This window comes from Euwallacea fornicatus, chromosome 7 (genome assembly GCF_040115645.1).
Source record: "Euwallacea fornicatus isolate EFF26 chromosome 7, ASM4011564v1, whole genome shotgun sequence".
Classification (NCBI taxonomy): domain Eukaryota; kingdom Metazoa; phylum Arthropoda; class Insecta; order Coleoptera; family Curculionidae; genus Euwallacea; species Euwallacea fornicatus.
The window spans coordinates 4,885,922-5,306,504 of record NC_089547.1 but is presented as its reverse complement, the minus strand read 5'-3'; the positions used below and the strand labels follow the sequence as shown (position 1 = coordinate 5,306,504).

Sequence of the window (420,583 nt, the reverse complement as noted above, 5' to 3'; positions counted from 1 at the left end):
ATTTCCGCTTTTCCACGTTTCCAGCTGTCCATGTCCTGTTCATTATTTCACGTGTGCATTTTCCACGTTTGTTTGAAACAGCCAGTCGCGGGCACCTGCCGCGTTAATCGAGCGCCCAACGTCAAACCCAAAGTGCCAATTAGCCAAAAAATTGAGAATCCTCAATAGAAAATTTGCCAGGATTTTTGGCGTGATGGCCGCACTTCTGGCACAAATCCGAGAAAGTGGTTGATCGAACTGAGATTTTAGCTCTAACACGGGAATTATAAATCGTCAATTGTAATTTGTTGAATGAATCGCTGCCAGACGCGCAATGCACATTACATAATTGAGTTTTTTCGACTGGGGCTCCGAACTACGGATCACATTTGGCTGGTGCTTCGCAGCGGGCGGAAAAAGGTCCAAGAGAGCGGGAGCTGCGGCTGCGCCATGAGCTCGCCACACAGGAAGCGGAGGCTCCGATCCCTTTGTCGACTTTTACCATGATAAAAAATGGCGAAAAAAAATTGAAAAGGTCTTCTAACGTTGCCGCGTAGTTCCCCGAGACGTTCGTTCCAGCGGTCTGATGCTCAATGGGCGCGCTCAATTCGCAACTCGCATGCGGATCTTGAAAACCGGTAAAACGTAAGAGGTTCCTTTGAGGGACAATTGGATGTTTCACGAGTTCGCGTGCGCGTGGTGGGGGCAGCCGGGTGACCGACTGGTGACGAATAATTTAGAGGTCACTAAAAAGCATTTAAACGTCTCAATCCGCACAACCTCAATGGAAATTAGAGCAAGGTGAGAGCGAACATGTACCATTTCCTGGATAGTACTGTAGCCTCCAGCTCCTTCTTGCGCGCCTTTGCAGGTCGCCTCCAGCTGGGCCCACCTGAACTAGCCCGCGACGGCGAAGTAAAAAACAAATTATCAAATTTGAATATTAATGACAGGACAATGACGTCTGTCGACGTTTGTCAGGGGCGCCAACCCTCCGAAATTTTCGGGCTAAATTCCCAAGCGAAAAGGCGGTGTACAGGGTGTCGAGATTGTAAAAAATATCGCTTGTGATCGAAAGGCGCTCACATCAACTTAATCGAGACTGTCGGCGTTCACACAAAGGCATGTCCGCGAAGGCGGGTCCGGAGAGAAACAACGACGCCCGCTGAGTTCTTGCAGTTATCATGATTAATCGAAGAAGAGCAACAGAAATGCGATCCTCCAGTCCCTCGAGTTGTCCCCGCGTCTCTTCTCTAAGGGTGTGTTTGTCCTTGAAAAAGAGCCTTTCCTCGCCCGAAGGCGCCCGCACTCAAAATGCGACCCAGTGGGTTAACAAACCCGAACTTTCCCCTACTACGGCCATCTAAAGCCTGCCATTCTCCTCTCATCCGATTCCACACCGTTCGGAAATTATTTCTGGCTCCCAAGCCCGTTCCCTGCTCCTAAAAAGGGAGACGTCCAGGCTTGTAACGGGATTGGCCATTGGCCGAGCCGGACCGCCAATCGGCATCGGCGTTACATTTCGGGATCTGGTATCAGACATTTATATGTCTTGTAACCACCGAAAACCTGTCCAGACTGCCTTTCCGAACGTAAGTGTCAACTGTGTCCGCACCACCCGTGTTTAACCCACATTCACACAACATACAGCGTTACGTCGCCCTGAAGGGACTGTGCCCATTAGTGCCCTCTAGATAGTGCTTCGAGTGATCTTAAGTGAGCGTTTGACAGTGTCATACTAGCCCTGATGTGATTTATGTGTGCTATCATTGGATTAATCGCAATCAACCAGTGGTCTGTGGTCATGTTTCAATGTCGAACCTTCTAGTTTATAGGGCCTATGGTCACTAGTTCATAACCCTAATAAGCATGAGTAGCAGCATGGTCTATATATGTAGAAGCGTCGCCGACGCAATTTCCGCTAGTATGACACTTGCAAATGTCCAATTGCAGTGCCGCGACTGACATCCGATTCCAACGTGACGTCACAACTAATGCGAATACCCTCTAAAACCCAATTTAACAGCCCCAATCTCGAAATTAACCACACACTAACATGAATGAACCCCGTTCGGTTACGTGTTCGGTGCCATAACACGTTCCGAATTCCTCTGAATTTCCATCAGGAAAACAATTGCGCAACGTGCCAGGAATAGTACGGCCGCGAATAGAACGCACCGCGGTATGTGCGCGCGGCCATTTTGGATTTTCCGAATGTTCCTGTCACACCTTACAAGGGTGACGTGCCGTTAATTGTGCCGATTCTATTTTCGGCCCGACTGCGAAAATAGCCGGATTATTGTGCGCTATTTTCGGCCCGTCAAATGTCAATGTCGTTGAGATGATTCATGTGACGTCGTTCTCGAATATCCCGCGGGCGTTCTGGCTTCATGTTGCATAATGACGCAAGCGAAAACCGAATCGTTTGACATTGCGTGGGTATGATAGATTGCGTACTTACGGTTCAATTGTTCCTCTAAATTTAGCCGAAAGGTCAATGACTGGTTAACTTTAAAGAACCAAATAATTTCATTTTAATGTGGGGTGACCGATGTGGTTCGGTTTGGGCGGGCAGTGGTGGATCATCAATTTATTTACGTCCACCTTAAGGAGGCCGCGACGTGACCTTAAACAAGCGCTCTCGTGATTCACAGATTGTGCAACTGACGAAAGCAAATAACGTGAATTTTCCATCGCGAGCACTGCATTCGAACGGCCTTAATCCGCCCTCGTCTGCATTCCTGTGAAGTAACTAAGGGCGTTGGAGCGCAACGCCAGCTTCACTGCTGTGACGCAGTACCATTCAACTATTCCCACTAAGTCGGAAGCGATTTTACTCTGAGCACTTGGCGTGAGGCTGATTTCTCTAGTACAGCCCCCACTTCTAGTGAAACTCGCGATACCTACTGCAAGTGCGCTTCGTCGCGTTTGAACTCGCTTAATGAATAGCAAACGTCACTTGTTAGTCGAAATTAAGGAGGTCGGAACGTTAAGACAACGCACAATGCGTGCGTCCATAATCGTTGGAAAACTTCCTCAACTGGCCATGTCAATATCGTAACTAAAAGGCGCTTCATGGAACTCGGCCTTGTGGAGCCAAACGCAGAGCTTGCATGACGTAAAAAGGTGGAAAATTTAGAGCGCGTTTGAACGGCCTTAATAAACGTGGCGCAACACTCTAGGAGTCATTGGAATTTGGGTTAATCTGTGCAATTAACTGTTTCTAACCTCGTCTTTAATGGTTAGCCATACAGGTTGGGCTGGATTCGTTTTTGCTTGGCATATTTTCATAAGTTGACGCACCGGGCCACGCAAACGGCTGCGTGGCCCGGTGCTTCATTGCTTGGCCCGTGCCAAGGATGCTGCAAGTTCAACACCAGTTTGCTTTGAATTTTCCGAAAAAAAATCTTGTGAAAAATACACTGTGACCTGTTGAGAAAAAATCAACTTTTTTCAACTGGGAAGTGAACAGCTCGGTGCCGCTTGCTCGCGACGATGCCTGTGGGCAGAACTTTAGACATTGAGCTGTTCGGATGAGATAAAAGAAATAAAAACGATCCAATTCAGCATTTCAGACCTTAAAATCAAAAAAACACAACAAAATACGAATTTACGCATAACTTCGGAGAGTACGATGCGCACTTTAATAATAAATTTCGATCGCGTGATTCTCAATAAGTCAGAATCCGAATCGGGGACTTCATTGACAATTCGAAAATAGACTTTCTTCAAAGGGGCACTATGTAGGGCACACGTTCCGGTCCGTTACTCCTTTACCCCAGCAAACCTGAACTCAATAACCGGAATAAACTTAACCCTTCAGCGATTCCCTACGTGTGTTTAATCGCTCGCATCCACTAGACATTACTCTGGTGCGGTATTAAGGCCTGGCGTTTCTTCCAGGAAGGCTCTAGGGCTGTTTATACGTGTCTCGATAGCCCCTTCGTAACCGTCCGCCAAAATGCCGAAGCCACCAGCGAACCAGGAGGATGAAGATCCCACCCCATACCTCTTCGTCTCCTTGGAACAGAAACGTATAGATCAGACCAAGCCCTACGATGCCAAAAAATCTTGCTGGGTCCCGGACGAGAAGGAGGGTTTCGTGCTGGGTGAAATCAGGGGCACCAAAGGTGACCTGGTCTCGGTTGGCGTCCCCGGAGGAGAGGTAATACATTGTTGAGTAAATCCTTGTTCTCACAGAGACGTAAGCAAAACTCGTATATATATGTATATGCACACGTACGCACAAATGAGCCAACATAATCAATGGGATTTGAGTAATTTAGGAAAAGCCATTCAAAAAAGACCAAGTGTACCAAGTGAACCCTCCCAAATACGAAAAAGTCGAAGATATGGCCGATTTGACCTATCTAAACGATGCGGCAGTATTGCACAACCTGAAACAGCGCTACTACGCTAGACTCATCTACGTAAGTACCGTTCGCTTCCCTACTAACTTCGGTTTTTCTCCGGCCATCTAGGAAAAGAACTTCAAGAAAGAGCAGGTCTCCCAAGTAAACCCTCCCAAGTACGAAAAATGCGAGGATATGTCCAACTTGACATATCTCAATGACGCTTCCGTATTGCACAACTTGAAACAACGTTATTATGCCAAGCTTATTTACGTAAGTGCTCTTGTGTCCGGTCCGGGGACCTCCAGGACTTCTTGGGAACATCGGCAATACACCGACCAAGACTGATTGACGTGTTTGGTTTTTTTTTCTTGCGGCAATACTTTCACCATTTTGTCCAGATGCCGAAAGTTATTGCCGCGCTGTGCTAACAATCTCTCCAGTGTTAAGCGGCACCATCTCGACCCATGAGACTTAGGAAGAGATGGTGCTCGATTGGTTTAGTTTACGGTCTATGTTCTTTCCAGTTCTAACTCATTTTTCTTCTTCATCTTGTGTACCACTACCTTTAACGTTGTTGGTACCGTCTCAGCCGCTTAACGTTCCGTTACCATCAACGTAACTGGCAACGTTGTTTTTATGATAAAACTCCCCCCGCTAGCTGCGATTTTAACCGTTGCTGACCGTTCTTACAGACATACTCTGGACTCTTCTGCGTCGCCATTAATCCTTACAAGCGCTTCCCCGTATACACCAACCGTTGCGCCAAGCTGTACCGTGGTAAGAGGCGTAATGAGGTGCCACCCCATATCTTCGCCATTTCTGACGGGGCCTACGTGAACATGTTGACCAGTAAGTGCCGAGTTTGATTGTTGATATTCCTGCGGGCTAAAGTGGGCTCTTTCTTTGCTTACAGACCACGAGAATCAATCTATGTTGATTACGTAAGTATCAAATCAACTGCAATTTCTAACGGAAATCAGTGTGCAGTGACTTCGTGCCACTCGGCATCTTCCCCCTTTATAAAACCGCTCTTTTCCCCCCAGTGGTGAGTCTGGTGCCGGAAAAACTGAAAACACGAAGAAGGTAATTGCCTACTTCGCTACCGTCGGTGCCTCCACCAAGAAACCAACCGAAGAGCAGCAGAAGAAGGGAACTCTGGAAGATCAAGTCGTCCAGACCAATCCCGTACTTGAAGCCTTCGGTAACGCTAAGACCGTGCGTAACGACAACTCCTCCCGTTTCGTAAGTTACCTCATGCTCTCGTCACAAACCGCTCAATGAGCCTCACTCTGGTAAATAGGGTAAATTCATCCGTATCCACTTCGGGCCAACCGGAAAACTGGCTGGTGCTGATATCGAAACTTGTAAGTCCTATTTTTAATTGTACAAGCTTGGAAAGGCTAATGATCCTTTGAATGACGCTAGATCTGCTGGAGAAGGCTCGTGTCATCTCCCAACAATCCCTGGAACGTTCTTACCACATTTTCTACCAGATCATGTCTGGAGCTGTAGCAGGACTTAAGGGTACGTTATACAAAGTGTTCCCTACCCTTATCATAGGCAGGCCAAATCCGCGCGACCCTGATCACGGACAAGGAAGGACTGAGGGGATGTTGATTCACCCTGGACCGTCCTAATTTCGGTCCACGTGTCTAAGGCTAAATATCAAATCTGCAGGGAATGCGTGTCCGACTTACGAAAAATAAACGCGGGGAGTTTTCGCGCTTCGACCCGGGACTTCCTCAAATCCCGAATTAAGCCTACCGCAGGCGTCGCTATCAATAATCCCCTAAAGCTAAGGCTGAGGGCCCATCAATCGCTTGATCAGCCTTCGTGTCTTACGAGACTTTTCTCGATTTGGCCTACCTACCATGCCCTATGATCTACCATGAAATACCCCATGAAAGCACCCCAAACACACTGGAGGTGTGAACTGAACTACAACGTACACTAAAATCGTCCCCTTCTTATGAGAATCCCAAACACCCAAAATCATTATGTGCTCGTGTTCTCTAGACATGTGTATTTTGTCCAATAACATCATGGATTACAACTTCGTCGCCCAGGGCAAAACTACCATCCCCAATGTAGATGATGCCGAAGAGTGTAGATTGACAGATGTAAGAGGGGATGAGTCGATCAGCCTATCCCCAAGCCCTTTTTTGTGCTTGTTGACCCTTTCGCGAGTGTCGGCTATTGGATAGCTGCGATACTCGCAAAGCTGACTCCCCCCCCCTGCTCTAGTAGAATGGGTGCTTAAGCACATGACCCGTTGACTTACACCCGCCCAAAAAGGGGCCGTAGATCTTAGACTCTCATCGAAACCCTTTGTCGTGTGTATTGATCCTATCCCTTTGTATTCTAGAACAATGTTTGTTATCCAATAACATTATGGATTACAACTTTGTGTCCCAGGGAAAAACTAAAATCCCATCTGTGGACGATGCGGAAGAATGTACCCTTACGGATGTAAGTTCTTTACTAACCACCTTCACTCACTAGGCAATGTGAGGTAACCTTAGTAGGGTGATTTCATACGCTTTATTGCCGCTTTCAAGAGCATTTGGGTGGTACCATTTAACTTTGGCTTAACTCGTTGGTTGTATAGAACTTTCTGTTTTTAATGTGTAGCAACGGTACCACTTTCAGGTTCCTCAACAATACCTTTCTTGGGGTTCATCAAGAGGGATTTTGATAGTAATACGAGAACGTAGCTACTGGGTGGCCATTGAGCCTCCTTGCGTTAACTGGTATTTATTGATACACTGCGATTAGCTGTTCCCGAGATATGCCAGCCTCCTTGAGCACCCAGTAGATATTCCCTCTGTTATTGTTGAGCACCTGTAGCGCAGACGTTCACAGCTGTAGCGCCGGTCCATCATGGCACATCAGAGGAGACTTTTACCTTGAGAATCCTTTATGTCACTCCATTCCGCATAAATTTATTCTCAGTAATTTAACGCCGTTTTCTCTTCTCCTCGACAGACATGTGCTTTTTGTCCAACGATATCTATGACTATAACAGCGTTTCTCAGGGTAAAATTACCATTAACGGGGTAGACGACGGTGAAGAAATTGGTTTAACTGACGTAAGTTCTGCTCGTCTTTGTCACGTTTCTGTACTCGTCCCATAAATGTTTGTAAAAGTCCAATTTTTCACCCAAATCTACCACTTGTTGTGACCGTCACTTAACGCTTGTAAAGTGCGTCGTCCACGTAATTTCCATGTAGCTGCGCCCCAAGTCTGATCTGCGCACTTTAAAATAATCTTCCACTGTGTAGCAAGCTTTCGACATCTTGGGTTTCACCCAAGAGGAGAAGAACGACATCTACAAGATCACCGCTTCCGTCATGCACATGGGCACTCTGAAGTTCAAGCAGAGGGGCCGTGAAGAACAGGCCGAAGCCGACGGCACTGAGGTACGTTGCGTCGGCACTCTGTGTTCTTCACTCAGGACATTCGCTCGCAGGAAGGTGAGAAGGTGGCCAAACTGTTGGGCGTCGAAGCCCAGGCCTTATACACTGCCCTGGTCAAGCCAAGGATCAAGGTCGGTAACGAGTTCGTGACCCAGGGTAGGAACGTGAACCAAGTAGCCTACTCCGTGGGCGCTATGTCCAAGGCTATGTTCGACAGGCTGTTCAAGTACCTGGTGAAGAAATGTAACGAGACTCTGGACACCAAGCAAAAGAGACAGCACTTCATTGGTGTACTGGATATCGCCGGCTTTGAAATCTTCGACGTAAGTTTTCTCGAACAGGGGTGAGAATCCCCCCCATTCGATTCTGGTTAGATTAAATCTTCGATGATCCTGTACATGGTGGAAATTTATAGTTAGTTGCTTCGCGTTTAGCTCCAACGAACATCAATTCATGGTCTAACAGGTCTTGGAGCTAGATGCTTGGCCTGGATGTATTATACTCTAACGATTCTCTCTAGCAGTTCATAGGTGGGGCCTTATTGTAAGGGATGAACGGGTGTATAAAGGCGTGAATGAGGTTGACGTTGAGGGCGCGAGCGTCTCTTTTTAATACCACAAAGGGAAATTTCTCCATTCCAATCACGTTTCTTGAAAGAAAAAAAAACGGCAACCGCGCAACCGTCTTTTGTCTGGCCGCCATATTGGACTCTCTTAAGAGCGCAATGGGCGCGACGTCACAATGGCGGCGGCCTGGACGCTCCGAAACGTCTGATAAGTGGAGGATCTTCCCGAACGGCAAATCAAATAGCTAATTTTCACTTCTTCTGCCTAACTCAGTATAACGGCTTCGAGCAGCTTTGCATTAACTTTACTAACGAGAAGCTGCAGCAATTCTTCAACCACCACATGTTCGTCCTGGAACAGGAAGAATATACCAGGGAAGGTATTACGTGGGTGTTCATCGATTTCGGCATGGACTTGGCCGCTTGCATCGAACTTATCGAGAAGGTTAGCTTGACTGTCGCTTCTAACACTCACTCTTAATGCTCTTTCTCTCTACGGCTGCGCGTCGCGAGGTAAGGTGGAATGCTAAATTTGATTGGTGCCCCCTAACACCTCTGTGCCAAAAAGACACTAACTTAAAGACTCTCAGTACAACGGGTTCGAGCAGTTGTGCATTAACTTCACCAACGAGAAACTGCAGCAGTTCTTTAACCATCACATGTTCGTGCTCGAGCAGGAAGAGTACAAGATCGAGGGTATCGACTGGGTGTTCATAGATTTCGGTATGGACTTGGCCGCTTGCATTGAGCTAATCGAGAAGGTAACTCGCCCCTGTGAATGTCTCACGTGTGTGTATGTGTGACTGTTCGAGCGTCGCGGTCCCGAATCACCCCCTCGGGATGTCCCCCCCCAGTCTCATGTGGGTTTTTGTGTGCGTAGTTCAACGGTTTTGAGCAACTCTGTATCAACTTTACGAACGAGAAACTGCAACAATTCTTCAATCACCACATGTTCGTGCTCGAGCAAGAGGAGTACAAGGCCGAGGGCATTGATTGGGTGTTTATAGATTTTGGCATGGATTTGGCTGCTTGTATTGAGTTGATCGAAAAGGTAATCCATCCCCCGGAGGCTGTTGTTGTCGCTTTGTGGATAGAATCCCCCGTTATTGGCCTTGCAGGATACCCGGGCCAATCACCCTTAAATACTCTAATAGGTACACTTTCTGTAACTCCACCTACTGTACATGGATTGCGAGTTGCCTACACATAGTTTAAATGTTTGTTTACACCACCAGTTCAACAGCTTTGAGCAACTTTGCATCAACTTTACCAACGAAAAGTTGCAACAATTCTTTAACCATCACATGTTCGTACTCGAACAAGAAGAATACCAACAAGAAGGTATTCAGTGGACTTTCATTGATTTCGGTCTTGATTTGGCCGCCTGCATTGAGTTGATCGAAAAGGTAATTGAGACGCCTGGCGAGCCGCGCAAGATCTCAATGTGCTTCCTGTTTGAGCCGCAGAAACCCCTCTGTTTATATGTTGTATGCAGTAGTTAGGTCTCCTAGTGGCTCCCAGAGCCCTCACCGGGCCCGCGGGACACTAACGAGACCGCAGTAGTTACATGTTACGCTCCCGCTGCAGTTCAACAGCTTTGAGCAGCTTTGCATCAACTTGACCGACGAAAAGTTGTCGCTGTTCTCTAATCGCCACACGTTCGCATTCGACCAACGGGAATACCAACGCGAGGGTGTTCCGTGGGCGATCACTGACTCCGGCCTCGATCGGCCCCTCAGGGCCAAGTTGAATCAGACGGGCAGTGTTGCGCATGATCCACGTTCCGACACTAATCCGGTCTTGGACCTGCCCAATTTAAACCTTATTTGTAGTTATATGTATATGTTGCCGTAAGTTTCCTAGTCGACTCCACCCAATGTACAGGGCACACGAGCACTAAGGAACGCCCGAGTTTATATGTTTGTTTGTTTTATATGTATAGTTCAACAGCTTTGAGCAACTTTGCATCAACTTTACCAATGAAAAGTTACAACAATTCTTTAACCATCACATGTTCGTACTCGAACAAGAAGAATACCAACGGGAAGGTATCGAATGGGCTTTCATTGATTTTGGTATGGACTTGGCTGCCTGTATCGAACTTATAGAGAAGGTATTAGGGCACTACCTTCAGTGCTTCCTCTCAAAGTACCGCAAAGTTCCACATAAACAATCTCCAACTAAAACCCCCCTTTTCTCTAGTTTTTTTGATAGTTTTTATTTTGATTAATAGGCAGCCCCGTTTTGTCTTACAACTCCCAGTTTTCTCACATTAATAACTTAACTGGAGCGGTACTGGCGGGTGGTTCATGGCCGACAGTCAAAACTGGTAGAGGCAACATTGCGCCGGCCTTTTGTTTGCATGACGTCATATGGCGCTCTGAGGCGATGTTGCCGTGCTTGACTTTCGGGCACTTTTGAGGGTTTTTTTCCCCAGTCCAGATGAACCACCCCTTGAGTGCGCACACCGAACTGAAGCTCCACATTCATCCCTCTACAAACTAAATTTTGAACTTTTAGCCCCCCCCCCCCCCCCCCCTGACAAGCTACAAATCAGTGACTAACGTAGCCGATTAACTGTAACTAACCCGGGGATCTGAGGTTAATGCTGACGTCAGATCCTAATCGACGAACCAATAGACTAAAACCCTTGTGCTAACCGTCCATTTTCCAGTATAACGGCTTTAATCAACTGTGTATAAACTATTCGAACGAAAAGCTGCAACAGTTCTATAACCATCACATGTTCATCCTGGAACAAGAGCAATACCTCATTGAGGGCATTGGCTGGAAGTTCATAGATTTCGGCCTGGACCTTCAGCCTTGCATTGATTTGATTGAGAAGGTACCAATTGCTTGGACGTTTGAAGTACCTCTTTTCCGTAGTTTGAGTAGTTAAAAAACAATTTGAGACACCGTTTAGTTTAAATGATTCTAGTCTATGCACAGTGACACAAACTAGCGCAGCTTCAGCACCGAAGGTACTGTAAAACTTGCTTTCTGCCTCATAACATAATTTGCCTCCGTGAAGACTGTCTCGAGGGCGGACGCCCGACAGAAGTCTCCACAAGCGAGACAAGGCCTCACTGAATTTTCCCCCGATGTAGCCCATGGGCATCTTGTCCATCCTTGAAGAAGAATCTATGTTCCCCAAAGCTACCGATCAGACCTTCGTTGAGAAACTGAACACCAACCATTTGGGCAAGTCTCCCAACTTCCAGAAGCCCAAACCGCCAAAGCCTGGCCAGCAAGCCGCCCACTTCACCCTGGGCCATTACGCCGGTAATGTAAGTTCCGGGTCGGAAAGTCCTTGGGCTTCTCCGAAGCTAATCGAGCTTTATCCCAGGTACCATACAACATCACCGGCTGGTTGGAAAAGAACAAGGACCCTCTGAACGACACGGTTGTCGACTTATTCAAGAAGGGCACCAACAAGCTTTTGGTGGAGATCTTCGCCGACCATCCCGGACAGTCCGGCGGCGGCGACGCCAAAGGTAAATCTCCCTCTTTAAGACCGTAAACTTCCCAGAAAACTCGAATTAAAATTTGTGATACTTAGGTGCCAAGAGAACCAAGGGTTCTGCCTTCCAGACCGTATCTGCTATGTACAGGGTAATTTCTCTGATATCTCTGCTGTCGCTGAGCTCAGAGCTATTCACCTAAATAACTTTACCTCTATTGCGAAGCAAAGTCCGCCCTTTTAGGGCTCAAGCGAGCCTTAAAAGGCGCGCTCGGTAATTCCCCTCCTTTTATACGCGCTTAATAAAACTAGATGCTGTAACTCTTGCATGTGTTATAGGTGGTCGCGGAAAGAAGGGCGGTGGTTTCGCCACTGTGTCCTCAGCCTACAAGGTACGTTCCAACATGGATGTCCCCACTTTCATTCACGTAATACGAAATTGTTCCAAAATCTATACACAGGGGAACGGTTGGTTTTTTTACTACCATTTGTTATGGTTATTTTCTAGGACACCATAGAAAAGTAACCGTTAATGTTTGATTTATTCACGTATCAACCCAAGGCATAAAGGATACGTTCTGCCTTGTTTTGTGATTGGTATCATATCAATGAGTTATTTGTCTGAGCCCTCTATAAGGGCCCTGCACAGATCCTGTTCCTAACACCATCGGTTTACTTTACGAAAACAAATTACTTAAAAGCCAATAAAATGGTTTATTTTAACACAGTACTGCAGACCACAGTCGTCCTCATGTTTAATCACTAATTCAGATAGGTACTAAAGCTCCTTACTGCTTTAGCCGGCCAGTTCTAACCCAGAAAACTAAACAAGTAACACCACTCACCCCTCTGGTTACAGGTTCGATGGGAATTCTTGCTAACCGCAGTGTTGCTATTTCAACATTAAATCCGTTTAGTCGGTGGTGGCATCGTGAACTTAAATAATGGCAACGTCGCGACAGTCTTTTCTCTCTTCGCCATGATGTTCGTGACGCAACGGCGAACTGAAGTGACGCAGGCATGGCGGTGCGCGCAGAGAAATCGCCGTTGCGAAACTGAAAATCACGCCTAAAGATGTATTGTTTTCGTGCAGAGCCGATTTCCGCGGAAACCAAGAATCTGACCAGCGGTCAGACTCGATTTCAGCCACTGACCAAACCCCTCACAAATCTGTAACCAGCATACTCGCGTGTCTTTGACGCCCGAAATCTGACCAATCAACTCGATTCCTTAGGAACAACTGAACAACTTGATGTCCACCTTGAGGGCCACCCAGCCTCACTTCGTCCGTTGTATCATTCCCAATGAATTGAAGCAGCCCGGACTCATCGACTCCCACTTGGTCATGCACCAGCTGACCTGTAACGGTGTACTTGAAGGTATCCGTATCTGCAGGAAAGGTTTCCCCAACAGAATGGTCTACCCTGACTTCAAGCTCCGGTGAGTGAACTTTAGGTGCCCGACGGGCAGAGTACAGGTTTATCGGCCAGGATCGTAGTCTTCCTGACGATAAAGTTAACGGTACTTTGATCTGTTGGCCCTCAGAGGGTTTAAGCGTTTGTACCTACAACGTTTCTCCATGGTCTAGCTACATGATCTTAGCTCCGGCCACCATGGCCGCTGAAAAGGAGGCCAAGGAGGCAGCTAGGAAGTGTTTGGAGGAGATCGGTTTAGACCCTGATAGCTACAGAGTTGGACACACCAAGGCAAGACTGTGCCCTCGTCTTTGTCTTGTGTCCAGGCCTTGTAGTCGTTTATCGCTCCTTCCCAGTGTCAATCGTTAATTTAATGTCGTGTTTGTCTCTGTCTAGTTATAAAATCTTGAACCCCACTGAAGCATCCAAAGAAAGCGACCCCAAGAAGTGCGCCGAAGTCATTTTGTCGGCCACCGGCCTTGATGCCGATCTGTACCGTCTCGGTCACACCAAGGTCCCGTCTGTTATTTTTGTCTCTTTCTATAAGTGTTTGGTTTTGTTGTCCTCCCTATATATCGCCGTGAAGACAGGCCATAGGTTACAGTAGTCCCAGTAATTTTAGACTATCTTGGGACTTCTGAAAATGTTCACCAACATCCCCACGCCCCACCCCCCCTCTCCCCCTCTGCAGTCCCGAGCAGTACTGAAATCGGTGACTGTAGTCTTTATATGTAAGTGTTAATTGTTGTTAATGTGCGACTCATCTTGCATGAATCAGATACAAAATTCTGGCTGCAAGTTTGGTCAAGGAGGCCCCCACAGCAGAAAAAGCGGCCGAAGTTATCTTGGACCATATCGCTTTAGACAAAGAGCAATACCGTCTGGGTAAAACCAAGGTACAGTGGTCCAGCTGCTCTTGGACCGACTCGAAGGGGATTGCCAATCAGAAGTTGACCCGATTTCCAGGCTAAAATTACGTTTTGGCGAGACCGATTTTCCTGGAAAAGAGTTCAATTTCACGATTGCGTGAAGCACCGCGGAATTTTAATTGCGTGCGAGGAATTTCGGTGAACGAGAGCGATGACGTGAAACTCGTGCGAGTCCAGATGGATTTTCACTTTTCCACCTTGGAGTCGGAGACAATCGGCAAACTTGGCAATCCCTCTGGTCGGTCCCGACGCCTACCACCACCCGGTGTTATCGATTGCTCTGCCGTTGCTTATCAACAACCTAATTTTGCCGCCTCTTTTCCTGTAACTAAACCGCCAAATTTTGCTTAAAAGAAGAAGCATCATCAAGGAGCTCTGAATGGGGCCGCCGATAGGTTGGCGGAGGGGACCGCAACTCCCCGGTCCTCTCGGGATAGGGAGCAGTGGCGTCGGGAACAATCGGTTTCGCCCTGGAACTGCGGATGGCCCCACAAGGTGTCCTCCGTCGGGCACCGTCAATGCCCTCGGTTCCCGGCGAGCGGTGGCACGAGTTTTTCGATTTTCGCACAACGATAGAGCCCCAACTTGCCACGTTCCGGAGACTGTCCAGGTGCACTAGCACGGAGTCGGCGGGACGTCGCGTGCCGCCCGTGGTAACTCGGGCACAACGGGAGAATCTGGGTCGGTGCAACCGACTTCTTGCTCCCCAGCCGAGTCCCACGCAAGGCCCGACAAACCTCCATGCTTCCATGAAGCAAGACCGCATTGATGGTCGCATTTAGAAACCCGGGGGAACCATTTCAGAGCTTCTTGATCATTATTTTTTTCCATTTTAATTCGGTACCGCTTCGTTTGAGTGCTCAACTAACGGTCACGCCTAAAGCACAACCTCAAGATAAACCAAAGCCGCTTCAGACTCATTTCAAATTCACCCCCGACGTTCAAAACTGACAAGTTTCCCCCCCGTCAACCACACAGGTCTTCTTCCGTGCCGGCGTCCTGGGTCAGATGGAAGAATTGCGTGACGAGCGTCTGGGCAAAATCGTCACCTGGATGCAATCCTGGGTCAGAGGCTACCTCTCCAGGAAGGAATTCAAGAAGCTGCAGGAGCAACGTCTGGCCCTCCAAGTGTGCCAGAGGAACTTGAGGAAGTACCTCAAGCTCAGGACCTGGCCCTGGTACAAATTGTGGCAGAGAGTCAAGCCTCTACTCAACGTCACCCGCATCGAAGATGAGATCGCTGTAAGTGGCCATTTGAGGTCGTGCACGATGCAATCGGGGCCTCGAAATAACTTCTTCTGACTAATCGTTGAGTCCCGCAGTGAGTCCCGCAGTGAGTCCCGCTCGAAATATCGTCGGGTACGCGTTTCTTCGCGCATCGCGAATTTCCTAAAAATAAAAATCGAAAACGTTTGAGAGTTAAATCGCCTCTCGGACGAAGATTTATCGGCGTCGTGACGCACCGAGCAAAAAATTCATGACTAATTTCGCGTAATAATATTTCGCATCTAAATTTATCCATTCTTGAGCTGCACTTCGACCTTCTTCCTTTCCAATTCGGCCACTCAAATTTCGCACATTTGACTAAAAATAAGCGCGACCGCGTGCGCGCATGCGACACTTAATCGCGGACCTTACCGGTCGGTCTCCTTGATCGGATACCGAGGTGTTTACGATACTCCAAACAACATTTCGACGGTCCCGATCAAATCACCTGTCCCACATTAAAGAATCTTCTAAATTTAAAATTGATCCCCCTGCCTGCCTGCTATTTCCGTCAACCATGCATATTTTCATAATCTTTCATCTAGCCGTGGGCGTGGTCGAGAATATCCTGCCATAAGACCGTGTTAAATCCGCGAATCTCGGTCAGTCTTCCGCCGATCCCCGATCTTTCGCCTCCACGCAGCCCCCCCCGGTCGGTACTTGATTGAAAACGAGATGGCTTCCGTGGCCGTAAACGAGAAATCCCTGCAGGGAAGCCCCGCCGACGCCGAGGTCAGGACTCAGAAGAAGAAGAGATCCTCGAAGCCCTCGGAGGGCGAGGTCCCCGAAGCGCCGCGCACGTCCGCCGCGAGTGACACGTCCCCGCGGAAATCCCCCGAAATCGACCCGCGAATGGTCGCCCTGGAACGACAGATTTTAGAAAAGGAATCGGTTTTCCAGAAACTGGAAGAGAAAGCCGCCAAGGCCCAGGAGGCGTACGAGCGCGAGGCCAAGGCCAAGAAGGAGCTGGAGGGTCTCTACGCCAAGTTGCTGACGGAGAAGACCGACCTTTTGGCCACCCTCGAGGGCGAGAAGGGGTCTCTGTCGGAAACCACCGAACGGGCCAACAAGCTGCAGGCCCAGAAGAGCGATCTCGAGTCTCAGCTGTCGGTAAGTCCGCTCGAACGAGCCAGCCCCCCTGGAAATTTCTGTGGGCCGTAAATCGCGGCAGTTCAAACGAATCGGTCGGACACGCCGATTTTTAAATTTAGCTTGTTTGTTCAGTTGGAAAACTTGATCTCTTATGTATATTTTCCAATCCCAGCAAGAGATAAACAAGTCTACGCATTTATCCGACTTAAGCACCTTCGCTTAAGCCCTGTCAGTGGCGTCTTTCATTAGACATTAATAATTTTTGGCAGCACTTCAAATCCGGCGATTAGCAATCATTAAAATCCACCAAAAACACCTTATTGGATCGCATCCAATAAAAATGCACTTAATTAACCCACATTACGGGCGGTTCAATTACTGACCCCCTTTTTAGGAAACCCAAGACCGTCTCAGCCAAGAGGAGGACGCCCGCAACCAGCTGATGCAGCAGAAGAAGAAACTGGAACAGGAGATCTCCGGGTACAAAAAGGACATCGAGGACTTGGAGCTTAACCTGCAGAAATCCGAGCAGGACAAGGCGACCAAGGACCACCAGATCAGGAACTTGAACGACGAGATCGCCCACCAAGACGAACTCATCAACAAGCTGAACAAGGAGAAGAAGATCGGCGGCGAGAACAACCAGAAGATCTCCGAGGAACTACAGGCGGCCGAAGACAAGGTCAACCACTTGAACAAAGTGAAGGCCAAGCTCGAGCAGACCCTGGACGAGCTGGAGGACTCTCTGGAGCGCGAGAAGAAGTTGCGCGGAGACGTCGAGAAATCGAAGAGGAAGGTCGAGGGCGACCTGAAACTCACCCAGGAGGCCGTCGCCGACTTGGAGAGGAACAAGAAAGAACTTGAACAGACCATCCAACGCAAGGACAAGGAGATCTCCTCTCTGACCGCCAAACTCGAAGACGAACAATCCGTTGTAGGAAAGACCCAGAAACAGATCAAGGAACTGCAGGCCCGCATCGAAGAGCTGGAAGAGGAAGTTGAGGCCGAGAGGCAGGCTAGAGCCAAGGCCGAGAAGCAACGCGCCGACCTCGCTCGCGAACTGGAAGAACTGGGAGAGCGTCTGGAAGAGGCCGGCGGAGCCACTTCTGCTCAGATTGAGCTGAACAAGAAGAGGGAAGCCGAGCTCGCCAAGCTGCGCCGCGACCTGGAAGAGGCCAACATCCAACACGAGGGAACTTTGGCCAACTTGCGCAAGAAGCACAACGATGCCGTGTCCGAAATGGGTGAACAAATCGACCAGCTGAACAAGCTCAAAGCCAAGTAAGTGACGTTCCGGAAGATGACCACTTCCCGGATAACATTGATGGAAATTGAGTAAAATCTAGCGAATCGCCCAGTATTATTCGATTTCTTGTCGTTAACTATTTCCGACATCCCCCCGTAAAAGCGTCGAAATTAACTCGCGCTCTTTATACGGGGACCATCGGAAATAATAAAATATATCAGCTAACGAACCCTGGTCCCGTGCATCCGTCATCCGCCAACGTTATCGGATGAAAGATGCATGGGACAGTGGCTCCAAAATTCCGTCCCATGCGTCTGTCGCGGGGCCATGCCGTGCAACCGGCCCATTTGCATTTTTTGAGTGCTGGACGGATGTGTGGTACCCCCATTTTAGTTCCTCGCCTCGAGTTTTTCCCCCGTTTGGGGATTTAATTTAAACGAAACGTGAAATTTAGGGCTGAGAGAGACCGCGCCAGCATTTACCAGGAGCTGCAACAAACCAGGGCTGCGGTGGACCAAGTTGGACGCGAAAAGGTACCCAGATGGGTCTTTTTGGTGTCTGTCCCCCCTCCCCTGTGTCATTGTCGTTTGACAGTCTGAGTCTCATTATTGTAGTGTAAACCTGAATAACCAAAATGTGTGTCTCTGTCGGTTAAACGTGGTTTTCTGTCTTGTCCCCCAGGGCTGAGAAAGAAAAGGCTCAGTACTTCGGCGAACTTAACGACCTCCGCGCCTCTGTCGACCACTTGGCCAACGAAAAGGTACTATAAAGGGTCACCATCAGCAGTTTGAGCTCAACATAACCACGAGGCCGCTTCTTTTCTCAGTTTTCCCGTTGTTAACTCTATTGTCTTTGCCAGAGCTAATACCACTCTAATGTCTCGCTTCATGTGCTCACATTAAACCTTGAAAATGCCGCTAAACGCGAACGAAATTCTAGGCCGCCATCGAAAAGGTGTCCAAACAACTAGGACAGCAACTCAACGATGTCCAAGGAAAGCTCGACGAGACCAACCGCACTCTCAACGACTTCGACGCCGCGAAGAAGAAGCTGTCCATCGAGAACTCTGACCTGCTCAGGCAGCTGGAAGAGGCCGAGTCGCAAGTCTCCCAACTCAGCAAGATCAAGGTGTCCCTGACCACCCAATTGGAAGACACCAAGAGGTTGGCCGACGAAGAAAGCCGCGAACGCGCCACTTTATTGGGCAAATTCCGCAACTTGGAACACGACTTGGACAACATCCGCGAACAAGTCGAGGAAGAGGCCGAAGCCAAGGCTGACATCCAACGCCAGCTCAGCAAGGCCAATGCTGACGCTCAGCTCTGGCGCCAGAAATACGAATCTGAGGGCGTAGCTCGCTCCGAGGAGCTCGAAGAGGCCAAGAGGAAGCTCCAGGCCCGTCTCGCCGAAGCTGAGGAAACCATCGAATCCCTCAACCAGAAGGTGGTGGCCCTCGAAAAGACCAAACAACGTCTCGCCACTGAAGTCGAGGACCTGCAACTTGAAGTTGACCGTGCTAACGCCATCGCCAATGCCGCTGAAAAGAAACAGAAGGCCTTTGACAAGATCATCGGAGAGTGGAAACTCAAGGTTGACGATCTGGCCGCCGAACTCGATGCCAGTCAAAAGGAATGCCGCAACTACTCCACCGAACTGTTCAGGCTCAAGGGGGCTTACGAAGAAGGACAAGAGCAATTGGAAGCCGTCCGTCGTGAGAACAAGAACCTCGCCGACGAGGTCAAGGACCTCTTGGACCAAATCGGCGAAGGTGGCCGTAACATTCACGAAATCGAAAAGGCAAGGAAGCGCTTGGAAGCCGAGAAAGACGAGCTTCAAGCCGCCCTCGAGGAAGCCGAAGCCGCCCTCGAACAGGAAGAGAACAAGGTTCTCAGGAGCCAGCTTGAGCTGTCTCAAGTGCGCCAAGAAATCGACAGGCGCATCCAAGAGAAAGAGGAGGAATTCGAGAACACCAGGAAGAACCACCAACGCGCCCTGGACTCTATGCAAGCCTCCCTCGAGGCCGAAGCCAAGGGCAAAGCCGAGGCCCTTCGCATGAAGAAGAAGTTGGAAGCCGACATCAACGAATTGGAAATTGCTTTGGACCACGCTAACAAGGTAGGTTCTCACGCTGACACCGAGCGTTCACATAAATCGCGTCGTTCGCTTTTTTCAGGCTAACGCCGAGGCCCAGAAGACCATCAAACGCTACCAACAACAGCTCAAAGACACCCAACAAGCCCTCGAAGAAGAACAGCGCGCGCGCGATGAGGCCCGCGAACAATTGGGCATCTCCGAGCGTCGCGCCAACGCCCTCCAGAACGAACTGGAAGAATCGCGCACCCTCCTGGAACAAGCCGATCGCGCCCGCCGCCAGGCGGAACAAGAACTGGGCGACGCCCACGAACAGCTCAACGACCTGGCCGCCCAAAACGCCTCCATGTCGGCCGCCAAGAGGAAATTGGAGACCGAGCTGCAGACCCTGCATTCCGACCTCGACGAGCTCCTGAACGAGGCCAAGAACTCCGAAGAGAAGGCCAAGAAAGCCATGGTAGACGCTGCCCGTCTCGCCGACGAATTGCGTGCCGAACAGGACCACGCCCAGACCCAAGAGAAACTGCGCAAGGCCCTCGAAACTCAAATCAAAGACTTGCAAGTGCGTCTCGATGAGGCCGAGGCCAACGCCCTCAAGGGCGGCAAGAAGGCCATCGCCAAGCTCGAACAGAGGGTGAGAGAGCTCGAGAACGAGTTGGACGGCGAGCAGAGGAGACACGCCGACGCGCAAAAGAACTTGAGGAAATCAGAGCGTCGCATCAAGGAGTTGAGCTTCCAGGCTGAGGAAGACAGGAAGAACCACGAGCGCATGCAAGACCTGGTCGACAAGCTGCAACAGAAGATCAAGACCTACAAGAGGCAGATCGAGGAGGCCGAAGAAATCGCCGCTTTGAACTTGGCCAAATTCCGCAAGGCGCAACAAGAGCTGGAGGAAGCAGAGGAACGCGCGGACCTCGCCGAACAGGCCATTGCCAAATTCCGCGCGAAGGGACGTGCCGGATCTTCAGCCAGGGGACAGAGCCCTGCGGTAAGTCAAATTCCACTTCCCAGACAATTGTTACCACAAATATTATGAAAACACCACGAAACTCAAAAATTTGGATTAGAGAAGCCCCTTAATTCCTAACGCTCACTCGCTCCAACAAAATGGCCGTCGCCTCTGTCAACTCGGAGCGGCCGCCTGTGGAGTGACGTCAGCTCCGGAGGCACCGTCCGTGTTGCCAAACTGCAGAATGTTTTCTAGACTGCGCGGATTACACTCTTTGAGCTCCACTCACACTCTCAATACTCTAAACACAATTGCGCAAATTGACCTTATCGCTGTTTTTTTCTCGATTCAAGCCGCAAGCAAATAAGCCCCGCTTACCAGCTATATTGATGGAATAAGCGGTAACTAATCACCGTAAGTGAGAGAGAGAGAGTTCAACCCCCCCTCCCCCCCTTGTCTTTCTCTGTAATTTGTATTTTTTTTGTATTTTTTTTTTTTTTTTTTTAATGTATGAACGTCCCTCTACAGTAACGTATTTGCTTCTGTCGAGGGCTCTCGTACACCCGAGCGAGCCCTCGTGCTTGTGTCCCCTGATCGTTGGTGCTTCTCTCCTATAATCTGATTTGTTTTTCAGCCAAGGCAGCGCCCACAATTGGGAGATGGCGGTCTGTTCCCCCCAAGGTTCGACCTCGCCCCCGATAGTGAGTTCTAAACTTATTAAGGCGCTGTGTTGTTAGATTTAAACAAAAACGAACTCTGAGCGCGGCAAATTCGATCGATGTTCACTGGCCGCGAGTGTAATTTAATATGATAATTTTTAATTATTGTTACTTACCGTTATTTTTTATTTCTTTATTCTTTCCGTTTCGTTTCGCCTTTTTTTTTCTCGATTTAAAAGTATGATTCCGTTGTTTCATTACATAGTGTTTTTTATATGGGAGAAGGCGGAGACGGGAGGTGGTAAAAGAGACACGTATTTCCATCACAAGAAGCCTTTGGTCTCCGTGATTCTCGGAAATGACACGTTAAATCCATGTATTTTGTAAAAAGTCCAGGTTATTTTAACTTATTGTATGTGTGGATATGTTGTATGATATAAGGCACCAAATAAACAAATTATATCGTTCTTTTATTTGGACTTTTATTCGTCGCTACGAGCCCGATTTGGCCCGCTCCGACTTAGGCACCACCTTGGCCAGCTGGGCGAACTGCCCTTTCACCAAATCCAGCTGCGTGACCAGTCTCCAGTCCACTCCAAATTCCTCGCATGTTTCCAGGAAAATCGGGTACAAATGCGCCAGAACTCCGTGGTCCACGGTGGGGAACAGGTGATGCAGGGCGTGGTCGCCGAAATTCGTCAGCACCAGAAAATGGGAGCCGGTGATGTCCTTTCTGTCCATTACGGCGTCCATCTGGAAGACGCCCCAATCCATTTCGTGGTTGGCCCTACAGCACAATATTCGTGCAAGGGGCGGTGCGAGGAAACGTTCGTCCGAGTCCGGGTCAGTCCGAGTCAGTCCGAGTCAATTCAATTTCGACCATCTCCAATCCACAAATTCCCCGAATCGCCGGCGGACCTTCGATTCTGCCTAAACTCACCTAACGGCATCTCCGTCGTGAAATATGTCTGGATGATGGTGGGCCGCATTTAAGCCCACGATCCCGAAATGCGTGCTGCCCACCACAATTACCCAAGCGAAGATCTGAAGACAAACCCACAGAGTCTGGCCTGTAACCATCCACGACAGCAGCGGGACAGTCAGAGGCAGCAAGGCGGACCATGGCACCCACGGCCGTTCGGAGGTGTACAGGTGCATCCCTAAGCTAACGGTCGCAAATACCTCCCCGTTCTAATGAAGCAGGCATAACTTACGTTTTGAGGTATTGGGATATAAATATCAGGGCGTACAGCACGGGGGAGTAAACCCAGGAGCCGTAGCGAAACAAGACATTCTTCCGTCCAGGGAGGTACTGCAGGAACGGTTCCACCACCGATATTTCCAAATCGTTCACGGTGTTGGTGTACATGTGATGGCTGAGCACGTGACTGACCCTCCACTCTCTACAGAAAAACGAGTACGTTACGTCGAATTCCAGAATGACCCGACTCGTGACGCAGTTTTGACTCAGAGCGCATGCGAGCTGCCCCTTAATACGTGGAAGGTGAGTCACGATCGATTACGATCTTTCCGATTGGGTGTTTTTCAGCGGGGCGACGTTGCCAAGTTGCGCCGCTTGTCTACATGGGGCACCCGGTGCGTATTGCGCAAATAAATGCTTGTTTGCGTTTGGTTTTCGCTCACTTGGACTCTCGGGACATACGAGGACGCTCCCAGAAGTGCCGGGCTTAACACTTAGAGAAAAAGTAATTTTTGGAAAATAATAAATCTTGCAACGTAGTCTCTTTTGAGATTGACACTGTCAGTTGAAAATTGCGCAATCGTTCAAACAATTTGACAGGTGTCGAGATTAACGAGCGCCAGTTGCGTTCAGGGCATTATTTAGCGTAGCAACGTTCCAACGATCAGAGATGCGGATTCTCGGATAATGTTACTGAAAGCCCTTTACCCCGCTACTTACTTGGAGCTCATCATGGAAAAATCAAAGTAAAACCTCCGGAAATTGTCCCGTTGGTGGAAGAAGTTGTGGGCCGCCACTGCCAGCAACGCCAAGAACACTCCTGCAACCGCCCCAACCAAAAAGCTTTGGAAACGCACCGCCAACAGGAAAGTGCTGACATAAGAAGCGAAAATTATATCTGTGATTAATTTGCTCCGTTTTGATGGGTTAGCTGGGAGCTCCTCCACCTTCTTCGCGATCCTGCCTTTCAGAGTCTTGTAAAAGCCCCGTTCGTGGAACGTGAAAGGGGAGTTTCTGGGAAGCGACGCTTTTTTAAGGAATAATTTCGGGAGGAGGGTTTCCGCCTTGGAAGTGAGGTGATGCGATTCGAAGACTTCGGTTATGTCAGTGCCCTGCAAAGTGCCGAATTACGTGGTGATGAATGAGAAGAGAAACGTTGATGGTGCCTTCGTAAGTTTGATCCAGTCCGGGCCTCCCGGGTGTATTTGAATGAAGTCGCTCAGGTCGTATAAGTTATCGTGGATGCGCCAATAGCCCTCGGCTCCGTCGTCGGCATATTTGTCCTTCAGCCAGGCCTGAACTGAAACGGATGGAAATTCGCGAGTTCATTCCCCAATCGCGCCAAGATAAAGCTATTTCCGAAAGAGCACTCTTCCTCGATCGTGCAAAACTCAAAATAATTTTTTTAATTTCTTCCCCGCGGTACTGAGAGTTTTTCCCGAGAAATAAACACTTTACAGGTTACCACTTTTCTTTAATCAGATCCCCGCTAATGAAACATTAAATGCCTTTTCTGATGACAAATAAGTTCTTCGTTAGTTCAGGCGGCTTGCGTTGGCTTATAGTTAGCGAAATTGCCATTCGCCAAATTGCCCAGATTCGCCCGTTATAAATTCACCAAATTAGCCAGATTTGCTAAGTTATCAAAATCTCCATCTAAATCGGTGTTTTAAGTGCGTGTGCTATCTAAATCCTACTTAAGAATGCAAAAACTTACCGGAATGTAGAGGATGGTCTCTCAACTTCGGATACTTTAATCCTATACTTGATGAAAATACTTTATTTGCGCTCATTACGTATATGACACGAGTCTGCTATCAATGCAACTAATTGCACCTAACAAGTATCCACCTTAATGAACGTCTTATTTTTCGCTTTACATTAACGTAAATAAATGAGCACCAAGCACATATGACACATGTAACCGAAGTTCAGATGTAACTACATTGAATGTTTGGAACGGACTGATTACAGTTATCGAGCTAATTTGTGGGGGTCAAATGCGAAACATTGACTATTTCCTATCGTCGTTATTGAAATATCGTGCTTGGTATAATGGAAATTGATGTTTTAATAGGTCGAGACTATCAATAAAATATGCAAAATTGCAAAAAAGTGAAACGTTCGGTCGTCGGAAATAATTTATTGCAGTCGTTCTCGGAAGTAGCCACAGATATTTTTTACAATTTTCCACCAACGAGCGCATCATAATAAACTCCGAACAATAAATAGTTGTATTTATTACAAACGACAATTCACATAAGTACAGCGAAGACCAAACCATAGGTAGGTATGTACAACTCAATTTCATTAAGTACTTAAAAAGATACTTAACCAAACCTTAGTCGAAATAGAGAATACAATGTTATAGTAAGCATTAAAAATCTATTTACATTATTACAGATTTACAAAGACTCGAAACTCTACAAACTATTGGCACTTGCAAAAATGAATACCACAAAATCATCGACGAAACATTTTTCACAGAGATTTCACTCAACCTCAGATTTGTCGGTAGTGAGATCGGAGCCCTGAAAGAGCAACGGAGGTGCAAGCCGCAAAGCATCTATTCACAGTCCCGTCGCTTATGCGAGTATGAAAATGAAATTACGACCCTGGCCGCTACCAGCGACTGCGCGAGGCGAAGAGTGCCTTTAGTCAAAATGTTTAGCGAAGTGACTTTTCCATGATAAATATTTATTCGGTGACAAAACTGAAATATCACTGTTAGGACTTGTCCATCGATGACTCAGAGCTACCTTAATAAAACCATTAAAACACCAACGAGGCAATTCACACTCAAAATACTCCTCATCGCTCCCGAGCCCTTAGCTTTGGTCTTATTGACCCCCAATCGGTCCTCAATCACCTGCATGATATCGGGGTTCTTAACCAACTTGGATGCGCACGCAGTGCCCTTAATGGCATCCCCCACTTTGGCGGAAAGTATCCTGAAGTTGACGTCGTTATAGTCCAACGAGGAGTACATGAACTGCGGTAGCCGATCGGAGAGGACCCACACGTTGCCCTCATTGTCCACTTTAACGTCATTGGCGAAGACCATAGTGACGTTGTCCATGTAGACGCGACCCTGAGACTCCATGGTGTAAGAGGGATTGGTGGTCCTCCAACAAGCCACTGCGTTCAGTTGAACTAGGGCGTAGAACAATACTCCTGTCTTCTTATCCAAAAACGAGGCTCCGCTTTGGCTTCGCGGGCCGCGATTGCCAAGGTATTTGAATTCGTGGTAGTTGCTTTGGTTGGTCGCTAAGGACTCGTCTTGAAGGATCTGGAAGGGGACGTTCTAAGATACGGGATGGGTTGAAAGACCTTGTTACCTTGGTGCTCACGGCAAACTCGTCGAAGCTGGTCATGGGATGGAAGAAAAGGGTGCTATAACCGCCCTTTTCGGGTCTCAGTGCGAGCCCGAACAATCCATCCGACCACTGGAAGTTTATTCCTCCTACGGTCATATCGCCGGCCAGAGGCTTAATGTGGAAGTAGTTGTGTTTCACCTTCCAGCTTCTGTTCGACTTCCACGAGTACACTATCAAACCTGGTCCTCCTAAGTCTCCCAGATAAGCGAAGGTGTTCTAAAGATCATATCAGCTTTTAGCCCCTCGCAAATGTCGAATGATAAATTGCTTAATCTACGCCCGACGTTTACGATTCCCCGTCTGGGGCTACGTCTTTTAACGATCATTATAAGGATTTATTACCTCACAATCCTCATCTTCAACCGCGATGTTGGCCAAAAACGAGTCTTCGGTGGTCTGTTCGAATGGTATTTCATAGCTTCTGGTCAGTTCATCGTTGTGGAGATCGTAGATCATGAGGGTGCTGTTTTTGTATATCAAGGGGGTGTTCTCTAATAGGCCCTGAAATGAGTTTTGGCGTGAGCCCCGGACTTTTCTCCGTGACCATTATTTTTTGCTCGTTCAAAATCGAAAATTCAAAAATCGTCGAAAATCGACAACCGCGCAACCGTCTTTTGTCTAGCCGCCATGTTGTACTTCGTGGAGTTGCCGGTAGGACGGACGCCACAATGGCGGCCCGCAGCCACGACGCAGATGCGTCAAAGTGTTATGTATTTATTTAATTCGAGGGTAAGGCAGACCATCTATTACTTAACTTATTAACCACCGATGTTATTTATCGCCGATTGTTTGCTTTTAATTTATGTACGTACATACTCGATTATGTAAAAATTTATTGCGAAGTCGTTTTGATGTTGCTTTTGAAACCGCGCATTCTTCAGAGTCACGATCACATGTGACTTGTTAACTACATAAAACTCGCATAAAACATGCAATAATCATGTGTTTCTTAGTATTGGGAGCGTTCGCCCGATGGTACTTACCTCAATGCCGGTATCGAGTACCCAAAGCCTCCCACACTGGTCCGCCCGGATCCTGAAAGGGGACACTATCTCTGGGAAGGAGCCGAGGGACCTGTGCGCGTCCCAGTTCGGGTAGGGCTTTAGAATCGGGGAATCCACAGGATCTAACAAACCAAAGATTAGATCTCCCAGCAACCAACAAAGAAGATCTGCGCGAGTCTTCACGTTTAAGACGGAGACGGCTAGATCGATTCAAAAGGCTGAATTTAAAGGTCGCGATTGCCGGTAGATGGCTCCAAGAGCCGACTCGACGGCCCGTCGAGAAGCTAATTGTCCCACTGACTACTGGTGGAATTGCCGGAGAGCCGGAATAAACGGCTTGCCCGTGTCCAGGACATTCGCGATGTCCGCTCAAATATTATCAGTTTTGAAAGTGTCCTTGTTTTAGCCGTAATTTTAAGTCGACCTAAGCCAGTTCTCCGTGGAATATCCTTAAAGCGCGTTTTCCATCTGCGTTTTCACCTCACGTCTCCCTCCAGCAAACCGACGGTTTCGGGCGGGAACTCGAAGGTTCCTGCGAATCGAAATTACTCGGACCTCGGACGCACGTGCGTCCTTAACACAAAACCCCAAATAAGGAAATTTCGCCGTTGTCCTCACACGTCCCAGCCATTGTCTCGCATTTCTACATTGTTGTACACGTAATTAAAGCTATGATAATCAATTCATGTCGCTCCATCTCGTTCCGCGAACGGTGTTTATTATTTTTCTTAAATCGATCAGGCTAATTGACTAAGTCTCGTGATTTAGGGCATTTTTGTAGGTCAGTGGATATTGATTTATACGAGGCATAACAAGGTCCCGCGCGTACGCGCGTACGCGAAAATTTTCGACGCGGGCGGCCCCAATTCCGTGGAGATCTCACCTGTGGTCCTGTCGATGTAAGCCAGAGAGGCGGGCACCCCGAACTTCCACCTGGGCACGGTGACGAATATCCGGTTTTTGTAGACCTCCAACCCTAAGGGGAGGTTATTCTCGGGGACGAAGGACTGGTCCTCGATCGCCGCCTGCCTTTTGCCGGGGCTGCCGAATTCGAAATCCAAGATCTTCCATTGATAGAATATGTTGAGCTTGTTGCTCGTGGCCTGCCCCGAAAGGATGGCGAACACCAGAGGCAGGAACAGCATTATTCTGCGAAAGACAATTCCGTGTGACCCTGTATATATGTGTGTGTGTGTGTATGTGTGTGCGAGAGTACGAAAGCGAAGTGTGCAACAACGAAAACCGCACATTATCTTGAAAATAAATTTGACTTTGATAGTTTTAAATTGGCTAATAGGAGCAAGGTCAGGCTGGTCAGAAGGATTATCGCGGCTCGAAACTGGTCTCCCTTCTAATCTATGAACATAGTAATGAATTCAAGATGAGGTCGCGTCTTACATTAAAAACAATAAATAAATAAATAAGCTCTAACGCTAATTGACTTTTTATTAAAGCGTGAAACTCTTTATTCCTCGCCGCTCTCGTTATTGTCCTAGGAGAACAAAGACTGAGAAAAATGCGAAGTCTTCGCACCTTAATTTTCGCTTGGGACAATTACGCAACCTTCAAATGTCGCATTTTCCTCAGCATTTTGAAATGCTGAAGGTGTAGACGGGGTCTTGAAACGTGTTGTTTAGCATTCGGCACCGTTCCAAAAGCCATTACGGTGCGACGTTCGTTTTCTGCTAATTAAGGCGAGTTTGATGTCGTTCTGTGAAATCCGCGTAAAAACTGTTTGAAAGAACGTACGGTGGCAAATTTGGGCGAAGGCTGGTGGGCTAATGGGTCGTAAAATGCCATGGCTGACCGCCCTAGGCCAACGGTCAAACGCGGCGAATAATCAGACGCTCTGAAACTTCCCTCGACGAAGAACGAACGAGAACACGGGTGATGGGCGAACCCCGCCTGAGGCCCGTTTCAGAGTTTTCTTACCTACGGGACGTCCTTACAGGCACTTTTCCGGGGAACAACTTCCCTACAAGTCCGATCGCTCCCACACGACTCGCCACGCAATCTCTCGCTGTAGCCTCAATCGACCAAACTAACGGACTACCCATCACGGGCCCACGAAGCCCCGTTTTTGGTCTATTTGTAACGAGGGAGTAAGTAGGGCCTTTGGGTTGAGGCCCGCAATTTGGGTTACCATTAGTCCGCACAAAAGCGGGAATATCGGGGTCGTCCCTGAGGGCCCCGCCATGAACGCGCTCGGGGGCGGAATTTTTCGGCATCGCGCACAGGCAGGTCCGATCAAAAGGGCGTAAGCGATGACATTGCAAAAAGGAGTTTTGCAAGTAAATTCTGCCTTGGGGTCTGCAGCTCGTCGCTGGAGACGGGGAGAGAGTGGGCCGGTTCTGGAAAGGGAATTTCCAGCGATTTTCTTCGCATAAGGCCGACTTAATGGAGAATTGCACGACCTTTGAGTTGGGCAAGGGGCTATTTCGTGGAGATCTTCGTTTCGGAGAAATGCGAGATCGATTCGCGCGCTGATCCAATATTCGAGCTTTCCGAAGGATATTCCCATGGAAGCGACCGGCTGCGGATTGCCGATTTTCCCTGGCTGGGTCTCGTTCAATGGAGAATCGGACGGTCCTCACGATGGCGAAGAGGTGATTTTCGCGAGAATTTTCGTTTCTGAGACATTTTGCACGAACTTCGTAACACGCGTTCGGACCGAGTTTTCCGCGAGACCCGCTGGGATTTCGATTGGCCCGTTTTCCCGATCGGGTCTTGTTCGATGGAAATTTTCATTCTTGAAGCCAGAAATCGGTTTTGACAGGAACGTTTTTCTTTCAAAAGAGCGAAATGCGACACTGCCAGCGGCCTTGAAGGAGGAAATTGTCTCTATCAAATTCGCGCGGCGCCCATGTTTACCTTCAACAAACGTTGTTATTCAACGCACATAAATAATTAGTAATAAAGAATGATTTTAAGAAGAATTAAATTGCGAAGGCAAGATTCCTATTACGTGTGAGCCCGTGGATAAGGAAAAACCACTGTGGGCGTCTTGTGTGCACAATAGATCTTCGCGTCATCCTGCGATTTCTAATCGTCCCTAATTCTTCCTAATCGACCTAATGGAACTTTGGCCGGTTCGGCCAAGAACGGCATAGAACAAATACGTGTAAGTTCCAGGCTATTAGTAAGCTCTAGTAAATACTCTTAATGCCCCATTAAGTGCCTGTAATCTGCCTCGTAAAACAATTCCTATTGGTGATTTTTATGGCTTTCCGATTCATAACATTCCACTTTCATTAGTATTTTTATCTATTGCCTACAGCCACCTCCGCCCCATTGCAATAAAACTTCCCTTTAGGCGAAAAAAAAAACTCGAAATTTTTCCTATTTGCCCGACTAATTAACGCAATTCCGACCTTCTTCGAAAACGAACCGCGAACGCCTATATCGTGTGTTCCACCACACACAAGCATTTTCAGCTTGTCATGCTTCTCTTAGATTACCAATACTATCATAGTCCAACAAAATGTTCAACGGCCACATCTGGTTTTCTCTAAACACCTCGTCACGACCAACAAATAATCGCAATCTCACCCGTCCAATTAACCAACCAGCTTAACAAACCTAAACGGCCTATCCGCTCCTTAGTGTAGGTACCTATTGGTCAATTTAGTTCAACGTGGTACCAATAAGTCCCGGTACTAATCGCGAAGAACTATTAGGCCGGAGCCGAAAACTACGCACATGTCACGAGGCACTAAGTCTGGTATGCGGCCCGGCTATGGGTACGGCTCTAACTGGACTGACCTTACCGAGTACCGGCCGATTCATGCTCGTGATGAGTGAAAGTAAGTAAACATTGCTAATAACTTTTGTCTTGTTCTCGATTGGTTTTTGGTGGTACTTGGTACCTACCATGATGGCGTGAGGATTCTCGAATAAATCACAATTCCAACGGAATCCCCACAAATCCAGGATATCACGTTATTCCAGGGAAATGTTCTCCAATACTATCTTCTCCCCCCTACTTTTCTTTCTTAAAATGGAAAGGTTTGTCGGCATAGTTGCGCCTTACTTGTCTATAGTAGAATTTATCACCTAATGTAGCCCGGTTTAACTGTCGCTCATTCGAAACTCTGTAAATTCCAGAATTACAAAAAGTAAAGTTTTTTTTTATTAAAAAAAAGAAAAGCAATCTTGACAATATGGCGTAGGAAATTTATTCGTGCAATAACCCTATGAACAACCCACATCTTGACAGCATGGCGAACGCGACGCATTGACTTTTTAACTCGGCTGAAACAAAAATTATGCAGTTTTGATAGAATTAATGCCGAAAAAACAAAAACATCCTTTTAGTGTAACACATTGACGTCACATTTTCTCGGTAAATGAATTAAATTTATACCACTCACTTAAGATTTACGATAGCAGCAAAACGAGGCCGGTAATTCGAATAAATAAACACCTTTATAGTCCTCAAATACGAAATCTTTTAAATTACAGCCCAACAGGGGCTTCGTTGCCATAAAGCGGATATAAAGATACCAAAAAATCACTGTTTATAATACCTCAAGCGGTGCTCGGAGTTCTACAGCCAGTTGAATTTCGGTGATGTATAGACGCAGTTAAAATGTACCCCAATACGAATTCGATTGTGTCAATGTCGCGCCCCCGGTAAGCCTCTCGTCAATGCTTTCAACTCCTGCTTCTTCTCATCACATTCCGTTAATATTAAAGTAGTAAGGCCCTTCATAGAAGGATGGTTATGAAAAACGGCCTATGCAACGTTGTCCAGTCTCAGTCCAATCGCCAACGCTTCGGCATTTTCAGCTACGAGAAACTGGTGGACTCAAGCTGGGCCTTCACCCTCTCTACCTTCCTCACAGTGCTCTTCCTTAGCTGGACGTGCTTCGCGATCTTCTATTGGCTGATCTGTTTCACCCACGGCGACTTCGAACCCAACCACCTGCCAGAATTCCAGCATGAATACAATTTCAAGTGCGTTTCTCGTTAACTGCCGAACGGAGGATGATTTTTCAATTGACATAAGTTGTTTAGGCCCTGCATCTACGACATGAGGGATTTCTCCTCGGCCTTTTTATTCAGCATGGAGGCTCAGCACACCGTGGGTTATGGCATAAAGGCTCCCAGCAGTGAATGTGCCGAGGCACTATTTGTGAATACTATACATTGCATCATTGGGTTTGTGATGCAGGTAAGGCCGCGTGAGTGATCTGTCTTTAGAATAATATAGCTCTTGTTTAGGGGTTTATGGCAGCCATAATCTTCTCCAAAATGACAAAGCCGAGAGTGAGGTCGCAAACCCTCATGTTTTCCAAGAAAATAGCAATTTCTTTGAAAAATAGGAAGCTGTGCCTCATGTTTAGGGTGGGGGATATTCGTCTGAGGCATATCGTCGATAGCAAAGTCAGGGCCTTTGTTGTGAGTTTGGTTACTGTAAGCTCAGTACTAATTGGTAACAAATATAAAAAAATATAGGTCAAGACCATCAAGACTAAAGAAGAAGAGATTCTTCCATACGCTCAACGGGAACTGAACCTGTGCATGGACGGTTGCAGTGACAGCATCTTCTTCAACTGGCCCATAATAATGCATCACACGATCGATGAGAACTCCCCTTTATATTATTTATCACCCAGCGATTTGTGTCAGCAAAAGTACCTAACATTGCGAGCAACACAGAATTATGGTTTCCCTCTGATACGACACCTTCTTGCAGGTTTGAAATAGTGGTAGTGATAGAAGGAACCGACGAGAACACCGGCCAGATGACCCAAGCGAAATCCAGTTATATGCCCAACGAAATTCTCTGGGGCTACCGCTTCGAAAACATGATAATATTTAATAATTATCGCGAGGAATACGAAGTAGACTTTTCCAAGTTTGATGTGGTGGCACCAGTAAACACTCCTCTTTGCTCTGCTGTGTATAATGATCAATACAACACCATGCAAAACTCTAAAGGTATCTAATTAAAACAGCATAAAAACGGCCCTGAGTAAAGCTTTTACAGTATGTTCAACGCGCTTAACTCTTGATTTTACTCCTAGACATAGCTTGGGAGAAATACCCGAAAAACACGTAGCAATTTTCAAGGAAGTTGCTAGGGATATTTCAATAGATATTAGGTGAAGTGTGGAGGAATGTAGAGGGTGAGTAGCAATTACCGGGCACAGTCCATACTGCAGTGTCCAAGCTTTCCTGTAAAAGGTTGATAAATCTGTTACGTTCGTAATTTTGCTATTTTTTGGTAAATTTACATTCACCATACTGTCAAGATTTTACTATAAGCAATTTTTGCTATGGATTTTTCTATATTAGATGTAGTTTCTTAATTCAGAGCTTTCTGTCATGTAACTTAATTACTTATCTTGTTATTTATCTTTCTTCTCTAGCGCAACCTAAACTTTAATTTCGATGAGTAGCTTTACTCAAATTAATGAACGTTGAAGGTGCGCGGTCTAAACAGAATGAAATTAAAATTATGTTGAAAAACGGTGATTTAATTTTACGTCTTCCCGCCATCAGTGCGTTACAATAAAGTTAATCCGCAGCTTAGTCGTATTCGTCTCTTTCTCCGCTTTATGCCAATAAAGGAAGATGGATGATGTAAATAACGTCGATTAGTTATTTTTACGGTAACACGTGATCGTGACGAACACATTTAAATTTGAGGTTAGAAGGTTGTGTTTATCAATTTTAAACATTCTTTTACAAAAAACATTAAAAAAAAGTTCATAAAACACAATTTTTTTGTATCAACTGATCTTATTCCCAGCTCTCCTATTTGCACAAACCCTAAAGCACATAATAGCAACCATGGCCTCTGGAGAGGACAAAAGAAAGGTAAGTTGGCCCTTTCAACTGAATTTCAAATTTTCCTCTCAATAAAATAACGTGTAGTCCGCGAATGCCAGCCAAGACCAGAAGGAAAAGAAACGGAAAGAGTCTATTTTAGACCTGTCCAAGTATCTGGAGAAAACCATCAGAGTTAAATTTGCTGGGGGCAGAGAAGCCAGTGGGATACTTAAGGGTTATGACCCACTCCTGAATCTTGTCCTAGACAATACACTGGAGTATCTCAGGGATCCTGATGATCCTTTTAAGTTGACTGAAGACACCAGAGAATTGGGGCTCGTTGTTTGCAGAGGGACTAGTGTAGTGCTTATTTGCCCAATGGACGGAATGGAGTCTATTCCAAATCCTTTTATTTCATAGGAATAGTTTTTAAGGACTTTGGGTATTAATTTATAGGTATGTGGACGAACTTGCTATTAATTTTTTTACTGTTCACCAGTAAAATAAGTTTGGATGGGTAATTTGTAAAGAATTACACGTAATTTTAGAACAATAATTTTTATTAAGAGTCAAAACAGTCTGAAAGTATACAGTCTATTTTTCATTACATCATGAAAAAAACTACTAATGAACGTTTCAGACTTATAACAACAAACCCCTTCCACTAGACCAGAAATGAAGGTGAGACACTAAAAGTTAAAGAATAAGTACACAGTCAGAAAATAATGAAAGACTAGAAATATAAAAATTAATACTTTTCTGCTGAGAAAGATAGTTGAAACCCTTTTTGATTATTTAATTTGCTTGAACTTCCTTTTGTGTTAAACTTTCATTCAGTGTCCCACTTTCAACACACTTCCAAAGGCCATAAGTCTTCCCAACAGTAGTCTGCCACAACCTCAAAGTTCCATCCTCGGAACCTGACGCATACAACTCACCATCTGGAGAGAATTTTATGCAATGCACTGGACCAAAGTGGCCTTTAAATGATTCTGAAATTTAAACATGCAATAATATAAAGAAGTTTCAAAACAATCCAATTATTTTACCAATCTCTGAGCCACTTTGATAGTCATGTTTATAAACTTTCAAGTCATCACCTGCAGCTACAAAAATGCTCTTGTCTGGATGGAGAGAAGCAGAATTAACAGGTGATGGAATGGTGTATTCTCGGATTTTGTTTAAAGTTTCAGCATCAAAAAATGCTACTTTATTGGAATAGGCAACTGTGAGCACTGTGCCATCTTTAGACACTTCGAGACTGTTGGGGTTGAATGGGAATGTGACTTTTTGCACCTCCTATTTTTCATTTTTGTAACACCAATTTTTATTAATTTATACAAATTTACCTGTTTACTAGCCCTATCCCACACTCTTAATGTTTTATCATCAGCACAAGACACTAGATGAGTGTCATTGCGAAAGAACAATACATGCCTTATGCCGGCTGTGTGACCAGGAAAAACATCTGGAGCTGCAACAAGAATTGTTACTAAAACTTGCTTATTGTTAAATTATTAAATTTTATACTGGCTTCTGGTTTGTTGAGATCGAAAATCCTAACCAGCTTTTCATTGCTGCCAGTAACTAACAAAGCAGAATCTTTAGAGAAATTGACACTTTTTACTATGTGATTGTGCTGGAATGAGTGCAGTTCTTCCCCTGAGATGGCATCCCAAACTTTGCCTGAACAATTGTTAGGATTGGTGATGAAAAAAGAAATTTGTTGTATTGAAAGAATACCTGTAAAATCAGCTGCGCCACTTGCTGCTCTTGTAGCTTGAGAATTCAAAGCAACCCCCCAAACAGCTCCCTTGTGACCTTCAAAAGTTCCAATCCAATCTCCTGTATCACCTTGTCTGAGCATTGGTTTTCCATCTACAACAATAAATGCACTTAAAATTTAGGTGCAAATTCCAATGAGACTTTAAGTTAACACTCATCTGTTGATTAAAAACAAAGTTAAGCTTGAAAAAGGGGCTTAACTGATAAGATGATAAGGGTTCGAGACTGAGCATAATTTGGAAACAAACACAGGAACAGAAAAGTTCATGGTTCTGGCCTTACTCAAAGAACTTACACACCTAAAAAATTCAAGACCTTGTTTCCACAGGGTTCGTGGAAAAAATTGAGGCCAAGGTGTCCTACATGCCTGGCAGAAGGTTAAAGACTTGTTGAAAACGGATCTCTACCAGGGAAATAGTACCTCTTTTAACTAAGTGGAAGATTACCTTTGCAAGCCGATATCAGAAAATAGCTACTTTCGGTGATGTCCGAGAAGTCCAAATGGACCACTGGCCGTGTGTGACCGCTACACGTTAACGGTGTTTGGCGTAAATTGGCCATATTTCCATTAATTTTTCAACAATCACATGCACCTCACACGAGTTCGAGAGACGAACTGAAAATCAAAAAACCTAAATGAAAAAACGAAAATATTTCACTTGTCAAAAGAGAACGTCATTGAGACAAGCATAATAATCAGATGTCTTCAATCGACCAAGATTTATCTCTCTTTTTCTACTAAAATATAATAAATAAGGACAGCAGGCAATGAACGGATCCCTGTCAATTGAGTTTTGTGCAAATATTTGGCAAGACACGCATCACAATTTGGAGGAAGCACATTTGGCAACATTGCTAGGAATCCGGCATTTTTACCAGTCGGCCATTTTGGTTTTCGACCTTTTTCTCTTTGTTTGTGCGTAGCGTCTTCTTGAAAATTTCCGGCAAAATCTCGCGAGCTTATTCTAATATTTCAGTCTCTCGTCAACTGCAAATATTGCGGATCGACGCAAAATGAGCTACGGCCGCCCCCCGCCCCGTATCGACGGGATGGTGTCCCTTAAAGTGGACAACCTCACCTATCGCACCACCCCTGATGACCTACGCAGAGTTTTCGAACGTTGCGGAGAAGTTGGAGATATTTACATTCCCCGCGATCGGTTCACCAGGGAGAGCAGAGGATTTGCTTTCGTCAGGTAAGTTTCAAGTTTTGAGGTTACTCTTTAGATACCTAGGCCAGGTTAGTGTTCAGGTTAAGTAGGGGTACAGTGAGCGAAAGGTCAGTGAACTCTTCTGACTGGTTCTATCAACTTTTTAGGGTTGAGGTGCTCTTTCTATATTCATAAAGGAATTGTCTTGAGGACACATTGCATTACCTTCCCATGGCACTTTTGTGAGCTTAGTATATATGTTGCTACTTCCTCGGCATAGAATATCATTTATACCTATTTAAAACTAGAACTCATGCCGTGATTTTGATAAAATTTCACAGTTATCTCCCGTACTATATTTATTCTTCACCAATTTCAAGTTTAAGATGTGTAACTTGGAAGATCTTGCTTTTGCAATGTTTGTACACTGTGTTCAAGTACATTTGAAACAGGAAATTTTCATAAAATAGCACATATACATATTAAGAAACCTATTTATCTAAAAGGTTCTTCGACAAGAGAGATGCTGAGGACGCACTGGATGCCATGGATGGGCGTATGCTCGATGGCAGGGAATTGAGGGTGCAAATGGCTCGTTATGGAAGGCCTACCTCTCCTCATAGAAGATTCCGAGGCGGAAGAAGAAGGTACTCATTTTAGTTGTTTTAATGAGACTTAAAAAAATACAAACAATGGTTATAATTTATAATATTAGGTCTAGGTCTCGTGGTAGAAGAGAAAGCCGTTCCAGATCCCGAGGTAGGAGGTCGCCATCTAGAAGCAGGTCCAGATCAGGCAGTAAAAGCTCTAGGGGAGCGTCAAGGTCTCCAGTGAGAGAGAGGGAAAATAATTCTCGATCAAGGAGCAGATCAAGGTCCAGATCTAGATCTTAAGTAAGACATGTGTTTATTTGAAATATTGATAATAATGAGCTCTAATTGCTTCAGGTTTTGTCTGGGTGACAGTGCGGCGGTGTATTTTAGTAAGCAGCACCTGCGCTCTGGCAAGGTATTTGTCTAGACATAAGATTGCGTTTTCTTTACCTAAATTTAAAAAAAATGAAAAAAAGAGCCTTTTTTAGGGTAACTTGCCTCCTGTTTAATTCAATTTTAATTCAACTATCTGCATTTTATTTTGGTTTATTTTCCTAAAAGAATATTTCCAAGCAGACTCTCCCAGTCAACACATGTTTGGTCTAATTGCTATAGAGTTATAGAGTGTTTAAGTATACTTATTTTGTATCTGAAGAGGTGGTACTTCAAAAAAATTGACATAACATTTCATGTAACAGCATTTCTCTAGTAAATTTGGTTTTTGGCAGTGCGAATCTCTTTTTACAGTGTAGTTTTTTAGTTGGATCAAGTTTGATCTAATCTTTCACGCCTTTGAGAATTCTAGTTCAATCTTTTGTAACTACCAAAGTCTCGTAGGGAACTTTAAGGGTTACATGAGGTTGCATGTGACTCCATGTAACATTTAAATACATTAGTTCCTTTTGACAAATTAATCGAACACAAAGTGATTTGTGATTTCAGGTTTTTTGTGTTATAAGTAATTTGTAGTTTTTTCGACTTACTGCTACCTTCGGCATCGCCAAGTCGGTCGACAGGAGATTCACGTCTTTGGCTCTAAAAGGTCGGGCAGTAACAGCACCCGAGTTCTCGCTCGATCTAGTTGATTGGTCGAAATTCGAGTGCTGAAGTCTAATCCCTGACGGGAATAATCTACGGACGATCACAGAGCGATATTGGCGCAGTAAGCCGAAAACGCTATCAATTTCTTGAAATTGAAGTTATTTCAACTGTAACACAATTTCTTGGTTTTATTCCGTCAAAGTTTGATAAAATTGGTCTAAATATTAGGACTTTTTTCTCTGCTAATATGACAATTTCTCATCTATATCAGAGTGACGCAAATTTCGTCACTTAGTACCTAAGTGCTTGACGGAACAAACCAAACCGACTCACAATACCCCCACCGACGCCCCTGAAATGTACTAACGCCTCTTTTGTGTGGTAGCAGGCGCAGAGTCGGGGTTTTGCGGTAAGATGTTGGTGTTTGCGGAGCGAGATATGGTGGCGAGAGAGAGAGCAGCGGCAAAATAGAGCGGGAGCTGGCGTGACATTGGCTGGATGGAGCGGGCGCAGTCTGGCCAGCCAATCGAATCGCAGTGTTGCTGCCGCGTTCCTGATACATGCGCAGACGTTCGTGCGTTCCTGCTCTCGAGTCTCTAGCCTGCTGTCGGTCTAAATATGCATGCGCGATAACACTGGCTTGGTTGGGGTTCAAAGACGAGTTTTATGATCATTTGAAGGCGCAAAATGGCGAATTCTGGTTCTGTTCAAGTAAGAGATTCGTGATGTGCTCACATCTAAAATTCGTGAACTTATTTTGCAATCGTATCTTGAATCCATTCTACCAAGCGTCTTAAAAACCTTGGTAACCATCAAACGTCTGTCTCAAAACAGCCTAACAGAGGAATATTGATCCAAGGCATACCTCTGATATCTCAACGTCTACTTAAGGCTTTTCTTAATGATGACCCTCTATTTTATGGACACTGAGTTCTCCATTAGTGAGGCTTTGTGGTCCGCATTGTAGGTAGTGTGTCCAATCTAAATTCCAAACCCACAGCCGTAGGGTTGCCATACAAGCGAAAAACAAATTAGCTTGCAAAACTGACTTGCTTTCAACTCCAACGAAACTTCGTCTCTTTGCCTTAAACAAGCCACGAAACCGTCAATTGAAGGTAAATGTTGCCAATGCCGCAAAGAATAAAATGTTGTTTTATAAGGGAAGAATTCAGGTAGGTGCTATATCAGGTGAGATTTCTATGGTAAAGCCGTTGATTGACTGCGAAAACGTTACTGTTCTAGACATGTTTCTAGAACGTGTGTGGCAGATCAATTCGTCTGCAAAGAAACTAGAATCCAGTGCATTTGAAGATGTCATAGATTGGATTCCAAGGAGGTTGTTTTTCAGGCTCCAGACATAATATTGAATATATGGAAATAAAAATCATGTGTTTTCTTGTTAATTTAGTTTTTTTGATCCCCACATTTGCATGCGTTTTTACTTGCAATGTCTCGTGCGAGTTCTATAACCCGTTTAAATCAAGAGGTGCGTATTTGCATGCTACGCAACGAAAATTGGAAATATAAAAAAATGCTTGAGCTCGGGCGTATCATAGCTTTGTGGGTTTTTTCAATCATTTGGAAAGCTTAAATCGCAGAACCGGGTTATCCACAGCTTCACCGGGAAATATCTTAGAATTCGCGAAATAAAACAGTTAAATCGTATATTTAAATTGATTATATTGATTGTTGTTACAAAGATTACACTGTCCTATGTTAAAATACATAAAAATAAATTAATGTATTTTTCAATAGAAACGACATGAGGCGAGCAATGAACTTGGTACATGCCTAAGAAATTCATTAGATCCAAGAGTATATTTCACAGCAACACATTTTGAATGTAAGTCCATAATTTAACCACAGTTCTCTTCGAAAGGGGCTTCCCCGCTCCCTGCTTCAGTGTGTGTATGCAAAACCAAAAATCATAAACTGAACAAAGGAACTTTGTAATATAATTTTTAATGCAGTAAATTTGGGTGTCCTAATAAGAGAAATATTTACACAACACAAACGAGCCATATTGCTATATAGAAAAATATATACATTAACACTAAAAAATAAACGTTAACACAGATTTTGGTAAAAAACTTAAACGTTAATAAATAAGTAAAACGCTTGCTCCGTCATATAAATACTAATGCGGCAACTAAACCAAAAAAGAAATTCCGAACATTCTCACTCAACCGAAATAAACCTAAAAGCAACGAAAAATTTTATGGAAAACAACACAATAGGTTTTTAGCTGCCAAAGCAGCTTAAAATACTCATCATAATATTAGGGACGGCACTGAAACTGCCTCTTTTTAACCGACACTTATATATCCTCTATGCAACTACAGCAGACATGGACTTTACAACATGTAAACAGTTACACGACATCGAATAACGAAACACCCTGTGTGTTTTCTTACTTGCTAAAGTGATAGGTTGTACTTTTCTCAACAATATTAGAGATGGAAAGGGGCTAGTTCTTGTCCTGCCCTTGAGGTTCACCTTTGATATACGTCAAGTACAAGCCGCGCAGAAACAAAAAGTACGTGTATAGAGAGAGTAAGACGAACAGCGGGAAAATCCCCATTGAAAATATCTCGATCAGGATGTCCCGAATGCGGGCTCGAGGTCAGGAGATTGTGCAAGAGTTGCGGGGTACACAGCTGCTCCTGCCATCCACTCCGGCCGGAGTACTGGGAATACTGGTAAACCTTAAAAAGAAAAGTCATGTTCCTTCTGGTTTTTTCAAGGAAATCTCCACACTTACCTCAACTTCCTTCCGCCGTGTTTCTTATGATTGTTGGTATACTTAAACTGTTGTGTATTAGTCGACGTTAAAGCGTAAGATTTCAGGTGTGACTTGACACAAGTCGGTAGAGGCAGTTGTTCAATGCTGTAGACGGTGGTACGGGCCACTATAGCTCTACAGCACAACTCTTGCAAACTCAGTACCCTGTTGGACCTCCACAGGCGCTCCATGCCGTTGCGCTGCAGAGCCATTCTGGAGAGTTCGCAAAAGCTCTCGTGTATGTTGAAGTTGCACAGCGGAGACACTTCGAAAAATGCCATACTATGCTTGTTGGCGTAGATTTGCGCGTCTCTTTGGCCCACCTTTCGCTTAAAGGCCAAATGCAGCCGGTTGCCCACCAACACTTTGGGCACGCCTGGGGCGTGGCTGTCCACCTCTTTTAGCCAACGATCCAGGCCATCAAATGACCATCTGCAGGCAAATATGGTATGAAAATATTTGCATGGAAGTGGACTTCTAGCTAACCTGTTGGTAATATCATAGACTAGAAGAACTCCTTGGGCCCCTCTGGAGTAAGACCGGATAATAGTGCAGAATCTTCCCTGACCAGAAGTGTCCCACAGTTGCAGTTTTACTCTTTTGCCATCAAGGAGGATGGTGGTGGTTTTGTACGCTATAATGAGCAAAATAGTCATCAACACTGCTATTCTGCCGCTTTTAGCTTGGGTTTGCTGAGTGCTTTTTGTTAGATAACTTGATTCGACAAGCATCAACTTGATCTTGTGAAAGTTGGCAAAAAGCAATCAGGAGATTCAGGCTTTAAGAGCTACAAAGTTTGACTTTTACAAATTAAGGCAATAAAAATTGTACTAATTCAATTGAACTTTGCAACATATAAACTAATTTTTGATAATATTATAACGATCAAAAACCAATACGTACACTTACCACTACCACTGCAAAATGGGCTTTCTAGAGCACCATCATCCAAATCAGACAAGATCTCCTGTTTGCCGACATCACTGTCACCAACCAAAAGGAACTTTAAAAGGTAGTCGTACTGTTTCTCAGGGGGTTTGCTAAGATCCCCAGCCATAGCAGTGGTGTAGTCTTATTTGCAACCATAATCAAATAAAATTGTGAAAGTATGAGCAGAGTTGTGGCTTAAGCGAACTGAATGTGGCTTTTTCCCATAACAATCATTCGGTTTTTGCACATTGGGTACCAAACTGAGGTTGTTTAACGCTTAAGTAACCAGCAGCGAGACGTTAACAATCCCAGGAATGGGTCTAATGGGTAAAAATAACAAACTCTTCCTGCGACGGTTTATTTTTGTTTGGCAAGGTCGTTCCTTTCGTAAATAAACAGATGGTATTTGCAGCCCGATTTTCGCTGGTTCGATGGCCCTCTTGGCACTAGTGAGTCTTCACTAAACTCTGGTGGTATGTGCGATCGATAAACTAGAGATTTCTTGAAGAAAATCAGTAGATTTCACTAAATTTTAGACAAAAATTCAGCAGGAAAATGGCCTTCCTTCTGTCACTTTCTCAAATTTTGACATTTGGGAAGTGGGAGGTCGTGACAATGGTGCCTAACTTACCTTTATATTCTCAGGCCCGTTGTGGTTCCACTAGCTCCCACTTGAAAAGTTTTTTCCTGGATAATTCTTTCAGAATTATGTTTTGTGATAATTAAACATTAAAACTAATACACTTTTGCGAGTATTAAATGGAGTAAAATCACAAATGGAAATTAGTGTTAAATGTAAATGAGAGTCGAGCTTCGAGCGAATTGATAATACTCCCCCGAATTTCAGACAACTTGGCAACGCAGCAATGACCGCCATTTTCAAATAAGCGGCTAATGGCACTTTTGCCAAGTTTAAATTGATATTTTCTCAGTAATCAACGCTTTTCTACGCCAAATTCCCGTTTAGTATATCACTAAAAAGAGCTTAAAATGGGTTCCAATGAGGCCGAAGAATTCCGGAATGCTCTGTTAGATATCTCCTCTCACATGATCAAATTGGACTGTCCATTTGGTTTGTATATTAATATCCATTAATGTATATACTTCAATGATAACTTGAACAGATAGAGTAAGGTGTGCGGAATGGGCCAGAAAACTCGCTTCCATACCTGACGACCATCTAGAAGCATCAAAAATCAAAAACGAATACGCCCAGTTGTTGAGAATTCAGGTGCGTAATAAGTGCGTTCATGGTCCTTTCGAACATCCTCCCCCGGGAGGTGTTTTAAGCTCCCTCTCAGAGTGTTTAGGAAATATCATTTGCAAAGAGGTACTTGCCATTAAACACTGTTTTTCGAGTAAAATTGATTTGATAACTCCACCCAACAGGTTCCGTTTTTGCCGAAAATGGGTCCAATTTCTCCAGTGCTGCATCACAAATCTCCTGACGGCAGGGCGTACGTTAGCGTCAAACAGATCCCAGGAGGGGGAGTGCTGTGTTACATGGGGGTAAGTCCTGATGGGTTGGAGTCGTAAATGAAATACGTAAATCATTTGTCTTTTTTATTGAATAATACACATCATCATAAACAAAAAAAGCTTAATGGATCATAACAGAACTATCATAAGGTTAAAACATTTATTTAAATAACTGTATAATGATTCATTCAATGTTTAAAAGTGGCTTCTCAATCAAAACTAATCAATTCCGCCGTTTGAGTTTGTTCTACAATTTGCGGTGCCTGCGCTTGTTGTTGAGAAGTAGGGCCTTGTTGGGGAAAGACCCTTTGCAGCTGACCTAAAACCATAAATCCTCACCATCACTTTCCTACAGTAAAACAGTAAAAAAAGTTACCTGCTGGCGGAGTTGGCTGCGACGGGGGCATACCAGGATGAGGCACCATCATTGGAGCAAAATTTGCCCCAGCTTGCTGAGGATGGGGTTGAAATGGTTGCCCTTGAGGTGGGCCCATCTGCGGCATCGGGGGACAGCTCCCTCCTAGATACACAAACCTTTAATACTGAGATTTGCTGGAGTTTGTTAGGTACCTTGAGGGGCAGAATTTGGAGGCTGCCCCATCATCTGCCCGTAAGGAGCGTAAAATCCTCCCACCGGGGTTGGAACAGGTGGGTTTGAAGGTTGGAATGGGACTGCATGCACTGGGGATCCAATATAACCTCCAAACTGCTGTGGCCCCATTAGGTACTGTTGCTTTTGTTGCTCCTTGAAGAAATTCGTGGTTAATTAATTTTAAAATATGTAACTTTCTCTCTTACCTGTCTCATCTGCATCTCCCTTTCCTGTTCCTGAATCCTCTGCAATGCCAACTGCCTCTGATATTGCAAATATTCCTGCTTCTTTTTGCGCATAATTTCTAGTTTGTGCGCCATTTGCATCTGTCGCTGTCGCTCCGCTTCCTCAGCTTCGCGCCGTAATCTTTCACGATGTTCCTCACGCAGCGCATCCAGGGCGGCCCGTGCATCTTTCACCTTAGAAAAACTAATTACTGCACATCCTAAAGTCTCTGCTGATACAAACCTGAGTCAGCTTGTCTTGCAGCCCCTCGTAGTGCAGCCTGCGATCATCGTGGTCTTGAATATAACGCAATAACCTCGAGTGCAAGTTGGTAATGTTCATGAACAGTGACTGGACGCTGGTGTCGTTTGTGATTGAGCGTCCTCTGAGAATTATTAGTTGTCAATACAGAGAAAAGGATGCAATTAATTGCTGAAACACCGCACCTGCTGGAGTTGCTTTTCATCCTGTTAATAAAAATCTCCACTTGACTCTTCAAAGTTTTGATGAACTCTTCCAAATCGTTGTCCGCAACTCCGTTCTCTTTAATTTTGAACTTTGGTTCGTTGCTGAGGATGGAGGAAGCAGGGGAAGGGGCAGATGGGCTTGTTGGTCTTAGGAAGATATCAAAATTAGTTGATTTCAATAATTCAAAGGCATAAATTACCTGATGATCTCTTTGGTGTCATTGGACTGGATAGATTCCCAATAGGAACGATTCAGATAACGATCCAACTCGGAATTGCCAGTTTCCTCAAGCTGCGGCGAAGGGCTTCTTCGAGTCACAGGCTCAGGCTCTAAAACAGGTTCTCATTTTTCTTCAAGAAAGTTTATTGCAGTAATAAAACCTTTCTTGAAGGAATTGTTAAGCAGAGCATGTGTGGCCCTCAGTTTTTCCTTCTCTTTGGCTTCAGCCTCAGATTGGCTAAGAGCTAATGCCAACTGTAGCTCCTCTTCTTCCTTCAACTCATCTTCATTCTTCCTTGGAGGTTCCTATAATTTATCATACACTTAATATACCACCATGACAGGTGAGGGGTTTACCTGGCTTTGCTGCGCTAGAGAACTGTTCAAATACTCAGAAGGTAATTCACCATCTTGTTTGATCAACTTGGAAGCAGTAACAGGCTTATTCACTTTATCATAGCAGGTTTCGCAAACTCTGACCTAATAAATTTTGACGAATATCACCCAACCAATGTTCGATTTCGTGACTCACTTCTTTTTCAATGCCAAACTTGGGTAAAGTTGTTGATTTGGAACTACACTGCCCACAAAAGACTTGACCACAATTCCTAAAATCCCATAAGAAGGGAATGGCACGGATGTGAATTAATACAAAGAACAACATGCCTGCAATGGTGTTTCCTCTGCACAAGACCGAAAGCGGTCCTGCAGCGATGGCAGGTGTCCCCATCGAGCCAGTCGGGAGCGGTATCAGCAGCGAACATTGCGTCGCTTTCGCGTAAAACTGGGAACTTGAAACCCTCTGCTTTCATGGCAGCCATCAAGTCCTGAAACCGCGTTAATCTTGTTAAGACTTTAATTTAATTTAAGGGAAATGGGACTTTGTCAGTTGTACCCTTGAATTCGGGGAGAAGGAAATAATCTGTGCAGTGAATGGCAAGAAACTATGGTTCTGAGTGTATTTTGTATCAGTCTCTCGCGTAGTTTTGGAACAATTTTACATACCCAACTACCTATACCAGCAATGTAGTCCATGTGTATTAACTGCCCAAGTATATACCAACTAACCTATTAACAGTTTTGATTTGAAATGAACCTACGCAGTGATTAAACCAATGACTAATGTAAACAGGATGATAAACATATCTATACAATTGTTTGAGCTCAAGGTCACTAATTTATAATATATCGCAGATTAAAAATCCCTGAACCAGCTAAGTTATACCTTCAAATTGCCATGTTTTGGATTCTTCCTGAATGCGAAACTCCAAACCTGAATCAGTTCTAATAATTTCTGCTTAACGTTTTCATGGGGAGTGTTTTTGGCCAGATCATGTAAGAAATCACAGTTGGCTTTTGTTGTTAGTTCCTCTGCAATTAATGCCCCTAAAAATGATTTTGTGAAAGCGCATTTCAAAGTGATTCCATGTAGATTCATCTTACCGCAGTTCTTGATCATACTCTCGAGACACAACAAGGCATATAGTGAAGAATGAGGGTTAGGCAAAAATAACTTCTTTTTTACTGCGTTGATTGCAACTTTAGGTCTAGAAAATTAGAAAAAATGAGCGATTGCCTTCGGCCTTAGGCTTTGGTGTCAAGCCAACAAGACGGAGATGGATACATACTGTATATCATTCTGTCTAATTAAGTCGCATATCTGTATTATTGATGGCCAGTCTGGTTCCATTAATAACTGGCTTGTGGCTTTATCTGCAAGTTAGAAAAATGAATTTGCTAGTGTTGCAGTAATGAGAAGAAATTAAGCTGGTATAGTGCGCCTACAAAGTGGAACGAGAGAAAGATGTAAAATTTTTGTAATGTATGCTGCATTGGTGTGCCTCAGAGACGGCTTTTCAGAAGCCGTTTCAATGGCAAAGGTACTGGATCGTAGAACGTTGTGGATAACATAATCTTATAACTTTTAAGAAAGCACTGGGATGTTTTGTAGTCAGCAACCTACTTACCAAGCAATTTATCAAAGTGTCCCGAACGGAACATGTCTGGACTTGATCGTACCAAAGAATTTCACTGAATTTTTTTCTTTCTTAATTTAATGTTTTTTTAGAAAATTTCACTAAAAACTCAAGTTTTTTGATGATGAATAATGTTATGATTTCTCCTCTCAAACTCAACTTCGTACCAAGACGGCCCAGTCAGCTGACTTTGACAGGTGAATATGACTGATGTTTATTAATAATAGCTCATCCGGGATGTATACAATGTAAAATATATCGAAATGCACATAAATTCGGCATTTTTGCTACATAAATGTGGCAATGGTTCGTATGTTGAGGTCTAGCAATATTTATGAGGCTTTAAAGATTGCTTAAAATTATTTGAAGACTGTTGGGTGTGTTATAAACGTTTACGGCATCATCATTTTTTATTACTACAACACTACTATGTACTTAAAAGTTGACAGCTCTTGGCTATCCTGCAAATGTCACTGTCAGTTTTTTAGTTTTGTTGGCAGTACTGTGTAAATCGACCCTCGGAGGCAATACGTTTGCAGTTATCTTCTCAAAATTTGTTATCAATAATTACAGAAAAGTGATAGTTTAATCGAGTTCTCAATTTGTAAGTACCACTCCCTGTAGTTTTGTTAGGCACAGGGACGTTCCTGTGTAGGCTAAAGGCACTCTGTAATCCAGTAAGGCCCGATTATAGCAACTGAAAAATCCCTGAATATTCACAATTCTTCAGACTAGGATTGTTTGTGCAATAAATAAGACTTAATTATCTCGCCAAATTAAGTTCTATTACTGGTATTATCGCCAATTTTATAGCACGGTGTTGATATAATGATTTAAACGTCGAATCTAACTATATTGCAGCTTGAGAATGACCCATGATTCTGGTTCAGATCTCTCACCTTTTACTAAAAGATCTTATGAAATTTCCCCTTTGTGTTTGTCTTTTATCGTTTACGTTATATCGAGCTGCTTGTTTTTAAACTGCAGCGTCAAACAGATTGCGAACATAAATTCCGATCCTCACGCACGTTTCTAACTTAGAAATCTAGCACAACTATCTGCAAATTGTGCTATTTGATTCCAAGCAAGTGTAGTCTTTCATTAGTTATTTATTTCAAAATAACAGGATCACTCAAGGTTATCACAATAATAAATATTAACAACAACATTCTGATGCAATGGCAAATCAAGTACATAAAAGCGATTATCTCCAGAGGGTACCACAAATTTATGGCCCTTTGGGAGTGCAGCATTTCATTTTAGTGCAGTAATCAGTTGCGATTTTGGTCGTATCAGCAAATGTTCAGTTTGTCAAAACATAAGCACCAACATAATGTGACTATAAATAGTCAATTAGTTGGAAAAGCTTTTCTAAGAAAAACTCTTAGGGATTCAGAGGCCCAAAGCAGGTCTAATCAGGAAAATCTATTGTCAGTTATTTTGTTGTGATTATTGAGATTTTTCAAGCTTGAATCAGACACGGATTCCAATTTTTTTATATTAACTTAGGGGTGTTTAACGTGTATTTCAGTCAACAGTATGATTAGCACACACTCTGCAAACATACTTTTTCTATGGGAAAGACAAACTCTCAGCGCAATGTAGATCATTTAGAAATAATTCCAAGGATAATTTCTAATGATTGGAAATTCATATGGGTGAATCATCAGAAGTTTTGAAAACCTTATCACTTAAAGTAATTCTATGTTTCTTTATAGGTAATACTATATTAAGTGGTGTTAACTGCTACAATATCTTGTTCTGGCTTGCTCATTATATTCCCATTTGACATCATTAAACTTTCTGTTGATTGATAATTTTCAAAACATTTTTTTCCACAGAATGTTCAATATGCGCCTCAAGTTAGGCTCTGCAGGCAAGAATGAATGGAGGGCCTGCTTCTGTCTTCACGTAAAGACGGCCACCATTGTTTTTGGGGTATATCATTTAGTAAGTTTGGCTTTTTATGTCTTATTTGTGTCATTTTCCTTTGTTAAAGCTCCATTCTTCCTTAATTTGTGTGAATACTCTTTAATCTTTTTGTCCATAGCTGCTCCATGTGTTGGCTCTCACAGTTGTGTCACTGGTGATGCGAAATCAGAGCTACATCAATCAAAAAAACGAGTTTAACAAGAAGGATTACTTAGAAGGGGACTTCCTACCAACACCATTAAGTAAAGTCAAGAATGATGATAATCCTTATTTCTTGCCCACAACCCAAGATGGGAGAACAGTCTTGCCCTGTAAATATTTCAATTCTCACTTGATTTTGTATTTTTACACCCATTATTTGTTTCAGCTGACGTGGATATGGGAGCAATTATCACCATCTGCACACTTTCCATTACACTGCTAATGGTCTATGGGGCCATTAAAGGCAAGCCCAAGCACATCTTACCCTTCTTCTTTTTACAATTATTTGATTTTGCCATCACCACGTAAGGCTCAGAACTAATGTATTTTTGTGCCGTTTAATGATTTATTTAATCATTAGATTAACAGCAACCGGATACTTTTGCTATCTCCGGTCAGTGCACCGGCTCGTAGCCGAAAACTGGCACAACATGCCCTTCCATCAAGAACTTCTCTCTCTCAGTCCTCAGACTCTGTCTCTTCTTGTCTTGTTATCCTTTTTGGTGTCCATGATCTGGAAGGTAACACGTGTTTAATGTAACAGCTATGAGGAGTACCAAAAATTAATTTTATTAGGCCTACTGGATTGGGGTTGTTTGGCGTTGTTACAAATACCTGACCCTCAAGAAGCAAGCCACCCATAACACTATTCATTACATCCTACCAAATGATGGGCTGGATAGAAGCGAACCTGACTACGCAGCCATGTTTAGAGATAATGAAGCTGCGTTGTTCGGGCCTATGAAGCAAACTGCCCCTCCCTCCTATCAGGTGAGTAATATTGAAGCGAGGAAATTGCTCTGTGACACTTTTTGATCAATTTAATGCTCAATTCAATGGGTTTTCTAGGATGTCATGGATGATCAGCCTCCACCGTATCCTGCAGTAACTGCTGAGGAGTCCCCAATAACCACCACGACCACCTGTGTAGTCCAAGAAGTTCCCATACGCAGATTTTTGGTTACTTATTCTCCGGATAATCCTCAAGAGGTTCAACCGGAAGATAGCGCTTCTAGTTCCGAAGAAACTGTCGCTGCACGGTAATTCTTTTACATCTCTGTTAGGTAGTTGAAATTAAAGAAGCAGTTCAGTAATATCTTATTGTTCTGTCCCAACAGCGACCTTGCCTCTACTGCCTCTCCTACCGCTTCAGCCTTCAACGTGGCGTCTCCCAATAATGAACACGACAATAAAGAGGAAGAACATGTCCTTCAAGTCGACGAAGACCCAGAGTATTGCTACTTGGATGCAGAAGCTTTGAAACGCGACGCCAACGAGGAAAAGCCTGAAAAATGAAAAATGTTTCCTGAGGAAGTTTTAAATTGTTGAGTGAATATTAATTTTATTATTGTCCGAATCGTCTTCATAGATCTGGCTTATTTTTTGCTTTAAATTTCTGCATTAGAGAGGTACAAGTCTAGATGGCTATTCCCGACTTCTGGAAAAGGTTTTTCCGTGCCAACAAACAGGAAATATGTCGTTGGGTTTAGGAAAATTTGATTTTTTTTTGCGTTAATGTTGAAAAAGGGCGAATCAAAATTAAACTAGGTGTATGAGGAAGGAGAGTTCTAGATGTTTTTATTACTGCCATAGGCATTATTTAGGGATATTAGTCTTAACATAGGCATAGGTTAATACAACGACAAGTATTAAGTAAATAATAGATTTCGGTGTAGAAAAACGGTAGATAGTCATTGTCGTTCGATTTTTCTTAAAAATCTCCCTTGTTATTATGGTTTTTAATAAAGATTTTAAGTACTTACTAAATACTCATAAGAGGATTTTAAGGTTGAATGAGCCTCAAAAAAGAACACGCAGCATCCGGGATACAAATCGTGTGCTGCTTTCCATCAGTCAAGCAATTGGAGAGACCTTTGCCAGAGCCTTCAAAAGGCGAAGATGAAAACTAAGGTATTCAAAAGCGTTTCACACAATTCTTCTGGACAGGTTATGCAAATACAGGATTTACTTTATTCACATATACATGGCTATGTTTTTTTGCCAAAATAACTTCAGCTAAATGGAATTTTTGCTCTGTTTTTATGAACTTTTAAATAAAAGTAAAAAAAGCCTTATCTTAAAAGTCAACTATGCTAAAATTGCTGTTTATCATCATTATTTATTTAAAAAAATATTTCACTTCTTAACAACTTGAATAACGTCCTCGTCTGCCATGACGTGTGAAAGCCCTACTCGCTGTGGGGAGTATTTTGTACTTGTACCCCAAACCAGGCCGTATTTGAACTGGGCTGCTAGAGTTCTAGAAACCCATTTTAAACAAAAACTTTACTTGTCATCATTAAGCTACCTATGGATGGCATGGCAGACATGCTCTGCAGTAACCCCTTTCCTTAAAATCAACCCATCAGAGAAATCTGGGGGTTGGCCAGGTTTTTTTGTATATACCCGGATTAAGCTTAAATATTCCCACAGCACCTCAAGCAAATAGTCCAAATTGAGCTTCATATTACAGCTGGAAGGGAATATGTTTTACTTTAACTTAAAACATGGTGTTGAGGAAATTTACCTTACAACCACGCTGTTAGGCTGCCTGGCAATTCTGTCAACTTCCTCAATGGAAATTTGATCGATTTTATTATACACATAGAGGCAAGGCAGGTACACTCTATTTGCACATATAACATCAATGAGTTCATCTGCAGTGCAATCGTCACGGAAAAGTACCTCTGCATTGAATATTTTATATTCATGCAATATCATTTGCACTAGTTTTTCATCCACTTTTGTCAACGAGCATGTGGAGTTGAAAGACAGGCCTCCACCTTTTTTAACCTAGCAAAATTATGCTCTGGTCAAAATCATAAGGGTCATTTCCTGAACAGATATGTTCTCCTCACCTTAAAATAAATATTGGGCTTTTTCTTATTCAATCTAATACCAACACTCTCCAATTCCTTCTCTAAAAGCTCCCTATGAACATCCTTTTTTGTAGCATCAAGCATCATCAACACCAAATCAGCAGTTCTCGCTACAGCAATAACTTGGCGGCCTCTACCCTTGCCTTGAGCAGCCCCTTCAATAATACCTGGCAAATCAAGCAGCTGAATGTTAGCCCCGTTGTAGTCGATAACTCCAGGAATGCACGTTAGAGTGGTGAACTCATATGAAGCAGCCTCACTCTCAGTTTTTGTTAAAGTTGACAGTAAAGTAGATTTTCCTACTGAAGGAAAGCCGATGAGAGCCACTCGCGCGTCGCCGCTTTTGAGGACGTCGAACCCTTCGCCTTTTTCGGATTTTTTCGAAGGTTCCAGGAGCTGGGACCGGTATTTCGCTAATTTGGCTTTGAGGAGGCCCAAGTGGTATTCGGTCGCTGCAAGAGATGATAAATTAGAAGGATAGAAGGTATCGAGTGGTGATTTCTACCTTTGTTTTTTTGAGTTCGAGAGATTTCCTTCTCAATTTCCGATATTTTTTCTAATATACCCATGTTGTTCAGTCAACGACACGGCAGCATAAATTAAAATTAAAAATAATAAATAGCTATTTGAAAAATCTTAAGGACAATCCAACAACTATGCACGAATTGAACTTAATTACTCATCGAATATAAGGTGTGGCAACACAGTGAATAGTGCTATTACACACTTCCTGATAATCAGTAACGTTCGCATATAACATGAAACACTAATTAAAACCTTGCAGGAATTTACATAGTCTACATTTTCTTTTCACCTAAGGGTGGTTAAAAATCAACTGGTCGGGCACTGTTGCCACATCTCTTTTTTCGCCACGATAATCTCAAGGTATACGTTTCACCTTCCTTCAATTGTCATATGTCAGATGACCCACCTAACCTCACTTTTCTCTTTCTTAATAGTATTTTCCGGGAGAGAGATAGTTTCGTACAATCTCTCCATTATTTCCCCGTTTGTAAAGTTATTTAAAAAGCATGTCTCAAGCGGAAAAACCCGTGAAAATATCGAAATTCTTGCGGCAAAAAGCCCAAGAGTTCCTCAGCTACCCCGAAAATCCGGCTGGATTGATGCAAATCGTGAAACATTTCGAATCTGGGGCGGACACGGCCTCCTGTTTGTTAGCACTGGATTTGGTTTTTTCCAGCCTAATTAGGGATCGGAAAATAGGGTTCGAAGTAGCCCCATTGAAAACGATAGAGAAAAATGCTGAAAATGATAAGAGAAAGTGGCTCATTGATAGGTATGAGGAATGTTATGGTAAAGTGGTGGATTGCATGGAGCATGACAATCCAAAAGTTTCCATGCAAGGTAAGGGAGTTATACAGAGCAAGATAATGTAAGATACAGCATCTTGCAACTCTGAATTTAACAATATATCTTACAACTTAGATCCATTAAACTTTACATGAGATCCATAAACTTAGTAACTGCATTTGCTCTAGACATTTCCAAACTGTTGGTACTCCATTAAATCCAGAGTTTATAAATCCATATTTTATGTTTTTTTTTTGTATTTATATTGCATAAAATTTAATGTTTACAGCAATCTCTACTGCAATGAATCTTCTAGCAATTGAAGGGAGGTGTCCCTTAGTCCACTACACCTCTGAAGTTGAAAATTACTTCCCAGTGAATAAACTAAAGTCCATTCTAATGAAACTACTTTCAGACAAAAAAAGCAACACATATCTGATAAACAAGCAAACAGAATATTTTTTATTTGACGACGTTCTGTTTTATACATGGAAATTACTGCCCTCGCTCACTGCCAAAACAAACCCTAATGAGTATTACATTGTAAACTATTTGTCACTGCTAGAGAGACTTCAAATCCACCCTAATACTGAGACTAAATATTTGTGCAGTAGTGAGCCAAACTCCCCAATAATATTTGAGGAGACTCTAGTTAAAAAGAATCTCAACAAAGTTTGGCAATGCTTAATGCTTTGGGAGCATACACCTCAAACACACCGACAACTACTAGTGGTCCTCCTGGAGAAAGTTTTGGTGCATCTAGATAAACCCCTACTCCTTACTGACTTTTTAATGGACTCTCTGGATATGGGGGGCCCAGTAAGCCTTTTGGCTTTACAAGGAATTTTCACCATGATTCAAGTGCACAATCTAGACTATCCAAACATATTTGCCAAGCTGTACTCAATGTTTGAGCCAGAGATATTCCACACTAAATACAAAGCCCGGCTGTTTTATTTATCAGACTTGTTCTTGAGTTCTACATATTTGCCTGAAATATTGGTGGCTGCTTTTGCTAAAAGGCTGGCCCGTTTAGCCTTGTTAGCGCCCTCTGAAGATATCATCATTATCTGCCAGTTTATAGGAAATCTCATTTTGAGGTAATTTGTTGGGAAATATGCACTTTGAGGATTTTATTAATTTTATTTTCACAGACATCCAGGGCTGAAACGTCTGCTCCACAATGATAGCGGGATCAGTGCCAGCATGGACCCCTATATAATGGAGGAAAGAGATCCTCTGAAGTCATATGCAATCAACAGTTCCTTATGGGAGTTACAAACTCTACAAAGTCACGTCCAACCTTCAGTTGCAAATGCTGCCAGATTTATTGCTTCCCCTCTCCCTTCGGTTGAATGGGATATTGGAAAAGTTCTGGAGAATACCGGAGATGATGTTTTTGATAGAGAAGTGAAAAAGATGAGTAAGTTAATAATTCTGCAGTTTGAGCAGCCAAACGACGGCTTTTCTTTGGGGAGAGGTGAGAAAGTTAACCAATTTTGGGAATTTTCTTAAATGTTTAAAAAGAAAATGTGATTCAATTTGATATGGTATATCAGGCGCAGTTTTACTTTTCAAGGCGTTAAATTAAAATTTAGACGTAGTAATTGCCTTTATGGAACTAGACAGTCTTACCTAAAGAAATACAAATTGATGTGCATCGTGTGTTCTGTATTGAGTTTATCCATACGCGTTATTAAATTTGCCATAAAGCTCCCTTCAGCATTCCGACACTCTTATCACTGTCCGTTTCGATTTTTTTTACTGTTTCCTATCAGTTTTAAGTTTGTTAATACACCTTTGTTTATGTGATATTGAATAATCTAAAATTTAATTACCATTTAGAGCCTAAATAAATTGTCTTTAATGGTTTATGTGTTTTTCGCACCGGAGCAAAGCTCATAAGAAATATGTTTCAATAAGGCGTCAGTCTTCCCTATCTTGCAACAACCGCGAGATCCGACAGTCAGAGCATTAGAATTGTTACTCAATCTTACGCGCCTCCATCTGGCAATCAAATTGCCCGAGTAAACCTATATATAGGGTGCCATTCTCCCAATTGTCCGCAGATTTTTCAATATTTATTTTCTTACTAAAATATAAACTTCCAATATATAACAAAAACCACTTAAGATTAGAGCATCGAGCGCATAACAATAGAGACTAAACATATAATATTTCTCCCCGCACTATATATTTCCCACTCTCTACATTATCTATCATTAGACTCCTCATTCATCAAGCGTTTTTAAGGGTATTCGCTTTTGCAGAAGCGCCCACGCTTTGTACACTTGCAGTTTTGTATACTCGATCTCCCACAAGGGGCAAAACACCACATTCGCCTTGCTTATGTATTCGCTATTGGACTGCTGTGCTGCCAGTCTCTCTTTTGCCTGGTCTTCGCTCAGGTTATTTCTGGTTTTCAGGCGGTTTATAGCCTCAGTTGGAGGAATTAGCGTTACCCAAACCTACAGAAAAAAAATATACATGACTCAGCAATTTGGTTTATGAACAAGGGAAACTGTTAAAGGATATTGAGAGTCGGTTCAAATGCGATTTTCATAGTCTGAAAGGTCATCTTATGGTCTTCGATTGATACAAGCTTATGAATATTGTTATTGTGAAGGCGTCTGTTCACTTTTTCCTAACGTGCACTTTGATAAAAAGGTACCTCATGGCAAAACTGGTCCCAACCAGCCTGGCACAAAACTGCTGCCTCCACACAAACTACGTCAGTGTCCATGTTGCTCACCATCTTTCGAATCTCTTTCCCCATTGCAGGCCATAGAATATTGGTTAACTTTTTTAGCTCATCCTGTAATTATCAAGAAATATCAAAAATTCAATGCAGACAATTTAATCCACGTACAGGGTTTTTAAAAACCAGATTTCCCAAAATTTTACGGTCAATTTCGGCTTTGTCATCCAGCAATTTTTGCCCAAACAAGTCGACCACTTTGTTATAACAAGGTCCGTCTTTCCGGTACATTTGATGACCCAATTTATCACAGTCAATCGTGGGGACTCTCAGGTTTTGCAAGTGACTTATAATTCCCGATTTTCCGCTTGCAATTCCACCTAAAATGCCCTTTTAATGCTTAATAGTAATGTCAGAGATGTGAGATACCTGTTAGGCCTATAACGTAAGGTTTATTAGGAATATTCTTCTTTTCTACAGGTTTGAGTAAAGTACCCAGGAGTCTCAGTCTTAGATTGCTGGAACTTACTTTTGTTTCTTCCCTCCCTTGAGGGTTTGGCTCATCGATAAAAGGAATAGGGATTATTTTTAGTTCTCCTAAGCCTTTTTCCTTTCTGACTAAAACAGCAATTTTTTCGACAGGAAATATTAAAATACACACACGTACTTTCATTAATCTTTTCTCCGCCCCTCATAGTCTCCTCACTAACAATAATTGCCTCTATGCTGGGATCCACGATTGCAGGTCCACAAGGATCTGCTATTTTGCAAATGTTATAAATTAAATCTGGGAATATATCTACTACAAAACCCTGAATGTTCTTTATTCTCGCTTCGACATCTTCAATTAACTCCCACAAGACTTTGCCTGAAATCAAGTGTAATGAAAATTCGTTCTTGAAGAAATGTCTTGAAGCTCACTGTGGATCATATTCTCCTCAGTTACGCCCACTGTGACTTTCTCTGAGGCCCTCAGTATTGAGTGACTCAAGAGCAATTTATGAGCAACATGTAGACGATCAAAGGTTCCTGGATTGATTAAATATTTTAATAGTGCCTCATGAGTTTCAAATTATATACCTCCGAGGCAGACATGTTTATATACCTGGTTATCCAGGTTGTCAATTTCTGCTAAGACTTCATCTCCCTCTCCACAGTCTATGGTTACGACATTATGCTCAGTAGAAATATTCCCAATTTTATTACTGATAAATCTATCAATCTCATTTGTACCATATTTCTTATCAAATATGACTATGTCTATTGGTTGGAGAGTTTTTATGTGAACTGGAGCACTGCTTTTGAGGCCAGTAAGCAATACACGTACATCTAGACTATAGCAAAGCACTGAGGCCTATAAAAAGCTTTTCATAAATAAGTTCCATTTGAACAACAAAGGTTACCTGAGAATAAATGCCGAAAATTGTTCTGCTAAGCTTTGGAGGGCTGTTAAAAATATTGGGATGAAAACTGCCCAAAGGTTCGTTCAATGCCGATAAAAGCTGGATGTATAATGTATTTTTAACACTTTTTTGCACATCTGTGAGGAGGCGGTTTATGTGTTTTGGGTTTGAAACTACAAGAAGACCTGTCTTCGCTAGCATCTTAAGATATTTCGTTATGGCTTTACTGGTGAGCTGATGCAGACGAAAACTTCATAGAAACGTGAAAATTATTGGTTTTTGAGAGATTATAGGATGTTGTGGTATCGATAAGAGAATAAATGCAACTTGTAGGAATATGACCTTTAAACTTTTAATGCTATTGAGGAGAAAATGCAAAATTTAGAGGTGATTTAGTAACAGAAGAAGTTACAAAATATTATTTAGTCCAGTGTAAGGAAGGTTTGCAGAGATTCTTTTAATTTTCACTAGAAAAAGGAAATTATTTAGACAAAAATTCGGGAATGGAAACATAACCTCGAAAATTGGAACCAAAATGTAAACAAAAGTTAAGTGACATTACTGACAAAACAAAAGTGACTTTCGAACAGTGTGTGGTGCACTATCCGCTCGAGAGCCGTCCACTACGAAAACCCGCACTGACAAGTGACACACGTGTGACAATTGACGAGTGGCGGGGGCGGGAATACCAAAAATCCGTTAGCTTCGAAAAGAAAAAGGGGAACCCCAAGAGATTTACGACTGGGGTTCATGATAAAAGAAGGTTGGTGGCTCGCGAGCGGACAGTACAGGCTGTGCAACCATGGAGTAACATTATAAAAGTAAAATAAATCAGTGAAACAATATCATCTTGTACTCAGTACCTAAGACCCGTTTCTTTGTCGGGTTTGAATACTGGTCTTTCCCTACGCTCTCACCCAGTAACGGAATCGTATATTACTCCGTTGGCACCGACTGTGTTTTGCGTTACCCCCATATCTTATCGGTATACGCAAACCCTTAAAATCCCGACAAGTGCAATGACTTCCCATCTTTTATCTTTCGTCAGTTCCAAGAGCATATTCGAAATGGCTTTTCTTGTTGATTATCTCAAAAAATATTAACCATTTTTTTTTTATTGAGCCTCTATGTTTAGAGATGGAAGGAATCCTGTACAAGTGCATCAGCATGTCAACTTTTAAGGTCATTTTGTTTTCTCGTGACTAATGATGTCATCTAAATACAACCCACAGCACCAGTTACTCGACGGTAACAGATTCCTACCATTGGACAATGTTCGATTACGTCATTTCACCGAGATGGCGCCACTAAGACTTTACAGAGAGATACTTGTAGTATCTATGTATACTGTATAATAACTTGTAGATGGTGCAGACAGAAAGAATGTCAAGTTTCAGGCAACCCAAAGTACAATTAGTGCTTCGCACTAGAATGTGCGCTGACAGATTCAAAAACTATTAAGAGCTAAATATACCTCCTCGCACTTTAGTGTTCCTGATATCACGTGATAAGTTTTTTCAAGAACTATCAGAAGCAATATAATACCTCCTCGTACTTCTGTGTTCCTGATACCACGTGTTAAGATTATTCAAGAACTCTGAAAGACTAAATGTACCTCCTCACACTTTTGTGTTCCTGATACCACGTGTTAAATTTCGTATGCAAATGCAGCGGCTCAATACAATAGATGATGGTTCACATTTTTTCAGGAAAATCCACAAGAGAGGCGTGAATTAAATAAGAAATTTGTAGTTAATCTTCAGACTACATTTGAAGTAAGTTTTATTCCTCTTTTCTTTACACAACTTATGCCGTAATTGCTACTTACAAAACTAAAATCACAATTTTACCTCCTCCTTTGAGCACCGCTTTTCAACATCTGGAATATCTTGTGGAAAACTTTAGTGGGAGTCTTCCTGGGGTTCGATAGGCCACATTTATCTCTCAGAAGATCGTATCGATCTCTTACCGCCTTCGTTAAACTTACTAAATACCTTTATAGCCAAAATTAGATTTAATGCAGTCAAAGATGACCGTTGCTCACCTATACGCAGTTCGATCGACCACAGAGGAAGTTTTAATGCAGTCGTTGCCTCCGAACTCGCAAATCCTATAGTGATGCAGTATGGCCGCGTCTGCAGGCACATTTAAAGTACCTGAAAATTGTCGAAAATGTATAAATCGTAATTTTCTTGAGCTCGGAGCTTTTTACCATGGCCTGGAATGAACTCCCACACAAAGTGATTTCCAGCCTCGATGACCAATTCGGGTCTACAGATGTATTTTGATCTCTGTTTATGTGGGTGCAGTTTTGTTTTTCGACGCGTCTTCTTCAGAGTAACCAAATCTGAGGAAATGGGATCGTCAAATTGCCCCACTTCAGAGTCGTCACTCCATTGAAGGTAGAAAAACGCGTTTTGAAAGGAAAACGAACCCGTGCTTCGTGTGTTCAATCGATGGTTCAAGTAGCTGTTACCACAATAAATTAAAACTTCATAAGCTACCAAATGACGTGAGACTTACTCGATCATCTGGGGTAAGGTCTCATTGTAATTGGGAATAATGTATTCGTCCAAGTCAATGAGGAGGGTGTGTGAGAACTTGTACATCGATCTGTAGAGGCAGTCGTTCAGGGCTGCGAACAGCCCTTCAGTGCGTATCTCTTTCTGAGAAATCATTTGCAGCTTCCAGGGTAACAGGGTAACCAGGCCTTGCTGGCGATAATGCTCCAAGATGCACCCCACTTGGGGCCCGATTGTGTGATTGTAGAAAGTGAAATGATCCACTCCCATCAGACGATTCAGTTCGATGAATTCCATTATTTGTAGCTCCTAATTTTACATCAGCCAGAGGTGCTTTCGTATAATGATGGTTACTATGGAGCTTACTTTGTTGTAGTCGAAGTGCAGGGGTTTAACGCAAACACCGAATTTTCCTATGAATCTCGGTTTCATCAATGTGCTTTCGTTGAAATTGTTGATTACGTTGAGGACGTTGGTAGGGACGTCTTTTAGTCGCGCCACAACACTCACAGCTGTAGGCACCGACATGTTGAGTTTAAGGGGGCACATGACGAAACAGGCGCTGTAACGCAAATTCCAATTCTCTCGTATCACCTAAAAAAAAATTAGAAGCTAATGGATCCTCCATTAAAGAAAGCTCCGGGGAACACTGTCGCCTGCGACGCATCAACCCGCGGTAGCGGCGAGGGATGAGTGCGAGGAGAAACGGAAAGAGCAGTTCTTACCTTAATTTTGGCGGGCACAGTTCTGGAGATATTGAACGTGCTCGAATTATCATTCATCCGATACCATAGTCTACACCAAACCCTTTCCGGACCTCTGGTTTTGGTCGCCGCGATAACTCGAATGCTGCGCTGGTTCTTCCTCTGGTCAAAGTATGCGGAAAAGACGAAGAACTTGTATCTGCTGCCGTTGACTGTTTGCCAAGACCCGTCTGATATGCTTAGATTTTCTGGGTATGAGGGTAACTGTCCTTCCGGGAAAACCTAGAAAATTCCATTTTTGCACTTTCGTACGGGAACTTTTCTTTGGTTTTACTTTGGACATGTACTGAGGAGAATTGTCGAAACTGGCAGCTATGCGAGCATGTGATTTTCCAAGCAAAAAAGCCCCAATTTCAGCGGTGTCCATCATAGCTTGACCGACTCTAATGGATATGTAGTCATCGGCCTAGAAGAGAATAACGGAAGAACGTGAACCTTTTTCGGTCGCCCTGTATAATTCGATAAAGCCCCTCCGTCCCGCCGTAAATGTTTCTCTTAAATTTAGTTAGCCCAATGAAAGCTGGTTTAAGTACCCAATTGATTCCGCCAAATTGTCAAGGTTATAAGAGGAGTTATAGCGGGGTTAATAAGAGTTTGCTTACCGGGAAGTCGTTGTCGTAGTCCGGCCTATCCTCTTTGCTGTGGAACCCCAAGGAGCCATGCCTCACCAACACCCCTGGTTATCACGAAAAAACGTAGCGGCGTTGAACGCGATTTCAATAATTGATTACTCACCAGTGGCCTTTTCTTTGTCGTCAATGAAAAATATCTCAGTGAACACGATGACCCCGAACACCGCAAAAAACATCACCACAATGAAGAAGCTCATGTTGGCCCTTTGACGGTTCCTGAAGCTCAAGTACTTCTTTTTACCGCCACTGGAGGAACCCATGACTACTGTCGTCTACGGGAGGATCAAGGAATATACGAGTGAATAACCCACACCTCAAACAATATTTTATACATCCCCAGAGAGAGATTATGGGTTGGGTTCGATCTCAATTTTCCTCGCACTAGTCACGGTAACACCATAATATAGACCCAAATGTAGGCCTCAAACAGTCAGCTGTTTCGTCCATTGTGGGGGTACTTTATAGCTCCATCACTGCGCGTCCTTTGATTTTGGATTTTCTGAGGTATATTTCGCGACACTCGGCACCGAACGAGGGTATAAATAATTAATTTTTGTTTACAAATAAGAAAAATTATTTATTCCGACAGCATTGTCCTCCGTCTAAATGCACAGGAGATGGGGGTTGGCTTGAGCCTGCGTTAGAGCCCGCTTTGTCGTCTATCGATTCCAGCTTCAGCGCTCACGCGCTAAACACAGGAATTTCACGATTTCAGAAAATGCGAATCTCAGTTTTATTAGCCGAAAGTAATAGAAAGTGACAAAAATTCATGTAAAAATAGAATATCACAGTTAGAACTTGAATTGACGCGAACGGGGTGTGAAATACGGGCAATAGGGTAAAGATAAAATAATGGGCAAAAATGGGTTAACATCTCCTGCCCACTTCGTACTGATACCGAACGGGCAGACGGGCGTAATGGGCACCGAAGCACTCAAAATCCATATGCAGCTGACTCTCACCTAAGCACAGGAGCGGAGCTTTAATCACCCTTCCAACCCCCTTAGTCCTTTACCTTTGACCAAGGCCCTTCCGTTCATTTTGCCGAGCTCGTCCTCGCCCAAGGTCCTCAGGTAGCTCAACGGCGCATAGGCCAGGGGGCACCGAATTGATAGATCAACCTTGAAGCCTGATTTTCCTGTCATGGATTAAAACTCTCAAAAACAACCCAAATGGGACTTTAACCTAAATAGGGAAGCCTGAAGAGCACGTCGTCGTCGAAATTGAACAGGTCCGGCTCCACGGCCGGATTGTTCAGCATCTCGTTCGGCTCGTCCTCTTCGTCCCGCCCGTCGACGTCCTCTGGTGGGTGGAACTTCGAGCGGAACGCCCCTAAATTACTCGTTTAGTGACTGCGCAAGTCAGACACAGCCTCACATCACCATCGTTCATTACTCCGTAATAGAAAAATTTGTCCTCGACGTCTCCATAGCCGGTGTAAACGTTGTTGCCCGGCTTCTTGATGGCAGTAGGAGCGTTGGGGCGCAAGGAGACTTCTCGTTTGTACTGCTCCTGCTGTAACTAACGCTGCAGAAATCGTCGGCGTGTTATCGTCGAAGCCCTACTTGCAGGTACATGTCGTTGTGGGCCAAGACTATCCGGCGCAGCCTCATGTGCATCATCCGCTGTTGCTGGGGCCAGTCCATCGCTTTGCCGGACGGAATCGGCATGGCCACGAACCAGGAGTTCTTGAAGTAGTAGCTGAACTGAAAAACACGTGCGATATGTCGTTACTTATCCTTCTTATCGCTGAGAACCCCGACTTTAGCTAAGAAAAAGTTGGACACCCTTTTCTCGTAATGGACGTGCTTGTTGGCGAATTTGGCTGAATCTAGAATATCCGCGATCTTGCACCCACTGAGGATGCAGCAGCTGCTCATGACCTCCTCGTTCGTTTTGTCGAAGTGTATGCAAAAGGCCTTGGTCAGCTGAACTATCCTGGACACTTCCAGGGGCAGAGACTGGAAAAATCTTCAATTAGCCCTTGGAAGACCGCCATCCCGCCTCCACTTGCATAATCTTTTATCACCGCCGGCGCATAAAGCTGATTGGGGCAGTGCAGGAACTTCCACATGAAGATGTCGAAGATGTCGATGATCAGTCCTCCGTACATGCAGGTGTTGCGAGTTTTGTAGAATCCGTTGTAGACGTACCTCCAAATGGTGGAGACTATCACGGAGCACTGGGAAATTAGGATTTCTAGGAGGCAGAGCAGCTTGGAAATGCACTTGATCTCCATGTCGTCTTGGGTGTATCCCAAGGCTAAATCGGTGGTGCCCATCAGGGATTTCAGCCTTTTCTCGATTCGCTTGAAGCCGAAGTTTAGGAGGTCTTCGGCGACAGTCTTGAACCGTCGGTTAACCAACCTGAGCGTGGAACCTGCAGAGTCGTCACGGGTTAACCGCTGGTGGAAAAAACCTGCCGCCCGCCGCTTACTTAATTCGTGGTACGAAATGTATTCGAAAATCCTCTGCAGCACTTCGGTCGGCACAAACATTATCAGATTCTTCCTCTTTCTCCTGTCAGACTTCGCGCACAAGTTCGAGAACGAATCCTCCGCGTCTTGGTATTTCTCACACAACTTCCTGCGCTTGGCCCTCGTGTAGTACCCCTTGGGGCTGTCCGGCTCGTGGTCACTCTCATTGTTTATTTCCTCGAATTGATCCATCGGTTTCAGTGCTGCTAATGCTCCAATAATGTAAAAAAAAATGTAAATTTTACACTGGCATTGTCATGACTGTGTCATGGAACCGGCCATTGATCTCGTCGAACTGCACCTTGTGCCTCGGTTGCCAAGAAAAGTCACCTGGTTTTGAGGCCACCAGTTGAAAGCGGCTTCTAAGGCGAGTGCTGCAAGCCGGCGGTGTGAAAGGCCGGATATCGCAAGAGATCGCTTAAAGCAACTTACAGCGCGTAATCACGAATGCCTGCGAAAGTGCGTGCAAAAGGGCTAATTTTTCAATTTCCCTCCTTGCGTGACGTTTACAGATCGCAGCTCCTCTGTCGACGTTTGTCGGCACTTCGATACTACGAGGGATATTCCAGAGGTGTGCGAACGTGCGATTAAGGCATTTACTACCAAAAGCAGTTCGAGGAAAATCGTCAATGAGACTCGATTGTCAGCTTGAAGTGCGTCTTTGAACGGCTCCACGCTCATTTTGTCGCTAAACGCAGCTTGAAACTTAAGCGAACTTTTATACACCCCCTTGTACGTTGTGACTCTTTGCGCATCTCAAACCGCGATCGCGCATGTCTGGGACGTGCAACCGGATATACATTGAAATGTCTTTTTCTCGAAAGCTCGGGGCATTATTTCCAGATTTAAGGAATGTCCCCGTGCGGTTCCTGCGGGCGTCCATTCAAGGAAATCTTCCCATCGGTGGTTATGTAAAGTCTGGATGGAATGACGAGGAAAGGAGGAACTATGGAGGTTTGCAGGAGTCCGGACAGCCTAATCTCAGCTTCCGTGGAAGAGGCGTTTTAAGGAGCCTCTTGCGAAACAAGCAGAGGACCAATCAAGCGATTACCAGGTCACATTGAGGAGTGCAATTAAAATAAATTATCTTTATCAAGTTTCTGCTATAAGCGCGTAAACAGAGGATTACGGGGCAACACCAGGGAAACGGGGAAGAGCTCGGAGAGCTGCTGTAACTCTTGTAAAATATCGATTTCTGGCCTCAGCTGCTTATCGCAACATCAAGCAGAGCAAAGCGTTGGGTCCAAAATGTCGTGATTTCGTTAAAGGCTGGATGGGTAATTGAGGTTATGACCGTTTTACCCCGACGTCCCCTTGTCGTCCAAGGTGGATACGAGAGCTTATCAAAATAGATCGTTCTGTCGGTCGCAATAAACATCTTTGAGGTACTGACGTGCAATATCCTTCACTTTGATTATTGTTGCTAAGTAGTTAACAAATTTCATTAATACACGTCTTAAGAGCGACTCTTTAGCTTTGTTCGTGTCTGAATTCGGCCGTTACCTGGTGGTAATTTAATCCTCTTCTCACGTTCGTGTTTACCAATCTCTTACATACACTCACTCAGTCGCTGTCGGTGGGTATTTTTTAATCATGTCGAGGAACGTTGAAATAAAGTACAACAAGGTGAGGAAATTTCGAATGTGCCGGCCCCACGTCGGGTGATCGGAAGCACTTTGATCGGCCGTTATGCGGTGGATGAATATGCTCACGATCGTACTTAATGGAATATCCCATCAAGTCCAAGATTTTAATGCAATTGCCCCTTTCAGCTCTTCATCAACAACACGTTCGTGGACTCGGTCACCAAGAAGACCTTTCCCACCTTCAATCCCATGACTGAGGAAAAAATTGCCGACGTAGCCGAAGCGCAAAAGGCACGGGAACGCCAACAATGGGAAAAACGCATTTTTCATTTTAAGAGTTTGTTATAGGAGGATGTGGATGTGGCCGTGGCCGCCGCCAAAAAAGCCTTCTCGCGAGGGTCACCGTGGCGCAGCATGAATGCCTCCAATAGGGGCAAGCTCATAAATAAAGTAACCAACCCTTAACTATCATATACTCACTGATAGTATTGCGCAAAACTCACCGTTGCATACGTTTCAGCTGGCAGACCTGCTAGATCGGGACAGTCAATACTTGTCCGAACTGGAAACTCTTAATTCTGGCAAGCCCTTGGACGCTGTAGTGGGCGAACTGATTATGTATTCGAACACCCTGCGGTACTACGCAGGGCTCTGCGACAAAATCCATGGGAACACCATACCAGTTGGTCAGTGCAATAACCGACAGTAGGTGATGGAAATGTAAACGCAGGGCGTAGATTAAGTCATTGGCTATTCACCATGTAACATCTCTCGCACGGATAATAGCTGATAAACTTATCTTCGACGCGCTTTTAACGTTTCACTGCCTGCTCGAAGGTTTTTTTCAATCACCCTCTACCACCAAAGTAAATCAGGGATTTGCAGACGGTCCTGGTTTTTCCATGACTAAGAAGGAGCCAGTGGGAGTGGTTGCCCAAATAATTCCCTGGAACTATCCCATTGGGATGGCGATCTGGAAAATTGGGCCAGCTTTATGTACTGGATGTACTCTCATTTTAAAGCCCGCGGAGCAAACCCCGTTAACGGCGCTCGTTTTGGCGGCCCTTACCAAGGAAGCAGGGTTTCCGGATGGGGTTGTCAATATTTTGCCGGGATACGGTCCTATCGCTGGGGAGGCTCTATGCTTGCATCAGGACGTGCGCAAAGTTGCCTTTACAGGGTCCACTGATGTAAGATGAAACTGTTTAGTATAGAGTGCCTGTTAAATTTAATTAACTTGCTAAAAGCTGATGAAAAGGAAAATTCCGCCAAATTGTCAAGATTTAAACACCGAAATCGTCTTTTCTCTCACAGATTTTGGCGGCGTATTTTTCAGCACTTGTGCATTTTTCCCGTTTGCAATTACTCCACTCCACTTTATCCAGTATGCACCGTTAAAATTTGCAAACATTTTGGGTTTCAGATTGGCCACAAAATCTTGGAATATTCAGCTAAATCGAACCTAAAACGCGTGTCACTCGAACTGGGAGGCAAAAGCCCTTTGGTGATTTTCGACGATGCTGATCGTGAGTCTGAATAGTTTTCCTTTGGACCCCTACTGAATTTTATCTTTATCAGTTGACGACGCTGTCAACATAGCCCATGCGGCAATTTTCGAAAACCAAGGTCAGAGTTGCTGCGCTGGTTCTAGAACGTTCGTCCAGTCCGGAATCTACCAGGAATTTGTCAGGAAGGCAGTGGAGAAGGCCAAGTCCAGGAAAGTGGGAAATCCCTTCGAAAACGGAGTCATTCAAGGGCCACAGGTATATTCAACAAACCCATGACGTTGAATTTTATTAAGAATTTCTTTTTGTAGATCGACAAACCTTCCCTGGATAAAATCCTGAGAATCGTGGAGGAGAGCAAAAAACAAGGTGCCAAACTAGAAACCGGTGGTAGCAGAATAGGGGAAAAGGGCTATTTCGTTGAACCCACCGTGTTTTCGGATGTCAAGGATGATATGTCGTGTGCGCTCAACGAGGTATGTTGGCCCTGAAACACTCTGCAGAGCTTAAATCGACTTATTTTTGAAGATTTTCGGTCCCGTACAAACAATTCTGAAGTTCGACACTTTGGACGAAGTGATCGAGAGAGCCAATAAGACGACCTACGGACTAGCAGCTGGAGTTATCACCAAGAACCTCGATAATGCCCTCGTGTTTGCCAATGCTGTAGAAGCTGGTTCAGTATGGTAAGAACGCTATTGCTTGTTCGACTTCTGGCTCCAACAAACCCATTTATCCCAGGATAAATACCTACGATTACATCACGCCTCAGACTCCGTTTGGAGGCGTCAAGAAGTCCGGCTTCGGGAAGGATTTGTGAGTATTTTTACTCTGTTGAGTACTCCACAATGAAGACTCTTAAGGTCGGTCCACGGAAACTTTTTCTTGAGCGTGTTCTATGTCGATGAACGTGACCAGGAAGGAATTTTCTTGCGCAACGGCTTGAACACCTGGAAATCGTATTGGGATATACGTATTTTGAAAATATTTAATTTCCAGGGGGGCCGATTCAGTGGACGACTACCTGGAAACGAAGGCCATCACTATCATGTTGCCAGTTAAAAACTGAGAGCTCTATGTTATGCCGCGCCTATGTCAGCCCCAGGAAGAGCTACAATTTTTGTTATACATGTTTTTTATTGATATATTAATGGTAATTTGTAAAGGTACTACTTTTTCAGGGAACTGATATTTCTTATACACGTAATCATAACAACTAACTTAATATCACTATTAATAAAACATAATTATAAAGAAAACACTACATTAACCCAGATCCCAGGCGAATAATGCCCTCACAACACCTAATCATTGTCGAAATGTTATTGATAATAGAAAAGACCCTAAACCAGAACCTTATCAAGACTAAACGATTTTAATTATTGATAACGACGGGTCTAAACTAATACGTGGGACATAAAACTCATTACATACGTCAACACAGACTTAAATCGAGGCTTATTGACCCTCCGAAGGTAATTCTGTCTGAGAGGCAATAAGGCAACGATTGAACTGCATGTTATTCCGCAAACAAACCATCGGATACACACCCGTAAAGCGAGGACATTTTTTTCATTAAAATTTCGTTAATATCAAGCAAATTCGTGTGTTAAACCTTAATGGAGATCAGTAGCGAATATGTAGCCTTGCTGTTGAAGCACGTAAAGCCGCTTTTCCACTGCATCTTTATCTGTGGAAACATCCAATATTACAAAATATTTGCTGCCATAAAATTCTTACATTTGGTTAGAAGCATCCGATCTTGAGGGTTGTGCACCTGTTGCGATAGACTGTGAAGCAGGATCTGGGCCGTTTGGTAGCGTTGGAAGCACTCCTCGGGGTTGCCGAAGAGCTCATCTAAAGCTGCCGACTGGCACTGAAACGTGGATGTTTCTCAATTTGCAACATTAAAAAAAGGGGTCTTTACCATCTGAATGGCGTGATTGTAGATGATTTTGTCTGCAGTAACGTCGGTTGTCCCGATTTTGTTCAGTAATCCGGAACTATTCAGTTGCTTGCATTCTACGAGGGTGGAGCGGAATTTCGAGTTCAGACTGGATACCACTACAAAAACTCTATGATTAATTTGCTGGTCGAAAATTCTAGACTCACCATTTTTGACGGTGGTGCTGGGCCTTAGTTGTCCACTCTTGAGCTGCTTGGTGGCCAAGGCTAAGCCGCTGCTCAGAAGCTGCAAAGCGCGCACCAAAAGTACCATTTGCTCGGTGCGTCTTTCCACTTCCGTAGCGGGAGCAGTCGCCTCAGTCGAAGAACATCTATTGACTAAAGCATTGATCGGAGTAGCCCGCTGCGCGGCCAGTTCGATAACGCAAGTACTTAACGCCAAAACAAAGTTGATTTTCGCTAAAGTTTCGTTGTGCTCCTTCTACAAATCAATTACATCAACAGTTGTTTTTTCCAATCTAAACCACCTACTTCCAAAAGAGTCTCCTCAGGCAACTCCGGGGCGAACGCAATAGGCTGCGCGTCACAGTTACTGGCGACAGTTTCAGCGTTCTGGAAGAAATGATGGTAGTTGCCCATCTCGGAGATTTCGGGCAAGGTCACGGCCCTCGTGCAAAAAGGTAACACCGGGCTGCGCCCCAAATTGTTGTTGTCGCTCAAATTGGGGCTGCTCAGAATGGAGACTCGAGCCAAGGGACCGCTCAACATAGGGGGAGAATTTCCAGGCATGGTTTTGGCACTAGTGGGGCTTATAGTCCATATGTTCGGAGGCGGAGGAGTTTCGCAGAGGGAACTAGAGGTGGAGCGACGTCTGCCACCTCCAGGCGGAGTTCCTATCACGAACTGGACCTAAATACGAAGCATTTAATAAGGTTGTTCACGTAAGAATCTTGGAGAAAGAATTACAGATGGGGGTGACAACGATGCTATATCAATATCAGTGCTGCGCTGCCGATCTGGCGGCCGCTTCACAGAAATAGGCTGAGAGCGCGGCACAGAGCTGTTGGTGACCTGACATTAAACAGAAATTCGCCATTATTCAGATAATTCATTAATAATCATGGACATTGTTTACCTCCACGGGTGACGCAGGTGGTTGCACCTCCTCCCCACTTTTTTTGACGTCGTTCCTTCGACTGTGCATTCGCTCGAAAGCGGCGCGCTGAGTAGGTACCGGAATCGGTTCGGAAATGGGCAGAAAATTGGGTCGGGTCGGGCTTAAACCCTCCGTCAAAATTGGTGTAGGCGGCGAGGCGCGAATTGGCAATTTGAAGCTATAACCAGATATGGCATTGTTACTTTTTCGCAGGTTTACACGACTAACTCTGGAACGTGGCAACGTTGCGCTTAGTATTTTTTTTCCTGATGAACGTCAAACATTCCCAAAACGCATAACCCATGTTGACTTGCGCAAAACCGACCTTGGTCTCACAAAACAAGCTGCGCAACACGCTATTTGCCGCTTCTTTTACGTGAAACGCAACGTTGCCACTCTCAAAATAATAAAGACGAATTTCCTCTACGAATATCAGTAAAACACGCTTACTTGACAGGTTTCTCCTTTTCTTTGTCCTTCTCCAAGCTCATATCGAAAGAGGGATTCGACCCGGTGGATGGGATGTGCGGAGGAACTATAACATAATCGTCCTCAGGACTAGAGCTGAGAGCGGTCCTTGCAGAACGCGGTGATTCTACAAGATGGGATTAGTGGAAGCGGGATTCCAAACCAACGCAAAACGTCGCAGTTTTAAGTGAATGCCCCAAAAACCAGAGCCAATCCGTGAATTGCAAAACGTGGCGAAAGTACTGTTATATGTCGGTTTTCTTACTTACCAGGTTGCGATCTGGGCGGTGTCGCCACCCTAATGGGCGTGGAAGGCTTCAGGGGCATCTTCGCCAGAGGAGAGTTCCCAAAGATTGGCATTGACAAATCTATGCAACAAAGGATCTCTTGGGTTATACAAGTATTTATCAGTCAATTAATTAGTGTTTAGAGCTGGTCATACATTTTTGTAAGCATGTACAAAGCGCATATGTACCTCCTTGGTTGGTTGCCACACTCTGAGGAGGATCCCTCTGCAAGAACTTGTGGTTGAAGAACAACTCAAAGTTCATTCGTTCCTTCGGGCTGCGCTTGAGCAGCCCCATGAGCAGATCATGAAGTTCTGGCGAGGTACTCGCGGGCAGGCTATTTAAAAACACATCTGAAGTCTTTCCAAAACTGCTCGCTCACACACACACAAACATACTTAGGAGTCAAATTAATGTTCTTCTCGTAGATACTCCTCAGTTCCTGAGGACTCCGCGCCTGGAAGGGTGCTTTGCCGGTCAGACACTGGAAAACTATAGTTCCCAAGCTCCACAAGTCCGCTTTGGCGTCGTACTGCAGAGACATGATCACTTCGGGCGCCTAAAATGTATGAAGTTGAAGTTTTGAATAGAACAAGGAGAATATGGGCGCTAACCATGTACATGGGGCTCCCGCAGAGGGTGGCGGCCATCACGCCGTCTTGGAGGAATCGGGCGAAGCCAAAATCAGCTAAAAGAAAATAATGGTTTATTGAATTTTTGATGATTGAAAAGAAGTCAAAGAGAACTCTTCTTTGGTTAAAAATTACAGGGGCGAAAGCCCTTATTTGGGCACCTAGTCTTATTTCAAGAGCAGAAAAAAGCAAATTTTACCGATTTTCAGTTTTATTTCTGAGGGCTGGGGGTGCGGCTTTGAACCGGTGTGGGACAGCAATATATTCTGCGGCTTGAGGTCCCGGTGAACGATTCCCTTCGCGTGGAGTGCTTTCATTGCTCCGGCTAGAACGCTGCTTTTAGAACCAGATTTCCAACCACGATACGGCAATTCCTACTTACCCAATTGGTTCAAAAACAGCCGAATAGTGTCTTCGCTCAAGCTGCCTTTAGCTGATAAATAAAACCTCATTGGTGGTACAGACAGAACCTTTTCAATTTATAAATCTCACCTGTTAGATAATCTGCCAAGTCGCCGCCATTGCAGTACTGCAACAAGGAAAACGATGTTATGAAACTCAATAGAAAGTGGTACAAAAATACAAGGAGTTCCACATGCAGGGTGTTTTTAAAGTTAATTTAAAATAAGAGGAAATCATATAGCGCCACCTGTGAACAAGGCGCCTTAAATGCGGTTGTTTTAGGCTTGGGGTTCATTTAGGCGATGACGTTTGTCAATGTCAAATATAGAGGGCTCTAGCAAAGGTTTAGGCAATTCTGATAGTTTTCCTAACTAAATAATAATTATTAGTTAAAACTGCATTTATATGATAGACCCAAAAGGATCCTCCTTAAGCCTTTGATTGCGTAAAGGTAATTTTCCATTGCGCACTCAGGGTGTGCCCTACCCTCTCCAAGCGGATGCATTCTTTCGGGTAGTCGCCGAGAGCAGATCACATTACGAATAATCGCATTCAAGGACGAATTTAGGAAGCAAATTTATGGGTTATTCCATGCTCAAATAATCGGCACAATTGATTTCCTAAAATAATGCTTCCTAATAATTCTAGATTCCATTAATCATCAAAAATACCGATGCGAACTCTCAAAAGTGAATATCCTCGTTATTGGAAAGGAAACGAGAGCAACTCCACGTAACACATTTTATTCACCAAAGTTCCGTTCGCTGTGGCGCCATAAGTAAACCATGAGCGGAGTAGAATGGAACCCCGTTGGGATACCGAACGCGCTTCCGGACGTTTCTGCGCGCCTCGGAAATCGCCAGGGCTCCGCCTTCCCTGTAGAAACGAGCCCGAGCAGACAAAATGTTTCGGTGGTGACGCCCCGTGATCCGCGAATCGCAAAGCAAACGATCCCACGCAGGTAAAACGTATAAAAGTAAATGCCCATATCTTATCTTATCTCGACAAGGCTTAGCTTTTCTGCCATAACAATTCTCTCGCCCATTACGCCACCTCTTAATCGTTGGAAGTTGTCCTCTCCGTGTCACGTGGACAGTTTTGCACCTCCAAATCGGGATTAAAAAACTATTACGCACAAGACAAGCTCTAGTTGTGTCTAAACCTACGAAAAGTAGACATCGTTAATTCACATGTAGTGTTGTCTTAAAAACTGTAGCTTGTAGACTTTTAGTGCCATACAATCGGACCGAGGATGGAACCGAGACGTTGCTTTGGACTGCTTCTCGTTCTTGGATTCACGTAAGTGGGTTTGTTGATTTTGTGCAGAAAATCGCACTCTCTGTTCCGGATTTGAGGGGCAAATGATTCCATTAGCCGGGCGGACGTCACGCTCATGCATATCTCCTTGGCTGATATCATAACATCCCTTTATCTATGGAAACCTAATACTTTAATGAGAGATTAAGCCCCATGAATCAATAATTGTGTTCCTTGTAAACAGGAAAACATTTTGAAATCATTGCATGAATCACACTTCTTAACATTGAGATTTTGCACGGACTCTTTCAAGAGAGCTTGCACTCAAGAGACTCTCCACTGTATCAGAATAATTACTCTTTGGTCATAGAAGAATCGACGTCACTATTTCGTTCATTCACGTCATAATAATTTATTAACGCATTCGATTGAGAAGTGCTAAAAGGTACGATGTTTGATCAACAGTCTTTATCGTGGTTTCAAGTACTGGGTTGACCTAGAAAACATTGCAATTAATGAGGAATAATGATCTAATCTAGAGGGTATTCCTTTTTAAAATTGTATCTTTCTACGCTCTGGGGAGTCCTTAGGGGGTAGGTCATCCGCCAGCCTAATAACTTAATTAAGCTCAATTTGGCCCACGCCAAACCCACTTAGAGCTGAAAAAATAAACCTAATTGCGCCTTAAAGACAGCCACCTTCTATGTGGCTCTAATTGCAGCAAACGTTTGAGGACACACTGTAGATAAGGGGATTACTTGGGAGCTGACTTATCGAAATGGTTGTGTAACAGTGACGTAGCTTTTTCCTGACGCTTGTTTTGAGCAAATTTGACCAATTACAAGATACTTTTCCCTTTGCAGATTTACCAGGATTCCGGCCTTAAGCCAGGAATACGATGTAAGTATAGGAATTCTGAACAATGTAATACTCATCAATCATGCAAACGGTTAAAAATATAGTTGCACGAACTTATCGGGTATTTGCTCAAAGATTACAACGATCCGATAGAAACGAACGACTTCGCAATATGCAAACTTTGTTCTAACACACATCCGTATAAAAAATACACGATATCATTAACAACTGCACGTAGAAATGATCATTTAAAGCGTACAGGCGAATGTTGGCTTTAATAATGTTCGCTAAGAAGTGGAAGGCAAGACTTATTGACGTTTATACATCTTAACACAGGACCAGGGAATCTGGGACAGACCAGAAGAACACGAGCAAAATTTCTTATCGACTCTGTGTGAAAACTACGACCTATACATTTACAATGAGAAAATTGATTGTTACGCCGCTCAATTCGTGCCTAAATCTCCGCTGTGGGTCATCGATGATGACTTGATAATTGGCCACACAATTTTGAAGAGGGACGTGGATGATCAGGTTGAAGGATCAGGCAGTTTGCCAGAATCGCTACCTGTTGAAGCTCCCGCACAAGATGAATCACAAATTAGTAATGGTAACATTTTAATCATATATTGTACATTCAAACTTCAATTTTTAGAAGGGAACGAGACTAAAGAGGTGGCTGAAGAACCGTCTTCTGATGCATCTGAAGACGAACGAACAAAAGCAGAGGCAGAGCCGCAGAGTGCAGATGAAGAGCAACTCTCCAATTCTGAGACGGACGCAAAAGAACTTCCAGTAGATGAGGCAGCTGAAAGTACCGGTGTTGTGCCTTCAGGTGAAGTTGAAGACGCTCAAGGGCAAGATGAGATTGCGGCCCCAGATACAAAAGAACAACCTCCGGACGGTGGTACTGGTTTGCAACCCGAAGAAGATAATGTTGACCCTGTTGAAGGTCAACCACAGAAAATTGATCCTGCTGCTGTATCTAATTCAGATAATGAAGCTGAAAGCGCTGTTGTTGCCACAGGTGACGATCAAGTTTCTAAAGATGTGAAAGAATCTGCGGTAGATGAAGCAGCTCAGGTAGACAATCAAGGTGTTCCTGCAGCTGAAGCAGAAAAACCCGCAAAAGAAGTACGTCTATCACCTTTTGCAGTGGCGTCTCTAGACACTTCTAATAAAGAAGAAACAGCAGTAACTGACAAGAAAATCCCTCTATTGGAACATGAGACTCTTAAGTCTGAAACCACACTCGCCCCACTAATCAACATAGCTAAATCAACTACCGTAGCCCCTAAAAAAGAATCAGAATTGTTGGATAATAAGCAATCCGGCAGTGCAGTCTTAGACAAGGAACCCCAAGTGGTTAATCCCTCTTCAGTTGAAGGGAGAGATACTGAAAAACATCTCTCAGCCCTATCTGTCAGCAGCTCCAGCAACAGTAAGCGATTTTCATAGTTTTATAACGTTGATTTACTAATTTTTCGTTTATAGATCAACCGAGCGCGGGAGAAAGCGCTGAAAACGTATCGAATCGAGGCAAAGATGTCACAATCTTGGTAGTCCTCTTTGTGGTGGTTTTGGTCATTGGAGCGGCAGCTTTCACTCATCATTTCATCAAAAAGCGTAAGCAGAGAACTGAAGAGGTGAAAACACTGAGAAATGGCGATGTGGACGCCACAAAGCAGCCGGGAGACGTCGAGAAAGGAGTCGAAATGAAGCCGCTTTTAAATCGCAACGACAAGCCAGTTATCATTAAAGAGTTCTCAGATACAAAGAAAGCAGTTGAGGCTTAAAAGGAAATGTGTTTTAGACGTTTTTTGTGATAATTTTCGGAGTTTTGAGTGTACAAAGAAACACTTTGTTTTCTGATCTATTTTTACAATAGTACTTCACAAAAGTCTTGAAAAGGCAAGTCGCAAAATAAAGCACATTAAAATGAGGCCTATGCGATGTAAATTAAAATTTAATCTAGAATTTGATGCATTAATATTTATGTAAAATAGTTATTTATAATAAAATTCTTTCTTAATGCAGGGTGTTTTTGTTCGCATTATCAACAGTTTGCAATCATACAGGATCAATATTTAATGAAATCTACTTGTTTGCTTACCTCCATGACTAAAAACACATGATTTGTTGTCTCCTTGCAGTCCAGTAAAGCCACCACATGCTCATGGTGCAGTTCAGTCAGTTCCTAAAAGATACATTTAGGATATTAAAGTCAAGTCAAATTAAATGAAACAGACCTTAAGGATTTTAATTTCTTTTCCTAGTAAATTCTGCGACTTGTTGAGGCTCTTTTTTGCAATACTCTTTATGGCGACAGGAAAGTGGTCCTAAAAATGTGGTTACAATAGGTTGTAAAGGATTAAAGTTATGGAGAAAAGTCTCCCTAACGTTCTAGGTCTAAGCATCTAGTCATCTTTTCTTGTTGTCGAAACCTTCAAAATCGACCTTGAGCTTATATTTCAAGGCCCAACCTGATCTTCAGCAATCACTAATTTCAACTATAGCATCTTACCTTCTTGCTGCGCCCTTTGAATACCACCGCAAAGGCCCCATGTCCCAATATATCTTTGGGGGCATACTCATAGTCACCCACTGAGTCCATGTCGTTGGAGATATGATATGAGCAACTTCAAAACTAATTTGTACGTGAATTCCTTTAAGAATAATGAAAATAAAAAATCAGTACTTTCAGAAGCAAGTTTTTCTACTAAAAAATACTCCTTATTTTTTCTTATTAATCTGAATCTTATTTCTTCTTATTACAATGAACTGTACCTAGTCCAAAATGAACTTAAACTGAGTAGGTATGTCTCTATCTGGTTCAGGAAATTCTTTTGTATGTTTCCAAACAAACGTGGTGCGATTTCAGAATAGAGATGCTAAAAATACATTGTTCCTAAACACTGACACGAATTTTGACTGGACTTTCGTTGGGGCGAAAAACGCACTACGTTTTAAAGTTCACATGTTGAATTTTGCTAAGTACGGACTGTTATCTAATTAACTGCGGGATTAGGTGAAAAAGGCACGCATGTTTGGAGAAAATCAGAAAATAAACAGGAAAAACTAACACTGATAAGAGAAAGCAGACATTTTTTTATTGATTATTTCGTACGTCAGCTGATTGTCAGCGGTGACAGGCAAACATGACAGGGCAGAGCATCTTGTTTTCAGCAATTGAAATTTTAGATATGTCGTCATCCAGATGATGCACCGTTCTACAGGTACTTCAATTTTCATACGCATTTATAAACACATTTTAGCTCCCATACACATATCTTTTAATACTTAATTATATTTGGCATTGGAATATGATATTAGATTTAAAAAGGATTATAAAAGAAGATAAAACATTGTTATAATTTATTTTAAAGGTAATGAGTGTATTTGTTTATTAATTCTTTTAAAATATGTGGATTTCGCTTTTATTATATTACAATAAATGGTATATTCTCGACGACAGTATTTTTAAATGTTTCACTGAATTGATAATAAAATAAATTCCTATGCGAAAACCGTGGTTTCATTAAATTGTTGGGTAACACTTCGCTAGATGCATCTTCGAGTAAATAATTAGTGTCTGCTAAAATTAGGTAAGTTTTGGATATATTAGAATGGTGATTCACTGATTGGCGTTTTTCTAGGAGATATGCATATTCTATTTTATACAGAAATTATTCACTCCTCAATTGCCTGGACACCTCATGCGAAAATAATGGTATAATCAAACATTTTCGCTATCAAATCAAATTACCAGCGTTTTCAATAATAAAGAGTTAGTTATGTATGTTTATAATAACTGTAACATAACAGGAAAACCATCAATTAGACCACTGTATTGACTAGTAACTGCTGGAAAATCGGGCCAATAAATATCTGCATAGCTAAATGGTTTTGACTTCGGTACCACCAGAGATTTCAGTTTCAATGACTTAGCTCCAATTTGAATTAACATTGAAGTAAACATTAATGCTTCTTGATCAGTGTGCAAACACACATTGTTTAACGAGCAAAGCTGCACGTGAAATCCTATTACAATAAGTCTAAATAAGTATACATACGTTTCATTTTAGACACCATCATCACGCCAATCACGAGGTTGATTTTATGTGGGTAAATATTATTTTTCGTATATTAGGAAATTGGAACGCTCCCATTTTCAATTGCCTTTTAATGCCCGTATTCATCATCTGTATTCAGACCGGGATCTTAGTCCTTGACGTCCGATACTTCTGGCGTCTCGCATGCCATTCGGCCGAAAATTCATTACCAATAGTAACGAAATCCTGCAAAAAAACCGGACTTTAAATCGACAGTTCGGGGAAGACAGATTGCAATTTTTCAAAAAACGCTTATGGTAGCTCGTCAACCAATATGGTTCTGAAAGTACTCGAAGCAAGGTTGCAACATCTCCCCCTACCCTACCAAAGTTCGCAGACAGTACTATCAGGTCGGCGGTTATCACCACTCACCATAGTAAAAGCGTTTTAACATGTCGACCACGTTTCAGAATTAGTACTCGCGTACCACCGAGCTGAGCTATACGGTCGCCGTTGGTCGGCAGTTTGGAACACACGTTGCTCGTTCGTCTTCGATTTCTCTCAACATTCAAAATGTGTTTTTTAATAAGAGTGTTAAAAAGTGGTTGCAACCAGTACAAGGAGACTTGAGGGCTGCGGTTCCTCCATATCTTATACCAGTGTCCTTTCCTTTTACAGTACTTAGTAATTTCTCCACTTTTTTTTGGATTAAAAATTGTTTTTGATTCGGTAAGTGTCGGTGCCTGCATCCTCTGATATTTGCATTTGGTTGCTAATTATTGTTGACTTGTATAACAGTTTTTGCTTGCAATGTGTGCGTAACCATCAGGGTCACATAGGTGTTATTTATAGCTAAATGTCTTTTTGCTTATAAAATTAACACCCAAAAGCCACTGCGATGTCACAATCACGACTTCTAGTTTGATTTCACTGGATTTTTCATTCCGGCTTGAGGCCCTACCGTTGCTGTCTCAGCGCGGTGTCATCGACTTTAACATTTGTTGAGTTTGTGTTAAATTTAGATAGTTTTTATTGTACTTTGTTCTCGTTTGAGGCACTTCGTGGTTGATTGTTTTTAGAACATGTCGGTTGGCAACTTAAATTACTGTGTGATGAAGTGCTGCTTAGCTAAACAATTAGATTTATGCGCCGAGAGGGGCGTTCTCGAGTTCCAAATTTTAACGATATTATCGAGTGATAGAAAGTTTGCCACAAGAACGCCTCATTTCGGTGCCATTTACCTCTCGATTTGCCCCATCATCAATCGATTTCCATCGGGAAGAAACCGCAGCTGAAACGTTACAAAACATCTGGAATCTTCTACTTAAAGAACGTTGGATTCGAGCACTATTTGCCCCTCGATTGATCTCCCCGCGAATCGATTTCAATTGCTGGAAAACTGCATCGAAACTGTGACAAAACCAATGGGGTACTTTCCATTCAAGTGCGGAGCTACCATGCAACTGCATCAAACTGAATCGATCTGCTTCTAACTGACTTTCATCTAGTTCTTCACAATTTTTCCACGTAATTTCCGGCTTTTCCATATTTTCGCCCTTCTAATAGATCCATCAAGGTCCGTTTTTTGTACGGTTGTCGTGGACCCCAGCTGGAAACATCACTGAACATGGCCCTCAAAGAGTCACGAATTCACATATTTGCTACTAAATTTCCACTTATCGCCATGACATAACCGGAATTGTAAAGTTTCCATGTAGCGACCGGCATTTGTTGTCAACCAAGATGGCCGGCGCATGACTGCATCGGAGGAAGCCCCGTTGACATCACCGTCGGGCCTGAACACAACGTTGTCACGTCCTTTTCGGCTCGCAATTCCTCCGCATTGAGGAGTTTTCAACTTTGCGTCTCTTGTACAGGGTGTTGCACCCCATCAAAGGCTATCCACCACAATTCCAGAACTGTAGGAGTTTTAGACGGCGCAACTCGGCAAAAAGGTGTAGAATTAGCGCCGCCGATATCAGATGTGACTGCCGAGTGACGCTCCATTGAGTCCTCTTGACGATAAAAGCGTTGTTGTCGATTCGTGCGATCGGCAACATCCTCTCTTGAACCCCCATCGAGTTGCGAATTACGAAAATGTTAAAAAAATCAAATTGGAGGAATTTGAAATTTACTGAGAAATGACTTTGCAGTGGTGGCGCACCTCCGGTGCCGCATAAGCTGGAGCGGCCAAATGGCAGCGATGCAGCGATGGGCATATGTTGTCACCCATAAGGCTTCTTCGCGAGACACCCGACTGACACAACCGTCGGACTTCAAGCGACGTTGCCACGTTCCTTAGATTGCCCCAACGTCGAGTAAATGGTTATTATCTGGCGAGGTGTTGATGAAGTCCCAATGCAGAAAGTAATGGCTGTTCAAACAGTACGCCGACAGGAAAACACCTCATAATTCGAGTGGTCTTAAAGTTTATAAGCCAAATGTTTACGTCGACCGACTCCGAAAATTGCAACACTCCGCTGAGAATGATTTACGCCAGTAGCGGGGAGAAAAGGGAATAACATTATTATGAAGGAAAACGATGATCGAGATGAAAAATGAGGAAGATCGAGAAAACAAAACCTAAAAGGAACGCGCGAAGGGGAATTCCGGCAATCATCAAGACTTCTTGGAAAGCTGATTATTGCATTTTTTTTATTTATTGTTCAATGGAATCGGATACTCGTCATGGGTGCTTCTTGACATATCAATAAATTAGCATGCGGAGTGTTTAACTAAATTTGTTCAAAGACAAATCCTGATGGGTTAGTCATCGGCGGTGGAAATATGTGATGTGTGCGGCATTTTTATTCACGGCAATGACCTTCGGTAACCGACGTAATTTGATAAGGTACAACTGCTAAGTACTTAAGTCGGACCAATCTTTATGCTCAAATTAATCAAGCTAAAATCTTTGTCCGAGATTTCAAAGGGATTTGCGCGACAACTCAGGGGGGATTATTTTCGATTCTCCATTTGTTTAATGTACAGCGTGTGTTTATTGAAACGTGTGTTGCTCACGTATTTCCCTACCTAAACCTCCGCGTTTGATGAATTGCACTCAATCCGGACAGATTCGATCCTTTAAAGTCATCAATTCCTCGCAAATTGGCGCTTTGTTTACCGAATTGAGTTAATCGTTAGTCATTTTCGGCATTTTTACCACCGAAAATTCTCCCTCGGGCTCAACGTGCGGCTCCCGTCAACTCGCCGCAATTAACGTTATTTACGTTCGTGCCGGTTGGCCGAATCGGACGGGGATAACGGCCGATGTTTACCCAGTCAAATGGCGATTTGCTTTAAAAAATTAAAAAAAAAAAAAAAAACCATCCAGTGTCGTAACTTCTTCCAAGAAAAATAACCCGACCGAAAGTCGACACGACCTTCGGGAATTTGTGGCGCTTTTTTACGTGAAAATATGCTTATGCAAATAATTTAAAGCAAATATTTAAAGAGGTTTCTGCACGTAGCGCGCATCTTCGCATAATTCGGCGTCGATCACCGAGAGCGTCTAAACTTCAAATCGCATTTACCTCGCCAAAGGCGGCGACAATAAATACGGGTGTTAGTGACCTAAACAAACCCGAATATCAACAATTCAAAGATAATCAAATTAATACTAATTCGGAAATTGCTCTTAACGAAATAATAGTCGTATTTCCAAGTGGGCTGCGCGCCGAAATGGCGTCCCGCCACTGCCGCCAATTGTCTTAATATATAATAACAACCGCCATATTCGTTCGGTTCGCGAATTCTAAATAGCGAAAGAAGAAAACACCGTGTTTATCTAGTCGCATCAACAAACCTAAATTTAAAAAAGCGGACGACTTTCTCGGCCCGCAAATAAATCCGACCGGAGAACGGCAACGTGGCGATTGGCAGTTGTTCCAAACCAAAATGGCCGCCCCCATAGAGCCCTGCAACGCAAAATTTACCACTGACGTCACCGTCATTGTTCCCAGCTCCGACCAGGGTTGCCGCGTTGCTTTCTAATTATCCGTAAAATATGCGGATTTTTTTCTGAAAACGTTGCATGTATATATTCATGTGTATTATTTTCAAATCGAAATTGCGGAAGTCAGGCCACGAACGTGTGGTAATAGATTTTATAAGAACAAAGTAAAAGTGGATTTCAATAGGTTTGCAATTAAATTATTATTTATTGCTGAATTAATAGTTGTTGCATTATTCAATGGGTTGTGACGGTCATTGCCATGCATGGGGAAATATGGTGTGTGTGTATGCTGGGCCGTGGTAAATCGTAGGCGTTTAGGGCGGCGAAAGACACCAGGGATATTTAGTTTCGATTTCAAAGCCCTTTTTCTCCGTGACACACGGAAGCCCAATTTTTTTCCCGTTGGACACCTTGTATCAGTCATCAGTTTATCAGCACCAGAAAGCAACTCCTTAGTGCTCCTCGCTGTGGCCATCTTCGTCGGCTTTCCGGCAATATCAGCAAGTGATTTTCGAGCGCCCCTCGGGCCTTCCTCCGCCGCTCGCAGAAGCGTTATTTCGATAACGGTTATTTGTCACGGACCGATTCGCCTGCGTACAATTTAATAACTATTTCGTGCGTTATTTTTGATGGCCGTTAAAAAACTAGATCTTCCGCTCAATGCATCGGACTAATAATAACACGTTGCTGCGCGGTTGGAACGGAACGTGAGAACATTCTTTTCATCATCAACGAATTTCACCAACCCACATTCAACTTTCACGGAACTGTTGAATTTTATTTTCAGACACCTCATCCAAATACTCAAAAGTTCCTAAATCCACCTCTACCGCCAAGACCAAGAAGCAATTCTGTGATATTTCAACCAAGCAACAAGCGCTTATCCCACACCTGTGATCTTTATGAAGAGTATACTATAGTAGATCAGTAAGCTTTATACTATAAGGACCTGGAACATGACCAATAGCAGCGGCAACACGATGCAAGACCGCAACCAGGAAATATTGGGCCATCAGAAGCTGATGGACGATGTGCAGATTGAACACGAGACCCCGGGGCAGGTTCGAAATGGCTGTCAGAGGCAGAGGTTGTTAGGTGAGTTGAGGCCTCACGAGGAAGTCAGGAGTAATGTTTTATACATACACACACATATATATATATATACATATATGTACATGTATATTTAACAGGAAATCGGTCAGCCCCCACTCTGGTTTTGCCGACCCACCAAATCAGTGCTCCTAGTAAGTTAGACAGGAGACGCTCCTATAATAGTCTGGTGGGGTCTTTTAATAAGTTTCGGATGTCCATAGGGAATGGCTCTAAGGATTTGCCCAATCACGTTTGGAATAGGTAAATCATTTCTATGAGTAAAACTGCCGTTGCTGGCAACGTCGCTTTTGTCATTTGTTCGCAACTAAGGCATAAGGGCCTGCACGAACCGCTGCCGCTGGTGCCTCCCTTGAGAGCTTCGCGGCGTTGTCACTTTGCCTCCGGCTTCCTAATATACTGGGAGTAGTTATTTACGAAACTAAAATTAGCTTTGAGGTTTATTTGGAAGCCAATTAGTTCGAGAGAGGTTGGCACGGGGCACAAAGATTTGTTAATTATTTTTAAGCGGTTTTCGAGTGCTTATACGAGATTTTAATTGCCGAAGTATAAAATGCACCCGGTTTGACGCAACTTTACGATATTTTTCCTTCAATTTCCATCAACAAACAACAAGTTTTGATGCCAGTTTTGAGCCGGCGAGCGATTAAAAAGCGATTATTAACGGCTCCGCTGCGCCCAACCTAGTTTATTATACAATAAATTGGTAATCGCAGATTTCATTATTACATTTCGGCCAGTAATTATTGATGGAAGTTCTCAGAAATCCTTCATCATCTGTAGGGTAATCGCTAATTAGCTTTTTTTTTCGTTCTGAGCATAATGCAAAGTCCGGCGGTTTCAGTTCCAGGTCAAGTGCGCACCGGAATAATCTTGATGACAAGGTTGTCCGGGTGATTTTTTCACAACCTCAGTTCCTTCATTATATGTAACATGGTCAAGTGCGTAAATTGCCGTCAGGCAGCGCGACTGCGCAAAGGCTCGTTTTGATCTCAGAAACTTATCAAAGGTTTTCACTGGCCTTTGCGGCAGTGCGGTAATCGGTGTTTGGTAACCGCTCACCGCCATTCGTACTTGTGCGCTGGCGGACCCACGTTTTACGGCACGAACCGTATCTTGCCCAGGGCACCATTGCCTACTCGACTACAATTAAAATCCCATTTCCGCGATTAGCGATGGTACTGGGTAATAACCGTTAATATTGGTGAAAATGCAAATTTGATGACTGGGCAATTTTGCATTAAGAACGAGACTATTTCGACCGCAGACCCGCAGGCCGATTGTCGAGCACGAACGAAAATAAATTCGATAACGAAATGGATAACGTCCTTATGGAACCCCCATCATGCGGTGGCTCCAAACAGCCCGAATTACCCGACTAATGAAAAACCCATGATGTGACCTAGACGTAAACACGCCTTATCTCTAAAATAGCATACGGAACTTGGCCAAAAATTCTTTTTTGGAATCTACTTTACTACATAGTCCAGACACTACGACATTTTATATTAGTCGTGTGATGATTTCGGTGAATGTCTCACACCTAACAGTGTTGCGTGCGGAATTTTTGGGGGATTTTCGGGATGCTGGGACGCCTCGCGGCACTTTTCTTCAACGGTTGTACAACTGCAGCAATAAAATCTGCGCTTTCGCTCGCCGATGGGGCCCCACAAATAGCCTAACGAGACCAAAATTGTGGTTGCACGAATGCCGTGCGATTCCTGGTTTTTCGGATTTCGCAGCGAGGCCTATTAATATCGTTTCGTATCGACTGCCGACTGCTACCAAGAACACCCTTAAACTGCTTAATCCGGCTCAAAGCCGCGACATCCCGACAACAGCCCCAATCCTTTGCTCCGTTGTTACATCCGCATTTATATGCTGGGGATTGGGATATTAATGGAATTCACCAGGATTAACAAAAACTACAACTACTACTGCATCAGACAGGGACTGACCTAATAAAGTGATGTGCGTGCTGGCATGTAAACTGAAAAATTGACCATGTTAAGTGTGGGGTCGATGAATGCGGGACTCAAGAAATGCTTGTCTCAAGTGTCAATTTTGGCCAGTAAAGCCACGTATTCTGGGGAGGAGGCCTGGGCCCATACTTGGTCAAGGTATGCTTACCTATTAAGACTGCAAGAGCTTACCGAGCAGCTCAGTTTGTCGCCAATTCCGTTACATGGTTTCCTTACCCGGTTGCCTCGATTCATGTCGAATCGAAATGTAAAACGAAAAATCACTCTAAATTTCTTTCTTCCTCTAAGTCTTTCTCCTAAAACTATTTTTTTCGAAAATATATTTACATGAAATATAAAAATGAAGGAAAATTGACAGCTGTTTACACCACCGCATTTTCCACGACTCAAACCTCTCCCGTCCTTCTTGTTGCATTTCTCTCAGTTCGATTCCCAATTCATGAAAGTTTCTCCCTCACTCTTCCATCCGTCTTTTCCACGAAGCAATCTCCCCCTTTCAGCTCGCATCCTGCCCCCGTGAGGGCGAACGGACGAGTAAGCGTTGCTTGGCGTCTCGGCCAATTGCTTCGCGTTTTCCTCAACTTCCGTTTTGGGGTGGATCGAAGCGTACGCTGGAGCTTTCCGCAAGGCTGAGCAGATGCACCATCGTCATATGAGTCTACTCGTTCAAGTGCTTGTCCGCCATTGATTTTCAAGCGCCTAAAGCTTGTTCGAGCGGTACTGTTTTCTCATTGACCACATATTCTCACTGGCGAGTAACATGCGCGCGTGGACACATATTTATGTCCACGAGTTATTTATTATATGCCGGTTATTTTAGCGTGTTTTGTTCAGTTTCCAGTAGGAAAATTCGAACCGGAGCGCGCATTTATGCACTTACGTCAGTGGCATGGGTGACGGCCATTTTCGTAAATGAATGACAGCCCTCTACTTACCGCAATTTGGGAAAAACTTCACTAGATAAATGCTCACTTTATTATTAGATCGGGAAATTTTCGGTGAATTAGTGACTCGACCAAAAACCACACGAGAATTATTGAAAGCAGCAACAAATTTCTTTAACCTTGAACATTTCACTAGAATTGACTTCCCTTGCCTGATTGTTTTACGTGACGAAACAAAATGGCCGCGGGGCCGTTGCTATGGGAACCTTGCGCGACTGACAGATTTCAGACCTGTCTGCATAAACGATTTTTGCGAAGGTTCCTTCCCGCTTGATGACATATTTTACGTCAATTATTTAACTGTTTTGAAATCAATTGTTTTCAGTCCGCATTATGTGAATCCGGGAGACACACACTTAAATAATTTACATTAACATCTCATTATCAAATAAACAATAAAAATATATCCCCACATAGAGAGATTTTACAGTCACGAATTGATCATTTGTTGCTTAACGTCGTCAAAATAAGCTCGCAAAAATCCCAGTCCCATAACGAAATATGCTGTAAACCATTATCAGGAAGTGCGTTTGCATCAATTTCGTGTATTTATTTTCGCTAACAATGAGATACAGTGTTATAACGCAAAATCCGCCTTCGAAGTGCAACTGCTCCTATTGCGACCGTCAGAAGCTGATGAAGCTGAATGATGAGAGGAAATTCGCGGAGTTTCAGTGAGTTTATGCGGAAAATCAGTTGATGATTATTCTTAGTAAATTAATTTTATTGCGATTTATTCCGTCGATGCCAAGGATGTATCCCCGATAATCAGAGATTTAAAAATAGTTCCATGATTAATTGCAATTATTATGTTTGCACAGTCGTTAATTCGATTTTTCTTAACGAAAGATTAAACACGCGCTCGCCAGTTAGCGATTTGATGAAAGTTCGCGGTAAAAGCCGCAAAAGAAACGCCATTCTGTTGCAAGACCAAATATAGCGGTGAATTTAATTGATAATAATCGTTCGGTAACTTTCGCTTGAAATTCTGATCGTTGCAAAATCCCTTTCAGGTACAGGCAAAGCAGGTTCAATGCGCGCAGGATCCGCAAAAGAGTAGTGTTCAAGCATGGCGACTGTAACGTGGTGCAGGGCAATGTTGCCAAACGGAGGCGGAAGTATCTGCAGGTGAGAAACCATGCGACGATGCCCCCAAGAAAAGGAGAAACCTGTTTCCGTCCGTGCGTCAGTTTTCCCATCCATAGAAATCTGCCACTCATCATTTCATAATCGCTGTAGATGCGTATGATAGATTGCGAATAAACTGTCAAATTTTAGGACATATTCACAACCTTAGTGGACGCCCAGTGGAGATGGACCCTTTTAGTATTCGCCATGAACTTCCTCTTGTCATGGCTGCTCTTCGGCCTCATATGGTGGCTTATCGTTTTCACCCACGGGGACCTGACCATAGATGAGCAGACTTTGGTGAGTGCTCGAGAAGACTCCCCCTTTTGGTTTCTAAGAGGAGTTTTCTTGCAGAACGGCACAGCCCCTTCGACTCCCTGTCTCATTGGCGTGCATAGTTTCATGACCGCGTTTCTATTCAGCGTGGAGACGCAACACACGATCGGTTTCGGCACACGAGCCACCACCGAAGAGTGCCCCGAAGCCATCTTTATTTTGTGTATTCAAGCCATTGTCGGTAAGGAATTGCACCCGCGGTGGAAATAATTTCGGTAGTACCCGTTGCGGGATAGTGTCGTCCGCCGTTGTCATGACAGATGGAATAACTCGAGATTGTTTTTGTTTGTGGCGTACTTCCGTCTCTATCAATCGAATGGCGATAGTGAGAAGAAATGCTTGTGCTCTAGGGAGGAGTAATGTATAAAGCGTTGCCTACCGCGAACACCAACATGGTGATTTGGATGTATGTGTTTTAAATCTCGACGCAATATAACTCCCTCAAAGGGATATTTCACTGCGTCCACAGGCTTCAATTTGCTTCGTGCTCATGTTTTATCCCTAAAGGTCGGAACTTTTTCTGGATTAATTCCAAGAAACAATCTCATGTTAAATTGATATTAAAAACCACATTGATTTAACAGTTTCCCATTTGGATATCTTATTTGCCTTTTTTTCGTTTGCTTAAAGGCAATTTTGTGCCCTCAACAGCGGCTTAATAAATTGAGAAACTCACATTTATAGAGACGAAAGACATCGTAGTGATGAAACATTTTTCCCACTCGACCTTAGATTTGTTTGTTACTAAAGGCGCAATATGGGCTTATCGATTATTAGCGAAATTTCCATAAGCAAATAATCGAATATCTTATTTTTTTAGGTGTAATGATTCAAGCCTTCATGGTGGGCGTGGTGTTCGCCAAACTCTCCCGTCCGAAAAAGCGAACGCAAACTTTGCTATTCTCAAGAAACGCTGTGATTAGTCATAGAGACGGTGTACCTTGTCTCATGTTCAGGTAAGTTACTCTTACAATTAGTCACGGGTAAAGAACGCAAACGTTGTGATTCAACAGAGTGGGCGATATGCGAAAGAGCCACATCATTGAAGCCCACGTGCGGGCGCAGCTCATCAAACACAAAGTCACCAAAGAGGGGGAGCACTTACCCTTTTTCCAGACTGAATTGAAGGTAAAGGTAACTGAACTTTTTCACACCCCCGTATCTGGCACATCTTGCAGTCACAGGCTTTAAATGAAACCGCTTTGTCCTTCACTTTGTAGGTTGGAGGGGATGGAGATGAGGACAAGATCTTCTTCATTTGGCCTACGACTATTGTTCATAAAATCGACAGCAAGTCTCCTTTGCATAACATGTCGGCAACAGATTTGCTAAGGGAGCGGTTCGAGATCGTTGTCATATTGGGTACTAAACAACGTCACGTTAATCAGGTTAACAAACTGACAAAAATCTTGCAGAAGGAGTAATAGAATCCACGGGAATGACCACTCAAGCTCGGTCCAGCTATTTACCCTCGGAGATCTTGTGGGGGCATAGATTCGAGTCCCTGATCTCGTTCAGAAAAGATTCAGGGGAGTACGAAGTGGATTATGCCGTCTTTAACAACACTATAGCGGTGGACACTCCGCTTTGCAGTGCCAGGGAGTTGGACGAACATAGAGCTATGTTCAGTGCCGATGGATCAGGTGAGGAAGACGCTCGTTTCCCAGCGATTTTAGACCCCAATTACTTGTTTTCCGACAATAAACAACAAGATAATAGATTAGTCACTGGGTAGGGTACTATTAGGAAGTAAATACTTCATAAACTCGGCAGACGCCAAGGTGAATTGAAACCAACGGTGGAAATAATTTCGTCAGATGTCGTCATGACGGCCATAATCACAATGTTGTTCATCGTTGTTTACCTTTGAGATTGAGCGTATGAAGTGTTGCCTACCCAAAAGGTTTCCAAATTGTCATTCTGTCATATTTACGGGCCTAAAATCGCTGATGACTTTCTGATTCCCCTACTTACGTTGCGTGCTACAATGAATTGATCATATGTTTTCAGAAAATTCCAAATTACTAACAGTTAAAACGGCCGGTAAGAGAAAAATTAATGAGAATTTTTGTTGTGGCTTCAAGTTAGCTTGGCACTTAACAGAACAGCTTTTAGAGCTTATTAATTTTCTAGTCTAATTCATGCAGCTTTCGCTTTAAGAAAAGAGACGGAGTTTAGGTAGTGTTGATTACGTGCTATCACTATTTAAAAATGGCGTGAAGCATTAGAATTGCCAGAGGTAGACTAAGATAGGGGTGTTCCCATGACGTCACAATTCTCGATGGCTTTTAAACGCAGGGCTTTTTGGCGCCGTCCGTTTTTAACGATCTTGGCTCAGCCGCTCTCCACGTGCCTTTCCCATCCGTCCATCGCCTCAATTTGCCTTTTGCGTTCCAGATCACGTTCGATCCAGCCTCTTCCCTTCTTTGCGCACCCAATCCAGTGATAGCTTGTCCAGCCTGGACTCGATGTTCATCGATGACGGACACATCGAAATGAAGATCCCCCAGCGCGTGGACAGTCATCAGGACATGAAGTATTTTTCCAACAAGGCCGAATTCTCGCGGATCGAAAGCCATCCTAACATGAAATTTGCCGGCAAAAATGGCGTGAAAAAGGATTGCGTCATCAATATGGCGGATGGGGTCAAGAGCGATAGCGGTCATTTTAGCCGTATCGACAGCCATCTTGACATGAAAACGATGCCTAATATACACGAGGACGAGGCAGAGAGCTGCCATAGCAGTTATTTGGAGATGAAGGTTCCGGTGCCCAGTATCAACGTTACCATTTCGGAACCTGACGAAGGCGTCGCTCTCCTGGGCGACGAGGGGAAGCTTCAGATTGAGGTCGTTTGAGGTACTTAGATCTGTAGGTGTAATAGTATTATTTTTACCAAATGAGAAAATAATGGGTATTTTTGCTGTCGTTGTTTTAGTAAGGTTAGACGAGAAGCGTTTTAGCTGTGGCTGTAATGTAATAAATAGGTTTTATTGTGTGTTGATGGAGAGTGTGAGGGTTTGCGAAGCGCAAGTGATTGTTGATAAATAAGCCGCGAGTATTTATTTTTCACTGTAATGTTATTTATTATACATGAATTGAAGGAAGAGTAGGAGTACATAGTTTTTTTTTTTAAATAAAATAACCAAACTCGCCCACTCTCATGGACCTAGAACTTTTTCTCCCTCCGACGTACCTATGCGCAATAGGTTAATACATGGCATATTTAACACATCTACGTATGCTAACGTCCTTTTAAGTATACACGAGATGTAATGGAATGAAACCCTATTATGTAATGCGACAAAGTGATTATGATAAGATTTGGATGCCATAAATGATCACGTATAACATCACGATCAAAGGTCTTATGGGATTATGGACCGAGTGCGGGGAACTTTTTGAGGTTCTCCTGTGAGTGAGTTCACGTGAAACAATCCTACTGAAAGGCGGGCAAAAACTTAGTTTTGGTAAGGCTCTCGTTTGCATGAGGAACTGTGCACCTACCTGTGGCTCACATGTGGCAAAGAACCGGTAAGGCTGCACGCCGTGGGGCGCATAAATGGCGTTTTCTTCGGCAAATCGGGTTAGTTGAATATTTTCGTTCGCTTTTAATATCAGACTCTTAAAATACATTCCCATAAAAATATTACACAAAACTGAACATTGACGTAAATTATCCGTATTGTTGTCCAATTTAACGGCTAAGGTACGTGCACTTTTACTATTATTGTACCGCTAGTAATTTGATTGTTTTTTCTGGGGCGTCCTAGCAATCTCTAGTTTCTCATGAAGGTAAAAATTCTTCAGGTGGTGGATAACATGGTGAATCATTTTCTGCCATTCCTTTTCCCTCACACATAGGGTGCCGTTAGATACATTAGCGCCTACTACCCATTTGACATCTATGCAAGGGGCTGCTTCAAGGGAAAAATGGAATTATAAGCAGTTAACATTAAGTAATTGTTGCTAAAGTAACTACTTTTACTTAGAGAGCTGATGAAATATTATCTCTTTTACTTACCAGGCGTCATATTAGTAATGCAAACGGAACAGTGCATTAAGAAAATTGTAAGGGACACTAAATTAATGGAGCGCATTTTTAATTCAATTTTTTTTAATAAACGTATTTTATGTCAATTAAAGTGTTTAACTAATACTTTAAATTCTTTTTCAGTTGTATCAGACAATTTATTGGAATTTCTAATGTTTTGACCTAGTCCGAAACTGTAGTTTTATACCCTCATATCGCATTTGCTGCTATCAAAAAATACTCTACTTATCAGCACTGATCAAGTGCGGATTATCAAATCGTAAAAATCGCAGTATTTTGATCCAATACGGAAATATTAAAAATTTTACTTCCGTTTTAGGTTGGTGTTCTCAGTTGTTTTTGGGAAACACCAAAATCTTTCGAAGGTGAATCATTGATTATGTAAATGCTCGTTGGTTTTGTCGTGCAAAGCAGCGATGTCGAGGTATGTGCGGTTTTTTTCATCGGCGGCCTGAATCGATGCGTAACTTCCGCGGGAAACAGGTGTTATTCAATTTAAATGAGGATTTAATCTTGTCGACTGCTTTCGTGCGTTTTTGAAGCACTTCCGTCGAAATAAAACGCCACATTATTAACAATACTCACCATTATCTTGCGCAGCGGCTGTTTTTAAATTAAAAAAAAAAAAATTATTGTTGAAAAGTTTAATTTCGAAAATCCTACATGCTTGTGGGAGAAAACCACATTGCGAGCACCCCGCGGTGTCCCGAGAGGACAATTTTCGGTCACCCTTATGTCAAGAAAGAACGAAGGCCACTTGTTTTTGCCTTTGTGACGAAATGAGAAATGCGACAACATCGCACCTACGCAACGCTCTTAGCCATTTTGTTCCTATATTTATTTATTACTTTATTTGTATGACGAGGCCTCGCCCCTTGACGGTGGTCTTCTGAAACAAGTTCGATTTAAATTCACGTCGATCATAAGCAATTTTTTCTCCGATTTATGGCATTACTAGTTAATTATAATTTGAAAATCAACTGTGTCGAGGCACACGGTGCAACGCGAATATGGGATAGACGTTGTCACGAATGTCAAAGAAGCCACGTTGTTGTTGGTTTCAGTATCTTGGTTTAATTGGTAATTTCCTTCAAACTTGTTGATTCAAAACCCACATAGGGCTTCTGGAGGATCATCTGTTGCGTGTTGTTTACGATTAGTCGTCTTTGACACATCCGACTTCCAAATTTATTCTCTTTAAACCGCATTTTATACAATTCGGTAAACCCCAATTTCCAATTTATTTTTGTAACTTTATCAGACGGTCATAAATCCCAGACGAATTAGATAAAAAACAAACAGTATCAAGATCTCAAATATTCGTGCATTTAACAACAGCGCAAAAACCAAAAAAATAGTTCAATTAATTTGCAGCTTTGAGGGCCCAAAATGGACAAGCTGAAAAGGGTGTTGAGTGGGAACGATACCCCTGATGAGGAGAGCGGAATCATGTCACAAGTTAGTATTACTGTAGTTCTATACAACACATATCAACTCCTCCCAAAACAACTGTAGTTAAACGACGCCTCTACCCTAAGCTGGTCAACCAGAATCAAAGCGTTCATTGCCTGTTTCATTATTGGCATCCTCCTGTCTTTACTAGGCTCCTTTGCCCTATTCTTTAGCAGGGGCTTAAAAATATTTGCAGTCTTCTACACTTTAGGTTTGTGCAGCATAAAGCGCCTTAACAACTTCGTTAAAAAAAAATCATTGCATCAGGTAATATTGTTTCCCTGCTAAGTACGTGCTTCCTCATGGGGCCCTGGAACCAGATACAGAAAATGTTTCATTCCACCAGAGCTATTGCAACCTGCTTGGTTCTTGGGAGTATTATTATGACCTTGTTAGCAGCATTGCTGGTATGTTACGAAGGTCAAGACATCAAGAAGGTTAATGAGTCTTTTTGTTTAGTGGCACAATGCAGGGCTAGCACTCTTATTCATTATAATGCAGTCACTGTCGATGACGTGGTACTCACTTTCTTATATTCCATACGCAAGGGATGCCGTAAAGAAGACTGTATCTACATGCATTGGTTGAGCTGACCGATTCGAGTAATTATCTGGGATTGATTTAGACAATAATGTGGGAGGTTTTGAAGTTGGAGTTGTAATCCCAATATGTATTTTATGTATGTACTTATTTAATGTATAACGTTGTGCACGATGAAGAGTTGCAAGTCATAATTCTGTGGTCATTCACATATTACGAGGGATAAAACCAGAGAGAAGGTTAAGATAAATTTCAGTAGTATATGCCTCCTCAATCTGAGTTTGACCCAGACTATCTTCAAGTATTTCAATCTCTCAGCACAAGATAACCAATTTTTAAAATAGGAGCATGTTGTTTACTTTTACAGGAGCATTTACAAGCAAAATATTTTTGTAATGATATTAAAATGAATTTGTATCTGTCAATTAATTAAAATTCAGGGTCCAAAATCAAATATTTTTAAGGCTTAGTGCATGTATGAATGGACTGATACTCTTCAAAGACTGTAAACTTACAAATCGATGATTGGAATAAATGTTACAGTATTTTTTTTAGCAATTTTCAAGTTCCCTTCATTAATAATAGAATAGCTCTATTAAGGTAGTGTGGCGGGCCGAAAGCCTCAATATACGTATCTTCCAATATCATTTTTTTGCTTCAACTGCGTCCACTATTGGAGTTTTACGCCGACTAGTCAAAGTTCCGAGTGTACTCAACATTTGGCCAGATATATTTATTGTTTTTTTGAGGTCTTGGGCGACTGGCATCGATACACTATCAGTCTAAGTATTTTTAATAGTATACAAAAATCAACATATATTTTCAAAAAATATAGATGCTCATTCTAGTTAAAACAACTTATGACTCATTGGAATAAAATTTCTTATTTACAGGGTCCTAATACGTAAATTCTCTTAATTTTTTGGTAGCAAAATACTATTGAAGACTGTACGTCTCAACACGAAATTACATATCTTCTGAAATCAGTAGTTCCTCCACGCCCATCCGTCCTAAATGCTTCCACATCCTGTACCTGGCCAAATCCTTCCTGGTCACCATACCTATCACCTCATTAGTGTCGTTCACTATTGGTAAATGCCTTAAGCCTAAACCTCTAAACAATCTAAACATCCTTTGCAGCGATGTAGACTGAAAGAAACCAGGAATCACTATAGGAATTTATACATAGAAAAATTCACCTACATGCAGTACTGTATAGGGAGAGGGATTCATAAAAGGCCGCAGGTCTATCGAAAAGGTTTTCTCTATCTCAGTGATGGTTAATTGCTACAATTGAGAATTTTTTTATCAGGAAATCTGAGATTGCAAATGACTTCACCTCTATGCTGGGATACCTGGGATATTGGTCCCTGAACAAACCACCCCCGATTTCATCCCAAATATCACAGGTTTCATTGAAGAGCTTCTTTTGCAAGATGACTATTAATTGAGAACGCAGTATTACGCCTCTAATTCTCCCATAAATGGTCACCTCGTTCTAAGAATTTGTCGTTAAAAACCTCAAATCGTTACATGTCACGGGACAATACAAACTTCGTCGGATAAGGGAGGATCTACCACCGGGAAGCCGTTATAAGAGGTCAATTTGAGCAGCTCCACTATATGACCCACGTTTTCCACGCATTTTAACGTAACCACTGGATGGGACATCACTTCACTAGCATAAATGTTGTTGACAACCGGTGGCGGCTCCCAAGGGAGCAAAGGAACTCCGGCTAGTTGAATTAGGGTATCATAAATACCCTAAAAATGCACTGTTAAGCGCGAGAAACATTGGCAAAATCATCATACTTCATTGAAATAATCTCCAGTCCATTTCGCTGCTATAACAGTAATAATCAGTGGCAAAGCGAAGGTAATATTCCCAGTACATTCCATTAAAATCACAGTCAAACTTATGGTCATCCTAACAACTCCTCCCAGTTGAGCAGCAGCTCCAATTAGGGCATATTTCCCAGGATGGACAATCACCTGCAACTCGTTTCCCGAGGGCTCTGGACGAAGCGGAACAATTACTTACTGCGTCTGGAAAAATGTAGAACATCCCAATGGAGAATAGTCGTCCCCACGCTGCCCCGGTAAGTAAAGTGGGGATAAATAAGCCGTTGGAAGAGGCCAATCCGAAGGTCCAGACGGCAAGAAAAAAGTAGACAACCACGAAGGAAGCAAGGGATAATGCGTTGTGGGTGTTGGGTGGGTCGTGGAACAGTGAACGCACAGAGGCTTCGGGAGTTTGGAACCATATAGAAGCTAAAACGTTGTATTGGCCATCGGTGCAGTATAGCTAAAAAGGAATTTTCAATGGGTTCATAAAGAAAAATATCTTTTGCAACAATCGAATCTTTGCCTAGGTTGGCGGCCATATTAATTTATCAGGCGCCGGTTTTTTTGGAATTCTTCGAGCAGCAGTCTGTCTCACTTCCACCCATGGCAGAGCATGGGAACAGGAAAAAAAGTGGTACTCCGGCCTGCAAGTCAAACATGCGTCATGGATTCTTGACAACCAATCACAATTGAGGGTCCTTTAAATTTTGTCTTAAAACGTGGGCTCTGTGTCAAGATTACCCCTAATTGAAGTTTTAAACGCTTAAATAACTTAAAAACGGTGATTATAATGAACAAACTTGAAGCGCAAGATCTTTTCGCTGAAGATGAACGCTTGGAGCAAATGTTTCACGAGAAAATGGCTCTGCGCGAACGTATTTTCATGTTAAAATGCGAGATCGAGGCAGCGGAGCGACGGTCACAAGCCCATAGGGCTGAAATTGAGAAAACAGACTCCATGATATTCAGTGCGTCGGCTGACGTCCGGGTGCTGGAAAGGCAGGTGGAAGAACTAACTAAGGACACGCGAAAAAGACTTGAAAAAGTACTTAAGAAGGAGGAGAAATTTAAGTGCCTCAGAGTAGGTATAGATGATTGAAAGCTGCTGTTTAACACTTATCTTTCTTAGAATGTGGCACAAAACCAATTAAGGGAAATTATTCAAAAGGGGAAAGATTGCTTAAAAATTCAAAGTACTGAAGAAGGTAAATTACACTTCCACGATGGTCAAACTCAGGAGGAAACTGAACAGCAGCAAAAACGAGTGTGGGCTTTGCAGGGCGAAATTGAGGCCTTAGAAAGTATCCTTGAATATCAGACTAAAAAACTAGAAGAAGTAAGATACCTGAAGCAACTAATGGCGGAAACCTTCCCTGAGCCAGAATTTCCAAAACACTAATAAAACTGTTAGATAAATGTCGAGATAATAAATTACTATTCACCTGCGTTGGATATTTCGTTGGGTCCTGTCCTCGAGGCCGACAATCATCAATTGAAACCATCATTAAAAATCCCACTGTCGCTGTTACTGCTGCCACTATACAAGATTCGATAACTCTCATCCATCGACGCCTTATATATCTAAAACATCAAAACTCATCACGGGCACATCAAATAATCGTTCCAATGCACCTCATTCGAAAAACGGTTATTTTATAATTTATGTGATTCCACAAGGCTCCGAGCAAGCCTCCAATTGAGCCCATAATAATAAAGAAAGGAATTTCAAACATTCTATAGGTAAAGGATTCAAATTCGCCCAAATTAAATAGACCTGGATAGGACAAATTGCCCGGCACTCCGTGGTATGCTGATAAAATTAAATTGAGCGTAAATGTTGATACAATAGAAGCAAAGAAGGTCTTCCATGTGAGGCTTTGGTTCCAGAAACTAGTACCCTCTTCCAAAGAAAATAAAACGCCCCCTGTAAACCTTCATATAAAACGATATTCCTCAAACCGATTTTGACATTATAATCTCACCTACAGGAGCGCCGAAAGCGGCAGCAACTCCTGCAGCAGCCCCCCCTGAAACGAAATCTCGTTTCTCATGATCTTCACGGAAATATTTAAAAATTCCAAAGTCCTTCTTGAAAGTGGTGCTTTTGCCTTGAGATATTCCTGCAGCTATAACTGCCCCACTGTGTATCATCGGACCTTCCTATCCAATATATTAATTCCCATTTCACCTTCAAATATATATAAACTAACCTTTCCTCCTGCCAACCCCCCAACCACTGAACAAATAACTCCAATACTTTTCACAAAAAGTGTCTTGAAGCGAACTACTCGAGGTATGTTAACCCCATTCAAGTAGCACTTGACTTGTGGAATTCCACTACCTGCTGCTATAGGCTCTACATAAGCCACCAGAATTGAACCTATTAATACTGGTGTGGCATTGAATAAGATCCAATAAAAGTATGGTATATAGAGTGATCCTTGGGTGACATATTTATCGACATCTGTACAAAAGTCTTGTTACAGAGTAATTTTGTCATGTTGATGGGAGAGACTACCTGAGCTTAATTTGGCGTATTTAATTTCGCTTAATTCCTCAATGGAAATGTCTATAATACAGGCTAATAAGCCGGTACACATGCCAATCAACAGGAAGACAAACCATCTGGCAATGTTTTTTTGTACTAATAATTTAAAGCCCTTTTTACGCTCTTCCTCCAGCAAGAGATAGTTCTCACAAGGGTCATAATCTAAACTCTTTGTATCAGATTAATGGTTATGAAGGCTTTCTGTAGGTCTTGGTCATCATACCTCATACTTAGCTGATAAAATATTGAGAGAACCTATATCGATCTTTTCCTTGCTAATTTCCACTCTTCGTCTAACAGACTGAAGTAAGTGGAGCTCCTCATTGCTGAAGACTTGTGTGATAATTGTGTCGGTGTCTGCAGATTCAATGAAGTTACCGGTGGCCGAAGGGACGTTCTGAAAAGAATTATTTAATGTAATACACCTACAATATAAATGTAAATATTTAATTTAAAAAAATTGTGTTTTTTGATAAGTAAAATTCTAAGTTGGCAAATAACAAAGGCTGACGTCTTACACGCATATAAAAATTCCCTCTAAATGATTAGTGTGTGGGGGACTTTAACGATACATGCTCATTACATACCCTGAATCGTGTAGGCCTTATTATCTCCCCATTCTCCCCATATTCCCTTGAGTAAATCGAATTGATACTGTCTTGCATCTTATTCCTAATACAATAAAACCCATGAAAATCTCCTTTTTTGGGGAGTAACCCTGAGTGTGACGAATTGAATCTGCCCCCTTTTCAGGTACTATTAGATATGTATTTTCATATGACACATAATGAGTAATAATTTTCTTTATTTATTGAACCATTCTAGGGATGGAATAATTTGAAATAAGAATTTTTATACTGATAACTTGCAAGAATTAATCATTAATATTAAAATAATAACAAATTTAAGGTTAATTTATCGTCATTCATGACATGAGCAGTACTGACCTCATATTTTGCTTCCTTTACTAATTTACCAAACAAACCGAGATGCAGCTATGTTCTGCGATTGTAGCACCATCTGGTGGTACTAATAAAACTACCCTGACAGTGAAATATTTATTTTCGCATCGCATTATTTGTTTTAATCCTGACTCTGATTCATAATAATAATAATCGTTAATATTAAGAATCAATTCGTTCGGTTTTTCTTTATCAGGATTTAAATACGAATTGATCATGCCGACGTTAACGCAACAAATCCCCAATTTCAACGTTAAAGTAAGCTTGCGCCTTCCTGAAAACTCCGGAAATTTAATTTATATGTAACGTTTCAGATCGTATTTCTAGCTCACTTTATATTCATTTCCCTTAGTTGCATGGGCTTCTGGGCTAGCAACGCTTATTTGTTCTACAACTGTATATTAATATTCCTCCTTTTATGGAGCATTTTCCATGGACAGGTCCAAGAACCTCTGCAATTGGTAATCTTGACTCTTCCGATAAATCTTCATGTTCACCAGTTAATTTACAGGCAATAGTAGTGAACGGAGTATCTATCCTCCTGGACATCTTATTGCTAATCATGAATTTTCCCTCATATAATAGTGGTAAGCACTTCAGTGTAGTAGCCATGGTCAAGTAAATGATACAATTTCAGGTGCAGCAGCCAAGTTTTCAGCTGCAATGGCTATTTTACATTTACTTGTCAGGCCCTTTTCTACTTTCGTTTTAATCAAAAATTTGGAAGAAAGAGGTGGGGCTCCAGGTTAGTTTCATCAAAAAGGTCTTTTAAATGTAGTCATGTTTGATGTGTTTTGAAGCAAATATTCCTAATATGTTTACTGGGACTAGAACTGAGTCATATGAGGACATTGATAGAACTTCTGTGCCTCAAAGCTCAGCTCAGAGTGGAGGATATAATTTTGCTACTGCTCAACCAATATAATTGGCGGAGATAACTCGATTATGAATATTTGAAATTTAAGAAATTAATGATTTATGTATCATGTGTAATAGAATTTATTACTTACATAGGTGATAGCGGTAAGCAAGATTTTATTATTAATTTATGATGATGTTGGTTCCATACTCACTTTATTTTCCTGTAAATGTGTAATTAAATCTTATGATCTGTGTACATACAAAATAGTTATGTAATAATGTAATTGTTTTTTTTACCGTTATTGAAAGGGCCACGCAATAAAACTACCTTCTTCCTTAAAAATTTTTAATGGTTAAAACAGTAGAACAAAGAACTAACTAAACCTATAATAGTCCTGCTAAAATAATCAATTTTGTCGTTTAATTCTCAGTCATGTAAGAAATCTAGCTAAATAGTTGACTAGAATAATTGGGGTTACCCACCATACTCTGTTGTGGAGCTCTTAAACTTATTGGCCAGTAGTATCCTCTCTTTTTCCGTCTCAACCTGTTGATCTCCGATTTCAAAAAAGCGCTGGACGACACACTGAGGCCCGAGCAGCTCCTCGTTATAGTCTACTCGAGCCACTTTTCGCCGCAGACGTCTCCACTCCCTGTACTTGGTGTTGTAAAAAATATATTTGTCCACACTAGACAGTTTTGAATAAACGTGTATCAAACCCCGATAATCGTACTCTAATCCGGAGTATGCGGGGCCAAAGAGCCTGATGTTGATTTCAATAGACCGTAAATACAGCTCTTCAGCTGCTGAGTATTTCTTCATGTGGTAGTTGTAGAGAGAGGCCAAATGGCCTACGCTGAGACCCACTTCATAGTCGTGTAACCCCAGGATATCTTCTTTGATTTTTATCGCCTTTTGGTGCATCTGTTCTGCTTTGTCAAATTGCTTCATGCTCTGGTACAACCTATTATAGAAGAATTTACTAAGAAAAATGTCTGAAAAGAGTTTAGAAATATACCGTCCTAAATTTCCATAATGCTTGGCAGTTTGGACGTTGGCTTCGCCGAAGGTTTCCTGGCTCAGTTTCAAGGCACTTAAGTGTAATTCTTCAGCAGTGGTCAGAAGCTGCTTCTGTTCACTTTCGGACGACACGCTACATAATCTTAAAGGTAAAAAAGAAACGGTTTTCTAGAAAAAACTTACTTATAATCCAGAGCCATTTCTTCAAGTATCAACGCTTTAACACGCTTGGCTGATGCCAGTAGAATATGATCAGGTGGTAGCACCTCCTTCATCATTAGTATTGATGTTTCAGCATGGCACCTGTAAATTTAAATGCAATTGCCACGAATGAAACTCATTCTTATAAGCACAAACATGCCTTACCTTGCCAACTGAAAATTCCCTGAATTATACTCATTCACATACAAGGAATAAGCAAGATCCTCATGAGCCAAAGCTATCTGAATGTTACGAGTCTCAAAGATAAACAACTTATGGTCCAGAGCTAACTGGTAAGCTTCCACACTTTCAACAACAGCATCAGAATTTAGCAAGTAAAATGCATAATCCATTAACAGGTCTGAGAAAATTGGATGATGACGTTTTATGTCCATTTGTACTCCCAAGTTCATGGCCTGTTTTATCAAGAGACCTGCCTGAGCAAATTTGCGTTTCATCACACAAGATTTAGAGGTTTGTCTGAGGATGTCCAATACAGTCCTGTTGGTTAGTCCTTGAGGAAGAAGGGTGAAGGCCTTTAAAGCCCAGCGATAAGACTGCATTAATGAAAACCATGAGAATAACACTGAATTAATTAAGGCAAAATGATGTACCTCGTCAAAATTGCTTTGGACAAAGAAGTATGTAGAGAGGGTGCAATAGCAGTTGGCAAACACTGAGGTCAATGTTGTGTTTCTCTCTAAGAACTTCATTATTTCAATAAAGCAAAGATATGTTTCTCTGGCTCTCATGAAATTGCAGTGCAGAGACTCGGCAAGTAATTTCCTGTAAGTGCCGATGTAATTCCCTAAACCTTTTCAACGAACCGACTCACAATCTATCACACTCCATTAGCTTCAATTGCACATCAAGACACAGATGTTTGTTCATCAACAGGGTTTTTGCCCTGTCAAGAAATTGAACACTGTAATCATACCATCCTCCTTCATTTAGGAAGCTCCCCATTCTCATCCCCACGTCAATCAGATCCAAGTTGCTTTCGCCGACAATGAGCTGAGTATAGCTGTCAAACAAGGCTTTTGAGACAATTTCGCCATGCTCGTAATTTAGCACTGCTTGATAGCAGGTGATAAGACAGTGTCTTTTTTTTCTTGTGCGGAGCAGTTTGTAGAAGATCAGCATGTTGCCAAAGTCTTGCCTGAGTAGATATAATCGGTTGTTGTAGTAAAGCTGAAAGTATACATGGGGCTCAGATATCTCCGTGTTCAAGCCAGTTCCGTTTGTCTGCTTACCGTTTCGTAGAAGTCCAGCAGGGCGCAATTGGGCAGCAATAGGAGGTCTTCCCTCTGGAACCACCACCTTTTTGACTGATACTGCTTGGCAGCTGCATTTATGCATAAATCGTACAATTTGTTTGGGGAATAATTTATTGCACCGCACATATTCTCCATTGGTTCGCTTAAGAAAAAATTTACATTGAATCAGCTATTTCGTGCAAGGGAAAACCTTGAATAAAGAGAGCGAACTCCGTTCCGCAAACACAATGATAAATAGAACCATCCCAATCCTCAATATTCTCATTAAAAAACTGCTCATAAATCATTAGAGCCTGAGGAATCAACTGATAAATGTCATTCACAAAATGAAGCATAATGTCATTAAGCTACGACACGCTCCAAGGATGATCTGTCTCGGTCACAGTCGTAACCGGAGACTTGAAGAACTGCAACGGAAAATCAACGAGCATTTCGAAATTACATTGACACTGACACATACGTCAGTTCAATTTGTAACTGTAAACAAACCGCAAATGCGATATGTATCAATTTATTTAAAATTACATATAAGTTTTAACAAAACGAACAATTTAAAACTATATAAAATTACGTGACAAAAACCTTCCTATTTCTAGTTTAACTTCGGCTCTGGCAGTTTTATTAATTCCTTCATTTAAACCGCGGTTTAACATATGTGTAAACCTGACGTGGCCTAACAACTTGCATGCTACTCTCCATTATTACCATTAAAAAATGGAGCGAAGAAACCGAAAAAATGACTCAGACACGGCGTTTCTTCTGGAGAATGGACAGTCGCTCTCAGCTCCTCGCACCAGAAGTGACATCAAAGGGGACAAATGGAATATTTTACTGCTGCTGTTTCTTTACACTCTTCAAGGCATTCCTCTAGGGCTCAGCGCCGCAATCCCTATGATTTTGCAAAATCGAGGGGTCAGCTACAAGCAGCAGGTACTCCGCAATCGCGGAGTTCATGAAAATGTGCTAAAACCAATAAAATTTTAGGCAGAATTTAGCTTTGTGACGTGGCCTTTTAGTTTAAAGCTCCTGTGGGCCCCGCTAGTGGACGCAATATTTTCGCGCCGAATAGGCCGCAGGAAGACGTGGCTTATTCCCACTCAGTATCTGATAGGCATTTTCATGTTAATTCTCTCTGGCCACGTGGAGCAGTGGCTAGGGGATCAGCATCGTCTACCAAACATTGGAATTTTAACCGTGCTGTTCTTTGGGTTAAATTTCCTAGCTGCCACCCAAGATATCACGGTAGATGGCTGGGCTTTGACCATGCTAAAAAAGCACAATGTGGCCCACGCAAGCACTTGCAACAGCGTGGGTCAATCAGCAGGTTACTTCCTAAGCTATGTGGTGTTTATGGCTTTGGAATCTCCAAGTTTCTGCAACAGTTACCTTAGGAGTGAGCCTCAGGAAGTAGGTGAGATGTTCCCAAGTGAAATTTTTGGACTGTCAATTAGCACATAATTTTTTAAGGTATTGTAACGCTATCCAGTTTTTTCTTCTTTTGGGGGGCATTTTTTGTAATTTCCACCACAGTAGTAGGATTAATCAAGAAGGAGGTAGAACCTCATGATCCAGAGCATGTGATGATGCCTGAGAAAGATGTCAAAACTGCCTATTTGTGTCTTAAAGACATTTTGGCCCTACCTGCAGTTCAAAGTTTGGTTCTCATTCTTTTGACTTGCAAGGTAAGCACTTGAAAAGGAAATAAAAGTCATAGCTAAAATGCTCTATTGTAGATAGGATTTTCTGCCACTGATAGTGTAATGACTTTAAAACTAGTGGAGGCAGGTATCCCCAAAGAAAAACTAGGACTCATAGCCATTCCTCTCATACCAGTACAGTTGTTACTGCCTCTCATTCTATCGAGATATACAGTGGGCCCTAAACCTCTTGACATATATATAAAGGCAATGCCCTACAGGTTAATATTTGGCCTAGTAGCTGCAGGTCTGGTGTGGATTACTCCTCATTTAGTGCCTGATGCATCACTGGGTCTTCCAGTGTCATATGTGGGCCTGCTGCTTGTTTGTTATGGCTTGCATCAGGTGATTTTTGGATTTAATTTCTTATCTGATGTTATCTTTGTTTTTTTATTAGGTTTGTGTCTACTCAATGTATGTTTCAATAATGGCATTTTTTGCCAAAGTAAGTGATTCTTCAGTGGGTGGTACTTACATGACGCTGCTCAACACTGTGACCAACCTGGGGGGCAATTTGCCCTCTATGTTAGCTCTATATTTTGTCGACCCCTTGACGTGGAAGGAGTGCCAAGGTGGGCAAAACAATATGGGGAACTTATGTGAAAATCTGCTGCAGAAAGAGGTACAAAAACCAATGAACTATGGAGGGTTTGTTTAATGGAGGTTTTAGAGCTGCCTAACAAACGGAGGTCACTGTGTAACTCAAGTCGATGGATACTACATTGAGACATTTCTATGTACAGTCATTGGGTTCCTGTGGCTGTTATGGGGCATGCAAAAAGTCAGGTCGATTCAGAACCTGGAGGAGTCAGCTTGGAAGCTGAGGCAAAGCAAGAGGGCAGTGAGGTTGAGGTAGTGAAGTATTGCAGGAAAAGGACTAGAAGTTTGACTTGATTCTTAATTTTAAAACTGGCCTGTGGGTTTTGAGGTATTGTTGTAAATAAGTAAGAGAATTAGAGATTTATCTTGTTTAATTAGGCCTTCTGGTAAGGTTTTTAATGTGAATTGAAAGATGAATTCTGTTTCCTGAGAAATTTTTTTGTTCAAATTTGGATTGTGATCTCTTAGATAAGTTTTCACACTTTTCAGTATTGTGTATTTGAGAAGGTTTGAGTGGATTTTGATAGATGTATCTGGAGAGGAAATTACTAAAGACTTTCGAAGAAATAGTTATGTCATTCCAGGATTGTACCATTTTTTTAAAATCAAGTGGCATTTTTAACAATAATAGGCATTGTGGAGAAATGTATTTTGTTGCTTTGTTTATGTTTTCAAATATAGTTTTTCCAAAGTTATTTTATTTTTTTATTTACATTTTCACATCCTCGGAGAACCAAACTTTCTCGCCTGGGCCAAAAATAGCCCTTTAACCTCGCATGCACGAGTGGCTGCCAATTTCAAGAAAATGTGCTTGGGTAATGGGGCCGGAGAGGGAAAAAAATACATATTGACGAGTCCCATAAAGGTGAAATAATTTTCAAAATTCTGAAATTCTTATATCGGGCCAAATATCCGCAAAAAACCCATCGATTGCGTTATGCTATACAAAGATATCATGTTTATGGGACGTACATTGAACGATACTGATAACTTGCACGTTTTATCAGTATCGTACTCATTTATACGTCACTAATTGAGCATACGTACTTTAACTCGGCACCCTCGTGTTTTGTCCTTATCTAAATCGATGCAAGAGACAGAAACAGAAAATCTGGGGGCAAGTCATAAGTGACAGTTCAGTTTACTAGTTATGACATGTATTCGGATTTTATTTGTTTGTTTTTTAGTAAAATTGTTCCTTTTTTTCGTAAGTTTTTGTTTTCTTCATATCTTGGATCTATTAATATTTCACGAACTTAATTAATACACTGCCTGAATATATGAATATATTCTTACATCTCCCGTAGTTGTAAATAGACAAATATGAGCTCTAAGGAGAAAGACAGCAAAAATTTCCCAGCACGTCTAAAAGAGTTCTTCAAGAAAGGAGCTCTGGGTAAGCCTCATTTAAGTCCTTCGTACTCCTACCTCCCGTTATCCGGAGTAACTCTCGAAATTTGCATTGTGGAATGCCACTGATATCATAATCGCAACACATTTTGGCTGTGGGAGATATATATAAAAACTCTCCGTATGAACCTTTCAAAATGGGGACTCATGATGGTCCTCGGCTCTACGAGCCTCAGGATATTATATGTTGTGTATTCTGCTTCAAATCATGTTGTATATGTGTGGTGGCCAGAGCTGGACTTCTTTTCATTTCACATTTACAGTAATTAATAATGTTGATTCAGTAGTAGCTGTTTTTAGCCCAAGTGTACTTACATTTGAATCACAAACCTCCTTGTAATGGAGCAACATATTAATAAATTACTCATTTATTTGTTCAAAAAAAAAAAAAAAAAAAAAAAAACATTTCATAGGAACTCATCCAGGGAAACTTGACTATTACCCATCACAAGACATTATTCGAGATATAAGCAAGGAGACTTCTCTGCCACTTCGGCTTAAAGCCCTCAAAGACTTAGCAGTGACTGTGGAACAGGAAAAACTAGGCAATGTAAGTAAACTACCATCACTACAAATGCAACATTTTCACATTTGCCCATGCAGTATGTAGTAGAGAAACTATGGAGCTGCACAGAAGATTTATTTGCAAAGGAAAACCCTGCTGAGGCCCGTCATATGGTGTTTTTCTTTATGCAAGCATTAGTTAAAGGGCAGATGGAGAGGCTGTCTGTCATGAGAGCACAGTTTTTCAGGTTAATAAAGCACCATGATCATCCTGAGGACGTTTTGCAGAAGTTGGATTTGTTGATTGCTCTAACACAAAATGGTAAGGAAGTTGTTAGCATAGGTGGTGATGTAAATGGTTATATATTATCACCACCTTCTTCTCTGCATAGAGTCCTTAAGCCATGTTTTAATCCCATAGTGTGACGGTTCTATCTTTGCTTAGATTTTTTTCATATGTTGCAGGGAAAGTAATCTTATTCTTTGAAGAGGAAATTGGACGATTCCTCTTGAACTGGCTGCCAGAAATATCTCGAGTAGGAGGCATTGAGAAGTACCTGACAATGATTGACAACACAATCCGCTTCAATGCCGCCTATTTAGACGAGGAAATCATCAACGGTTTCATTGAGTAAAGGCAATTTCTGGCTTAGAAAATAATTGAGTGACACTACCATATTACAGGCACATGTGCGTATTATGCACACGAGGCAGCCCACCCACCACCATAATCAGCTGTCTTCAGATAATGTCCAGTATTGTAGCTTATAGCAACATGTCACCAGATGCCTTGCCAAAGTTCATCGGCGGTCTTTGCCGCACCGTCATGGATCAGAGATTTTGTGAAAAGAGCTGGCATGTAAGGCATCTTCTAGAGCAAGGTTGCGTGGGTTTAGAATAGCTTTGAGTCTTTTGCTGTTTCAAAAAAATCGCAGTAACATATACGCAGTGATTCTTTTAAGAAACTTGAGCGTAACACAGGGTGACTAATTTTTAATGCATTTCTGCTAGTTGACAACTTGTTTACAGATAATGAAAAACCTCTTGGGGACCCACATGGGGCATTCCACGATCTACACAATGTGTAGAATCTTGCAAGAGCCAGTCTTGAGGCCTCACATTGATTTGCTAAGAGGTGCAGTGTTTTTTACACGCATGGGCTTGTGGACTGTGGACCCATTTCCAAACTTGCGCTGTCCGCCAAGTTCGATTTTACCTTCTTTTGTGCAGGTAAAATTACCATTGTAACCTTTGGTGAAGGTTAAAATTTCGCATTTAGGCTTTGACAACCAACCACCCGGCTGTTGCCTATGAGGTTGCCTTCGCCATCCAGCAGCTGGTAAATCGACATGGAATGGAACTTCTGGATTCTTCCTGGTCTGCTATTTTACAGATCATATCTCAGTCTATTCACATAGCGAACACTGGTCAGTTCTCCCAATTACCGAACATCAATATGTATTGTCAACGCCCAATTTTTTAGTGCCCTATAAGCTCGAATATAAATCTATCCTTATGTCAACGATGAACACCATGGAATGGTATATAGAGCATAACAAATACCACGGCAATCTTAAGAGCTATTATGACTTGGTGGAGGAATGTGCCGTTGATAGACCGGATGAGAGTTTGATGAAACTACTGGAGTACTTATCGATAAACATCTGCCCCGTTCACCATTGGTGGTTAAACAGTTTGCACAATTTGGTTCATCGGTACTTTAGAAGCGACATGCGCAGCACTATAAGAATTAAGGTGCTTTGGACTTTGACTCACGTGTACAAAATCAATAGGTATTACAAGTTCACCATTAAAATTTGTCATGCAATATAATGGAAATGTCAGGGAACCATACGAAGAGGATTTGATGGAGCGCATAATCATCCCTTACATGACTCCAGCAATAAACGACAGCGATGTTTCCATTAGGATATCCGTAATTAAAATGCTCTTAGATTTTTGCAGAGTAAGCGACTCGAAGCGTTGTCTGGATCTCTTGGACATTTTGGAAAAAGTACGATCTTGATTCATAGTATGCAATGCAGCTTTAGCAGGGAATTTCAGTTCTTATTTAGGCCCTTTGAAGCACCGGCTCACGACAATTACGATGACATAGTGTGTTTGGTGCATGGGTTAAACTCGCTGTTTATTAGGAAGCTTTACAATTTGCCTTCGAGCCACGCAATCCGCGTTTTCACCATATTGGTCACGTTCTTGGAGAAACACTATGAGATGCCTTTGTGCTTTCAGGGTTGCAGTCAAGTGAGATATGCGGTAAGCAGGTTTTTCGCTTGTATTATGTATATTATTTTTAAGTATATGTGCAGATATTCGATTGTTTCCTGAAAATGCGCGCAGACTCGATATTCCATCTCGGGTACCCAGACAATAACCGCATAGTATTTAGCCAGTATTTGAGTGTGGTTTATCGCAACAGCTTAAACTCGCCTCCGCCACAATCGCCAGCAGTTACATCACAGTCCGCGTGCACCGTCACTAACATGCCCCTTCGGAAGGCTTTTAGGGTCATCATTACTTGCTTGAGATCGGAGAAAGGTAGACGAATATCACTATAAAAGGGACAGCACCCGCTCCAATATGCACATGAACTTACACGCATGTTGTATTTCCAGACCAATTTACTAAAGTGTTTTTTTCTAGATTGGGACGTTTTGAATTTGGTTCTTACGGGGATTTCCAAGGGCTTGCAGAACAAGTCCTTGGTTCTAGGGAAGGGCAATAATGAGCTTGATTTACTGGTCGGCGCCTTGTGTGCAATGGTAAGTTTTTACCTGAGCTGCGCTGTTGTTCCATTGAGATTTTTTCAGGTTTCAGACCGGACCCTTAACTTGCCGGAATCGCTCAACGTCAAAGTGCACAAGCCCGACTTCCATACGATCATTTCATTGGTTTTGGTCAATCTGGCCTCGTATCATGCATACCTCGATAATCCTAGTCAGACAAAAATGATACGGTAACTTCAAGATACTAAAAAATTGGTCAATATTTTTGCCTTATTTCTCTTTCACCAGTTGTATAATGAAGTGCATTATAAGCGCCCCTAAAAGTTCGAAACCATGCATTTCGGCACTCATGGTGTGCACCCTCGAAATGAAGGAAGTGATGGTGAAAATCCTCCCGTCGGTTTTGCTGGATTTATCGAAAATGTCTCCTACGAACCACGTGGCGGTGCCAGTTTTGGAGTTTTTATCCAGTAATCTTCCCCGTAACCTCTTGCCCTCCCTCACTGAGCTATTCACCTTTCTCCAGCCATGACTCAACTGCCTTCGATCTTCGCCAACTTTGTGGCGGACCAGTACATGGCAGTATTCGCTGTTGCTTTGGCCTATAGCAACCCCTTCAAATTCAACCATTACATTGTGTCTTTAGCGCATCACGTGATCGCCCTCTGGTTCCTTAAGTGTCGGCTTACTTTCCGCAGGGATTTCGTTAGCTTCATTATCACGGTGAGTTTACAATTTCGCCTGCTTTAGATCCAGAAATATCGTCGAGTTTTAAGGGCCTCAAAGCGAACCTCCAGCCGTACGAGGAGACCATTTTCCATAAACTAGATCTGACTAGCGCGAATCAGGACAGCTCTGATCGGAAACGGTCATCTAGTTTAACGGAACAAGGTCGTTTTTGCTTTAGTTATACGTTAAAGATGTGGAATCGATTATTTGTACAGGTTCGCGACGACGGGACGAGAGGACGTGGTCCGTGAGAATGGACAAAGGCGCGATTAAGAAGACCCACATTCCCAGTAAACTTGTAGGGACGTTTTATGAAGAGCTAAATGAGACTTGCGTGGATTTGATGGCTCGATATGTCTTCTCGCCTTGCACCGCTCTACCTAGAAGGTAAATCACTGCTGTTGTACGGTGTTTGCATCCAGAAGATGTAGTGTCGGAGGTGATTGGTACCAATACTTCCAGCAATGCGCACCTTTAACCCGACATTTAACTCCATTCTCTGTATTTAGAACACCCTTATCCGAATTTCTCCTAAGAGATGGACAGTCGATGACCTGGCTGGTAGGAAACAAGCTGGTAAGGGTCACCACCAGCGGCTGCTCGCAAAAGGTTTTGAGGCGAGGTTTGTGCGAGGACTGCTGGAGCAGGTGCAACGCTATGAAGGACAACAACCTGCTTGCAGCCGGTGAGTTTAGCGCCTCCAGCGAAACCTTTTATTAGCCGCAAATTAGGTAGTAGCAGTACGGAAACTAGCCGGCAAAATTCCAATGAAAAATCTAATAATTCGGCCAGTTCCCCGCAAGAAGAGGCAACGAAAGGACTGGGTCAAACTGAGGAAGGCAAGGAAGAGTACCTATGCCCGTGTTGGTTGCAGGGCTTTGCCGAGGTCCATATTCGCAGACCTACTGGTACTGTTATACTTTTCCATATGCGAGAGGTTTATGGTGTTTTTGCAGGAGACATGTCGTGGATAATGCGAATTCAGAATGATTTAGCTCACTCCTACATGCCATTCGACTTTCCCTTGAAAGAGGTCGCTAATTTGTATAAGCGCTCGACACAAGAGGAGCCACCGAGGCCTTCGCTGGTACGCCAAGATACATTCGACGAGAATCAGAGTAATTGCGACGACGACTTAGCCAGCGGCCAAGGTGGGCTATTAAAGGCTCAATTGTTGATTTTTTTTAATCAGCGATATTTGTTCTTCGCCCTGTATATTTTAGGTTCTCCGCGACAGACTCCATCAAGGCAAAACTCCCAGGATAGCATCGAAGAGGAGAACGATGAAATCATTTACGAAGATGGTAGTCGATCCAGAAATCCGGTTCGTAGATCCAATTCCAGCCCGGAAATGTCTGCCGGTAAGTTCGACACCTGTAATATCCATTAACAATGAATAATCGATTAATAATGAGAAATGGAATTGATCTCATTTTCTAGGCTGGAAAAATCCGTTTCACAAGATGGGTTCATCCTCCGGATCGTCGGAGGGCGATAGCAGCGAAGAGAAGAAAGGCAAAATGTATTCCAAAGATATGCGGGTTAGCTGCGAGGCCATACCCGAAGAGATAGCAGGTAAAATTGGTCGCTCACCTAAAGGCTGCTTTACAGCTGACCACCTTTCCCGTTGGAGAACGACTTAGCCACACATTTTAGGGCATGCAAATTGCCAACTTTAAGGCATTTTTTGCTATCAAATCTCTTGCCTCAGGTACCAGTCCCCCACAGACCGATACAGTACAGTCGTCGCACCCCTCCTTGCACAGTTACTACAGTTTTCCTGGATCGGCGGCCCCTAACGAGGCCGCCTCGGCCACCGGAAAGATGTGTCAGACGGTGCCTCCATCTCCGGGGTTGCAGACAAACATTTCGCCCTTGGAATTCCCCGGTCGGCCCACCGCCATCGGCGGATTGCAGCCGCTAACCGGGAAACCACCGCAAAGTCCTACTCAGACCAGCCCAAGATTGGCAAGACATATTAATAAAGGTAAGTCTTGCTTGGGTGCATGGTATCATTTATGTTAAAGGGGCAACAGACGAAATACTCAAATTGTAATTCCGAAAAGGCACCTGGGGTGTGCGGAAAATACATGAAACGCTGCAAATAACTGCGATATTCTTCAACTGAATCGCAGACGTAGTTGACTTTTTGGGTTTTAGAAACAGGATATCTGTCACCAAATTGTCAAGAATTAAATAAATAACTTTTTTTCTTTTAAATCATTGATAGGTGGCCAAGAGCTGCAAAAGAGCTCGTCGTCTTCGGTGGTCTTAGATAGAACCAGCCATTTGAGCCAATTAAATTTGAAAGAGCGCAAAAGTAGCGGCAGTACCGAGCGACTCGACTCCGGGAGCTACATTAGACGCGATAGACTAAACACTATTTCAGTTATGAGCAGACCCAAGTAAGTTGATCGGCGTGCCACGTTATGTAGGAAATCATGTTTTTTTCTAATTGCATTAGACCGGAATCGAACAAACATCCCAACCGTTCCAAAGAGCCCCCCAAAAGTGGGGTGCATCCGAGTTTCGTCTTTCTGCAGCTCTACCACAACTTCTGCTCCCTAGATCAACAAAAATATGACAGACCGCTACTCATTGGCACCAGTGATGTTGTCACCAGGTGCGCTTCTCATTATTTCCTTTGTAGCTTGAAAACTATGCTTGTAAATATTCGCAGGGCAGTGAAAAATTTGGACAAGATCCCGCCGTACGAGACCCATACAGTCGGAGTCCTATATATTGGAGAAGGACAAGTGAATAATGAGGTGGAAATATTAAAGAATTGTTTCGGTTCGATGAGGTATATCCAGTTTCTGGACAATCTGGGGACTTTGGCTAGGATCGCCGATACTGAACCTCACATATTGGGTAAGGTTGCTCAAGAAAAGGTTTGACAAAATCATTTGGGTTTTTTACAGGCGGCCTAGATCAACAAGGGGGCGACGGTAAATACGTCTACATTTGGGAGGACGACGTGGTCCGCATGACTTACCACGTGGCCACCCTCATGCCCAACAAAGAGACGGACCCGAATTGCAACAATAAAAAAATGCACATTGGGAACGACTACGTCAATATCATCTATAACGAAAGCGGGGAGGAGTTTGATATGAAGACCATCAAGGTTTACCTTCAAATAAGGGATGATTTTTATGTTTATAGTACGCTCAAATGCTTCTAGAGCCAGTTTAACTTCGCCAGTATTATTATCCAGCCCCTCGACCACAGCATAAACAGGGTAACGGTCAAAATTAAAGACGAACTCAAAGATTTGGCGGTGGTCGGCAACGACCCCAAAGTGGTTTCCGATGACAACGTTGCCATTCTAGCCAGGCAATTGGCCCTGCACGCAAATGTATGTTGCTCCTGCTCCCTTTTTGTAAACATTCTAATTTTTTCGATGCAGCTGGCCTCTTTGGTGGCCAGATCTTTGCAGAGCAGTCCAAACGACCCGTATGCGTCCAATTGGCTGGAAAGGTTGAGACAGATCAAAAACGTGCGCAAGAAGGTGCTGGATGAACAGAAAAACGAAGACCAGAATATATATCCTTCGGAGGAGAGCAAGCGCTACAAGCCCATTGAGGATTTCACCGATTATTCGTAGACCTTTAGGTTAAAGTTATGTGTTGTTGATTTCATGTGGTAAAGTCGGGTATTGTTTCATTAATTTTCTTTAGTGTGGCTTAAGTAATAGAAAACTGTATTGACATTTTATTGAAGTGTTAGAGGGTTTCACGAATTTTTTTTTTTTGTACCATAGCGCCCCGTTAAATCATCCATTCTCTTCATGATAATGAAATGTTATGTATGGCACTAGACTGAAAAAGGAACTGTTACATTAATTGATTGTAATTAAGCTTAATGGATAATTTTATTTTATAAGATATATAATTCTTTTTTCTACGCTGTAAGTAAAAATAAATTGATGAAGCAGCAGTTCGCATTAGGCACCCATTGCAGGTGACTCGAAATCCTCGTTTCTTAAGCGAGAGCGGAAGTTTTGATGCTTTGCCTTTCCGCATGCCCCTTTTCAAATGCTGTAGTATAATGAACACAAACCTAATACCACGCAACACCTCATTTAGTATATTACTGCTAGTTACATACAAAAAGGCGAATATCAATCAATTTTTTTCTTAATATCGTCATATCTCTCGTGGGCATCTCTTTTTCTAGCGTCATCCGTAGCTTCCCCAATTTCGGTTGCCACTTTAGGGGCAAACTGTTGGAGCAAAACTAGCGCAAACAAGAACGTAAGCATGTAATTTATGCGGTAAACCGAAACGGCCCCATAGAGGAAACTTATAGGAACCAGCGTCAAAATAATCACTCGTAAAACCGAGCTGAACCGTCTGAAATAGGCTGGAGTGATTGTTTAATCCAGTAATATCGAGAGGTCCACCTACCTGTCCACTCTAGGGAGATCAAACTGCCATAAAAAGAAGGCTCCTATGCTGAAGATGAGGCCTGGCAATAGGGACTCGTCAGGCGATAAATTTCTGCTATACCTAAGTAAATTGGACAGACAGTTTAGGTTGAAAGTAAGTTTGGTAAAGAGAGCTTAAAGACTCACTTAAAATTATGAGCCCAAGTTAGGACCGCAGGCACATTTAACGCGGCAACAAAGGCCCAGATGACGAACATTGAAGAATGGAAAAAAATTGAATTGTTTGATTCAGTTAGATCCTCCAAAGGTCTCGCATCAATCTCTTTGTTCTCTTCGACTTCAGTCTCTTCTGAGGCACCTTCATGGCCGTCTGCAGCAGTCTCTAAATCGCTATTTTCGACTCTTTCATCAGAAGAAACATCGTTTCGCTCTGACGTTAAAGTACTTTTCAATGATTTTTCTTCCAGTCCTGTGCTCTCCGTCGCCTCTTTAAGTCCTTCGTTTCGCTTCGAAAGCAGCCGCCGAATTTTCCTCGCCAAGCTCCCCAAAATAAACCACGCCACTTGTTCCACATACTCTTGAGACATCTGGGTGAGCTGAAATATTTCTTCAAAATAAATCCTGCGTTATATCAAGATTGTACCTTTAAGAAGTAGAACAGCAGTCCCACGCACAGGGCCAAACCCCCGCAGGCGGTGAAACACAGGGCGATTAAGGTTGCAGCCACCAGAAAAGGCATTTTGTGCAGGAACGTGACGAAGTAGTCGGAGAAGCGAAACGTTAAAGTTACACTCTTGGCCAAAAGTCTGAAAAACTTGAGTTCGTCATTTTGTCAAGAAATGACGAGGGGAGATTATACTTCAGGGCGAGTTTGTGCGCTGTGGACTCTAAGGCAAATAGCGAGAAACAGTATGCGGCCAGTAAAATGAAAATCAGGCTATATGAAACCATAATCATTATTGTCATGGCTATTACCGTGTAAATGGCATTTTCGGAGATGTAAAATTCTGGTTCTGGTAAATATCTCTTGCTAAACACAAATCCAGGATAAATCAGCAATCAAGTCAAGGGCTTGTTTGAATATACCACGTCAAAGAGACCAGAAAAGCGGCGGCGACAAGCCATATCTCCTTCAAACCGACGACCAAAGAGGAGAAAAATATGGGCACTCTCTTGGTGCGCCCCACAACATTTACTTGACTTTGGAACGCTAAAAGAAACACCGTGGCGCATGTAGATATTATGAAGGGAGAGTAGTGACGAGCCAATTGACCGAAAACTCCTATGATGTGGAGCCTCACACTAAAAACCTCTCGATAAAACAGTTTTTTCTTTAAAGGTTTAATACTACCTTATTGCATAAACGCAGGAAGGCTCTAGTGTTAGCTGGACCCTAACGCTTTCTCCGCCCGCAGGTTTAGGATTCTGCACCCTTAAAATGAACGGCTTATTCAGCAGCTCCCTGGAAGTTATTTATCGTATAATCGCTCTTCTGACATAGGAACATCTTACGTGAAGTGCATGTGAACGCTCTCGTTTGCCCATGGAGTTATAAGACTGGCAGTCGAGTGGTGCTCTTTAGAGTCACATTGAACGGGCTCTAAATACAGCTGGTAAATCTGCAATGGGTCTTCTAATTCTGGGAATATCAGGTTAAATACTACAGCTTTCTCTGGCGTTCGTTGCAACAAACGTTTCTGAAAGCTAAATTTGGGTAGAGACACTGTGGCCTCCCGTTCATCTTCGCTGTAAGTATCCACATGAAAAATTAACTGAAAAATTTAGGTATATGAATTGAATTAATTTCAGTTTTAGTCCGTTACATGGTCGTCTGTGGGCAGAGCCCTAAACACCACATGGGTAAACTCCCTATTACGCCGCTTTATCTCATGTAAATCGACCGTCAGCAGCCTTCTTTTGTGCCTATTTGAAGGGGCTATTTCTGAGTACTGAGTCAAGTGTTTAGCCTCAACACTAAAAGTTTGTAGGTAAACTTAAGTCTCAGTACTAAGAAAAGCAAAGTACCTACCAAACTCTACTCGCTTTGTTTGGGTAAGCAGCACTGCAGGCAAAAACCCAATCAGTAACCTCCAAGTTTATGGCCAGCACTGAGAGCTTTTGATAGGGGGCTTGCAAAGTAAGCCCCACCATGTACCATTGAGGTTGTTTCAGCCCCTCCTTCAAATCTATTGTGTAGTGGCGCTGTATGTTTTCAATCCAATCCCCTTTATAATCGATTTTTATCAGCTTCTCTGTAGCACCAGTTAAATCGACGTATGAACCACTATTCTGAATAATTATGAGAAAAAAATTGAAGTGTCAAAAATAGAGCCTTTTCAGACATACATGAGTAAGATGGTGTCGAAAGACTTTCTGAACAAAGTTTGAATCTGTTGATATTTGATTTGAATTTCTATCAACACTGTCAAATAATGCTCGGTTAATTGCTAACACTAATTGTTTGCACCATAGAATCTGGACGTGGTTGGACTCTACCCAACATTTAGCAATATTAGTGGCCTACAACAAAAAAATCCTTGGACGCTTAATTACCCAACTGTTCGCCAGTTAATACCACCAAATTAATACTGTCTTGATTAATGGTCAAATAAGTAGGCACCAGAATATCACTGTACCCCCCTGCAATGCTGACTGAGGTAATGTTGGTTTGATTGAAGGAACTGCTGGCATAAAAACTGCTTGCATATCTATCAAAGTAAACAGGCTCCCGAGCAAGGGGCGATGCCAGAGCAATAAAAATTGACACTAAGTGCTTATTCTGTTTGACTAAAGTTGCTATGGCATTTTTGGCTACAATCCCACCCTAAAATTGTCATTTTATAGTACAGGCAAAGCTGCCATTTAATAAAACTACCACTGAATGACCAATTAGCACCACTCGCCGAGGCCTCCTGGAGTCATTCTTGTATAACTCCAAAACCTTTTCGATGGAGCTTAAAACATACTGCAATTGTTCATAGAGAATCGGGCCATAAAAGGCGCTAAACTCCGAATTTAGGTCTATAGTAAAATAGTCAAAATGAAACGTAGTTCCTGAATTTAATGCCTTGCGCAGGGCTACCGAAGCCAGAGAGCGTACTGAAATGTGAGTTATTTAATGTTTAGTGATTTCTCTTAATGCCAGGCTGAACCTTGGTGATGTGATCCGGCATTCCCAGGTAAAAACACAACAGGAATGCCGTTAAACTGCATGTTTCTGGCTTTTTTTGTTGTTCTGCCTTCTCCATAAGCATAGAGGCCATATTTTGGGTATAGCTCATCAAGTTCGTGATGAATTCTCTGAAGAAACCATATATAATTATCATTTAGCTTAATATTCAGTTTGAATTGCTGTTAAAAAAAATTGGCTCTGTTTCACATCTAATTTATTACAGTTTTTGGCAACAGTATACAGCTAATACAAGGTCCTCGTAAGAGAATTTCTGTGGATGATCTAACTTTAATTTTAGCAGGTATTGAAGCCTGAAGTTCGTATTGTTAGATGTGAGTCACAGAAAGACAAACACTTACTAAAAAACCCTTCAAAACTACACAATTACTTACCACGTACTGGGGATATTCAAACATATAAGTCATTTCGCATTTGTCGTTGCGCTCGTGGTCTGTTAAGAAGAACACGAGGCCTGCAATATAGAACAAGGTGGCCAAAAGGGATATTAAAAAATATACGATAATATTCTTCATATTTAATTCAATATTTAGCTTTTTATCCAGAGATATACAATATAAACTTAAATAATATTAATGCCGCGCCGTCACTGTCACCATGTTTGTTTACTTTCTTATCACTGACAATGCTGTCATTCACAGTGACAGATTGAAAGCTCAGCTAGGGCTGAGAATTTGCCGTTTATTATTAACGATGCAAAGTACAATTGCAGGTGTATTTCCGTTAATGATTATTCCTTTTACCTGAGGATAAACAAAGGAAATATCTGTATTATATTATCATATTTGCATTATAGTAACGTAGCTTTGGTCAATAGGATGAAAGTATAACTTGAAGAGACAGAAATTGACAATCTACAGCTGTCTCTGTCCTTTGTCATACTTGTCATTTGTGTTCACCTTCGCTTTGCCTGTTATTTTTAGTAGAATATTTCTGGCTGAGTAGCGGTCGGTTTCGTTATAGCAATTTCCCGTTGAACTTCTCATTAAAACTCAAAATGCCGCGAATTATGATAAAAGGAGGCGTGTGGCGCAACACCGAGGATGAAATCCTCAAAGCCGCCGTGATGAAATATGGCAAAAACCAATGGTCCCGAATAGCCTCATTGTTGCACCGCAAATCAGCGAAACAGTGTAAAGCCCGGTGGTTCGAGTGGCTGGACCCCAGCATTAAAAAGACGGAATGGTCTCGAGAGGAAGACGAAAAGCTCCTGCATTTAGCGAAACTAATGCCAACGCAGTGGAGGACCATAGCTCCTATTATTGGTCGAACAGCTGCCCAGTGCTTAGAACGTTATGAATATCTACTGGATCAAGCCCAAAGGAAAGAGGAAGGCGATGATGGAGACGACCCCAGAAAGTTGAAACCTGGAGAAATTGATCCGAATCCTGAAACTAAGCCTGCTAGACCTGATCCGAAGGACATGGACGAAGATGAACTAGAAATGCTTTCGGAGGCTCGTGCCCGGTTGGCCAACACTCAAGGCAAGAAAGCCAAACGCAAGGCGCGTGAGAAGCAGCTTGAGGAAGCCAGGAGACTTGCTGCACTACAAAAAAGACGGGAGCTGCGAGCTGCAGGCATTGAAGTAGCTCCGCGTCGCAGAAAGAAGCGTGGAGTTGACTACAACGCAGAGATTCCATTTGAGAAAAGACCTGCAATTGGATTTTATGACACTTTCCATGAAGCTTTAGACCCTATGGCGCCAGACTTTTCAAGAATGACCCGAGAAAACATGGAGGGAGAGCTGAGAAGTGAGCAAGAAGAACGCGAAAGAAAAAAAGATAAACAGAAACTCAAACAGAGAAAGGAGAATGATATTCCTGAGGCGATGCTACAGAACCAGGAACCTGCAAGGAAAAGGTCAAAATTAGTATTGCCAACGCCTCAAATTACAGACCAAGAGATGCACCAAGTTGTCAAACTTGGAAAGGCTAGTGAGGTGGCTAGAGAAGTTGTATTAGATAGTGGAGTGGACTCCACAAATGCTCTGCTGAATGATTATACAGTTACCCCACATGCTGCAGCCACTCCTAGAACTCCTGCTCCTCAAACTGACAGAATCTTGCAAGAGGCCCAAAATGTAATGGCATTGACTCAAGTTGACACTCCTTTAAAAGGAGGATTAAACACAGTAATTAACAACACAAGTTTCTCTAGTGTAACACCACAAATTAAAACTATTTTAACACCCAACACAGTGTTGACAACACCTTACAGATCTTCAAGAAGTGAAAGCGGAGCCACTCCTGGAAGTGCTGGGTTCATGACCCCAAGGAGCGGGGCAGTAGTCCCAGTAGGAGGGTCAACTGGATATATCACTCCGTCAGTGAGAGATAAGCTGAACATTAATCTAGAAGAACATTTGGCAGTTGCAAGTACACCTTCAGAAAACTTAAATTATCGCACATCCCTAAACCAACAATTGAAAATTGGGCTAAGTAGTCTGCCACAACCAAAAAATGACTATGAAATTGTTGTTCCTGATAATGAGGACCAAGCAATGCCAGAGCAAGCGCAGGAGAGCATGATTGAAGACCAAGCTGATGTTGACAGTAGACATCAAGAGGAAATGAGGGCCAAAGCTATAAGGGAATTAGCACTGAGATCACAGGTTATTCAGAGAGATTTACCAAGGCCACAAGAAGTAAACTTGTCTGTTTTGAGACCTCTCAATGAGAGTTACCAGTTGACAGAACTGCAGAAAGCTGAGGAGCTGATAAAATTAGAGATGGCCACCATGTTGCAATATGACAACTTGAAGAACCCATTACCGATGCAGAACAAGCAGTCAAACAAGGCACAGGCTCAACAATTGGCTTTCATGGAAGAGAATCCGTATGAAAATTTCCAGAGTGAGGAGCTTGAGGTGGCGAAACAACTATTGAAGAAGGAGATGGAGGTGGTTAAAAGGGGCATGAATCACGGAGATCTGCCTATGGAGGCCTACACTCAAGTATGGGAAGAGTGTCTCGGACAAGTACTGTTTTTGCCCAACCAAAACCGATACACTCGTGCCAATTTAGCGAGCAAGAAGGACAGACTAGAATCCGCAGAAAAACGTCTGGAGCAGAACCGCACTCACATGGCTAAGGAGGCGAAGAAAGCCGCTCGGATGGAAAAGAAGCTTAAAATCCTCACGGGGGGTTATCAATCGCGAGCGCAAGCACTCATAAAACAGCTCAATGACACCTACGAAAATATCGACATCGCTAACTTGGAATTGAAAACCTTCAAGTTCCTGCAAGAACAGGAAATGAACGCCCTTCCCAGGAGACTGCAGTCTCTGACCGAGGACGTAAATCAGCAGGTTGAACGGGAGAAGGCTCTGCAAATGAGGTATGGGGAGCTGCAGAATGAAATCGGAGAGTTACAGGAGCGGTATGCTCATGTGCAGAGCAATGGGGTGGAGGAGGAGGAACAGATGGATAGTTAAGAACTTATGGTGAAATTCTTCGGTTAATTTGGTTCAGTTACTATTTCTATGAATATTGGATTGGATTAAGTGAAACGGAATCTGTTCTATGAATAGAATAAATACATGTAGGGGCTATCGTTTCAGTCACATGAGTTGATGTACCAAATTGTGTTGAAGAGAGATAAATAAATATAAAACTAATAAAAAGATACCTTGCGTTTTATTTTATTCGCCTTCTTTCAGAACTTCGTTTCACGCTCGCAACGTTGGGAATCCCACGTTTCTTCTGATTTTTACTGTACTATGCTCAGTCTAACGCTTTAGTTTTCTTCCCGTCGAATTGCGCCACAAGAAAAGGAGACAAATTGGCGACTGCAAAGTTATAACGTTTACACATTCATGAATGGCGAATGCGCGGTATAGTTGGAGGATCTACCATCGTTTGATAACGAAAACGGAAGGAAAAAAAATTCGGCCCTCATCATAGAAAACCACTTTTATGTCTAACAAAACCCCCTTTAAATGTTAATAAGTGTAGATATCAGTATAAAACTTACTCTTTAGAATAATTGGAACCATAAAAACAGGTTCCGATAAAAGGTCCAAATATTCAATTATGTAGTACTTAAATTTTACGTGATTCAACAACAATTGCATTATTTAACGATTCTTAATATACATTTCACAAAAAATACATCATACTTAAATAGACCATCTAGTATTGCTTTCACGCGGTTTATTTATAAATTACAGCAAATGTATCGTAGACCCTCAGTTCTTGATTAATTCCACTTTGTAAATATTGATAATAAGGCACCGATACTTATTACAGCTTAGACTTAAGGCTGGACATAAGTTTCTCTAGTTTCATGGCCTGTTGCAGATTCCCTTTAACCTTAAGCTTCCCCATCATGTAGGCAGTCGCCGGCTTCATTTTGCCGGAGAATAGACTGAAGAAATTTTTGGCGTCCATGGTTAACGTTGCGTCAGGGGTTAACGGGGGTTCTCCCTGTCCTACGGCACCAGCTCCACTCTTTAAGTCGATGTACCTTTAACGAGTAAGTAAGAAACTTTATTGCGAAGTTCAAGATTTTGGGAAATTTATACCATTTCCCAGGTTCGTCACCAGTAACGACGAAAGCAAAAACTGCCTGGGTTTTACTGACAACTTCTGGCGACAGAGTTCCCTCAATGGCCTTGAACAGCTTCCCTACTTCGCCAGTCGCCTCAAAACTACTCTGCGTTGCCTTTTCAGCTGACGGCTTTAAGGTTTTAGAAAAAATGATGTTGGTATCAGACGGAGATTGAGGATCAACGAATGCATCGAGCAGCAAATTATTTGCATTGCTGGGGTCAACAGCATATTGCACTAAGTCAGTAATGCCTTCGGCATGCAGCACCTATTTCCAGCGTTAAACTGATAGAAAAAATCCTAAACGTGTCTCAAAATGGATTGTACCTCATCATCCATGAAGAAGTTCCCAGTAACACTTTTCGAATCTTTAGTGAGGATCGCGTAAGCAGCATCTGCACATATTTCAGGCTTCCGGCATTGTTTCGCAGCATCAGAACCTCCGAGCATCTCCATAGCTGCGGTGGCAATGGCTGTTATTAAATACAATTAAAAAGGATTTTAACGACCTTTATGCCGAATTAACCTGTTCTAGGCCATAGAGCGTTGACTGCGATTCCTAAGGGTTTAAACTCTTCATGCATTCCTAAAACGCACATTGACATGCCATACTTGGCCGTAGTGTACGCGACATGGTTGCTAAACCAGTGGGGCTTCATGTTTAACGGTGGAGATAAGTTTAAAATGTGGGCATTTTTGCTTTTTTTGAGGTACGGTAAGCACTCCTTCGAACTAAAATGTGTGAGAATTTTGTTGAAGGAAGTGTGGGGTGTAATGAGCCACTCACACAAGGAATGTCCCTCTGGCATTGATATTCTGCATTAAATCATATTTTTTCATATCAGTTTCCGGGGTCCCAGTAAGAGAAATGGCAGAGGCATTATTGACTAAAATATCAATGCCCCCAAACTTCTTTACTGCATCTTCCACGGCCTGTCTCACTTGTGATTCATTACGAATATCTACCACACAAGCTAGACTTTTTCCCCCAGCTTTCTCAACTAGAATTTTCAGATAAATCAAAATGACATATTAGGAAACTTGTAGGCCCATGGGGCAGGTCATCGCAAATAAACTTAATTCCAATACTATCTTGACGTCAAATCAGTGTAAAAAATAAAAGATATATATATATCGAGAAAAAAATCATATTCTGGCTGCCTTATAATCTTTATGTACCTTCTTCTGCAGCTGTATAAATTGTACCAGGCAATTTAGGATGTGGAGTGACAGTTTTTGCTGCAATTACTATATTGGCCCCATCTTGAGCAGCCTTTAGGGCAATAGCTTTGCCAATACCTCGGCTGGCACCAGTAATGAACAGTGTTTGCCCAGCTAGTTTACTGAAAGAAGGAAAAAAATTTATTCACAAGCCAAGTTGCATTTGCATGCCAAATTTTGCGACTGTTTTTAAGACACAATTCAGCTTTGAAAACTCAAATTTATAAATTTGCAATGTAGCAAGAGGTCAATGAATATTGAAGTGCTGACCCCAAAGTGGAATGTCCAGTTTGGAGTGGGTCTACTTAAAAACTAGTGCACTTCTTATTTGTGTCTGGCAAATTTTTAATGCCCCTTTTCAAAAATCTACGAACTAGGCCACTTTTCAATATTACTGCACTTACCCTGTATTTATCATGATAAAAGTGAATAAACAACCACTTTAAAAGCTGGAAAAAGCCACCTTTCCTCACTAATGACTACTGAAAGTTCTGCTTTATGACTATTTTCTGATTTCTAGTTAAATACCTGATATGAAACCGTACATGTGCATCCAAAGTCCAAAGTTCTGTGTACTATTTAGAGGAGCAAGTAGTGAAATTCGGCCACAGTGCGGTTATTTAAACGATTTTAAACTTAAACACAAATCGAAATAAGTCCAATGCATTAATTTGATGACGTCGTGCTTGTTTACGTCGAGAGCTGTCAGTGTCACGTAGCACGTGATCGACACGGTGTTTTGTGATTGGCCGGGCACGGGCAAAGAACTATCTAGTCACATGTGACTGTTCATTATGCAGAATTTAGTGTGTTATAGAATATTAAATCTTTATAAATGTGAAATATTAAAAAGAATAAATAATAGTATAGTAATGGTATTGTTTATTGTATTAATTTAAGATAAAAGTTTATTATGCAAATTACTATTTTGCCATCCAATAAATTCGAAATTTTTAGCGTTCATTAAGGTTAAACAACAGTCCAAACCAAGGACAGTAGCTGCAACTAATTTGAGGTTAGATCGTCGTCGTTTTGTTATATTGATTTCACTTAAATTAAATTACTTCTATTTGAACTAATTCCCTACCCTTAACGAGCAATCACAGCTTTTCCTAACACATTAATAGTAGCCGGTAAGTGCAAAGTGACTTGCCACAAAATTCTCATGATTTTAACCGGGAAAAGTATTTTTGTCTCCGCTTTGCTTTTGGGGTAGGTTTCGTCCCCTTTCTCACACCCCGTGCATGTTCCAACCGTAAATCTAGCAATAACAATACTAGGGTGTCTCGTCGAGCCGCGGCTATGAGCGCTTCAATGTCAGTAGAAACCTGCCAATCCAATCAGACTTCCCAAACGATGAGCCACTATTCTATTGTCTATGTTACAACCCCCACCGAGGAAGTAGCTAGAATGCTTGCCCGTGAATTGGTAAAACACCCTTAACTATTAAAGACGTAAGGGCAGATTGCTGAGGGATCTTGGTATACAGGGAGATGCCTTGTCGAAGAATGTATAATACATTTAAATTTGAAAAAATGTTATTTATTTAAGCCATTTAAGAACGTAACGGCTTATTTCTCATCAATAGGAGCAAGAACTAATCAAATCCAAACTCTAGCCGACATATCATATTTTCAAAATCAAATTGTCTATCAATATCCCTACGTTTCTTTTCAAACAAACACATTTTGATGATGTACGAATGATCAGTGCCCTAAGCTCTTCAATTAAACTTGACCTTACATTTACAATTTACACCCTCAGGTGTTTGGTAAACTGGCAGCTTGTGCCAACATCGTCCCGAAGGTGGTATCAATTTACGAGTGGGAGGACAAAATTCATGAAGATTCTGAAGTTTTGATGATGCTTAAGACCCGAACTTCGAAGCTGGATCAACTCACTGCTTACGTTAAAGCCAATCATCCTTATAAAGTTTGCGAGGTGATTGCAGTCCCCATTACAGGGGGGAACGACGTTTACTTTAAGTGGATGGAGGGGGTCGTTCCAGAGAAGTGAGGAAAGAAACGTTGATTAAAGTTTTATTTGATCTGGTGAAAGAATATCGTTGATTTTTTGAGAATATCGAGGAAGTTCTTGGTTGTCAATAAATTGTTGTTTTGATGTTGGTTTTATTTGTGTGCAGACAGTACAATGCAGTACTGAAGATCACTGAAAAAATTACATTTAGTTTAGAATGCAGACTAAATGGGGCTTATCTGGGGAATTTGGAAGTGAAATCGGTCGAATTTTGACGGTTGCAATGTTATGAATGATATTTTGTGGAAAATTTGCGTCTTTCTTGACAATATATTGAAGGTGATATGTGCATGTGAGGCCTACGTCCTTTTGTGACAACTGTCTTTATTTTGCTTCATTTTTACAAGAAAAACGAATTATGTCTCGCACAACCCCGAGGTAAAATAGACCTCTTTCTTGGTAAAATGGTGGTGGAGATACATTAGATACAAAGTATTCCGAGGGAGAAAAATTTTCCACAACGCTGATTAGTTTCGTGCACGTCTGGTTGTCTATGATCGCTCATAGGAAAATATATCCGAGGACAAACTACATTTTTAGATATTATATGAACTCCTATTCAACACAATCACGTCTAGGTATATTAACGTACTCAATTTTAAATGGCTCCCAAGGCAGCACCGACTACGTCCTCAGGAATGTCCGCTGATCGGACGCCATATTTTTCAAAGGATTAAGCGAGAACAATACGGGGCTGTCACAGTGACATTTCTCCTCTGGCCCAGTACACGATCCAACAAAAGACCGATGATCAGACAATGTATATGGCTAAAATGCGCACAATAGGAACCCACGACTTGTAGTTTGGTACCGATGGTGCCTGCTCAAACGCACCAACGGAAAAATCCATTCGACCGCTTTAAAACTCGCCGAAATCTCATCGAGTTTCGTTTAATTACATTTCAAAAGCGAAGGAGTACCACTTCTGTACGACCAGTTTACGGAGATCACGGCAGTTCATGGTGGTTTCGCAGATCCTTTGGTGCGGATTTCGTTCTGTTGGTGGTTCGTAGTGACATCAAAGAGTACCGTGAATAATTTCCCATCAACAGTACTCAACTGTTGTTAATGCAAGAATGTTTTATTCCCAGCCAATCGCGTTGCGAGGCGTGATTCAGCCAAGCTCTGCCTACTGAGTACCACTTAGTTATTGCGGCGGGTGTGCATCTTCGATACTGCATAAGAAATGCCTTAATAAAATGCTGATCACAGAGCTGGATTTAGAATAGGGTCAATAGAGCTGCTACCACGTGTTATGATATTGATTGCGGCGCTATTTATTGATGACCACCGCGAAGGTTGTTTTTTTGCTAATTGGATGTCGCACAGACAGGCAGCGACCATACTTAGTTTTGTTTCGACGTTGTCGGAGAAAAATCCTTCCGAAGTCCTAAAAACAGACATTTGAATTAAAAAATATATATATATCTAAAACTTACTTTTACGGCGTCGGCATCGATGAACGATGCACGATAGATTTCTGAGCGTGTTCTCGAGCGTATGAAGCGACCACCGTTTCGAATTTTGTCATGAGGGAGGGCCAAAAATTAGTGCCATTTGCGCAGGAGGAGCTGCAAAACAGAATTAGCCGTCAAAATTTGAGGTTATAATTAGGTATTGTCGTTGCGTGCGCCTCGCAGCGCCCTCGCCAGTAGCTTTAGGCCACAATCGAAATTGGAAAAAAAATGGCCTCCGTTAGATGGCAACAAGATCGACAGCCCGTATTAAATCGATGAGTAGCACAGACACCTCGGAGCTACGCCAATTCGAACTACCTTACGTTACTGTTACGAAATGAAATTTTCCTTGGAAATTATGGTCGAGAGGTGTCACCATAGCGCTAATGAATGTCAATTTTAACTAAAAACATTAAATTTCGTTATTATTATGTTAAAACGTATTTGAGGTGTAACGAATCGCGGATGCGCTATAAAAACGAAGATTGCCCATTTGCGAGGTGTTGAAATAACGAATTACGCCACGTACCGTTAATTTGTGCACTTGATTAAGTTTCAGCAACGTGTGAAAGATTAAGTAATGTCTCTTCGCTCTTCGTTGTGATGGGCGAACGTTTTATAGTTGCACTCCGGCTCATTTGCTAAGTCTATTTAGTTTTAATACCGCATAAAAGAGTTTGCTCATTTTAGTCCATCGTTGTCGGAAATAATAATTGACCCAGGGGCGTAGAGCCAGGCCTTTTTTTCGGCTCGATTTACCATTATATTTGTCCGGTAAAATTACAAAGCAGCGGTGTGAAAGCGACGATTATTTGCCAGGATATTTCTGTTTGTCGATAGGTGCCGCCAAGATATATTACACCGGATATTTCGGGCAAATATTGGAAAGAGCCATTTTACCTGTTGTTTGCCTAAAGGAACCGCGGATGTGACCTTAGATTTTTACAACTGCGAACGGTTCCACTAAAATTAAGTGGTCTTATCAATGGATTTTTTACGACACTCCTGTCGCTTATCCTCTGGAGTTTATAATGATGTTGAATCATACTTCGACAACTCTGATAAGCTCCGGGTGGCCGCACCGGCCCGTCGGCAGTGTGAATTTTGGAGGTTGCAATGGAAACAACATTATTTTATTGGGATTAGACTCGCCGCACCCGGTATCATCTCCGAATTTGCCGCCAAACCCGTGAGATAACGTCCCAACACGCCATCTTGCAGCGAAATTCCGAACCTAAACTATTTGCCATTTTTCCTTCTTCAAAATCCAAGATTTCGTCGTAAACATGGCGACCCCGTAATACAAAATGGCCGCCCAGAGCGAACGTATTTTTTTACCACGCTGAAAGAGATTGAGAGGTGACGTCACGAAGATTCTCTCGGCCCCTGTTCCGACGAAGTTAACCTCTGTCTGTTTAAATTAGGGCAATATTATTAACGTGCTATCAACTTTTACTGCAAGTTAATTTCCATAGAAAGCAACCTCGGTTCAGTTTGGAAAAGTGCGCGATCTTGGGATAACCCCGATAACTTGGTGAGAATGTCCAGATTAGCTGTACGGTGCGGTTCAGTCCCGGGCGGAGGACATTGCGACTCATTGCGGATGACGCACGTGTTTCCGCACGCCTAGAAGATATGTTAGGGATTGTTCTGGGTTGGTTCAGGTCAAAGGAATGGCGCCAACTGCCCATTAAAAAATAGCTATATTTGAGGGCAGCATTTGGCTGACAGGAACTGACGGAAAACCGTTGGTTCTGCTGAACGGCCCCATCTTTCGGGTTTAAATGCGTGTCCCTCGAAACTTGTACCAAAGCACTTATTCCGACATTTAAAACCGGCCATTTTTTACTAGTGTCATCTCCGCCCGTCACTTGTTACTTGTCAAGTTCCAGGTGTGTAGTGCCCCGGTCAGATTTATTTTATTCATGTTAAATGAATGTGCACGGATGCGTATACCGCAATATACGCTCGCATCGTTATTGGAGCGAAGTGGAGCGCACGCGACTCGTCGGCCAATGCCCGGAAGCCAAAGCCCGGTAGCCAATCCGGGGCTACTGGAAACCGCCGCGCTACAGTTGGCCCTCTTCGCCGATGACACATCCGGTATAGGCGGAGTGTGTGTGTGTGTGTTAACGCAACCAAAAGTGAGGGCACGTTTTACATGTTAACCAATTTTGATCCAGCGAGCAGTTTGCGGTACCAAACTCCAGTGGAGATCGCGTATAAAAACTGATTTATCTATGCGTCGATTCAGTCAATTACATGCGAAAAATTCCCAGGCACCGGCCGCCATCGCGGTTCTGGCTACTATCCCACGGCGGCGGGGGATAAAACAAAAAGCCCGAAATCACGTAAACGGTCAATTGCCCACCGTGCACCAATCAAAGCAATCGAAAAAACAAAAGAAATTGACCGAGCTCGCACGAAGACCACTTGTAATCAAAGGGGGCGCAGTATTGCACCACACACAGTGGCGGACCAACCGTCGAACCGTAAATTTATTATAGCATCGTTTGCAGTCGAAAATAGAATTTAGATTTCTTATTAGTTGAAACAATTTGACGAAAAACAAATCTATGAACGTCCTAGTGACTATGTCAAGAGGACATTTCGGTCCTGGATTAACCGTCAAAGTGACACAAATGTCACAAGTAAAGCAAAGTTAACAATTAATTGTGGATCGAGGTGCTGCGGTTTGCGCATTTTAAACGGGTGTTTAAAAACTTCGATTTTGTTGCCTCACGTATGTCGATATTAATTCAGACTGACAGACGGCATTCGATTATATTACGGAGCCCTTGCAATGAAAACCGATTTGTCTCTTTCTCTCTTATTGTTGTCGCTCTTTCATACAATAAATAAACAATAAATATCTTGAAGAAAAAGCGCGGTCCTTCATTAAAAATCCATTAGCGGTAGGCAAGGGGGCTTCCGATGGACGGGCGCCACTGGCCGGCAGTGCTTGGGAGTCCCCCCGGGGCAGCCGAGGAGTAGGTGGAAGGCCTGGGAAGAGCCCGGGGGCCCAGTAGCGGAGCCCCTGCTCCCCTGCCGATGGTTGCCAAACGGAATGCTCGCCGTTCTTCGGCATTTAATAACCGTGTGCACGGCTGAAGGATGGCCGCAATTATTCTTTGAACCCCATATTTATGGCCGTTTATTTTTCCTCATTCCGATGATCATTTCTAACAAATATCAAAACGTGTAATGAGTTAATGAGGAGATGAAAAATTGTTTGTGTCCACCTGAATTTTGTAGACGAATTCAAGCTCTCTTCGCGCGCACGAAATGACGTCAAATGCTTTGTCGAAAATTGACCCTTTACCGTGGACTCAGACGGACACCCTTGTATTCGTCAACACGGGTGTTATTACAATCGCTTCGTTGTTTTAGCTGTACTGTCTTAGACTGAGATTCAGTATTAACGACGGTTTTCTAATATAACTAAAGGTCCTGTGATTCGAATATTTCGTAATTTTCTCACAAATATGCTAACGTTAACATAAACAAATATGTCAGAATATTCGACGTACACACATGTACATATAAGAAGAAATAAATCATTCGTCGAGCGCCCAGAATAAACTCTTTTTTGTCCGTCTTTTACCTGCGGCGGCCGCCCGCCAGCCTTAACAATACAGTTTTTATTAAAGATCTTCGAAACGCTGTTAAGTATGTTAATTTTCCTTATTTCTTAAAATCCTCTGTTTCTATTAGAAAAAGGGCAAAAAGAACAGATCGGAGAAACTTAAAAAGAGCACAATACATTAACTCGCAGGAAAAAATTCATAAAAGCTCAAAATAGGAATAAGCGAATTAAAGAAAAATTTGGAAATGGAAAAAGGAAAGAGTAAACCACTTTGGTTTTTACTAAAAAGAACGAATTGTCTCGCTAAGTGGTCTGTTAAACAAGCCTTTGATCAACTTTCGTTAAAAGTTTTTTATTGTTACTTTCAATGCCGATAGATCAAACTCCTGACAATTTTACCCAGGAGATAATGCTGATGGAAACCAATTAATCAATCACTTGCGTTTAGTTATGAGAATCATTTCAAAGCAACAAATTTTTCATAGAAACTATCAAAACAAAGCAGAATATTATCGTTAATATAAAAATTGACGTAATAATGAAGTTTAATTAGAATTTCTGTGTTTTTGGCAGCGTTCGACGCACGTCCACCACCGGCTTTTTCCGCATTAAAACCGACAGTTTTGCATAAATTCAATTTAAGTTTTATCCGAATTTGCTGCTCATTTACCTTAAATCAACTTTTTGGCACAACGCCAAAAAAGGTAATTCTTCAGACATTGCCAAGAGGAATCTCAGTTACTGTTCGCACATGCGCTGCACTGCCACACCCTGCACCCGCCTATGATTCTCCTCTTTTGAACAACCGAAACTTTTTCTGGACGATCGTGCGTCTTCGGGAACCCGAGCGTACACGAGACGATCTTCACTGCATTGTCAAACAAAGTCGCACGTTAAATGTGCGAATTTTACGTGTTTTCGACGGAGCTTAATCCCGCACGAAGGCACATTACGTTTCTGTTTAATTAATCTTTGAGTCCGCACAAAATTTTCAAAACTTTCTCCGCATTTCAAGTTGAGATTCAACATTTTTCGCCGGCGAAGCGGAAAGAAACTCGGAGACGCCATTAATACTGACAACCGAAGCGTCATTGTTTTGTTGTCAAAGCTTCCTTGAGGAAAAGCATTGCTATCACGTGACGACTTCGTACACGTTACGAATACTTTTGAGTGAGGCGTTATTTCCGAATTTAGTTAGATAAAAAGGAACACCCTGTGGTGATAAATATAGAAACACGCAGTATATTACGTATTATTCTCCTTGTCGTTAATTCCTCGTTGCCCCCTGATGTTAACTGCGTTACCTAACTCGCTTCCTTGGCTAGTTTCACTATGTAAAATGTGTGTTTTGTTAGATGAAGAATGTGGTGATTTACAGGATTTTGAAACTATCGAGCATCAAAGGTACTCTCGAATATTTTCTCATTATTTCCTCAAGCGAAACGGGAGTAGTTGAAAATAATTTAATTAGAACGCTGCTTGATTCGCACGTGATGCGCCGTTCAAGTGCGCCGCAAGCAGATTAACGTAATTCACTCCAAATTTTACTTAAAACAAATTTCTCCAACTTTCCTCGCATCGAATCGTGAATTTCTGTGCATCGTGAAATAAAGATGGAACAACCATTAAAAGAAAATCGCCATTAATTTCCATGGAGGCATAGTTGTGGCAGTAAGTACCGGAAAGCGGCAGTGCTGTTGTCATCGGGTGGGGCCCGAGCGCGCCGTGGGAAATGCACGGTAGTACCGGAGCGCGACCGGGGCCCCCTCGGCCCCCGCTTGATCTGGATCCGCGACGACACGGTCGGGGCTCCACGGGGAGTGCACCGTCGCGATATATGGTACCGCAGGAATGCCATTCTTGTGCGTTTCTCTCTATCTCGCTCTCTTTCCCATTAATTCCTTGGGATTTGGGGGCTGGTAGCGGCTCTGTTGGGCGAGAACGACTATAAGATTAGTTCTAGTGGTTTTGACTGGATGTGGGATTGCGAAAGAACTAGGGGGAGTAATAGATGTTTAGTAGAGCACGTTTCGCAGGGACCGTGGACGTACGTAAAAATCAGATTAAAACGACTCAGAAACCAGGAAATATGCAAAAATTCTTTCAAGTCTATAACGTCCCTGATTACGAGCATTGTTGATAGTACCGCAGCAGTGAAAAACCAAAACATGGAGAAAGCTGTGGGACCGTATCGCCCGGTTTTCATGATGAGTAAGCGAGACAGAAAAGCCTAAAATGCTTTATGATCTGAACGAAGATCATCGCATTTGGATCGATTTGTAAATGCGAGCCAGACAAGAAAAATCACATATTACTAATTATGTCGTCATAGCTGCCTAATCGAATAACCAATCGCGTGCTCACGTGGATGCAAGGGGCAACGGGGCTGGGGGGAGCAATATGGGACGGTGGCGGTATGATTTAAGAGGAAGTCCAACCCTAGAAATTTATCTATGACCTGATGAAAATTTTAGAGCTTGAAGACCAGATCTAAGCCTGGCAACATTGAGGAATATCTCAAATGCGCCGCAGGCGTAAAAATGACGTGCTAAACGGCACATATTCGTAAAAGTTTCTTTGGGACGTTAGTCGAGAAAATCCGTTCCTGGAAATGTGTCTCATAATATCTAGATACTCAGATTTGTTTGACGAAAAGAAAAGCGAATCGCGCTGTTGCCAGTCCGGCCTGATTTTCCCTAGTATCCTCGGAAAGAAAAATTTTCGTGACTTTGGGAAATTCCACTCCTCTCGTGCTTTTAACACCGATTAAAAATCCGATCGCGTTCAAAAGTCGAACCCATAACAGCGATTCGGGTGTTTTGAATGACTTCGAGATTTGAGGGCGTGAGAGACAAGCATCGAAGTATTTCATGGGTGTGACCGTTAATTCCTATCGCAATTAACGAAATTAATTCGAAAACGAAAAGGAAGAACATGCATAAGCATTAGTCCTCGCCCGTGATGTCAGCCTCGGAAGAAGAAACCCATTGTGCGAGCCTACGCGCCGGGTTGAGCCTCGCTTTATTGCCAAGAAGAAGAATTACGTTCTGCGGATGTTCATTGATTTTTAAGTAAATCACCACGGAGGATGAGCGCGATGGGCCTGCCCACGCACGCCCGACCAGCTGGGGACACAAAAATGCCGAAACTGCGCCCGTAAATCTTCCGTCAACGCGGCCCAAGCAAAGAAGGTTTCGAGAAGAAAGTGCGAAGAGAAGCCCTTTATGCAGGAGAATTCTCAGCCTAAATCCAGAGCGATTATTGAATAAGCAGAGCTTTTTCGATTAATAGACTCGTGCGCACGCCATCGACGACACAGTCGCGCATTTAACTCTGTTTTTGGCTTTCGAAGACATTAAAATGTTTTTTCCAATGTAATCCTCCCTACTGCTACGGCAAGAAGTGCCATTCCCATTCCAATTCCGATGAGATGAAAAATCGAAATTTCCAAACAAAAAAAAAAAATACATTTTAAGTTCGCCCCAGCTTATTTGCACAGGGAATACAGGATAAGTAGCGCTCCGCCACAGCAACTTTGTCGCCTCTACAACGCAGCGATGCCGCTCCCTAAGTCCGACGTTTCGATTCTCCGCAAACCATCAGCAAAAATCGTTTTCCCTCAGCGACGCCATGTTGGATCTTCACGTTTTTGACTTCGGCCATTTTTCTGATTGCGACGATGCATCGCACGTCAAGGCGCAGCCTCGCAGCTTGACGGAAGTGAATAATAATTGAATGTTTGTAAATTTTAATGCGGCGCAATCTTGAAATCCGTGTCGCGCAGTCGCGCCGCAGCCTAACCGGCCTCGAGGTCGGGGCAAACACCCTGTAGAAAGGGCGTGTCGAAATGACGCGTGAAACTGTCAATATTTTTTTTCGTTCTTTTTTTTTTCTTTTTTTTTGTTGGTGGTAGATGGCGTCACCGGACGACTCGAGGGCGAGTCGGGGTTATTAACGTCGAGTGCGGAGAGTCTCTGGCGCGGCTGACGATCCACTTCGTGGCTTGTTCAAACAAGCACCGGGGCTACAAAAACCCCGAAATCCGCACTGGTCGCAGCCCGCGCATTATCGTGACACAAAGGACCGCCTACCGAGAAAAATTTATCTAGCAAACGTTTGTGTTGTTGATAGCAGCTTTACGAGTTACATGGAAAAAACTATTACGTGAGGTTTTAAAGAAAGGCATTTTAATTATCCCCATTTGTTTGCTGCCATTTCAGATACGCCGCTGTCATGTAATTATGGCCACGTATTTTATATAAACGTCACCAGTTTCACTTGAATCCCTGAGGAGAGTGATAAAATTCGAATTGATGAGCGATCTCCATTACAGAGGAGAACATTAAATCAAGGAGAGCAGAACGCGACGCTGTAAAACTGAGGAATTCCATTAACCTGGAGGTGAACTAATTGCGGGCTTCTTCAGGTGCGAGCGAAATTGCCAATTACCGCGGGTTTTCAATGAAATCACCATGAAATGTAAAACGACTCTATGGAGGGTAAATGGTATGTTGGCATAAAGACGATCACAGCAATCGTCAATCGGTACCGAATCGTGAATAATCACCAGCTATTATGAGAAAAGTAATGGATTCACGCTGCGTTTCGCAGATGTGAAACAATGCTCTGTTTTCGTGAACGTGAATCGTTTCAGATCCTTATCGGCCATGATGAGAACTAGCAGGACTCTTTTGACGTCGTTATAATTAGAGGAAAACTACCTGAGGCGGATGCGCAATGGGAGTTTATTGGACGTCTGAAATTGACCATCTCGGTGACGTTTCGGGAAGGAACCACGGCCATTATCGCTTTTATGGTCGCACCCTAATAAAAGCTTTTTTGTGATGAAATTATTGATAATAAGGTGGCGATTTTGGCGCCCCGACAGGTAGAAGCCAAATAAAGAGTGGAAAGGAGCATCGAAGGAACTGTGGGGCTGTTATCGCGGGGGTAAAAATTGATATCTCTTCATTGCGTCCAGTGGCGGTGAAAGGTTTCCGCATTTCCCCTATTTGGTTAAACTGAGTTTTTCGGCAGTTCAGGTCAGCTTACATTCCGGCACAGAACGGTGATGACGGGACAACGGCAAAGAAGCGAAGTCAAATGCTCCATTCAACCCCGTCCCCCCCTGGAACGGGGCAGAACTGACGCTTGGGCTTACCGCCCCCTTTTCCCCAAGAAAAATCGCAGGCCAGCAAAATTCCGCCGCCCTTCTTGGTCTGCCGCCCTCGGCCGTCGCTTAAGCTCGTTTCTCCATAACGCCAGTACTGCCTTGAAGTAATGCTCGACTTTTAAGGCGAGTTCCCAGGGTGGATCTCACTCACATCCATTTCCCAGAAGGGGCGATAATCGATTTGAAATAGTAAGTAGTAAGTAATTCAATTCTCCCTTAGGCGCGAATCTCACCAAATCCCAAATAAATTATAAATCTTGGGGATCTGCATCGCGAACTCAAAATATGGTTAAGTCAGCCGCTCATGTGAGTCCTCAAAGATTTTATGACTTTCCAATGGGAAACAAAGAAATCTTCAGTGAATTTTTCACCTTTTTCATTCTCCTCTAGGTACGACCCCGACTTGGACCGAGCCCGTGTAAAACTGGTCCCAAACCAGTCAAAATCGGACCAAAAAATTGGACTCAAACTCATTTTTATTTACGTTGTGCAAGTGATGAGTTTTGGCCTCAGCAAAAACTTTCCACAGGGCTGACACAAATGCAGTGTTGAAATGGCGCCGAGTAAACGGTTCATCGTTGATGCTCGTAGGTATATCTCTACCGTAGAGAAAGGCTTTGAAGTCTCTAAGTTTATGTCCTTTTATGTTCATAAAGTGATGTGCTCAAAGCGTAAAAACAGCAAGAATTTTCTCAAAAATCGTACTGAACGCGTGATCATAACGCAGACATTGCCCCGTCGCCCCGAATAGCGCTGCAATCACCACAATTTTCAATAACACCACTCGACATTACCATAAAATTCAAAAATTTCCAAACCTGCTCTAACACAACCATCGCAGCACCATCGCCGATAAATCCCCGAAACCAACACCGGTAGCTCCCCTTGGGTACCAACATCCTCCCTCTCTCTCCCTTTCGCCAGCGTCTTCCTCTAATTAGCGCAAACATCACCACACCAATGGTGGCACCGGAAAACCAGTGGTAAAACGACTCATTTTAAAAACTTAATCAATAGCCGGTACCACATTCCCGGACAACCTCTCGGTACCACCGCCATTAGTGCCAGAATCGCTCGCCGGCCAAACGGCTTCCCGTGTTGACCATCCGTCCAAACTCGCCCTTATATCCCCCCTACTTTAGGCCTACGCCGGCGGTAGGCAGTGCCGAATGGTACCCCGAGGGGGGCGAGGGGCGCACGGCGGTACCGTGTTGTAGCGACTTCTTAAGTGAACCATTGAACTACCATTTGTGGATAGGCACAGAAGCTTTTTAGAGCTAAGATCAGTAGTTTTGTAGCTCTCGCTGCGAGATAGAAGTTGCTGTTGCAGTTTTTGAGATATTTTTTTGGGTTGGTGCGTTCGTTGGGTTAAGGTGGAGCGAGATTCGAAAAATTAACAAGGTAAGTGATTCTTATTGGTTTTTTTCTTTTTTTTTTTTTGGAGTTTGAGACGAACATTTTTGAGTTGTACTGTGCGGTTGTTAAAGAGAATTTATGGGCTGTTGGTCGTGATATGGTATGTGATGTTTGTTGCTGTTTCTCGTGGGGAAGTACAGTTGTTGTTTTGCAGCAATGAAACGGTCCGGAACGTGCTGTAGATCATTTTTTTTAATAATCCGATAAAACCGTCTCGCAGTTCTTGCCTTTGAGTGTATTAAAGTATTTGCATAGTTTCGAATTCTTGTTAAGGCGGTACGAACGCACACGTAACTAGGATTTATTGAGGAAATTGCGTGCGAAAATTCGTTGCTTTGCGCACGGTTCACTTATAATTTTACTGATAAGAAAATTGCATGTTTGCCATCGTTAACACCACCTAAAAACGTGTTTAACAGGACCGATCTATTCGGGTCTACAGGGTGACATACGTCGAAAACGTACAAAAATCAGTTTCGGGCAATCATTACAGCAATTCTCTGATATTTCTCAAGTATCTGCATGAACATCAAAAGCGAAACATCTTCATTTTTCAGTTAATAATCAATGTGCGCGTTCCAGTAGCGTCTCAATAAGTCTTGAATTTTTGAAAATTTTCCAATCGCACGTGACCGGGGTTTCACTAATCAGGGTGCAAACTTTCTGTATTTCAGTGGAGCCCCGAAGACCTGAAACTGTTGTGCGCTAACGTTAATTTCCCATTCGAGGTAAATATCACTTGAATCCTTACATACGATTTTTTTAATCGTTCAAAGCTGCGTGCGGCCGCCCCTGTTTTACCGGCTTCAAATGCATGTTTTCAAATCACCCAAGACTCTTGCCAGATCCTCAATGAACAGTGTTACTGCCGTTGCAAGTTCCACCAAAACCTCTGGCGTTCCTTCTGCAATTTGTTAAGAATTAATAGGAACAAACTAAATTTTTCTCTTCGACATTCGGACCATTTCGAACTCCGCGTTGGGGTGCGCTTCATCCCCCTCAACTCTATTTTTCGAAACCAGAACTTGCGATCTTTCAATGAGAAAAGCAGCGGCGTGCTTCGTTCCTCGTGGCTTTCACGCGTTTTACAAATTTCACAATGGCCCCGCAGGTCTAAGTGTGCCACTGCGTTTCGCAGCTGCCAGTTTTACGAAATTTTCACCGACACCAAGGACGTACTTAAGAGATTGTGACAAGAAAATCACTTAATATTAAGTTTTAGGAGGTGTGTGAGCGCTTCACGGCTCTCGGGAGGTTAGGGCAACAACAATTAACCATAAAATATCTCGATTTTATGGCGGTGTTAGGAGTGCCAGGGTCGCGTCCGGACGCGTTCGAATTCGGAAAAATTCACGGCAATAATTTCCTGTTTTCGGCGAAGCCCTAACAACCCGGACACGCCGCTGTGTTTCTTGGGCTATGAAAGCGCGTAAAGCGTTTTGTCAAATCTGCGGATTTTGCGGTCATAACGCCCGCATAAGCGTTCCATCCCGGACGATGTGAAAAATTAACTAAAAATTAAGAAGATATAAAAAGTCAATAAAAACCCGATTTTATTGTTTTGCTATTCGCCTCATGGTACAACCCCAATTTTCGCCCGCAGAATTGCTGAATGAGGGTATGGAGTAACAGCGTCGGCGACGATCAGCGGCGCGCGGCGTTTCCCGGAGCTCCTGCGAATTTTAAACGTTAAAAGACCATTCTTTTCACGTTCCTGTGAGCTCTTGTACCCCCTTTATGTTGCTTCGCTTTTTTATTTATACGTTTTTACCGTCTCATTGCAGTATTTACGAAAGCGACGTACGACTCATCTCAGAGCTTCCACGAATTTTCGAAATTTCGATCGGTACTACGATTCTGATCCTTCAATCAATTCTTGCGTGCATATCCTTATGCGGACAGGTTTTCGCGTCCAATTCACCAGAAAACCTGAACTTGAGTGTCCGCACACGGCGGCACCCATGGAGGACAGCGATGCTGTGCAGCTCATTGGGACTATGCAGGTCCCGTTTCTGCCACTTTCCGGTCCTGATTGTTCTCTTCCTTTCGTATTCTCTTAAAGTACTCTGAAATTATCTCAATTATTCCTTGAGTACCCCCATACTTCATGCGATGGGGCGCTATTCCGCGTGCTCACCCAGCGAAACCTCCACTGGCTGCCTCCATATTCCACCGGTAATTAAGTCGAAAACACAGAGTGTTAACGACTTCTACTAACGTTTCACATTGATATTCTCGCATACACCAAAACACGAAAAACAGCCAAACCATGAATAATACATGACTGTAGAAAAAATCACAGCGGCGATATACAGGTTGTGTCAAAAGAGAGGTGCGTGGGCCGCCATTAATGCAACTTCCACGTTTAGTGAGCCATTACATAATTCCACCGAAAACGGCTCCTAATGGACGTTAAAAGATAATTTATGGGCCGATTTTACGAAACTGCTCTTTGCATAAAATAGTAATAATAGTATAATTGGCCCCTTGATGGAGCTGAGCACAGTCCGAACCATAAAATGGCTATCCGGTAGTGGCCGTGCGGGGGATTCGATTCGAATAAATTTAATAATTTTTCCATTTGTAATGCGCGAGACTCGCTGTCAGTTCGCCATGATTGACAGCTGCTCCGATTGAATTTTCCTCGGTGTGAAACGCCCGAAAGCGGGCCGCGTTCGACCGCTCTTAACACACCTAGTGTAACACCGGTGGCAACCAGCTTAGACTGCTTAGTCGTTTTCCTTCTTCTCTGGGGCACCTGCCGTCTCTCTCGCACCCGCGTGGCGGACCTTGTCGCACACTCGGCCATTCTTGGAAATTCCCAAAGCTCGAGAGGTATCAACAAAGAGGCGGGTAACACCGGTAGTGCAAAGGCGTAAGCTTTGGGGCTTTGAACAGTTCGAGAACAGGTGCCGATGATGGTGATGACCGAAACCGCAAGGGACTATTTGGTTATTAGATGGATTTATGCGGAATTTAGAGCAGGATAATGAGGCGGAACGCAGGTTTTTAACGGTTATCATCTGATTGGAATTTCACGAATGTCGAGCGTCACACGAAAATTAAGAGACCTGGGAGTTTATGGGTTAAGTGCGATTGCCAGTGCCATTATGCCGCGCCACTGAACGCAGGGACTTAACTAATGGTCAGTTGGTGCGTATTCCTAGAACGTTTACGGCAGCCCCTGGATAAGCGGAGTCGCACATTCAACGTTCATTTGCAATGCGACAGTCATTAGTGGCAGGTACGAGCTCCGGACAATTGTAGGTGCTGTGCATGTTCTTAGCAGGTGCAATTGTCCCATTCTCTTTGCAATAACCTGCAAGGACGACCTACGTAGCGAAAATACGTCCCGTTCGTGTACTGTCTACAGGGTGTGCGTTTAGGAAGCTCGAGTAGGCGTTACAATACCAGGGGCATGTCTTTGATAAATTCAGCGTCGCAGCTGTTATCGGTTTGGTAGATGTTTGATCGTAAATAGCAAATTGTTCAATCGACGCCCTACGTTCACGGCTCGTCGCCTATCGGGAGGTTCCTTTCGGTGATCACCCATTAAATGCGGTTTTAGCCGTTAAGGTTCGAATCACGTGGCTCTTTATTCACGTCACAAAATGCAACGATCACGCAAAGTGACAGTCATACAAATCTAATGCGCTAAACAAGAATGAAGATACCTCTGAATGTCAAAAATAACCCGAGTTTTGCGCCGTTGCCGCTCGATTTGTTTGACGTTTTGGCTTAATTTTTAGCGGCAGATCTTGTTCTTTTGAAAACTAAAATGCGTATCTTCGCTATCCATTATCGGTGTCGTTATCGTTGCTATTGGTGCAATGTCCAGCAGCCGGTGTAGGGAGCTTGTACCGTCGTTCCTGCATATGAATTTTGCAAATATGTGGCATCACTGCTGACATGAAGCCTGCGACGTGGATAAAAAGTCACGTGATTTCAGCCATACGTATGCGTCCGTAGCGCCTACCTGGCCCGAGCCAACAGGGTGTCCTGCGTATATGGGCGTCCATTCATATCTCGAAAACTCGGACTGGGAAAGAGATAAAATTCGGTTACGATACTCGAGTGGAGGCGAATTGTTGATTACACCACATTCGGGGAAACGAATGTCGACTCTCTTACTTTAAACGCCCTGTACATCATGTCAAATTTCAAATCTGCGAAGCATTGCGAATAGCTCTCATGCATAATGCTCTATGCCTAAATTTGACAGTTTTGGAGATATTTAGAATTTTCAAAAAAAAATGACAACTGCGGCCATTACTGCATTTTTCAATACCTCTAAAATGGCCGAGTGTTTTGCCATGAAATTTTGCGTAATTGCACGAAACGCGTTACTTCCCTTGGAGCAGTGAGCTGAGTCACGCAGCCGCGTGCGGGCTTTAAAAAGGGTCGCTCAAAATTGTCATTCCAAAATTAAAGGAAAGTCCTAAATATTTTAAATGGAAACCTCCCATTTTTTCAACAAATACGCATTTGGCGGCAAAATCACTCGGCCATCCCTCGTCATTTAAGATGTTGAGGGCGCCCTTGCGGGTGTGGGAGCGGAGGACGTCCAAATATGTAAGAAAACGTGTCCCCTTGAAAACTAGCGTTTGCGAATCCGAGCGTATATTCGTCTTCAAGAGAAGACTCCGAGTGGAAACTTTCCGGGGTGCCGCCATTTTTGCTATGCAGGTCGTTCCATTCGCAGGTGCGTAACTCGGCCCGTCAAACTGGGGCCTCCTGAGCGACTACTTTGAGTCTCACCGAATCGGCCTCCGCCGCTTTTCGAGATATGGCGCAATTTACAGAAAACCGGGGCCAAAGTCTCCGCAGTCCCCGGCAGTAGTCCTTCGGCATAATCCCAGTGGCAAGCGTGAAACGAGGCTTTTTTAAAGGAAACCCCCTGTATATTTTCGAACTTCTGAACTGTGACACTCCAGATTTATTTATTTGGCCGAATTATGCATCTTTGCACCTGGCTGCATTCCGGCCGTCCGACGCGGAGTCCGATGGGCAGCCAGTGCGTCCTGTTTCCACGCGAACTCGCGGTATATTCGAATACTCACGACTTCTAGCCTTATTCGCACGTCTGGCAGCAAAGACAAACAAAACGATTATCTACAATCTATAGCAAAACAGCCGAATCATCCACTTTTCGTAATCGACATAAATTTGCATGCAACGCTCCTTCATGGCAGTGGCAACACAAGGCTGCCAAGCACGCATCGCAATTAGTCTTATATGAAATTATTGCTTATTTTAATTGTTATGCTAACACATAGACGGTAATTTGTTGATGCGAGCTGGATATATAATTTTATTGTTGATTCGAATGCGAGGCGAGCAATTATAGTGTTGCTAAATTGTTCTGATCGGTGGGTAGGGGGGAGGGGAGGGGGGAGCGATGGTTTTTGTCCGGTGAATTCCCCATATTTCGCCATACCAATTTCCATCGCTTGTTTGCCGAAGCATAAAATCGTCATGTAACCCAAAGTTAAACAAAAAGATTTCTGACATTCCAGCAAGATCTCGTATATGTGCTCATGAAAGCACATTATCAGCGAGCAAATATTTGAAGAACCCAAAAATAAAGCTTGAGTACATAAACGTCGGAAAAAGCAAAAGTCTGGCATTATCTTGGACAAACACCTGAAATGCAGAACCCATAGACAAAAGGACAAGTCGGGTGATTTATGGCCGGTCGTAACGAGTCATCAGTCAGTGATAAGTCACAATTTTTCGTCAAATAAGTCAAACTGTTATTATACCGTAAAGTTGCCACACATCACGGCCTGACAAACTGCGATTCAACCGGCGATGCTTATCTTTACGATCAGACTAATCTGACAGCTATTAAACGATGCTGTTTGGATGCGTAAATGTGTCTTTACTTAACTTTATTGTGATTTATGTCGAAGGATTTCAGCACTAAGGCGCGATTTTTTTCCCCCCATTAGGACGGGACAATCGGAAAGCGCCTCACTCGTGTGACACCCATCGATCCCACGGGTGGCAATTTTCAAAATCGAATTCCCGCCATCGGACCTCCCATAAGACCGACCTGACCGTCATCAGTGACATTATATTATTTTTTATTGTGCTATAATAATAGGCGACCATCATCGACGAAGTCGAAGGTGATGTGTGCTTATGGTGGGCGTCCGGTCTCCGTCTATGCCCTCGGAATGAGCTAATTAAGAAATCGTCCTCAAACCCCGGGGGGGAAGCGGTCAGGTCCCCGGTTGAAGGACACTCGAGTTCCCTTGGGAGCGGCGCGTCGCGCTCCCACCCTTAGACCGCCGCAATGCGCAAACGACTTCGCTCCTGCGTACGCTCTCGACGCATCGGATTATCCGCAACCCTGTGTCGCCATGACAACTGTAAACAAACAATTGCGAATCACTTGCGCGTCGCACCGATGGTGGCAGGGCCGAATGTAAAATAATGGTCGAAGTGCCATATACGAATTTAGCGTGGAAATTGCAGTGGTGGCTCGCCGGGGCCAGCGGCGCAGTCGGGTCTCATGCCGATGCTGTTAGACAAATGCGTTATCCAACGTTATTATTCAACTATTGGCTCGTCTTTCTTTTTCTTTTTTTTTTCTTTTCTTTTTATTCCATTTAGAAAAGTGCCAGTCATGGGAAAAAAAGTTGAGTGTTTTTCGTATTACTCCTCGCGGGAAGGTGGGGCGGGGGGGGATAAGTATTGATGGAAATTGATTATTGCCTGTTTAGGTGGTTTTGTGTATTCCACAATAAAATCGTACACTCTCGAAGCGGAACGTGTGCGAGCGTGATTAGCGATAAATCCTCATAAAGACTATTCTGTCAGAGATAAGGAATGCCATTCTCCTCACTCGTTGAGCAATGCGCCATTTTTCTTCACTTCAGCGTTTTCTCGCACCTTCAGTTCCCCGTTTGCTCGGCTCTGCCTCCGGCAATCGTCAGTCATCAAACTAACCTCACTTCCCGCTCTCTGCCGGACTTGCAGGAGCGCCGCCCCGGCAACCAATAGGTGCCCGATTCGAGGCCATGGAGGGATGACGTAACGGCCAAGTTGCCCTCTTTTTTGCCGGTCGGGCTCCTCTTACTCTCCGGCTTCCCTCCCGTTGAATTTATTTAATCGTTTGTCGATCGTTCTTTCCTTGTCAGTTTCCGAGTATGTACTTCCCCGACAGTTTTCGTCGCGAGGCTTAACTGAGGGCAATCGGGGGAAAACTCCCGAGGCTTTGCCCCCGAACGTCACCAATGTTTCTCTCCGGTTTTTGTTTCTGTTGAATTGTCTGTTGACAGTTTCATCCTCAGCAGTTCTCCCTTTTTTTTTTTGTTTTTTTAATAATCTGCGCCTTTTTCGAGATATTTCTCAAGGTTGCCGGATTTCTCGCGCACAGTGTTGCACGTGTATGTACATATATAAATTTTTTTTGTCTTACCGAAAGAATGGGCGACCATCATCGACGAAATCGACGGTGATTTGTGCTAATGGTGGGCGTCTGGTCTCCGTCTATACCTACGAGATAAACTAATTAAAAAATCATCCTCAAAAAAAAGACGTGGAAACATGGCGATGGTCCGTTGTTTGTCCGTTCTTCTTCGAGGAATTTTTATTGACACCATTATTATTAGTCGTCGTGAACGACCCGACCTGTCGGTGTCTTTGTCTAACCTTTTTATTCAGGATTGAAACGGTAGGAAACACGTTATACCTCCAGTTTGTAATGTTTTTAAGAGTCCCAAAGCTCTTAGGAAAACGCACCATGAAACTCGGCCAAAAAACCTTCTTTTTTTTTATCGGAGAGTCATTTGTTTTCCTCCGGTTTTTTGACATCTCCCGGTCGAATCGAAAATGGCGTTTTCCCGATTACCAGAAATTCACCGAAAACGCGTTTCTCTGAACGTCCATAGCGGCAGCTCCCAAGGCGACAGCCTCCGAAAAGTACTTATTTATGCTTATTATATGCGAGTTCTTTTTTTTTTGTGACAGCCCAAAGGTAAACGTTTATTGATGTAAATTATTCCGCTTCTTTTTTAGGATGTTTCTAATTTCCGAAATAAATTGCTTTCGATTTAACCCTTTTATTTACGGCTTTCGAACGGGAGAGGGATGGTATCGCATTAACAACCAATTTTTCGTGCGCTCACATCCAACTTCGACAATTAACCGGCCGAAGAGGTGCCAAAGGGACATTATCGGCCGAGCGGAATGTCTGACATCTGCTCGGAGTTGAGGGTTATTAAATTCGCGAGTCGAAATTAGTCGGGAACGAGGGGTCTCACTCGCGAGTTCGGCGCGAAAATAAATTAAAAAAAAAAAAAATGCCGGCGAAAAACGTCAATCCCGGGCGGCAGGCGCGATCCCTGCCTCGACGGGGGGTGAGGGGTCGCGATCCCGGGTTTGGAGCTGAAAAGCGGGCAGGAAGTCACAGGAGATGATCCACAAATGGTTTTCGGTCCTCTCTGTAGATACGCACTAAGAAACAATGGATCACCTACGTCACCAATCGAGAGTACTACCTGCCTATATACCAATAAAAGTCGTGGCTACCGCGCTACGCGTTGCTACTGGTTACGCGACGAATTGTGGTGGGGGTGAACCGCGATTGTATTGGTGAAACAATTGGCCGCGAGCTACCGGGTACCGCCGATACCAATTAAACGACCACATGTGGTTGGCGTATGCGTGGTGGCCCTCGGCCGTTTAGTACCAATGCACGGTGGTGTTACCTCACTGCGATGGTGATCCAATTAAGTAGGATGTTCCTGGGGTTTCACACGGACAGTTGCGGTGGTACCCAGTTCCCATCTTCTGGGGTGGGAAATTTGCATCTGTGTGCACCACACTATCTGGCCACGCGGCTTCGTGCCAGCTACGCCGCATTTTAATCGATACGCTGCTTTTCTAATGTTTCGGGTATAAATGGTACTGCGGTACTGAATGGTCTCCTTACAAGGGAAATTTAAATAAATTCAATTAAATCAGTAGGCCGTGGTCCAATAAAGAATGTGTAGCATCACCGTGTACCCCGCCCTATGGCGATGGGAAGCAACATTTCATCTCGCAAAGGGCAAAGTACCATTGGCCGCACCCCATATAACATCGCGGTAATGTCACCGGGCGAAATAACATATATTTATGCTAATAAAGCCCCGGTTCGATGGTACGCCTCTCCATTGTATACGGCCCATTGATATTCACTATTGTTTAAATATCGCGCGTTTCGATCGTCTTTTTTTCGCCGCGGTACTGCCGTGTATACGGCGTCGTAGGAGGCGACGCGAAATGTAATTATTATTGTATATACAGGGTCGTTGCATAATTTTGACCTCTGATGAGGCAACCCGAGGGCGTGGTTAGTACACAATACCGGAACTTCGGGTTTTGCGTGTGGCGGTACCACCGCCGACATTTTTACTTTCACTTTTCGACATTGTCATCGGCGAGTGAGAAAAGTGAAATGAAAACTTTTTTTTGTGGCGCGCGGCATGGTTTCGGTAGTACCACACACATACACACACACACACACACACATACACACACACACACACACATACATACACACACACACACACACGCACGCACGCACGCACGCACACACACACACACACACACACACACACACACACATAAGGTTTCTCTGCAGTATTCACTTGTATCATGGCGATTGCTCAACGCCTCCGCTTTAGGTTGGTTTCATCTTGAATCCAGTCTTGTTCAATTTATTTTTATCTTTGTTAAATCTGCCATCAACAGTCTGTCCTTGCTGCGTTTGTCGGATCAATACTCTAGCAACCTGCAAGCACCGGAACCGAGGGTACAGAAGGATGACTCAACAGCCAATTTGACTCTTTGGCTTTCTCTCTGTTGAATTGTTCGTCAATAGTTTCCTCATCAGTTCTCGAGTATTTTTTATTAAATAAGGTCACGTGGAGAAAAGTTCTGGGGCAATTTGCCACTTTCGAATCTTACCCCGAATAATACCCGCGATCGGGGATCTCCGGAGGTCTGCGCCGAGAGCCGGAGTAGACGAGGAGAACCCGAGCGGCGCGGACACCGATCGGCTCGGCCGAACCCCTATCGCTTACTTTGGTTCTCTTGTCGCGGGGAAGTTCCGATTGTCTCAACTCCGTAAAGTAATTAAATTTCTGGCGAGCAATCATCATAAGTCAACCCGAACAACGTCAAGGCCAAAGCCAATAACAATGTACATAAATCAAGATAAGAGTTTGCACAAATTCCGCAGTTTTTGACGACCGACATGACCCCATTCGAGAGAGAGGAGCTGCGGCCAACCTCATGATGTCGCATGGAGGCTACGTGAAGAGAACGAATGGATCTTTCCGGATTTTCGTGTGAGCCCCTCGCAGTTGACACATACGCGACTAACCAGAAAATAACCCGACTGCACCCACACCTATTCCTCTTCAGTCTCGTCGAACAATTAATCAATACTGTGTATCATTGCGAGATAAATTTCAAATAATAACTTTGCATAATGACATTTAGGCCGCATTTAAACGAATCCATTTATTACCGCAACCAGAAGCCCCACGAATATGGTAAAGGTCAGCGCGGGATTGTTGCCAGTGGCGTAGCCGCGACAATCTACCAAAGGGGCGAGATTCCTTTCTCGAAAAAGGCCCCGGCAACAAGGAGAAAAATCGTGTTGCCACGTCAAAATTGACAACAATTATTACATTATGCTAATAGGACGATGACTGGGCACTCTCCGCGAGAAGGACAAAGGACGCATTGAAATCTCGATCCGATATCACGATTATTCTCGCCTTCTTCAACAAACGGATTTAGACAGGATTTGGACAGGGACAAAAGAGTGCCCAGATTTGGGTAGATAGGTTCTGACGTGAATGGATCCGAGCCTGAGGTGTTGACTGTGAGATTTGATAAATCGAAGAAGATTTTCCTAATATAAATCGGTGTATAATAATGTGATTCAGATAACGATGGTTAAAACATGATTTGACCTCAATAAACCAGCGATCATTAGTATTTATTAATATCATCCAGAGTGCATAATAATGGTCGGATTTTTGCTGCTGCACACTCCCATTTTATTGAAAACAAGACGCTCCTTCAGTTGTGTTAGAAACTGTGGCGTTAGTGCATGCTTTTAAGTATCTTCATCGACGGTTAATTCGATAATTTTATAGCAACTCTCACGATTTTGAGAGAGTTTTAAGGTTATTTTTATGGTCCCATAAAGACTCGGCGCCTTGGAGCATTATTTTTTTGAAATTTTCATGCGCTCCCGAACCTAAGGCGAGACCGTTCTCAATCCAAATGGCAACAGGGCGACGCTCGTTTGTCCCGAAACCCTTCGGGCCGGACGCAGCGAGGTGACAAGACTGTCAACGGTCGCGGGCGAATTGATGCCACGTTGCCGCCGTCCGGATTTCATCGCTCAACGAGAGATTCGTGAAATTCCCCCCCGAGGTAAATCTGGAATATCGTCTAGCACGACGCAAAAGCCCACGACGTGAAATCGTCGAAATCGCCCGTGGGCTCGACAATGCTCGTGCCCGGCGGAGCCGCCATTTAATCGAACGTACGATTCCGAAGAAAAAACGCGGCAACGTTGGGTTTGACGTTGATGCGATTCACGTTATATGACACGCGGAGTCTGTGCCAAAAAGAACGACGAGAGGTTGCCGATGTTACTAATTAATCCTCGCAGAAAAAGCGCTAAGGAATTTCCTTACGTCAAAGCGGCGACCTTGCGCTGTCGTCCGGCGCACGGCCGTACTGCAACGATACGAACTAAAAGGGACCGAGGGAGCTTAAAAATCCTTCGGGGACAATTCGCGAAAACTCGCCACTGTCCCAACAACAGGAGAACTCGACGCGCTGCGAAGTTAAAGGGGCCTTAGGGCCACTTTTGGTTCGCACGAGCTCTCGTACTATAAAGGGGAACAATGATGATCGTACGTTGCGGTACTCCCAAACAAATGCAAAACGGACCGTTTCGCGAGAGTAGGGAAATAATTCATCTTTTCGCGATATTCCGCGATCGGTCAGTCCATATTTGCCACTTGAAAATAACGGCTCCCTCGCTGTCATTTCGGTGGTCGACAAATCGGCGCAACCGGTTCTGTCCAGTGGGTGCGCGTGTGTGCGAGAAAAGTGCGGTTATTCACAATGAACTGCAAGAAAAAATAAGCCTTCAGGTGAGGAAAAGCCTTAGGATCACCAGTTCCGCAACACCTATGTATTTCACATTTTCACGACCGCATGAAAAAAATTTTTTTTTTTTTTATACCGCTGAATCCGCTTTTAAATACCGCTGAAAAACCCAACGGCCAACGTCCAGAGTTCAACCAGGAAGGAAAATTTCACCTTTGAGCTCGGACCCTAATCCCCGGTAATGACCATTGAACACCTCATAACGTCACAGATGATCTGAGACCGTTTATGACGCACGAGTTGTCCATAAATTACACACACCGCGCAAATTGAAAATCCATTTTATTTATTTGTTTTTTATTGTTGTGTTCATTTAGGTACGTTCAAGTGAGTTATTGTTTTGGCGTGCACACTCATATTCGCTCATTGTTTAACGAGTGAATGTGCGGGCATGATTATTATATCGATTGCTAATATTAAATAATTACTTATTAGATGATGATTCGTGCTTTATGCCGGAATTTTGCTGTCTGACTACGATTTAGTAGCGGAGATATGATCTAATCACCCGAGATGATCATCGAGGAGGAAGTCTCAGGAATTTCAACTCTGTGAGATCAGTCGGAATGGCCATTTTTTCCAATTGAAGACGGACCGGAATTTCGCCCGTCCGCGCCTCCGGGAGCGGTCGCCCTCGAACGGCGCAGTCGCTCCCTTCGACGAGTTGCAAGTTTCCCTCATTAAAACGCTCCGCGAAAAACCCCATTTGAAACTGGCAACGCCGCGTTTGACGCTCATATGCTGTGTGTGCTGTCACACATGGGCTCGTGCTGTTGGAGCGCATGGTCGGGAAAGAGCAATATTTTTTCGGTTCAAAATCTGTCGACGGGAATCGTACGTCGACTCTCAATGCCCCAGATGAGGTCTTAATGAGCTAAAATAGGTGCGAAGACGTTGCTTTTGCCCGCAACCCACATCCATAACTCGACCTAAAGACCACCCTTCGCAACTCCAATGCGAGTAAATCCCGATCGCGTCCACAATTCTCCATTTTGAAGCGTCTCGCGCGGCCAGTGTCAATTATGTAGACTATCGACTCTTGTGGGATTGGGAGATTCGCCACGTTTTCCACCTCACGTGGAACTATGGGCGACGTCTGCTTCACCGACGCCCATCGCGTCGAGAGCAGACGGGAATGGAAACTCCTGCTAATCGACTCACCTCTCCCAGTGGCTAAAGGTACCGGGCGAGGGTTCGTTGATTAAGGTTTTTCGTCGGTGTCGCGTCGGTCGCGGCGCGTTTCGTCGCATTTCGCCCAACGGCGGGCGTCGTCCTCACTTCCGGAGCGGCCAACAGATGTCGCGGCTCAATTCTTACGCGAGAACCGAGTAGAGGGCGCCGCAGTAACGGCCACTTAAACGCCGTTTATTTGCAGAATTAATTAAACATAATGTTAAAGACCCATAAAAGTTAATTAACCGTAATTTATGTATCAATACACAAGGTAAAGCGAAGGTGGAACGTTCGCATCTCCGTCTAACGAATAATATTACTTTGCATATTACGGCGACTATTAATTGCAGGCAAGAACACGCTACTGTAAAAAAGATTTAAATAATTGGAATCGTGATCGGCTCCGCTCGATTCGAACAAGGATATAAACAATTAAATAAACGATTGCTTTTTATATGCAAAAAGGCCAATATTGTTCGGATTACAAGCCATAAAATTGCTAAATTACCGCGGTTATTATGTACTCTGTGTGTATGGGAACATGTTTGTGCGTGCTCAAGGTGCGGGTTATTAAGGCTGTTTGGGGAGAACCTTGAGGTTAATTATCGACATTAAACTGTGCTTTGCTTGCAAGTATATTGAGGACTAACTCAGATTTTTCAATTGCAGATTCGCATGAAAGAGAAAGCAGGTCCACACAGACTCACCGTTCTTGACTCATTGGCGCGAGAATTCCGAGAAATCCGAGAAATTTTTGTCCGATTCGGTAAAGCAGGATCTCCTAGGCAGCATACCTAGACAGGAAAACCCGGTGAATCTTGAGATAGAGAGATAAGTCGAATAAAACCGGCACCGAGATGTTCGCCATAATGCAAATAGATAACGACGTGTCTCGCGACCAGTTCCGGAGAAAGATGAGGGCCAAGTGCGAGTTCGTCTGCAAGTACTGCCAGAGGAGGTTTACCAAACCGTACAACCTCATGATCCACGAGAGGACTCACAAGAGCCCGGAGCTCACGTTCAGTTGCGAGGTGTGCGGGAAGAGCTTCAAGAGGCAGGACAATTTGAAACAGCACAGGTTAGTACCCACTTCGGTGCCCACGGTACCGCCGTTCGGTTGAAATTTTTGGTGAAAACGAAGAGTTTATGGAGAGGATTGGTGTGTTTTTGTGGCGCCCTTCGCGGTAACGATCCGTTTAAAAGGATTTTCTCGTCGTTCGCTCAGAAGCACTTTTTTACCAAACGCTCGGTGTAGCACCGTATACGTCGCATCCGTTCCTCTTGGACGTTTCGCAGCTACGCATGTCTCTAAGTTTTCGAGTAACACGGAGATTAATGCGGGCAAACTTTTTTCGGACTTTCTCGCAACACCCTGTTTATCAATCGTGGCTGCGAACCTGCCCAGCAGAAGAGGCTCCTCAGAACGCCTCCCCGCGGCTCCCTCTATCGGGGCCCGAACGAACGATAAATTCACGTTTCCCGAACGGAGAGCGCAGCGCGCATTGGGGTTGGCTCGGCTACGCAGCACCTCAAAGGGGAGTTTTAGCGGAGTTTTAGGTCGTCCAGAGGAGCTTTCGCGGAGCTGCAAGCTTTCAGGTTTTTTTAACGTCGAAGCGAACGGCGACTTTTGCGTCGGTTTTCCACGTGCGAAAAGGAAAAACGCGCGAGCTCGCGCGTTTTTCCTTTTCGCCCGTCCGTTGTTCGAGTTTCGTCGATGTGAAAATTACCTCGGACGTTTCGCCGTTTGGTGCACCCGCCCGGACGGGCAAAAGTCAACGTCGACGAAATTACGCCCGTTTCCCCGTTGCAACTGCCCGGATTAAAGTCTTATCCTAATCTGTGCACGCGGCCCGCGTGCGGCAATGAGCGGCATTATCGTCGACAAATATTATTCCGAATCCTCGTAAATCCGAACTGAGCGTTGTAAAATATGTAAATTGGGAAATGAGGCTCTTTAATTGGTGTTTCAGTGGTGTGGAAAATCTCGAGGGATTTGCCACGGAACATTAAAACTGGCGTACGGGCCTTATTGCCAAAAATACGATTCTCGCATATATTACCTTATAGATAGGCGGTAGACCTCGACGAATTTGGTTTATTGCCTTTTGGAAACGAGCTGTTAAAAGTTGCCTTTTAAACGGCTTAAAATTTAGTACTTGAGATTAAAGATTACCCATAAAAGCACACAATTTCTTGCTCTAACTTCTGCGAAGGCCCAGTTTTCTGGGGCCTTTTCGAAACCAAAATACTGGATAATAAATTATGATATTGCATGGCACGAACACTTTCCTCCTAACCACAAAATTCACTCTTTAGTTTTAAGCGTTGCTCTTCCCTTACTAAAAACGGTCTTTCATTAACTCACTTTCGATGGTTCGGTGGTTATGGAAAATCGTCTAAATGCTGTGAAATATTGTAGATTTATTGCAGTATTATTTTCAGTTTCAGCGAAATGTACATAAACATTTATACTAATTGAGCAATCCTATATTTTAGATGTAATCAGTGTGTGTGGCGATAAGGTGGTGAAAGCCTCTATGGTGAAAAATGGCTAAAGGGGGCTCTTCCTCTATATTTCATAATGTAAGACCCGTCTTTTTAACATCGTTTTAAGTAGTTGCCAATAACCCTCGTTGCTTTTTGTTCGGCGGTTGATGAGGCCCAGGTACTGACCGAAACGTTGCTTTCTTGGTTTCAGGACAATACACTATCCCTGCTCCAGCCCCACATTTACGCACTGCAATAGGTATTAAGACCGACAACCCCATTTGACTTCACGCAAAACAGTATTTTCGTAATAGTAAGGAAATGGTCGTGGGACCGTGCTGGCCTATCGATATACCTTTTTTCGGCTAGTAATGGGCGGCAGTATCGATAGCGGCAACCAGTCGCGTGGCTCCCCGACTGCTTAATAACTACGTCATTTTCACCTTTATTTATTTCCTCCTCCTAGCTATGTATTGTGTATGTATATAGGTTATTTTATGTAATTTCCGAAGCTTATTTATGTCGAAAATTTCTATTAAGTGTAACTTTCAAGGGACTAATAACGTCTAGTCTAAAATTTACTTTATACTTTACGATTAACCTTATTTAACCTAGTGGGTAAGCGACAATTTGAGGTGTAAAAACAGCTTGTTTAAAGACTAAAAAATGCCAGTTTTTTATCGTATTTGTATGTTTAGTTTGTGATTTAGACCTTAAGGAACAGTGTGTGCAATCCAGTGGATTTTATCCGTTATAGAAGAACGTATATTCGGCCGTGAACGTCCTAGCAAGTCTTCTTGACTATACTTATCGCTTGAAATAATTGTGCCCTTTTTGCAACGAAGCAAAAACGTATTTCAATTATGTATTGCTTGACAAGGCTTATGTTTCGTGTAAATTTTGCTTTATGTATTTATAAGGCCGTTCCTACGATAGCGCCCTTTTAGATCATAATTCGATATTATTTATACGGCTAATTCTTGAATTATTGCCTTTATAGAAATAAACCAGTCGAAAAATACTCCGTTGCTCGTTTGATTTTCACATCCACAACCTCCGGCAGTTGCCGCTTTGGCGAACAGAAAAAAAAAAAAAAAAAAAAAAAAAAATTATCGATCCACGGCAAATTATCGACCTGAACGAAATCGATACCGCCGTATCATCCCTCGTCCTTTTTCTTAAAGGCTCAGCAGTTTCGTTTGCCAAATAAAGCCAGATAATCCCAGGTTAAAGAGAAAACGGCTTTCGAGGCCTAAAGCAACGAGATACGCCAATGTGTTCTGCCTCCGGACATCCGTTAAATGTTCGACCCTTAGCCGAGCGGAGCTGTGCCGCGGCGAGAGCTGCAACGCTCTTGAGAGCATGATGGTCATTATACGTGAGTACCACCCTACGCAGTCTCGTTAAGAATTCCGTCATAAGGACCCGTTGTCGCTTGCGTTTAACGCAAAGGAGTAGGTTGCGCCCGTGTTTCTGGGCAGCTACGCTACTGATCTTGGCCAGGGTTTACGGTCGACATTTGGCTTGTAAACTGGAAAATTCCCAGCCGTTTTCTCAAAAATTTCCAGCAGCTGAGAATCTTGCAGGTATATTTTTTTATTTAAAAAATTCTCTACCCATGCGGCTGCGCTACTGATTTTAATGAACGTTCGTGCTCATCAAATGGGCTCACAATAAATAAGGGATTGTCTGATGACGTCCTCACAAAAGCAGCGAAGCGACAACAGTCGCTTTACTTCGACACACGTTACGCCACTGACTTTTTGCTGGGCGAAAATTGCAAATTTCATTTCCACTTATTTGGGGAACGAAAAAGGTACCCCGGGGGCCCTCGGAGGCGCACCTCGCCGTGGAAAACAGGGCAGAAACTGGAACGAGTCACAATCGATCAGCGCACATGTGCATAACAACGAGATCCGCCGATGTTCGAAGAACCATCGCGCCTTCAATGAATCAGAAGTCGATGGGCAAAATTCTTTCGCAATTAAGAAGTGAAAAGGTCACCAAAATCGTGACTCCGGTAGGCTGGGAAGTAGAACGAACCCAGTCCAGCCCTGCAGCCGACCCTAAAGCGCGATTTTTTGGGCCACTTGTTACCGGACGAACCCACAAGTACCCGCAATTTCAGCAATTTGATTGACTCGCGCTAATTGCCACGGAACCACCTTAAAAACGCGACAACATCAGAGATGTCGTGACGGTCGCACCCTTTGATCCTCTATTGTTTCGCCGCCTACTGTGACACCATTGTATGCGATCTTCGATTGTTCCCCGAAAGAATCTATCATCGATTCGAACCGCCATCTCTAGGTTTTTGATTAAAACTTATTGCGTTCACTGCTGCCTGACGTATGAATGATCAAGGATGGACCTCGCAAGAAATTTTCCCGAGGGCACTGCCGCTTGTAGGAACCGCTACCACATTTACATAAGAAATGAAAAAATGCCCGGTTCCCAGGTCTACACGGTTGCGCCTCCAAGGTCGTGACTCACCCCCTGGTGGTACCAGTCATCGGATTGTGCGTTCAAATATTTCTTGAATGGGTGCACGAAAAGGACATTTTCTGCGAGAGCCCAAGCAAGTTGGGAACGCAGTCGTTTGCCTAAAGGGCGATTCACACAAGAACTGACCTGCAACAAAGAACGGTAACTGTCGATAATAAGGCCTAAACATGAGAAAGACTACTGGAGCGACTACCACGTTTCGCATGGTGCGTTGACGGGCAATTAATGGTACGAAATTGGTACCGAGGGCGTTTGCGTGTGATCGCCACGGCCTTGGTTTTATTGCTGCCACAATCACCGTTTTTTCCACCACCGAATGGTGGTACTACGTATATGAATGTGGATACTACCTACGTCCATAGATCACGGCAGCCCCAATAAAACAGCATGAGCCGCAAAACCAAAACGTGCTGTAATCCTTGGGAGTGAATTACAGCGACCAAGAACCACTACTGGTATTATAATTCTTGGTCGGTGCGATAAATCAGGGTTAAGCTTTCCAATAACATTTCCATTGCGTTATTTATTGTTAATGGTTTTGTTTAAAAACGTATCGGTTTATCACGATTCGGTGCTGGGAATTAATGGCGGCTCGACGTGAGAAAATCGCTCGGACCAGAAAAAGGCGAGAACGAGGGATATCGATATCGACGCCGCACTCCTATCGTCGTACTCGGCGTCGTCCTGGTAGCTCCGGAACGCCGAGCCCTGGAAAACGGCACCGGGTCGTCTCGGGGAGGCGACGTTTTTTCTCCCTTCCGTCCATTATTTCCTTCTGTTTCCCTTCTTCCCCTTTTCCTTCACTTGCGGCCGGCCGCAGTGCTCACCCTTTCTGGCACGTCCAGCCAGGAGTCTGGTCGATTCGGGGTTCTTCGCTCGCAGAAAGGCCATTAAGGCTCTCAAACCGCGACAGTGCAGATTTCTTCATCTCTCTCTTCAATATCAGATCTTCGAATAGAAGAACTCGCAATGAAGACTCGTGCGGGTGTGAGAAAAGATCGCGCACCAGGTTCACAACAGATTTTGCAGCCGCAGGCATTGCACAAATAGCGTCCTGCGAGCGACGTTGCCAGACCTCGGCGGGAAATTTCCCCAGAAATGATAAGGAAATCGCCGCGCTCACACGGGGACTTGTTCCTAAACCGTTCCCGTCGCCCGGATACTCTGGGCGACAGTGCCTTCGCGTCTAACGACCAACGTCCCATTAGGAGCTCGGGATTTTGCCCTGGACGTGACAACCCCGCGGGCCGCCATTCATCTCCTGCTACGGATGACTTGATCCGAAGACGCGCTTGCCCCTCTGCGTGCTCACTAAAATACTTAATGACGATGTTAAATATCTTTTGATGTGCCCATAGGAATTTTCCTCGTCTCGATCGGAAGTGAGCGGATTCCTGCAGATTTCGGAGCCTGCGGCAGCCACCTAATCGTGTTGGGGTCGAAGGGCAACCGTAGACAGTTAACTTAACTGTATTATCGCTCTCCGTTGCGGCAAAAAAACGACAAAAAACAAAAAAAAAATCTAAAGAAAAGGGGTGAAAGTGTGAGCTTTAAATGCGCGAAAAGTTCGCTGACAGCGGTGGCTGGGAACTCGCAGCGCCATCTTTCACACATATTCATGGGCAAATTTTTGCCGCCACCGCCAGATGGAGCTCGAACGCGTTGTGTGTTTAATGTGATCCTAACAGGATTGAGCTAGATGACCTTAGAGCCGCCTAATGACCCTTCGAAGTGCAAAATTCTCTCTCAAGCGACGTACCTAATGTAGTCAGCCTATTTTCAATTACGAACCGTCAGTTTCGGGCTACTTTCGGGGGCGTGCCGATGCCTTAATGACCCGGACCAGAGAGTGGTTATAGAAAATTACCTTTTGGTAATTTATTAACTTTTGATGATGGGAGAAACTACCGTAAAAATGCAGGTAATTCGGTTGTGCTGCCGTCATTAGCAGCAACAATGTCGATGCAAAGCGAACGACGTAGTTTCACATGGGAATATACAGGGTGGTTTTGGCGAATGGCGCGTTTGGGCCGGCGATTGCCCTTTTTCCAGCAAATTTTCACCGGATTTGAGGGCCCGCACGACGGGCACCCACGGGGGCCTATTGACTGCCCACGATCTCCGTGATTCTCGACTGTTAAACGGACAGTGATACGTAGGGTGTCGCGCCTGGATCGGCGGAAGTAACGGGAGACAGCTGCGTGTCCGAAAACGTACAGGGCGTCGTATTTGGAGCCCACTCTTGGACCGACAGACATGCGACGGGAACATGGACACACGGTATCAATGCATGATTAATAAATTCGAGAGGTCCGACGCAGCCGAGACGTTAGAAACGGCCGCTCGCGGGGCGACCCAAGCGAGCCCCCGAAGGAGCCCTAATTTCCTTTTGTGGCCAAACATCAATTACCGCTAAATACGTATTAATTAACGAAAAAATGCACAGTCACCCGGTGATATATCAATTAAGGGGGCCCACGGCATGATTGGGCCCCTTTTGGGCATTAGAGCCCACCACAGTTCGGGAGACGATTATCGATCGACGTTCAGCTGCCGAAATACCGATTCCCCTTTGTTATTAATTATGTTATTTGTACAAAAAATAATTTAGATCGATCTCGTCTACCTGGACCGCTAATGAATCTATTGATGCGGCCCTAGGCATGAGATGCCCAAGACCGGCAACTAATTGACGGGAGTATGACGCGAGAACTGTCGCGGGTGGTAAATTTTGAGGTTAGGTGGAAAAATCGCGGGGCGCGACGTTGCCGGTTCGGTCGGCGAGGCCTTCGCGCGACCCGTCAACGTTGATTAAACTTTTCACAGTCATCGCACAGTCGCGTCTAATTAACCAACAAAGGGGGTGTTCTTTACCGATCGCAATGCCCCCCGTGGGGAAATCTACGATTTATCAAACATTCCCCGTTTGCACGGGACGAGGAATGAAAGCCGGGCGCACATTATTCGGACACCCACGCGCTGGTCCATGTCAATCCGCATTTTATAAATGGTGTTAGACAATGTCGAGGCGTACGGCAGAATAGACAATCGGAAATTAATGATGTTAACACCTTTACGATACAATGAACGAGCCGCATGGAATTTTAATCAATCAAAGAATTCCGCGCCACCTGCCAACCGAAACGTTTAATCAAACACCCATCGTCAGTGACGCGGGATAGCGTTAGAAGGAAAAATCCGCGTCAAATCGGAAGTGGCAACGTCGCAATTTTCATATGTTTTTTTTGTTTTTTTTCTTTTTTCGCAGAAACACAACGAGGCGCAGTTGTCGTTTGTGCAGTTTCATGCGGTGTTGACATTTCGCGACCATCTCTCGTTCATCAGCCCGATATGAACTAAGCTCCCTTGGAATTGACGAGCCGCCTTTGGGCAGGTATACAGGTACCATTTCAACGTTAACTTGACAACAATACGTGGTATTTAAAATCGAAGTCGTCTCCGATTTTTACGATGATAGTTAATAGGCAGACTTCACACTGTCTTAAAAATGTGCCCATTCATTTTCGATACGGCTGAATTGATGAACTTTAGGAACCTATTCAGTCGCTCTGAAATTTCTATAGAGAAATGGCAATGCCGCGGTTTTTGTCCGCACCGCTGGTGAAACCTGAGAGCTGTCATTTTTTTTTGCCATCTAGCGCAACGTTGCTGTTTCGCGCTCAGCGCATTGGAGTCGGAACAAACGGCCATTTTCCCAATGTCTCTGAGCGAGTGCCGATGAGCGAAATTGGCTCGGTGATGCGAGAACGACGTTTTGTCTCCTGCACCACCTCACGTCCGATTCAGGTGGATCGGGCCGACGGGTGACAGTCGGTCCGTGACTGGGCGGTTGTTGCGAGAGCAATCAACCTCCCGGACCCGGCAAAGCTCCACCAAGACTCTTCTCCCTCCGTCGATTCGGTTTGTAAACGTTCACAAAAAAAAAAAAAAAACAAAAAACAAAAAAAAAATGAACAATTTTCGTTGCCCGTGCAAAAATGGCCGCCGTCAGCTGAGTCCGTCGGACCAATGACAATCGGGGCGTGGCCTTTTTGGCGCGAATGTGAAATTTTCGTAGCGGCCGTCTGAGCTTGACTCTATGTGCCCGCTCAGCTGCGTCGAGAGTGAATGGGAAAGTTTTTCAGATGGGGCGCAGCCCGCGCCACTGGCCAATGTTGTTTACGTCGAAAAGTACTTTTCTGCTTTTGCGTTTTCCTCCTTAAAGTTCGTGATGCGCCGATGGTTCGCGTTGGTGAATTTTTCCGGAAAAAAAGGTCGAAGATTGACCTGCTGATACGCGTACCTTCGTCAACGAGTCAAATTTATTTGGTACCGCGGCCGGCTAATGTTTCGGAGTTTCGACAATTTGAACTCGTTAGAAATGGTTCATTTTCCAAATGGCGAATGCGCAGACCTGGTTGTGGCATATGGCGCCCAGGGTGAGAACGCTGCTGCGGCGCGCAGGACCAACTTGCGAAAGTTTCCGAGCCGTCAAATTCCTTACGAACGCACTTTTGCGCATGTCACTACTGTTCAAACCGGTAGCCCGCGAACGTGGAAGACGACGCTCCAACAGGATTTTCAATCCCGAGCAAGAGGTTCTTTGCAATGTCGAGAAAACTAGTACGAGAAAGTCGGCACTTCAATCCAGGACGTCTCATTGGACAGTACGAACTTACCCCATACGAAACGTGCAATTTCCGAAACCTGAAGATTTGCCACGAAGACGTCGATTCTGCGAATGGGCTCTTGCTCAAACACGTGAACAACAAAACTTTGCCTCGTGCCTGTTTTCCACTGATGAAACTGGATTTGATCGAGAAGGTGTCTTCAACAAGCCCAATCCGGGCGGAGGAAAGCCCGCATACCATCGGACCAAACGATTTCCAGGCCAGATTCGGAATTAATGTGCGGGCAGGACCATAAGTGGCCTGCTTGCTGGACCTCACGCAATGCCTGGACGGCTAAACGGGCAGAGATTTTTGCTATTTTAAACACATGACTTTGCCTGTTTACTGGAAAGTGCGCCACCGAATATTTGAGCCGACACGTGGTTTCCTTTGGGCGTGGCACCCTGCCATGGCTCACGAGCGCCGCGAAACTGGCTAAATGAAAATTTCCCAAGACGAGGGACGAGACGAGACGGCCCTAGACATTGGCCCGCAACATCTCCAGATCTAAACCCATGTGACTTTTTTCCGTGGAGATGCGTGAAAGGTGCAATTCATGCTACTCCGATAAGCACAATCGCAGTGTTGGAAGAACGTGTAGAAAATGTTGCTATGTCGCTTCGCAATGATCCAACAATGTTGCAACAAAGTTGAAGGATCGTTTTGCCGGCGATTGCGGCGTTGTTCGGAAAACGATGGTGGTTGCTTTGAGCGTCTCTCGTGAATGAAGCAAGATGGAAATTTTCCGTATTCGCTTAATGTCTCCTTTGGTTTTTAATGGCACGAAGCTCTGTTTATTCGACAACTCGAACTTACTTCGCAGCTAAATCTTGTAGTACAATACGAAAACTGAATCACCGACGATCGTAAACGTTTCAGACGAAGAATTCGGTGCAGCTGCAAAAACTTCTCAATTTTTTTGCTATTTTTTCAAGAACGCGCGTGTCGCCCAATCCACCGGGCCAGTGCCGCGCGGCGAAATTTGCCCAATACCACTTTCAATTTCGTCTTGACGAAAAAGGGGTGATCGAGAAAGGAGTATCGAGGAAAGTTCTCGGCCTTGAAACGTTCCCCCACCGGCAATGATTAAGGCACCTGTTCCTGGTGCACCCTGTACGAGGCGGTCCGGGCGTGCTTGAAGAGCGTGCGACAGGCAGGAACCGTCGAAGAACCAAAAATCGAAACGGTTAACTATGCCTCCGCTCGAAAAATAAGTAAAACCGATCTTAGCAGGATCTTCGAAGGGCCTTGAGAGGACAAATTGACGACTCCGAAATGTCCGGCCCAAGACACCGATAAATTACTGGACAACGAATCGAGGAACCTTATGGGTTCGGCTGACGACGACCACTCTCCGGATTATCTTAATATATACAAGGAATTTCAATAAATGTGTTGAAAATTAATCAGGGGACGATACCAGAGGTGTAAAGAATGCTGTTCTGCCCAAAATGCAAATTCGGACGCTGCATCTCCTCGGCTATTTATTATATCTCGGATCGGGTGCCCGGTTATCGTTTCGAAACGGGGTTTTTATCCTAAAAGAGCGGCAGGGTGACTAATGAATCGGGTACCCGATGATGGTTTTTTGGCACTTTCTCTGAAAATCGGTTTAAAACCCATTAACCGGCCTTTTATCCCCGAGAAACCTCACACACACAAACATCCTTTTTGTTGCCCAGATCCATTCGGACAGATAATATTCCTAATCCCGATGCTACCGAAAATTGAAGCCGTCAAAAAGCGACTTTAAGACACCGTATCAAATGCATAATAAAAGTCTTCTCGGGTCCGACTTTTGTGTAAAGCGCCACGCCCACTGTCAGCCGGACAATGGACGGCCTTTAAATTGGATAAAACCCTGTATAAAAAGGATTCGATCGAGGCATAAAAGGAGTTTTATTCTCCGAATGTAAATATTTCTGGTCGGGCACAATGGTATGTGTCGGCTTACGGATAGCGCCGCCTATCTATTAACGCTGACAATAACACTAGGAATGTCCGTCTGTTTTGGAATTCTCGGATGACCACCAGAAGAGGCGATTGCTGTCCGAGGCCCGTCAGAGATGCCGCCTGTCAGAATGGCAGCCAACGCCGCTAGTCAAAGAGCAATTTAGCCGTTAGCCTCACTATGGGGGAATCACTCGGCCGTTGCCTCGCCCTGGTGGCGGACGTCCGAAGCATTTGAATTTGGCTTCTCGACCCGGCCAGTCGCAAATATCCCATGATCCCGACGGACCTCGGGGGATCGCGGACCGCCAGGGGCCTGCGGCACTTCCCGACGGAACTGCACGTACCGTCAAAAGTCTTGCGCCCTCCCGCATGGCGAAACCCCCTGTATGAACGAGGTTCGTACTTTGTTATGTCGGTTGTATTTTATAGCGGAGAAATGTTTGTCATTTTGAAAACAAAAAATAATAATAAAAATGGAGATAAAGATGTTGTTGGTCACTTGGATTTTTACTTGCAAATGTGGTCAGTCCTTTGGCGTGTTATGCGAAGGAACACTAAGTATGTATCTGCATTCTAATGCCAGGACGTGAAATTAGTGAGTTTAATGAGGCAAGGACAGTCGCCTTGTGTGATGCCGGACATTCAAACCAGCAATTTCTGAAATTTTGGACGTTCCAAGGTCTTCAGTTGTGCGAATTGTCCACAGATACCAACAAGCAGGGACCGTTCCACGAAGGCCACGTAGTGGGCGCCCTCGAGGTTCAAACGAAAGGCGAAGTCGATATTCCGTGCAATATACGCGAAAGCACCTAAATGCTGCAGGTCCGGCCCTTCGGGATCATCTTCAAAGGACCTACTGTACTGCCACATCGACCTCTAAGTTCGCGGAAGACTCCGCAGAGCAGGTCCACGTGCAGGAAGGCCGTTGAGGGTCTCCGCGGCTCAGAAATTTCCGCTCGCAGTGGATGAGGGAACATCAGGGTTGGTTCTTACGCCAATGGCGGCGGGTGTTACTCACTGATGAATCCCGATTTGGATTGGCAAGGGACGACAACCGGTAAAGGTGGTGGACGACATCAGGTCGTCGGGAAAGATTAAATTATCCACTGGAAATTACTCCGTACGATAGCGAGACAACAATGTTTTGAGGTGAAATAATGTTCTGCGATCAATTGCCGTAAATCAAAACATGACGTGTCAAGTTTATATGGAAAGTTATAGTGGAAAGTGGAAGAGATCACGACAATTATCGATACCCCGCGCCAGGAATTAGGGTCGAACTTCGTTTTAAGGGGCGAGAGTGCGAGGCCGCACCGCCCAAGGAGAGTCCAAGAGGAACCTGAGCGGAGGTCAGCTGCCCGATTAAATTGGCCAGCGAACTGCCCAGACACGAATCCCGTTGGAAACCCGTGGGATTTTGTGGGAAGAGCGATTCACCATCGAATTCATTCGTCCACCGGAAGATGTCGACGAGTCAGCTGCAGCTGCGCGAGGAGAACGGAAAATCATCCCTCGGGAAATCGTGGATACGTCGATTGTTTTAATGCATACACGCGTCGATCCGTTATTCAATAGTGCAGGTGGTCGTACTGATTGTTAAAATGTTTCCTACTTTCATAAGAAACGTTTGATAAAATTGCGTTGTTACTAAAGTATCCTTGGAAGGTCGTAATTTCACAAGACAATTTTCTTCACTGGTCGATATTTTTCTAAAAAATTTCGCACAAATTAAACATTTTTTCCGTTTAAAAACAAAACAACCGGTACGAAACGACGTAGTCACGTGAAAATTAGGGGGCCCAAGACTTTCGGCGGTGCGTGTAGGCGAGTGAGCGAAAACCGCGGTGTTGCCGCCGATCCCGGCGAATTTCCGACGCGTTCCTGTGCCGGAACTAAAGGCCAAATCGGCGCGTTCAAATCCGGAGCGCGAGCCCGAAAAAATCGAAGAGCTGCTCCGGGCGCTCCGCACGCGCTTCCGTCGGAAATCGACGACCTCGGGAAGTGACAGGTCCCGATCACGTGACAATCAGCACGTCGCGCTGCGATTAGTCGAACCCCGTTGACGCGTAACGAATCGCGCATTAGCGAGCGATTCCGTGTCGAGATCGTATCGGGGTTTGCCGAGGAGAACGGTCGTTTCAACTCCGAACCAGGACTTCCCTATCCAATTTTTCCTCGTTTCTGGATCATTAATCGAAGTCTCCGCATGACGCGGAATGCGAGCAGAAGAACAAACACTCGCTGATCGTTCTAAATTAGTTTCATATCAAAAGTAATTTATGTAGAGCAGAATCGGGCCCTGTAAATGGCTTGTAGTTCGCAGCAAGAAGTCCGACCTTATTTATGTTACAGTACGAGCTGCTACTTTATAAACGGCATGGGTTAATGATACGTCCGAGGTGTGGTCTAAATTGAAAATTTCGCCCTCTGAAACTTCGGTAGTTGTGCCCCGACGAGCTCGAATGCGGCCATACGTCTTCGGTGTCGCCATTTATCAAAATTCGCAGTTCAAAGGGGCCGCAAACGCGACAGTTTCACAAAGAATCGAGCTGAGGCACAATTTGAGTAATTTCGGAAGATCTACCTGACGGCAGTGCTACCTATGTATGTTCAGGTTAGTTGTACAGGGAGAGTCGTCTCTTGGGGGTTTATTAATGGTTGTCGCAAAAAGGGGGCATTGTGGCGGTACCGGCAAGCAGCAATTGAAACAATCGGGAGATGTGCATTCTTTAGTTAGATTGAGGCGATGTGGCGAAAAAGGCCGCGTCCGCCTATCGAACGCATCTACAGAAAAAGGCGACTGAGCCATTCTCGTGAAATTTATGGACAAAAACATGGAAACAAACGCCCGTCCGAAACGCACAACACATGCATATTTAGCAAGTTCGCACCTTGGCAAATACTTCCATAAATCAATTCGAAATAAATCCAAACAAATCGCCAACGCGGGATAATAAAATTCCGAAATTATCTTCCATCTTCTGTGTGATTTATACACTGTTAGAAACCTGGGATGAGCCCTCGGCCGCCTACTGGAAAAAACTGAAATCTCAATTCAGACGGGCCCAGACCCGAACTGGTTCGGGCGAACGCCGTGGGCCAAATTGGCAGCACCCGACTGCCGTTCCGAGGCACTCGATTGGGGGCCGGGTTCAGTTCGACACCAGTGTATCTTGAGCAATAAAATTCCGAAATAATCTCGCATCTCCGAGACATTTATACCGAGTTAGACAAATAAGCTGAGCCGTTGGCAGGTCGGTGAGAATTACATCGGCCGATAATATCTCGGAAACTGGCGAGAAGTCTTCATTTCATATGCGGGTGCTCGCCGTGAAATATTCCGACGTTGTCCACGTACGCTGGGCAAAATATGAGCGTTAAATTATGAAAAACGACTTAACTATCAATGGGATTTTTACACGGGGAATGAGCAAATAAAAGACTTCTGGGAGTTCCAATCCGGCTGAATGAAAAATGTCCATTGATTAGGCCGTTCGAGGGGAATCAACACAATGATAAAGAAGTCGAAAACCTGACCAATTAGCCGTTGAAATTTGATTCCACTTTATCAGGGGACAAATAAAAAGCGTCGGCTCTGCATTGCTGACATTACTCTGTTTGGACAGGTTACAAGGATGTTAAGGATTTTAAGTGCAGGACCGGATTTTACGCCGGGTCCCTATCTAATTTCAATTTTTCCAGGCGCATTTTTGCGTGTTTCCCTTGAGGAACGTTCGCGACGCCGCCTTTTTGTTGCGGGTTATTAACGGCCCGTTCATTAATCTTGGAACGTTAACGCGTTCGGGAAATTCTACGCGACGACCTCAGCTCCGGGCGGTCCTAGAATTTCAAATGTTGTCACGTGTTCATAGAGCATTAATCGAGGAGAGAATAAAGTTGTTAGAATGTCTCGATTTCGAGCTGAAAGAGTGGCTGAAAACGAGAGCGGCGCCCCCCCGGGTAAATCTCAAATCGTGTGAAAAAAGTTGGGGCGCATTCAGGTCGGGAGTTTTGGCGCAGGGTCGGCCTAGGCAGCGGTGCCAGCAGTGTCCTCGCCCCGAGAGATCGCCCGTAGCAACGCACTAAGCGCAAACGCTAAAACTAGTCGCGCCACTGTCTTTGTTGGAAAAAATGATGAAACAGCTTTTCGGACATCAGGGACGCGCCAATCGGGATGTCGAAGGAGGTCTTGAATCGTAACGTCATCGGTGACATTTGAAGTCGTGTTAATTTCCATGACAACCGAACAAAGCAGCAACGCAGACGAGGACGTTGGGCACTCTATGACCGCAATTTTTCGAGGGTTACCCTCGATTTGCCCTTTTCGGCAGCTGAGGCACTAATCCGTGACAGCGAAATGACGACGAGTGACGCCTCATCTCTCATACGCAGCGACTGTCCGGGCGCGGGACATCGCGGGGACACTAATGCGCGGCACCGTGGCGATATTTATTCCCTGCGTACACTCTCATTTGAGAACTGGGCCGCATTCGGCGGAGGCGTCCAGCAGTGTTGCAACTGCGAGCTCCGTTTGAGTATTATTGAGCAGAATCTTAATAGTTGGACAACTGTTGATTCGGAGCGACGCGGCCCCTGGCGGCGACACACGTTTAATTCGATTACGGTTCTGGATGATTGAATAATTTGACAGCTCTCAGGGCGCAACACTGGCAATTACGGACCCGGTTTCCGCGTCACAGAATAATGTTAGCCATGAAGACAGCGACCATCGGGCAACGTTATTTTTATGTGTCCTCGCGTGTGGTCACGATGGTGACGCGTTTACGACCTCAGCCGCACGTCTTTATCACCACTCGGTCATGACTAATTGGCGATCGGGAGATAACATTTCGGCCCTCTCGTTTTCGGTCCTTCAAACCGGTCACCGGAGGTGTCACGCAGAACGCGCCCTTTATTAATCTCTTGATACATGTTTAATAATCTTTTGCGTTCTTTTTTTTTTCATCACGGAAAACACACGTGATGTATTAATTGGGCGAATTTCAGCTTGGAACAAAAGAGGCCGTGGAAACTGACACTTTTTCGAGATTTACCGGCTGTAATTTCCCAGAAACGGTCGGGCTCGGGTTCGGCTCATAACTCTCGATGGATGGTTCTGTCTAGGCTTCCACTTTGTAATATAATAATTACGGTTAAGTGCCGGTTACCCAGGGGTTTCGGGGATTACTCCGTTGCGGCTGTTCGGCATTTCCTGCTTTAGACCGGGGAAAAGCGGCCTTTCCTTGCCGGCAATTGTGATGTTCCACGCGTTATCTCTTCATGCGGCGGAACGTGGCAAACGCACGAATTTCTTATCGGCAAATTCGTAGACTTCGTAGCTTATCGTGTGAACTCAGAACGGATAGAACGTCCGCTTGCACGTCCACCGGAAGCTGTGGGGCAAAAGTATTGGGAACGGAGTATACGTGTCTTCGGCGCGGCGCTTATGGCGGCGCACGTTGTGACAAGAAATCCACTCAGCGGGCCGGTGTGATTACCCTGGAATTTTCGTGTTTTCCATCCCCGCATGTACGCCACCGATTACTTACCACGTTGAGAAACTGTCTAAATCGCGGGTCGCTCGCTTATAATCGCTTCGAATCTCCGTCTTATTCCGGACTACGGCTCCGCCACGGATCCTCCGTTAGAAAAAATACTGATCTTGTGTCAAGAGCGCATTAAATGCTTCTTAATGATACAGAAGCAAAATTCGGTTGTTTGTTAATTATAGGTTTTGTAGCATTTTTTCTAAACCCGACTTAACCAGAAATCTATTTCGGCACTTAATGATAGTGCCCGCGGTCGGGCGGCGGATCGGAAAGGAAAATAGCTCTGGGGATTTCTTCTACTGGTTTTCGTTCGATTGCTCATGTACCTGCGACCTTCTAGGTTGATGTAAATTTAATGTAAATGGAGAGTTGTGTTCGCGTCCTGACTCAATTTTCAAGGCGCTCGGAGTGACTCGAAACCGACTTCTCCTGCTGCTCGGTCGAGCGGTGCTGCGCCGAACGGCACCCGTCGCAACTGGGGCAATTCGAAAAACAACCGAAAGTGAAATTTTTCACAAAACAAAGAAACGTCGCCCTTGGCAACTGTGATCCTGCGGAGACGAGTGCGACGACAATCGACGATCGTTCCTTGGCCGACAAAAATGCAGAAACAAGCGAGTGCCGTCGTAAATAAGCGTCGGGCGAAGATGGCAACGCGTGGGCAAAACATAAAAGCATCGCGGCCCTAAATCATGGCACTCTCGCCATAAAGCACCGGGCACGGTACCACACAGGACGGTGCGGAAATATGAGGCTGTTTAGCGACGTGTTGCTATACGTTACACATCGCATTATTGTGCTGTTTCTCATTGTAAGACGTTTGTCGATGATGTAACAACGTTAGAGTTGACCATTTCGATTCTTCGATTAGTGAGGTTGGCGCATGCACGATCAATCACAGACCGGGGGCCTCCAGCTTATTAGATTAACTTAATCTGTTCTTGTCCGCGGGTTCTTTGGCTGCGATACCATCTTTAGCTCTTTACCAATTACGCTCCTACTGAGTTCGCACGCATCTGCATACCGGGGGGAACCTTATGGGAATCGCCCCGGATTCTGAAAAATCCCACTCTGAGACGGTGGGAAATGCTCAACTCGTCTTGCACAATGATTCATTCCGAACGGTTCTGGTACCGGCGTCATAAATTACGCGATCATAGAAGGATTATTGCTGTTTCATTCTAGCTTGCTTGTGGACATGATTGATTTAGTCGCACTTAAAGGTTTGACGATTTTATTGCAGCAACGAACGACCATCTCGTCTAGAGGCCAAAGGGACCTTTTGAGCGTCGCACTACCTACTGCATTTCGGAGATGAATACTTATTAGACTGAAATAACGATTCTTGGTGGTAGATAACCTCTGAACTTGAACTACCAGGAATGGTTCAGCCAAGATGAAGAAGCCACAGTGGTTTCGGCACATTTGATGATACAATCGCAGCCAGACGGTGTGTGTAACGTTACAGACCTGCACTCGAGGTTTTCTTGTCGTTCAGACAACAAAGGCAAGATTACAATTTATGTAAATTCCCGTGTTCTGAAGAAACTTTGGAGTTTGAGAACGAGGCAGCTCTGCCTTTGGAGCCTCGCTCGATTTGGAAACTTGGTACGCCTGAAGTGGAATCGAGTCCGTCGAGCTTTGGGCGTGAGACATCATGTGAGGTTCGAACGAGCAGTGAGGATTTGTGTCGGGGGAGGCACCGAACCTTTCCCCGAAAGAGGTCGCGATGGAGAAGGTCATTCGCTAACACCGCCGAATCATCGGTGCTTTGTGCGAAACGTCTCCAGAAATCGGGTTAACCCCCGTCCCAGCGTACAGGAGGCACTCAGCGGCTCCCATCTACTTCGTTAGCGCGCGTTCAACTATCCAACCAAATTGAATAAAATATCAAATTAATTGATAAATTTGATCGTTAGCTCGGGTACCAACTCGGAGGTAATTACATTAATAACGTGTTTTAAGTCCAATATCCGAGCGGTACATAGCGTAAACATGTGCAAACGCTAGGTGGCCGCTAGGTTCGATTACACGCTGCTTACCAGGGCTTTTCGGAAAGAGAAAAGTTCGTTAATGAGCAACGAAGAAACGAGAAAGGGAAACGAGGAATCAAACAACGAGCCCGTTTTCCCTGGTTTGTCTCAGTTCAGCTACTGGCCCAGCGAGACTTCCAGAAACAGACAGTTCCTCATGACAAACGAAGCTAATGCAACGTTTCTTGAAGACTTTGGCCGCCTTCAGCAGAGTTAACGGCTGCGTGAAACGCAAGTATTATTAACTGGAAGATACTTTTTGTCGGGTCACTTTGACTCCATCCCCTGGAGCCGGTCTGCGTCGCTTGAATTCCGGGCTCCTCTACTCCAAAACTTCTTTTGGGGCGCTCCCTCGTAAGTATGATAATCGATAAATTGATCACCAAAGCATCGATTCCGCGGGAAATAAATAAGGCAGTTTTACTGCAGAAGACAGTCTAGACGCCATCAGGGTCTTATGGAGTTTTATGCTAATAAGACGAGTTGCCAATTACCGCTTCTCCCAGCATCGGTGGGCAGCGAGGCCCATAAAGGCACGACGTCTCTTTAGCTCTGGCAGCTCATCTATCAATTGTCGATTTTTACCTCAAACGAGGCGCGTATATAAATCCTCTCGGGCCAATTAACCTTCACGAAAATATTGAATTTCACTCGATAAGGAAAGTCTGAGCTGCGGGGGATCTTCGCAATCGGTTCCCGAGATCTGTAAGGAGACCTAGATTCGAACGGTAGCGGTATCTGGTGGCATCGTCCGGTGTCACATAAAGTTGGCAAAGAAGGGCGATTTTGTGGCGGAGAGAGGATCGCAGGGCGACATCCCAGTTGAGTGACGTCAACCGCAGATAAGGTTTTTCGGGTTCGGGTTTCGATATATTCGGTCGGATTGTCAGGTTTTAAGGGTTCAACGGGGATCGCATATCTTCAAATTCGTAAAAGGTAGCTATAGGACTATGCAGGGGAAAATAATTCCGAGGACGGGGCGCAATTTAGAAATATTCAAATATACCGAGTGGTCCATCGGGAAAAGTCGATCATCTGGCCTTAAAATGTAATGGAATCTTTTCCAATTGCCTATGGCCGTGCGGTTCTAGATATCTCGAAATCGATATCGGAGCGAATACGGTACAACATGTAAATATACTGAGCGGTCCATTCGAAAAAGGTCAAGTTATCGCTTTGCGGTGAATTACCCAGAGCTGTAAACTCCCGGTAACTAGCCCTAGAGATATTGGGGCCTTGGCCCTCAGTTATTGCGGAGGTATCGTACGTCCGAAATCAAATTGCTTCCATTCGCACAGCACAGCGATCACGGAGAGTGCTCAATTACGCATGCTCCAGAACCGGGTGAACCGAGGACATACAAAATGACATAGAAATTAAACATTGAAAGGGAGAAAGGCTATGTGGCACCGGCTTTCCGATGCAATAATCAAACTTTAATCACCTTTCAGGAATCATGCCACAGGACCCTCATTTTCAAGCAAATTAAGGAAAAAATGTTTGGTTACGCACTATATTCGACACAGCAGGTGCTGCACAGTCCTGCCTCAGCGCTGCCCCTGCCTGGTCACGTCTCAATGGCTGGAGCTGGAATTTCCATTCTACTCGAATCCTATCCTGGTAAGCTGCTCGGCGATCGTGCGACATCGGGGACCCGAACGCAGCCGACGCGACACTGTCGGTATTGTCGAATAAAATCGTTTAAAAACGTACGATTTTTTCCTGTTTTCAAGCGAGCACAGTCCCGCACAAAGGCCCGTCGCGTTTCTGTTCGATTAACCCTCAAGCCCGCACACACTTCCCGACATTTTCTCAACAATTTCAGTCGAAACTTGATACTTTCCCCGAGCGATGCGGAAAGGGACGCGGGAACGTCGATGACGTTGACAACTGAACCGTCATCGTTTTGTTTCCACAGCTCTCTTAACCACATTCGCCTCCTGCGCGTTTGAGTTTCCCGCCTACTTTCAAATTTCCACTCGTTTCAGGTTACATCTTACATCATTTGATGAATAAACCCGACTTTTTCGTCTCTCATACGTGACCCAATGTTCAATGTACCATCATCGCACGTAACGTGCTCGACGCCTGATCGCTCCCAGTCTTTAACGAACAAAGCGATGGATCAAGGCAGCCACCATGGAACTGGAATCGCCGCATTAAGCCAGTTTTCCTTCGGAGGCATTTACGAAGGCATCTCGACATCGGCCGCTTTTTAATCACGCGCATAATAAAGCTCATAAAAACTAAATCATAATATCGTATAAATTATGAAATTTTTAATTGTGCGCACAGTAGGTGAGCCGCCATATATCTTCCGCTTTGAATGAATTTGGGGCCCGCTCCGGAATTTATAATGAGCCCTATTATTTCGGCTTATTATTATTTCGAATCTGACAACCACTGAATGGGCCGCGAGCTTCCACAAAAACGCTCTGAGCAACAATGACCATCACGTCTGAGCCGTTTCCACACCATAACCATTGAACACACCAATAAAATTTTCAAAAAAAAAACGAAATTTACGATTCACTTTGAGGCACGCATATCCATGGAGAGTGATTTGCAATGCGGTTTTGTGCCCGTTTGTTTGGATGTGGTTTGATTCGGTTTTATAGTCGCCAGACAAAGGGGCTACTGCCATTAAAAACTCTTTATTAGGCTCGTTTTTAACTGATTCATTATGTGCCGAGGTGGGTATTTGTTTAGCGGCCATAAATCGGCCACAGTTCACCGAACGGGGATTATGGCTTCTGAAAATCACCACCGGCTTTATGGCTAGTTTATTCGAGTTTGATCCAATGATTCCTCAACTTTCTGGACAAAAGGCGCACCACCTGTTCGTCCATAAAGCACCGGAGGTCAAGCTTTCGGTGAATGGAGCTTGACTTAGATTGATGGTGGTCGCATATTGAATAATCCGTTACCAGAGTTACGGTATCCCGAGGAGATGAAAGGAGTTGTTACGAAAAGAAATAAAAATAAATAAGGCGGAATAATCGCTTCCATAAACCCGATAAACAGTTAACCGAAGAGTGACGATATTTTTCTGTTAGCGCGTCTATCGTCCACGCCTACGAGGTCTCGCGCTTTACAACTACTTAGTTCAGATTACATGTTACACGGTGGGTTAAAAAGTGCCTTTGCACACTCCCCATCTGGAGAACGCGGCGAGAACCCTCCGGGGAAAGCCCTGCGCCCGAGTACCGCCTTGGTCCCGGCCGCTCCCCATGCACCCCCTGCCCGAACTCGAAGGCAAAACGGTCTTGAGGCTGCACCAACACACTCTGTAGACCGAATAAAACAAGACATTGTAAAAGCCACTGTCAACCACAAGAGTAGCAGCGGACATAAAATAATTTTATTGATCTCGGGTTTCGACTTGGTAGGTCCATACCAACCGACCACGATTATCTATAAAACTTTTCCCGTCCCGTACATGGACGGAATGGTTTTTCGGAATGACGTTCGGTTTTATTATTTCCTCTTTCCCCGCCTTACAAAGAGCTTTTAAGCATGTGGCAGAACGGCCGAATGGCGATACGGAACTGGTTCTGAAAAATGGAAACGACCAGGGTGTCGCAATCGCGATCAACTGCCGGAGAAGTTGCCATAAAGCTGAAAATACAGATAAGGGGAACGAAGCGTGAATATGAAGATAGCAGAAGCACCTGTGGGTGGCTGCGAAACGGGTGTTTGCGAGGGGACGGGCCAGGCACTTGCGAGGGGCCGATTGCCCTACGTACAGGGACACTCCATTCTCAACACTCCCACAGCGGTCGAAGATCTTTAGGGATGAGCCTGAGTGGCACTCGAGTTATGCCCTTATGGGAGAAGAGGCTTAATTACGGAACATCCCACCAGTTCTGAAAACATCCGGACAAAACTCCTGTTCCGGACCTCTTCCCGATTTCGAGATATACCGCAGCTTCAAATAAGCTTCGTTCCCTTTCAAGCTCAGAAACTCGCCTCTTTGCAACGGGACATCCTGTATACGTACCTCCCTCCCGCACACGTCCGTAATCTGCACTTTCCGAGTCACTGGAGAGATTGAGGGACCAACTCGATTCCTCGAAGGAATGGCCCAAGTTCTGCATGCAGGTCCGACCCCAGGAAGTCGAGCGCCCTGGCAGAGCTCTTAATCAGCCTGTCCCCATTGAAAAACTGCCCACCAGGGAAGACAGCCGCCCTTTCTGGTCTGTCGCCCTGCGTGGTTTGACAGCCTGGCTCGGGCCGAGTTGAATCCTCAAGTGGATGAAGCATAAGTTCAAGATCCTCAGTTCAGTTTAGGTTAGTTCAGATTAAGTAGTTTCGAAGCCTCTGCATCATCATGCTTGCGAACCCCCATAGCTCGAGATAAGCGTTCACCCCAGGCGTTGATGTACCTCAAACGGCAAGTTGACCTGCGGTTGATAAGTTTTCTTCGAAATTAAATCTAGAATCACTAACCGGAACTAACCTGAACCATCGTGTAGGGATTTGCTGCGGGAATTCACCGAGAGAATTCGCAGCCGATTTCTCGAAACTAAAACCCATTACGACCACAATCCTTCTCGGTCATTTCCGCATTCGCTCTCACGACACTTAACACAAAAGGAGCCCTTTAAGCCCTGACAACTTAAACAACCCACTGAAAACATCTTCCGCCCGTCCAACCCAATTGTCGACGGCTTAAGACACCCCCACGTGACTCCGGGGCACCTGGACCGCTTAAGGTACCCAACCCTGTGGACGCTTTTAATAGGGCTCATTCAAGCCGAGAGTGTTTGAACAACTTCAAGTGCGAAATCGTGCTAAAAATAAGCCTCGAAAAGTAGGTTCTTAACACCTCCATTCGAGGACCACCCAGATGATGGTACTGTTTGATGATCAACGTACTTTGGGAGCAGATGTTGTGGCGGGAACAGTCGGAGCGTCGGTAATTGGTAAAAGGGGGCTTGAATGTGGCGCATTAATGGGGGCTTAAAGAGGGAAGAGCAAGTGATTGTGGTTGTGCAGTCCCGCTGGTTAATCCGAAAATTGTCCGATTTTCTTGCGGCTTAAGCGCCATTAGGACGTGTTAGTGATACCTAATTTGAGATTTGCCCTCTGGGAGAAAACCGCTGGCGAATGGTTCCCAAAGAGCCAGACCACCCTTTGTAGGAGCCTAATTAATCCGAAACTTAATTATCTCGATTCTTTTTCGATGGCTTTCACAGTAGATGACCCCGTGACGAGAACCTCCATGGACATGACATAGTATTTTGATAATTGCTCATCATCCTCTCACGGTTGAACGGGCAAAAAACGGCTCAGTTTCTTGTCAACTGTTCATCATTTTTTCACTTAATTTCTCCCGGACATTTAGATGCACGAGACGGGGCTCCGTGCCGCATCCACCGGTCCCAACGCGCCCCCTCCTCGCCGCATCTTTAGGACAGTTAGATCTTTCGATCGTGTACGAGGGGCGTGCGCCGCTTATTTGCTCATCCCCCGCTTATCTGCGTCACCCGAAATTCCTTTTGTTTGCAGAGGACGCGACCGTACCCCCCCCCCCCTCCCCTTCCCCTACCCACCGAAACCGCTCTTCTCGGCGTTCCCATGGTTTATCGACTTCGGATGGTTTCCGCGGGGGCGTAATCTGAACAAACTCCCCATCGCGGGGATGCGAACATTCTTGCCTGCGAGAACACCCACATCATCCCTCGATGGCCCCACCCAGGACAAAATCCCAATTAATTAGGGGGCGAGAGGCGCTCGCCAGACAAGCCTTATCTGAAATGGCTAATTTCAAACACCTTTCCTCTATTAGTAAGCGAGCAGGGCCCATAAAATGGTTAAATACTGGTACCACCCGCAAGTGTGACACCTCACTTTGGTTCTTATCTGATTTGACACTGTCGTAAATATTGTGGTTTCGGTTTGAGTGCGACGATGGTTTGTTCAGTACCTGCGATATTGATAATAATTCGACGACCCGAGGTGGTACTTTAATTGTTTCGGGGAACCCGCAGGTACACAGTATCAAGCATTATGGTACTTGTTTGGGAATTGAGCTGGTTGCGGTGGGGCCTTCCTACGCCAAAGACACCGACGTATCGCGATGTGGTACCTGACGCGGTCTTCCCGATCGGGGGAACTAATTAAGGCCGGATTAATTCGAATAAATTAATACTGGGGCAGAGTTGCGACTAATGGCGGCCGCATACGTCACTCCCACGTGGTACCGGTATAGCGCTTGATCCTGGGACTGAGCTCTCGGCGCCTCAACGTGCCTCGGCCGCGTGAGAACCGCTTAAAACCCCGAAAAATTCTGGAGAACCAGTGATCACAATGAGAGAGAATCAATGGGGGCAAAGCCTGCTTAAGTCCCAGCCGCATCCTGTCTCCTTCGCTCGATGAGCAAGAGCTTCATTCGCCGAAGCCGCAGATTCTTCGTTTATGACTTAATATTGAAATCTCCATAATCATAAAGAGCGGAACATGCTAATTAAATTATTAAAATAAAACTATACAAACAACGGGGGGGCCAAGGTCGAACAGAAGCTAAATGTCATAGGAGATCATCGCATGGGAGGAACCTCTTTTTCATACGAATCCGGTCTATAACTCAAGAAATCGTAAATTGCGGCGCAATACCCGTTAAGGGGATATGCCGCGAAGGTACTTGTTCTTGTCAAATGTAGGTGGCAGGAGTGAGGTGCGGATGGCGCCCGCGGAGCACTGGCTTGCCAACTGTCACTCGTGTCACTGTCGATGAATAAAATGTGTCGTACAAGGCGCTCCTTTCTGTGGTTTGCCGATTACGGTCCTGATTTACGAACACGCGTCTCTCAAAACGCTTGACAGTTTCACGCGAGATGGTCTAGTGACCTCAATTTATGGTACAATAGTGACTGCGTGAGCTTTCTCGACCAAATGTTTGTCGCTAGGAACGCATCTTTATTAGAGAGTCATTACGGGCCTGTTTCCGATTCTAACCTAACTTGCTGACGCAACAGCGGCTGCGGCCGCGCTGCTAGAATTTCCCGAGAAAATCTGATTGGTTGGCTTCTGTCTATTGACGCTGGGCCCAGCTCTGTCCTGCGAACATCGAGCCTTCTCATTTTATACAAGATTCGCCACTACACTGGCCAAAATGGCGACTTCAGTCGGAACCGCCGCAGTGTCATAATTGACAAAAACTAGCATCGGACGAAAAATTCCCGTTTCCCGACGCTCTGGGTGCGGTCCTGTTTTGCTTCCTAGTCTCTATCCGTTGAAGAAACCTACCGTCTACCTCCAAAACGCGCAAGTTTCCCCCGGTATATCCCCTTAAACGGTACGACCCGGAGCGATTGATTCTGATCAGAATACTACATTTGCTGACATCAAACTCTAAAAATAGCTCTGAGTACGAATTTTTCGGGAAGTATAAAAGATAGAAACAAGCAGGCGCAAAAACAATCCTTGACTAACACTAGTTCTTCGCTTTATATGGCGATAGTACCAAGATGCGGTCGGTTAACTGCATTTTAGTGACGGTCCTCCTGGTGTTCGGGGGATGCGCGGCGAAACCCAGCCCGCAGTACCTGCACGTAGCCGTCAGACTCGGTGAGTAACCTGTCAAACACGTGACAAAGCTTTCGAACTGTCGCAAAAAATGCCAGAACCGGAGGTTCCCCAACAGCGAACCTACCACGTGAGAGCTCCAGAGAAATCGAGACATGAGAGCGAGAATGACATCGCCAGCGGTCCTGAGAGGAGTGTCGCGGCGTCCTCTAGCGGTGAGGTTTCAGTTCGAGCAGTGTGTCGGAGGTGCCATTATTATTTTTGACAGATTCGTCGCCGACCCAGGCATCAGTAGAGGTACCAAAGAGCGGTCCAAGCGTCTTGGAATCGAGAGGTGAGTAAAAACCTCGAATTGATTATTTGTTAAAATTCGGCGAGAGCAATCGCCCGAGCGCGACGTCGATGTCGTCTAACTCGACTTTGACAGCTGAACAAAAGAGCGTCGCGTTGTTGCCATTTTATATCTGGAAGGTCCATTTTGATTTTGACTTGCAGGGCAGAAACCCAGCAAGCACGGACCGGTCAAGCCGAAAAACGCTTCCCCAGGTAAAAGCATCAAATACTCTCATTAAACCATAAAGCAAAGCTTTGTAGCGTTGAAATGTGTTTCAGATTCAAAGAACATCATAATAAATCACAATGCGTTATGTAAGTAATTGTTTCGGGTTATCGCGGAATGTCGATTTTTTAGGTTTTTAGGGTTTTTGAGGACTATCAATGATCAACCTGCACATTTAGTCTTGAGCACTGATAAAGGTGGGTTCGTAGCATGTAAATTTCTACAGTGCTTTTAACGCTTTTCTGCAGCTTCTGCAGCCAGAGACCTGAAGGACGCTACCGAGAGTGCCTTGTTCAAGGTGAAAAAGCTCAAAGAGAGACCAAGTTAATTGTCACTGATTTTCTAACATGATTCAGCCCTCATTTGTAAATATATAAATGTACGAATAAATAATAATATATTTGATTGTTTTTTTTTTTTATTATTTTTCCATCCTCCAATGCCTCGATTATTAAAGCTGCGATTGAAATAAATATTTTTTGTCATTAACATACACAAGACATATTTAACATATAAGGGCGCCTCGAGGGGCGTCGCGTAAGTAATCTTTCTTCTCTTCCATGAATTTTTTTAACGCAACGTATTAGTTCTCCGTGCAATGCTGCACTGCAAACGCCCCGTTTTGGGGCAGTTTGCGCCTTCAAACAGTTCTGCGGCAGGATCCAGTGCTCCGCGCTTTGTCGCGATGAAAAACTGATGGAAGCGGACCCGCTTACGTGGCACGCCCCCGAAAAATTAATTCCATAACCGGGCCATTTTGGGCATAATAAATTCAACGAAATGGCCACTAGAGTAGCCCGGATCATCTCCGGACCCCTTATTTTATTCAAATTTTATTACAATTGTATTTTGATTAGCATCATCTCTTTTCGGATGAATCCAATTATTACAATATGAGAGAAACGCCTCGAGGGAACAGCAATCTCTATATAAAAACAAAATATATCTTGACCACAGGATCCGACTCGGTATAAAGTTTGGTCCTGTCGCAACATGTTTGGGCCAAATTCCGGTCCTGTGCAAGTGTTTGAAAGGGACCGAAACAGCGACGGGGGACCCCCGGGGGTCACGACAGCCCCCCCGCCGCTCTCTTAACCAAAAGAGCACTCTCTAATGTTGTCGTCGATGGTCCCATTGTCGTTTGTGTTCTTTTGTGTCCGACCTCGGCTAATGGACTTTTAAACGGGGCCTCTTTTTCTGTTATAAATAGTTCTATTATCCCGGCTTAATGAACTGCTTTGATTTACATGAAAATCGTTGGGCAGGTATCAATTCAAGCCTTGATGCGACAACCGAAAGGAGGGGATAATACCCTATACCCTACCCTGAACTTTAAACCCAATCGTAACGTAGTTTTGTAATCTTGAACGCAGGCAGCTTGAATTAAAATGACGTCAGGATGGCGGCTGTCATGTTTGCGTCATTTTGACGTCAGAGAGGGTCTGTGCCAGCTGTCTGTAATTTATTATCACTTTTCTTCGGAGGCAAGTTAGGGCCCTCATGAAGCCTCATGATTAACGAGGTGCAAGGTGCTTTACTTGAAATTAAAGACCATTTTTGTACAATGATATATTTGAAATATACAGGAAAGACACTTATTCGTAAACTGCCCAACCTACAAAAATTACACAGCTAAATCTATACGGAGAGATGCTTTGTCAACCACAATATTCAATCACAAACAAACTTCTATGAGTATAAAAATAATAAAAACAAACAAAATCTATAAACAATACGGTGTAATATATGCATAGAGTCACGTTAATTATACGCTAAATGAAAACACACAAAAAGGAAAATGTATATAATACAAAATTACTTAAACCTAAAGTTCTCCATAGCGATCTTGCGAAAACAAAGACGACAAATCATTAAACGACAGATAGAGAAAACTAGATTTTGCCAGGAGACCCATTGTGACGTCACAACTCGCAATATCCTTTAAACGGCGCGGATGTTTGTGACGTCAGCTGCTGTTACTCTCTCTGTCTCTCTCTCTTTCTCTCTTTTTCTTTCTCTCTCTCTCTGTCTCCAGTCTCCCGCGTTCCAAACATCTTATATTTTAAAAACCAATTTGTCTCTCTCGCCCCAATACCTTGCTTCACTCTCACTTCTCTCCTCCCCCACTAATCATCTTCCTCCCCACTACCTCCTCCCCCCCTCCCGCCACTCGAGTCACCAGGTGAAAACTTCGGACCGTCTGACGTGACCGTGCTGGTCGCGGGGGTGCTGGCGCTGGTGCCCAGGTTATGGGTCAGGCTGTGCCTCCTCAGATCGCAGTTCCTCCTGAAGACTTTTCCGCAGGCAGTGCAGTTGTAGGGCTTGATGTCTGTGTGGGTCAACAGGTGGGTTTTCAAATTGGATCGTTGGTTAAAGGATCTGGAGCAAACTGGACACTTGTGGGGCGATTCTTCCATGTGGAGGATTTTGTGGACGGCCAAAGTCCGGCTCTGGCAGAACCCCTTGCCGCACTCCTGGCATTTGAATGGTTTCTCTTTGGAGTGGATGTACCTGGCACAAAACGAAAGACAGATGAGAAAATCGGTTAACGGTTTGCGGTTGCAGGAAGCGGGCAAGTGCTTGACGAACGATGTTCCAAAAGAAAGCCCAATTTCGAGTACTTCTTCCAAAATGGCCGACTTATGCTAATTTTTGCCGCAAGATGACGTAGACTGCGACTGAATTCGCCCATATTGCGTTGCTCGCACCAAAATGGCGATTACATAAACGCACGGCTGGAGTCTTTGGCAAACGGGAATTTTTCTCTTCTGCAATCTAAAATCGCAGTTAAATTAAGCTAATAGAGTCATTAACGCTTGAGCGGCGCATTGTCTTATTGCTGGTCTCGTAAACTGCGGTTTGAATGGGCTATTGTGAGAAATAAAGTCTATAATTACAAGGATTGCGGGTTAAAGTTGAGAATTAACAGGTTTTATAGTCGCCGTTTTGCCTTGAAAACGTTTAAGCTTAGACATATGTATACCTACTGATGGGTTTAGACGGTGAGAATGCAATCTGTGCGAGGAAACACGCTCGGTTAAGCGTGGAATTCGGTAAATTGTGTTGGCTTAGTTTCAGTATTTAACTATTTAAGTAGGGATAATTCAACAATCGAGATTTTTAAGCCTGGAAACCGGTCGAGACCCGTTTGAATTCGGCCACATCAAACATACTCGGCTCGGATTTATTGGTGCACCAATGGCGGCCATTAAACAAACAAAATGTCCATAATTTCTCGGAATCATCTAACGCGAACTAACTTTAAAATTTGCGATTTTCAGGGCCGACTGATGATCTGTAAACGTGGAATGCAGCGTGCGACAAGAACCTTTAATTCGACTGACGTCATTATGAGGCGCGTCGCATCAAATCGCAGTTGACGCGGCTGTCAAATTGCGTCATCGTGACGTCATGGAAGCTGCAAACTAACGACTGCGTTCGAAGTCTAATTTCCTCTTCTCGTGTTTCCGATTTGAACTGTCGAAGCGTCACGTCCCTAGTCGATTTTCTCATGGAAAAAAAAATGAATCGAACTCGCTGCGAGGTCGACAGACAATACCTATCATCGACTGGCATGATTAACACGAATCGTCCATTACTGGCGGGCAAATAAGTTCTCTCTAATCGAAAAAGGTCAGGAAATGTATACGTTCACAGGTGTGCGCTAAGGTCAGGTGCAAAAGCAAACGAAAACAACACTAGAGGTAGGTTGGGTTTTCAAGCATTTGTGCCGTGGGCCGAGTACCTGACCTTACTCCAGAACGTGCATTTATTAACATGTAAACTCACCTGTGATCCCTCAAGTGGTCCTGCCTCCTGAAGGCCTTCCCGCAAATATCACAGCTGTACGGTCTCTCGTCGGTGTGAGTCCTCTCGTGGATCAACAAGTTGTAGCTCTTCGTGAACTGTCTGTTGCAGAACTTGCAGATGAACTGCTTCTTCGGCCTGGCCACCCCCTTTTGCCGGCCCAAAGCCACCCCGCTGGCCACTGCTGTCGTCACTGCAGGCGGCTCAGCCCCAGAGGCATACACGCTGTTCATCACTAGCGAGGGATAACTAGTGTCGACAGGACTGGAAGGCAAGGAGAAGTTATCCTCGTTATCCAAGAGGGCCAAATCCTCCTCCACTTCCTCCGACAGCTCCACGTCCTCGGTGAGGCTGGTATTGTTGGTGATGTCCTCATTGGTCTCTTCGTGGATCTTAGCGCTGCTAGTGGCGATTTTTAAGATGTCGATCTTGGGAGGAGGATTCGACGCACTTTTGGCTGCACTGCACGGGGGCGATGAGGCGGGCCAGTCGTTCTGCGACAAGTTCCAGCAAATCAGCATCAAATCAAGAGACTCAGAGAAAACTTACGGTGTTAACGGACACAGTCGTGAGCCTTTGCAAAGTCAAATAACTCTCCAACGCCTGCAGGTTCAAGGCTGTAGCTGCGGCGCTGTTAGCTGGCAGCAGTGCGGCCTGCTGCAGAGAGCTGATCATGGCGTTCTGTAGGGTTAAAGCTACATTGTGAATGGATCTCTGAAGCAAGCTGTCCTGCATGGGAGTAGAGGAGGGCTTTGAGGAAGCGTCGGGAAGAACGACTTTACTGGAGCTGAGCTGTTGCTTGTCTTGCAGCATTTTCGTTTCTGTAGAGGTCTGCATGTTGAGGCTGTAGCAGTCGGCATTAATGGCAGTCGCAGCTGGAAAGAATTTGATGTTCGCGTTGAGTTAGGTGGTTTGCGACCGAAAGAGGAAGATCGGAGAGGATAAGCGGCTGAGGTGGAGAAGCCCGATTTCGAAGTTTGCGGCCTAGAGATCCCCGCCAGGACGCCCCTGATTTCGGGGCAAATTGAGCGACGAGTTGTGGAACTGGAAGAGCGCTCTCACGTTATGAGAATGTCAGGGACGCAGCAGCGTCGAAAGCGTAAAATATTTGAGGCAGTTAAATTTGGCAAATGTTCCCATGGCTTTAGATGGGAAAAAATCCGTCCAGTACGCCCCTGTCAATTCAAAATCCATCATTCAAATTGGAAGCGTCGCGAGTCCGTGCCAAGACCAAATAGAAATATCTACAAATATTTTCACTTTTCTCACCCTGTGAGAGCCTCTTTGAGCACGTCCTTGAGATCTCCTCTAATTATTGAAGCCAGTGGCGCGGAAAATCTCCGACCAAATAAAACAAACCAAATGAACCGAAGAATCTAGATCTTACATCACACGCAGTGGCGTAGCAATCAAAGTAAATCCATCAACTTCCGACTTCAGGATTTCAGATATAGGGTGGGGGTGTTGTCCAAACTCCTATAGATGAAGTCCCAACGAAATGGCCCTTAGTTAACGCTCCTTTATGGACATCTAGAGACGTGAAGTTCAATTATCATTAATCGCATTAATCACTTTTGGAATGAAGATCATCCTGAGACTCGGATTTCTGCTAAATTCGTTCACTTTTTCCCGTTCGGAAGGTGCACATCAGCCTTGAGAGGGAGCCCCCGTGGTCCGCACGCGAAATAGGACCATTTGAACTGCGGATTACGCCCTCTTTAGGGCAGGGGCCCTGTGCAGGGAATGTTGAAGAAACGTGCCGAAAGAAATTGACGAAATATGGAGATGGAGATCATTTGTCGCGATCTACAGGAATCTGAGCACAATTGCGCAACAGAGCGCAATCTAACAATGAAGTGAAGAAAAAAGTGACTGTAATTTGAAGATTTTGAAGAAATTCGCCATTTCCACCCAATTTCAATAAGTTTTTTCATTCTCTTTACCGGAAATCGCGCTGTAGATTTGTCTGAGAGTTCATGACCTGCCTGAAAAATTCATAAGACACGAGTCCGACTGAAGGAAATCTTAAGAATTTAACACTGAACGGCTTAGCGCAGCCAAGCATGAACCTTGTGGAAGGCCGAAGCGAAAGCACCTGTTCAATCCCGATCACCTCGCCATTATCACTTCTTCCCCTCGACATCTCCCGAACCCTCGATTTGCTCAAACCATCCCAAAATTTACTCCAGATAGTATCTAAACGAACCTCAAAACTTACCTATATACGTCTCTTCGACGAACCACCTGATATCGCCAGCACTGCCTTACCCCTCGTTCGTAGAAAAACAATCGACACTCTACCCACCCCCCGAACTGTCAACCACCTGTCGAAATCGGCGTAATCGCGCGCAGCGTCGCGCACACGTACGTTCGCTCTTCAGTAAAACAGTAGAAAGTCGACTAAATGAGGCACCAGAAGAAGAAGAGGAGGCCGGCAACACGTTCTTCGGCTGTTTTTACTTCTGCGCCGACTGGGATTTAGCGCGACGACAGAGAGAGGCGTATGGCGAGATACGCGGGTGGGAGAGAGATGCCGGGAGAGTGGTGAAGATTGGGCCGTTATTGAAGGTATTTTTTTGTTTCTTTCGATGGAGATGCAAACTGGGTGATTTTAGCTTAGTTATTGAGGTTCGAATGATTCCTTCTTTGAGGCCGCTCGGTCCCCGGTCAATGTTTGCCCTTAGACGAAAATTTCCTGAAACACTTCGGTCGTCCTTCTTTGTAAAAGGGGCGTCTCGAGGCATTCAAATTCCGATTACAGATCAAATATTGGAGGAGTCAACATATTTTTTAACAAAACGTGTGTGTGTCGGTTTGACTTGAAAGGGGAAGTCAATATTTGCCCACACTTCCTGTGTCCACACACAGCTCGGAGAGCTTTCTTGTTATTTCGACCAAACGGCACATAATAATTCAGTCTGACGATTTCAGGGCTCCTTCCGATGGTGAAAAAAATGCAATTTTCCCTGCGCCGAGAGTAGCGGGAACGACCCGCGGTCGCGGAAACGGAACGATGACGTTTGACATCAGCGCTGTCTCCAGAAGCGTCAAAGGAACGATCGCGAACGTTCGAGAACGTGTCTGGGAAGGAGCTGGCTCGGTGCGGGCAATATGACGAGGGAATTTGCCGACTGAAACGGCAATAGGAGGGACGCCTCGAAGGACAAGGGCTTTTCTGCGGTCTAAGCGGGCAGGTTACGGATTGTTCGAGATTTTTCGATCAAAATCGTGGTAGATACCCATCGAGCGGTTAAAGAAATTCCAGCCGGTCGAGGTGACGGAGGCCTGGAGGATTTTTGAAGAAATACCGAACGCTGCAGGGCACTTATTCCAGGACAATCTCGCTCGTTCTAGAGCACGAGGGGCAGATCTGGCTTATTCTCCGTCGGGTACGAACACGCTGGGTACGAGAACAATCGGAACCCTGGTGATTATCCGTTGTATGTTGCACCACGTACATCCTACTCTGTACAGAGGCGTCCCCGGAGCGAATAGACCACCTTTACCTGCTATCATGCAGTCGGCCAAATCCCGGCCAGAGCAGCAATATTGAAAGCGTGAGAACTTTCCGGTAAAAATCCCGTGGGTCGACAAAATAATTACACGTTCCACAAGTCTCTCATTATCTCTTTTATCATCCACTGCCACCACACGGACACGATCTATTCCTCGATCTTCATCGCTACTTCTCATCTACTAAGCATAGAATCCGATCGAGCTTAATCAGTCGCTATCACCTGGAAATCTTGAGACAACCATCAGCTTCCGGTTCCCACCGCCGAATAACTTAAGCCGCTTTCGGACACTGGTCACCGATTTTCGCCGGCCGATTAGCATTTCATTAACAAGAACATAAGCCCTTAACAAGTTGACATAATCAATTTTCGGGTACCTGGATGGCCGATAAACCCGGCATCAGATTGTCGGCCGTAAAGACCTCGGATATTGGGAAGAACCACTTGTGGCAGTAAATTCGGTTGTTTAGTGGATGGTTCCGATTTTTTAATTTAGTTTTGGGCATTATTAGCATGCGAAATGAAGATGTTGAGGTCAGGCTGGTGGAGCGGCCGCGGCCCGTCCGCACCATGATCTCTCGGGACGGTGGAGGATCCACGCACCGGTGGCGCCTCCGCTTCCCTATTGCGAGTTACCGCGAAACGAAAAGTGACATTTTGATAAACCAGCGGCGCGGGGATCGTTCCAGGAACGACCCGCTTCGAGGCCGATTCGGCCCAGTACGTCTCTGGTTTTTTTTCGAAAACGTTCGCAAAGCTGAGAGAAACCTTCAGGTTCTCGACTTGAAGGAAAAGACGGCAGTGCAGTGCGCTTTAACGCGATATTAACCAACATTGAAAAAATCCATCATTGACCGATTTCACGGTTCAACATTAGGTGGAATGCGGGCTAAGTGCGCTTGCGCTTTCTTATTATAAACTTTCCATAGAACCTTCAGGTCCTGAGTTAAAAAAGCGCCAGTGGCGCACCGCATCTCGAGCCGGCGCGGGTCGTTTTTCCGAAACCGAGCCAAAAATCGTAAATATTCAGGAAGCCCGTTGACCCCTTCAACCTGCATCATCAGTCTTGCCGGGAGGCTGCGACTGCATTAGGGGGTGTAGACAAACATCCCGTCTCGGGATATTGACGAGTTAAAAAATGACTTAGTAGAAAATGTAGATCTTATCTAAAAAATCGATGATCGAAAATACGAATTCCTTCTTGGAGAGGTAGCGACCGTGGGGGGTACCGAATAAGTCTGTCATTGTGCGGGGCCACTATTACTGGGCATAAATATGGGTCGTCATAACCGAGACGGTTCCATAACTCATTTCCCCCGAGAAGTCGTGTATTATAAGATTATTAATATCGCGGGCAATATAGCATGTGAGCATTATTATTGGGTAAAGTGATCCACAATAAACATGTCCCCTGATCAACATAAACTCGTGGAAGATATCACCGCGTTGCATGAGAGACGCCCATTTTACGACTGTGTGAAAGATCGTTTTGCTTAGTCACTTTCCAGCATAATAAACTCCCCCACATCATATTTTAGCCATTTAGGTGTTAAAGACGAAATAATACAAAATAAATCTTGTGGCGGAGCACTAGGGACAAACAGGTGTTAAGGCCTTCAAGAGAGAGACTCCCGGAATCTCTTTTCAAGTTGTGAGAACACGTCAGATTAAAAACCGGGACAAAAGCCCGTGAAATGGTATAAAAGCCATTTTGACGTATTAGATGGTCTCGGGCGTTATTATTTATTGGTGGTGATACGGCTCTTTTTGCCTGAATTTTGTTGTTATGATAATTTCGGCCGCATCACGGCTCTTTCAGCACCACCCCGAGAGAACAAAGCTGGAACAAGATCGGATTTTTATTGGGTTTGCTCTTTGATCTCAGCAACAGCGCGATAACTCACCCATCTGCCGTGAGAGATAATGAAAAGCAGCGGCAGTGCAATACTTGTAATTGAGCAATTAATAACTGGGCTCGGATGGGGCTAAATGGGGCTACCATGGACTACCGTGCCCAAAACGGCCCCCCGCCGGAAGCCATTTGTTCCAATCGGAAAGTGAGGCGGGGGGGCCCCGCTTGATAGCACCCCCTATCAGAATGAGGCGGATTTCAGATCGACATCTCTCAGTGTTAAACGGCGACAAAATGCAACCATGTCACCGGATTATCGCGCCCAAAGTTGGCGTGAGATTGCGAAGAACCGTTTTCGAGCTCTGGCTATTTTTTATGGCCTCTTAAACTGTCATAACCGCAATTTAGCACTCGTTGCCATAATTCATATGCGGTCCCAGATCTCATTTCACACTTAAGGGGTTTAATATGCGCTTTCCATAAGGCTTTGTGTCTTTCATATTCGGTTTTTTGATCGTTCGACACAACGAAGACTGCAGTTTCTTACCTTTTGCACCGGTTCAAATTCGCAATCGGGGATCGGACACATGAAGGCACACACAAACGCACACACACACACACACACGCGATTAAGTTGGGGGGCGAACCGCGTGCCGTTTTTTAACTAAATTAATCTGGAGAACAAGGCCCAGGGCCCCGGACTGGAAACCGAGTTTGACACGGATTTGAATTTGGAGCTGTCAACGTCCGATTCCGCGCGCAGATCGGAACAAACGATGCGCGACGTTGCCAAACTGCACATCGACGGAAAGGGACGCGTTTAGTGTTTTAATGGCATTTAATGGACGCGCATAACAGCAAGCAGTGCTAGTTGCGAATTTCAATCAGCAAGCCATTTTTACCTGAGCCAATCCGGTGAATAAGGCACGGAGTCCCGGGTGGGAAATTAAGTCTGTCAACGTATGACGTCGATTTCAAACTAGAGCTGTCAACGCCGGTTCCAGGCACAGACGATGTAAACAATGCGCAATGTTGCCAAACTGCACATGGGCGGAAAGGGGCACATTTAGCGATTCAGTGGGCGCGCATAACATTAAGGAGTGTTAGTTGCGAGTTTCGTACGGGGTAAACTACAAGTCAATTTTACCTAAGCTAGTCCGGCAAACAAGGCACAGTCGCACCAACTCTGTCAACGTTTGACGGCGATTCGGAACGAGAGCTGGCAACGGCATATCCAGGCACGGACGAAATAAAAAATGCACGATGTTGCCAAACCTCTCACGGGAAGAAAGGGAGACGTTTATCTTTTTATGGATTTATGTATGTGGCGGCGGACTCGCGCATGACTCCGAGACGTGCTAGGTGCGAATTTCAAGCGGCGTTACACCAAGAAGTCAATTAATTAACTTTGTAAGATTTATTTGTCTCGACATCTGTTTTTCGCCATTTTTGCGCCAAACTCCAGCGAAACCTTCGGAAAAAAGGAAAACTGGCAACCCAAATTTGGGCTCCTGTCGCATGTAAAACAATTTTTTTCACTATAGAGCAGCAACAGTTGTACCTGTAAAACTGCATGGGCGTACCGGAATGCCGGTACATTCCAATAAATTTCATAAATAGAATACCGAACGAGCTGGTCGTGTGTTCGAAAGAACTAATAGACATAAATCCGGCACGCCGGACGGCCAGCGCTTATCCTATGCTAATGCCTAATGAATATTCTGGTTCAGTGCTCCGCCGTTTCAGATAGCAAACAAGAACCGATAACGGGGGACAAAACTTTCCGGTCAACCTGTTTCCCTCGATAATGTACACACTTAAATCACACGAGGAAAAACTAGTAGATTCGCAAGGAAATACGTTTTTTACTCTCACTTCACGTACGGAACGGTTCATTAAGAGTGAATTTATGTCGAACAAATTCCGGGGCCGAACCTGGTGAGCTCATTTAATTATTCCGACCCGATGGGGCCCCGATAATGTCATTGTCGATTGCACTTCACAGTGACAGGTGAGACGGTGCTGATTGCCTTTTCTTTCGGGGATTAGTGTCCGACGATTATCTCTTAGATCGCCCACGATTTTCAACGGGGCCAACAGGTGAAGAGAAACAATAAGCTCAATGAAGAACGTGGACTTGTTCGATGTGACAATCTACAGCAACGACAAATGGAGGAATTTTTTATCTGGTAAATTTTTGTGAACACGCTGTCACCTCTGGGTTCTCAAGCGAGCGGTCACGCCCTTGACCAGTGCGACCCTTCACCGACAGTCTTTCTCGTCGGCGAAAAATTTCTTTGCTGTTAAAAAAATCCATTGAGGATCTCCGTGCAGTGGTCAGGGGGATGGTCATGCCCTCCACTGCTCCCGCCGCTACCCAGCTTCGCTGCTAATTCCGTGAATCACCATCCCCATCAACTTCCCGCTCGCTCACTCGCTCCCTTAGTTAATTAAAGTGAGCCCCAACTTAACCACAGAATGAAGTCATATTCGGGAAACTGAGCGCCAACCTCGCCTCAATTAAGCCTCCAACCGATTTGAGATCGAAAAATGAAGTTTCTTGAAGTTGAGCGCTGAACTCGTCAGTTGAGTTCGCTCGAGAGGGAACTGAAGCCTCAAGTGGAGTTTTCGCACGTCTACTTGAGCCATTCTCGGCCAAACCTTTAAATCTCGGGCCGACGGGCGAGCCGCACTTTAGTTCAGTTAGATGGGATTCTCCACTTGACGTCCAGTTGAGGCCCGTACAGGGCCGCCACTGGGCCTAAGCATAGTCTGGAATTTTTCATTGGAGGGCCTCAAACCTGCGACTTTGACAAACATTTGAGCCAGTTTAGAGCAGTCTTTACCAATTGTGATGCTTTAAGAGAGTTGAGACGCCAATGAGGCCCAACTCGGGGTCTCCGAAATTCCTAAATATCAAGTTTTGGATGAAGTCGGTATGAATCCGAAAGCTCGCTCGTTCCGTCTCCGAATAAACAAAAATTTCGGACTTTGCCTGAAAGATAGCGGCGGAGGAGCGCTTCTAGGCGCCCCTTGGAAGCTTTTCCCCTCGAAAGCTCTGAAATTCTACAGCGTCCGAAGGGGAATTTTAAAAGCTCTAACGTCCGACATAAAAACCTGAACTGGACCCGTAGATATGTTTATTAATGGCATTCAAGAAATATTATGTAAATGCCTCGTTATGACTAATGACTTCCCCGGACTCGGACGGCGTTGTCAAATGCGGGGCCCGGTCATTTTTTAGCGTCGGAACGCCCAAAATGCACCCCGGTGTTAACCGATATTGGAAAAAGCTTTTGGAGCTGCCGAAAAATTATCATTTTTCATTAGAGTTTACGGTTTAAGGGGCCGTTTTTCGTCCACCTTTGTTGTCCTCTTTGGTCAAATGATAGATCGAATTAATCGAATATTAATAGTGCGCACCTGTGCCCGCGTGCTCCGGGGGCTCATTCCGAAGCATTCCGCCATTAAAACTCCAATAAAAGCATGCACTTATGCGAGGAATGCGGGCTCGCAGGAGAAAAGCAATTTTCGGCCCTTTTAGAGCCTCAATCACGAACTCTAATATACCACTCGCAAAATCGTCCGCATGGGAACGCAACACAACCGGTCTTTATGGAGTTTTGTTGCTTTTAGGTGATTACGAAGGGGGCGAAGAGTGTTTCACTTAGGACGTGGGGGCTGGGGTTGATGAGCTTCTGGGAGGGTCATCAGAGGGAGCGAGGCATCACGGAGGATGCTGCCGGGATGGTGGTTGAGGACGGTGCGCCTTCGTAGGGATCGACGCGACTCAGCCTTGCGGTTGGTGCAAACGTCAAAAAATCCCGCTCTTTCCTTGCAGCTTCGGTGATTGAAGTGCTGGTGATGCTCCTTCGCAACCCGTTAGCATCGCCGGGTGCAGATTTGGCCAGCCGTAAAAGCGGGTCAAACGAGGATAGATCTGGCGAGCGAGCCGGCCACGGCGCGTCCCCGCTACCCGAAGCACCTCTGCCGGGAGACGTTGAGAGATATGTTCGAGAACGCCGTCTGAGGGCTCGACTTCCTGCCGATTGTTATTTTTGAGGTGGTCTCCCTCACCGCTTGCGAGTTGCAGGGTCTGCGAAAGCGCCTCTCGGGCTCAGAAACGCCCCGGGCTTCAGAGACGCTCCCAGTTCCCGACATTTCCGGAGGTCGACGGAGCCTGCCCGCTCCGACCCGGCCCTGCCTCCGATCGATAAGAGCATCGTTCAACACTCGTTCTTCGTGACACGAACCCGATGGATACAATAGACGATTGTTGGTCGGTCCTCCGCCTTTGAGCACCCATCATTAGCATTGTCATCGTCAAGTGAAGGCGGTGGTTCTTTTCAAATGACATGTCGATATCATTAACAATATCACGCGGCATTCCTGCCCTTTTAGGCTGGGTCGCATGAAAAGTGGGCAATTGCAATCGGTCAGTAAGTTTCGAGATTTTAAGGTTTGTGGCCAGCGGGGGGGCGCACTTGGCCGCTGGCGACTCGTAAAATATGGCGGTCGAATCCACCGTTTTTTTTAATAGTTGGGCCCACAACTCGTGGAAGGTTTACGAGGAATCAAAAAGGGCCGCGGTTGTTTCATCACCTCCACCGCAGGGGCGCGCATAAATTTCATCGTGATATCTTCGAAAATTTCGTTAATTATTTCCAATTTGATCTGGTGTCCCTCTGCGTGCACGCCCGACCAGCCCATTAGTCCCGGCCGCGTATGGAGGATCCTAGGCTGATTTGCAAGACGTTCCCTATAACAAGTTGTTACGTACCTCATTATTGAAATTAATAGTACCAGAGAAAGGCACAGTATGAGTAGCGATGAAAAATATCGGGCTTTAATTGCTTTTCAAAGTCGAAAACAAATGTTGTTAGTTTAGAACGCACCGGGACGCCGGACCGTTTCTGAAGAAGGGCATCAGAGCTAATTTGGGAGCTGTCTTGCCAAAATGTGATTAATAAAAGTCTTAAAATTAAGTGAACGTCAGAAATATTGATGGTTCGACGAGACTGATAGGTCGTTAGTAAGGTAATATATTAATTTTTCGAGGTTTTGTTTGTTTTTTCCAGTGCTGCTGCGGCCCGGGAATGCGGCTGCTACTTGAAGGCCCGAGGAGCGCGAAGGCCGACGTGAGGACTTCGCAAAGGCTCGAAAATCGACGACCCGTCAGCTCGCCGATTGTCCAACTAGGTAGGTAATGCGCGGCTTTCCGCCACGAGCGAGCGCTTGCCGGACGAGCGGGCCGCGGGCCCGCGTGAACGCGACGAAAATCGCGAAACTAGGAGGTGTGCGCCGGCGTTTGCGTACGAGCCGGGAAACGGGCGGATGCGAACGTCGAAGATCTGCGCAGAAGCGCGTCGTTTTCCCTCACGAGCGGGCGCCTGACAGACGAGATTAAAAAAAAAAAACATATATATAATTAAATAAATAATAACAACCCAAAGACGCTCCCTCGTCGTCGGTTTGCGCTCGCCGACGCCCATCGAACGCGCATCCGGAAGGCGGCGCCGCCTTCCAGCTCGGTCCCGGATCGAAGCCGGATAGATCTCGGCCCGTTGACGACCCGCTTCGTTCCAACCCCGTGCGGGGGGGAACCTCCGCGGCACTCACCGGATCATGCAGCAGCTTCGCAGGCGAACGTCCGTTTTTCGAAGAAAATCTTTCCTCGAAATCTCCTCCATCCCCGTCCGACGAACGACCACTCACTTAGGATGAAGGGCGGGTGGGGCGCGAGCTGAGGGCACCGGCGCAGTGGCGGCAAACGCGAATTTCACCGGCAAAAATAGGGGTTTTCCCGCGGACAGTCGCACGTCAACGGAATATGTTCCACAAGCGAGTACGCATGAGGCAGCCATTGAAGGTTCCCTGCCCCTTCTAGAAAATTGAAAAACCAATTAGGGCCAAGTCCACACTATTTTATAATGACAGGGGCGATAATTCATACATCGGCCGTAACGAGACAGAAGAGGTATTTTTGATTACGGCGTGGCAGACTTTTGTGTTGGGAACGCAAATGAGGGACTGCTCATTTTGAACACACGGTAGGGGGCCCCATTTCGCTCGGGGGCCCACACCGCATTATATACGACTCGATCCGCGTAATGCACTCGCTTGTAATAGGCATTTATTTGAGGAAAAAAAACCTTTTCGGCTTAGTTGGTTAATTCTAGAAACGTCGTTGTCAATTCGGAACGAGATTTCGTTAATACGAAAAATAAATGAGCACATGAAATATGGTAAAGGTGAGGTTCTGTCACCATTCGAGGAGCCCATATAGGCCCACTGTCCGATATATGGGGGCGCCCAACCACGTGCTGGGCCGGCCCGCGTCCTGCTGCGACTTGTCGCATGTCATATTTGACAGAGGCGGAACGTGGCGACCCATCGGAACTAGAGCGCCGCGGTGCGAAACAAAAGAAGCGAGAGCTGCCGGTCAATTCCGGAATGTTCTAGAACAGTTCGTCGGTCCTCGTTGGGTTAATTCGGTTCGAGGTGGAACGGACCGACGGCAGTCCCGCCGGGGAGGTTGGGGATTTTCGGGATCGTCCGAGAGAGAACGCGACGCCCCTGGCTTGCGATACCATACCCCGTATTGATATTATTCAGTTGCTGCCCGATGTCTGCGGGGTTTCCAAAAATATGAACATCATATACGTTGATGATTTTTTAAATTTATGTAACGTGTTTCTCGAATTATTAATGTTTTGGTAGTCAATATTTCTACTGTCCTCGCGGTCGGCCCGAAAAAAGAAACCGAGGCGAGAGGAGAGATATTTTGTCACGATACGGTACCACTTTATGATGATGGGTACCGCGGTTCACAACGCCGTCAAATAAATATTCCGTTTTTTATTACATTAGATGTCTCAGGCACAAGTCATGGGCGGCCGCCATCTATCGTTAGAAACTGGGAACAAATGCGTCGGTTCGAGGGGAGAACGACGGGCGGCGCTGGAGTCAAAAGTTATTCATTTGAAAAATGCCTTTTTTTTTTTTATCAGTTGAGGCACCGTCTCCAGTGGCGCGTCAAACCAAAGCAGGACGTGAACCGTGAAGCCTCCTCAATGATCACCTTATTTTCTCGAGTTCTCAATATTTTCATCCGCGCCTCTGAAATTCAGATTTCACCGAATTCGATTCAAAACGAAAATTTCATGGCAGGGCCAATTTTCACCACCGCGCAGCCGCAGCCGGACTTTGGCAAAATTACCGCGATGTGGCTCAAGCCGCGCTTTTGACGTTTCTCTGGAGACCAAGTGCCTCGACTGTCCCCGAACAGGACCAAAAGAAAAAAAAAAAAACAGGGACGGACTGGGCCGATCTGGTCCTTCATGCTGAACTCATCACGCATTTTTGGGCTTTTATGCCTACCTGGGTCAAGCTAATTTAGGGCAGTGTAGACGGTTCTAATGTGGGTGATGTAGCAAGCAGAGAGTGGTACTTACAAGCAGAAAGAGCGCGTGTCCATCGGTTCGCCCGTGGCCTCGTAGGAGGTGCGCACCGTGGGAAAGTCGCCGGAGACGGTTTAAACCGTTTTATGGACAGTTCGCCTCTCATTATCCGTTTGCCGAAGTATCCAAGTAACGAATCGGCCGGGAAATGCTGTAGGAGCACTCGGAGGAACCCGCTTAAGTACCCAAGGGTGCCTTAGAACGTTCGAAAGAGACGAACGAGGGTGAATAATCCGCATTTCCCACACGTGTCGACAATGTCGATTGTCGGTTTTATTTACAATTGGAAGTTCCCGGTTCCGCAGCTCCCGCCGAGAGCTCTCGTAACGGTGTTCACTAAGAGCCTCGTATAACCCGATGACCCGTTCGATTAGCTCGTGATTTTTCGACCCAAACATCCACGATACCCATTATTTCATTAATATCATCCACTTGTCGAGCGCCATATAGTACCACCAAATAACGCCGGTTCGGTTGTTGCATCCGAAGGTAATTTAGTTGTAATCTCCCCCGCGGGGGCATCGCGTCGTAACGGCAACGTCGCAAATAAATTACAACGTCGATCGTGGTACCCCGGAGCCAGCACGTCTCGAGGTGGCCCCTTGGGTTCCGCCCCTGGAGACGGCACTAAGTATAGGTGCCGTGCGGGCCTTTGTATACATCATCGTGGTTCCTCCCTTTTTCTGATAAAAGATAACCCGATTTTTCGGTAGGATTCCCCGAAACGAAACATAAAATGTTAATGATAGCTTGCGGGAACAAAGATCGAGTTACGTGAGAAAAAAGGTACCATTTTGGTGCGCAATGGTCCACCCGGTATATTCGGGACGGTACCCAACAATGTCCCGGCCATACATCACGTCACAAAATCAGCAGTGTCCGATTATTTGTTTACGAAACGACCGTAAATTTGTACGAACCGCGGGCGGAATTTTTATTATGAATCGGCTAAGTAATGGCGGCCAATAAACAATTAGGCCTAAATCGGGCGGTGAGGGTGGACCGCGCATCCATTACCGTTCAAAATAGTGCATAAAATAGACACGGCACATCTGCCATGATTTATGGATTCTAGTATTGTCCCCGAGGGCACGGACCCAGGGTACCAACCGGGTCTGACATGTGCCGGTCGATATTTCACGAAAACTGCCATAAATAACAATTTCTCGGGCATTTTTCAGGAGCCGTCAATCACCGGGGCCCCGAGTGGTTCTCTAACCACGAAATAATGATAAAGCACGAGAGCAATTATTCTTCGAAAACCGCCGATGCGAGTTATGGGTCTGCGGATGGTACCGTTTGCGTGAGAACCCATTGATTGAATCAAATTCTTTTGCTCTGCTTAACCAAGATTGCCGCGGAGGGGAAGATTCAGTGGCAGCTCTGTCCTGTTGCAAAAACGGATACAGATCGGTTGCAAATGTGACGAAACTTTGCCAAGAGGGCAATTTCCATGGAAGCTGACCATGCATGACCGGCAAGTTCGGCATGTCAGCGCGTAGGAGTTAATTGCGTGATGGTGGATTTGGCAACAGGTACTTAGGCCCGGTTGAGCACCTTCCTGGCAACTTTGCCGGCGGGAAAATTTCCATGGAAATGGAGGAGTTCTCCGATGGTGTATTTCGTGGTATCCATGGAAATTCGTAAAACTGCCACGAGAGGACAGCTCAAAGATGACGTCGAGCCTTGCGCCGGAAAATTCCGGACACTCCGGTCAGGCGCATTGGGGCGAGTCGGCCCTAACGTGACGAGAAACATTTGAAAATAACCCCACTTCAGCCCGTTCCCTGCCGGTGACCCCTTTCAAATTCGTCTCTCCAGGTTTCGGTGATTAATTGGGAAAAGTTAGAGAGTAAAGTTTGCCCTGCACAGTGGCGTGCGCTGTCCGTAAGGATCATGGAAAAAGTTCACTGAATGAGTAATTTGTCCCAATTTCGTCAAGTACCAGGTTTAGGGGGCGGAGGGGAGTTTGGGAGACGGTCGAGGGCGGCGGACATTCCAGGTCGATTGAAGTTTTCTCGGGGCGTAATTGAAAATTCCGCGAGGGCGCGAGACCCGCCGAGGCCGGCCCTGATTCCACCCCGTTTTCGCCCTTCGTGGCGCGTCCCTGATCGTCTTCGCAACTATTCAAAAATTTCGGTGATTCATTGGAGGTACTTGAAGGGCGTGACGTGGCGAATCCGTGCGCGTGTATCGTCGACTTAAAGGAACCGAACGTGGAAAGTGGTACCCTTTCTCACACCACTTGCTGGCATTTTTTTTGTTCCTGCGCGAACTAGGGAACTGATTCCCATCACGAAAATGAAAAATAATGTCTCGGTCGCACGTACCACGGGATAGTACCCTCTCCTCCCACAACGGGCCCGAAGATTGAAAAATAAAAAATACGGTACTTTAGTACCGCTCGGCACGTAAAAAGGAAATAAACATAGTGGACGTCATGCAGAGGAAGAAGCTGTTGCCGTTGTGATAAACGCCGCAATCTGAAATATTTAGGAAATATTTCTGTGGCGTGTTGTGGCAAGCCTGTATGGGATCGAGAAGATGTCTCTTTTATAACGTACATACATTCCGGCTACCTCTCTACAGGGCGCTCGCCAACTCCGCGCCAATGAAGAATTAACAGCGATTTTTCATCGTTGCTTCATACAGGGTGCGCCAGCACTTTTACAAGGGTCCATGCCAACCCGGTGATTATCTAAAACCGTATAAACAATGGTACCGTACGCGGGTGCTGCCCAGGCGCCACAGGCTTTGGGTATAGGTACCCAAAGTTAATTTCGGAACGTGTCATTTTCTAACGGCTAACCACCGGTTAGGACGAAACGGTTGGTTCCAAATTATCGCGTTGGATTTATTAGTTTTGATGGAACCCAGGTGGTTCCCACAGGTGAAAACGAACCCCTGACCGAGGTCAATCTATCACGGATTGACAGGCGCGAATCGAGCGCAAAGAATTATAACCACCGTCGAAAATTATCGAATTATCCCTGGAAACAATCGGGCATCGGATAACAATGGGACCGATTAAACAATTAACTGCAATTGGGCGCAAATGGGCTCACGCGATTTTCAGCTGTCAGACAGTTGATTGATGGATCAAGCGGCGATTCTCGGGTACGTTCGGGGCTGCGCGGGTCGCGGGAGGCAGCCGACGGCAGATGTTTTTTTTTTGGGGGTTTGATTTTTTGACATTCGAATATTAAAGGTGAAAGGTACTTGAGTGAATTTGTACACAGCTTGCGGCGTCTCTATTAAAATCTCATAACCGTCGCAACCTGTAATTTTTAGGTTGCTCTCATCATCATCATCAGAGTATGGAGATTAAGCGGGAGATGCGTGGGGGAATCACATTTGAATGATGACGGGTACTTTGTGACGAACCTGCCGTTTTCGACCTGAAGAACTTCATTATGTCACAAACCGACGATCGGAGATCGGCGCGAGCGCAGACTCGTCGGAGAGAATCTGATCCCTGGGGGCGCCACCCGTCACGTCATCCACCCCGATTTTGTATGCTCGCATCCGCAGCTCCATCAAGGCAGATCCGTTGCGTCGTCGCCGCCAGTCCCAATTGCTCCGCCACCCCTGCGGGTGAGAAAAATCCAACTTCCCGGAGCTCTTGTCGCCCCAAAACCGAGAGAATCTCTTTTCCGGCAGCGTCCGCAAGTACGTCAAACACCACTGGAAAGCGCCTCGGTTTCGTCCATTGCGTCAATAGTGGCTTGGTCACGGGAAGTTGACGGGCGTGGCGGCGGTCACTCAGGAAACCCTGCGAAGGACAAAAAATCCCATGGGCCAGCCCCGGCCTGACTGTCAATGAAATAATCCGAAATTTACGTTATGCAAGCAGTAAAAGTAGCCCATGCATGTTTCTCATATAAATAAAGGAAGCAACGGCCGAGAATCACGTAAGCAGCTAGTTCATCTTGGGCCCAAGTTAGCATGTCCCCCAGGGGCCAGTGATGACTTTTTTGCTGGGATGTGTGGAAGTGAATTATTTCCTAAACATAATGGCTCGCCCGGAGTCAGTCGTGTTAACAGATCTTTAGATTAAGTCAGGTGGTATATGCGAAGAGCCATTGGGAGGGGGGAAAAATAAGTTATTCTGATTACAGGATTTGGACTTTTCAGTGTGGGGCATGAAACGAGCGAACTGCCGCTGACGCTCGCCCGCATACGCAAAGGGCCGCTGCCTCTCCTACACGAGTGTTTAAGGCCGATCTCACACCTTTTCCCGGTTTGTTGCAGCATCCATCTGTCTCACTCATGCTGCCTTTACCTCATGGAATGATCGATCCTTTGTGCACGCGAAGATCCCAATTAAAATCCGTTTCTCCTGGACGCGCCAAACGTTTTCTTGATAAAATGGCGATCGACATTTATCCCCTTTAGTGGGGCTGGTTCTACCACTATAACGCCTCGTCGACTAAACGGTGACTAATTTATTTAAAAAATTCCTTTGCAGGACGTCCACCAGCCAGGATTAATTGCCCAGGTGCGTGGCCCAATGGGCATATCTCAATCATCTCCAACATTTCTCAGTTCCATGTGGTACCGGTAAAGGGAAATATTTCCATAAATAATCCGGCCCGTCGACAATGGAAATAATGGATGAAAGAATGCCCGAAAACGGAAGCGTTGTCAGTTTGACAAATCATATCTCGGTCTCGGATCTTATTTAAATATTTAAACGCAAAGTGTGTAAACAGTCTTAGTTATGAATTATTTATCACTTTTACGGGCCCGCTTGTTAGATGACATCAACACAGTGGTGCGGTAATTAATTCCCTCTTTTGTGCGTGATTTGGCAAAAACGAGTGCCCTACATAAGCCCCCGTGAGAACATTCCTCGAGAGGCGCTTGCTCAAGGAATTAAAATGTCTTTAGCCTTAAATGACTACCGATTTAATTTATTCGCTTTCGGAGGTGTTATTATTCTGTAATCAGCGTGACCATCTAATCGAAATTTCGGTATTTACAATATCAGAGATTTGTTTTCGAGGAGCCGGTAATTTCAGGGACAAAACGACCCTTTTTCGAAATTATAGCCGCGGCCCGTTCCCGGCTACCACAAACCCGGCAATTTGGGGGCATAACATTTTTCACAAATTATACCTTTTTCGAATTAGATCATTCGTTTGTGTGATGCGTCTAAACCTCGAAAGGATTAATGAATTAAACGGCGCCTGGGGCGGAGAACCCCACAAAACCCTCAACCATAAATCCAACCACATTTCAACCCTCTATTTTGACTACCGGTTCCTTTGTGCGGTCGGTGACAAATTATCTGCTTGAACTTTCGCGGAACACTTTCTAAATTTGTGTCACCCTGCTACCGGGTGGTACGTCTCTAATTTATTAGAGTATGGTACTTCTCCCAGGGGGGGCGACCAAGCTCAATGGGGCAGGTATTGAATTACGCCTCATTGTGGTGGTTTAATTGGGGCGGAACTACTGAGTGTGAAAAATTTCCTTTCAATGGGGCATTGACAATGTTGTGTACGAAGGCTTTTGTGGTCGGTGAAAATGGATTGAAAAAAGGGCAACTTGTGGAGTTCGGGCAGCGAAATGCGCGTCAGACCTGCCTGGTTTCCCGAAGGGTTTTTTTTCGCCAGTTGCTTTCAACCAATGGGGCTGATTCGGAGAAACCCTCAAAAGAGGAAATACCGGGACAGGATTGGGGCCGAAGCGAACGGAATCGTAGCGTTTCGTTCGCCTGCTGCTACACGTAGCGCATGAAATTTTATACTTCCTGTAAAATCGAACTGCAATCGCATCGCATTGCGCCGTCTCTGAATAGGTAGAACCAAATCCCCTCTTGGGATCACTGCAAATTTCATTGGTGCATGATTCAGCCTAAGATTACAGGTGTGACTAACTTTAGTGCAAACGCGATATTTCAAGTCATATATTTGTTGGGGAGTGGGTTTTTGTTATAGAAAAAACTTGTATAAAGCGGCTGCTCATTTTTTTCTGCAGTATACAACCCACAGTTTTTGTTAGCCGGAATGGTTGGTAATGGGATGACTCGGCTCGTTGAAATTTTACGGCCTTCACGACATTTCTAATGCATGTCGGAGGATTTCACACGGTTAATCATTCTGCTTCTCCGCTAATAATGCTGCTGATAGATAATAGTTCAATTAAAAAATTATAAACGAATTTCCCCCATTCGTCACAAAGGAATTCTATAAACTTCTATGACAAGCTATCTCCGATTGATAATTGCTCGAGGACTCCGGGGAGGGGGGCAATTGCCATGGCGGAAAACTACAGAACATAGATCCTACACAATGAGAGTGACACAAAAAAGCGTAATGGAGAAACGTGGGTTTACTCTATTTCGCAATCCTAAACAAACTCCCAACACCGACAATCAAAGCAGCCTCGAATTATCCTAAAGTAAAAGTTTATCTAACAACCCGTAATTACGCCATTACCCCTATCTGTCTATCTAATCCGTTACGCCACCATTTAATGCGAAAATAATGTATCAGCCCAACAATCGCCAACTTCCACTACAGATAAAACCATTAATCCGTTCGCATTACGGGGAAATAATAGCGCAACCCTCGTACAGGATTATAGGCAGCCCAGTTACAGATTCCTGCTTCAGTACACAGATGGCGCCTGCTGCCGGAATACGAAATCAATGGCGACATCTGCCTATGACGTCACTGGCCAGATGTTAAGGCTTCCATACGAGGGCCGTTCAATAAAAACGAATTCAAAGGAATATGTTTGCATTTACTTCTTGCAACCGAAAACATGGGATATTTGTGATTTCAATTAAAGAACTACATATACTAAAGGGTAAAACCTAATTTGGATGTATTATGCACAAAGGGTGATTTTGATGCGTAGCATGATTACTAATCCGAAACTACACAAAAACGGTAACTATCGGCGAATGTTACGAATAATTAAAAAATAAATCAGTCTTTCTTGGAGGTAGAAATACATGTAATAGCCTAAAATAATAAATGCTTCTTTGGTACCGAAATAAGCTAAACAAGAAATGAATAAATCTTTGAACAATCAAAAATCCATTAACGCATTTTTCCAAAACTAGTGCAAGGAAAAATGTACACATAATCTATATTTATACACTTATCTCCTCATTATGTCCTCTATACTGAAACCCAGTTTTCGTCGAGGCATCTCTTCAAAAACTTCCTCGCTTTCTCCTTCAACGTCCACAACCCTGTCATCCTCCTCTTTCAGAGACAAATCCAATAAACTATCTTTGGCCACCTCCTCAATCTGAGTCGTGGTTACTGTGTCTGAAGAGATCTTTGACGGGGAGGAGGAAGAAGTTTCAGCTCCGCATTTGAAAACCTCATGATCCCTCATTTCATGATAAGAAGCGAAGAAGCTCTGGCACTTGTTGCACTCCAGAGGGCGGTCAGTATGAGTGAGCATGTGAGTCTTGAGGTTGGATCGCTGGTTGAAGGCTTTGGAACAGATGGGACACTTGTGAGGGGACTCCTCCATGTGAAGGACTTTGTGGACCGCCAAGGTGCGCGACTGGCAGAAACCTTTCCCGCATTCGGTGCACTTGAAGGGTTTTTCCTTGGAGTGAATGTATCTGGAACAAAAGGAGCGAATATTGAAAAAAACTCACGTTTGAGGGTAGTTGTTACTCGTACCTGTGATCTCTCAGATGATCCTGCCTCCTGAAAGCCTTCCCGCAGATATCACAGCTGTACGGCCGCTCATCTGTGTGCGTCCTCTCATGTATCAACAAGTTATAACTCTTAGTAAAATGTCTGCTGCAATATTTGCAAATAAACTGCTTCTTAGGCCTGGTATTTCCAGGCCCCATTTTCGCCCCACTAGGCGGCACCATGCCTCTCCCACTTTGAGGCACGTATCCCCTGAACTGCGGCTGCTGATGGTACATGACGTTTCTTAACCAGTGATTTACCATCATGGCACTATTGTACTCAGTGTGATACTGCAAGAAGCCCCCAAGGGGTTGCTGGGTTATGGGGAAATGTGCGGGGCTAAAAAAAGGAAGTTCGGGGGGTTCATTCGCGCATCGGGGGTACCAGTTGGTATTGGGTTCAGGATTGGATGGTGGAGTCTCCATGGGGGGTGTAGGGGGTTGGTAGGTGGGGGTGTGCGGGGGGGTGAGGAGGGGAGAGGTTGAAGAGTCGGGCTCCTCTTTGGGCTGGCCTAGAGGCCTGTAGGGTGCCTGAGATAGTAGTACTGCTGAAACCAAAATTGGTTTACGTAAGTGGAGATGTAAGTGAAAAAGTTAACTTATTAAAATAAATGCGGGAAACAATACTTTACCGCACGCGACGGTCGTTGCAGGTAAGACGCGAAGCGGAGATTGGGCAAGTGGTCAAGTGGCGAAAAGACGCTTTCCCTAAGAGTTGGGAAGAATTTCCCACACGCAAACAGAAAAAAATGTTTTTATTTTATTGATGCTGCATATATCTTTCACCGTTTTTGAGATGATAACGCCTAAAATTTTGAACTTTTCACTTTCGAGATCTGGAACTCATAAACAAAGAACAACAAAATAAACAAAGAATTTTTCCTTGAATTTCGATTTCCAATGAACTCGATTGCAAAAATGGGAAATTTATAATTTTCAAATGAGCCAATGTAGCACTTAGAACCCTTCAAATCCTCGACTTCAAGAGGTTCCGTGAACTTTGAAATGGAAATTGGAAAATTCTTAGAATTTAAATGTAAACCTGCACATAAGCTGAAGCTGAAATGGGGTCGGAATATCCTGACTTTAAAGGAAAATTTCGGTTGAATTTTTCCCCTTTTCAGGCAGGTAAAAGCGAATTTGAGCGAGTAGGAAAGCCCCGTTTTTGAACCAAAATCACGCGAGGAGTGTCAACTTTATCAAATCCTAAAACCCCCAAAAGAAAAAAAAGGCTTCGTAATAATGAAGGAACAAAACTAGATAATAATGGAACCGGTAATGGAAAATCTGGAAGCCTTTAGACACAGACCCGCCCGAATCTCCAAAACCGCATTACAGAAAACCCCCAAAATATGAACAGACCTGCGGCTTGTTTGCTCCCCAATCTCTCCTCCAACAGTTCGAAATTATTCATTTCGCACGGACAACCAACTCCAAATCCACAATTTACACTGAACAAAAGAACTCTCTGTCTCCGTCGGACTGTGATTGACAGTTCACTGACATCCACCACACACTGTGATAAACTGGTGCAAAACAAGCGAACGGCAAGGCCTACTACCGTGAGGCTGTAAAAGTAGCGTTGGGGGCGGGGCGCAACGAGGCGCCGCCCCCATTGGGCGCCCGGGTCGTTTTTCAACCCCTGCTGCTGCTACCCAGTAACAGGGGCTCCAAGGCCCTTTTTTTCCTATATCGGCAGGACAAACGAACGTCGTAATGGATTTGTTACGTCGTTACAGGGATGAGATTGGATTTGAATACGGGGGACCGTCTGTTGGTAGTCGGCTAGTAATAGGTGATGGATAGCAGACAGGGTGGGGACCGTTATCAACGTTTTGGAACAGTTTTTTTTTAAGTATGTGTTACGCACTCAATCATCGCGGAGTGTTCCACTTCCGATCGATTGACGATTTCGCATATCATAACGACGCCCAAGTGCGAAAATTGCACCGTCGCTTTAGTCTTCGCAATTAGGAACGATGTATTATTAGGAAATTAGTTCAGTGAAAAGGGCGAGAAGCCGGAAGAGGTTGAACAGAGGGCTTATTACCGCTAGCTGATATTTACTTTACGCCTATTAGCCCTAATAACATTCGTTGCCGCCTGAGCACAGTGAGCCTCTGACGCACGAGCGAATGAGTTCGCCTCAATATTATGGCGGTTTGAGGCCCAGGTAAATCTCGAAGCACCGGGTCTAGGGGAGCGCACATCAATCTCGGCTAGGTGGTGACTCTATCAACCACACATGCACCGTAGAGAGATTACGCAAGCCATACGTATTTCGATGGTTAGTTTCTCTCTTTCGACACAATGACGTAGGAATAATTTCACCCACGAAAGTCACCAGTACCTGTAGTAATTTCACCGCTGGCACGGACATCGCCCTTCCGGTAAACCTGCTCGGCCATTGGACCTATCGCCACAAATTCAACGTTACGACACAATCTTCGGTTTCGCAGCTTCAGGGCGAAACACAACAACAACCAGGCCCTTAACTGGCAAGCTAAAAATATACTTTTTATTGCAGGATTATGAGCGATCCTACGAGATATGCAGCGCACATTCACACACACCACAGGGATCGCATTATCGCATTGTTAATGGTACTCGATAGTACTCATGCCTGAGAAAATACGGCTGACAATAAAACTATTATAATTGAAAACTCCTCGATATTTATTATTCCAATAAATTGTTTAATAAAACGGGAAAAAGATCAAAGGCGGCCCGCTCCTTATCGGCCATATTGATTGCAATATGGTAGTCAATATACTTAGAGATAAAAGGGTTAAGAAATTACGATTGGGCTTTTGATGTTCGCCGATCAGAAAGTGCGCCGATTACAGGGAACGGTAGCAATATAAAATTTATCATTAGTTAAGGGCAGAGGAACGATTTTCACTTAGGAAACGATCGCAAATGCGGTACTCACCTGAGAAGGTCTAGCTCAAGGTGGTCGCGCGTGCACGGTATCATCAACATCCCATGTTGAACTGCTGACAACATGTAAAGAGGGATTTCGGTAGTACCACGTGAAAAAAACATTGTTCAAGGCAACTGAAACAGTTTTTGTAATAAATACCTCTGCCGATACAGAAATTCCACATCAGCGTTATTCAGAATCGGCCGGAGATGCATTTATTTTTAGTCAGCTCTTCAGTTACATTTAATGCGTGGACGTTGATAATTGCAGCTCTATGAGAACGCCAGATAATCAATGACCCAGTGGTCGTTGGCTAGCAAGCGAGCCCCGCAGATCGACCCTATACAATTTTCAAGTGAACTTTTGGGGGCGATGAGTTTCTGGTGGGTAGGCTCGTCCTCGTCACAGTCCTTCTTGGTGGATGGGACGCGCTACGGACTGTACCAAAAACCCGGCTTTAATTACCATTAAGACAAAAAGGATTTTCGAGCTTGATCATTTTCAACGGGACCCTGGACATACGGAGCCTCAGCCCCTCTTTCTCGAGACATTGACTTTTGACGTATGATACTCTTCGCTCGTAACATTCCAGGGCTTCCAGGTAGAGTAGCTTTCCGAAACACCTTTCAGGTCACCTGAAAAAAGCCCTTACCGATTTGACAGGTGTCAGTAGTTCTGTCAGTTTTTTCATTCGTATGATGACGTGTGATTCGTTTCATGGCAGCCATTTTCTGAACTATTAATCCTGAGCAAACCTCGTTGATAAATTTACGCAAATGTATCGATAACGAGTTCCTTAAGTTTCTGTATATTTTGTCCCCGGGTTACAAATTTACCCATTCCCTCTCTCTGGCATTAAAATGCGATAGATTTTACCTTCCTTCTGCGGTTCGTTCGTTGTCCCGTTGCGATTCAAGGGATGCAGGACTCTCCGGGAACTTCTCACCAGCGGCACCCTCCGGACATCCATCACTTGACTAACTGGGCGTTGGTCACCTCCCGAGATCGTTCCCATTGTGGTGTGATTTAATGAACGAAAGAAAAAAGTTCTGACACGCCGTGACGGCTCAAAACAATCCGCTCGTGCGAGTAATCGTGAATGTTCGTTAGCAGTCGTGTGGAAGATATTTTGGTTCGAGAGGAAAATGACGATCGAGATGCAGCCTCCGAGGTCAGCGTCAAAAGTGCAGTGGCTCGCCGGGGCAGTGGCGCAGCTACCGTCGAGGTTAAAGTTTTTTTTGGGGGGGAATAAAGCCTCAGGCGCAAGAAGGGGCACACTAGTTTCAGTCGAGATTAGCTCGGACGTTGAATAATTATAAATCGAATTTGGGGCAAGTTTAACGGAATCGTCCTCCTCTTGCGTCGGCTAGCTCGCCAGACTTCTTTGTAGTTCTATTTTTCTGGAGCACCCAGCAGATCTGTGACCAGACGAGCCCTGCTATCGCTCTAGGGCAGCACCCCAAACCTCTGGTTTCAAGAGATGCGACAAGGAGTCTTCAAGAAGAAACACCCTGTATACGGAACCTCAGCCGAAAGAAGGTACGTGTCTCAAGCTCGAGTTTCGCCAATTTCCATTGGACGCAAAACTCGGAACTATACTCAAATTCTAGACCGGCATAAACCATGCTACGAGCAGCAATTTTGCCGCTGTAACCGATTTTTAATCTGTCGGTATCTTCAAACGGTACCCAGATCAAAGGTGCCGTTATCTGCAATTGACACAGTTTATAGTAGCGTTGATAAAGCCGCGAACACACCTTTTTCGCCCCGGTATCAGTGGTGTCGGTAACTAAATTAGAACCGTTTATTGTTACCGGAATGACGCTCGCCGCATATCAAAACATCATCGCGGTGATGGGCAGATTAAGATTTATATTTATGTCTTCTGGATAAATTCGCCTTAATAAACACGTTAACTCATGTTTACAATATTTACGTACGTAAACAAATAGCAGTTGTCACCTGCCCGACTTAAAATGGCAGCCGGGTACCTCCCGTCCCGTCAGCTGTCACACACGTCAATGTCACTAGCCACCCCTAATGGCGATTTAACCCTTCACCACTCAAATAGCCCGCTGACTGTACGAAATCGCTAGTTAAATCTTCGTCCGGGATTGTGATGGACATCCACTGAGGCGGTACTTGGCTCGACCTGTCACTCGGGTGATCCATTAAAAGAAAAATCCACAAATCCCTTTATTACGTCCCTGTTTCCTCCTTACACAAGGCGTGTGCCGTCTTATTAAAACAGGGACGGTTTTATGCTCGTTTCTATTTGCTCAGTCGACAAAGGGCGCCGCTGGCCGGAATCAAAGAAAGAAAAATTCTGTGGCGTTCGTGCAAATAGGGCCCCATACGATAAGGACCTTTAATGGGATTGTTTTGTTCACCGGCTTATCGATGCCCGTGTAGGATTGTCGTGGTATTTGGTTTGGGTATGGGGTGTTGAGTGGTCGCACTTGGGGTGACTAGATTCAATATTTGAAGGGGTTGCTCTGGAGGAACGATCTGGGTTTCGATCAAGGTCTGATACCACCTGAAAAGCATGGTAGAGCGGACGGTGTCAACCCTGAAGGCTCGTTATCACGAAACTCGCCAAAGGGGCTAAAGAACTCTGCGGGAAGCCTCTGGTGATCACCAGCATTTGCAATTCCGTCGATGGTACCAATGGCAAATCAACTTAATTCCCGTGCCGTATCTGTTAATAATACTTCCGGTACCATCGATGGGCCACCACTCTTTAACCAAGTGCCACCCGGCAAAACGTCCGCGTTTCCATTACGTCCAAAGTAAGTTTAAATTTGTCCTTCCACAATGGTGGAATTTCTGTTCAGATTTTCCCATATTAATTGACTGTTTCTCGGGTTGATTAGCGAGCGTCCGAGGCCCCAAAATTCGGTCCTAACCTGCGGTACTAGAGATTAGACGTAATCATCAATCTTCTTCTGTAGGAGAAGCCCCAAAAAGCGAAACTTGTCTAAGGTACCGCCTGCATTTAACGGCACTACCCGGATTCTCTTCTCCGTTGGAGACTGTCTCCGTTTGGGTCCAGCTCAAAGCCCCATCAATCAGCCGCCTAAAACTTGCCCTTGGGCCTCGCCAAGGCACCTCGGACCCTGTCCAGCCCTTAAAGTACACAATGGCGAAACTCCGACACAATTAATGCATTCATTACATAAAGTCGTAAAAACGCAACTAAAGGCCGAAAGGCACGTTTCTTCGGTCCTCTTTGTTGACACAATTAGGCCTTTATTGCTCCGCCCCTGCGCCCCACGTCATAACGGCGACAAAGCTTTTAATTAAGTTGGTCAATATTTGAACTTTGGACCTGGATCGTGTAGGGTTTGCGACCCCAGAGGTCACTCCTAAGGACCGAAAAGCGGCAGGTAACTTTATCTGGGGGATAATTTCTCGGAGAGATTTTTGCGATCAAGGTTGATGGAGAGGCCTTGCCGTTGGACTGCCCTTCGGCTGAAGTGGCCCTCGGCTCTCAGGTCCCGAGGGCCGAATCGTCCAGAGGACGATTTTCCGCTGAAACGTTCTGTTTTTAAGCTGCCAACGCGGGGGTGCGCGAAAAGGGGTCCGAGGGCCGCCTTTCCGCTCCTTGCCGAAGCGTTTCTTTGAGCCCCGTGGCGCGCCTTTCCCTTCAACTAGACACGAAACTGGAAATGGCTTTTCTAAGTGAATTTCGCAACTTCAAAGGGGCTCCGCCGGAGAACAACAACCTCCGCACGCCCAACGTGTAAAATCGCAGTCTATATGCAAATGGGGCCGTAAAAATAATACTTCCAGCCCTGCGACGCAGGGAGGGCTCCGGCCAATCCCAGCGGGCGGCCGCGCTGGGCGATAACGTAGAAAAAGTCGGAATTGCGTTATCTTATCGAAATTAGAAATCTGCATTAAACGTTTCGAGCCCATATGGCCCCTTTCGGTCATTAAAACCCGATTAATGGGGGATAATTGGGAAAGCAAATGAGCCTCGGGGGGCTCCTTTCAATGGGCATGGAAGTGAAATTTTCTAGTGTTTCTTCAATGTCAGGCTTTTTTTGGTGCGAGACCCGTAGAGTGTCGGAACCTTAGGCATAGGAGGTGCCATAAATAAATTTGTCAAGCAGAAAGGAAACAAAGTGCTAACTGAGCAGCATCTTTCAAGGGCGACGGGGCTCCCGCAGGGACCACCCATGTTGGAGTGGACGCTCTGGGATTTCGCACTTCCGAGACGAAGAAAGCGAAGGTGGATCCTCAAGGAGGGCGGAAGAAATTAATCCAATAGTGAAACGAATGAAAGGACGGTGAAATGAATTAGGAAATAATGAAAAAAATAAAAAAATAATAAAAAAAAATAATTAAAAAAATAATAAATTAAAAAAAGTAATAATTAAAAAAATAATAGTAATAAAACAAATAAAGAAACGATAAAATAAATAAAACTTTTACTCACTATAACCTGAAGAAGAAGAATATTTTACTGAGGGTTTGATGAGTTTGAGACGATCGGAGAAATGTGCTCGAAAACTTCCGCTTCGCCCCCTTATCAGGTGCTCCGCAAGATCGACCGTTTCACCGATTTGACACACAATTACAGATCCAAATAGGATTTCGAACAGACATAAACCGGTTTAACGATTTCACAAATTCGTAAAAAAGGGATCGAAGCAGTACTAAAAAACTCGTAAATTTATTTTTTAGTGCTCTTGCTGCTACCAGGAAACGGTCTTTTTGAAGCCGTAAACTGTGACCTCGGATTGGAATCAAGAAAGTCTGTAAATCAGGTATTCAATTCGTCCGGTTTATGCCCTTTTAATAGCTTAGTAGATGCCGATGTGGGAGGGATTTAAAAATTCCCTAAATGGTCCTAAGGAAGGCGATGCGCGTTCCGCATTTGCGAGATGTTCAGTGGAAATTCACCAGCTACGATCGGACGTGAATTGGAGCGTGAGAAAAATTCTCAAAAAATAAACCTTGAACGACGTCAAAAAAAAAAAAAAACGGTGGGAACGCAGCACCCGAAGTGTTTTGCATTGGCCACATACGGCGACTGTCAGATGTTACTGGCAACTATGTCCGAAATTTGCCGCTTGAAGTTCCGGTCGGTCGCCGATATTTTTTCGTTGTTAGTTCGTGCACCACCACGGGCCAAACCACGGTTTGACCATGTTCAATGGAAACGAAGGGAAATTACGCATGGTTCAACCTTACCCTTTTTGGATGGGAGGTACTGCCTGGGTCCTGAGGCCTCCTCTTCGATCACTTTAACTTCGTTTGAAGCGATCTTTTGATGAGCCGAGACCGATTTCACTTCACTGAATACTGACGATTAATGATGCGTTGTTTCAAGGAACAAAGGGGCGGTCTCGTGTGTCTGCCTGTGCGTATTTTTAGTCTTAACGAACGAATTGCTGCTTGCCGGGAATTGATAAATCAGCCGTTTCCTTGGAGGATCCCTTGAATGATCTCATGTGTACATACTGAATTCGCTTATCTCCCGAATTCCGGGCATACGTACATGCGAACGTTCTCAAAATGGAAACTTTCGTCGAATTTGTTTATCAGCGGGGAATTTGTAGTTGTTCGGGCGATTTTAATGGGCTAACGCAGCTGAAAACCGTGACATAAAATGGAGAGCCATAAGGATGAGGAAAAAAAAAGGCATTTGGAACGCAGCTGCAGCGGTTTTTCCGTTGGTCGCACGGGGCGACTGTCAAGCGTTACTGGCAGCCACGTCCGAAATGTCAAATTTGAATTCTCGAACGGACGGCGTGATCTGTTTCGATTTTTGCACTTGTCCCGCCGTCATCGACCAGAATCGATCGCGCCCTGTGCCCGGGGGATTCGCGGACGACGGAGGAAAAGTCGTCTCTTCACCTTCGAAAAAAAATGCGGGGAGCGAGGTAGTTCGACCGCAAACGCCGCAGACTTGTGCCCCCTCGGCATGCTCTCCATGTGCTTTTTCCACCGACTAATGCCTGAGCCCCGCGGGCACTTTCGGACGGTACCTCGTACCCGCAGTTGCGACAAATCGGGCGTCGCGAAATGATCATTGATCGCGGCGCGGAGGCGGGAGCTCGCGCTCGGCAGCCATTTGCATTCGTCGCCATCGGAGGCGACGGCGACGGCGGCGGCGTCGGCGGGCCGGATCAAAGCACGCCTGCCTCTGAAGGCCCGCCACTCCGGAGCTTAATTCGATTTCCGGGCATCGCAGGAATCCGGGGCTCGGTAGCTCGGGGCGCTGCACGGTTTGGGGGCGCAATACCGAGAGATTTAATTGGTCATTTATTTTGCGATGGGGACTTTTTGTGAATTGAAATCCTACAGATCTCCACACAAAGGGGGCGAAGCGGCGGCGCGTCTCCCGTCCGAAGAGCGCCATTTCTACACCGTACCTTGTGGCTTCGTGACACTTACCATAAACCTCCGATAAAACTAAACACTATCGTCGGCCCAAGGGGACCTGCATATATCCCCTCAATTATTTCTAAAATCCACCTTTCAAACCAGGGTTATCTGGTAACAGCCCACCCATCAAAATCAGCCCTGACAACTCATTTTCGAAGGCCTGTCCTAATTAAAACCCGTAAAATTGGCCCGCTATTTCCTGAGGGGGTGCAGGTGGATTCCGAAACGCCTTGTACCCATACAACATGCCTTCGTGTTTATAAATACAATCCATCGAGTAGGACAACCTTCTAGCTCGATGGTCCGCCGGTGCCCCCGAGGTATCTGTTATCTTTTGGCAGTAGTTCTGGTTTAATAAATTAGTAGACTTAGTGGGTCCTCTGGCGAAATTGCATGTTACCCGAGCACCTTGCTTTGTCTTGAATTATTCATCAGCGGGGCCCTTTAGGTTGTGGGCAGGTAGTGAGGAAACACCTGTTTCGCATGTTAGATATCAGGCTGCGAGACAAAAATGTCTCGGAGAAATGTGCCTCCTTACATCACTTACTGCAACATCTGCCATCTTTCGATCACATGAGACCGACCGTCTCTGCTTTTTATCTCGGACTTGGGGAATTTTAAGTGTTTCCCTCGAATCCCTTCAAGAACCTTCAGAAGTTAACACTTCTGGGGTTAAGACGTTGCCAGTCCCTTTCGAAAAATTCTCACGCACGTTGTTCGTATCACACGTTCGGAGAGTGTACGAGGATCCGTCAACAATGAGGGCCGGTACCAGGTCTGGCGAAGCCCAAGGGGGAACCGCTTTAACGTGACGCCTTCCTGTATTTACGTACCATTCCGAGCACATCGTTTGCTTGAGAGCTTTTAGGATATCTGGCACGATAATGATAGGCCACTTCAGGGGTTTGACACTCCAAACCTTAAGAGTCATCAAGTAGTCATAATTTTCCAGCTGATAAACGATTTTGACGAAAATAGTTATTTTAAGAGGGTGCGTGTTCGGGAGATAAGTGCGTGAGCATTCGGAATGTGTCACATGATCGGCCGTTTCCGAACAAAATTGTCCCGTTTTTGATTTTATTATTTCGATCCTCGACCGTTTCTGCGTTAGAGAAGTGGTCTCAACAGTGCAAATTTCGAACGCAGCGGGCCGCAACAATTGACGGTTGCCCTATGCCGACAATGTAAAATATCGCGCAGCTGCGATCCAGCCGTCCGAAAAATATTGGTGGCGCGTTCGCCCCGATTCTCGGACAACCGCTCCGTCCTTCGTGGAAAAACTGTCAGGGGCGCGCTGTGCAAATTCTCAAAGGGGTCTCTGTAGGGGGGCAACGCCCTTTCCAAATTTAAACCGCTGCATCTCCCCGCAATTTACAGTTGTCCCTTCCCAACTGGGGATTCTCCCTAGTCAGTATTTGCGGTACTTCTGTCCAGTTCGACCTGGATCCCCCAGTGGCCCACTTATGGTTTCTGGTGCCTAATGTCACGTCGATGGACGTGAAAAATTTTACATGTCTCATCTGGCTGACATCGATATGCACTTTATCACTGATGGCTTGACATACATAGCTGAAATTGGGACAGCTTGCGTTTCGCCAATTAAAGGCCCTAAGCCAGGCCTAGCATTATTATTAACACGAAAACCAATATCGGCCTAATCCAGAAAACCCACAGAACGGTTTGATTATCTAGAAAACAAACTGGTATAAATCAGAGAGATACCCGAATCCCTCCGAAGCCCTTTTATCTCTGGCACCATCTGTCTGGACAGGAATTGGCAATTTGGGCTGCTTTTACACCGAATTAACGACTATTAGCTTTCGCTTTTAATTAGTACTGTCGTTTGTCAGCTAATTTCCCAGATTTCATCGAATTGATGACGGAAACCGGGATTAGGGCACCGTCATCTGGCATATTGGATTTCTCCTGTTTGACTTAGCTGTTGCCGAATCTGGGCTTGGGAAAACAAGGGCGAAAATGATCGCTTTCCCAAAACGGAACTTCGACGAATTCCAAGTGGAAATTCCGCGAGGAATGCAACACTTGAGGTCGGATGTCACGTGAAATTGGCCCGAGTGGACCGAAGGAAGCGACGCGCGGCGCATGCCTCGGACTCGAGCCGAAACCGCGAATTTCGCGACACAAAAATGGCGGTCCGAATTTCGCGCGAAATCGAACTGGACGGGGAGACGAATCGTGCGCGACGTGAACTTGAGGCCGAGGCAATGGAACTCACTGGCGCCACCATTGCAGAGGCGGCAGCCTCGCGCTACACCTCCAGGAGAATCCCCGAGGCCGGACTGCTGAGCAACCTCCCCGTCCTCGTTGGTCAAGTTCGCCATGGCGGTCATGGTCCGGCACTCTGGAGAGCTCTGACACTGCAGACCTGCGAAGTCGAGTTGTAGGTCTGCGGAGGTTTCGTATGGGAGCAAGAGGAGGAGGAGGAGGAGGTGGTTTGGATGGGGGGTTCGCGGGCAGGTGAGGATGTTGTTGAGCGGGGATTTGCTCGACGTGAAGTCAGTGTTAGCTGTAAAAAGAGCTGCGTCAGCACCCGCACGGACAACCCTTTCACCGGTTATTTTAGCTGCAAAAAACCTATTCAGACCTGTTTCATGTCTGAAAACGCAGGGACGCTTCGAAAAGGGTGATTTATGCGCCCTCCGAACCGTGTTTTATCTGGGCGGGGACCAGAATCCCAGGCGATAACACATTTCTGCTCAAGAATGTGGATAAGAGCCCTACAGGGCCACGTGTTTAACTTCATTTCCGAAGGGAGAAAGAGAAAAAAAAAAGGAAAAAACGTCGAAGGTGTGAAGCAATAACGTCTCTTTTCGGTCGTTTCGACTGCGAGAAATGATTTTCATATACCCAACGCCCATAAAAGCGTCCATAATTCAGGCGGAGCCATTAAGTCAATAAGCTTTAAATCTGGAATAAACGCAGTCCTCGCGGCTAAAGGTCACAGTCGTGTAGAAATAAACGGTCACTAAATTAAAATGTGTTTATTTTTATGGGGCCAGTTACTGTTTTTAGTGGCCTGAATTATTGAAATGACTTCCGACAAGGTTGGCACTAAAAACCTCTCGAGTGGTTAAGAAATGCACACACAAAACGACTATTTGTTTTAATTGCCTCGGTATTAAATTACCATTAAAAAACGCATCAAAAATGGCCCCGTTTTATTTATTTATGTTTTTATTTATTTTTTCCACTTTTTCCCTCGATACTTTTTCCATTGGGAGCGGGCGCAATTCGTAAGAATTCCATCATTTAACGGCAACGTTACACGGCCAATTTCGCAGCATAATCTGACTTGAAGGCGCGACTAATCGGTCTTTAGGGTGGAACGGCTGTAGAATGGCCCTGTTTTGACTTTGTGACTGGTGCTGATACAAACTGGCACAAAAGGGCCGTTACGGGTGTCAACAGAAGCGCGTGGAAGAAAGCTCGTAAAAAGTTGGACATTCACTTGAAGTCGTAAATACATAAACGCCCAGAAATCTCCGTTGTGGGGCTCAAGGTTTACTGCGAGCACCCGATCACAATGCCGACGATGTATCGGGTGGATCGAAAAAAAAAAGCAAAAACCTTCAACCTTCGTGACGTCACGGGGGCGTCGGCCGCGAGGGTCGCCGAAAGTTGTCAAAACCGGTCGAAGAACTTGTCAAAATCGTCCGGGAAGAAGCCCTTTTTTTAATCGCCGAAATCCCTTTGGAAACTCGCGAAAAACTCGCCTTACCTCTTATCCCTGACCATTCGAAAAAGACTCTCTTTATGCCGCCCTGCGCAGGGCGGCCCTTAAAGCTGCGCAGACGTTTTACGGTGGAACGCCACGCGGGAAAACAACGATAGTTTGTCGCATAAGCTGCGTTCCAAAATGCCCCCGGTTACGAAAACGCGGGGCTGCAAAGCGTTGGAAAATAAAAATGAAAAATAAGTGAAAATTTGTCATTGAAATCAATGGAATTCGGCATGTGAAGGCTGTTGCCGGAGGGGCACTAATTGCAAGAAAAACACGCGGTTCAGCTATCGAAAACCATTATAATGCAATAGGGCATTCGACGCCCTGCGGGTGGACATCGCGATGGCCCATGAGTTACTTCGATAATCGCGAAGAAAGAGGAGATGCGCCACTGGTTTTCGTCAAAGTAAAAATGGCGACAAAAGAAAACTTCCCATTGATTGTTCGTCGCATTTAAATGTTTGTTGAACGAACCGCAGGTTTTCATTGCAACTAACGCCCCTCCACTAACCGCCTTCGTGCCCCAAATTCCATTGCAACGTCCCAAGCAGTTTCGGAAATATCCATTAATTTCCATATTTTTCTAAAACTCTGCAGCCCCGTCCAATCGCAGCGGAGCATTTCGGAACGCAGCTTATGCGACAGTCCACCTTTATTATGTGTAATCCCACCTCGAAATGTCCCCACGTCATTGAGGAACACCCTGTAGGATACATCTCGACCGCATTCAGGGTGTCGGAAAAAGTCGCGGCGATATTTCAGGGGTGATTTCTCAGATCATTTCCTGAAAAACAGTTCCCGTGGGTCCGGAAGTGTATTGTTTCGGGAGATACGGGGTGTTCGGTTCTTCTTTTAATTTTTTTTTTGGAAAATAATTCCAAGTAACTCACGACGGATTTTGTCGAAATCTGGCTGCGTCGGCCGTGGCGTCGAGGGGCTGATTTGGCCCTAACCAGATCGAAATGACCAAGTCTGCGGGGTAAGAGAACGTGGGCGACCGACTTTAATTCAATTTCGATGTTTCCCCGAGACGCGGCACTGAAAGAGCAACTTTTTTGTCTATTGAATTTTCGACGTGTTTTCCCGCGTTTACGAGATAATTCAATGAGAATCATTTCGCTGTAATGGAAAAATACAGAAACATTTTCGATAATTTCCAGGGCTCGTTCCCTCGCTCCCCAAGGACATTTAGTGCTTTGACGATTTCGAAAAATCTGTCAAAAAGTGTTTGAATGATTTTAGAAAAATCGTTATTTTAAAAAAAAAAAACGAACGCCCTGTATGTTGACAACAATACACTTTCCAGGCCTACGGTCGCAGGAACGTTTTTTTCATAAAATGGCCCCCGAAATCGCCCCCTTAAATATGGCCGCGTCTTTTTGGAACACCCTGTATAATGTTTTCGTAGGCAATTATTAGGTTTTATGGTCTCTAATATCTACCTACCTAAGATGCCATCAGGGCGCATCTTTTTCAGTAAGATTGTAAAACTTGATGGTGGCGACAATGGGGCTCTTTACCCAAGTTATTTACAATGTTTTAAAAAACAGTGCTGCAGTAAATTTCGGCATTTCAGGTTGCATTAAAGACCTTACCGGGCCGGCAGTTGGGCCTCATTTCAGTTCGGGGTCACCTCTGGGCTGGCTCCAGATATGACCGTAGATCGCCCAGAAATTACCTGATTACATAACGAATTTTTCGACTTTTTTTTGGGGGATCCCCCCGTCCTCAGTTGGTTTTAGCCGAGAGCCTCGTGCCACTCCACCGCACTGTTCTCAGTTAGAATTAACTGAGAACAGCTGGACGACGCAGTGCTCATGTGGTACGTGAAAGTAGATTCGCCAGATACGGATTTTTCCTTCGCTTGTCCTCGTTCAGTTTCAAAGAAAAACGGCCCACTGCCGGGGCAAGTACCCGCGGACGTCAGTGGCGTCCTGCATTTTCCGTGACTTGCGCGAATTCCGAGGGTCGAGCGACGACCTCCTCCCGTTAACGTCCCGTGATACGGCCCTGATTTATTTCCGTTTCGGAATTGACAAAAGTCAGCTTTCGATATGCAAATCAGTGGCGTACTGCGGTTGTCGCAGCAGGAATTCGCACGTCTGTAATTGATGAGCGACGGGGTTCTTCGCGAGGTTTTGCCTCTAACTTTTTGGTCCCCGGCGTGGAAACGCGTGCAGCCGCCCCTGTTTCCGTCTTCTCAAATGCGAATCAAGGCAAGGGCAGACGAAGGAAAAATCGGAGCCGTCTGGAAAAGGTCTCTTAAGGGTGGAAAATCCGTCCGCGAACATATTAAATTTAAAAGATCACCCTGTCTTTTCTCCAGAGACGTTTTTCTCGACTTCTAGTGAAAATTCCCACGAGAACCTCAGAGCCGCGCTACGAAAATATTGAGAGGGGGCAGGGAATAAAAGTGAAAAATCAGCAAATCGTGGGTTTCTAACGCTTCGAACATCCTCCAGTACCCTCAAATTTCAATCCAGCCTCCTTAATAACGGACAGAACGGTGCTTAACCAGATAATCATCACATTTTTAACCCACCCCGAAGGACGCTTAGCCCAAAACCACCCCCTCATCCATCCACGCACTCGAAACGCTGCAACATGCAACCCATAAATTAAGTTATTATACCCTCTGTTACCCTCTATTAAAATCCGCTTAATAAAAGCGGAAAATTACCCCCGGGGAAATTGAGAGGGAATGCGTAGGCCGAACCCTCCCGTAGGCACCTGAGGTATTTTGTTTGTTATTTATCGGAAATTTGACTTCCTCTGCCCCCGGCAGCTCGCATACTGATCTGGGAGGGCCGAGGTGAGGGGGCTCGCATTGGAGTTTATATGAGATGTTACTCGAGTGATACCTTCTAAGGGTTGCGTGTGGGCCAGTGGGAAGCGCCATTGGGACAACTGGGACGTCCACGTGAAAAGGGGAACCAAAACGTCTTTGGATAACAGCAAATTCAGCCCAAATTCTTTGTTTAGAAGTGAACCTTTTGAGGTGCCAATTGGGCCTGTAACTTGGAGGGTCGCATTAAATGCGCGTCTGGCTCCTTCGCCATTTCCAACTGGGCGGTTTCGGCGCTCTCACCATCAAAACATCTCAATTCCGCGAACACTTTTGCATTATTGGGTGCGTTAAAGGGGCTTTCTAGACTCTCCTGGCGTTGTTCAAGGGTGCTGGGCCAAGCATCGGGTGGATTTTACGTAATCAATTTGCACGTGTAAACAAGCGTAAGTAGCTGCATCCTGTTGCCCAAGTAACAAAGACATTTGACCCTGGAATCGCTACGACCCACGTCCTTTTAAACGTTTATAAGGGTAGTTTGCAACACCTATCAATAAATCAAATTCGCTCTAATTTCGAAACCCCTTTCCCTCTAAATGTTAGTAATTCTTGTCAAGGGTAGTAAAGCAGCTTTTGTTGCGTCCTAAAACTGGAGCATTTCTTTTGTATGGTTTTTCTTTAAAGTTGTGTTATTCAAGTTTGCGACCGATTTATGCAAGACGGACAAACAGCTGAAGAAAGATGAAAGCGTTTTAGGGTGGTCATTTAGAGGGCAATAGACTTCGAATCGAATGGTGAAGGGGACACGCCGAATTCCTCTAATCTCCGGTGGCAATTTTGCTCAGACGAATTTAGGTACATCACGCTTATACCGGGGATGAAAATTTCGTTCAGAGACACCCGATCGCGGCAGTAATTTTATTTTTAGCCCACGTGCCAGTTCACCTGTTGAAATTTTCCATTTGAGAAGAGACCAACGCCAGCCGAAAAACTTACGGTACCCCGAATTATAATATTTTTTATTTCTTGCCTACTGGCGCCATCTGCACAATTTTCCATCAAGGAAAAGTGGGCGAAAATAATCGATGTCCGTGTCGCCATCTGCCGTCCAACAAGTGAATCTGCCCCTGCAGTCGTCATATGAGAGTACCAGCCTCTGCAACGGGCCGGATTAGGCGGACGACAGCTCCATCTCTGAGCGACGGCAATATTATTTACTAGGAGCCCTTTTTTGGGGTTCGCAAGTCGCTCCGTGAAAGATTTATTCGAACCATCTAATAATGGAATTTGAAGTAAAAGAGTGGGATTACGCAACGGGGTGCTTTCCTGACTGTTTTTTTTATCTTGCACGGCAATGAAGCTCCAACGTTAATTTAGATTGTTGCCAAATTTTTCCATAAGGGACTGTAGGCACCCGTATGGGGAAAGAGGCGGATTGGTGGGCAGCCCTGCTGGTAAAGACGATCTTTTCCTGGTTTTAGGAAGAGAGTGATATTAGCTTTGCAACAGTCCCAGGCTGGGCCGACCTTAGTTAGTCTGCCGCCCTAGGCCGTCGCCAAACTTCACCCTCCATAAGATCGGTGCCGGTCCCGGAATCTCCGCTCCTGACGATTTCCTCAGAACTTGATTCCCTAATTCGATGACTTCCCGCCTGAGGTGCTGGAGGACCTCACCGACGGCCTCTCTCCTCGACACGCACAGTATATGTGTAGTGTGTTGCCTACCCCCTCGCGTCCTTTAACGATCCTCCACTTGGTATTTGCAGAATTATTTCCCGAGCAGCTTGCAAGGGCCCTAGCCCTGTCCCCGCTTCTGCACGTCATTACCCATTTGATCCTTATTGAATTATCTGCCCGATAGTCAGAACTACACGTTACAAACCCACGTTTTGGGCAGGTGTGAATCGATCAATTCTTCCTTGTACCAGGGGCATGTTTCCGATGAGCAGGTGCCCTTGTTCAGCTTCTTCTGCAGTTTTCAGGTACTAATAACGAGTTTAGAGGGAAAATTGCCGGTTCAAATGGCAGTTGCTGGCAGGTCGATATCTCATCATATCGACCCTAACAGGTTGATTCCGATATGGGGCAAGATCGCATAAGCAGAAGCATCTACAGGTATAAACGATATGTAAATCAGTTGCGACCTTTGACTGCTCCTCGAATGGGGCACTAATTATCGTGTATGTCAACCATCATAATAAACATTTGCATTAAGGTCTGATCGCAAATGGGTCAAGCAGTAACGGAAACCGATGACTAGAAGTGTTGACTACATTGTTCCGCAATTACTTCTCGGTAAATGTACAAATTGATCGATTCGGATTCAAGTGCAGTGGGCACGCCCTTTTTGCGGTAGCAGCCGGTACTGAGCAGTACGATCTTTCGATCTATTAGTCATTTTCATCGATCCGTGAGTGCACAGGGAGAGATCGGTCAAAATTTCACATAAGGGCAGCTGGAGTTTATCGGAACATGTTCGGTAAACAGACGTGACTTCTGCAGATTGGCGTTATTGCCTGGGGGCGACTGCCGTTTATTACCCCCCCCGGCGCTGATTGAATTCATTTCACGGCAACGTCGCAATCAGCTTTTCTTTTGGAGGGAAATCCGCCCAGAAACAGCAGTTCTGCCCATGTGTGTTCACCTTGGCGCAGTCATGAATGTGTAATTCGATTAAAAGTGAAACGAAAGAACGTTTAGTGCAGGCAATCAATAAGCTCTGAACGATGACAGAATTATTAGTAACGAATTTGCATATAATCGCTGATGTTATTAGTCATTTCTCGCGTTTCAAGGGTTGCTGTGGAGCACAAGCACAAGGCAAACTTGGATTTGTCAGCAAACACCTGAGAGCATGCATTAACAGTATCGTTTAGGCAAGGCCAGAGACGTGGTCGAGAGCGGCATTAAAAGTGGTCGTTTCGAACGTAGCCGGCAGAAACAATTGCCTGCGCCGCGCGCCCGCAACGCGACGACTTTCGCAACTGCGTTCGAAATTTTACTTCGGCGATTAATTCTTAATAATCTTTATTTGAAAAAAATCACAAAAGTCGTATTTTTATATAAAAATGGAACAGATGAAGTAATTCTAACAAGATTGTTACACCTTAAACTAAAAATTTCCTCGGAGATCTTTAGAAATTAAAATTGTGATTTTTTCTAACTGTTAACCTAAAATACTCTAAACCGGAACTACCAACTTACTCTAAATTATAAAAAAAAAAGCGAAAAACTTAAAAAATGTACTCAGCAACTGTCGGTTACAATGCGCAGCTGCCTTAAGTACGTGTAGAAACAATAACTAACGTGTAGTAAAGTATTGCAAAATGTCATAAATTAAAGCATAATAACATGGGAAAATGTTATCTACAACGCGCTTACACGATTAATCTTAATAATAACAGCCAATTGCGCTATTTGTTCGTGCGTACGACATCGAGAAAATTGATTTAACGTACGTTAAACACATAATTGACACCTTAAAAACTACGAAGTTTGTACAGAATCATTGCGAGTGACGGTCCCTTTGATAATAACGGAAAAAATTTACAGACATACCTAACATACGGAGCAATGTGAGGAACATTTACATGCATCAATAACTAAAAACTAAAGATTTACACCCTTAAAAAAACCTACGTTAACCTAAAGTTTTACGAGGAATTTACACGATTTCTCTCAGTTCTTAACCGTAAACCTAAGTGATGAATAATCACAAAAAATCAACATTAAAGTCCCCAGCAGCAACCACGAAAACAAAAATTTACACCTCCACCCTTAACTCCTGACAAGTACGTCCTATCGGCCCATAATATCCGCAATGGTGAACCCAGTTTTCTTGGGCGGAGGGCGCGTCGCCGCCGCACCTCCGCCACCGCTGCTCTCACCTTTTTTCATGCTCAAATCACTGGGAGTACTATTAGGGGACACCTGTCCCTGCTTCGAACTCCCCGGCATGCACATCATACCCCCGGCGAAGGAACCATCGGGGGGTTTGCAGGGCTGCATTGGTAAGCTCAAGTTCTGGTGGTACATGCGCAGAGTCATGGGGGGGCTCAGCGGCCTGGTGTACGTTGACGGGGTGCGAGGACGGGGCGACCCGATGGGTGGGCGCATGAATGAGGGGGAGCAGCTGGGACGGTCCTGGTCGAAGGCGCGTTTTCGGAAAGCTCCCAGAAAAGAGGGTTCCAGAGGCTTGTGGCTGCTGGTGATGGTGCTGGGCTTTGGTAAGAGGTCTCTGCGGATTTGGAGCTGGGGCATTTGTGGCGGGGGAGACGGACGGACTGGCATCTGAGTAATAAAAAATATATACTATCTTTAATAACGGTCGTGGCCTAAATTACTTCTTGATCCAACTCGCTGAGGACATCCGGGCAGTCCTCCTGCCCAGGATCGATTTCTGGATCGTCCTCGTCGTCCTCTTCATCGTCAATTTCGTGTCTATAATCCAGTTTGTCCATTGAGGGCCTCATAGTGTAGGGAGAGGTGCTGGATCGGGGTTCATGGCAATGGGTGCGTTCCGGAGTGGGAGAGCACACTCTTATCGATCCGTCATCTCTGGAATCCTGCGACGGAGATCTGGAAGACGAAATTATGAATTCGCAAGGTTTCGACTCGAAACTGCTCATTTACCTCGGCCTCGGAGACATCCTCTCTTGTTCTCCCTCCTCAAGTCCCTCCGGAGGAACATCTCCAACTGCGTGAGTGAGGGCGTGCCTTCTCAAGTCGCAATTCCTCCTGAAGACTTTGCCGCAACTGTTGCACTCATAGGGCTTGTGGTCGGTGTGAGTGAGGAGGTGTGTTTTCAAGTTGGAGCGTTGATTGAAGGAGCGTGAACACACCTGGCATTTGTGAGGGGATTCCTCCATGTGGAGGATCTTGTGAACGGCCAGCGTTCGGGACTGGCAGAAGCCTTTGCCGCATTCCGTACATTTGAATGGTTTCTCTTTGGAGTGGATGTATCTGAAGCACAAGAGAAGAGAAATGAGTACAGTGAAGAGTCATCGAGAATTCTTCGGAAGTGCGGTTGTTAACGAAACAAGTGGAATTTTGGCCGGTAAATGCGCCATTTCTTGCTCGTTCCACTGGTGGTTGATTCGAGTGGATATGTCTATGAGACAGTGTCGTCTAAGTAGAAAGCGTGTGATATAGATTAAGTAGGGAACTGTGCGTGTGGGATAATATATCGACACTGTTTTTTTCCGGAATTAGGCCCGTTTGGGACATTGTGTAACGAATAATTGAAGAAATTACAACTCCTCGTGGAAAGTGCCATTCGCCAGCCTGTCACGAATCGGCTTGACAGAATGGTGAATGCGCATTTAATTAGCTCGACAGAATGGCGGATAAAGAGTCTCAGCTAATTCAATCGCTTCAACCTTCTATTAAATTCTATGACTAATAATATATTCAAAGTCACGAAAGCTCTTTACACGTCTTAAACCACTTAACGTCGTGGTCGCGATCCAAAACCAGCCTTTTACGGCTTTTCTGCTGACCAGAAAAAACCAATAAAATTCTAAAAGCATTTTTGACGGTTCCTCGAGGTGTTGGAAGTAACATCTCCCGGTCATTACGTCCATTAATACGGGCCCGAAGCCCCGATCTGATAGCACCGTCATGCCAAATAAAACGTTCACCTAAAACTCGTTCGAATATGGTAAAGCATTTTCGATTAATGACGATGGTCCAGTTATAAAAAATATCGCTTGGCGAGGAAACTGAAGAATGAAATAGAGAGTCGGTGCCCATTTGCATAAGATTCTTTTGTAGGTCTTGCTGGTGCATTAGCAAAAAGTGCTATTTCACGCGTTTTGTCCACATTCCAAAGATAACGTCGAAAATACGTTTATATCAGGAAACACGGCCGTTGTGGCGGGCATTAATAGTGCAAGCGATGGTGGCTCTCTTCGTCTTCGAGAAGAAACCGCTCTTCTTGAGCGCACTAACCTTGAATTGCGTTCAAAGACCGCTCGACGATCAGCGAAAGGGGCACGCATTCCTAAAGCTACAACTCTCTTCTAGATCTAAATAGAGAAAAAACGCACATCTGGAACTTGAACTTTCATGAGAATAAATTCATCAAAAGCACAGTGACTCCTAAGAACCCCATAAAAATGGCTTCTCACCAAGTTGCGGCGTCAAGAATACACTCCCAGAGAAGAGTGGTCTTCAACGAAGGATCGCACCTGTTCGAAAGCAACAGAGACGGTTATCTTTTATCTTTGTCGAAGCGAGACAGAAATAGATCAGTCGCGTGTGCCCAAGAGAGATAACTGATGGTTACGGTCGAGGCCTTGCATATCTTCAGCACTTTTTTGAAGATTTTCCTTGACAAACGTGTTCAACCTCTGTTGCTTCGGCTGGAAAGTAAACTGCTGTGAGAGTTATTTAGAGGAATTCTCGTACCTAATGCCTGCCCTGCAAAAGCAAGAAACAAGAGATCGAAGATAGGGAAGAAATATGTTATATTTTTTTAATTAACGGGCTCAGATAGGCCTCGATTGGCCGGATAGCGATGCTGATATTGCAAGTTTTTATCTCTTTTCGAAATTAATTGTCAGCCAGTAATGGGATTGATATTGAATGTGGAATGGCCGCGAGATTGGATTTTACGATGTGCCATTAAAACGTACATTCAATCGAGTTTCCTCTTAATTAAATCCACAGTTAGCAACAAGTTTCCACTGGAGCATGCCAACATGAGGCCTACTGCGGTGGCAGGAAGCTAATTTCCGAAACACACGGTAAAACACACACGCATATCACGCTCCTGTGAGTTCTGTTAATTGTATGATAATCATTCTCCTTTGGTAATTTATTTTTTCGCTCCGTCAGGTAAAGAAGTGTAATTCGTTTAAAAAATGCGGTTTCGTCGCTTAACACGTTGTTTTACACGACATAAAGGTACGTTTTGTAGCTTTTTAAGGTATTAATTTCCATGCATTAGCGTGGTGATAGGTTTGGATGTCGTTCTAATTGGTCTAATTTATTTAATGAATCCAGCTTGAACCGGAAAAAAGTCCCTGTAGCGTCTAAAGAAAATCGCCACAATTTCCTCAAAGCAAAGTTCGACCACTGGACAAACCACGCTCGTTTGGGCCACTAAAATTTGCATTTCGCACCACTGCCGTATAGCTGTCATCCGCGGATGTCAAGTGCGGTGCAGCCGATATGACCCTTTCCGTTCAATATACGCGTAACGGGACAAGAAACAAGTGACTGGGAAAATGGTGGTCGAGCGTAAACTAGATCGTTGTGATCTTGTTATAAACCCTTTATGGAGAGAATGAAGTCTTTGTACGATTAGTAATTTTAAAAAATTACTTTTACGTCGAGAGCCGCAAAAACGCTATTGCGGGGTACGTTGAACCACTATAACAACGACACGCATGGCCCTTGCTGGTTTATTTATATAGTTGCCATGGAGATGAATGACAAATGAAACGTCACCGTCGATGGTTTCCCGCGAAGTAGGTCTTAAACTCAACGTCATCGCCGATGTTTTTTTTTTCTAACGTTTTTCCAGTGGTTCGGTGCGATTGCTCGTATTGAAACGTTGGCGCGTTATCAGAGTGGGCTAAAACCAGCCGAAGTAGTGTTTATTAAGAAGCCTGGGGCTCCGCACGGACTTTTCGTAAGTGATTGCACGCACTGAATCCAATCTTTGTCCGGGAAATCTCAATTTTAAATCCCGCTCATTCGTTCGCGACCGCAGGGGCACCCTTAACGAGAGTGGTGGTTCGAGCGCCATCTCGCCACCGGCGGGGCAGGTTTCTTTGCGCCTTACGGCGGCAAGGGCTTCGGCGAGTTTTCGAAAGTGTCCGCGCCAGTTTAACGGCGTCCTCGTAACAAACAAACAAAAAAAAAATCGCATCTTTGATTCTATTGTGTCGTTTGACTGAAAGTTCAGTTGGAGAGCACGTAGCGGATTCTGTGCCACTTTGTCGCACTCGCGCCAGGGCCGTACGGGGCGTCCGACGTTCGAACCCAACGATTGTCCTTGCGACGTCGCAGATGTCCTAAACGCCGGCCTGAAAACCTTAACCAGAGTACCACCGGTGACAAATTATTAACCGTCTTGGAGGAAACGGACAAGAGCCTCTATCTCCACGCACTACGTACAATTTAAATGAAACAGGTTCGAGGTAATGGATCTCAACTCTCGAGACAATAAATCAAGCGGCTTATCTCGCGAACGCATCCTTTGGTTAGGAAATACGTCTGCATATAATTAGTCCACTGATAGCAGCGTTGGTACGGGCAACCAGATCATATCTCGCCTCTATTGTTCGGAAATGTGTCTTATTATAATCCCCCAGTCGTCCTTTATTAATCACCACGTAAAACATGATCCACGGCGTTTGGCCCGTACCTCGCGTGTCTCGGCCTCATCGGGACACATCTGAGGTTCTTTATGCCCGATGGAAAAAACATTTATATTTTTTCTGCCTAATTATACTTCCAAATCAGCTCGTTTATGCATGCAACCGGCGATCGTGCAGTTTTTATCGTGCGAGCTGCACCGGCCTCCTCAGGAACGATCCCTTGGGAGTCTGGTCTCGATCGTTGTCTCGGATTTCGATCGGGGGGGCCTCTCTCGTCGAGCGGGGACGCTCGCCGGGGTAGAAATTCCGGCCTCGATGGACGTTCTAGTTGATTTTCCGGTTCCCGATTTATGACGAGCGCAAAACGGGCGAATCGCCACGGCTAATTGGCATGGGAATGAACCGAGCCCTAATGAGGTGATAAAGAAGGTAGACGGCTTAATTAGGGGTAATGAGTATCTGCAGCATCTCGAGTGCTCGGACGTCTCCGGGGCCTCCTGCCACGGACCCGTTTTCCGGCGAGTGCGGCTTTTTCACATTCAAAACGTTCTATTTACCCGACTCCCACTTTCCAACTCTTTGTATACGCAAGAGTGTTGACCTCTCCTCCAGGTGTAACAATAATTGTGCTCGGCCATTACTTCATATTTGGTTTGAATGTTTAAATAGGCTTTCTCTCCTTGCGTGGGCTCACTCGAACACAGCCGCATTTTTTCCTTTCTGATTATTACGAGCGACTGTTGCTCGGGTCAACCTTTCCGCCCGGCCGTGAGCCCCAATTTCAAGTGGCTCTAATTAACGGACGATTATCTACGGACGAACTTTTGCACCTCGACGAGTGGCTTAACGAGAGCCTCACGCGTGTCCATCACCTCTCGCAGCCCCCTAGACGGGGCCCTCTCATCATCTGAACGGGAGCACGATATTTGAACGTCGACGGGTGGAGGTGAACGTTTGGGGGGGTCACAAAATTCGAATGCGTCCCTGAAATGTGTAGGTACTGCCGCAAGAGCAGGAATTTTATCGTCCGGAATCAGTCGTGCGTCAAAAAGGAACTGGTCGAGCGACTTAGCTGATAGTCGCTTAGATATCTGTTTCCATCGGTTTCTGGTACAGGTATTCTCTCTTCAGTTAAAAGCAATTAACGGAGGCTGCTTAATGGCCGAAGACACGAACGTTGCCCCAGCCAGTGCCCTTTTTGCTCGCGCTCTGCCCGATTAATTAGCCAAATATGCTTCCCTCCGCCCGCCAATCCGCCATCACCGCGGAAATAATCTCGTTGTTGATGTTGCCAGGGCAACGATGTGTGCACCTTAATGTTGTATTAGAATTAATACGACAAGGCCTGGGGCACCCAGTCCCGATGTAATCTCCCCGAGCCTGCTCCGGTTGTAAGTCTGCGGAATGCGGCCCCGCGATTATCTCGAGGATTACACTCCAGGAATATTAATTTGGCATTGCCCCCATACGGGATTAACATAACCTGCGGCGGCGAGCCCTGGGAACTCGCGTCCGGTTGCTATGGGGCGCAAACAGAAGTGGGTCGCTACGGTTTTTGCTAATTCATCGGGGGGGAGAAAAAAAATTAAATTGCAATTAAATAAATCACGTTTCGCTCCTTTTAGGTCGGACAGGCACGATTTATGCGCCCAATCGCCATGAAAACGAGTCTGACTGCGTTTTGCAATAACAATATCACTCGGGTTTTCAATGCAATAACCTCTATGCAGCCGCAGCTACTGATGTAATTTGAATTGCGGAGGGATTCGGCGGTGCGAGAGATCGAAGCCGCAAAGGGGCCCGAACCCCCAGCATTGGAAGTGCGCAATTCCGCTCGACTAAGGGGTGCGCGGGGAGGACAACGCGGGACGGGCACGTTTTGGAACAAACGCGGGTGAGACCGAGGGGAGTTCCCCTGAAGGAGGCGAAAACGAAATTACCTCCCGAAATTCGTGCGCGAGCGGCGGTTCGCATTGTTGCGCGGGGTGCGAATTCGGTTGGTGCGCTTCTTTGCGATTTCTGCGCTCGTTCAATTCCACGTTTCCTCGCGAGAGTCGAGCCCCCGACCGGGACTGCCGAAACGAAGGGCATTTCCTACTGAAATCCCGTAGGGATTGCGCGGTATTACCCCGAGAGAGATCATCGAAGAATCCTCGCGCGTCGCTCGGTCTTCCCAACCTCCTAAGTAGGTCTCGCTTGTGCACGCACACAGGGCGTCCTGGAAAGAGGGCCCTCGCGGCACGCATCCAGAAGCAGGCACCGCCGCTACGCGCAATACTTAAATTTTTTACGATTGTAAACAATTTACGGTCGACTTAATAAAGGGGCATTAACAATGGCGTTCGGGTAATAAAACGGCCGTTTGTGCCGTTATTTTATGACCATTAGAATTGAATTACTGCCTCACTAAGTCGTTTTGACTGCGCGCGGCGCACTGTGCGAGGCTGCATACAGATAGCAACATTTTCATCCGTAATTAGTTTTTTTACTCGCGTCGGGGGGAAAAAAGGGGCAATTACCGACGGCGTTCCGTCTTCTTCGCTTCTTCGCCATTAAAAAAAGGAAAATAAAGAAATTCTTCTCTAGTCACGTAGTAGAGCAAAAGGCGTCCCATCCGAACCCGTGGCGAATGCTGCTCCAGTACCATCAAAAACCTGTTCTCGGGCAGCGAGAGAGTCTGTTGACTTCGTGTGGTGGTACTGCCTCGCCGTCATTAAATTAAAAAATAACAAACCCAGAGACTGATTTAATTTCGTGCTGGCCTCAAAACCGTTTGACACCCCTGCGCGGACAAAAAGCGATATGTGGCGTGGCAGTTCCCACGACATATTTTTCAAATAGTAATAACACATTTGGTCAATTACCAGGCCGCCGACCGTACGAACTGGCCGGAAGGCGTCACGATGAATTTTGATTCGGCCGCAGCATAAACTGCCGTACATTCGCCAATTTCGGATCGTAATTGTCCGCGATGCGATTTCGAAATTGGGCCCGGCCGTTAGGCGACGCGGCGCCTTCGCCATTTCGCCCAGAAGTGCCCCACCCCGCGGGGGTCGAACTTTCGATGGGTCGCGGGATTCCGTTTTGGTTCCGATTGTTTTTATTGAATTTATTTGTTTTTTTCTCTCCGATTTTCCAGCACCAACGGGCCGCCGACACTCCCAGGACAATATCAATTTTATTGCATGCGCGAGCCTTGCGGGGTTCTTACCTTGAGAATTCTATTGCATCTGAAATCTGTTCTAAATTGCGCCTCCGACCGTAAAATCCGCTAATGAGCTTATTTATTTTATGGCCGCGGAGATTAGGTGGGTACTGAAAATTTCTAATGTGCTTTAGCTGTTTTTGTGGATCGAGTTTCTGGTTATATAAGCCACAAAAAGGAGCCGGTCTGCGGTCGGTACTGCATAATTACTCTCCTGGCCTCGGCGGGGCAGGCCTTCCTTATGAATTTTTTGCCGATAATTTTCTAAAATTTACATGCGGAACCCTATAATTACACTCGAAAACCAATCGGGTTTTTTGGGTTCAGTTTCTGCCAATCGTGGGAATCGGCGCTCCGCGCTTCGGTTACGATCCCGCGCCACTGCCGAGAGAAAAAACACCCCAACGACGTAATTAATATAGATTAGAGCTAGAGCCCGGGAAGGTATTAATCAACCGGCCGGACAATGGCACCTACGGCCCTTGGAGCCCTTGACGGGTCCGCCGTGGTTTTTTCTCTCGTCTCGTTTGGGCGTTTTTGTCAGGTAATCCTGACCAGTGGCGTGGGTGGCGACTAGCTCAGCTGCCATTTCCGCCGCCGGCTCCGAGCTCGGAGTGCGCCTCTGCTTTAGGTTCAGACGCCCACAATGAACTAGGGACTTAAGAAGGAACACTCGGCATTCAAACAGCGCCTTAGATCCCTATCTTAGAACCATTTCTATCATTTCACCGGGCGAGAGACGAAGGGTCAGCACAGGTCCGAAATTGAATTTTCCCCCGTCGGGGTTTCGGCCGTTTTCTCCAGCTCGACGGTACCGAAAATGCGTGCCTGATTATGACGAAATTGTTCAAATCCGAGTAATAATTTGGTTCGCGTTAATGTATTGCCCATGGGTGGTCCGCGGCAATGGGATTGTTTTCTTTGTGCTTTTGCGTGGAGGTGGGGTAATTTAATTATGGTCGCTTGTTTGTCCTGCAAGAACTGCGGCTCGGCCGAATGGGAACATTGCAGAATTCGGGCTGCGAGACCACGACCGTTTGCGCGAACCACGGCGGATACTTCAAGCGAGCCAGAGGGAGCCTCAGATGCGACCTCAGAACCGAAAATATACCTCCCCCCCCCCCCCCCCCTCCTTCCTCGTCCCGTTCGACGCGCAACATCGTCTTAATACAGGCCCCAAAAATGTCTTATATCATCGTCATTATCTCGCTTTCAATATAAAAAAGGCCAATGGAATGCTTTAATCCGTTGATAAATACCGGACGGGGTCTTTTTATTGAAGATTTTAATAATATAATTTATAATGGGATCAGGCCGATTGTCAAGGGAACTGGTTGGGGACCATTTATTCTCGAATTAAGTCGCGCCGCATTAAGAAAATAAGCCTTATGAATAGCCCCTTTTTTGTTTCCACTCGTTTTCTCCCGTGTCATCCTCGCTACACCTCATGTTACCGAAATCACGCGTGGAATTAACCGACTCACCTGTGATCCCTCAAGTGGTCCTGCCTCCTGAAGGCCTTCCCGCAAATATCACAGCTGTACGGTCTCTCGTCGGTGTGAGTCCTCTCGTGGATCAACAGGTTGTAGCTCTTCGTGAACTGTCTGTTGCAGAACTTGCAGATGAACTGCTTCTTCGGTCGGGATGCCCTCCCGGGGGCGCGCAACAGCCGCCGGTCCAGGTGGGCGTGCATTTGAGGGGGGCCTAAACGACGACAAGAAAGGGGGCTACTAATGCTTGGCCGCTGCAAACGTGTACACGCGCGACGAGTCTCCCGACAGCGCGCAAAGACTTTTCTCACCTGGCGGAAAGAGGGCTCCTCCCCCCGGAAACGTAAAACTGCCGGCGTTCGCCGGACTGGCCGGCAGGAATCCCGGATAGCCGTGGGGCTGTTGCCCCCCGGGAGTCTCGAGCATCCCTCCGGGGGGACCGGCCCGGGGTGGCAGCATGAGGGCGGCCGCGTGGGCGGCCGCCACGCAGGCTGCCTCCTCGCGTAGCTGCAGCTCTTTGCGTTTGTCCGCCATCATGGCCATGAGGTCGAAGGAGGTGGACTTGCGACCGCCTGGAATAAGACGGGACCTTGGACGAAGGACAAAAACTGTTCTTGTCGTGGGAAAAGCGGCAGTTTTTCCCACGACAATCGGCGGTGGATCGTGACCGATGCGCCGCGAAAAGCCTGCGGGTGGGTACCTTCAACGTTCTTATTTCCCTCGGCGTTCCGTTCCCGGTTCTCCAGCCCTAAGAGCGGATGGATGTCCCCGGGGTAGAGCATCGGGTGCGGCATGTTCCTAGAGGGAACCACCGGGACGAAGGCCGAAGTTTCTCTGTGATGGCTCATAGTGGGAGCCAGCGGCACCTGAAAATGAGGGCAGAGCGCCTGGTAGCACCGGGGGAGATCGCACGACGCGACACTCACTTGATGATGATAGGGGATTTGTCCCTCATATCGGCTGCCCGACGAGGACCTGTTCGAGCTCCCGGGCGACGGCAGGGGGAAATCCCTCCTGGAGAGGGCCAATGGCCGGTCCTCGGCCGGCGAGGCAGCTGCAGTTTCTGGCATTCTAACCTGCAATCAATAGTTATACTAAATTCTTCAGGGAAACGTAATAATAATCTCTCTAAGGCAATTATCATGGTAATGAACGGCTCTTTCGCGGCGCTGGTAGGCAATAAATAACTAATTGCGATTAATCTCAGACAAACGCTTTATTCATGACCGGTTCAAATCTCGGAACTTCTTGCATATGCATAGAATCGATTCGGATTATCGCGATTTGCATACATATTGAAATTATGGTGGTTTTGTGGGTAATTAGACACGTTGCACACGTCCGGAAAATTCCTCTACCAAGATAAGGCGTGTTGGTGTCCCGCAATTTCGCATTATCGCCCTTCGCCCGCCAAAAAGGGAACCCGTGCGACATCGCCTCCAGGAGAAAATGTATCCGGCCTGGCTCTGGCGGTTTCCGAGATATCGGCGCCTCGACGGGAGCACCCGCCGCGATCTCGCCTTCGTGAGTGGGACGCCCGGTACATTTTTGAATATTTATGAACTGTAATTCGCAGGGAAGATCATCTATGTCGGACGATCGCTCTGGGTTTGGGCGTAGAGGCGGAAGTTATGGCTCGGAGCAGCGCCAAACAGCGGTCTGGGGCCGAAGCGGGGAGATTCTCGTGGGGGGATTGGGCCCAAGGCCCCGCGTGCGAAAAAAACGTCCACGGTCGCCGTAACACGCCGGAGAAGGTAATCCTTAGGGAACTGTGGTGTACAGGAGGGAACGTGTTGCCATGGAGACGCTTCGGGGGGCGTCGGTGCTCTGCTAAAAAAATACTGATGGACCCATCGGGCTGGTAGAAGCGCCCGGTCCTCGGCATACCGGACGGCAAAGTCCCACATTTTCCCCCACATTTGTTGTTTCACTCACGTACGCCTCGATTCCGTACACTTGTCGGCTGGAGGATCCTCCACCACAGAACGTCAAAACGGCCGAATACGGGGTGTCCGGTTTTTCCGGTTCGAGCGCTACCTTACGCTTGATACCGTCTTTGGGGCGCCCTGCACGAACCCCGACACCGAACCGAAATTCTTTCTGCAGCTCTTCGGTCCGTTGCGGGTCGTCCCTGACCGCTTCGCAGGGACGCAGACGTCCCGCTCAGTGGTCAGCAAGACGAGGCGGAATCGCAGGCTTATTGCGCCGTGGAGGTGAGCGGAACACCCTGTGCATTTCGAGTGGTTCCCGGACCGATTCGCGGACCCTCCGGCGATCGGTGGTGTCTCGGGAACGGGCCCGGCCCGGTCGGCAAGTCCACGTCGAGGCGCGCTCCGTCCCGTCTGGATCCGATTCCGATTGGAACGGCCTCATTGCTCATTAGCATAACATGAAGCATTAACAAGCGGTTAACGATAAAATCGCAAACACCGATTCGGTTGAAGTAATTACGTAATGAGAATTTCGGTCACGTCTCTGTCGAACGTAATACGAAGAAACGCCGTAAAGCCGAAAAATGCAAACAAAATGGGATTAGCCGGAATTGTATTATGGCGTGATTTGCAGGATTTATTTGTCGGTTTCCAATGTAAATTTTGCGGTTTTTCTGGTGCGTCTCAGTTGGGCCCGAGGGAGCGCCCGGTGGCCCCGTGCACGGGTCCTGCCCGACGAATTTCTGCCCACCCCGAGGAAGAAAACTCGCCGTTCGGTAATTTGACAGTGAAGCCGCGGCGGCGGTACCCTTTGATGAATCCCACGTGCCACCAAGCGATTTATTACCTCTGGGAAAAATTACGGTATACGACCTCATAAACGCGCTTTTACTGCCCGTTTACCGATCTCCTTACTGAGCTAGCCGAGTGTAACTCGGCGGCCGAGGAGGGCCCCGCTCTGCGAGTCGCAGTCTTCACTGGCAAATTTGAATATTCCGCAATAGATAATCGGCATTGTACACCCAAGGAGCCGATGGTAGCCACCTAAATATGATAATCAACTTTATATTCAAATTAGAACCGTGCACGACGACATTACAATATCCGAAGTGGAATGGTTCTACCTCCGCTGCTCGCTGAGGCCGAACTCTTCGGCCTCGCTTGAAAGAACGCTCCGTATAGGTAGATACGCTCGATTTAACGCGAAAAACGTCGCTAAAAGGACGCCTGGAACGCCGATCTGATCGACCTCAGCGGCCCGGACCGCCGCATCCCGCGCGGGCGTCGATCCGCCCGATAACTCATCATTCGCGGATGTTCAGGTCTGCCCGCGTCTACCGTCGCCGCCGCCCTTCGAGCTCCTCGTCGGACTCGGGCGCAGCCACCCCTCGGAGTCCTCTGCGGGAGCCTCCCTCCGGGGACCTCTCAAAGCACTAAAACACCCAATTTGGTTCGGTTGCACCACGGCCCGCAATTATCCCAGATATGCTGTTTGTTTTCCGCATCTGGTAGCTCATTTCCGACTGTTCGGGCCCCACCGGGGCCATATAACTCGTCTTGCGTGGCCATAAAGCGAGCAAACAAGCCCGGATTTGAGGCTCATAGGTGCGCGCTTCTGGGTCCGCGTCGAGTCCGCGGACGACGGGGTCGGGCGCGAATGACATGCGCGGCGTTCCTGGATGACGGCCCGGCGGTGATCCTCCTGCAGGACGGAAGCGATCCGGGTCGTCCAGTCGACTGAATTTCGATCGTGCGCCCGCGCACATCTCTGAGGAAGGAGCCTGACTGAGGTCGGATGAGTTTATCTGGAGATGGGCGTGCCAGGGTGATTTAAAAAAATGATTTGTGAGGTCGCTGCGCTCGCAGGATCTCGGGAGCGATTTAATTCGCACTCATTCGAGTGGATTTAAGTTGGCTCGAACCGCGAGCGGTGGGTCAAGCGAGCCGCCCTCCGCGCCGCTCCGTTCGTCCCGATTTACGGAGCTTCGTTTCGCGACCGTTCGTAGAAGTGACCCGCTGGACAGCGCACTCCCGTTGCGGCGTCCGGATTAAATTTGGACCGATCGGAGACGTTTCGCTCCCTGACGCGACCCAGGGACGGTGATCGTGGCACCCACGTGGTGGATTTTCGGGCGATCTCGCCGCTCCATGGGTGTCACCTCGCAGATAAGTCGTGCACAGGAGTGTCGCAACTGGCAAAAATGGTCGATAAATTCAAATGAGGCGTCATGACACACGAGAATATATGAGCCACAGGAAGCCATTAAACAGTAGTGTGTTTATTCGACATCTAACTGTAGATCGACTTCTGGTTCGATGTTTTGCATAAACACGTGGGCGCAAAACATCAAAATATCGATAAAGGCTTACAAATTGCTTCACGCACATGTCTAACCGTGAGAGAGTCCCCACCGACTGGACTTTCACGGGAGGAATTTTTTATCCTCCTTCCTCCTCGTCGCGATCCTCGCTGCCTCACACCGTTCCCGCGAGAACCGAAAACCGGGTGCGTCTCTCAAAGGAGTAATGAGCGCGTTTGCTTAGCAGCCATTTTTTCCGCGGTTTGCTTGCACAAAGACGACCAAAAGTATGTCTTGAGCAAACACATCAAATGGGTATTTCTTTTTCGGAGAACCCATCGGCAAACACGGTACCATAATAGATATGTTAACAATGAATGCCTCGGTACACACACGGTCGAAATTACCTTTTACCTGAAGAGTCGGAAGTACTGGCCTTAGTGGTATCCTTGGATGAGAGCTTTGCTAAGGTAGAAGGCTGGAAAGAAGCGAGAAGGGACCACTAAAATTCATGGATTTTTCCTTGCCCCGCTCCCTGACATACGAAGACTCACCTTAGAGCACGGGCGTCGCACAGATCTTCATTCCGCAGTAATAATTACTACCAGAAAGGGACCAAAACAGTACCATTGAGCTAAGACGCACTAGGAGAAACCCCCCTTTAAACCGAGCATAATTTGCGTCCCAAAGGGACAAAAACCGATTTGCCAAGGCTACTGTGCAGCACAATAGGGCGCAAAGGGTGCCACCACCGCACGAAGGGACGAAAGTCCGGTTCAGGTAGTTTATAGTAGCAACAAAGATGGAACAAAACGCGTGCACTTGCCTCGAGTAATGCCTGGCGCAGACTGAGGAGCGAGAGGTATCCGATGGTGGTACCGCGGTACCTCTCGGCCTCCCATGTGTTCGCGGCCGGAATTCCCGAGGAAAACGCAAGCTCGGGGGCCTTCGCAGCACTCGGTGTACACTAATTCTTTTCGCGTGTCGCAGCATTTTTCGTTCATTTGATTCAAATTGTCATTGCTAAGTGGTACTCGGGAATTGGGCTGGGCACGCCCCTGCTTTCGCGAGATTTACTTGTCATTTGCGGCGTCGATTTTCCCGTTTCGGTGCAGCGAAATTGGGACTTTTCCGCGTCCACGGCCCCTTTCGTCGCGACCCTGATCTTTTCGTATAAATTCAAACCCCCCGTCTCAACATCAGCGGCGTAGGCGCTTGTTTTCTTCGGATTTCGACGAATTTTCTATATTTCCAGTCTCATCGTCGTAAAGTCGGTTTTTTTGTAGCTCTTTCGGTGCCGCACGGTTTCTCTAGAAAACCGAAAATTATAAGCTTCCGGCTCGCAAGAAAACCAGTGGCGTACAGTAATATTCATTTCTTTTGTTCTTGGTCCTAATTACTCAGGTGTGCAGTGGACCCATTGTGTTCATCCTCGAAGTGTCCTTAAGCTTTCACCTTGCGGCTTACGGCGGGCCCTTTGCCTCTAGCACAAAAGGTGGTGGCGCCCGAGGGTTACAGGGGTGGTGCGACTGAACCAGTTGCGTAACATCACCTGAACCTTTATTGTAAGGAGGGCGTCGCAGGATGGCCAGATTTCATTTTATCTACGAAAATGTCGGGAAGAAATTTTAAAATTGTCAAAACGGTTTTTCAAAAAAAAAAAGATGCAAAACTGGCAAAACGCCATTTTCGAATATTCGTTTATCGCCGAATTTGACTGCTTTCGCCTCATTGAATCGCGGTTCTAACTCTAACGGTTCAAGCACTTGTGGGTATCTCGTGCGAATATGTATTTCGGCCTGTGCCTCACATTTGCGGCCCCTGTCCCTGCACCTGAGCAGTACTGGTGGGGTTGGCGCGACCTCTTCGGTGCAGCGGTAGCACGGCTGGGCCTTCCACGGCAGCAGGAGCGTTATTCAACTGTTCTGTGTTCTTCGGCCGCCGTTGGCTTTCCCCTCGCTCTTCCATCTTGCCTTCACTCTCTGTCTGCGGTACTGCTGCAGTATCTTAAAGGCACCGTATCCCCTCAAAAGCCAGAGGAAAATAAACGAATAATATTTCTCTTCCGTCCTTGCAGAGTTGGCAAAAAAGGACGATGCGAAAAATGGAAAAAAGAAAATGCCACAATCGAGGGAAAAACGGTTTTATTAAAACATAAAATATGCATATAAATAATTAACTTTAAATAATACAATCTGTGCACAGACAACTTTGCCAAAAAAACTGTAGCTTGTAGTTCAGTAAATGCAGCTTCGAATTCTTCAATCATTCCAAGGTTTCAATCATCTCTCGTCTCATTCCTTCTCGTTGTCAGATAGCTCTGAAGAACTGTCGTCCTCCTTCGGCAGGGCCCCCAGTTGGCGCAGCCTTTCCTTGAACTTATTTAACTTCGTGTCTTGGGCAGTGAGCAGCTCGAGCAGATCATCTTGATCTCTCTGATAGCTAGAGAACAATGACATTGAGTTTTTATTCTCAGTTTTCCGGCACACTAAACGGCAAAAACAACGCAAAAAAGGCGTGTTTTTTTACATTCAAATACTCGATGATTTAAGGGATATATTTTTTGCGTGTTTTTGCCATTTTGGTATGCTCGGCAAATGACTCAAATAACGACAAAAATTACAGGCAATGGAATTTAAGGTCAGTAAAACGCTGGGCGTGCACTGGTACCAAATATCGACAAATTCTCGTGTAAAAATCGCATAACAACTTATTTCCACCGGTGAAAGAGAGTTCTTGCTACTGTGGCACTAGTGTCTCCTAACTTTAGTATTATAGGTAGCCCTGTGAAGTGCCGTATAAGTATTGTTTACCAAAGGTTTTTTGGGAAATTGCCATACACTAAACGATATCTTGGTACGTATTTCTCTGGTTTCTTTAAAAGGTCGATATAAGAAAACTTACACGGCGTTTCCGTAAAGTTTCTATTGTTTACGAAAGTGTAGTAAAGATAACAACATCAACACGTTCATATACTAATACTAATCAAAGTATTTTGGACAAACTTGATTTGCCGCATAGAATTTCTTCTGAATATTACACGACGTGAGGAAAAATATTCTACCCACATTCTCCATCCCAGGGAGTAACACTTCCATTGTTGAACGAAATTCTTTCCTTCTAAAACGCGTATTCACCATATTATCAAGAATTCATTATACCATTCATTAAAGATTACTCATTTAACGTGACAACACTTTTCAAAAGTAAACTTCTATACCTATTAATTCATTTATCATTTTAACGTGTTCCAACTCCTTTTTCTGTTTGACTTACCTCTCCAATTCCGCAGTTTTCTCCGCCAACTCTCCCTCCACCTTCTCCAATTTGACACTTTCACCCTCCAATTTCTGTATCCTCTCCATTAAAACGTTGTTGTTTCCGTGAACAAAAACGGGCAAAGTCTCAGGCGGAGGTGACTGCACGGGCTGAATTTCGTGCACTATATTCGTTACCCGCGGAGACCCTGCTGCGAGCTGCGCCTTCAGTAAGGTGTTCTGATCGGTCATTTGGACGTTCGTTTGATGCAGTTCTTCCATATGTGTCTGTGACCGAGTGAACCGTGTGAAATATATAATTAAAAGCATTGAAAAACCACCTTTAAATCCTCAAATTGCTTCTGTAGAAACGCGTACTTCCTCTGCCACTCTTGCAACTTTTTATCTTGATCCCGAATCAAGTCCTTGTATTGTAACAATAGGGCATTTTCGTGCTCGCTAAGGCTTAACTCGGATATTCCATTGGAGAGATCCCGTTGAACTCCTAAGGCTTGAATAATCAGGCCTTCCATTACTTTAAACAGCTTGCAAAATTCAAATTCTGCAAGTTTCCCTATTAATTTAAACCAGACATTTGCATAACACAAACCTAAAAGTAATTCGTTGGAATGTTTCGCTTTTATTTGAGGCTGCTTCGCCGCTTTCGCGTACAATTCATGTCTGGAAATCTCGTTCAGTTTCTTGCAGTACGTCTCCAAACCTACCCGTTTCTCAATGAGATGCGACAAGTTCTCTTTAGAGTAGTTTTGAACTGAGTTGTCGTTGAATAGCACGCACAGACCCATTATAAAGGCACAGAGGCCTGAAGTGAGAGACTGTATATGAGAGTTTGAATGAAGTATCAATCGAGTGGTACCTTGTAAGAGTTCGGCGTTGTTGTCGAATTCAGTTGCTGAAGTTTGTGCAGTGAGAAACGCCATTGCGCCGGGAACCGTGAGAAACACTGTTACGGCAGCTGGACAGTGGGCCATCCACATGGACAGAAGCATCAAAACGCCTTTAAAGAATAGTTAATTTATCCCAAATTCTTTATTTAGAAATGAACCACTTAGTTCAGGCTAATTAATACCTAATTTGGCTTGCAACTTGCTGGTTTGCTGTAAATAGACTCCGCATTGACTCAGCAAAGTTACCGGTTGGGCCCCTAAATTCGTGGCCAAAAGGACCCTCAAAAGCTGTTCTTTTTGGGCGGGGTTTTCGATTAGGCAATGCGATAAGGCCACTGCCGAAAACCAGTTACTTAGAGAATCATTGCTGAATAAGCCGCTGCATAAGAGCTGACCTTTATTAAAGATTTTTAAATATTTATTTAAAATTCTGAAAGGTAAACTTGCCAGTGGTTACAGCGGTATTCCCTGCTGAGCTAGGTAGTAGAGTCTGCACCACCAATTCCTGTCCGATCTCATTTTTGTAGAGGAAACATTGGAAGCAGTACAACACGGCGCATCTAGCATTTGCTCATACATTTAAACGAATTTCTATTCAATTAAATTCTTAATACCTTAAAGTGAAAGGCTGCTTTTCATTTACCATAGACATAATAAGAACCACCAAAGCAGGTCTTGGAGGATTTGATGGTGCCAAAACGTTGGCGAAATACTCTTGATTTGTTAAGTTCCCCCTTATAACCTCCCCCACAGTATTTATGGTTTCAGTTAAAATATCCGCAGGCACACCTTGAGGAATATAAGTTAGTCAAATTGACAGATGGGTATTGAGTATTGTGAGATATATACCACTCGCCATGAGGATACTGCAAAGTGCTTCTAAGAGGTTGGTGTTTCTTAGGGTTTTCTGACAACTGGTGATTATTTGCGCGGGGTTATTTGGAGACACTAAAGTTCGCACTAAGTGGAGGACGCAATGAAAATTTGAGACTTTTTGAGGGCTCCAACCCACCTATGAAATGGACCGATAAGTCCTCTCAATATTTACTTAACTGACAACATACCTCTTCCAAATTTTCAGGCAACACAAACATTGGTGCCAATTTCTGAATATAAGAACCTTCTTTAAAAAAATTTATATTACTCGTGTTGTGTTGCAGCAAATTCAGCATCAGGAGCAAACAGTCTTCCACGACAATACCCCCGTCTGTATAGCCCTATTAAACACCTGTTAAAAACATCTGATACCAAATACTGATAATTTCAAACTAGTTACCTCATCACTGATTATATTCAGCAGCTTATCAAAAGCGTTCTCAAATGCCACAATTTTCTGAATATTGGCATTTGATTTTGTTAAATGAATCAGCAATAACACTGCATCATTCCTGACAACCTCTCTATTTTCTGCGAGCAAATCCATGAGTTTGGACATGCCCATAGGGCTCACTAGGATTATATCTTGTACCTCTTTGGGCTTGCACATTGTAAGTGATATCACTAACTTTAAAGCTGGCCAACGAACTCTGTTAAAAGTGACAAAACAGTCTTTCTTTCGTACGCAAAAAGAGTTGTTACCTGAAGTCATACTCTTCAAGAAAACTTAAGACCAAAGTTAAATTATCTGAGTTTTTTAGGAACATTTCGGAGAATTGTTCTCCGACGTTTATGTTTATGTTCATATTATTCTCTTGCTCCTCCTCAAATACCTCCTTCGAGGTGATATTGCAGAGTGTGTCTAAACAATAGCTAAAACCCTCCATTGATAGATTTGAGAGATTTAACATTGTAAGTGACAGTTACCCGATTATTTCTGGATCTGCACGGTCCAATTCTAGCACCTGCCTCAAAACATCCATACCTTGTGCCCCTACCTCAATCCGGTATTTTTTAGATAGAGCTCTGAGGGCTCGACAGGCATCTCGGCGGTCTTCAAGTAGAGTACTGCTGCTTACTCGGGAGACTAATTTTTCTACCTGTAACACAGTTTAATAATCGAGTAATTTGCAAAAAATAGGCATCTCTGAGGACTCAGGGTGCTTGTTGCGGCTTGCAAAGGAGTAGAAACATGCAACATATGCAGATTACCCACCACAAGAGAAAATTGGAATTGATTAAAGAATAGCATTAAGCACTTACGGTTTCCGCGCCTGTAGGTTGGGTCCCAGGGGCCGGTCCCCCCAAAACTGACTTTAAGCTGCTTTTGAAGTATTCCATTTTCTTATTTTTTTAATTCCAACCAGGCATTTCTTTATATTTAATTAGTTTTTTAAATATTTATCAAACTATAAGGTGCACAAAATCAAAACAAATCGGTATTAAATTTGACAACCGGCCACGTCACTTTTCTATCAACGTTGTACTCTCTCTCTCTCAAATGTATGAAATTAAAAAGAGATCGAGCTTGATACGTACGTCGTAAACCATAGATAAACAATTCTATACATATGATAAAGGATGAATGAATGTGTCTTTACCGATCAACACAAACATTGCAAATTTTGAAAAAAAAGGGTAAAAATCGAGTAAAAACACATTTTTTTACGCATAAATTCATTTATTGCACTATCCATCCATTTTTATCTTCTTATTTCTTAATATCTTCTGCGTATGTTTCCTCTTCCTCGAAACTTTTTCTGACTTCACAATCTCTGGACATTCCTTTTGTTTATGCCCTTCTGCCTTGCAATGTAAACATACCTACAATAATATTTAATAATCAAACTAAGTTTTATCAATGACAAACACAAATACCCCTGTAAACTCAATCTTCCCACATTGATGATTAACTTGAGCGCATCTGCCACAATCATAGCAATGCCTCCAATTTGGCTTCACACACCTCTCACATTTCTTGCAATGCACATAGGTTTCCCCATTTTTCGACGTACAGCCCCCACACGTTTTGCAATGTTTGTTCTCTTTTGCCACCCATCGAGAACACTTTGAACAAAATTTATAATCCTCTTCAGGCAGTTTTATCTTACTAGATAATCACCTTTAATACCACTGAACCACTATCAAAAAACCGAATTGTTACCTTGGATTGAGATTAGTGAAAATCCTTACAGGAGATCCCTGCTTCCTGCCTTTAGACCCATTGTGAAACAGAGCATGATTGTCATACTGCACTTTATAATCCAACATTTTAAAATCGGGCCGAAGATTCACAATTTGGGGTTCCATGAAGTAAGGAAAAATCCAAAATATTGGTAAATTATTTTCAGTGTTGGTGAGATTTTTATATTGCCTGTTAATGCTGTTGAAAGTTTGTATTAAGGGCTCAGTTCTCCCTCCAAATGGAGGGTCTGTGACCAGTACAGTTTGTTCTCCCCTGAAATAAATCTTTTATGGTTGAAGAACATAAATCTCAAAACTTATACGCACTTGGTGGCTTTTAAATACTCTTTAAACACACTCTGGGCCTCATGAAAGAAAAAATGATTGTTAAACATGTTATACCAACAGTACTCCAAAGGACCAAAAAAATTGTGGAATCTGTGATCAAAATCTAATAAAATGCTTGATAAATTTGTTTCTGAAGACTGTATATATTCGTGGATCCTTGGGGTTCCAACACAAATTATATGCCTGCAAAGTCATTATTTTACAATGTGGCTTTACTGGTTTATTATTATATCACCTGAAACCTAAATTTTTGAAAGTATCAACTAAGAATTTAACTGAGTCTTTAGAAAACAAATATTGAGCCTCCATTTTAGCATCATCTAAAGGAGGTAACAACTCAGAGGGGTGTTGCAGCTGATAATCTGTTATATTGGATAGGAATGAGTGTCCAATATGCTTTGCCTCTTCATCTATTGTAAATTTCAAGCATGAAGAACAGAATATCCTTTTTGAACTTGGTAAACATTTGATCTAGAATATCAGTTTGTTTGTAAAATGGAGCTGGATTTGCAGATTGGTACATTATAACATAACATAACACAAGTATAGCATACGCATTTTGTGGATTCTTTCAGATAAACATCTTGTTTTATTAAAGTCTGCTTGCGATTACATTTGAACATCTTTTCCTTATTATTATTTATTAGTAGTATGTTATACTTTTGTTGTGCGATGCTAATCTGATTTAACTCTTCTAAGACTAACTTGATTTAATCTTATAAAAAGCCTTCGATGACAAATTCCCTTTGAGAACTTAACGCCCTTTTCCTGCCACACTTTTTGGGAATCTAGCACTTTTCTTGGCTTGTCATCCCACATGAAGAAGCTGCAAAGCTTTCTATCTCTACACGCGGCGCACCCAAAAAATCGTTTTTCTTGATTATTAATTAATGTGGAAAATAGTAGCGTTGGTCCATGAGGACAACAGGGATGTGTGTTTAAGCTCTCGGTAATTACTTTAATTCCATGGTGGTTGTCTGGCTGTTTGAATTTTGGAAAAGTTTTCATGATGCGCTTGATTCAGTAGTTTTTGTTGAAGGTAAAAGGAAAAACGGTTATAAACAGACGAAAAAAGAAAATTTAATCTAGAAAACATTGAAAAATTTTTACAATGAAAAGTAGGGTTATATTTTTAATTCGTATAAGCAACGTTGCAATTCTGGTAAGTTTACCCTATTTTGTTTTAGCAAGTTTTGTGGCAACGTCGAGATTGGATTCATCGTGTATTTTTAATATAATTTTTATATCTACGCATTTCTAAAAAAAAAACTAAGAAAAATTGTAGTTTTTTCGGTGATATTCGAATTTAAAAACTCACACTCAATTTTGCGATTTAAAAAATGTTTTTGTGATGTTTTGTATGTTTTATTATCCTCTACAATTTCCTTAAATCCCAATAATTTTCAATTACAGGTTTCTGTATGTATGTTGTTCAACAAAAAATAAATTCATTGATATTATTACCCCATAATTCGTGAATATAAGAGATTTCGTTTTCTTAAAGATATTCTAAGACAACCACTCAGTGTTTGCAGTTAACTACTGTCTCACTTTTCCTCCACCATTTCTTTAGCGTGACAAAGAGATAAATCCACTTACTGAGCAATCATAGCCTCACTTTCGCATCTCCAGAGCGTTAGTCTAGTCAAACCTAACCTCGCTTTACTTTTATAATTTGAAAATCAAATTTTTTAAATTTTATTTAAACGTAAAACTACTTATTCACAATAATTTAAATAAATATGAGTAGAAACCGCGAACTAATCTCTAGAATAGGACTCCGTTTGGACGGTCGCAGAGCCAATGAGTTACGTAGAATACGGTGCAAAATGGGGGTGTTTTCACAGCCTGACGGCAGTGCCTATATAGAACAAGGGCTCACCAAGGTGTTGGCTGCTGTATATGGGCCCCATCAAGTTCGAAATAGGCAGAAGGCCCAACATGATACCTGCATTATTAATACTCAGTTTAGTATGGCAGTGTTTTCCACTAATGAGAGAAAACGAAGACCTCGAGGAGATAGAAAGTCAATAGAGCTTTCCATTCATTTGCAACAAGCTCTGCAAGCTGTAATCGAAACTGACCTATATCCATGGTCGCAAATTGATGTTTATGTTGAAGTTTTGCATGCTGACGGGGGTATTTATGCTGCCTGTGTGAATGCTGCAACCTTAGCTATTATAGACGCAGGTATTTCTGAATACTAACCCCGGGAATTTGGGTTTTTAAGAGTGTTTTTGAGCAGGAATTCCCATAAAGGAGTATGTTTGTGCCTGCACAGCCAGTTTGGCCAATGGCGAAGTTCCAATGTTGGATGTTTCACATCAGGAAGAGATGCTTGGGGGGCCTACATTGACTGTTGCAGCTCTTCCCATGTCGGGTAAAAAAATCATTTAAGGGCAAAATTGTGGAGTTATAGGGGCAATTTTTAAAGGTAAAGTAGTTCTGATGGAAATGTCTCAGAGATTCCACTTGGACCACTTACCCAAAGTATTGAAAACTGCCTTGGAAGGATGTAAAGACATAAAGGAGATTTTGGATGAGGCAGTAAAGGGGCATGTGAAGGAAATGGGGAGTGCGACAGGGTGGGCTAATACTACAAGCTAATAAACTGATTTTGTTCATTCTTCACATTGTCAAGAATTGTATATTTTTTTAAAGTAGAACCTTGTTTATGTACAGACATAAAAGAGAATTTAAACGAGACGGTAAAGGAGCATGGAGTACCGCGAGATGGACAAAACGAGTCTTTGATTTTGTCAAGAATCCTGAATCACGAGGAAATAAATTTCCGTGAAAATATTTTATTTGTCAGATTGTCAAGAAATCATATTTTTCACCTAAAATTTTATCGAAATATAAAGATTTTGAATGGATATGGTAAAAGGGCATGTGAGAGAAACGGGGAATGCCATGGGACGAGCCAATTGTATGTCATAAAATTAATTTTTTTGTGTGCAGTTGGAAAACTTTTGTTTACATTAATGAAACACCGTAATTTATTACTATCCCTTTTAATAACAAAAACATATTTTTGAATACATTAACACAAATCATCCAGTTTCCTGTAGTAACTACATCCCGTACAAGCTACTCCACATTTAATGGATTTATTAGGCACTTTTACGTGAGACTCCCATTTTAATTACCATCTCATAACGAATGCATTTCTAAACACATTTAAGTCATTTTGGGACACCTATTTACACTTAAGTTGGATAAGATTTAATGCTGTTTATTATGGCGTTCAGGATGCAACATGCAAGGGGGCGATTTTGTGACGTGTGTGAGGCGGATGTTTTGGTTCATTTTTAGAAAGAAAATCCCATATTTTCACGTTACCGCAGTCCCATCAAATGATAGAATAAACGAGCAAATAGTTCCTGTACAAACAAAGCTCCCGACCCCCACGAACAGACCTTTTTAAAATTCCACTCGGACACCCGCTGACGCTTCTTTATTGCACTGTTTGAGGGCCTCAGCTGCGTTATGTTTACAAGCAAATTAGGCGCACTCGAAACAGGACAATCTATTTTAAAGGCCCCCGTATCATAAAACGCACCTTACCGGGCGATTGGAATTATTCTTGTATTCTCTTTCCTCCACTATTCGCATTCAAAGTTCTTCGGCTGAGGCAGCAGTCGACGATTCGTGTTTAAGGCGGCCGGGTTGCGACCACCGAGCACACCCCTTAGTGAAGGTCTAATACGTGAAAGAGGGTTTTTAGTGTGAATCACCGTGTAGTAGTAACTTTCGGGGTTCGTTGAGTGTGGCAGTGCGTAAGCAGCGAAGTGGAATTTTCGCTTGAGAGAATGGACTTAGTTGAGGTTCTTTGAATCACCACCTTATAGGTAAGGCATTGGATCCAAGAACCTTGGCAGAAGGAAGGAAAAGGAAACGTATTTCTCCGCAAATCGTGGTTCTCTTTCTAAACCGCCATGTAACATGTGTTTAATTGTCCCTCATTAATGATTACTAACATGATTACGATACATAAATGTATCGATCGTTTAATGATCTATTCGACCTTAGGCGTCTCGGCAGACCAACCAAAATGGCATTGATGCTCGTTATTCGTCGAATTAGCAACCACATATTATACCAATTAATAGGTCAACTGGTTCGTAACATTAACGCGCTTTTTCCTTATGTTTTTCAATCATAAACGGGGAGAAGTCTCGAAACGATCCGGTGGTGCACCATAAGCAGTAGACAGGAAGTGGGCCTAGGTGGGTGCAGAACTGAAAAATATCATAATGTGATACGCACAGGCGATATTGATTTCGGTTTCAAACGACCTAGAAACTCAAACCACATCAACAAATAAGAAACAAGGTTACATGATTTACATATGTAACTTGTACATAGTGACTTTAATTCGGATATTGGGAATCTGCACGATTTGGTGAATGAATATTGCAGGCTCAGCGGCTCGCATAACGGTACCCGCTCCAATCACATCGCAATCTCAACCTTCGCTTTCATATCCCGAAAACAATCGTTCATAACAACTTACGATAAATGATTTCACTTGCTTCGAAGAGACAAGAACAAACCGTCTTTTTTGAATTTCAAACACGGTCGCTGCCATTATTGAGACTTTTACTTTTGCGGTATACACAGAGAACAAATTGCATGTTTGTGTTATCGTAGGAGGAATTAATTTGAAGTAACGCACATTCCATTCGATCTCGGACCGACCTTGTCGCGCGTTTTTCTACATCGTCAATTTACCCCTTTCTTCGTTGCACTCGATGCAACGGTCTTGCCAAGGATTTTTTTCGGAGTCGCCAGAGCGGGACGGGAAATACATTTTTGACGCCACTGCCTGCACTTATTAACAACATAATCGTAATGAATTAGACATAAATTACCTCACTTGCATATTAGATTAACCGTGAAGATTCGCGTTAGAACCAATTACGAGTGCTTGTTATTGGCAACCGCGTTTCTTTGCCGTTTATTTGATATAACGGTAATTAGGTGACCATTTTTTTATTTTAAATATCAGCCTCGTTAGGTTTTTCGAACGTTCGTCGGAGGCTGAGAAGCGCGACGCTCGAGTTCCAGCAAATAGGGATAATCTCCTGACAATATGGTGGGCCGGAACTCATTCGACTGTAGAAGAAACGCGGGCCCTAAGAAATTCCCCTTGGCTACTCCTTTTTCTGCGTCCGACGTCACGTCCGAGGTTTCGCAAAAATTCATTACATGGGCGACTGCAGGCAGGGAACTCGAACATTTTTAAAGCTCCAGCACATTGTCGAGAAAATAGAGCTATTTCCTTGGCAATATGGCGAATGAATATTCTGTAATTTCTCCTTTTTCGACACCTCCTCAGACCACCAACCATCACGAGCTCCTAGTGTTTGGCATCCGATGTGAGGCGCGCGTGCAGGGCCGAAGCAAGCCCAAAACTCCTATAATGTCTGAATTTGTCCCGGATGTTTTCGCCTGCGCGTCGATTTCTTATGAATTTAATCCGATCAAATTTTCACCTGTTAAAGAACGTTTCCTTCAATCGATAAGCCATTAACTTATGTAATCGAAGCGTTTATTACACCTATAATACAAACGCCGCCGATGTGCTCTACTTTCTCTGGTGCCTTATTACAAAAATAGACCATAGTGGCCTTTTGAATTAGGCACAACAATGAATACTAATACCGCCTAACAATAGATCGGTTTGGTTTCCAAACACCGATGATTAATGGTCCAATCGTCGTGCATCGCCGATGGAACCCAATCGAGGGGTTCCCAGGGGCATCCACTGCTGAGGACTGAGTCACGGATAAAAATTACAAGAACGCCGCAACACCCTGTAGTGACTCATACCGAAGAGCTCTTCACTGAAACATCTCGAGTTCGCCTTTTTTTTTTTTTTTTTTTTTTTTTAAGGTGATGTTGGGAGAGATGAAGAAGTGTTGGCAGTGTCTCTTATGCAGAGCTTCAGTCGGACTTGCAGACCGGCCTTATATGGGGCTGTGTGTGCACCTAGGTTGGTCTCAATTAGTCGAGTAGTCGAGTGACATTATTATTTAACAATTAGCTTAACTGTACCGTTAGTCTATCAACCCGTTCGCCATCGAGGCGGTGGTTAATTGCTATGTCATTTTCCTTCGAGTGTAAATGCATATTTATTTATGGTGCTTTTATGAATTGTCTTTGACCAAAAAAAACCATCAGTATTGCAACCGCGTAAAACAGCAAATCAATATGCAACACCTCACCGCTTGTATCGATGATTTTGGGCGTGTGTCCCCGGTACAATTCACTCTGTACCGTATTTCGAACTTTTACACCTCGCAGCCGATAAATTATTTATTGCAGAGTTGTAAACCGTGTACTCGGACACGTGAGCTAAATGTCAACGCTGTTACACCACTCACAACATTATTATTAATTATTGCCATTATGCCTTTAAGGAAAAGGCGGATCGTTGATTGCGGACAATGCGAGCGCCCTTACAACTCGAGACCGAAACCAAACAAGTCAATGGACAAGTCCCTTTCCGCCGGTCCCCCAATTTGAATTGCAAATATGCTTTTTTTCTTCTTTTTTTTTTTTTTTTAATTCAAATCGCATTGTGTTGTTATCTCGCGTTGCATTCGTCGAGATCAGATAGTTTTTCAGCGCTACACCTGTTAGGTAATTTCAGCAAACGTTTCGTACAGGATGCGTTTTTTTTCCTCGCCTCGGTTGCGCAACAAATATCGCGGAAGTGCAGCTGCCAGTCGCCGGGCAGATCCCGGGCAACGCCCGGTACGGTCCCGGGCGCTGCGGTCGAAATAGTTTCCCCGGGAAGAACCGTGAATCGCGGCAATGTCGCGTTGCGTCCGACAGACGTTCAGACGGGATCGCTTGAGCGTGGAACGCACAGGCCGCCATATTGGTTTTGTGACAAATGAGCGTCGCAGCGTTGCCATTTTCTGAAACCGAGAGACGGTTTCGCGCGAAAGCGCCCCTGGAAACTGCTCGTGTTCCCGGCGGAGCTTTCTTTTTTTGAAATCGATGTTGTTTAAATATTATCGCTACGTACGCCATGAACCGCTGGGTGTGAGATCCGGGTCGAAAGGCGGACATTAGTCAACGTGCCAAAACGTAAATATTTTTGGATTTTCGGCAAATAAAAAAAAAAAACACGTTATTCCCGCATCTGGAGCGCACTTGATTTACCTACTCCTCAGCTCCGTGTTTTGACCTGAGCGCGGCACGTTAAATAATCATTATTTAAATGTAAGGTAAACTCTCATCCCTTCACAAAGGATGACTAATGCTAAAGCGAACTGAAGTGCAACAAAATGGATGAAAGGGAAGTCAGGTATTACACGTTTGTCTGATTATACATATACCCATCGGACAAGGCCGGATATCCGGATATGCCTACATATGTACCTGACTCGGACATTTTTTTCGCTCAAGCTTGACTTTTACTTTCCGACGTTATCTTCTCTCCACCGATTCCCCGAAAAGAGTAATTTGCTTAAGTAGTCTTAAATTAACGCCAAGGCTGGCGGGCCCGCCACATCCGAGAGGCCGTCCCGATGACCTGATTTAGGTCCTGTCGTGATTCTCATGGTTCTACGATAATTAATAATGCAGCTTGCAAATATATCTTTGGCTCGACTCTTGCATATTAAAACCAGCGTTTACCATCCAATAGGTTAAGGTCAAAGTTGTAGCGCATTCGTTGCATTACATCGAAAGATTCCTGGCCTTTGATGGCGGTTTTATGTGCGTTTGAATGCGTGTGTGGTCGGAATTTCGCCTCGCTCATCAGCTACCTCCGCGGTCCCACACTCTCTCCCCGATCGACTCATTTTTGAGGTGCGCTCCCGCACGAGTTCCCGAGATGCCGACGGTCGAAATTTGCGAAAATCTAGGCGATTTCTTTTGCCCCGAGAGGAGCCGACGGCGTCCTAAAGCCGAACATAGCAATAAACTACGTGGATTACATTATATTTGTCGGCATCGAAGAGACCGCAGTAAAGACCTCGGTAATAACCGGCCTGGTAATTGCCCGAGCTAAAACGCATAATTTTCAACATAAAACTGAAAGAGAGCTATTTATGCCCTCGCATTTGAAATGGAAATTTTCAGTCCAGTGGAAATCCGGAATTAGATATGAATCGCCTCAGTTGGGAGGATATAAAGGAAGACCAAAGAGCGCCGCTGTTTTTGAGATTTTTTTCTTATTGCCATGCACCAGATGTGGTCATCAATCGGTCAGCTCGGTAACGGCCATGGAAATGGGGAGCGAGCCCGCCTAGAACCGGCCAATTCACCGTAGATTTACGTGCGGTATTTCTAGTTATCGCCATTGAATGCGGTTGCTCAAAGGTCAAAACCCCACCTGCTGCAGGCGAATCGGGGATTCGGGCTGGGAAGCCCCTCTGGACTCGGGGACGTTTAACGTCGGAGAAAAGCACAAGAAAGGTAAACAGAAGATAAATGTGTCCTGTGCGGTTGAATTAATGGTCGAGAAACCACCCCCGTTCCGTGCGTGTTCGTGTTCACCCTAATCCCCGAAGGAGGCCTCACGTCGAGTTGCCACGAGGAGAGATCGCCGACACATGAAAAGGGATCGCGGAGCGCCATTTAATATTTTTTTGGAAATTCTTATGCTCCATCACCACGTCTCTGTTTCTAACCTGAAAATAAGTTAACAAAAAGTAAAATCAGACGAATTTTGGGTCGATCCCCCCCCCCCCCCCCAGCGCCAATGTAAACAAAACTGGGCGAAAAATTCTGGTGCTTCGCCACTGCATTTAAGGAAGGCGCAGCACTAAAAGACGATTCGTCCAATTTCCCCAAGCCCCCGATAATTGCGATTTCTCGAAGCTTCGCCCCCTCTCGCCATCCTACCTCGTCGGAAACCAAACACAGGTACATAAACGAACTGAAAGCTTAGGCCACACATTGATCCTCACGGGGGGTGTTCAACCTGTTCGTTAGGGTGGAGTGATCCTAAGTAAGGTAAACATGGGGGAGCTGAAAATTATATTTCGGCCCTTCTGCGATAAATAATTAATTTGCTGAGAAATGCCTAGTTTTCCGTGGAGATTCGTGCAGTGTTGTTATAATAAAGTTAAAATAATACACCGTTCTTGAAGCGATCAATCGATTAATTTACGTTAGTCCGGAGGCTACAAATTACCCCTCAAGCTGACTGATATATGGACTAAATTGATCCGCGGTGTACATAACACACCTGGGACGGTGACTCGTTCCAGATCGGCTTCCAATGTGTGGTTTATTTTCTGCAAATTTGTGATTAATTTCTGGGAATTTTATTCCTCTTCGCGATACAAAGGAAACGCACTAATGACCAATTTTCTCCTTTTCAGGCAATGGAAATCGAAGACTTTGAATCCCCCCTACAAGAAGTAAGTCAGTTCACCATTTTGTCCAGTCATTTTCGTGGTTTCAAATTCCACTGATTCTAATGACCCCATCAGACATGTCTTAGTCTATTCTCACGGTACGCAAAGAAAAGCATTTTAATTCTGTGTAATTAGCGTAAAAAAGGCGATTCGTGTGCCATGACCGTTACCTTAATCGCATCGCATGACTTTTTGTTTAGCCACGTTTAACTGTATCAAATATTACTGTGTTGTTGTTGTTGTTGTTGTTTATTGTTATTGTGACGTCATCAGGGCTATAACGGCCGGGCTTTGGATTGAATTGCACCCGAGCGCAACCGAACGATCAAAGGCGGATGTAAGTCCTTGCGATTTCTGCTTATTTGGAGCGTTAATTTTTGAAAGTAAAAGTGGTAAAAGTGCCAATATGGGCGATTATTTGCGTTCGATTATTGTGGTTTCATTGCGGGCGCCCGTGTCGAATGAAGTATGTGGTCGAGGAAGACGCCCGAAACGAAATCCAAATAAACCTAACAAAAACCTGGTGGGTTAAACCGCACCTTGCTGCTACAGTCGTAAACCACGGGAGGTGGCAATAAGCGCCTGATCTTTGTTGGTTTAAGGGGAGAATGTGTGTATACGTAAATTCGCGTATAATTACAAGGAAAACACCGTAAACCCCCAAAAACGGCATACTGGGAGTTACTAATGGACCGGGTTCACCATGCGTCAAGAAAACCACATGCGTTTTGCGCTTTAGGGCGGAGATGGCGCTAGCGACTTCAAATTGATTAATGGCCGCAGGATTTTACCGCGCGGCTCTAAAAAAACCATCTCCACGCACCGACAAAGGCCAAAACACCCGTCCTAAACGAAAACAAAGCCGAAAAGATTTACGGCCGTGTTTTCGCGCGGCAAAAATCGGATCCTTTGCGAAATTATCAAAATGCGGGCTAGTACGTGGGACCCCTTTTATAGTGAAACCTACACGGGTTTTACAAGAAACGCGAGCAAATGATAAACGGAACTAGAGAAAATAAACGGGCACCGGTGATTTAACCTTATTTTCTAGGGAAGTCGTTAAGTTTTATCGTTTCGCGAATAGCTCCGGCAAAAGGAATACGGCACGAAGATGAAAGAAGTTCTATTTTGGACTGCAACATCGTTTTTAATTTAAACGAAAAGAATGAAAGTGAGAACGTGGAGTTTTCTTGCATTTCGCCAAGGAATAATCCATGTGCGTATGACTGGTTGCGTGGGCAAAGCTGCCTCGCACGGCTCACCTGGAAATCAAGGAAGTTCACAAGGGCGAACTCAAAAGCTGAACGCCTCAATTGCCGATTCACAAATCTTAAGACTTTTAAATAGATCACACGACATTGAAAATTGGTCTCATCGACGCTTGTTGTGGTTTTCCGTTAATTTTTGAATCGGGGCCCCGGAAATCCATCAAAACGTTTCAGTCACGAATTTAAGGAACTCCCCTTGCGATGGCACTGCGTTCGCTGTCATTTTCGTGTGACGTCAGATGGTGAGACAGTGGGAGGAAATCCATATTTTGTGAGACATCCAAGTGGTTCTTCAGAAAAACACGAGATTTATTAGTTTTGTTTGCATTTCTCTATCGACCGCTAATTGTAGAAACGCTTAATATCGCAAATATGCCAGTTTCTCCGTATTTCACTCATAATTTGTCCGTTTTATACAAAATCCAATCACTTGACCTCTTTTGGCATAGGAAAAACATTCCTGTATACCTGTGTGCCGCAATCAGCCGCATAAACAATGGCAATACATATTTCAACAAATTACAAAATTACATATTTAATCAATATTTAGTTCATTTGCCACGCGGTCATTACTGTGGAACCGAATGTGCGCATTGGCAACCCTTGTTAGTCGATTCTATTAGAAAATAAATTAATTTAATTTGTCTCAATACAAGGAAAATAAATACCATGCGGGGATTTGCATAATAAAAAAAAAGGAAAGTGAATTGCCATGTTATAAAATTGTTATGAATAAGAACAATTTGCGCAATGTTCTGGTGATATGGCAGTTATTACTGAGGCAAATTTGTAATTCTATTCCGGCATGCAATTGTGTGTGCGTGTGTGTTTTTTTAGAAATTAAGGTTCTTTCATTCAAGGTTCACCCCCCAAAACAGCCCTTGGAAAAGCTTGTAGTGGGCGGCAGTTACGTGATCATTGCCTTGTTCTCGCTGGAGCAAGAACCGTAACCGATTGGGTACCTTTTCGGATGTCACGTCTTTTGTAATGGGCTATAAAAGCCGAGAAACAGTTTGAAACCCTCAAATTCCAGTTGCGTAAAGGACGACGAAATCGGTAAAACGTGGGCTTACCCTCATGCCCCAGCGCAGCACTTGCCAGCGTCGCCTTAAGGGACATGCGCGTTGATTCGCTACGCAACTGGTTTCTCCCTTGGCAAGAAAAATGCCACTTACACGCGTGGAAATAATGCCAGAAAGCGCGACGCGCGCACATTCAATTCACCATATTGTCGGAAAAAATATTCCCCGTTTCTATTTAAGCGTATAAAGCGACAGTCACGGTCTAAGCGGACCACAGAGTTCATTCACCATTTTGTCAATAAGCCTTACGATTTTAACGACAACATTTTCGAATCAAATCGAGCAGGTCGTCGCTGCAACCCCGCGACTTCCAACCCCCTGTAAGCCGTGGCAGTGCCTGCAGCCAATTCTGCCGTAAACGCAGTAGTAGTAAAAGTGTAAGAAAACAATTATTTATCGCTGCCCGTCAAAGCACTCGTTTCGTATTTCATTCAGCTCGGTCATGTGACACCGAGATGGTAACACAGGTACGGAATGAGGAATTTATGGGGGGTTCTTCAAGGGCTCGGTCGTTTGCAATTGTGTGCCTTCCTTTATGGCACTCCCGCTTCGTGATTTGAAGGACCGAAAGTGCCCAGTCAGAAAGCACGAAAGCCGCTCGAAATGAGGCCATAAAAATTTTACCTGATAGTGACTCTTTGTATAGATGATGCAGGTCCCAATTAGCTACAGCGCACATTAAGCGGAATCTTCCTTTAACGCTTATTAAAGCCCTATTTGTCGATACTACCGACGAAGTAGACATCGATACGGCGCGATGGTGGGCCGCCTAGGCCCGTCCCTGTAAGGTGGTACCAATACCAATCAATTCCCCAGGGTCCGTCTATTGACATCTCGACTTTTCACAACTTGGACCTATCTGGGCTCGGACACGGTCCAGTAGTACTGTGAAGTCTGCTTGATCGGCCGCAAGAGGTGCGAGCAGAGTCGAGGGTACTCGATCGCGTGTGCGCGTTTTTGTTCGTGGTGGTACTAGAAGTTTGTTTGTTTTCGGTACTCGTCAAAGAAAACGTGTATTTTTTTTTCGGATATATCGCCGAGACCGGATTTTTGAGTTTTCGTTCCTCGAGAGGATTGAGCTGTTGAGGTGAGGAAGAGAGAGAGAGAGAGAGAGAGAGAGATTGTGCTTGGTCGAGTTGGTGAGAGTCGTTTCTGGGGCTCTCGCTGGAGAAATTGTAACGACGAATTTTTCTGAGGTCTAAGTGAATCCGTTTGGAGCTCCATCGACCGATAAAACAATCAGAAGGTAATTAAAGGCGGAAAAAAATCGCAGGTCATAGAAATCTCGACGCGGACCATTGTTCAAGGAGCGTGAGCAGTTTCTTGTTCTCCGTCACTTGAACCTGGAAAAAGTCGTTTGACACGTCAATCAAAGCGATCCCGATAAGAATATGAACAGAAAACGTGTTCACAATTAACTTCGCTTTAACAAATTGTTTTTAATGGTCCATTCGATGGTTTGCGTCAGCAATTGCCGCAATTTCGGTATTAACCTTTTCTTCTCCTCCCAGCGGCCTTGCGCGATGATTTATGGCACTTGCTGGTTATTATTGCCCAAGAAGGAAGTCCATTCTGGCATTAAATTCCCTTATAAACAGCATTTTTGAGAATTCTCACGTGCGCAATATGTCAGTTAATTAACATTCCTTCACATTCGTAATATTGTCAAGAAGTAATTAGTGGCTCGCATCAGTTCGCAGCGTTAACCTTAAGAAATCGCTGACTCGAAGCCCTAAAATTGGAATTCCTTCGTGGGAAATGGGTCTTTCAGGGGCTGCAGGGGAGCCTTTCTGAGGCCAGGTTCGGGACGCGAAAGCTACACTTTGTCGTGCGGCATATTCACAACAAGACAATTAGCGCATCTTTTTAGCCCTTCTAAAGGGGGTTTCGGCATGATTTCTTTAACTATCCTGGAGCATCCCTAAGTACGAAAAGCGACGTTTTTCATCGAACACCCCGTGTGTGTTACTGACTATTCCGAAAGACAAGAGACAATTCCTTAACGAAATCTCCTATAACCATCCTCGTGGGTTTCGGAGTGATTTAAGTCGCCATGAGGCCCTGCTTGCGACGCTAAAACTCCACGTTTTTCACATAAAACACCGTGTATATCAAGCGGGTTCTTGGATTTTCTGCTCACTGGGGCTGATCCGTCTGTAGAAACCCCCTCTTTAAACGAATTTTTCGACCCGATTTTCTCCACTTCTGGAAACCCAATTTTTTCCCACCCTGTGCATTATTGAATATCCTGGAGCCGTCCATCCACGGGAACGATTCCATAGCATGTTGTCCTGTATTAGTTATTGAACAACTTGAGCTTTCATGTTGTCAAGTTACCAAAATTTTCCCAACGCGGACGCGCCAGTCACCTTATTGTCAAGATACGGTAACTTGTGCTGATCGGCGCTATTGCAGGGCTGCACGCAGTTCGCCATTCGGTTTTGGTGCCCAGCCAGGTGGGTCCGGAGCTGAATCGTTACGGATTGACGCGAGGAAACTATTTGGGGGGGATTGCTCGGACGTTTAATAAGAACCAGTATTGCCCAATCGGCTCTATTGAATCGCGTGCAAAACTGTGAAATAAATGTTCCTTTTAGGACGAAACACTCTCCCGATCTGCCTTTTTTATCCGCCAAAACTGATTTATGATCTTGTGTATGTAATTGTCGGATCACAAGGCAACATAAATCACGATTATAAAATATTTATAGTAAACTTGACGGGTTGTTTATCCTTTGTCAATTATTGAGAAGAAAAAATCGTCCACGCTGATTATTTCATGTTTGCTTTCTGGTACTGATTGCGCTCCACATTCATATTAAATCAGGAAACAACGACCACTGTCAATGAGCAAAGATAAAGGTTGTACAGTGTATGTATGTAAATACGCGCAAATAAACAGAGATATTGAGAAAAATTGATAACGTGACATGAAGCGGTTTGAACCTCGAAATCGCGCATTTGAGGTCTGCATCGATCTCCTATTGAGAACTTCGTTTTTTGGGCATTCGTCCTGAAACCCCGCCTTCGCCATAACGTGAAGAAGACTGGGGGTTGGTTTACTAATGAGTCACTACGAGATGGCGCCAAAAGTCTGTTAATATCTCTCATCGATTTTCCAACTAAACAATCGCAGTCGCCAATTGTCAAGAAAATGTCTGTAGCTCCGGTCCTGTTCGATCCAGATTGTTTTCGTCGAAACGTTGAGACTGCTTGTCTCTCTGTTCCAAGTGTTTCGGTTAAATTGGTGTTAAATGAGTTTGAGAGCAGTGGCAGCGTCCGCCGCTATCTAATGCAATTTAAAGTTGAATGAATTACGGCCTCCATTATGCCCAGATGGCAGTCCAGAACGAATTAGACGCACATCCATTTATCCCGCTTACATGAAATCGTTATTACGAGCACACTCAAATGGTTTTCCCATTATTTTTCGGTGCCTGATTGTGATGATGACAAAACCGTGAGCGTGCAACGACCCAATCTTGGAGATAAATGGAAAAAATACATCATCAGGGTCATAGAACCTGATTTGTCTTAGGGTTTTTGTACTCGGTTTAGTTTGGTATATAATCAGCTTCGAACGCATTATTTCAGATATTTCCGCATTTTTCGGCTCGTTTAAATGGGCTTTTAATTGGTCTCAAAGCCATCGTTTTGAACCAAGAGTACTAATGCATGTATCGTTTCATATGGATTTATTCAAGGCTTCAGATAAGATCGATTTTTTTGCACAAGGTGAACGTTATCTCAGAACTTCTTGTTAATCTCGTAAATAAACTTTCAGGTCCTGATTTGCACTATTTTTAACCGAGGCAGCGTAGGTGTCTCTAATTTTAGAGAAAACTTCTTTCGCACAATTGATGTGTCTTTTCCCATTTTTCTAGGGAGAATTGCTGTTGGTCCCTAAGCAGACGTGCGATTCTCGACGATATGGCGAAGGCGCTCGTTATCTCAAAGGGCGTGGGTTTCTCTACGTTTCTACGCACGAATCGCCATTTCACGCGAAGTTCACCTCCGCCACATCCGCGTAATTACGTTTCATCTACGTTGCGCTACTTGCTACGCAAATACCCATATCCAAGCTCCTGCCCAAATCAATCACCCACTCGTCAATCGCCGGTACCCCCATTCAAAACAATCGCTGGCACCGCTCCAACTCTTTAATGGAATTTTCTTGCCCAAAACTGACAACAAACCATTTGTTACAGTAATAAAATCGCACTTTCGTCAAATCCTATTTATTTTTCTTTCTTTCCAGGTTTTGCCGAACGGTAGAAAAAAGGCTCGTCCAGATGTTCCAGAGCGACAGTCCGAGCCTAGACCCTCTTCGAAGAGCATCGTTCATCCTCAAGACGTGATGTGAGTTGTGATGAAGCCCTGCATAATAATGGTACATTTGAACTATTTGCTGTTGGTGCTCAGTTTGTTCGTTACGGTGCGTGCGTTCCCCTCCGGGTTGTTAAATGAGAAGAACCGGGACGTTTCCTGGGAGGCCTGGTTGCTGGTCGACGACCAGAACCACAAGCAAGCCCACGAGATGACTCCCAAGAGACGTATAGTCCCCAAGAGCGTGTTTGTAGCGCCGACATTCTCGTTGGAGAACCTGCCTCCCTGCGCCGAAGGGTACAGTTCTGACCCAATGGGGCGCTGCGTGAAGATCATTAAGATAGACGAATCCAAGCATTTGGAGTTTTTGATGCAAAAGTTGAATGCCCAGTTCGGGAGCTCCTTGGACTACGAAACGATACTCGATGAAGAAGCCAACTCGCAACAACCGACGAAGGTGGACATTCCTTTGTTCGGGGACTATGAAGTTGACTACACTAACGACACCCCAGAAGAGGTAGAGGAGATGGATATGGCCATTATTGTGACTCCCACTACAAGGGAGAGCGAGGGAGACAGCAGCAAAGGGGGCGATAAGACAGAGGAAGATGGGTACGAGGAGCAGCTGAGGAAGCTCGTTACTACCAGCACTGAGGCCTCTACTACCCAAACCGAACTAGTCACTACGGAATTAGTCACCACTACGTTCCTCCGTGACACCACCGAAGTCCTGACCCAGCCAACCACCGCTGAGATCGAAACTACCACCGTAACGGCAGTTCCTACCACAACCACCACGGAAATGACCACACTCGCCGAAGAGGTCACAACTACAATGCCCTCGAGCACCACCCCGAAGATCACCACCTATCACCCAGTGGCTACCACCTACCACCCGCTGGCCGACGTGAAGTTCACGGGAATCGGTTCCAAGACCAGAAACCTCGTGCGATTCCCGATGGAGGAGTCTCCGATAACTCGCAGCCGCCCCGAAGCCGCGGGCTTCGTGAGGTTCCCAGATATGGACTCGAAAATCCAGCAGGAAGGCGTGAACCACCACACCAGAGACGTCGACCGTCAAACTGGTAATTTCTTTAACGAAATCGCGACTGCTCCCCCCCTGGAGAAAGCCCATAAAACGCTCTTCACACTACCACCCAAGTGGTCGCCCCAGGACCCCAAGCCGATCATTCTAAGGTTTTCTAGAAAACACCTGAATCTGGGCCCCAGCAAATTTAAAAATGGTGCATTTTACAGGTCTTTGCCAGTGGAGGACCTTACGTATTTGTTCGGCTATAAAAACGGGCAGAGCAGTCAGAATAGGTAATATACTTTGTGATTTCTTGATATGTGTATAGCCACCCTGTAGATTTGTGTATATACTTAGAGAGTATTTATTCGGAAGTAGCTTTGTCTGTACATTCTTAGTGAGTTGGGGGGTCGCGCGCCCAGGAGGACGTACCCAGGGTGTCCGGGGAACCTAAAGTCTATTTACTTTCAAGACAGGCACGATCCAAACAAAGACGCGCGCCAAGTTCGAACAGGGCCGCACTCGGGCTCCCTTAAAATATAACGAAGACGATGCGCGCGCTTATCGCTGACGTAACTCAATCAATTAAAAGTTGAGGCATGTGAGGATGTCAACAACTCACAAACATCAACGAACAACTATTAGCGACATGCGCGCGTAAGTGCCTGGAGAAGCAACGAAAATGACCCTGATTGCAACCCTGTGAAACGATTCGTCACCTACAGTTTGAGCCAATCAGCGGTCGGCCACGTGGTGGATGACGCGTTCGTCCTGTCATCCACCACGTGGGTTTCGACCGCGCCTGGCATGAAGGTAAATAGACCGAAGTCCCACGAGGTTGTAAATAGTGCATGTTTTACGGCCACCCTGTGTACATGGATGCGCTATGATGATCGTCGATGTTGTGTAAATAATACGTAGTGCGTTGTACTACCTGAATGTGTACCATATTAATGAAATAACCAGAGAATAATGTATTCTGTAGTTTAACCGCTAAATACAACTAATACAGTACAAGTGCTCTATTTTTATACGTTTTTTGTAATTTGCCCACATACGACGCGTCCAATTTGCCATTTATCGAGCCATTTTTTCGAGAAACTTTGCACCGGATTTTATTTATTTATTTATTGTTCGAGGCACGTTTGTTCTCTGTTTTCTGCGATTCACCGCAGAGAGGGGATCGTGTCACTCCTAGCCCAAGGCCCAAGGCCTTCGCACTAAAGTCCACGTAAATTGCCGTAGATTTGTCAACGTACATCACGCCTTTAGTAAACGTAGTATTACCCCATTACTTAGTTATTTATTTATTATTTATTAGACCAAGAGGTAGTTGCGCACGATTTTCCCAGTAGAGAATGTTGTAACATTGTCGTATTATTTTCTATTTATGGAAGTGTATTAAGTCGTTTTCTGTTTAGAAATTTAAAAGTATTATAAAGTAGTTCTGCAACGAAAAAAGAAGTTTTGTTCCCACCTCCTTTGGTCCCCCTTGAAAGTCCCTTCCCACACCAAGCACTCGCTCAAAAAAGTCGTTTGTCTCACGCTGCCTGAAGGAGAAAACTGACGAAGAACCACGGAAGAGCTTACGTTATTCTGGCTAGAAGACCGCTGTAGGGGAGTACCGTCCCCGCATCTCCTCATTGTATCAAATCTGCGTCGTTTCTGAGAGTTATCATCCCGCTTACTGTATAATCCGCCACATTTATCGCAAATTACTCTGTACATGTATTTATTCTTGTAAGTTGATAATAAACCTTTTTAAGCCTAAAAACTGCTTTGGTTGCCGTCGAAATTCCCAAATCCGTTCCTGCGGGTCCGCCACTTCGCTCCCCAGTCAAGTGGTCTTTTTGCCCCTTAAACGCACTTAGTAAACAGACCAATTGTTGCTATTGAAAACGATGATGTTGGTAATAACCGGGGCTGATCAACCGGAGTGCGGGCGCTACCGCTTTATTTCCCCTGAAGAATTTAGGTGATTTTTTTTATACAGGGTGGAGCGTGGAAACCTGTGTATGGGAGGGATCGGAAAAGTTCTGATTGCACTGAGCTCAACGCTGCGAGCTGAAATGTTTAAAAGTAAAGGAATCGTCCACTCTTCAACCTGAGATGGCAAAACAGACCTTTTCGAGAGGCATCATTTGTCTTTGCACCGAATAGGTCACGTATGGGATCCTCTACGTGTTTCTTTGTTGCTCGTTAAAATAGAGGAAATTGGCTGCAAAGTGCGAGAAAAACTTCCGTTTTAGATAAAAAACTACAGGAGTTTCAGCTTTCAACCCTTGCAGCTCGCTTATGAAAATCCCTTATTGCATTTCGACGATCTGCCATTAAGTTTCAACCGCAATTACCGCTTTTTTGCGAACGTTCTAGACGAGGGGCTCTGTCGTGAACGCAAAATCTCATTTTTCTCCTCACCCCGTATAAGGCGCGCTTACCGATTTCGCAATCTCCGCGTGCCTTTTTCGTGTTACTTTGCGGATCTCTGAAGACAACGAGGTAATATCTTCAGCATACCCCTGTTCCCCATTTTTCCTACTATTCGGCCTTGCAGGGTCCACTACGTGTAACACCGGACTCGGCCATATCAACTTGTCAAGCTGAAGAAGACCACCATGTAAACACCTAGTTTAACTACCTGCTTCATGTGCGATTCGAGAACCACTTCTTCCTCCGCTTATGCTTAATTATAATTTAAACCGTCGATAATTGTTTCCTGTATTGACCTTAAGTTGAACAAATTGAATTTCACTCGAAGTGTTATCGTAAAATTTGAAAGATTTATGGCTGCATGGTAGCACCCAGGAAGGCTTTTGAGATTACAAAAGAGGCTCGCGCCCATTTTAAGAATTTTCCCAGAATGGTCGTTCGGTTGAAAGTGTGCCAAGAACTCTAGGGACAGTCGAGTGGTTCGGTAAATAAGAAAGTGGAGGGTTGGACGCACTTGAGGTTCGACCTAACGTCCTCCGGCTTCGGGGCTTCGGCTCGCTGCGAGGCAGAATCTGCCGCGAGGATTTAGCTTAAGTAATACAATAGTTACGTAAGAAGCAAAACCTTTATCCATCCATCGATCTGGCGCAGAAACCTGTTGCATTTTTGCCGAAGAAGCGGCTAGATATAACCTAGCGCCACGGCATTTTTTAATGGGAAATGCTCATTTCCTGGCGCCAACCATCTATATTTACTATTACTACATGCATTACGGGCAGTTTTTGCACAGAAACACGTAAAATCATACATTACCGCATTAAAAATCACGCATACTTAAGTCTCGTGCGTAAATTACATAGAACCTCACGGGAAGCACCTTCGGCGTCGGATCTTGACAATTTGGAGGAAGATTAAGTCAATGACTCACCCACATAATGTGATATCGTACTTATTGGAGTACGGTACTCGTCAGAGTACTCGCTGGAGGGCTTACTCAAATAAAAAATATATCAGCTTTCAATATAAGCAAAGCAAAGATTGTCGGCTAATTCGCTTTTACCCGCACGAAAGCAAATAACACCCATCACAAATGAAGCAGAAAAGAGGTTTGAATGCGGCATTTCAAAACTAGTTCTGTAATAGATACGCAGCTCGACATGCTAGACGCCCAACAAACGTTACATCAGCGCACTGACATAAATGGTTATTTATTAGAGTTGTGCTCGTTTTATGGCCTCTTCCTCAGTTTATGGCGTCGCGACGCCTTTTTTTTGGCGGCCCTCAGCTTGTCAGTCCGAGCCAAGCTGCCGGCGCATTCTAGCAATATTAATGAAAATAGCAACAAGAAAAAAAAACGGTTCAAATATTCGTCCTAAGGTTGATAATATATGTGACAAATTGACTTTAATTCTATTAACAGTACGTGCAAGACAATTGATACACTCTTGAGCAATATATGCAAAAAGAGACTGGCCCTATTTTTAAAAAGAGCAGTGAAACTAATTGGCAACAGTGTGCGTGTATCAAATCGCACCCAACCCTACTTTGATAATACTATTACAGATCATTTAACCAACGAATTATTTTATTATTGAAGCTACGATTGCAGGAATATGGACTACTTACATCAACCCTTCCATAGCGTAAGTCTAAAATAGAAGTTAATGCACTAAAATATTTTAATGAAGCTTGAAAACAACTGAATTTTAGATTCCCAATTTTCTCAAGTAATGCTGCCTTTTTAACTTCAAAAAGGAAATGATAGTTAACCAAGTGTCTGCTACGAGTAATAGGTTAATCCACATTACATTTTAATTAATATAATATCATCACCCCTTAAAATATAAATTTTCGATAATAAGGTATTGCAAAATGGCGCCCAATAACGCTAACCGGGATGTTGCCACAATTCCAAGTTCGTCTACCAATTTATGCAATAACTCCGATTTAACCTCACCTTTTCTCCAAAGTATTTAATTTTACATTTTATAAACAAAAGCCGATATGAAAAATTTCCGCTTCATACAACAAAGAGCATTCACCTTATCCCATGCGACACACAAAAAGGTCCAGCCTTCAGTAAAAACTAAGAATTCAAGTTCCTACGAGTGGCTCTCCAGGCAGCTCTCAGACCCCTTTGTAGAACTTGCAAAGAAGAATAATTACCGCTGCAGAAGTGCTTTTAAACTCATAGAAATAGATGATAAATTCCGAATATTGCAACCTGGACATGTTGTCATCGACTGTGGAGCTGCACCAGGCTCCTGGACGCAAGTTGCAGTCAAACGAGTCAATGCAGACTTGGCCCTAAAAGATAGCCCCCAGGGGACAGTTTTGGCCATTGACCGACAACCTATTTTTCCAATAACAGCAAGTACTCATACTCAAGCCTCATGAACTTTTTGAAAGCAAGTTTTAGGGCGCAACAGTACTGAGCAACTCGGACTTCACAGATCCAAAATCACTGGAGAATGTTCTGAGTATATTGCAGGGCCGCAAAGCAAATGCAGTCATTTCGGATATGGCACCCAATGCCACAGGAATAAAGGAGTTGGACAAGGAGAATATAATACAACTCTGTTATGCGGCTGTTAGATTTGCAGTCATGATTTCAGATAAAGGGGCTTCAGTCCTGGTAAAATTGTGGCACGGAGGACAGACCAAAACATTGGAAAGTGATATTAAAAAATTTTATAATAATGTTCGGCTTTTTAAGCCTAATTCAAGTAGAAGTGATTCAGCTGAGATATTTTTGTTGGGGAAAGACTTTAAGGGAATTATAACGTGATAAACGTTTATAAATAAATTTATTATAAATGGTTCATTAAAAAATAACTATATTGGATATAACGTTTTTTAATTTAACAATAATATAATAGAAATAATAAAATAAAGTGTTTAAAGGTAAGGCCAACACCACTGATAATTAAGAGATGATGACAATAAAATGCAAAAATCAAAAACTTCCTCTTTAACCTAATAAAAAAATCTGACCTACACATTTACAAAAGCTGTTTCCCATAATTGTTCCATAAATAGAAACTCGCTATGCCCAAAATAAAGGCGAATACATGTGCTCTACATTTTATGGCGTTAAACCAAGGCCTTTTGGCCAGCATAAAGTGCAAATACCTCACTTTACCTGGAGTCAATGGGGGGTATTTTGGAGCCCCTAATAATTCACCAAGAGCCCCCAAATTTTTATGAAGGACTGCTTTTTTATGGGAAAATGTATCAAAAGAAAATTTCCCATGGTAGGAGCCCATGCCACTGTAACCTACCCCTCCAAAAGGTAGGGAATCTACTGCTAAGTGTATTATTGTATCATTGATGCATATCCCACCTTAAAATGAATGTTACTATGTAAGAGTTTGGCTGATTAAGTGATATTTACTCACCAGAACTGGTATTTTTAACCAGCAATTCCACATCACTTTTGATGTTGGAAAAAATATACAGAGTCAAAGGTTTTTCCTGTTGATTTATGAAGTTTATAGCTTCGTGGCAAGAGCTCACATTGATAATCGGCAAAATGGGTCCAAACACCTCCTCTCTCATTATAGGATCATTCTGAGTGACCCCTAATTGGGAAAATGGATTAAAATTTCTCTTTTAATTTTAATTAAATGCTTACCTGTTAAAATAGTGGGAGCAACGAATCTCTCCGCGGCATTAACCTCCCCTCCCACAGCTACATTTCCACTCTGAATTAACCTCTGCAACCTTTGAACGTGCCTATCAGTAATAATTCTCCCGTAACTCTCAGCCTCCTTGGGATTGTCTCCAAAAAACTGCAGCAAAACTTCCTTTGCTGCATTGACAAACTTCTGCTCTACTTCTTTGGTGCACAGAAGATAATCTGGGGCCACACAGGTCTGCCCTGCATTAATAACTTTTCCCCACATTATTCGTTTTGCTGCTACTTTATAATTTACTGAATCATCAATGTAACAGGGGCTTTTCCCTAAATAAATTCCCATTGAAAATAGCCTCAATGTTTTGAAAAATATACACACCTCCCAGCTCTAGTGTTACAGGAGTCAAATGCCTGGTGGCAGCTGCATGAATGACTTTCCCAACTACAGAATTCCCAGTGAAGAAAATGTGATCAAATCTCTCTTTTAAAAGCTCAGTGATTTCAGGAATGCCCCCAGTAAAAACCTGTAAAAAAACACTTAGTGCACTCGTGAATAACCTTTTTCAGGCTTACTTTGTAACAATCTGGATCAAGATATTGAGGTATGAGCTCTGCCATAAGCTTGGCACAAGCCTGGGACACTTCAGAGGGCTTTATCAACACACAATTACCAGCTGCAATGGCTCCTTGCATTGGCAGTAATGTTAGCTGGATCGGATAGTTCCAAGCACCTATTATTCTGATTAAAAAAAAATCTATTAAATAATTTTTATCACTTACCAATTACTAGAGCTACGCCATAGGGCTCTTTTTGAATGTAAGCATCATCAAGGATGTTAGCAAAGTCTCTTGAGACCCTCTCAGGTCTGGCCCAAGAATACAAGTTGTATAAAGTGTTTTTAATGTCATTCACCAATATATCAATTTCCATGATAATTGTTTCTCCCTTGCTTTTATGCAAATCCGTCCATAAAGCGGCGAAGATTTCATCACGCTTTTCAGTGTACATGCGGAGCAAGTTCTGCAGCTGCTTAATGCGGTACTGCAAGGGCCTGGTTTTGCCGCTATTGAAGGAGTTACGGAGCTCTGAGACTATTTCCGAAGGGAGTCGAGACATGGTGTTTCGTACCGTTAAAAATTGGTCTTTACAGATTCAGCTAGTAAACTTTATATGTGCAATGCAAATAGAAGTTAACCTTTGCTTGTAGAAGTACTTGAAAAATATCACATGACGAGTTGTATATGATCTCATATGGAGATTTACACATATTTAGACGTCGTGAATAAATTTAAATTAAAATGAAAGGAAATGGTTTAGGAAGTAATTTGTTTAGTAGTTTTGCTAGTTAAGTTCGTCGTATATGCCAACTGAGTAATTAAGTAAAACTGATCGACCGTTATTTGCATAACGTATTTAAGTTGATGTGTTTTTCTTATTCGTGCAGAATTAATAAAGGAAAGAAGAGGTAACGTTTGTCGTACATAAAACTAGCTTAAAGAATAAGTTTATTAGTACGTTATTCCCTAATTGTACACACGACTACAAGACGTCCATAGGACCCTTAAGTCGGAATTCGTACGAAATGGTAAATCATCAGCGAAAATTTCAAGATTAAATTACGAAAATGTTAAAAACATGCAAGAAAATGGCGCCGGTTTCCTCTGCAGGCGTTGTTGCCATATTTACAACTTCGTTTACAGATAATGTGATTTCTCGTAACGTCATTGTGCATTTGTCATTTAACACGCAATGCAGTAGCCCAGTTAAGTTACGTTGTTAAATACTTAGATGGATTTGGATTGTTTTTGGTGCTGTAGTATATTTATCTCACAGAAAAACCGAAAATTTAATGCTTCTCGATAGTTTTTTAATTAAAAAAATCGCGACTCAAGGTAAAAATCACATGGGGCATATTTTTATAGCGATTTCCCGTCATGAAAGAAGGAGAATGTAGGTTGTGCTCCGGAAACTTGAGCGTTCCACAGTCCGGTTCGTCGTTGGTAAATAATAAGTCTCTTTTACACAATTTGAGGCAAATTTCGCCTGACTACGTTAAGGTAAGTGGCAGGCTGGCGTTTCTCCATATTAATCCCCCCCTATCGCAAAAAAATAGCTTAGAGGACAAGAAATCGCTGATTTTTATATTAGAAGCGCCATATTGTCCAGAAGCAGAGTGACGCCAAGAATTCTAACATTACGAATATCATCTAACATCTGATTATCTCCATCAATATCAACAGTATATCAATACTTAAAGATGACCCAAAGGGGAATAACTGTAGACTTATTGTCATTTTTTATTTTTCCAGAATATTAACTTAAATGAAGAATTTCTAATATGCACCCCATGCATTGACAAAATTAAGACTTTGGCTACTTTCAAGGAAACTACAATTTCTAGTGAATCTAAGCTAGAAACAAATGACCCAACTGAACTCTTGAAAAACGTTTCCAAAGATGTGGACAATATTTGCCGTCTTTGCTTAACTGAAGAAATAGACAATGGAAAATGCTTATTTGACTTTGAAGAGTTGCTCTCAAAATGCCATCTCCAAGTGGTATGTGAATTACTTAAGTCTCTTGATTTCTTAAAACTTCACATTTAACTCCCCACAGAACAAAAGCATTGAAATTCCTAGCAAGCTTTGCCAGGCTTGTTATTTGCACCTTCAATGCATGAATGAATTTTTCTCTGTATGCTTGAGAACAACTGCAGGTGACTCACTTTCAAACGAGTCTGACAAGCTTAATGTGATACTTTCTGGATCTCCAAAAATTAATAAGGACAAAAAATCTGGGGAAGAACCTTCTGCCATTATGGCTGAAAAAAACTCAAATAAAAAGATAGTTTTAAAGAAAATTAAAAATCCAATTAAGCTGATTAAGGGCCCTAGTGACAACTCTCCTTCACCAGATATTTGCAATGTGACTTCAAATGTGGATGATGAAGTGGTGATCACTGAACTTCCCTCAACAGGATACACTACTACTGAAGAGCTTGTAGAAGTATTAGAAAGGCATTCAGATGATAGAGATTTTGTAGAGGCGCAGAAACCTCCTGAGGACGTTGAGCCAAAAGTTCTTAAAAGCAAGAAGAGAGTTTCTAGTGAGGCTATTAAAGTGACAGAGGGTAAGAGACCCAGGAGGAGTGCTAGAGAGGTTGTTACAAATGCTGAGAAAGAGAAAGCTGCAAGTGTTAAAGAGAAGGAGGAGCCACCTAAAAAGAAATTAAAGAAGGTTCAGTCTAGTGTGGGAAATGCAAAGAAGCAGCCTGAGGATAAAGGAAACAGTGCTCTCCACAATAATGATTTAAGATTGGAAAACAGACCTGTGCAAGTCACTATCATAAAAGGAAAAAAGAGGACAAATAAAGCAAAGTTAGATAAGGCTTGGCTAGAGCTTACAGGGCAAACTGATTCGAGTGCAAGTGGAAGTGGCAAAAAACCTGAGAAGAAACAAGATGCAGTTGAAATTACTGTTGTGAAGAAGAAGCTTGGGCGGCCACGTTCTTCTGAGTGAGTATTATAATCTCCCTGATTCTAATTGCTCTATTTACTCTACTGTAACAAAAATATGTTTTTAGTAAACCAACTGTAGTAAAAAAAAAGAAAAAAGTCCTATGGTTGCACTGCAGTTTATGTCAATTTAAAACATATGCTCAAAATAGCTTTATACAACACCAACTGATACACAATATAATGTCTGAGTTGCCCACATTGTATTGTGAGTACTGTAGATTTAACACCACCAGCCAGGAACTGATGAATCAACACAAAGTGAGGAATATTTCGGGTCATTCCAAGAAACTCCTTAAATATTGGTTTTACAGGGAACACATGAAACCCCAAACTTGTCCTATAAGTGTGTCTTTTGCGACGATTTTTTCAAAAAGAAGTCGTCTTGCATGTACCATACTTTGCGCCACGACGATCAAGATGTGGCCAGTCAATTTTACTGCCTTGTCTACAGTGCAGCTGCTGATGAAGAGTACTTTGAGTGCTATCAGTGTGATTATCAGAACGCGGAGGAGAGTCCTATGCCAGATCATGTCATTGGTAAGAAAAGATGAATTCAGAAACCTGGGCTACTGTAAAATTTTAGAGCATACCATCGAAATCCCCAAGAACCCTCTATTAGCAAAGTTTAATTGCGATGAGTGTCCCTACAAGACGAAATCCGAAGAGGCCTTAGAGCGTCACAAAAAGCTCCATCTAAACCGCGGCTCGAAACTCGGAAAGGGAAAGTCGAAGGCCGTGAAACAAGAGGCGCAAAACCCCGAGGATATGCCTTTGCTGAAGTGCGACAAGTGCCATTACATGACGCACTATCGGCGAAGTTTGGTCAATCACATCGGACTCAAACATAACAGGTAGATAATTACACAACACAACAAAAAAAAAACACTGGGGAAGAAGTCCCGAAAAGATGCGTAATTTTTCATTGACTTGTGAAATTGCTATATAAAATTTATTTGTCCGTGGTAGGGCTGTTCCTCCTCTCGTAGCAGCGGTAGACGCGTCGGCGAAAGCCATTGAAGAGGGGAAGACTATGTATTACTGCAACGAGTGTTCGTACAGCACGTACAGGAAAGAAAATATGCCCAGGCATGTTTTGGTGCACCGAACCAAAGAAAATATGGAAATGTTCGAGTGTCCACATTGTATATTTGAGACTAAACACCGCAGAAGTTATACTAGACATATGGAAACGAGGCATGGAGTTATAATCTGAGCTCCTGCCATAAGTTCAAATCGGGCAAAGACTTTTTTTATTCGCATTTTTATTAAGTCACTTATTTTTAATTGCTAGTTAAGTTTATATCAAAGTACAGGATAGGCAAGTTTGGATGTACATGAATGGATGATAGGAAATATAAGTAGCTATAGGAGAACAACCGACAAAGCGCATTTGGATCGCTAGTCAACAAATAAAGTTCATTTTGGAAGGAAAAAAATCGCCTTCCAATGGTATTTAAGACAGCTACAACTTATATATTTTGTATATATACATCGAGATTTGCCGACCTTTTACATATGTATTTGTAAATGTAATGTAAAATGTGTTACTGAATAAATGAAAGTATGAAGATAATCTAGTTTACTTGCTCTTTAGTCTCTAATTATCCAGGAAAATTGCTTGAAAAATGAAGACGTTCCATTTTAAATTGAGGATGACGGAGTTTAGAAGTGAATACGAAGTAACGTGAATGAATCACTGCATCGGGAAAAATAAACTTGCTAGTCTTCAATAACTTTACATAATCGGAAGAATTGCTCCTGTGATACCTCGACAGTTTGATTATGTATATCCCTTACAATGTTCATGCCAATAGTTACACTTAACAATAAATCTTGACTAAATGGCGGATATGATGCTATGCACAAAGTACTAATTTTAGGGAAAAGATTGCATCGTGCAAAATGCATGTTTGAAGTAAATTTTTTGTAAAATATTTGGATGCAGCACTGAAAACACTGTGTCGTAATTTTTATTTGAGAAATAAATAGCTCAAATCATCTTAGTTGGTTCTCAAGTACCTTGGCCATTGAACAATTTGAAAATGAAACACCACCTTTCTATAGTTTAAACCATATATTTTTGCGAAAAACTAACTAAGAGTCATGAATGATTGTTGTATATGTATAAAGGGGCATATGTAGCCAATAAAACATAGAAAGAATTAGGGACTAAAGAATCAATGTCCTGTGAAAGAAATAGCCATAATACTTGAAAAAAGAAAGCAACAACCTCGCTATATAAACTTTTAACCTAAACTAATTCAAATTTCTATATAATAATAATATACAAAGTTCACCATTTCGAAAGGAAAAAAAGAATAACCTTATTGATAATAGACATATATCCCTATGTATATCACATAACTTTTTTAACAATTTCTTTTAGAGATTTTTGTTGACGTAAATTTTATTATTATCGTTAAACACCTCGTAAAACGCAATAAGTTTAAGATTAAATTTCTCTTATTAAACAGTCAACTAGTTAAAAAACAATGTTTCAGAGCTTATGCGCTATTCTGATGAATCTGAGAACAGCTAGATATTTAACTATTGAAAGGTACTTTTTAGTATAAATTATTTGTTTGATTAGAACTGAGAGCTTGGGGTAACTTTGATGTAATTACGTAAAATAAGACAGAAGATTCTGGACCGTGCGTGATGCATTATTTCGGAGATTCAACTTTTAAACCCGAAAACAACAACATAATTGTTACTAATACAAAACGGTTTAAGCCTGCGTCTCTCGTGTTAACAACATGCTACAATTGCTTACCGATTTAAAATTGTTATTCACTAATTTGATTGATACATTTCTTGAGGTTTGCGCATGAGAATCAGCAAATATAAGTAAATAACAACACCAATAAAATCGGTAATTTATTTCTACAACTAATTCCCGTTTTGCATTGCCTGAATCATCTCCAATTTGACTTTTAGCCGCATCTTTTCCTCTTTAACATCTGCCAGTTGTTGGCTTAGTTCCTGACATGTTCGCAATAACGCAGTATTCTCCACTTGAAGTCTTTCAAATTCTTCCCATTGTTCTTCTTCCAGGGCGTCCAATGGAGATCTCTCTCTGGATGAAGGCTTACCTGGTTTTCTTAAATAAAACATACTTATCAAAAGCGGTCAGAAATACATCTACATACTCAGTAGTTTCCATATATTTGTAAAGGTCTGGACTTGAATTATTTGTTGGAATAAAGTTATAGGCTACAGTATAACCAACAAGATATTCTTACCTATACACTTCGAAAGCTCCGTGCTTCTTTGGAACACCCTCGGTCGAGTCTTGGGCGAATAATTTGGCAAACAGTTTCTTCCTTTCAGCCTCATACACATCCCCTATGGAAAGTGATAAATAATTGCCATAATTCTTTCAGTAGTTGAAACAGCTCACTTACCAGGGAATATCCCATCCTCCTGCACATTCTCATACTGTTCAAACCTGTTGAAATCGGCAAAGCAGGCTTTGTCTTCAGTTTGTGGCGTAGCCTCCCCTTCTGAATTTTGACTAATCAGTTTTTTACCACTGGGACTCACTCGTGGTGGAGGCGCAGGGGGAACACTAGGTTTCCCCAATCGGTTTAAATCCAGCGAAGAACTCCTACCATGCGTTTTAAACGGTCTCGGAGGTGGCGGAGGTGGTTTTTCCTTTTTTGGAGGAGGAAAGGCCGGCAGACTCACTGGACCTAATTCCTCTGGAGGCGGCGGAATTGCCCCCAGTGCTCTGGCATTAATTTTTTTGGGTTGTGGTCGTTGAATTGCGCTGTTTTGTTGCGATGTCAGCAGCAGGTTCTGCGTAATCTAATTCCCAATGGTCAATATGTACATATATCTTTCTAATTTACTTTTACCTGTAAGTTATTTCCTTCTCCCTTTTTGGGGCTACTCAAATCAATGGCATCAGGAATGTCTTCGCTTTGCACAGCAACGCCTGCAGCCACCATTTCCGGCGTCAACCTCCTTGGCACTGGATGCCTCAGATCTGGATCATTTTGATCGATGTGGAAGTCGAAATTTACAGGCTTTATACCAGGAGATGAAACAGTTGAACTGGTGGGACTATCAGTAAATGTTGTCCATTCTTTCACCAAGTCTTTAGCATGAGATGCTGGCTCTGGGTGCAGTTTAGGAGTGGGAAGTTTCGGAATATCATTTTGCGGCTGCAGAGACGGCGGTAAAACATCGGGTATCGGGATTTTGTGCTTTCTTAACACCACCAAATGCATAGCTGTGAAAAATTCTTGGAGAGAAAGGGCACCATCTTTGGTAACGTCGGCTAATTGCCAGATTTTTCTCAGCTCCTCTATAGGCAATTGAGATCTAGTGAAAACTGTGAAATAAACCTTAATCCTCAGTATTTATTGCTTCAAGATACCTTTCAAAAAAAGTCCTTGCTACTGGCCCTGCCAGCAAGGCACTAGTATTCTCCTGAAGTTTTTGAAATTGTTTTGTGTAATACTCCTTCTGTTCTTGAGTCAGCACCCAAACCTCTGCAGAAACCTCTGTATCATCATCACTGCTATGCCTATCGGATGACTCTTCTTCTAGGAAAAATGACCTTCTGAGCTGACCCTAAACACATATTCTTTCAGAGGAAAAAACATACCCAAAAGTTGCCTTTGTTCCTCAGAAACCAACCCCTGCCAAGCCCAATTCCGATCCTGGATACTATTAGTAGGGGTAGGACTGTCAGAGGCAGGACTAGACACATCAGGAGAACATCTCACCTAAAGCATATCATACATGGATCAATACAATAATTGAAAAACTTGAATGGTTACAGTTTCACTGTCAGCTTCAGAATCAGTGCTAATGGAACTTGTGATTGAGTCCTCAGCATCTTGGCTCAATTCAATCAAATCTGGAATAGGAGACTGAGACTCTAAAGGACCCCAAGTAAATCGAGGCAAGGGCAGGTCTATCTTGCTAGTAATTATGTCATTTCTAATTGGTATGTTGGATTGATATGCGGCTATAAGTTTTAGGGCGGAGAAAAACTGCTTTTTGTTCAAGTAGTTTGTGCCTGGCGTCCAGCATATTTCTGCAATCTAAATGCAAAGAATTGAGATTACAATATTCAATCGCAATAGCCAAAATTTTGCTGCAGACACAATCATGGAAACTTTACATCGGCTCCTCATATGATCTCTAATTTTAGCCAATTTCAGTTGAATCCAAGAGTCTCATGCAATTTTCAAATCATGCGCCATATCATTCAGTTTGTGCTTTATATTTATGATATTAAGATGTCCTTAAGGTAAACAAAAACAACGTTTTATTGCAGCGAATGTCTCTGTAAACATTGAGGATGAAACTGTTTAACTACACTCAATTACCTGGTTAATAACTTCTTCCGGAATATTTCCAGACTTGAACACTTCAGCAGCACGGTGCAATCTGGCTTTTCCGGACTTGTCCTCGTCGCAGCACAAGAATATATCGGAAAAATAACGCTGAAATGTCTCAGATAGATGCAGTTCATCCATTTTCTTACATTTTTTTTTTTGACGTTTTATTTTTGTGTAGTAAATTTGAATTGAGGTTATGTCCACTGTGAAGTTTTTTGATATTTGACAGCTCTGTTATGACTGCAATCCTATTGGGGACGTGATACGTCCCTTTCAAGCAAACCAATTACAAGCTAGATCTGGTCCTTTTCAGTCAAAACAAGTCATCAAACTCTAACCTCACTTCAATTGTTGAAATAAAATTGAAGAACTATTTTTTCTTATAACTAATTAATTAAAGAAAATGATTTCTCTTAAATCCCTCACGCCAATTTTAAGCACCATTAAATCCCTTCCAAACGCAGAATGCCTCCTTCGCAGCTTAGCTTACAAAAGTGCAATTTCGTTGGATAAACTATACCCCAATAGCAGTCTTAAACTCATCACTCCTGCTAAGGTGACCAGCCGTCAAAATCAGTCTAATCTGCTTGTAAAAAAAAGTTAATTCCAGCCATCTGTAGCTCAAAGCCCAGATTTTGATGGCTACATTCCTATGGATCAAATAGAAATTTCCTACAGCTGCAGCTCAGGTCCTGGAGGCCAGAACGTAAACAAGGTCAATACGAAAGTGGATGTGCGTTTTCACGTACAGTCGGCTAAGTGGTTGAGCGATAAAGTCAAGGCAAAAGTCTTAGAGAAGGTATGACAAAGAGGGATCATTGAAAAGAACCCACAAGTAGGTCCTACAATTTTAATTTGTCATGAATAACTTGAGATTAAAGAAATGTATATTTTCAAAATTTCAACTGACCTTTTGCGCCTTTGTACATTTCTGGGGGATGTGTAATTAGAAGCCTTCATTACAGTTCCAATCAAAAATTAACAAAGAGGGTCACCTGGTATTTCGGTCAGATATCACAAGGTCCCAACAATTGAATTTAGCTGACTGTCTCGAAAAACTAAGGGGCTGTATTAGGGAGTCTTTGTATGAAAGAGCAGAACCTTCCGAAGAGACTCAGGAGCGGATTCGAAAGAGGATTGAAAAAGCTAATAGAGAGAGGCTAGCCAAAAAAAGGCATCATGGAGCCTTGAAAGCTGAAAAACGGTTAACTGATAATGTCCAATTCTAGTTTTAAGCGTATTTTTGAATATAAGGTATTGAAATTTTATGGGTTTTTTTATGAAAAAAAATGTAAACCATGATTTCCCTTTTCGGGCAAATAATTATTATATGAACAAAGTATGACTACTTGCGTTGACGTAATAATTTTAATGCCGCCATGTTGAAAAAAAGATCGTAATAAATGTCAACTGACAGCGTCACTGCTACGTCATCTAACACCTCGCACGTCTTCCATTTTGTTTTTGTCCAAAACGACGAGGAGTTGCAGAGTGCTTTTTTAAACGGTTGTAATCCTTAGATCAAACGTTTTGTGGCAGTAACCATCTAAAAGTCGCCAATACCAATCATGTCGGCTCACGACCAAATGCGGGCGATGCTGGATCAGCTTATGGGCACTGGCCGAAACGGTAAGTGGCCAACTTAATTGCATTATTGATCGCCCAAATTCGGATTCGTTTCTAGGCGAAAACAACAAGTTTCAAGTGAAATACAACGAGCCACGGGTGTGTAAATCTTTCCTCCTGAGCTGCTGCCCCCATGAGATCCTTTCATCCACGGTAGGTTGTCTTCTTACTTTTCGTTTGGTCTACTACCCATCATACTGCAAGGGGTTTGTTCACTGCGGCCGTGTTGTAACTTTACTTCAAAGCTTTTGCATTTGTCGAAAATATAGACGCAGTCGACGACGTATGTCGGGTGCTGGTGCAGCGATGGACAACGGTGACCCCAGTGAACAAACTCGATAATGACTATTTTACTTTTATGGGCTGTTTAGTAACATTTCCTCTGCAGTTAAAGAAAATATGATCTTTAAGTGTGTCATTTCTTGAAATACTCAAAAGTGTGCTTTACTCGGAACACTAATATGATGCACTGTATTTTCAGAAACTTCAAATATCTAATAAAAGATGAGGAAAATAGGTGTTAGTTTTGTATGTAAGTACACCGACGTACGTATAAATAACAATTTCTTTAGCATATTGTGAATAGTACATATCAAACGAGAGATTTCTTGTTTCCATTGTGGGGTCAGGGCCTTGTTTCTGCAATGGAAACTCGAAGTTGGCGTAAATATTGATAAAAGCCAGATTGGCATTGACTTGACCATGGTTTGTGAAGTACATAACAGTGCAAATTCGTGAACTACAGTAGAAGTACCTAAACTTACACCACAACTTAATAGCAGCGACAGTCCAAACATTTACATAAATATTCCACTTGTACCGTTCTGGTTTTTGTCAATATTTCCTTTGGTTGAAAGCAGAGAGGCACCTGGTATTTTTGGTAAGTTTCGGTACATTAGTAGCAATAATTCGCCGTTACTAACCTCATTCTGAATGAACAGTGGTAAGTAAAAGTTTTCCAACAGAAAGAATAATCAGTGCCCGCAATTGTACTTACTACATACAAACTGACTGAAATTCGCCCGCAGTGTTGTCTCAATGCTGTGAGTATGTATGCATTTTGCCTAACATTTAGGGTTCGTAAAGACCAATATCTTGTGAGTATAAAAAAATTGTCTCTCATTGGTCCAGCACGGTTTTGAAAATTAGCCAAAATTGTCTTGTTTGCGAGAAAAAGAGTCGGCGGAGTAGCGAATCCTTGTAAGTTTATGCTAATCTTTGTTATATTTTATAATATAAGTATGTGGAGGAGAGCAGCAGCTGGAAACGCAGCTAGAATACAAGAAGTTCAATTCTATCGTTTCATAAAAGCTGCAAGCAATGTGTTCTAGCTGCGTGCATCTATTAGGGGGCCATTCCGGAAAGTGCGAATTTTTGAGCTTTTACTTGGCCTTCAAGGCTCTTAAATTTAAAAAAAAGCCAAAAGTGCGCAGATGATCATGTACAACTGCAGTCAAATTGAAGGACGCTGTGAAGATGTTCTGTTTTCTTTAAAACTCGCTTTTGTTCAACAGCGCATGGACTTGGGTGAGTGTCCGAAGATCCACGATTTGGCGTTGAGGGCCGACTATGAAAATGCACAGAAGAACAAGGACCACTTCTACGACCTCGATGTAAGTTAAAGAACTACTAAACGAGCAATTTCATGAGCAGGAAAATTGCAGGCAATGGAACACCTCCAAGCTTTCATCAGTGACTGCGATCGGCGCACCGAAGCAGCAAAGCAACGTCTAGCTGAAACCCAAGAAGAACTTTCGGCTGAGGTAGCAGCGAAGGCAAATGTAGTGCATGAGCTCCAAGAGCAAATCGGTCAAAAATTAGCGAAGGCAGAGTCCCTCGGAGCTGAGGGATTTGTAGACGAAAGTATGAAGCTTATGGAAGAAGTGGAGGAATTCAGGAAGAAGAAATTGGAAGCCGAACAAGAGTACCGCAATTCGATGCCTGCGAGCAGTTACCAACAGCAAAAGCTGAGGGTGTGCGAGGTCTGCTCCGCTTATTTGGGTATTCACGATAATGATAGGCGTCTGGCCGATCATTTTGGGGGAAAGCTGCACCTGGGCTTCATTAAAATTAGGGAAAAGCTGACGGAGTTGGAGGTATGTTCATTCAATGCGATATTATATTCGTTCCTTGATTTACCTCTACTTATTGAACAGAAAACATCGGAGAAGCGTAAAGATGAGCGGAAGAAGGCCATGAAAGACAGGGACAGGGACGATGACCTCTATTCTGGCCGCAGGTACAAGGAACACTACGTGGGGGGCAGAGAGTTGGACAGACGTTCTCGTAGACATCGCTCGAAATCCAAAGAAAGAAGGGATACCAAGGACAAGAGGGACAAAGACAGAGACCACAGAGACAGGTAATTTTGCTTTTTTAACTACCGAAAAACGTTCTTGGACGCGATCGTTAAATAGGAGAAGGTCCAGGTCTAGAAGTAGAGATCGAAGCCGCAGGTCGCATTCGCACCATTCTGGATCCAGCGACAAGAAACGTGACCGCGAGAGGGATTAATTACTACTCTGCCTCCAACCATTCGCACTGTCTTAATACATTATTTGGGAATTATAGCTTAGATACTGGAAATTATGTGTTAAAGTACAAAATCTTCTAGAGATCTAAACTCGTATTTCAAGTGAGCATTGGTTACAGGTACACATACACTTTGTAGATACTTAAGAAGTTATAATTTATGTGTAATCCGTCTTTGTTTCATTAAAGATGTTGAAATTGAATGGCATTAATTGTTTTGTGCGACTCTTTCAATGATACGAAATAGGCGGTAAAGAAGCCCCTTTAATAGCTTGGCGGTGAAGTGCGCTCTTTACTGCGTGGGCATTAGAAAGCTTTTTAACTGATGGAAATTTGGCGAACAGTCTAGCTAGGAGGCGAAGGTAAAAAAGTCTAATAACATTGAAGATCTATAGAAAAACCGATTGAGAGTGAGGAACAGTAGGATTTTTTCGAGTCCGCGGGTACGAATAAAGCTCCGGCAGCAAATTTGCCAGTTTTTTCTTTTACGAAACAAGTAACGATCGAATGATTTTGAAAGAAACTCGCAGTAGGCGGCGAACTTTGAACTTTGGGCGTTGATGGACCATTTACCATGAAACAAATAACCACCGATGAACCAATCCAAGACATGCCTCTGGCATTTCATCGCCTGCATGTTATTTTCAATTATTATTAATAAATGGCGAACTGCTGATTTATTTGCGATGTTGCCACAGTACTTGCAAAAATGGGTTTCGATATCCAACACAGCATTTTTAACAAATGAGAATCCTTTGTGCATAACGCCATCTTTTCTCCACTGCACGAAGAAATTTCTAAGTTTTTGAGGTTATAATCGTTTATCAAAACAAATATGTCGGCCGTAAATCCATTTCTTGTCCCAGCAAAATGAATTTCTTTCCTTTAAATTGACCAAAACCACCCAATATGAACCTGAGCAACAACAATCAACACGGCAACGGCTTGCTCTTTGCAGGATTTAACCAGGACCAAGGTAATTATAGCCTCAAACCCCCTGTAAACTGCGCATATTGACTGTAAACATTACCTGAACTAATGCCAACACTAGCATGTGATATGTATTTGCATTTCTCTTTATTTACATCAGGGTGCTTTGCTTGTGCTACGAATACCGGCTTCAGAATATTCAACTGCGACCCCCTGAAAGAAAAGGTGCGCCAGGACTTTGATGATGGGGGGCTTGGGTATATTGAGATGCTATTTAGATGCAATTATTTGGCGCTCGTCGGTGGAGGAGATAGGCCGCTTTATCCCCCAAACAGGGTGAGATTTACCTCCCTCCACTTAAAAAAAAAATTCTTTGTGGAATTTAGCTGGAATGGCAAATTTTTTCCTCTTTTTTTTGGAAGATTTTCATTATTTCATTTGTTATTCTGACTATTGTGATGAGCAGTTCAGTTGAAAAAAGACTGTTTAGGTCATGATATGGGATGACTTAAGGAAAACCACTCCAATTTACTTGGAATTCAATGACCCAGTCTTGAGTGTCCGATTGAGAAGGGACAGAATAGTTGTAGTCTTAGATGGGGTCATTAAAGTGTATACATTTACTCAAACACCCACACAGATACATGTGTTTGAGACTTGCTCAAATCCTAAAGGTTTGTGTGTATTATGTCCAAATAGTAATAATTCTATTTTGGCTTTTCCTGGAAGAAAGACTGGATATGTTCAGGTTAGTACATGGCTTGGGCAGTGATTAATTAGTAGCAATTTTCCCGGACAGCTTATAGATCTTGCAAATACAGAAAAGCCTCCATTGGATGTGCCTGCACATGAGGCTCACATAAGTTGTATATCACTGAATTTGCAAGGCACTCAGTTGGCAACCGCCAGTGAGAAGGGCACTTTAATTAGAGTTTTTGATACAACTACTGGTGATAAAATTCATGAATTGCGTCGAGGCGCGCACCAAGTCAGTATTTTGTACATATGGAAAAGCTCAAGCTAACTGCAACCCTTTAATAGGCCAATATTTACTGCATAAATTTCAACAATTCTTCCACACTACTTTGTGTCTCCTCAGATCATGGAACTGTGCACATTTTTGCCTTGGATGACCCAAAACTGAACAAACAATCCAGTCTCGCAAACACCATGTTTTTACCCAAATATTTCTCCTCAACTTGGTCATTTTGCAAATTTACAGTGCCCAATGGGCCGCCCTGTATATGCGCCTTTGGACAGGACAGCAACTCAGTTATTGGTATAATATATTAGGGTGGTTTCACAAGGTTTTGTTACTATTAACGAAATTTTCAGTGGTCTGTGCTGACGGGTCATATTACAAGTTTGTGTTTAACCTGAAAGGCGAATGTGTGCGGGAACATTGTGCCCAATTTTTGGAACTTTTGGAAGAGTCCCTGTAGCTTTAAGTCCTATTTAAATAAGTGTTTAAGTTGTGGTCTTTTATCAGTTTTTGTGATTATTTTACCTTCAATAGAAGGTAAGTCCTATTAATATTAATCTTCTTTTGAAACAAATGGAAGAAAAGGCCATGTGTTTGTGTTACATAGCTGCCACAGAGAGGCTGGATGTGAGTTCTGTAGAAATAAATTCATTTTTATTCATATGATAAGGTCCCAATTCTTTGTATTAAAATATATAATGAAATAAAAATTAAATATTAGTAAAAATCTCCTATTTAATGTATAAGATGATACAGTACTATATTAAGCCCAGCAGTAATGCTTTGGACCTGACTCTTTAACGCTTTAAAATTGCCAGCCTTTGGTAGAAAAAGAGCTATTATAGATTACACAATACAAATAAATATAATTTTTCAATATCTCCAGTGTTTGGCTATTGAAAAATATCACAAACCCTTCACTTTAGCCCATGTAAATTCTCTATCGCCATTCGCTCCAAATCATCCAGACTCAAGTTATTCACAGTACTTTGAAAGACCTTCATAAACTCATCCACTAGAATTGTAGTTTGTTGTTCTGAATAATATTTGCGAAAAAACCTGCCAAGGGCGAGTGGTAGACTTTCCCCTTTTTTAACTACAACATATAGCTTGGTGCCCTCCTTGATTTTAGGGTAATCACCTATGGACTTGTCTTCCTGTAACGGAGACCCCATGACTATCAAAGTCTGTTGGGAAATTGGAATTTTCAGATCTTTTTCTACTTTCTTCTTCAGGTCCAATATCAGCGTGTTCTGGTCAACTTCAGCAGAAGTGCTTCCTCCTTTTAGGGATTTAATTATTATTTGCATTATGGATGATTTAATGTTCTTTAAAAGTATAAAACTAATATTAGAGGCGGACGAGTTGGAAAGTAAACATCGAGATAAATAAATACATCAGACATTGTTAGGTTAGGTATGAGGTCAACCAATATGGCCACTAAGGTAGGCTAACGTTAAATGACAACTAAACTCATGACGACAAACCTTTATTTAAAAAAATAACCTAAAATAGCAATAAAAAAATTATCAGGCAAATCCAGGAATCAAAACACATTTAGCGTTTTCTTCGGCATTCAATTTTCTCTGCTCAACAGGCACTGTAAGAATCTCCTGAGCATGTATTACAAAATCGAGTACGTGAGTAAAATCAGATCGACTGCAAGTGCTGTGGAAGCTAGCTTCAGCTAGATATTCTCCAATTTCTGCCTTCAAAGGTTCGCTTATAGTCTCAGACTCTATGAGCAGATCATTAAATTGCTCAAAAATTTTATGAATCGGATATGCCTGCTGCTCAAGTTCATTAATAAACTGAATTATATTGGTTATATCTGACTGATTTTTACAAAGATCCATGAAGTCCAAAACCCATTTGCTGGGAACCACTGTTAAAACTTCATAAACGTTTTCTAAAGTGATGTAATTGCCTGAAAAACACTTTTGCAAATTATATATAACAAAATAGCATTAGAACTAACCTTCGCCTTTAAGATTAGAGCAGCTCTGGAGGGCAGTAATGGCCCTCCTCATGTCTCCCCCACTCTCTTTGACCAACGTCTTTAATACATCATCAGCAATTAAAACCTCTTCTTCCTTGCTAATATACTGTAATCTTTTCAAAATGAATGATTGCTTTAGAGGCTTATATCTGAATTTAGTACAGCGAGAAGTCAGTGGCTCAATAATCCTCGAAACATAATTGCATAATAAGCAAAACCTTGTGGTTTTAGTCTCCTTCTCCATGGTTCTTCTCAGGGCTGCCTGTGCCGCGTGAGTCATAGCGTCAGCTTCATCCAATATAACAATCTTCAATGCTGGACATAACTTTCCATCTGCCCTAGAGCTGCTCACAGTCAACTGGGAGAAAGTCTTGATTTTGTCCCTTATCACTTGAATGCCTCTTTCATCTGATGCATTTAGTTCTAAGATTCTGTCCTTGTAAAGATCTCCAAAGAGTTGATGTGCAGCTGCCAAGATGGTACTAGTTTTGCCAGTGCCAGGAGGACCATAGAACAGTAGATTAGGTAGATCAGCGCCTAAAATGCACTGTTGAAGAACTGCGACTGCTTCGCTTTGTTCTACTACGTCTTGCACAGTTTTGGGGCGGTATTTTTCAACCCATTGCAGCTTCCGAACCTTTTTTTTGAGACCTTTCGAGCTGGATGGTTTGCTGGTAGATGGATCAGACAGCTTACCGGACTTCAGAAAGGATTGCATTTTGGTGAATACATAGAATATTAACTATTCAATTGAACCGAAGATTGTTATAGTATATTGAATTTTAACAAGAGAAAATGGGTTATAAAATATTGTGGTGACAAAACGGCAATTCCCGCCGTTTATAGACTTTTGTAGTTGAAATTACAGTCTAAAGATGGAACTAGTGGAGGTATGTTGTTAAATCTTGCTGTTTTTGTTCTTTTAGAACGTACTATGTTAGTTAGAAAGAGGCATAAGATGACAGATCACGTTATAAAAAGTTTAAAAAATCGCCGTATTTATAAATACACCTTTTTTGAGTTAGCTAATGAAACGTAACCGGGTTTTTAATCAGCCAATCAGCGTTCAGTGAGGTCTCAGGCGAACACAACATAACCCCAAATTAATAAGTGATAGTGACAGTTCTTTTGGCAGGATCGAAGAATTCAAAAAAACAATAATTTAATAATTGATATTTTTAATTGTTCTTGAACGTTATTGACGCGCTATCGTAACAGCTTTAATCCAAACTCCTCTCTCTTCATCTGCAAGACAATCATACGCCTTTAATCCCAGTTAATTCGAGTCGTAAGTACGTTTTCGGTACAATACAAACATACTCAACCAGGTATTAAAAGTCCAATCGAACTATTATCCGCATAGTCTCCCTTATCGCACAAACAAAAACTACAAGTGCCTCCGTCCCTAAAGTCTTTGTATTATTCAATAAAAGCAGCAGCTTCCTAAAAATAGAAAAATCAATACTACTGCTGTGACCTTTTTCACTGAAAAATGAGTCAGGAACGAACGAAACCCAAGCACAAAGGTTTCGCTAGTTTCCTGCTGCCTAGCAGACCGCCCAACAAAGTTGGGGTAGCTGTAAACCGGTCTCAAAGCGCCAAGGAGACAAATTTAAAAAATCTTGCTATTTCAAAGAGACCTTTGAGCTTCAACATGAAGAACGGTACCTTGAAAAAGGCTGGCGATTTTCTTGAACCAGTAAGTTTCCCCATCGTGTATGCCTATTTTTCATTTGTAAGATTTTAGCCTCTTATGCCTCTGAAGCGTGAAAACAGTTTATCTGAGAGCAACCTCTTTAATGAAGAACATGAAGGTTTAAATGAAAAACCTCTAGAGAGGTATGGCTCTCACGAAAGTGTACTTAAAGAAGGTAAACTCGAGTATTATTGAATTGTTGAAAGTTTGTGAATTTTGTTGGTTCAAGTGACTCACAGTTCAAATCATAAAACTAATGTGATTTTAGCTGTCAGTTGCCTGCACAAAATTCCAACTGTAAAAGCCAGGGAGAGGAACTATTTGCATGGCAAAATAGGGGCGAATTCGTTATTGGGTCCCCCTGAGTTAGACAGGATGTGCCCCAATAGGGAATTAACCATTTTTGTGGGAACTTGGAACATGAATGGCCATTCCCCTCCAAAGTATGTTGCTGATTGTTTAAAGTTAGATATCCTTTAATACCTTTAATACAGAGAATTGAATGATTTTGTCCTTCCAATTGGCATGAAACATGTCCCTGATATCTTGAGTTTTGGAACCCAAGAATCTTGCTCTGAAAGACTTGAATGGGAAATCTCACTACAGGAAACCATTGGGCCATCTCACATTTTATTCCACTCTTCCAGTTTAGGTACATGTGGTCAATTGCATGATCAACTATTAGGCTTTTTATATACCCAACATTACAGGCACTCTGCACCTCTGCATATTCATCAGACGAGACCTAATATGGTACGTCTCGATACCAGAGGATGCGAGCTTGTCAGTTAGACCCGGCAGTGCTTTCCGCACCAAAGGGGCCGTAGCTAGCGCCTTCATGGTGTTTGGAACTTCCTTTCTCTTCGTGACCGCCCATTTGACTGCCCACCAGGAGAAGGTGAAGGAGCGTGTGAGCGATGTGAAGAGAATTGTGAATTCGTTGGATCTGCCCAGGACACTTCCATGCAAAAATAAAGCCAAAGGTACGCAAATTTATTTTCGCTGAAATTTCTAGTGAAAGCGGCTGAAAAACTTGTTAAAGTTCGTTATTCTTTCAAGTGAACTGAGTGTTCTTTTAGAGAAATTTAAGCAGTAAGTAAAATGGAACAGTTTTAGTGGGTTTGTTTGTGAATAGAGTTTTATTCGTTTGAGCTTCCTTTACACTGTTTTAAAGCACTTTTTGACAAGAACACCGACATGCACTGTCTCTTACTCACTTTTTCTTTCCACCTAAACTGCCGTTCGTTGTAATTACGCGAATGATCACTACACAGAGTTCTCATAGAGAACTCTCAGTCAGAATTTCCTCAAATTTACTGTTGATTTGACCCTTAATTTCTTGATTTTGTTGTTGGGTTTCGTTTCTTATGCGGAGTTTGCAGGGTGAGGGCTACTAGCAAAATCTACAGACATTTTGTCGCTTAATTGAGGTTCATTTCGCTGTTTAGGGCTTTAAGTGCGAAGGGACCTTGTGAGTAGCACGCAACCTGCAAACTAGGAGTCAACATCCTCTGTGGAAATAACGTGTGTTTCTTTTACTTTCAGATGACTGCAGTAGTAGAGAAACGAGTAATACCAAGCAAAGCCCCTATACGACTATCTTGTATTCTCTCAGTAAAGCCCGATCGAAACTCTTGAACATTGAAGTTTCATTTATCTAAGTTTCCGTCCTGCCACCTGCATTAACAATTCGTTTAACATACCGAAACGGGCGTTTTCCGCATTTCAGATGTGACCCAGAACTTCGACTACGTCTTCTGGTCGGGAGACCTAAACTTCCGCCTCGCAACCCCTCGTAGCAACGTCCTAGAATGGCTCTCCCACACCAGCTTCCCTCTTCCAGCTCACTTACCACACGGCTACATGCACCATGACCAACTCTGCACGGTTTTGGCAGATGGAGCGGCTTTTCGAGGGTTCTCCGAGGCCAAAATCACCTTCCCGCCCACTTACAAGGTGTCAGCACCCCACTAACTAGCCCCCTTAATTTCAAACCTCGTTTATTTAGTACGATCCCGGGACCCAGAACTTCGATTCTTCATCCAAACAAAGAACCCCGGCGTATACAGACCGCGTGCTTTATAAACAGAAAAACAGCAGGCGGCTAAGTGGGGCGCTGGAGCACCCTCCTTTGCAGTGTTTAATCTACGATTCAGTGCAGAGCATCACCACTTCGGATCACAAGCCCGTATGGGGAGTGTTTCGGGTCTATTTAAGACCCGGTCTAGACACGTGAGTAATTGAGCTCCATTGTTTAATTTAGTTCTTTTTTTTTTGGTTTTATAGAATTCCTCTGGCTGCCGGCATGTTCAACAGGGACGTTTATCTCGAGGGGTTAAAGAGGAGGGCGGAAACTTTGAGCAGGAGCAAAGACACAAGCACTGTATGCTCTTTGCAGTAATTTGTTACCAACAGGGCAATCCCAAGACAATACTGTTGTTTAGTCCAATTATGCGGAGATAAGATGTTTAGCAAATTAGAAAATATTATATCGTTATATTCGATTTTAGGCGGATTGAAGTTCTGCTAGGCTAGCCTCTACTCCTGAGCGATTAATCAATCATTATTAGACGTACTTTTCTAGTCATTTTTCTCCTACAAAGGTCCACTATTTATATGGTTATAAATTAATACAGTTGATTGTTTACTTAGAGAGAAAAAACCTATTTTGTATTAAAAAGTTACAGCCAAAGGTTCGTTTTTCCTCCACCCTTAATAAAGAATCAAAATTCAACCCTCGACGAACGACACGCACGAGCTCCCAGCCAGCTGACAATGAACCACCCCTGATTCCGTCTCCCTCGCACTCGTCCATTCTCCCCGCTTTTACACCCCTTTATGGAACTAATTATTACGGGCATGTGCTCGAAATGGTACGACCTCCTAAAAATAGCATCTGGCCGTATTAATCTCTCGTTCAGTCTCGTTCGGAAGTTGTGAGTTGCCGTTTCAGAATTTATCATTTGGCTGAAAGATAAAAATACTTGTTTATGTTGAAATCCTCGGAAATCGATAGCTAAATTGGTTATATCGTGCTTTACCTTTTAACGAAAATATGGTTCCTTTGGATGATGTGATGGTGGCGAGTTCGAGCTGTTGCCCCTTGGATACCCCCTATCAATTACAGCTCAAATCTGTCCTTTTGCCGAGACCCGGCGACATCCGCAACAAGTAAGAAATCTATCCGCCTTTCCTCTTAAGAGTTTGACGCATAATAATACGTTTTTAGATTTTTATTAGCGCACGAACAATATGCCTATTACATAGGCTCCTTCAATAAACACTCGAAGGAAGAAATAGGTCTGGAAGAGCGGAAAAGACTGATGGTTTTGGCATACCAAGGGCCCGATTTGAAGTACCACTTGGCTGACAATTAAGGGTTCTGCTTGTCCCTTGATTCGTTTATTGAAGCGCACATATGGGTTTCGTGCAAGGTCCAATCGTGTAATGTCCCTTTTTGGTTAACTATTCGAGTGTAATAAGGATTTCGATTATTGCAATGTGTTCTAGTCATCGTTTATTAAAGCGCATGTTAGCTGATAATTTTTTTTTTATTTATTTAAGTATTATTTATTTACTTGGTTAGAATATATGTAATATACCGGTAAAATACAATACTATTCGAATTATTCCTGTGAGATTTTTATTTTTCCCCTTGAAGCTTTTTGCGGGAAAAAAATTGCCTCCCGGACTAATACAAGTGACATAGGTGGCTTCAAAACGCACAATCCAATCTGCCGCAACGCGTCTCGTGTTAAAGTTATTATTGAGAATCGGGCTTGCTGTATAGTAATTTCCGCACTTTTAAATTGGTCTCCAGATTCTAAGCACATTTCACGTATTTCTTGGATTCCTGTTTACTACCGAACAAGCTGCTCGAATCACCCCGTATTTGTGTATTACGCTTGCAGCGCCTCTAACGTTAAATTCACCAAGCAGGCTTCAAGGCTGAAGAAATCTGATAGTGCGTGGGAAAACGCAATTTTTTCACCACTTACCGTTGTCGCCCAACACTGCGGCCTCTTCCGCCCTTCTCTGCGCAGGAGAAACTCAGTAAAACTTCATAAGCAGCATTACGCTTTTTCGATTTTATATCAAATACAACGTTACAAACATTACACAAAAATTGAGCGATCACAAGTCTTAAATAGTACATACTTACATTCAAAATCGGTAGTACCTTCGCGGTACCGGATTTTTAGCATTATACGACTGTACAAAAAAACCTATTTCTTGCTCTATCCCGCATATGCGGCAGGGAATTGTAGGATCACAATAATTATTGGTTTTATCGAAGAAAAAAAAAACAATGTATAATTGTGTGTGCTTCAACCTATGAATTTGTCCCAAGCACAAGCAAAGCATAATTAAATAAAAATAAGTAAGACACCCCGCAATTAAGGAGTATTTTCACGTGCTATTGCACATTCTAATATGCTGGAAATCCAATGCGAAGCTTTGCAGGTGCTGCATAAAAGATGGCACATCCTAAAAGAGGAGCAGTTAATAAAATACACGAAAAAACACATACAACATACTCGATCATTGTGGGCGTTAAAGTGACTTGCTAACATTTCGCAATCAGCAGCAGAGAGACCCTCCAAGTTCCGGATATACTGAGGAAGGAATGTGTTGAAGAAACCTTGAAAATCTACCTCTGCCATATTATACACCGCAAACACTATGTCTTCATTGCAAAGGCCCTGTCTCTTGTATAAAAGCGTGTTTAATAACATGCGCAGCAGCTCCGGCAGAAGATGAGATCGAAAAATGCCCTAAAGGTTTTATTGAGGGGATATGTTAGGCGCACAAAGACTGTACGAAAAAACTACCTTGTAAAATAGCTTTTTGTTGTGATTAAGCTCTTGCAAACTGAGCAAACTTTGCCTGAAAATGTTGAGGTCGTCCAGGAGCAAGGCTTCTCCGAAGACCTTGAGGACGGCGAGGAGTTGTTCAGGCCTTCGAGGGACGTCAGGGCCTGTTTCGTCCTCGTTACAGCCAGGGGAGAAGCCCATCATCACTTGCGAGTTGTAGAAGTACAGCCAGTGGAAGTTCAGTATGCTGGGAGGAAGTATAATATGTGTAAAAAGTAATTAATATTCTGAAAGAACTGAAATAGCCCTACGTTGAGAACCATCATTGAAGCTAGATACAATATCGAACGGATAAATCCGGCCGTATAATTATAACTGGAATTGACAGAATTTCTCTCTTACCTGTACAGCAGCTCTAAAAACGTAACAAATACATCTGGTTTTTCCGCCGCCTGCGCCAGTAACAAGGGATATATGTTCTCCATGCACAACTGCAAAATCTCCGGCAGAAAAGTCTTATTGGTGGACTCCCTGACTACCATGCAAAAAATGTCCAGCAGCTGCTGCACCCCTGATAAATTCTGCGTTTGTTGCTCACTGAAACGCAACCGCAAACTCTCAAAACTTCTTCACTCATTAGTTTCAACTGACCTCACTGCCACTTGAAAAAATATCGCCATCGCGGTCTTCGTAAATTCCATACCAATCTGCGATTGCAAGTTCTTTAAAACTGAAATGAAAAACCTCGAAAAGAGCGAATAAACCTCCGAGTATTTTACATAGACCGGAAACAGCAGCAGGGCATGGTCCAGTGTGGGCTGAAAACTAATTTTCTCATCACCCGAATTAAATAACGTCTAAATTGACAGACTTTTATGGCGCTGGTCAACTCTTTCCTAGCTCCCAAGGGATACCCCCTGCAGTATTCAATCATATGCGATAAAGCCGGCAAAACACCTTCCACCGTGGCCCTGACCTTGGCCTCTAAGCTGCTGGGAGTCAAATCCCGAAAATCCCTGGTTATCTCGTTGAAAAATATTCCTATTAGTAGCTTGTAGCGTTGCAAAGTCTCTTGATCGAAAGCCTTTAGGTGCTTCAATAGAATTTCGCATATTGCCGAGAAGATTGCGTTGGAAATATCCGGGGAGCTAAATTTTAATCTAGGAATCTGCCAGGAATTTAAAAGGGGAAAGATTAAGAAAAATTAAAAAATTCAATGCTCACTTCTTGTATAAAAGCTGCGACAGCACTATGTTTCAATGGAGACAAATTATTGGGCCTCCTAGAGAGCTCTAGAATTAGCAGAGCCGCAGATAAAGAAATCTGCGTAGGCACTTTGTCCCCGTCGCTTAAAATTGGCAGTAAAATCCGAAGAAACACATCCGCGTTTGTTGCATAAGGCTGTCCTCGGGTCTCCATCCAATTAAGCCAAGTTCTCATGGAGGCCAGCAGCTCGGTATGTCTGTGAAATTTCCGCTAGAATTGAGGTTTTGCGGTCTTAAGCGAACTTACACATCAACGAAACTCTGGTTTAGCTTCTCGTTGTTAAATCGAAGGAGGTATGACTTAATTTTCTTGTAGCTCGAGGCACTTTTGAGGGTGTTCTCCAATAGACTGTATATTGTTGGAGTGGCAGTTCGGTCAATGGCTTCGCTCTCTGTGGGTTTTTATAAAGAATTTATTACGTTCGTAACTTGTTCAAAGTAAATATTAAAAACTACAGTTTTCGTCAAAATTAATATCAAATTTACTGTTTTCAAAAATTGTCCTTCGCCATTATGATCAGATATTTAGAAAAATTATTTTATTAGTGCTGAGAGTGTCGAATTCAAAGTAGTTGAAGAACATTTCACTGTTCCACTTCCACACTGTTTTCTGTTTAAAGTGCAACTTTTAATTTTTATTTCAGAGCAAACAATTTAATTTCCGCGCTTTCGCCATTTTAACCAGAAAGGTTGCTTGAAGATTACGGTTCTCATAAAAATATATACTAAAACTACCTTTGAGTGTATATTTTCATGAAAATCGTAACCTACTTTTACCTTACCATTAAGATAAAAATGGTGCGCTAAACTAGCTAAGGCAAACGTCAACGTCGCATAATCTCTAAGAACGTAAGCGAGTTTCTCAGTCTCTGCGTTATTTGAAGTGCTCAACCAAACTTCTGAACACTTTTCCAACTCCCGGTATTCTGAATTATACAAATTCCAGGAGCTTACCTGCAACAAAAAAAGAATGATAATAGTATAATATTGCTGGGGAAAAATCTTACAATTTGATTAAACATATCCAAAGGGGCAAACTCGGCCGCTTGTGAAATGAGCTCAACAGAGGCGTGCAGAAAGTACTGCCATTCAGTCTTGTTCTAAAAAGAAAAAAAAACAGAAAATTGCAGAAATCTAATACGAATTACGACCTACATCCTCATCTGTGTCTGCAAGGTTGACTTCAACAAGCTGGCAAAAGTTGTAGTTAAATTGGACTTTTTTAATTAAGGCACTGCCTAAGCCTAAAAATACTTCGGAATATTTTTGTGCATTGTTGGACTTGATCTGTTTAAAAAATGCAGACCAAACGCTCAAGCAGCGCACAAAGCACATGATATTCGTTAAATGCATGGAATACTGGAAAAACATGGAAAGAAACTCCACGGAGCTGAAAGAAGGGTCCAGCTCGAATCTCCATAAGTGCTGTTCGATTAGCAACACGAGTAACTCGCACAATTTCATGACAAACAATTCATCAGTGCTCTCTATCCTGTTTGAAGTGCAGCTCGTAATATTCCTTAGCAACTCCACCACATAACTATATATCTCTCGAAAAAACGCCTCTGAACCGGGAGGACTACATTTTCTATAGAAGATTTCATTTATTGTCGATATGGCACTGACACACAGGTCGTCGTCATCCTAAAAACCCCCATTGTACTCTCTGCAAAGCTTGCTGGAAAGAAACAAACCTGGGAGTAGGTAGAGAAATTTGTAAAACTAAATATGGCCCTGATTAGCTTCCTGGGTACCTGCTCAACTGGAACCCAAGTGAATAGAAATTGCACAGTCACCAGGGCCTCCTTGCCCAAGACTTTAACATCGGGTCGAAATTCGGCTGATGATATATGGCTGGCCAATGGGGCCTCGATAGCGGAATGACTTGTAGGTGAGGGAGGGGGTGTTGCAGTGGCAGTGTGCTTTGATTTTGTGCCTATTAAGTCCTCCTTAGCGCAAGCAAGTTAATGATTGTTTTAATACTCACTGACACTCTCTAAAATACTGGTTAGTAGCTCAAAAACCATAGGAATGTAGTTGTGAAGTAGGCGAGTAATTTCTTTCTTTCTAATTGTGCTTGAGAAAGTAGCGTTCAAACCCGCAAATTCTTCACAGGCAGTTTTAAGTAAAATCAGTCCTGTTAGTTGATTAGAATCTTCTGATTTTAAGAGCTAAAAATGTTTGCTTTTTGTTAATCTGCACCAGTTTTGGTTCAGATGTTAACCCACCTGTAGGACGCATTCAAAGAAAGTTGGATACCGAGAGGGCCAATCAATTTTTGCAATGTCAACTAAGAGTTTTGCATACTTATTCCTCAAGAAATTTGGAACATTATTAGTTTTAAATATCAAATTAGATTGCAGTACTGATTTAATTTCCTCTTGCTCAGACCACTCAATTTTAGACCACTGTTGGTTTATCACAGACTAAAACCAAATCAATATTGAATTATTTCGAAACATAAGAAGTTTAAAGTCTTTGGTGTATGTAACAGCATAGAGCTGACTTACTTCCAAAGTTTGCAAGGCAAACATGGTCACATAATGACTAGAAGTGTGCGTAATGAAATAAAGACATAGCTTTCCAAGATTGGGAACTGCCTTAATAGCAGACAAATGCACTTCAATTTCATGTTTCCTTACATTGCTAGTGTATGGGCTGAAAAATTCCTCGAAGAGGCTCTCGATTGCTACTAGCGACCCATCGCCGTTAAAGTCCTGAGAGAAAAACGGGGCTGTTTTAATGACAAGTGTTCATGAAAAGGGGGATGGATCGTGGAGGTGTTTCTCTGGTAAATTTTTAAGTTGAAGGCGTAAGGAGCGTACAGAGTACTCACCATAATGAGGAGGTTAGTATGTAGGGATTAACATTACATGAAACTAGAATTAAAAAGCCTTTTTTGAAATTTTCGCGTTAAGAAATTCAAAATTAGTTTATTATTTTTTTGTTGACATTTGGGTGGTCGTAGTTCAGTCGTTTCGATTGATGAAGTGCGCGTGTGCGGCAGCTGATCATCATAATAGAAACGTCAAAATTGTTGAAATTCTTCGTAATAACTCGAAAAGTTTTAAAATGACGTCAAAGGATTATTTATGACATTAAATTAAAATAAAATTCAACTTCAAATTGTTCAATTAAAAATAGTTTTAATTATTGTCTTCAATATTTAATGACGTATATTTTCAATAATAATCTGATTAATGAACTGAAATACCGAAAACTCCAATTTGCAGAGTTTCGAGATAATCTGATGACGTAATAGTCATTAATTTTGACTTCTTCCTTAAAAACCGAACGACATTGACAAAGCCCAACTTCACTTATATTATCTTACGTCATTTTTCAATATTTTGGGGCCCCCTTTTCTTTAAATTTTCCACAACAAAATCTCGAAAAATGACCGAAAGAGAACCACGAAATGCTTTTGAGAGCTTCTTTAGAGCTATAGGAAGGAGCATAGACGGCCCCACCACCTGGGTTAAAGGTAGTTTATCCTAACCTTATAATTATGTAATTTCTAACCTGGATCACTCCAGAGAAGGTGGTAGAACCCAACCAGCAGCACTACCCTTGGTATCACCAGAAATTCAGAAGAGTAGCCACTATAGATCAATGTTATACAGATGATGTTGTTTGCATCTATGAGGCCGAAGCACAGTATAGACGGGACAGGTATTGAGTCAAGTCATAGCGGCCCAAGCATTAATAAAGCGGTTTTAGACATGTGGATTCGGAAATTCTGGCCATATTAAAAGATCGTTATGAGGATTGTTGTTTGTATGAAAAACCTGATCAAAAAAAAATGTGTGCCCCTCTATTGCAGGCTTATAATAACGCTACTACCAACTGGTTTATTAAATGTAAGTCAATGAGTTTTATTATAGAAGATATATATGTATATATTTTTAGATGGAGATATGGGTGCACTGCATGATGCTAAAACTGCCTTTATGAAGCAAAAGCATAGAATGATCTGGGAGCGTCGGCATGGGCCAGTGGGCACTGGTATGAAAAAAGACACTGCCACAGAGTAATAGATATGTTACTTGAATCAAGTCTAGTAGTAATTAAATTGTTCTTTTATTAAAACGAGTTTCCTTTGTTATCAAAAAAGGTTAATAAAACGCTGCATTCACATAAAAATACTCTTAATATTGGCTTCATTCAACAAACAATTGCATAAGTACTTCTTATTTTATTTCCGGCGCGAAATATTTAAAATCCTATTTAAGCACCTTTCAAAATCCTAAAATTTAATTAAGTATCAAAAAGTTTGTCATAGATAAAATAGCTTATATAAAAATGTAAAAGAAGATTACATATTATACATACAAAAGGGGCTTAAGTGAATGACACAAACATAAATATACAACAAAGATAGATGTGATGCTGACGAGCCGAATCGTTTTACCATAATTCAGAACAGCAAATCTCAAAGAACCTCTATAATTGCTCATATAAATTAATGCAGAATCATAAGTCAAACTTTGATAATCCAATAGATACAATCAAATCGGATTAGAATATTCGATATGGTAAAAATTCGACTTTAATAATAATAACAATAATGACTCCCTAAAATTACATAAAAAAATGACCAGGAATGTTTTCGTGAAAGTCTTTTTTCGCTTAGGAGGTATCACGAGATCAAGAATCAACGGGAAATTTGGATCCGCAAAAACGGGCGTTAGTTTGAACAAAAAAAAAATTCAAGGCAAACTCAAAAATATTACTATTTTTCGTATTAAACCTGCCTTTCTCGTGAGGTTACTGCCCATTTGCAGGTTCAAATCTCCTCGGTGCCTCAAGTTAACTACACAGAAGACTAAATTTAACAATAAAACTACTTCAGATTTTTTAAAGAGTAAAATGCGCTTATTGTACGGAACACTTTGTGCGGTTTATTTGAAATTGAGAAAGGTGCCGTAGAGAGGCTTCTTTCTGATCGCTCCAGTATTGCGAGCTCTCGACGAGAAAGACTCTAACTCGTTATCAGATGGAGAGTTATCTAGCATGATGTTTACACCGGAATCGCCACTATCGTCTGCTCCGGCTGTTGAGAAAAGCAAAGTTTTATAAATGAAAGAAAAGAGAGTACTAAATCTGTTTTTGTTGCAACAGAAAGATTAGAAATTTGCCTAAAAATTATATCGATATAAAGCGCATTCGCCAGAATGTTCAGAATTACATTTGTCATATTTCAACCTTTAAAATTTGTTTCTTTTGTGCGATTTTGGAATCAAATCTCAACAGGGCAGGTAGCTAGATCACGACTGAACCTTTGATTATAAAAATTACCTTTAGGTATAAGTTTGTTCGGCAGAGGCAACTCGTGAGGCTCCGGGGCCAAAACCTGCGTGGACATGGGCCATGGACTATTTTCGATAGCCATCAGCTGCTTAGCAGGAGATATTAAATTCTCTGATTGGCCTAGCAGGGTATGGTCTATTGTAATTGGCATGTTAATGGAAAAATTCTAAAAATTACGTTATTTGGTTAGCTTGACATGTTTTCACCAGTTTAATAAAAATATAAGCAGTAGCGGGTTCGGGAGAATTCTTTAGAAGAGCCGTATGTGTATTGAATAATCAAAGAAACGTGTCCCTCGCCCCAAACGTGGGGAGACGGTTTGGAGCCTTATCTTGTGCTCCCTCTCCGGCCCGCCAATTAATTCGAATATTAAAGACAGTGCGGTACTTGTAAAGACACGTAAACTTACCACTGCAGGTTCTCCGAACTTCGCGGGACTGCCCCACCACACAGCTGAACTCTAAAAGCCATATAAATCCGTTAAAAAAACGCATACAGAACCAAACGTTTTTACTCACAGGACTGGGTGGAGTGTCAGGCTTCGGCGGCGAGTATTTCTTAACCATCCCCAATCCACCCTCAGCCACACTGGGCATCAACCATTGATCCTCCGCCTCCAAATTATCGGCGCACTTAAATGCTATATGTTCTGCAACAAATTTTCTTTTGTAAATCGACCCTGATTAATTTACGTTATTTTTGAACCACCTTGCAGATTCCGGCTTAGGACCACCACGCTTTTTTTCTTGCTGCCCTTAACGTAAAACATCAAGTTGAATTTATTGTAAAATTCGTTGACGGTGTTGATATTGAAACTGGAGAGTTTCAATGGTTTGCTGTAGTACTCTTCATAGAGACACTCCAATTGATTGAACTCCAGTGATCCATTGTGAGCGCATATTACGAAATAGAGCTGCGCGGCCAGCACATAGAGGGAAGTCAGAGAGATGAAATCGGTGTTGTTCATGGTTGACAGCTACAAAGAGACCATTATTTCAAGGATTACAGTATCATGAAATATCTATACGGATATGATATTGGAGATGCTCCTCAAAGATTCAATGGTGAAATTGTTGTTGTAACACTGCCGGTATTCATATCGGAAGCTGTTCAAGTCCTTGACGTGGGGTGGACAGAGCAGGAGCGCCCAACAGCGCACCCGTAGAATATTCGGCGAGGTGTCCATTTCGACGGTGCGCAGTAATGAACCAGCATTACTATGGACCACCTCCGCATATTCAGACATCTTGTCCACCAATTCCTCCAATGTTTGGCACTGATACCCCTCCAAGTTGAGTGGATAGCCGAATTCCTTCATGTACAACACCGGCAGATCGTTCAGAGTTAAGTTGCAGTTCCCGGCGTTTCGGATCACTTGCAGTACTTGAGAGCTGAGAATTTTCAGGGACTGTTCTAAGGTTAAACTCACGATCCGTTCTCCGTCCGGAAGCTCTTTAATCTATGGCAAATATATTGCGTAAATGTAACGTAAATCTCGAAGGAGATGCACATCTTGATAATATATTAACATAACGAAATATTCTTCTTGCCTCTACAATATCAGGTATGGCTTCAAACAGCTCAATTAATTTGGCGAAGCCGTAATCGGACACCTTACATTGATGGCCGAAATGATGATGATACGAAGGTACGAACTTATTGAATAGCATGGTGGAATTAGAAGTGTGCCTCAACAGATCTATCACCTGCAAATTTCCATTGAAAATCCTGGAAATAAACTCGTTTTTCTCACGTCTCACGCACCTCTTTTGCGAACTGCTTGGTTCTGGCAACCTCATCAGCTGTCTGTTCTCTTTTCGGTACGCAGATAAATACTCCCTCCTCATCTCTGGTTATGGCCACAGTATTCTCGGGAATTTCGCACAGCAGATCCTCCAAGCTGCATAGACCATACTCTACGGGGTTAAAGGGCTTGTTAAGTGCCTTTTCGTAAGCGCTCGCAAATTCGTAAACGGCGATCTGTTTGTTGGGTTGCACTTTCAAGACTCGGAGCAAATCTGATGTGAAACGACGCACTTGGGCTGAATGGGTGAGGGTTATAATACGCCTGTAGCTATCGCCCATAATCTAGGGAAATACTAAGTGTTTATTATCCTCTTGGTAAAGTACGATAAGTTTGCTCCTACTTGGACCACATGAGAAATAGACTCCAGCAAATCTAAGAGTCTGGTGTAGCCGTAATCGGCAACGCGGCATTGCCGCCCAAAATGATGGTGATAGGCTGGTATGAACTTGGTGAGCAATATCTGGCATTTGTCCATGTTTTTAAGCAAATCTACAACCTCTCTGCATAGAAGATTAACATTGGGGGCCAAAGGTAAAGCCACAGATTTGAGCACTTGTTCTGAAAATAGAACAAAAGTTTACAATGTCCTCAAGTTTCCTAGATTTTATCACCATCTGCGTTCTCTTCAATGGGTTTCACCTCGTGCTGGATGACTTTGATGCTCTTGTTGGGACCCACCAGCTTGATTTCGACGTTCGGAATGCAGGTGATCAGGTGCTCCAAAGGTACTCCGCTGTTGTGTACTGGGAGGTGTTCTTGGAACACTTGTTCGTAGCAGGTTTGGAAGCTGAGATTTGAGAGAAGAATTCTTGATATTCTTCATACAGTGAATGGACTTAAGAAAAAAGTTATTTGCAAATTTTACAATTATTTCTCAATACACCTCTGTCCACTTAAAATAAACAAAAATCGCACGACGCCCTCGATAGGGCTTTTCAAGGTTCTTTCATTTTGCTTATCTTTATTCTATTGCGGCATTGCTTCATGTGTTGGCAAACAGCTGACAGTTTTCAGCAACCTCTTTCCGATCTGTTTTGGCAAAACGAAACGTACACTGTGACTCACCTGAGAAGGGGCATGGACCCGAAGTGGATATTCAACAATGTCATCAGTTTGGTAGCGAACATGGACAAGGAAACAATAACGTTCGGAATAATCGGAGAGTTCAGCTCGCACCAACCGATATTTTGCATATTTTTCGGGCAATGGATCACGCAATGCGGCACCATAGCCTAAAAACACACACACAACTTAAAGAAACACCGCAATGCAACCTGTAAAATCCTACTTGAGGTAAAGTGCTGTTAACAGGGCTCATCCTTATGGCGTCGGCGGTTAGAGAAATAGCTCTGGACCCCCTTTCATCTTTGATTCGCACAACGTCCTTCAACTTATTCACCTCGGAAACTGACACCGTGCAGAGATAACGAGACTCCAGAAGTTCCATGAACTTAAAGAGGGGCATTCGCTTATCAGGAGCGTCCTAAGGACCGACATTGATTCAAACTGTTCGTTAACATTTGGACTGATTACTTGTAAAATGCTGATAACCATGACTTTAAGCTGCTCAGGAGTAGGAGAATTGTTCTCCTCATAGGCGATAGAGATGCGCTTGTGGCCCAACTTCTGTCTGTGCAGATGCGAGATGATGAGTTGGGCTTCTTGCTGGCTACCAACTTTCAGGTTAGCCACGGGCGTGCCGTCAGGCTGAAGAACCACGTTCAGGCTCAAGACCTGCAGCAAAGGTATCAAAACCGGGATGTGACACGATAATGAAAGGTTTTACCATGGCGTATTCTTTAATCATATTCATAAGAAGTCTGCGAAGCTCCTTGATTTGCATGGTGGGATCTAGGTTAGTAATGTTGAGTTCTGTGGGCTGGTTGACTTGAGGCTTTGAACCAGATTCAGAAGAGATGTATCCCTAAGAAAATTGGCAATTAAAACCCCTCAATGCTTCATTGCACATTACAAACTTTTCCATCACTGTCGCTAAATTCTGAACTTCCGCTTGTCCCCCGGATGCGTCCGTAAGGGAGGTGAAGGGCGCTGGCCCCTAAATTCAATTGATCCTGAGGGGTGCTCTGTCTACTGCTCGACGGAGTCCTGCGATTGACAAAGCTGTTCTGGTACTGCTCAGTGCTTATTTCCATGGGAGAAACGTTTTGGCCGCTTCCGAACGATGGGGACAGGCCCATTTTGCCTATGGGGCGGAATTTGGCAGCGGCGGCTATTGACAAGGAATTGTCCTGTAGGGGAGTAGAGACGGGGATTTTAGAGATATAGTGCGCTTTTCTTGGTGGAGAACACCCAGAGCCAGTCCAAACTTGTGGAACCAGAACGGTGTTCCGAATGGTAACAACATCAATGGAAAAATTAAAAGAGAAAAGCGAAATTGAGAGATTGCTACCTGAAGAAGCTTCCTGTTAGAAGAAGGATAAGTATATGCGTTGATCTGCCGGTTTTCAAAGCCTGGAGGCGGTGCAGAGCTGCCATATTGATGTTGATAGCTACCGGCGCGTTGTGGCTGCTGCTGGAAAGCCTCTCTGACATCCCCTTTAACTTTTTGACCTTCGAAGAAAAAGCGTTGAAAATCATTTATACCCAGAAAACGACTTACCACTGTAGCTCCTTACTGAGGGTGCTAGAACCTTAATTTTCTGGCCAAACAAGTCTTCGCCTTGGATACGCTTTTGAGCTCTGCAAAAGGAAGAAAAGAACGAAATTGAGAGACTCGCAGAATTTTTTCTACCGCATGTTCTGCATTAATAAGTATGGCGAATTGCACTGCAAAAAACTTCCATGGGACTATGGTAGTCAGTGTTTGAAGAGTAACGCCTCACGACGCGTCCTGCAGGCTGATATACTGTAGCGAGAGGTCTTGCTTCCAAAAATTAAAAAAAGGACGGGTAGTCCGCCTTGAAAGCATTAAAATCCATCATAAAAATGGTTCAGCATCATTATGAGAAGTCCGCGTGGCTACACATAACCGGTGACTAACGATTTATATATATTTGGAGGAATAAAAAGCGAGATTTCATACCTGCGACTTTTATCATACGGCTTAAAATTCGCCATAATTTCGTAACTTGGCGATTCGGAAGGTTATTGGAAAATCGAAATTCACCTAATAGGCAATTCAATACAAATTTAGGCACATTTTAACGTGGTTTTAGCACGATCACTGACTTTATTCGACCTTTCTGTAGTCGAAACGATTTTTTCCGGTGCGGCAAAAAACGCCATGAGGAATGTCGATTTAGTATTTGTTCAATCGAAAAAAGCAAAGCGGGAATTTTAAACATACATTTCAGCAGGTATTCATCAGAAATGCAGATATGTATAGAAGCTAATAATGATCATGCGAATTGCGGCTTCAGCACAGAAGTATACGGTCCCAGTTCTGTGCTGAATGCGTGCAGAAATACACCCTCTATTACAGACCACTAACGGCAGTTTTCAAACTCCAATATGCACAGTGTAACATATCATCATGGAGATACTTCAGGAGACGATAATACTCTGCAAAATAATAAAAAAATGATTATACATCAACGGTCAAAACCACATCACATTCAATATACAGTGTGCCAAAGTTGCCTAAAAAATGTTATACTTTATCTCCGGTAATAATAAACGGATCTATTAGCATTTTTTAATTATGCAGAGTGCTATCGCTTTCTGAAATATCTCCATGATGACATGTTACTACCTAGATGCTCAATTAAACCAAATATAAACACAATTCCTGAGCCCTAATGGACACACACACAGTAAACTCACCTGAGGGCCAAATCAAAATTTCCGAATCTAAAACAGGCAATACCCTCCTCTGCCACAAATTCAGCGCATTTGCCCCCGCAATTGTTAGTCAAGTATTGCAGTCTATTTCTCACTTTACCCTTATCAATATGTTTGGGTAAATTCACTATTGTCAAGAAGAAATAAGTGTTGACTTCCTGAATGAAATTCTAAAGTTAGCAACAGCTCAATACCCCTTTGATCTAATTTCTTACCCCCGCTTTTTGCGAGTAATTTAAAGGCAAGTTTTGGGTCAATGTAGTAAACGAGTGGTGTTCATTTGCACATGAAATCAGGGCATTGGCTACATTAACATTGTGGACTAGTATCACCCGAATTTTCTTGCAGTACCTTCAATAATTATAAACTCTAGTTTGAGGCTTTTGTAGTTAAGTGATTTAGCTAACCTGAGATCAAACAAATCAGAGGCAAAATTAATGTCACCAGAAATTAAAACTACAGCTGAAGGAGCTGGATGGAGCTCAGCAAACCGCCTTAAAAACTGCCTGAGTTTCTCGTCTGCAGCGTTTTTTGAGGTAGACGCTACATGTATTAAATTTACCTAATTGCAAAGATTAAAATTCGGCAAAAATGGTTTATGAAACCTACCTGAGAATCATGCAAATCTTGAATGATATGTGGGGCTTCTCTTTTAACATCACAAACAACAACAAACTCAGACTCTCGATAATCTTCTAAAAATACTTCTCTGATCCTCTGCACTACTGCAGCAGGACTTTTCATCTTAGGCACCGGCACATTCTCTATGTCCCAAAATATCCCCATAGAGGGTAATCTTTGCACAAGCCCTGTTGTTTTACGCGCCTTTTTCTTACCCGCATTTGATACTACAAGACACAACTAAGAAAATGCCTTTTCAAATAGATGAATACAGGTAGTACCAGAATTGAGATAGGTGGTTGAACTTTCGTCTGAATGTGGGAAGGAGTTGAAGAAATTGTTTGCGCTTAGGACTAGTCTTGGAGGGTACTTGATTCTACGTCTGCGGCCCCCTGTGCAGTCGGATAAGTTCAGGGTATCGAAATTGAGGGAAATATCACTGGAGTCTGAGTTTTGAGAAGTCATAATTCTATTGATGTGACGTTAATATAGGAAGCGGCTTATCATATTTAGTCAATAATAAATAGGATGACAAGGATAAGATAATATGTTATGAGGCATTTTAAATCAATTAAAAATTATTTAAAATTATTTTAATAAACAATACAATCTTAACAATGAGGTTAGGTGAAGTAGATTGTTAATTGTTTTTTTTATTCAAAGATGGCGGGAAAGTTATAGGAAAAAAATTCTGAATTAAAATTAAATAAGTATAAATTTATTCACCAGGACATTAAATTGAAAAAAATATCATTCAAGATGACCTCATAATCTTATTCATTTATTTACCATTTTTTTTCTTAATAAACTTAGATCATACAAATACCAATTTGCGACTATCGCCGCTGCCATTTTTTTAATCTAAAAAGATCCTCAAACCTGTCAAATCCATTACAACTGTCAACCAGATGTCTGATTTTGTCGCAATTTTTTAATAATAAATTCCAGTAAACCGCTTGAATCGCCCAAAAAGAGGTATTTTCTCCCTAAAACACCAATACATCCCTTAAGAATTACATAAAACGTTCATCCCTATTGACATAACAAACACCCTTTTCATTTTAGATTCTGACAGTGTTATGTAATTTCTTTTTAACCTATGATAGTGCCTCTTCTCACCTACAGGTAGAGTGTGTTTTTAGATAGAAATATGTTGCGTACTGCCTTGGGGAAGGTCCTAACGGGGAGCCAAGTCAGTCCCAAACATGTGGCTGTAGTGTCAAGGGCTGCCAGCACTCAACCACCTAAAAAACCTGAACAGGTCGAAGTATTTATCGATGATATCCCAGTTAAAGTTGATCCTGGAACTACAGTATTACAGGTGATTGTCGGTTTTATAATACAAAGCTGTAACGTATTTAGTTCTGGTTCAGTTTCTAAGTTAATGTTTATTTATTTCCAAATTCACTGTTTGTTGAATGAAAACATTTTATGATTATCCATTTTTGCCCCTTGTTTTGTTAAATTTTAGTTAGTGTGTGCACTGCAATGTTGCCTTCAAGACTTTATCTCAAGACACTCCACACCAATTTATTTAAATGTATATTTATTAAAAAATATAAACTCTTAAATTTTGGTTGCTGTTTCTCTTAAGAGACTTCATTTTAGGCTGCTGCATTGGTGGGGGTAGAAATTCCCCGATTTTGCTATCATGAAAGACTAGCTGTAGCTGGAAATTGTCGGATGTGTCTAGTTGAAGTGGAAAAGAGCCCCAAGCCTGTAGCAGCATGTGCCATGCCTGTAATGAAGGGTAAGTTTTTTAAAAAGTTTATCCACCTGTGCAACTCCAATTTTCTACTTATTTTATTATATCTTAGGTTGGCGTATTAAAACCAATTCTGAAATGACAAAAAAAGCTCGGGAAGGAATTATGGAGTTTCTGCTTGTTAACCACCCCTTAGATTGTCCCATTTGTGATCAAGGGGGCGAATGCGATTTGCAGGACCAAAGTATGGCTTTTGGGTCAGATAGATCCAGGTTTGTTCTTCCTTTCCACTGATTCCCATCACATTATTTTATTTGAATTGTAGATTTGTAGATATAGATCATACAGGAAAACGTGCGGTTGAAGACAAGGACCTGGGTCCATTGATCAAAACCATCATGACTAGATGTATTCATTGTACAAGATGCATTAGGTTTGCCTCAGAGGTTGCTGGAGTAGATGATTTAGGTGAGAATCCAATTTAACCTAACCTGAATTAACAAATATTTTTATAATTTCTTATGTAGGCACCACTGGACGAGGAAACGATATGCAAATAGGCACTTATGTGGAGAAAATGTTCCTTTCAGAACTCTCTGGAAATGTAATAGATTTATGCCCAGTGGGAGCCTTGACAAGCAAACCTTATAGTTTCACTGCTCGGCCTTGGGAAATTCGCAAAATCGATTCAATTGACGTCTTGGACGCTGTGGGATCCAACATAGTTGTGTCCTCCCGAACTGGAGAAGTGATGAGAATCATGCCCAGAGTTAATGAGGAGATCAACGAGGAATGGTTAGTTTTTTTAAGAGAGTGATAAATAGGCGCATTTTTCTTAAATTTACAGGATTGCAGACAAATCCCGGTTCTCATATGATGGTCTTAAAAGGCAAAGATTGGTAACACCAATGCTGAAAGATAATAAAGGAGAGCTTAAGCCTGTGGATTGGGAAGCAGCACTTTTGACAGTTGCCAAGCAGATCAAAAACGCTGGTAAGGTGCATTTTACTTATGACTGTATTAGTTTTTATAGAAGGGTAATGAAGGATCTAGCATTGGAGCTGTGGCAGGAGGTCTGGCAGATGCAGAAGTGTTAGTGGCTGTCAAGGACTTTTTAAACAGACTGGGTTCAGAGGCTTTATGCACTGAACATACCTTCCCCATGGATGGATCTGGCACTGACTTGCGCTCTAGTTATTTACTCAATAACGGCATAGCAGGAGCTGAAGACGCTGATTTTGTGTTGCTTGTGGGTACTAATCCTAGGTTTGAAGCTCCTCTCTTGAATTCCCGGTAAGGATCCAACAAAATACTTAACTGATACCAGAATTACGTTAATTTATATTCATGAAATGTACGTCTGCATGGTCACTTCACACTGTATTGAAGATAAACTTGTAGCTCTTAGAAGGCAAAAGAATATTCATAAAAACTTATGTCTTTTTGTTCATTTGAAGACTGCGAAAGGCTTATGTGCACAATGAATTGGACGCAGCTTTAATCGGCCCCAAAGTGGATCTCCGGTACAATTACACACATTTAGGCAATAGTCCCAGTATCTTACAACAATTAACCGGCGGTCAGCACGATATTTGTAAGAAATTGCAGTCCGCCAAAAAACCATTGATTATCGTCGGTTCTGAGGTGTTGGAAAGACCGGATGGAAGTGCTATTTTGGCCGCTGCTCAGAAACTATCGGCGAGCGCAAGACCTCAAGAAGAGAGCTGGAAAGTGTTGAATATTCTTCATAAAGTGGCGAGTCAAGTACGTTGAAATTTTCTTAAATACGTGCATAACAAAGTTATTTATTGTGCATCTTTAGGTCGCAGCTTTAGACATTGGTTACAGTCCAGGAGTGAACAAAATCAGAGAATTAAACCCGAAAGTATTATTTCTTCTGGGGGCTGACGAGGGAGCCATCGAAAAATCCGATTTATCAAACGATACTTTCGTAATCTATTTAGGTACGACTAAAGCTAATCCTTGATGTGTACTTCATCAAAATTCTTATTCAGGACATCATGGAGACCATGGAGCTTCAGTAGCCGATGCCATTTTGCCTGGAGCAGCTTATACGGAGAAACAGGCCACTTATGTCAACACTGAAGGCAGGGCGCAGCAAACTTTGGCAGCAGTAGCTCCTCCCGGAAGGGCCAGAGACGACTGGAAAATCATAAGGGCCCTTTCGGAGATTGTAGGAGCCAAATTACCTTACGACAATATGAATGAAATTCGCGGTAGATTGGAGGAAGTGGCTCCGCATTTGATACGATATGGTGAAGCCGAGAATGCTAATTTCTTCAAGCAGGCACAGGAATTGGCTAAGGTGAGGTTTGTCTTATTTTAAAGGTTGTAAAGAGATCAGTTTTTGGTTTCAGAGTATCAAAACTCAGTTGGATAGTGCTCCATTTGATGTGAAACTGAAAGAGCTTTCTGACTATTTTATGACCGACTCGATCAGTCGGGCTTCGCCGACGATGGCGAAGTGTGTGCAGGCAGTGCTCAAACAAAAGCAGTCCAAGTTTTAAGAGATTTTAGTGATAAATTAGATTAATTTTTTGGGAATAATAACTTTGTAAGCGAACTGTCTTTGCTTTGCCCTTGAATTACGACTCTCCAGTGCTTAGAGATAGGTATCAGCTATCCTTTCGTTATTTTTTTTTATTTTAAGTTGTATATTAGTATTTTAGTAAGTAAACGGTTACATTATAAATACGAAATTGAGTTTAAGTTCAAATTTATTGCGAATTAAGAATAGATCGAAAACTCTTGGCGATGGTTCGTTGGGTTGCATACGCGTGTTCGTCAAGGTTGTTAGGAGATTTAAGTCAGCAACGTGTGTTTATTTTCCATCTCTTTCCAATCCTACGGAATAGATTAGAATGGAAATATCGAGTTCAATTGTTACTTCGTTCGTATATCTGTCAAGCGATTTTAGCCCTTATTTACACGTAACATACGAGTTTCGCCGAAGATTGCGTAGTTTCTGACATAAATGCAAATGACGTCACCAATTTGCAGGCTTTTTTCGTGGAATGACGGTTTTTCGGGTACCGAGTGTTTGTTTACTTAAAAAACGGACTTTTAAACGAAAAAAAACTGTGTTATTCATTGAAAAATTGTGATATATTTAGTGGTTTTGTTGGGGAAGTGTTTTCACCACGGAAAAGTCCAGTATTTTACGGTAAATATATAGGTTAAGGTTCGGATTCTTAAACCATTCGGGATATGACTCGCGGAAAAATCAACAAAATCATTTACGGAGAGCAATTTTACTTTCATCGCAAGGAGGGACGTTATGTTCGGCCTAAAAATAGAAATATTCCTTTGGCAGCTATTTTGGGTCGATCTCCCGTGATCTGTAAATTTGGCCGGGAACTGGCACGATTTTGTGAAGATCCTAAGGATGATGAAAATTGAGGAAAAGGGGCTCAGACTCGGCGTCTTTTCATCTCTTGTGATTGTAACAGTCGGCATTGTTGCATGAATATGGGCTTAACTTCTTCCTTAGTTTTTTACATGAAATTGCATATCATCTTTGGCTCGTTCAATGTGAGCAAGTTAAAGATTACTTAAAAATGCATACTGAAGAATACATGTTAAAACCATTTATGTGTCCCTAGGAACGTTTAATTAGACTTGTATGATCTATGATTATGTATATGATTTAATCATGACTACTTGCAAAACTTTGTTCTTCATTGCAGCATACATACAAGTTAATTATGACTTTATTTACTCATTATTGGCCTTGCACCGTAATAACAGTTCCCATACCACATCCAGAATTAAAAAAATATCCTAAAAATACTGGAATTTCTCCTTCGCAGAACTGAAATCCACCAAATTGCTGCATCTGGCCAGCCCTCTTCTTTTGTCCCCAAAATAAAATCACACACGACAGGAAGAACTATACTATTTTAAGATTCAAAAAGGTTAGTTCTGTATTTATAAGTTGAGGACCGCGGCATCCAGACGGTAAAGATGAGCAACATGGAGCTGCGTTCCAGTAGGTCTAGATCAAGAACTCCATATTTGAGTGAGGAATTCATTCAGAAGGAATCGAGCAGTGGGAACCGCGTGGAGAAGACTGGGACTAGGTTGATAAGAAAAACCACTGTTGTGAAGTAAGTTGTTCTTGCAGAGAGGGGAATTTCTGCTTGGGAAACTGAGTGAAATTTTCCTTTTCTCTTTTGAAAATGACGAGTTTGGGAAATATTCATGTGGCGTTTTGTACATTTGGAATCTTGAGACCACCTCTTGTGTTAAACTGCAGATTAATTTTTCCAGTTCCGCGTCCTAAATTTGAAAAAAGTATTTTTCAATGTCTATAATGAGCATGCTCCGTTATCTTATCAAAGAAAATGTTCATTTACAGGGCTAACCATTTAGCAGGGTAATAATTCTTGTAGTAAAATGATTATTTACCAATTAATATATTAAAATCAACAAGAATTGCTCATTCACTTTATTTCACTAATATTGATTTACGCCCACGGATTCCCGTACTATAATCCACTTTATTGTTCGACCTTGTCCTTCGCAAATCTGTAAATATAAATCTGTGACGATTCAGGTAAAGTCATTTCCATAAATAATATACTTATGTTCTTGTTCGTTTCTGCGATCGAAATTTAATCTTTCGATTTGAATTTAGGATCAACGAAAGCGCCTCCAGTTCTACAGACGAAGTCAACACTCTCAGGGCTACTTCGACCCCGTCACCGAAACTTAACAGTGTCAAGAAATCGTCTCCGGGCTTGAAGTCGGAACGGTCGCTACGCAGCCGCATCTTAAAAACATCAGATTATTCATCTGAAGATGGGGAAAATGAGGTCAGTTCCAGCAAAACCATCAGACAGAATCAGACCAACCAACTGATAGAAAACACTAAGGCTGTGGGCAACGGAAAGGAAATGCCGGCTTTGGAGTTGTACAGAAGGAGCGGCCGGTATTGGGAGTGAGTGCTTTTTTTCTTGATAATGCCCTGAATGGTTTGTAAACAAACTTTTTTATTTCCGTATGAATATCTCACTCTGCGTTGGCCTCGGTTGGATTCGTTAAATTTTTATTCTGAAACGAACTGTTTTGTTATTAATTTGGTTAAAAGTGATCTTATACAGGATTCGGTGCTAGTGCATATTAGGTATGAAACAGCGGCTATTTTGCATTTTTGTTTGTCTCAGACTTAATAAAAAATGGGATAGTGACGAAAAACACCAAATATCATGGAATGAATCCAGTAATCAATATTAATTGTCTTGGATGGAAAAATATCTCGTTAAATTATGTATCAAACTCACGAATACTGCAGCCAGTTGATATAGGTGAATAGGTTAGCTCTGCTAGTTTCTTGCCTCTGACTTTACAGATAAGTAATGTAGGTACTTGTAGGCAGGTTAGTGAAGATAGTTCCTTCGCCAAATTTTCAAGAAGCACGCTTGTTAGCAAACATTTTGTACAATTTTGTGATTTTCTAATGGTTCTCTTTTCGCTTTAAGTGTGTATCCCAAAACTGACTGGACCTACTCTCCACATTCCAAAGACCGAGTGGAAATTGCGCCAGGAGTTGTTGCTATGCCCAATATGTCCAGGAAAACCATCCACGCTTTGAATGATTCTGGTCTGTCATATGACTCTTCTCAGAACTTTTATTCAGAAAATGTGGCTCACAAATATATTAACACTGAAGACATGTTAACGTTGAAGTATGTTGGAGATTTAAGTGCAAAATCCAGACAAGGGGCTGGGTACAATGGTCACTCTGAAGAATATATGATCAGAAGGTGAGTAGGTTCTTGAAGGTGCAGTTAACATCAAAAGTTAACTTTCGGACTTTAAAGCCTTTTACTTCAATTTTTTTTTACAGGAGAACTGTCACGCAATGGACCTCTTTTAAGCTACTTCTCACCAAAATCTTCACCACTATTTTCACGACGATTTTCTCTATCTTCCGTTACTCCTACCGAGTGCAAACCGGAATATTCTCGCAAATTCATAAAATTGCCAGTCAAGTGATGTTGTGGGACACTTATTTGCTGTGGAAGACGCGACCCGGCCGAAAAGCCACTAAACTAGCCCTGTTGTGCTTGCTGCCGCTGTTGCTACTCGGGGGTAAGTAAAGAAAGACTGAGCAGTATGGCAGTATGTCTGCTGGCAATATATAAAAAACCTTCAGCCGATCGAGATTTGAGCATATTCAGATTTTTTTTGCCGCAAATTTGAGCGAAAATGTATCCTTTTTAGGTTTTCACTTATATTTGGTTACCGGATCGACCCTTGCCCTTTCCTGCCACCCTAACTGCGGCAAAATGGCGGTCGCCTATTTTAACTCGCTTTCCGATTCTATTTACGGGGCGTTTAAGTTTAACGACAACGTCAAGACTTAAGCTAATAACTAATACCAATTAACATTAGCCCACAGTGCCTTTCAACGTTCCAGGTTTTCTAGAGGACTTCGGGCATTTACCAAGTGGCTGAAAAAATTATTTTTGAAAGCCAATTTTTAGTGGATATTTGCCTTGTTTAAAAGTGCCGATACACAGTGATTGATCATAATGAGATTCCTTTTAGTTTATTTATTCTTTGTGTGCATCAAAAATCCGCGATTGACCCAAAGAGGAACATTTTTTTAACTAAACACTCTAAAAACCTTCAATTCTCAGCACTTTATATGAAGAATGGCCTTTAACAGCTCATTGATACTGAGGGAGTTTTATTTAAAAAAAAAAAAAAAAAAAAAACAGGCTGGGTTCCTCCATAGATTTTTAGGACATTACAAGTGTTTGGTTGCAAAATGGTCCTTGATATTTCTTCTGCAACTGCAATAGAATCACGCTATGAATTAGGCTATGGTCACGTTATAAATCACACGATATGGATATTTAAATGCCAGAAAAGACGGAAAGATTAACGGGAATTTTTGAACACTGAATTTAGGTACATCTTAGAGTTAACGTACCTCATAATCCCGTTAGACATCGTTATCGTAACTTCCTTCAAGTATTGCTAAAAGTACGAAAAAATGTGTTATTCCCTCTGATAAAAGAGCTAATTTATATTTCCTTTTAAGTATATTCTTACACTTATTACATTTTTTCACTAAAATCTTCTTTATATTTATACATATTTTATTAGCGACTTAATTATACCATAGTCATACATCACTAATTTTTATATCGTAAGAATTTGACTGCGTTTATGCCGCTTATTGAAGCTGAAGTGTAATAAGTACGAATATGTTAGTAGGGACCTTGCGACGTAAACGCAGTCATTAGCACTAAAAAAAAAACTATTCCCTGCAGTAATATTGTATATTTTGCTTTATAGTGTGGTGTTTGTAGGAATAAATCATTTTACGCATACAGTCAGCGTTTCTTTCCATCCCTGATCATAGCTTCTAACAGATTTGGTGGTTGTGAAACGGCAAGGGTCGAATTAAATAACAGTAAATTTATCACATAATCTTGTTAACGTAGCTCCTTGGAGATGAGTGTATTGGCAACGATCTAAAGAGCTATTTTCTTGTACGACCACCAATTCTGGTCGCCCTCTTTTTAAATATCCACCATTTCAGGTGCGTGGCTTCTATCAAGCCTTGGAAACTCTCTACACGGTACTGTTTTCAACTATACGAGTGCAGCTACCAATCTTATACCTTCATTTGCCCTTTGGGACACTGTACAGGTAAAACGCACCAAGCGCGATGTGACTTTTGAAGAACAAGATTTTCCTACTCCTTCGCCAAACGTTCAAGAAAAGATCGTGAAAATCACAGAGAAAATATATTTAGAACCTCCCAGTGCCAGCGACATAGCTGGTAGCTTTAGCTCTGAGCAGCTAGAAGCAATAGCAAAAGCTGTGAAACGGTTTCTGGACATTGAAGGTAAAAAAGAACCTGAAGTGGACACTGAGAGGTTGGTGCAGAGTATCGTAAATAACCCCAGCTTTGTTAATGAAATTAATAATTACTATAAAGCTGAGAGTGCTAGAGCTGAGGGTGTGGGTGTCAGCGAGGAACTGTTGACTAAGCAGCAGCTACTTATAGATACTTTGCTCAAAGAAATAGACAAGATGCGTAAGGACATTGTGTTAAATAATAAATTGAGGGGTGACGAGTACGCAAGGCTGTCACTGGATATGAAAAAATGTTGCGATAAACGCCCGATAATCAACATCGAGGGTTTCGTGTCTCGGGCTGTTAGTGACTTATTAAATAACCCGGAATTCCTGCGTACTCAACAAGGCTTAAACTCGTGGCTGCAGGCCCTATTCGTGGCCAAGCGAGATTTAGAATTTCATCTAGGCAACATCACCATGAGCATGGACTCTAAAATGGCCGAAGCTGTTGAATCTAGCGCTCATGTTTTTATGGAGAAAGTCACCACGCAGTTCAAAAAAACTGATGCTACGACTAACACAGACGAGAAATTTATTAAACGAATCGTAAAGGAGGCCTTAGCGATTTACGACGCTGATCGTACAGGACTGGTGGATTACGCCATGGAGAGCATGGGGGGACAAGTAGTAAGCACTCGCTGCACTGAATTATATAAGTACGGAAAGGCTGTGTTTTCGATCTTGGGAATTCCACTGTGGCAACACTCAAATAGTCCTAGAACTGTCATCACCCCCACTCTAGCCCCTGGTGACTGCTGGGCCTTCCAAAACTTCCCGGGTTTCGTTGTAGTCAAACTATCAAATACGGTAAAGATCGATGCTTTTTCCATGGAACACGTTTCAAGGCTGCTACTGCCAGACGGCAAAATGGATTCCGCCCCCAAAGACTTCGAAGTCTACGGATTGAGGGAGGAAAACGACAAAGAACCAGTTTTACTGGGTGTGTACCAGTTTGAACTGGACGGGGAGTCGTTGCAGTTTTTCTCCGTGCAAAAAGACAATCAAGTGTTCGATATGATTGAAATAAGGATACTGTCCAACCATGGAAACCCCAATTACACGTGTTTGTACAGGTTTAGGGTGCATGGGAGGGTGCATCATACAGCGGGGAGATGATTTGCGGTGTTCTCCGAACGGTTTTAGTGTTGTGCAATGTACAGTTACTAAAAAAACTCTCAATATTTCGCAATAAATGTAAATAATAATGCGCTAATTGGGCTTCCAAACCGACGCGGCGACGGCAGCGGTTTTTGAAGCTGCTTGACCCTTAGGAGTAAAATATGAGTGCTGCGTCTGTTGGAAGAGGCTTTATGCGAGTTTAGACTGCTTAATTTCGCTCTATTTTTTGGGGAATAACGGCTCACGTACTAGTAGGGACTGTTGGGGCAGTGGAATTGCCCTTCACTGAGGGCTCGGACGAACACTTGTTAACGTCTCGGTGGCAGATCTAGCGCCATCTGGTGTGGGACGATCTAAGATTGGTAAGAAGGCTAGGAAAACAAAACAATAGCGCTCCAGCTGTCAGTGTTAACGATATTTCCGCGTCCTTTCCTAAAACATCAAATTTCCGGTGAAAATGTGGAAAAACTTAGGAAAATTTAGGGCAAATTTTACGGTAAATAAATCGAAACGTAACGAGTATTCGTGCGGGATTAACCTCCGTTGAAAACGAATAAAAATCGTACTTTTAAAATCCGATTTTTTTTACCATATCGGGAATTCGCATCGGTTATGTTCGGGTCTCCGAAGTCGCACGACCACAGAGCAACATCCCAGAAATTACGTAGGCGAAGATGATATCCGACAGCGCAGTGCGTGCAGTGTCGTAAATAAACAACTTCATTCAACGGTTGAGAAGTGACACTTTTTGACATGATGCTCAACAAAAAATTGATTTGAGGTAAGCGATTGATTGATCATTGTACTGGCCTGTGAGGCGCTATTCCCCAAAAATAAAATTAAGTATGAACAATCCGCCTCAAACGCATCGCACATATTTTTAACTTTTCTCACCAAAGAAGCTGATAATTTTAAGCTATACGAATTGTTTATTGGTTGGTGTGGCAGTGATTCAAAGCGAGTTTATTTTGTTATTTATTGCGTGTAAGGATTAATTTACGTGTTTTTTTTTGATTTTGAGATTTATTGTAAGTAACCCACGTTGAAGTAGAAGTAGGAGATAGCGGCACGTTGAAGTTTTAAGGAAATTCATTTAAGTTGTTCCGTCTTTATACAAGCACTCTATACATCTGCAGTATTTAGATTTTCCTCTGCGTAGTATGCCAAATGAAGTTTTATGTACTTACTTATTACTTATAGTTTTCACTTTCTGTTTATTACGTACAGTATCGCTCGCACAGTTCGAAATAGACCTTATAGTTACCACCAACTTCGGAAACCCTCATTAATGTGCTTTTGCCCTCTTTTACTAGTATATTAAGCCATCTAGTCCTTTTATCATCGTTTATAGATTTTAAGCCTAGAAACAAGTTTTAACACAGGCCTGTAACGTTTCGTCTTTACTTTGTTTTGCACGATGCACACAAGTTATTATTAGGGAAAAAAGATTATAGTACAAAGACAAATAAGCCTTACGAAAGCGCCCTTTCTAGAGCATAAGATATCGAATCGAAACTTTCGGTTTTAGGAAAAAAATTGCTATCAAACGGCAGTATTTTTTGTTGGATTTAGCTCGAAATCATATTTTACGTGTTTTAGCATCCAAACAGCTGTTTATAATGACGAAATTTCGCTATTTTATCGAACAAGTGCCTTAGAGTCGTAAATAAATAGCATTTCTGAGAGTGTCTCATTTTATTTTTTGTTAATTTGTTTTCTTTTCCTTCATATGAGATGCATAATTTGGATCTCTGCGTATTTATTAATAATTAGTTATCGATGTGTATCATAATTATCAAATCTCAGTACATTTTTTACCCTTTTTTGAATTCAAATAAATTTCTTTTTTGTTTGTATTAGTTTTAATCCCCAATTCTCCAGATGTGCGTTGCCAAATTTGTCAAATACGCCCTATATAGCGGTGTCCAATATAAACTCAAAATATACCTATATAAGTTGTCTCACATATACTACGTCTACGATCACAGCGTCTCACATATTACGAATACATGGCCTCGTCACAGCGCAAGTAAATCGGCGAAACCGCATGGCATGCATCATTTCACTCGTAGCCAAGAGATTCTCAAAAGCAAAGAAGGCCGCACCTGTTGCTTGCGATGGTTTGAACAGGCGAGGGGCATTTTTTCACTGTGTTAAATTTCAAAGAAAACTCATTTTGAAATAATAAAAGTACTTTAATGCGCAACACTTTATTACAAAAAATATCGCTATTGTACTTGAATATAAAAATGAACGTCAGGTAGATGCAACTCAAACGAAAGTTACACTAGCAAAACCGCGAGTTTTCCTAAAAGATGTTCGACAAAATGGCCAAGGTCCCTGCTCAAACTTTAACAGGGCAAAAAAACACTTTAATATTTTGCTGGCTAATCGATGGGAATTATTTCCTCCTTGACAAAGAATTCAACAACTTCCTCCTCCACGTTATCGGTGTCTGCGTCTAACTCGTCGGTATCTACATCTGCAACATTCTTTTATCAGCACCGAGATACTTTAAACAGAAACGAATACTTACTATTTCTAAGAGCCAATCTGCTGGCTTTATTCGCCTCCCAACGTTTAATTTGCTGCTCTCGGTACTGATTGAACTTCTCCATGAGGGCTGCCCGTTTCTCTATTAACTCTTTAGAAGCCTTTGATTGTCGCATACGGTCCTTGCTCTCAAATTGCGCGTAATACTTCTTCAGATTCTTTTTGATCTCCTTTTGTTGCTTTTCGGTCAAAAGAGTGGCCGGACGGGGACGCCAGAGTATTTGCGCGAAACGTTCTAAGTTGATGCGCTTTAGGATTTTTCCTTGGAAGGACCACATCCAGTAACCTAAGAAAAGCATAATTCATTAACATTATCGTATAGAAAATAAGCATACAGAATTTCGTTTGATTGAACAAGTAAACAATGACGGAAATCTGTCTTCACAGTCAATGGGCTTTTTACACATTTTACTTACCAGTGTCCACTTTGCACTTCCAATACGAGACTGCGGTGAAGACGTAGCGGCCGGTGGAGTCCCACTCTACATCGGACATTTGGTAATGATCAGTTGAATTCATTATTAAAAATTCGTGGGTGTCCACGAATTCCAAAGAACCTCCTGTAATTTTTGTTTAATGTGAAAATCGTATAGTTACTCAAAAAAAAGTTCAAACCTCCATTGCTACCAACTCCAGCCAAAACGATGAACTGACCGTTGGGGGACCAGAATAAGTGGTTGCAGGCACGTTTGTCGAATTTTTTCAGCAAGTTGGGAGCTAAACCCACCCTAAAAACGTTTAAAAACCACTTAAAAATGTCGTTATTCTTTGAAATGAATCCCACATACTTGACTTCATAAAAACTGACATTGATGTTAGGAGGTTCTCCATGAATCATGGCAAATTTGGTGCCCACAGGTTCCCACGCGAAAGCTTGTATGGGCTCTTTAATCTCCACACTGTCAACAGGCACTTGCTTCTCTCTCATGTGGAAAATTTCAAAGTTGCAGTACATTCCTGAGTACTTCATTTCACTTTTCTCTTTCCTTGCCTTGGAGTATCTATCCACTTTAACACACAAATAATCCCCAGATTTTTGCCAATGAATCTTGCAGTCAGCCACATTAAACAAGTTTTTTTTTCGCATTTCATTTCTATTCGGCAGTTCTAAGAGGGTGACGCTGGCCGGAACATCTTTGTCTTCAGCCACCCAATAAGCTACTATATTATCAGTTGGTGACCTAAAATACCTCTCATTTTGGTTCCTCTGAGAAGACATTTTTTATGAGATTTTACCAGTTAAAATCCCTAATTCCGTTAATTTTTATTGATTTTTTGTCAAGAAGGCCAAATGATGGAGTCTCATAAATTGACAAAACATCATTGCCAATCCTACCGAAATATTTGTCATCATGTGACCACCTAAAGATTGGCCATGTCGAAGGACCTTCAGGAGTAAACGATCTTTTTTCCATTCCACCTCTAAAACCACACTCAATAATAACCAATATTCATGGAAACTCTAGGATTGATTACCGAATGTCCCATATAATAATCCACTTTTGATCTGGATTCTGTGGGTCTCCATCAGGGGAATATGTTACTAAATACTTTTCACAGGGAGAGAAATCAATATATTGAACATGAGGATGGGCAAACTTTTTGTACTGGGTAAAGCTGGGTCCTGCCCATAATGCAATACCTAGTTTGTGGAAGGTTGCTAAATATGTACCCAAAGGAGACCACTTAATGTAGGTTTGGGTCCAATTCTAAAATTGTACTCTAAATTATTGAGTTTTCCATGAAAATTTGCAGAAAATGTTAATTGTCATATTTTATAGGAATTTTCTTTTTAATTTATAACTCAGAAATAACAATAGAAATAACAACTTAAACTTACGTTGCGTTCCTCAATAACATTTGGCTCTGGCAATGTATTCTGCCAAATCTGGACATTCTGTCCATTATGAGTTACTACTGCATACTGATCATAAGCATCTGAGTCCAACAAATAATGGTGCAAATCCGCTTGCCCTTCATAGGGTCTTGGTTGCGGAGGTTCCCATTTGTCAGGAATATCCTCATATTTTGCAAAATCGGTAAACAGATTAACTTGAAAAGTGTGCAACTTGTCAAGTTTGAAATTGTTAGTTAAATTGACTGCCTCAAGGGCATGAGTGGGATTTGAATACTCCAGAAAGATGTAGCCTTTTGTGGTTCCTTCTGCGTCAACAGGATAGTATTCGTTCACGAGGTTGCCAAACTTACTAAACACCTTGTTGATGACCGATTTCAGCTTGTCAAGCCGATTGGGGCCCACTTTGGGGACCCCATCAACAACAATAACGCTTTCATATCCGTCAGTTTCTTTAGGTTTTTGAGACAGAACCTCGGGAAGAAGCTCTGGAAGAGTTTAGTGCTTAATTAGACGGAGCTTTGAACTAGACAAGGGGCTCAATATGTGAGTATACATAACCTAAATTGGGAGATATGAACACTCACCGGAATCGGAGACGTCGTCAACGAAACCTTCAGGATCGCTGAAATTGGGTTCTTCGCCATCGCTAGACGTTTCTAAGTCGTGCTTTTTAGGGCTTTCTTCGCCTTTTTCGTCGCCTTTTTTTGGTCTTGCCATTTCGGCACGCGGAATGGTACTTTCGCAGAGACGCCAATGTTGCCACGTACCTTATCACAAATCTACATCAATTTCATTTAGATGTGGACGAATCAGCTTGCTTAGCTGAAACATAAATCCGGTGTCAGAACTGGGGCTGTTTCAACACTGAGTGCGAATTAGATCAATTTATGAAGTTGAGTTTTGTTGTCATAATTTTCATTAAGGAATTTAAAAATCCCGAGACAAGTACGAAACACCCTAATATCGAATAAAAGACCCTACGTGGCAACATCGCGAACCAAGTAAATTTCTGTCAACTGTGTTATCGTTAAGATTGTGCACCGGAACGTTCAGAGTTGCTCCCTGGACAGAGCAAACGCAGTGCAGGGTTGCTCCACTAAAGGTTATTTCAATTATTTATTCAGATGTTTCGATCATTAGTATCATTAATTTCGATCTATCGAAACGTAATCTCAAACGAACTCCAAACAGGAAAATTCAGAGGCTTCGAAGCAACATAAATACGTGAATCTCTTGGTTCTTTACATAATCAGTGAACTGTCACTAGAGCTGACAGAGAACCGAGTTTGATTCTGTAAACTGAGTGCGAAAACTGAAAATTCATTTCGAGGGTTAGGAAGTGGGTTAACCGATGTCTCAGGTCTAGGTACGTTCTGTGCCCCTGTAGGTTTTTTTGAGTAATACCCGTTAAATGGTCCTTCACTCAAATTTTTGACATATATCACATGATCTATAAACCGTCAAAAGTTCAGAATATTTTTGTTAGAATATTAAACTTTTGAGAGACTTAAACTCCGTGAATTATTAATTAAAATAGTATATATCATTCACAGCAAATATGAGGAATTACAACAGCAGCGGCAGTTGCCGGAGACCAAAAATCGTCGAGGATGGAGCATCCACTAGCCGCGAAGCCCCATCTCTACAAATGGAACTCGGTAGTTTTTAACCCATTTATTCACCCCAAAGTTCCCTTATTTAAGTTCTTATTCTTGTGCAGAACTTTTGGCCATTAGGGCCAAGAATCAAGAACTGACGAAAGCCCATGCAAAGCTAGTCCATGACTTGTATGCTTTGAGAAACGAAAACGATAATCTTAGGGCTCAATTGATTGAAATACAGGCCAAGTATTCTGTGAGGGTTGAAAGTGCTTTGTAGGTATGTTTTTGATAGTGATAACCGAATAATGTTTAGGCTCAAGAAGCTGAATATGCAGTAATAAAAAAGGAAATTGAAAAGCATTCCTCCTCACTCTTGGACGTGGTTAATTTAGTGCTTCTATTGAGAGGAGGGAGGCCGAAGAGCTTGCCAGGTGAGGAGGTTTAAAGTAGTTGATTTTAATAAAAGAAGATGTTTGATTTACTGTTTGATTAAGTTTTGATGTGTGTCAGTATCTCGAGATTTGAATAGCCGATGTGTCTCCTGCTTGTAAAACTGGGTTAGGTATCTGATTTGTGACATCCTGCTTCATTTTTCTCAAATAAATATTGACAGTGACAGACAGATCAAAGTATTGCTTCTATAGCTATATATATATATATATATACGGTGTTTTTAAAATGTCTGCGTTTTGAGATACAAAATTAGGATTATAGTCATGGTTTACATTATCATCTGTGCAAAAAGGGACACAAGATTCGACTGCTTGTAACCTTTTTTCTAATTCATGTGTAGAGGTTGATCCCAAACCCAGAGCAGTCACCCACACAGTCAAACCCCACAATGTAAATGGCACAATCTTGAACCATCCTCGAATTGCATTAACCCGTATGGCCAATGTTACCAATAAAAGAACACATGAGCTGCCTAGTTGCAGTACTATTAACGAAAATTTTGAAGATTCTGTACCATCAACTTCAAATGAAGGTGACGCCTTAGAAGACTCTGGTTCAGAGGATGAGGAAGTTGGTATTCTATTATAGGTTGATTGAAAGAAAAGTGAGAATGTGGTTTTGTAGGAGATTAATAGTAGAGTGTCTGTGGCAAGGAGGGGAGTCATAGTGACGCCTAGTAACGCTATGGAGGATGGTAAGTGGGAGGCTAAGGCATATTCTTTAAGTCGTTTTTGTCATCCTTAAAAAGAAACTCATACGAAGCAGGTCACATACTGTACTATTGATACTATGAAATGGTCCTTGTAGTATATTTCTATCCCCTTTGAAAAATTTACAGATGGAGATCAGCTTGAAGATGAACAAGAGCTGACTTCAACAGAATTAGAAAATAGGTATTATTGCTTTGTTTATACCACAGACTATTACACAACATTTAGTGTCTTTCTAGGAGACTGAGTACTATTAATGAAGAATCTTTTGGAGCCCCTGCAGAAAACAAAACCACCTTTGGAGAGGTTTGATAATCTCCCCTTGAAAGTTCTTGATAAGTAAAAAATTTACTTAGGTGAAGATTTACTTGAGCCGGCTTTCAAATGAAGAGCTGCAAGCGAGCTCACAGAACAACTCCTGTTCTTCTCTTGAAGCCAATGCGAACGATACCTACTTAAACATCGAGGCCACAGTTATCGAGAATGAAGGCAATAGAGTGCGAACTGATATTATGATTTTTTCGCCTAGATCCAATTCCACTCGATTAGAGCAGAGTTTGAGCAGTGTAAGCGCCGAGCATAATTACGTGTTAGATTTGATTGAAAGGCGTTTTTAGTTCGAGGGAAGGACAAGTTCAGCTTGTAATACGCCTCAAGTCCAGAACTCTGTGGTCACTCCCCGCTCTCTCGGTTATAATAACAGTAACGAAAACGAGGTAATTTGATTTCTTATTTCTTGGGCCACAAGTTTTCTTACAGAATGAACTTATGTTACTCTTAGTTTCAAAACAGTCCCTCCATCATCCCGTGGTATCCCACCCCTTCGATGTCAGCATTGGGAGATATTGATCAGTCAGTACACGACAATCGAACAGAGTTAGTATCTATTCCCCCTTGAAATATTTTGCTTTTATTGTAAAATGGTTGCAAGAAGGAACCAAGAAAAGAGTCCAATGTCATTCTCTAAGACTCCATCGTCCATAAAAAGGCCGAGAACCACCTGGCGTCAGCGAAGCACTTTACAAAGGAAGGACTCTTCCCCCTTGTCAGTCAGATCTAGCAATGTAACCCAAAGAGAGTTGTTCAGTCTGAAGTCCAGCGTCAAGTAAGACATTTCCACTGGATTTAAGATTCAGTTGAAAATTTGTCGGTCCAGTTTAAGTGACGAAGGAGTGCGCACTCCCACAGTATTTCTGCAAAAGCTGGAAAGCCCAACTGAGAATGCTTCCAGACTTTTACGGGGCGTCTGTGCTCCGGCGTATCTTGAGGAAGCGGACGAGAAGGAACCCGACGAAAACGTATTATCTCGTAACGTAAAGGCAAAACCATCTACGAGCCGCAAAGCTAAGAGCAAAAGCAGGAGTAGATCTCCGAAATCTGCTGCCAAAAAGAAGAGGAGCGGCCCAAGTGAAGGCAGCCATAGTGAGATGAGAGATGTTCAGATAAGACTGTCGAATATTGTTGGTAAACAGACGAGGGAGGCAGAGGTACCAGAGAATAAGTAAGTGGGATAAAAAATCACAGATTTTGGCTTAAATTAGCGATATTAGGTCTGGGAGGCCGGAGAGGGCTGCCAAGCCAAAAAACCTGAAAGAAGCTTCGCTTCTAGGGTAAGCAAACATGTTTTTCATGCAGTTTTTCTGAGTTCTAAAGCCTCGTAACGTAAATTTCGTTTCAGGAAAATGAGGAGAGAAAATTAGGTATAAAAATATACTGCAACTTACTATTATTTATTATTACCTTTTTTATGTATTGCGTTGACTTAAATTCGTAACAATTTTTTTTACTTCAGCCAATTTTTATTGTTCGTCTAGGTTTATTGGTATAATAAGAATTTATGTCCAAGGTATATAAATAACGAAATATTTGATAATATCGGTTTCTTATCATTTTTCCCCAGTTCTCTGATTTTAGGTCCTAAACGGCAACGTCGCTTGCTCAAGTGAGTGCCCATCCAGACGGATGTTGGTGTGCATTTCTGTCAAACATTGACGTATCGCTTGGGAAAGTGAAACCAAACACGAAGCGCGATTATTAGCACTTTCTCATCCATGGAGACACAGATGGTCTCATGAGGAACCACCTGGCAATTTGTTTTAGAACGCTCATAGAGAAAACAGATTGATTGAAAAACCGCTGCGTTCCTGAAGGTCTTTACGAACCGGGGATGTGAGCACGACGGGGTACCACTGAGAAAGAAACAAGGAGTCAAGGACGGAAGAGCTTTCCTTGAATTTCTCCGCTCTTCCAGCGGCAATCGTGAACTTTGACATTTACCGAGCCTCGTGTGGTTTGGGAACGCGGTAATAAGCACGAAATTCGGCTTAACGAATGTGAAGTAAACTGAACAATTGAATTCGAGAAAGCAACGGAGGGGATGGTTTGAGGGAAAGTCGTGGATAGTGGTCGATGCATGAGAGTGTGTCTCGGCGCGTATTCCTGCAGTCGCCTGAAACGAGTAAATGTTAATAAGCTCTTCTCTAAGAGGGACAAAAGTAATCTTAACACAACCTCTAATTATCACTAATTAAGAGAACAGCGTATCATGACGAGGCCCAAAGAAAATCAGAGCATAAAACAGGCGTTGCTTGTGAAAATACGTGCTATTAGCTAATTAAATCGCTTATTCTACGTTATGTATTATGTCTATATAATGCGAGTTTTTTTCCTCATACCTACATAATCACGAACTATGTGGTTTGGCAGCTGCAGGAATCGATATCATATGGGAGCTATTTTCCCGGTAAATAATAAGTTCCAGATGTATTAGTTTTACATGTCTGCGCTAATCAGACTGTGAACTGTTAATTTTCGAAAAACGGTCCGCGTGCTTGCGGTTTCATCCTCTTCTGCCTTTTGATCGGATCTTCACGCTCGTTTACGCTTTGCTGGCCGTGTTAGGCCTTTATTAGATCAACGTTTCTTTTACATGCGATTTATATCCCAATTAAACATCGGGCTAATAGCCGAGGCCCCGCTGCAGATCCCCGTGAAATTCAAATGAAAAAGTTTCTTTCCCCGCAGGTGCTCCTGAGGCCCATCCGACCAGTTTGTCGCAAGTGACGGATGAGTGACGACCCAATCCGAGTCGAAAATCCTCGACGTTTCAATTCTAGCAGTTTTCAGAGGGAGGCGGAGCCGTCGACTCTACGTAGAGACGAGCTCTGCCTGAGGCCTCGACCAGCGCTGTTTGGTCGTTTGCCAGTCGGGGCCGCAATTGTTCTTTGAAACCAATTAGTTCTGCTATCGGATTCCTCTGGCGATTAAAATTCGCAATTTCAAAGTCAATGATAGTACCCCGACACCAACCCGCAACGGTACCCGTCCTTGCTTGATACGGCAAATTAACGCGAACGAGCATGTGAAATTCAACTTTTCGGAAGCAGTGATTGACGATCTGCTTAGACTTCAGGGGATTACTCTACTGGTGCCTCGTTCCGACCATGACCAGGCTCTGGGACAGCCGGAGGATGACCGTACGCAAGTTCAGCAACCGACCTCCCTTTGATCGGAAGAAACCGAGAGATCGTGAGGACATTGCGTAGAAGATTCGCTGGTACCCCGAGGAGAACTGCGGGAATTTCTGCAAGAACAGCGCTGAAACCTCCGTCAAAGAAAGGAGTTTTGTAAAGAAGTCGAGGGATCAGGGCAATTCGTCTCCGAAGGCTTTTTTGGAGAAGGACCCCGCTAACGACGTTCAGTCGAAGAGAAGAACTTCTCCTCGAATGAGTGCTGCACCTACTCGTGCGAGGAGGAGTTGGGAGAGGGCTTTCGTTCGAACTCAGGTGGAGAAGCTGAATAAAGCACCCAAGAGTCTCACACAATACCGATAAGCAAGAGCCAGGACATGAAGCTAACGGTTGCTACATTGGGATGATGAACAAAATTCAGCGCAACTGCCCGCCAACTTCAGAGCTCCCTTGTTAAGCTGCAGTTCGGCTTTGAGAGTCGTAGTTAAGCGCACGATACAGCTAATCCGGGGGAACATTGAGGCCTTTTCGCATTTTCAGCGAGCTCGTGGTCGGATCCCTCGGGCACAGCTTTACTCCCCCGCGAAATAAAATTCCCCAAGGAGACCAAAACTGCGGGAAATCAGCGGTTGAATGAGAAAATATCCATAAACGTTCAATTGACAGGAGGTCTCAGACGCGGTTAATAGGAATGTCAAGCTTCAAGGTATCACGAAGAACATCAGGCCCGCAAAAATCGAGCGAAATAGCAAATTAAACGTCTCCCTGCAAGAGAAACTTGCTATGCGAAAAGGGGGACCAACACCTGGGGTCTTGTGCCGCTCACGGCAACAACAAAGTTATTTATTGAGGTGTGAAACGAGCCTTAACACCCGATTAGTTAAAATTATTTGCATAAAGATCTTTGTTGCAGTACGGTTGGTTGCATAACGTAACGCATGACGAGGACGATTTGAATTTCCTTCGAGTTGGCCGTGAACCGACGCCATTTTAGTTTTTCATTTTTTTTTATTTTGAAGTTTTCGATTAAAATTTCTGAGTTCGGTTTGCAGTTTCGGTCGGTATTTGCAAATACGCAGGTGAAAATGTCGAATTTTCGGCAACATTTTTCAGGAACCTTCGGCTGCTCCGCCTTGTCGAGACCTAAAACGGGGCCAATTAGAACCGCTCAAATCGCTAATGGTTTTTTTTGAGAAACTGCTACTGGCTTACTTTAACGCAGCGCCGACTAATTCACGGACTTTCAGCTTTGCTCTCAAACCCTGATTAACTCGTACAAATCGGGCATTGCCCCATCGAGGCGACGCCCCTGTGCAGTTGCCCCTTTCCCGGCTCAGGCCTCGAAGAAAGAAGACATATCGGGTCGAAGATCGAAGAAAAGGAGAATGTCGAATGTTCATTCACCGTTTTCCAGTGGGGCCGCTCCGCAGGCCAGACTTGAGCTCCTTTCAGTCGCGTTCGTGTTGGGTCGTCGTCAGGGGGGAACTCGCCCGATTCGTCGTAGAAACTCGCGTTGATCATCGATCGCCGGCGACAGACACACGGGGGTGGTTTTCCCGAGTTTAGGGGTGGATTTTCAAGTTCAATATTTCGCGTCAAGTGAGAGAGTTGTTGTATTTGGATTTTACAGAATAAAGGTGAGTTGCATCGAGGCTTTTGTGGGCAATTGAGGTAAGGGTGTTTGCTTTGTACAAAGATACGGGGAAGGAATGCGATTTATTTACATGTTCGGTTCAAATCGTCTTCGATTATTGCAGATTTTGTTGTCCTCCATGAGCGTTCACATTGCGAGCTCAAACCAGCTCGTTTCGTTGGGCCCCTATAAGGGAGAAAGTCCAATTCGTTTACCGCTCTCTTTACGGTGATTATTGATGTATCTACTTCTATATCGCGGTTTAAAGTTGAGTCATACTGGGGGAGGGTATTTAAAGCATGCAAACTCCGCATTTTTCGTTAATTTTTTTTTACGAAGAAGACGCTATCCGTAGCCTTTTAATGCATACGAGTGAAGGACAGATATGACCCATCAGCCTCTCCTGGTTAATTGCTGAGCGATATGTCTACAAATAGTTACTGCTTATCTCAACACAAAGACCCAACAAATGCATGCATTTGCCTGCATTGTTTGCTGTGACGACTATATGCCTGATTTGGCACGAATCCGGCCCTGCTTGTTTATCTTATTTTTTCCAAATTTTTCGTCTTTTTGCCTTTCAACGATCGCATCAACCGATAGCCACTGTCGGCGATAATCTCCCAGCGTGGTCGTGCTTGCAAGTACTAACTATTTGCTGTCCCAAAAACACGGTAAGAATCACCTAGAGTCTATGATATCCTTGAATTTTGCCATTTTTCCAAGAAGACCCCCGTGTAGGAGGTACGTGTCCGGAGTACCATATATGTGGATATTTTTAGACCTCCGTGTCTGATGTCCTTGAACTTGGTGTCGGGACCCCTCCACACTCTTTGTGGCTGTGGGATTATTATTAGCGCGTGGGGCACCCGAAAAAATCGAATTAATTCTCATCGAAAGGGTGTATCTAAATTAAGAGTTTGATGCGCGCAAGTCAGCGCCTTTTGCACATTACCGCGGCGTGAATTCCGTAAAACTGGTTCGTTGGCCTTCTCGACAATTTCGTATTCAGGAAAAATTCCATTCTTCCTTTTGTAATTTGTTCAAGTAACGGTAAAATCGCTCTGAGGTGCCGACAACTAGGGAACATTGACGACGAAATTTTCAATGTCCTTGCCCGGCATTTCACCTCCCAATAGACCTGTTACATTCCTTCAAACAGCATTTCAATCCGTTTTCACTTTTAGTCGCAGGAAATTGTCTTCTTGTCATGGGTTCCAGTCCCTTATTAGGCAGTACCCGCTCCGCAAGGGGCCTCTGATATACTATGTCGAGTGCTTAGGCCTAATATGACCTACGGGCTTAAATCGCTGGGTCAGCATTATTGACTTCTCAAGCCCGCAATGACCCTTGTTGGTAAACTCCGTTGGTCCGTTCACCTTTATGAGCAGTATGCATATGTGTCAATATTAGTTAAATTATTCGCATTACTTGAGTGAATTCAATTTGTGAAATGATGAAAATCTTTAATGAAAATACACAGAAATAAGACATTAGGCAACCAGTAATGCGCACCTAAATTCTAAAAAAAAAGCTTCTAAGTGTTTATGAAATTCACAATATCTCGAGTTCGTTTTGAAAATTTTAGAAATATCTCATGAAATCGAGGCGATTTAAGGAAGGCGCGTGTTTTCCAGCACTTTAATCCACTTAATTCAAATTGAGCATGATAATATCGATTCATACTCAACTGATCTATTTCAGGACTCCATATAAACCTGGTAATAATCGAACGAGAATCTCCGTAAATGGAAATACGCCGGCGGCCATTTTTCATTGCTGCGGCCAATCACAGACCTCTGTAATTCGAATTTGATGTTTGAATGACAGACGGACGTTTAAATGGCGGATTTTTCCATTTCCGTGAATTTCTTCGTCCTTCGGAAGCATTTTTTTAAAGAAAAAAACAGTAATTAATACTAAATTTAGTGAGTATTAAATCAGCTGAGCGTTTTCCTATAACGACCAGGTCCGGTAAGGAAATATTCAGTATGAAAAAACACTGAACAGAGTTTTGCATAGGAGCATCAGGCCTCTTTGTCCCACTAAACCAATTTTCTAGCTGCTTTAAGCGACTATTCCTGAACAAACCATCTCATTTTCCTTCAGTGATTTGTGTCTAACCGAAAATGAACGGATTGAACGGCCACCAAAACGGCGAGTCCAACAGCTGTGGAGACATAATCTCCCAAAACCAACAAAAAGGCTGCTGGACCATCGGCCTGATCAACAGCAAATTCCGGTACCTCACGGCGGAAACTTTCGGATTTAAGATCAACGGCAACGGCACTTCCCTGAAGAAGAAACAGATCTGGACCTTAGAACCAGACGTGAGCAACGCCGGAGAAAGTATGAGGTTTAAGATTTCCACGATCCAGTTTCGTGACTTTGGTTTTGCATTAAATAGGTTTAATATACCTGAGATCCCACCTGGATAAATATCTGGCGGTAGATTCGTTCGGGAACGTCACCTGCGAGAACGAGGAGAAAGATCCGGGCAGTAAGTTCCAGATCAGTGTGGCTGAAGATGGCACGGGACGATGGGCTTTGCGAAACGTCGTTCGGGGGTACTTTTTGGGGGCGTCGGCGGACAAGTTGACTTGTACAGCCAAAGTAAGTTTTCTGTTATTCACTTTCATCACATCGTAAATCTTAGTAGTATGAGTTGGGTAACTGGAATTTTTTATATCTCGAAGTATGTAAAAGCATCAACAAAAAATATTTCTTGTCAGTACCCGGTTTGTAACACACTCTGTAAACAAATTTGGATGGATAAAATCCAATTACAATTTGTTCACGATTTTTCGACGAGGTAAACGCACTCCCTCAGCCAAATGGCGGCAAGCTATAGGTGGGGCTATTAGGGGGGTTGCGCGCATTCGGAGAAAAATCTAATAATTCTGGTTGCGTTTACATCGTTAACGCTATCGCATTTTTAGTCAAACCCCTCACCGAATAATCAAACTGCGTTTCTGTATTAAAATGTCTTTTTAGGTGCCCGGAGATGCGGAATTTTGGCACGTCCACCTAGCTGCCCGTCCCCAAATGAATCTGCGCTCGGTGGGCAGAAAGAGGTTCGCTCATCTCTCCGAAAGCCAAGACGAAATCTACGTGGACGCTAACATCCCCTGGGGCGAGGACACCCTTTTCACCCTCGAATTTAGGCAGGACGAAGGCGGCAAATACGCCATACACACTTGCAATAACAAATATCTTTCGCTTAACGGTAAGAAACAAATTAAACGGCGAGAAGCATATCGCGGCAAAACGTGAATTTCCCATTGTCGTATTTTAAGGTAAATTAGTGGAGAGTTGCAACAAAGACTGCCTCTTCTCGGCCGAGTACCACAGTGGGCAGCTCGCGCTCAGAGACAGGCAGGGGCAGTACTTGAGTCCTATCGGGTCCAAGGCTCTTTTGAAAAGTCGCTCTAATACCGTCACCAAGGACGAGCTGTTCTCTCTGGAGGACTCGCTGCCTCAGGCCAGTTTCGTTGCGGCCTTAAATTCGAGATTCGTCAGCGTCAAACAAGGTAAGCGCTGTTGTCCTCGAAAATATCTTCCGGTATTTGCAGAACGCTAAGGCGTCTTTTTTAAAAACACATTCACACCACAGTGCAAATAGGAAGAGATTTGTGACTACTGTTGTTACACGTAACACAACATAGTTGAATGTGCATATGGTATTCCTCCATTAACGGGGCATAGATTTTCGATTGCGCCGACCATCTGTTTTTAGTTACACTCGAATTTTGAATGTCTTGAACGTGGCCAATATTCCCACAAATCTTAAGGTTACTTGAGCCACGATTTGGTGGGAAATATCACGACGAAGAATGGAAAGTTTTGGCGATCTTTTGTCCGTGCCAAGGATTAAACTTCCTTGAAAACACCGGAAATGTGCCTACGTCGAGGCATTATCTGCCGGGAATTTTTAGTGCCGCTGATTCATATGATAACTTCATGAATAATTTACGTGCCATGCGAAGAGGACGCACGTGTTGGTTCTTAAATATAAATTTTTTGGAGCTTCGAAATCTTCATAGAACTAGAACGAAACAAAGTTTGTGCTAAAATTCCAAATTAAATTTCTCACATGGGTGCGAACATTTTAACACGGCTTATTAATTACGAGTATATGTAGACGCATGTCTACACACACTTGCATTGTAATATTTTAATTACGCACATAATTGGGCTTTTAATTAGCCGTTCAGTATCGATTCCTGGGCAATAAACAATTAAATTGTAAGCCTGGAAAAGAGCCATAATTTAATTAATCGGTTAGTAACGGGTACCGCATGATAAATCGTTGCGCCGTCTGCCATACAAATACACACAAACACCGTAAGTGCATATACCCACGTACTGTTAGGCTGAGATTCCACGTTATTAATAACCATTTTAATCGATGAAAATTAGATATCCTCGAATAATGATTGGTTGTAGGTTCTGAGGGTTCCGTTAGGTTTGGCAGTCAAGTACAGTGGCGGGCGTGTAGCCCCGCGCTGATCGTAGGACCGAAACCTATTTTTAACCCCGTTTGGTAACAGGGTTTTAGTTGGGTTGTCAAGGACGCGTGGAACCGTCGCATCGTACCCTGCAGCGTTGCCAACGGGGGCTTCCAAAGGCCCTTCTGGAATGTTAAAATTTAGTTAACCGACTCAAGTGGAACCTTCTGTCACTTTAGTAATTTTCGAGGAGGCAAGCGGCAACGATGGTGGACGTCGCGAGTCGGAGCCCAGGAAATAGGGCCATTTTTCGAGGTGGCGCTCACGACGGTTGGCGTTTTCGTGACAAAATGGCGAACCCACCATCATCCCCAACTGAAGTCCCTCTTCCATGAAGTTGCGATCGATTTTTTTCTTACGTTTTCCGAGAACCGCAAGTAGGCCCGCAATTTTTAGTTCCGCTTACACTTTTTATGCAATGATTCGTGAGAAAGTTGTGTCTTATTTAATTGGGGTTTAATCGTTTTAGCGCTTTCCATCGTACGAACAGTTGCGATAATGGTTTTCATTGAATTTCTTTATTCGACCATGAGTGGAAAACACGCTGAAAATTTTTCAACTGTTCCGCCGTTTATTTATTTTTTTCCTTTATTCCGCCGGTTCGGAGATTGCCCGAGGGGATAACAGTCCTTGTAAGTGGAAGTGATTAAGCATATCGCTCTGCCCCTATCAGTCACCACGAGCCGTCGATTATACCAAAGGCAACGACCCGACTTCACAATTCCATTGTTTCCCAGAAACAATCAATTCCCCGCAATTACAACAGCTTTGCTGCTTCCATTGAAATAAAGACTTTTTGGAATCGTGGACGCAATTTCATTTATGCACATAAAAATTTGTCCCATCAGCGAAAACAGTCACTTAAGCTGAGTGAGCACACTCCGTCAGACAACGAGCAATCTCATTTTCAAGAGATTTATGTGTTGTTTTAACATATGAGCAGCCATTCAGGGTCACGTCTGCCCGGAGGGGCGTGGCGCCTGAATGGAATCAATTACGTTGGCCTAACGCACCCAGAAAACATCCCTTTATGGGTGTTCAAGTGACGCACACAACCAGACATTCTTTCGTTTCTTTTTCATCGACAATTAAAGATGCAGTACCGGGTACTGTACGAGCAAAACGAGCAAAAGTACTGCGGCGCGCTTCGCAGATGTCGTGTGTATGTGGTTCCTGTTCGGGCCACTCATTCGGAACCCACTGCGGGTCCGAGATCTCGAAATGCCGGTCAAAACACTGAAAGCCGTCATTTAGACAACGGCCTTCCGTACTTTCCCCTCGGCGTCGGGCCGGACACTGCCAGGAGAGGGTTAAAGTTTGACGGAAATTTGGCTCTTGCCGAGGGCGTCTCCGGACGAATTTCGTCCGGCAATTTCGGGGCTCGCAGATCCAGCGTCGAAACGGCCTCGGTGCGGTCTCGACTCAGCACCTTGATCCCTCTCTTGCCACTTGAAATTTCGCCGGGTTACGATATTCCGCTGTTCAGGTTCGGCGTTACATGGAAAGAAGAGTGGTAATTTACCATCGGAGAGACCACTCGAGAAGGAGGTAATAAGGTTGCCGGCGGCACAGGCCTGGCGATATGGTTGTGGCCACCATTGAGTCGCTTTTCATCGCGATCGTTACAACGAAGTCTGGCCACTACTCCCGAGGAGAGAAACACCATTCATCAGCGGACATCACAAAGATCATCTGCGTCCGAGCAGCGCTGAGAATTGTGAAATCGCGGGAGATTAGTTGTTTTTTGCTCTTTTTGTTTTTTTTTTCTTTTAAGATTTTCTCAGTGGCGTGCCAAGATTGTTTACGACGCTTCTTTGTCGCGTCACGACCCACGTGGACCCTTTGAATAGTTTTTTCTTCCTTTGTGGGAGGGGAGTGGGTCGATTTCGTTGTGCCCTGGGGTGGGAAGCGTTTGGCACTTTTGACGCAATTTTCGCCCCAGCGTTACCGGGCCACGTAATATTACTATAAATAAATCATGCGGTTCAAGAGCAAGTCTGCTGTTTCCTGACACGTTTCTGGTATAAATAAATACACTGCGACACTCGGCAATTTCTGGATAATATTGTTTTGCATGCAGACGTATTCTCGTAATTCACAACACCTTTGAGCATCAGCAAAAAGACAATAAGCAGTCTCGTATTTTCCTTTCGAGCGAAGCGAAACAATCAATCGCATTACCGGCTTCATTATCTTGTAAATGTAAATGGATTCTTTGTCTCTGCCAGTCGCAAGCACAACAATATGTTTTTGTTCTTGCTTGTAATCTTTAGGCTCATTGTTATCTCCCCGAGTGGTGCAGGCGGCAGGAAAAAACGCGTTTCGTTTCCAGGAGATAATGGCCTAATTATAACTCTCTTTATCGTCTCGAAAAGGGGAAGTGCACAGAATCGCGTTTTATCGCACTAGGGATAATACAGCTGAAAATTGCACTCGCCCAAGAAGAAAATTACTTTAACGGCCGGAGGAATTTGCTTCTTTTTTTTTTTTTACGTCACACGGCGGACGCCCGGTAATGTCCTGAGCGATTCGACCGAGGCGAATTCGAGTGGATTCAAACCAGGTGCGGTCCGCACCGTCGAAACGTTTTGAAATGGCGAACTCGATTCAAACCAATAAACGATTTGTTGAAGAGACGCCCAATGCATGTGCGACGCGGCCAGCGACGCGACGGCCGTCGGCCAAGGGCGGGTCCCTTCCCACCGACCTTTGCCGACGTGAACGTTCTTGCTTCGATCTTCCATCGATTGTTACCGGGAAGGCCTCTTGGTGTTGTGCAGTTCAGGTGCCCCTTTTTGAGATAAAAAAAAAGGCAATTTCTGACTCCTCTAAACGGAAAACTGCGGCACGAGTCGTACCCACTTGGAAAGTTGGAAATTTGAGCCGCTGAATGTAACAGGACAAGTTAAGCAATCGTATCGCATGGGTTTCAACAATAAAATCAATTAAGAAGTAATATTTAAAGTGCACATAATTATACTAATTATCGTTAATAATGGGCCCCCTCCCTAGCGGTGCCCGAGCACATTTTCTACCTCTTTCCATTAAAGATAAGTTAACTCTCTGCAGAGCGTCGGGATCGTCGCGCGCATATGTGCCTGCGTTTTGCGTTCTGCTAATTAAGTCCCCTCTGGTTCGAGGAATCCCCCCACGACTAAATTTTTCGCACGTCCCCACAGGTACTAATCGAGGGTCGAGACGTTAAAAACTAGATATCAAAGAACATACGTATAAAAAAAATTTATGGAATCGAACACTCGGTGTCGTGGAAGCGAAGCGGTTGCGGGCACAAGTGATTTGGCCACAGAAGTCCCCTCAAGAGCTCACCCCGCGGGCGTCCGGTCAGCAGGGGCGTCCTGTACGCGCAGGGGTAACACGTAACTAGAGACATTGCAACGTCTCTATTGGGCGCAGTTCCACGAAAAAATGCCTTTGGTGAAAGCTTAGTTATTACGCGGGGGAAACACGCCGACTTAAACTCAGTGCCCCTCCTCGCGGGGGGGTAACTTGCCTTCTTGGAAAGGTTCCGTTGCGGATTCGAACCCCACGGCAAAAGCTGCGTAGAATTCTCCTGGAACGTTATTTTCGATTCGCGATAGATGGCGCTGCGACCGGCGCAGTTCGATCCACGTCGCGCTCGCGGCTCGTCGGCACGTCCGACGAAGTCCGCGTCATTGCGACGCTCTCGAGTTAAATGCTGCACCCTGTATATGACGAAATAAGCAGCCGACGCATTTGCGATGGGTGGTTTTTTAAACGGGAGGAAGGGTAATCTGCGAAGGGGGGACGTTGACTTCGCGTTGATCATGGGCACAAGAGAGAGACTGTTCCAACGTCTTTTAATTGTTCGCTGATCAACTGCATTCCAGGCCGTATGCAAATTTAAAACCGCTTCTTGTGGCGTTAACCGTCGCCAAGAACTGTTTACCTTGTCGGACGTACATACTGTTTACTTTATCGCGCGTTTCGCCTGATCGTTCAGGACGAATTTCGTGTTTACGTTAACGCACCGTTTCCATTATCGCGTGTTTACATTATGGCGCGATCCCAGCTTAATCATATAATGCGAATTTCGCGTTTACACTAACGCAACATTTCCATCGTCGCGTGATTACGTCATCGGGCGTCCTCCGTGCATACGTCATCGGCGTACTCATCGGATGATTCGGATTATTATTATTTTTTTCAATCGCTCAAAATGCGATCGTTTCGATCTCTAATGTAACGTTTTAATTACCTCTAACAGCGATCACTTGCGAGTATTTCCTCCTCGGACCCCGAGAAAAATGATGCTCCGTACGTACAACACGTGTGTGGTATCCACAGAGACAATAAAGAGTAATAACCTGCGGTTTAATGCTTGCAAGACGATAAAATATGATTTATCGTCGCCACTCTAATAATTTATCCGCAGGTTTTGTGGTTTCTTCGGTTCAAGACCGATGATAAAGGCTCGGATTATTAAAGTTTACAGGGCGTCGAAGATAAGCAGTCCATGCATCACTCTCGAGACTTATGGGCCTTTGCTTTGTCCGCATGGCGAACTTTAAAATCAAAGAGAAATTCAGATTCCCGTTCGGGAAAGCAGATTCCCCCCCCTCTTTCCGTTTGCAAGACTCCCATGCTAGGCGTCATTATCTCGGATGCCCTGTAAACGGCCAGTTTCGCCACCAATTCAACCGGACACCGTAGGATGTGTTTTTTGCCCTACAGAAGAAGCTAATTAAGACGTTTATCTGTGAGAGCAATATCAAGAGTGTATGACCCAAGATGGTGTCTCGAGACGATTAAGTTCGTAACGAAAAAGGCAACCAAGATTTAATTGGATCTAGAGTAAAGAAATCGAAGACCTTTCGCGTGGTCAAAGATTTTTTCCGGATAATAAAGGTTTAATTAAATGGTAACAGCTAAAGCGTTTTAATTCAAATTGTTTAACAGAAAACGTAATGGAATTGCGAATTCGCTCTGGAACTTCAAGTGCTCAGATTACCGCAAGGAATTTACAGGAAGAAAGAATTTATTCATTCATCTCGTGAGAGCCAATGGGTGCATTCAGGGAGCAAACGCGCTGCGGCGTTTCGCTGCAGCAATTGCATTTCTCTGAAGAGCTCATTAAAGCGTATTACGCCGGAAAGCCAGTTCGGAATGTTGAGGCTTCGCAAGAGCAAATTTGCAGCTTTTGGTCAAGCCAAATTGTTAGAGGAAAGCCGGCCAGGGGATCCGATCCAGTGATTTATAGCGCGATTGCATGTTTCGCCTTGTTTAAACGACAATTTAACCTGCGTTTTAGGAATATTTGACGCAAATACTTTCGTTTCACAACAGGTCGCTCCGTGACGCATTGCCGAGTTCAATTAAAGTGAGGCACATTAATACGCTTCCTCAATTATCTCCTTAAGAACTTAATGCCCCAATTTTGGATTTGTTAAACCGAGGAAAGAATGGTTTTAATAATACAGCAGAAAACCGTAAATTTGATAAATAAAGACGTTAAAATCATTCCGCATTTGCATAAATCCATAATACGGCGATTAACCTAGTTGCTTATCAGGTTTATTGGAAGTTTATTAAGAGTGAGAACCTCACTAATTCGTCTGATTCAATAAAGGAGACGATTCAAGGCCAATTCTTCTTCATCGAGATTCTGTCGACGTTAACTGCCAGCTAATCTCGCACCAGGAAGGTCGAAATAAAGTCCGCACGTCGGTCGCTTATTGGTTCCTACTTGGGGCTGTAGTTAAGGTTGACAGGACGTGCATAATTTGGCCCTAAAAAGTGCACTCGCAGCTGTCGCGTTTGCAGACGAGACACATGCGAACGCTCTTGCTAAAAACAATGTACGAAGCTGCACATTAGAAAATATCAGATTACGCAAAATTTATCTAAGGTCGATGACGAACTGCATCAAAATCTCTTTTTCAAGGCGTCGACGTGACGGCCAATCAGGACGAAATCTCCGACCACGAGACGTTCCAGCTGGAATTCGATTGGAGTACCAAGAGATGGTACATCCGCACCATGCAGGACAAATACTGGACCCTGGAAACGGGGGGCGGCATCCAGGCCGCCGGGGACAAACGGTGAGCAAACTCATGCAATTTTTGCTGCCACAGATAAAACTTCAGGCGCGTTCAAGACGACCGGGACTATCGCTCCGGACGATCGCTCGCTATTGCACTTATCGATCTCTTACGTCCCCAGCGGCCGTATTTCTGCAATGTTTTACCTTTTTTTTTTCCGTTTCGTCATTCTCTCTCTCTCTTTCTCTCTCCCTCCAGCTCCTCGAACGCCCTCTTTGATCTCATCTGGCAAAAGGACGGTTCGGTGGCGTTCCGCGCCAACAACGGCCGCTACGTCATGACCAAGCGCAGTGGGCACCTTTTCGCAAACAGTGACGTCATCGATGACGACACTTGCAAGTACTACTTCTACCTGGTCAACCGTCCGATTTTGGTGCTCAAGTGCGAGCAGGGCTTCGTGGGGTACAAATCGTCGGCGAACCTGAAGCTCGAGTGCAACAAGGCCACCTACGAGACCATCCGGGTGGAGAGAGGCGAGAAGGGTTTAGTGTACTTTAAGGGTGAGTTGTCGCTTGCCGCTCTAACCTCTTTTGCTGATTTGTGTTATCGATGAAGGCCAAAACGACAAATACTGGCACTGTGATAGTGAGAGTATCACCGAAGAGTCGGAGGTGCCCGAAGGGTTTTACTTGGAGCTGCGCGAGCCCACTCGCCTCTGCATCAAAGACTCGGCCGGACACTACTTGGCGGCAGGGAAAAACGGGTCTTTCCGGCTGGGAGACACCTCGATAGAAAACGCCACCCAATGGGAGTATTAAGGATCTTTGATTGGGGGTGGTTTTACCATCAGTCTGTCTGCTCAAACGTTTTTATTTTTTGTGCGTGTATATGGGTTTCATCCCGGTTTTAAGGCTGTTTTTGTAGTAGATCAACAGATAATACGATGAAAGTTCCTATTTGGAACATCTCTATTTGTTTACTTTATTACTTTCGTCCCATGAAAGGGTCCTATTAATCACCAGATAGATGTAAGATATTTAATTTCGTCATCATTATTAAATATTTATTTACGTGGTTTTTCTCTTTATCGTTGTGATTTGTCTTAACAGAGTCCTGGTCATTTTCGCCCATCTTAAAGCCAAAACGTAAAACTGCCAAAGCCCTTGGCCTTACAAAATATACATTTTTATAGTCACGTACGTAAGTATCGCAATATTTTTTTAGACTATCGTGCTTACACTATCGATATCCATTTACATGTCTGTATATAGATTCCTTGATCCGTGTTTTGCCGGCGCAATAACTACAGTAGGAAACGAGTTAATACCGGATGATGTGCATTTTTGTGAGAGTTCGGCCTCATCGGAATACGCTTCACGCATCACCTATCGCTTGAATATTTATACTTTATAAAGGAACGAAGGGTATTCCTGAGGCGAATAAGTCGTTCTGTTAAGAGTTAGGAATATCATATTTTAAGTATTTTTATAGCTTTTTTCGTATATACTGCGTGGGTACGTTTTATAGCTACTTACTACGGCGTCTTTTGTATGATGATGAACTTGTACTAGTGAGTTATTTAAATATACTTATGATATTTGTGGACGCATTCGCTTTATTCCTCTCTCTCTCTCTTTCTCTCTCTTCTCGGCGCGCGTCCTTACCACGGCTCGGACTGGCGCAGTGCCAGCGGCGACCAGCGAAGCCTCCGCTGGTGCTGCTCTATGTGCGGACGCGATTCACGTAGATAACCGTCTATTCACCCTGGCCGGTTTTTGCTACGTAACTTTTATATTTCATAACGTCGCACCATGCCGGTGCTGGGCAAAGTACTGCCGGTGCTACCGCACTAATCAAAAGTGTTTTCTCGCCATACCTGGCTCCGTCTACCGTCGATGCAATCTTTTTGATGTCGATAATAACAGCCGCTTTCCTGACGATTTCCGTTATGCCTGAGGTCATTCGCATGTCTCTATTCGAGTGGATTCCCAGATACTCGATAGGTTGCCCACTCTGAATCGTTGCATTTCCAATTCTGACTGCGCGTAGCTTGCTACCAGGATCCCTCCGGTTTCGATTTTCTGCTAGTCAAAGACTGTAGTTGCACGCGGGGGACCTATTTTGCGAGCACTGGATTCGATTTTTTCCCCGGAAAATTTCGTCGATGCGACAGGGGCCTTTCACTTGTCAGCGGGGTGCCCCAACCTTTTACAGAAGTTTTGCCAAATCGACTGGTGTCGCATTTTTTTGCGGACCCTGTATCCGACTCTCCTTGCGGAGAGTTCGTTAAATCGAGGCGTCGAACTTTTCGGCGAGCTGCGACCTCGAATTCGTATTGTTTTCGAACGAGAAATTGCGGCGTTGTGCTGAGTTTTGAAACCGGTCGATCACGTTCGCCATAGTGACCAGAAATTGGTCAGCCACGAACGGGCGAGATCGGGAACGATCATCGTAATTTCAAACAATTTAATCACAAGGAAGAGGGAAATGGAGCGTTTAACGACCGAAAGGGAGAAATGTTTTATGAGTTTAATATTAAGTTCGGGGCCCCTTATTAGCCCTACAAAGCATTTCGTGTATTTTTTAGAGTAATTTTTCATGTCAAACTCTAATCCGGCCCCTGGCTGTCGTTTCCAGATGTTGTGCGCATTACACAAATTGCATTCCGGAGTCCGTTTTTATGCTCGATAAAATACCAAGTTCAACGGAAATCCCAGATAAGCCTCAAACGCGAACTTTAATCTTTAAACTTTTAATCATGCTCTTTCCCGTCTGATTATTCAACCTCCTATAATACGATTATACTCTAGGAATCTGAAAGTTTTATAATTCCCCTACGTGGATAAGCGATTTGAATTTGGCCAAAAAAATGACTGAGCTGAAGATTTGCCGATTCGTGCCCTAATTTATCACGTTGCTTGGGTTCTTTCGGCGAAGAAACCGAGTTTATGCGCCCTTTTATTCCCAGCCTATAAACATTCAATAAAAACACCCCGCAGAGCGTTTTAACACCTTTTCCTGCTTGTCAGTGCTGGCACGTAAGAAACCCCGGGATACCGGAATTCCATAAGGAAAAACTCGCCCCGAGAATGGCTGAGATGCCGAAAAAAAATCACTTCGCTTCTTGTTTCCACTGTCTGGCGTCCAATTTCTGGGGTACCCATAAAAGACGCATTACCGTGTAATATTCTCGGTCTTACTAAATGCGGGACAAACTGGAATTAAACGCGTCCCAGAATCCAATATGGCGCCGCAGGTGTCTGGATTAACTCCGCCGGTAATTTATCTGGAAACTTCCGGTTTGTCAAAGAAACTTTACCTGCTCGCCGGATATTTATTATCTGGAATAATCTAGGAAAAGTGGGGAACTTAATGAGGTTCAAGACAATATGGCCAGAGATTAAAATTGCTAATTTTCCTTGTTTGTTTTTTGGAAACCGGTGTAAGGGACTTATATTAATCTTGTTGCAAAAGCGGATTATCTATTAAGGTTTAATCCAAACGCAAACCCACATACACACTCTCTAAAATTGGTTTGAAAACGGTAATATATTCTGATCGAGGTTTTTTCCTCACTATTTTTTATCGACTAAATTAAGATAAAGTATGGAAACTGTCCCGCACGATGTCAGTGGGGATTACGAAAAGTTCACTTTAATGATGCGGTTAAAATCTGCCCGAATTGTCCCTTTGTGCGTATGTAGGGCGGTTTTTGCGAGATGCCGATAGCGCATATCGCATAATTAATTATTAAAGAGATACCGTCTTCGCCATAACGTCAGGAAACTCTTCAAGTGTTCTTCGGAACTTAAACGGCGCGACAGTAGATGGCGCCACGCGACGCGGCTACCGTTTAATTACGTTTTGACGTTGGTCCACCACGGAACCGTCTCTTTCGCCTCGAAAGCAAAAAAGTGGGTTCCCCATATCGTCACAATGTAATTCCCAGCTTTTATGTAACACGTAACTTGACGCCATGTAAAAAGCAATTTGATCGTCGTAGCTACGAAGTTATGTGAAGAAACCCAAAACGTCCTACCATCACAAAAACGTTGCGTATCGCTTTTTCTCACATCGCAGGATTTTTCCGCGTTATCGTGTGCTTTTCTTCCAGACCCTGTATATGCATCCACAGGTAGGACAGTTAAGCACATAAACAGGCCTCCCCGAAACAATCCATACAGGTTGTAATATAGATTCGGAGGCAGCTTCGTGCGCACAATCCTCACTCCAGAAGAGGATGGACTCTGTCTCCCGTGTGGGACAGACAAGGACAGGGGCACAGTGCCCCGCGAAGAGCCCCCAACATTTAGTAGGGATTCAAACACGAAGGCGGCCAAAGTTTTACGGGTATAATCTGGAAATTTTACGCGATTTTACGGAGATACGAGTGAATTCTGAATTATTTTTTTTTATACGTAGAAAGGCAGTGAATTTTGTGATTTTTTTCTTTTCCAAGGTTGGATATATCTGGAGGTCGAGGGGGACTAGTGCGGCGCCAAGGAGCAGGTAAGAGATTTGAAAGTTTGTGCGGCAGCCACTTGTGGAATACAATTCCATTTGGGGGGTTTTGGACTGTTTTTTCAGGCATTTAGGGATATGGATGTTTAATATGGATCATATTAATATTAATTGTGGGAACTGGGTCGATGCTGCGCAGCGGCAGCACCGCTAGTGCTAGTTTTGGACATGGCTCAAACCTTTCATAGAATTCTATTAAAAAAAAAAAAAAAAATTTTACTGACTAATTAAATTGATTAAAACTCCATTGTTTTTGCGTTACGTTGCCGATCTGATCTCTGTGTCACGGGCCACGTGACGATTTCATTAAAATGGGGCCGCATTATTAATGAAATAAAGCCTCGAACGCACAAGTGAAAACTATCACAAGCCCGTGCGAACTCACTTAAGTGAGAGGTAGAAGTAAGTTAAGGACGTAGAGAGTTTCAAGGTAATTTTCCGATTTTACCCCCCGTTAAAATAAGCTTTGCGCGGCAATCACCATTAGTCAGAAAATTCCCTATAGATCTTATGGTAAGTAGAAAAATTCGCTCGTACCGAAGGGAGCATTCAAAGGCGCATTGCTACTCTACGCGAGAGAAATCATTGGAAAATATTTGAGAATTTTTAGGATCCGAACAGACATATTTTCGTAGCACGCTCAAGTTGAAAGGAAACCTCTGTTCAACCTGCGATTTGTAGCTTTCAGGATGCTCAGCTAGGAGGGAAATTCGGGTTATAGCTGCGACGCGTGCCGTTCAATATGCTCAATTTGGAACGAAACTCTGGTTGAACCTGAACGGACGTGTGGCCTTTAAATTGGAACGAAACTAGCGCTTCTGTTCAAGTGCTCAACTTGGGAAAAGCAGGGTTGAAACTGTGATTACTGCTCCCTTCACAAAACACGATTTAGGTAAAAATTTAAGGGGGCCAGGGGGCACAATCCTCTTTAAGATGTGCAAGCTTCAAGGAAACTCCCACTGAAAGCGCAATGGTGACGAAATGGCGACAGGTCGGGAAGAATGCTCCGGTCGGTAACCGGTTACACGCTGATGGTCACTAAAACTAGTTTTTTTCACGGTTCCGCGGGCTCGTGCGATGATTGGTTAAAGTTTTCTAAGTGCTAAAAATCATATTTGCGTTCAAACACAAAGGTCGAGTTTCATTTCCGGAACGAACAGTCCACAGGCGTAGACCGGGCCTTTGGAATTCAATCCTGTCTTTTTGTCATTTGTCGCAAATGGGATAAGTAAAAGAGGTACAAATTAGATTTGTTTATGTTCGATTTTTCCTGCCCTCTGGTAAAGATTAAAATTAAAAGTGAGGTTAGGTTTATCGGTTCGTGTTCGAGATTACGTCGAACACATCGGAGAGTGTAAGCTCTACTTGGTCGGGACTTATTTGGAACGCACGGTATAACGGAGGAACAATCGCGGGGTAGACGTTACTGGGAAAAACGATCGATTTTCGTGATTTTGCCAATTTGTGCAAGTTTTTCCTAGCCAGAATCATTTAGGCCTTCGTTATAGAAGTTCCCTCGTTGTTGTTAACAACCTTACGGATGTACACCGTGCGTGAAATGTATCGAAAGAAAAGCTCTTGGAAGTCGCCGATATGGGGACCAGGGGAAAAGCCGGCCGATGGCTCTGCCAGCGTCGGCACAAGCGAAACGGGCACACTCGTAGCACCCAACTTCCCCCCATTTTACAAATGTATAATATTTTACTCACTGTGCCTATTCCACACAGGTCTACCTAATCTCTATTCTCGAAGTTTGTTTGCGAAACTTTTTTAAATCATGGCCCTTTGCCACGCGAACTTTTGTGTCTGAAACTTGCCGGAAAACGTGTTTATGCTGAATACCTGAACGTAAAACCCCAAAAATAGATTCCTTATCCGTCCGCTTCCTGCTGGTGCAACAAAGCTTTTCACACCCAAATTATTTGGGTAGTTTGCTTAGAAACACAAAACTAAATTGTTATTTCAAGCCGGCGGGAAAATTTCGAAGCAAAATTAGTCAATTTGGCAACGTCACACTTCGTTCTTGTTCCTGTCATGCTCGGGAATTAGACTTCTTTAAGCGTTTGGAGTTTTACTTTCAAGTTTCCCCAGGCGTAGTTTCGAATTCTTAATTCGTTAGTGCAAATATTGGGAATGTCTGAGGCGAACCCTTCGGTCCGGCAACTTCGCGAGGGTCACACAACCGCCGCCAACGTGAACTAATTGAAGTAACAAGTTGCGCGGTAACTTCTTCGTACTGCTCGCGAGTCAACTGTCTCCCTCGCACCTATCAATCCCCTAACTGTCTTTCGCTCGCACTTACTAAAACTCCCGTGCACGGGCAACCAAACGGGTACAGCGTAGGGATTTTTCTATCCTGCTTGGCCGTCCTGCGGTGCAACAATATGTGGGGCGTTACAAAATACGGGGTGTTGATTGAGTGCATGTACCTATTTCTACGGAAAAATCTTTAGCTAGTTTTATCATAATACGTTCCTATGCATGTAGGTCCGCGAACGTCTTCGTTTAGGAACTAGAGAGTGTCGAAAATTCATTTTTACTTTGTTTTTTTTTAATATTTTCGAACAGAGGCGTGATAATCGGACAAAGTTTGGTTTTTCCGACGCAAAATCCAAATGTTGCCTTAGTTTTTCGACAGCAGACAGAGGGCGCCACACACAGGGTTCCATCACATTTCAATTGGCCCCAACTCTTTTTGCTCTGCACGGTATGCCATTTTCGCATTAACGGAGTTATTGCGCGTTTACTGCTGTCGCAAGAAGGCGCCCTTGGAAAATGACCGTAGATGTGACCGTTCGGGAGAGAAACGGGTTCGCAATTGACGTGACTTGAGTGAAATTGATTTAATAACATTTACTGAAATCGTCAAAATTAATCTAATATTATGATAGTTGTCGGAAACGGCCGCTTTCGACCTCCTGTTCAAAACTCCGGTGGAAAGTGAAGCAGCCCCGAGAGATGGAACAATCGACTTTTGTACGGAAATCGCAAATACACCGGGTGCGTTCGCCCGCCAATTTGAGAAGAATAAGTGCATGCATAGAAATCGGATGTCGCCATTTTCGACAACTATCACAGTTCTAGCTTAATTTTGATAATTTCGATAACTGTTAGAAAATCAATTTTAAAAACCGAATTAAAAACGAAATTTCAACGCTCCGCTGAACGAAGACGGCGCGGAGTTACGTTCATGGGAACTTTTTGCGATAAAATCAGGTAAAGATCGAAATAAGCTCTTCTACGCAATCAACATCCCGCATAAAGTTATAATTAAACTTTATTATTAAATTTTTATTTTCGTCGGAGCAACGCCTCAGACACGAGAAGGGGTTGTTAGAGCGGTGGAATTACGCCCCATTCCCGATTACGTCGAAATGGAAATAACATTTGCCCATCACTGAAGACTGCGCGGAGGAGCTGGTCAATGTGTCAGCGACTAGTCCGTCGTCATTTTAAAAATTTAGGAAAAATTAGTCGAAAAAGTGAAAATGAGCGGCGAACCAAGACGTATGGGAGATGAATGTCCGAAATTGTTGAGGTTTCGGAAACAAAACAATAACGCCTCGGCCGTCAGCCATTAATGGCGTCTCCGGCTGCGTTCCTGCCTCTCGCTCGTGTAAAATATCGAATTTCCAGTGAATATATGTAAAAAATTCGTAAAATTTCGTACAAAAGTTTAATTAAATAGGGAGTTAATGAGTGTTCGTTCGGGTTGCGCTCGATCGAAAACGTCTAAAAATCGCACGGTTAAAATTTGATTTTGTTAGACAATACCGGACGCATTAGTTGGGTCGCGTTCGGGTCTCCGAAGTCGCACGATCGCCGAGTAATGCAAAACAAACGGTAATCGAATTTCGCCCGCTCAATGGCTGAAGAGTGATTGTTATTTAACATGATTCTCTAAGAATAATTATTTCAACAGGTACATTTTTTGCCTTCTGTTCCATCTTGGAGGATGACAAAGAGACCGTTTACTTTTTGACGCATCTCGCTGTTCATGATACGCAATTAAGGCCGCGAAAATCGCGAATTTCAACAAGAAAAAAAGGGAGTATTCCCCCCCCCTCAATCCCCCTCAATCCCCCTCAATCCCCATCCCAGTCGCCTGGTGCGGGAACGTAAGAGTTTCCAAGCCACCTCTTGTGCGATGCATTATGAATAACGTAATCAAAGCTTTAGATTTCCTTTGGCAAAGTGTAGCTCGAATCAGCTTTTTACGAACACCTATTTAACATTTATGTTTTATTTACGCTATCGGGGGCCGAGAGAAACCTGCGGATGCCTTGCAAGCTGGATAGTTAATGAGCCTGGACGAATCACTCCCGAAATTGCCGGGAACGGATCAATTTTTTATGTAAACGAATTGATCGCGGATAAGTACCGCGGCGGGTGCATTAGGGCGTCACGTAGCATTGCTCAAGACCAATCAAGCGCGTATTGGCAACGTCGCATCTAGTTCCGAAACCGTGAGGGCCCCGATCGGGACACGTGAAAGTGAGGGTGAAATTTTTTTGTCAATCGAATCGGCCGGTGGCAGTTCTTGTCCGGTCGGCGTCCCAATGATGTAATTTTCACTTTCGTGCCGACAGGGTCGTGCCCGAAACGCGCAGAGATCCTTCGGCTTGACATGAACTGGTTGATTGCTAGAGAACTAGGACAATAACAAAAAAAAAAAAACAAAAAAAAAACGTAATAAACCCACCAGCCATTGACGTTCCCAACAAAGGCAATGGCGCGCTCTCCTTTCGTGTCTTGGTGCGTGTAACATAAATAAATTGATTAATAATAACTTCCTTTTCATGGCGATGAAGCTTATCGACTCTCGGTAAAAAAGAACGTTCATTGGAACACGTGTTGTCTCACAAATTAATTAGCAGAGAGGTTTAACTAAAAAAACACGTAAAGGCATTACGACGGGTATTTGTGCCGGGCGCTGTAATGCATTTGTAATAGATTTTTTTTTCGTGTTTGAACACCTGTTTCTAAGACTGAAATTGGGGCTCAACAGGCAGTTATAAAACTGTGCGAACTCCTCTTTCGCAAACCGGCCTAATTTCCCGACAAAATCGATCCACTCTTCGTCCTAAATGTACTCGACAAAGGTCAGCTGAAGTTGTCTGTCTATTATAAAAGCCATTATTCCAGGCTAAAGGAAGTCCGCTGGATGTTTTATGCCGAATGAGCAAACACAATGACCGCAAGACCGGGTCTCATTCATTAATCATAAAACGTGTGTCAAAACCAAAGGAATTATAACTGAAAAATCTGGCTGCGGAATTGTCCGAGGCGAAATTACTTTAAAATCAATTTTTAACGGGGAAGCGGGCGCAAGCCATCCTTATTACGCACTAGATAGCAGGAATTACAAATTTTTTTTGTAATGAATCCGTAATGAGCATTTCCTGTAATGACGTCTATTTAGAATTGTATTTAATGGCTCTCCCGGTATTAGTCCGAAATGGCTTCGTCAAATATTCAATATGTAGATTATTATTCATTCAGGAACGTAATTAAGCTCCGAACGAGCGCCGATTGGTTATTTCTAATAATTCACGCTGATCACTTTTACCTTCGCCCGAAAGTAGACCGCTTAAAATGAGACCGTAAATGCTCTTTAAATGCTTATGGTAATGAATGGGACAGTCAACAGGCTTATAAGGGTGCGGTCGTTCATTCACAAACGCCCTAATTTCGTATAAAATCGATCGGTTTCATTCCAGATATGGAGGTAAAATTGATCGTCCATGTCACTGTTTATTTTATATTTGAAATTTGAGAAAAGTTCTCGGGGCACGACGTCGCAATCGAATTGTTATCGGGCATGCGCGCCAGTCGGCCACTTTGAATATACATTGTGTGAGGTATAATCAGCGCGGTGCACACGTGACATATCTCATATGTCATCCGCATGTTCTCCTCCATAAATAGTATAATGAGGTTAAATCGGTTCCGTGCTAATAGAGGCAGTGTTCAGCTGCAGCAGGTCTGTCGTGAGAATCTCGTTAATAAAGAAATCTCTCGTGATTCAAACACTGCGCAAATTGGGCCTGTTCGAATTTCGACTCTTCACAGATTAATCTTAATTCACGCCACCTAGGCGCAGCGGCAAAAGCTAAAATTTAACTCGTGACGTCACCGAGATGCTAATTCCAATTCCACCTTCGGATTTTTTCTTTTATTATTTTTAAAAACATTTTCTCTCGATTCGACCTCAAGCGCTTCGCTTGCCAAAAATTTCACATTGATCAACACTGGCGGGTTTAGTTATTTAATGAGTGCCACTAATACGCATTAGAAATAAATTACATAGTTATCGATTGCCTTGATTCGAGCACGAAATTGTGCGTTTGCAATTTGCATGAAAATAACCAGAGACGGCAAACGGCTAAAAACATTTCAATTGCGTGTTTCAAATAAACCAAACAAACATATTATAACTTCGCAACCTTACGGCAAACAAATTTTATTAATTCCCGGAACGGGAAAATCTTTTACCTAATAAAACTGACTTTAAAACTCTTTCCTACCGAAAGTAGTCGAGAAGAGTTCCTTGCACAACTAAATGGATTTCCATTTAAGATAAAACTAAAAAAGAAGCGATTCCTCGTCGGAGCTTTCAGGACTACCTCCACGGAAACGCTGAGCTTTTCCTTTCCTCTTTCCTTTCGAAAAAAGTAAAGCCCTAATTTTTTGAATTTTTTGACAGTCGGTGTCGCCCGAAAAGATCCGCACTGCAACGGGACACTGCAGACTATGTCTGCCGGACACGACCAGAGCGTCGCGTGGCGTTGCCAGACTGACCGCTTTTTCCCCCGTTATTCCGAAATTATTTTTTCGGGGTGATTTGCTCGCGGCGGGCACCTCTTCCCCTTTAGCGTTACAAATATCGGTTTCCCTCCAATGTCGTCAGAAATCCGTAACAGGTTGTTACAAAAATCGAAAAACGCTCGCATCTGCATTATGAACCGATCAAAATGCATAAAAGTGACGCAATTTACATCGAATGTCGCTCTCGGAGTGGTAAAAATGTGAAATTGGCGTCAGCAAATATTTCGTACACACACACACACACGTTTTCCTGCTTCTCATCCATTGGAAGGGTTCCCCGGCAGAATCCAGCCACTACGAAGGAACAGTGGCAACAGTGCCGGCATTTTTTTTTGTTGCCTGAAACAAAAGAACCGAGCCCAGTTGCCATTTCATAAAACAATGTTTGTTCATCGTATTCGTTATTATTTACCCCGCGGCAGAAAAGCATTCAGAGGATTGTCTTCCAGATTGCTTTAAATTGAAATTACAGCTGCTGCGACAAGTAAGTTTAGCTACATTGCAATCACGCTAAGCCTGGAAATATTAATTGTTCAAACTACGAAGATAAATGCAATGCGGCCCTTAGTTTACAAGCAACGGGTGTCCGATGTATTATTCCCCTTTTGCCTCTGGTATAAATAAACCCACATTAATTATTGTTCTACGGATTCCTGTAGTCTTTGAGCTCGGTTTTACGTGTTTGTACATAAATTTGCAGCAAGTTTTACATGTGAAGGAATGCGGAGAGAATGCCCGGGTATCGCGTAAGCTCCAACTGCTGCCTCACGTGAGGATCAACAAATACTCAGAACCCGCATCGCTTTGTTTCGCCGCTCTAGTCAAAACCAAATTACCCTTAAGGGGTTCCCCGAAAGATAAATCTGGGTCCGACCAATCGGGTTAGTTCAGGTTAAAGGGACCCAAATTCGCTGGACCAGATAACTGCAGGGTGACGGAGTGAACCTGAAGAAAGTTGATATCACCCATCGGCGGCAACGTCACGGCAAATGCCAGTTTGCCAAGGTGTTCGTTAATTTTTTACGATTTTGAGAGGGGCAGTCGCAAGTTGGTACTGAAGATAAACTACCCAGGTTTAAGTTCATCGATCAACGGTAGCCTCAAACGTGTATAAATCCAATGCGGGGGCTCAGGTGCGCACTGGACAAGACAGCAACCTTCTTCCGATGCCAGTTTGCTGGAACTAAATCGTTTTTTCACAGCGATCTAAGGCTGGTGAATATGAGCAATACGCTCGTAAATATAAACTCAAAGCGAGATTTCATTTTATACCCCAAACAAAACTGTGTTTTATCTAATATTACTTCCTTTTATTCAAAGCATTGGAAGCATGGATGCTTTCAGGCCTTCCCTTTTTTCCCTTTTCGGCTCAGATAAAAATCCATTTAGCGATTGAAGAAGTTGGGCTCGTTAGCAAGGAAAAACGCGCCAAATTCGAGCTGTCGATTTTACAAAGACAAAATGTATTGTCTTTTTCTACGTAATTTGAGTCCACTGTTTTTCGTTTCACTTTGCCGAGCTTTTTCGGAAGTAGCTTACGGAGAACGGGCCTCTTTTGGTAAATGCCGCGAGATAAATTATTGGCCCCATAAATTAGATATTGGAAACCGGGTCTTATCCTGAAAATGCACGCCCTAAAATTCTGGTCAATATGTTACTTTGATACGGAAATTGACGGGAGAATAACGAGGACCCATTGATGCCCGACAAATGGGAGACAATTAATCGCTTATGAGACATGAAGGACGTGCTCTGTTCCAATAAATCAAAGCGCCCAAAATAATAAGGGAGATAGGTGTGAGGAATGCGTTAGAAGTCTGCAATATCACCCTAATAGTGAGTATTTCCCTGCGAGGGCTTGGCAACGACGCGCTGAGACGGGCGAAGATCTTAGTCAGACAGCCAGCACACGTCACTTGTTTTCAACACAGGAGGGCGCGTGCAGCGCTGCCACGATCGACGTAAAGTGTTAGCTTCGCCCCATTTGGGCGCACCAATGCTGACATGGTTATGTAACAATGATGGTTGATAAATCATTGCGTCCATTTTTTGTTACCGCGTTTTGCCTGTTTGATGTAATAACAAAACACTATTTTTCCACTGCAACAATGTAACATTCCGCCAATCAATTATCTCAATGAAACGCAAATATGCACGATCTCAATTTGCATGGTTTCGTTGTGAAAAATGTATTTTTGTTAAGCCCATAATGCCACTCAGTGGTCTTCTGAAATTATGTTATTTGAAATAATATCCGATTCTCGTGGAAATAATGGAGTTTTCGAAGCGAAAACATTAGGTATAAATTGTTATTCAAGAAAACAAATTCGCCTTTCACGTCGACGAAAAGCAACAATGGCAGATGAATATTTGATTGCAGGCGGGTTATAATTTAACAGCAGGAAGTTTCGGTTTTATTCGGCCGGCATGCGCCCCATGAGAGTCAGGTAAACTGATATTTTCGGGTATAAAAATTCAAGCTGCCGTAAACTACTTTACGGACTTTTTACGTTTATACTTCTCCTGCACCGGTTCGACCGCAATTTTCCGGTAGAAGGAAAGTTTATCAGGGTTAACGGCAAATGTGAAGACCTAGATAATTTACCAAAAGTTGGTATAAACATAAGAGACTGAAGGGATGTTGAATATTGCCTCATCAGCCATTCCGGAATTATTAGAAACTGCACAAGACCGTCTCTCGCTACTTTTAAAGTGGAGGAGAAAAGTTTTAAGGTGAAATTTTGCGAATGCAACTATAATTGGTTTTACGTTCGTAACTAAATTGCCAATTCTGGGAAGAAACAATGTCAGATAGATTACAATAACTACTTTTTGCATTTCTAAATGTTCGCTTTCATCGCAATTTAGCTTAATTTTTCCATTAATTAACGGAAATTCAGGAATCTGACCATTCACAGAAAATGGCAACGACGCATCGCTCTCTTGTTTCAGATGCATCACGGACTCGGACCTGGCGGCGGGAGTCGTCAAAACACGTCGGGAGTTGCCAAATTGCAATTTTTTTTTTCTCAGGACGAAGCAGCGGAATAAATGATTTACTTTCAGGGATACAAAGTTTACGGTTGGGATTTCCAGCATTCGCGTAAAGCAGGCGGAATAAGAGTGAAGTGACAAAATTACCCAACGGATCTTGAACAAATGTGGCCCCTAATCTCGGAATCTAAGGAAGATATCGAGAAACGACTTTCGGCGTTTCATAGAGCTCACGGAGACGATTAATTTGCGCTATTTTTCACGGCAATGGGCCCACGTCTGCCCGAGTTATCGCGGTTTAAAGCATGAAAAGTGGCCAAAAATTGGTGCGTCTCCTTCTTTGACGTTTCTTGAACCAATTTCGAAATTTTCCATGTGCCTTTTATCCGTCCCCGAAGGACTGATATGGACCTTATACTAGTCGTGGATGCCTCAGTTGTGGTCGCGGGGCCTGGACAAGGCAGTTTTTTTCTAACCGTCTTCGTTCGTACCAAACTATCGTAAAAACGAGGATCGAAGTGGCGAAGCGTCTCGGAAAAAAATGCCCGGAATCGGTTGTGTTATTGTTGTTGCATGCAATTCCTTACAAGTAACAGACATTTTACATCTACGAAACCTCTAGACGTTTGACGTAAATCACTCGACGAACGTCGAAATTAATATCGAATGTCAAACTACCTTGGTGGCTACTCCATAACGGTCCAACTTCAGTCGTCTCTTCGGCCCTACTCCCATGCACTTTCGCAAACTGGTCACTGGTCACCGCTCACACATATCACGAAAGAAAAAGATCTTCCACTCCACCAACAGCCGTTACACGATCCGCACCTTCGCCGTCTCAATTTGAACTACACCGGTGACATATCTCATTTGTTGAAACAAAAGAACGTCCGATTTCCCCGATTAATAGTTCCCGATTACGAACACCCGATTGGTCGCGGCGCTAGCACTCGACTGAATCATCATCTATGAAACAATATCGGTACGAAAAGGTACAAAAACTACGATTTGCCCTTTGCAAAGGCACAAGTCTTAGAGCGAACGATAACGATACAATCGCTTCCAAATATTTGAATAAATTTCCAACCTTTTTTGCAAGCGTGCAGCTCACCGGTCGAATCACGGCAACCATACGAGGAACACACGGTGTCCCAACGTAAGGGTATACAGGACATCGAAGATTTTCCGATAATCGTGAAAATAACGCGATGTTCATTTAATTAGCTTTGAATGAGTTGAGGTAGCGAAAATATTTCCCAGGGACCATGAAAGAAATGCGAAATGCAACTAATCGGAAAAATCTATCGAAACTTGCCGTTAGGAATTTTATACCTTCGAAGCATACAAAAAACTTCACACTGCCTTCTACAAAAGTGCCACTCATAGATCGAGCGATAAGGACGACACAATGGCTTCCAAATGTAAAAAAAAAAATCTACAGCCTTTTTGCGAGCATACAACTCACCCGCTGAACCACCGTAATGATTCACGACACGAAATAGTATTTATAATCGAATTTAGATATTTCGACCTATTGGAGACATGGAAACTAATTTGGTAAATGGTAATTTCATTTAATTTCGTGCCCATGCGGGGCACTCTTATCAGAGCTTCATTTTAAATTTAATATTTCCGCGCATTGAAGATTCCGTGAATTAATCTCGTTCGTGGACACCTCAATTAAGGCCCTGAATTGCAAAAATTTGGCACCGAACTGGCCGTATCGCAGAAACTAAACTAGCAAGATTATCCTGTCAATTTGGCGGATGCATCATTTATATTTTTTTCAAGTGGATTTCCATTGCGCCTCGGATTTTTTGATCGAAATGAACTCTATAACGTGCTTCTTCACTCGCACGTAACTTGTCAGCCTCATTTGTCACTTTCCACTGGCAAAGAGCGGATCTAGGTGCGGGAACCACGAGCGTTGCAGTATTCCTACGAGGCCGATGTTCGTCATTCTTACGAAGACTATAGGAGATCAGACTCCATCCTTTTTGAAACTCGGAAAAGCAGCCCCACTGAAGAACTTGAAAATATACGTAGATTGCATAAATTTGCCAAAGCACAAGTTCGGCTTGCCGCATTTTTCTGGGACACCCTGTATGTGCCCGTTTGCCGAACCTTTTCGCCCGTTTTCGGAAAATTGAAAAGTCTCTGAGACGGACGTCTACAGCCCTGTACGACGTCACAAATTTCATACATGTCCGCTGCTTCAGTGGATGCACCAGTGGCGTAGTGCGCCGCAGTCCCAGTCAGTGGTGGCGACGAGAAAGCATTTCGAGCAAGCGATTGACAAAAAGCGGAGGCATTTGAAATGATTGCCCTACGGCATTGCTCACGTTATGTCTGGCTCGCCAAAAGACGAAGTCATATTTTCTCTTTGGGGTCACAAAAGATTGGCAATTTATAAGCAAACCCAAGTATGCTCATTATTTATTCCGCTTTTTGCCGATGGTTATTTGCGAAAATTTGGTTGTTTACTGCTCGAAGGAAAGACCTTTGGGCTTGCTTCTCAATCTTCATTGACTTGTTGAAATTCCAAACACAGAAACTCAAGGTCTCCGTGCTCTTCCAGCAAGTGTTCCACCGCAATTTATTACTGTGTAGTTTCCCGAAAAAACTTTCCCGGGCCTAAGAAACCGACCGCGATGCCCGGGGGCCCCAATAAAATTACCTTAAAACTTGCGGGGACGTGACTCGCAGAAGAAATTGCCACTTTTAATTAGTCTTTTAACGCTAATCAATGTGCCTAACGAGCTCGATTTTTTTGTCTCTATATTCCGCACGTGAAGACTATTTATAGCGATTTGATGCTGAAAATCATCGCAATTAACCTTTTAGACCTTTTAGTAAGGGCCCCGTCATCGTCTCTAAATTGCGCTTCCCGGAGTTCCTTACCAATTACGTAATTCTCCCCGGGGCCTCCCCGGATGCATCCAGAAATTTCGAATCAAAATTGAGCCTGCCTATTAATTTCCTAATTAACGACGGCGTTATCTAATTGCCAACTCGCGTTTCGCCATGCAAAATGCAACCGAAAGTTTCGCCGAAAACTATATCGTTTAATTCGGTTAAACTGGGGGATTTGTGTTTATGTTTGTTATGGGTGTTCCAGGATTTTCTTTATTAAATTCGATTTCGTCGATTACGAGAGATAAACGTCCGTTTATCGGCTTGGAATTGGAACGTATCGCCTTTAAAGCGCCCTTAGATGCGTCCATGATCGCTCCATAATGGCGGCTACGTTAAAACATGTGCGGATCTGGCAAGAGCGCGTCGTCCTGTATGCACCTGAAGCTATTCGCATTACGTATAAACTCAACAGTCGCTCTTCCCGACAATTAAAAAAAACATCGATGACGTCATCCAGCCTGCAACTGAAATGAAAAAATATTTGATCCTTTTTTTCCTTTTTACTTCAAGCAGACAGTGACGCCATCTCGTATGCTACGGTATCCGGGTCACGCAGGTTCGTTCTAATTCAGATCGGACTAGACTTTTCGGTCATTCATAGCAATTTCATTATTTAAAAGCATATACAGAACTTGAATTTTTAATCTGCCACCTCGAGATGTTCCGCGTTTGGTCCCCGAGGCTCGAAAGATAAGGAAACAAATTTAGCTCTTCTTTCCCGACAAATCGATATATCATTTCGCGAACTCGCATAAACATCACTTGGAGGTGGCGTTACATTTGGAATGGATCCAACTTTGAAGCCTACACCTCGACGGGCATATATATATTTTATCGGAATTTGATAACTACGTGTCTATAAATCTCGGGAATGACTAAAGTTCTCGTGCCGGATAATTTACCGTCTCCGGAGAGTTGTTTTTGCGTTGTTCGATTATTAATCTTCCAACTTTTCTCACCGGGCGGGGTAAATGTAATAAATAAAAAGTCGAAATTAGGGTGTCTATATGGCCTGCGATTTTGTTAGGAACATGCCGGTAATAATTCCGGTGTCCTTCGCCATTTGATCGAGAAGTTTAAGTTTGTGCTGTGACAGAGGTTCGGTGGTTCGAATTGTCTTCACCAGACGGGCAATAAAGATGAGTTTGTGTTGTGGCAGTAATTTGGTTAAAAAACTTATCTTCACCAGAAGGTCAAGAAAGTTAAATTGACGGGGGGGGGTACTTTGCAGGTGATTGTGGCAGAAACCTGGAGTTAACTGCACTCTCTCAGGCTCATTCGATACCTTTCGTACCTTGAAAGAAAACAATTTTTAAACTGGGCTAATAATGAGGATTTATCGTCGATGCTCGAAAACTAGTTAAAAGCATGAAACTTCCTATAAATCACTTATAACGACGGAAAAGTTTTAACAAATTTCCTAGTCGCAGATAATTCTTTTTCTATTTTCGCACAGGAGCGACGACAGCCTCCGCTATTCATAGATCTAATTTATGGCACAAACACCCTGGAGATTGCTCTAAAAACTATTCAAAATACATTATAGAGGCGAACTTTCCTTCGACGTACATATTTATGTCGACACGTGCGACTGTCGTCTCTGTGAATCAAACTTTGGCAAACAACTAACGCAAGCCGCAAAACTAGTTAATGCAGACAGACCTTAATCACCGAAATATATATTTCGAAGTCGGTGAAACCCCGTACAACTAATACTAAAACACAATTACCGGCATCAGAAGTTCTAGATGTTTCTTGAGTGTATTTAGTAATTAGACTTCGAATGGGGTCTCTGCTTTGGTAAATTATGCAAAATGGGAAATGAAAACTGGTTCTCAGGCAAAATAGGCAACAAATCTTTATTATCGAGTTTAATTTGCCACAAGCTGAACGTCCGAATTAATTTGGAAAAACTCATATTTCTCAGTTTATACAACCGGAAGTCAGCTAATGCTAAGCATAAAGAAAATTAGGAGCAGTTTAACCTCAGGCTTAAATTTATACCATCTCGTGATAGTGTCGGAGAAGGCTGTTGCTAATGTGGCTCTAAGCCATCCACCTTATTTCTTTACTTTAATTGCATGCAATGATTCATTAATCCGATTATAGAAGGATATAATGTTTATGTTACACCATCTCGTGGCGAAGTCAGGAATGTCGTTTCTCGACCTGCCGGTAATTTACCCGCCTTAGTTTTTTGCTTTCTCCATTAAGGTAAACATTAAATGAATGCACAACCAAACAACCATCCCTTAATTTGCTTAACCCAAACCTAAATTCAGAGGTTTAACACACTCGAATAACTTTAAATATTATTATATAGGCTTATGAGTTTCAGTGCCGATTTTACTGGAGAAGTTCGGCGATAAAATTACACCCTTTTACTGTTTACCCTTTTACGATTATAGCCCTCAGGCAGGGGCATAAATTATGGTAAATTCAGGCCTTGAGCATGCAAACATAAAATAGACCTACATTGGCCAGAGAATCTTATTTGGATTTTGATCAAATATAATGATGTAATTAACCAATTACGGTAATTAGGCATAGAACAATTGGGGTGGTACTGCAAGGGGTAAAAAAAAAGAAGCATGTCAGGGATGTTTACAAATACTGAACACTCACAATCAAGGACGACTTTAAAAAATATAGTACACCACTGATAGTCAGGTATATTGATAACCTATAAAACTTTATTTTGCAATACTGCTATGGGGAAATTAGAGTCGCATCGAGAAATAAACAACACTAATAAAATAACATTTTTATGAGCGTAAAACTCAATATTATATATTTTTTTCTCTTAATTTTAATTTATTTTTAATATCTCCTTAGGGTGCGACACTGATACTGTCTACGTCACTGCAAAATTACCCACAATGCGTTCCAAGGATGACATAATTCATATCAAGAACTCTCATGTTTCTGCAAACTGCAGATTTCTTTTATTTTCAAAATCCGTGACCTACACTGAGAAACGCATGCCCTGCAACATGCAAGGTTGCCGGCATCTTAAGTTGTATTTTGCCTCTTTTAGATTTTCATTTAAAATTTTCAAAGATTGGAACACAAACGCATGCTGTGACGTTTTAAAAATGATCAGGAAGTTCAAATTGTTATTAAATAATTTTTGATATCTTATGTCTTATGAGATTCACGCATATGTGGCAACCACGCTCTTGCCGTGGACCGTTTTGTGTTCTTGGTTAAGGGAACAGACACCCCCTCTGGGGGTCATAGGTAGTACGACTAGTCTGTAAAATGGCGAGTCGTTTGCCCTGGCTTGTTACTGCTCGTTTTTGTTGATATTGTTTAGTATGTAAATTATTAGTTTCTTGCAATAAACTTTAGTTAAAATTAGAAAGATTGTAGGTCGACACCCTGAGATGCGAGATGCGTCTCAGAGACTGTAAACTCAGAGGGCTTGAACGTGATTATCCAGTTCATAATTGTGTTGGCGGACATGTTGTTGTCCATTCCCGGATTCCTGTAGCGTCAGCAAAATACATTAACTTTGATATTTCGAAGCGGAATGACCTAACTTCGGTCTCACAAGAAAAACATCGTCATTGTTGATTCTTCGTTGATTATAAAAATACTGAAAACGCAAGAAAACGAATTTAATGACTCGGCAATGGCAGAAGAAACATTCCTCCACCGCTTTATTGTATATTTCAACATAATCTCTTTCCACTCCGATTATCAAATACCTGTACCCTGATCGGATTGGCTTTTGAAAACTTGGATCGAAACCGATTTCCAGGTTCAAAAGCTTATTTTTGAGATAAGAAATAGCTTATTGGCCGCCTATTGAAACTTTTGCATGACGTTTTAGACGCATATATAGCGATAAGGGTGCGATTTCCATGTTTGAGCCTGATTGTGAGTAAAAAAATAACTTCGCTTTGGCAGGATAATTTAAATTGAATTTTGCTTTCAGGTCGACACACAAGATGCTGATTTTCGCTTCGTTTGGAGTGCACAGAATATGGATGTTTCTTCTGTTTATCAAAGGTAAAATTCATTATTGCCTCACTACTTCTCATCTGGAATCGATCGGGTGAAACTTCACTGATCACGTCGCATTAGCAGCCATCACCAATAGCCCTAAAAGGCCCTTCAGGGATGACCAATTTTCACCCCACCTAGATTTATAACAACCCGTGACGTCCCCAACCAATCTCAACCGAAATGAAATCACAAATTGACAAGTCAATGTGCTTTCCAAACAATAAAAGGACGATTTTCCCCTCAGGTGTCGTATTATGTTTATTACCTTGCCAAGGTAGTTTAGAATAAAACGATAGAGCGGCTTTGTAATAACAACAACAATCGATAAAAATTCATTTCGTCGCTTTATGTGGTGGCTGCGCTCCAACAAAAGCTTCTGGAAGATGAACGCTTGTGAGCAAATAAAAGCGATGAGAGAAGCATATTTCAGAAAATTGAGCAATTTTTTGATAATTAAAACTCCGGCCCACACAAATATCCTTTATGTTGTTTTCCTTCGTGAAACTTGAAAAATAAAATATCCCCGAAGGCAACAATAATCGAAAGCAGCACTTGCTTCCTTGTGCCAATAAGGGATGGCGCTGGCTTTGTAGAGGTTACAAATACCACCAGCAGTACAAGCTGCAGCCCCTTAATAGTTATGCTTGATTACATTCTTAACCACGACTTTGTTGCGTCTTTCAAGTCGAAAATGAACTCGTGTTAGAAACGCTAAATTTTCCGCCAATATAATGGCGAAGAAGTGTTTCTGGTGACGATAAAAACCAAGTTTTTATCGGGCAGAGACCATATTTTTATCTGCGTTGTCAAGGTGATTGATTATTTTCTAATGCGAACTCTCCCTGGCGAACGAAATAAATATACGCGTTTGGAACGTGGTTGACAGAATTTTTGCGGTGCCCATACGAGCACACAGTTAATTGTTTTAACTAGCCACGTTCGAAATTCCAGTTCTGCCACTCGAAATGGTGAAGAATTGATTCCTCCTACCTAACGCAACATTCGATTTTGTTAAACATTCTCATTGCGTGTATTTATCGTAAGAATTATTTCGTATTTACAGACAAAATTTATTCGATAAAACATGAGGTCTTGTTACATTATATATGACAAATAACCTTGTTGACACGCCAGGGCCGAGTCATTAACGTAAAAATATGGCCGCGTTGGCAAGTGGAAAGGCGCATTATTTCAATGCCCCTGTCACTCCAGCCTCCCCCGGTAAGGTATTAATTTCCAGGCTCTAAAACAGAGGCGATGTGTGGAATGAATAGAGGCTCTTAAGCGCGAATAAACAATGCACTATAGGCCATAAATAATTAGGTGTTGAGGCGTAGAATGTTGGGGAGCTAGAGATACTTTACTTTCAATTAAGGTCGTAAGTGTCGTTTCCGAAAATATTGAGCTGGTTCAATGTCCAATTGACCGTGCCTTTAATTACCGAGCGTTCGTAATTGGCTTTCGAGATCAAGTCCGGCCATTCGCGATAATACGCTCTATTTTCAGAAATTTGATTATTTTACCCGTAACAAGTGGCCTCATCGATTAATTGCCTTTTATGGGTGGTGGTTTTATTGCATTTAGTGCTTTATCCATTTCAATTAAAAAGTATAGTGGGAAATCGAAATTTTCCGGCAATATACTGTCCATAATATCGTGGAATTTTCGAATGGGCACGTCCTGCGGATTTGCGAATTATTTCTTTGCATTTTAAAACGTAATTAATTAATAAAACCCCCCGTATATTCAGACATCGTTCCATTCGACTCGGCGGTAACATTGGCATTGACCAAAAGTCCCGCGATTAGGCCTCTTCCGCTGGACGGGCTATTTGTTGTTACTTCCTGTGAAACCCCTCCGCAAACCTCCTTATGAAAACGATCGTTCTGTCTCATCAAACGGTCGGAAGTTGCTCCCGGAGGGAAAGGGCGGCATTGAAAACTCTGTGTTCAAGGCCTGTCCGCACACTCCTAGAAACTGCACATCCAGTGCAGCCAAGATAAGGATATCTAACGTTGGCAACTTTTCCGGCCAGATTAACTCCATGAAAATGGAGAAATTGCCTCATGCTTTGCCTTCGTCGTTGCTACGAAAATAAACTATCTTGCTGGCAAACTTGTCAGGGTTTCGAAAACCTGGCCTAAAGGCTTTAGGGACGTTGTGCTCTAACTACTCTCCAAACATCATTTTTCCTTTTTCGAGATATTTGATGCCAAGTGTTTTAAACTACGGTTAAGTAAAGTCAATTTTTCGTGTGTCTCGTGTGACACGGTTTTTACGAGTTTCGAAGCAAAAGTTTCGGCCAGAAAAGAGCAACTTTAGTTCGCAAATAGCAAAAGTCAGTGACGTAGACGAGTGTCTAAAATGAATATCGGTGGGAATAACAATTTTAGAAGCATTGTGTAGTCGTTATTATGTATTAGAAAACTTGGGCGGACGTCTCGCTCCTTTAAAATGCCCTCGCCAGTAACAAGCTGAAATTTTCAATTCCAAGAGATTAACTTTGAATTTTAAGTACGCGCAAAAATCAGTGGCGTATCGCGAATGGTGGTAATAGACTTATCATTAAGTCATCGGGGATTTGGAAATTTGGCAACCGCTAAAATTGTCGTTACTCCGATCCACTCAGCTAAAATTACCACATCCGAAAATTTGATTGTCATTTAAATATAATAATCGCGATGTCAACTGAAATGAAGTATCGAACGCAGCTCGTCGTACCACTAGGCCCCTATGCCTTCAATGGAAAAATATGGCTGACTCCGTTTAAAAATTAAACTTCATTACTCAGTGTACAATTTCCATTTTGGAATTTCTCGCCAAAACAATATATTTGGGGGTTGGAAGTAAAATCAGTGCCGTAGAGATAACGAGAGAAACGAATCCAAGTGGAAAAATAGCAGAGGGCAAAGGTGTTTCTTAATTGGGAAAATTGATATCTCTTAATTGAAAGAAGAAAAATAGCATTCAGATAGGAAAAGTATTCGCTGAACTTCTCAATTAGAACATCCGCCATATTTTGTTTATACGTGGTTAATTAAGTGCATACATTGCGTGACTCGTTTGGCAATCTTGTGCCCTACGTATTATCTGCAGCTAGAAGGCGCCCAATCCGAGACCCTGCATAGTCGTGAACGCCTGATTGCCTTAGCTAAAATTTGTTTTTGTCCTGTGAAATAGACATTTGCTCCCACTGTGTGACATCAACTCGCCAGGTAGTCTGACGTCACTAATTTCATCAACGCGCCGAGGTACCAGAGGAGTCGCACGAAAAAATTCGCGTCACATGCCCAAAGGCACTGGCGTGTGTCGGTTTATCCTAAGGTGCAGCTCTGTTTCCTTCTTTGACAAAAAAAAAAAATTTATTTCGGTCCCAAGCCGAAGTGTTTCATCATTCGTCTCTCGTATCAATAAAAAGAACTTCGCAAAGGGCCTGAATGAAACATTTCTATGGGTTTTAAAAAAGGCATTTTGCATCAGAGATACGTATGTCACATTCGCCAAGACTGCACAAGAATCTCAAATAAACCTCCGTGGAGCGCACTTCTAAAAATAAACGTGTCACCTAGCTGCGTTTAAATATTCCGGAATTCTCAAGGAGTGAACCTTTTTCTTGACAACCTCATTAAAATTTCAACCCTTATCATTTGAATATGGCACTTGCCAGTTGCGTTCCAGAATATGCCATGGGATATAATGGAAACAGAAACAATGCGAAACCAAATTCTGACAATTCAGCCTTAACTAAGGATATCCTGGAAAGTCCTGGAAATTAGTCTTAGTTTCTTAGAGGACAAAAGCGTTGCTCCGGAGCATGCAGATGAATTAATAAGAAGTACTTCGGGATTATTTTCCATAGAATTAGCGACCTTTTCTCGTTTTCGTCAAATTTACGATCTGAAGCGGATGTTAAAGCGGAATGCAAATCCGACATTAACCGGGATTCGTGAACTTTCATTTTTCACGTCTAAGCGGCCATTTGATTTTATTTCAGCTACACTCCGGTGACGGTAATTACCGGCTGGACAGGCAAAATGTCCGGCCGACCTGCGAAAGGAGTTCTTTAACGAATTTCCCGTCCATTGTTTAATTGGACGTCCGCTTTACCCGGGTTTTCGGGACTAAATCTGAGGGATTATAATTAAATTCGGGAGGCTGTATTGGTTGCATAGGCAAACCGATGCAAACTAAAATTACAAGTCTTGGCAGCATGTACGGCTATTTTACCTTAGCGATAGTAAACTTTAAAGCAATTTTGGGGTCAGAGGCGGTACCGTGACCTCATCAGTCCGAGTTCGTGCCCCTGCTATGTGTTCCGAACGGGGGGCGGAAACAGCTCCGTCCCCCGGCTATTTGGTCGATACATTTCGCCCATGAATCGACCAAAATTTAAAAACACGAAAATTCGATTCCCGGACAAGAAAAAACAGGGGACGTTTTTTCTTTGAATAAAACAAACACTAATCATAATTCGAATCCCAGCTGTTCGGAAAATCCAAAATTGAAGAGACCTTTGTCTGTCCTTGGAAGCAGGGGGAGCTGCGACCCTTCTGCTGGAGAGAAACAATACTGTAATTATTTTTTCAGAAGGAGCGAATTTTTCAACAGGGGATTAATGACGAGACAGACAATGCCCTAATTATAGAAACGATTATTACAACAAAGAATAATTACAGATGATAAATGGCGGACTTTTGAAGTTTGTTCCCGAAGCGGGGAATTTTGTCCCAGTAATCATTAACGAACAGGCATTTCCAGTATCGGCGCAATCCTCGGACGAACACTACTCGAGTAGCACCCAAGGCAAAAGTTAACATCGGCAACGTCGCCGTTACTCACAGCAGACTCATAGCGCCACGTAAACAACTCTACACCCACGCGTTACACATCACAATTATTCGGGCGTTGTTGCCGGTGGGACCAAAGAATTGCACCTGCGATTACGGGAATTATGGAACTGCGGAAGTCGACGATATGATTCATACTCGATATGCGTTTCAATCAGTTTCCCGTCTACGCAGAATATTCCACGTGGATAAAATATGGCCCCTCGTTGCGGAGAGCGGCGGACGCAGATCAGAGTTTAGGGCACCTCAAGCCCGGATCTCGTCTGGGGCGTGCGAATGTAGGCGGATGAAGGACCTGGTCCGTTCGCCGCCGGAGGAGGTTCTAGAAAAGGTTCCTTTTGAGTGAAACAACAGGAACAACGATAGACGAAATTCGAATGCAGGGAAAATTAGAGGAATGGGAGCCGGTTGGAAATTGATACGAGTTATATAACGACCGGATGCAGGGTCAACATCAAAGAAGCCGAGCGGGCAGGGACAGACAGCGCGAAGGAGATGAGAACGTAGCGCAGAGGCAAGATGATAATGTTTAAACAAAGCAACTGTTCGCGAACCAGTAAAAATAAAGTAAAATAATATTTTTCAAAAAGGACTTTCGCCGATCCCGTAAGTTAAGTTACGTTCCGTGCTCATCCGATATAATCTTTCGTAATGGGCAATAATTAAGGTCCCGATTGATTGGCACTTTGAAGGGGGAGCAGTGGAATTCGTTCTGTGCGCGCAAATAATGTATTACAAAACTTCTCCCTTCATCAGTCTAATATTTTATCCGCAAAAAATACAATATTCCCCCCCTTTCCGGCTGGAACAATGCTCGAAACGTAAATACGTTCCCACTTCCACGAAACGACGCCCTTCACCCGAAGTCACGAGAAACTGCCTCGGACTAAACATTCGGTCCAGGTGATCATTTAGGTCAGGGACTCTTCACTCATTCCTCACCGTACTTCCCCGCACTATTTAATTGCACATAAAGCGAAAAGAAATTCCCCCCATGAAAAAGGTCGTTTCACCCCGAATTCTCCTCCTCAGATGACAGGGGAGGGTTATTTGTATATGAATAGGTATTGTTGTTATTCGAGCAAAGAAACTTACGAGCGACATTGCATTCAAATTTGCGATGCCCGGACTCCTCACTGATATCTTCGAGGTATGAATGGCCTTTCAGCTTTAAGGGCGAGCTTTCAAAAGGCCCTCTTCGATGGAGGGTTTTATGGCTTCGCTTTGTATTTTGTTTGTGTTGGGGGTGTTTGTATAGGACTCCCTCGTTTTTCTTCTTCTTCTTCAAAAAAAAAGTCTTTGTTTTTCCAATATTTTCCTTTCTTTCGCATAATTGACAGTAAAGGCCGGAATGAAATATGTATATTAGGGAGGAAGGAATCCTGGCTACGAACAAAGTCGTTCGAAGACAATTTTCCGGCAAATGCTATAGTTGTAAATGACGTAAATTTCCATTTTGTTTGGGGTTCCCAGAGCGCCTTGTTCCCTTAATCGGGATCGGAATGTATATTCTTGTCTCGGATACACACTCCGAGCATTCGGATTAAGTAACTCACTTTATTTTTATTCTATGAGTCGCGAATTTAAATGGGGAGATAATCGACGCTTCGGGGGTAACGTAATGGAATCCCAGTGAACTCATCCGTTAAGAAAATTATTGCTGATTTCATCACAGGTGAACACCTTGACGTCGATAGGCCTAACAATTAAACGGTTGCAGGCGCCCCCCGAGCCCAACTCATTACAACTCCCGTTCGGTTAATTTCGAAAAATCGCGTAACGAAATCCTCATTAGCGCGATTGATTCTTTCATTTGGCGAATTCTACCTGAATTCTTGAATTTTCCCTCGCGTTTAGAACAAAAGGAAAAAATGTGCTTTCTCGGAAGTTCCTGATTTAGGATAATTCGTTTAGCATTCGTCAAGGCGTCAAATGGAAAAAAATAATTTCGGAAAGTTCTTTTCGATGGTCTGAACCCTGCCTAAGTAATTTTAGGTAAGTGAAGAAGTTTCGAGGAGTTCTCCATTTTAGATTAGATTTTTCCAATTATTTTTAGTTCGTTGCCCATCGAAATTAACAGATTCGCTGTGAAATTCTCTCGCTACAAAGTTGGAAATAATTTCGGTGAAATTTCATCTTTGGAGGTTGTTTGCCGGCTTGCTTAGGATGGCCGGGGAGAGGTAAATCTTTAAGCAAGGTTATGAAGGGAATCGGTTCGTATTGCTATATCTATTAATAAATTTCAAATTCTCAAGTTTTCCACGGATATCCATTAGTTTGAAACTTTCCGCAATTCAACCCATTAGAACTTCTCGAAAGATTTAACTTCGTTCCAGGAAGACATTGAAGTGAATATTTCATTCCAATAAACACCGAAGAATACGTAACATACCTATTTCCACCCCTGGAAGAGAGGCACGCGTTTTTCGATCCCCAGGCCCGTGACCTCGCTGATAACCCCGGGTATTTCCTGAAACTGTTCCAGGGCTCTGCATCCCTTAATTTTAAACGAAACTCGGTGATGGTGGCGGTTAAGGCATGTTTCGTATGTTTTTCGAGCTCGATTATTGGTTTTGATGGTAAACCCAGCTGCGCCCAAGACGTTTATGCATCGGAAATATGGAACGTTTGCTTGTGAAATGTTTAATGGGAACTAGTGCCGTTTGCCAGAAACGTGGTATAGGAGTCGAGGCGCATCCGCCACTTTGTCCTGAAATTGTCGTTTATTACGCAGAAGTGGTCGCGACTAGCTCCCAACAAATAATCGAATGTTTATTCGACACTTTAACGGCTTTAATCCCAAGATAACATGTAAATTAATTACAAAATTAAGTAATCAAAGATGAACCGCGCGCTTCAAGTTTGAAATACGCAACTGGGGCGTGCCGCGTGACGTCACCGACGTCAACTTGAAGTAGTGGAAGTGCAGTGGGAGCGAACGCCTATTTCGCTCGGTAAATATTAGTTATGGTTTCAGTTAAGCGAACTAATATGAGTTAAATTCTCGTTTTTTGTAGATCTAACTTTTGCCAATAAAAATTCATTAAAACTTCTCCCATGTGCGACAATGCTCCTACAAAGCAGAGAGCAAAACATTAATGTAACAAGTACTAATTACATTAAAAGCTAGAAATTAAGGCTTAAATGAGGCTAGTTTTGTTAGATGTAATTATTTAACGCAGTTCCCCGGTTCTACGGGACAGTTTTTCCCATTAGGGGACAGCTTGCTTGTGGGCCATGTTTGCGCTTTGCAGAAAAGATGTCTTTTGAACTTTCGCTTGCATAAGCTTTACATACAGGATCGAGATTTTATCTAGAGAAGATTCTGCTATTTCTACTCGCTAACGATTAACCCTTTGCCTCGATAATTGATGCTAATGCTTAAATCAAGGGCCCCCAGGGAACACGTCTATTCAATACGATGCACATATTATGTATAGATGGTCGTTTAACTTCCCGACTCGCTACGAAGGCAATTTTCCGGTAAACGAGCCCGACAGATGACACTTCAAAGTTCATATTTAAACCTCTCTCTGCCATCCCTGCGGCCCATAAAAACCCCTATCATATGACGTAATCTTCTATTTGCGAAGCATGGGTGGGTGAATACGTTTTTTTACGATCTTTACGCCACACTGTCTGACTAATGTCGCAACACGGACAATTTGCACAGCTCAAAGTATTCTAATTACGAAGTTGCCGCAGGGTTAATTAATAACCCCATAGGTCATTATCAGCAGCAGCGGCAGAAGTTGCGGATACTCTCCATGTCGGTAATGAGGGAAAAAGTTTTATATTCGTTTATGGAGTTGAATGAGTTGGGGATGATGGACGTGTGTCATTAGAAACGAGGGTAATGGATCAATTAGAAACTCCAGTGTCAGTCACAAATAGGATCAGCAGGACGCTGGAAAATCTCAATGTCACCACCGGTTGCCGAAACGACTCAGATAATCCTTCAGAGATAGAAATTGGCCAAGGGCAAAAATGGTCCTTTGTCGTCTCCAGGAGTTCACACAGATACAGTTCTGTATATATCGGTACCAGAAAACTAACTTAAACGCAAGGGTCGTGGAATTGTGTAAAAGAAATTGCAGATTGTCATAGCGGTGGGGAAGCATGCACTTTCCGAATACGTATGCAGGCCGCTTTGTCCAATGACTCATTGCCCTTGATGTTGCCCACAGCTCGTATGGACGAATCATCAAAAAGAGATTTTCATTGACGAAACCCATTTTAGAATGTAATTTGACTGACCGCGAAAGACTGATTTGTAGCACGATTGGAGAGTTTCTCAAGCACCTCCGAACGAAACTTCCTGAATGCGAATTCCTAAGCGTGGTCAGAACACGGTTTTTTTCATGATCTTATACCGCACGCACATTTATTGCAAAGTAGGCATCCACCACCCTGTCAAGAAATACAAGTGCATTCACCACATTATCAAGAGGCTTCTGGGCTAGTGCGGTAAATTGAAAACCTTTTTAATGGTAAAACGAATCTTTGCCGTTTTATGGTATTAAAAATTACCGTAGCGTGACTCTCCGACCAATTGCGGTTTATTATTATCATCGCCTTTTAAAGCCCACTCTACAACTTCCTTTATATTAAAGAAATTGCAGTTTAATGTGGGACAATTTCCGGAAAAAAATTGTATTTCGAATATAGAGAAATAATTTGAAAATTTCGCCTTGGTCTCGTGCGGTTGTCCGGGGATCAAATTCGTTAATTTAGAACAATATTAGCCGAGACACGAAATTGTTCTCATATTGTGTATGTCGTTATGTCGCATAAAGCAAACTTATCATTCATCCTGATACGAAATTTTCGGCACGTATACGCTTTAATCCTGATCTTTTGTCACCGTTTTTGCCTCCTAATATGATGGGTTATATTCATGATTTATGGTGTTTGCTCGCCTGCTCTGTCTTGCTCGCTTTTTTAATGTTTCGCCGCGGGCTTAAGATGATTTATCGCCGACCTTGTAAACACTACAGTCGCTCCTCAGACGCCCCATTTATGGAGAATTGTGTGTACGTGTGTGTTTTAAATTAATGCGATTGTGTGATTTATAGTCATAGAGCGGTGATACCGTGGCAGGAGCAATCTCCATGTTAAAGTGAATTGAAAACGCTTTATAACATCGCACGACGTAATAACGTTGCTGCTTATCTGAAGCAGCGTTTGATCAGGTTTAATTTCGCAATTCGCTCTAAAGCAATTTTCATCCTAGAAAATTTTGCGAGCAACCTAGTGCTTTTATTGCAAACACCCCTCGATATATGGAATTTCACTGTAAATATCTCAAAAGGGAAAATTGGAACGTACCGCCAGAATTTCCCCGGCAAATTTCCTTTAAACCGCACTCATTTCGAATGCACGAAGAAATATCTCTGACTATAAAGAGAATCAGGTCCTGTGAAATATATACGACCCAGAAGAGTCAATTTATTAGATATGCTACACTCATGCCAAATTTAAAGTGGCGCAGATGGATGTGACTGAGCATAAATATATACGTCGAAGACTCCGATATTAGATACCCATATGGAATGATGGTAATTCGTCGGATTGGAATTTGCGTCTAAATATGCGAACAGGACCGAGATTAGAGCACTCTCAGTCCAGATCGCTTTCCGTAGGTGCGTTTAAAACTCATTAGAATTTCTCAACTCCTAGAAGCTTTAGAACGAAAGTCATAACAGATGCGCGTAAGCTCAATGCCGGAGAACGGTACCATAAAAGTGGGACGAATAGAGCCGTGGAGAGGAGCAGGGCTCGCGAAGGCCGAGTTTCAAAAATTAATTTTTGTCCCACGAAATAGTCGTTCCGTCCCAGTGTACGTCAGTACTTTTCCAGGTGGCATCAGTTGTCGCAGCGCTAATTCTCCAGATCAGCAGCACACGCTCCAGTGTTGCCATCTGGTTGAGATGAAGATTTAAGGAGAACGCCTTTTGCCTATAACGTTTAAACGTTCGTGTTTTCCCCGCTCTTTGGAAGACACGTATGTACGAAGCTATTAGTCCATGACTCTGAGCCATATAACGTTTAGCGGAATGATTCTCAAGCAATTTCAGTGCAATTACCCGATAAAGCTGGAACAAGACAACCCTTAAACGCGGCCAATCCATCTCACTTCCTAGTCCCGACAGACCAAACTTTGTAAGTTTAACTTGGACAAGTTAACCCATTATTCCTTTATTTCGGAACAAACGTAAGCAGAATCTATTCTCACGTAATGTTAGCGAGAGGAGCGCTTTAGCAAACCGAACAGCCGGAATGTTAAATTTAGGTTAACCTAAACCAAAAAAAAAAAAAAAACAACAATCAAGAAATACTTATAACGTGACGGCAACATGGCCCAGCCGGTTGGAACTAGGTTCAGAGGCCCCGATGTTGTTTATAAACAAACGCAAATCGCCGCGTTGCCACTTTCACGCTTAACTAGTTAGGTGCCGATAATTATGTCTGAAAATTTATTAATACTGGCTAATTGAATGGTAAATTCCCAGTCCGGTGTTAAAACAAGGGGTCGAAACCGATTATCCATGCCGCAATTCAATTTACACCACTCTTCAGTTCATTAGCTTGATCAATACGTGATTGGCAACCGACACAATGGCACTAATAGCAACTTTCAAAGCCCCAACACCCGAAATGGGGATATCAGATTTTGAATATGTTAGCTTTGATTCAAACAATAACAAAGGGCGAATTGGAGAATGAAATTTTCCATTAAAATTATTTACAACAGTGGTCGCCTTCATACTCACAATACGACATGCTTTTGCATATCGCTAAGATTCCTGTTGAAATAACTGTGAGTTTATAGTTAGCGATCCGGCAACTCTGAACAAAGCAAAGAATAAAAAATGCATTACGCGATGTTCTCATTTTTGTATCTGCTCTTCCTAAGGTGAACTAATGGGGGCATTTTCAGTAAATAAGGTCATTAAATCGCCATCAAGAGAGGTTTCCTCGATTCGCCCCATTTTTACGAGTTTTGAAGGTTCGAGGAAGACGCGATAAATCACCTCCCGGAGCGCCGCCTCCGAAACAATATCGGTCAACAATCGTCTTGCAGCGGGACACACATTCAATTTACGGGTAACAATAAGGAACATCCGTCTGAAATCGAAGTTTCCAACTGCCTTATCTCGACAGGGCACGTCAATGGAAACGTCTAACAATACGTTTCTCTTTATGAAGCCGCACGCCCGTCACTCCATGCCATTCAATAACGAGAAATTTGCTATCTCTCAGAGAAATAGACTGTTACTATTGGTGCTTAGGTTATGGAGAAGGCCATAAAAGAGAATATTTCGAACCATTTGTCGGGTAATAAAAGAAACTAGATTTGAGCCCAGGAGGCGCCATTTGTCGTGTTTTGGAGCTCTTCCCCAAATTGATTTAGTTCCAGTGAAATTTGGAGGATTTTTTGCCGTCGAGTGGGTGATCAAATGCGGAGGAAAGATCTTTAAGAGGGAGGCCCTTTTTCTGTTAAAACAACAGTTAATTTATACGTAATAACAATTACATGCCGTTTGCTGCGTATTAGAGTGTGCCCGACAGACTTCCCAGGGCTGTAATTTTTACGTTGCGGTACTCCGCTTCTTTATCACCGTGACAGTGGTGGTTGGACGGGCGTTCAGTGCAGAGAGATATTGTTTAACCATTATGGGCAAAATTGAAAATAGCCAATTACGTAATGTTTTTGCGACAAAGTGAACATGAACGTGCAATTTTCAGCGGTAGTTAAATTCCGCCAATTATTTGCGAAAAGCCATTTGACCATTAAAATTTGCATTTCCCACCACTGCCCCACGGCTGTCATAGCTTACGATTATTTATTGGGTCCCGCAAATCACATAGCCATCCTTGTTTATTCCACACGGTTCTAAGGAATGTGACGTAATGGGACAGTATCGCAAATTTTAATGGCCAAAATCTGCTTTTGATGGCACCATTCTCGGCATCAAATTGGTATAATTTAAAACATCGCAAATTCGATTTGGTTCGAGTGAGCAGTTTGTTGTTTTGACGTGTTTCCTATGTTACTTTTCCGGTGAAAGATACACGAATAATTTAACTTCACCGAAGAAAATGACGTCGCATTTGTCCGCGTCCAAACCTGAATCGGTCATCTTAATGTATTATGTTTGCCTAACTTGCTACATGACAATCGACAAAACAGTCCAATTTTCCGAGCGGGCGGCCAGAAAAAAAGCAAGATCGGTGACTGATAACCCGAAAAAGTTCCATTTTCAACCTGGAAAGGAGTTGCGAGGGCGGAACGTTCTTTCATGTCACTCTTTCTGGATATTTCACGGGTATTTAACAAAAAAGATCCCGAGTGTTCGATACCTCCTCGGTCACGTTTCCGTATATTATAGCACGATCTATTTTCGTCTGAGTCTTTGTTTTTAAATGTTTAATCTTACCACCCAAGGGAGCTTCTTGAAATAATGGATTTTCCATTACGTTCTCCGCAAGGAAGTCGGAACTTGAAGCTTCAATCAGATATTGCCTTTAATGCACTCTCGTCAGGCAATTTTTCTATTCCCATTAATAAGTAAATTGGTATTAGCTCACGCGATGGTCATAATAATTGTCAATGATAAGAAAGGTTTTAGTGGGCCCCGTTTCTTCCCCCGACGAAATCTAACCTGGAGTTCTTTATATCTCGATTTTCCACGGCCTACAGAACTAAATTCAATGCTGCCGCTGATATAAAAGACAAATAAAATTTCCCTAAATACACAGAATGGCGCATTCCCCAAGGGCCTCGAAGGGTGCACGATGACATTCAACTAAAAAGGGTGGCTTGCCGGATGTTGCCTCTGTAGAAATTGGAAATGTGCGTATCCTTTTTATCAAACACGGTTTTCGGTTCCACATCCAGTTAATTCCCAAATGGGATTTTCCCAGACAGCTCCGTGTTTGATCAGCCATTGGCAGAGAATGGATCGGGATTACGGCTGCGATGGCAAAAAACCGATTTGTTTAATTTTTTCCATATTTTGGATTTATGTCGTATTTTTACGAGCCTTCATGGAGACAGGTCACGTAAAAGAACTGGATGCCCTTCGAGACATAAAAACGGGCCTTCCATTTCGGATTGCAACGCGTCAGATGGGGGAGTTAAACACAATAAAATACAGCCTCACGACCGACGTCATTATTCCTATACGCGCCGTATTTGGGAAAATGGCTTTTTCGGCGAACATGTGTAATTAATTTCGTTAACGTTAATGGAAAATTTAATTGACGCAGGGACGTAGGTGGAAAGGTAAATCAGAACTCCCAAGCAATCGACCCGTCAGTTAAAGAATAACAAAAGTTCAGGTTCGTTGTGTATAGATATTGATGAAGCCAGCTCAGCTTCAGGCATTGGAAATTTGTTAATTTTTATTACTAGAAAAAGCTTTTTCTAGTTGCCGTAAATTTATTCATTTAGGGGGCAGCGTTACCGAACTACAGTAACGAAAACTCGTACAAGTAATTAAAGTGATTCCGACAGTCCCATTCAATTCGTTGCGGGAAAAAACAGGGTTAATGTCGAATTATTAACCCCGTCTGAAAATGCACGTGCAAAAATATGAAGCATTAGCGCTCTCGGCAAACATTCCATCAATAAAATCTCCAAATTTCATGTCGCAAACACCGTAGGATTCGCTGGGAAAAAAGCTATTTGAATTGAACTTTAATGACTTGCATACATTAAAGCCTTGTGTCCCAGTATAGAAATTTTATGGTTCTTTCACCATTTCGTGCAGAATTTGATCCTTCGTTTGGCTCTAACATAAAGTAGTAAGTCGTTCTATGAGAACTTAAACCTAGACACAAAACTGTCATAAAAGCGCCATTTCGCGTAATAGCTGTATGCACACAGCTATAAAAAAGTCCAATCTCGGTCTATTTACTGGGGGCTCCAGTCTATTTTATGTAAAGACTCCTAAGCCCGGCTTTTTCCTAAAATACGACATCCTTAGCCCGTCGTCTTTGGGCTTCCTGGATCGCCCTTTCCAATTCAATTTCCATCAGGAAAGTTACGGAGTGAGCGAAACTTATTTCTGCCACATCTGAAGGTGGATTTATCGAACTAACGTCTGTTTCGACCAACAACTCGTAATTGTGTGCACGTAGGTTCCTTTAGAAGAAGTTGTCTAGGAAATTTTAAACTTTAAGCAGATCCTCGGGTGATTTTTAGGAAATAAGTCGGATTAAATTTGCATAAGTCAGCAGAAACTCGAATAGAATACAGAGAGGAAAAGTAATTTTTGTTAAAGCTTTTGCAAAGGAAAATCAGGTGTAATGCTGTTTTCTTATTTGCGCATGTTGTTGTTTACGGCATTGAACGTTTGAGATTTAACAGACACTTGCATGTTCAATTTGCCATTCTACGAGCAAACATCTTTAATACGCCAGAAGAACAATTCTTTCAATGAAAACCGCTATTTTTAAATCAAAATTTTGTCTACTAAAACTTGTAATTTCTCCTACTGTGTCCCTGTCATCCATCTCCACGTGCGAAATTTAAGTCATTAAATTGCGAATCATATACCTGTCTCTGTTCATCGAACGCCATTAGAAACAGATGAAAAATCAAATTCTCCTTGTGTCACCGTGGTTAATGAAACTCTCAGGATATTTGAATGCGGCAGCCCAGTGCTAATTTTTAGCATTACACGATTAGTTGGGAGTGTACGGTTTTGTCAGGGCGATTGTGCTGCTCAGGTGAGAGAGTTTCCGCATAAATGCAAATGCTTGTTTGGAGTTTGAATAGTTGTAAATTTAGCAGTTTATTAATAAGTTGTTGTCAATACAATTAAATGTTAATTATATTCAATATTCGTTGAGTTGCGACATTTTGATACTCCATAATTCGAATTAACGGGGAACGCCCGTACTGGAACAGAAACTCAAAACTTTGAGATGAGTAAAGCAAAAAAGGGGCAAAAGATATAAACACAATTTAACAACAAAAACGATTAATCATTAAGCTAAAAATGTTGGTAGAAATCCGAACTTTCTGCGAGATATTTTTCATGTTTGTTTTTACTCATTTTACAGCTCCGTTCTCATCCTTCAAGCCCATGCAAAGAACCATTGTTACACGGTAAATTTAAAATGTAAACTAAGGAAACACGACCAGACCGATTCTTTCGGAACAAAAAGCGGATTTTTCCTAATTACAATCAACCCGCGCCGTGTCCCTCGGGAGCCCCTCTGCATTTTCTCTCCCCCTGGGGCGCTTTTTGTTTCCCGGTTTAACTTTTCTGTGGTCTTCCCGGCTCAAATGCTCCTCGCCCCACACTTTAACTTAACGGGGCAAAAACGTGTGGGTAAATATCGGAAAAATAAATTGAGGCGGTTTTAAAATTTATTTTCTACCCCAAGTTGGGGTGTAATTTCTCGCGAAAATCGCCTTTGGGCTAAGGGAATAGAACAGGTAGCTTAATTTTTTGACTCCGTTTAGGCTCGACTCTTCAAATCCGGCCTAAGTTTACCGGCAACGTATTGTCCATATACAGAGCGTCCTTTTTGGGGAGCTCAAACATGACAATCTCGGCAACCGCACAAGATACGAGGTCTGTTAAATTCGTTGCGCCCTTTCGAGTTCGAGAACAGGCGTTTCGAATTGCACAAATTTGCCCCTGTACCAACCTCGCATATTTCATGGTTACCTCGGCCCCCATTCTCGGCCGGCAGAAAGGAACCCCCACTAGAAACGACGAAATTGAAGCGGAGCATTGGTCATCTTTCCTATTATCATATAAATCTTGGGGTTCTTGCTGATCGATCCGATTCAGAGTGCAAAAAAAGTGTTCACGTAAATTATTGATTAAGGGGATCCGGGTAAGTCCAAATTCCGGAAATTAGGTACTCCCATTGTAAACAAGACCCTCGGTGTAGCTTCCCGCTTTTAATGTGCACTAATCGATTCCAGCCAGGCGACATAATACTCTGTCTGAATCTCCTATTTATAGTCCCCAAAAGCAAATCTCCGCCTGGAAATTATCCATAACAATCCTCCAGTTATTAGCTATGCGGGCGGCGTTTCATATTAAGTCGAGCAAGATATCCTTTTCTGCAAGACCTCCTACGTAACCCGTTTCAAGCTAAAGCTTCGTTGGCAATTGTGCACCTGTAACCCACCCCTAACGGCACGCAAATGTTTAAAAAACCGTTAGAAAGGCGTCCCCGCATTGCGGTTTTTTTTTTGTGCTAAACTATGGTCAGCTAATTTAGATGGTCACGGGTGGTCCACACTGAACGGTTCACGGTCTCAGCTTGTTGTGAATCCGGCAAAGCTTGGGATATCCTCGCGTTTCAATCTTGTAAAGTCCGCGTTCACGCTATAAATCTCCAACTTCGAGGATAAATTATTGTATGCGCACTTGCATAATACAAATGCCTTTAAGCCTTACGTCCTTAAGCTTTAAGTTAACAGCGGCTGGAAGTTTTTCAGCTTGTTTGCACAATAAAATAATATCGATTTCATCCGGCAAACTCAATTGGCTAAATGGGTTTTCTCCCTGTGATAAATTGTGTTTTTCCACCATATTGTGTTATATACCCAAGGGGCGGTTGTGGCTAATTAAGGGCAACGTAATTAATTTTAATGGTTTACGTGGGCTACTTGTTGCCCCTGAACGTCCCCTCGACACCAGCCGCAACACTTTTTAATATTTAAATTAAATTCGCAAAAATACTCGTCCGCAACCAATTTACTTCCAAGTATCCATTCGTGTCACTTTAGGTACTTGCGTTACAACCAGAGATGACGCACGATCGAGGTGTGGCTTCCCAGATTACCGCGCTGGCATTGGCCTGACGGGCATCTGTGCGATTGCTATTGGTAAACAGTCACGTGGCTCTGTTTACATGCCGATTACCTGGAATGTGGATGCGCCGCGGGCGCTGTTGTCGCTGTGACAAGAAACGATGTCCGATAAAAGCAACACATATTTCGGCACGACATTCGTTGTTTCCCAATTAAACTTTTCCACACGCTCGCCGTATCGCGCATTGGGCCCATTATCAAGATTTTGGAAACTAATTTATTTAAACTATGAATGGCGTGGCGGTCGAAGGATTAACCGAGGAAATGACGAAGAAAAGTCACGAAAACAGGCGACCGTGACCGGCTCGGTCACGATATCCTGGAGAAAACCTGTTGGTTTTATCATCCATCCAGGGGATTATAAAAAGAATTTAATAGCCGCAAATTGAGGGGTTTGTGTGTTGAATAATTAAAAGTTGCACGTTAAAAACGTGTTCCGAAGTCGTTTGTTTTAATTACACGTTTTTAAAATCAAGGTTTTTTGAGCACGCAGTAACAATTCACAAACTCCCAAACTAAAAAACAACTCAAAAGGGTTAATTTGCAAATTGCAGTCCACGTATAGTTGAGCAAGTCGAGCGTCGGGGAATGGGCGCCCATTAACTGACGCCCTTTGTGAATTTACTGAAATGCGATCCTTGTTATTCCCGGGAAATTGCCAATAATTATCCACTGCGTTCTTGACGAGATGGCGGAGGCAAGTTAAAGCCAATTTGCGATAAATTGACTGTGGGCCGGATTAGTGCGTGAGCTAAATTAAAACTGAATAATTTCCACTGCATATACATATATGCACGTAGAAATATGAGTTTCAACAAACAAGGGCAATTTGAATTTGTCACAGGTAAACAAACGTGTCCCGTAAATATATTGCAGTGCATGCGGACGCGTGTGTGCGACCGCTGAATGTGCTTAAATCACTGTTTTATTTAAAGATTTTCCGTTATTTTGTGATCGAATATTGCTGCACGACAAAATCGTTTCCGTGATTCGATATATTACGGTCCTTCTGGGGAGAAATTCTCTCATCGGCAACATCGCCGTTTCCGTTTGTTTGGACTCAAGATGGCGGCGTTCCCATTGTTGTCGTGTCAACACTGCCTGTCTCAAACAATGTCGTCATATTCTACGGCCAGAAATTAATAGCCACGTTGCCGTTTCGTTGGTGCAAACAACATTTTTGGAATTAGGCATTTCTCCGTCGTTTCCCGCCCTGTGCCCCGTGCTGATGTGGGCTGGCAATATTTTATGCATGGAATTGGTTTCTGCTATGGACGTCAGCCCAAAATGCATCCGCTGCTGGCATTTTCAAGGGTACATAAATATTTACCAATTCCGTCGAACTCGGGCGTTTAAAATTTGAAGAGGAACTGAACGTTTCAGTTCGAATCCCTTATCGGGAGATAATGTGTAGGAATAAAGATCGGGTAAGAAGGTGCAGCTGAAACCGAAGAGACTCCCCACATTTTGACCGGCTGCAGAAAGTCCCTTTGGGCTCGTAAAGTCCTTGAAATTCCGTTTTAGAAAAATTCTTTATTTTTTTATTTTTGTACGTTCGGCAAAGGCGCGCGAAAAAAACGTGCAGTTTTTCAATTTATTTAGAGCAACCTGTGGAGGCGTATTGTGGAGTTTCGCAACGGTTTTTGTAATGAAATCCCCGAGCTGATAATACAGTTTGCAGATTTTTTTCCATTATTTTCGACCCCTCCACTTCAATCACCCTCGGACCTCCCGTTAGCCTAAAGGGTTAATAATTTAACGATCAAATTCTTTTTTCGTCTTGCAACATAGAGCGTCAATTTTTAATAACTAGTTAATAATTAAACGGTTTAATCTGTGTTGACTGGATTATTCCGGGTGTTTCGGTGCATTTTTCATTACATTCGCTATGGATTAAGCTACTGTCAACCTGTCACCGAACACCTTTTAATCCGCGAGAATCCCAAGCCAGGGTGGCTCAACGCTCGCTCTGGACGAATCCACGAATTGACTTTCAGGCCACCTAGAACAAAAAGAAATTCCGCGTTGCTGATCAATCAAATATTCCGAATGTGGGTCCAAATGTTCGTGTGGTATCTCTACAGCTTGTGCTAAATCCAGTGGCGTAGGCTTGCACCCCGTGAAAAATTAAGATAGAAAATCCGGGATGTTCGGCACCGCCTCTAGGGCTTAAGATTTTTCCATGCTCTTCTCTATCCGTTTTACCTTTCCGCACCACCACTACTAGAGCGTTAAATGACGGGATTTTAAAGCGGAAGCAGGGGCAAGCCTTCGTGAAAATACGTTGCGAATTGCCGAGGGATTCAGGGCTCCAGTTGATGCGCTCATTGACAATTCCAAAGTTCAACGAGAACAACTAAGCTAATGGTTTCTGTTGACCATCCCCGACTGAACCGCTTTGAATGGGCAATCAGTGAGCGTATCACGAGCAAGTTTTAACTAGGCAATTTTCGGGGGACCTGCCAAAAAACCTCTCCTTGTCATTTATAATTAACTTTCTTATCTCCGGATGAAATATGCAAATGACGTAATTATTTTAATCCACCTTTAAAGTAAACCCGTTCTCATCCGAGGATGCTTTTGAAAATTTAATTTCAATCTCACGCCTAATCCCGGCCACTTCCATTTTGAAATATACGCACATACCTTTTATTTTTAGGCTTAAACGTAACGTCGTCCTAACTCCATTAGCCACGGGGATAATCCACCATTTTCGCTGCATTCACATGCGTGTACGGGAAAACTTTGAACAATGGAACAAATTTAAACTTGTTAACAAAGCTTAATCAAATCAAACTTCAAGCCACAAGGCTGTAACATTAAGGAAGTTGCCTTTGTTGTGGTTTTTGCCAGCTCTGCAGTTCGATACCAATTCCAAGTTTTATAAGAAACTCGTGCTAAAAACCAAAAGTTGCCGAGTAAGTCGCAATTGAGTTAGGAAGCTGTATCAATGTATCGCCCGGAATTCTAAACATCGATGCTATTCCGTTGATGTACAAAAACGGCAATGCTGCGCTCTGCATTTGTTTTTTTTTTCTTTGCAATAATAATGCCCAAAATGGCAATAGCGCGGATTGGCATTTGTCCGCAAAATGGCCGTTCGTGTTCGTTAGTGCTTTAACCTGTCCAGGAATCAGATGCAGCTCGCCAGCGTCGAAACCTTAATTTCTCCTTTGTTCATCTCCCTTTCGCACGCGTTTCGGCGATGCACAATTGAAATTCCCGATGGTCGAGAGATTTATTTGACCGCGCAAGACCAAGTAACCGAAATCGCAGTGCGCATGTCGCTGCCCCTTCGCGCCGTTCGCCGTTGTAACCATTCGCCGATTCGTGCGGATAAAAGAGCGACGCCGTGTCACCACGCGGACGTGTGTTCTGTCGCTGTTTTCGAAACTTCGCGAGTTACGATCTCTCACCGATTCATCGGGGAAATTGAAGAAATCAAGGAAAATACGTAACAATTTTTCGCCCGTCTTGGGAATATTTCCCGTAAAACAATCCTTCGCCATCGTGGCGGGAGAATTGCGGAACACCTCTCCGCCATTTCAAAATCATTTAATTTTCGCGCGATTTGCCTGGAAACCGCGATATTATCATTTATCGGAAGCATTACTCGTAAAACCACATTTCCCATTCGACCATCGGCGCCATTCCCCCTAGTAATCTAACGAAGTCCCGACCACTGCACTCGGCAAATAAATTACCCCAATTGATAGATACAATCGCATTGTATTAGAGCGCAAATCCATTAGGGTAATCGGCGGCGGGCAGCTTAGAATGGATGCTAAGGGTTAGTGTCTAGAAACACTAGCAATTACCAGCCAAAGCTGCACTAAGACGGGCCCTAAATGGTCCTGACGTCGTCTCATTCCACTGATTGAGAGCCTTATTAGCCCCCAATTAAGTTCGTTTGCTTTTCTCGAGTCTGACCGACATTAAAAATGATTAAATTTAAATGGGAAATCGATGTGTTGTGCACGTGGAAGTCGAATCGATATTGTGCTCGAGGATACAATCTTGACGTCTCAATGGAAGGTTTCACTTATTAAGGGCTGATTTTAATTGGGGCTAAACCAGGATAATCGCAAGCTTCATAACTCAGCTCGGCAAAGAGTTGAGGCCGTAAATCCTTTAGAACAATCGACTGAGCGGAGTTTGAGCTTAATGAACTCGGTATTTGAGCTTTATCGTGGCAGTTTCGAGTGCGAACTGTGTCAAGAGGGTGCTTAAATTAAGCAAAGTTAGAGCACACGTCGTCTTGAGAACTTTGCCCGGTTTAATACCACGTTTCAAGCTCTCGCCGGGTGCATGGAGAAAACGCCAACGATAACCATATTATTCTCCTTAGTTAGTTTAGTTTCGGAAAGTGCAACAAAACGGTATTGTGTCCTTTTGTCTCGAGGGAGAATGGCATGTCTTTGGGGCGTTTAAATATTAAAGGCTGATGCTTTTGAAGCTCGGTCCCAATGGAAATTGCCCTCCAATATCAAAGAAAAGCAGCCGCAAGAGCTAGCGGTAGTTATCATGGGTTTAAAATTGGAGGTGGAGGAACTAGAATTCCCAGGAGTGGGAGCCAAACGAACTCCTAGAACCACCATCTTTTGGGCCGAGACAGGGGGGCGCGAATCTTTCAAAAATTAATTCCAAAACTGGCAAAACCTAAATATGGTTTATGCATGCTGAAATCTGTAACTTGAGTTTGTGCGCAAAGCCGGCTATAATGTCCGTCTTTACCTTCGACTCCAACCTGGGCGCCTATTGCGCTTTAGGCTGGGAATTTCTAACGTCTTCCCTTCAATCACGTGACTGCAAGAGTATAAATTAATACCGAGGCAAATTTAACGCGTATCGGTTTCGAACGAGATCCGACATATCGAGCTTTATTACCGTGAGGGACGTAAACATGTTTTGACGTTTTGCCTTAATGAATACTTATTGGCTTGTCACGTTCGATTGCTATTACCCATGATTTCTGAGTTTGATGTTCCATCCGTGGAAAAGCCAAAGAAAATCTGAGTTATATTATCCCCCCGTCCCGCCCAGAGTCGCGCTATAGATATCGGCAAAATTGCGTTCGCCATATTGTCACTATTTTTCCTAGCTGCATTTGCTTAAGAAACGAGTAATACCGCCTCACAATTGGTAAATTACGCCTCGCCTGCATCATTGTCAATGGGCCATTAATCAACTCTCATCCGGGATCGATCTGATAATTTGGACCGATTAAGTCTTTGTGCAGCTCATTGATGATAAGCGGCTGGAGAGACCTTCATTTTGGTCGATCGCCCTGAGAAGCGTCAAATCATGGGGGAAGTCTCGCGATTAACACGAAACAGCATTCGTGGGACATCAACGAGCATGCCTTGACGTGCCGCTCCTTCCGATCCAGACAAAAAAAAAATGGTGGAAAAAAAACCGTAAAACAGACTTTCCGTTTTCTCGCGATAATTCCCAAAAAGGTTTATGTAGAACAGAAAACTATTTATCATCTGCACAACAGGAAGCTTATGGAAATTTTAACGTTGTAAGCCAGGCGAGCCACAATAACAGAAATAAGAGATAGTGGGTGAAATATGGGTGAGCGAGATGCGTATCAAAACAAATTGAGTTTAGCTCTAGCTGTGAGCACCGCCACAAAAGGTTTTGTACGGGGATTATTCTGAAATTTTAACGACAAAAATCTCGACTAAATGATCAGCCACACAAAGGCACTATCTCCACGGCAAAATCCTAATCACCTTCCAATATTGTTGAGATCCCCATTCAGAGTTTCCAATCTCTTAAATTCCTGGGAAGAATTTAATATTGAATATATGAAATATTCGTGGATGTACGGGCGGTGACAGGTAGGAGGAGTGAGATTCGCGTTATTATTAAATCGGGACGCTTTCTAGCTCCCGACCGGCATCGTCACGTGACACTATTTTACACCACCGAAATTCAGTAAGAAAAATGAGAATATAACCGAGTGGCGGGGGCACAAAACCCTTATTCTGACCGGGTCTAATTTTCCGGCTATCGTGATTCCAGATCCGCAGCTCAAAGTCAATCCGAAGTTTTCGATGGGGCCCTGCAGATAAAACGAGAGAAAGTTGCTAAACTAATTTCAAAAGACTTAGAGAGAATTCCGGCCATTTGCCCGATACACTCGCATCGAAATGTATTGTACCGTTCTGGGACTTCCAAAGCCAATTGATTTGCCACTATAGTAGGCACACGTGCTCTCCTACTTTTACGCAATTCTTTTTTGTGGGCATGTTAACAAGATCTCGAGAATGGTGTAACCGAATATTTAGCTCGTTCGGAGAACGCTCCACTGCGGCAGGCAGTTTGAGCAATAACGCATTGAGCCAGATAAATTGGGTTAATTACCATGTCTGCATGCGTTTCGTCGGAATGTGCACGGGCACGGCGGATTTTGCATATCGCTCCACGTGAGGGCCCGAGAAGTCTCTCTTCGTCATTGAGAATCAGGATTAAAATGTTGACGAAAAGGTGAATGCGCCGGCCGCGCGAGTGCGCGGCGTCGGCGTTCTGATTGTGAAAAAGGCGGGGAAAGGTAACTCTATTTCAACGCTAATTCGAGACTAGCGAAACGTAAAGACGCCTTAAACCAAGCGAAAGAGCGTCGCTAATGGGTAATCAGATCAACTGTCCATGAGGATCCGATCTGCCACGTGCATCAAAAATATAAATCAATTTCGACGCGCTGCAAATTCCGATCCTCAGTATGAATTCATAAATGTTGATCGGTTCCAATTTGATATGCTGAATACAGCTTCCGATAGAGCGTGACGGCCCTTGAATTCGGAATGAGGTGCAGCCAAGTTTTTTTCCTAGGTCCTAATGGAGGAATTATTCCCGTGTCTCCTTACGCATGAACGCAAACTCGAAAATTGTAGAGTTTTCACGGAATAGTGAAAGTCGTGAAGATCGTAAAAGATGAGGAAATCTAATCGAGAGCGCCCTGAAATTTTCCTTTTTACTCGCCGAGGGATGAGGGATTTTTCCTGGATATAAGCATCATTTCGAAACGGTAGTTTCTGTAATTTTTTTTGATTTGCTCAATTTTACCGATGTCTTTCGTATAGTTGCCAAAATCCTCATATTGCGCGCGTGTGTGTGTGTGAGAGAGAGAGAAAAAGAAAACTCTCAATGCGCTCTTTTCTCGAAATTGGCCCAGTCAGCCTTACGCGTGTTGTATATGGGTTGCCGTTGCGGTGGCTTACAAATTTGCTATCGTCGAATAAAAATTTTTGTAATATGGCAACGTTGCGCGCGGTTCGACAGCTAACGTCATCCAACTCGCAGCCATTTTTAGCTAACAAAAGAGCAACGCATCGTTGCCATTTTTTTCCCGTTCGCTTTAGAGGATCTACATGAACCAAAACGACGAGGTTTTTTGCAATGTTGTTTACAAACAAAGAAAAATTGATTTCTCGGCAAAAAACTCGATTCGGTTTACTCTTTGTCATTTTCAGAGACTCATAATAAAAAGCATCCATTCCAAAACCATAATGCATTTTCCCGTGCTTGCACGACTTTTCCTGTTGGCTTCGCCTCACACGGGAAATTGTTACACGCGCAAGGAAAAATGCTATTTTTCGGACTCGTAATGAAATATATTACATATTCCTATTTTTCCATATCTCTGCTGGCATGCTTGAATCGAATCGAGGGGCGATTTCTCAGTTTATAGAAGAAATCTAGGTTTACTCTCGGATGGCTGGATACTTTAACAGTCTGAAATTTTAAATCTGGATTTGTGATTTTTAGCAGACATTCGGGTCTGGAGTGTGCAAATCTCACGTAGAAGTAAATTTCCATTCTTGCAGTTTATAGATGTACACTTCTGAATACGGAATTTATACGAAGCTCCGAGAATCAAAATATTCCGGTTTCTCGTACCTCCGGTGGCATCGGCAAAATTCTGGAAAACCAAAAGTGATACAAAAAATGTTTTCGCCGTCGGAATAGAGCATGAAATATCATTTCGAATGAGAGCCGGTTGAACGGTATAACTCAGCAGGAAAGTGCTTTTTTTTAGGTAGAGTACGCTTATAATCTGAATGCGAAATAGGCACGGGAAATTGCGGAATTTTTTTAAAACATTTTTAGTAAACGAAATGTGCACTATAATTTATGCTGCGGGTGGCATGGGGCTGGTTAAATTAAGTAAATTTCGCGCAACTAACTACTCCTCGTTCCCCCCCGAAAAACAAACGCTAAAATGAATAGTATAACCTGAGACTCCACACGTCAAAACGTTTTGACTAAAACTACTTTGGGCTCGCAGGTTCTTGTCCAACGCAGCGCACCGGCCTTCACCATATTGTCGAGAAATTTCCTACTTAGAGATAAGCCCGTGGGGGTTTAATGAAGTTTCCCCGTTAAAGCGAGTTGAATGTATTCCATTTGGAAGGTCGTTTTCTATGCGATAACACCGGCTGCATCCGAAAACCCTTAGGGCCACCGCAAGAGCCCTCCATCTCAACCTAAGCACGTAGATAAACAAAATAAAAAACGTCTCGCCAGATAGCCAGCCACCTTTTCAGGACACTTTAGGGGGAATTTCATGAGAAGGCAACCGCGGACTAGAGACGCGTCTCGGCGCTTAATGGAAGATTAATAATAAAATGCCGGTTGAGCTAAATTAATTGAGCCGCCCTTCTACGAAGACCGGAACATTTGTCCGCACGTTGCATAATGACGATGACGGGATGGATATTTAGTGACAGCCGACACGCACATTCTAATCGGCCCCCAGTTTGTGTGCAGGACGGCTCCTAAATTAATGGCAGTTGATTGTTGTTGCACATCGGATCGTTGACTGCTGGAAATTTAGTCGCATTTGTGTTGCCAGTGGACCCTCGTTAAAATTACATTAGATTAACGATTGGATGGGCCCTACGAGGGAGTTTATCCTGTAGGATAGACGGGTGAAATATTAAATCAAAATCCTGAAGGTGTCGAAACAGCAGAAACTAATCCACCGCCGAATGAAAGAGGAACGTTTCCCTTCATAATTCGATTTCTCCCACATCGTACGAATATACTTCGATTCATATAACGGCAATAAAATTCTTTTCTCCGTGCCAAAGTCATATTCTACATACCTGCACGATTCATCTCAACAATATACTTGCCGCCATAAATCACTCAAGGTAATCGATGGAGCAGGAGTTAGGAATTAATCAGCTTAAAGTTTGAGGTGTAGCTGTCGTTTCAAAGCTCTGTGGAGCGATATTCTTCTCGAAATATACCGCTAAATTGCCGTCTAGAGAGCAAATTTGTTTTAGAGTTTCGTTCTAGTACGTACATAATTCCTACGCCATTTTGTCCACAATACGTTAAATAACTAATCCATTAATTAGTTCCGATGTAAATTGGTGCAATAAGAAATTCTCCGCTTGCAGCGTCCTTTATTTCAATTTATTTCAAGTATAAATTATTATGATGTCGGACAAAGCCATCATAAATAAGTAATTTGCATTGCTCAAAAACGAGAAGTTTGGTATCGAGGCCACCCATAAGCTTTACCGGCACGCTCAATAATTCAACAGGCAAATGCGGATAGGCAGGTATCGCATTTTAATTTTGAAAATTTATCGGAAAGTCGCTTCAGAATTTAAATGATTTCGGGGGTGGGGGTGTGTATGTGTGGGGGGGGAGGGGGATATGAATCTCTAAACGGTCGGACTTTCCATATAATCTATTAAGTAATTTAAGCGAAGCGTCCAATATTGTGTAAAATAAAAAGACCCAGTGTTTACCAAACGAGGCTTAAATAAATCTCGCCCCCCCGGATTGCTATTAAGGGACTTGTAAAACACGGGCCTCTATCTCATCCCGCTAGAGCAGTCAGTTTTGAGAAATTGTTCGTATATAACAGGTTTGTAGACAAGGTGATATTTTATTCATATTAGTCGGTATCATGCATGATGTTACGTTAATTGACGGTAGATTAAACTGAAATGGATGCCGCAAGCTTGTCCTATGATGTAGTGTTTGCGAATTGTTGTTATGTCGCATCGACTATACCTTTTATTGGAGTGATCACTTAAAATTTGAACGACGTCTTGTTAACTTGCCAAGGGGCTTGCTTCTTGATAATGTGGTGGAGGCGAATTTCGTTCGCGGATATTTTCCTTGCGGGAGCCCCATTTGACCTACGCTCCCCACGATTTTATTAAGACCTTTATATCAAATACTTACAGAGCACTTGGGGTCACGAGCTCATTTAAAATCGCTCGCGGCCGCAGTCTTCCGGATGAAATGTCTTGTAAATGTGTGCCCAGGCACCACTAGTTAAATTGATATAAATTTAAAATCCGTGGAAATGAGCTGTCGGGCTTGGAATAGAGGCGCGACCCTCTCCTGAAAAAGAATAAGGCGGTTTTTGTAGACCCTCGAGGATGGTGGCAAATAAATGGCTTATAAATTTTCGCGGTTATTAAGAGCTAAAAATTTATAATGGAGCAATACGAGTTTCGGGGATTATTTTTCTGAGGCGGGGATCGGTCGTATAAATCTTTTGTTCTTTTTCTTTTTACGCTAATAATTTTTGAACAAGCGCGCGAGTTATTTATTAAAGAAACAGTGGCATCGCACAATTAAACTGAACGTTCGAATCGCTACGAGCACGGAGAGTAAATTCTGGACAATCTGGCGTACGGTAGTTTCTCGTATGTTCGGTTGCCTACGGTCACCTACCTCGCGACGACACATAAGATGACAGGTGCAAAAACTGGACCCTTGTTCCAGGTTAATTCGACGTGGTCCCAAGAGCACGAATCCGTCCAAGAATTCGGTTTAAAAATTCCCTGTGGATTTTTAAAATGACTGATGACCGTTTAATTCATTCAACGTTTGTTTTGTCCTATTGACACAACGCCCCTCGTAACGCTATTCAACAAAGTGACGTACGTCAGTTCAATCAATGCGAAGCAGTGGGGTGAAATCCCCATTTCTCTGGATGAGATCAGTTTTATATCCATCAGCGCAGATAGCTAAGGAACTTGGGATTGTTTCATCTACTTCGCGAACTAATCCGAGAAATGAAGACAGAAACGTACAACGCTCCTCGCACATTGCCTTAATTTATCATCAAATGTTAAGTCGGTACAGAATCCCACCCAATCAGCAATCAGTAGTGTGTCGGCTTACATTAGCGGGATTAAATCGAGACTGCACGTTTTTCGGTTCATTTTGCGAGTAGGTTAGTTAACGTACAAGTGGTTCGACAATTTGATTTGCGCTCGCTTGTCGCTATACCAAGCTTGCCTATTGCGGGAAATTAAAGGTCGTGGTTGACCGGCTGCCGGCCAGTGTCCACTCACCGAAAAAAATCCATTGCAAAGTCAGTATTTTCTGTCCTTAAATGTTTTTTTTTGTTTTTCGACGCTTCTAATCTTATTGACTGAACCTAATTGGCAACAGCTCGGATTCAAGGTGTTGTCCATACATAACGAAGCACGAAATGGGCATTAGCGCAACTTTGCTGATGAAAATATTAACTGCTGGCATGTCATATTATCTCATCAAGTTGTGAATCGCACGCCATTATTATTGAGGTCACGCTTCATGTTTATCCCGAAATTAGTTAGCATGTTTGAATACAATCTCATGCAAATTTAATTAAACCCTTGTGATTCCAAAAACACAAGCCATTTTTCATAATTTTTTCAACACAAATTGTTTCATGCTTTGCCGAGCTTTGCAATAAGCCCTAGCTGCAGGTAACGTGCTTAAACGCCATAAGCAAGACATATACCATCAGATTTCACACGCAGCTATCTGTTTGTATTCCAAACAAGCGCGAATTACTGCTGTTTACTTAATGGAAAATTGTTGTTTTCGGTGTTTTCCTCACTGCAAAGCCGGAAAAATATTCCCCACCCCCCTCCGAACTTCGTGCGGGCAAACAACGGAAAGATTACCGTAATATCGGCCGGAGCCTTAAGTGTGGATTTCCAATCGGGCTTAATTAGCGCGAAGAAAATCCACGATTTATCTTGGCACTTCTCGTCCGCCTTTTCCACGAAATTTCCTCGAGAATTTGCGAGTTTAGGACCGAAGCGAAAGCTCGGAGTCTCAAAATACATCTGACCTATATAATATCATGTATATCTGTCTCCGACAGCAACTTTCAACTGGGTCTATAAAAATCTGATCACGAACCACTCTTGTCGTTTACTCTCTAGCGAAAGCAAGTTTTGTTGGCTTTTTTGCCGGGAACCTTTAAAAACGTAGGTATCTCGTCGAGGAGCTGCCCTCCATGTTTCGGAGCAAATTGGTAAAGGAATGCCTCTTCGGTTTAGATGAAAGACCTCTGTTTATTAAGGGTATTTTGGGGCAAAGAGAAAGTTACGCGGCAAACAGATGGATAGGACGGGAAAGCGAGGTACAGCAAGAACGAGAGGTTTGCGCCCTCGCAGAGGAACCCGCTGCGGGCAAATCTAGGAGACAACGACAGCTAACCGGGAAGTCAGTATGATAGAACGTTAAATTGTGACGACATTTCAAAGCCGAATGAAATGGCGCCGAACTGCTTTTTATGCGTTTATGTGCAAGGGGACTTTGTTTCGTACGCATTCGTATTTATTATGTCATTTAAATTTGAGAGGAAACATTACTTGAGCTGATTTTAATAGCGAATTTTAAACGACAACGCAGCAAGCCGACAACGTTGCACAACTCGACCTATTGCCAGGTCGCTCGCCAGCGGTGTATGCGCGGAACCACACACCCCTTCGTATCACTAGCGTCGCGTGACGAGCTGTATACTTGGTTGCCTACGCCCGCGTAGTTTTTACAAAACACTCGAGGTCGCGGAGACTCGGAATTAAAACGACCGCTGCGAAACTTTTTAAAGTCTTTCTTCACATGATTTTTTGGTTAATTTTTCAGCGATCCTCGTAGTAATTTCCCTCCTTGAAACTGAACGGTACAAGTATTCATGGAGCGAGCCACGTCACCTCGAATAGAGCCCTGCGAAGATAACGTCATTTGCCCGCGCGCTGCCATCCGCTGGAGGAAAGTGACTGTTCCATGGCCAAAAGTCGTTTTTCGAAGTGCGAGTTCCACGCTAGTTCGATCGAAGAAAATACCGTTGAAATAGCAATTTAAATTTATTTGACAATTCTTGCCCGAATCCACCGAAATTAGTTACGCTTCTACCACTTATTTCGAGGCCATTTCTGTCGCTTAAAATCCATTGTGATCACAAAAATCTCATTACGTTTTCTTCTCGTTCTAGTTCAGTCTCATTTTCTCAACACTGTACCTTACATCATGCTAATTAGGCTTTCATTTAGGCTGAGCGCCACCAGAATCGGCAGATTGAAATGTTCTTTTCTAAGCATTTCAAAGGCATTTCCTACGAATTTCCGCAGTTAAAGCAGGCGAAACTTGTTGCATTCGAAAGGTCTCACAAAGCTGCTCCCAAACCAGATCGATTCTCGTCCGGTACTGTCTGAAAGGAACGTTTCTAATTTAACTTTATGCTTTATGTCGGACTTGATAGAAGAAACTAATCTATGTAATTTCCAGTTCGTACTTAATCTAGTCATCTATTCCACAATTTTCATTTCAAACTAATTACGTACGTTTTCAGGCTCAGAACACACACCCGACAACATTATTCACTTGAACTGGCAAAACAGCCTCACTTATTAAACTTAACTAGTTTTAAATTGCACACACTTTCCCTGATGGTTTTTTAATGTTGAAATGATTATTATCCACCACCCCCTGAAGGCAGTAATAAATCTATCGCATAATACTTTAGACTCAATAGTGCAATAACAACGCTGTCATTGCATTCCTATTTTGAAAAGTTAGTTGAAACTCAATACGTTATTAATGCGACTCTAATTGCTAATTTATTCAGGTTGTTAATCATAATTAAACGCACACAATGATAATAATTTTAATTTATCATTTGCATTTCAATCCCTTAAATCAAATTAATGAAGGGCATAAAGCGACATGTTTACTAGGGATGGAGCGTGTATTAGAGGGATTTGTTATAATTTGAAATATGAAGGTGTAGTCGATTAAAATGGATGAGCGAGTGGGTGAATGAGATCTTGTGGATTAAATGGTGAATGCGAGCAATATGTTTTTGTTGAGAATATTAATTATGGTTTACTATTATGCAGCGCGTTAGGGTATTTTGACAAATTGCACCTGGTCCTATGTAGTAAATTGGAGAGTAATCGGGACAAACTCCTAAGCCATTTTTGATGGAAACGGGTTTAGGTGCATACCAATCAATGAGGAAAATGCTCCGTTGGTTTGCGGGTACAATTTATGAGTTTAATGCGGGGAGAAGGGATTTGTAGCTTAAAGGACTTCGTTGCTTCGGTGTAATATACCGCAGGGCCAAGTTTCTCCAGCGACCACCCTTGGCGTTCGCAGAAGAAAAATTTCTGGACAAAATGGTGAAAGGCAATATCTGCCGTTCCTGCGGAGCTCCGTTCTAATTTAAAATTTTAGTAGTGAAAAACGAACAGTCCATCGCCAGTTTCGTCTCCATGGTTGAGTAGATTCATATGGAAATCTATTCCAGTCAGTTTGCAGTAAATTTATCTGATAGCAAGGCATGAATGGAAGGAAGCAGTCGGCTCCGATGCGCGAGTTACCAATTTCCGCTTGCCCTGTTAGCAATTTAAATTTATCATTAACGAAGCCATTTATCCATAAATAAATTGCATCGGGGCGTGCATTTATGAGCACCCCACATTAAGAAAATGCGATTTAACAGGCGTTGAGCTCACTGCAGGGCGAAATTACGTAACGTAGTGTTTACGAATATTAGAATCGCATTACATCGAAAATTTACTATAAATAATATTACAAAAATCATTGTTTCGGGAGCGAGCTTGGCTTTGACCCGTCTGCGGGGATAATTCCATTAACTATACAAATTAAGCCTGTCGAGGCTCTAAAATATAGCGACTTAGATATTTGCATTATAAAGAGGATTATTCAATTAAGTGATGCTAATAAGACTCTGGCGAGTTGCACTGAGAAATTGCATCGTAATTTAAGCCTGAAGTAATTTTATTTTAAAACTCTCGACCTTTCTCGCTTTGTATGTACATATGTAGCCCACGTATTTCTAGCTGCAGTGCCCACTTGCGGAAGCCTCAAGAAGGGCTTAATAAGGAGATACGTCGGAAAGTTGTTCGCTCCGGCCTAAGTAGCCAACTCGAGCATTTAGCATGATGAAGAAAAAACAGTTCAGTAGCATCTCATGCAGAACAACTACGTCCAATTTGTGCCCTGTTTGATCCGAGTTGACATGAAATATTTTATGTTTGGCTAAATATCATATACCGTGCTCACATTTCTCATATTTTATTCGTTTTCACGTATATACTCCAGTCCCTAAGGGGAAGATTTATGCGAGGGCATACAGAGTTTTATATTTCACAAGAACAAAGGCCTAATGCAATTTCTTGGAGGTGAACATCTTGTTTGCCCCCCATATTCCTCTCTTCCGATGACGAACATAAAAAGAATGGGGTTTTATTGCGGAGCCTACGGCCTTCTGAACACGGGACAATTAATTTTCGTTCGTGGAAATAGTTGAGCTGGTTCGAATCGACAATGGGAATAATGGAAGCTGACGAAGTCACTTCTTCGATATGCACAAGATTTCTCCTTCGCCTAATTTGCAAGAAAGTGAGTTATTCAGTGCCTTGTCTTCGGCACTGACTGCGGCATTGCTCTAAATACCCACTATTCATTTGTTACAATTCGAGTATTTTAAGCGAGGCGGAAACCCTATGGTTTTTTAAACGAGCAGAATTTCCCCCTGAATTGAACGAGGAAGTATATATATAAATTCAAAGTAGAAACGCTTACCAACCTTGGGTCGGAATTCCCTATGTATACAATTGTACTCAAGTTTTTCTACGTCACCTTATAGTCGCAGATATATGCTTCACATTTCCTCCTCAACATTTTAGGGATAAATTTGAAGCAGCTGGGTGACAGGTCGTTAAGGACAGAAAGCGGGAGAATACAATTCTTGCCTTCATCGGGTTCTTGAATTTATTTCCTGCGCTGTGCAGGATCTGTTTCCGGTTCCTGTGTCATTTTGAGTCCGCAGATCTCTGCTAAAAAAAATAACATTCCCGCCACAGCCCCCGGGGTCCCGCATCGAAGCATATTCAGGCACCGAATCGTCAAGAAAACCCAGTGTTCATTATCATTTTTAGGTTAGCATTAACGAACATTAATTGCATTATTACACATTCGTGATTATACGTTCGAATTCACCTCGTTTGTTGACGTCACTGGGGTTTGAACCTATTCATCGAAAGCGAAACAATTGCCCTTCACCATATTGTCAAGAATTGGCAAATCGATCCCGTTTATTTGGTTGTTTCGCAGAGTAAATATTTAACTAAAACTCCCACTACACATTCCAGGCACCCTCTGCAACATCGACCGTCTGGAGCTAGTAATGCCGCGCTATGCCTTCAAAGGGGGCGAAGTGACCCTAAAGTGCGACCACAGCGTCAAGTTGGAAGATTTGTATAAGGTGGAATGGCGAAAGGGCGAGAACAAAATCTTCACGTACATTAAAGGGCGGCAGCCACCGTTCCAGCACTGGGAAATCCTCGGAGCCAAGCTTAGTGTAAGTGGATAAGGTGCAAAAGGGCGTGTGTTAATTTAGTTATGCATGCTCAATTAATTATGTTCGCAAGTAAGGTGTCTGTCCTTCTGGCGAGGGCTTGCTTAGATATTCAGGAGGGTCATCAATGCTGAGGACTTAATATGGGGCGAATTAGGACGCTGGGGGCGTTCGCACTAACTAACCGGGGTGTATTGAATTAGTAATTCAAGGCCGGTTGTTTATAACGATTTAATTGGGCATGATACAAATTCGGATGCATAACTTCTGGCTGTTGTTGCAGAGGAGCAATAGCAGCGAAAAGCAAGTTCACCTCACGAATCTAACGTTCGCCGCGGGCGGTTCGTACTACTGCGTCGTTTCAATGGAAACTCCGATATTTACTAAAGACTCAGACTCGAAAGACTTGACAATCATAGGTGCGTAAGTATAGAATTTGAGAGGATCGATTTCGGAGAGGTGCGCGAATTTGCCTAATTTGTCCGGACACTCTTTCCAGATCCCCAGGACAGAGATCCGCAAATAACCTTCAAAAAGGAGACTTACTACATAGGAGAAATGCTGGAAGCTAATTGCACCACCTCCCCCTCCAGCCCCCCTGCGCACATCACGTGGTTCATTAACGATGAAAAGGTAGAATATATTGGTTGTTTTGCTGACAAACTCAATCACGACTGAAAGTTGCCCTCAGCCAGAGTGTCCTGGTTAATGCATTTAAAGTGCCCCCCTTAAACTTGTTAATTGCCTGCGAAAGTTTCAGTGGCCGTTTGCTTCAATTAGACAAAGTTCTGACCTTCAGGGCTGCGACTCCGGCCAGACATTATTAACTCCTACAATAACACGGTGAAAAGTTTAAATTGTAACCCTCCGGTTTAATGTGCACGACAGCGCTGTCAAACTCGAATGGGACTGTAATGGCACGTAATTTCCCCCCGTAAAAAGTCACAATAATTTTCAGGAGTTGTTTCATTCAGTAATCATTAATGGCACAATTCAGTTCGTGGCAAGTTGATTATTGTCGCAGCTCTTTTACCGAGGAAAATCGAAATGTTCATTTGTCTCGTGTTTGAATAGAGATTCCCTCCCACTGTATGTCATTAGCTTGAGCTTGACGTCGCTCCCACGTAACAGCCGCGGTTACGAGGGGTGATCGATAACGTCGTCTATGCGCGAAAAATCCTCAATGTCCGTGAGAAATGGCTTTGTGAATCGTTGAAATGTCTAAGAAAAACTCTCGCTGGGGCAAATTTTCGGTGCACTCATCGGCAATTCGAAAGGTAAATATTCTCGCTAAGGGAAACAACGGTCGCGCTCCCGGATTCGTACCCGTATAATTCGCCCTCTGCGTCGCCCTTGCTGCGAGATTAGTTTAAAGTAGGCAACCAGGCAAACACCGAATATCTAAAATTCGCCTTGTCAACCCCCGTTGTCGGCCAGGTCACATAACATTTATTTTGTATTATGTATTTACAGTAGCGAGCACGGTCAAGTCATGGTCAGGGAATCCGGTACGAACGCTACAATATCTGACCGGAGCGTGACCGTGGCTGTGCTCAGATTGTGACCGATAATACGTATAATGCTTAATTCCGGCCGTAGCTTAAAAGATTGCATAATTCGGAACCACGGTAAACCCACACCCGCGAACGTCAGTGGCGCGCGTCGTTCCTCGGCGCTCGGCGACAAGTGTTTCCCGACGAATTTTTTCCCTTTATTTATGGCTGCCGCCTCATTTTTATCGTTTATTACGAGACATTGCCGAAAACCGATTAAGTGGAAAATTGAAAGAAAGGGGCTTTCAGCTGCACTAACCGAGACCCCGTCCCCGGGCGGGATGGGGCGGGGAGGGGGATTAAAAAGTAATTAGCGGTCGCCCCTAGAATAAATTCCGCGACGCAAATAAGCAATTGCAGTTGGCGGGTCCACGAGAACGTACGTGAGGGAAATTTTAATTATTCGCCAAAAGGATAGTTTTATATGCGGCCGAGATGTCCGGAATGAGAAATTACGAAATTGCCCCAGCACCGGAGGATTCCCGTATGACCGTAAATTTAAATCTTCCATTTCTGGGAAGGAGCAAGGAATTCCTGCTACTTGTTTCACTATGGGGGGGAGGGGGTTTGACGGCCGAATTGCGTGCCGAGTACCTCGCAGTAACATACGGAATAGATCTATAATCATGTTTGTGCAGGTTCAGGACAGCCTCACCAAGTCCTTCTCCATCGGACAGGTCTACGGGCGCAACTACTTCGAGTCGAGGGTTTCCTCCATTAAACAGCTCTCCATTGAAGTGTCGCAGCTTCACGGGGGCGAGGACGGAAGGCTTCGCCTTGCTTGCATGGCCACCATCCCCGGGTACGTCAACAAGGGAATCACCGATTACGCCGATATGAGGAACGCCACCGTGGACAGTAAGTGATGGCTGGAATTTTTACCGATTTGCTGTAAAGTTTGCGGCGAGCTTAACGAAGCATTTCCCCGAGGTTCGCGTGAAAATCGTGGAAAAGTTAACAGTAAAAATGGAAACGAATTGAGCGAGTGGTATATTAAAAAAATTTATTACTGCACAGGGTGTTTCCTGGGCGCGCCACGTTACTTCGGGAGCGTCTTCTGTCGCCAAAATGAAGGTACTTTTGTTGTATAAAGTATACCCCAAAAATGCTTCGTTTGGGAAATACAGGGCGTGAATGTCTCATTAAAAAATTACCCGGTAAATGGGGTACGCCACTGTTCTTTTTAAAAAATGTCTTTCTTAATTTTTTCTTTTCCTTTTTAATTGTTTTTTCGATTTGAAAAGTAAAAGGTCTCTTGGCGTTTTTCCGTAGGGTGCACCGTTTTCGATAAAAAAAAAAAAAAAGTCGTAGTGCGCCGTAATGCAACAACTGCCATTAACGAATGAATAGCGAGTCATTTTTATTAATTTTTTATTATTTAACGGCAAACAGCAGTTGGGAAAATAATCATTTGTGACACGGCATCAATGAAAATGTTGAAAGCGACTGAAAAAACGCGAAATTCCAATTGTCCCGCCATTGATTGTCACTCGTTCAAGAACTCCCGGAGAATTTCTTATGGCGTTGCAGCTTTGAACGATTCGATTTCTTAAGTCGTTTTCGTCCAACCAATCGTCCACGATGTCAGCACGATGCGGACGAGCATCGTCGTCCATAAGCATGAACCATTTACTGCTCCGGCATTATAATAGATTGAAGAACTTCATTAAGACCCTCGTTGGCGTTTGAGGGACCGTTGTCGATGATCCGCACGCTCGCCACAAGCAATACCGGCCCGTACCGTGGGACCGCCACCTTCAAAGTGACATCTTCCTCTGATAAGCTGATGATGTTTTTTTCGTGTTCCGCGTTCACGCCAAATCAGAACCCGTCGATTATCATCGGGTTTTAGGGTGAACCTGGACTCACTGAAGAGTACCCGGCCCCAGTCAATTTCGATGGGGCTCGGCCCATGCTCTTCTCGCTCTCTCGTATTCCGCAGTCGGTGGAATGCACACCATTGGTTTTTGAAGTACAACCCGACATTGTGGAATCTATTTCTTATTGTGTGAGTGGAACCAAAGCTTTCCGGTACCACGGGCAAACTCGCTTCTTAGAAGTGTTGCACTGACGTCGCGGCTTCCCTGGGTGTTGTCATCGATGGCCGATCTCGCCTCGCTGGTTTTCTTCCGTCATTTCCCGTTTCAAGTTCCGCGATCTCGAACCTACGCTTTGGCCGACATTAAACTGTTGGGCAACGTGCGCCTGCTTCCGATCAGCCTCGGAGGGCCCCGTGGCTCGCCACGCCTCGCTTTCCATCAAATCATGCTGCCCGCTCATTGCAGGAATAATTAAATCGAAAAAATGCATAACACGCATTCCTGAGCGCCAAAAATTCGTATGATCCCAAGTAGCGCTAAAATGCGCCTTTTTGTACTTTTTGTGAGAATTCAAGTAAAAACCCGTAAAATCGGCAGGGTCCTGCCGCATGCGTTATTTTCCTGTTTGGTCCTGTAAAATTACTGTTATCTTAAAGGAAATAGGCGAATAAAATTGAATAAAAAATGATATTCGTGAATAACGCAACATCCCCTGATTGTTTCGGGTTGGGCAAGTTTGCCGGGCGCCCTCGAGTCCTGGGGCTTCCCGCTCGAATTCGAAAATATATTGAGCATCAGTGGAATTTTCCGATTTTTTCGGTACATTGTCGCGTTCATTTTTAGTGGAATTAACAATAAATAAATAAAATAAAAATGTTCGTCGAGTTTTCGGTCGGAGATCCAGGACCGCGCAATCTGTTCGGCCGTCAATTGTGCGAGGTGAGGGCTCCCTCAAGACGCCTGAAGCAAATCTGACATAATTTTGTATTCTCTACCTCTCATTTCAGGCGTAGTGAATTTGTAAAAGCTCAAAGCGAGCTTTCAAGGAAAATAAATAGGAACCAAGAACATGGGTGTTTTACAGGCGGCTGTTCCTCTATCCGATGTGCAAATACGAGTTGCACTCGAAGGGCCGCTTCGACGTTTAAAAGGAAACGCGAGTTTGCAAAAGTGAACGAAATGGTGAATTTTACTTGAATTAGTCCTACTGCACTCGTAGTTCCTTTGTGCGAATGCCTCTCGAGAAAAAGGGGAAAAAATACTTGAGAATCTGACGCTCGTAATCAAATTCCGTTTTTAACGCGCCGTTACAAGGCAGAGTAAATAAACAATGTCAACACCTTTTAACAAAGCAAAGTAAACATTTCGAGACAATTATTATTTACCGACGGGGATTGTTTGCTTAGCCCTCGGGAGGCTTCTCCCTGGGAAGAGGAATTAAAGGGCTTGAAGGCATTATTGGGTCGCGCGCGAGCAAATGCGGGAAATATTTGCCCTTGGGGTAGAAACACATGGAAATCTATCGCGTGTTAAGTGGATCGCGACCCTTTTGGAAATTAAAAATTTCGCGCCCCTATGTTGCTCCGTGGGGGGAATCCCCCGTACTGCGGCCGCCCGATGACGCTACGGAGACGTGACCTTTTTGACATCTCGATGTCTCGCGTGCGGTACCACCGCTTCATCTTACTACCATCTGGTTTCGCAGTAACTCTTTGGTTCTTAACGATGTCAACGAGCCAGAGAGGCTCTGCTCTGTTGTTTCTTCGCAATTTTCTTTTGTGAATTCCAAACGAATTCCCGCAACTTTCACATTTTGATATTCATTGACGTAAACAAGAAAAGAAAATTATGCAGCTTGGGGAAAATACATTTACGGGCACCAAAGCGTTGATAGTACGATCTTGATGGATCTGGTAATGTGAGACGCGCAAACAAGCTTTCAGCGGAACATCCAGGGAAACCCCCCTCTCATCTCTTCGCCCTGGATCCCCCTCGGGAACGCTGCACGGCATTACTTCGAGAGGGCGGTAGTGTTGACGTACTCGTTTCCTCAATCATTATCCCTTGCTGTAAGACCCCAGCCCTTCATCACACTGTCATCACGAAACTTTTCCCCTTTTCCTTTTTTATGTATTTTACAATAACTTTATCGCTGCTACGCACATGGAGTTTTAGCGAGTGCAAGCAAGATGCGATGACGCGATTGATAAGTGCGAGAGAGACAGGTTACCGTTCCCCTTCCATTGTCGACGATCGGCTAGCGTCGTCGATTCGCAGGCAGTACGCCTTGGTCCGGCGGCGGGTGCAGTTCTGCGCGATTTTGGAAGACGCGAATTACGCGCATACGTGCAAATTTGAACGCGTTCTTTGAGAATAAATTCCATGATATATTTGAATGTATCTTTACCTCTACAAGTGCCACGGCACATATGGAGTTTTTAGAACGCATCTATTGAAAAACAAGCCTCTTTTGTGACATGATTCGTCCTCGAATTGAGGGGTGCTACTTGCGAGTCCACGGCGGTAGCCTGTCTCTCTCGCATCTATCAATCGTTTAATTGTCTTTCTCATGCATTTACTAAAGCTCCATGAGCGTATCAGCGAAAACGGTACGCCGTTTTTTTTTTTTTTAAGGAAACTCCTGGCCTTCATCGCTTTGTTGCCATAAAACTCCTGGTCCTCATCAATCAATTATTGCAAAATTCTTGTCCTTCGGAAATCTATTGTTATTAACCACATATCCTTCATCGCACATCCTTGGGGAACTCCCATCCTTCATCACTTTTCGCCTTGGAACTCGCCTCCACCTCGTTTATCAACTTCGACAATTTTTCTTCCTCCTTATCCCCTCCGTCGCTTTGGTTCTTAAAAGTGAATTTTACTTTTAAGTTAAAATTATTAATTTATATTGATTTTTTGTTTAATAATTATTGTTAAAATTAACATTTGACGATTTTGGATGTTTTCTTTTAGACAAATGATTACGCAAAATATACACGATGTTCCATTTTAAAAGATCCAAGTTACGCCGGTACGTGTCAAAATTTGACGGTTATGGGAGTTCGTTTTAAATTTTCCAAAAACTTATGAACAAATCCTGGAGATATATCTATAAAAACAATAATAGTTGTTTGCAAAATTAGATGTTTTTATCATAGAAACCATTCGGGAGCATCAATGATATGCGCTTTTACTTCCCATAAAAGCAGTGGCGTAGCATTTTTTTTTAATAACCAACTTTGTCCTGATTCGAACTCCAATTATCTGTTTAAATTAAGGCGATTTTTAAAAAAATCGTGTCCTCCACTACTGACCCCGTATTTATCATGTCCTCAAACGGTTCCCCCTGTCTACGCTACCGCTCGCTACCGATCCCTGTTGCAAATTGTTAAGGCACACTGCTGAGAAAAGGGAATAATCCCCCTTTAAATTCTGAAATTTCGAAATCAACTCCAGAAGGATCAGAGGCGTGGCGGGCAAGGGAAAATCCCATTTCGCCCTTAGGAGCGGGCTACGTTAAAAAACTTACGTCCAAACAAGGATACTAAGTAATTTTTTGAAAAATTGGGTTGAAATCGTACTGCGCCAATGACTTTAACGCAACTTTCAACTCGCCCTAAGTGAATGGGAAATATCAGAGGCGTGCCCGCTCATTGGCGTCGATGGCCCAGTCGGGTTACTCCAATTTTTTTAAGGCTCGTTCCCAGATTTCCCTCCACTTCTAGGGCCTCATCTATGGACTATATTTTATTTTCAGTTGAAATCATGGAAGAAACTCCGGCGCTTCCGTCGCCAGTGGAGGCGGCTTCGTCGGGACACCGCCCCCTTTTGCATCACCTGGTCCTTCTGAAGCTTTTCCTGACATTGGCACACTACTAAAGGAAGTATTTAGCAAATTTACATGTTAATTTGGGAGAATATTTTTGTATGAAGCTGTTAACGTTGATTTCTCCTCGAGGGGAAAAAAATCTCTAGAGCTTCAGATCTATTAGACCTATTCCTAGTCAACAAACTTAATAATAAACAATCGAAAAAGTCAATTTCTATGATACACCGACAGGGTGTTTGCGTGTAAACACTCAAATATCTATCTTTATATTGCAAACTATTATGTACTGCTAAAAACGTTTCAGTTACAGTAATTGAATCTAGCTTGCAGGGTACCCATACTTTACATTACTATTTAGGACTTAAGTAAACGCTAAAGAAGAAGAGAAACACTTCTAAAAAAAATTTATATATTTCGTGTTAACGTAACAAATATAGATATATTTATGGACTTATACATATACGAGGTGGCGTGAACAAGTGATTGTATTATATTTATATTACACTCTGTAACTAAAAAATTGGAAACAATTTATAAGTCGAGCACTCGATGTAACAAAACGATGTTCTAAAAGTGTGTTATCATAAGTGTTATCGTATTTGCTGTAGCTGTGGCGTTCAGCAGGAGACCCATGGGTCGCGTCCAGAAGAAGCGACTGGTGGTCCTACTGAACGCCGTTAGGTGTGGGCGGTCGGGGCAGGCACAGCACGGCAGAGCCATCTGTATCTGATGCCTCTAATTACGTGTAAGTGTACCATGCACGAAACTCAAAAGACGAAAATTAAATATCGCCCAGGGGCGCGTCTCAGTTTTCAGAATTATTATAAATTTATTTTCTATCGCTGCAGCTTTCATTTCCTCCTCCGTGCGACCCAGACTTGACTCCTATTGACTTGATACTTAAATGTGTATAAATGCTCCGGGCACCCAATTTTTTTTCTTTTCAGTGGCGTGCCTATTTTCTTAAAAAAATTATTAAGAGTATTCGATTAAATTTTCTTCAAAAAAGTCAGGAAGGGCATGTCGTGCTGAGCCGGCCATTTCTATTGTGCTTCATGCTTCAAGAACTTATCCATTCGCTGGGAGGCAGGCGCGAATTTGATTTGATTCGCGCCTCTGCCCCTCATTTGCGCGTGTTAGTGCTTGCCTGGTCTTTCCTCCTTTTCATCATTTTTATCACAGATTTATTGCTCAACAATTAACTAACGAAAAACTGTTATTTATTTAAGGCAAAATTTTCCTGCACCCTATGTCTATATTAATAATTATCCTAGGCAATAAGTTTTTACGTTTGAAATGGAACATATCGCTACAGGGTGTGGCCAAAAAGCCGATTAATTAGGCGCCAAAACACGCGAGTGATCAGTTTTAGACATATCTTAGGTTAGTTTCTCGACGAGGATAGCTGTGATCCGTTTCATGCTATAGCGCTTCTGTAGCTGTAGCTTTTTGCCCACCCTGGATATTTTATATTGGGTGTTTTTAATAGTTGGTCATTGTCATCAGAGAGGAAGCTGAAGTAGGGGTGAAGGCTATGAGGATGAGTTCGGAATTATATGAAGTGTAACTTTAGAAAAAGTATTTCCTGAGGAATCAAAATGTGAGGAAAAACTGAGGGTGGCTTTGCTAAATTCCTAACTCATCTACTAATAATTTCTTGTGTAGAATAGAAAATACGTAAATCAATCATTTATGGCTGGTTCGCAGTTTATTTGCCTCTAAAGAGACCTCTGGAACGCCCAAATTACGCAGTAAGATGTTTGTTATAAACTGTTTTAACAAATGGAGCCTTTGACGAGACAACTTTCCTTCGCCATATTGTTAAGAAGATTTGGTATGGTTGTCATTGACTAGATTTTCAAAAATACTGTAAAACAACTAATGGTATTGTCATATTGTCTTATACCATGACTTTCTATAATAACACGAGGAACCTTTGGATTTACCCTCATATATTTTTTTGTATGTTTCGGTAATCTTTGTTACGTCTAGGTAATTAGTTATATATGGAAGTGCTACTTGTGCAAGGAAACGCTAAGCTAAAGGAAACTACTGTGACTGTAAACATTTTATTTTCATAAACAAGAATCTGAATGGAAGAATTACATAAGGAAGTGTCTCTTCACCATACTGTCAAGAATTCACTTAACGCTCGCTGAAACGATTTCGTTATTCACCAAATAGTACAGAAAACTGAAAACCAACTGCAACATTTCCTGACAACTAACGCCAGCTAAACCTCCTCAAACCCATCACATACTTAATTCAATTTTTACAACCACTGTACTAATTACTGTCCCCGAACAGTCTTTATGACCCATCAAAAAAATTCCTAATTTGTAGGACCTGATAATAAAAGACCATCAACGATAATACGGCAATGAAAAGCAATGCAAGATAACAAAGGTCCCCGCAAATTAATTACGTCCCAAAAGGGTCATAACTGCAAAACGATCCGGCCCTGTATGGTTCCGGTTCAGCTCGCGTTGTTTAATCTGACCCCAGTCCTTAATCCACTAAATTGTCCCTGTTTAATCTGTCTGCCAGAGCTTTGTTTTTCTCCTTCGTTTGGCGGGAATAAAAAAGACGACAGTGCTTCATTGGTAAAAAATGGGGGAGGAAGAGTTACTGCCATGTTTGGTTTTGTTAATAAAACGTAATACTTTAACCCGGTGGAATAAAGAGGATAGGTTATCAGGAACGACCTATGTAAAAATAGGGCTTTGTCAAGTCTTGGGCAACGCAGCGACAAAAACATCGGGTTGATTTTTCAGTTTCTTTTTGCCCGTCATTTCGTTGTAGCGGCCCGCTGTGATTATTTCACTTATTCGGTCATTACCAGGAGGGTCTCGAAAGTAAGTATAGGAGGCTTCAGTTACAAATGTTTGTATAAATTGCCACGAGATCAACTCATATGGAAAATTTTCTTTGTAGCGTGCTCCGATGAGGTGGGCTTCACCTCACCTCATGCATAGGAAATCTAACACCACGAAGCACTTGTTTACAGTTCAAAGAGATCGCAGAGCCAACGAAGGAGCTTTCGGCGCAAAAATCGAAGATGACTTGAAGAACGAAACATATCCCATAAGCAATAAAAGCACATTCCGCTTTAGAATCTTTGTTAAGGTGAGAACTGCCCAAGTCAATCTTCGGAAGTCAATCAATTCCGCAAATAAGCTGCGACCTCCTTTTAAGTTTTAACACACTAAAAACGACGTTAGGGAAAATAAATTATCACATAACTCTATATTCGTATTTGTTACCAAATTAGATTATTTAATAAATATACATATACAATATATATTGTGTAAAACTAATGTGCGGGGCTTGCTGCGTTCATTCCTTCGCTGAGAAGGGATGGGCAGGGCGAGCGTCCGCATACGGTTAAGTCTGCAGGCGACGACGCCAAAAATGTCTTCCTTAAGCTACTGTCTATTGTAATTTTTAAGGGAGCAAAATGAATTGTCACTTCGAGCTTCAACATACATAGTTCCGCAAAAAATTCCACTCCTTGCTATATACTTCCAGCTACCATACCACTATATACCAAATTCTATTGTCAGCAGTACCCTCGGACGTGGTTACTTACCAGATACAAATGCAAAGCTCGTAGATATGACAATAATTTGCTTTACAACAAAAATATTCATTCAGTAGAAAGTAATAGAACGTTGTTATCGATTATTGTTATGGTTTATTATTATGGTATTGATTCACGGACATATAGAAACAGATTTGTTATTGTTTAAAATTGCGTTTATTCGTTTTAAGTACTAGAAGGGTTTGAGTTCTAATCCAGCTAGTAGGTATACAACTGACGATTTATGTAAAAGATAATATGTGTAAAGTGTACAACTTGAGTCTCTATGTTTTGTAACATGACTAATGAATAAATGAAATTGTGTATTTGGGGGTGGTTTTCCTATAAAAGCTCACCTCCCAGGTGATCCCCAAATTCCAGAATGCACGTGGCATATTACTTGCCAATAGTATGAATTCACTTGAATTTTCGCTAGAGGCACCTGCCGCCGAGGCAGCTTCGGCCTCCTCAACAATGGCCGGGTTCGTCAATTTATTAGATTTGTTCCTGCCATTCGCGATTATTCATTTCTGAAATTCTGGATGTGGCAGGCCGCTTGAAGTACTGCGAAGGTCGGGGTGTCCCGCCAAAGGGCACAGTTCAGTTTCGTATAGGGACCTATTACCTGAAACAACCGCTGAAGCTAATTTGTTCGGCGAATACGTAGAAGTGCTTCCCTAATGAAGTTTTAACGTGTTTTGTGTTGTATCATTCGCTAATTCTCACATTTGCAACGTCCCACGAGCGAATACGAGTGAAAACCCCACGAGACGCTGTTTCTAGACAATATGATGAATGCGCAATTGCGCACTACGTTTCTACTGCATTTTTTCCTCAGATATATCAAAAATCGGTTTTATCTCGAGAATATTGTTGTGAATAACAAACATCAACAAATCACGCCAATTTCGACTAACTTAAAGTGCATGTAATCCATATTTTTATTGTACACAAACAATTGGACTATTGTTCCCGTATGACCTGTTTATCAGCGTTACGGAAAATTTGAAGTCTTATCAGTGGCGTACGTATTTCCAACTTATCACGGACAAATAAAACTAAACAAAGCAATTCAATTGCAATAGTTTTTAATTCAACATTTTTTTATCAACTTATTTTAACGAGCATACATTAACTCACGATTTAAAAATACTTTATAGGCTTACGACAACTCGGACAACAAAAGGGGATTCTTAATTTTTGGCAAACAATCACAATATCGCAATAACTAACATAAACGAATGGTCACAATAACGAGAAAATAACGAACTTATAAGTAACTTGTATAGTAATCACTTAAACTAAAACATTTAGGATTTTCTGCATCTGCAGATTTGATTATCACCCAGTTGGCGACGTTTTGAGAAGAAAGGTTCAGGCTCAGTTGCTGAACCATGGCGTGGCCCTGGTATCTTCAAAATCGTACAAGGAATTCGTGCGAGTTTAACTAAGCTTAAGTTACCATGCGACAACTCGGCCTCAGTGTGCCTTTGTTTGCCAGCAGCTGGCTTCGTAAACAACTTTGTTAAATATTAGAAATAAACAATTAATACGTGCTAAATATTCATCGACAGTCACAATCTCAATATGAAATCTCAATTTCCCAACTTGAAGTTAAGGGGAAACACTAAGTAAAAAAGAGGAAAATATGGCACTCTTATAGCTCAAGAACGGTTTTGCTTGAATTAGCGGCGTTAACAAAAACTCGTTTTTAAGCCTCAAATTTCCATAATTGCAAATCAACTGCAATTTCAGTCTTTAGGCGGGGTTCTTGGCGCCGGAATTGAACTTTTGGGGAAAACGGTCAAAGTTAAAAAAATAATGAATTCACGGGGAATATGACTAGTATTGATTATGACACATTATGATTTTCATGCAATTGTGTACACGACGCGTCTTTGGATTTCAGCTCATGCTAATAAAAATTATACAAAAAATACCTTATCGTTCCTATACAAAAACTAACTTCCTACAGTTTTGGTGTATTTTGCTATGAGTTACAAATAAATTATATATGCAGATGGTCATCAATCAGCTTTAACTCCAGTTAAATTCGGAATGATTATCATCTCTTCGTTTAAACACAGAAATAACTCCACATTAAAAACATATTTTTTCCTTACTATAGCGAACTCTCCACTGCCCTTTATCACTTGCTCAGGACTTGTCCCGTGGCAGTCACTTCGTCGTTGATCCGCCTGAAAGCTTCGCTCATCAACTGCCGAATGCGATCAGATAGCTCGTCCACGTTGTCCAAAGTCAGGCCTTTTGTGCATATGGGTTCCAATACTTGCACTATTACGTGGCCTAATCGAGGAAGATCCTAATAAGGTGGGTATAGAGGAAAGTAAGGCCGATCTTACCTTGGTCAAACCTCATGGCAGCTCTGTCCATGAAGTAATATCTGCTAAATATGACCGGGGTTATAGGCAGTTGTGATGAGATTGCCGAATGGAAAGCTCCCTTTTTGAAGGAGTGAATCTCTCCAGTGTTCCTGCGAGTGCCTTCGGGGAATATCCAAAGTTTTGTCTGAGGGAAGAAAAAAGGGGGTGCAGAGAGACGAAAGGCGAATTCGTCACGTGGCCTGGTACAGTGTAGCAGGCAGGAATTGCGAAAAAAATTCAGTAAGTCAAGAAAAAGCTACTGAAGTGGTTACATAATTCGCGCGAAATTGCGTCTATTTGGAAAATAGTTCGGGAATTTCTGAGAAAAAATGTTAAATCATAAATTGCACGTCAGGTTGAATTTACAAATGTTGTTCTGCAGAATAGGAATTTCCCCCACTGTGCGACGTTAGCCGGTTACAGGGGACGTTCAATGAATATTTAGGCGCTGCTTTTCCTGGCCACATTTTTGAGAAACTGCTTTGAAAATTGACGCAAACGTGAAAGTCATTAAGGCTATATTCGGCTCAAACCCTTGACCCATCCAACTTAAGCGTTACAGCGGTTAACACTTTCTACACCTCCGAGTTACACAACACACATTTTAACTCACATCGACCCAATAAGGCACCAAAAAGCATGACCATCATAACAAATTCGCTAGAGCTACTTACGCCACCCAAACGCCTCATTGCTCACAATATAAAAACGCCGTTTGCATGCATTAAAACGAGCAAGGGAATGCTCCTTATAGAAAATTACATCGCAAAATCTATAACAAATAAGCATTGAAATTACATACGTAACGCTTCAGGTGTAACCAATTGCAACTGCCTTTATCGAGTGACGCGTAGCATCATCAATTAAATATATTAAATTAGAAATGTGTTCAGCGATTATGTGTAAATTATTTATTATCTTTGGAAGCGGTCATCGTTAATTCCTTAAGAAACATTGTACGAAAATCAAAAGAACACGAAGTACAAAGATGTACATACGTCACAGTAGTTGATTAATGATATTAAGTTTATGGTTGTAATAATACACTTTGAAGGCACTTGACGATGATAAGCCACCTCGCGTTTCATGCATTTTTTTAAAATTATATCAGAGATCATTCGATTACACGATTATCTCTATGTACTAATTATGTACGAATTGTAAATGTATATATAGATGCAGCAAGTGAAGCGCCATGCATTATTTTTTCCAATAGCAGTAAAATAATAAAAATACGACTGTAACTCTCAATCGATACCCCGTATCCATATTATCTTAATAAATAATGGATAAGCCAACAAGGACAGGCCAGGGAACATCTTTTTGACGTTACTAGTGGTCGATATCTTTGGACGTCGAGTCGTAAATTCCATTAAATATTTACATAGATAATTTAGTGTTGCAATCAGACATAACAAAATTTGCTTTGAGAACGCAATTTTGCAGAAAAATACCTGAAAAATTATGCTAAAAGGAAGATTGAGACAAAAAATCTTCCTATTTTAAATGCAATTTGCTGAAGACTGGTTTGGAGTCTGCTTACTTTCATCAGTTGAAAAGAGTCTGCCTCAAAGCACAACATTTATCTCACCTTTTCTCCAGCTATTTTCTCCACTGCTTCCTTAATAACAGCCTTAGCCTGCTCTGCCTTAGTTTTCACCCTTGGTATGAAAACAAGACCCCCCAGCCAGGCAGCCAGCCCAAATGGCCATACCCAAAACAGTTCCTTTTTTGCTATCACTGTACATTTGCCCATTGTGGACCAAAGCTGGAACATTCCTGCAATTAATTGGGCAATATTAACATTAAAAATTCCTCCTTACAATGAGCTGTTACTTGCCTAATACATCCAAGCAGCTTTGATGGTTAGAGACTATAATGCATGCCTCTTGAGGTTCCAGGTATTCCTTGTTTCTGAGTTCCCATTTGACGCCAATTAAATGTGTTACTCCGCGACAGAAATAGGACGCCAGTCTGGAAATTAGATGAAAGAACAAAATGATGTAAGTGACAAACTCTTGAGCAGCACATATTTTCTCCTAAGACTATTAGTTTCAAACTGCAGCAGCTCCACTGCTCCCTCTTGAAAGTAGCTGCAGAGCTACGAATTTCATACCCACTATTCTCTCATAAACTTACATTAAATTCAGCACAGACAAGGGCCTGAAGCAAAACACTGGAATTAGTATTAAGGAGATCGTCATCACTACCAAACAATATACGGCGAATTTCAAGCAGTATACAAACGCTGGCCTGGTCTCGTAAAGAAACGGTAGCCCTAGCAGGGCCCCGAAAACGAAAACCTCCAGGTAGAGAGTCATGTTTCTGCCTCGCACTTCTCTTTAGTTATGATAATAAACGTGATTCATCGCGTTACGTATCCACCACATACCCCAAAAGATAAAAGGGTAATTTAAACTAAACGAAGCAGATAGGGCGACTAGTGCGCTTCCGATGAACGAAAAATTGATTAAATTTCCCCGCTGCTGATTGATGTTTGTTTAGATTGGTTTTATTTACGTTTGGAGGTATTGACGTTTATCTAGCTGGCAACGTACAATGCGCAGGTATATACAGGGTTGCATAACTTCAGCAGTTGAAGCGGTCATCTCTTTTTATTGTGACTCTGAAGACAAAGAAGGAAAATATATTGAAAGATAATTTAAAAAATTAAAATATTTTCAGATTTGTCTTCTTTCCCTCTAATTGATTGTATTGAAAGGAGACGCATATAATGCAGACCGGTCTTTTGCTATTAAGCGGCAAAAGTTTTCAATTGAATCTGTGACGTTTTCATCGGGATTTGACGCCGTTTTGAATCTACTTCCAGTTTTCGTGAGTATTAAAATTCAAATAAGTAGAAACTTTGTTTTCGTTTCACAAGTATCGAATTTATCTTAAAACTTAATCCATTGATAAAAGTAACAACTTCCAACCATAATAATTATCGCAGATAACGCGGGGCTTCGAACTGCTTTGGCGTGTGATGCTCTAATGTAACAAAATTTAGCACACTTTACCAGAAGTAAGTACCCCCGACCTAATTGATTATCGCATTTGAAATTGAAGACGAATTCAATACGGAATATGAACCTAGTTTATAGAATAAGGAAACATTTATGAAAAGAAACTCTTCAGGTATGTCAAACTTGACTTTATTTCACTTCTGTTGCTCCTTTTTGAAATTTGCACACCTTGTATTGAACTGAAGTATCCGCCTCCAAAGTAACTTGAGCTGCTAATAAAGTTTGCATCATTCCTTGCACTATTGTCAATTCTTTAGCCAATCGATTTTCTCTTGCTAAAGTTTCATGTAGCTGCACCAGTAAAAGCCCTTTAATGATATTTAAAAGGATTTGAATGACACTATTCTTACATCCACTTACGAATATCTGCTGGCAACATGTGGCAATACTCAGCAATTATATCTAGGAACTCATCAGCTACATCTATTAACAATCTTTTTAGCCTGATATCTGTAATATATCTTCAAAGGCAAAATGGTAAAAAATCTCGCAAGTAAAAGTAGAGGAAAGTACCTTATAAGAAACCTAACTAACTGTTTTAAAACTTTTGGATCCCGCTCCTTTAGACTTTTGGCAAGGGCTTTCCTTTTCTGCAGCTCTCTTAAAAGGGCCATAGTTCTCTCTGGATGTTTGTTAGCCACAAATGGCATTAGAGATGCATTTAAGGCTTTAGAATATTCAAATTTCCTCAGAAAATGGTCATATTTAGCTTCCTTGTCATACCTGTCTAATCGTTAATTAAAACAAGTGTTAATATAATTTTAACAAGATAAACCCATACGTGAGTTCAGGAATAACTTCATCAATTCCATGAAGGATGTCATTATGTTTGTATTGAAAAACTAATTTTTTTGCGGGTTTTGCTGATTGGCTGGTATCAGTTCTTCTTTGGACTGCAATTACTCCATCTGCTAATCCTGCAGCAACAGTAGAGTCATCATTGGCTATGCCTACAAATCATTTTTTTGAACCCAAATGAAAATGAATAAAACTAAAACAAAGCATGGTAAGAAACCAACATAAATATTAATAAAATTCAAAAATAAACTTACAAATATCCCTTACCTAAACTCAAAATTGCATTTGGAAAGTTCAAAGTATGCACTACCTGAAACAATGCAGTCTCTCTTTAACTAAACCACATTTTCTCACCAACTTACCTTAAATGACCCAACATCAAATATCTTTACATGGCGATCCAAACTAGAAGACAACAGCCTTTTTCCCTCTGAAGCAAGGCGTAGACAGGTTACTGTTTTATGGTGCTGCGCTAATGCTCCTCTCAATTTGCCCCCCGCTAAGACATCCCAAATCTATCAACAATCAAGTTGTGTCTCTGTTTTTGCTATTATTCTTAACAAGTGAGATAAGATTATTTGATTTTCAGAATGCTTACTTGACTCTGAGAAATAATCCAGCAGAGAATAATTACCTTAATGTCAGTACCACCAGCACTTAAAAATAGTCCTCCGCTAGGCATAAACAACAAAGATTCTATGGGGCTCTTATGATCCATAACCATAATTTCTTTGTTCATTCTAGTGTCCCACATTTTAATGATGTTATCATAACCTCCAGAAAGTAATATATTTGGTACATCAGGACTAACTATACCGGCCCTAATATAATCTGAGTGCCCTTCAAAAGTGTGTAAAGTCTTTTCAGTAGGTACATCCCACACTTTTATGGTTTTGTCATCAGAAAATGATACAATTTGAGGTTCTTTATGCACAAATGCTACTCGATGAACTGGAGCCAAATGACCTTTGAATAACCTATTAAAGAACATAACAGTTTTAAGTACTTCTCTCACATAAAATTATTTCTTCAAATAGTAGTTTGCCAATTAACTTTTGTATACCTAAATGTGTCCACAATCTGTCTCTCATTATTTCTGCTTACCTCAACATACTTTTAGTAGAAACATCAAAGAGCTTAATATTTTTCTCTTCCCCTCCTGCAAGTATCAAAGATCCGTCACTGCGAAACACAGCACCATATGCATTTTCTCTAAACCGTGATAAATTTTTTGTTACTAGTTTGGTTATTGGGTTATAAATTTGCACTCTGACTGAGCACGTTACAGCGAAATAATGGGGCTCTTTAGGGGAAAAATCTATGTAATCTATGGCTCCAAATTCTTTCACTAACACTGGTTGCTGCAAAAGATGTTTGGTTGCAATAAAAGGTAATTTCTACAGAAGAGAATACGTCTAGTAAGGTTGAAATAGAGGTAATAGGAATTATGGGTTGTGGGGAATGTCTTGGTTTTGAGACCAAATAAAACGTATTTTAAAGTAAAAACAAGAATCGCATGTTACCATCACAATATTGTAACGAGAATATTTTGCTTACAGTGAGTTGTTTCCAGTAAATTAAATCAGGAGTAATATCAGGACCTTTCCTTTCGTAGATTTTCGTATTTAGCCTCTTGAAATTGGTCATTTTTTATTTATTTTAGGGGAATTTCTTCGACTTAACACAAAATAATATACAAATAAGCTCGTTCAAAAATGAGGTTAGAAATTTTATTTTACATATTTCAATGTGACATTAACTTGATACTTAAATACGTTCGTACGACTTGGAATCCCTCTTGTATTACTATACAAGACTGTTACAATAATCCATTTATTATACTTTATATTTCTTAAACAAGTAACTTTTAAACCGTAGTTATACACAATAAATCTTCACAACTTTCATCGCACTCCTCTATAGCCTCACCATAACCATTAAACTTGAGATTTTGCATTTGAGAGGGACTCCTGGTATTTCTCAATTTCTCCAATTCCGGACCGGTAGGCCTTTGGTATATTGGAAATTCATCATCTTCGTCTTCAAAGCTGTCTATCATTCTCTTCTTGAGAAACTCTTCAGCAAACTGCAGTGGCAGATATAACTCGTTTTTCCCATCAGTCTGTTCCGCGACCAGTAATTCGACTTCTGTGAGGTAATTTTGAGTAAGTTTTCAGTAAAAAAGTTTAACCGTTCACCTGGACTCTCAGTTTCGTTATCTGCGTCTTCGTCGAGACTCGTCGGATGCGTATTCACCACTCGAGTTTGGTCAAATTTGCTCCAATCTGCTTCATAACAATTCTCTTCTCTGTTGAACGACACCATGGGTTCAAACGTGTGGTTCCACAAAATTTCATGGGATAAGTAACTTGATTTAGCCTCAATTGAGACCCCTACAATGATCCCTACCACGACTTTAAATCGACAATGTTAACGACTAACCAGTGCTTTCCACTGTGGCATCCAACACCACAATTATCTCAACCCTCTGGCCTTTCCTCAACTCCGGCACGGTCAAGTCCATAATGGGCGAGTTTTCGTCAATTTCGTGATAAATTGTTAGAGGCCAAACCATAAACAAGCTACGGGGGCCTTCGTCTGCCTTCAGAGACAGCTCTGCGATGATTAATTTTATTTGCTGAGACACATTGCGTACGTGTATTCTAACCATTTTGATAGCTTTGCAGAAGCTCTCCCTCTCTAGTCCTTTCAGATTTCAGCAAAATTGCCCTAACGTTAACAGCAGCCAAACGACTCCTCCTGATATCACCCACCCTGAACATAAAACAGAGTTTTCCGTCCCTCCTAGAAATCACCCCGTTTCGGGAGAATTGCACCGTATTTGTAGCGTGTTTGGACCGAATCAGTTTTGCAAATACTATACCTAGAAAATCGTGTTATTGTATGCTCTTCTTGAGGAAATTAATATATCTACTAATTGCGAAAGAATCCAGAGTCATCCCTATGAGACACTGACAAACCATGAGGAAGATGGCTTCTGGACACTCTTCAGTGATGACTCTGAGGCCGTAGCCTGTGGTGTGTTGCGTCTCCAGAGAGTAGAGGAAGGCCGAGTGAAATCCGTGGATGTTGACAACACACGGAGTCCAACCTGCACGGTACTGATTTAATACAATTTCTCGAATTTTCCTGTGTAAGTTTTCCGATTTTTATTTTTTTGAAAATTTTCTCTTAGATATACAGGGGTCCTATGGGGGAAAGATCAACCTGTGTATGAGCAAATGCAAGGACGGGCAAGTAACGTTCAATTGTTCGAACAATCGGGAATATTCGTTCGCCGTCGCGTCGACGGTCTATGAGCCGAGTTTCCGTCTGAGAGGCGAAACATGCAGCGGCTGATCAGTGGCGCAGAAGGAGTGGAGTTTTAGCAACTCTTTTTGACACTGAAACCGCGCGAATAAGTAACTTTAAAAACATCCAGTAATATACAGGGTGTTTCACTTGCAAAGGGCAGCTCCCTAAAACTTCACAAAAATGACGTCCCCCTGCATGGTAGCACTGAGAAAAAATAGCCCTTTCCTCGATTTTCAATTAATACCTGATTCCGCTTGACGCAGCGGTAGATGGTCCTCATGCAAATCGCCATGGGTGAACGCAATCAGCCACCAAACCAGGGCGAAAATCAGCCAAGACCCGAAGAATTCCAAAGCTATAAAAAAGTGAGTATTGACGAGGATTCACTGAGCCACGGGGCTCTCACCCAAAAACTGAAGGGTCCACCTCCACTGGGCGTCCAAAAGAGTCGTGAAGATGTCCTGCAGAAACTTCCATCTGCGCATTGAAGACATCTTCTTCCTGTAAACGTTCTTGCGGCCGTCTTTGAATATAGCCCTGCGAGGCATTTTTCGGGACTTCCACGGGATCCAGGTCTTCCTAATAACGGGTTTTGGTTAATTTCCAGATTGCGAGCCATAGCTTTAGTTACCCGCGCACATCTTCGGCCTTCTGAGAGAGCCATCGCACGTCCCAGATGGTCATGGTCTTAGCACAAACTAACCGTTTTTGGGTAAGTATCGTAAAGAATTTCTGATTGATTACATCCTTTAGTTTTGAGGATATTACGAGCCGACTAATAAAGCACCGTGTGGGTAGCGCAAACAGGCAAATATTTGGCAATTTATGTCCGCAAGGCTCTGAGGCACTGAGGCCTCCTCGGGAGGAGAGGTGCGCATTAAATGCGGCCCGAATCAATTGGAATTGGCACACAAAAGAATCCTTTCATAGGGCTTAACTGAGTAACTATTTTTAGCGTTAATTGTGAGAAGAGTTCGCTTTTCAACACGTGGGGACACTGAGCGTTCAATTCAAAACCACAGACCACAGATATTAAAGTAATTCGAGAAATAGATACAACATGATCACCCAGTTTAACTGGGTTTAATCCTTTATTTGCTCAGATAACGATTTCGAAGCAGTTCAGTGATTCAGGTAGATCTAGAAAATTCAGTCGTGTTTCTTTCAAGATTCTCACGCAGTTGTTGCGTTTTAAGTACCGAAACCCTCGCATTTGCTGGATCTATTTTCCACAGAGAAACTGGAAATTTAGCTAATTTAGCACGTAGGTCAAAGGAAACATCATCATCAGGCTTATATGCAGTTATTAAATCGTTACGAAAAAATTGCTGAGGGTCAACACAATAGATTAATGCGATGCTCAAATAAGTGGTTTAGAGCCAATTGGTTAGTGGCACCCGCAGTGTTGATTCAAATTTGAACATGTCGCACATCTGTGTGGGTTCAAAAGTGATTTTGATTGTAAGTACTTATTCGGGACCTAATCAGATTTGTGCAGCGACAGGCAATTCAACCAGTTATCAGCAGTTATTCTTTGCAGCTAAGATGAGTCGTGCAGAAGGCAGGAAGAAGATAAAATGGGAGACACCACTCCTTCCTATCTAGTCAACAAGAGGCAAGGGGAGATTTTTGCCAAATTTCACATCGGATCCAGCACCCCTGATCTACCCGCGTTTGGAGCGGAGAACAACAACGGCGCTGTGCAGAAACATCCCTTCGACTTCGGCCTGCAGAAAGTGGGAACGCAGGCCAGTTTGATTACGTGCAACAGCTCTTTGCCCAGGAACGATGGATCCAAGTGAGTAGTTTCTGACGTTTTGACCGACATCCGGGAGACTACTGCCTGTTTGGGTTCCGCGGGTGGCACCTACTAGTTCCCCTAAATCACCTATTCGCTGAAAGTGCGTGTGACCACCCTCAGAGCCCAAAAACTCGCCGACCCGTAGTCGTAAACGTAATTTTCGTCCGTGACTACAGGATGAACTACGTTTATAACCACGAATTCAGATTTTCGAACGTCGTCGGTCGGGTGGTGTTGAGGTTGTCACGGCTCCCTTTCCGGGTGCACGCGAATATTTAATATCCCGGAAAAGTGCGAAAGAAGTTACGTTGCTCCAGAAGTTGGCAACCCCGCAACGTTCTCTTGTTTGCCAAAACTCACAGTCGACATTGCGCGCTGCGCGCCTGACACCTAAACGCGAGGTTGCCGAATTGTGAAAATCGCCCCAAGCTGCTCGCAACGTGCGTTTGAACGATTTTTGGAGTTGATCTCGTTCGGCACTTCTTCGCAGGCCAAAAATTCGATGTTTTTCCCGTGGTTCCGTCAAACGTAACGGCATTTTCGACCGATTTAAAACGTACCTGTGCCGCTTAAAAACCAACAGGCCGGAACTCCTCCGTCGCTCTAATTCCAGTAGCAATAACAATGGATCTCCTTGGTATTTTTTCGAACCAAACACATTTTAGCAAATAAATGTGGAAAGCTCATGTGATAGGAATCAAAGAGATAAGGTCTATCACGTTACTACCGATATCTTGAACTCAACCACACAATAAATCAGAGACTTTCAGTTTTCTTTTCCATCGGGCCCAGTTTACACTTTGATGAAAACACATACGAGGTGCTAAGTAATGATGACTATTCCTGACAAATTAATTGTTATTAGCGATCCGGTGCAAATAAATGATGCCTTGAATAATTTATTAATAAGAGCAAATATTTTGTCAAAAAGTGCTCAGTTCGCGTTTTAATCGCCGCTCTAATAAGGGGGCTCGCAGGGGTCGCAAAATGGAACGCGCCGGTGACAAGGGGTATCTGCTGGAGCCTGAAAAGGGATCTCCCCAGATTTCCGCCAACGGGGATTTGACCCCTGGGGTTTATTATTATCAGAGATTTCATTCGAGCCCTGGTTCTCCCGTAAGCAGGTAGCTATCCCGAAGTTTGTGTTGTCCATAACAATGTCTCTAGTGAGAAAATATTTTTTTTATTTTGCACCATAAACCGAGCAAAATCTAATAGATCAGTTTATCGTTAATTTCTGCTATAATTCATTTTTGATTTGTTTAAATATTTGAGTCCGCCATGTGATTAGTACATAGCCGTGACGTACGTGTTTGTAACATTCTACACCGGCTGCACAATTGATTAGACCCGCACCATCCCTGATTTGGTGATTCCCCCCTCCTCCTATCAAATATTGACCGTCCTGTATATTTGTTCAATGGCTGAATAACATATAGCGCTAAAGCACACATTTACCATCAACCAAAACGACCGGGAGGATGTTTTAATTTCGATAAAACGTTTTATTATTTCCTTGAGATCTCAGATGGAATGTCAGACAGTTTTTAGTCGTGTGCAAAAAGGTTTCGGATGATAATAAAATCAGTATAAAAGAAAATTGCTAGAAATGACCGTTGACAATACTAAAATACACTGGATCAAGAGGAAACTGAAGAACTTAGGAAGGTAACTAGGACTCAAACATTTAGTGCCGGATTTGTCGAGAGACGTCAAGGGGCTGTATCTGTGTACATTTTTTCTCCTACGCAGCAGACTGAGGTGTGCCCCACTCGACATAAAATAGCCCAGTGGAGTGCCCGTTCCGATTCAAAAGCGATAAAATTCTCAACCCATTGGGTTCCACCTCGTCGAACGTTTAGTGCCTGAGCTGGGAAAAGAGTACGCCCGTCCGCTTTTTCTACAAAATAGGCCCAAATCCGCCCCGTACACTAAAAAATTGCTCAGTGCCTTATCAGCCTTGATTCGGATCAATTGAACCGTCTAACGTTGAGCTGCACTTTAACTTAGAAGAAAATGGTTCCTTAAGACCTCCCGCGTTTAGTACTGGCGCGTTTGTCCTTGACGATGCAAAAAAATCGCCGAAAACGGGGCTCCCCGTGGGTTCACAAGTGTGGCGCTGGGGCCAACCGAGCAATCGCAACTGTGAAAAATCCTTAAAAAGTCGATCGAAAATAAAAATAGTGCAGTGGCGTACCTGCAGTACCTTTCGAAAGAGATAAAGTGCGCAGCCTCGAGATGCACCTGTCGCGCATTTAGACCGGGAAAACGGTGCCTAAAGTTGCAGTTGGGCAACCCGAAAGTCTCTGAAATGCCCTAATAACCTTCGGGTTAGTTCGGGTTAATTAAATTTTGGGCGAATTTAGCTGGTGCAACGCCGTCGGAAGGGTTTAATGGGATTATCCAGACTAAAAGGTAAATGGAAACGTAGCGATTGGCAGTTGCTTCCAGCTGCCGCTCTCCGCCCATAAAGCTCCTTTCGTAGCAACTGCCGCTGACTTCGACGGCCATGTACCTGCGCGCAGTGTTGTCGCGTCGCTTCCAATTTCCAGTTTTCCCTGCACTTCAACAGTGCTCGATTTTTTTAACAGATTACTCGAGTATTTTGCCGATTCAACCGAATGTAAATAAATTATTTTAAGTTAATTATACACACGCATTTGCCCATTATCGGGATGGAACAAGTGGCTGCTCATTAAGGTAAAGGTACCGTAATCGAAGCCACGATACACTCAACATAATTATCTAAAAACAGATAAAAGCACTGATTAGGTCTTTGTCGAAAGCACCTTTAATCAATCCAATTAAACACTATTATTTCATTGAAGCTAATTTAGTGCATCGCCACTTTTTTGAGTCACAGCACGATGAGACCTTGTCCGAATAGTGCGTGCGCCTAAAATAGTGAAATAAAATAGTGATCATCGTTAAAAAGCCATCTCACTAAGCTACGGTTTGGAAGAATTAGGACGTCAATTGCACAAGAATTGGAGATACACACAGGTAGACGCGCTCAGAGAGCCCTAGAAAAATCGAATTCAACCTGATTTAGAAAAGGATCAATGGGATTTGGGATTTCGACTGGTTTCACCGGACGTATATCAACGTTTCCTCTACAGTTTAAAAAAATTTAATCTTGTCCTTGACGTATGAATTTATTTGCAGGAAATCATATAGGCCAAATGCGGTGCGAAAAATGCGCAGAAGGGCCGTGTTCAAAAACGGGGACTGCAACATCCTGCAGTCACGAATCTCAAAGAGGCGTCTGCGCTATTTGCAGGACATTTTCACCACTTTAGTTGATTCCCAATGGAGGTGGACCCTTACGATATTCGCCATAGGATTTGTCGGTGAGTACTTGAAAATAAACCATAGAAAAATACTTCTATCCCCCCCCTTTAAAAAGGTTCTTGGCTGATCTTCGCCCTTATATGGTGGCTGATTGCCTTCACCCATGGCGATCTAGAGGAGCAGCACCTTCCTAGCAACCAACTCAATTCAGACTGGACTCCCTGCGTCTTAAATATATGGGGTTTCACCTCCTGCTTCCTCTTCTCCATTGAAACTCAACACACTATTGGTTACGGAGTTAGGACTACTACTGAAGAATGTCCGGAGGCAGTTTTCATTATGTGTTTGCAAAGCATCGCCGGGATGATCATCCAGGCCTTCATGGTGAACTTCGCCTTGAATTGTCTCAATTTATTAAATTATATCGCCATTGTCTAGGTGGGCATAGTGTTTGCTAAAATGACACGTCCGAAGCTCAGAACTCAAACTTTGCAATTTTCAAAAAATACTGTGATCTGTCAACGAGATGGCCAGTTGTGTTTGATGTTCCGAGTTGGAGATATGAGGAAGAGTCATATTATTGGGGCCAGTATACGTGCTCAGTTGATTAGAGCTAAGAAAACCAAAGAAGGAGAGGTACGCACAGTGGAAAATTACGACAAAAGTGATTTTTTAATATTTTTTCGATAGGTTTTGAATAATTTCCAAACTGAGTTGACCGTAAATGCGGACGGTTGCGATGGAAACCTTTTCTTCATCTGGCCCATGACCATTGTCCACAAAATCGATTGCAATTCGCCCTTTTATCACGTGTCCGCCAGCGATTTGTTGCAGGAGCGATTCGAAATTGTAGTGATTTTAGAAGGTGGTGTTTCTTCCAGTAAAATTAAACTTATTTGAAGGGTTGTATGTGGGTTTTAGGTACAATCGAGAGTACCGGTCAAACCACTCAAGCAAGATCGAGCTATTTAGCCAGCGAAGTGCTTTGGGGGCATCGATTTGAGCCTGTAGTTTATTACAACAAGGACAGGCAAGGGTATGAGGTTAATTACTCGAAATTTGATAATAATCTAGCTGTGGATACGCCACTGTGTTCAGGAGCGGAGTTGGCTGAGTTTTATCGAATACAGGATTTACCAGGTATGTATTAATAATTAAAATAATATATTAGCATTAAAAAACTCCTTCACCAAATTGTTAAGAAAGCGACTCGACTAATAAATAAAAAGTTCGACTAAAAAATTGAAGTGTCTAAATAACCTTTCCTTCGCCAAACTATCAATATTATAAACAAATTTATATTTTCTTCTGTTCTGTATTAGATTATAAACAAAACCAGTCGTGGTTCTGTTTATAATCCAATACGATATATATCTTATTCAAATTAATAGTAATATTTGCTTCTTATTAGTAGCGCTTTGCCGCTGTATTAAGCAGCCGGTAGTTGCTTGCGGAAATAGTAATTTCCACTTAATCCCCAAATCGGGTGCACGATGTCAGCCAAAACGAAATAAATAACTCATTACCTACATAATACCCCTGTAATTGACTACAATGTGACCGTGTAATATGAATTGTTAGGCTGAGCAGTTAATTTATTATGCTAGGTGTTATAAGATTATTCTCCATATAAGAGGTTTTCCGTGGGGGCTCACACTATGCTAAAAAGCATCGCTAATGTCAGTTATTTTACAGTATGTATTTTTTTAATCAACTCAATGGACTTTTTATGTTTTATTTTAGATTCCGAAAAGCAAGCTTTATCTTCAGAGCAGCCCAGCTTTCTCCTGAAATCACCGCCGGTTTCGTTGAAAAACACCTCAGGAGATGCGAAAACCCTTGATATTGATGATGATTCTGAGACCAGGCCATTCCCCACTGATTATTTATAATCGCCCTTAGCATTAAGAGATAAATAGAGAATTGATGAAACTAGCAATTTGAAGCTTGGTTATCAGTTCGTTACCTCTGGGTCCGTGAGGGTAAGAAAATATACAAAAAAAAATAGCTCATAAAGTGCCCGAATTTTAAGCTCTATGGAAAATTCTTTAATTTAACTAGAGAAATACATAAATAAATAAATAATTAAAATACAAAATGAGTGACCTGTTAATCCACTAGAATCCATAAAACCTTAAGCTATATTGAATTTCTTGGGCTTTTTTCTGACGATCAGTGACTCGATTATAGCACCCGACATGTCTGGCAAGATATTATAGGATCGTACGTGGCGGGTTTCTAATAGCAACTCATTTGTCCTGATTTTGGAGAAGCATATATTTCCTCTGAAGCAGGAGTGCGTAGAATCGTTGCAATCGTAAGCATCCACGCTATACGACATGCAGTATGGGAGGTGAGCGAGGACTGTTTTGGAGCCTAAAATATATTTTGTATGTATGAGAAAAATACCAAAGAGACATAGTAACCCAATGTGGGATTACGAAAAAGTAAACTGTGAACAAAAGCACTTACCCAAGAAGAAGCAGATCATCAGCCAAAGAAAATTGGACGATTTCATGATTTTTAATAAAAAAGTTTGTTGGTAAAATGTCTGGAAAAAACTGTTGACTTATCGCCTTATTTACTTTCTTCACTGTTTTCCCAGCCAATGAATCTTTCCTAAACGGGTTCCTTTATATAGAGAAAAACTGCATATCCGGTGAATATCTTCGATAAAAATTACCTGTGACTGTAAATATAGATAAGAAACTAAGTCGTGGTTCCGTACCTATTGACTATTTTGTGGCAGTAGCAATCGTATTTTATGCTCTATTAGTCACAGCGCTATAAAATCTGGACACTGTAGTATCCACAGTTTCACCAAATATGGAGTAGAGTGCTTCGCTAAAATGTTTATTTGACGATAAGCATGCTGTTTGTGTAGGTTCCGTAAGTTTTTCTGGCTGCTTATCCAACATTCAGAGAGCTTAGAGGGCCTGCTCGTCCCTAAATTCGATAAAATCGTCTCGAAATTCTAATTTACGCAATGCCCCCTTGCAGCGCCCGTAGAAGTACCAGTTCATAATGACTTGCCTGCTGTGACTGTAGGGCGAAATGCCTATTTCACTGAACTATGATAGCTGATTATTTAATTAAAAACAATAATATTAACAAACGCAAAAGTTCCTACGCTCTATCTTTTTGCAGAAACTGATAAATTTGAATAATTAAGTTATTGAGGCAGTAAGTACTTATCTAATGGTTTCAAGGCGAGAAATTTTTTCGACATTTTGCCCCACTCGAAAGTGCAAATATTTTGATCTTTTTAAACCGTTTTTACCTTTGAAGTGGATTATCAGACTCAAAGCGCAGGCAAATCAGATATTTAAGGCGTCGGCTAGGTGCATTGCCCTTGTTCCTGCTATTTAAAATACATTGTGCTCGCAAGTACTCAATTCTTTTTTGTTTTTCACTTTGCATCATAAAACGTTCGATTGCGAGAAACTTTAAGAATTTCCTTTATGAAATAGTTTAAATAATTTCCTCTTAAATGAATTAAATTGCCGAAGGGGCACATTTTCCTGAGATTTAATCGAAAATCATCGCAAAGTCAATCTGGCGGGCAATGCACAAATGCTTGCATTAGTCGCGAACCTGCCACTTTCAGTTGTTTTGTCAGCCATTATCAAGTAACGCTCCCGCTGTCTGCAATGTTTTTCTTTCATCACTGTTTTCTTTTTTTTACGTGAAATTCTGGCCCTAGAGCCTCCAGGACTGTTTGGGCGTTTAAAAATAACGAAAAACAACACGTCGAATTCCCAGCGGTGTTTGCATGGTATTTACATACAGCAAAAACCCATAATCGAAGCTCGTTGTGTCGCGCCGCGTGCAGTTTTTCCCCCGTCAACTTTGTTCAGGTTGGCGTACGCAGAAAATAGAAATCGCTGAATCGTTCGCTACAGCTCGAAGCCATAGCGACACTTTCGAGGCCAATTTCGGCAAGGATTTCCGCGAATTGGGATGTGTCGTGTACCGTCAGAAATGATCAAGTATTTTCCTTTTATGGACCAAACTTTTGCTATTTTAATGTTTGTTCTGTTTAACTGCGATTAATAAATTGATAAAAGAATTTATAGCGAGACGAAATTCCCCCTTTTATATAATATGCTTCACGAAAAATCTAGAGAAGTTTTTCACTTGAG

General features: G+C 43.2%; 64 protein-coding genes and 2 long non-coding RNA genes across 189 annotated transcripts; 35 read left to right on the top strand and 31 right to left on the bottom strand.

The window, feature by feature from the left end:
- The first annotated feature begins 1,455 nt into the window (after positions 1 to 1,455).
- On the top strand, positions 1,456 to 21,896 carry Mhc (myosin heavy chain). Of its 50 annotated transcripts, XM_066284554.1 has the most exons (25): positions 1,560 to 1,695; positions 3,883 to 4,144; positions 4,461 to 4,604; positions 5,027 to 5,183; positions 5,248 to 5,275; positions 5,378 to 5,576; positions 5,635 to 5,698; positions 5,760 to 5,858; positions 6,700 to 6,803; positions 7,617 to 7,754; positions 7,805 to 8,074; positions 9,552 to 9,722; positions 11,424 to 11,603; positions 11,663 to 11,810; positions 11,876 to 11,928; positions 13,011 to 13,216; positions 13,588 to 13,705; positions 15,099 to 15,362; positions 16,287 to 16,496; positions 16,873 to 17,759; positions 18,406 to 18,484; positions 18,664 to 19,839; positions 19,898 to 20,803; positions 21,118 to 21,178; positions 21,399 to 21,896. In XM_066284554.1, the coding sequence occupies exons 2-24, from the start codon at positions 3,941 to 3,943 to the stop codon at positions 21,160 to 21,162; spliced, it is 5,850 nt and encodes a 1,949-aa protein (XP_066140651.1). In that variant the 5' UTR covers positions 1,560 to 1,695; positions 3,883 to 3,940; the 3' UTR covers positions 21,163 to 21,178; positions 21,399 to 21,896. The 50 variants fall into 50 exon arrangements, with proteins under 50 accessions (XP_066140601.1, XP_066140651.1, XP_066140623.1 ...); XM_066284504.1 differs by lacking the exon at positions 21,118 to 21,178 and having other exon boundaries at positions 1,456 to 1,571; XM_066284526.1 differs by lacking the exons at positions 6,700 to 6,803; positions 9,552 to 9,722; positions 11,876 to 11,928; positions 13,588 to 13,705; positions 21,118 to 21,178 and adding exons at positions 7,320 to 7,423; positions 10,259 to 10,429; positions 12,116 to 12,168; positions 13,970 to 14,087.
- Positions 21,602 to 24,481, bottom strand: Cyt-b5-r (Cytochrome b5-related). Its single transcript, XM_066284568.1, has 6 exons — positions 24,342 to 24,481; positions 23,791 to 23,924; positions 23,345 to 23,736; positions 22,638 to 22,826; positions 22,364 to 22,588; positions 21,602 to 22,210 (listed from the first exon to the last, which is right to left on the bottom strand). The coding sequence occupies exons 1-6, from the start codon at positions 24,415 to 24,417 to the stop codon at positions 21,916 to 21,918; spliced, it is 1,311 nt and encodes a 436-aa protein (XP_066140665.1). The 5' UTR covers positions 24,418 to 24,481; the 3' UTR covers positions 21,602 to 21,915.
- A 363-nt stretch (positions 24,482 to 24,844) lies between these two features.
- On the bottom strand, positions 24,845 to 30,752 carry LOC136340436 (protein yellow-like). Of its 5 annotated transcripts, none has more exons than XM_066284562.1 (6): positions 30,618 to 30,752; positions 27,889 to 28,154; positions 26,985 to 27,127; positions 26,344 to 26,502; positions 25,963 to 26,217; positions 24,845 to 25,913 (listed from the first exon to the last, which is right to left on the bottom strand). In XM_066284562.1, exons 2-6 carry the CDS (start codon positions 28,148 to 28,150, stop codon positions 25,380 to 25,382), a joined length of 1,353 nt encoding a protein of 450 aa, XP_066140659.1. In that variant the 5' UTR covers positions 28,151 to 28,154; positions 30,618 to 30,752; the 3' UTR covers positions 24,845 to 25,379. The 5 variants fall into 5 exon arrangements, with proteins under 5 accessions (XP_066140659.1, XP_066140658.1, XP_066140656.1 ...); XM_066284561.1 differs by having other exon boundaries at positions 30,555 to 30,749; XM_066284559.1 differs by having other exon boundaries at positions 30,585 to 30,748.
- LOC136340442 (inward rectifier potassium channel 4-like) lies at positions 30,684 to 33,830 on the top strand. Of its 5 annotated transcripts, none has more exons than XM_066284573.1 (7): positions 30,684 to 30,808; positions 31,719 to 31,961; positions 32,022 to 32,178; positions 32,229 to 32,405; positions 32,463 to 32,641; positions 32,704 to 32,948; positions 32,998 to 33,830. In XM_066284573.1, exons 2-7 carry the CDS (start codon positions 31,723 to 31,725, stop codon positions 33,114 to 33,116), a joined length of 1,116 nt encoding a protein of 371 aa, XP_066140670.1. In that variant the 5' UTR covers positions 30,684 to 30,808; positions 31,719 to 31,722; the 3' UTR covers positions 33,117 to 33,830. The 5 variants fall into 5 exon arrangements, with proteins under 5 accessions (XP_066140670.1, XP_066140671.1, XP_066140669.1 ...); XM_066284574.1 differs by lacking the exon at positions 30,684 to 30,808 and adding an exon at positions 31,431 to 31,637 and having other exon boundaries at positions 31,794 to 31,961; XM_066284572.1 differs by lacking the exon at positions 30,684 to 30,808 and adding an exon at positions 31,431 to 31,637.
- LSm7 (U6 snRNA-associated Sm-like protein LSm7) lies at positions 33,692 to 34,370 on the top strand. Its single transcript, XM_066284582.1, has 2 exons — positions 33,692 to 33,830; positions 33,888 to 34,370. Exons 1-2 carry the CDS (start codon positions 33,804 to 33,806, stop codon positions 34,200 to 34,202), a joined length of 342 nt encoding a protein of 113 aa, XP_066140679.1. The 5' UTR covers positions 33,692 to 33,803; the 3' UTR covers positions 34,203 to 34,370.
- Positions 34,325 to 36,197, bottom strand: wmd (serine-threonine kinase receptor-associated protein wmd). The gene is made up of 6 exons (XM_066284579.1): positions 36,014 to 36,197; positions 35,526 to 35,660; positions 35,313 to 35,468; positions 35,132 to 35,256; positions 34,832 to 35,081; positions 34,325 to 34,774 (listed from the first exon to the last, which is right to left on the bottom strand). The coding sequence occupies exons 1-6, from the start codon at positions 36,126 to 36,128 to the stop codon at positions 34,578 to 34,580; spliced, it is 978 nt and encodes a 325-aa protein (XP_066140676.1). The 5' UTR covers positions 36,129 to 36,197; the 3' UTR covers positions 34,325 to 34,577.
- Positions 36,198 to 36,434: 237 nt separating this feature from the next.
- Positions 36,435 to 39,755, top strand: SC35 (SR family splicing factor SC35). 3 transcript variants are annotated; one of them, XR_010732295.1, is made up of 5 exons: positions 36,435 to 36,763; positions 37,225 to 37,365; positions 37,434 to 37,611; positions 37,666 to 37,726; positions 38,741 to 39,755. XR_010732295.1 is itself a non-coding variant. In XM_066284463.1 (4 exons), the coding sequence occupies exons 1-3, from the start codon at positions 36,582 to 36,584 to the stop codon at positions 37,609 to 37,611; spliced, it is 501 nt and encodes a 166-aa protein (XP_066140560.1). In that variant the 5' UTR covers positions 36,436 to 36,581; the 3' UTR covers positions 37,666 to 38,038. The 3 variants fall into 3 exon arrangements, 1 of the variants encoding a protein (XP_066140560.1); XR_010732294.1 differs by having other exon boundaries at positions 38,738 to 39,755; XM_066284463.1 differs by lacking the exon at positions 38,741 to 39,755 and having other exon boundaries at positions 36,436 to 36,763; positions 37,666 to 38,038.
- Positions 39,756 to 40,015: 260 nt separating this feature from the next.
- Rab40 (RAS oncogene family member Rab40) lies at positions 40,016 to 42,641 on the bottom strand. Of its 2 annotated transcripts, none has more exons than XM_066284461.1 (4): positions 42,038 to 42,641; positions 41,621 to 41,768; positions 41,114 to 41,566; positions 40,016 to 41,057 (listed from the first exon to the last, which is right to left on the bottom strand). In XM_066284461.1, exons 1-4 carry the CDS (start codon positions 42,189 to 42,191, stop codon positions 40,976 to 40,978), a joined length of 837 nt encoding a protein of 278 aa, XP_066140558.1. In that variant the 5' UTR covers positions 42,192 to 42,641; the 3' UTR covers positions 40,016 to 40,975. The 2 variants fall into 2 exon arrangements, with proteins under 2 accessions (XP_066140558.1, XP_066140559.1); XM_066284462.1 differs by having other exon boundaries at positions 42,044 to 42,641.
- Positions 42,642 to 42,701: 60 nt separating this feature from the next.
- Positions 42,702 to 43,600, top strand: LOC136340408 (uncharacterized). The gene is made up of 3 exons (XM_066284464.1): positions 42,702 to 43,136; positions 43,189 to 43,394; positions 43,454 to 43,600. Exons 1-3 carry the CDS (start codon positions 43,055 to 43,057, stop codon positions 43,598 to 43,600), a joined length of 435 nt encoding a protein of 144 aa, XP_066140561.1. The 5' UTR covers positions 42,702 to 43,054.
- Positions 43,601 to 43,614: 14 nt separating this feature from the next.
- Hrs (Hepatocyte growth factor regulated tyrosine kinase substrate) lies at positions 43,615 to 47,209 on the bottom strand. Of its 2 annotated transcripts, XM_066284455.1 has the most exons (15): positions 47,015 to 47,209; positions 46,676 to 46,760; positions 46,491 to 46,594; positions 46,273 to 46,433; positions 45,714 to 45,874; positions 45,580 to 45,655; positions 45,405 to 45,527; positions 45,209 to 45,353; positions 45,028 to 45,157; positions 44,807 to 44,974; positions 44,604 to 44,745; positions 44,342 to 44,554; positions 44,114 to 44,288; positions 43,920 to 44,063; positions 43,615 to 43,862 (listed from the first exon to the last, which is right to left on the bottom strand). In XM_066284455.1, exons 1-15 carry the CDS (start codon positions 47,046 to 47,048, stop codon positions 43,753 to 43,755), a joined length of 1,971 nt encoding a protein of 656 aa, XP_066140552.1. In that variant the 5' UTR covers positions 47,049 to 47,209; the 3' UTR covers positions 43,615 to 43,752. The 2 variants fall into 2 exon arrangements, with proteins under 2 accessions (XP_066140552.1, XP_066140553.1); XM_066284456.1 differs by lacking the exons at positions 46,273 to 46,433; positions 46,491 to 46,594; positions 46,676 to 46,760; positions 47,015 to 47,209 and adding an exon at positions 46,053 to 46,185.
- A 287-nt stretch (positions 47,210 to 47,496) lies between these two features.
- LOC136340404 (lysosomal-associated transmembrane protein 4B) lies at positions 47,497 to 50,923 on the top strand. Of its 2 annotated transcripts, none has more exons than XM_066284457.1 (8): positions 47,497 to 47,627; positions 48,865 to 48,973; positions 49,074 to 49,266; positions 49,323 to 49,461; positions 49,518 to 49,677; positions 49,733 to 49,927; positions 50,006 to 50,196; positions 50,275 to 50,923. In XM_066284457.1, the coding sequence occupies exons 2-8, from the start codon at positions 48,866 to 48,868 to the stop codon at positions 50,450 to 50,452; spliced, it is 1,164 nt and encodes a 387-aa protein (XP_066140554.1). In that variant the 5' UTR covers positions 47,497 to 47,627; position 48,865; the 3' UTR covers positions 50,453 to 50,923. The 2 variants fall into 2 exon arrangements, with proteins under 2 accessions (XP_066140554.1, XP_066140555.1); XM_066284458.1 differs by lacking the exon at positions 47,497 to 47,627 and adding an exon at positions 47,682 to 47,700.
- A 332-nt stretch (positions 50,924 to 51,255) lies between these two features.
- On the bottom strand, positions 51,256 to 52,696 carry LOC136340405 (developmentally-regulated GTP-binding protein 2). Its single transcript, XM_066284459.1, has 5 exons — positions 52,541 to 52,696; positions 52,015 to 52,487; positions 51,684 to 51,949; positions 51,465 to 51,629; positions 51,256 to 51,416 (listed from the first exon to the last, which is right to left on the bottom strand). Exons 1-5 carry the CDS (start codon positions 52,602 to 52,604, stop codon positions 51,293 to 51,295), a joined length of 1,092 nt encoding a protein of 363 aa, XP_066140556.1. The 5' UTR covers positions 52,605 to 52,696; the 3' UTR covers positions 51,256 to 51,292.
- Positions 52,697 to 52,978: 282 nt separating this feature from the next.
- On the top strand, positions 52,979 to 55,011 carry LOC136339965 (nucleolar complex protein 4 homolog B). The gene is made up of 3 exons (XM_066283624.1): positions 52,979 to 53,400; positions 53,636 to 54,446; positions 54,501 to 55,011. The coding sequence occupies exons 1-3, from the start codon at positions 53,067 to 53,069 to the stop codon at positions 54,859 to 54,861; spliced, it is 1,506 nt and encodes a 501-aa protein (XP_066139721.1). The 5' UTR covers positions 52,979 to 53,066; the 3' UTR covers positions 54,862 to 55,011.
- Positions 55,012 to 55,414: 403 nt separating this feature from the next.
- LOC136339964 (bifunctional coenzyme A synthase-like) lies at positions 55,415 to 57,997 on the bottom strand. The gene is made up of 8 exons (XM_066283623.1): positions 57,448 to 57,997; positions 57,125 to 57,398; positions 56,966 to 57,073; positions 56,712 to 56,912; positions 56,474 to 56,662; positions 56,216 to 56,424; positions 56,018 to 56,161; positions 55,415 to 55,814 (listed from the first exon to the last, which is right to left on the bottom strand). The coding sequence occupies exons 1-8, from the start codon at positions 57,646 to 57,648 to the stop codon at positions 55,578 to 55,580; spliced, it is 1,563 nt and encodes a 520-aa protein (XP_066139720.1). The 5' UTR covers positions 57,649 to 57,997; the 3' UTR covers positions 55,415 to 55,577.
- A 1,195-nt stretch (positions 57,998 to 59,192) lies between these two features.
- On the bottom strand, positions 59,193 to 61,625 carry LOC136340154 (beta-1,4-galactosyltransferase galt-1). The gene is made up of 9 exons (XM_066283978.1): positions 61,469 to 61,625; positions 61,336 to 61,409; positions 61,008 to 61,139; positions 60,695 to 60,955; positions 60,336 to 60,563; positions 59,971 to 60,278; positions 59,660 to 59,916; positions 59,492 to 59,603; positions 59,193 to 59,441 (listed from the first exon to the last, which is right to left on the bottom strand). Exons 1-9 carry the CDS (start codon positions 61,623 to 61,625, stop codon positions 59,294 to 59,296), a joined length of 1,677 nt encoding a protein of 558 aa, XP_066140075.1. The 3' UTR covers positions 59,193 to 59,293.
- A 299-nt stretch (positions 61,626 to 61,924) lies between these two features.
- Positions 61,925 to 64,843, bottom strand: LOC136340159 (uncharacterized). 2 transcript variants are annotated; one of them, XM_066283985.1, is made up of 8 exons: positions 63,802 to 64,843; positions 63,380 to 63,744; positions 63,129 to 63,326; positions 62,931 to 63,071; positions 62,748 to 62,880; positions 62,551 to 62,697; positions 62,381 to 62,494; positions 61,925 to 62,053 (listed from the first exon to the last, which is right to left on the bottom strand). In XM_066283985.1, exons 1-8 carry the CDS (start codon positions 64,031 to 64,033, stop codon positions 62,040 to 62,042), a joined length of 1,344 nt encoding a protein of 447 aa, XP_066140082.1. In that variant the 5' UTR covers positions 64,034 to 64,843; the 3' UTR covers positions 61,925 to 62,039. The 2 variants fall into 2 exon arrangements, with proteins under 2 accessions (XP_066140082.1, XP_066140081.1); XM_066283984.1 differs by lacking the exon at positions 61,925 to 62,053 and adding an exon at positions 62,190 to 62,327.
- Positions 64,844 to 65,240: 397 nt separating this feature from the next.
- LOC136340157 (aldehyde dehydrogenase X, mitochondrial) lies at positions 65,241 to 68,191 on the top strand. Its single transcript, XM_066283980.1, has 11 exons — positions 65,241 to 65,467; positions 65,614 to 65,718; positions 65,776 to 65,877; positions 65,948 to 66,113; positions 66,313 to 66,617; positions 66,851 to 66,953; positions 67,006 to 67,190; positions 67,244 to 67,408; positions 67,461 to 67,618; positions 67,674 to 67,748; positions 67,932 to 68,191. Exons 1-11 carry the CDS (start codon positions 65,435 to 65,437, stop codon positions 67,999 to 68,001), a joined length of 1,467 nt encoding a protein of 488 aa, XP_066140077.1. The 5' UTR covers positions 65,241 to 65,434; the 3' UTR covers positions 68,002 to 68,191.
- On the bottom strand, positions 68,050 to 77,030 carry Atg1 (serine/threonine-protein kinase unc-51-like protein Atg1). 2 transcript variants are annotated; one of them, XM_066283965.1, is made up of 19 exons: positions 76,685 to 77,030; positions 76,422 to 76,563; positions 76,147 to 76,236; positions 76,011 to 76,094; positions 71,873 to 71,909; positions 71,763 to 71,813; positions 71,580 to 71,705; positions 71,363 to 71,436; positions 71,147 to 71,307; positions 70,904 to 71,085; positions 70,731 to 70,829; positions 70,444 to 70,588; positions 69,973 to 70,171; positions 69,804 to 69,908; positions 69,369 to 69,746; positions 69,045 to 69,318; positions 68,860 to 68,996; positions 68,673 to 68,808; positions 68,050 to 68,622 (listed from the first exon to the last, which is right to left on the bottom strand). In XM_066283965.1, the coding sequence occupies exons 2-19, from the start codon at positions 76,509 to 76,511 to the stop codon at positions 68,549 to 68,551; spliced, it is 2,442 nt and encodes an 813-aa protein (XP_066140062.1). In that variant the 5' UTR covers positions 76,512 to 76,563; positions 76,685 to 77,030; the 3' UTR covers positions 68,050 to 68,548. The 2 variants fall into 2 exon arrangements, with proteins under 2 accessions (XP_066140062.1, XP_066140063.1); XM_066283966.1 differs by having other exon boundaries at positions 70,937 to 71,085; positions 76,685 to 77,029.
- LOC136340158 (neurofilament medium polypeptide-like) lies at positions 72,840 to 75,930 on the top strand. Of its 2 annotated transcripts, none has more exons than XM_066283981.1 (5): positions 72,840 to 73,081; positions 73,903 to 73,939; positions 74,234 to 74,507; positions 74,553 to 75,338; positions 75,392 to 75,930. In XM_066283981.1, exons 1-5 carry the CDS (start codon positions 73,035 to 73,037, stop codon positions 75,691 to 75,693), a joined length of 1,446 nt encoding a protein of 481 aa, XP_066140078.1. In that variant the 5' UTR covers positions 72,840 to 73,034; the 3' UTR covers positions 75,694 to 75,930. The 2 variants fall into 2 exon arrangements, with proteins under 2 accessions (XP_066140078.1, XP_066140079.1); XM_066283982.1 differs by having other exon boundaries at positions 72,842 to 73,081; positions 74,234 to 74,501.
- Positions 77,031 to 78,387: 1,357 nt separating the features above from the next.
- LOC136340152 (G protein-activated inward rectifier potassium channel 3-like) lies at positions 78,388 to 90,535 on the top strand. 8 transcript variants are annotated; one of them, XM_066283971.1, is made up of 12 exons: positions 78,389 to 78,678; positions 82,692 to 82,999; positions 83,095 to 83,257; positions 86,954 to 87,068; positions 87,219 to 87,368; positions 87,423 to 87,585; positions 88,225 to 88,360; positions 88,418 to 88,538; positions 88,625 to 88,766; positions 88,820 to 89,047; positions 89,415 to 89,447; positions 89,802 to 90,535. In XM_066283971.1, exons 2-12 carry the CDS (start codon positions 82,861 to 82,863, stop codon positions 90,260 to 90,262), a joined length of 1,851 nt encoding a protein of 616 aa, XP_066140068.1. In that variant the 5' UTR covers positions 78,389 to 78,678; positions 82,692 to 82,860; the 3' UTR covers positions 90,263 to 90,535. The 8 variants fall into 8 exon arrangements, with proteins under 8 accessions (XP_066140065.1, XP_066140068.1, XP_066140066.1 ...); XM_066283972.1 differs by having other exon boundaries at positions 78,391 to 78,678; positions 88,418 to 88,532; XM_066283968.1 differs by having other exon boundaries at positions 78,388 to 78,678; positions 87,219 to 87,585; positions 88,418 to 88,532.
- On the bottom strand, positions 90,322 to 91,590 carry LOC136340163 (uncharacterized). The gene is made up of 2 exons (XR_010732268.1): positions 90,912 to 91,590; positions 90,322 to 90,846 (listed from the first exon to the last, which is right to left on the bottom strand). It is a non-coding gene; the product is annotated as an uncharacterized lncRNA (long non-coding RNA).
- Positions 91,591 to 92,520: 930 nt separating this feature from the next.
- Positions 92,521 to 94,008, top strand: LOC136340162 (vesicle transport protein SFT2A). Its single transcript, XM_066283990.1, has 4 exons — positions 92,521 to 92,916; positions 92,974 to 93,121; positions 93,178 to 93,317; positions 93,370 to 94,008. The coding sequence occupies exons 1-4, from the start codon at positions 92,848 to 92,850 to the stop codon at positions 93,496 to 93,498; spliced, it is 486 nt and encodes a 161-aa protein (XP_066140087.1). The 5' UTR covers positions 92,521 to 92,847; the 3' UTR covers positions 93,499 to 94,008.
- A 217-nt stretch (positions 94,009 to 94,225) lies between these two features.
- ClC-b (chloride channel protein 7) lies at positions 94,226 to 98,738 on the bottom strand. Its single transcript, XM_066283967.1, has 13 exons — positions 98,431 to 98,738; positions 98,067 to 98,240; positions 97,814 to 98,012; positions 97,506 to 97,759; positions 97,278 to 97,455; positions 96,928 to 97,219; positions 96,738 to 96,876; positions 95,492 to 95,755; positions 95,263 to 95,442; positions 95,005 to 95,214; positions 94,790 to 94,948; positions 94,654 to 94,737; positions 94,226 to 94,599 (listed from the first exon to the last, which is right to left on the bottom strand). The coding sequence occupies exons 1-13, from the start codon at positions 98,506 to 98,508 to the stop codon at positions 94,417 to 94,419; spliced, it is 2,394 nt and encodes a 797-aa protein (XP_066140064.1). The 5' UTR covers positions 98,509 to 98,738; the 3' UTR covers positions 94,226 to 94,416.
- LOC136340160 (golgin subfamily A member 6-like protein 26) lies at positions 95,824 to 96,742 on the top strand. Its single transcript, XM_066283986.1, has 2 exons — positions 95,824 to 96,376; positions 96,425 to 96,742. Exons 1-2 carry the CDS (start codon positions 96,086 to 96,088, stop codon positions 96,692 to 96,694), a joined length of 561 nt encoding a protein of 186 aa, XP_066140083.1. The 5' UTR covers positions 95,824 to 96,085; the 3' UTR covers positions 96,695 to 96,742.
- A 148-nt stretch (positions 98,739 to 98,886) lies between the features above and the next one.
- On the top strand, positions 98,887 to 99,945 carry LOC136340161 (type-1 angiotensin II receptor-associated protein). 3 transcript variants are annotated; one of them, XM_066283989.1, is made up of 5 exons: positions 98,887 to 99,063; positions 99,120 to 99,266; positions 99,317 to 99,392; positions 99,449 to 99,550; positions 99,606 to 99,945. In XM_066283989.1, the coding sequence occupies exons 1-5, from the start codon at positions 99,022 to 99,024 to the stop codon at positions 99,728 to 99,730; spliced, it is 492 nt and encodes a 163-aa protein (XP_066140086.1). In that variant the 5' UTR covers positions 98,887 to 99,021; the 3' UTR covers positions 99,731 to 99,945. The 3 variants fall into 3 exon arrangements, with proteins under 3 accessions (XP_066140086.1, XP_066140085.1, XP_066140084.1); XM_066283988.1 differs by having other exon boundaries at positions 98,888 to 99,063; positions 99,317 to 99,389; positions 99,443 to 99,550; XM_066283987.1 differs by having other exon boundaries at positions 98,889 to 99,063; positions 99,443 to 99,550.
- Positions 99,946 to 99,995: 50 nt separating this feature from the next.
- Pat1 (Protein interacting with APP tail-1) lies at positions 99,996 to 102,475 on the bottom strand. Its single transcript, XM_066283977.1, has 7 exons — positions 102,142 to 102,475; positions 101,724 to 102,079; positions 101,503 to 101,674; positions 101,054 to 101,445; positions 100,871 to 100,990; positions 100,686 to 100,820; positions 99,996 to 100,631 (listed from the first exon to the last, which is right to left on the bottom strand). Exons 1-7 carry the CDS (start codon positions 102,298 to 102,300, stop codon positions 100,142 to 100,144), a joined length of 1,824 nt encoding a protein of 607 aa, XP_066140074.1. The 5' UTR covers positions 102,301 to 102,475; the 3' UTR covers positions 99,996 to 100,141.
- Positions 102,476 to 102,619: 144 nt separating this feature from the next.
- LOC136340155 (acetyl-coenzyme A transporter 1) lies at positions 102,620 to 105,157 on the top strand. Its single transcript, XM_066283979.1, has 6 exons — positions 102,620 to 103,095; positions 103,150 to 103,576; positions 103,633 to 103,847; positions 103,899 to 104,207; positions 104,260 to 104,484; positions 104,533 to 105,157. Exons 1-6 carry the CDS (start codon positions 102,880 to 102,882, stop codon positions 104,716 to 104,718), a joined length of 1,578 nt encoding a protein of 525 aa, XP_066140076.1. The 5' UTR covers positions 102,620 to 102,879; the 3' UTR covers positions 104,719 to 105,157.
- Positions 105,158 to 105,675: 518 nt separating this feature from the next.
- On the top strand, positions 105,676 to 113,788 carry gig (tuberin). Of its 2 annotated transcripts, XM_066283834.1 has the most exons (29): positions 105,676 to 105,858; positions 106,286 to 106,422; positions 106,476 to 106,698; positions 106,842 to 107,007; positions 107,061 to 107,235; positions 107,406 to 107,606; positions 107,656 to 107,803; positions 107,860 to 108,169; positions 108,222 to 108,390; positions 108,441 to 108,650; positions 108,704 to 108,932; positions 109,038 to 109,156; positions 109,205 to 109,350; positions 109,409 to 109,590; positions 109,647 to 109,843; positions 109,897 to 110,011; positions 110,065 to 110,236; positions 110,359 to 110,534; positions 110,581 to 110,757; positions 110,806 to 111,000; positions 111,073 to 111,210; positions 111,290 to 111,424; positions 111,561 to 111,836; positions 112,080 to 112,254; positions 112,314 to 112,472; positions 112,530 to 112,720; positions 112,771 to 112,976; positions 113,034 to 113,207; positions 113,259 to 113,788. In XM_066283834.1, the coding sequence occupies exons 1-29, from the start codon at positions 105,786 to 105,788 to the stop codon at positions 113,454 to 113,456; spliced, it is 5,172 nt and encodes a 1,723-aa protein (XP_066139931.1). In that variant the 5' UTR covers positions 105,676 to 105,785; the 3' UTR covers positions 113,457 to 113,788. The 2 variants fall into 2 exon arrangements, with proteins under 2 accessions (XP_066139931.1, XP_066139930.1); XM_066283833.1 differs by having other exon boundaries at positions 110,806 to 111,210.
- A 127-nt stretch (positions 113,789 to 113,915) lies between these two features.
- On the bottom strand, positions 113,916 to 118,181 carry PGAP1 (GPI inositol-deacylase). Its single transcript, XM_066283835.1, has 15 exons — positions 117,804 to 118,181; positions 117,392 to 117,539; positions 117,115 to 117,338; positions 116,815 to 117,063; positions 116,586 to 116,759; positions 116,269 to 116,528; positions 116,063 to 116,213; positions 115,752 to 116,011; positions 115,591 to 115,701; positions 115,326 to 115,541; positions 115,099 to 115,269; positions 114,883 to 115,045; positions 114,426 to 114,835; positions 114,259 to 114,360; positions 113,916 to 114,204 (listed from the first exon to the last, which is right to left on the bottom strand). Exons 1-15 carry the CDS (start codon positions 117,942 to 117,944, stop codon positions 113,973 to 113,975), a joined length of 3,012 nt encoding a protein of 1,003 aa, XP_066139932.1. The 5' UTR covers positions 117,945 to 118,181; the 3' UTR covers positions 113,916 to 113,972.
- Positions 118,182 to 118,321: 140 nt separating this feature from the next.
- Positions 118,322 to 121,053, top strand: Cdc5 (cell division cycle protein 21). Its single transcript, XM_066283839.1, has one exon. It carries the CDS (start codon positions 118,427 to 118,429, stop codon positions 120,860 to 120,862), a length of 2,436 nt encoding a protein of 811 aa, XP_066139936.1. The 5' UTR covers positions 118,322 to 118,426; the 3' UTR covers positions 120,863 to 121,053.
- Positions 121,054 to 121,322: 269 nt separating this feature from the next.
- On the bottom strand, positions 121,323 to 123,851 carry Hsdl2 (Hydroxysteroid dehydrogenase like 2). Its single transcript, XM_066283860.1, has 7 exons — positions 123,602 to 123,851; positions 123,156 to 123,319; positions 122,764 to 122,977; positions 122,503 to 122,708; positions 122,304 to 122,449; positions 121,952 to 122,244; positions 121,323 to 121,893 (listed from the first exon to the last, which is right to left on the bottom strand). The coding sequence occupies exons 1-7, from the start codon at positions 123,613 to 123,615 to the stop codon at positions 121,671 to 121,673; spliced, it is 1,260 nt and encodes a 419-aa protein (XP_066139957.1). The 5' UTR covers positions 123,616 to 123,851; the 3' UTR covers positions 121,323 to 121,670.
- Positions 123,852 to 124,218: 367 nt separating this feature from the next.
- On the top strand, positions 124,219 to 125,318 carry LOC136340104 (divalent-cation tolerance protein CutA). Its single transcript, XM_066283873.1, has 3 exons — positions 124,219 to 124,409; positions 124,478 to 124,625; positions 124,962 to 125,318. Exons 1-3 carry the CDS (start codon positions 124,363 to 124,365, stop codon positions 125,211 to 125,213), a joined length of 447 nt encoding a protein of 148 aa, XP_066139970.1. The 5' UTR covers positions 124,219 to 124,362; the 3' UTR covers positions 125,214 to 125,318.
- An 11,177-nt stretch (positions 125,319 to 136,495) lies between these two features.
- On the top strand, positions 136,496 to 153,739 carry drm (drumstick). Of its 3 annotated transcripts, XR_010732255.1 has the most exons (4): positions 136,514 to 136,851; positions 150,901 to 151,309; positions 152,728 to 152,814; positions 152,930 to 153,739. XR_010732255.1 is itself a non-coding variant. In XM_066283875.1 (3 exons), exons 2-3 carry the CDS (start codon positions 151,089 to 151,091, stop codon positions 152,982 to 152,984), a joined length of 276 nt encoding a protein of 91 aa, XP_066139972.1. In that variant the 5' UTR covers positions 136,496 to 136,851; positions 150,901 to 151,088; the 3' UTR covers positions 152,985 to 153,739. The 3 variants fall into 3 exon arrangements, 2 of the variants coding, with proteins under 2 accessions (XP_066139972.1, XP_066139973.1); XM_066283875.1 differs by lacking the exon at positions 152,728 to 152,814 and having other exon boundaries at positions 136,496 to 136,851; XM_066283876.1 differs by lacking the exons at positions 136,514 to 136,851; positions 152,728 to 152,814 and adding an exon at positions 149,096 to 149,236.
- Positions 153,740 to 176,836: 23,097 nt separating this feature from the next.
- On the top strand, positions 176,837 to 177,922 carry LOC136339856 (uncharacterized). Of its 2 annotated transcripts, none has more exons than XM_066283406.1 (7): positions 176,837 to 177,000; positions 177,057 to 177,173; positions 177,227 to 177,292; positions 177,454 to 177,504; positions 177,571 to 177,606; positions 177,658 to 177,714; positions 177,766 to 177,922. In XM_066283406.1, the coding sequence occupies exons 1-7, from the start codon at positions 176,901 to 176,903 to the stop codon at positions 177,843 to 177,845; spliced, it is 507 nt and encodes a 168-aa protein (XP_066139503.1). In that variant the 5' UTR covers positions 176,837 to 176,900; the 3' UTR covers positions 177,846 to 177,922. The 2 variants fall into 2 exon arrangements, with proteins under 2 accessions (XP_066139503.1, XP_066139502.1); XM_066283405.1 differs by having other exon boundaries at positions 177,553 to 177,606.
- A 1,160-nt stretch (positions 177,923 to 179,082) lies between these two features.
- On the bottom strand, positions 179,083 to 187,631 carry LOC136340101 (protein sister of odd and bowel-like). Of its 2 annotated transcripts, none has more exons than XM_066283862.1 (4): positions 187,239 to 187,631; positions 181,874 to 182,199; positions 181,307 to 181,818; positions 179,083 to 180,028 (listed from the first exon to the last, which is right to left on the bottom strand). In XM_066283862.1, exons 2-4 carry the CDS (start codon positions 182,159 to 182,161, stop codon positions 179,644 to 179,646), a joined length of 1,185 nt encoding a protein of 394 aa, XP_066139959.1. In that variant the 5' UTR covers positions 182,162 to 182,199; positions 187,239 to 187,631; the 3' UTR covers positions 179,083 to 179,643. The 2 variants fall into 2 exon arrangements, with proteins under 2 accessions (XP_066139959.1, XP_066139958.1); XM_066283861.1 differs by lacking the exon at positions 187,239 to 187,631 and adding an exon at positions 183,543 to 184,443.
- Positions 187,632 to 188,874: 1,243 nt separating this feature from the next.
- On the top strand, positions 188,875 to 198,555 carry LOC136340105 (uncharacterized). Its single transcript, XM_066283874.1, has 6 exons — positions 188,875 to 188,880; positions 191,770 to 191,890; positions 195,333 to 195,443; positions 195,503 to 195,686; positions 197,443 to 198,213; positions 198,270 to 198,555. The coding sequence occupies exons 2-4, from the start codon at positions 191,788 to 191,790 to the stop codon at positions 195,613 to 195,615; spliced, it is 327 nt and encodes a 108-aa protein (XP_066139971.1). The 5' UTR covers positions 188,875 to 188,880; positions 191,770 to 191,787; the 3' UTR covers positions 195,616 to 195,686; positions 197,443 to 198,213; positions 198,270 to 198,555.
- A 2,325-nt stretch (positions 198,556 to 200,880) lies between these two features.
- LOC136340102 (protein bowel-like) lies at positions 200,881 to 210,059 on the bottom strand. Of its 8 annotated transcripts, none has more exons than XM_066283870.1 (3): positions 209,943 to 210,059; positions 201,804 to 202,368; positions 200,881 to 201,742 (listed from the first exon to the last, which is right to left on the bottom strand). In XM_066283870.1, exons 2-3 carry the CDS (start codon positions 202,244 to 202,246, stop codon positions 201,265 to 201,267), a joined length of 921 nt encoding a protein of 306 aa, XP_066139967.1. In that variant the 5' UTR covers positions 202,247 to 202,368; positions 209,943 to 210,059; the 3' UTR covers positions 200,881 to 201,264. The 8 variants fall into 8 exon arrangements, with proteins under 8 accessions (XP_066139967.1, XP_066139965.1, XP_066139966.1 ...); XM_066283868.1 differs by lacking the exon at positions 209,943 to 210,059 and adding an exon at positions 209,185 to 209,506 and having other exon boundaries at positions 201,804 to 202,365; XM_066283869.1 differs by lacking the exon at positions 209,943 to 210,059 and adding an exon at positions 204,753 to 204,822.
- A 10,616-nt stretch (positions 210,060 to 220,675) lies between these two features.
- On the bottom strand, positions 220,676 to 235,827 carry LOC136340095 (protein bowel-like). 5 transcript variants are annotated; one of them, XM_066283840.1, is made up of 9 exons: positions 235,473 to 235,827; positions 235,326 to 235,420; positions 231,614 to 231,763; positions 231,388 to 231,553; positions 230,999 to 231,259; positions 230,682 to 230,901; positions 222,298 to 222,627; positions 222,009 to 222,243; positions 220,676 to 221,955 (listed from the first exon to the last, which is right to left on the bottom strand). In XM_066283840.1, the coding sequence occupies exons 3-9, from the start codon at positions 231,755 to 231,757 to the stop codon at positions 221,464 to 221,466; spliced, it is 1,848 nt and encodes a 615-aa protein (XP_066139937.1). In that variant the 5' UTR covers positions 231,758 to 231,763; positions 235,326 to 235,420; positions 235,473 to 235,827; the 3' UTR covers positions 220,676 to 221,463. The 5 variants fall into 5 exon arrangements, with proteins under 5 accessions (XP_066139937.1, XP_066139938.1, XP_066139939.1 ...); XM_066283841.1 differs by having other exon boundaries at positions 235,333 to 235,420; XM_066283842.1 differs by having other exon boundaries at positions 235,326 to 235,396.
- Positions 235,828 to 237,045: 1,218 nt separating this feature from the next.
- p115 (General vesicular transport factor p115) lies at positions 237,046 to 241,425 on the bottom strand. The gene is made up of 14 exons (XM_066283838.1): positions 241,223 to 241,425; positions 240,887 to 241,059; positions 240,662 to 240,832; positions 240,360 to 240,609; positions 240,148 to 240,300; positions 239,933 to 240,095; positions 239,698 to 239,872; positions 239,531 to 239,643; positions 239,266 to 239,478; positions 239,053 to 239,193; positions 238,786 to 238,998; positions 238,517 to 238,737; positions 238,195 to 238,463; positions 237,046 to 237,360 (listed from the first exon to the last, which is right to left on the bottom strand). Exons 1-14 carry the CDS (start codon positions 241,298 to 241,300, stop codon positions 237,213 to 237,215), a joined length of 2,481 nt encoding a protein of 826 aa, XP_066139935.1. The 5' UTR covers positions 241,301 to 241,425; the 3' UTR covers positions 237,046 to 237,212.
- LOC136340098 (uncharacterized) lies at positions 237,588 to 261,342 on the top strand. 13 transcript variants are annotated; one of them, XM_066283859.1, is made up of 5 exons: positions 246,141 to 246,342; positions 251,839 to 251,877; positions 258,483 to 259,747; positions 259,808 to 259,873; positions 261,137 to 261,342. In XM_066283859.1, exons 3-5 carry the CDS (start codon positions 258,594 to 258,596, stop codon positions 261,195 to 261,197), a joined length of 1,281 nt encoding a protein of 426 aa, XP_066139956.1. In that variant the 5' UTR covers positions 246,141 to 246,342; positions 251,839 to 251,877; positions 258,483 to 258,593; the 3' UTR covers positions 261,198 to 261,342. The 13 variants fall into 13 exon arrangements, with proteins under 13 accessions (XP_066139953.1, XP_066139956.1, XP_066139943.1 ...); XM_066283856.1 differs by lacking the exon at positions 246,141 to 246,342 and adding an exon at positions 237,588 to 237,774 and having other exon boundaries at positions 258,483 to 259,873; XM_066283846.1 differs by having other exon boundaries at positions 258,483 to 259,873.
- LOC136340096 (rRNA N6-adenosine-methyltransferase ZCCHC4) lies at positions 241,620 to 243,647 on the bottom strand. The gene is made up of 6 exons (XM_066283845.1): positions 243,197 to 243,647; positions 242,727 to 242,962; positions 242,471 to 242,674; positions 242,124 to 242,417; positions 241,838 to 242,069; positions 241,620 to 241,783 (listed from the first exon to the last, which is right to left on the bottom strand). Exons 1-6 carry the CDS (start codon positions 243,497 to 243,499, stop codon positions 241,649 to 241,651), a joined length of 1,404 nt encoding a protein of 467 aa, XP_066139942.1. The 5' UTR covers positions 243,500 to 243,647; the 3' UTR covers positions 241,620 to 241,648.
- Ski6 (exosome complex component Ski6) lies at positions 243,830 to 245,157 on the top strand. Its single transcript, XM_066283872.1, has 3 exons — positions 243,830 to 244,681; positions 244,737 to 244,871; positions 244,926 to 245,157. Exons 1-3 carry the CDS (start codon positions 244,234 to 244,236, stop codon positions 245,096 to 245,098), a joined length of 756 nt encoding a protein of 251 aa, XP_066139969.1. The 5' UTR covers positions 243,830 to 244,233; the 3' UTR covers positions 245,099 to 245,157.
- A 2,208-nt stretch (positions 261,343 to 263,550) lies between the features above and the next one.
- Mrm2 (Mitochondrial rRNA methyltransferase 2) lies at positions 263,551 to 264,860 on the top strand. Its single transcript, XM_066283675.1, has 4 exons — positions 263,551 to 263,653; positions 263,721 to 263,803; positions 263,873 to 264,380; positions 264,430 to 264,860. Exons 3-4 carry the CDS (start codon positions 264,015 to 264,017, stop codon positions 264,796 to 264,798), a joined length of 735 nt encoding a protein of 244 aa, XP_066139772.1. The 5' UTR covers positions 263,551 to 263,653; positions 263,721 to 263,803; positions 263,873 to 264,014; the 3' UTR covers positions 264,799 to 264,860.
- On the bottom strand, positions 264,831 to 267,048 carry LOC136339993 (aldehyde dehydrogenase, dimeric NADP-preferring-like). Its single transcript, XM_066283674.1, has 6 exons — positions 266,428 to 267,048; positions 266,221 to 266,378; positions 266,027 to 266,171; positions 265,645 to 265,974; positions 265,409 to 265,591; positions 264,831 to 265,353 (listed from the first exon to the last, which is right to left on the bottom strand). The coding sequence occupies exons 1-6, from the start codon at positions 266,762 to 266,764 to the stop codon at positions 265,013 to 265,015; spliced, it is 1,494 nt and encodes a 497-aa protein (XP_066139771.1). The 5' UTR covers positions 266,765 to 267,048; the 3' UTR covers positions 264,831 to 265,012.
- Positions 267,049 to 267,393: 345 nt separating this feature from the next.
- LOC136339949 (zinc finger protein 37-like) lies at positions 267,394 to 270,739 on the top strand. The gene is made up of 7 exons (XM_066283593.1): positions 267,394 to 267,705; positions 267,958 to 268,206; positions 268,265 to 269,163; positions 269,232 to 269,424; positions 269,478 to 269,703; positions 269,750 to 270,017; positions 270,133 to 270,739. The coding sequence occupies exons 1-7, from the start codon at positions 267,583 to 267,585 to the stop codon at positions 270,377 to 270,379; spliced, it is 2,205 nt and encodes a 734-aa protein (XP_066139690.1). The 5' UTR covers positions 267,394 to 267,582; the 3' UTR covers positions 270,380 to 270,739.
- Positions 270,740 to 271,552: 813 nt separating this feature from the next.
- Positions 271,553 to 274,796, bottom strand: Reps (RALBP1 associated Eps domain containing). Of its 2 annotated transcripts, none has more exons than XM_066283594.1 (8): positions 274,509 to 274,796; positions 273,954 to 274,220; positions 273,779 to 273,899; positions 273,548 to 273,716; positions 273,024 to 273,492; positions 272,571 to 272,973; positions 272,409 to 272,511; positions 271,553 to 272,266 (listed from the first exon to the last, which is right to left on the bottom strand). In XM_066283594.1, exons 1-8 carry the CDS (start codon positions 274,656 to 274,658, stop codon positions 272,056 to 272,058), a joined length of 1,893 nt encoding a protein of 630 aa, XP_066139691.1. In that variant the 5' UTR covers positions 274,659 to 274,796; the 3' UTR covers positions 271,553 to 272,055. The 2 variants fall into 2 exon arrangements, with proteins under 2 accessions (XP_066139691.1, XP_066139692.1); XM_066283595.1 differs by having other exon boundaries at positions 273,548 to 273,713.
- Positions 274,797 to 274,923: 127 nt separating this feature from the next.
- Positions 274,924 to 275,786, top strand: LOC136339952 (large ribosomal subunit protein mL62). The gene is made up of 3 exons (XM_066283596.1): positions 274,924 to 275,076; positions 275,131 to 275,319; positions 275,486 to 275,786. The coding sequence occupies exons 1-3, from the start codon at positions 274,924 to 274,926 to the stop codon at positions 275,747 to 275,749; spliced, it is 606 nt and encodes a 201-aa protein (XP_066139693.1). The 3' UTR covers positions 275,750 to 275,786.
- Positions 275,787 to 275,961: 175 nt separating this feature from the next.
- LOC136340401 (putative RNA-binding protein Luc7-like 2) lies at positions 275,962 to 278,881 on the top strand. 2 transcript variants are annotated; one of them, XM_066284453.1, is made up of 7 exons: positions 276,104 to 276,149; positions 276,205 to 276,299; positions 276,628 to 276,678; positions 277,661 to 277,759; positions 277,811 to 278,242; positions 278,303 to 278,508; positions 278,564 to 278,881. In XM_066284453.1, exons 4-7 carry the CDS (start codon positions 277,664 to 277,666, stop codon positions 278,658 to 278,660), a joined length of 831 nt encoding a protein of 276 aa, XP_066140550.1. In that variant the 5' UTR covers positions 276,104 to 276,149; positions 276,205 to 276,299; positions 276,628 to 276,678; positions 277,661 to 277,663; the 3' UTR covers positions 278,661 to 278,881. The 2 variants fall into 2 exon arrangements, with proteins under 2 accessions (XP_066140549.1, XP_066140550.1); XM_066284452.1 differs by lacking the exon at positions 276,628 to 276,678 and having other exon boundaries at positions 275,962 to 276,149.
- A 585-nt stretch (positions 278,882 to 279,466) lies between these two features.
- LOC136340400 (WD repeat domain phosphoinositide-interacting protein 3) lies at positions 279,467 to 281,471 on the top strand. Its single transcript, XM_066284450.1, has 6 exons — positions 279,467 to 279,654; positions 279,769 to 279,944; positions 280,099 to 280,356; positions 280,408 to 280,596; positions 280,650 to 280,887; positions 280,944 to 281,471. The coding sequence occupies exons 1-6, from the start codon at positions 279,588 to 279,590 to the stop codon at positions 281,048 to 281,050; spliced, it is 1,035 nt and encodes a 344-aa protein (XP_066140547.1). The 5' UTR covers positions 279,467 to 279,587; the 3' UTR covers positions 281,051 to 281,471.
- On the bottom strand, positions 281,308 to 281,998 carry LOC136340402 (ubiquitin-like protein 4A). The gene has a single exon (XM_066284454.1). The coding sequence runs from the start codon at positions 281,898 to 281,900 to the stop codon at positions 281,508 to 281,510; it is 393 nt and encodes a 130-aa protein (XP_066140551.1). The 5' UTR covers positions 281,901 to 281,998; the 3' UTR covers positions 281,308 to 281,507.
- A 65-nt stretch (positions 281,999 to 282,063) lies between these two features.
- On the bottom strand, positions 282,064 to 283,494 carry LOC136340399 (replication factor C subunit 4). Its single transcript, XM_066284449.1, has 2 exons — positions 282,569 to 283,494; positions 282,064 to 282,517 (listed from the first exon to the last, which is right to left on the bottom strand). Exons 1-2 carry the CDS (start codon positions 283,305 to 283,307, stop codon positions 282,120 to 282,122), a joined length of 1,137 nt encoding a protein of 378 aa, XP_066140546.1. The 5' UTR covers positions 283,308 to 283,494; the 3' UTR covers positions 282,064 to 282,119.
- A 158-nt stretch (positions 283,495 to 283,652) lies between these two features.
- Positions 283,653 to 287,914, top strand: INPP5E (Inositol-3-phosphate synthase). Its single transcript, XM_066284448.1, has 9 exons — positions 283,653 to 284,288; positions 284,337 to 284,460; positions 284,554 to 284,728; positions 284,780 to 284,937; positions 284,996 to 285,268; positions 286,015 to 286,241; positions 286,294 to 286,517; positions 286,572 to 287,456; positions 287,515 to 287,914. The coding sequence occupies exons 1-8, from the start codon at positions 284,082 to 284,084 to the stop codon at positions 286,684 to 286,686; spliced, it is 1,503 nt and encodes a 500-aa protein (XP_066140545.1). The 5' UTR covers positions 283,653 to 284,081; the 3' UTR covers positions 286,687 to 287,456; positions 287,515 to 287,914.
- A 439-nt stretch (positions 287,915 to 288,353) lies between these two features.
- On the bottom strand, positions 288,354 to 293,349 carry ebo (ellipsoid body open). The gene is made up of 16 exons (XM_066284447.1): positions 293,201 to 293,349; positions 292,875 to 293,081; positions 292,593 to 292,790; positions 292,352 to 292,535; positions 292,059 to 292,300; positions 291,520 to 292,008; positions 291,372 to 291,464; positions 291,147 to 291,318; positions 290,612 to 290,756; positions 290,324 to 290,561; positions 289,971 to 290,267; positions 289,751 to 289,917; positions 289,502 to 289,696; positions 289,118 to 289,346; positions 288,824 to 289,060; positions 288,354 to 288,773 (listed from the first exon to the last, which is right to left on the bottom strand). The coding sequence occupies exons 1-16, from the start codon at positions 293,201 to 293,203 to the stop codon at positions 288,696 to 288,698; spliced, it is 3,174 nt and encodes a 1,057-aa protein (XP_066140544.1). The 5' UTR covers positions 293,204 to 293,349; the 3' UTR covers positions 288,354 to 288,695.
- A 328-nt stretch (positions 293,350 to 293,677) lies between these two features.
- ND-PDSW (NADH dehydrogenase (ubiquinone) PDSW subunit) lies at positions 293,678 to 294,453 on the top strand. Its single transcript, XM_066283825.1, has 4 exons — positions 293,678 to 293,848; positions 293,901 to 294,036; positions 294,085 to 294,224; positions 294,274 to 294,453. The coding sequence occupies exons 1-4, from the start codon at positions 293,761 to 293,763 to the stop codon at positions 294,396 to 294,398; spliced, it is 489 nt and encodes a 162-aa protein (XP_066139922.1). The 5' UTR covers positions 293,678 to 293,760; the 3' UTR covers positions 294,399 to 294,453.
- Positions 294,454 to 294,495: 42 nt separating this feature from the next.
- Marf1 (meiosis regulator and mRNA stability factor 1-like protein) lies at positions 294,496 to 302,509 on the bottom strand. 4 transcript variants are annotated; one of them, XM_066283794.1, is made up of 22 exons: positions 302,185 to 302,509; positions 301,892 to 302,130; positions 301,690 to 301,844; positions 301,498 to 301,633; positions 301,265 to 301,440; positions 300,102 to 300,181; positions 299,892 to 300,052; positions 299,458 to 299,730; positions 299,268 to 299,405; positions 299,015 to 299,215; positions 298,770 to 298,964; positions 298,547 to 298,713; positions 298,093 to 298,268; positions 297,822 to 298,039; positions 297,439 to 297,762; positions 297,225 to 297,380; positions 296,702 to 297,133; positions 296,383 to 296,650; positions 296,193 to 296,323; positions 296,084 to 296,134; positions 295,663 to 295,840; positions 294,496 to 295,417 (listed from the first exon to the last, which is right to left on the bottom strand). In XM_066283794.1, exons 1-22 carry the CDS (start codon positions 302,366 to 302,368, stop codon positions 295,266 to 295,268), a joined length of 4,191 nt encoding a protein of 1,396 aa, XP_066139891.1. In that variant the 5' UTR covers positions 302,369 to 302,509; the 3' UTR covers positions 294,496 to 295,265. The 4 variants fall into 4 exon arrangements, with proteins under 4 accessions (XP_066139891.1, XP_066139893.1, XP_066139892.1 ...); XM_066283796.1 differs by lacking the exons at positions 301,265 to 301,440; positions 301,498 to 301,633; positions 301,690 to 301,844; positions 301,892 to 302,130; positions 302,185 to 302,509 and adding an exon at positions 300,525 to 300,690 and having other exon boundaries at positions 300,105 to 300,181; XM_066283795.1 differs by lacking the exons at positions 301,265 to 301,440; positions 301,498 to 301,633; positions 301,690 to 301,844; positions 301,892 to 302,130; positions 302,185 to 302,509 and adding an exon at positions 300,525 to 300,689.
- A 223-nt stretch (positions 302,510 to 302,732) lies between these two features.
- ND-75 (NADH dehydrogenase (ubiquinone) 75 kDa subunit) lies at positions 302,733 to 306,328 on the top strand. The gene is made up of 12 exons (XM_066283800.1): positions 302,733 to 302,878; positions 303,046 to 303,224; positions 303,512 to 303,653; positions 303,721 to 303,880; positions 303,934 to 304,076; positions 304,136 to 304,403; positions 304,456 to 304,601; positions 304,655 to 304,901; positions 305,066 to 305,372; positions 305,431 to 305,572; positions 305,624 to 305,934; positions 305,987 to 306,328. The coding sequence occupies exons 2-12, from the start codon at positions 303,054 to 303,056 to the stop codon at positions 306,134 to 306,136; spliced, it is 2,187 nt and encodes a 728-aa protein (XP_066139897.1). The 5' UTR covers positions 302,733 to 302,878; positions 303,046 to 303,053; the 3' UTR covers positions 306,137 to 306,328.
- Positions 306,329 to 306,585: 257 nt separating this feature from the next.
- On the top strand, positions 306,586 to 314,478 carry LOC136340073 (klaroid protein-like). Of its 2 annotated transcripts, XM_066283798.1 has the most exons (6): positions 306,586 to 306,792; positions 307,439 to 307,735; positions 308,266 to 308,568; positions 309,110 to 309,394; positions 309,478 to 309,722; positions 311,185 to 314,478. In XM_066283798.1, the coding sequence occupies exons 2-6, from the start codon at positions 307,593 to 307,595 to the stop codon at positions 312,621 to 312,623; spliced, it is 2,415 nt and encodes an 804-aa protein (XP_066139895.1). In that variant the 5' UTR covers positions 306,586 to 306,792; positions 307,439 to 307,592; the 3' UTR covers positions 312,624 to 314,478. The 2 variants fall into 2 exon arrangements, with proteins under 2 accessions (XP_066139895.1, XP_066139896.1); XM_066283799.1 differs by lacking the exons at positions 306,586 to 306,792; positions 307,439 to 307,735; positions 308,266 to 308,568 and adding an exon at positions 308,584 to 308,754.
- On the top strand, positions 313,269 to 321,674 carry LOC136340076 (micronuclear linker histone polyprotein-like). 3 transcript variants are annotated; one of them, XM_066283803.1, is made up of 15 exons: positions 313,269 to 313,407; positions 318,591 to 318,695; positions 318,758 to 318,891; positions 318,952 to 319,069; positions 319,432 to 319,661; positions 319,716 to 319,785; positions 319,930 to 319,984; positions 320,041 to 320,107; positions 320,158 to 320,367; positions 320,419 to 320,517; positions 320,583 to 320,677; positions 320,733 to 320,906; positions 320,958 to 321,302; positions 321,352 to 321,411; positions 321,480 to 321,674. In XM_066283803.1, the coding sequence occupies exons 2-15, from the start codon at positions 318,596 to 318,598 to the stop codon at positions 321,499 to 321,501; spliced, it is 1,779 nt and encodes a 592-aa protein (XP_066139900.1). In that variant the 5' UTR covers positions 313,269 to 313,407; positions 318,591 to 318,595; the 3' UTR covers positions 321,502 to 321,674. The 3 variants fall into 3 exon arrangements, with proteins under 3 accessions (XP_066139900.1, XP_066139899.1, XP_066139901.1); XM_066283802.1 differs by lacking the exon at positions 313,269 to 313,407 and adding an exon at positions 318,210 to 318,403; XM_066283804.1 differs by lacking the exon at positions 313,269 to 313,407 and adding an exon at positions 318,211 to 318,403 and having other exon boundaries at positions 320,736 to 320,906.
- Positions 314,801 to 317,905, bottom strand: eIF3b (eukaryotic translation initiation factor 3 subunit b). The gene is made up of 9 exons (XM_066283801.1): positions 317,622 to 317,905; positions 317,020 to 317,522; positions 316,656 to 316,888; positions 316,416 to 316,601; positions 315,968 to 316,360; positions 315,795 to 315,907; positions 315,596 to 315,739; positions 315,163 to 315,465; positions 314,801 to 315,108 (listed from the first exon to the last, which is right to left on the bottom strand). The coding sequence occupies exons 1-9, from the start codon at positions 317,752 to 317,754 to the stop codon at positions 315,014 to 315,016; spliced, it is 2,103 nt and encodes a 700-aa protein (XP_066139898.1). The 5' UTR covers positions 317,755 to 317,905; the 3' UTR covers positions 314,801 to 315,013.
- A 3,039-nt stretch (positions 321,675 to 324,713) lies between the features above and the next one.
- Positions 324,714 to 337,037, top strand: singed (fascin domain-containing protein singed). Of its 2 annotated transcripts, none has more exons than XM_066283805.1 (8): positions 324,714 to 324,908; positions 327,014 to 327,253; positions 327,312 to 327,517; positions 327,899 to 328,130; positions 328,201 to 328,434; positions 335,336 to 335,492; positions 335,691 to 335,992; positions 336,048 to 337,037. In XM_066283805.1, the coding sequence occupies exons 2-8, from the start codon at positions 327,034 to 327,036 to the stop codon at positions 336,248 to 336,250; spliced, it is 1,554 nt and encodes a 517-aa protein (XP_066139902.1). In that variant the 5' UTR covers positions 324,714 to 324,908; positions 327,014 to 327,033; the 3' UTR covers positions 336,251 to 337,037. The 2 variants fall into 2 exon arrangements, with proteins under 2 accessions (XP_066139902.1, XP_066139903.1); XM_066283806.1 differs by lacking the exon at positions 324,714 to 324,908 and adding an exon at positions 325,447 to 325,578.
- A 2,589-nt stretch (positions 337,038 to 339,626) lies between these two features.
- Positions 339,627 to 402,155, top strand: LOC136340083 (uncharacterized). Of its 8 annotated transcripts, none has more exons than XR_010732253.1 (8): positions 339,627 to 339,941; positions 356,632 to 356,705; positions 390,839 to 391,047; positions 391,328 to 391,463; positions 391,544 to 391,677; positions 393,236 to 393,455; positions 398,175 to 401,101; positions 401,181 to 402,155. XR_010732253.1 is itself a non-coding variant. In XM_066283818.1 (8 exons), exons 3-8 carry the CDS (start codon positions 356,645 to 356,647, stop codon positions 398,294 to 398,296), a joined length of 882 nt encoding a protein of 293 aa, XP_066139915.1. In that variant the 5' UTR covers positions 355,935 to 356,010; positions 356,064 to 356,573; positions 356,632 to 356,644; the 3' UTR covers positions 398,297 to 402,155. The 8 variants fall into 8 exon arrangements, 7 of the variants coding, with proteins under 7 accessions (XP_066139913.1, XP_066139919.1, XP_066139915.1 ...); XM_066283818.1 differs by lacking the exon at positions 339,627 to 339,941 and adding exons at positions 355,935 to 356,010; positions 356,064 to 356,573 and having other exon boundaries at positions 398,175 to 402,155; XM_066283819.1 differs by lacking the exon at positions 339,627 to 339,941 and adding exons at positions 355,936 to 356,006; positions 356,053 to 356,573 and having other exon boundaries at positions 398,175 to 402,155.
- LOC136340246 (uncharacterized) lies at positions 382,057 to 385,240 on the bottom strand. The gene is made up of 3 exons (XR_010732276.1): positions 385,110 to 385,240; positions 384,612 to 384,773; positions 382,057 to 382,326 (listed from the first exon to the last, which is right to left on the bottom strand). It is a non-coding gene; the product is annotated as an uncharacterized lncRNA (long non-coding RNA).
- Positions 402,156 to 402,897: 742 nt separating the features above from the next.
- Positions 402,898 to 406,723, bottom strand: Agpat1 (1-Acylglycerol-3-phosphate O-acyltransferase 1). The gene is made up of 5 exons (XM_066283824.1): positions 406,350 to 406,723; positions 406,051 to 406,184; positions 405,802 to 405,989; positions 404,190 to 404,355; positions 402,898 to 404,133 (listed from the first exon to the last, which is right to left on the bottom strand). Exons 1-5 carry the CDS (start codon positions 406,529 to 406,531, stop codon positions 403,976 to 403,978), a joined length of 828 nt encoding a protein of 275 aa, XP_066139921.1. The 5' UTR covers positions 406,532 to 406,723; the 3' UTR covers positions 402,898 to 403,975.
- Positions 406,724 to 407,349: 626 nt separating this feature from the next.
- LOC136340079 (U3 small nucleolar RNA-associated protein 15 homolog) lies at positions 407,350 to 409,768 on the bottom strand. Its single transcript, XM_066283808.1, has 9 exons — positions 409,592 to 409,768; positions 409,139 to 409,395; positions 408,669 to 409,011; positions 408,397 to 408,549; positions 408,302 to 408,344; positions 408,018 to 408,186; positions 407,750 to 407,959; positions 407,597 to 407,697; positions 407,350 to 407,544 (listed from the first exon to the last, which is right to left on the bottom strand). The coding sequence occupies exons 1-9, from the start codon at positions 409,679 to 409,681 to the stop codon at positions 407,366 to 407,368; spliced, it is 1,545 nt and encodes a 514-aa protein (XP_066139905.1). The 5' UTR covers positions 409,682 to 409,768; the 3' UTR covers positions 407,350 to 407,365.
- On the bottom strand, positions 409,740 to 413,918 carry LOC136340081 (ATP-sensitive inward rectifier potassium channel 11-like). 3 transcript variants are annotated; one of them, XM_066283815.1, is made up of 8 exons: positions 413,711 to 413,918; positions 411,756 to 411,928; positions 411,594 to 411,704; positions 410,970 to 411,146; positions 410,703 to 410,918; positions 410,477 to 410,650; positions 410,233 to 410,427; positions 409,740 to 410,182 (listed from the first exon to the last, which is right to left on the bottom strand). In XM_066283815.1, exons 2-8 carry the CDS (start codon positions 411,895 to 411,897, stop codon positions 409,902 to 409,904), a joined length of 1,296 nt encoding a protein of 431 aa, XP_066139912.1. In that variant the 5' UTR covers positions 411,898 to 411,928; positions 413,711 to 413,918; the 3' UTR covers positions 409,740 to 409,901. The 3 variants fall into 3 exon arrangements, with proteins under 3 accessions (XP_066139912.1, XP_066139910.1, XP_066139911.1); XM_066283813.1 differs by lacking the exon at positions 413,711 to 413,918 and adding an exon at positions 411,981 to 412,388; XM_066283814.1 differs by lacking the exon at positions 413,711 to 413,918 and adding an exon at positions 411,989 to 412,388.
- On the top strand, positions 412,661 to 418,539 carry LOC136340080 (ATP-sensitive inward rectifier potassium channel 12-like). Of its 4 annotated transcripts, XM_066283809.1 has the most exons (8): positions 412,661 to 412,810; positions 412,890 to 413,147; positions 416,316 to 416,500; positions 416,557 to 416,825; positions 416,880 to 417,077; positions 417,132 to 417,306; positions 417,363 to 417,581; positions 418,185 to 418,539. In XM_066283809.1, exons 2-8 carry the CDS (start codon positions 412,927 to 412,929, stop codon positions 418,331 to 418,333), a joined length of 1,416 nt encoding a protein of 471 aa, XP_066139906.1. In that variant the 5' UTR covers positions 412,661 to 412,810; positions 412,890 to 412,926; the 3' UTR covers positions 418,334 to 418,539. The 4 variants fall into 4 exon arrangements, with proteins under 4 accessions (XP_066139906.1, XP_066139907.1, XP_066139908.1 ...); XM_066283810.1 differs by lacking the exons at positions 412,661 to 412,810; positions 412,890 to 413,147 and adding an exon at positions 413,936 to 414,274; XM_066283811.1 differs by lacking the exons at positions 412,661 to 412,810; positions 412,890 to 413,147 and adding an exon at positions 414,625 to 414,818.
- The last annotated feature ends 2,044 nt before the right edge of the window (positions 418,540 to 420,583 follow it).

Excerpts from the sequence above, each read along its gene's own strand:
- LOC136340436 (XM_066284558.1), bottom strand. The coding sequence starts at position 28,255 with ATGTGCGGTTTTCGTTGTTGCACACTTCGCTTTCGTACTCTCGCACAC. Across the intron at positions 26,503-26,984 it reads TACTCGATACCGGCATTGAG|GGCCTATTAGAGAACACCCC; the intron begins GTAAGTACCATC and ends AACTCATTTCAG. Across the intron at positions 26,218-26,343 it reads TTGAAGATGAGGATTGTGAG|AACACCTTCGCTTATCTGGG; the intron begins GTAATAAATCCT and ends TATGATCTTTAG.
- singed (XM_066283805.1), top strand. The coding sequence starts at position 327,034 with ATGAACGGATTGAACGGCCACCAAAACGGCGAGTCCAACAGCTGTGGA. Across the intron at positions 327,518-327,898 it reads AGTTGACTTGTACAGCCAAA|GTGCCCGGAGATGCGGAATT; the intron begins GTAAGTTTTCTG and ends ATGTCTTTTTAG. Across the intron at positions 328,435-335,335 it reads ATTCGTCAGCGTCAAACAAG|GCGTCGACGTGACGGCCAAT; the intron begins GTAAGCGCTGTT and ends CTCTTTTTCAAG.
- LOC136339856 (XM_066283405.1), top strand. The coding sequence starts at position 176,901 with ATGCGGTCGGTTAACTGCATTTTAGTGACGGTCCTCCTGGTGTTCGGG. Across the intron at positions 177,174-177,226 it reads TGTCGCGGCGTCCTCTAGCG|ATTCGTCGCCGACCCAGGCA; the intron begins GTGAGGTTTCAG and ends TATTTTTGACAG. Across the intron at positions 177,607-177,657 it reads AATAAATCACAATGCGTTAT|GGTTTTTGAGGACTATCAAT; the intron begins GTAAGTAATTGT and ends TTAGGTTTTTAG.
- eIF3b (XM_066283801.1), bottom strand. The coding sequence starts at position 317,754 with ATGGCAAGACCAAAAAAAGGCGACGAAAAAGGCGAAGAAAGCCCTAAA. Across the intron at positions 316,889-317,019 it reads ATGTTATTGAGGAACGCAAC|AATTGGACCCAAACCTACAT; the intron begins GTAAGTTTAAGT and ends GTACAATTTTAG. Across the intron at positions 315,109-315,162 it reads CAGATTGGCTCTTAGAAATA|ATGTAGATACCGACGAGTTA; the intron begins GTAAGTATTCGT and ends AGAATGTTGCAG.
- LOC136340081 (XM_066283813.1), bottom strand. The coding sequence starts at position 412,033 with ATGACCATCTGGGACGTGCGATGGCTCTCTCAGAAGGCCGAAGATGTG. Across the intron at positions 410,428-410,476 it reads TGCCACAGTGGAAAGCACTG|GGGTCTCAATTGAGGCTAAA; the intron begins GTTAGTCGTTAA and ends GGATCATTGTAG. Across the intron at positions 410,183-410,232 it reads TAACGAAACTGAGAGTCCAG|AAGTCGAATTACTGGTCGCG; the intron begins GTGAACGGTTAA and ends ATTACCTCACAG.
- LOC136340155 (XM_066283979.1), top strand. The coding sequence starts at position 102,880 with ATGGAGCGAAGAAACCGAAAAAATGACTCAGACACGGCGTTTCTTCTG. Across the intron at positions 103,577-103,632 it reads GAGTGAGCCTCAGGAAGTAG|GTATTGTAACGCTATCCAGT; the intron begins GTGAGATGTTCC and ends TAATTTTTTAAG. Across the intron at positions 104,485-104,532 it reads AAAATCTGCTGCAGAAAGAG|AGCTGCCTAACAAACGGAGG; the intron begins GTACAAAAACCA and ends TGGAGGTTTTAG.
- ClC-b (XM_066283967.1), bottom strand. The coding sequence starts at position 98,508 with ATGCAAGACAGTATCAATTCGATTTACTCAAGGGAATATGGGGAGAAT. Across the intron at positions 95,756-96,737 it reads CAACGAAATATCCAACGCAG|CTATACTGCACCGATGGCCA; the intron begins GTGAATAGTAAT and ends ATTCCTTTTTAG. Across the intron at positions 95,215-95,262 it reads CTGGAGATTATTTCAATGAA|GGTATTTATGATACCCTAAT; the intron begins GTATGATGATTT and ends GTGCATTTTTAG.
- LOC136340399 (XM_066284449.1), bottom strand. The coding sequence starts at position 283,307 with ATGCAATCCTTTCTGAAGTCCGGTAAGCTGTCTGATCCATCTACCAGC. Across the intron at positions 282,518-282,568 it reads CTCTAATCTTAAAGGCGAAG|GCAATTACATCACTTTAGAA; the intron begins GTTAGTTCTAAT and ends AGTGTTTTTCAG.
- PGAP1 (XM_066283835.1), bottom strand. The coding sequence starts at position 117,944 with ATGAAGAATATTATCGTATATTTTTTAATATCCCTTTTGGCCACCTTG. Across the intron at positions 115,702-115,751 it reads AGCGTTCACATGCACTTCAC|GGAGCTGCTGAATAAGCCGT; the intron begins GTAAGATGTTCC and ends AATAACTTCCAG. Across the intron at positions 115,542-115,590 it reads TCCTGCGTTTATGCAATAAG|TGTGAGGCTCCACATCATAG; the intron begins GTAGTATTAAAC and ends AGAGGTTTTTAG.
- LOC136340404 (XM_066284457.1), top strand. The coding sequence starts at position 48,866 with ATGTTCAATATGCGCCTCAAGTTAGGCTCTGCAGGCAAGAATGAATGG. Across the intron at positions 49,267-49,322 it reads TGGGAGAACAGTCTTGCCCT|CTGACGTGGATATGGGAGCA; the intron begins GTAAATATTTCA and ends TATTTGTTTCAG. Across the intron at positions 50,197-50,274 it reads GAAGAAACTGTCGCTGCACG|CGACCTTGCCTCTACTGCCT; the intron begins GTAATTCTTTTA and ends CTGTCCCAACAG.
- LOC136339964 (XM_066283623.1), bottom strand. The coding sequence starts at position 57,648 with ATGCTAGCGAAGACAGGTCTTCTTGTAGTTTCAAACCCAAAACACATA. Across the intron at positions 57,074-57,124 it reads TAAACATGTCTGCCTCGGAG|GAACCTTTGATCGTCTACAT; the intron begins GTATATAATTTG and ends TAATCAATCCAG. Across the intron at positions 56,425-56,473 it reads TTACGTTATAGGCCTAACAG|GTGGAATTGCAAGCGGAAAA; the intron begins GTATCTCACATC and ends AGGGCATTTTAG.
- Agpat1 (XM_066283824.1), bottom strand. The coding sequence starts at position 406,531 with ATGACTCTCTACCTGGAGGTTTTCGTTTTCGGGGCCCTGCTAGGGCTA. Across the intron at positions 405,990-406,050 it reads AAGCTGCTTGGATGTATTAG|GAATGTTCCAGCTTTGGTCC; the intron begins GCAAGTAACAGC and ends AATTAATTGCAG. Across the intron at positions 404,134-404,189 it reads TGCCATGAGGTTTGACCAAG|GCCACGTAATAGTGCAAGTA; the intron begins GTAAGATCGGCC and ends TTCCTCGATTAG.
- ND-PDSW (XM_066283825.1), top strand. The coding sequence starts at position 293,761 with ATGACCGAAAGAGAACCACGAAATGCTTTTGAGAGCTTCTTTAGAGCT. Across the intron at positions 294,037-294,084 it reads GCACAGTATAGACGGGACAG|ACATGTGGATTCGGAAATTC; the intron begins GTATTGAGTCAA and ends AAGCGGTTTTAG. Across the intron at positions 294,225-294,273 it reads TACCAACTGGTTTATTAAAT|ATGGAGATATGGGTGCACTG; the intron begins GTAAGTCAATGA and ends ATATATTTTTAG.
- Marf1 (XM_066283794.1), bottom strand. The coding sequence starts at position 302,368 with ATGACTTCTCAAAACTCAGACTCCAGTGATATTTCCCTCAATTTCGAT. Across the intron at positions 302,131-302,184 it reads AACCACCTATCTCAATTCTG|TATCAAATGCGGGTAAGAAA; the intron begins GTACTACCTGTA and ends TGTGTCTTGTAG. Across the intron at positions 298,040-298,092 it reads CATTGAAGAGAACGCAGATG|AACAAGTGCTCAAATCTGTG; the intron begins GTGATAAAATCT and ends TTCTATTTTCAG.
- Reps (XM_066283594.1), bottom strand. The coding sequence starts at position 274,658 with ATGGATGAACTGCATCTATCTGAGACATTTCAGCGTTATTTTTCCGAT. Across the intron at positions 274,221-274,508 it reads CGGAAGAAGTTATTAACCAG|ATTGCAGAAATATGCTGGAC; the intron begins GTAATTGAGTGT and ends CTTTGCATTTAG. Across the intron at positions 273,493-273,547 it reads GCAAGGACTTTTTTTGAAAG|ATCTCAATTGCCTATAGAGG; the intron begins GTATCTTGAAGC and ends AGTTTTCACTAG.
- Cdc5 (XM_066283839.1), top strand. The coding sequence starts at position 118,427 with ATGCCGCGAATTATGATAAAAGGAGGCGTGTGGCGCAACACCGAGGAT.
- LOC136340402 (XM_066284454.1), bottom strand. The coding sequence starts at position 281,900 with ATGCAAATAATAATTAAATCCCTAAAAGGAGGAAGCACTTCTGCTGAA.
- LOC136340079 (XM_066283808.1), bottom strand. The coding sequence starts at position 409,681 with ATGACCAATTTCAAGAGGCTAAATACGAAAATCTACGAAAGGAAAGGT. Across the intron at positions 409,012-409,138 it reads TCTACTAAAAGTATGTTGAG|GTTATTCAAAGGTCATTTGG; the intron begins GTAAGCAGAAAT and ends GTTCTTTAATAG. Across the intron at positions 408,345-408,396 it reads TTGATGTTGGGTCATTTAAG|GTAGTGCATACTTTGAACTT; the intron begins GTAAGTTGGTGA and ends GCATTGTTTCAG.
- LOC136340400 (XM_066284450.1), top strand. The coding sequence starts at position 279,588 with ATGAACCTGAGCAACAACAATCAACACGGCAACGGCTTGCTCTTTGCA. Across the intron at positions 279,945-280,098 it reads CGCTTTATCCCCCAAACAGG|GTCATGATATGGGATGACTT; the intron begins GTGAGATTTACC and ends AAGACTGTTTAG. Across the intron at positions 280,357-280,407 it reads GAAAGACTGGATATGTTCAG|CTTATAGATCTTGCAAATAC; the intron begins GTTAGTACATGG and ends TTTCCCGGACAG.
- LOC136340442 (XM_066284570.1), top strand. The coding sequence starts at position 31,594 with ATGTACCCCAATACGAATTCGATTGTGTCAATGTCGCGCCCCCG. Across the intron at positions 31,962-32,021 it reads CAGCATGAATACAATTTCAA|GCCCTGCATCTACGACATGA; the intron begins GTGCGTTTCTCG and ends TAAGTTGTTTAG. Across the intron at positions 32,179-32,228 it reads TCATTGGGTTTGTGATGCAG|GGGTTTATGGCAGCCATAAT; the intron begins GTAAGGCCGCGT and ends GCTCTTGTTTAG.
- LOC136340102 (XM_066283863.1), bottom strand. The coding sequence starts at position 204,228 with ATGGCCGAGCAGGTTTACCGGAAGGGCGATGTCCGTGCCAGCGGTGAA. Across the intron at positions 202,369-204,170 it reads CAGCGGTGAAATTACTACAG|CAGTACTACTATCTCAGGCA; the intron begins GTACTGGTGACT and ends TTTTGGTTTCAG. Across the intron at positions 201,743-201,803 it reads GATCATCTGAGAGATCACAG|ATACATTCACTCCAAGGAAA; the intron begins GTACGAGTAACA and ends CTTTTGTTCCAG.
- LOC136340405 (XM_066284459.1), bottom strand. The coding sequence starts at position 52,604 with ATGGGTATATTAGAAAAAATATCGGAAATTGAGAAGGAAATCTCTCGA. Across the intron at positions 52,488-52,540 it reads TCGAACTCAAAAAAACAAAG|CGACCGAATACCACTTGGGC; the intron begins GTAGAAATCACC and ends CATCTCTTGCAG. Across the intron at positions 51,417-51,464 it reads GTCTGCCATGCCATCCATAG|AACTCTAGCAGCCCAGTTCA; the intron begins GTAGCTTAATGA and ends ATGGGTTTCTAG.
- LOC136339952 (XM_066283596.1), top strand. The coding sequence starts at position 274,924 with ATGATTTCTCTTAAATCCCTCACGCCAATTTTAAGCACCATTAAATCC. Across the intron at positions 275,077-275,130 it reads AACTCATCACTCCTGCTAAG|CCATCTGTAGCTCAAAGCCC; the intron begins GTGACCAGCCGT and ends AGTTAATTCCAG. Across the intron at positions 275,320-275,485 it reads AGGCAAAAGTCTTAGAGAAG|TTCCAATCAAAAATTAACAA; the intron begins GTATGACAAAGA and ends CCTTCATTACAG.
- p115 (XM_066283838.1), bottom strand. The coding sequence starts at position 241,300 with ATGGAATACTTCAAAAGCAGCTTAAAGTCAGTTTTGGGGGGACCGGCC. Across the intron at positions 241,060-241,222 it reads AACCTACAGGCGCGGAAACC|GTAGAAAAATTAGTCTCCCG; the intron begins GTAAGTGCTTAA and ends ACTGTGTTACAG. Across the intron at positions 239,644-239,697 it reads AAGCAGCCTTTCACTTTAAG|ATGCGCCGTGTTGTACTGCT; the intron begins GTATTAAGAATT and ends AGCAAATGCTAG.
- Hrs (XM_066284455.1), bottom strand. The coding sequence starts at position 47,048 with ATGTTCCGTTCGGGACACTTTGATAAATTGCTTG. Across the intron at positions 45,656-45,713 it reads CAGAGGAAACACCATTGCAG|GAATTGTGGTCAAGTCTTTT; the intron begins GCATGTTGTTCT and ends ATGGGATTTTAG. Across the intron at positions 44,746-44,806 it reads ATGAAAAGCAACTCCAGCAG|AGGACGCTCAATCACAAACG; the intron begins GTGCGGTGTTTC and ends AATAATTCTCAG.
- LOC136340095 (XM_066283840.1), bottom strand. The coding sequence starts at position 231,757 with ATGCCAGAAACTGCAGCTGCCTCGCCGGCCGAGGACCGGCCATTGGCC. Across the intron at positions 231,554-231,613 it reads AAATCCCCTATCATCATCAA|GTGCCGCTGGCTCCCACTAT; the intron begins GTGAGTGTCGCG and ends CCTCATTTTCAG. Across the intron at positions 230,902-230,998 it reads AGGAGCCCTCTTTCCGCCAG|GCCCCCCTCAAATGCACGCC; the intron begins GTGAGAAAAGTC and ends GTCGTCGTTTAG.
- INPP5E (XM_066284448.1), top strand. The coding sequence starts at position 284,082 with ATGAGTCAGGAACGAACGAAACCCAAGCACAAAGGTTTCGCTAGTTTC. Across the intron at positions 284,729-284,779 it reads AATGGCCATTCCCCTCCAAA|AGAATTGAATGATTTTGTCC; the intron begins GTATGTTGCTGA and ends CCTTTAATACAG. Across the intron at positions 285,269-286,014 it reads ATGCAAAAATAAAGCCAAAG|ATGTGACCCAGAACTTCGAC; the intron begins GTACGCAAATTT and ends TCCGCATTTCAG.
- LOC136339965 (XM_066283624.1), top strand. The coding sequence starts at position 53,067 with ATGTCTCAAGCGGAAAAACCCGTGAAAATATCGAAATTCTTGCGGCAA. Across the intron at positions 53,401-53,635 it reads TCCAAAAGTTTCCATGCAAG|CAATCTCTACTGCAATGAAT; the intron begins GTAAGGGAGTTA and ends TAATGTTTACAG. Across the intron at positions 54,447-54,500 it reads ATAGGAAATCTCATTTTGAG|ACATCCAGGGCTGAAACGTC; the intron begins GTAATTTGTTGG and ends TTATTTTCACAG.
- LOC136340105 (XM_066283874.1), top strand. The coding sequence starts at position 191,788 with ATGCGGCTGCTACTTGAAGGCCCGAGGAGCGCGAAGGCCGACGTGAGG. Across the intron at positions 191,891-195,332 it reads CTCGCCGATTGTCCAACTAG|GAGCCGTCAATCACCGGGGC; the intron begins GTAGGTAATGCG and ends GGCATTTTTCAG. Across the intron at positions 195,444-195,502 it reads GAGTTATGGGTCTGCGGATG|ATTGCCGCGGAGGGGAAGAT; the intron begins GTACCGTTTGCG and ends TGCTTAACCAAG.
- LOC136340104 (XM_066283873.1), top strand. The coding sequence starts at position 124,363 with ATGATTTTAACCGGGAAAAGTATTTTTGTCTCCGCTTTGCTTTTGGG. Across the intron at positions 124,410-124,477 it reads GTCTCCGCTTTGCTTTTGGG|GGTGTCTCGTCGAGCCGCGG; the intron begins GTAGGTTTCGTC and ends TAACAATACTAG. Across the intron at positions 124,626-124,961 it reads GAATGCTTGCCCGTGAATTG|GTGTTTGGTAAACTGGCAGC; the intron begins GTAAAACACCCT and ends TTACACCCTCAG.
- wmd (XM_066284579.1), bottom strand. The coding sequence starts at position 36,128 with ATGGCCAATTTACGCCAAACACCGTTAACGTGTAGCGGTCACACACGG. Across the intron at positions 35,469-35,525 it reads TGGCGCAGCTGATTTTACAG|GCAAAGTTTGGGATGCCATC; the intron begins GTATTCTTTCAA and ends ACAATTGTTCAG. Across the intron at positions 35,257-35,312 it reads TCTCAACAAACCAGAAGCCA|CTCCAGATGTTTTTCCTGGT; the intron begins GTATAAAATTTA and ends TTCTTGTTGCAG.
- LOC136339949 (XM_066283593.1), top strand. The coding sequence starts at position 267,583 with ATGAAAGAAGGAGAATGTAGGTTGTGCTCCGGAAACTTGAGCGTTCCA. Across the intron at positions 268,207-268,264 it reads CAAAATGCCATCTCCAAGTG|AACAAAAGCATTGAAATTCC; the intron begins GTATGTGAATTA and ends AACTCCCCACAG. Across the intron at positions 269,425-269,477 it reads AACTGATGAATCAACACAAA|GGAACACATGAAACCCCAAA; the intron begins GTGAGGAATATT and ends TTGGTTTTACAG.
- LOC136340158 (XM_066283981.1), top strand. The coding sequence starts at position 73,035 with ATGGAACCGAGACGTTGCTTTGGACTGCTTCTCGTTCTTGGATTCAC. Across the intron at positions 74,508-74,552 it reads TGAATCACAAATTAGTAATG|AAGGGAACGAGACTAAAGAG; the intron begins GTAACATTTTAA and ends TTCAATTTTTAG. Across the intron at positions 75,339-75,391 it reads TGTCAGCAGCTCCAGCAACA|ATCAACCGAGCGCGGGAGAA; the intron begins GTAAGCGATTTT and ends TTTCGTTTATAG.
- ND-75 (XM_066283800.1), top strand. The coding sequence starts at position 303,054 with ATGTTGCGTACTGCCTTGGGGAAGGTCCTAACGGGGAGCCAAGTCAGT. Across the intron at positions 304,602-304,654 it reads CAAGCAGATCAAAAACGCTG|GATCTAGCATTGGAGCTGTG; the intron begins GTAAGGTGCATT and ends AGGGTAATGAAG. Across the intron at positions 305,573-305,623 it reads TACTTTCGTAATCTATTTAG|GACATCATGGAGACCATGGA; the intron begins GTACGACTAAAG and ends ATTCTTATTCAG.
- Mrm2 (XM_066283675.1), top strand. The coding sequence starts at position 264,015 with ATGAAAAATTTCCGCTTCATACAACAAAGAGCATTCACCTTATCCCAT. Across the intron at positions 264,381-264,429 it reads AACCTATTTTTCCAATAACA|GGCGCAACAGTACTGAGCAA; the intron begins GCAAGTACTCAT and ends AGCAAGTTTTAG.
- LSm7 (XM_066284582.1), top strand. The coding sequence starts at position 33,804 with ATGGCCTCTGGAGAGGACAAAAGAAAG. Across the intron at positions 33,831-33,887 it reads CTGGAGAGGACAAAAGAAAG|TCCGCGAATGCCAGCCAAGA; the intron begins GTAAGTTGGCCC and ends AATAACGTGTAG.
- LOC136340098 (XM_066283856.1), top strand. The coding sequence starts at position 258,594 with ATGAAGCCCTGCATAATAATGGTACATTTGAACTATTTGCTGTTGGTG. Across the intron at positions 259,874-261,136 it reads GGGCAGAGCAGTCAGAATAG|GAGAAAACTGACGAAGAACC; the intron begins GTAATATACTTT and ends CGCTGCCTGAAG.
- LOC136339993 (XM_066283674.1), bottom strand. The coding sequence starts at position 266,764 with ATGTCTCGACTCCCTTCGGAAATAGTCTCAGAGCTCCGTAACTCCTTC. Across the intron at positions 266,172-266,220 it reads TTGATCCAGATTGTTACAAA|GTTTTTACTGGGGGCATTCC; the intron begins GTAAGCCTGAAA and ends GTTTTTTTACAG. Across the intron at positions 265,354-265,408 it reads GGTTAAAAATACCAGTTCTG|GTGGGATATGCATCAATGAT; the intron begins GTGAGTAAATAT and ends ATTCATTTTAAG.
- Mhc (XM_066284504.1), top strand. The coding sequence starts at position 3,941 with ATGCCGAAGCCACCAGCGAACCAGGAGGATGAAGATCCCACCCCATAC. Across the intron at positions 8,075-9,551 it reads CCGGCTTTGAAATCTTCGAC|TTCAACAGCTTTGAGCAACT; the intron begins GTAAGTTTTCTC and ends TTACACCACCAG. Across the intron at positions 15,363-16,286 it reads GCATCGAAGATGAGATCGCT|AAACTGGAAGAGAAAGCCGC; the intron begins GTAAGTGGCCAT and ends TCGGTTTTCCAG.
- Ski6 (XM_066283872.1), top strand. The coding sequence starts at position 244,234 with ATGAGTAGAAACCGCGAACTAATCTCTAGAATAGGACTCCGTTTGGAC. Across the intron at positions 244,682-244,736 it reads CTTAGCTATTATAGACGCAG|GAATTCCCATAAAGGAGTAT; the intron begins GTATTTCTGAAT and ends GTTTTTGAGCAG. Across the intron at positions 244,872-244,925 it reads TGCAGCTCTTCCCATGTCGG|GTAAAGTAGTTCTGATGGAA; the intron begins GTAAAAAAATCA and ends CAATTTTTAAAG.
- LOC136340157 (XM_066283980.1), top strand. The coding sequence starts at position 65,435 with ATGTCGAGGAACGTTGAAATAAAGTACAACAAG. Across the intron at positions 66,618-66,850 it reads CCTTTACAGGGTCCACTGAT|ATTGGCCACAAAATCTTGGA; the intron begins GTAAGATGAAAC and ends TTTGGGTTTCAG. Across the intron at positions 67,749-67,931 it reads TCCGGCTTCGGGAAGGATTT|GGGGGCCGATTCAGTGGACG; the intron begins GTGAGTATTTTT and ends TTTAATTTCCAG.
- LOC136340101 (XM_066283862.1), bottom strand. The coding sequence starts at position 182,161 with ATGCAGACCTCTACAGAAACGAAAATGCTGCAAGACAAGCAACAGCTC. Across the intron at positions 181,819-181,873 it reads CGACTGTGTCCGTTAACACC|AACGACTGGCCCGCCTCATC; the intron begins GTAAGTTTTCTC and ends AACTTGTCGCAG. Across the intron at positions 180,029-181,306 it reads GACCACTTGAGGGATCACAG|GTACATCCACTCCAAAGAGA; the intron begins GTGAGTTTACAT and ends GTTTTGTGCCAG.
- LOC136340401 (XM_066284452.1), top strand. The coding sequence starts at position 276,089 with ATGTCGGCTCACGACCAAATGCGGGCGATGCTGGATCAGCTTATGGGC. Across the intron at positions 276,300-277,660 it reads ATGAGATCCTTTCATCCACG|CGCATGGACTTGGGTGAGTG; the intron begins GTAGGTTGTCTT and ends TTTGTTCAACAG. Across the intron at positions 278,243-278,302 it reads AAAAGCTGACGGAGTTGGAG|AAAACATCGGAGAAGCGTAA; the intron begins GTATGTTCATTC and ends CTTATTGAACAG.
- LOC136340408 (XM_066284464.1), top strand. The coding sequence starts at position 43,055 with ATGGGTTCCAATGAGGCCGAAGAATTCCGGAATGCTCTGTTAGATATC. Across the intron at positions 43,137-43,188 it reads CAAATTGGACTGTCCATTTG|ATAGAGTAAGGTGTGCGGAA; the intron begins GTTTGTATATTA and ends TAACTTGAACAG. Across the intron at positions 43,395-43,453 it reads GAAATATCATTTGCAAAGAG|GTTCCGTTTTTGCCGAAAAT; the intron begins GTACTTGCCATT and ends TCCACCCAACAG.
- LOC136340152 (XM_066283968.1), top strand. The coding sequence starts at position 82,861 with ATGACCAATAGCAGCGGCAACACGATGCAAGACCGCAACCAGGAAATA. Across the intron at positions 87,586-88,224 it reads GTGTATTCAAGCCATTGTCG|GTGTAATGATTCAAGCCTTC; the intron begins GTAAGGAATTGC and ends TTATTTTTTTAG. Across the intron at positions 88,361-88,417 it reads GTACCTTGTCTCATGTTCAG|AGTGGGCGATATGCGAAAGA; the intron begins GTAAGTTACTCT and ends GTGATTCAACAG.
- LOC136340160 (XM_066283986.1), top strand. The coding sequence starts at position 96,086 with ATGAACAAACTTGAAGCGCAAGATCTTTTCGCTGAAGATGAACGCTTG. Across the intron at positions 96,377-96,424 it reads AGAAATTTAAGTGCCTCAGA|AATGTGGCACAAAACCAATT; the intron begins GTAGGTATAGAT and ends TATCTTTCTTAG.
- Atg1 (XM_066283965.1), bottom strand. The coding sequence starts at position 76,511 with ATGGACTCAGTGGGTGACTATGAGTATGCCCCCAAAGATATATTGGGA. Across the intron at positions 70,589-70,730 it reads ACCGCCCAGATCGCAACCTG|AATCACCGCGTTCTGCAAGG; the intron begins GTAAGTAAGAAA and ends CCCATCTTGTAG. Across the intron at positions 70,172-70,443 it reads GAAAAGGAGAAACCTGTCAA|CTTCAAATTGCCAATTCGCG; the intron begins GTAAGCGTGTTT and ends ATCTGGTTATAG.
- LOC136340096 (XM_066283845.1), bottom strand. The coding sequence starts at position 243,499 with ATGAAAACTTTTCCAAAATTCAAACAGCCAGACAACCACCATGGAATT. Across the intron at positions 242,675-242,726 it reads TTCAAAAATTTAGGTTTCAG|GCATATAATTTGTGTTGGAA; the intron begins GTGATATAATAA and ends ATGACTTTGCAG. Across the intron at positions 242,418-242,470 it reads GAGTATTTAAAAGCCACCAA|GGGAGAACAAACTGTACTGG; the intron begins GTGCGTATAAGT and ends GATTTATTTCAG.
- LOC136340080 (XM_066283809.1), top strand. The coding sequence starts at position 412,927 with ATGGGAGACACCACTCCTTCCTATCTAGTCAACAAGAGGCAAGGGGAG. Across the intron at positions 416,501-416,556 it reads ATTCGCCATAGGATTTGTCG|GTTCTTGGCTGATCTTCGCC; the intron begins GTGAGTACTTGA and ends CCCTTTAAAAAG. Across the intron at positions 417,307-417,362 it reads AATTGTAGTGATTTTAGAAG|GTACAATCGAGAGTACCGGT; the intron begins GTGGTGTTTCTT and ends TGTGGGTTTTAG.
- Pat1 (XM_066283977.1), bottom strand. The coding sequence starts at position 102,300 with ATGGAGAATATGTGCGGTGCAATAAATTATTCCCCAAACAAATTGTAC. Across the intron at positions 102,080-102,141 it reads TGCTGGACTTCTACGAAACG|CTTTACTACAACAACCGATT; the intron begins GTAAGCAGACAA and ends GTATACTTTCAG. Across the intron at positions 100,632-100,685 it reads CATTATGGAAATTTAGGACG|GTTGTACCAGAGCATGAAGC; the intron begins GTATATTTCTAA and ends CTTCTATAATAG.
- LOC136340154 (XM_066283978.1), bottom strand. The coding sequence starts at position 61,625 with ATGGGTTCCTCCAGTGGCGGTAAAAAGAAGTACTTGAGCTTCAGGAAC. Across the intron at positions 60,956-61,007 it reads CTCCTCAGTACATGTCCAAA|GTTTTCCCGGAAGGACAGTT; the intron begins GTAAAACCAAAG and ends GGAATTTTCTAG. Across the intron at positions 59,917-59,970 it reads ACCTTACCCCAGATGATCGA|CTACTTGAACCATCGATTGA; the intron begins GTAAGTCTCACG and ends TTGTGGTAACAG.
- Hsdl2 (XM_066283860.1), bottom strand. Across the intron at positions 122,450-122,502 it reads CGCTCTATGGCCTAGAACAG|CCATTGCCACCGCAGCTATG; the intron begins GTTAATTCGGCA and ends ATTTAATAACAG. Across the intron at positions 122,245-122,303 it reads ACTTCTTCATGGATGATGAG|GTGCTGCATGCCGAAGGCAT; the intron begins GTACAATCCATT and ends CGCTGGAAATAG.
- LOC136340076 (XM_066283803.1), top strand. The coding sequence starts at position 318,596 with ATGAGGAATTACAACAGCAGCGGCAGTTGCCGGAGACCAAAAATCGTC. Across the intron at positions 318,696-318,757 it reads ATCTCTACAAATGGAACTCG|AACTTTTGGCCATTAGGGCC; the intron begins GTAGTTTTTAAC and ends ATTCTTGTGCAG. Across the intron at positions 318,892-318,951 it reads AAATACAGGCCAAGTATTCT|GCTCAAGAAGCTGAATATGC; the intron begins GTGAGGGTTGAA and ends AATAATGTTTAG.
- SC35 (XM_066284463.1), top strand. The coding sequence starts at position 36,582 with ATGAGCTACGGCCGCCCCCCGCCCCGTATCGACGGGATGGTGTCCCTT. Across the intron at positions 36,764-37,224 it reads AGAGGATTTGCTTTCGTCAG|GTTCTTCGACAAGAGAGATG; the intron begins GTAAGTTTCAAG and ends TTTATCTAAAAG. Across the intron at positions 37,366-37,433 it reads TTCCGAGGCGGAAGAAGAAG|GTCTAGGTCTCGTGGTAGAA; the intron begins GTACTCATTTTA and ends TTATAATATTAG.
- drm (XM_066283875.1), top strand. The coding sequence starts at position 151,089 with ATGTTCGCCATAATGCAAATAGATAACGACGTGTCTCGCGACCAGTTC. Across the intron at positions 151,310-152,929 it reads GACAATTTGAAACAGCACAG|GACAATACACTATCCCTGCT; the intron begins GTTAGTACCCAC and ends TCTTGGTTTCAG.
- Rab40 (XM_066284461.1), bottom strand. The coding sequence starts at position 42,191 with ATGGCTGGGGATCTTAGCAAACCCCCTGAGAAACAGTACGACTACCTT. Across the intron at positions 41,567-41,620 it reads GTCTATGATATTACCAACAG|ATGGTCATTTGATGGCCTGG; the intron begins GTTAGCTAGAAG and ends ATTTGCCTGCAG. Across the intron at positions 41,058-41,113 it reads CACGGCGGAAGGAAGTTGAG|GTTTACCAGTATTCCCAGTA; the intron begins GTAAGTGTGGAG and ends TTTCTTTTTAAG.
- LOC136340073 (XM_066283798.1), top strand. The coding sequence starts at position 307,593 with ATGAGCAACATGGAGCTGCGTTCCAGTAGGTCTAGATCAAGAACTCCA. Across the intron at positions 307,736-308,265 it reads AGAAAAACCACTGTTGTGAA|GATCAACGAAAGCGCCTCCA; the intron begins GTAAGTTGTTCT and ends ATTTGAATTTAG. Across the intron at positions 309,395-309,477 it reads GAAGAATATATGATCAGAAG|GAGAACTGTCACGCAATGGA; the intron begins GTGAGTAGGTTC and ends TTTTTTTTACAG.
- LOC136340159 (XM_066283984.1), bottom strand. The coding sequence starts at position 64,033 with ATGGATCAATTCGAGGAAATAAACAATGAGAGTGACCACGAGCCGGAC. Across the intron at positions 63,745-63,801 it reads CATTTCGTACCACGAATTAA|GTTCCACGCTCAGGTTGGTT; the intron begins GTAAGCGGCGGG and ends ACGACTCTGCAG. Across the intron at positions 62,495-62,550 it reads CTTCAGGCTTCCCTATTTAG|GCTTCAAGGTTGATCTATCA; the intron begins GTTAAAGTCCCA and ends CAGGAAAATCAG.
- LOC136340162 (XM_066283990.1), top strand. The coding sequence starts at position 92,848 with ATGGACAAGCTGAAAAGGGTGTTGAGTGGGAACGATACCCCTGATGAG. Across the intron at positions 92,917-92,973 it reads AGAGCGGAATCATGTCACAA|TTAAACGACGCCTCTACCCT; the intron begins GTTAGTATTACT and ends AAACAACTGTAG. Across the intron at positions 93,318-93,369 it reads CCTTGTTAGCAGCATTGCTG|TGGCACAATGCAGGGCTAGC; the intron begins GTATGTTACGAA and ends CTTTTTGTTTAG.
- Cyt-b5-r (XM_066284568.1), bottom strand. The coding sequence starts at position 24,417 with ATGAGCGCAAATAAAGTATTTTCATCAAGTATAGGATTAAAGTATCCG. Across the intron at positions 23,925-24,341 it reads AGACCATCCTCTACATTCCG|TTCAGGCCTGGCTGAAGGAC; the intron begins GTAAGTTTTTGC and ends CATCCGTTTCAG. Across the intron at positions 23,737-23,790 it reads ACTGGATCAAACTTACGAAG|GGCACTGACATAACCGAAGT; the intron begins GCACCATCAACG and ends GGCACTTTGCAG.
- LOC136340161 (XM_066283987.1), top strand. The coding sequence starts at position 99,022 with ATGCCGACGTTAACGCAACAAATCCCCAATTTCAACGTTAAA. Across the intron at positions 99,064-99,119 it reads TCCCCAATTTCAACGTTAAA|ATCGTATTTCTAGCTCACTT; the intron begins GTAAGCTTGCGC and ends GTAACGTTTCAG. Across the intron at positions 99,267-99,316 it reads TCCAAGAACCTCTGCAATTG|GCAATAGTAGTGAACGGAGT; the intron begins GTAATCTTGACT and ends GTTAATTTACAG.
- ebo (XM_066284447.1), bottom strand. Across the intron at positions 289,918-289,970 it reads AGTTGACCAGCGCCATAAAA|CCCACACTGGACCATGCCCT; the intron begins GTCTGTCAATTT and ends ATTAGTTTTCAG. Across the intron at positions 288,774-288,823 it reads TTAACGCCCACAATGATCGA|GATGTGCCATCTTTTATGCA; the intron begins GTATGTTGTATG and ends CTCCTCTTTTAG.
- LOC136340083 (XM_066283816.1), top strand. The coding sequence starts at position 339,673 with ATGGACTCTGTCTCCCGTGTGGGACAGACAAGGACAGGGGCACAGTGC. Across the intron at positions 356,706-390,838 it reads GTTTCTTCTGTTTATCAAAG|GCACCCTCTGCAACATCGAC; the intron begins GTAAAATTCATT and ends TACACATTCCAG. Across the intron at positions 391,678-393,235 it reads GGTTCATTAACGATGAAAAG|GTTCAGGACAGCCTCACCAA; the intron begins GTAGAATATATT and ends ATGTTTGTGCAG.
- gig (XM_066283833.1), top strand. The coding sequence starts at position 105,786 with ATGAGCTCTAAGGAGAAAGACAGCAAAAATTTCCCAGCACGTCTAAAA. Across the intron at positions 106,423-106,475 it reads AACAGGAAAAACTAGGCAAT|TATGTAGTAGAGAAACTATG; the intron begins GTAAGTAAACTA and ends TTGCCCATGCAG. Across the intron at positions 108,651-108,703 it reads GCAGTCAAGTGAGATATGCG|ATATTCGATTGTTTCCTGAA; the intron begins GTAAGCAGGTTT and ends GTATATGTGCAG.